Here is a 576,716-nt window from a genome sequence, read left to right as displayed (position 1 = left end):
AGATTCGGACTTAGTAATTTTTCTTCCAATCAGTCTGGGGCTTCAACATCAGGCCAGGGCAGATTACCCTGAGGTATCCAGGCAGACACAATTGTTGTTAACTTTAGTCAAGAATAAGTATACTTAATAAGTGTACCGGTCTTTTTTAGGGCCATCGGACGTTGAACTACCTTGCCAACAAATGTATTAGAACTTAACAAACTTGACAGAAAACAGCCTTTAGGGGTCAGAAAAGTCGTAAGTATGCTGATATTCGCAACAGGGTATATTGGTAAGAAAACTTCTAATGTATCTAATAAATACAACTTGAGGCGTCAAGAAACTGACGCAGAAAATTTATCAAAATTGGAACAGCCAAAATCAACAATCAAAGAATCCATTACGTGAGGGATCAGCTTTTCATTTTAACCTCACAGTAATTCCTTAAATCGGAAATTCGAAGTTATCAGTGATCCGTTGGGGGCGAAATGTAAGAAAACAAATAAATACAAGTAAAGTGTATTTAAATTTTCTTGCGTTGATTTATTGATGCGCAACGTTTCGCTGACAATATGCGTCAGCCTCATCAGGCTACAAAATTAAAATTAAAAACACACAATGAGTGATCTGGAAGGCTCAAACACAAAAATACAATAAATTTTTATGTAAATTGTTACCGCAGGTACGCGAGAGATCGTAAGTTTGGTTGACTTACTTGTCACCTGTCGTGCTGTCAACTGACAATAAATTACAACAACCAACCAGCGCTTATATAGGCGGAGCCGCAAAGGTAGACGGTAAAGGGCGATGAACTCGATCGGGACATTTAAACTTTCGTAGTAAAGGAAGGTGTGCTCTATTAAAGGAAAGCACATCCTCCTTTCTATTGATCTTGTGTTTGTCGAGTTTTATATAAAGCATTTCGGAAATAATTCTTTTTTTATAATTGGATTCTTTGTCAAGGATTTTGAAGTTATCCCAATCGAATTCATGGTCAAAATTGATTTGGTGTGCGCAAACAACGGAATCAGAGTTTTTACTTTTCATATGTTCACTGATGCGGACCTCCGCTGCTCGCTTTGTTTCACCCCCATATGACGCAGGACAATTTTTACAATAAAACTTATATACTACATTTGTCTGTTAATTTTTATTCGTTGTATCTTTTCCTAAGCGGACGATATGCTGCAGTTTATTGTTAATAAGAGAGTAAGTGTGACTATTGTAGGGTTTTAACATGGTTGAAATTTTTTCAAAATTATTGTCAATATATGGTATGCCAATTTTGCAGAGAGGGTAGGTGTTTGTAGTGCTTCTGTTATGATTACTATATTTGTGTCTTTTTAATCTGACCTTTATGTTTTTATTAATAAAGTTAAAAAGGTAATTTTTTTTATCAACAGGTTTTTCACCCTAGCAATATTCACACCGTAAAAACGTGTACTGGCAAGTAAGATCGCCCTATCAACCAAATTAAAAACAATATTTTCTTATAGCTAATTGGATGACCAAAAAAATAATTGAAGATTCGTCTGGAAGAAGTAAGTTTTTCAAACAAGTCAAAATTAGAATAATTAGAATTTCTTATTATCGTCAAGGCTAAAAAGTTGAGTTTCTTGTCAATCTCCATTTCATATGTAAATTGTAGTTTGGGATGATATGAATTAAAAATATTAAAAATTTGGTCAATATGGTCAACATTAATAAAAAGTAATACATCAGAGTAATACATCATGGATCAGAGAAAGACTCGGACACCATCCCACACTTCTACTAAAACATCGCAGGGAGATTTGGGGCTCATACCTCCAATGCTTTAAAACGCTGGAAGGACCTGCACATACAACTCTTAACCAGTATGGCACAACGAAGATTTTTACTCAAATGCAGGTACGCGAGGGTACTTCCTAACCACATAAAAGACCTCTACAATAAGTGTTCAAGTGTCAATTTCCGTTGCAAACCAATACATGCCGATTTCAACAAAAGTACCTTACATTTCTGTCAGAAACTTCTGAACTTCGAAATTAGCGACATTAGATTTTTGCAAAACTCAATTTCCCGTTTAAAAGATCACATCGCGTCATTAAAATTAGACTACAATATTCGTGAACGACATTATAAATTTGTCAACATCAAACAAAACACCATCTACAGAAGATCTAATCAAACGTTACATAAAAATACATCATCTTTTCGTGAACGCGATTTTTTATGTATTATCAAAAACCTAGAAGTTGGTCTCTCACACCTCGATACGAACGATCGAGTGAAGACCGAAATCCGTGACAAATTATCTCAATATTTAGTTAATGCTTGTAAACAAAAGCCAGCTATTTCTAGAAAGGACCGCCAATATGCAAGAAATTTTAAATCAACAAAAAATTTTCTAAACAAAAATCCCGATATATTTTTCACCTCTGCTGACAAAGGCAACGTTACGGTTTGTCTCAAAAAAAGTGACTATACGGAAAGAATGCATAATTTACTGTCTGATAAATCGACGTATAAAATTATTTCAAAGAAGCCATTAAACTCTCTACAAAAGAGAACCTCTAACATTTTAAAGAATCTCAACTCTAATGGCTTCCTTTCTAGAACATACCATCCCATCGCTTTGTCGCTCACAGATACAACTCAAGCTCAATGTTATGGCTTACTGAAAATTCACAAGGTCTATGCCCCTTTACGTCCTATCGTCTCTCTTATCAATAGCCCTACATATTTTCTAGCAAAAGTAATTTACGATAAACTCAAGAAGTCAGTCAACGTTCCAATATCACACATTAATAATAGCTCTGAATTGAAGAACAAACTAAAAAATATAAAACCCACTACTAATTATAGACTAATGTCTTTAGATGTGAGCTCCCTATTTACTAATATTCCTCTAGAGTTGGTACTACAGAGCATCGATCGACGTATTGTGACTATAATGAATAATTGTCGAATCCCGGTTGATAAAATTCGACAATGTAAAGAATTTCTGTTCAATAATACTTTTTTTACTTTTGACAAAATTTTTTATCAACAAATTTTCGGCACACCAATGGGTTCTCCTATTTTACCTTTGTTTGCTGACCTTGTAATAGACGACCTGGAAAATTATTGTCTCTCCATCTTAAAAAATAACTACAATATTATTTCATCTTTTTATTTTCGTTACGTGGATGATGTATTACTTTTTATTAATGTTGACCATATTGACCAAATTTGAAATATTTTTAATTCATATCATCCCAAACTACTATTTACATATAAAATGGAGATTGACAAGAAACTCAACTTTTTAGCCTTGACGATAGTAAGAAATTCTAATTATTTTAATTTTGACTGGTTAAAAAACCGTCTTCTTCCGGACGAATCTTAAATTATTTTTCTGGTCATCCAGTTAGCTATAAGAGAAATATTGTTTTTAATTTGGTTGATAGGGCGATCTTACTTGCCAGTACACGTTTTCACGGTGTGAATATTGCTAGGGTGAAAAACCTGTTGATAAAAAAAATTACCTTTTTAACTTTATTAATAAAAACATTAAGGTCAGATTAAAAAGACACAAATATAGTAATCATAACAGAAGCACTACAAACACCTACCCTCTCTGCAAAATTGGCATATTATATATTGACAATAATTTTGAAAAAATTTCAACCATGTTAAAACCCTACAATATTCACACTTACCCTCTTATTAACAATAAACTGCAGCATATCGTCCGCTTAGGAAAAGATACAACGAATAAACATGAACAGACAAATGTAGTATATAAGTTTTATTGTAAAAATTGTCCTGCGTCATATGTGGGTGAAACAAAGCGAGCAGCGGAGGTCCGCATCAGTGAACATATGAAAAGTAAAAACTCCGATTCCGTTGTTTGTGCACACCAAATCAATTTTGACCATGAATTCTATTAGAATAACTTTAAAATCCTTCCAATTAAAAAAAAAGAATTATTTTCGAAATGCTTTATATAAAACTCGACAAACACAACATCAATAGGAAGGAGGATGTGCTTTCTTTTAATAGAGCACACCTTCCTTTACTACGAAAGTTTAAATGTCCCGATCGAGTTCATCGCCCTCTACCGTCTACCTTTGTGGCTCCACCTATATAAGCGCTGGCTTGTTGTTGTAATTTATTGTCAGTCGACAGCACGACAGGTGACGAGTAAATCAACCAAACTTACGATCTCTCGCGTACCTGCGGTAACAATTCACATAAAAATTTATTGTATTTTTGTGTTTGAGCCTTCCAGATCACTCATTGTGTGTTTTTAATTTTAATTTTGTAGCCTGATGAGGCTGACGCATATTGTCAGCGAAACGTTGCGCATCACTAAATCAACGCAAGAAAATTTAAATACACTTTACTTGTATTTATTTATTTTCTTACATTTCACTATCAACGGATCACTGATCACTTCGAATTTCCAAATTCACCGGAGGGCACTGGTATATACTAACAAATCAATCCCTTAAATCTTTAAAGATCTAAATAAAAATTTTCAAATATGTAGAAAATATATTTGTAGTTTTTTGGCAATAAAAAATGTAGAGATTAAGCTCTAGGACTTCGTTGCTCTGGTGATAAAGTTGTGAGATAAGAGAAAAAAATTTTTTTTTAATATTTATTTCCATGGATTTAATTTTTAATATATAATATATATTTTTAATAATTTAATCATGGATCGTTGTTTTAAATTAGTTATTAACTGTCATTAGACGTCTTATTTTGTGATGAGGATATAGTGTAGTTTGAAAATGATGTACCTGTAAAGATAAGAAAAAATTGGTTACATTACTACATTAAATTTTAATTTAATTTATAATTTTGAAATTGCATTTACAGGAAGAAAAGCTTTTTTTGTGTTTTTTGTCTTATTTCAATTTTTTTAAGCTTGTCCTACTAAGTGAAAAATTTAACATAAAATGGTGTAAACAACTGCATTTTTGTCATGATGCGTTAAGTATTTTCAAAAATATTCTATGGTGACATCATTGTTACGTAAGGAAGATATTGGTCGGAGGTGCTTCGCGAGAATCATCAACACTTATTACTTTCAGAACCTCTATTCAAGATACTGTAATCATAGGCAAGATAGTGCATGTGATTTCTTCAAAGACTCGTCGTGTACTAGCCGAATAGACTCTTTCTTTGCTCGCACTTCCCTTCCATTGGCCCTAGGACCCTTCGTTATAAGGTTTAAGGAGAGGGAGCGTAGACTTACCTATACTATCGTACGTTACACGTCGGAGGCCGCAACGTTGTTGTTCTTAACGACGCTGACTTTTTAATTAATATAGTGTTGAGTCTGTATACCTGTTTGCAACTGTACGTGTGTGTGTGTGTGTGTGTTGTATTCTTATGTCTGTGTTGTTTATGTAGCTCAGTCTTTTACACTCATCCTTCCATTTAACTGTAAAGTAACAGCTGTTGTTTTTACATGAATATTTTTGTTCTTTCAACTATTCAATTTCTTAGTATCGTGTGTTGAATGTATAACAATATTGTTTGTGTATTGTATTACAATCATGTACAAAATTGCCGTGAGGTGGGCATTTGCTCAATACTACTTCACATAAAATCTTGTTTTATAATGTAGCTTGCATTTTAACTTTCGCATGTGTTTAATTACAAAAAAAAAATTCCGTACAAACTTTTTATTATAGTATTCAAGTGAACAAAAAAAAATCTTTTTGGAACTTGTCCTATGGACTGCACCCCCCGATACAGTCGAGTGACTCCCGGCGCTCACTTTCGTCCACAATCTTAACTTTATTATTATTATTATTATAGCTTTAATAACCTTTTTTTCATTTTACTTTACTTCATTTTATTTTATTTGTTTTAAAGACCTTAACATAACTCTTTCACTGTTACATATTTTGGGAAAAAAAAACAAAATTCTTTATAAGCATCGTCCTACAAACTGCACCCTCCGATACACTCAAGCAACTCCTGACGCTCATTCCCGTTCGCTTATTATTGCTATCATTTTTATAATCATTATTATCTTTATTACAGCTGCAACTACCAGATTTTTTTTTTTTTTTTTTTTTTTTCACTTAGACTTAAAATTTCTTTTACAGACTTTACTCAGACTTTTTCGATACTACATATTTTGAAAAAAAAGAAAGGTCTTCCCTAGTTTTATCCTTTGGACTGCGCCCCCTCCGATGCAGTCGAGCGACTCCTGGCAATCATCCTCGAGGCTCACAAATTTTAATTTTGTACCACGGTTACCAGCAATTCTAGTAACTGTCTAGAGAATTGCAGTCACCTTTCTGCTCCGAGTTCTACTGTTGGTGTGGTTTGAATTACTGCCAATTCTCGTGCTTCTTCTTGAACTTTTTGTTAACCTGTAAACATTTTATAATATATTAGTAGTAAGGCCCCCCGATGGAGAAGGCACTTGTACATTAAAAAAGAAGCCCTATGCTGAATTTATTAACCCTGTAATATATAAAGCTGTTAGCTATTAGTTGTCAACCCTGGTTCCTGCCTATAAGTCCGCGCTTTAGACCTGTGGAAAATACTTATCCTAACACAATTTATATCCCATCGATAGCTATTTATTTAAATGTATTACCGTATGTACCTCACCCTTTCTCTTATATTTCCCCTTTATTCGGTTAGCGTTTAGCTACGAGTGTGGCTCTCTCCTTACATTTAAAGTATATAATAATGAATGTATTCTTCTTTTTTAATCATCTTGTTTTCTTTCTCGTACAAATATTATTGCTTATTTATTACTTTTATTAATGTAGGTACTTTTAGTACGTTTTAAAATTTTCTATCGCAAATATGTTTTTTTTTTTGCTGTCATTCCTCATTTCGCATCGGCTCTAAGTGTGTGTATGAGACGGTTACTGAGTATGTGAATGGTTGGTTATAATATTGTGCGCCCCATCATGCCTACGGAGTCATATAACATATTCGAGAAGACTTTATAGTCAGATAATTTGACGATCGGTTACCTTACATTTGACTTGTATTTTAGTAGCGACGAGCTTGGAGGTATGAATTAAAAAAAAATTATTTTATGATGGTGTATTCCGCATCTACGTTTAGACCTGTGTCGTACATTTTTCTAGTACTTTTTTATCCTTACATTTCCTGATAATATGTTTTTTCTGCTGCTCTCCTTCTCTCTTCTCTAACATGATGAGATTTAAGATAGGGGTTATATGAATACTTCTTGTTTGCTTTTACTCTTAACACCGCACCGTAGACGAATTTGCTGATTTCGTTTGTTGCTCTTTCGATGTTTTTCCCTTCAAAAATAAAACTTCTACTTTTTTTCTTTTCTTTTGGTCTCTAAAGAAAATGCGCTGTCTAAGGTGTTTGCGTCGTTGTCTGAGTTTTCAAAGCGAAGCTTCGACACTGCTCATGTGACAACATGATTTTTCGCACCACGAGAATATCTGTGTGCTGTCCTCATGGACGCAATTCTGCAGGAGCAGCATACGTGCACTAATGCACAATGTCGTTGTGTAGGTAGTGGCTTTAATGATTACAAGCATTCTTGCCTTTTTTTTGGTTGTTGTAGATCTCTATGCCTTCTTTCCAGTATCGACGCCACTGTTTGGACGAGGGTGGGCTGGTAACGTGGTATTGTTGTCCCGGAGATGTCCCAGGATCTTACGAGGGCTCTCTTGCTGTCCTTCAACGGCCAAGTCCTAAGGAAACACTACCACACGCTGGGTGGGATTGATTATTCCTTTTGAGATGGACGGTTCAACGAACAGGCTGTTCGTTATTTAACACATGGCAGTCAATTCTAAGTCTTGTGTCGATTATGTGTGACATTTCAGGTGTTGTGGTTATCAGAATATCATGATGGTAGAAGTGGGATTCTTCTGATGGAGAACCAAAGAAAGAAGGAAGAAGAGAAGGTTTAATCTCTCATACTCGACGTCGGCTCGTGGAACTTTCTAAAAAATAGTTTTATTTTTCCTGAAATTGCTTTATTTATTTTTCGTCATTTCTCCATGCTCCTCTCTACCTAACAATAATGGCTAAAGCTTTATTTATTTATTTATTTTTTTAATTTTATTATATTAAAGTCAATCGGGTATTAAAAAAAGTTGTTATTTGTTCATTCTTATTTTAGTTTGGTAATTTTACATTACTTTTTCTTTGTGTACTTCTGGCATAAAATTGTTTTAATTTACAAGTATATGTCAGCCTATACGTATATTTTTTCTTTTTATTTGTCTTTACCATGCATAATTTGTACATTTGGCCTATAAAGTAATTCTACACCTATTTAGTATGTCTACTCACTAGAGAGTACCACACGCGCCCCTAATTCGATTTGCTTTTTTTTTCCATTCACGTTGTATCAAATGACTGTTAATTTATTTTAATAATGCTTTGTTCATGCGTACCTCCCAATTATAGTTATTTTTTTTTGCTTGCAAAGGAACCCACACAAACCCTTAGGATATTCTCTCTCAGTCAAATTGGCTGAAAATTTTATTTATTACAGATTAAGTTATCCTGAATAAGATGCAACTATTTTTTTTCCAAACAAATGGCTAGTTTTTTAGAAAAAAATTGTTTAGGATGGCGATTTGTCATAAGGTTAGTTTGACAGGCGGCATGAACCATTACAACTTTATAATGTATATATACACACATATATATGTATATTTATTGTTTATGAATTTTAATCGCCGTTTGCACTTGCTGGAAAAGAGCAGAGCGCATAATCAATTCTTAATGAAGCAAGAGTTGACGGAGGTATTAGGCTAAGAGAGGAGTAAATAATCCCAAAAAAATTATGGGCTTTTTTGTAGATTTGTGGTTACATATGTTGACATTATGTTCAAGTCTTTTTAATAGAATTTTAGAGTTTCATCCAGACATAAGACAAAAATCAAAGCCACACTTTTAGCCAGACTTCGTAAAAGACATTTAGCCAGACTTCAAGCCATACTTCCTGCCAGACATTCAACAAGACTTAGAGCTAGACTTCCAGCCAGACATTCAGCCAGACTTTCTGACAGAATTTGAGCCAGACTTCCCGCCAGATTTTCTGCCAGACTTTCTGCCAGACATTAAGCCAGACTTCCAGACATACATTTGGTCATTCTATTTGCCAGACTTTGAGCCAGACTTCTAGCCAGACTTTAACAGTTTCATGACCAACTCGCTCACGGCAGGATTTCTCGCGTGCAGGATTATGTAACTATGAGCCACTGTGAGCAGGTCCTATTAATCCGTGAGCAAGAGCAGCCCACTGAAGCCCTGTTTTGGTGGTACGTGTACCAACTCCATGCTCGCCTGCTGAGGGAGGCTCAACCAGCTCTTGGCGAACCCTTGGACCTCCTTGTCCACCGCTGTAAAGCATTCCTTCTCGATGCTCACCCCCTACATGACGAAGTCAAGGTGTGGCAGCAGAAACGTGCCCACTGCATCCAACTTTAGCTAAGGGGCGAGCAAAGAGTGGCCGATCTTGTTGACACCGGAGTTTGTCGGACCTGGTACCCTGTGGGTATATACTCAGATGTTTGTAGGCATAGGTGGTGTCGAGCATGGGCAATGGCACGCTCTGCAGCTCGAACGTGGTTGGCCGCACAGTACCCCCTCTCCCACCAGTTTTAAGATTTACTTACGTCAAGAGCCGTCCCACCGAAGGCAAGAGCCCTGGGATTCATGGACCAACTCGGAGACATGCATATTTTTTGACGTAAACTACTATCCCACTTTTTCTATTATTTTAAGTGTTTGTGGTTGAATTTTGTAAATAGCAGAATTAATTAACATGTGAATTTGATGTAAACATTTAAAATGATGCTAAATTTATTTATTGTATAGTTTTTAAAAATCAAAATCCTTCTAAGCTCATAAAAAATGATTCATGTCGTATGATTGAAATTTTTCACTGCCGTTTATCGAAATAAAATTGAAAATGATGTCTAATGCTTTATTTTCGCGATGTTGTATTGCTCAAATTGTTTTTTCTTGTTCTAATTAATTTTCCAGTGATATCTTTTGTAAATTTAAAAATATATTTGTCCCTCATTTAAGTTGAAAAAAAAAACTAACCAAAAAATGTTTACGGTCATTATCTTTATATTGTTCTTATAACAATAGTTCGATACTTATTATTCTGTAAGTTTTAGTTGTGTGATTAAAATGTTACAGTACTGCATCAAGTTAAAAAATTTGCCGGTGAACCAACGATCAAGTTGACGTGAAAATAGAAAAAAAAAACAATTGACAAAGTGTGAAGTCCGAGGTCCGGATAATATGTCACAGTCATACCTTTTTCACAACGACACTAATATTTTTTCTACAGTATACAAATAATTCTCGTATTCAACGTTGTTAACGTTTTTATTATTAAGGACACGTAAATTATTTTTTAAAGTTATAATTTGTCAGTGACGTGAATGAATAGTGTACAACTACACTGAAAAAGATTCAGCGTGCTGGCTATACTCTAATATGAATGACAGCAGCACCCCTCTTTATGAGTGGATAATCCGCTGAAACGGAGTAACAGAGGTGCTTTTTACGCGTAGCGCTACTGTGTCGACCACTATGCATAACCACTATACGTATGATCGGAGTAGAGGCTACTCCGATTTGGAGTAATAGTTAGGCTGTGTTGCACATGCTAAGGGTGCAGAACAGCGCCTGCCGAAGTATAAGAAACCGTGAGAGAGAGAGAGAGAGAGAGAAAGAGAGAGAGAAAGAGAGAGAGACAGAGGTCTGCCAAAAATCAATAATTCCACAGATCTCTTTCTCACTCCCACGGTCTCTTATGCATTCGGCATGCCTTATTCTGCACCATGTAATTAATTTAATTTAATTTTTTTTAACCTCGCAAATAAATCGAGACAATATGATAACGGTAAAGTAGGCAGATATATTTTTTTTATATGGATGTGAGTTGATTAATAATTCAAGCAAAATAAAGATTTGATACCATTTTTATTATGATTGCGATTAAATTTAATTTTTGACTCATTTTTAAGAACATTAAACACCTCGCACATTTTTAAAACTTGTTTTAATGCAATAGTTTGTAACAAATTTTTTTTTGAACTAGTAAAAATCGCATTAGCTTTTAGTTCTCTATGTCTCGATTCAAATCGCATACTCCAAAAATGTATACAAGGACCAAAATATTCTAGAATCGAGATATAGTGAGTTAAAAAGTGAAGTTTCGGTTTTAATTTACCATAAAACTTTAAATAAAGTGAATTTACTTCTTTCACGAAACTCTTGGAAACATGGAATCACATTTGATAAAGAACGCATCCATTGTCAAATTTAATTACAAAACTAAAAAACTAACACTGAACTAAAATGATAAACTTACGTGTTCATGATGGATGCTGAACAAAAAAAGTAACGGCTACTCAGTTGCAAACATACTCGACAAACCCGATTGACTAATGTGGTCGGTACACTTAGTCAGAGCGTATATTACGTCGATCGGAGTAGCTGGTACTCCGATGAAGGGTAAAGGTGCTGCCATGTCAAATATGAGTAGCCTCTAAACTTGAAGAGTAGGGGCTGCGCCGAATCTTTTTTAGTGTAGTGATAACTGCATGCTGTATCTTTGCAAAATAAAAAAAAGTGTCTCTTACAAAAATCAAATAGAGATATGTAAAATATCATGAAAGTCTGGCAGAAAAACTAGCTCAATGTCTGGCTGGAAGTTTGGCTTAATGTCTGGTAGTAAGTATGGCTAAATACCTGACTTGATGTTTTGATCAATGTCTGGCTGAAAGTCTGGCTGTATGTCTGGCTCCAAGTCTGAGTCAAAGTCTAGCTGTATATCTGGCTAAAAGTCTAGCTGTATGTCTGGCTGGAAGTCTGGCTGGACGTCCAGCTAGAAGTCTGGCAGAAAAACTGGCTAAATGTCTAACAGTGAGTCTGGCTTAAAGTCTGGTTTAATGTCTGGCAGGAAGTCTAGCTGTATGTCTGGCTGGAAATCTGGCTCAAAAACTGGCTTAATGTCTGGCTTAAAGTCTGGCTGTATGTCTGGCTAAAAGTCTGGGTCAAAGTCTAGCTGTAGGTCTTGCTGAAAGTCTGGCTGTATGTCTGGCTGAAAGTCTGGCCCAAAGTCTGTCTGGAAGTCTGGCTTAATGTCTGGCTGTAAGTCTGACTGTATGTCTGGTTGAAAGTCTGGCACAAAATGTGGCTGAATGTCTGGCTGAAAGTCTGGCTAAAAGTCTGGTAGAAACACTGGCTGGAAGTCTGGCTCAAAGTCTGGCAGATAGAATGACTGAATGTATGTCTGGAAGTCTGGCTTAATGTCTGGCTGAAAGTCTGGCAGAAAATCTGGCTAAATGTCTGGCTAAAAGTCTGGCTGTATGTCTGGCTGTATATTTTGCTGAAAGTCTGGCTCAAAGTCTGTCTGGAAATCTGGCTTAATGTCTGGCTGTAACTCTGGCTGTATGTCTGGCTGAAAGTCTGGCACAAAATGTGGCTGAATGTCTGGCTGAAAGTCTGGCTAAAAGTCTGGTAGAAACACTGGCTGGAAGTCTGGCTCAAATTCTGGCAGATAGAATGACTGAATGTATGTCTGGAAGTCTGGCTTCATGTCTAGCTGAAAGTCTGGCAGAAAATCTGGCTGAATGTCTGGCTAAAAGTCTAGCAGAAAATCTGTCGGGAAGTCTGGCTCAAAGTCTGTCAGAAAGTCTGGCTGAATGTCTGTCTGGAAGTTTGGCTCTAAGACTTGTTGAATATCTGGCAGAAAGTATGGCTTGAAGTCTGTCTAAATGTCTTTTACGAAGTCTGGCTAAAAGTGTGGATTTGATTTTTGTCTTATGTCTGGATAAAACTTTAAAATTCTATTAAAAAGACTTGAACATATGTCAACATTTGTTTAGTAATTACAAACTACAAATCTACAAAAAAACCATTAATTTCATTGGGACCCAAAACAAATAGCGTTTTCAAAAAGTTCTTGATTTATATCTCTGAGCTGGTTACAAATACATCTAAAAAACATTCTGATGATTAATATTACAATGTATTAAAACAAGTTATGTGTATTAAACATTCTGTGACAGCAGTATTCAAATAGTTTTTGAAAAATTATTTTAGTTACTTTAAAAACTGGTCGGATATTAGGTCTTACATCTTGTCTTAAATCTAGTAGTTAGATAATTTTTAAACATCATAAAAATTTTGATCTAAAAATGGATTTTAATGTTTCTCTTATAGTTTGTCTTCAATTTGGTTTCATGACACGTCTTAAACAAGGTCTTACAAATTTTTTTGGAACTGGTCATGTAAACGGTTGCAAAGAGAGTCAAAAACTTTATCTTAAATCTGGTTTTATATTACGTCCTATAACTTTTTTTTTAATAAATCTCAAGGTTTGCCTTAACGTACGTCTCAAATTGGTAGCATTTATCACAAGGTATGCATTAAATCTTGTAATTATTAAGGTACTGAGATCAGTGAAGCAACAGATATTTGAATAGATCTCAATACTTGTCTTTCAACTTGTTTCAAAAAACAAAAGTTCAAACAGTTCTTAATGCTAATCGGATCCTTATGTTCGTAACAAAAATAATTGTTTAAAAGAAAGTATTAGAGTATCAAAAAAAGTATTATTCTAGTTCTTTACTTTAATAAAAGGCAGAGCACGATCGTTAACGGCCCTGCAGTTGTTAGCAAGTAGGTTGGATTACAGGTGACGGCTTGTCATCAAAGCCAGCTGTGAGGCAAGAAATAGGAGTTGGTACTGGTGTATTTAATAAAAATATTGAAACAAAGTAACGCGTTACTATTACGATTATTTATACATTAATGATTTATTAAATTTATCTGAGTATTCAATAGGAAGGATTGCAACTCAAGGACATCAACCGCTGCTAAGTTTAGGGCTTGGATCGGACCAACGGTGAATAGCATTAGAGCGGGATTGTGGTATCGACCCCCCAGGTAAGAGGAAGAGCACAGTAAAAGTATAGTGTACTTACTATAATAACTATTTAAGAGAAATATATAGAAATTTATCAGAGAAGGGGATTATTAATAATATATTTTTGAAGCGATTAAGAACGATTAAATGAGCACTTAGTACTCGGGGACTCTTATTACATAAAAAATATGTTCTGGGCTTGTATTAGACCTTTAGACTACGGTAAAAGAGCAAAAACAGAAAGGAACTTTATTAGTGCCTTAAATAAAATAGGAAAAATATTACATGTAAGAATAATTGTATTACATATCACGGTTAAATTTAAAAAAAATAATAATAGAGTCTTCATGATGAATAAGACAGTGAGAAATTGTAAAATATTATAAATCGTTTTAACAAGCATATTCAATTAAAAATGAGCGCATACATAATAAACGTCTATTGCACAGTTGATTATGCCTATCCGACCGTTTAAACCACATCGTTAAGGCTATGGGATTATTCACTCCTCTCTTGGCCTAACCTCTCCGTCGACTCTTGCTTCATTAAGAATTTATCACGCGCTCTTCTCCAGCAGGTGCAAACGGCGATCAAGAGTCAAAAACAAAAAATATACAAATATATGTGTATCTATAAATTATAAGGTTGTAATGGTTCATGCTGCCTATCAAACCTAATGACAAATAGTCATCTTCAACAATTTTTTTCTAAAAAACTAGCCATTTGTTTGGAAAAAAAAAGTTGCATCTTATTCAGGATAACTTAATCTGTAATCAATAAAATTTTCAGCTAATTTAACCGAGAGCGAATATCCTAAGGGTTTGTGCGGGGTCCTTTAAGTCTAACGTATGTGAATATTTGGTTCGCAGCGCGTCTGGGGCAGCAAAAAAAAGTTTTATCGTAAACCTAAGTAAGCACTCTCTTTTTGTCATATTTTTGCGCTGCGTTTTGGGGCCACGAAAATTTTACGTAAAATCAGATATTTAAGGAGGTTCTTTCGTGCGCTTCACACTGTTAGCATTTTCTAGTGGTGCCTTTACCATACATGTTTTTTTGATCTTATCTACGTGGGATACTCTTATCTCGTCACCCCTCTAGTTTTACATTTTTTTTAGTGTAATTAATGCCTGTTATTTTATATGGGCCCTCGTATTGCGAATCATATTTCCCCTGTTATGGCTCTTTCAGCTCATAAACCATTTCTCTTTCTAAGAAATATCTTGTATTTAGTTGGCGGTCATTGTAATACTTTGATCGTTATTTCGCCTGAACTTCGTTCATTGCTTCAATAGTTCTTATTTCTGTCAGGGTCTTAACTAACTCTTTAAAATATTCATCCGAAGTTTGGCCCTTAGATGGCAGTCTGATACTAGATCGTGTTCTAGCTCCTTGTCCAAAAACTAATTCGTGTGGTGAGTATCCCGTACTCTGATGGTCCGTGGTATTGTATGTCCATGTTTGGCTCTTCTTGTTCGTTTATTGCAAGTTTCTTCGCTTGTTCCATGTTTTCTTCCCTCCCTTCTGTAGAAGTTTCCTGTTCCTCTGTAATTGCTTCCTGATTTTTGCTAGTTACTTTATGTTACGGTGTGTCACAATTAGCTATTATTATTTCTTTTGACGGATTCATCTTTAGTTGTGTAGTTAAGAAGCGTGGTTTCTGTCTATGTAAAGTGTCAAGTTGTCGTTTGCGTGCCTTTCGTAATTTTTCTCTTTGTGCTAGTATTGCTGGCGTACTTGTAGCAGTTATTTACTTTTGAAAGCCTGTCTCTTTCTTGATGTAGCCCAATTTTCCGTCTGCTGTCCCCTGCGAAATTAATTTTCGTTCTTCTACAACCTCTCGTACTTTTTCCTCGTTTTGATTCCTTAGTGCTTGCTGCAGTGGAAAATTGTTTTCGTTGGGCTCTTTTAATTCAGACTCCGCATCACCATTTTCTTGACCTTTTGTACTCATATCTGAACCTTTTCCGCTATCCTTGCCACGATAACGTGTTCTTTTTCGTGTTATACCGTTTAAGTTTTCTGAGTCAGTGCTACGGATTTTTATTTTTTTTGGGTTGCCTTAAATTCTTTTTTTACGAGTTGCCCGTACTTTGAATATGCATGCCGGTGGTCCGTCACTATCGGCCAGTTCTTCGTTCTCTTGTTCATCTGTAACGAGGCGTTTACCGGGCCTCTAGACGTAAATATCTAGACCGGGCCGTCCCGATCACCTCGCACGAAGAAAATTATCGTACGTATGCCGTCCCGTCCTCCACACCTCCTGGGCTACACCGCAAAGCTCTACCCAGCTGTCCCAACCTGAAATTCATGCAAAGAAAAAGGGGGGTCCCGTCGCGGGCGGCTAGTTGGGCACTAGCCGCTCAAAAGAAAGAAACAGCTGGTAATATACACAGACACACGTTTATTTTCATCGGCACCAAGCTCACACTTCACCGGGTCACTGGTGCCATCCAGTACAACGCATCGCCGATCCCAAATTCTCATGCACTCCGGCGAAAATTCCCACCCTGATGGTTCCCTCTCCGGGGAAGTCCTCGTGGACGGCGTGGCACACTCTCTCTCTCTCTATCACTTCGTAAACCCCGGAAATCCCTACAGGCACTCACGCACACACTCGCTCGTTCTCTCACGTTACCCAAACCCTTCGTACCGCTCCCTACGCTCGGTGTCGCTTTACCTCGATACGGGCCATTGAGGCGATTCCTGGATCCTCTCTCTCTCTTGACCTTCCTCGTCTCTCGGCTCCACTCTCGCTACCTCGGACAGTTCCGGCGTCTAGGTCTCGGGCCTCGGGGAGGATGTCCAAGGGCTGTTGCTGATCTGAGGCTGGTGAAGTCGTTGACAGGATGGTGGTTGAGCTACTGTATCTAGCGTAGGATAGAAGCGCGCGCGTATTTGTTCTTTACTGCTCGGAAGCTAGTTCAGAAGTGGTCCTCCTTGCGGGCCCACTGGCTCCCATAAATTTTTCTAATTACCGGTCTCTCTCACTCTCATTCATACTGCCTAGCCCGCCGCTGATTCGCCACGCATCTTGGCCTTTTGGCTCCATTCGTCCACACCTCGCGCATTCCTCTGATTTTCCCCGACGCTATACTCCACACTAGCCACTCTTGTACATTCCTTCACCTTTAGAACAACACAACTCTATATTTAATTCGACGTCGGTCGTTACAAGCTAATTCGTACATTTCGCGTTCCTTATTATATTTTCATATTCCCACGATCTTCTTTCCGATGTCCTGGTAACCAGTGCCGTATGATTCCTCGTCGCTGTCTCCTTCTTCTCGTCTTACCCAAAATCAAATTAGACACACAATGGCAATACAATAATGGCATTAGCAAAAAAAAAGAACGTTGGCACATTTTGCGATCGAATCGAATTCTGGCGCTCTAGGCTCGGAGGAGAAAAAGTGACTCCGTCACATATCTGCTAGCTGGTATAGCTCTTGGCGTGGCCGTTCGGGATTTCTCTTCCCCCTTTCTTAGTATTGGGTTTCATGATAATGCGTCTGGTGGTCCATTGTTTACGTCCAGGTGATATATGACTTCGAAATCATACCCTCTCAGTTCCGTTTTAAGCCTGTTAAAACGAATGTCTGGTTTTCTAGATAAGTGAAAGTGCTTCAGCAGCTCGTGGTCTGTAATCACCGTGAATTTGCGCCCGCATAAATATGGTCTGAATTGCTTCTTTGCAAATACGATCGCCAATAACTCTTTGTCGTATGTTGTGTAGCGAAGTTCACTTCCTTTAAGGTAGTGGAATGCATACTCACACGGTCTATCTTTTCCGATCTCTCCCTGACTAAGGATCACTCCAATCGCGTAATCTGACGCGTCTGTCGTGACGATAAAGGGTTTTTCCAAGTCTGGGGCAACGAGCACTGGTCCGCTAAATAGTACTTTGATAAGAGTTTTGAATGCGTTTTCTTCGTTGTCATTCCACGTGAATTTTGTGCCCTTCTTTAACAGCATATATAGGGGTCGGGCGATCTTCGGATAGCCTTTTATGAATCACCTATTATATCCGGAAAACTCCAAAAATTGTTTTACCTTTTTTGCGTTTGTTGGACATGGATATTTTTTGACTGCTTTGATCTTCTTAGGATCGGTCTTTATTTGTCCATTACCTACAATATGGCCCAACACCTTTGCTTCCCTTTTAAAAAATTGGCACTTCTTGGGTTCGATTGTCAAGTTTGCGTCTGCTAATCATTTCAATAATTTATTCAATCGCTCCCCATACTCTTTAAGATTGGTTGCAAAAACCATTATGTCATGAAGATACACTTCGACCTCATGAGTCTTTACACCCCATGGGCATTCTTTTGTATTGGTAATGCTCGTCCGGCCCCAAAAATGCCGTTTTGTGCGCGTCGTCTTCGTGTACTTCATTTTAAAAAAATTCTGATTTGAGATCGACTACTGTAATGTAGCACGCAGATGCCAGGTTTTAAAAAATATCACTTTGAAATGGTGATGGATAGCATAATCCCACCGTGACTTCGTTAAGCAGATGAAAATCTGTGACGACCCTTACTCTTTTTTCGTTGTTTGGCCCCAGTTGTTTTGCTACTATCCAAGTGTTTGAGCTGTACGGGGAGGTAGATGGTTTCACTATCCCCTGCTCTAACATTTTCTCTAGTTATGTCTTCATTTGGTCTCTGATTGACGGTGGGTATCTGTACCTCTTTGCAACTACTGGTTTATCTGTCGTCGTCTTTATTTTGTGTTTGACAAGATGCGTTGCTTTCAGAGTTTCTCCGTCAAGGCCAAATACGTAAGGGTTTGACTCAATCAGTCTTCTTACATGCTCTATTTCTTCATCGTTGCAATTGGCTGTGTCTACGAGTTGCATTATTCTGTCCACCCGTTTCTGTTTCCCTAGCTCCTCTTCGTCAAATAACATAACATCCTCACTGCTTCTTCTAAACTTTCAACATTGTCCCCTTCAAAGTTTGAGTGCTTCCGATAAATTTTTCCGTAATCTAGCAGCTCTACTTCCAAAACAGGCACACATTTTATCTCGTCACTCATATTAATACATTCTGCAACTATTTTCCCATTAATATTACTCGCTATAAAAATCCCAAATCATATTCCCTCCCTTATCTCTTGGTGGGGTATCGAGCAATATTCTGCTTTATTTCTACTATTTTTTACTCGCGCATAAATAATTTGTTTCGATCTTGCAGGAATTATAAAACACTCTGGCTTTAACAGTGGTATCTCTACATATTCTAATTTGATCATATTCTCGACGGTGCTTATCTGGCCCCAATATATTTTAAACGTATCTCACCCTATAATTCCTTCCACGTCGATAGGAAAGTCATGGGGGACAACATGTAACGTACACTTCAGCCCTTGTAACTGAGCCTGTACTGTGCCTAATTTTTTGCGTGCTCCGTGAGTCACGCCAATAATAGCTACTCGATACCTACTGTCTATTAGCGTGTCAGTGCTTAAAAAATCAACCTTTATAATAGAAATCTCTGCGCCAGTATCCGCATAAGAAGTTGCCTTTTCGTTTTTTAGCTGTGGTCCTTGTAACTGAACCGATGGTGGCATATGCCCTGTTCTCGCAAGTTTTATAATCATTTCAGGAAGCTGCTCTGTTTCCTTGTTACACTCTGAAAGCTTGGGTTTGTCATTCTCTATATATGTTCCCAGCGCCTTTATCCGATTACTCTTTCTGCGGGCTTTCCTGCGTTTTCTCGTGCGTCTGCCCCCCTGTTGTGTAGGAGTGTCTTCGCATTCTGCAGTGTTGCATTCTATACTTCGTCATTCTGCGTAAGTACTCGGACTGTTGATGCGCGATTCTGCATCCACTATTTTTGCTTCGCCTCCTGCAGCCTCTCTCTCACACCTTCTCTTTCTCCAAACACGCTTCTCTCCGTTTCTTTATCTAATTTATGTTCGACGTTTGAGGAGCACGCCGAACATCTTGCACGTTTAAAGATGCGGGTGCGTCTCTCGTATTGTCAGGGCCGTATTCTTTGCTGCAGTGGGTCCCTTTAATGTTGTTTCTATAACGGTTGAATGCTTCCCCGTTGTTGTTATTATAAGGGTAACCGTAGCCACGGTTGGAGTAATAATTACTGCCTGTGGGATTGTAGTTATTGTATCTGTTATTGTAATCATTCCTATCATTATAATTGATATTTCTATAGTTGTAATTGCCGTTTTCGCTATTTCCAGTATTGTCATTGTTGCTTCCGTTATTTCCAGTATTGTAATTGTTGTTTCTGTTGTAGTTGTTATCATTTCTGTAGTACGGCTCCAATGGGCCATTGTTATAGCCTCTGTTGTAATTGTTGTAATTATTGTTGTGCGAATTATCATTTCCGTTCCCATGATAACAGGCGTTTCTGTTAATATTGGTATTTTCTACGGGATGGTTATACCCTTCATTTCGCTGTTTTTCCTCTTTCTCTCTGTCTTGCTTACGTGAGTGGCAGTCTCTCGCATTGTGTCCCGATCTCTGACAATAGTTGCAGTTTTCTTTTGGTTCCCTCCCATTATCTCTTGACGTTTTCCTGTCATTTATCAAAGCCATCAATCTTCGGCATTCCTTGACTCAGTGTCCGGTTTGGCCGTTGCAGTATATACAGCGTTTTTCACTTGCTGTTGCCCCTTGTGCCCCTTTAGTAATCTCCATTCTTTTTTCTTCCTTGCTTGCTAGATTTACTAGTAGTCCCATCTCGGTTGTGGTATCATATGTAGGCAGTGCACTCACCGGTATTGCATGCCGCAAACTAAAATCGCTCTCTATTTTCTGCGCCTCTATGATTGCTTCGCAGAATTTCCTTGGGTTCAAGCATGTAATCTTACATCTGTACGTTGGATGCAAGCTGTATGTGAATTGCTTGACTGCCATCATCTTTGGAGCTTTCTTTTAGAACCTGCTTTTGAATTGGAAACAGGCTCGGATTCGAGTCATGCAGCATTGTTAGCCTATTGTACAGTCGTTGTACTCTTCCGCTGTAGTCCTCTATTGATTCTCGGCTTTGCTGCCTGATTATTTTCAGTTGTGCCATCAGTGTGTCCGCGTTGTTGATGCTTCCGTATCTCCTCGACAGTTTGCGAAGAAATTCCTGCACTGTTCCAGTCTGCAAATTGAGCCAGTCTGGGCGCCAAATATTCGGCCGCTTTTCCTTTCAGTCTGCTCGCAAGCGTGCCGAGAAAAAATAGTTTGTTCTCCGGACCCACCATTTGCGTGGTCATCCTCACCATCCTTATAGAATAGAGGCAGATTGATTGGATCACCATCAAAAAACGGGATGTTGCTTGCCATATGACTGAGCGAGGGCAGAATGTTATGCTGCACATTCTGTGGTCTGCGTGGGTGATTATAGCTGTTCGTCGCTTGTGTGTAGTCCGTGAATTGGGGTCTAGTGTGATCTGTGTCACCCCATATTCTATCCCTATTTGCCTCATAATTGACTCAGTTTGTATGGTTACTATTTGGTTGTGGTATCGCTGTTGTAAACGTGACTTCCTTCCTCCTTTCCAGTTCATCACTCATCTTTTTTATATTGTCCATTAGCTGTTGATTGTGCAAGTCTCTTATCCCAGGATTCCCAGGCTCTTTATATTTGAAGCAAGTTGCAGTAAAATTTGGCCACCCTTGTCTCTCTGGCATGCCCCATTGTGTATCCAGCGTATTCGTTCTGTCTGCTCAAGCTTCGCATATTTCCTCGGTTCTTCTCATGCTTCGCTCGATGACTCGTTTGCCCGAAAGAATACCAGCCCCTCTGTTCTCAAGTCCCGTGTTTGTTTCTGTATCGTGAAACATTCCTTTGGGACTTTCTGTTAGTAAACTTCGGACGGTCTTTGTGACCGTTCTGTGTTTTGCATCCGTTTCCTCCGCTTTTTTTAACTTTGCCCTAATCTTTGAAACCAGGCCCATTACTATTGCCTTAGTTTTCTCGTCTAGAGCGTCAAGTTTCTCACACCACTCTGGTTTCAGCTCTAATTCAAACATCTGTTCCTTCATGTTTTCCTTTTGCTGTTTTCTACTGGGCCCTGGTCTGCACATGTTGGTTATTATATTACTTAGGCCTTCGTTGTCGCTTTCTGATTCATGGATGATGTCGCTGAGATAAATCATTTTTTCTCTTACTTTTTTTTTGCTTCTCTTTGATTCTAACAGAGCTTATGTAATCTCCTCGCGATTTGCCTGCGTTTGATTTCTTGTGTCGCGGCTTAATAATAATTGCACGAAAGAATAACAAGGGGTGAGACGAGAAAGTAAAAGGGCGGTGTTCGTCTTACACTTGCTTTCCTTAATTTTGCAATTTATTTTTGTGGTGGTAAGTTGGAAGAAATATATTTTTGGAGGTGTCTATCGTTTGCCTTTGTTAAAAAAAATGATATTTATAAGAAAAGTGACAAATACTTCAGCTGATATGGGTGCGAGTACTTATTTCCAGACGTTTCCTGTGTCTGTGTACGAAACCTACTAATAAAATCCTTCTGTTTTACGTTCGTTATGCCCAAGTTCCCCTAGTCCACTGCTTGTTTAAGTCTGTTATCTCACGCTATTTTCGTTTCGAGATTTAGTAGAAAAACCACTAAAAGAGGGTAACAGGCGAAATAATAAATATGTACCGAAATTAAAAAAAAAAATTCCCAACGTAACAAGTGCCTCGGGAGTAAGGTATAAAATTAATTTTACTATAAATGTACTCACATGCACGTCAATATGCGCATCAATAGAAATAAGGTTTTGGAGACCATTTTCCTCGTCTTTTATCCCCTTGATTTTGTGATTATCGGCGATTGGTACCCTAGTCCTGTTGGCTTCCGGGCTACTCTAACCGCTGCTTCCAAACTGGTTCTCTTGCCTCTGGTTGGATTCTTGGCTTCTTGGTTCCAAATTGTTTTTTTTCATGGCACTGCACTATGTATGCTTCTTGGCGGAATTTTTGAAACGCGTAAAATATAAGTAAAAAAAAAATTCCGACTCTTACCGTACCCCACACTTAGCACCAAAGCTGTTACGTAGGGAAGATATTGGTAAGAAGGTGCTTGGCGAGAATGATGAACACTTATTACTTCAAGGACCTTTATTCAAGATACTGTAATCATAGGCAAGGTAGTGCGTGTGTTCCCTTCAAAATCTCGTCGTGTACTCCCCGAATAGACTCTCTCCTTTCTCGCACTTCCCTTCCCTTGGCCCTAGGACCCCTCGTTATGAGGTTTGAGGAGAAGGAGCGTAGAGTTTCACCTATATTATCGTACGTTACATTACATTAAATTTTACAAATTGTACAACAAACTTTTGAAAATTGTAATTAAATGAAAAATTTTCCTAAGTCCTGTCTTTTTTATGTGCGATAGTAAAATTTAGAACTATCAAGAAATACAAAATAGTTAATTGTATAATTCATAAGATGGTGGTTTATGTAAAACTAGGCTCTCTATCTGCTCCTGCTTCTTCTACGTGCTGTAGAGAAACTAATCTAAAGTTGGATGTTTGTGTATGCATCATGTGTAGTGCTATTTATCATTTTAGATGTGCAAGAAAAGTTAGAAGGAGTTGATTGAATATTTGTGATCTGCGATGGTAAACATAAGTTAACTTTCAAACTTGCAAAACATATTAAGTTGAATAAGAAAAAAAAATATTGTAGGCAAACTAGTAAACGAACTCAAAAATTTCTGAAAGGACCTAGTGTTATTTTATAAAAGAAAAAATATTATAGAAAAGAAAACCAACGAATGAGAACTGATAGAAACAGACTTAGTAACGGACGTGTATCTAGTAACTTAACACAAAATGATATTTTTAGTGAAACAAGTGCAAATCACTAAAACAAAAGAGATAATTTAAAAGGAAAAAATTCATCGTTAGCAGAATGGAATAAAAAGCTCAAGAGCAAAAATGGCTTATTAGAGCACCACATTGACCTTGTGAGACAGAGAAGCTCTTATGCAACTGCCTTAAAACGCAATAATAACACATAAATTCTTTATTACAAAACAAATTTCATACCTAAAGGAAAAATGACTGAAATATTAATAAAGAAAGATAAATAAGAAGAGATGGATAAAACCTGAAATAAGCTTAAAGATAAAATAAATGACAATAGTGTAAAAGTAACCACGCTCAAAAAAGTCAACAAGGGAAGAATTGTACTACAATGTGAAACAAATTAAGGTATTGATTTTTTTTAAAACGAGTTATCCACTATTACGGATGTCAAAATAGATTTGAAAAAATTTAAAAATCCGTAAGAAAAAATCATAGGAGTGAATGTGAATGATAGTATGAACAATGAAGAACTGTGTAGTGAATTATATGTCAATGATTTAATAAATGAATATGTAAAAATTACCCTTATGCTGAGATCGAATGTCAATGAATTGGCTAATGTTATCATTGAAGTAAAGAATACTGCATTTATGTCAATAATATTTTTAGGTTTTGTGTGAATAGGTTGCAAAAAATATAGAATTTCTTATGAGTACAACTTATTAGGATAAAAAAGTGCTGTAAATACTTTTACAGTAAAACTAAGTGCCAAAATTAAAAATTAAAAAAACGGTTATTTTTCTGCCGTAGAAGGTATATAACATGTCCAAGAGAAAACTGTGATGATTCGGGGTTTTGTATACATCATACTGATATTAAATCTAGTCCTAATTACAATACATAGAAACTTACGAATAGAATAACGGGCCATTTCTCAATATATTGCAATCATTATTTAAAGCTGTATAAAAAATGTATTAACCTTAAATGAATTATATTAAAAAAAAAAAATGCAAATGGTGTGAAATGGTCAGATATTTGTAATAATATTTAAAGCGATGCTATTAATTGGTTTCTAAGAAAAATAATTTCTGAAGTAGAAGAATGTGGGGACAAATCTTTTATTGTCAAAGAATGTTAAAAACAGAAAGCTTTGGATAACAAACAAAAATATTTAGTTATTTAAGACCACAAATACTTAACATCAAGAATGGCAAAATAATGTTAATAATCAGACAAAAATAAATAAATATAAAAACCTATAATGTTATATATCACTGAAGTTGTGAGCCATGAAGGGCAAAAAAGCAATAAATATATGTCTTATATCGTAGCTTACTGGCACCAAGCTATTTATTATTAGACTGACTCGCTCTGCTCAGCAGAACCATCAGCGTACTCGAAGCATAAGTACACACATACATGAGCACAGCATAGTGGGAAACGTAGCGCAGTACGTGACTGTACATACAGAAGCGGCGCTCCCAGTATATGTATGTGTACAAGCATTTATTCGCCTATAGTTATTGACAACACGCCCCCCCCCCCCAATTACATGCACAGTAATATAATTGCACATAAGATCAAAAAGAAAAGAGGAAGTAAAGAAAGAAAATTTCAAATTAATAAAAAAATTACTGTAGTCCGTTATAACATACAATTTTTGGAATTTTGATGATGAATTCGCTTTTGTCAGCATATCTGCGAGCATTTATTTAGATGGCACAAAATTCATCACTATCTCTACTTTGTCGATGAGATGCTTTACAAAGTGGTGTCACACGTTGATATGCTTGGTCCTTGGAGAGAACTTGGTGTTCCTGCTAAGGTCAATTGCCCCTTTGTTGTACTTGAGGGTAACTGATTTTGGCGATTGAATCTTCAGTCTACTGCAAAGTCCTCGCAGTCAGACTATCTCAGTAGCTGCACTACTGAGGTCCAAATAATAATGTAGGATTCTCTTGACTGTGCCCCAGTGCTGGCGGTTGAAATTATCGGTAAAGCACCTTACAGTGCTAACTGCTTGCATGATACCTGGCCTATTCGCCTGCCCGAGAAACAGCATGGGACCAACTGGGCTTTGGTATGAAATCCGCTTGGAGTTTGTTAATCTTGAGCGTTTCCTTTTCTTTGTCGTGCGTGACATTAATGCCAAGGCACCTTTACAGGGAACCCAAGTCCTTGAGTGGTATTTCTTGGCATAGCGATTTTTTGAAGCGCTTTGTGCTGTTTTCGCTGATAATAAATACAATGACGTCGTTGATAGATATGGCTTTGATAAGTATAACGCTCTGATGAGGGTAAATGTGAACTAATGTGTCATGCTCGCATTGCATGCTCGTGAGGAGGCTATGCAATTTTTCATTATTGGCCCTGCTCTCCTGTTTGAGCCATACATGGCTCTTTTTTTGCATAAAACTCTTATGTAGAGCGCCCTTATTGACAAATCTCTCGGGCTGCTGCATATAGATTTCGTCCTGATCACCAGAAACAAAGGCTGTTTCCACATTGGATCGTTTAATGTTGGGGTCGCGCTCTACTGCGTAATTAGAGTTGAACGTCACGATGGGTGAGTATGTATCACTGTAGTCCACTCGAGCCTTTTGGTTGTTGTCCTTGGCTACCAGCCAAGCCTTGAAGCACGTTGTCCTGTACATGTTGTCCTTCCTCTTAAACACTTATTTGCATCCAACGATGTTTCTGCCGTTGGGTGGGTCGTACAAAGTCCAGATATTATTTATCTGGATCACCTCGATTTCTTTCTTCATGGCAGCGATCCAGCTTTTTTTTTAGCTCAAAGCATCCTCGAAGCTACTGGGCTCACTTGATCTGATAACGGTTGAGTAAACCTGGTAGTCATCTAAACACTTTGGGCGGCGTGGTGGTGTCTCGGTCGTTAAGTTCTCCTTAGTAGGGCTTCCAACTCTGTGTCCAACGGCACCAGATCAGTCTGGACGTCGTTGTTGGCAGAGTCAACTAGGTTCCACAATTAGATGAGCATTTACTTCTAGAACGAAGTTCTTGATGTCGCGTACTCGGAGGGCTGGAATTTTAAAACCGACAGATTTGATGAAACGGAAGTGGCTTACCGTAAGTCTCTTCCTCTCAAGATTCCCCCCTTACCCTGTCCCTCTCACCGACAGTTTCCTACACACTGCCTTTCACCCCACCATGTATCTGCCAACCGTGCCGCACTACTCTCCTGCACACCTCTGTTCACCGTTCCCCTTCATACTCCCAAGCAATTAATTTTCAAACCAATTATAATTTTATTGAACCCAATAATTTTCATTTGACTTTAAATTTTTTTCTTTTGCAATTAAAATTTTTAAACACTTTCCAATAAAGAGATTTGAAACTCTTGACCTCCTGCATACCAGTCAGGTACCTTACTTTCTCTGCTACGAGCCCTGCCGACTACAGAAACTCGGTTTCTTGTACTTATCGTGTGGTTCGTAACTATAATATTCCATTTTCGTATGTATTTACTGATAATACCGAAATAATAATGCATGAAATACTAACCGATTTTTGAAACCTCATGTTTTTTTGGCATTCAAATAATGTTAATGATTAGTGTTATGAATAAATTATTTTATAAATAAATAAATTATTGGAATAAACATGTAGAATGGAGTTGAAGAACGTATCAATGGTTTTTAAAGGCGCTTATTTTAAATTCGACAAACAAATTATGTTACAATATCGCATAATTATATAAATACAGTAATTTATTAAATCAATCATAAATGAATTATGTAAGATCATTCTACAAATATATTTCGAGTTTCATATTATTTTAATGGTTTTTAAGGGCACTAATTTTGAATTTGGTGAGCAAATAATGGCACAATGTCATTGAGTGATTGTATAAAAATAAAACAAAAATTGTATTAATGGGCTATAAAATCGTAAAAACATAAGTAAAAAAAAAAATTTTTTTTTAAATTAATGAAATAAAATATGAAAATAACATGTGATGAAATTACAAAAGACATAAATAAATACAATGTAATGAAAAAAAAAAATGAAAAAGGAAATGAAAAAAAAAAGAAATTAAAGAAAGGAAATACAAAAAAAGTAAGAAACAATGTTATGAAATGAAATATAAAAAAAACTACAACAAGAAATGAAAAAAAAAAATAATAAAACAAGAAATAAAGAAAGAAATAAAACAAGAAATTAGAAAAAAAAATAAATAAATAAAAGAAACAAATTAAAAAATTATAAAGGAAACAAAAACAACAAACCAGGGGGCATAAATAGGTCATGGGACCCATGGTAAGAACGAAGTTCTTTAAACATGAGATGAGTGTAGACACAATTTTTCAGGTAACAAGGGGGTCGCCAGATCCGTAGGAAGAACGAAGCTCTGTAAACGTTAGTACTGCATTTATGTTGTTCACTAAAACAAAAACTTGAAAAACAAATTTAAAAACAAAAAAAAAATAGTTTAGTTCTCACGATGGTTGAACTTCGTGAAAACGTTGTGCATAAATACAGTACTCGCGAAGTTCAACCATTGTGAGTAGTAAGCTATTGTTTTTTTTTTTTTTTAATCGTTTTTCAAGTTTTTGTTTTAGTAAACTACATGAATGCAGTACTAACGTTTACAGAGCTTTATTCTTCCTACGGGTCTGGTGACCTCCTTGTAACCTGAGAAATTGTGTCTATACTCATCTCATGTTTAAAGAACTTCGTTCTTACCGTGGGTCCCATGACCCATTGATACCCCCTAGTTTGTTATTTTAATTTTCTTTATATTTTTTTCATTTGTTTTTTTTTTTCTTGCCGGAAACTCACCCTCATGCAACGTTACGTCTCAAATCTAATAAAATTTTTTTTTCAAGTGCTTATGCTCGCTTGTCACTGCCTTTGAATGGTGCTTTTGCCATTTTTCCCTTCACTTACACGTCGCATGGTGTATCTGTACTTGCTTCGAGGAAATTTATTCCGTTCGCTGCACTGTCCTTTAATTATTTTAAATGCACTTTGTTTGTGCATCCTAGTCTTTCGTGCCACATTTGAAAACCCTCACACTTGACGATATTTGCGACTGCGGTATCGTGCACTTGATGTGCGCTGCTGTTGTTGTGATGCTTGGGCTTGACGCTTAACCTGTATACGTCACCTTTTTAAAGTTTTATGCAGAACTGCACTTCATAGATCGTGGTGGGTGCCAGTGAAAAGAGGAAGAGAGGAAAGAGGGGTAAAGTCCCCCGACCGCCTCGCTCCTTGATGGAGGCATCCGATTGTCCAACAGAACTTTGCTCTGCATGAGGTTGGCCGTTATGTTTTGCCCGCATGCTTCTAGCGCCACAACCATGGGTGCGTAGTCCCCCAGCAATCCGGCAAGCAATACAGCTCTGACCCACTCATCGGGAAAATTCATGCCTACAGAGTGCAACTGCTAGGCAGCAGATTGTATCCATCTTATATAATCCTCGATGGATGTAATTTTTGAGCCTTGTAGTAGACATCTTGCGTAAAACCTTTTTCTGGAAATCACGATCGTCGAAAGCACTGCGCAATTTCTTCCAAATCGCATGAAAAGTGACAAGCTCTGCCATGTGCACATACATAGTAGGGTCCCCTGATAGAAGCAAGCATGCCTTCACCTTGGTTGAAGCAGCTTGATCCTGGCTCACCTGGCCTCCAGGCTCGGCGAGTTTGACAGTGCACCATAAATCTCCGAGCTGTAAGCAGGTTTTCATGGAAATATCCCATGAACGATAATTATCGTGGCCCGTTAGCCGGTCGATAACGAGAAGTTTCCTAGAGCACCTCTACTTGCAGCCATTATGTTTCACAAAAAGTCATCATCACTTATTAGAGGGACTCGTACTGCTCAGGAGAACCATCAGTGCACTCTGAGCATAAGTACACACATACATGAGCACAGCATAGTGGCGAGCGTAGCACAGTACGTGACTGTATACACAGGAGTGGCTCCCTCAGTATATGTATATGTAGAAGCAATTATTCGAATACTACTATTAACAGCAACCATACCAAGAATCTAAAAAAAGTATTACATAAAACTAAAAATGTATATGAAAGTAATGTGATAGCATCTGCTAACACAAAGATATTATGGTCCCTTGTAAAAAATAAAATTAACAAAAAAATAAATATAACAAATACATGGACTATGTATCCAATATTAACGATAAAAATATCACTAAAAACCGAAATTTGATTGCCGAAACTTTTAATGATTATGTTGGCAACATAGGAATTTTAACTTTGGAAAGCATCAAAGAACCAAAAATAAGGCCTACCTTTTACAGTGAAATAAACTGTGATAAGACTGTATTCACAAATCTCTTTAATGAGGATGAGATTTTAAAGTCATAATGTCTGTAAAGGATAAATTTGGGAAAACAGAAAACATGCACGCAGAAACAGTTAAGAGACAGATATCATGGAGCTCTTTTACTTAGTATTATATTTAATAGATGCATTGACACTGGTTCCTTCTGTTTGGTTCAGAAAAAGCTCTGAATGATTTTAAAATAGGGACGTAATACTGGTACAGAATAGTGGACATGAATACGATATAGATAAAATTGTAGACCAATATCACCGATCTCAAATTTTGCAATAATTTTTGAAAAGATTATTTGTAGTAATGATTAAGTTTCTTACGAAGAACAAACGTATCATGAAAAATTGATTAGGATCTCGAAAGAGAAAGGGGTGCGTGAATGCTTTAACATTGCTTAATGACTACATAAATTCGCTTTGTGCATCAATTTGAATCTACGCCACCTGCAGCGGAAAAGTTGTTGATGCTATCTAACAAGTATCCCTGCTAAGCTTTCTCAGGGAAGATTTCAGGTGATTTCTCATCTTAAAATCTTACCTGAAAAATAATACTTTATGCTTCGATTTTTTCACGTTATCAATATACTTTGTCAGTTTCCGACAACTTTAGAAAAATTTGGATTTACAAATTTTTTGCAAATTTGGACTTAAATTTTTTCTTCAAATTTCCAAAAAAATTTTATAAGTCAAAATTTTTCTTAAGTTGTTGGAATTTGATAAAATATGTTGATAACGTGAAAAAGTCGAAGCATAAAGTATTATTTCTCAGGTGAGATTGTGAGATGAGAAATCACCTAAGATGTCCCCTAAGAAATTTTAGTAGGGATACACAGCATCTGATGGCCAATGGTGGATTACAAGTGTTTATTCTAACATTAATAAGTATTTAACAACTAATATATGTGTTTTTAGTCCCAAGTAGCATCTTAATAGCAAATAATATTTTGATTTTAATTTCATAAAAAAAAAGTAAATTTCTAGTATGTAATGAATATAATGTATAAGTGAGCATCATTAAAATCATTTTTTAATGTGTTGACTTTAAAGTACTTTACGTAATGAAATGATATTAAAAAAACGCAATACTAACTAACAAAATACAACCATAAAAGGAAATAAAAATTTTTTTTATTAAGGTTCAATTAAATAGGTTGTTTTCAACTTGAAAGTATACTCAACAACCAAAAAAATTACGTAAGTTGTTAAATACTTCTTTAAAACTACGTTACAAATAAAAGCTTAAAAACTATAACAAATAATACTTGCAGTAGTTATCAAAAACTTAAAAGTGGAGTTCCTCAAGATACTATATTTGGTTCCTTTTTATTCCTTAGATACATAAACTCCTTACTTAACCAAAAAGAAGATACAATGTCATTTGCAGATGATACTCCAATTTTTCTAGCACATACTTACGGATAAACTTACGTAACAATGTTATAGAAAAATTAGAAAAAGTATTTTGTTGATTTTATTTTTATAAAGTAACACTAAATATAAGTAAGACATCAATTGTAACTTTAAAAAAATGTGAGGCTTCAATATCCACGGTCTTTCCTATTATTATAAATGGATTTAAAGTCTGTAAAAAAAAGGAGATCGGATATCTTAGTTCAAAGTTAGACTGCAGCTTTTATTAGGAAACTTACATTAAAAATATAATTAAAAAAACAAAATGCGTACTATATGTCTTCTACAAACTAATAAAAATACTAAGAACAAGTCCATTCATTAAGTTTATACTATACTTTGTTTTATAGTGTGGCTACTTATGGTACTGTGGCCTTGGGTTTTGCGTTTAAAAATGTCTTATCTTTTTAAAATGTCTCCTCCAGTTTTTACAAATAAAAATACTTAAAATCATACTTAACAAAGGTTTAGATAAAATAAAAATAACATTGAAACCTCTAACAATGAAACAGACCTACATATTTGATTGTCTTATATGTGAATATATTTGTTTTGCAAGTAGAATATTTGACTAATTATAACGTGACTAGAAATAAAAGTATTTGAGTACCTAAATGTTAGTTTAGTAGTGGTAAATTTACGAATTCATTTATTATGTTGATGTACCCTGATGTATAAACTATCAAATTTTTGTTATCTACACTATTATAAGTTAAAGTTATAGGATGTTTACAGTGCAAACTTTAAGTAGACAGTGATTGATCTCTCTCACGAAATAAAAAGTGTGTCAGCTATTCTGTAGTTGGTAAGGTATCTAACCTAATGTACTGGTAGCGTTGTTGCCCTAATTTTGGGAGCACTGTGATCCCAAATAGTAGAGCAGCTATCTCAAGCAGTGAGGACGCTGCGGAACTAAAGCAAGGTACAGTAGCTGTTTTGATAAATACTGTGGCGTCACCAACGTTTTCTGTATAGTTTGGACGATTGATATAAGCTACATGCATGCTGGTTATGATACCCACGAAATAACTAAGATCGTTCTGTTTCACGTTGTTTTTTAAAATACTTCTTAGTACTTCGGTTGTAATAAAAGATTTTATGAGTCATTTTCCACTCAGTTCATCCGTATACAAATCTTACTTAAAATAAAATATCTAAAATAGTTTGACTTGAGTTTTTGTTAACGTCGATCAATAACTAAGTATCAAAATTGAGTCAAACATAACGATAATTTAATTTCAACTACAATGGCTTATGACAGTGGGAAGCCTCCTTGCTGGAGAAGTTTGAGGGGTCGTAGTTAAGAATTTGATCCAAAATATCGATTTTTTTTAGCTTTCTTAATGATATAAGTACCTACGATACCGAAAAACCACTTGTCCGATTTTTATTCTAATTGGCACATTTTTTTGTGTGACGTCTGGAGTCTAGAGGCCTTCTTTCTGAAAGGGAAACCAACACCTGGCCAGCTCATTGGTAAAGCTACTATTAGATTTAAAATGGTAACCATACAGAGTTCATTAGATTCTAAATAAAATAAATCGTTCTATTGAACCTGATAACCGCCGTTGAGACGATCGCTGTACCCTGTAAATAATATTTATATGGATGACCAAGTCTTTTAACAGAAAAGTTGCAAGTGACCAACATAAAAGATTCTCATATTTAGAGGAAGAAAATAAAGTTGTTTTATAAGATGTGTAAACAGACGGATTCTAGGATATGTAAAAGTAAATGGTATACGTAAAATTAAATGCTATACTTTCAGAGTAATCAAAATTATTTCTGTACTCAAACATTTATAAGTAGGATCACGTTCAAGTACTATTTAACTTTTCTTTTTTTGACATGAAATAAATTAGAATTTTTGATTGTTTATATCATTCTTATTCAGAAGATAAGTATGCGTAGATTCCAATTCGTTTTTTGCTCAATTTGATAAGATGCATAAATACAAATACACATCTGAAAGATTTAAAATATTACTACTTTTATTACAAGGGTTATAGTAAAAAGCTTTTCTCTCACTTATTAAAATCTTTATTGATTAACTTTAATGCCTTTTTAATCTCGATACATGTTCAGCGTCATTTTCTTGATACCTAAAATTATATTCATTGTATGCATTTGAAGTTTTCTTTTCAATTCGACTTTTTGCACTTTCTTGCATAGTTAAGACTTTTGTGAGCCTTAAAGGCTATTTTTTTCGAGCTTTATTAGGTTGTACTATAATTGTTAGTAATTTAGTTCGACGTCCGATGACCCTGAAAAGGACTGGTAAGCTTTTAAAGTAAACTCTTTCCTGACTGAAGTTTCCAGCAAACACGATTGGCTCTATACTTCAGGGTGATCTTTTGTAGTCTATTATTGTAGCACCACACTGATCGGGAGAAAAACTACAACGTTCGAAGCTTTGGAGCTAGTTGTAGAGCTCTATTCCAACGTCTCCTGGTATAACGTCGAAGACGTTAGTGTCTGAAGCACCTTGTTTTTTTGCAAACTCAGTTACTTTGGTGATCTAAGGTGGAGGGATTGGTTTGTGACGCTTGCCCGTTGGAGATTGTCCCGTTGGCTCAAGTTTATTTCTTCTTCATAGTGGTTCTCCTGGCGCAGACCACAGAGAGGATCGTTGATTCCTAGTTAAATAGTTATAGTCGAGAGGGTAATATAGGGTCATCGGTCATTGGGATTCCTAGCCTTGCGACGAATAACTCTGCTCATGACGTCTACCAGTAAATGACTTGATTTAATAGTGGTCATCTTTATGTACATTTTTAGTCGATTAATCGTTGCTAAAAAAAGTAGTAAAAATATATTTGTTAGAATGGTAGGTAACTCTTAAAGGAACTCATGAGATTGATGGTTAAGTAGGGAACGTAAATAGTTATGATGGCCCTAAAAAAGGCCAGTGGTAAAATTTCCAGTTATTTCTTATTTATTATGACTCTTCTCCTATGACTCTTATTCCTAGAGCTTCTGTGTACGCATGTCGCACTAGAGAAAGGTATGCCTCTGACCAAAAAATATCTCATTTTCAGGGTGTTTCCCAGATAACCAACCACTCATCTTTAATTGGAAAAGTGGGCCTGGGAAATAACTTCTCTGTAGGTATGCCATTGGGATGACCACTAAGAAGGAGACTATTGTGGCTGCCCGTACTCTTCAGAGGTGTCTTCCCTGACTTGCATTTGAAGTAAAAAATTCTCTGATGGCATAAGGCCAGTGAGTTAAACAGTCTCAAAATTCTACAGTGTTGGAGCAGGTTCTGCTCTGGCTAGACACGTCTTTTCATCGAGACGTTGACGTTTCGAACGCCTATGTTTGCGTGGCACTCGGCTATCTTGGCGATCTGGGATGAAAACTGATTTATTTCGCTTGCCCATAAAGAAAGCGTGTCATTGGTAGCCAGAATGCCTAGCTGCACGACTAGCTACTTCGTTTTTGGTGTACTGCCGATGAACAGCTACGACAATCAATAATTCAATGGGCCATCTTATAACCACTCTTCACTATCTTTGATTGCAGGTGGCTTTAATTTTACCTCGACGCCACCTGGTGAATCTTATTTTACTAAAGCGCAAAAGTAGCTTAGTTAAGCAGAATTTTAAGCTTATCCATCGCTATTGTAATTGACTTTTTCAAGAAAAAAACTATGTGAAAATCATCTCGGAATCATCAAGAATCAGTATGCAAAATTTCAGCAAAATTGGTTCAGTAGTTTTTGTGGTCAGCAATTACAACGGTTTTAGTGACTTTGCTTCATACGTTTGTGAGATACTACAGCATATAGCCTCTACTTTCTCTGCTTTTGCTACAAATACTATAACAATTTTAATTATTTCTCATAAATTTTTAGAAATTTGTTTTATTGCTGTCGAATCACGGGTAATTAACAAAATTTAGCACTGTAAGCTCGAAGTAGCCTACTACAGCATGTGATTAAAAATTTTTTTTTTAGCAAAAGTCAGATATAAATTATTAAAAGTTAAAATAATTGTCTACACTGAATATACAACCTGCCAATAGCCTTAACCATTTTTGACTGGTTAAGTGCCAAAACATTTACCTTTTTAATAACTAGTATTTTTAAATTAAATTTCATTTGTCATTAGACTCAAAGTATAATTTTTGATAAACTGAATGCAAAATGATTTAACATAAAAGCTTTGATTTATAAATTTCTTTGATAAAACATTTTGTTAAACTTACCTTCGTTGCTTGATAAAAAATTTAAATTTTGTAATAAAACTATTAGAATTTTGTTTTCCAACGTTCTACCTTTTTTATCATTCTTTCTAAATTCTCTTTTTTTTTATTGTAAAAAGGAGTTTGGCATCTGTGTTTCTCCGACTCTTGAGTTTTTTGCACGAACCAGTCCCTTTCATGCTTCAACTGAAATTAAATAAAATATAATACGAGTTATTATAAAAGCTGTATTACTTTGCATTGCCATAGTAGTGTTTTAATAAAATTTTTAATAAAATGCGAAAAGGAAGAAAAATAATGTTGTGTAGAACAACCTTTTTTATTTTACTTTTATTATGATGCATGTTGTAAATCATCAACATCTGGAAATGCTGTAGAGCACATGTGTGATTCTATATTAGGTTGACTTTTTATAGTTTGTTTGTCATCTGAACTTGACAAAAAATTCAATTAATTGGGTTTTTTGCTCTGATTAATCATTTTAAAACATTGCTGAGAACTTTTTTCAAAAGGGACTGACTTCGTAAATATTTCTAATTTTATAACACCACAAGATTATTTTTTCTGATCTTTTTCTGATGCAATGAATAGTTATTTTTCAAATAATGCCATAATGACATAAAATCAAGTCAATAATCTTTAAATGTATAATGGTATTGGTCGCCACTTGACGAAGATCCATGTCAGGTTAATTAAGCAAAAAAAAACTATTAGTAAGTAAGTCAATTTTTACTTTACTCGTTTATTACGAACGTTACGGTCATTTTGGTATCACAGTACCTTCTTCAGACGTGTGTACAACAAGACTAAACGATATACTACACTGACGTTTAAAACATATATAAACTTATCATTAAAGTTCCACAACAACGCAAAATTATATACGAATACGTTTATAGTCAGCATAGGTACAATTACTTACAATACATATTTAGTAATGGTGAAATATTAAAATTTAACATGTCATTTAATAGAGTTTTGAATTCTTTGATTTATTAATCTCTAACGCTTCTAATGAATCTAATCTTTTACTTTTATTACATGTGTATAAAATTTTAAAATGTTTATTATAAATGTTTTTACATTGTATTAAGTGGTTTGCATGACTAGAAGTATCTAAACATTTTTTATAAGCATTTTGGTGCTCTTTTAATCTTTATTTAAAACCTCTACCGGTTCGTCCTCAATATTTCTTATCGCGAGATCTACAGGCAAGTTGATAAACACCTGACTTACTTTCTTTTTCTATTTTGTCTTTGTTACTTTTTATAACTGTTCGTAAATTTTAATTAGATTTGTATTTTTATACTGTATTTTTTAAATTGTTGTATTTTATGAGACTCTACCAGTGTATACTATAACAAAATACTCTTTTTTTATTATGGGCGAGGAAAAAACATTATTCATAGCTATTTTTTGTTTTGTTTTTTTAACCTTTTATCTATATTAGCAGGATCGTTATTATTATATACTAATTATTTAATAATGTTAAATTGTCTACTGTAACTATCAGGGCTTAAAGGTATAGAGAGTGGTCTATATATTATGTAAAGTAGGCAGACCTTTCACGTAAATATGAGTGAATTGAATTATTATGTATTGCATTATCTGTGTGACTAGGCTTCTGAAAAATACTGTACTCAAGTTGATTATCAACTTAATGTATTGCTAAATCTAAAAAATCTATTTTTTTATTATTTACTTGCTCAATTCTAGATTAAATGTTTTTGTGTAACGAGTTAATATGCTTGGAAAATATATCTAATTGTTGATTTGTCCCAGTCCAACAGCAAATAACATTATCTACGTAACGGTGCCAGAACAATAGTTTCCTGCTTAAATTGAGTTTCGTAATACATCCTTTCAAACGGTGCATACAAATTTTGGTTTAAAGTAGACTTATAAAAACACCTATTATTAGACCGTCATTTGCAGCAGAAAAAATCTCATTTCGAATGGAAAATAATTCTGTTTCAAACAAGTCTGAAAAATTTGTAAGATTTTTTCTGTAATTGTTTCTTTACAGTAAGACTTTTTAAATAGATCCTTCATAATGTTTTGTATATCAAGTATCGGTACAGTTGGAAAGAAATTTTTCACATTGAAAGAAATTAAGATCGTGTTATGGGGTACTTTAAAAATTTTTTGTTTTATTGATGAGTTCTACGGAATTTTTTATACTTAAAGGAGGCATGAGTTTGGTGTTATGTTATATTAGTTTCGTAGTTTTTTCAATAATTTAAACGAGGGTGACCTATTAAATGAGACCTTAAGTCTTAAAGGTAAATTGTTTTAATGTAGCCTAATTAAAAAGTATAGTTCTGGTGCTAGTGGATTCATTAGGATCGTTAAGTAGTATAGAAAGTTAGAGGGAAAAGAGGATTCTTTTTATAAAGCTATTATTTCTTGTTGAAATTTTATAGTAGGGTCTTTTTTAAGTTTAATAAAAATTGCTAGAAGATATGGAATCAGAAGTCTTAGAAATATGTTGATGTTTACCTATTGCTACAATGGTTTTTGCCTTGTCCACTGGAGTTACAATAACATCGTTTGATTTAACTTTACGTTTAAAACTACGTGCTATATGTGCGCTACGTGCTACATAGCTTTATAAAAAAATTCCTCTTACCTCTTTAGCTTTCTATACTACTCAATCATCCAAATGAATTCACTAGCATCAAAATTACATTCCTTAATTAAGCTACATTAAAATAATTTACCTACAAGATCTGTGGTCTTCTTAAATACTTTACCATTGTATAAATTATAGAAAAAAATAACGTATCGGACATCACATAACACCAAATTCATGCCTATTTATAGTATAAAAAAATTCCATTTAACTTATTAATAAAATAAAAAAGAATTTTGAATTACCAAAAAACTTAATCCTAATTTTTTTAGACCTAAGAAAACTCTTTCCAACTGTACCGTTACTTAATGCACGAAACATTATCAGCGATCTATTAAAAGAATCTAATTGTAAAGAAACAATTTTAGAAAAAATTCTACAAATACTGGAGAGTTGTTAAAAATAAAATTATTTTCTATTTTAAAATAAGATTTTTTCTGCTGCAGACAATCTCATAATGGGTGATGTTACGAGCGCACTTTTAGCAAAAATTTTTACGAACCATTTGAAAGGGGATATTATGAAAGACAATCTCAGCAGTCAATTGTTGTTTTGGTACCATTACATAGATGTCGTTATTCACTGATGAACTAGAACAAATTAACAGTTAAATATATTATCCAAACATATTATTTTATAACACAAAATTATTAAATCAAAAATAGAGCAAGAAAGTAATAAGAAAATAAATTTTTTAGATTTAGCAATTTATAGAGTTATTATTCAAGTTAAATACAGTACTTTTCATAACTTTCCTACACAGACACTACAATACATACTAATTCAATGCACTTATATTCACATAAAATTTCCGCCGACTACAGTTACGTATATAAACTTTTCTCCATAATTTTAAGCCCTAATAACTACAGCAAAGAAATAAATGGTATCAAGCAAACACTATATAATAATAATTATAATCTTTCTATTGTATGCAGAGTGACCCTTTTAACTTAACCCCCCCTCCAGAACCTAGCTTGGTGGTCCTAGGTGGGTGAAATAGATATTACTTAGGGAAAATTGGCCGCTGAATCTAATAGTGCAACTTAAATTAGTGTAGGATCAACCGTCTTCAAGATAGAAAAATTATTTCCTCTGCAAAAATTTGTTAATTGCATTCGATGCAATATTCGGCTTGTCCGATGATTTTTACACGGATTGACACTCTATAGGATTATTAGATACTTGATTATGTACCAAAAAAGTAAAAGTATTAATGTCAATCATTCAAACTATCACCTTGTGCAGTGACTTTTCGTTCCCAAAGTAACTCGAGTCACTAATGCTTACTTCGCTCGCAATGGCAGCATGTTGTTAACATTGCGTCAAAAATTGTTGTTTAATGATTAAGAGAGTAACTGTGCTACGTTTCAGAGAACTGTCTTACTTAGAGTAGTGTCTACGTATAACAGCCCCCCAGAATGGTACTGTACTTTACTCTCTCCAGATGGAATTGTATGTCACGCACTTATGGTGGATAAGTAAGAAATGCTCTAGATTGCAAGTGTCTTGCAGCCCAAGACAAGGCTAAGGGTGTCAAACTGACGATCTAAGGGATTATTATTTTTTTTATTTGAGCGTATACAATTTTTCGTGCTACTGCAGGAATTGAAGGGTAGCTTTGCTTCGTACAGTGGGAACCTGCATTTTTTGCTCCCCTGGTGCGAGAAGCATCACTCTCTACTCAGGCACCAACGTACAAACCATAACCACGTTCGCGTCCATCGATTACGCTAGTCTTAATTTACGCCCTAGTGACGAAATACGAAATTTCTGCGATTTGTGTATTTTTACATTTTGAGGGCTTATCAATTGTCAAAGGATTCTAGAAAGGCTTCTTGATCGTCAGGAAACGCTCAAAAGGCTTCTCAATCGTCGAGAAACACTCGCAGGGCTTTCCAATCGTCAAAAAACACTCGGAGAACTTTTCAATCGTTGAGAAACCCTCAGGTGGGCTTCTTGATCAGCATGTAACATTTAAAGAGCTTATCATTCGTCAAAAGATTCTAATAAGGCTTCTCGATCGTCGAAAAACGCTTGAAGAGCTTCTCGTTCGTTGAGAAACATTCGAAGGGCTTCTCGATCGGCACGTGACATTTAGCGGGCTTATCAATTGTCAAAGGATTCTGGGAAACTTTACAATCGTCCAGAAATGCTTAAAAGGCTTCCCAATCGTCAAAAAATGCTCAGAAGACTTTGCGATCGTCGATAATCACTTTGAGGGCTTCCCGATAGTCGAGAAACGCTCGGAGAGCTTCTTGATCGTTGATAAACCCTTAGAAGCCTTCTTGATTGGCATAAGACATTTAAAGGGCTTATCAATTGTCAAAATATTCTGTAAAGGCTTCCCCATCGTCGAGAAATGCTCAAAAGGCTTCCTAACCGTCGAAAAATGCTTAAAAGGCTTCTCGATCGTCGAAAAACACTTGGAGGGCTTCCCGATAGTCAAGAAACGCTCGGAGGGCTTCTCGATCGGCATGTGATATTTAAAGGGCTTGTCGATCGTCAAAGGACTCTGAAAAGGCTTAACGATCGTCGAAAAATGCTCGAAAGGCTTCTCGATCGTCGAAAAATGCTCAAAAGGCTTCCCAATCGTCGAAAAATGCTCAGAAGGCTTCTCGATCGTCGAAAAACACTTGGAGGGCTTTCCGATCGTCAAGAAACGCTCAGAGGGCTTTTCGATCGTTAAATAACAGTCAGAGGGCTTTTTAATTGGCATGTGATATTGAAAGGGCTTATCGATCGCCAAAGAATGCGTGGAAGGCTTCTCGATCGTCGAGAAACGCTCGAAGAGCTTCTTGATTGGTAAATAACAGTCAGAAGGCTTTTTGATCGGCATGTGATATTTAAAGGGCTTATTGATTGTCAAAGTTTGTTGAGAAGGTTTCTTGATTGTTAAGAAACGCTCGGAGTGATTCTTAATCGTTGAAAAACACTTAGAGGGCTTCTCGATTGTCAACACACACTGAGAGGGCTTTTAGTTAGGCATGTTATATTTAAAGGGCTTATTGATAGTCAAAAGATTATGAAAAGGCTTAACGATTGTTAAGAAACGTTTGGAAGGCTTTCCAATTGTCAAAAAATGGTCGGAGGGCTCCTCAATTGATAAGAAGCACTCGGAGGGCTTCTTGAGCGGCATGTGATATTTAGACGGCTTATCGATCGTCAAAGGATTTTGAGAGAGCTTTACGATCGTCGAGAATTTCTTAAAAGGCTTCTCAAATGTCGAAAAATGCTCGGAGGGCTTTTCGCTCGTCGAGAAACACTCGGATGGCTTTTCGATCGTCGAGAAATACTTGGAGGGCTTCTTGATCGGCATGTGACATTTCGAGGGCTTATTAAACGTAAAAAGATTCTAAGAAGGCTTATTGATTGTTGAGAAACTTTTAAAGGGCTTTTTAATCGTCGACAAACATTAAGAGGGCTTCTCGATCGTCGAGAAACACTAAGAGGGCTTCCCGATAGTCGAGAAACGCTCGGAGAGCTTCTCGATCGTTGATAAACCCTCAGAGGCCTTCTTGATTGGCATAAGACATTTAGGGGGCTTATCGTTTGTCACAGGATTCTGTCAAGGCTTCTCGATCGTGGAAAAATGCTTAAAAGGCTTCCTAATCGTCGAGAAACACTTGGAGGGCTTTCCGATCGTCGAAAAACGCTCGAAGGGCTTCTCGATCGTTAAGAAGCACTCGGAGGGCTTTTCAATTGTCATGTGATATTTAAAGGGCTTGTCGATCGTCAAAGAATGCTGAAAAGGCTTCACGATTGTCAAGAAACGCTTAAAGAGCTTTTCGATCGTTGAGAAACACTTAGAGGGCTTCTCAATCGTCAACAAACACTCAGATTGCTTTTTGATCGTCGAGAAACGTTTAGAGGGCTTCTTGATCGTTAAGAAGCACTTGGAGGGCTTCTTGATCGGCATGTGACATAAGGAGGGCTTATCGAATGTCAAAGGATTCTGAACAGGCTTGTCGATCTTTGTGGAATGCCTGGAAGGCTTCTCGATCGTCGAAAAACACTTAGGGGGTTTCCCGATCGTCGAGAAACGCTCAGAGGGCTGCTCACTCGTTAAACAACAGTCAAAGGGCTTTTTGATTAGCATGTCGTATTTGGAGGGCTTATCAATTGTCAAAGAATGGTGGGAAAGCTTCTTGATTATTGAAAAACGCTCGGAAATCTTTTTGATCGTTAAGAAACACTTAAAGGGGTTTTCAATCGTCAACAAACACTGGGAGGGCTTTTTGATCGGCATGTGATATTTGGAGGGCTTATTAATGGTCTAAAGATTCTTAAAAGGCTTGATGATCGTCGAGAAACACTCGGAGGGCTTCCTGATTGTCAAGAAGAGTTCGGAGGGCTTTTTAAGTATCAAGAAACACTCGGAGGGCTTTTAAATCGTCAAGAAACACTTGGAAAGCTTTTTGATCGACATGTGACATTTAGAGAGCTTATCGATTGTCAAAGGATTCTGGAAAGGCTTTTAGATCGTCGAGAATCGCTCGGAGGGCCTCTCGATCGTTGAGTCACACTTAGAGGAATTTTTGATCGCCGAGAAACACTTAAAGGGCTCTCCGATCGACGAGAAACGCTCCGAGGGCTTTTCGATCGTTAAATAACAGTTAGAGGGCTTTCCGATTGTCATGTGATATTTAGCGGGCTTATCAATCGCCAAAGAATGCGTGAAAGGTTCCTTAATCGTCGAGAAACGCTCGGAGAGCTTTTTAATCGTTGAGAAATACTTAGAGGGCTTCTTGATCGTCAACAAACACTCGGAGGGCTTTCTGATCAGCATGTTATATTTGGAGAGCTTATTGATCGTTAAAAGATTTTAAATGGGCTTAAAAATCGTCAAGAAACGCTCAGAAGGCTTTTCAATCGTTGAGAAACGCTTAGAAGCTTTTTTGATCGTCGAGAGACACTCAGAGGGCTTTTTGATCGTCAAGAAACGCTCGGAGAGCTTCTTCATCGTTAAGAAGCACTCGGAGGGCTTTTCGATCGGCATGTGATATTTGGAGGGCTTATCAAACAACAAAGGATTCTAGGAAGGCTTTTACAATCGTCGAGGAATGGTTAGAAGGTTTCTCTTTCGTCGAGAAGTGCTCGGAGGGCTTCTCGATCGTCGAGAAACACTTGGAGGGCTTCTCGATCGGCATGTGATATTTAGAGGGCTTGTCGATCGTCAAACGATTCTGGGAAGGCTTTTTGATTGTTGAAAAACGCTCGGAGGGCTTTTTGATCGTGGAGAAACACTTGGAGGGCTTCTTGATCGTCGAAAAATTCCCGGAGGGCTTCTTGATCGTCGAAAAACACTTAGAGAAATTTTTGATCGTCAAGAAACACTCAGAGGGCTTTTTGATCGTCAAGAAACACTTGAAAAGCTTTTCGATCGACATGTGACATTTAGAGAGCTTATCGATTGTCAAAGGATCCTGAGAAGGCTTTTCGATTGTCGAGAAATGCTCATAGGGCCTCTCAATCGTCGAGTAACACTTAGAGGAATTTTTAATCGTCGAGAAACACTTTGAGGGCTCTTCGATCATCGAGAAACGCTCGGAAGGCTTCTTGATCGTTAAATAACAGTTAGAGGGCTTTTCGATCGGCATGTGATATTTAGAGGGATTATCGATTGCCAAAGAATGCGTGAAAGGTTTTTCAATCGTCAAGAAACGCTCGGAGAGCTTCTCAATCGTTGAGAAACACTTGGAGGGCTTCTCGATCGGCATGTGATATGTAGAGGGCTTGTCGATCGTCAAAGGATTCTGGGAAGGCTTTTTGATTGTTGAAAAACGCTTGGAGGGCTTTTTGATCGTCAAGAAACACTTGGAGGTCTTCTTGATTGTCGAGAAATTTTCGGAGGGCTTCTTGATTATCGAAAAACACTTAGAGAAATTTTTGATCGTCAAGAAACACTCAGAGGGCTTTTTGATCGACATGTGACATTAGGAGGGCTTATCGATTGTCAAAGAATTTTGTAAAGGCTTTTTGACCTTCGAGAAATGCCTGGAAGGCTTTTCAATCGTCGAGAGACACTTTGAGGGCTTCCCGATCGTCGAGAAATGCTTGGAAGGCTTCTCTTCTGCCAAGAAGTGCTCAAAAGGCTTCTAGATCGTCGAGAAACCCTTGGAGGGCCACCTGTTTGTCGAGAAACGCTTAAAGAGCTTTTTGATCGTTAACTAACAATCGGAGGGCTTTTCAATCTGCATGTGATATTTAAAGGGCTTATCGATCGTTAAAGATTGTTGGGTGGGCTTCTTAATCGTCGAGAAACGCTCGGAGAGCTTCTTGATCGTTGAGAAACACTTATAGGGCTTCTCGATCGTCAATAAACACTTGGAGGGCTTTTCGTTAGGCATGTTATATTAAGAGGGCTTATTGATTGTCAAAAAATTATTAAAAGGCTGAACGATCGTCAAGAAACGTTTGGAAGGCTTTCCAATCGTCGAGAAACGCTCGGAGGGCTTCTCGATCGTTAAGAAACACTTGGAGGTCTTCTTGATTGTCGAGAAATTTTCGGAGGGCTTCTTGATTATCGAAAAACACTTAGAGAAATTTTTGATCGTCAAGAAACACTCAGAGGGCTTTTTGATCGGCATGTTACATTAGGAGGGCTTATCGATTGTCAAAGGATTTTGGAAAGGCTTTTCGATCTTCGAGAAATGCCTGGAAGGCTTTTTTATCGTCGAGAAACACTTGGAGGGTTTCTTGATTATTGAGAAACGCTGGAAAGGCTTTTTGATTGTCGAGAAACGTTCGGAGGGCTTTTTTATTTTCGAGAAACGCTCGGAGGGCTGCTTGATCGTTGAGAAACGCTCGGAAGGCTTTGCGATTGTCAAGAAACGCTCGGAGTGCTTTTTGATTGTTGATTGACTAATAAAAAGTAGCTTTTTAACCTTTTCAGCCAATTATCTCGAAAATGAAAAAAGTGCACTTAGTCTTGGAAGCCACAGAATTACTAAGACTAACGCAAAGGCTTGGAATAATGTATTTACAGAAAGTATATGAATTGTGACAATTTTATTATTATTTTCAGATGTTATAAAGAACCACCTAATACAAGGGAGAATATGTTGGAAAGAATGATCCGTGAATATAAAAAAAAATTCTTACTTGCATGTCAATCATTGGAAAATCATAAATTACTAATGAAATAAACAATTGTTGGTAACGCTATTGATTAAAAGATTTATTTTATCACAGTTCACTGCGTGGTTAACTAAGATAATGTTCTGCCGAATCAAGCTTGTAAAGGAATCCACTAGCATGTTTATGGTTTCTCAGAGTTGACATTATTATACACTTATATTGTAGTAGAGCTGCTCACTACAAAAATTTTATCATAGATTACCGCGAGATAAGTTTTAATGAGAGCTGCCAAACACGCTTTTAATGAAATCTACCTAGGCGTTTATTATTTTAAATACTTGAGGGAGGGATCAGGGTTGATTTTGTTACTGACTGAGTTAAATATCAGGAAAATAATGTTTGCGGAAGGAATATTTTTAAATTACTATGTGTTGACAGTTGTACTTACCTATTCCAATAAGCGTCTGGCTTCTTGAATACAAAAAATGCATTAGAGTTTAAGTTACCATTACGCGACAAAGTAGAAATACTACTCTTTTTTACAATTACATGCAGAATGTTTTTAAAGTGGTACAGTTTCTTATAGTCAGAATCAAATAACAATAATACTAATAATTTCTTAGATACAAAATATTGAGTTAATGGCAATAGCAATATAACAATTTTTAGATGAAAGTATGCTTTGAAATTTCAAAAATACAATTTTCTCATTTGATTCGGTCACTGGAGTATGTTGATCATAAATTCATTTTTTGTGGGGCCTTAATTTTTCTGGATGACTGTCGTAGATTTTGGATTTTTTGTTAGGAGTGGTGGGTGCAGCAGATCGAGATTGCTGGGCAGAAGGAGTGTGACGCCCCGCTGGCACAGGATCGGCCACGACCTCCTCTCTGGGGTTAGGGCACGGGGCAGAGACAGCGGCGGCGCAGGCGCACTGTGCATCGGGAGATGAAGCTGATCGATGAGGAGCCGGGGGCGCAACGTCTTCGCCTGCTTTTGCTTCCGGTGCTGATGGACCAGCAGTTGGGGGACGATTATGTCCATGTAAATGTGCTGTAGATTATTTCATGATCCTCTTCTTTTTCTTTCTGTCAAAAGAAATCTGCTGCTCTCTAAAAGAAAAGTTAAAATATCTATTTATTTATTATTCTAATCTATTTTTTTTTGTAAAAAAAGTTTATTAAGATTCATACAAAATGTTATTACTTTATGTAAGCTGTACTTACAGAAATTCCTTTACTCGATCCAAAAAAAAAACTTCTCTACTCCAGTCTGGATCTTCAGGAAGTGACTCTAAATCAGTGTAATCATCTAAGAAATTTTTAGAGTGTAGTATGTGTTGCATTGCTGAAATATTTTTCCTTGGAACTTCTTTATTCTCTGTGTAACTATATATTTTTCTGCACAGTTTAATTGCAGCTGCTACAGAGCATTTGTAATACGGACATTCTCCGGGTATTGACGATAACTCTTCCTGCGTGTAACTGAAAATAGTTCTATTAGTGATTACTTATAAACACTTAGTACCAACTTCTTAATGTACGCTATGTGTGGTTTCTGCAATTTAGTATAAATAATACACAAATAACAGGTCCATTACATTTTTTTAAATGAAAAAGTGATATCATTTTCCTCTTTAAGAAACTATTTTTTTTTTTTTAAATAAAGAATTTTGAAAGAAATTGATGATTTTTAATTATTCGTTAAATATAAAAATATACTTACTATATGATAAATACAGCCACAGCTCTATGACCTGCTATCATTTCAATTGCTTCTGTGCGAAAATAGTCCACTTCTCCAAAACTTACAATAAAACTTGCAATACAGGCCATTGCAGAGACATTGTTTGTGTCTCGAAGTCCTAGTCCTTCTGTTATTCTTCGCTGGGTTGCTCTGACTAGAATATCCTGATAATTTACTTCCGGATGATCTTTTAAGAATTTGATGAGTTTTAGAAGTCTATCACGATTCTTCATAAAATAACAGTTATCCAAGTTTGCATCGAGCGGCATCTTTAATTTGCATGGAACGACTTATTCAGTTTTTTTCGTATGGTTATGAACCAAGCGTACAATGCTTTACGGGTCGATGTTGGACTATGAAGATTTTCAACTTTGATATATTTAATGTTGTTACCACGACAACTGTTTGTCAACTTTGTTTTACTGTTCATAATTCGAACAAATGGCAGTTTTCTTATGCATGTAAAAATAAATAGAAGAATGGATGATGCCGCTAATATTTAATTTAGAATAAAATTTTTATTAAGTAATTTGAGCTTATAATTATCAGCAATAATGGCCTCATATTGACGATAAACGTAAAAAATGTTTGTAGTAGTGTATGCACAGAAACGCGAGATGTAATAAAAAATTTATGATTCCATACAAACCGCGAGAAACATAACTATGAAAATAAAGGCAAGCTTGAAACTGCCTTAGAATCACGAGTCGAAGAAGTCGTCTGGTGAAGAGGTGATTCAACGACAGTAAATAATTATCTCTTTATGAAGCTATAAAATCTATTGTTAATATCACGAGTGCAATCACTATGGAAAGTCAACTTATTCTTTGTCTGACTATGTCGAGTTTATACTACTGCGTGGTACCTAATTTATCATAATGATTGGACAGTATACAGGTGTAGGCGATCTCTGCTGAGCACAGCGCTACTAGAACTCTATTATTTTAATTGGTTCCCTGCGTAGTAGGTACTTCCATTCAAATTCATCGGTTTCAAATTAGCCCCCAAGAGACTACACGCTCGCTTACGGTCGCAGAAAGAAGCCAGTGGCTGACCTCTTTTTCTCCGTTTCGCCAACTGCGTTATATTATTTATGCAGCCAAAGGAAGATCAGCAACTACGTTTTACTAGTGAAATTCTCTTTTTATGTAGTGACTTGTAGTGCTAAGTGTATACTTTGCGCTCATTTTCTTGCTTTATCACTCTTCTTCATGCTTTTTCTGATTCAAAAGTATTTTTTCATCTTTCCTACCGTTATAGGCTGTAAAGACCGAATCGGATAGAACGTGCAATTGTTTATACTTGCGAAGAAAGCATACCTTGATCAAGAAAAAAAGATCCCCATTGGTACTTTGGTTATTATCATCATTAAAATTAAAAGCTCCGGGTAAAAATTTGATCAGACTTTGAAGCCAAATAGCCAGCGTTCATGATTTTGCGCATTTTTTCTAATAAAATAGATTGTTTTGAATTTTGTTAATTAATTGATACATATATGTGTAAATCACAGTAAATTTTGCTTAGAGAAAAAAAGGCACATCATCTGTAGTTAACCAAAAAGAATTCCAACTTAAGACTTCACACGAAAGCAATCGCAGCGCATGTAGTGATACGAAAAATATCACGGCTATCTGTGAATATGAAGATAATCACGCAGAACGACAGTCATACGAAAAATAAAACAGAGCATGTATTTGATATGTATACGAAACATATCACGGCTGAATTGACTTTGTACGGTGTGATATTATTCGTCTGATTATCGTCCTGCGTGATTTTTCACAACTCGCGTATAAAATAGTACCTTACGCACTTGTTAAGAAAACTACTATATTCAAAGTTTAATAAAATAAAAATTTATTAGTAATAAAATAGGTAGCGTTAGGTTTACATACATCATATAATATAGAAACTTATACTCTCTGAGCCACTGACAGCGGTATTAGCCATAAACTTTTACAATGAAAGCATTGATAAATTAAAACAAAAATCAAAAGAAACTAATGAAAAAATTTTAAACTTTAAAGGCACTGTTCCAAATTATTGCCGTGTTGCTCTATGAGACATTGCAACCTCTTGTCGATATTCATAATAGCTCTGCAAATTTCAGCTGGAGTTATTGCTGTGCATTCCCGTCGTATCCTCTCGATCATGTTTTCCGGTGTTGTTGCGGGAGTCTGGTAGCATCGTTCTTTCAACACACCCCATAACAAAAAATCTAAGGGTGTTAAATCTGGACTTCTTGGTGGCCATGCACGAGGTCCATTTGTTCCTATCCAGTGACGTGGGAAAATCTCATTCAATTGATCTGTGACGAGTGCACTATTATGTGCTGGGCAGCCATCTTGCTGCCACCACATTTCTGCCACAGGTACAGGATTGCCACGCAACAAATTCGGAAGGTCATGAACAAGAAACTGCCCATACATTCTGCCACTCAAATTTCCTTCAAAAAATGAGGACCAATAATCCGATCACCAACTATTCCAGCCCAAACGTTGACTCTTTAGCGACGTTGATTTTAAACTTCATGGATATCATGAGGATGCTGACCTTTAATGGCCCAGTTCCTTTTATTTTCAGAGTTCAAAATCCCTTGCTGTGTGAAAGATGATTCATCCGTCCAACAAATGCGACTGCAAAAATTTAGTTCTCGCCTTAGTCTTCTTGACAACCATCAAGCGTATAACAATCTTTGGTCCCCATCGTTCTCATGCAGTTTCTGAACTTTCCTATACTCGTACGGATGCCTTGTTTCCTTAACGATGAACCGTGTAGTTTTACGAGGAGCATCCATAATTTTTAATCATTTAAATAATAGTAAGGATAATACGAACACGTAAAAAATTAATGCTTATACAATTAATAAAAAAATATCACTTAAAATTTCCATTGAAAGTGGAGCAATAGGAGCGCGTGTCATGTTTATCCGCTAAAAAGCACTCTATTCAACTCAACAAGCGAATTGGTAGTTTTTGTCACGTAAGCGCCATCACCGCCGGGGCTATTGACATTTTTTACGACATTTCTTGCACCGAGGGCCCAGTGACCGTGCTGGCTAGATGCACTTTTTAAGAACTAGCCAAATTTTCCAAGTGCAATAGAAAAATATTAAGAGATAAATATAAGTAAATAATGGTTAATTAATATGCTTGAATGGCTGCATGCAATTAATCATTTCGCGTGACTTTTAACTAAGCAATTTTTAGTGTGCAAACATGACGTTAGTGCCTAGTGGCCTGTTTCTAAAATAGAAATATATTTTCATGAATATAAAAAAATTAATCACAAATTCTTACTGTGACGCCTGGCGACTCCTCTTTAACTTTGTCGCGATTCACGTGTAAGCTCTTGATTCACGATTTCCCTCAGTGGACCATCTCTCACTGGTCTGCGCCTTGGTCTTCGGGGTGGATTAACAACTCCATGCTCGTTGTAAGTCGTCAGAATACTATTATTTAATGAAATAATGATCAACAAATTCATTTATTATGAATATCAATCAATAGTGTTTCTGTGTCAAAAAACCTGCCAAGCGTATTACAAAAACGAGGTGTTCTTTACTTTCTTTTAAATAGTATTAATATGATATCAATTTGTTTAATTTTATAATATTGGTATTCTGACAAAATATATAAAGAACATTATACCGCCATTATTATAATATATGCCGTTCAATATTAATGTATTACTTTATCCAATGCTTGCTTAATTGAAAATTCACTCCAGGTTATGTTCTTTTACATTATTTTTTTAAATATCACATATCTATATGATTTAAATGAAGAATTAATTGAAATGAGGCCTTGCAAACTGAACGTCTATTGCAAAGTTAATAGTAACATTGTAATAAAACATAACACAAAAAATTACTTTCGGAATGTAGCTCTCATCTGGCAATAACCGTTTGGATACCTCACTACAAATAAGCGCATTGCTGCTCGGAAATTATTTTCACCGTTTACACGTGTTTCAAAAATACACTCCAACACCATATTACGACGCACTATACGATCCATATCGTTGTATGTTTAATCAATGAAACAATTCTCTAGGCGTTTTAGAAATGCACGAAAAATAAGCTGCAGAATGCAGGATCACTTGTTTATCGTCAAGTTACGTACAAAAGTCAGGAAAAGAATCATTGTTGTTAAGGCATTAATATTGTCAAACATTAAAGTTTTCTTAATAATGATAATGTTAAAATAAAATTATATTATACATATAGAAAAATATTTTTAAGTTACTACAATCGGCGAGGTGAAAAACATGGTATTTAAAAAAAGTATTGGTAAAGTTTTAACGACAAAACCATTGTATAATGTCAAGGATTGGGATTTGCTTTTCTAGGATTAGTAGGCACTAAAAACAACTTGTATCCGTCAAAAAAACTTTGCTAATAGTTTTTCATCTTACTTCTTCTACAATCAAGAAACCATCCAATTGTTTATCCACGATCAAGAATCCTTTGACGATAGATAAGCCCTCCAAATGTCACAAGACGATCAAGAAGCCCTCTTTGTGTTTCTCGACGATCAAGAAGGCCTCCGAGTAATTCTTAACAACCGAGAAGCCCTCCGAGTAATTCTCGACGATCAGGAAGCCTTCCAAGCGTTTCTCGACGATCGAGAAGCCTTCCAAGAATCCTTTAACGATCGATAAGCCCTAAAAATGTCACAAGCCAATCAAAAAGCCCTCTGAGTGTTTCTAGACAATTAAAAAGCCCTCCAAATGTTTCTCGACGATCAAGAAGCCCTTCAAGAGATCCTTGGCAATCAAAAAGCCCTCTGAGCATTTTTTGACGATTAGGAAGCCTTCCGAGCATTTGTCGACGATCAAGAAACCCTTTAAGCGTTTCTTAACGATCGAGAAGCCATCCAAGCGTTTCTCGACGATCAGAGAGCCTACCGAGATTTTCTCGACGATCGAGAAGCCTTCCCAGAATTCTTTGACGATCGATAAGCCCTTTAAATGTCACATGCCAATCAAGAAGCTCTACGAGCGTTTCTCAACAATCGAAAAGCCTTTCAAGCATTTCTCGACGATCGAGAAGCCTTCCCAGGATCCTTTGACGATCGATAAGCCCTCCAAATATCACATGCAAATCAGAAAGCCCTCCGAACGTTTCTCGACGATCAAGAAGCCTTTAAAGCATTTTTTAACGATCGGAAAGCCTTCCCAAAATCCTTTAAAGATTAATAAGCCCTTAAAATGTCACAAGCCAATCAAGACGCCCTTTAAGTGTTTCTAGACGATCAAAAAGCCATCCGAATGTTTCTCGACGATCGAAAAGCCCTCCAAGTGTTTCTCGGCAATCAAAAAGCCCTCCAAGCGTTTTTCGACGATCAGTAAGCCTTCCGAGCATTCGTCGACGATCAAGAAACGATCCGAGCGTTTCTCAACGATCTAGAAGCCATCCAAGCGTTTCTCGACGATCAAATATCCTTCTCAAATTTTCTCGACGATTGAGAAGCCTTCCCAGAATCCTTTGACGATCGATAAGCCCTTCAAATGTCACATGCCAATAAAAAAGCCCTCCGAGCAGTTCTCGACGATCGAAAAGCCTTTCAAGCATTTCTCAACCATCGAGAAGACTTCCCAGAATACTTTGACGATCGATGAGCCCTCCAAATGTCACATGCTGATCAGAAAGCTCTCCGAGTGTTTCTCGACGATCGAGAAGCCCTCTGAGCGTTTCTCGACATTCAGAAAGCCTTTTAAGCCGTTCTTGACGATCGAGAATCCTTCCCAAAATCCTTTGACAATCAATAAGTCCTCAAATTGTTACATGCCGATCAAAAAGCCCTTCGAGTGTTTCTCGACGATTGAGAAGCCCTCCAAATGTTTCTTGACGATCGAAAAGCCCTCCGAGTGTTTCTCGGCAATCAACAAGCCCTTCCAGCGTTTTTTGACGATCGGGAATCCTTCCGAGCATTTTTCGACGATCAAAAAACCTGCTTAACGTTTCTCGACAATCAAGAAGCCATCTAAGCGTTTCTTGACGATCGGGAATCCTTCCAAGATTTTCTCGACGATCGCGAAGCCTTTCCATAATTCTTTGACGATTGATAAGCCCTTAAAATGTCACATGCTGATTGAAAAGCCCTCCGAGTGCTTCTCGACGATCGAGGAGACCTCCAAGCGTTTCTCGAAGATTAAGAAGCCTTCCGAGATTTTCTTAACGATTAAATAGCCTTCCCAGAATCCTTTAACGCTTGATAAGCCCTTCGAATGTCACATGCCAATTAAAAAGCACTACGAGTGTTTTTTGATGATCGAAAAGCCCACCGAGTATTTCCCAACGATTGAGAAGCCCTCTGAGTGTTTCTTGGCAATCGAAAAGCTCTCCGAGCGTTTTTTGATGATCGCAAAGCGTTTCAAGCATTTTTTGACGATCAAGAAGCCTTCTCAGAATCCTTTGACGATTAATAAGCCCTCCTAATGTTACATGCCGATCGAGAAGCCCTCCAAATGTTTCTTGATGATCGAGAAGACTTCTGAGCATTTCTTGACGATCAAGAAGCCTTCTAAGCAGTTTTCGACGATTGAGAAGCCTTTTTAGAATCTTATGACGATCGATAAGCCCTCCAAATGTTACATGCCGATCAAGAAGCCCTCCAAATGATTCTTGATGATCGAGAAGACTTCTGAGCATTTCTCGACGATCGGGAAGCCTTCTAAGGACTTCTTGATGACCAAGAAGCCTTTCTAGAATCCTTTGACGATTAATAAGCCCTTTAAATGTCACATGCCAATCAAAAAGCCCTACGAGCGTTTCTCAACTATCGGAAAGCCTTTCGAGCATTTTCCGACGATCGAGAAGCCTTCTCAGAATCCTTTGACGATCGATAAGCTTTCCGCTTTCCAAATGTCACATGCTGATCGAGAAGCCCTCCGAGTGTTTATCGACGATCGAGAAGACCTCCGAGCGTTTCTCGACGATTTGGAAGCCTTCTAAGCATTTCTCGATGATCGGAGAGCCTTTCCAGAATACTTAGACAATTAATAAGCCCTCTTAATTTCACATGCTAATCAAGAAGCCCCCCGAGTGTTTCTCTAAGATCGAAAAGCCCTATAAGTTTTTTTCGACGATCGCGAAGCCCTCCGAGTGTTTCTTGGCAATCGAAAAGCCCTCTGAGCGTTTCTCGACAATCGGGGAGCCTTCCAAGCATTTTTCGACGATCAAGAAACCCTTTGAGCGTTTCTCGACGATTGGAAAGCCTTCCTAGCGTTTCTTGACGATCGAGAAGCCTTCCTAGAATTCTTTGACGATCGATAAGCCCTCTAAATGTCACTTGCTAATCAGGAAGCCCTCCGAGTGTTTTTCGACAATCGAGAAGCCCTCCGAGCGTTTATCGATGATCGGAAAGCCTTTTAAGCACTTTTTGACAATCGAGAATCCTTTCCAGAATTTTTTGACGATCGATAAGTCCTCAAATTGTTACATGCCGATCAAAAAGCCCTTAGAGTGTTCCTCGACGATTGAGAAGCCCTCCAAATGTTTCTTGACGATCGAAAAGCCCTCCGAGTGTTTCTCGGCAATCAACAAGCCCTTTCAGCGTTTTTTGACGATCGGGAATCCTTCCGAGCATTTCTCGACGATCAAGAAGCCTTTCGAGCGTTTCTCGACGATCAAGGAGCCATCCAAGCGTTTTTCGACGATCGGGGAGCCTTCCGAGATTTTCTTGATGATCGCGAAGCCTTTCGATTATCCTTTGACGATTGATAAGCCCTTTAAATGTCACGTGCCAATCCTCTATTGAAAATAACCACGTTGTTTTACCACGTGGTATACCACATAGTTTTACCACGTGGTTTACCACGTTGTTTTTGTCATAAAATGCTACATGGTATTTAAAACCAGGTGGTTTTGTAATACCACGTGGTTTTTTTTACCAAGAAGCTTAATAGTTTTTACAAATATTACCTTCTTTCTCCTAGTTGTCTTCTCCTTTCTCTTTGTCTTGTTGTATACTATCGTAATAAATACTTTCACAAACAATTTTTTGAGCGATTTTTGTTTTTCTATTGAAAAAAATTGTGTGGTTGAATCACGTGGGAAAACCATGTGGTAATCCACGTGGTCTTCAATCATAATTCACGTGGTTTTGATTTTAATTAACACAGGGTTCTGAAAACCACGTGGTTGTACTTAATCTATGGGGTTTTTAAAAAACTATGTGGTATTTTTAGACAAAACTACGAGGTTTATGATTTCATTCTACGTCGTTTACCTAATGGTTTTTCTACGTGGTATAACCACGTGTTTTTCTCCTATAGAATCTTTAACTAAAGATTCCACTCAAGAGGCTTTAAGGAATGCTATTAGTCTAGATAATGACCTTTATATTTATTTTGTACGTTAATTGACTAAATAACTTACTAACGTACTAGAAAGCTACGTATACCTTCTTATTAAAGACTCCGATTATTGCGCAAGGATACGTTTTTTTAATCTACGTAATATAAATATCAAGTGATTGCTTACGAAATGTTTGAGTTCAAACTCCTTAACTTTTTTAATATTCGTCATTGTATGATCCACTGGAGGGTCTCTTTAGTTATACAACTTGATTTTATGGATCCTGTTCTCGCAATTTTATAATAGATGCTAAGGCATAAGAGTCTACACGACTATTGAGACATACTATAAACGTATGATTTATACTTTAATACGTATATATAATAAAGGATAGAAAGAGTAGTATACAGTAAAAAATTTTGGATGGCAAAAAACATAAAAAGTATTATTTATTACATAAAACATAATTATGTCTCATCAATTACATTTTACAACAACTATACCTTGGAGATCATAATAGTTATTATTTTACAGTAATAATAAAAACTAATAAATAATTATAATGTCTCAAGTGAGAGAGTAAACTTTTCAACTAACGTATGCCCAGGAAAAAATAATTTATAAGAACTTATATAAGATCTTAAGTAAGATCTTATGTAAATTCTTATATACAAACTTATATGAGCTTTTCTTTGTTATTAATAAAATAAAAAATAAATAAACACTTGGAAGATACAAATGCCTTTTAACCAAAATCTCCAAAAGCAGAAGAAGAAGCCAGTTTATTAAAAAAATATTTGACTTAGACTGCCAAAAAAAACAATATAATTTAGTACATTTAATTAGTTAAAGCACCCTCCACTGTCATATGATATAGGAGTAGAGATAAGTGATCCATTGGGGGTGAGGCGGGAAAATCACATATACGAAAGTATTTAACATTTTCCATGATAAAACTCTATATGTAGAGCTCCTTTTGATGCATACGTCCAATAGGGGTAAGTGTACCTATCTCCGTGGCACGTACTGAAAATTTTAACTTAAATGCCCAATAAAAAACGGTATACTAAAATTTTTTGCAATATTTTTTTTTAAATCTTACATAATCTCTTACGGAATATTTAAAAAAAACTTTATGAAGCTAAAACTGCAGTAGAGTATTTTAAAAACGAATAAGAACGGTGTGCTGATATTACCGTGGTTGTGTACCTATTACCATCTACGTATTACCGTGGATGTCCCAATCACCGTGTCCGTATTACCGTGGGTGAAGAAAGTTGTATTTGCGGAAAAAAAAAAAAAATGCAAATTTCACCTACATTTTCTACATGACTTATTTATTGTTTTAAAAAAATATTACTTTTTTTTGTACTTGCTTATTTATTTAGTAGGAATCTTATACATTTTTGAGCACTCAGCAATAGATTTTCCGGAATAGATACTTTCCAAAGCTAATTTTAATGTCTCTGGAGAGTAACACTATTTGTTTTTCTTTATTTTAATCGATTTCTTGCCTTTCTTCCCTTTTTTAGTTTTCTTCATCTTGGTTACGTTAGATCAACGTGCTTACATTCTAATTGATTATGCGTTAACTGTCGTGCATTCTGTAAGTATAGAGTTATGTTTACGTACGCTCACCGCGGAAATACGTACACAATCAGTTAACGAGCGTGTTGTACTGAATACCGTGGAAACTTTTTGCTCGAAAATATCATAATATGCATCGTGTGATTGATCACAGTTTAAATTACGAGATTGTTTACGTGACAATTCACGTGATTCTCGTACCGTATTAATTAATTATATAATTATTCTTAAAATAATGTGAGACGCTGTAATATATTATTTTTAAATATTATACATGAAATTTAATTTACTTAAACTAATTATAACTTAAACTGAAGTGTATGATTATTTTGTACTTTTACTTTTTCGACGATTGAAACGCCCTTTGAGTGTTTCTCGACGATCGAAACGCCCTTCGAGTGATTCTTGACGATCGAGAAGCCTTTTGAGCGTTTCTCGACGATCAAGAAGCCTTTTCAGAATCCTTTGACGATTAATAACCCCTCTAAATGTCACTTGCCGATAAAGAAGCCTTTCGAGTGTTTTTTGACGATCGAAAAGCCCTCCGAGCGTTTCTTGACGTTTGGGAAGCCCTTTGAGTGTTTTTTAACCATCGAGAAGCCCTCTGAGCGTTTTTTGACGTTTAAGAAGCCTTAACAGAATTTTTTGACAATTGATAAGCCCTATCAATGTCACATGCCGATCAAGAAGCCCTCCGAGTGTTTTTCGATGATCGAGAGGATCGCCGAGTTATTTTCGACGATCAAGAAGCCCGCCAAGGGTTTTGGGATGACTGAGAAGCTCACCTTGAGTTTCTTGACGATTAGGAAGCCAAAACAAGATTTTCATCGCTTGGCATATCATTTATGTTGAAACTTGTATTGAGACTTGTTTGAGACTTGTTTTGAGATTTATTTCGAGACTTGTTTTGAGACTTGTTTTAAGACTTATTCTGAGATCTGTTTTGAGACCTAGTTTGATATTTGTTTTAAGACCCGTTTTGAGACTTATTTTAAGATACGCTTTGAGACCCATTTTGGAACTCGATTTGAGACCTGTTTTGATACCCGTTTTGATACTTATTTTGATACCTTTTTTGAGACATTTTTTGAGGGATTTTTTAAGACTTGTTCGATACTCGTTTTAAGATATGGTTTGAGATCTTTTTTAAGACTTGATTTGAGACCTGTTTTGATACCTGTTCTGATACCTTTTTTGAGACTCATTTTGAGACCTGTTTAGAGACGCATTCTAAAACTTGTTTTCAGAATCGTCTTGAGAGTTGTTGTAAGACTTGTTTTAAATCCATTTTTTTAGACTAATTTTATGACTTATCCAATGAAAGTTATAATTATTATTTACAAATTTTTATTAAAATACCTTACAATGACTCTAACAAGTCTTTTTATCCCGGAATAACAAATTAATTACTGAGGAAAGAAGTGGGTGGTGCGCGATAATGCCATGTCCCCAAAAACTGGAAAGGCGTCGAATATTCCTGCTCTCCCGTTATGTGATAAGGACCTGAGAGGGCCGTGGGAACTCCTCTACCGACGCGACGTTGCTAGGACGAGAGAGGGTGGTGGACGTCGTGCAATGTCATAACTTGATCAGGACCAGAAAGGACGGTGGTCATTCTTGCACTACCACGACGTGGGGGTGAAAATTCTAATCACCTACGACCTTCAGACTTTGTTGTCGGGGGCTGAGGGGGGGGGCAGTTAGCTTGTACTTCTGCGCTGCCACAACGGGTACAGAGCTGGAATTGGTGACATGCAAGGGAGCAATGCTGCGAGGAGTTTTGGCCGAGGAGGAGGAGTAGCAGCGTATACTTTCGCATAGCTACAACTGGTCTAGAGCTGGAGGTGTGACAAAGAACTGTGAAAGAAAAAATTTTCAGTAAAAGTAACTCATTACAAATTATAAAATAATTAAATAGTGTTTAAAAAAAATGAGTAGTTAATTTATGAAACTCTGCACTGCACCACCACAACGTGGTAAGAAACAGGGAGGGTGGCAGGTACTTCTATACTCTAGCGTCGTGATCAAAGTCAGGGAGGGGGTGGCGGGCATCTCCACACTATTCCAACGTGCTCGTGAACAGGGTGAGAAAAGAGCGGCGTACGTTCCAGCACGAGAAGTCAAGATAAAAAAAACATTAAAAGTACGTTTACGATAATGAAGTACTTAAATAAATATGTAATGTATTTTACCACAGGAGAGAAATTATAAATCCTTCGTTAAGAAAATATTAACTCTACTCGATTAACAACTCATTGAAATAAATTTTTTTCCTGATTTTGAGAATAATAATTTTGATGAACAAAAAAAATAAGAAAAAAAAAATCTATTCTAAAAATACACAAAACGCAAAAATATTATATTTTGCCACTAGGGCATGAATTAGGACTAGCATAATCGATGGACGCGAACGCAGTTATGGTATGTACGTTGGTGCCTGAGTAGAGAGCAATGCTTCTCGCACTGGGGGAGAAAAAAATGCAGGTTACCGCTATACAAAGCAAAGCTTCCCTTTAATCCCCACAGCAGCACGAAAAATTGTATACGCTCAAATAAAGAAAATAATAATCCCTCAGATCGTCAGTTTGACACCCTTGGCTTTGTCTTGGGCTGCAAGACACTTGAAATCTAGAGCATACCTTACTTATCCACCATAAGTGCGTGACATACAATTCCATCTGGAGAGAGTAAAGTACAGTACCATTCTGGGGGGCTGTTATACGTAGACACTACTTTAAGTAAGACAGTTCTCTGGAACGTAGCACAGTTACTCTCTTAACCATCAAACAACAATTTTTGACGCAATGTAAACAACATGCTGCCATTGCGAGCGAAGTTAGCATTAGTGACTCGAGTTACTTCGAGAACGAAAAGTCACTGCACAAGGTGATAGTTTGAATGATTGACATCAATACTTTCACTTTTTCGGTACATAATCGAATAATAAATAATCCTATAGAGTGTCAATCCATGTAAAAATTATCGGACAAGCCGAATATTGCATCGAATCCAACCAACAAATTTTTGCAGAGGAAATAATTTTTCTATCTTGAAGACGGTTGATCCTACACTAATTTAAGTTGCACTATCAAATTCAGCAGCCAATTTTACCTTATAGATATCCATTTCACTTACCTAGGACCACCAAGCTAGGTTCTGGAGAGGGGGTAAAGTTAAAATGGTCACTCTGTACAGTATGGCTAAGAAAATTAAGTACACAATAGCTATAAAAAATGTTTTCCTCTCGTCCGTAACAGAAAATAACTAATTTGTTAAATCATACACTGGTAGACTATCACGTAAAATACAGCAATAATTTAAAAAATACAGTATAAGAATCTTGTTTGAGTCGAATAAAAATTTATAGACAATTATGAAAAATAACAAAGACAACACAGAGAAGAAAAATAAATCAGGTGTTTATGTACTTACCTGTGGATCTTGCGATAGAAAATACAGAGGACAAACAGGTAGAGCCTTTAAATATAGAGTAACGTCACACAAAAATGCTAAATAAAAAGTTTAGATACTTCTAGTTGTGAGAACCACTTAACAGAATATAAACACATTCAAAATTTAAATTTTAAAATCTTACGCGCACGTTATAAAAGTAAATAATCAGATTTATCAGACAAATTAGAGATAAGTAAATCAACAAATTTAGACATTTTTTCGAATGATATTTTGAATCTCAATAGTTCAACATTACTAAATATGTACTGTATGTCATTGTGCCTATGTTGACTGTGTACATCTTTGTATGTAATTTTGCATTGTTGTGAAACTTTGACAATATGGGTATATATGTTTTGAATATAAGTGTAGTACATCGTTTTGTCTTGTTGTCCCTGGTAGAAAAGTTACTACATAAACTGGCAAGAAACTCGTCAACATGTTTTAAGCCTATTTACACATGTACGTTGACAAGTTTCTAGCCAGTTTATGTAGTAATTTTTTTCCAGGGTACACACGTCTCAAAAAGGTACTGTTGTACCAAAACGGCCGTAACGTTTTTAATAAACGAATAAAGTCAAGATTGACTTATTTATTAATTTTTCTTTTATTAAATTATCTTTAAATTACTCTAAATGTGGCATATTGAGATACTCTTTTGTCAATATGTTTCTAACAAAATCTTCATGGCTATTTGTGTTTTTGTAGTTAATGAAAATTCTTTAGGTTTCTTATTTTTTATAAATAAGGATGGGTTTTTCAGTATTTATTGTTTCAGTAGGCGTCTTCAAAACGGCCAAAACTATTACACATGAATTTATTTCGCAGTCATGTTAATTTAATGAAATCATCTTTATTTTATTATATGAATAGAATATGAACTATTTATTTTACTAATATATAAAGCAAAGTCGCTAAAACCGTTGTAATCGCTAACCACGAAAACTACTAAACTGATTTTGCTGCAATTTTGCATACCGATTCTTGACACTTCCTAGATGGTTTTAGTATGGTTTTTATCTTAAAAAATTTCATAACAATAGCAATAAAAAAGCTCAAAGTTTTGCAAAAAAACACCAGCTTTTCACTTTAGTTCAGTAGGACCCGCTAGGCAGCGTCGACATAAAATCGAAGCTACCTGCAACAGAATGAAATTAGTGTGGTTATAATAAACTGGAGCGTCGAAGTTCTTACTTTAATCGTCAACTGGCAGTTCATCGACAATGTAGCTGGAGACGTGCAGCTTGGTATCCTGGTAACCGATGACGCTTTTCTCCGAAGTAGAAGTGCTCTAGGTCTTCACTTTCACCTGGAACCTTCAGGATTGATGAGTGCCACTGATGAAAAATGTATTCTAACCGATAACGTCTCCAGTGGAATACCAGGCGACGTGACAAAGATGAGATATTTTTTGATCAGCGGTGTCATCACCTCCCTCATGTACGGTCTCTGTCAACAGAGACTCCGAGGGTAAGAGTCAAGCTACCTGCAGCTGGCTCTCCATCATCAAGAATAATAATAAGGAATAACTGGAAATTGTACCACTGGCTCTTTTCAGAGCCAATGTAAGCATTTACGTTCTCTACTTAACCATCAATCTCATCGGTTCTTTTTAGGGGCTACCTAAGTGCAAACTACCTTGCCAACTAATACATTTTTACTACCATTTCTGGAAGCGGTTCGTCGACTAAAAGACAATATATAAAGACCGCCACTATTAAACCAAGTCAGTCATTAACTGGCAGACGTTGCGAGCAGAATTGTTCGTCGCAAGGCTGGGAACCCTCGTGACCAATAACCCTAATTTTACCCTCTCGACTCCAAGCATTCAACCAGGAATCACCGATCCTCTCCAAGGTTTGCGCTGGGTGAACCTAACAGCTATGAAGGAAAAAAAACTTGAGCCAACGGGAGTCTCCAACGGGCAAGCATCACGAACCAATCTCTACTAATCACTCCACCTTAGATCATCAAAATAACTGAGTCTGCAAAAAAAAGTGCTTTAGACACCAACGTCGTTGACGTTATGCCAAGAGACGTTGGAGAAGTGCACTGCAACTAGCCCCAATGCTTTGGACTTTGTAATTTTTCTCCCGATCAGTTTGGGTCTTCAACAGCAGGCTAGAGAAGATCAACCTGAGGTATCCAGGCAGTCACATTTGCTGTAACCTTTGGTCAAGAAAGAGCTTACTTAAAAAACTCACTGGTCTTTTTTAGGGCAATCGGACGTCGAACTACCTTACCAACAAATGTATTAAAACTTATTAAAATTAACAGAAAATAGCCTTTAGGGGTCACAAAAGTCTCAAGAGGGTGAATCGGAAAGAAAACTTCAAATGTATCTAATGAATACAATTTTAGGCGTCAAGAAACTAACGCAGAAAATTTATTGAGATTGGAACAGCAACCTCAAAATCGACAAACAAAGAATTCATTACGTGAGGGATCAGCTTTTTATTTTACCCTCACAGTAATCTCTTGAATCTTTAAAGATTTAAATTCAGGTTTTTAAATAAGAAGATAATATATTCGTATTTTTGTGGCAATTAAAAATGTAGAGATTAAGCTCCAGGACATTGTTGCTCTGGTAATAAAGTTGTGAGATAAGAGAAAAAAAATTTTTTTTAATATACATTTTTAGGAGTATAAATTCTTAACATCTTTAAAAAATAGCCCTTTTCGAAAATTACACGGGAGAAACTGATACTCAACCGCTCCTTATATCCATTGATTATTTTATGGCATAAAGAACGCACGATACTTTTCAGCGTAATTATATTTTTTTTAATTTTTACAGCTTATTATTAGACCAAATAAACTGTATGGATTGCGAACAAATAAGTTCTTAGTAAGCAGATTTTTGTTCTGGGAAGCGTCAGAAATAAATGTAAAATTTGTAACTGAAAACGTTTCACATTACATGTCAACACACTACGGTGTTCCATTTAGTAAGTCTCGGGCGAAGCCGAGGTGAAGGGCTGCTAGTGAATTTATAAACTCAACAAGTAATGTTCTAATAATATATTATAGTTTCTTATAAATTTATTATGTACTCTCTACATGTGAAAAAGGTAATAATGTATTTGAGAGAAATTGCAGCCAACTCTTGAACTTGGGCCCTCCACATGTTAGCTGACAGCTCAGCTACTGAGCTACAGAGTACAACGGGTACCAAAGCCATCCAATTAATTAAATAATCTAATAATTATGAAAGCAGATCTATTTATCATGGAGTAAGATTTATTTCATCTTATTTGGACAATACTTACTAAACATCTACATTTATTTTATTATTATATCGATTTCTCAAAAGTAGTAATTAAATGTAATTCAACATTATTATATTGTATGCGTTATGCACTGTGATTGAGTGAGGTTATGATACAACACGTACACAAAAAGTGTTTTTAAAAAGTTTTTTAGGAATTCATTCATTGCTACAGTGATAACAGATTACTGCTAGCGAAGATTTGTACTTTTGTGAATAAGTATTTTACATGTAAGCGAATTTGCCTCTGTAGTAAAAAAAAAGTATTTTAAAAATAAGTAATAATGTTTAATTTACAAACAAAGAAGCCCGTATCCCGGCGGCGGGAAATTTGTTTTTGGTCACAAACATCGTGGGGTCAATTCTCTAAGGGTATTTTTTTTTTTTATTATTATAGTTATGCTTAAACAACTTTTTTTAAACATATTTACCATTGATCATTTCCTAATTTTACATAAATTTGTTCACAATATCTACACTATATGTTTCCAGCATACTAACTATTTAAATAAAAACGTTTCAAATTGTTAAGCAAAGAATTCTGACATGACTTGAATGCACAAGAAGAGATTATAACTCTACCACGAGGACCAATAACAGAAATTCATAAATTTTTGATCCTGGCCTAATCTTATATCCATGTTGATAAAATCACATAAATAAAACTATACTTACTAATTTTTTATTACCAAAAAAGTAAAATGACATTGTATTTTGTACTTTAAAAGAGAAAAAGAGAAGGTGAGGGTACGAACCTAATGAACCATTAACACAGTTTCTACACAGTTTGATGAATTTCTTTTGTTTGATCTATTTTTTGTAGTATTGGAATATGTAAGCCTTTTTCCAAAAGTAAGTAAAAATTAAACTTTTTTGAGACAAAAATTTTGACATCATACGGCTGGTTATAAAGAAAAGATTTATTATGATTGTCGAGTAGGTAAACCTTCAGTTTCCTGATTCGAAGCAGCATATGACCTTGATTCACATAGTTCTACAGATAAGACTCTACTAACAACTTTTCTGTTCACCGATATGCCTCATGTAAACGACAAAAAGCCTTCTCATGTCTTTACCCTCAATCAAGAAATATGCAGGTATCATAGACAGTTAGACACTAGAAAGTAATTACTGATCACAATCACAAGCCTTAAGGTGCATCCACTCTAGACGTGGGAAAATCCCATTTCATCTTATTATGGCTAATTGGCAAGCTCAGCACAACATGGCATGAGAGTCATACACCTATGAATTAAGTCAATAAATGCTTGTCACTTAAAATTTATAAGTACAACCTTAATCATGCCACGTGGATCTTTCCATGCAAACACGATAAAAGCTACCCACCTGAGAAAAATGAAGAAATTCTATGTAGAATTACTTTTGTAATACCTTTAAAAAAGCAACATATTATAACATAAGGGTTCACATATGGCATTACAAAAGGGGTTTAAGCTTTAGACTCCACGAAAAAGCCACGTGGAGTGAGAGCGCTATAAGAAAGCGTCATCTACAAGCCGTGTTCTGTCTTGCACACTTTAACATTACCGGCAACATAGACCTTTACACAGACAACTTTCACGTTCTTTCCATTACTTCTTTCTTCTGCAGCAAAATCGACGACCTTTCTCCCAACTATACGTTACTTTCTAGTGAGTTCGCCAGAAAGTGATAGGGTGCTGCCAGTAAGCATTTTTTTCCTGGGCAGAATCAAATGCTTGTCCTCTACTACAGTGAGTTCAATTATAAGAATGCGAATGAATCTCACTCTTGCGACGCACCTTTTCGTTCATTTTGAGAGCTTCGAGGAAGTTGCATATGTCAGGTTATTCCGACTCCCATATGGTTTCTCTAATGTTGAGTTACTTGGCTACTACCTCCTGATACCCTACCATGATGGTATCCCTTATATTTGTAATGTCGGACTTTGATACACCCACACCGGTTGACAGATCGTCCATCTGACTGAAAAAACGGTGAAATTTGTCTTGACCATTGGCTTTCTGTTTTTTAGTTTTTTTTAATTTAGGGCTGGTAATCTTGTTGCTTTCCCCATGTTCTTCCTTGATGACTTCAAACGCGGCCCTCCACAGAAAGAAAAATCATGGAACAAACGCATAGTGGCTATAAAAATAGCCTTATTCTCATGAACCTATGCGATTGGATCAGGATGTTTATGCCTTAAATACTAGGGATAGGTGCCATCATTCCGTAACAAGTGACTTTAAAAATAGCGTATACGAAGTCATGCGACATCTACATGCAGTTTGTAGCTTAAACACTAGTACTTTAATAAAGTGAAGGCGTACCTGCTAGCTACGAATCAAATGCATAAGGGCCGCTGGCTTTTTTTTATCAGACTTTTGCGTTTTCTAATGCAGTGTAAAGAGTTTGTGTATAGGTATACATATACAGTTTAGAGACACACGTCTGTGTAGGTACATACATTGTGTGCTGGAGGTTCATGTGTTAATGTACCTATAGATATATAAGCGAGGAAACGATTCCAAAGAGAAAGTCATAACAAATTTCCAGTGAATCACGTTAAAGATCAATTATTATTAAATAAATAAATAATTTCGAAAGATAAACTTGTTTATGCAATAACTGGAAAATGTGACTGCAATATTTAAGATAGTTACTGCAAGGTCGAAAAAAATAAATTTATACATTTTTTTTGTTATTGCTTATTAAACTTATTTTAAATCTTATATATCATATCTAGTTGCGGTGAATCTCGTACTATTCCTGAAAATACTGAGACATTGAGCAGTTTTTATAATTTGTGAAACATCAATTGGTAAATATGGTTAATTTTCTTTCAAATTTACTTTATATGCATAATAACAATTATTAAACTACAACGTATGCAATTTTTAAGCTTGAAAATACAAAATTTTTCCACTACGTAATATGTTATAAATAACCTTGCAATATCAAAAAGCTTACTAAGAATCGAAATATTTTTAATATTTAAACTATTACGCATTTTTAGAAATTTGGTAAATAATATTGTTACATAGAAAAGGCATTCTGTTTATGTACTTGCTCAGGTTCAACATCGACATTACAATTAGTTAGAGACACAAAGGAGCTGCATAACATGCTAAAGTAGCTGATGCCTAAGAGCAATTTTTATCGATAAATTAACATTTGTGGTCGTTCCAACAACAATTTGCTTTAACACTCTGTTTTCTCTTTATAATTGATTTGCCAAAAAGTGAATTGGTGGTCTGTTAGCCAACAATATTTGTACGTAATGCAAAAAAAGTGCGTTTTAGGCTTTAATTTGTTTGTAAATTGAAAATTCCTTTTATTGTGCTTCATAATAAGTCTTTTAAATTCAAAATTTGTTCTCCTATTACAATAGAAGATGTCAGTACACCAATTATCTTTCTCAAATGTAGATACAATTTTCAATATTTATTACCAATCGGAGCTTAATCTCTAATCATCAATTTTAAATATAGACTCAGAGCTAACATTTCCACTGTGGATTGCTTAATCTTTAGCTTTTTTTTCCTTATTTACTTTTAATAAAAGCAAGAAGCTTTGGCTTATCTTTTTTATAGCGTTGTTCTATCCAAAATTTTTAATACGATGGTTAATTACTTTCATGGTCCCTATTTTGTTTTGTATGAAGCCCTCTAATACTTAACTTATAGTATAACTTGCCACACCCTCACACACATCGTGCATCAAATCTCCTGTAACCTTTTCTATAATATTCGATCTCTCGATATGATCGAAGACACAAACTTCTTTCATCCTGATACTTGCCAAGTTGTTATCTTTTAATAGCTTCTTCGCATAGTTCTATAGGTCTCAAATAATTTTCATTTTCTGTTATCATTGTTTTACATTTATCATTTGGGGCAGGGCATATTCTACAATATTAGTTAAATTAAAAAACTATTTTGAACCCCACACAAGATATGAAGGCCTAAATTGTCCATCAAAATAAGGATACATTCAAAATAAATTTTAAATTCCATCCCGTTTAATAATATGGTAATACGACATTCAGATAAATAATTTATTTTATTGACAATATGTTTGGAAGTAGCTTGATTGTCAAATTCTTTAAAATGCTCGGAATAAAATAAAATTGCAATAAATATATTATTTAATTTAGCACTTCACTCAGGAGGTTCACAAGCGAGGGCTGCATACAACCCCCATTATTTTTGATTGCCTGCTCAACTTCCTCAAGGATTTCTGCACTCAAATTCATCTTTGTTCAAGAAAGAAGGGTAAACTATTTTATCGTTGTTACAATATTTTTTTATCCACAATTCTTCCTGAATAATGTTCGATATTCTTACTTTTTCTTGTGATAGTTGGTTCTTGTTCTTGTTAATACGGTTAAACATGTGTGGAATCTGAAAAAATGCTTTAAAACTGAGACGCAATGGTACGTGAGCAGCAGAAACAGATTTCGTTTTAATTTTCACTTCATCATCAGGTGTGACGTGTACTTGCTCTTTCCCTATCTTCACCTTTATGGGAGGTAGGTACAAATTTTGTTTTTGTACGTAATCAGTCTTAGATGTTTCGTTAAATAATTGTGTTCAGTTTTGTACCTGAATATTTGCCGACAAACCTTTTCTAAATTCAAATTGCGTCACGTTTGTTATTCTTGTATTAAAGTTGAAGTAATTTTCCGATCATACGCCTTTATCATCGCGTACATTTGCAATGCCCAAGAGACCGTTTTACCTTTACTCTTGTACCTTTATTTATCAATGTACTAGAATTTCTACTTTAACTTTTGTCTCTATAAATATTGCTTTGCGAGCATAGTATGTTAGTTAGCGCGCCGCGGCGGCAGAGAAAGCTTCTCTCCGCTTGCCTTCACTTGAGCACATTTTCATAATTTAAGCACTGTAAATATATTGTAAATTTTTTTATTGCACATTTGCGTTATATTTATTTTCCGCCGTAAACCACTTCCACCTCTACACGACTGAACTGGATTGGGAGCAGCATAAAACCCCTTCCCTCGTGAACAAATTGTAAAACATATTTTTGCAGTTTTTAAGGACAAATCGAATTTTATCGAGTGAGTCCAATTTTATTAGGGACTTTACTGGATCTTGCATCTCTTGCTGAAAAACTGGAATAAAAAATAAGTTATGAGAATTATATAAAAAGTTCATTATTTTATCGACAGCTTTTCTGAAAATACACGGATCCTTATATAAGTATAAAGAACAAGTTAATACTTATTTTTGCAAAATATCATACCTTAAATTATTCAACAAATTTGTTTCCATCGTAGCAATTTTTTCCTCGGTAAACTGGATGCAGTAAATTACTAAAACATAAAGTTATACATGTTTACAAACATTGACATACCATCAATTACAGTTGACATTTTTATCACAATAAAAAAGAAAGTTATCTTTTAAAGCGACCATCATGAATAATTCATAGATTGAAAATTATACATAAGTGAATTGGCATTTTATTACAACGTTGGTATTTAGTTTCTTAAAATATTAATGAATATTATGTGAAAAAGTTGTATTTTTCCGAGTAGCTAATTTTGTAATTTTAAGCATGCCACTTATAAAATTTTTTTAGTTTTTATAAGAAACAATGTTGTATAAATTTGTTAAACACCAAATCGTATTGTTTCTCATAAAAGACAAAATTTGTACAGCTTATTATAGCGGTTTCATTTAGATTCAAAACTAACGTCTTTTAATTTGGGAAATTGTCGTGACAGCACTTGATTAACAGTGATAAAAAAAATATGATCAATTTATTAATACATTTTTATGTACATAGAATGCAATGTAGTAAATTTTTGATTGTTTATAACTTTAACTGATGGTACACAAACATTACTGTCATTTATTTATATACTATAATTCATACATTATAATGCTTTAATTGTCTTTTGATTAAATGTTATGTATGAAAAAAATCACGCAAAAAAAAACAGGTATTTTTATACGTTTTTATATCTTGAAAGCTCTTCTCTTATTTTTGTTACCGCGCTTCACCCATTAACGCCATTACATTCGTACACTTCCGTTTCAAGTAATGACCACAGGTGGTTAGTAATAAGTGGGAATTTATTACAAAAAATTTCACTTATTTTATAAGTAACAACAACAGCTCCTAATTGCTCTATCAATTAATAAATACGTTTTTTTAGTACAACAAATGAACTCGTTATTTTGTTTAAGTTTTTTCCGTTAATAACAATATAAAGATAACTAAACAGCAAATAACGCTCAGTGACAGCATTTTTAATTTGCTGTCGAATCTCCAGTAATTTTTTAAATTTCATCTGAGTCCTAAAAGAGAAAACAGAAAAGGTTTAAATAAAAAAATTAATACCTTTTTAAAAACTGTTAAACTGAAGTAGCTTATCCTTCCAAATTATTAGCAAGATTTTAAATAACTAATCAAATACGAAATTGCGGTGCATTGTGCCACACGTCAATTGAACAGTTTAAATCAATGTGTGATATAAAAACTCGTAATGAAATTTAAATTTTTTCACTTTGAATTATACAAGTAACTCCAACTGTAAAAGTTTTCGTATGAGACGTTATTATATGTAAGGCACGACTTGAGAACCATTGTTGAACGATATTTGTTTAGTCTTATAATTACTATCAATCTTTTAACTTACATTTAATAACACAATTAAGGCTTAGAGTATCCTAATTTTTTAAATGAGAAGTATATTTACAAAAAATACTTAAGATGCCGTACCTCAAGATGATATACGAAAGCTTAAAATATGAATGATTTTTCTGGACTTCAATATTTACTTTTTGTCGTAAGCTTGTTAATTTCTTGAAATAAAAATTTCAAAACAAGGAGAGCAAGAACCTTAGGATTTTTTATAAAAATAAAAAATCATTGTTATTTAAAGAAAACGACAGGAACTTTAAACAGTAGATAACCGTAAACAGTATTTCCTAACTCATTTTTTACGACCTCATTCTTTTCATTTTTTTAAAAGTATTGAAATAAATTTTTTTCCACTACAGAATCATTACGAAAACAAACTGCTGTCACGTACAGTATGTATGAAACATACTACGTGGGATGGGCCTCAGCTATTAGTATTAGGAAGAAGCACAAGTGGGGAAAGAAAGAGCATAAAAAGGCTCGCAGCAGTGGCCACAGGGCTCTTGAACGTCGGGAATAGAAGGAGGATAGTCGCAATAAGTCACCCGGGACCGCAAGGCGCCTTCCCTCAAGGAATATAGCAATAAAGTGATTGATTGAGTTTAACTGCCGCATTGTTATTAAGCACCCCGAACCTTTAGAATCCTACGTAACAGTTTTGGTGCTAAGTGTGGGGTAGGTTTTGTCGCGAAATAAAATTTTTTTTTACACGTGATATTTCGGAATTTTCGGGCAACAATCGGCAAGCACACACAGTGCAGTGCAACAACAGGCACATAATATTCAAGGCAGTCACCTGCAGCTACTATCGAGTAAGAAAGGACTAGAATCAACATCAGTTTCAAAAGGAACCATCGTAAAGAGGATGACTTGGAATATATTGGCGCTCATCGTCTAGTGCCTTCTGTCAAAGTAAGTAATAATTCTTTTTATCCTCCCAAATATATATACTTTTTGTCCCTCGTGGTTGTTTAGCTAAGGAAACGATGTACAAAAAATGATACTTAGCCCAAATACGGCTAGTTCCACTCGTTTTAGAAGCCAGTATAATAAAAATAAAGAATCGGAAATAAAATAGGAATCCTTTTTTCTCTATTATTTCTTCGTGCGTCGACTAAAATCAACTAATATAATTAAGCTCACATCACTATATTATAAAAAAAAAAAGGGGAAAGAAATAATGATGTCCGACTACGGGGAAGAGATTGATAACGGTAGGGATGGTTTGAACGAAACTTTTTTCATAATACAGGAAGATTCAGTTACAATGACGGTTATAATTAAACACGACCCGAAATTGTATGCACTCTATGAGAAGATGGATAAGAAAAATCAAGTTCTTATGTTAAAGATATTTAAAAATATAAAACCAAAAATTTAATTTAAGAAAAATCCTTATACAAAATTAGCAGAGCCAACGAATGAAACAGCAGAAATAGAGATGTTGGAAATTAAACCAGAAAAATCTGAATTAAAAGAGAATGCGATTAAGAAGAACATAGAGGTAGACAGAAAGCGTGATTAATCAGGCGTGGAAGGGCTAGGCAAAACGAGTTGGCAGGAAAAGTATACTAAACGGCGAGAACAAGAAAATACAAACAGTGAACAACCTTTTATACCATTCTGCGATTAGCCACTTCTGCATTCAAATGACAAAAATTATAACTACTATACATCAAACAATAGGACAGATAGGCTGAGGTTTGGATACGAAGAGAATCATAATGACGTGTATACAAATACAGAATACCTTTTCCCTGCATGTGACCAACCAACCGAGCTGCCGATAAATAATCAGGCAGAATCTTTTCAAAGGACACAAAGTAACTTACGCCATAACCCTCAGCATCAAACTATGCAATTTTTTCCTAGAAATAGGCAACAAAAAGGAGTACCCTTAGCCTTAGGCTCAAATCTTACTATATTAGGCTACGTAAACAACGCAGTAAATGGTATACCACTGTATAATGGAGACCCCGTGCAGTTTCCCTTATTTGAGCAAATAGTAAGGATGATAAAGGGAACAATACCTGCCCAGTATGAAAAATATTTTATAAGACTTTTGGGAAATAAATTGCGAGGCATAGCGGACGATCAATTCTGCACGCGATTATCGTTATTTAATTCGATTGACGAGCTTTTGTCGGCTCTATCACGAAAATTCAATAAAATAGGAGGAATAGAGACACTTGCAGTGGAGCTTAAGACTGTCATGCAATGGAATAACGAATTATTTATGGAATATTGCGGTCGAGTCCAGCGACTACACGATGGAATCATGATGGCACATGAGGCGAACCCATACTTGACGCGGGCCGAGAAAGACGCGTTGAAAAAGAGATCAGATGGTGAAGCAGTGAGGCTGTTTCTGTACGGATTAAAGGCACCGTATAACTGAAACGTTGCAGGGTTCCAACCAAAAACGCTAAAGGGGGCTATTAAAGCTGCCATTACTGTAGATAATGAATTAAGCCTCCGCCACTCAATGATAGTGCAAAAGAGCAGATTGAGAGCAAATAACGCCGAGAGACGGTATGACGCCATGGTGGGTCTTATCGGTAGCGACGCACCCGTGGGGAAGTTAGATACGGACGAGTGGGACGGTGTGGCTGATGTAAAGTACTGTTCGTATTGTCGAGAGCACGGTGCCCATTCTACTAGTGGATGTGAAAAATTGTGGCAAGATGCAAAAAAAGGAATGAAAAAAAATCCTAACGTTGATGAAGAACCAAAAAAAGAAACAATAGAAGAAGAAGGATGGTATGATAAGAAGGTGGCGTATAATGATTATCACCGTCGGTATGGAAACGATAGGATTTTTGATTGACAACAAGGGAATAATGGTAAAAGGCCTAACAACCAAGGGAATCGCTACCAGGGAAGAAAATATAACTATGATAGTAATAATTATTATAACAGTAATAATAACAGTTATAATTATGATGGAAATAGTTACAATGACAGAAAAGTAGGTCATAATTATAATAGATATGACCACAGGAAGGCAAAATAACCAATACTCCAATCAGGGTAATCGCAGGAATTATTATAGGAGAGATAATCTTAATAGTCAAAGTGCGAGGGTAAACAGCTCGAAAACCGGGAATTTGATCTCGCAGGATGATCAACGCGATCCCTAATCGTCGGGAATGACAAAGCAATAAATAAAGAAATTTATTAAAGGAAGTTAGGAGTGTTAAAGGAGGGTATGGATAATAAAAAGCATAAGGTATCGGAGACTTATGCCACGACGCGTGAAAATTCTAAAGCTGAAGAAAAAGATGAGCAGCAGCTCTCTCGCACAGTAAAAATAAATTTATCAAAAACAGGATACACCCACCCACAGTAATTTTAAAAAGCCCTTATGTATACGAAGGTGCAACATTTTATGCCGATACGGGCGCGGAAATTTCAATAATTAAAGATAATTGTCTCGATATTAGAGTAGCGGTAAATAGTAGGGAAAAATTAAAATTAAAAGGTGTAATGCACGGAGATCGCCAAACTTTGGGATCTATAAGATTACCCCTAGAAAACTTTATGTGTACCCTACACATAGTTCCCCATGACTTTCCCATAGAGGTGGAAGGATTCATAGGATGGGATATTTTTAAGTTGTATAACGGTTAAATAAATGCCGAAGACAACACACTTAAGTTAAATGGAAGGAGAATTCCGCTACGAGAATCAGAAAGTTTTGAAATTGTGCCGAAAACGAGGCCAGTTATATATGCGTATATGAAAGAGTCGCACAGGAAAATTAAAGTGGGCTGGGTCCCACTACAAAAAGCTTACAGAGGGTATTTTGTTCGGTAATTTTATCGCAACGAACAATAATGGTAGGGTGTATGCCGAATGTCTAAATATATCAAATGAAATAATAAATGTACCAGTCCCAGTGGTGGACCTTTTAGAGTGCGAGACGACGAAGAAAGCTGACTCATCAGACGTCAATGGGGATGACGTAGAAGCATTAGAAAAAGCCTTTGTACAGATGTTTAGAGAAACTGGAAACCCTGAAGAGGAAGAAAAACTAGGCAATGAGATTAGAAACGACGCCAGCTGCACATGTTTGAAGAGAAATATCGTGGGAAACGTGGGTTGTGATAAGGACGGCCGTGACAACGAGAATTCTCTAATACTTGAGGTAAACATTAAAACAGACGTTCTAAGTTGCAGGAAAGAGCGAGTCGACAAAATAATGGAGTTAGTCGACATATCGGGGTGCAACGAAGAAGAGAAAAAACATGTGTAAGGGCTTATAGAGATTGACCCGTACGTTTTTGGACTCGACGGGGAAAAACTGAAAGGGACAAATCTTTTAAAACATAAAATAAACACGACTACGGATAAACCTATAGTATCAAAACGGTAAAGATATCCACCAGCTGTGAGAGAGCAAATAAAAGTTGAAATTAAGAAATTACTTGAACAAGGTATAATAGAGCCTTCAGAGTCACCGTGCAGCTCAAACATGTGGATCATACCTAAAAACGCAGGACCAGATGGCAAAAAGCGCTGGCAGGTAGTAACGGATTTCAGGCAACTCAACGAGATAACAATGGGCAGTTGTCATCCACGTCCCTTCCAGAGTGATGTACTGGAACATCTGGCGACAGCACGCTATATAACAGTGGTAGACTTGAAGCAGGGATTTTTTCAAGTCAAAATACATGAAGACGATGCTCATAAAACAGCGTTTTCGGAACTGGATGGGCATTGCCAGTACAAAAAAATGCCAATTGGTTGCACGGACTCTCCGAACACGTTTCTAAGAGGAATAACGCTTGCACTGGCAGGGCTGCAGGGCCATGAGGTACAGGTATATTTAGACGATATAATGGTGCTCGCGTCCAATCTTAAAGAACATCGCAAACGCTTTATAAGATTGTTGGAGCAATTGTCAAAAGCAAATCTTACAATTGAGCCAAAGAAGTGCCAATTGTGAAAATGTGAAGCAAAAGTGTTAGGCCATATCGTAGGAAATATTAAAATAAAAACGGATCCAAAGAAAATCGAGGCTGCAAGAAAATATCCAAGGCCTACAAATGCAAAAAAAATCAAACAATTTTTTGGATTTGTTAGATATTATAGGAGATTTATTAAAGGATACGCTTAAATTGCTCAACCACTGTCAAAGCTTCTAAAGAAAGGTACAGACTTTAAACGGGAATAGCAGCATGAACAAGCATTCAAAACGCTCGTAGATGCACTTTGCAGCGAGCCTGTACTTAAAGCACCCGATCTAGAAAAACCATTTGTGGTGACAACGGATGCATCTGACTATGCCATAAGGGCAATATTGAGTCAGGGAGAAATAAGAAAAGACAATCCGTGCGTATGCCTCTAGATTCGTGAAGGGCAGCAAAATTCGATACCCTTCGTACGATAAAGAATTGCTCGAAATAGTATATGCAAAAGAGCAGTTACAACCTTATCTATTTGGCAGAAAGTTTACAGTGGTTACGAACCATGAGCCTCTTAAACATATTTACTAATCAAAGAAGCCAGATATAAGATTTAATAAGCTTAAAGCTGAATTAAGGGGCTATGAATTTGACGTTGTTTAAAGACCAGGAATAGCCAATAAGGCACCAGATGCACTGTCCTCAAATCTGATTATACATAATGGAGAGCAAAATCCTGAACTTCCGCAACGAGGGTCATATGAACTTGCTAAAGAGCAGGAAAGGAATGGTCATGGTGACATAAATGCGCCACCTGCGAAAAATTCATAAATGCGGACAAGAAGAGAGAGAAACATAATAAGAAGAAATAAAAAATGGCAGATAGAAATATCCGATTCAGACGAGTTGGACAAAAAGGTAGAAAGGAAAAAGCCTCGCAAGACGAATAATTTAGATGAGTTGACGGTCAATGAACACAGCGACGCTGATTTAGAATCAGAGTGGCCGGTGGCGAGAAAAATTATAGAGAGTAAAGGAGCAGAACCACGTAAGAAACAAGGAAAAAGAGGCAGGCCGCGTAAACAAATAGTACAGATCGCAGAAGGAAATAAGGGGAAAATATTCAAAAAGGATCCTCAAACAATGGCGAAGAACAAATCCTATCACAGGATCCGATGGAGGATAAATTAGCTTACATATGCAAAGAAGAAAATTTGAAAAAAGGGGTGGGAATAATAAGCACACCGTATTTAGAACTAAAAATACAACCGAAGATGCAACGAAAAAATCGCAAAAGACAATTGGATACGCTGCAAAGGCACCCGCCAAACTTTTCAGTAACACCGCAAATAGAAACTGTGTCGGAGGAGATTATCATAGCGAACTGTGACTCACCGGTGGCTTTAAAAGGAAAATTCGAGCCGGTAAAACATTGGGGATTCTAATTAGCCACAGCTAGCCTATCGAATGAGTAAGGTAAAGAGGAGGAAAAAACTGTGGGTACAGAGATCATAGTCATAAATGCGAATAATGATAAGCACGGGGGACACCAGCAGACACAGAAAGGCCTGGTTACAGAGTTGATCGGAAAGAGAGAAAGAATGCTTGACCCTATAGATACCATAGAGATGATGAGTTCGGGTGCAGGTATGTCAAGCAGAAATGCGAATAAAGGAGAGAAGGAGAATGACCGATGGGCCCAAGCTCACGCGCAAAGTGTGCTCCAAGAGAGTAACAAGCAGCATCAGAAAATACCGAATACGATCGAAGGGGACCGACCGACGCCGAAGAAAGAGGTACAAAGCAGACCGTCAAGTGAGAGTGTAAGCGAAAAGCAAATAAATGAATCACGATGGGGTACACAGACGAAAGAAAGTCCAGAAAAAGGGACGAAAGTAAACAAAAAAATTGGAGCGTTACTTAATGACTCAATAGATAACTTCCAAGCGAAAGTTAGACTAAATGTTAAGCACCGAGACTTTAAAGGCAAGCCGGGAATCAGAATAGACGCTTGGGAATCTGATACTATCACCGATCGACTTCTGAGCGATCTGACGGTAAGTACAGATAATGATACAAACATATCTCAACAGCCTTTGAAGGAGAGAACGGGCTCAGGGGATAGAGAGAAATTCTTTAGCGAGGAAGATACCCCATGTGAATTACCACAGATTAATGAAAATCCATCGGGGAATGAAAAAAATAAGAGGGGTAACGGACGATTATACCGATGAAGGTAATAAGCTTGAAAGTAAAACAGGAGGCGCAAATGTAGCCGAACGAAATTTTGAACAAAACTGCATGGAGTCGAATACAAATTTAAAACTTATCGAAGAACTTCCGGTAGAAATACAAGGTAATTGCTTATTCGACTCTCTTATTTTATCCTGTGACTTGCAATTGACGGCGCGAGAACTCCGGGATGTACTACAATGTTCGGAGTGGAAAAATATATGTGCTGACCCGGAGGAGGTAGAAAAAATCCTGCAGTCCAATACAGTATATGGTAATGATGATTGCATATTGTTGTTCACACAAGAGTTCAGGAAGAATATTTGTATACATCTACAGGGCACTAAGAGGGGAAAAAAGTGTGAAATTTTCGAAAGTTTGACGATTAATGCCAATGAGGAATATGTACATTTGCATCTCCTTAACAACCACTTCAGACCACTCGTTGCCGCAACCAGGCATAGCGGGAAGGAACAAAGCTCGCTGGAAACGGAATCGCGGGTTAGTGACGAATCGGGTGCCAATATAAATTGGAAAAGTGAAGTAAACTAATTATGGAAAGAAAAAGAGGAAGGAGTTAAAGAAATAGAGCGTAATAAAAGTGACTCCATGAATGAGGACGTTTATGAAGATGGGGACACGTCCCCACCTGATTCACCACCACTCCCCGACTTTTCAAATAGTTCAGACTTACTAAACAATGAGAGTGAAGAGGGGGGTGGTTTAAACAAGGCCAGACTGGAGTCGGAAAGCGAACCAGAGGAAGCAGACCTTAAAAAAAAAGTATTATCAAACCTTCCACTGCTTAAAAAGTACAGAGTATGCAGGACACGGTTACCACATGAAAAATTACCGTGGCTACTGGGAAAAGAAACAGACATACAGCCATTCCAAAGAATGCATCGAGCAAAGGATCACCCATTTCATTATCTAGATAACCTAGCACTCGTGACGGTAACAGAAAGTGTGCCTGATACGAAAACAATAAACGCTCTGTATGAGCGCGGATACATCGATCCAATAGTTCTAAATAATGAAAGAAAGATGGTTGGTGACTTTATGAGAGCAAATGTGAGATAGGTCGCGGTAATGCGAATGTATATTAAATCGCATTTTGAAGATACGGCGCTAAAATCGGACATCAAGAAATGCATGACGTCACTTAAGGCACTAGTAATGATAAATAAAATAAAGTCTATAGGCGTGATACGTGACTTGGCAATACTCAACATGAGCCAATGGATCTACTTCATGGAACAATTTAAGGAAACTTTCAAGAACCTCAAGGTCACAGCGACCTTTTACATGAACACCTTAGTTATACCACCAGTGGATCAAAGATATAAGGTTATTAAGGAGTATCACGAATCAACAATCAGGGGTTATAAAGGAATGAATAAAACCTACAATAAAATAGCAAGGGACTATTATTGGAGGCACATGAGGGCCGATGTAAGGCAATTCATACTTGGATGCAGATCATGTCAGACTAAGAAACTAGTGCTTGTAAAAATAAAGCAAGTTATGCTCGTTACAGATACGCCCAGCAGACCGTTTGAAAAAATCTCGATTGACTTTTACGGACCAATTAATAAGCCTTTAACAAACGGCTATACGCATATTCTGTCAATACAGGATTGGCTAACCAAGTTTATTGCATTAGTACTGGTACAAAGAGCAACAGCTGAAGAAACGGTAAGAGCCTTAACGAATGAATTTTTAGCATACTTTGGAGCGCCAGAAAAATTATTGTCAGACCGAGGAACGCATTTCATGTACAAAACGATGGACGAGCTTACGCGACTATTCACAATTGAAAAACTTGGGAGCACGGCATTTCATCCTCAGAGCAACGGGGCAATTAAACGCATGCACCACGTTCTTACAGAAAACTTAAAAGCCTAGATTAGCGAGACCGAAAAATGGGACGAACTATTGCCGTTGTGTATGCTTGCTCACAATACAATGGAACACGAGAGTACAGGCTACACACCCTACGAGCTTATATTTGGTCAACAGGCAAAACTCCCGTCAAGCTTGAAGAGGCCAGAGGTGGGTCAAACATATACAGAGTTACTGCTGCAAATAACGGGGACACTCGCGCAATTACGATCATTGGCAGCAATGACCAAAACACAGAACAAATAAAGATCAAAGTAATATTATGATAGGGCGCTGAACACGAATTTTTTTATGGAAGGTAAGATGGTGTATGTACTAAAAGAGCCATCTACAGGAAAATTTGATGACCAATACGAGGGCCCTTACGAAATAGTCGGCATAGATTACAGGAACCATAATGTGAAGTTACAGAGAAATGAAGAAATACGGGTCTCACATATAGACAAAATAAAAAAAGCTTGTGTATTAAAATCTCCGTGTCCGAGAGATGAGATGATAAGAAGAGAAGAAGAAGAAAAGTAAAAGGGACCAAGCGGCAACTTGCTCCACACCCCAATAGTTACTTACGAATAATAGCATTATAGACGAATAGGGGGTAGAAATAGATGCGAAAATAAATACCACTTCTCTCGTGAACTCCTTTTCTTTCGCGGCCCCCGGACGCGCCGCGAAGATTCATTAAATACAGGCATACGGGAGGAGACATGTAACGAAAGAAAATATATTACGTTCAAAATTAGCACAGACTGAGGAATTAAGGAGAAGAGAGAAACATGCAATAAAAAATAAAAATAACAATCATAATAATGAGAGAAAATGAATAAATAATCTGTAGAATAAAGTGATATTTTATTTTTATTTTCTTTGTTACTTTCTACATGAACGATGATTGAGGTGGATAAATAGTGCGTGTGGCTCTATCTAACTAGCGTTAAAACCATGTCAATACCATTATCACATAAGTGTACACTTAGGAGACATATGCAGAATATAGGCATATATATGTATAAAAAAAAAACTTTTTGAGTTACATATTTGTACGGCCGGGAGGAGCATGGAGAAACGGTAAATAGAAATAATAAGGGGTAACCGCAAAAAAAAATTTTTATCACACTTTTATCGTGGGCCACGAGTTCGCGAACTAGGACAGATCTTCCTCTTCCCTCTTCCTCCCTTCTTCTTCCGCCCGCCATCAGAAACTATCCTGCCCCTATCATGGTCACTCCCGGATAATAACATCGCCCGAAAAAAGCGCACGCAGTCGTCATGAGACAACACTGGATCGGCGGTCACGTCCTTGGCGACGAGCAGACCGTCCACTCGACTGTCCACCTAAGGTAACTTTTCTTTACAAAAGCATATAACTGGCAACTATGACGAGAAGTAAATCAACTGATAGTGCACCTGGATTATTGGTCAGCTATCAAGAAGATAGGAAGCAGCGTCGAACTACACGTCGACTGCCACCACCTTGAAGGCCCGGTGGCAAGTACACTTGATAATAATAGTATAAGTCGCTCCGGACTCAAGACTTTGACAGTATTCCTTCAGCACGTGGCCGTCGAATGACGTGCACGCCACTGCTTCCTCGTAGTCCTGGAAAATAAGGAGAAACGGTACCCCTAAGTGGCACCGAGCCTCACAGGTTCCAATACCTCCACAATATGGGTACCGCTGCAAGGGCAAAGGGGCCACGTTGTGAGACCACCCTTGCTCACACAGAGGCCTCGGTACGCCGAAATAAGCGTACGGATCAACAATGAGCCATGTACCCAACTAAAACAAATTTTTTCTTAAACTTCAGAAACTCGGGCAACCGCACAAAAATATCAAAAATCGCACTTGCATCAGTCATAGTAAAATTTTTTTGCGTTGTGCGGAAACAACAAGGAAGAGTACCGGACAAAATCAGCGAGTACACAGCCAGGAGAGCAGCAATGAGAAAAGGAAAACCCAACATAATCCCTTTGACACTCCCTCCTTGAATTCTGTCACATGAAAAGAAAAAAAAAAATAAAGAAAAAAAAAAAAAGGGACGAAAAGAGATAAGGTATAATTAAGGGGAAATAAGTGAAGTATTGGTCCCAACGTGACATACTGCTCACTACGGAAAGGCGCGATCATCAAATCATCTACTCCTCCAAGCTCATCCCAACCAAAATAGGGACGGACTGTAATACAACCCGGTACCTTCCAAAGGTACAATAAACAAATACATACACAAATGTCGCAAGAATCGGCAAAAACAACGCTGTAAACCCGCGACGCGCGGCGTATCCCCCTACGGAGCTGGTCAGGCATACATAATAGCGCTGGACCATGCTCGACTCGATGCGTTTTGCTTCACAATGCACACATGGATGAGCTGAAAAATAAGGCTCTATTTACGTATGACTCTGCTGGAGAAAATATAGAGCCACAAACACATATATCAAGTGTAATGTAATATCATACTTTTGATCTTACCGGTGTGGACGTGATTCACTCACTTGCTAATTTATACACACAATCGTTGATGGAAGTTATCCATAGCACGCATACGTCACTTAAAAGAGATAAAAGAATAAACGTGCTTGACTCGATAATGTGATCTTTAATTGTTTTACTATTTCCAACAAGTTGCTGTTGATATAATTAATAACTGCTTACTATTTATCCACTTAACAAATTTTCTGCGTATAGTAATAAATTATTTGTAAGTCTCAATCGTAAGGATAGCATGAGGAAAGGTTACTTAAATAATAATAAAATCTTTAAATTTTAAACATTTATTTAAAATTTAAATTAATATGAAAAAAAATTTATGGCTCTTGTAAGGGCCCATTGTTTTAAAAAATATTACAACGTATTTTCAATTCTTTCATATCCTTTTTTTGGGGCATCAGCAAATATTTTTAGAATAATAATTCTTTTCGACTTTTGGCTGAGATGCCTCAACGTGCTTCTCTAAAAGAGGTTTCCGGCTATCTTTATCGTCTTTGGTATGGAAACTGTTGCTGCTTTCCTCCAAATTATTTGGTTTATTAGAGTACGGACCCATTTTGATGTTCACTGCTCAATAGATACACTTCAAATAAAGCTTCATATAATTTTTATTTATTTAATAAGAAAGCAAATTTCTATTTAGGTTTTATTATTTCATCTCTTTGTCAGAGTCAGTGACATCTTCCCACTCCATACGGAAGTAGAATTTTTTCATTCGAATTACATTCTTGACAGCACACATGGATCTATATGCACCATTATGGTGGGGGCATGCCGTAGCCAATGTTAGAAGCTTAAATGGTGGGTAATCAGTCATATTATTAACTTGCAAATTAAATCTTTCAAGCCATTTTTTCTTTAATTCTTTAATTACAAAAGGCTTTTCCAACTGATTCGACGTTTTGACAGTGCAAAGATGTCTAGAAGTTTTTGGTAATAGAGGGTACTCATACAACTCCCAATTACGGAAACTTATAGAAATAGGCTTGTATTTTGCAATAATATCAAGCAAACGAATTTTTCATCTATCTGGTGCAGTTATGTGAGGCACAAGTCACTGGATCTTAGTCAATGTAAGCTTATACTTTTCAAAATTTTGATTGTTAGCAACTTGTTTAACGGCGCAAACATCATCTCTTGATCTTATTAGAATTACTACATGTTTTGCATAACACAACTTTGCGATAGTCCTCAGCAAAACCAAATATCATACTCAAAGGTATTGACACTTCAAAATATGAATGATCATTGATAATAGATTTTTTTCTCTTCAAAGTCAATCCAACCAGCATTTTCAAGCATTAAACTCTGACTGGGAGAGAACGATATCCATCCTTTTATTAAAGTTGTTAATCTAACATTTTTGCACTTAACGATTTCTATACCATTTAGTTCATATCGTATTTCTTCAAACATATGGCAGATGGCGTTGTTAATTAGTGTTGTTCTTAACAAAGCATTATCTTCTTTATTCGTTATACGTCTAGCAATACGTAGGGAACTTTAAGAAGGTAAGAGACACAAATCTTGATGTTTAATAAGGATTCAAATCTCATCACTGTTATTAAATACCGATGCAATGTGGGGTCAATGTGCATGAATTTTGTAGTGTGCAACCGACTCATCAAATACGACACCTGACTGAATGATGAGAATCTCTTCCATCTTGGCGTTTTTTTGTTTGCAGACAGCCAAAGAAAGCACAAGTTATTGGCCACCAGGAGCTGTTACTTTCAGGCCAAAGCTTTTTAAGAACTGCAGGTTTTAACGTGTTAACGCTTCGGGCATTTGTCGACAATTAATCCGTCTCATCAATTTTGGTTTGATCTTATAGGCCAGTAAACGACCGGTGTCGGCTTCCATTTGCTTCGTTCGAGACGAATTTTTTTAAAATTTTGACAATAGGTAGGAAATTCCTCAAAATGCAGGATCTACCTTAAGCCGGGTTGTGCTTTTACTTGGGGGTGAAAACCACCCTAATTACGGGGTGTTAATTTTTTTTTTTTTAAATAACCCCAGGAATCGATAGAAAGCTTGATTCTAAGGTAAAAATATTCTGTAAAATTTTTTGAAAAAGTCAATACTTTTCGAGTTATTCTTGATCAAAAACGTCAAAAAAAATTGCGTTTTTCAATGGTTCTTCACAAATAACGCGGAAAATATTGATTCTATGAAAAAAAGTGTATATAACAAATTTTGTAGTTTATATAAAAAAACAAAAATCTGTCTTTTTTTTTTTTTAGGCCAAATACAGTCCAAGTTATAGGTCGTTGAAGGCTAAATTCTTATATATAGTGAAAAAATTAGGACCTTCGAATTCAAATAATAAGAGTACGATACATTTTAACAAAAAAACACATGATAACTTTTTTAAAGTACTTTAAAAAACCTTTAAAATGGATTTTTGAAAAAAGTTCGTAGCATAAAAACTAAGGAATTTATGACAGAAATAAGATTAATTTGATATTTTTTTTTTAAAAAAAAACGACAATAACATCCTCGGCATAACTACCTTAATTATAATTTAATGCTGCCCAAGTATATTTAACTTTTTTTTAGTATTAAGAATGTGATCCAAGCAGTTTTGCAATTTAATAATATTTTTTAGAAAAAATGTTAGGGGTAAAAGAACAATGTGTGTTCTTTAAATTTGCAAAAAAATGGTATATTTTTTAAATTAACACACATAAAAAAAGGAATACGAAGAAATTGTTAAAGAACAAAAAGTTTTTTTTTTTCTTACAATCATTTTGGTTTTTTAAATTTTTTTTTAGCTTCAAAATTAAGGAAGATAGAGCTGGTCAAAGTTAGCGTTAGCGAGTAATTTGTCCCATCTACGCACCCTTGTACTTTTCACCCTTTTTCAATGAAGGGTTGAAAAAAATTTAAAAAAAAGAGCTTGTAGGTCTTGAAATTCCCTACAAAATGCTTGTTTTAAAATTTTTTTATCTTGAAAAATAAGTGTGTTAGAGTTGAAAAACTGAGCAATTTTTTTTATACACTTTAGAGGAGCTACTTTATATACTCTTTTAAATTGTACGGAATATTGGCGCGCAGCTCATCACCTGCTCTGGCGACTGAGGCGACTTTCGTGCATTTATGTGTGTGTATGTGTGTGTTTCACTTGTGTTGTAGAGAAGCCGAAGTCTTCATTCAGTACAAATTTCTGCTCTTGGAAATAACGGAGCACGTGTTGTAAAACATTTAATTTTTTAGTTAAAAAAATAATTACCTGTGTTCATTTTTTGTTAAAACAGTGTATTAGTTAGTACATTTTTAATTTTTAAAACGTTTTTTTTGACATTATGTGTTGAAAATAAGTTTATTTAAAATGGCCAACAAACTGCAAATATGAGAAAGTTTTTCAAGAATATGTTTATTATTTAAAGCGTAATTTTGGCAATCATACTATCGTAGTTTTTGATACTTATAATGAGCATAGTACTAAGGTTATTAAAAGAAATCGTCGCACTGCAAAAGATAATGTTAAAGAATATCATTTTTCAAAAGAAATGATGGTGCCCTTGTCTCAAGAAAAATTTTTATCCAATTATAAAAATAAAAGTAAATTTATCGAATATCTAATGGAAGAATTAAATAATAATTTAATCGATTGCTGTCAAGGAACAGGCAAAGCCGATAAATTAATTGTTGAAATGGCCATGAATGATACGTCCAATTTTCAAAAAATAATTGTTGCCGAAGATGTAGACGTACTAGTAATTTTGACTGCCAGAGCTGAAGCTGACCAAGAAATTTATTTTTAAAAATTGGGCAAACAGAATGCAGCTTCGTCGATGTATTCTTCAAAAAGCTTTGAAATAAATTATCCAAATAGCGCAAAGTTAATTGCTTTCGCACATTGTTTTACAGGGTGCAACATAACATCCGCTTATTTTAATAAAGGAAAAAAGAAATTTTTTGAAATTATTGAAAAAGAGCTGATTTGAGAAAGCAGGTAGAGATTTTTTACAGTAGCACTTCAGATGTTGAAGAAATTTTAAAAGCTGGAAGGTACTGTTCCATGGTTGTGTATGGTACTGCAAAAGATATTCAAGAAAAAAAAATTTAAAAAATTAATGACTTTAACCAAGTTCTTGAAAAAATGCGCTATGAATCTTTTATAAAGGCTACAACTAAAAATAGTGCCGTCAAATTATCTTCTCTAGTCCCTACGACAGATGCTTTGGATGAACACATAAAAAGATGTTATCTTCAAATTCAAGTTTGGCTTGGAAACAAAAACATCGATCCGACTGATTGGGGCTGGAAAATGTATGATGGTTCTTTACAACCCATTAGAATGCACAATGCACCAGCACCCCAAGAGCTATTAACAATGATTTTCTGTAATTGCAAAACAGGGTGCGGAGCATCATGTGGTTGCCGGAAGATAGGACTTTTTTGCAATCAAACATGTGATGGGTGTTTTGGTGAAAACTGTACCCCAATTCTGGACAAAGATGAGGAAGATAACGCCGATAGTGAAGACGACCAATGTTGACCTTATTAATATGATTTTTTACTTCAATGACTTCTTTTTTATAAATATTTATAGCTATTATTATATTTTATAGAATCTTCATGTAAAATGGAACATCGCACGGCATTATAATAATAAAAAAAATTTTTTATTAACACTTGAGGTTCAAAATTCATTTTTACCAGAGGGGTAGTTTTCGAAATATAAAATTTAAACAATAAAAAGTATGTGCTGATATCTCTAGAAAAAAAGAAAATAAAAAAATTAACGTTGCATGAAGCAAATTTGGTTTATGAAATAATTTCATTTTTTTATCGCAATGGGGATAACTTTAAAGGGTTAAAATTTGGTTAAAAATTATTTCTCTCCATTACAATTCTAAAGATCAATTTAAAAATATGTAAACACTATATTTGGGGAACTAGTGACATTAAGAGCTTACCCCGGGCTGAAGGATGACAGAGGTGCGAAGCAGGTTAACACAATGACGAGACAGTGAGTAAAAAGACTTTAGATTTATTTGAATACCAATGTTTACTTTTACAAAGAAAAAGAACTTTCGAGAAACGGTCGTGGCTTGGAACGCAGCAGACTGGCGCGTGCCGTGGTCAATGCTGGTCGGGGCGAGATCCGCGAGTGAGGGACGTGGGCCGCACTCACCACCTAAAGGTGGGCGCTCCATAGAGCTTTTCTTCCTGAAGATGGCGCGCTCTACCATTGTGTTCGCGGGATGAGCTGTTGTTTCCTGCGCGTTTCTTGTTTTGCGCTTTGGCTAGCGGAAACCGCCACATATATAGCATAAATAAAGCTGTAAATATTTTTTTTTTTAATTTCTTACAATAGTTAATGATTTTATTAAATTTTTGCTGTTAGGGGTAGTTTTCACTCTTAATAGCAATTACCACAGGGTGGCATAGGGTAGATTTTGAACTAGGGGGTTAGTAGAGCTTGTACCCAAATTTTCATGTAAATCCATCTTTAACGAAGCAAATAGATGGTTACACCGCTTTTTACCGTCGTTAACTGGCCTATTATTGCTTCGTCCAATTTTGTTGTCTCGTGAATGACTATTCGTCCCCACCCTCATTGATTTGTTTTCATAGCCTTGTCCAACTTTACTATTGTTGTACGCTATGCCCATTTCAGTTAAATTGTTTAAAGTGTAGTCTTGTATTTATATTTTCTCTACGAAAATTCATCAAGTTATCTTCCTGATCAACAACGCGTACTTGAAGATAATCTATAATTTTAACAGTAACGGGTTATTGTTAATGAATTATTTGTGATGGATCTTTAACAGTTTTGTACCCCGGTGGTACAGGAAGGGGAAATTCGTGAATGGTGTAGATTTTTTCTCCGTTTACATAAGGTCCACTAGTGATATTATACTCAACTCTCAATGTGTTATTTTTTAAAATAGCAACAGGTAAATCTGAGATGTGAATACTGGTATCTCTAAGAATGCGTTTAGTAAGGCCTGAAAGACGGCCTATAGAATCTTTTTGCCTGAATTCAATAGTATGACTACTCGTTATCAAACTGCGAAGAGTATTATTGTTTGGTTCGATGCTAATAGCTGTATCGTCGGGTTGTAAAACGTCGATCAGAAATGACTCAAGATCTTGAATTCTGTAGCTGCCGGTTGAAAAAACAACCACTTGATTGAATCCGTAAAATTTATTATAACCTTCGTTGATATTTCGAATTGAATTGAAAGTTAGGAAATCTACTAGACCAATAACGTAGTTATGTGCTGGTGGCAACTCGATGGGTGGAAAAAATTGTGCTTCAAGAATAGATGATGTTCCTAATAAACTTAATGTCAATGATTCTTTCATGATAGTTTGTCAATGACTTATGTTACTTGAGTATTGGGATACATCTGTATTGGCTGATAATGGAGTTTTTTACAAAGAAATCTTAAGCAAAGATGGCCGCAGCTGTATGTACCAAAATCTTAGAACCTTTCATAATTACACTTGACACATCTAACACCAGATAAGCAGTAGATAAAACGGTGGCTGTAGGTCAATAAAACTGTCAAAATACGTCACGTTATTGCCTCGCTTTTTATAGGCAATCCAGTAAGTACCAGAACCATCCATATCATCGAAATTGACTATTGGTGATTAGAAAAAACGTGGGCCATGGGCTGGCAAAGCAATTTTCATGAAAACTCTACGGAAATGCGGTATTTTCAAAATTTTTGCATACTTGATGAGGTCATAGACTGTGAAAGCTTGGTAAGGCAGTTTTATGAAGAAATTTTTTTTTTCCATTTTTTAAGCCTTTTCCAAGCCTTAAATGTAGACCTAAGCCGTTTATATGTGGTTTTAAAAACAGCCTCTTACCAAGTGAGAGTGCTTACATTTCTTTATTATGCCTCACACTCTCCTACAGCTGTTTTCGAGCAACTTTAGCATCATGAATAGCCTTGACAACTCCAGTTACACCATTAGTAATAGTACCTATAGCACTTAGGCCAGCAAATGCAGAAATAAGGTATAATAGGAATCCTCCAGTTTTCTGCGGGATAGGCAATACTCGAGGTATAACAATATTTTTCCTACCACCAGCTTTTTTCAGAGCATCCTGAGCTCCCTGAAATGCCGAACTTGTAGCTTTTCGAGCACTACGATTAGGAATCATGGACTTTAAAGCACTTAGAATCAAGCTTTTAAAGTAGTTTTCTTCGGCTTTATTTTGTTCTTACTCACTTTACTAGAATTCGTACTAGGGAACGCTCCCATGCCGAGTTTGGATTTTAATTTCATGGCACTGGTAATAGTTAAAGCAGCAGCTTTTCCCCTTAACTACCGTCTGTGGCTTTGAATCTTTGCCACGCTTTTTCAGCGAGAATTTGTCAGCGGTGTTTCTTGCTGTAATATTTTTCGATTCTGAAAATAGGCTATAACGTGTTGCTTGCACGCCTAATCCAATGGATTGATACCCAGATCCCGCGAGCTAATCTCTTGGCTAGCTTAATGCTCGGTCCACAACATTGATATCCTAGTACGGGCAGCTCTATAGGCAGTTTATTGATAAGTGTGTTTATAGTTCCACAGCCTTTGCGATGATGAATAATCATTACTATCCAAGTGCTTAACGATGAATAAGCTCGAAAATATATGTAGAGCACTATTTATAGTTTAATATTACAGTATGCAGTCATCACGAGCTCCGGGGAATATAATATTCAACTTCCTGTCATAAATTTCAACAAACTGATAAGCAAGATTAGGAAATACGATGACAGATGAGTTTCATAATATAAAGGCAAACTATTTACAGTTTCATGTTTAAGTCTCAGTTGAGTCAGCATACAGTAAACATAAGCTTTTTAGATCAAAATATTAAGCTTTCTGTCGTGAATTTCGACGGAATCGTTAAGGAAGATAAGAAAATAAAACGCCATGGTGATCTGCTACCCGATACTATAAAAGCTGTTCTTTGTGGTCCATCAAACTGTGGTAAGACAAACAGTTTACGTGCTTCAATTACTCATTTCAACGGATTGAGAGTTGAGAATGTTTCTCTATACTTAAAATCGCTGCATTAGCCAAAGTTTTAGTTTCTAGAACAACTGTTGGAGCCCATAGATGGTGTAAAGTATTTTTCGTACAGCGATCATGAATCAGTCATATCTTCGAATAAGGCACTACCCAACTCCGTAATGATATTTGACGACATTGCCTGTGAAAAACAAAATAATGTGAAAGCCTTTTTCTGCATGGGACATTACAAAAGCGTTGACTGCTTCTATCTATGTCAATCCTATGCTCAAGTTCCAAAGCACTTTAGTCAGAGATAATTTAAACCTTTTAGTAACATCTCGACAAGATGATGTGAATTTGAAGCATATCTATAATGATCATGTTAATACTGATATGAAGTACGATGAATTAAAAAAATTATGTGTAAACTGTTGTAGAGTTGGAAAACATGGATTTGTCGTAATGGACAAGGAAAGAGATGTTAATAATAGTAGATATACGAAAGGATTTGAGTTTTTTGCAATGAATATTACCTATGCTTATTAAGTGCGTATTAGTCTCATATTAACCATCAAGCGGACAACATGGATGATTTTCGTAAGAAAAAACACATTTTTTATCCAGTTAAAAAAACAAGAGAAGCTGGTAGACGAAGCATTGATTATCAATGTCAGACAGAGAAATCTTTGAAAAACAGATAGGGGAGACTTTTAAGCCTATTACTGATCCACTCAATAAAATCATCTATGATAAAAAGAAGGAAAAAACCTTTCACCAAGCTTTGAATCTCTGCCTGGAGAGACTTTCAAGGCTTTCAAGCCAAAAATTAAGAATATTGACACATCAACGTTCCAGTCAGCAAATAGGAACAGTAATGATGACGATGATACTTCTTCGTTAGATGATACTATCAAAAACTATGAGACCGTTGTTGAAAAAAGTGATGATGATTCAGCGCATGATATCGATAAAAATTTATTCATAAGCCTATACTTTTAAATTCTTGATAGAAATAAGCCGGAATTGGGTCGAATTTATGGGATAAAAAAAGAAAGAGACGGACGATATATATTTGGTGATTCGCCCATAAATTTAAAAAAAAGTCAAATTCACATAAAAGATCTAAGATACCCAGTGACTGATGGATTAATGGAGTTACTAATAAAAAAAAATCTTGATAAAAAGCACATGACACCAAATAATTTATCTCAATACAAATACATCTTGGAAACTTTAAGTGCGCATACAAGAAAATTTGACAAAAATGAGACGATTTGCACATACAACAGTAACAAATTAAATAATGTTATTGCCCCTTTATTTAAAATCACACAAGGGAAGAAGAAAGGTAAATCCATATCTTCGTTCAAAATTGCTAAGCTTAACACGCAAATGGACTACGTTTTTTGGGACGATCCTAACGAACTGGTCAATCGAATTAGATTACTAATGGCCGAAAAATCAGCTGGTGATCTAAGTCATATAAATGAAATAAATTTAATCGTTGAGGAGCTCCGAAAAGCTTATATTATATATTGAGCCTAATTATTAATTTGACTTCAGAATTTAAATGAACATCGACGTATTCGGACGTGGATTAGCTAAGTTAAAAAGTGGTAGTCGATGTCCTCGAGGATTGGGATATAAGCTCACCGCAGATGGTCAATTTGATTCGGAAAATAAAAGATTGTGCAATGTTGCATTAGCTGTTCAACCTTACGATCCTGTAAATCTCACCACTTAACAGAAGAAAAAAGTTTCATTTTGGATGGACAAGAGAAAATAAGTTAACTGTTAAGTAATTTGAGTGATGTTTTCTCAGAAACAGTACTAAATTCGCAGCGTGAAATACACACAGTTAAGAAGATTGTGGCGCGAACATCTAATATAACTTTAGAAGACATTAAGAAGAGATAGAAGAAGTAGTGAAAAAACTTCATTAACCTGCCAGACGCAACTATCTCCGTCGAGAGTTTGATGTCCGTGGCTTGTATGAAACATGACAAGCTGATCTTGTAGAGATCATACCTTATGCTCAAGAAAATATAGGTTATTAATATATGCTTACAGTCATTGATGTGATTTTAAAGCTTACATGGGCTGTGCCTGTAAAGAATAAAAGTGGTCAAGATGTGACTGCAGCTATGAAGTCGATATTAACAGAGGGGAGAGTTCCAACTAATTTACAAACAGATCGTATTAAAGAGTTTTACAATGCGAATTTTCAAAGTCCCATGCAAAAATACAAAATTAATTTGTACTTTTTTTATAGCAATCTCAAAGCATCTATATGTGAGCGATTTATTCGTACACTGAAGCATGCTATGTGGAGAAAATTTAGTTTACAAGGTATCTATAAGTGGATTGATATTTTACCTAAGTTATTGGCAGACTACAATGATAGCAAACACCGAACGATAGCTATGAAACCTAAGGATGTATCAGCTGCTAATTCAAATAATGTTATTAAAATTTTTGTACCTGAAAAAACATGAGAAAGGAAAAAACCTAATTTTAAGTTCGGTGAGAAAGTATGAGTAAGCAATATCAAGCAAATGTTTAAAAAAGGATATACACCAAACTGGTTTACTGAAATTTTTACAATAGCACGAGTAGCTCCTACTAGCCCACCAACTTACGATTTAAAAGATTATCAAGAGCAACCAATCTCTGGAGGTTTTTATGAACAGGAACTCCAGAAAATCAAATACCCAGATACTTATCGTGTCAAAAAAATTATAAGCCGTTAAAAAAATTGCCTTTTTGTTAAATTGTTGGGTTTTGACAAGATTCATAATACAAAGATTGATGAGAAAGATTTATCCTGTGTTTTTTTAAAACTTGATGTTAATAAAAAAAAAATTTGTAGGAAATTAAAAATAATTACTGTTGATTGTATCAAAAGTAAATAAATAAAATACACAAATTTACATTAAACTTGTTTTTTATTTTACACTAAAATTATTAAATGATTATGCATATTATGCATATAAAAGTATTACTTTACTTCCCTTAACACACACAAATAATTGCATTTTATTCGTATGTCCTTGCAATTCCATTAAATGATTTTCATCTTCTAGTAACGCATCTACAATCCTTTTCGGAAAAAACATTTGGAATTCATCGTCCGATTTGGCAACATTCTTCATCCCATACTACGTATTGACTTTCTTTAGTTTCGTAAGCATGAAAATGTAATCATTTTTTATTTTTTTCAGTTTTTTAGTGGGGAGATATTGACGACTAGCAATACTAATCAATTTATTAAGATTCATCTGTAACACAAAACAAAATATTTGAAAGCTTGTGTAAAATAAAAAAAATTAATTAGTAGTGTATTTACTGTGTAGCTTGAAGCATTTCAGAAACTATCAGTGCATGCATTAATTTAATAAAAAAAGATATATTAAATTTCTTACTAACCTTAAATTAATTTAGGCTTTTAATTTAAGATGGTGTCACAACCTTCAAAGTTTGATAAATGTGCAATCCTACCAGAATGCACTGTCTTGTCCGTAAAATTTTCAATGTTAATCCTCTTAGGAGTTTTTGACAGATTAAGCTTAGTCGGTTGTTGCAGATCCTTATATATGGCACTCCCTTCTTTATTTAACAGAGATTCAACTTGTTGATTGGTAGGTTTCCCTCCAGGTTTGCTTCTCTGATAGGTGGTTTTTTCTTCATTGATAAGTCTTGGGATAATGCTATAGTGGCCCCAGGATAGGGTATCTGTTTGACCATACTATAGATAACGCTTATCGTCATAGGCACTCAAAGTTATTTTATTTTTATTTTCTGAATAGAGTTGGTGATGACGTGATCAGATACTTTTCTTCTCTTGAGAGATGCTTATATTTTCACATAGACTTTGATATAATCATCAAAAGTGATTTTAGCCTGTACCACATTGTTTTTTACACCTTTTGCTTTTTTAAATGGCTTTTAATTTTGTATTCTTATACTGTACATCTTGCTTCTCAATCTTACGAGTTCTAATATAATATTTCCATTCCATTCATCTTTCATGAGGCCAACAATTTCATTATTGCCTCGTTTAATGTTGAATGGATTGTTTTCAGCATAATCCCATGTTTCGAATTCTTTAAGATTATCACTCATAACTTTATACATATAAGTGTTAGTTACTTCATATAAAAGACTATCAGTATCAGAATAGAGTGGTTTTGATTGATATCCTACATAATTTTTCATAAAGTCATAGTGAAATCTATAAACACGTATTTTTGATAAGTCTAAGACACATAATCCAACGTATATAGATTTTTTAAGGCAGATTTCAGTACGTAACAACTGTATTGCAACAAACTGATTGTCAAAGATATCACAACTATAAGAGTTCAGTCTAGCAATCAGTGCTTCTGCACCATATCGTCCTTCCCACTTATTAACGAGTTTTACATCAACATGTTCTCGCTCATTTTCCATCGTCTTTCCATAAACTGCGTTGTTAAACGGTTTGAATAACATCTTCTCGAATTTGTTTTTCGCATTTTGGCGTTTTGAACTATTCAAATCTATATACTCCTTTAACCATGTACTTTTTTAAATTCCAATACTCGATAAATTTTTTTCAAGTAGATACCATGCTTTAATGCTTGTTTAAGTGCTCGATAATGTATTACGTAGCGATTTTTGTCGTATAAAGTAGTCATTAATTTTTTCTGTTTAGATCCTACAGGTGTTTTATGTTCAGCGCAAAATGGTAGGTCCTTATGTGCATTGTGTAGTGTTTCTGGATACTCAAGATCTACTTCGAGAATATAACCAATTTCAGCATCATCTTTTACGTTCGTGATACCCACCGGATTCATATTTTGTGTCAATTAAAAACTACTATAAGGTTATGGTTAAGTCATAGCCCACCCATATAAATTATTGATGTTATAATGCATAAGATATTTCTCATCTTCGTTAGGTTGATAACCTTTATACATATACTGGTTATTGTATTAGCTTATATTAGCTTTGGCATAACGATTGCTACATTGACTAATGCCTTCTCGTATTCCACGTTCAATAAACATAAGCATATCAATATCTGTTAATAATTCCAATTGAATCTGAAAAATGTCTTAATTTATAAGATTCATCGATAAAAAATTTATGTATTTAAAAGTGCTATCACTACCTTTGTATATTTTAACATTACATCCCAGGTTAACCCAGGTGAAGTATAATAATGAGCTGGGTCCAATTCAGATGCTTTAAGACAATTGTTTCAAAAACTTTTAAACACTTCTGCAAGTAGCAAAACATCTGTCTTCAAATATACATCAGACGATTGTCCGATTATCCTAATATTAAATGTGTTCCATACATTTATGGCACGTTCATACTCTTGATCAGAAATATGAGCTTCGTATAAACTGCTATAAGAATCATTTTTTGAGGGAAGACTGTTTTCTTGGAGCTTTTCAAATGAAGAAACAGTCATAAGGAAATACACTTTTCTTCTTTAATAATCCGATTTGCTTATTATTGTACTTATCATCATTCATGAGTATTTTTTTTTAACATTTCAAAACTATCCAGATGTGATGATAATTTATCCAAGGAAGAGACCATAAATTTAAAGGAGTCGCTAAAAGGAAGATTTATGTTGGTCTCTTCAACATACTTAGTCAAAGATATGTATTTCTCTTTTGTCCGTGGAAGAAGTGGCACCTGCCCTGGAAAGCTCATTGAAAGTTCTTTTATAAACAAATGTGAATCATAACCGCTTAAGTTATGAAAGTTTATAGGTATTATTCTTGAGTCTTTGTAATTAAGGTTACACTTATTTTGTGCAGGATCTCGATACCTGAAATATATTTTATACATAATAAAGTATCTACATAATACAAATAGTACCATAAAGTAATATTTCATTGTTTGATATTTACTTTCCAGTAGTGACAATTATCTTGAACCTTCTCTGCTTTTGATCTGAAAGACTCATTACAAATATGACACAGCAGGGCATTACCAAATTCATCGTGTTCTTGAGTTGTCAAATTTATCATTTTGCATGGATTATCGTGAAAGTACTGTAATTGAGATGCTAAAGCTCTTTACAAACCACATAGCAGGTGCTTCATCTTTTTCACAATTCTGTCTGTAACTCTTCTACTGTGAATTACGATTATTGTAACTACGCTTAATGAAAAATCCAGTGCTTAATGCCTTGTGCTCTTGAAAAACATGATCACGCTTAATAGGTTGTAACTAACATTCTAAGTCTGCGTATACTACATATGGTACACAATTTTTATAAGTAAAGTTTATAAATTTAAGTATGTTTTCATAATTATTGTTTTTAGGAAGTGTAATTTTACATTTATTTATACTCTCACACTCAGTTTCATGAGCTAGTAATTTTTGCGCTGTCCAAAAATGATAGAGACAATGATCACATATGAATGATGCACATTTCTTAGAGAATGTTCTGTGTACCAAGCGAGAAAGACTTTTCATCCATACGTAGTGAAATTTTTTGGATACATGTACAATATTTTTTTGATGTCCTGTTTCTTTATTTTTATCAAAATAAAAGCTTTCAACCAACGAAAGATTCACATGTTTATCTTTTTTCTGAGAAGTTTCATGACAAGGAAAGACATCATACACATTTTTTTTTTTTCAAAAAATATTAATTTATTGAAACATCATTCTGTCTTTGAAATTTTTTAATTGCCTTTGGATGTACTGGAAATTCAATATCATTAAAATTTAATTCATTTTCATTCTGAGTGTAGTTGGAGATACGATATGCATGATTCTGCACTGGATGCAACGCTGATAAAATAGCCCATTTGAAGCATTCATTATCATTATCCATCACATTTATGCAAGCATGTTTTTTTAAAACATAATTTAGTAATCTAATATAAGAACTTACTCTCATAAATTTATTAATATTTACGACTAAATTTAGTATAGAACGTAATGACCAACCAAATCCTTGGTCTTGAAAATCTTTCATATCTTTTTCAATTGGTTGTTGTAAATACATTTTAAACCATTCATTTAAATCAGTTGTTTAAAAACCAGCTTGTGACTTTGTATTAAAATATTTGATATCAACAATTTAATTTTCATCTTTTACTTTCACATACTCAGCAGCGAGCACTGTATTCACTTTTAACGCTTGATGTTCGTCTGGAGTTTGTTTTATTCGCATAACAAATTGTTATCGAGCATCTTCCATGAATATGAGGAGATCTTAGTGTTTGCGATTCACGATTAAAGCAGTACTTATTCAACTTTCAGAAGCACTATTAATAACCTCCCAATCTACTGATGCATCTTTAAAGGATGTTGTGGCTTTAGTATCTGGAGTCGCTGTTAAGATTCCTACTCCTTGTGTTACTTTATGGTAATCACTTTTAACTAGCTGAAAGTGTTTAAAAAAATCAGGTTCATCCTAAAATAATTTTAACACTTGCATTATTTCTAATCGATCGTAAAGTCGTTGCATCAGAGTTTTCATCAGAGCCACAGCAGCTTGAGATTTCCGTTTATCTGATATTGTTAAATCCTGACGTTTGCAAAAAATATCAGCATTTTGAAGAACTGTGTGGCAATAATATAACATTTTATTTGTGTATATATAACTCTCACTTTTTATAACTTCTTGATATGATTTATGTATGCTCATTGCCTCATCTTTAAAATACTGAGCAGTAAACATGATTTACTTTTTTAGTACACAAGTCTGATTCTCTTCGATTATTTTTAAGAAACTGAACGGTTTATGCTACGACGCGGCTTTTATTTTTACGCATATCAGACTAGTGAGTTGGTAAACTCAGCAGGGGGCTTAAAAGAGAGAGTCCAGTCAATCGAAGTTATCATAGTACATCTATATACATGCAAAATACATATTTGTCATCTACTGCTTATGTCTACTATCCTATACTATACATGGTAAATTCTCATTGGCTGAAGGTTCTTCTCTTTTGCGCCCTCTAAGCTGAGCTATCCAGCTCCATAACAAATGAAAAGTGTTAGTCAAAACATCAACCGTATTAATAGTGGGGAGAGTGTATAGTGCTAATTTTTAAATGTACCATTTTCCACTGTTCCTATAGCACTGTATTCTATATCGCAATTGTTTATATACACTTGCAAATGAATGATTTTAGTCAGTAACGTGATGGTTGCCATTAATGACATGTTACCTCATGTAAACTCCTTGAATCTGCATATGTTGCAAAAGAAAGTTCTTCTTAAATACTTTGGCGCCCAAATAGATACTATAAATAAAGCTCTAAGTGAAAACTTAAAAAACGACTCTGATATTAAAGAACATTTACGTTGTTATGATCATTATAATACAGAAAGAGATCAAATTAATGGCCCTGCACCAATGAAAAGAGATTGTTCGATGTGTAATCTGAAAACGACTGCAGATACTAGTGACTAAAGAAAATTTATAGTCGATGTTCAAAGTTACCAAATTAACAAAAATAACTTCATTTTCAAAGAGGTAGCCATGTTAAACATGAAGACCAACGCGAAACCATTAGTATTTCTTATTAAACCTCCTTCTCCATAGATATTTTTATCTAAGACAAACATGTACCAAGTATCATGGTTAGAAACTAACTTTCACGGAACACTTTGGAGATCGGAAAAATTATCTTATGATAAAGTGCAGCAATAATACAGTCAATCATCAACATGAGTGATGAGGTATATGTTAAAGGATTAAAAAAAACTAAGTGGTAAGCTAGAATATTGCCTGAATGATAAGTTTTTAAGTTTTAAACTTGCAAACAAATTATTAAACTAATAAAATTGGTTATCAGCTTAATTCATAATTTCGAAGATTTTGGGTGCCCAGCGCTAAACACTTTGTACAATGGATCAATATTTTGTGCTAATCATAAAGCATGCAACTATATGCTAGCCCAGTGCACCTTACGTAATACTTATGCACTTAAAAAATAGATACAAAATTCAAAATGAGATGATAAATAAGTCAAGATTGACATTTCAGATAAATGTTATGGATAACGAATAAATGTTATTGGTCACTTGCAAGTGACGCGTATTGGAGGAGAACTTGTCGTGTGAAAGAGCGAGATAACGAACACACTAATAAACGGGTTAGAGTAAGCAGAGGGAGCCTACTACTATAAAGTCATTTTCAATATCTACAAACTCAATAAGGAGTGTGGCCCTCCTTCTTCTCCTTCTACTTTCTGGTGCTCGGGCGCATTCAAGACGCCGAGCGCTTTTCACTTCCGAGCGGAGAGTCGAAGCGAGCGGATACTGTACCCGTGCTGAGCACAACGGCTTTCTCCTCGGAGTCAACGGATTGCTTTTCTTCGTCTCGACCAACAATGAGATGCCGTCTTGAGCTTCTTCCGTCAAACTACATTGTTATGGTTTAGCTGCAAAAGGGGCTATTCCTCAACACCTGTCGTCAACACTTCTCGCTCTTTCGCACGACGCCTTATTTGGTAAGCCGTCGTTATAATTTTCTTCACGAATCAAATTTAATTTAATTATCGCGAGTTATACATTGTCATCGCTCTGCGCATTTCTTCGCAAGTGATAACCTTGACCTACTCTTGTAAATATTTGGTTTTGGTTGACTCTTTAAATAAATTTTTATTGTTCAATACAAATTCAAGAGTTGCATTGGTGTTTATTGAACCAAGGTCGACGGGCTCTGGAAACTAGCCATGTGAAAATTTATGATTTACGGCTCAATATAATTGCTGCACAAGTAACTTCATTTACGCTCGGCAATGAGATCAACGTGAGCTGGTGACCTCGTCGCAGCCCTTACAATTTTACAGCTTCCACTGCGCACAAAGGCTACCATGCCCTAGCATCAACAAGGCATCGAGGCATCAGTTATTCATTCTTATATATTGTTTACTATTTAAATTGTAGTGTATTTTCAGTTTAAATAAAAAAGTATTTACTTTATAAAAAAAATATTTTCTCTTTTTCATTAAACTTACCAAACATGTTTTGTTTTTAAGTTTGACTTACAAAATTTAAATCATATGGTTAATCTCATAAATATAAGTAAATTATTTTGACTAAAAAAATTATACAGATATTGATTAAGCATTTTTATCCTAATAAAGTATTCATACCACCTGAGAATCCCAATAGTCTTTAATTCAATTTATTTAAAATAATAACAAAGTATATATAAGTAATTAGGAAAAGTAAATATATTTTAGACAAAATACTTTCCAAATATTTCTTTATCAATAAAATTACGATCAAACTCATACAATATGTATTTTTATATATTCAGAATGATTTTGACAGGAAGAGTAATTAGAACAGTTTTAAAACATAACTGAATAAACTTATTGAATTATTTTAACAATTACTTTGATAACCATGTATAATGATGATGACGATGATGACGATGATGACGTTAATTACTATTATTGCGATCCACTTATTCGAATATTTAAATGCAGAGACTGTATAACCAACCATTCAAACCATTATAATAACACCACTTTCATCCTTTCTTTCTATTTTGATTATAATATTTGAGCTGAAATAACAAAATTTTATCCTTGCTCGAGATATTTTCCTATTTACAAGTCCAATTATCATTGGTTTCGTTATCGTTTCTAATGAAAATAACGGTCCACTGTCTTCGTATTTCAAAAAACTGAAACTATTAAACGTTTCGTCAAAGTCAGAATCAGCGACACTCTTATGTTTTAATACTGATTTACGGTCACTCTCACTATTATGATAATCTTTGTTATCACTAACATCAATTCTGGTATCGACTGGTCCACTGTAGCAGTCTGATAAATCACCTACTGAAACTAGAGATTCACAATCAGCACCACCATCACTATCATCGATACTATCGTGAACCACACTCGTTTTTTTCAAAAGAAGCTCATAATTAAATCCTAAATAACTATATCTTAATGGTAGTGAGATAAGTGACAAAACGCCAACTAAAATAATAGAGTCACTTTCACTCACATCGTTATTATCACTGTCATGATTATCATAATTGTTTTCATTTATATTATTTTTCATTTTATTTTTGTCATTGTCACCATTACTGCCACTAACACTACTATCGATTACAAATATTTTTTTTTAAGAGAAGTTCATGATCCAATTTAAAGTATCTATATTTCAATAGTAAAGAGATTTGTCGTTAGCCAATCACTGAATAAAAGGTTCATGATCGTTTTCGTTTCTTAAATTTTCATCTTTATCAACTCTATCATCATCATTGTTTACATTTTTATCGTTATCAACACGATCACTATCATCATCGTTCTCATTTTTATCGTTATCAACACTATCATAATCATCATCGTTTACATTTTCTTCGGTTTTGATGTTATTCGTGTTACTATCACTTTTGGCACTATTGTCACTCAGAATTATTTTTTTTTCTTAAGAAAAATTCATCCATTTCGTAGTCCTTATATTTAAGTAGTAATAAAATTATTGATTTCTGATCTCCTGATAACACTCGCGGTTTGCCCGGCGCATAACGCACACTGGCATCTGAAACGAATACTAATCGTTTTGCCACTGGTACTAAGTAAGGTATTTTAAGCATGTTTGAATTTAAAATTTAAAACGTGAGCGAAAATCTTTTCGATGGCTCACTCGCGTTATTTTCGAGGTTTGCAACATCCAAAGGTAGCAAATCATCTGCCTTCTCCACAGGAATCAAACCCCTTATATTATTTTATTCATGCCTTAACTCTCCATGTATGTTTAGATTTTGGGGATACGTGAGAGCTGCGTAAGAGTTTATTTTTTTTTATGTATAGGTTACATTTACCATGAAGATGATAAGTGTACAAGATATTCAATCATTATATCTTATACATCATAAAGATTACTTTACTCATGAATTCATTTTTGGTACATATTTTAAGGATATAGGAGCTCCATGATGTAGAGGTTTATTTTTTATATGTATTGGTTACCTTTACTGCGTAGAAAGTATTGTATTGTTTGAGTATCTCAATATTAGAGCTCTTGTTGACTCATTGTGGCTCGATATTTTCTCCAGTGGTGTCATAAGTAAATAGAGCCTTACATCTCAGCTCATCCATATAATATGCATTGTGGAGCAAGACGCATAAAGCACGTTTATTCTTTCATCTCTTTTGAGCAACATAAGTACGCGTGCTATGGACAACTTCCGTCAACGATAGTGTGTATAAATTAGCAAGTGAGTGAATCACGTCCACACCGGTGGAATCAAAAGTATGATATTACATTACACTTGATATATGTGTTTGTGGCTCGATATTTTCTCCAGCAGAGTCATACGTAAATAGAGCCTTATTTTGCAGCTTATCCATGTGTGCATTGTGAAGCAAGACGCATCGAGTCGAGCATGGTCCAGAGCTATTAGGTATGACTGACTGGCTCCGTAGAAGGATACGAGTGTATCCGGCGCTATTATGTATGCCTGACCGGCTCCGTAGAAGGATACGAGGCCAGAGTGGCTCCGTATCCGTAGGGGGATACGAGGCCACAGAGGTTCCGTATCCTAGGGGGATACAAGGCCCGGTGACCCCGTTTTCCCCTAGCTATACTACTACCGTGACACAATTATTAATCATAAGTTTACGGTAGAAAACTAAAAAAACTACAAAACTCTATAATTTTTTAAAAAGTACGTATATTCAGCGTAAATCAATGTAATGATTTATACAACATTTTCTTTGGTTTTCTTTTAGATAATAATTATCTGAAAAGCCTTCGAGTTTTGAGAAAAAAGTTTTAAATAAAAGTTGTTTTGGCGATGATTCAGCTAGGGATTCGGTATTTAAAAAAAGTTGATCATATTTTTTTATTGCGTTAACAAAAAAAAGACCAAGAAGCCCCAAAAATTAAAATATTCAAAAACCCTAACTTCAGACTAATCTTAATCAATAGAAAATCTTAAAAAATAAAAAAAAGCTTATTCCCACGAAGACTTTTGTTATGGTTCAAAGTTTTATTTAAACTTAAAAAGAATTTCAGGTACTACTCGTAAGCTGAAAAACAATAATCTATACAAGCAGTGCCTTGCTGCTTGCTCGGCTGCTGCCTCATCTCTTGCATCTATCCCCATACCGATACACATACTCTGCCTACCTGCTGCATATGAGTGGAGCAAGGAGGGAGTGTGGCTTGCTTTATTCGTTGCCACTGCTCACAGTGGCCTCTCTTTTTTTTTCACTCACTTTTACAGAAATATTGAAAATACCTTTCTTAATTTTTTTTAGAAAATTGTTAGCGTATCAAAAGATAAGTTTAAAACGTTATCAATAAGAAATTTTCTACCCTACATGCTCGATTTTCTATATTATTAGTATCTTATACGGCTGACAATACGTTAATAAAATGATTTTTTAAGCATAATTGTAATATTGACCCACAAATGTTAAAAACTTGTAATTCATTATGTTTTTCATAATCAATGTACTAGATACATGCATACAGTATTGAAAAAACACCATTCTCATAAACTGTCTAATTCTAAAGTTTCAAACATGAGATGAAAATAAGTTAGTGCACATAAAATAGCTATAGTATACCTAAAAGTATAACAATTGTATGTGAATACGCACTTAAATTATACTAAATTTTGTATACTCTGAAATTATTACGTAAAATTATAAAATAAATTGTATAGTGGACTAATTTTAACAAGAATTTCTTTGCGGGGAAGCAGAAGAGTATGAATCAATTCAATTTTTTTAAAAAAAGCACAATATAATAAGAAAATATGATGTATTGTCATACGTTGAAAAATTAACGACGTACCTACAAATGATAGTACCTTCCTGTATTCTTACTCGCAACACGCTGCCTCTCCTTCACTACTTTCTGAAAAGCTTCTAGCACATTAGAGGTTTCTTTTTATCACATCCTTATATCATAATATCCTGGACAATGGCTAGATAGTAATTTCAGACGCCAGAAAATGAGAAGTTAGGCCATGGCCACATAGACGTGTCCAATTAAGCCCAACGTCCGTCAGAATCGTGCCTAGTTCTTCGCTGCCAATGCGTGAACCTCAAATAAACAACAGAAAAGTATGAATGTACGAGATTCTTTTGTTTGGGAGTCAGTTTATTTAAGGTTGGCAGTGAAGAACTAGGCATGATTCTGATGGATGTCAGATATGTCCATGTTTTTTGAAAGGATATCGTTTAGAGCACCTTTACATGTAATAGTCTGCGGAATGGCATTTTTGTTGTATAAAAAGTGTCATGAGATCTCACATCACTTGTATCCGAGGCCCTCAAACTGACGAATACATTTATATGTATATATACGAGCGCGCGGTGGCTCAGTCGGCTAGGTCGTGGATTAGCACGCGGAAGACCGTGGTTCGATTCCCGGCCAGTGCAACTTTCGGGCAAGAACCTCTGTGTATTTTCGCATGTGCTTTTTCACCACGCAATGCTTCTCCAAGGAGGGCTTAGGCGACCTCCTCACAGCATAATTGCCTAATTTCCCCCTACCCCCCTCCCAGTAATGGGGAGGCCTCCCATCCCTCTTCCCTTCCTTCTCCAAACTGCTAAGTGCCCATAGTAGTGCCCTTTTTAAAGGAGCCGGACGTAGAGCACTATAATATAAAAAAAAAAAGAAAATATGTATATATACATCACTATATTATATGGCTATTCCCGTTCCCCGATAATTTGACAATTTTATCTTTTTTATGAAATCCCCCACAGCCGTCCATACCATTTCTCTAATCCCCCCATAGCCCCCAACACCATTTTTATTTGTAAAGATAAAAGAAATAATTGTCATCTATTTTTCCACACTACCAAGAAGGCAAAGAGATGAACTCTATACAGATTCATGATATATAAAACTAATGTTTTATTATGTATGAATATTTATTAATAGTATATTGTCATATAATTATCGTAAGATTGTTTTGATTCATAAATAAGTATAAAGTTTTCAGTGCATTTAACTTTTTTTGTGTTACTATTATTTTAGAATAACGTAACATTCATTATTTCGTACATATACATACATGACACGATACACATACAATAAATATCTATTTAATAACAATAACTGTAAAAGTATCCCCTAATATATGGAGGTTCAGTAAATAATCCAATCAATAGAGCTATATAATAACCACAAAGAGACAGAACTCACAGAACCTAATTTTATGTTAGGAAAATAAGTGACTATTTATAAATATTGTCAATTTACAAATTTACTTTATTACCAGTAATAGTTATACAGAATAATTATTTTATAACATGTATGCTGAACTAATATATTACAATAAATTTTGTCATAATAATTAAAGATTTTTTATTCTGAAAAATTAAAGACTCAATTTTTTGACAATAAAGTAGCATCATAAAAAAAGAATACATTACGTCATGCATTATTGTTGAATGATGAAGTATTGATAAATATAATTACTTTTTATTAATTGCCATTAATTTTCTCGATTCAATAAGACTTATTATTCATCTATGAGAATGATCAAGTAAAGTCAATTATATGTGTGAAACTCCTTTCTAAACAATATTTTCTATTTCTGTATTTTTTCTTTTTCTACTTAAATAAATAAATGATTTTAATTTTGGCATCTCAATAAGGCCATGTATAATTAACCATAAGGAAATCAGAGTTTTGTTTAAATACAAACCTACATTATCGTAACTGTGACCTTGAAATTTGTTTATTGTCATAGCAAATTCCACAATGATTGGAAATTAATTATGACACAAAATAAAAGGTAATGTTGAGTTGTTTTCTGTATCTAAAGTCATTTTTGGAAGGAAGACTATATTTCCAGTTTTTTCTTCAGTTACTATTTTTCTTTCTATATTATACTGTTATAATTTCGTCATTCGTAAACACGTTTCATTACACAGTATTTTTACAAGTATTTTATTATTTCAATAACCGGTGTACTCGTCATATGATGTTAGTGTAACACTATTCATCGAACAATTATAGATATTAGAAAATATTTGGGGACATACATTATTTGATATCCAATTTTGAAAAATGTTAAGAGTTTTTATTCCCCCTTTCCCAATTTTCAATAATAATTTGAAAATCCTTTATCGTTAGAGCGAATATTGATTTGTTGTCTTCAAATTCGGAATGAGTTCCAAAATATAAAAATTTATTAGTTTTGTGAGTTACAATTTTTCTATTACTGTTTTTTTTAACTGGGAGAATCTACCGAAAACTACCTCCTAAGATGATAAATTTATTTCCAAAATACTTTTCAGTACTACATGAATCTCTTTACGATCTGTCTACTATTTCCAATGTTCTTTTTTGGAATCTTTAAAGCCTTATGCCAAATAATTTAATCAACTTATCTTAATTTTTTTTTATCAGACTTACATTCTAAAATGGCACTTTTTATACTCTTGAGATCTGAAAGAAGTCTAAAGGTTTTATCACTTGTCATCCCCTTTCTAAGCGAAATTCATGCTATGCCAGTCCATGCCATGAACAAAATTTTTTTTAATTTTAGAAATAAGAAAATAAATTAACGTTATATATAAATGAGTCTCTTCTGTTCCCGTAGGACCATCTTTAAAAAAATATTAATTTTTTGTTCGCAAGCAATATCAAACATTTTTTTTTTGGTCATTACTTATTTGTTAATACATTGAGTTAATTATTTCTTTACGGAATCGTATTTCTTTATTGATGTCTTTTTTTAAAGTTATTGCATAGACTTTATCGTGGGCCTTAAGCGTAGCAACCAAATCAAGAAATTGCGTAACGAAAACAAAACCTAACACCCCCCACTCCACCTTCCATGTAGCTCGGCCCACCGTTTGCTTAACGCGTACATGTATATGGTACAACTGTATGAAGCTCAAACGGATCGAAAGGTGCTGTTCTAAAATTGAATTAATGCGTAGGCAGCTGTTTATGAGAAAGTATACAGGTGTATAGGTGTCTATCATATCTTTATAATGCCACACTCACTACATGTGCACTCCGTTAGTATACAGGTAGGAAAATATGTATACATTGGTGTACTTATGTACATCAGTAAATAGCAGCTGCTGGTTAATAGCTGTACGCGCAAAATTCGTGTATTAAGTGTTTTAAATTTGCATAAACAAAGTGCATTAATTGATAAAAAAAGTGATGAAAAAATAGTAAAAGTTAATGAGTAAGTACTCATTATACATACATATTATTAACATCAGAAATGCAGTAATTTTAAAAAAACCATTGACGTGGTGTTTCCCAGATGTTTAGAAGATATCAAGTCGATAAAAAAAGTTATGCAATAGCTTTATTACTATGGTAGTCCCCAAGTGCCACACGTCTTGTTTGATTCTTCATTTTTTTAGTGTAAATTAATAAAAGCATTAACATGATTTATCTTCTGATTCTAAAAATTTTTCGATATTTATGAGAGCTACATTATCTTAATTGTCGTTATATGTTGTTATTTAATTTTCAAGTTTTAAACATTCTAGGGGGTTGGCACGCGAATTGTGCTAGGAGGCGAATCCCCAGTCTTGTTTGTATGTGTGTGTGTGTGTGTATAAGTTTTTACGAATAGTGACTTATGCGGATAATCACGAGTATGTAAGGGTTATTTTGAGGACAAAAATGGAATTATGTGGACGTCCGCAGAATTCTAACAAGTTATTAATATGTATGTTAGAAGCACGTAAGCTCCGCATAAGTCACTACTTATAAACATATATATATATATATATATATATATATATATATATATATATATACTAGTGGGGCTAACGCCCCCTGCACAACCTCCCACTAACAAATTGAGTAGACAAATTAACGACATCATTCGTGTATTTATCAATGCAGGCTAAAAGTTAGCTCACAACAGCAGAACACGTGACTCACAAAGGAGTTGATAAATCACATGATTAACTTAACATAATTAAATTAACATAAATATTAATTTTCCAATAGTATTTTAAAATAATATTTCATAGGGTCTTCCATTACACAAGTTAAAATTAAAAATAAATGCTATAGTACTGGTGATAAGAACTTTAAGTATATCAGACGATCTCTGTAGAGGCACAAGATTAAAAATAATATGATTATTTAAGTATAATATAGAAGCAGAAATAATAATCAGAAAAAAAAAAGAAAGCAAAGCTTATATTCCTAGAATAACATTTAATACTGGCACCTCATCATCGTTAGATTTTGTCTTTTATAGAAAACAGTTTCCCTTTGTATTATCATGTTCTATATTTATTAAACAATGAGAAAAACAAAGTTATTATTCTTTAGGATTGTATATTGAAAAATCTTCATTCTCTTACGGACAATTATACGTTGCTTTATTAAGATGTAAGAATCCAAAAAAAATTCTTATTCAAATTGCATCCGAGAATAAATCAGAAATTAAAAATATTGTTCAGCTAGAAATTTTTCAGTAATTCAAAAATATGTAACTTTGAAGATCGTCACATTAAAACAGACGTATGTGAATTCGTAAAAACCATGAAAAACAAATATGTAAAAAATGTTGAAAGGGTTTTAAAAGAACAGATGGGTTTAAATGACACATAAAATGTCACAACATTAAGCTAACAGAATGAATTATTGTTTTAAAAGCTTAATTGTGTTTGTCTATTTAATTATACCTCCTTCTAAATTCTGTCTTTTACTTAATAAAGTCCTCAAGTCATCAAGAATTTTATATTTGGGTAAAGTAGACATGGACCAGAAAGAGATTTGAAATGTAAAAGTTCAATCAAGTTACACAAATAATGGTACTTTAGAGACACATAGTGAGTAAAGGGAAGTGAATAGACAGAGGGCGACCTATGATCAGTGACTTAAAAAAACCCTAAAAATGAGGTACACCTTAGGTACTAAATTGCGTATATTTTTCAACATTTATGATGGTAAAACCCTATATATATAAGTATTTTATTGGGAGGAGGTAGAGGGGGAGTAAGGGGGAGCTGAGGGGGAGCTTAGGAAGAGCGGGGGGAGTGGGGGGAGCACGGGGAGCTCACTCAAACATAATTTGATTAAAAATGACGTTGAAAAAAGCAAATAACTACGTTACTAGAGGGGGAGTTGAGGGGAGCGGGAGGGAGTTGGGGGGCTGAGACTCACTTTCGTCATTACAACTATATAATATAGGGAGATATACCTACATACAAGTGTATGTGTGTGTGAGAGAGAGAGAGAGAGTGTGTGTGTGCCTTTAACTATTCTTGTATTGCTTACGTCTTTTATGACGCTCAGTAAGAGTTTATCATAAAACCTTTTTTTTAACAATAGTATAAAGTAAAAATGCAACAATCAGTATTTCTATGTATGAAACTAAACCTAATTAAAAGAAAAATAGTTGTCTGATTCCTTCATTACTTTTAATATTACAAACGCAAATAAAATGTAGTATCAAATCAAAAAAAAAGGAACAAAAATAAAAATTAGTAACACAAAGAAAAATAGTTAAATGGTAGGAATGGTAAATGAAAATTGCAATCTAGACGATAGTTGTATGTCAGTGGCTAAAGCAATGATGAAGTCCTCTAAACATGCAATTAAATCTATTGCCATATTAAGGTTGTTTCCTTGCGTACTGCTTTAGTTAAGTAGGAGAGTTTTACTTATGTACGTATACGTATATACTCACATTAGTGTTGTTATTCTGCTACCGTCTGTCATTTATAATCATGAAACTTAGTTTTAGGTCATTCTTAGCAAATATTTTTGGAAAATGCCCCATTACCAGCATTTTACATGACCGGATTTACAGGAACAGAGACTTCTCTACTAGTACATTATAAATTGTTAGCTGAGATTTTTTATTGTGAGGTGGGAGATGACTGTCAAGCTGATGTTTCGATGTTCTGCCATTTAAGTTTATGTAAAAACTACAACTTTGAGCTTTAATATCTCGAGATTTTGTTTCACTTGAGGTATAAACAAGGACGCGGTTCAGTTCAGTGGATAAAAATCTATTAAATGAAACATATTTAATTCCGTAGATTTTCACAAGGAATTTACCATAAATAGCGAAAACAAACCTTTCAGAACCTCTATTCAGAATATAAGTGATGAAAAACGTCAGGTTAGGGACAATCAAAAAGATCTACGTAAAATAACAGTTTTACAAAATTTACGTAGTGCCATACGTAACAGTATGGGTAGGGGCTCAAAAATCTTACAAAGTTTAAAAACATTTAAAAGACGTGTATAAATGTGTGCCAGGTACAAATATCTGGCATTAATAATCTTTGCAGCAAAAAAAAAGCCAATGACCAGAGAAGTTAGAGGGCAAATATTATGAGTATGCAAATCCCCACATTATTTGTCCATATTATTTATCCTTACTAGCACTTAAGGTCTGCATAAGTCAGTTTCACTTAGCACATATACATACATATCTTATACAATATAGCTGTTGTACCGAGTCCAGTCCCTAACTCTACCCCTCAACTTTCCTCGTCACCCTTCAAAAGGCCCATTAAGCACAGCAAAATGCACAAAATTGAATTGTTTCGTTTTAACAGTGTGAAACTGCTTTTTAGGGCTAAAAATAAAGGGTCAACTGGGTCCGGAACCAAAATAACTTATTCCCTTGCTAGGGACCATAAAAACCGTATTTTTTACATTTCATTTCTTTTCTCAGCGTCTAAACATGAAAAAAATCTGAAAAAATTAAGCAGTATATTAAACGTTTTTTTTTTATATAGAATTTTTTTCAAGGTCATCCAAGTACAACATAACCTAAAAAAAAATTTTCTAAGCCTTAGATCGCAATTTTGACTGTGATTCAATATAGGTGCAGGTGACGTCATTTATTTATCTTGCAGAACAAAAAAAACACAACTTTCACGTATTTTTAAAAATTTTTTTAATTGGTGTGACATAACCTTAAATTCGAAAAACTGTCTTATTTTACGTTTTTCAGCTACTTAAAAGCCTCCTTTAATTTTAATCAGAATCCTCATATCCTTAGTAAATTTTCTACAGAATATAACTTAAAAAAAATGCGTTACATTGGAAAAACTTTTTTTTCTAACCTCCACAAAATAAAAAATTACAAAAAAAAACGACTATTTGTCTCTTATCTTCGGTTCTTAACATCCAAAGAATTTAAAAAAACTTATGTGTATAGAAAATGTGAGTTCTCTTGCATAGAATTTTTTCCAAGGTCACCCACGGTCGACATAACAACTAAAAAAAATTATTTAACCTTTGAAACGCGATTTTGACCATGACCCATTCAAAGTGCAGGCAAGTATATATTTTGATCTTTTAGAGCTAGAAAAATACAACTTTAATATATTTTTTCATATTTTTGTAGGTGGTGGAACTAACCTAAAAATCCTAAAAACCGTTATTTTCACCTGATTTTAGCATATAATCCATTTTATCGGTTTTTAAAAGCCTGTTTCTTGATGGATTTATGTTTTTGCGACAAATTGTACTTTTTCAGAGTTTTTCAAATGGTAGAACTAACCACAAAATTAAAAAAAACGTTTCTAATTTATTCTAGCATACCTTTTTTTTTTGTGTTACATAACATTTGCGGTATTGCCTATGACTAATGACAATATTCACTTTTTGTACGTTCCCATTCTTACAAATTCCCCTAAAAACGTATAGCCATATTGCATAGCAAAACGAAATATTTGAAACATATAATTCATCCGTTTGTACGTACGAACCATAGAGATATTAGAATATTGTAAGCGATCCTTATCTTACTCTGTACTGTGCAATACTGCCACGTGCGAGAGAAAAATCTGCGAGAAGGCCTCCTGAGAAACCTGTAGTACTATACATATATATATATATATATATATATATATATATATATATATATATATATATATACATATATATATATATATATATATATATGATTAGACATGTAGTAATAGGGGGCCTTCTTGCAGCTTTCTCTCTCGCACATACATGGAAAAAAATTTTGAGTGGCAACAACCGTTGCGTACGTACTGATAAATTTATTCGTATTTATGTACAGTCTAAGATGAACATAAAACAGAACACGTATATTTACATATATTAATATTGACTAGCTTTCGCATTACTTCTTTACTTTAAGATAAGCTTGAAATACATGTAACTATCTTTATTATCGACATGTCCAGAGTAAATAAGCAGGGCCCTTTCAGAAACAATAGTTAAGTCGGGTTTCACGAAAAACGTAAGTACAGGTACGCCCTACGTTTACCATTTAGTGGACTCGGTTTTCCAAAAGATTTTTTATAATTAAAAACTGTTTATATGTTAAAGTAATCTTCACTCTGTAGTCTTTCTTTAAGAACAAACAGTAAGAGACAGAGAGAGAGAGAGAGAGGGGGAGGGAGAGAGAAAGTGTGGGTGTGTGTACTTGTATACAGTGATCAATGGATCCGTCATGTAAGAAAATAACTATGTCTTGCTTTTTAGGTTTAAATTTATTTATTTCTGTGCCAATAGAGTGCAGTGCTCGTGATCAATGGTCTGGACTATCAGTTACGTACTTAACAAGATTTCATCATGTTAAACACTTTTGTGAATGACATGGTGCCGTAAGGATTTTTTCACCAGCCAGCTGCTTCGCTTTTACAAATTCAACTTTGGGTCCTGTGAAAATCATCAACTCAAGTAAAAATAAGTTACACTCTATGCTTTAACTTAATATTTTTATAATTTTCACGTCAATTTTTCATATTAGAGTAGAAATATAATTTCTTGAATTTTTAGTTGATATAAATACATTTGAATTTTAAAATATTAACTTTTTAATATGTGTATAATGTCTTTATGTTATACTTGTATCTTATATTAAATTTTTGTATATTATAAAAATGGAACAATAAACAAAAATATATATATCTATATATCTATCTATATATATATATATATATATATATATATATATATATATATATATATATATATATATATATATATGTAACACCTTAACCATTAACAAAATAAATACAATAAATTGATTTTTACTTTTGAAGACTCTTGCAATTGATTGTACATTTGAAAAAGTAACGTAGACTGATTGAAGTTTTTTTTTTAATTATCAGGGGAAAGATGATGGAACCTACTGATGAACCAGCAAAAAAGAAACAAGAAGCTAATAAGTGCATGAATTGTGATGTGCATATTAAAAAAACCTGTGAATCTTCGTTGTATATCGGTATAGTTGAAAAGGCAACAGAGTTGTTGACTGCTACGGGACTTGTTTTTAACCTTGGAGATTAAATTTGTAATAAATGCCATTCTCAGCTAAGGAAAACAAAAAGTGAAGAACGCAAAAGTATAACGCAAGAACAACATGTACTCAACGAAGAAATACAAGGTTCATACGAATAAATATTTGTATTGATGGGTGTATATGTTGCGTGCATAAAAATACATGCATTTATTCGAATAAATATGTGCGCATTCTTGTATTAACTACTCCATTGGATGTTTATTTTCTTCAGAGCAAAATATTTTGTTTTCTATTTGTTAAAAAAGTTAATTTTTTTTTTGTATTGGTCGTATCTACTTTTTGAATGCAATTTAGGTATAAATAAAACAGGACCACTAAAAAAATGTCAGGTTACCAATAAGTGAATACATATTTTTTATGTATTCTAAGGTGTTGAATCAAGATCCGGGGTCCAAATTGATCCATCACTTAAAAATTTTGACCTTACTTCAAAAAACACCAAAAATGATGATAAAAATCGCATTTTTTAAATGGTTTGTTGGTAAGACGATCTATTATATGTATATAAGAAACTTTACTACACTATCGTGATGTCAGTTCAGATATGTGGTTATTAATAAAAGAAAACATTTTTTTACCCTACTTAATGTTTAACACTATTTATTTGTCTACTTTTATTCTTCGTGTAATATTTATAAAACAAATAAAAATTTTGAAATATTAACTAAAGTAAGAAAAGTTTTTATTTTATCAACAACCATAAGTCTAAACTGACACTATGCTAGTGAGATGAGATTTAATTTTACGAAGTATTTTATGTTTCTTACGTGAATGGAAGAGCTGTGCATATGATGAATACTACTTTGAATGAGAAAGGCCATTAGATTAACGATTACAAGATTATCTTTTTAGCTTTTTTTCTTTTTAGTAAGGATTGTTTAATTTTTTGATGTTAGAAATTTTTCACAATGTCCCACGTATCACTTGGACATCAATTGGGGTACTTTTACTTTGAAAAATGTTAATGTCAATTTGGAAATCCTCGTATTTTATTACTTTGCATTAAGAGCCTGGAATTTGAGATTTTCATTATTAATTTTGGTGTTTTTTGAGGTTGGGTGAAAATTCTGACGTGATGGGGCAATTTGGACCCCGAATCATAATTCAGCACCTTAAAATACATAAATATTATATATCACTTACGGAGCAGTCGTAGCTTAGTTGGCTAAGGCGCAAGTCTGAGGTACGGCTGCTTAAATGGAGCAAGGGTTCGAATCCCGGTCAGTGCATTTTTTCAAAAATTGTTTCCGGCTGGGATTTGTTCTCAAGTCCCGTGGCTGGTTATGGTGTAGGTGTTTTTCCTCATGGAAGAGGGTTTTTTCTGCACCACAGGGCAACCCAGGGGTTAAACGCCCTGGAGCGCTTTGGGTAAATACGGAACTGGTTAGGGAAGGCGGGGTATATATGGGATAGTTAGAAAAAGGGGAAAGGGGCTTGTAGGGACTAACTAAATATATATATATGTATTCACTTATTGGTACCCTGCCTTTCTTCGTGGTCCTGTGCATTATTAGTATTAACAATATTAGTGGAAGTACTGTTCATTACCTAGTACATATTTTTGTTCATTTCTGATCCTTGTATAATAATTTCTAGAAATTAACAAAAAAAAATTTTTTGCAGAGAAGAGAATATCAAATGTTAAAAAAATTGTAAAACATAACGAAATAATGGTAAATCCTACCAAGGGTAGAGCTTGCAACATTTTTGTTCGTAAAATAGCTGGTAAGCCAATGGTGATAGAAAGTCGAGAAAAGGCAGCTGAAATACGCAAGAATTATAATTTGTACGTTCAAATAGGTGACAGTATCTGTTTTAGTTGTTGTAGAAAATTTGGGACAATAGACTCCAAAAAAACGCAGAAATTTAAAAAAAATGTCGATATTAGCTGTACCTAAAACAGTACTAGAATACATGTTCGAAGAATGAAGTGAAGAAACTCAAAGATCTGACGAAAAAAAGACAGTCGCACCTCAACTTTGTAGTGAAAAATCGAGTGAGGTGACTCTTACGCCATCTGAATTTTCACAATCTAGCGATGGCTCAGTGTATTAACCACCTATTGAAAAATTTATAGATAAAGTCGAGATGTTTCTTCAAAGAACATCTGCAAATAAAAGTGTTTGTTTTATTTGTAAATCAAAAGGAAACCTTTTAGATGTGCCATTCAACGCAAGAATTTAAGTTTTTATTTCAAGGGAGAAACAGATGTTGCTCTGATCACCTTATAAAATAGCGATTCTACGAAGAAGAAATTTAAAAAATTCCAGTTTACTCGAATGCTTGTTTTATAGAAGTTATAAAAATAAATAAATTCCTTGATAAATTAAGTGACAAAACCAATCATCAACTTTACAATGCTATGGGTGACTTTGGACTTTCTGAAGAACACGTCAAGTCACTAACAGGTTATACATGGGAAAATATCCAGCAGTTGAAAAGTTTGATGCCTACCATGAGAAACTCAGACAATCGTAAAACTACTTAAGCCTTAGTAATGTTTTTATTCAAAATAAGAACTGGAAACTCCGATAACGTTATTTCTGCGATTTTAAACATTGGAAAAAATCAAGTTAACAGAAGTATTAACTCTGTTTTGAATAGTTTTGAGAAAGAATTACCTGCATTATTTGGAATGAAATCAAAGAGTCAAGAGTATTTATTAGAGAATACATCTCTGATTGCAAGAAAACTGTACAATTTAGATGATGATCAGTTAGCTATAATTTGTGATGGGACATACTTGTGCCATGAAAAATGAAGTAACAATGCTTATCAGCGAAAGTCAAATTCTGGGCAAAAGAAGACATCACTCTGTAAGCCTTTTACGATATGTACGACGAATGGTTTCGTAATAGATGTGGCTGGTCCATTCAATGCAAACAAAAACGACGCTCAAATTGTAGAGCATCTGTTAAAAGACTTAAATGGGCTTAGTAGCATTTTAAAGAAAGGTGATGTATTCTTTTTAAATCGAGGTTTTCGCGATGCGAAGAATGGGCTAGAGGAACGAGGGTATAGAGTTTTCATGCCTTCTTTCAAAGGAAAAAAGAGTCAACTCACAGCCGAAGGAGCAAATCAATCTCGATTCGTAACAAAAATTCGATGGGTAGTTGAAGCTGTTCACGGGATTGTTGCACAAAAAAGTAAATTATTGCATCATCAACTACATAACACAATTACAAAGGGCAGCCTAATATTGCAAAATTTCTTGCTTTTTGCTGAATCTTTTTGGCAAGAGACTGAACTCTGATTTTGAAAAAGTAAATGACGTGATGATAAGAAGAATTAATAAAACTAATAAAAATCAGAACACTTTAGCTATTGAAGTTGAAGAAAAAAATTGAAATTAAAAATGGGTTCCATTCAGTCAAATATCATCTGAAGATTTGTCAGAATTTCCTGAAATGACTTTGAGCGATTTAGAAATATTTTTCACAGGCTCTTACCAGTTAAAGCAAGCTGTATCTTATTTGGCTGAAATTATGCCAGAAAATAATACTCTTAAGTTGAGCTAAGCAAAAAAAGATACTAACATTTTGAAATTTGAGATTCAGTCTAGACACATGAATGCAAAAATTTATAAAAGTTATGTTCATTACGTACCTGATACCGTAGGTATTAGAGAAATAAGACGTTACTGCTGTAACTGTGACAATGGTAACAGAACCATAGGATGTCACTCTCACGTAGCTACTGTTATCTACTTTTTAACATATGCCAGATATCAATCGAAAATAATAAGACCAATAGAAGTTCTTACAAAATTGTTTGACTTGGAGAAAGTTTACGGTTTTTATGGTCCCTAGCAAGGAAAAAAATTATTTTGGTCCCAGACCCAGTTGACCCTTTATTTTTAGCCCTAAAAAGCAGTTTCACACTATTAAAACGAGAAAATTCAATTTTGTGCATTTTGCTGTGCTTAATGGGCATTTTGAGGGGTGACGAGGAAAGTTGAGGGGTAGAGTTAGGGACTGGACTCGATATTACAGATATATTGTATAAAATATATATGTATATGTGCTAAGTGAAACTGACTTATGCAGACTTTAAGTGCTAGTAAGGATAAATATTATGGACAAATGATGTGGGGATTTGCATACTCATAATATTTGCCCTCTAACTTCTCTGGTCATTGGCGTATTTTCTGCTGCAAAGATTATTAATGCCAGATATTTGTACCTGGCACACATTTATAGACGTCTTTCAAATGTTTTTAAACTTTGTAAGATTTTTAAGCCCCTACCCATACTGGTACGTATGACACCACGTAGATTTTGTAAAACTTTTATTTTATATAGATCTTTTTGATTGTCCTTAACCTGACGTTCTTCATCTCTTATATTCGGAATAGAGTTTCTGAAAGGTTTGTTTTCGCTATTCATGGTAGATTACTTCTGAAAACCTACGAAATTAAATATGTTTCATTTAATAGATTTTTAGCCCAAAAAAACAGTTTGACACTGTTAAAACGAAAAAATTCAATTTAGGGCATTTTGCTGTGGTTAATGGGGGGTACCCTTTGCAAATTTTTTTTGAAATCCCCCTCCCCTTTTAAAGAAGAAAAAACCAGTTTTTTTATTAAATTAATCTAATAAATATTGTACAAAAATAGATATCCTTCTCGCCCCCAGGCCCTCTTGTATTTAAAGCGGTCCTCGTCAAGCTCTGCTCCGATACCCTTCATGGTACTCGTTAAAATGCAATTATATATAATAATTTATGACTTCATGACAAGAATACTAAACATTAAACCATAACATTATGGTTTAAGTGACCACTTTATTAACACGATGCATTTGTATTAATTAAAAAAATTAACGTTGATGTTCTTTTTTAATTTACTAATTTTGTAAATAATGGCATAATTCACCTGAAAGTGTGATTTGTACTGCATACTTGTCGCTTAACATCGTGAACTGCATAGCTTAGCTTGGGTTACAGTTACTTAGCTAAAATTTCGTTACTAGCATTGTTATATGAAACTGAAACTACATTAACTCTATCAACTATGTAGTACATACAGAATCTGAGATATGGCAACTGAAATTTTGTACTAATAACATTGTCTGAGTAATGGCTTTGTCGGTGATTTTCACCTATATTTCATATCTCACCTTTAATTACAGCTACTGAGCTAAAATTTGATAATGATCATTGGTATACCAAACTAAAAACCATGTTTATTCTTTGTAGTCCATACAGAAGATGAGCCAAATGAGAGAAATTGCAATTACATGGTGTAAAAAACATATATCCTATCTGTTTCCTGAATAGTTGGAAATTCTAAAGATAAACAAAAACAAATTAGGATAACAGCACTCAGTTGTTTTATAAATGGAAAATTCTAATTATTCTACATTAAACTTTTCTCCTAAAATCTGTTATTTCTAATTTTTACTTACACTTAATGTTTCAGATTCTCGGATTTGTATGACCTGCCCTTCATTTAACTATTTTGAGCTCACTGTTATAACAATACAATTATAATTGTCATAACACTTAGATATTTATTAACACCTATTAATTATTATCATTTCTATTTTCTTTTAGCTTTCACTTTCTTAAAGCTACTTTGTTCTACTGAGTCTCTAAATCAGAAGTAACTTATTTTTCTGATAGGATTTGATTACTTACAAATAAATTTGAAAAAATATACGTGCAATGAAAAGTTTTAAAAACAATTTAATAGTATATCCCTGTTTCTTTTATAATTTTTTTAGTGCATTACTATGTGTGGATCCTTTTAAACTCTCTTTTTTTAAAGAAAGAGACTCCTCTTCTAACACTTCAAGTGCATCACTGTATTTCTAGTATTTTCTGGAAAGGTAAGGGCAACGTTCTTCAGGATTTTGAACATCCTTCCGTACAACTGCAGTTTATCAGATCATTTAAGATTCAAAATCATCATTGGGAGAAAAATGCCTGTAATATTCACGGCAATGTTGTAATATATTTGCAGGTACACAAGTTTTGGTTCCTGTGTTTTAATCCAGAACCATAAGATAGTAAGGATTGTTAAATAGATTTTGTACTAAGTTTGTATGAGACTTTCGATTAAATTTTTTTATTTTATTATCTGTGACAATAGTAAGTTTAACTAGTCTGTTATCTTGAACGATGATTCAAATAATGACATAAAAGTGTTTTCACAGTTCTCTCACATTCTGATGTTTTTCTTCCATTTTTTAGATAATATCTGTGGTCCTCATGTACATTGTTTTAAGATGTGTCTTTAACATTCACCCTTTTACCGTCAACATGTATTGTAGTTGTTATTTAATTTACTCTCTCACAGAATTAGAAAAAGACATACGTCAGCATACGTTTACAATGTTAACACGACTTTATAAAACAGACGTAAGCTAATACAGCAAATGCACGGTAAATACTAACATACTTCGAAATTTTTGTTTTTATGTAAAATAGGAATTATTCCTTTCTGCCTGAAGTTGAGTAGGTAAATGCATTAGATGTTCAATAAGTGCACGTAGACGTTGGTATAGGCAGTGATAGGGTGTATTATGTAAGGTTTATTCACAGTAGGTAAGGCTAGATACTTAGTTCTTACGTGTTCGGATTCAGTCTGAGACATACCAAGAGCTGAGGCCCGACAATGGTCAAAAATGAAAACCAGTCGCCACTCTCAACAGAATTAGAATACTTCGTGATTTGTAGATATCCAGAGTATTTTTGTTTTATTTCATTCTGTTAAAGAGTTAGGTGGTAATTAAAATAGTGCCATGTGATTAATTTTGTAGTTACAACTTTGACTAACTGGTGGAAAACAATAAGTTGTACCAGCAACTGCCGTTTGTAGCAACATGAACAATTTTTTTTCTACTTGAAAATCAACTTTGAATTCACTTTGTAAAATTGAATTTCAAGCCAAAGATAGATTTCAATTTCGCCACAAATTACACTATACACAGAAGTTATTATATTTTATCCGCTTAATTAGATTGCGGCTTGTTTAAAATAATGACCTGACACTATTTTAATTATCACATAACTCTCTACCAGAATAAAATGTAACAACAATAATCCGGATTTTTCCGAATAATAGGCTTTCTTAATTCTGGTAGGACTGATGGCTAGTTAAGATTTTCAATCTCCCTCGGGACACGAGGGCACCTCGTGTGGGTAAACACTTTAAATAGAATCTTTGTATATTCTAAGACATGCAATATTATTAGAAACAGTATTACTATTAACGTGGAAATTTGTTGCCACACTTAAGGGGTACTGATAAGTATTAGACATTTTCTTAAGTATACATTTTTGTATTCGTTCAAGCCTCGTAAGTAAGGAGAAATAACAAATTCATTCTGACATTAGTAGCATGGGCCACACAGACACACAGACACGCGCACGCGCGCGCGCACATGTATACATAGACTGAAATGGATATTCGTGTTTTTTCCAAGTATTAAACTCGGGCCAATTGCATTGGGAAAAAATTAGTGACCTTCCAAGATCCAAAACGTCATATCAACAAAGAGTTGTGAGAATGACTGTTACATGGTAAGTATGTGATATTTATCATTCAAAGTTAAGAAAATCATTACACTGATACATTTTCTACTTGTATTGAACAATATATAATCTCTGGTTAGTCCAAGCTACACAAGTATTTCTAACGGAAGTGAATTGAATATAAAACGGGAGAATACCTTTGCCAATAGTAGTTTGACAGCTTTTAATTTTAATGAGCTTAATCCAGTATATCTAATTCCTAACGATAGTGAGAGTTTGAGTAATTCCTTAATATACTATAGCAATAGTTTACATGGGAAGAATTGAAGTTTAAATGTACATGTGTCAGTATATCAGAAAGTAGGGTCCGTATCTTATCAAGAATCTGTATTATATTGTGTTTCTTTGTTGTGACAATGAAGTGTTTATAGTGTTTTTTGGTTTTCTTTCAGACTCATACTGCCGAAGAAACCTTTTTTCGGATCGAATCAAACGCTAAAAGATGCTTAAGAAGTATTGAAAATGATTCATCGCAGTTTTTCAGGAATAACATACGTCTACAAATCACCCAATAAAAATTTAAAGCTGTAAATATAGCTATACAAAAAAGGAAAAAATTGAGCTGTGTGTGTATATTTATTTAGCTGTATCTAAGAGACTTTGCAGCTATATCTTACTTTTATTTATCTTTAGCTGAAATTATAGCTGTCTGCAGAGTGTACATACATGTACCACAATAGTTTGAACTAATAGTGCAGCTGTAAGATATAGCTGTAAATATACTTTAGTACAGATAAACGAACACATGCATAAAGCTAAATTTTTAGCTATTTTTAAGCACCATTAACATCTGAAGAGTTTTGATTAGTTATTTTATCGAAATACTGTCAACTGTAAACTATGGCAAAGTTTATCCTTAAAGAATTTGAAAATGCTAATAGTTTATTCAGCCTCTTTTGCGAATGAAACCATATGTAATCGATTTAACTATACATAATTTTCAAAGACTGATTACATACATAATGTTTTATTACGAAATCTGAGACACTACCCTAGTAGTGTCTAACTCTATCTTCGATTTGTTAGAAGAACCAATTACGAAACGATAATATATTTGATGACAGTGGTGACGGTAATATGACTAGCAGTGAAGAAAATCATCTCTTATGCATAAATACTACTGACAACATGAAGGACTGAATTTTCTTCCTTAATTGTAAGTTAATCCGAGGTAATGCTGAGAGAAATTAAGTTTTTGGTTATTCATAAGCTATCGCAGACCTCGACTAAAGATTTATAATTAATAATTTTTTATCGATACAATTGTACCTAATTTTAAAATAATTTCATTTAACAGCAGCCAAAATGTACAGTTTCATGCAGTGTGTTGTAAATCTGGAAAATATATCAGACGTTTAATGAAAATGAAAGAAAACGTACTTGTACAGCGTGTGATGCCACGACTAACTTAAAAGATCTAACGTACACTGATGATTTTGTAATTAAAGAGGAAGCAAAAGAAATGTCTTCGTTTATTCAACAAAACAATAAATATTTTTAACATTTAAATAATAACCTAAATAATAGTAACATACTTAAGGATTTTACAAACAGAATGTACACAAAAATTGTATGTAATCTATCACACGAAGAAAAAAGTAACTTCGTGTCTGCTACTATTAATAGTGATAAGTTTTTTTTTTTGTCCGCTCCCATTTTTTTGTGGCCAAAAGATCATACAATGTAAGAACTTAAAAATCAGTTGTTTTTGGGCTTTAGTTTGGGAACGGTAAGCTAGGTATGGATATACGTTTTAGGCCATTTGTTATACAAATGTACCCTATCTAAAGTATCAATATTGATTCATCGTTGAAATCTACATTGATTCAATGTTAAGATCAACGTTAAATCAACGTTGAATCAATGTTCATCAATGTTGAGTTTGATATTGAAATCAATAATAAAATGCCACGTTAACCAATGTTGATCATCGTTGATCTGTGGATTACAATCAGCGTTGATTCAACATTGAAAACTATCCTAATTTAATTATTTATAGTTAAGTAAAAATTGTTTTATGAATCATCCTCGTTACTTAATAAAGTAAAATAACATTTGTGGTAAATAATTTGAAATTTTGTAAGTACAGTAAGCAATTTATTTCACTTTTATTTTTTTCTGATCAAATTCTTATTTAATAACAATAAAGTAAATTTTGAAACTCGTTTCAAGAGTTACTCTCAAGAGGGTTTTTAAAGTTATTTTTAATGACATAAATGTAAAAATGTAGTTACTCGTATAAGTTTTAAGACTCTTGTTGATTGTATAACAAAATACAAAACTATCCTTATGCGATAAGCAACTACAGATATAATATACAAATAACTAAAAATATATTTTAAAAAAGGTTAAGAAACATATTAATTTAACTTTTGTTACGTTTTGTCCAACTATCTAATTTTGTAGACAATTTTTTTTTAGAAATAACATTTAATACTATTTTCTTCAGCATCGATGCCATAAATAAATGTTTTTCTTAAAAGAAATAATAATAATAGTTTTTTACGGTGTAAATATAATTAATGTAATTACATACTTTTTTTTTTTCTTTGACACCGAAGTTCTAATCAGCGTTGATCAATATTGAAATCAACACTGATCAACGTTGCGTTTTATCATTGATTTCAATATTGAACTTAACATTGATCAACGTTGATTCAATGTTGATTCAACGTTGATTTTAAAATTTAATCGATGTCGATTTCAATAATAAATCAATATTGATACTTTAGATAGGGTACAACTAGGCAGATGTAGGAGTAAAGTGTATACCCTGTGTAATGGTTCTGGTACAACATGATAAACCTGATATAAATTTCTTTTAGTATACCGGACATAAAATTGCGAGGTATAACATTTTATCAGTAAATTTTTTGTCTTCCCAATGTATCGGTGTATATGATGTAAAAATATTTACCATGATCCGGAACAAAAATACCTATATGTGGATAACATAACAGGTACATATGGTAATTCACAAAATAGTTGTACATATTATTTTGTATAGGTTATTTTCTGATAGTTGCGTATGGCGAACCTTCATGTTTATTTACAGTTTTTCGACTTGTTTGTATTACCCATCCAGGATTAAATATCCCTATTTCATGACGCAAACTTTATGACATAGATTATTCTTGATACACTTCTGATTAGTTTGTATAAGAAAATTCTTAATACATTTGTATTATGTCCTACAAGCAAATGACTATGCATAAACTATATAGGATCATATACATTTAACTTCATGTAACTTATTTTTTTCTTAGTATTTTGATGTATTCTCGGTATATAAGGTCTTATAAAATATGTCATGTGCAAAATACACACATATATTCTTATAAATTAAGTCTTTCAATGGTGTCATATGATGTTATTATATGATTCTTGTCTAATTTCTACTGATTTGGTATTCAATGCGGATATGACAGACAATTTCAATATGAAACTTCTTGTCTTAGAGCCCACGGAGCTAACTTGCCAAAATATTGTATAAATATTAAATGAACAACTACAATTGTGATATACACGTTCTGACGTGTGCTTCAATGTAACGGACTCACAAGATATCGATGGATTCCCTCGTGACGTAGGTACATTTATATCAGTTGAACGATTTGTATCAGTTTTTCTTCATTCGAATCTCATGTTGCCATAGCTCAGCGGTAACACGTCAGATTCAAATATCTGTGGACCCCAGTTCGATTCAAACTCACAGTAAAACATTAAATTTTCAGTCACGTATATTAATTAGCTGACCGTATAATTATAGGTAAAATATTTGAGTATGATCATGCGTAAAACATAATAAGCACGTTATACCATCATATAACACGTGTCGTAATAATTTAGTGGATCCTGATAAATAATTTACTAATGTAATTAATCTTATACGACATGATACAATTTTGTGTCAGCTCTATACTCTGCCTAAAAAAACCTTTAAACAATTGTAAGTCGTATGTTTGAATCGGAAAAAATTTATATATTTTACAATACTGTTTAAAACTTGTATAATAATATAAAGTTGATATAAAATTATCCTGGGATATTCATACAAAAACACTGATCGATATATCAGGTTTTGGTGCAAAGACACACATCTATCCTAATATAATTTTTTTTTTATCGTATTTTATCGGAACCATTCAACAGGGTAGTTAACGGTCATCAACATCGCTTGAAAGTATACGTGTTATGCTGTTGCGTGGATTCTCAAACATGTGCGCCAATGTAGGGCATAAAACAAGGTAATAGTTACTACGGGTGCAGTTCGTGTTAACACCCTGATCTGGATGTCAAGCAAGGCAAAGGTAGCAGCATCAAAATGTTAACTCAGACGTACCAGTTTTAAAACAAATCGAGTCCAATAAGGTGCTTTAATGCACTGGAATCACTTATAGAAAAAGATGAAAAATGGAATACAAGTGTTAAAAAAATTACAGTTTTAGCAAATTTACAAAAATTCAACATTGTAGATGGATTTGTTGTTAACATTTTGCATTGTAATAACCTAGGAAATGGAAAAAAATTTTTAAAGTATTGGATTGATTCAAACATGTTACTATATTTTTTACAAAAAAAGGACATAGATAAGACTAATTTGTACTTGTAAGACACACAGCTCATCGAACAATTACAAAGATTGTTTTGTAACATCAATGGCAGATGTAAATAAAAAGGGGTGGGATAAGTAAATAAGGTTTTGTTTTTAAGTGATACAATTTTAGAGGCTTTCCCAAAATTTTAGCATTATGCTAATGATTGGAAACTGTTTGTCAAAGGTTATTACATTTGAATGCAAGATCGTGTAACACAAGCAGAATGCAGAATTACATTGCGCGCAAAACCTATTAACAGAATTTGTTATTAAAACAGAAAAATTGTACTCACAAGGTACCATGGCGAACAACGTTTACCAACTCTTACATTTGACGTGAGGCCTAGCAAACTGGGGACCACCCTTAACTCATTCTGGTTGTTGTTTGAATAGTGGAAACAGCAATATTACTTAAACGGTGCATGAGGCAAAAGGTGTAACACTTTAAATTAGTAAAGTAATTTTGGTGTGACAGTGCATGTTGCAAGAATCTAAAAAAATGGAAAGTCCTAGTCGTCTGTTTTGGATTGTGAATTTTATTTCAAACAATAACATATGAAACGCAGTTTGAAAGTGACTAATGCCTTATATTTTAGAAAACGTTGTCCAACAGAAACCGTCATCATTAATAAGCTCTTTTCGTCCTTACGTACTCAAACGTACAAAAAAAGGTCCAAAATGGTTGTTAATTATTCACTTTGTGTTATACAAGCAGATTCCGATCAGACAACTTTTTTGTGATAACCGTAGATAAATATTGCGTAAAAATAATTAGATTAATAGTGAATCCTTTTAAATTGTTGAATGGTACGCTTTGTTACTTCGTGAAAGTTTAACTAGACAATAATCCATCGAAGAGACTTATCAGCGTGTCTAACGTTTATAACACCAATTGACACAAACCGTATACACAAAGTTTGTGTGCGTCGTACTTTAGATGTTATTGATGCTGAATTCAAATGTGTTGTTACCAATCGGTGTAACGTTTGAATTCTTCTTACTGTTAATTGTTACTGTTATTATATCGTTAAATAAAAAACTAATGTAGTATTAATACGTTAAATTTTTTTTGTGCTTGTTCGGAATTGATCTCAGTAAGATAGTGAAGTGTATAATTTGTATCGCACGCCGGATTTGGGGGAGCGTTAAAAAAGATGTTAATAAAAAGGATACAATAATAACTGCACAACACACTTTTAAACACTTTAGCCGTTTATTATAAAAAAGCAATCTCTCTATTTAATTTTACTTTAACAAGTCATAATACTTGCTTACTTGCAAGACAAAAAAAGGAAGAGCTAATTTTTGAGTCAGATGGAGAAATTACGTGTCAATCAAAAATGTTAATCGTTTTCGTTACAGAAATCTTATATAAAAACGATACACGTGAAAATTATAAACACGAGCGCAAAGTGACTTACCGAAAAGGACGTTTGAGGCTGACTAACGATAACCGCAGCAGCAGCAAGCTGTAAGTACAAAGGTAAGTATAAACAGAGTCTATTGGTATATTAATAGACGTGCGCACGCTTATAATTGGCCCTTATAAGTAATAGAACATCCTAAAGCGCGAGATTTCAAGTCTCATAAACTAAATTTTCTATTTACATCGGTATAATGGTACTGATGTTGCACATAGTCCCAAGGTTAATAGACAGAAGTGTAACGAATGTATATCAATAACAAGTCTTAGAAGGGCAAAAGGGTGGATCGCATTCTACTTACAAAAATTCTAAATAATAAAAGTTTTTTTTTGTCGATGTAATGACATTTAGCCGGTAACAATCAGTAATACTGATGTTTTACATAGTCTCAAGGTTGATGGACAGGAGTGAGACCGAATGTGCATCAAAAGAAATAATATACTACTAAGTACCGTGTGAATAAAGCAGTGGAACGCTTTCCACGTACAATAGCAAATAATTCAAAAATAAAAAAAAAACATAATAAACAAATTACTGATAATTTTATATATATTTTCGCAAGGTTTTTGATTTACAGATATGAGATTTAATAAACATAATAGTAAATGAAAAGAAAATAAATTGATTTAAATAACACTAATTATTATTGTGTCCTGACTCAAGTTTAGATACGGTACGCAATAATATTAGTTTGTGTATTGGCCTTACAAAACTAGATGAAACGGTTCTAATCTTGGCGACTCTAACGAGAGACTTGGCATCCTTATAGACTTCAACAACCATGCCTAAAGGCCATTTAGCAGGTGGAGAAGACTCGTTTTTTATGAGCACGAGATTACCAGGCTTAACCGAGCGTTGAGGATTCAACTACTTCCAACGACTTTGTAAAGTGGAAAGGCATCCAAGTGACCACCTTTTCCAGAAGACTTGGAGAGATTGTGTCACTAGCTTCCAGCGTTTGAGTGGCGATACCTTTTCAGAAGAAATATTGGGCTCTGGCACAAGAAATGAAGACCTCATGATCAAAAAATGAGCAGGGGTAAGAGGATCAAGCTCAGAGGAATCATCATTAAGGTTAGCCAAGGGCCGAGAGTTGAGGCATGCCTCTATTCTACACAATGAAGTAGAAATTTCAACTACTGTCAAAATCTGATCGCCGACTACACGTTTCAAATGCGGATCTGACTGCTAATTCCCATAAACCCCTTAAATGTGGAGCAGAAGCAGGAATAAAGTGCCACTGTGTACCTGATTTACCTAATTAATAGGCAAAATTAGGGTCACGACTACGTTCTACCAACATTCTTTTCAACTCAGTATCAGCACCGATGAAATTCGTGCCATGATCACTGAATAAATCAGTGCCTTGGCCACGTCTAGAAATAAATCTGTGAAAGGCAGCTATAAATGCCTTCTTTGTATAATCCTCCACAACTTCAAGATGTACTGCACGAGTTGACATGCAGATGAAAACTGCAATGTAACCCTTGGAAGTTCCTTCACCCTTGTGTTTTGACAAGCGTATTGGAAAGGGGCCAGCATAATCGATCCGTGATTTTTGAAAAGGAGGACTCTAAGTAACACGAGAACAGAGCAATTCTCCCATTAACTGAGTTTGTGATTTAGACTTATATCTTTTACAAGTAATGCAACGAGTAAGCTTAGCTCTTACAGTCCGTCTACCACTTACAATCCAGTACGTTTGACGGAGTGTAATAATCGTCGACTGCACTCCACCATGTAAAGGTAATCGGTGATAATAGTCGATGAGCATAAATGTTAACTAATCTCTATCTGTTAGTATCAAGGGATGTTTGCCATCATCATTGAGTAAGGCTCTACTCAATCTACCCCCAACTCTTATCAATCCGCAATTTATAAACGGCGTAAGATTAAGCAAACGGCTAGATCGAAGTAGTGGTAAGCTATCTTCTAACCTACGATCTTGATTTTGAGTTAGTACCTTGAACTCAGCAGAAAAGTGACATTGTTGATGTTGATAAACTAGACACAGTCTAGCACAATCAATTTTTGATGTTAAAAGGTGAATCGAGTCAACTTCAATAAAAGAAAACAAGTCAATAAACTTTAAACTAGCCTGTAAAGGGGACTTAACATTTCCAGCTATAGGTAAATATGAATTTCTTTGTTTAACTTTATGTAAACAACGGTATGTCAAACGAAAGCAATATGCTGTTACTCTTAGCAACCATTCCTACTTGTAACAACGAGTTAATAGAGTTATATAAAAGGACTCAGAACTATTTACAAGACTATTTACAGATGGCATTGAACTATTTACATTTACAGAGGTTGGGGCGATCATTTCTACTCCAAACTCTAGATAGTTAGGATGCAATTCATGAAGAATCTTAGGGCCCTGAAACCACAATATTTGATTTAGCAATTGGCCCGGAAGAACACCTCTAGAAGCAACATCAGCTGGATTTTGCTTTGACGTGATATAATGCCACTTAGCATATGGAGTCAATTCATGAAATTTTGAACACCTATTAGCTATGAAAACTGGCCATTTGGAAGAAAGTCCATTGAGCCAATATAGTACATTCCTAGAATCGGACCACATGTGAACTGGTACTTCTTTCAACGAATTAACATCAACGAAATGACTAACTACTGTGGATAACAATTTTGCAGCACATAGCTCTAGTCTTGGAATACTTAGCGTTTTAATCGGAGATACTTTCGTTTTGACTAATTGAAGATGTACAAAAATCTTACTCTCGCGTACAACGCGTAAATAAACAGCCGCTAAACTTCGTTCAACAAAGACGTTTCATTTAACCAATGAATTCAGGTTTTAACCAAATTAGGTGACAGAGAATTATCCCAAGACACTTGCAACAACCAAAGAGATTAAAATAGTATTTTAGCAAAAATTATTGTTGGAGCCAACCATCCTAAAGGGTCAAAAAATTTTGACAACTGCGCTAATAATGTACGTTTGGTCCAGTGAATGGGTGTGTCAACGTTTACTGTAACGAAAAATCGAAACTCGTCACTACTGGAATTCCAATGTAAGCCTAAAACAGAAACATTGAACAGAATTGTTTCATCATTACTTAGGATCTTTGGCTTACTAGATAAGTGGCTGACTAATAACTCAGCTATCAACTCAGATAAATTGGCTGACCATTTTCTCAGTGGAACTTTACCTAATTCACGCAATTCAATTAGTTGCCGACATTTAATCTTAGCATCTTCTAAAGTATGGCTACCAGACAAACAATCATCCACATAGAAGTCTTTACAAAGAACTTGAGCAGCTATAAAATGAGATTCAGTGTAATCCTTGGCAAGTTGCCTTAAAACACGTGTGACCAAGTAAGGTGAACTTGTCAAACCATATGTGACAGTGTTTAAAACGTAAGATCGAATAGGTACAAATGCATTAGGTCTCCATAAAATGGCCTGAAACTCATGATCTTCAGGAGCTACCAAAACTTGTCGGAACATTTTCTCAATGTCAGTACTAAAGACGAATTGGTAAGATTACCATCTGATAATAATATCAAATAAGCTAAGCAACAAATTTTCTTCAGAGTGTTAAATGGAATTGAGCGAGGAACTTGAATTACAAGAAGCTGATCCATTAAAAACTACTCGCAACTTGTTGTTTTTAAAAACTCCATGATGAGGTGGATAAAAAGCTGCTAATTTGTCAACCGGTAATTCCTTTATATGGCCCAAAGATATATAATTGGACATAAATGCTAAATAAGCATCATGTAGAGACTTATCTCTCACAAACCTCCGTTCTAAATGGTGAAAAACTGCCAACGCTGATTGGTACGATTGTCTTTGTAGTTCAGGAAGAGTTTTAGAATTAACTTTGAAAGGAAGCCGTTCAACATACCTGCTGGTTGAATCTCGAGAGTGTGAATTGATGAATATCTCATCACAGGCTATCTCGTCTTTACTCAAAATTTTTCGAGGCTTAAGAGGTTCCTCAATAATCAAAAACCGCAAAGGACATCTGACCCGATAACAACCAACCAATTTGCGAAGCAGAGGCGATTGGGTAGTCAGGGGCTAATTTGCGAACTTCCTGACCGATAATATTTGCATGGACAGATGCATCTAACAAAATATCAATTGTATTTAAACTGTAAAATTCTGGATCTGCTAGAATTACATCCTTACTATAATCTAAATTTGCCAAACGACTACCTAGAGGTGGTTCATAGGAACAAATTTTTGGCACAACTAACGCATCAACAAGGTGTTCAAAACCAGACTCAAAATGAGGCCTAAATTTGAAAGCAACTAATTTACTAGCGTCCATAGAAATCAGTCCACCCACTCCTTACAGAGTCGTACTAACTGATCTTGATTTTAAATGCAGCATACCACAGATAGATTAAGTGATAAGACAACTCTGTGAGCACTGATCAATGAGAGCTCGTACCAATATGCGAGATCCATCAGTGACATACACTAAAAAACACAAGCAGTAGCTAGAAGCACCTTGGGTGACACGATTTTATTACTACTACATGACTGTAGGGGTAAAGAGTACAGTTTTTGACTCCTTGATAGTGATTGACTACCAGATGCATTTTTAAATGGAGCCTTAATATATAGATTTACAAATTATACCGGGGTCAATCATTACCTTAAGGTGTCAATAACTGTACCGTTTACCACTACATTCTCACTAGACTCTGAAGAAATCTGAGCTTGGTTTTGTTCAGTAAAAGAGTTCGTCAAGTTATTTACAGATTTTGTTTGCTTATTTTTAGCAGAGACAGATGCAGAGCTGGACTTATCCCCTGTGTGCATAATAGTGTGATGCTTTTGGTTGCAGTGTGAACACATTATTAAGAGCACTCCCGATTCAGGTGAGGACCAAAACAATTAACACAGAGACGATGGGACTTTAGAAACTCCCATTTATCGCTCCACTCCAGTGGTTCAAATGAACCACAAGAGACAAGATGATGTTTTTGATTACAAAATTGGCAAACAATGAAATCTGAAACAACTGTATGATGTGCAGTAACACCAGATATAGGCTTACCACTAGAAGATCCCATATTTTTAAAAGGAGTAGTTGCGCGAATATTTACAATCTTATTTACAGGTTTACAAGGAAACGATTACATTGTAATGATTTGTGCCAAAATGAAGTCTCGTAGTTGACCTAAAGTAGGAGGATCACTGCTACTAACTAACATTTTTTGTCAATTCTTGTTCGTTTGAAAATTAAATCTACTAACTACAAGAGCGATAAGTATGTCAGCATCTCCTACTGCTCTTTCTAAAGATATCAAGAAATCAACAGAACTTATCATTTCCTTCGATATGCGCTTCATTTCAGAGCAAGAACTGCCTCTCATAGCTTGACAAATGAGAAGAGTAGTTGTATACGTATTTATAAGACGACATTTTTTATCATAATACCGGGTTATGGTATCCCAGGCCTGTATATAACTCTCTTCAGCCAAGGGTATATTTTTGATGAGGTCTGAAGCTTCACCCTTTAGATGCGCCCTAAGATGTTGATATTTAATAAGAGCTGGTAATTCTTGCTTCCTATGGACTATAGCCCTATAAACATCGCGAAAATTCTCCCAACTAGCAAAATCACCATCAAAGGATGGCAAGTCTATTAGAGGTAAAGAAGAGAAACTCTGAAACGAACTAACATTGGCATTGGCAGGAGGTTAGGTGCCTGTTGAATTCAAACGATCATTAAGCGAATTGAAAAAATCGTTAAAATCACCCTGAACTGAATAAAAAGTATCCTCCACCACTTCATAGCACTCATTTTTAAAATAATCATGAGTTGTGGGTAAAAATTTTATATTCATAATATCATCATGAGTAGATTTAAACTGTTCAAAAATATCTCTGAGTTGTTGAAGCCTAGAGTCAGCACGATTCCTGGTCATTTTTATCTGGCCAAGTTTCTTAAAGTACGTAAAGAAACCATTAATTTTGTTGAACAGTTTAACTTGTACCTCATAACGGTTATCCATTTTGATAAGGTAAATTTCAATTCAATTAATAAATATTCAATAAATAAATACCAACCGCGCACCATAGCCAAACTTGAGTCAGACAAAAGCTAACTAATTCAACAATAACGCTAAACGTAGTGTTCTTAATTTTTACAAGTGCTAACATAAAGTTAAGTTCGCAAAAATATATTCAAGTAAATTGGTAAACGAAAAAAACAAAAACTATAAGGAACTGATATTACATACCACAAAATATACGATTTTACTAACCGTGTAAACAGGACCAAGTATTCGTAGTTATGTTGAGTTCAAAAGACCTGCAGAACTTGACAGCAGTGGTGCTGACTCAATAGCCTGTATAAATTGGCAGCAGCACACGCTAAAAATGAAAGGACCCGTGGAGCCAGCAGCAGCAGCGGTGTTGTCTCAATAGCTTGCAGAGGAAGGCAGCAGCACACGCTGACGACGACCAAAGCAGGAGCGGTAGCAGCGGTGTTGTCACAATAGCCTGCAGAGACAGGCAGCAGCACACGCTGACGACAAAAGGACCCGTGGAGCCAGCAGCAGCAGCGGTGTTGTCACAATAGCCTGCAGAGGCAGGCAGCAGCACACGCTAAAGACGACTAAAGCACGAGCAGTCGCAGCGGTGTTGTCACAATAGCCTGCAGAGGCAGGCAGCAGCACACGCTGACGACGACCAAAGCACGAGCAGTAGCAGCGTTGTTGTAACAATAGCCTGCAGAGGCAGGCAGCAGCACATGCTGACGACGACCAAAGTACGAGCAGCAGCAGCGGTGTTGTCACAATAGCCTGCAGAGGCAGGCAGCAGCACACGCTGACGACGACCAAAGTACGAGCAGCAGCAGTGGTGTTGTAACAATAGCCTGCAGAGGCAGGCAGCAGCACACGCTGACGACGACCGAAGTACGAGCAGCAGCAGCGGTGTTGTCACAATAGCCTGCAGAGACAGGCAGCAGCACACGCTGACGACGAAAGGATCCGTGGAGCCAGCAGCAGCATTGGTGTTGTCACAATAGCCTGCAGAGGCAGGCAGCAGCACACGCTGACGACGACCAAAGCACGAGCAGTAGCAGTGGTGTTGTAACAATAGCCTGCAGAGGCAGGCAGCAGCACACGCTGACGACGACCAAAGTACGAGCAGCAGCAGCGGTGTTGTCACAATAGCCTGCAGAGACAGGCAGCAGCACACGCTGATGACGAAAGGACCCGTGGAGCCAGCAGCAGCAACGGTGTTGTCACAATAGCCTGCAGAGGCGGGCAGCAGCACACGCTGACGATGACCAAAGTACGAGCAGCAGTGAGTCCCCGAAATAAACAATAAACTCGCTCGCACCCGACGACAAACGAATAAAGAAAAGAGAGGAAGAGATATGGCTATATGTGTGTGTGTGTGCGTACGGACTACGCGCCGGTGTGTTGACCGCGTCAGCCTTGTCGCCCGAGAAGAGCGCAAAAAGAAGCCAAGATGGCCGATAAAACGACCACGTGTCTCACACAAAAGGAAAATGTCCTACACCTATATTTCACCTCCCCACATCTGGCTCGAAGGACCATCGAAATTGATCTCAGTAAAATAGTGGAGTGTATAATTTTTATCGCACGCTGGATTTGGGGGAACGTGAAAAAGGATGTCAATAAAAAGGACACAATAATAAATGCACAACACACTTTTAAATACTGTTGTCGTTTATTACAAAAAAACAATCTCTTTATTTAATTTTACTTTAACAAGTCATAATACTTGCTTACTTGCAAGGTAAAAAAAGGAAGAACTAATTTTTGAGTCAGACGGAGGAATTACGTGTCAATCGAAAATGTTAATCGTTTTCGTTACAAAAATCTCACATAAAAACGATACACATGAAAATTATAAACACAAATGCAAAGCGACTTACTGAAAAGGGCGTTTGAGGCTGACTAACGATAACCGCAGCAGCAGCAAGCTGCTGGACAAAGGTAAGTATAAACAGAGTCTATTGGTATATTAATAGACGCGCGCACGCTTACGATTGGCCCTTATAGGTAAGAGAACATCTTAAAGCTCGAGATTTGAAATCTTATAAACTAAATTTTCTATTTACATCAGTATAATGTTACTGTTGCACAGTGCTCATAAAGTTTAATGCAAGTAGCTGTTTTGTACTGTAAATGTAAATGTACAGTTTAATATATAGTAAGAAAATAATTCAATGAAACGTACTTTTGTATTTATTTTCAGCCTCAAATTTTGATCCTTAACAGTATTTCTAACTTAATAATTGTTCCTGTTTTAATGTGTACCCATTAAAGTTGTACTCAGTAACAAACGGTTACGTACGATTATTTCTTAGTGCTTAAGGAGCGAGAATATGAAATATTTAATCGGTTTTTAGTATAAAAACTACGGTCGTAACGATTGCACTAATATTTTTATCATATTTTTTTGTAAAATTTTATGGCCACATTTAATTGGAATATTTTTTGGCCATGTTTTATGGCCAATCTTTTCAGTCATATTTTTTGGGTACAGCATGCACCATAAATAATTCCTATTGAATTTGGACATAAATTATTGGCAAAATTCTGGGACAAAATAATGGCTAATAATGCATTTATACACTTTTACTAGCAATTTTACTAGGACTCTATTCTTCTCGAGTGTTATATTAATTACTGCTTTTAATGACAACACTAGCGTTATACTAATGCTGGCAACAGCAGTCTGTGAACGCTGCTACTACGTACAAGTTCATAGTGTTGAATCATAAATTATTTAACTTCACTGTTAGTACATAAAACACGTAATGATAAAAACTTTTTCAAAATGAAACAGACGTTTAAAAACTTATTATAGAATATTTAAACGTTAAATATTTTTAATAGACCAAAATGAGAAAATAAACACCAACAAAACAACATATCAACATAAACCTGGTAGGTAAGACTTAAAGATTCTAAACCTCACTTTTACGCACAGTATAATATAGAGCTGATTGTTACATTCTAGATCACTGAACAAAATGTTAAATATTTCTTTAAATTAAATTTTTATAAGCCACTTTAATCGAATACTCCTGTTAATCTAAAAAAATCCTTAAGAATTTGGTAAGATGACTTAAGAGTCACTAATATTTCAGAGTTTGCTTACATCAGCGAAGGTAATAGAACAGACTGAGCACTGACACACCACTGGTATGAAGTAAACCAGCCAGGATCACACATCTGTAGAAAAGAGTTATAGATTGATAATCGCAAATTGCGTCAAAGAAAGTTCCATATAGTTCAGCATAATCTAAAAAGGTTAAGTTTTATCTATGAAAAAAGTATCTTTCGTTGTAGTTGACCGATTAAGATAGTTGTTTGTTAAGCTTGCTGGTGAATGATCACAGATAATGAGAGAAATTATTTGTTTGACTAATAAAATGGTTATTATTGTATGTATGTTGATAATTTAACAGCTCTGTTGACTAGAGGCTTTTGAGGGTGCGAAATATGAATCTTACGTCAGATTTTAGAAATTGTGACAGATTTAAGATAGCTGATAAAATTTGAAAGAAAATTAAAATCATTGTACAAATTATTATAGAACCGTTATCTCATAATCATATAAGATTTAATATATTGTTTTTACTTGAATAATTAATTGGCCATTTTGAGTTGAAAACAAAGTAAGTATTACAAATACATTAAACAGGTTTGTATCAGTTAGAAAAATTTTAACTAGAAACCTCCTTATCAATGATTGAAATAAACAATATTCATTTTTAAGTATAGTATTTTCAATAAATAAAAAAAGTACGGATGGGTTCATAGGAATACAGAATAAGTATACACACTAGTCTTTTTTTATGTTATGTATACAAGCCTACTCAAAATATAACTATGCATTTTGATCTTCTAAGTTCAAATTTGAGTGAACAATGGGCTATTTACCTTTCAATTTTTACAACAAGACAAAAAAGTCTATTCTCAGTAAAAATAATTTTTTTCGCATATTTTTATGTACAGGATTTTGCAACAAATTAAATATTATAAATCCAGATTTAAATTGAGGGACAACAAATACGCAAGAAAATTAAAATGACGTACATTCTTAAGTTTAAAAAAAAAATATATGTGAACAAACATTCTGCGTCATCGTAATAATTTTTTATCTTCACAGTCATCATTTAAGGTTGTTTCGTTGATTCTAGAACCAAACTTTAATTTATTGACTTATCTAAGAAGACAATAAAGAATGTGACAATGATAATCAGCTGCTTATTATCTGACGTTAGTCAATCCAAAAGGGTGATGAGTACATACTGAAACCAAATTAATATCAGTATTTATTAAAAAACATATGGTAGCGTAGTGTAGTGTAATATAAATAATATAATGCTTTGTTAAACTGTAATACTTGGATGAGGAATAAATATATTTAAGTTTCAACTAACTGCAGCATCATAGACATCTTCTAGAATGTACGTAAAATAATCCGTTCCCATTAGTATCATTATCTTGAGCTCCTCAACTCCAATAATCATTTTCATCAGTATTCTTGATAAATCTACAGAATATTTTACTTTTTGTTTTACTTTTTTGAGTTCTTCTTTCAATACATACTCATTATGCTCGCAACGCAGTATAAATAACCTGTATTAAAAAAATGTTATTAAAGACTTAGTTCTTATCTTGCATTACTCATTGAGGTTCCTTTCTTTAAAACCAGAACAGTTCTAAATTAGGTTATTTTATCTTATTCTGACTGGTTTCAACCGAAGTCATGTGGTTATAGTTAAAATAAAATCTGTGAGAAGTAAAAATAAAAAAGTTGTAAGTAATTTCTGAAATCATTATTTGTATTAACGAAATAGTATTAAAACTACAATTTCATAGAAGTATCGTTGGTTTCAATAAAAAAAAATGTAAATTAGAAATTACGGTAACGACACTACAAGTTATAGGTTACAAACGTTACATATCATTTTTCAACTAGATAATATACTGTGGAGTGTAAAAAATATGATTGACTAGTCAATACTTTGTACATTAAAATATTACGTATAAAATAATGTGCGTCTTTGAAAAACATATTTAATGAGTGCAACTTGGTCCATCTAGTATTCTTGTTTATAATAATAGATTGAGCATACATTCATTATTAAGAAAAAAGATTTGATATTAGGATTGCTTCGATAAACCAGAGTATATACCTTAACAACGACAAAAATAGCAGCAAAAAAATAGAAGCAAAATTTTTATTTTTATGTTAAGTACCATTTAGTTGTAAAATCAGAAAATTTAAAAACACGAATCAAGTAATAATTTAAAAAATTCGTGAAGACTTAAATAACGAAAAACGCATCAATAACATTATGACTCAAGTTTACACCAGGTACATGAACGGTACTACCCTAATTTGATCACCAAAACCCGTCTTATATTTAAGACAAAAGTTTAAGTGTACGACATTGGCAAATTAGTCTCCTACATCCCGTAACGCACAATGTTAAGTGACAAGTGGTATCAGCCCTCCCCTTTAAGCCAGCAGATACGTAAAAAAAATTTACTTTTTTGTCCTTTTGTCTTAAACCTTGGACCTCACATTTTTCATTCGTTGTTGCATGAGTTATAAAGAAATTAAAAATATTAGAGTGATACGAGTACATAAATAGAATATAACCAACTACCGTTGTCACTCTTATTTAACGAAATAATTTTATCTGCTGCATCAGCATTGAATTCTGATTTATTAATTTCAGGAGCTTGTTTAAAATTAAATATTAATATGGGAACATTTATTATTGGGGAAACATAAGAATGTGAAAAAAATATTGACTTAGGGTTTATCGATTAGCTACAACTACTTCAGATGAGCATCTCTCATTTGAGGACATAAAACCTATAAAAAATACAGCCATCACAATGGAATACATTAAAAAGGAATACAATATTTGACTATATAATTCTCTATTTCCAATTAATGTAAAGCAGTACCAATAAATTGCAAATGCAGTGAATCATTACACATTTGGTAAGTTTTTTTTTTTTTAAACAGCTTTGGATTATTGCACCATCTATTTTCTAGAATGACAAGGCCATCCAAATTAGACTTATTATCTATTAAACAAATAAGAGAAAAATATTAACGATGTCTACCCATCTTGAAGGGAGAAGAGTAGAAAATAAATAGCTTATTCTGCTGGGAAAAGGTCACCCATCCCCTTTACGAGCAACATTGCATGGTAAAAAAGGACGTGTAAGAATTCACAGTGGTACTAGCTTAAAAAAGTCCCACTGCCCAGGAATCAATCAGTGGTCTCTCATGTATCGACCTGTAACATAACCGACCAATTCACCACGTGCTCTGAGTATATTTATGTGTATATAAGAGCAGAAAGCACAATGAGCAATGTACTGTGACCGACTGTTTGTTAAATTGCGTATTTATGTGATTTTTCGAATAATGCAAACGAGTATCTATTGGGTAGCGAACGCACTGATTGCGTAAAAAAAACGTTAATGCTCGCGTGCGCTGACATCAGAGAATGCCGTAGCACCTACTAGATACGTTTAATTATATTAATAAACGTACGCAAAACTATATGCAATGTTATGTCTTATACACATTTGTGTACGCTAGTGATTTAGCTCTGGTAATCTTTAAAAACTCTTAATTGACGTTAAGTTAAGAAAAATGTAATAAAAATTTTTTGACTATATTTTAAGTTTGAATGGTTACAGGATAAAAGAAAGTATGTGTGCAGTGAAATGCAAAGAAATGTGCATGCCAATTTAGTCGTACGAAGTTAAGAGATTTGCAAAATATTGTTAATATAGAAAGTTCGACACTATAGAAAAAGAGTTTTATGGAATCTACCGCTTATCACCAGCAATGAAACGAGATACCACTTTTTCGATTTAGCTGATGTTGTGGTTTCTTATATTCACACTTTTGTTGATGTAATCACACTAGATGACTTTCTCTAGGTCTTCCAACCAATGGACTAGCAAAAGTATCCTAAACATTTCTTAATCTGGCTTACAAATATTTCCAGTGATTAAATTTATATGTTATTTGTGTGGTTGCAGTTTGCAGATATTGTAAGCTATCAACTGACAGAATAGAAAAAACATTTGATTACTACGGCAATCAAGTTCTGTATTAAATTATTCCAAAAAGTCAATTTAATTATAAGAAAATCAGAATAACCTCATATAAATCTGATAAGCTGTTAAATGTAATTTCTCTCGTTGTAAGCTACAATATTGTTGTTTTAATACAACATTCCTCGAAGGTGATAACATTTTTTGATGACAATGATGATGTTGATAATGGTGATAATGATAATGATGATGATAATAATAACAATGACAATTACGATTTTACACTTGTCCTTGAATTAAAATTCAAAAAAGTTAAACAACTCTTCCAAGTGCCTACGCCAGTATCGCTATAGCACGCCTATGCTTATGACAGAAACATGCGTGCGTGACATCTAACAGTCAAAGACTAAGTAGTTGACAATCTGCTTACTGACTTAGCTTCTTCACTGCTGGTTAACGCAACTCCTTATAAGTCCTCGTGCTATGATGAAAAGCGTTCGTAAGTGAGTAAACATTTCTCAAATTGTTATGCTTGTAGTTTAAAAACTACTGCAATGAAAATTATACAATAAATACCGTTAGATTTTAAATAATGTGCTCAATATACTGTATTACGCTGTTGAAGCACTTATTGATAACTATGTTACTTTAACTTTGAGTATGAAAAACTGTCGAAAAGTAACACCTATGGTATCTTGGTTGTATCTTTATCTAAAAAACGCTTACAGAGGTGGTACTATTATCGGTTTATTTTCTGCAACTCCTGAACATGGCATCCATACAGTCTCTTCTGGGCCCAAGATACCTGGGGGATGATCGCTAACGTGGTATTCGTAATTAGCTCCCTTAAGAACCTCTGAGTAAGCACGGATATCAGTTTTTTTTTTTCAACTCCTGAGGACGACAATTGTAGGGTCCACCCTGAGCCCTAGGTATCTGAGAAATGGTTGCTGACATGGTATTTGTAACTAGCTACCTAACAAGCCTCCAAGAAACCAATATTAGTTAATTTCACAATTTTTGTTCTCCCTCTCTAAAAATTGTGAAGCTATTGTTTTAGTATTCCTCTTTTGATTCCTAAAACTTTTATTTGTTATAAAAATTGCAAGTTTTAGATAAATGTTCTAAATTTCTGACTTTTTCTTCTACATGGAAAAGAAAATTGTAACAAAATAGCACTAGCTTAAAGAGCCGAATAAAATTCATCAATTTGTCTTTTTTTTATTACTTTATTAGCTATCTCCTAGCCATTTGAAGCAAGTTAAACACAGCTTGCTTGGGCGAAGAATGTGGTATTTGTTATCGGCTACCTAACAAATCTCCGAGAAACTACCGATATCGCTCATTCTTCTGCGAATGCAAAAGACGGCGCTTATACTCAGTACCCTAGGCTCCAGGTACCTTATTTTTATTATATAAATCCAGTTATACAGCTATTGATTAAAGATGCACTTATAAAGTTGGTTAATTTAAATATCTACACCTTATGCTGTGGCACTGTCCTATGACTAAGCATCGATACAATACGGTGAAGATATGGCGTACGTGTTTGATCATAAATGTGGTTAGGATAGGACTATATCTAGCCTGTCAATATAACATGATATTCGGGGCATGATGAACTCTTACAATAAATAACTTTTCAAAGCCTATTAATATGAATGAGTATGTTCACGTGTATTTCAACTTAAAATCCAAAAAAAACTTGATGAAAATAACCTCTTAAAGATTTGCTCCATGTTCGTAAAAAATATTTTTGAAAATATACTTCCATTGGTGCGTTATACCCAACAAAGTAAATCAACGATCTCAGATTTCTGACCCTGGAAGAAAGTGTAACAAAAGTGGATTTTTCTTTATTCTCTCTATTTCCCATGCCCCTCTTGACGTACTTCCAGTATCCTTACACCACACAACACCACTACACCACAAAACATCGTTTCACCACGCTACAGCGCCAATTTCAAATTTTACTTGTATCTTCGTAACACCAATTTCTTAAAAAAAAAAAAAAAAAAAAAAAAGTTTCTAAAGAGATTTAAGCCCCCAACCTCTTGTGTAGTAAACAAGGCCCTTACTTACTTTATTATGAGCAGGCTGAACAAGGAAATTAACTAAGTCATGTTATCTTACAGTTCGTAACTTATTTTGAATGTAAGATTTTATATACAGTGTATTAATTTTTTTAAATCAAACATTTAATAAATGAATAACTTGTTTGATGGAATATATTGTTTGGGACATATTTTTTTTTTTTAACTTGGAGATAAGTATATATTAGCAAAGCAGCTTGAAAATGTATGAATAAACATTTATGTTCTTATCATTAATTTATTACTTATGAAATTAGTAAATATTTGTACATACAATTTTTTACATTATTACATAATTTTTTTTATTAAAAAAAAAAATCATACAATAATTGATTTTTATTGCGTTGGCTTCTTTGACTATTTTTTCTTTGTGATTAAGGTAATTTCTTGACTTAAGGATGTTATCACATAGTTAGAAGGGAAAAGTTCTGCTCAAAATGCAGAGAGGTAAAAGGAGTGCAGATATACGCAGCAACGCTGGAAATGATTTTTCTTATATGAATAAACTTACCTACACGCTTTATCGCATATTTGTGTTATAAAAAAAAAAAAATTAATAAAAAATTTCAAAAGTCTATATTACAATTTTCTGACCTTCGAAAATTATAAAGGCTCACTACAGATGCATCTGACTATGCTATTAAAGCAGTATTTAGTTCAAAAAAAGAAGGGTTTAGTAATCTTGTCACCTATACGTCAAGAACTCTTAATAAATTTAAAGTATAGCCTGGCTACACTGTGTGCATTGCATTCTTTCTGTTAGTACTTACTAGAAAATAAATAGATTCTTGTTGCCAACCATGAGCCATTAAACTCTGTGCATACAAGAAAGGATCCAGGACAGCATGTCGTACGCTAGATAATTAAACTCACTAATTTTAAATATACCTTTCAATACAAGCCCGAAAAATCTAATACCATTGTTGATGCATTATCTAGAAATCTGGTAGGATTGTTTTTGTACGCAAAAAATAAGATTCATAACAGTTTAGAATTATTAAGAGTAATAATGCATCAAAAAAATTAAGGATGAAACAAACACAGAATTACAAAGGGAGAGGGACAGAACCATTGAAATATCTCATGTAAAGACAACGTAACCTAGAACATTACCAACAGTCATTAATGAGGCAGTTCAAATAGTGTGAACTAGAAGTATGACCAAATCAAGAGAATATGTACCTGAATTGGCTCGTGGCCCTGGATGACCCTCTGGTTAAAAAACATATGTGTCGTCGAAACTCATATTATAGTGTGATTGCTAACGGGACTCAACTAAAAATAATTTTACAGCCACAGACATCCTCCACACATCCTCCACATCTTAACACAGTACTTAAAAAATGTTACTTCTTATAAATCAAAAGACTCTAGCTAATTAAAAGTAAATTTTTCAGTATCAAACGCCACACTATGGCATGTTTGTTATACGAATATACAATATATTAAAATTACCAAGTATTTCTAGAAATTAAAAAATTCCAAAAATCTGTTAAAGATATCACTAACCTCAATGCATTAACAAAATGATTTCTGACAACAACAAATGTGACACGGAACAATCTTCAGCGAAAAATATACAACTACCAGAGTTTAACCCAAAAAACAGATTATGAAACGAAATAACTGAAACAGTCTTGACTATGGACAAAAACGATTACATAAAAGACACAGACACACAAAGTTGTAGTAACTCCTATTTCATCAAGTAAGAACATAGATGGTGACGTATTTTATCATCACATTAACATTAAAAAAAAAAAAGAATCATGAAGAAAAGAATAAAGTCTTCCATCCAAATATACAGTGCATCACATAAGGACGTAATCAAAGTCTTTAGCAAATATTAAGTAAAATCAAAGAAGATGTCAAACCAGAAAAATACACGTCAGGTTCTTCCTTCTACAAGTAGATTTCCTAATGCAAAAATTCACGGCTTATAAGTGAAATAGATACCTTTGATGCTAATAATTTAAATAATTTCATATGAGACAATAAAATTGTGGAAATGTCAAAATTTTAGTGTAGAATTTTATGTATGGAGTGATGTTAACGTGTCGTCTGCCATGCTGGCGTTGATCGTGTTTAAATTTATACCTTATAAAATGCCATAGTAGCGTACTGTATTCACCTCTTTATTTCACGTCTCTGTAAAGGTTTTTATCATATGCTGTATTTTTTTAATGTTTGCTTGGTATTCAATTTCTTTATCAAAGCTTAAACAATATTTTTATAAATCAGAGTTCTAAGCCTCAAAGAGATTAAATTTACAACGAATTTAATTAACAACCAAGTTATGTATGATCCCGTGATTAATTTAGCTTACTAAAGCCAAAAATAATCGACTTTTACATTTAACGTAAATTATAAGGTTCCAAATTTGTATTAACAGGGTTTTGATAATTCATAGATTTTTTTGAGCTCACTAACTTGTATAATCGTTGGTTATTCGCTGCTTGCGCGCACGCAGTCGCAAGAACTTACAAAGTTGACCACAATGATGATTTTAATCCACACAAGAGTTCTAGTGCCAATTATAATAATTAGGCTGATACTTTTAACACTAGGGCACAAGTGAACAGTCCTTTTTTGCTTTTTCCTCTTTGATTCACTTCTTAGATGAGTCTGCAGTGGCCTAGTTTGCTTACGCAGCTTAGTTGCCGATAGAAGTCTTACATTTATTTGAAGTACACGCTACCAACAGGCAGCTAAATAACTTAGTTAAGTCCTACAGTTGCTTTAGAGATCTAACAGAAGTCTCTCTTTCTCTCTAACTTTGACTGGTAGCTTAGAGTACTTGATAAAAGAGAAAAGACGAATACTGGTATGTGCAAGGATTTTTATACTCTTGCATTCAAGGAGAAAAAGTAAGGTTGGGGATACAAATGACAAATCACAGCTTACTTTTATTTCTCTTAACTGACATGAGCACAGTTGTGGAAAAATAGTTATACAGTTACTGTTAGTTAAAACTGCAAACCTCTCAGATCTTGCATTAGGTACAAGTTTCTGTCAAAGTTATGTACGATGTTTCTTGTGGATATACACAGCAAATAATGTTAAAATTGTTGATTATTTACATTCTTAGTTGTAAAAGTGCAAGGTGATATTGTAATATGAGCACTTTCAAAGACTGTTTAGAGATCACACGCATAGTTTGAGTTTTGCGACGGTAGCTTATGTTGAAAGAAGTAATTTGTACGTCACGTCGTTGCAAAAGCACGTCTACATCTCAGTGTTCAAGAATCACTAAGCGTTTGCTTCTTATAATTTTAAAATGAAACTGTATGTTTCAAAGTAATAAATATTAAGTACATGTCATACTATGTTACACACCATTATAGATATGATTACCAACAGACGATCTTAAATACTTGACTTAAAAAAGATAACTAAAGAATCTTTGGAAAACTTAAATGATAACACTACAACCTTAATGAACTATAATAAAAACTTGATTAACAAATTAAAGTGCTGCTTTTGTCTTATTGCTGCTTATGATTTTTTTAAAAAGTAAATCCATACAAAAAACAATAGTAAAATGTGTACGTGAGTCTTAGCGATACTAGGCAGCACTCATCATTTTTCAAGTAGGACAAAGCTAATGAACAATGTTATCACTACTAGACATTGTCTTACGTATAAAAGAGACAATGTAGTGCATATTATTAGTAAGAAGTGCCATATAGTCACATATATCTTAAGACTGTTAAGAATGACAGGTGCACTATACTTTAGTTATTTAAAATTAAAAAAACTAAAAGTATGCCAAATACTAGTCAGACTTTACAATGGACACTATTATCGTCAAAAATAATTAGTAAAACCTCCACTGATCAGAAAGCCATTGAGAGTTTGAACCTGGACAAATAACTTAAATAGTATTAGAAACATCTCACTTTATATCTACACAAGTAACCGTCTGTTACTAGAAGGTTGATTTCTAAAAAATTCAGGAGCGTACTAAAACAATACATATATATTATGTCGGTCCTGTTTAAAGACATAAGTAAATAAATTAAACTTACTAGTAAACAAGAGGACGATTAACTCAGTCTGGAATAAGATGTAATAGTAGAAATTATATTTGTTACGGTAGCAAATCTCGAGAAAAAAAATTAAACAAACAAAAGTAAGAAAAACCTTGGTACTTACAGAAACACCTATCGTAGCCTTTGATAAAGTTTTGGTTAATACTGTTGGTAAATAGAGAATGATACTAAATGACAATTGTCACTTATTAACAATATAATATTATTTAACTAAGTACATTATAAGTCCCTATACTAGAATTTAGATAAAGCACGCTTGTCAATGTACCTATAAGAAATCTCATATTCGTTTACAATGTGCCAAGAGTACTACTAGATAGACATATACTACCTTTGTGTCTAACTCATTAGAATAACTCATGAGAGTTCTGATAATGAACCATTCAACGACTTTCCTATATAATCACCAAATAAATAGATTCCTAGAGATGCGTCATACTATTTCAGCCAACTTTATAGAAATTTACTCAGAAACTTATGATGACTGGGATGATTGTCAACTTTTTCATGTAACATTAGTGTATGTGCAGCAACAAGTTTTACTCCCTATAAACTAGTATTTGAGAAGTAACAAGATTATCATTTAGGGTACCTAAGAATGAAAGGTTATTAGCGAAACCATTATATTTACAAGATATAATGAAACAATGTTACAAATGCAAATTGCCGCAGGAAACGAACAAATAAAATTTAAAATTGAAGCAAAACCAACATTCAATGAAAAAATGAACTCTTTAGTTAGTGAACCAAGAGATTACGTACGGGTAAAGTAGAAAATGGATACCCGTAAGTTTAATTACAACTGTAATCGACTCTAAAAGTAAAAATAGTTTTAGAAGAAAATAAGGTAATACTGAAGAAAAAAAAAAGTCAAATCATATGAAAACATACTGGTAATTTGAAACTAAATACCTTATACTATCCTCGTATATATAATATTCTTCATGTCTTTGAGAGAAGAAGCAGCTTGAGTTGATTGAATTTGCCATTTTAATAATAGAAGTGCTTGAATACTGTGCATATTTTAAATGTACCAATCATGAAAACCTTACTGTAAAATCACTGGAAGTGCATCTTGAAGTATACAATAAACAAATCAGTATTACAAAAATAGAAAGAGCTAACAATACTACAGTAATCTACCTTAATATTATTAACTTAATACCTAAACAACCACCCTCTTGAGAAATTAATGGAACCTTCTGATATTGGATAGTTTAATTTTTTTATAAAATTAAATGAACAAAAATAGGCATAAATTAACAGCTGCATTCAAAAAACTGCATAACACTATGAAATGCCATGAGTATATTATAAAACAAATTGCTGATATGCTAACTTTCGGAAAAGACTTCGTCGTTGACAGATATACATTTTATTTATCACATCACTTTTCAGGAATGAAAGCCTCTTTTAAGTGATATTATTCGTTTCCAACAATATATAATTAGCATCATGCATAATCTCCTACAAAGAGGCTATCTACATTTAAAGTTATTTTCTCTGAAGATATTTTTAACCGTACCCCAAGATGCAAGGAGCCTAGCAGAAAACCTAGAATTTAAAGCATCAATGGAGAATCTTAATGCTGGAAAAATAAGCACTCTCAGTTAATTTAATGTATTATAATAGAACCATGATAATGTTGCATTCGCGATTTGTAGATCAAACAACTTATAATTTTTAAACACGACATTCTGTCATCATAACTTAACTGACACAAGATGTATCTCATCACATACAATTATCGTAACCTTATATGCAGTAGCAGCAAACCATAACTTGTATTATTACTTAAAAGAAGTCCTATTTATTTTATGTAATAAAACAGTGTGTGCATATAATTGTGCTTAGCTATGGAACCATTAAAAAAACTCAATTTAGGGAACGACTATGAAGTTCCGATGCTCTTTAGATCTCAAACAGAAGTATTTCAATACTCTGAGATTATAGTCGTACAGAAAACTAAAAGTTTTACTTATTAGCTGATAATTAATAGCTTTTTTTTAAGCATAATAAAGAGCAGTTGAGTATTATCCATCCAAGAAATCTAGATAGTCGAAAAAGAGTAAAAGATTCAGTTCTTTTACATATAAATGATAGCTGTACGGGAACAACATACAAACAAGCCCTTTCTAGTGAACTTACGATTATTATTTGGATACAGTATACCTATTTCGTAGTAGTTACTTGGTACTTGACTGTATCTTATAACTGAGAGATGCCAATGCCTATTCTGATGCCATAAGGTCGATTTGAGAATTAATTTTTAATAAATAAGCGAAAACAGAAGAGCAACGAAATGTACATAGCATTATGAACTCAATAGAAATTATTTAAACACACAAATCTGAAGGAAAACAAAGTTCTATTTTTATTTTTATATATAACGTTACTAAAACTACTGTTATTATTATTACTGTCATTATTATATTTATTGTTATTATTATTATTATAATAATAATTATTATTATTATAAAAGTATAGTCATTAATAAGACAAAATGTCATTTAAAGAGAAATATGTGTAAAATGTAGAAAAAAACCAAGAATTTTTGAAACATTCGGAACTGGACTTATAAGGTATTTTCACTTGTGACGTCATTCCAAGATGGCGCGATCACTGGGTTTTTTTTTCAAATTTGCACCAAATGTGCAAAACCAGCTGTGAAATTCACGAAGACGTCCCAACTAATGATAATGCGTTTAAAAACTTCAGGTTTTAATAAGCTATCGAATGAGCACTAAATTTTTTACATCTTCACTTGGTAAGCAATGCAAAAAAATGAATGAAATTATCGCGGGCATAAAGTTGATTAGAAAAACATTTTATTTTTTGTGCTTACCATGATCCAGTTATAACGAATTTGAAATATAGTCAATAGCGATTTCCGATGCATTAGAGGAAATTTTCCGTTTGTTTGCCAAAAGTGTAGTTTTAATGAAAATCAGTACAGAAAAAAAAGTACTGCAATCAGGCGGATTGTACCCGTCTACTATACATATATATATGGTTGCAAGCTTTCTCGCCTCCGCGATCATAACAAGGTCCCATAACCTCTGACGAGCTGTTAAAATTGAAGCAGTGTGTGGCAAAAACACGAATAAAAGTTGTTGTATAAGTGGTTGTCACGATAAATCTGCGAAATCTTTTTTTCGTATTCCATCTGTGATTTCTCCGGACAATAAAAAATACATAAGTATCAGTGCAGAGGAACGAAATGAAATTATTTCTTTATCTATGAAAAGACAACATTATTTTGCAGATTTATCGTGACAACCACTTATACAACAACTTTTATTCATGTTTTTGCCACACACTGCTTCAATTTTAACAGCTCGTCAGAGGTTATGGGACTTTGTTATGATCGTGGAGGCGAGGAAGCTTGCAACCATGTATATATGTATAGTAGACGGGTACAATCCGCCTGATTGCAGTACTTTTTTTTCTGTACTGATTTTCATTAAAACTACACTTTTGGCAAACAAACGGAAAATTTCCTCTAATGCATCGGGAATCGCTATTGACTATATTTCAAATTCATTATAACTGGATCATGGTAAGCACAAAAAATATAATGTTTTTCTAATCAACTTTATGCCCGCGATAATTTCATTCATTTTTTTGCATTGCTTACCAAGTGAAGATGTAAAAAATTTAGTGCTCATTCGATAGCTTATTAAAACCTGAAGTTTTTAAACGCATTATCATTAGTTGGGACGTCCTCGTGAATTTCACAGCTGGTTTTGCACATTTGGTGCAAATTTGAAAAAAAAACCCAGTGATCGCGCCATCTTGAAATGACGTCACAAGTGAAAATACCTTATAATAAAGCCACGAAGCTTGTAACTCCCACGCCATGAACTGTTAAAATTGGAAACATACTTATCGATTAACAGTAGTTTAATGCTACTCTTTCTTTAAGGCTTTACGATAATCTTTTACTCTCACATTAAAATAACAATAAAGACCAAATATGACATGTACCATCCTTTACATAGAGTTATTAAACAAATAAAAAACAAAGAAAAAATTTAAAAAATGCACATACTTTTTGATTTTTACAGTTACACCCAACTATTTATAACTGTTATTTACGCTAGTGACTCTAAAAAAAGCTGATAAATTAATATACATTAATTGTTAACATGAAATTACTTACGCGTTTTCATCCTTGGGATACAGATGTAAAGAAAAGATGAGAAAAGACACTTCTTGAGTTACTTTTCTTGACATAAAATACTAGAGTATTGCTTTGCTATTAGAAATCGACGCGGACGACGTAAATAAATGTGTATAAAATACAAGAACTCTGTAAGTGTGATTTTTGCACTGTAGAATAATATATTTAAGTTTTACATACAATACACTGAAACCATTAAACAAATTTTACAATACCATACGAACACAAAAATAACTCATACTTTTAGTCAACAAAAAGTTGAGTCAATGACATATAAAAGACACCTTATTACATGCATAATATAATGACGTATACAAATATTAGTAATAACGTCAACTTTTGACAAAACTATCGAGAGAAAATCAACAGTAGCATAAAATGAGCTCGATAGCAGAACCTGTTCGTTTTTTAACCTACAGCATAATATACAATACATAACCCTTAGTTTTATGTGGTAACCGTAACGGTTAAAAGTATTAAGAATATCTTAAGTACATAAAAGCATGATAATCAATATTCTTACTATGTGCAATATATTTTTTTTCAAGAAATCGCTCAATCCAAAGTATATATTCATATGAACTTAAAAATAAATAATTCATACCTTCATCTAGTTATAATTGTTAAAATAAAAAGACTGGAAATAAATTAAAAAAAAATAGTAATTAGAAAAGGCAGTAAAATCATACGTGGAACATATAGATTAATAGTATTTCTAAATATTTGTCTTATTGTAATTGCTTTAAGCATTTTTATTAACAGTTAAAGCTTAAGTTACATACATCGTAGATTTTAATGAAACGTCTTCATTCGTAAAAACTATGTATTTCTATGTACAACCCCTTCTGCATGCCTCCCATTATTCTTTGAATGAATAATTTACAAATCTTTACAATTTTTAACAGCACAAATCACAGAATATCAGTTCATGTATGTATATACATGTATTAATTCGTTGTCAGAATACGAATTATATTAACGCTTACAGATAACCTAAAATAATAAATATAATGAACACGATCTGGATGAATTAAGTCTTGACAAATCTCTAAACCTAGTTTAAAAATTTTCACCTCTCAATTGAAATATAGTTATCATAAATTTTTGTTTAATGTTTTAAGGCACTAGCTCTTTACAACTTGTCATAAAAGAAAGAATACTTGTTATAAGTGTAAAACAATTTTTAAAGAAATATGAAATGACTTGTCAATGTAAACTCTCTAACAATAAAAGATAAAAAGTGAGAAACCTCATAGTCAAATGGCTAGGGCCCTACAGAAGATATGTGAAGTAGCTAGGAATTAAGGAAAATTCAAAGAAAACTGTCAAGGCAGCAAGGTATTAAGAGAAAGCTTCAGAAAATGTTGTACGATAATAATTTGTTTAATTTCTTTAAAAATAAAAAAATAAAGAACGATCTTTAGCAATTATTACAGTGGACGTAAAGAAAAGCAAGTTTTTCTTTGAAATAACAAAGCTAATGCCATATGACTAGACTTTATTAACAAGTGAAAAATTCAATTTTTTGTAAGACTTACTTTTTTTTTTATTCCAAAAATAATTCTAGAATTTATTAGTAAAACCTTAATAGACTTATGTCGTGAGTAGTAATAGAAGGATAATAAATGTTTGTTCAATATGTTATTTTAATAATGAGGTGCCTTAATATTTTTTATAACATTAGTGTGGTAATTGCTTGGTAAATTTTTTCTAAGTTATGTTAATCCATTCAGATGTACACGCATACCGAGAATAATTAATTTATCATTATGTGAAAGTTGACACATTCTATAAATAAATAGAATTTAGTTTTATTTATACAGCTAGTTTCAACGACAGACCCGTGTTAGGTGAAATTGATAAATATGTCTTTGAAAATTGTTCATTACTTAAAATAGATTCGTCCCTTTATATTAGTAGAGATTACAGCTATTTTAGAACAATTTTAGACCTAGCATTGTTAAAATAGAGAGTTTTCAAGAAAGTCATTTTATTGTCTTACTATTTCTCCCCATTTCTAACTTGATTCTATTTTTGAATGACTGCACTACAAAATTCACAAAAATTCAGAGTAACACAAACGTTTTATGAATATCTTAAGATCAAGATTGTACTTATGAAAACAAGTAACAAAATAGCAAACTGACAAGTGAACAGATTATTTGTCCTGGAACGTAAATTAAACTAAATATGGTGAGTTACTTGTGGATTTTAAACGATGAGATTTTATAAAAAGTCACTATACCTTTTTTTAATCAAATTTTTGTCAATTAATAATGTAACATATTCTTCAAATCAATATATTTGCAAGTTGGTAAAAAAAAGTTCTTTTACAAGTTGCATACAAATTCTTAATTACTAAAAAATAAGTTTTAGTGCATGAAAATTAATACTTTTTTAAAGTCAAAATAATGTGGAGCTCTAAGTTTTTCTTAATTTATAAAAGTAAGAGGAGAAATCAACCATTTATTCGTTAACAATTAAGATTCTTTCTTATTTATGTTATGCAATAAGAAATTAAATTTTTTTGAGGATACAATATAATCACATTTTGATTTTAAATTATCATGCTATTGTATCCTAACTTAAAATACAAGCAAGAGAGACACAGAAACAGAGTGTGAAAAAGCTACTTCTTAGTAAGTCTTAATTAAATATTTTGTAGTCACATACAGTTATTTTTCAAAAGCCCAAAAGAGTTAGCAAGCTAAGTAACTCTTTCATTGTTATTTTAAAGTAAAATTGGAAGTCTTTCTCTTTTTTAAGAAAACTCAGAATACAAATTTTTTCTCTAATTATATACAATTCTTTAGGTTGCAATCATTCTACTTACAGTAGTATTACGAAATTCACCGAGCTATAATAAAAAAACACAATTTGAAGGCTAAACAAGTAAAAGAATCTCCCACAGAAACGATCGTGAATCGATTGTTTAAAAATTTAGTTTAGCTGTAATAGCAAAAAAATAATTCCATACACTGGCTTAGGTATCAATGTTTTACTATTTTTTCTAGAAAGTTATTTTATATGCCCAAATTATTAATCATAATTTTGTAATCGTTCTAACAGTAATTAATCGTACTATAAATTATTAAATGTACTTATGGGTAGAAGACCTTCACTCATTTCTAAATTGTTCATGACGCACTATGTTACAACTCAAGAGTAAATTTTGAGGTAACATAGTTATGTTAGCTTATATGTCGAGTAACACTAATCGTATTTTTTTAACGTGCTTGTTTTGCTTCTGAAACATTTATACAAGCATTAAATTAAAATATGTGCTAACGTTATTTGGATTCGAAAGTGCAGTAAGCACTTAAATAAATTTATTCTGCAACTCGTGTGTACTAAAAAACAAATGGCAAACCTTAAAAAATATGTATTGGGACTTTTATACTACAGTTCATGTGTCAATTATTAAAAATGACCTTTTAAATTATGTAGTAACCTTTTTTTCTTGAACAAACTAGTACTTTTTAGTAATTGAACTTTTTTCTGGACCAATAGAAGTTGAGTTCACAAGCTCTACAATTTTTTCACTGTGTAGTCAAAGCTGTAATTTATGGATAAATATTTGTTTACCTAATGTACATATTTATCTTCTACTAATTCACTGACATATTTGAGTATAATGGTACGCCAAATAATTTCACTTCTTAGGAAAGTTTATCTCATAGGTTTTATTCATTTTATTGTCGTGAAAAGAGCTATGAAATACAGTAAAATAATAACTTTACTTATTTTTTCAACCATGAACTCACCTTATAGCAAAAATTTTTGCATTTCTAAGTTTTTTTCGTAATTGTATCTACCAATAAAAAATGTTTTCCATAACGCAATGACTTTTTTAATAAAAAATGTTTTCTTATAACTTAATTAAATATTTTCTAATAAGACTTAAAACTGAAACTTTTAAAAACAATCTTAACAACTTTCTGACAACTACTCAGATAAAAGTTCTTTATATTTAATAACTTTTAAGCATTGACGCTCACTGGAGCAACATTTCGGTGGCCGTAGTAATTGTAAAAACAAACCCACACAACGCTATAAAGAAAGGAAAAACACTATATTAGTGAAGATGTAAAGTGGTCGGTGATCTGTTGATTGTATTATTTGCTAACAACTTCGGAGTAATATTTATGTTAAATATATTGACTCAATTAAATAGCGTTATACTTCTAGAAAATGCTTGGAAATTTTCCAACAGTATTGTTATAATAGCCGCTTTTTCTTTCAGTACCTCTAGCTGCTATTACAGATTATTTTATTTACAGCAATCACATAAGATTTATATTTTCAGTAAATTTTTTGTGAAGAAACAATCAGTTTAAAAGAGTTCAATCTTAAATAAAGTAATGCTTAAAGAAGATTTTACTTACGTAAATGGATTGGACCTATGAATAAGCATGTATTAATTGAAGGGCTGAATCAGAACATTTAATGATCACTCGAGCTCTCAAATACTGTCGCAAAAAGTATACAACCAGACATACTTTCCTACTTCTGCCATTTTTCTGATTTCACTTAAAAATAAATTAAACGAAACCATAAATCTCAAAAACTTCTAGCAAGAAAATTCTGTCTACGAAAAACACAAACAAGTATGCGTGAAGAAAATATTAATTTGTTATTTCAGTTGAATTATATGGCAAGTTGGCAACTTTTATGGCAAATTGATCTAACAAGTAACATTTAAAACACCTAAAGGTCATTCATTGTGACTTTTTTTTAACGTTGATCTCATCCCTTAAGTGTGCCTTTTGGTATCAAAATCACTACAAAATAGCCCTGAATAACGAGTGTCTGAAATTATTCATGCTTTGATATGTCCTTAAAGTCATATCACATGGTCAGAAACGGCCTTTTAGATCCAAGGCTCTTTGACATCTCCTTATTGTCGTATCATTGGTTACAATTCTTTCATAAAAACATATTGAGGGCCATAACTTCTATATATTATTATTGTGGCATTATTATCTGTAAAAGCTCTTTCGGAATCGTTGTGAAGTGAATCAATATAATTATAATATTTACTTACCAATTGCCCTTGCCTTTATGGCACGTTCTGTAATAGAGCTTAGTTACTAGCAATGTTTTTCCGCTGCATATATTTTCTCTCAGTTTACGAAAATACACTTTACGATTTTGAAAGTCCTAGCCACTTACTCTAAAATGTGTGGCACCTTACAAATTTTGAAATATTGCTCTCTTCTAAGCATCCTTTCAGTGATCTTCAACCCAGCTTTTTCTATTTCTCAAATCTTGTACGTAGTCCTTAAGGGGATTATTTTCCCCATCAAATATGGGAATAGATTCAATTACATGTTGAAAGAAAGCATTTGAGTTAAGTGACTTTATTAGCACTTCAGCCCCTCATATGTCAGCTGCATTAAGATTATCTTCTTCATTCACCATTGTTGCCTTTTTATGATTATTTTCATTGTGGTGATCATTTTGTTTATTCTCTCCTACTCCTGCTATCAGATGAGTGTATGTAGTCTGGTATGTAAGCCAACAGTTATTGAACGTAATTGTAGTATACTTTTACATTTAACTAAAGATTTGCTACAGTCTACAAAGTTTTTTTCATTTTAAGCTAAAAGAAAGAATGAGTATGATACAGTGGCGTGGTAATTCTTATGTAAGTTAGCTAACGCTCTGCTACTGGTTTTTTTATTGTTCAAGTGATTATAAGCAATTCTTAAACCATGCCATTTGTTCAAAGTACAGGTTATAGAATCTTGTTGAAAATCTCTACACTAATGGTGGGACTAGCAGACGGTGGGATCAGTAGACGGTCTCACTACTTGCTTGTAACATATGTATATTTGAAGAAAAAAAAATGTATTTGTGAAATGTATGTTTTAAAGTATTTTTTTTTGGGGGGGGGAGGGGGGTTACTATCTTAATTGATACCAAATAGCTTGTAACTATAGTTGATTTATGACTGTAATTTGAGGCGTGCAGTCCAGTTATAACTTCAGTACTTTATTTTTGTACAGTTCGTCAGTTTAATATTACTATTAGTATTGTAAAATAATTCAATAAGGCATTTTTAACAATTTTACGATACTAATAGTTTTTTTTTTAATACTTAAAGTGTAATACAATAGCTTTCTTTAGATGAGAAAATCTTCTCCAGGCAATAAGATTATAAATTATGACCGTCCCTAATGAGCGGTATCAAGCTAGCAAATATACCGCTGCATGAATAAGAGCACCTTTCACAAAGCTTCCGTTATACATTCTTTGTTTGACATATTATGGGGTCAGTTCTTGCTAAATTAATGTGCTTATGCATAGGGGCTCGCTTTGGCTGGCACATGACACTTCTAAGAGCCTGAAAGTACATTGTCAGCTATGTGAGAGGGCAGTTTTTTTTAAGGACGACTCTCTGAGGAGATTTTACATTTTTATTATTAAAAGATTAGGAACTCAATTGATAAATAATAGCTGTTGTTACTATTGTGACCTCTCTTTCCTAAAGCTGTTATTGTTGTTGGCAAATATGTGAAAGGATTTTAAGTCATAGTAAGCAATTCATCAAGGTGATTATCAAACTTTAAGAAAGCAACGCTTTGAAGTTATTAAAGAAGCTATTACTGTTACCTTTTTTCTTCTAAAAACTATTGCTGTCCCTGGCAATAATTACCCTAGAATTTGTAACTAACTTGTAACTAATAACATAAACATAACGTAACTATGTAAATGTTAAAAGATTATAATTCTGTAATATAATGTAATATATTTTATAGATTTCCTGTACATTAAAGACTTCATCAGAAGATCTTGCTAAGAAAAATGTAATAAAAAAAAAGGAAATAAATCCTTCAAGGGTGATTAACGTATGTCAATAACTACATAACTCTATTTAAACACTCCGGGAGTGCAGGCAGAAGTGAAAACTTGAACTTATGGTACGTTGGGCACTTTTTTGGGTGAGCATTTTTAGGTGCGCTAGCGACATGACAAATTGTACATAAAAAATCGAGTTTATCAAAGCAAATGTGGGCACTTTTTGAATGGATATGAAGTATAATAATATAGAAACTATATTCTAAGGAAGTGGTTTTATTTAAATGAGTAAATATTAGTTAATAGTAAATACAAAATTTATTAATTTTTTTAACACAATAAGCAACACAAGTCAAATAAAATATTTGAATAAATAAATTTTCCGTTCAATATTCATTCATAAAATAAATATAAAAAACTCTCAATCTCGTCTGTCGCGAGGGCATGAACGAATGCCCATGCAAAGACTGCGTATCAGCGTTGGTCTGAGCATTATTCCACGATCACAGTTCATGCTTGATCGCACATAGCGCCGCTGACTGGATCCCACCGAGAACTACTTCGCGCGAGAATTCGAATTCAAAATCGTATGATTTTCTCAACAGACAGTAGGCGTGGAAATTCAAATTCGAAAGAATTCTTGGTATACTATTTATGTATTTAATCATACAACATTATCCAATATTTTTAGGCATTAATTAGCCAATACACACCAAGATTTCTTTCGAATTTGAATTTCTGCGCCTACTGTCTGCTAAAAAAATCATACGATTTTGAATTTGAATTCTCGCGCCAAGTAGTTCGCGATAAGATCCAGGCAGCGGTGCTATGTGTGATCAAGCATGAACTGTGAGTGTAGAATAATGCTCAGTCCAACGCTGCTGCGTATAGCATGCAGCGCTCTCGCATACCTATACACTCGGAGTATACATATAGGTATGTAATCTCGTCTGTCACGAGAGCACGAACGAATGCCCATGCAAAGAGCGCGTATAGTATACATATATTATAAGAATACATGTGGAGTATATCTGTGTAAAATCTCGTCTGTCGCGAGAATGGCTGAAAATGCTCACCCACAAAAGTGCCCAACGTGCCATAAGAAGTTTTCACTTCAAAAAAAAAGAAGCAAAATAAATGAAACTTATTTTGTTGATGTAAGTTTTGTTTTTTATATTTTAGCAAACAATAAAAAATCTCAACTCCAACTTTGTTTTTGGTTTTTTATCTTTTGATGTTTTATAGGTAATCTACTTATCACCTGGAGATTTGCATAATATATAACATCTCGTCCCATGGCATAGTTAGTTGTACCAGTAGTATATGTTTCGCAATGGGTTTCATCAATGAGTAGTAAACATGATATAACTATGGCTTTGAAAACATGATGCAAAATATCTAGTAAACTTAGAGTGCCTATTTTTTGAGCAGAAAGATTATCAGTGGGTGCTGAAAATTCTAGACATCCTGACAGGCTCCTCACATCTTGGGTTACGGTTCTAAATATCTTCAGAAGAATAACCTTTCAATGCAGCTAGCCTCTTTGTAAACTATGCAAGATGTTAATCAGATCCTAATGAGGACGAATAATATGATCTTAGGTCGCTTTAGTGCTTCTAAGCTAAGCTGAGGAATATATCAGATATGTGTTGGTAGTAAAATCTTGTCATACAATTAATACATCACCAGTTTGTTTAAAAAAGTAGCTATGATGTTTTGTAAGTCCATATATTTTTCAAATGCAGCTACAAAAATGTGGCTGTTTTGTCCTTGCAGACTTATATATTCTTCCTCATCTGCATTCAAGTTGTCGACGTAAGTGTTTATAACATTAACATCGTCTCTTGTGACTAAGCCATCTATTCCTTCATCAATACTGTTAATAATTTCATAGAGTGAAAATCTTCTTGTTCTTGTACTAGAAGGTGAGATAAAGTTACTTTCCACGTGGGTTCCCTTATTATTTAGTTCCTTTACTACTGTTGCTTTAAGACTTTTTGATCAAGTTATTTTCAATTCAAAAGATTTCTTTTCTTATAATCAGTATGACCAAGATAACCTAACTAAATGATGTAACGTCCAAGGGTTGTATCTAACCTTTAAAAAGGTGTGTGCTCCATTATGAGTTTATTAGTATCAAGTTATATTAATATTTTCCCATTAGCTCTTTTCATTTTTATTACCAGTTCATTCTTAGTATATTTTAGGGTTTATTTTAAGTGGCTCTATGCTATGGTTTCTACTATCGAAGTCGTTCAAATCCAAGCGATTTTAAGGCACCATTATGATTAAGGTATCCAATACAATCTACGTAACTGTTTTCATTGCTCAAGGTGTGTATATGAGGAAATGTTATTTTTAGAGGGGTAATTATAAGGTTCTATCTTCAATATGTCAGTGTCTTGTCTCATAATTTCTTTATCTGCATTTGAAAATTTAGTGCTGTATGTGTTATAAGTAGAAGCTGTAAGTTTGGCCAAGTTATCCCGGTCATCAGAAGTTTCAAAACAAGTCCTTATAAAGTCAGCTAGGGTAGCATCACTCTGCTCTCGTAATTTATTTGTTGAAAATGATATGCTAATGTAGTTCGAAAATTGGTTTTAAGGTTCTTAAAAGTAATTTCAATATTTCCATTTTACTGTACTATGAGTACCTGATGAAATTCATCTTGGCACGCCATAAACTTTATCGAAAGCTTTAATACGTTTGCCTGTAAGCACCAGGGGCTCTGTTACTTAAATTTGTTAAATTTTTTCTCTTTACATTTGATAAATCTACGAACACAATTGAGATCATTATCTCATGCCATGCCAATAGAATCATTGTTTTATCACCTAATAAGTTTAGATTATCATCTTATGTCTGCCAAAAAGACTATTATGTTGTGCTTCTATTATTTAATAACGTTCCTAAGCTTTTGGGTGATCAACCTTACCGTAACAGACAGAAATTTGAAAAGGAGCCTTGATAAATGTTTTAAATAACACTTTGGTTATTAATACGGGTTTTTGTTTGTCTGTATCATTTTTTCTTTTTGAAATTCGACAAATTTAAAAAATTTGCTTAAATAATATTTTCTTGAGCGATTCAAAAGCTTCAGTAAGATATTTTGAAGTTTCTAACTTGGTAGGCGTTTTACATATAACAATCAACAATCTATTGGGTCCTCCGTAAAGTGTTACTGATATCTAGCCAATTTTTGGCGTCTTTGTTTTCATATACTTAAATTTCAGCACACCTGTCACATATTTCAGTTTTGAAATGTATGTGACTGGTTAACAATAATTGCTAATAAAATGTACTACATTGTCTCTTTAATATATGGTGGTAAATATGTTATCTATAAGTTTCGCCGTACTGACCTTTTTATAATTGTAAGTACACGTGCTACCATCACCAATACCAACGAACACTTTTTCATACTAGTGCTCGTAATGATTTATTGGCTTCAGTTGGTGTAAGTCTAATAGAAGTATAAGAAGTCACGAGCGCTATTTCGAATTATTATTTTACTTTTATCATGTCTATTGAGATTCATGTTGGTTTTGTTTCAGGATTTTAAGATATTCTTGTTATCTGCTCCTAATCAGTTTCTTTAGATCATTTGTCTTAAGTTATACTTTGTGTTGGTGCACTTGAACCGTACAGGTTTCTCTTTTGAATACGTTAAGTAATTAACCATTTTTAGTCCGTGATATATTTTTGTATAATTTTGTCTTTGTGGAACAGAGATGTTATATTTCTTTGCACGCCTAAATATGTAAGCAATTCTTCTACCTTATATAGAATTATTAAAATTTTTACTATTATAAGCGTTAACTTACGACAATATATCTTGCATTTTGATTTGTGGCTTATCTTATCAGAAAATCTAGTAACGCATTGAAAGTCTACATTAACTTATTCATACTTGCTATCGTTGTCAGCTATATTTAAGTATTTTTAAAAGCTTAAACTAAATTTCTTTGTAAGATCTTGTATTTCTTTAAAAGTGGCCTTTTTAATGTTATTTTTCAAAAGTTTTCATTAATCCCTAAAATCATAATCATCTAAGTCCTTACTTCATGTACGTTTTCATAACGTAGATGTATCTACGTTATGAAACGTTATGTTACAACAGAGTTTTTAAAAGCATTTGTAATGAGAACGTCTGAGTCAGTATTAGAGTTCTTAAAGGCAAAGTCTGCATTATTCACTTTCTGTCATTATCTATTTTGTTTAGGAACATACACTGATTGATGTGTATTTTTGTCTGATGATGCACCAAAATAAATATGGCAAGAAGTGGTTGTTCTAATGTTTGACCTTTTTCAAATCAAATCAGTTTGACTCCAGTTATTTCTCTAACTGTATTATAAGATTGCGATATTGACCTTATAAAGTTTACTTTTAACAAAGTAGACACTCTTTACGTACTTAAAGTGACCTTTTTAAAAATGTTTAGTCGAGTAACAAATGGTGTTTGTGGCTGTATAAAAAACTTTTTTTTAGTCCTTGGGGCCATTCTATTATTCAAATTAAAAATGGACGAAACACTTGCTCCTTCGTAAAAAAAAAAAAAATAAAATTACAACTTTAAATTTAAATGTAGAGCATGAATGTACTTTAATATATATCTGAGAATTTTGATGTTTCAACATTCTTGAGATGATTTGCTCAGGCCGACATAGTTAAAAAATTTATAAATATTTAACGATGATGAAAGTAAATATATAGATCATATTAAATTAAAAGTAAACAATACCAATACAAGTAGAAAAATAACATAGAGTTATATGGCACGGAGTGCACACACAGCAATGAGTTTAACATTCCATGTAGACAATAAAACGCTTAACAACAAAACTGCAGAATTTGTAATCCTGCAAGACATTGATAAAAACTTTTAAGATAAGGTAAGGGTTATAACATAGGACAGAAAAACCACAAGGGCTTATAATACAGGGTTATGGACCAAAGAAAAAATATTTGACGAACATTAGTGTAGAATGCAATACACAAGTTGTACACAAAAAATATTATTGTGCAGTAAAGAGAAACTACAACTAACGAGCTTACCGAGAATAAGTTTAACGTCAAGTAAAAGATACTTATGTGCAGAAATTAATTTTTTAGTATCAAGCTCTCAATTGCCATAAGCCTCATAAGCTGTTATATAGGTTATTTAATAGAATTTTCGCCTACATTCATTCTTTTCTTGATCCAAGATTCTAACAATGTTAATGTCAGAAGAGTGTTGAAATTTGGTTAAACGTAGGGGTATTTCTAATCTAAGATTTTATTTTTCAACTGATCTAACATGTTAAATCATAAAAACATTAAATTGTCTCTTGTTTTGACCAATGTAACAAACTCCAAGCTAACAGAATACAATAAAATGATACCACTAATTCGCACCTATGAATTTCTGTATTTGCCTTATCTAAAAGCTTAAAAAATGTGCTAACTTACTAGTATTGAAAAAAAAAGTTCAATATTGTGTGTGGAAAATATTTTTCTAAGATAATGCTTTTGTAGCAAAAATATGGGAAATCTTAGCAGAAAAATCTTGTGAGTTAAAAAAAAGTTCTACCCACTAGTTTTTTAATTTCAGAACGTTTGATCATCATACCAAGCATACTTATCTTATCTTATCTTATCTAAGCTCTAATATACATAAGTACAAAAAACGAGAAATAGGTATTTAAAGCTAACAATCTTCTAACCTCTAAAACGCTTTTCGTTCCTAAACAAGAGTCACCAAGTCGAAGTACTGTATCAATCACGAAGAAATTGTAGATTTCTTTCGTGAAAATGGATGATGTAAGAAAAAATTTTAACATCTGATAGAGGCAGATAGTTTGCGATATAAGTAAATTGTACATTAGGCCTTAGGAACTCTGGTAATCAAGGTATATAAAAAGAAAATTGATTTATCATCTTCTTGTTCAAGTGTGAGCTACATAAACGGATTAAGGTTATTAAAGAAATATGACACACATCTAATGTCATTATTATAATTTTAAAAAAATTGTAATCGACATCTTTTACATAAATGAAAATAGACTGTCTACATCTTAAAATGATGGCAGACTCAAGTGACTCAAGTTCTATTTAAGCAATCCATAGAAAGCAAAAATCTGACATTGGTGTGCCACAAGTCTGACGGTATGTTCTTTGATTAAACTTGAATTAATTAAATTTAATTAAAAAGTCAAAGCCATCATAAAATTTATTTTTTCTTAGGCCAAGAGATTTACAAGAAAGCTAAGCTTCCTGCCAACACAAGCCCTTTTAAGTAAAAAAAGCAAATAAGTGTTAAGTGGCAACAATATTAAATGGAACCAAAGACAAAGCGGAAGAGATAATAAGTTGATAAAGTCACGGATGTAATTTATAGTAGTTCTTGAATAAATACTTCGATCTGAAAATAAGTTAGTTAAAAATGGCACAGAACCACTTATCTCAGCCGTGTGTAGGTAATTCAAAGAGAAATACTATCAGTCTTACAGACAAATCACTTTTATGGACTTAGATGGTACCATAAGCCTCGGACAAAAAAATAATTATTTATTTTATGCAAGGCAGGTCCAAAAATTTTAGTGTCAAACATATCTCTATAATTCTAAACATCTACGATTCTTTTAACAGACTTTATGAGAGATAAGAAAATTTTCCCTATTCATTTTATCCACTATTTCAAATAAGTAGGATCCCAGAAATCTGGCTCCACCAAATTAGGAAAGTTAACTTTGCAATCTGCGTTGCAACACACGCGTAGTTTCAATAGCCTGTTTTTATAAACTTTAATTTTTAATAGTAAGCAAATGCATAATAGCACAAAAATGAATAGTAAAATTTTAAATATTAAATTAAGGAAATACAAAAAAATGGAAAAAAATGTATTAAAATAAGGTATGAAAAAAAATAAAATAAAAATAAAAAAAATAAATAAATAAAACAAGAAATAAAAAAAAAAATAAGCCAAGAAATTAAAAAAAAAAAAAGACAAATAACAAAATTTTTAAGGAAATTAAAACAACAAACCAGGGGGTATTAATGGGTCATGGGACCCACGGTCAAAACAAAGTTCTTTAAACATGAGATGAGTATTGACACAATTTCTTAGGTAACAAGGGGGTCGTCAGACCCACAGTAAGAACAAAGCTCTGTAAACGTTAGTACTGCATTCATGTTGTTTACTGAAACAAAAACTTGAAAAACGAATAAAAAAAATTTTTAAAAATAGTTTAGTACTCACGATGGTTGAACTTCGTGAGTACTATATTTATGCACGACGTTCTCACGAAGCTCAACCATCGTGAGTACTAAGCTGTTGTTTTTTTTCATTTTTTTTTATTCGTTTTTCAAGTTTTTGTTTTAGTAAACAACATGAATGCAGTACTAACGTTTACAGAGCTTTGTTCTTCCTGTGGGTCTGACGACCCCCTTGTTACCTGAGAAATTGTGTCTATACTTATCTCATGTTTAAAGAACTTTGTTCTTACCGTGGGTCCCATGACCCATTAATACGTCTTTTTTTTTTTTTTTTTCATTTCTTGTTTTATTTTTTTTCATACTTCATTTTATTACATTTTTTTTATTTTTTTGAATTTCCTTTATTAAATTTCTTTTCTTATTTTTGTATTTAATTTTTTTTTTTCATTCCCTTTTTATTTCATTTTTTTTTATTTCATTGTATTTATTTATGTCTTTTGTAATTTTATTTTATTTCATTTTCATATTTAATTTCATTAATTAAAAAAAAAAAAATTTTTTTTCACTTATTTTTTTGCGATTTTATAGCCCATTAATACAATTTTTGTTTAATCATTCTATAATTACTCAATAAAATTGTGCCATTATTTGTTTATCAAATTCAAAACAAGTGCCCTTAAAAACCATTTAAATGATATGAAACTCGAAATATATTTATATAATGATCGTACATAATTTATTTATAATTGATTTAATGAATTACTTTATTTATGTAATTATGTGATATTGTTACATAATTTTTTTGTCGAATTCGAAATCCAGAAGCAGAGTGACGTAAATTTATTGCATGGTTGTAAATTTACGAAAAAAAGTTATTACTAAGCAATAATTTTTGTAAATTTATAACCATGCAATAAATTTACGTCGCTCTGCTTGCACTGTTCTGTTGTGTCCTAACACTTGCATTGTGGATTTGAGGATAGCGTCAGCATGACGTCAAAATATTGGCAGTTTTGATAACTATTAAAATAAAATTATGCTTGAATTACCACTATATTTAATCATACGATTATAAAACAAGTAGTTTTTTGGTTTACCAAGTAACTATAAAAAAATATCAAACTCTGCCTCTAGTTAAAACTAAAGGTTGTGGACAAAAGTGTCACGGTTTTTTGCAGGTTAAAGGACCAGCGGATGGTTTAAAGTAACGTTTTCTTTAATTTCTTTTTTTAGGTCTTTGTCTTTAAAAGCATAAACTAACTCAAAATTTTTGTTTATTGGAGACCTTACTTTATGGCAAGAAACCAAGTTAGAGCTTAAACCTAAAATTATGTGCAATCTTTTGTTATTCCATTTCTTTTGGTATTATTAATTTATTTAACTTTGTGTTAAAGACTCATTACTTTTGTTAACTCTAAAAAGCTAACTGAAAAAATAAACTATTAAACTGATTACAAAATTGGGGGGGGGTGCGTGCCAACCACCCAGTTATTCAGTCAGTAAAATACTTTATTTCTCTAGTTTGCGTTTTTAAGTCATAAAAATTAGAAAATCTTTTTAAAGTAGTTAAAGAGTCAGAACAGAAGTGGTGTGAATTTAGAAAATGCCTTTTTATGAACTTTAAAGACAATTCTCTGCCTTGTTTGTAATCGCAGAAAATATCGAAGTAGATGGAATTCAAGTCAAAATTTATAACCATTTTATTGATTATACAATGTTTCCAGAAAAAAGGTCAAATATGCTCTTTTAACTTTACTTAAATATTCTAATATAGAAATCTAAGAAGGCTTATTTTAAATACAGAGAAGGATATTCAATACAATAATAAAAGTGACAAAACGGTGGTTATACTCTCTGGCCGTAATGAATCTCTCTAAACGTTAATCACGATTCTAAAAATTATATAAACAAGTGAATTAACAGATACCTATTTTTTTATTTATGGCCAAGGAGGCTTAGGAAATAAATTTCCATAAAAATTGTTAATTCATTATTTTACTTTTCCTGAAAAAAAAGTTATCTATGGCATGGACTGGTATAGCATCAATATTACTTCTAAAAGCAATGACCAGTCGTACAAAATTTCGTTTACCGTTAGGTATTAAACAATGTAGAAAGTTAATTCTTGGAATTTGGATTAAGTGAATACAAATAGCCGTTTTATAATATATTAATTATTTTAGGAGATGATTTCAGACCGATTCTTCCAGATTTAAAAATGAAAACAGAAGCATTGTTATACAAGAAAATCTTAAATCATTATATCTTTGATTGATGTTTTGTTTTCTAAAACATACTATTATCTATATTCGCTTAATTAATAATACATTTTCAAAATTGTTATACGATATTGGAGAGGGAAGAATTAAATCGTTTGAAGTATTGAATAAATGGAAACAACTTATGTTTGTTCGTTTTTTTTAGTAAAGATATTAACTATTAAATAAATAGCGTTATACTGACTTTCTACATCAAATGTACTTACTTTTCAGGTAATAAAATTCTAAATCATATAAAAAAAAAAAAAATGTAAACACGTTACGGTACAGATCATGCTCCTTAGATTGTGTCAATAAGTCAGTAATATTTATATACACTTTCTAATTAAATTTCTTAAGAATATTCGTAAAGGCTTACCACGGCATTAGCTTGATTTAAAAATAAGAGCAATTGTTACGTTAATTAGAAATTTTAGTAAATTTGATGGCTTCTGTAACAGTATAAGATTACACAATAAAAAATTACTTGAAGACAATATTTAAGCAAAAAATATAACTGGAAAAAAAATTGAATACAGATTTTTTATACTAAAAATAACTTTTAATACAGGAAACTTATTAATATTTTCTTTGAGATTATACACAAAACAATTTCCGTTAGCCTTAGCGTTTTCAATGACTATTAATAGATCTCAAGGTCAAGGTATTAATAGTATTAGACTATATTTAGAAAAACCACTAATTTTGCGTGGTCATTATTTGTCACGTTATTAAGATGCAAAGGTGAAAATGGAATTATTATTAAAGAAAAACGTGATAATAATTCAAAAATTAAAAATATTGTTTGAAAAAAAGTTTTTGACGTGAAATAATAACGATTTAAAAAGTTAAATTTCTTAGCGTTAGAAAAAGTATGGAATTGTCTAAAATAATCTTGCATAGTTTATTTACATAGTAAGTACATGTAGTAAATCAATAACATTCTCAATCAAATATTGTTTCATGACGATGCGCATTGTTTAACATATTTCAATAAATATGATTTCCATCTTTCCGTGGTAAATGGGCTACCAGCAAGGTCCACGTTTTCAGTATTTGCTAAGTTTGTTCGTTGTAATTTATTCAGTATATGTAATTTATTCAGTTCAATAATGCAATTAATAGGCTTGTAAGAAATTTAAGAAAAAAAAATCAGGACACCATAGCACTAAGGTAGTGCCTTAACGGTAGTGTAAAAATGTGCTTATGTCCTAGAAATTAGGGGCTTTCTTATAACTTAATAAAGATCTAAGACAGAAGACACAAATAGTCATATAACTAGAAATAATATGAAAACCGATTTTATTTTACCTCATTTAGAGATGCAGCCAAAGGGTGACTGGACGGAGTTCTTAATTTTTTGAGTTACCCGGTTGTTAAGTTCTAAATTTATAAGAAGGGGTGGAAAGGTCATTAATGAGTATTTATTACGATAAAAATTGGTAAAAAGTGACAGCATGGAGATGTGCCAACAAATTGTACAGCTAAAATAATCATTACATTTAAATAAAAATAAAAATAATAACGTGGAGCTTAAAAGTGCTGAGAACTGTCTGCTTAGAAATTATAAGAAGGTTAAGAGGTTTAATTGGCCAACGGTGGAAATGGGCTAATTAATAATGAAACTAACTAAGAATTACGAGAAACTTGTGAGAATTTTACCTTATTAAGAGAAGAGGCTAAGGGGGGGAATGACAGAGGAAGGATTAAGGAGGTGGAGAAGAGTTGTGTGAGATGACACTCCAAAATCACTTTTAATATAGGAAGATATATATCTTTATGTAAGGTAACTTACGGAGATCTCACGTGGTTTTATAAGACATACTAATAACATTAAAAAGTTATGAGGACAGTGCACATGAGTACGATTTTGTCCTGATAATAACCTTATTTTACATAATAATGTTCGCATAAGTTATCATTCATAAAGACATATATATATATATATGTGTGTGTGTGTGTGTGTCTTCCTATACTATATAGTTGTTTTTAGGGGATTTAGCCTCTAACCCCCCTCCATCCAGCTCCATCCTCCACTATCCCCCTGAAATTACCTCCTGAATCATTTGTTTTCTTGCTGTTTTGATAATTCATAACATTCCCTCCATCCCCCTTCATCCCCCCCATCCCTCATGCATGCCTCATGCATCCCCCACCCATATCCCTCCATCCCTAACCCTTCTCCGCAGTTAAAACATCTCTTGGGAGTTTAAGGGTATGGTTGCATTTTTTTGGGTCGTTTATTCAATTGCGTTATTCGATTCGATCGTAGTATATGATACATTTGTAAGAAGACTTTAAATTGCAAGACAGTATATAAGATATATTTTTGAGAAGTCTTAAAATTGTATGAAAGTAAAGTTTTTTAGAATAATATCCTGTAGTAATAAAAAAAAATAAATAAATTTATTTGGATAAATTTATACACTATGAATTAACAAACTGTGATTTTTTATATGTCTTTTCAAATCTTCTAATTTGAAAAATCCTTTTCCGTATTTTGTAAAACTTTGTTTTATTTCATGTTTACTGTAAATTTTTACATGTTTATTTAAATATGTTGATCTTTTCAATTTTTTATTACAATGTATGCATGTACATGATTTTTCTAAATTATGTTCCTTTTGATGCCTAACGAATTTTTTTTTCAAAGTAAATACAATTTCAAGAAAATCACAAACGTATAACGATTTTTGATGTGTCTTTTTATAGTCTGTTAGTTTTTCAGGGTTTGAAAGTTTTGTTTTGCAAACACTGCTGATAAATAAGTCTTTTTAAATAAAACATAGTTTTTTATTACAAGCATTCCAATAATTGTTTGAGATCAATGATTTATTTTCACCTCAACTGTATTATGTTGCCCAATATATGTATCAAAGGTATGTATTAATTTTTTAATTAATAATACCCATAAATTTTATTTTTTTTCCTCAATTTTTACTCCATTTGCTAGGACATACCTAAAAAAAAATTTGGGTACTGATAAAAAACAGAAATACATATAAGAAACAAATAATGACGTATTTACTTTTTAAAATTTTTATTTTTTAAACTAAAATTTACGAAGTTTACTACTTTACGAATTATGGAAAACAACGTAAAATATAAAATGATAGTAGATAGATGAAAATTTTTTTGAACTATTGAAATATAAACAGTACTGAATTCTTTTAATTATACAACTAAAATGGATAACAATTCATAGGATGTTTTAATTACGATGAGTTATAAATATCATTGAAAGTTTCTTTTAAATATGAAACTGTTAAAAAAAATTATTCGAAGTTAATGTAATTATTGAAGACAAAGCTTTAATGATCCCTAGAAAAGCTCTAAAAATAGTGGATAAAACTATAAAAGATTTATTATATCATAATTCTCCATTCGGTGGAAAATGATTTATTTAAGGAGGCGATTTTATACAAATACTTATAGTTATAAGGCAGGGGTGTACAAGTTTGATAATTTAATTTTATAGTTATTATACTATTAGTAAAACTAGAAAGTATTACGAAGAATTCCATCTTAACACTTGAAAGATTTGATATTAAAATACAATATGTGGTGTACAGATAAACAATTTCCATTATTGTTAATGGACATTAAAAACAGAGCCATAAAGTCTTTTGAAATTCCTCAGGGATGGAAAACTGAAACCATTAGTAATTAAATGTATGGGGAATGTGTGGGGGCTAAAAGTAACTGATTTAAAAGATTTATTTGCACACCTTATAATAAATGCTCGTATATTTTAACTAATTAAATTCTGAGTTTTATTGAAGGGACAGTAAATAATGTAAACGAATTTTTGAAAATAAACTCTAAATTATATACATGACAAAAAACCCATTCATTTTTTAAATAAAAAAATATACGCTATTGTTATGTTAATGAGAAACATAAGTAAATTTGATGGTTTTTGCAATGGCACTAGACTACGTATAACAAAAATGTTAAAATAAAACTCAAAGGCAAAGATAATAATTTTTTTTAAATATAGTAAGAGAGATTTCAAACCAAAAATCACTTTAAATACCAGTATAAATATTTCTACCGTTAATAATACACAGAAAACAGTTTCTATTAGATCTAGCTTTTTCCATAAAAATCAATAAATTACAAGGTCAAAATTTCGAAAAAAAGGGGTTCGGATTTTACTACAAAAGACCTTTGTTGTCATTTGGACAATTGTACGTATTGGTATCAAGATGTAAAAATCCTAAGAATCCGTTTGTACAAATTAATTCAGAAAATCAATCAAGCATTGAAAATACTGTATGGCAAGAGGTTTTGATCGTTAAACAATTAATCATTTTTTTGTTGAAGTTTACTCTTTATAATTATTTTTTCTGTAAAAAATTAAGTTTTCAAATAATTTTTAAAATTAGACTTTGAACAAGTAAGAACAAAAAAATGACTTATTTATCACGACACTGTATTTTTAAGATCTTTTTTAAAAAAATAGAAATACTCACACTACAAAACTTTTTCTGTACATTAAACGTTGACTTTCATCTTAAAAATCTGAAAGTTTAATTAAAAATTATTCTTACAAAATTAAAGAATAAAACATTTTTAATTTTTTGGCAAAAATTGCCGAAAAATTGGCAAAATCATTAAGAGAAGAAGAACAACCTAAGTAAAAGAAATTTAGACAGATAAAAAGATAACTTGTTCGTTGTACTCGATTACATAGCAAGCTCATTATTTTGTAAATTAAATTATTATAATGCTTTGGGGACAGTGCACAGGGCGAGCAGGGGGGCAGAGATTTACCAGTATATATACACCATGTATCGAAAATGAGTGAGAAAAACTATACTACACGATTAAGCTTGTCAAGACTGATAGAAAAGCTCTTTACAAAATTTTGATTTAATGCGCATTCTCCGAGGTATTGACAAATGACCATTAATAATTTTGGCCAATCACAGAGCGCTTAGCGTCGGGAGGCGGGCTCTCAGTACTGGTAGTGTAATCGACTCTTGATGGAGGGTGCGGTAGTGGAAAGGTGTCTAGGGGACAAGAGGGTTGGTACGCAGAGTGTAGCTTTATCGACTGCAGAGAATCAATGAGTCGTCGAACCAGGGAGTAATGCAAACACTGCTGAAATGAATAAAGATGTAGCAATAATAAAAGGAATGATAAAAGAATGCTCTTGGTAAGGATAATCTGAATAACCAATTTACTTTTCTCTAAATTTTTAGCACATCTCTGAAAATAAACTCTACAGAAAGAAACAGGAGTCATGAAAGGACGCTGGCAAAGCGGGATAAATACTTTACTGAAGCATGGAGAGCCAAATTAACAAATTAATAATTTTTCACCTTTAAGCACACTTACTGGTGACAGCTCAGTAAACTCCAAAAATAAAGACTAACTGACCAGTTGGCTTATTGCAAATCTAAAAACCAATTAATGTATAGATTGGAGCAAGCGCGTAATTTTCAAGTGCCAGATGATGGTTCTACTATAAGGAGCAGTCCATTTTATGACTTTTCACTTCCTCGCATACTCACTGGTGAAACATAAGTGAGATTACTCAACTGAGACCAACTGACCAGTTAATCCACTACGCAACTAAAAACAAAGATAATTAGAGTACACACTAGGGCAAATACAAAAACTTTGAGTGTTACTGTAACTTTTCTACTGGAAGGCTGTTCGAACACTTACTGTTGACTACTCCGTTTTCTAGCACAACTGAAATCTTTTCACCAGTCAGTTCAGTGCATAACTAAAAAAAAAAAATCTGATTACAAACTAGGGCATGAACAGAAATGACAAGGATTGCAGGATGCTTTTGGTACCGGCAGAAGTGTACTTGGCGCAGGTGCTCTGCATTGTCAAACTAGAATGCCTCTACATTTGCAGAACATCTCTCAAAATAAACGGTTCAGGTTAACCACAAATACACAAAACTGTGGACCAAGTATTGTTTAGGTAAAAATACTGAATTGCATGTACAGCATTATCTGAATTAAAGAAAACCACAAAGAACCACGCATTCTAAAAAATCAATGTAAATATATGGGTACATGTTGTACACGTATCTGACGTAGCAAGATTTACATAAATGATGTTTGGTACCATAACACATAACTTTTGATGATTAGCCTACATCGTTACCTGCAGGCGCAAGCTGCTGTGACGGCGCGGCCGGTGTCTGGGTCGGTGTCAGGCTTTTCCGGAGTTTTATCTTCGTTTACTCGTCAAGCGTATCTCTCATAACGGTAAAAGAGCCGACAACAAAGAACTGATGATGTACCTCTACTTATTCAAATTTTTTGATATTAAAGGGAACATTAATTTGGAAGAAAGAATACAGCAACAAATCCGCTAATACCTATTTTACCTAAGGAAATTACAGTAGTAGTGTTTTTTTTGTTTTTTTTGTACTTGTTTTTTTTGTAATTTTGTCTGCTAACTATTTGACTTGCTTGCGGTCACTCTCTTTAAAGTATTGTTTTACAGCGTTTGTGTCAGTTCTTTAATAACCGTTATTTTGACTTTGGAGCCTCGCGGTAATCGCGTAAATTATACTATTTAGGACTACACGCAAACGGTGCACTTCTATTCCCTGGCGCAGGAAACCCTAGATAAAGCTGCACATTTGTTTTAAGATCGTTGGCAAAATCGTCGGCATCCGGATCCTCGAACCATTGGGGCTGTTCATTGCAGATTCCTTGAAACAGGAAGTGTTTTACCTGTTCGTGACGATGCTAGTCGAGGTCGCCCCCGTGAGATTCCTAATCCTGATATGGAAGAGGCGATCCTAGATGCTTTTGATGATGACCCAGCGACATCGATACGTGTAGTTGCTTGTCATATGGGAGTTTTTTAAGGACAAGTCCAAGTGGTAATGGCTAATAGCGGTAAGCATCCTTATTATTACCGTCGTGTGCAGTAACTGCTAGATCGGCAACTGAGAGTCAACTTTTGTACGGGTTTGTTAGCTTAAGTGCGCGTTAATGCTGAATTTGTAAACTACATTTTTTGGAGTGACGAGTGCATGTTTACGAGAAATGGTGTGATGAACCAGCATAATTACCATTATTGGGCTGAAAAAAATCTGCGGCATACACTACCTACAATGTTCCAATACCGTTGAAATATTAATGTTTGGGCTGGAATCATCGGTGATTAGGTTGTAAGTTTATAATTGTTCTTTAACATATCAAGCATTAAAGTGTAGTCCACACGTCAATAATTAAAAATCCTAGTATTTAGCATAACCAATTTAATACTTGTTCAATTTAAACACAGATTGTACCAGTATTTTTGCTACCCAGACTGAACGCAGCAGCTTATTTGCATTTTCTGAGGGACACACTACAGCCCTTGACAAAAGATATCCCACTGAACATTCGTTAAGCTATGATCTACCAGCATGACAGAGCTCCAGCGCACTTTTTCACCAACGTCAAGAGGCTCTTGGATGAGCGCTATCCCGACTAATATATTGGACGAGGTGGTCCAATTCAATGGCCAGCAAGATCACCAGATCTGACCCCACTTGACAACTTCTTGTGGAGCTGCGTGAAGGAGATCGTGTACAAAACTAAAACTCTTGGAGACGAAGACTGTCGTAAGAGAACTATAAACGCCTTTAACATTGTGCAAGAACGGCGTATGGTGCAACGAGCCGTAATTAACATCATTCGTAGTGCCAACCCCGTTCTTAGAGTCGACGAAGGACACATTAAGCAACTCCGGTAATCATAAACTTAAACCATTAGCCCTTGTCAGGGCTAAAAGAATAATGCTAAGGTTCTATTGTACTTTAGTACTATGCATCAACTGTATCTATAAACAAAAGAAGCTACAAGTATCTGCTGTAACTGCCTGAAATTATTTTTTTTAAATTAATGTTCCCATGCTTCTCAAAAAATTTTAACAAGTAGAGGTACATCGTCAGTTCTTTGTCGTCTCCTTCTTTACCGTCATAAGAGACGCACTTCACGTGTTAACAAAGATGAGACTCTGGAAAAGCCTGATACCTACCCAGACACTGGCCGCGCCGTCACAGTAGCTTGCGCCTGCAGGTAACGATGTAGGCTAATCATCAAAAGTTATGTGTTATGGTGCCAAACATCGACTTGACGAACTATTGACCACTTTTCTAAGTTCTTCAATGGCATCTTCCGTTGACTTTTAGGGTGTAAAGCCGTACTGGTGAGTCGAGATACCATTAGAGTTCAGTATTTCGCAGTTAAGTCGATCGACGATGAGCTTTTCCAGAAGCTTGCCAATCACAGAAAGAAGATTTATTAGGTGATAGGAACTGGGGTCTGCGAGATCCTTGTCGAAGCTTTTCAACAAGACTCATCAATAAGCTAACCATAGTAACGTCAATTCAGGATCTCCGTCCTTTTGACTCATAAGTTGGTGGCCCAGTTGCCTTATTATGGATCGATAGTTCATGGGTGGCTAATAATTACTCAAGGGTTTCACCATTCACGTTTGTGCCTCTTGGGCTCCAAAGCGATGATTCAGCATTTATATCCGTACCCTATTACCTAACGCTTTTTCTTCAGCTTTCGGAGTACCTAGTTCTAGCGGGCAGTATGGGGCTCTCTATCATCGCTGAATTTAAAATAGCCTCTGATAACGTAAAATGAGAGCCCAGGAGCAATGATTTCCACTACAATACAGTATTGATCACTTAGTTGCGGAATGTTCAAGACGCTGTAGTTCCAATTCCTTACAAAAATCGCAGCTAAAGGCTCCATAGAACGGGCGGCCATTTTTTGTTCGCGCCAAGGCCAGTGCACTTTCAGGAATTATTAAATTTTCCTCTTGGCCGGTTCTTGAAGAAGCACATCTAACCTCTTTTCAGAGATCAGCCGGAGCAGCTCTCCAGTTATCCTATTTGATCTATCTACATTTAGTTGTAGGACCTTGATCTTAGAAAGCTAATTTGTGCCAGAGATACTAGCAGGCATGAAAGAGAATTGGCCGCTTTCAATGGGTGTGTGACTTCTAACGTTTTGAGCTGATGCTTTGGGAGAGTATCCAGCGTCACATCTGCTCAGGCATACACGAAGCTCCTGGAGGGGGTTTGTTATGAGCATTTTTGACCATCCATCACCTCCCCCTTTTTTATTAGAGCAGCCAGTGTTAACAGGTGGCTCTTGAGAAATTTTTAAAGGTGTCGAGAGATTTTTTTTCCGTCCCGTAGTGTTTTTAAGTTTGCGCCGCTTGGAGTAGATGGGATCTCTTTGCTGTTTATTACATTCAACAGATATTTCTTTGATATGTTCTAAGCTTTTTTTCTATTTCAGCTTTCGATTTCGTTTGCTTCATCTGCTTCTTGCTTCATCCGGACACTGCAGCATTCATGGATGGATTCATACTTGTATATATATATATATATGTGAGAGATTATCTCTCGGACTAGTGACCCAGGCTCCCAGTGGGCCAATTATTCTCTCACCATCCAAGTAAGCTTAGAATTCTGGCAAGGTTATGGAGACTCCGCCTTGTGGCTGGGCGATCAAGCCAAGCCCTAGATCCCTACTCAAGCACCCTTCCTACACCTGCGCCCTTATGTAAGTGAGCACTGGAGCAAGTCACCATATTAAGAGAAGACAGTGCATATTTCCTTTAGGGTAGAGGTCGCTCGGGCTTGCCAGACCCGTGCACTTTCTTTAAGTGACGGCCCCCTAAGGTTTTCGAGGTGAGGATGCTTGTTCTTGAGCCGGCTGGCTCGGGGATAACCGCTTTATTTTACCTTTGAACAATCAATTCTTAAAACATCACTTTAAGCAGGATGAAGTTACTCCTAGTTTTGCCGCTATTGCAAGCCTCTTCACTGTTGAGACCCGCAATGTTACCATTCAGCATTACGTAGGGATACTAGATTAGGTTCTTACTAAGGGGTCAATGAAGAATTTGGTTCCCCTTGATATCGCTTAACTCTTTTATAGACAAGCGACTTTCATTAAATTCTATCACAAACCACCAAGGTTAACAAGTGTCAGCAAAAGAATAGTGTTCTCAACGCTAACGTCTCCGGAAAAATACCAGCAGACATGTCAAGCCATCTACCAATGCAGATTTTGCTACAACAGCAAGCCAGGGGAAAAAGCCCTCAGGAGTTTGATCAGCCATAACGGCCTACTTCGTAGTGGTCGTTCCAATTGTCAACACACAGAAAAGGTTTTCTCCAGGCCCACTTTCCCAACTAACAATGAGCGGTTGGTTATCCTGAGAGCAACCCAAAGGCAAGATATTCTTCGCCTTGTTGAGTACCTTTTTCCACCATGGTCTCCATACACAGAGACTCTAAAGTCAAAAGTCCAGCTACCCACAGATATCTCTTCATCATGAAGAATAATAATAAAAAATAGCCTAAAGTTTTACCTCAGGCCCTTTTCACGGCTATTATAAGTTAGAACATTCCCCACTTAACTATCAATCTCGTTAGTTGTTTTAAGAGCCAACTAAGGTTACACTACTTTTCCAATAAAGACATTTTTACTGCCATTTTGGCCACGATTTGTTGACTAAAAGACTGTTTGAAGCCAGCCACTATACAAGCGAATTAGCCATTTACTAGGAGATGTCACAAAGCTGGGAGCTCCAGCATCTGATGACCTTTTATCACCCTCTTAACTCTAAGCATTTAACCAGGAATCACCAATTCTCTTTGGTGGGCCAATCTAACAGCTATGAAGAGCTCTACAACTAGCTTTAATGCTTTCGACAGTGTTGTTTTCCTTCCAATCAGTTTGATGCTACAATAACAGGCCAGAGAGATTAGTCTAAGGCATAGAGGCAGTCACGTTTGCTACAAACTTTAGTCAAGAAAGAGTTCACTTAAGAAGCTCACTAATGCATTTGAGGGCAACCGGTCGTCAAACTACCTTGCCATGTAATATATTTAAACTTAATAAAGTTAACAAGAAACAGCCATTAGGTCTCATGAAAGTCTTAACCATGCCAAAAGTCGCAAGAGTGTGAGTTTAAAAGAAAACTTTTAATGCATCTAACGTATACAACATATGTAATGATATTTTTGTTGACAATGTTTCGTAACCTTCAGTCTTAGTTAGATCTGTGTATTAATAGCAGCTCGATGATACAAAAATATTTTTATCACATTGATGTAATATCAACTACAAGAATAACTTATAAACTGCAAATTTAAGGTTGCGGTTATATAAAGAAATAGCAAGAGTCACAGTGGAAAGAAAAAAAAGTCCCCTTACCTCTAGTTTAATGAATACGCATTTTAACTTTTGTTACAGAGGAAAAAAGGAGTCTATAGGTGTATTACACAATAAAGAAGTTTGAAAAAACTAATCACCACAGGACATAATGTGTTTTAACTATGCCAATGGCGATAGATTACATTATATTGTAACGTATTGTTACATTATATCAACAATTATAGATTACAATTACAAAAATACAAAACGTATATCTTATTTAAAAATCTATTACATCTTCTACAGAGAATAAGATAATAATTTAAAAAATAAATATGATATTATTTTGTGTTAGTCTCCTGCTGGTCTACCCTTCAGCTGCATTTGCGATTCTATTTAGTGAGCATCGATAATCTAGATTTTCTCCGTAAGACAGATTTTTCTAAACTTGTATAAAAAGATTATTAACTGTACATATAAAAGTGCGTGGTGGCTTAGCTAATAAGGTTGTGGATCAGCAAGCAGAAAACAAGGGTTCAATTTACGGCCAGTGTGACTTTGTTGGGCTAGTTCTTATATGATTATTCACCACGCAATACTCCTCATGAAGAAGATGGGTGTTCTTCTAAAAGCAAAATTGCTTGTTTTCCCTGAACCTTTTCCCTAGTGCTAAGTACCCAGAGTAGTGCCCTTACTAAAAGCCAGACATAAAGCACTATTAAATAAAAAACTACATTTATTGTTGTTGGCCATAGTAGCAGAGTTACAAAGATTCTTGTTCTTGTATCTAAAAATTTTGATAATGCAGGCTTTCAAATTTGAGACCTGATTTTAAAACACTTGGCTCGCATCTGTGGTACATCCACTAAAATAGAATACAATACTTATCTCGCGAGAAATGGTGCCAAAAGTGCACAGAGATGGAGCGCTACTTAAACCCACACACGCACACACACGTATAATATACAGCATGATATGTAACGGTGGCATTTCCCGAGAACTGCGTGTTAAGCGACTTTTTCTGACGTAAAGCCCGTTGGTATTAATTTTTTAGGGCAAAAAGTTTTTAAATGGGAGCCCATTTAAAATACGTTTTAAACTACCCCTAAATGGGGTTAAAAAGCTATAGCGCGCCCGCATGAACTCGCAATGTTGCCACATTGTTATTGGAGCTTAGTCAGTAAGCAGTGACAACTATATCCATGTGCGCACGCAAGAGCGTCAGCTACTGCTGGTAACTTAAAGGTTGGATGTAAAAATTTTTATCTTAAGGTAAATATTGTCTGCTCCTTATGTTGTCAGTTGTTTATCCACACGCTTACTGTCTTTCTCACTCTCATGTTGGACGAAAACATCTTTAAATTTTTAAACTTTATTAATGTTACCTCGAATGAAAGTAAAATACCAAATCAGTAGGGATTTTTCCACTCTACACGATAGTATTTTCTCAAAAACAGTCGACCTCTCAGTCAAAAATATTGTTGTTAAGTATGTCTTGCTAACGTTCCCGGGTATGTCGTCTGTACACGATTTAGAACGAGTCTATTCATAAATTGCAATAATCAAGTACCCAAGAAGTGCCCTGAAAGTACCTGAGGAAGGGCCTAGGAAGTACCCAAGTACCCGCCAAGTGCCCGGGAAGTTCCCGCCAAGTATCCGGGAAGTACCCAGGAAGTACCCGCCAAGTGCCCCGGAAGTCCCTGCCAAGTACAATATAGTCGGGTACTTCCCGGGTATTTCCTTGGGTACTTCCCGGGCACTTCCTCGGGTACTTCCCGGTGACTTGGCGGGCACTTCCTCGGGTTCTTCCCGGTGACTTGGTAGGCAATTTCTTGGGTACTTGGCGGGTACTTCCCGGGCACTTCCTCGGGTACTTTCCAGGCACTTGGCGTGAACTTGCTGGGCACTTCCTCAAGTACTTGGCGGGTACTTCCCGGACACTTCCTCGGGTACTTCCCAGGCACTTTCTCAGGTACTTCCCAAGGACTTGGTGGGTACTTCCTCGGATACTTATCGGGTACTTGGCGTGCACCTCCTCGGGTACTTCCCGGGTACTTGGTGGGTACTTCCCCGGCACTTGGCGGGTACTTCCCGGGCATTTCCTCGGGTACTTCCTGGGCACTTAGCGGGTATTTTCCGGGCACTTCCTTGTGTACTTCCCCGGCACTTGGCGGATACTTTCCGGGCACTTCCTGGGTACTTGATTATTGCAATTTATGAATGGACTCCTCGTTCTAAATCGTGTACAGACGATATACCTGGGAACGTAAGCAAGACATACTTAACAACAATATTTTTGACCGAGTGGTCGACTATTTTTGCAAAAATACTATCGTTGAGAGTGAAAAAAAAGTAACAAACAACTGACAACATACGGAGCAGACAATATTTACCTTAAGGTAAAAATTTTTACATTCAACCTTCAAGTTACCTGCAGTAGCTGACACTCTTGCGTGCGCACATGGATATAGCTCTCACTGCTTGCCAACTAAGCTCCAATAACAATGTGGCAACGTCGCGAGTTCATGTGGGCACGCTATAGCTTTTCAACCTCATTTAGGGGTGGTTTGGAACGTATTTTCAATCGGCTCCCATTTAAAAGCTATTTGCCCTAAAAAATTAATTCCAACGGGGTTCGCGTCAGAAAAAATCGCTCTACACGCGGTTCTCGGAAAATGCCACCGTTACATATCATGCTGTATATAATATTCATTTGTATGGGGAATTCCACATATCTCCCTACAGCCCCCCACAATCATCTAGAACAACCCCCAATGCCTCTTCACATATAAGGTAAAGTTCGACTGTGTTAACCGTTAATTTGCCATTTTTACGTTTTTTCTAAAACCCCTCGACATCTTCACTACAGCCCACGTAAATATCCTTACAACCCCTGACTTTATTTTTCTTGTCCCCCAACAGCCCCCAACACCATTTTTCTTGGTAAAGGTAAAACAAAATAATTGTAATCTATTTTTCCACACCACGATGGAGGCAAACAGATGGACTTTGTATGTATTGATAAAATATTAAATTTATGTTTAATTATCTATTAACACTAATAAATAAAATATTGTCATATAATTATTATAAAATTGTATGTATTACAAAATAAAAATTAAGTTCTTGGTGCATTTAACTTTTTTTGTGTTACTATTATTTTAGAACAATGTGTTATTCATTATTCCTTGCATGTACATGTATGACATGATACAAATACATTTACAAATCCAAACGTTACATGATTATTAAATAATAGTTACTGTGGAAATATCACTTAACTTAAAGAGCTTTAGTAAATAAGTTATTAAAACTAGCTATAACATAACCAAGAAGACACATAACCACCAGTGCCAATTTTAAAATTAGGAAAAAAACGAGCCATATTTTATAAATATTGTTAATTTGTACATTTATTTTATTTATAATAACTATAATAAATCATAACTTTTTAATAATATAAATATTGAGCTATTACATCACAATAAATTTTGTTATAAAAACTATAGATTCTTTATTCTCAATTTAAGATTAACTTTTTTCAACAAAAAAGTATTGTCATAGATAAAGAATATATCACGTCATGTATTATTGTTAAACGATAAAATATTCATAAATATAGTAACTTTTTATTTAGTGCCATAAATTTTTTCGATTTATTAAAAGTTATTATGTATTCATAAAGATTATGGAGTGAAGTCAAATAACTATGTAAAATTTCTTTTCAAACAATATTTTATGTTTCTGCATTTATTTTTCTTTCTACTAAATAAATAAATGATTTTTACTTTTGCATCTTAATAAAGCCACATATAATTGAGAAAATAAGAGTTTTTTTTAATACAAATCTCCATTATCAAAACTTTGACATTGAAATTCATTTATTGTCATTGCAAAATCCACAAAGATTAAAAATTCTTTTCAATACAAAATAAGAGGTAATGCTGAGCTGTTTTCTATGCCTGAAGTTATTCTCGGAATGAGAACTCTAATTCCTTTTCTTTTAAAGTCATTTTTTTTCCTTCAGTATTATACTGTTATAATTTCGTGGTTCACAAACTTGTTTTATTACTGCTCAACTAAGAGTACGATAAGAAACCAAATAATATTAATTTTATTTTAATTTATTAGTAAGTATTAAGTTTTTGGTACGCTTATTCATTTTTTTTAGTAACTATGTCTAAAATGCTAATTTTCATGTGTATGTATTAAAAGATTTTGTGCACGAGTTAATAAAAGCAATACAAACATTAATTTAAATTACATTTATTTTATTATTAAAATGAACCGTGAAAGATTCACATTAAAATAATATATCTTATGAGTCAATTGTTAAGCCCTACTAAATCACAACGACTCAGCTCATTTCTATTCTGTTTTTAAATAATGATCAAGTTGATACAATAGATAAACGCAATATACATTCATGGGGTGCATTATAAGGTAATAAATTTTGTCCATATTCATAAGAATATTAAAATTATGTTGTTATTACATACATTCAAACTTACAATTAAAAGTTTTTTTCCAAACTATATTTTCAATATCTTAAACGTTTTATCCATCGATTTAAACAAAAATTTTATTTTTATTCTTGCATCTCGATGAAGCCACGTACGATTGACCACGGAAACATAAAAATTTTTTCAAGAATATTCCCACACTATCAAGACTTTGACCTTGAGACTTGTTTATAGTCATAGAAAACGCTACAACTAATAGGAATTATTTTCCGTATTAAATAAAAGGTAACAATAATGTATTTTTGGCAACTAACGTAATTTTTAAAAGAATAACTTTATTACAAGTTTTTTCTTGCATAACTATTTTGCCTTTACCTTATACTTTAACAATTTAGTAATTCGAAATCGTCTTCCATTACATAAGCCGTCTGATATACAAAAATTTACAATTAATGCTACTATTGTACCTACTTTAAATTTAAGATCATGAGGTGGTAAGCCCTCACAAATTTAGTTTATCATATCTACAGGAAAATTGATATGAATATTATCATCTGATTTATGAACACTTTTATAGGTTGTATTATGGATGCTGTATGCTGAAAACAGCATGTCGATCTAATGGTATTTCCTTTATTATTTTCAGTCGAAGATGTAGGATTGAATCCATACGATACAAAAAAATTTTAACAAGAGCAGAATATCTTACGTTGCCTCAATATTACTTATATCAAACTTTCTATCGACCAAACAGTAAAATTTTTAGTTCCATACCCTATCCTGGAAAATTAACGCAACAAATTTTTTTGCATGCATATTTTATGATGGAAACCAATAGCATAAACTTCTTTCACAATAACAAAAAAATTTTATGAATTAAATGTTATAAAAGTTTAATGAATTACGTAATGTGTAGTGCCTTTAATAATTTTCAAAATTTTGAAAACAATAAACTTGAAAATATGTTCATTTTACCGTTATATATATCGGTGGTACTAAGTATATGCAAGAACATTATCAAGATGCAATGGCAACAATGCCAAAGTTTGGAAGATCTAATTTTTTAATCACCGTAACATTTAACCCTCAATAAAAATAAATCAAGCAAACTTTGAAAAACTGCGCTAAAGGTACCACTCCGAATAATATACTAAACATAACTATTAGATTATTTCATCCAAAATAAAAACTAATTTTAGACGATATTACTAAACACAATATTTTTGGAAAAGTCATTGCTTACGTTTACTATTGAATTTCAAAAAATAAGATCACCTCATTATCATATTATTGTAACATTGCATCTAAACAACAAATTATTCACTACTACAGACATAGATAAATATATTTTGGCGGAAATTCCGCTTGGTTCACGAAAATAAAGATGAGTTACTAAACACATGCTTCATGGGCCTCATAGTAAAAATAGTCCATGTCTCACCAGTCATCAAAAAATTTGTACACAAAAGCTTCTAAATAGATCACTCATAATACTTTTTTTACAAAAAATAGATACCCAAATTACAAAAGAAGTGACGATGGATTTGATAACTACATAAATAGAATTGAAAATAATAATTAAATAATTTTAGTTTATAATTCAATGCTAGTACCATATAATCCATTTTTATTAACGAAATACAGTTGCCACATTAATGTCGAGTATTGTGCATCTATTTAAAGTATAAAGTATATTTTTAATTATGTTTATAAAGAAGCAGATAGAGTATTACGTAAAATGACGAAAATAGACACGAGTAATAAAAAAAAACGATGTAGAAATTTTTCATGAACTATCAGAGTATGTAGATGGCCACTATTTCAGCCGCATTAAAGCAACGATTGCAAGAGTTCCCTTTGTGTGAACGTTGTAATTTTGTATTTAATTTATCTATTTATTTGAAAAATAAGCAAAAAATTATTGTTAAAGAAAATGATATGTTTAAAGCAATAGAGAACTCTGAAACGTCATTAATGGTATGGTTTAAACGAAAGAAAATAGATAGCTTCGTAGAAATTTTAATCTGATAGTAAAAACTTGGATTGATAAAAAAAATTTTAGACGTAATCTTACAATAGGGTGACTAAATATGGGATGACCGAAGGAATTGGGGCGTTTGTTTTTTTTAAATAAATTTTAAATTGGGTGATTGGAGCTTAATCTTTGAAAAAGTGACATACAGTCAATAACATACATTACAGTACGTTAAGATGTACTGCTATTGCTTAAGGTTAAGTTAAAGATGACTTCAAAATAATATATAAGATATTCAAAGAAGCTTGTAACGTTATGATCACGCATTCTTAGCTGCAGTTTTTGTTTAAATATCTTGAAACATTTAGTATTAGCAGAATCATTTTTTGCAACTTAGGTTTTATAAGTTAAAAAACCTTTGTTTATCTTGCATGGTACAACAACCTATTAACAAAAAAAAACTTCCTCGTGAGATAAACTGCATCACGCAATGAATGACTATCGACTGGTAAAAAGCATTTAGAACCAATGGTTGACGCAGCCAGCCCTCCCTAATAAACAAAGAAGCACGCTTTGAGACTTGTTGTAACTACTGAACAGGTTGTAGTGCAGTGCATCGATATCCTCGTTGCCAAGATAGTCACGTTTTACTTAGGCCAGTCATAAGCCACCCCTTTCCTTCAGTTTTACTACATTAAACCACCCTGCCTTTGTGTAAACCAGTATTTGTAAAGCATTGTATGTGTAGTGCATATTAATTATTCTTCATGGCAAATGCCTCACATGGAATCCATCGAGCATGTAAACCCCCAATCAGACCCTTCATCCATTGACCCCAGCTTGTGCACCATCATGAAAGTTTTCCAGTGTAGTAAGCTAGTATTATTGGGCCCACATTATTCTTTTGTAAAATAAATACATAGCTCTATAATATTACTATGACTATTGAATTATTAAAAATTAATTATTCTTACTATGACTTAGATAGCATGATCTAGCCTATTCATTTTGCTCACATGCTACAAAAGAACGATGCACGTGGCAAGCCTCAGGGGCAGCCCGTGTATGAGCCTATGTCAGTGTACTGTAAGTGTAGTGAGTGAACTGAATAAAATATTATAACCGTTACTCACGTCAACAAGCTACAGAGTGACATATTTCTTAGCGTAAATTACCTTACTTGGTCCAAGGTGCAAAAAGTATGATTTTTGGCAAAGTTTCGCAAATTGTTAAAAGAAGTTAAGATAGTTTCTATGATAATAAAAACAACATGATCACTATTATAATAATAATGATGGTAATTAAACTTATAATGTCAAAAATATTTATAATTATAATACTAACATGAATAATAATACTAACAATCATGAAAATAAAAATAGCAACAATGATAACAACAATAATTGTAATACTAAGAATAATAGTATTGAAGATAACAATACTTATTATAAAGATCAATAGCATATTCAATATTATTTAAGATATTATTATCATTATAACTATACGTTAAACTGCTAGAAACATAAGCTAAGAGAATAAGACGCTTATAAGTGCTCTTTGTTCGCTATACGCACATGTAGCAAGAGGCGTGAATACTTGATAAGCTAGATCTGGATACAGAAATAAAATGGTTTTCTGCTTGAGCAAGTTTGTTTGTTTGCTTGGTTTGCAAAAGAATCTTTCTTGCTAGCAAAAAATTAATAATTTGGGCATTTCTTTAGTGTAAGGTAAGAAAATAGCCTAAGTCTCAAAGTATTTAAGGTAGTATGCTTCTCTAGACAATACACAAAAGTTAGCACGCCTGACCTATTTTAAACTTCTGGTAGTATTTGCCATATGAAGAAGAAGTGACTTGATTAATTAAAAAGCGATATAAAACGGTAATGTAGACGTTACCTTGATTATATGCAATCGAGCGAGAGTTGTATTTATTATCTTATATGCATTTTTTTATACCTTATAATAGAGGGGGGCTGTACACTTGGCAAGCACTTGACAGGCCCTTTGTAGATACTTTATGGCTTCTTGGACAGGGGGAAGGTGCTTCTAGGTCATGACTTATACTTGACAGGCACTTAATACTTTTTTCGTGAATACTTAATGGGCATTTAGCAGGTACTGGACGAGCACATATCGGTCACTTAATGGACACTGCATGTATACGTAATAGGCACTTGGAAGGTTTTTAACGGGCACCTGATAAATACAGTCATTACCGACCTCTTGTCTTGGCATCACCCAAGACGCACTGAGTAGAGCACCCTAGCGTTTTGTGATGTTATTTTTATTTGGTTTTTTTTTGTCAGTTTTTAGAAATAATATGCTGTAAGTAAGTTTAAAAAAGTATTGTAATTTTGAAGAGTACAGTGCGTTATTAAATATTAGTTTGATGCTCGGCACAGCTCAGAAAACGTCTAGAAGCTCTTGTGCAATCTCGCAGTCTAGAGCTGCCACGTACAGGTTACAACGTCGGGGTCACCACTTTAGAGTTTAGGGTAAGAAAACACTATGAGACACACGCGGAATACAAAGTATGCACTTAATATTTATTGATACATTGTAACTCTATTTTATTAAATCACAGATGAATGTGAGACCACTGAGAGAGTTGTTGACGCGTGTTCAACGTACGTAGTTGAGCGTGAATCTGCTGATCGTCAGGTTGGGCTGGATGGACGCGAGCCAGTTGCGCGGCTTTTATTTCTGCTTGTGGAAGTGCTGCTACGTAGCATTGTCAAATGGTAGCGTTGGAGTACCCGCAGTGTGTTTCTCAGTATGTACTTTCACCCTAAACTGTGAAACATAGTCTTTTGGTGGATAATCAGATTTGAAAAACAGTTGTATAAATATGTTTGTTGGCAAGTTAGTTCAACGTTTGATGGTCGTAAGAAGAACCAACAAGATACATTGTAATTTTCTAAGCGTAGGGACTCATTATAGCAATTGGCCAGTGATGATACTTACAGTCATTTCTTATTATCATTCTCAATGATGAAAAGCTATTTGTGGATAGCTCGACTTTTCTATTTTAAATCTTGGTAAAAAGAGATCATGCAGGGGGAATGTACGCCACTAGCTAAAGAATATCTTGTTTTCAGGTCATTTCCCAGATAACTCATCACTCACCGTTTGTATGGGAAGCAGGCCTGAAGAATAATTCTTCTTGTGTTATTCTGTTAAGATAAACCACTAAGAAGAAGGCTAATAATATTATATCATGATCTGGCTGCTAAAACTTCTAACTTTAGTTTTTCGTTGCTTGCTGTTTTAGCAAAAGTAGCTCTGGTAGCATTAGGTCGGTTAAAAGAATGGCCATAAAACCCTGAAATGTTTGAGCATATTGCCCTCTGACTGGACGACGTCTCTCGGTATTACACCGGAGACTTTGGCATTCAGAAGGCTTTTTTTCTAGGACTTTGTAATTTTGGTGGTTAAGGGTGGATTTTAATATGAGTCACTTATCCATTAAAGAAGCGTGTCGTTATTAGCCGGAAGACTGGACAAGTGATAATTACTTGCTGGGCCTTTGGCCCGTAATGGTGGATATTTGCCATGTCGTTGATGGGCACTGAGCAGGTATTTGACAGGCACTGAACGGGCAAAAGGCTGGAGTTTTATAGAAACTTAATGAGTTGCATCACGAAACTGCAGTAATTATGTGAGCTTTCCCTAAAAATCATAAGAAAATGAATATTTTAGTGCATTAAATAAATTTACTGCCTAGCTAACATACATTGCATAAATGTCATTGCAACATCGTTGTACTTTTTCTACGTGATGATAACTTTTTTTTTCAAACTTCGGTTCCCTTCATTTTTCAGCAACAAAATCGATACGGGTGAACTAGGCGTATTGTGCCCCTCAAATAAATGGCCTTGATTATCAATACTCAGCAGCGTACCCAACCTCAATCTCTTCTTTTCTGATATTAACAGTCACATCAAATCGGACAAAAAAATTACGTAAATAAGGGCTATTCTAAAACCATGGGTGCTCGCCATTACATGTAGTACTTTATACGTTTTGGTATATCTATATTTGATGTGAGTGTGTGAGAATTGTTTTGTATAGATGTACGAAATACACGTGAGTACCACATTAAGTGGCAAGAGCCTCCAGCGACAGAATAGCTTCTATTACTTAACTTATTCTGTAAGTTGAGCTATTTAATGAGGCAATTCTTCCATGGCTTGTATAATTGTGTAATGAACTTATATTTACATTAATGCATGTATTAGTATCATGTTGTACATAGCCAAAAAATAAATCATAAGTTTTAACACAGTTGATCACTGATATTACCAAAAAAATATTGAGTGTATAAAGAACCTTATACTTATATTTTAATATAGAATTCATGATCCAACCCATAGCTTTATAAACTAATCTTCTATTAATTTATTGTACGTAGAAAGTATATTTTACATCTCAGGCAGTGTAAGAGTAGTATAAGAAACTATAAAAAAGAGCCTTCTTACTGTTTTCTGTGCGATGAGAAATTGAAGAAACGAGTGTCAGTATTTTCCTTTCTTAATTCTTAGGAATATGGAAAAGGTTTTTAAAAACACTCTTTGTGCAAAATTTATGGAAAGTAGAAGTCACCGATTTTAAAAATTCTATTCCAACATAAATTATTCTGACTTAATAGTAATAACGTAGTATATAATCTGACGTAGCATTGTAATTTTTTATCTAAAGTAAACAAATAACTAAGTTTATACAAAACATGTCGTTTTGAGTGTTAATTACAATCACTATACAGATTTCTAAAGTGAAACGTGCAATCGTTACTATTAGATTGACGTTGAGAATTATACTTATAGTTGAATGCCATATTCAAGTTATTTTAATATTTTGCCACCACGTGTTTAACAATAAAATAATATTGTATACAAACATTTGTTGGCAATTTCGAAGCAATTTTCCACATACTTCATGCTTAAATAATACCTTAGACAGAAATGCCACTCACAACTAAGAAGAAAATTAAATCTATTGTAAGATTCTATTATAAGATTCTGTTATAATATTTATTATTATGAGATGTATTGAAACTATTACAAAATCTATTATAATATTCATTATTCTAAGATCTATAAAAGTAATATCAAATATTTTGTCCGTTAATCATTAAAAAAAGATTGAATGCTTTAAAATAATTTCTTGGCATTTTGAAATAATTCTTATGCGATTGTATTATTTAAAACTAGCGGCCTACCCGTAAACCAAGACTCACTCAATAGAACACCGTCGTGTGTTGACGTGTGATGAGAAACTATTTCAGTTGAGAATTTCACATCTGTTTCTGATATAGCTGTAAAAATTTAAAACTCACAGAAAAGATGTAAATAAGAAAATTTTTTTTCTGTTACCTCATAATTTTAAAATTACAGCAACAAAATTCTGGAGCCTTGTCTCTACATTTTTTATCGCGAGAAAGGTATAAATACATATTATACTTATTTGAAAATCTGAAAGATTCGAGAGATGACTATAAGGGCAATGGTAAAAAGCTTATCACTTACTAAATAAATTCTTCACTTAGCAATATGAATGCTGCTTTAGTTTCAATAGATGTTCAGCGCATTTTCTTGATGCCTAAAATTGTATTCATTAGATGCATTTTGAATTTTTCTTTTAATTTAACTTCTCCAACTTTTGGCATAGTTACAACTTTTGTGAGCTCTAAAGAATATTTTTTTCAACTTTATAAAGTTGTAATATATTTGTTGATAAGGTAGTTCGCGGTCCGATGACCCTGAAAAAGACGAGTGAGCTTCTGAAGTAAGCTCTGTCTTGACTGAAGATTCCAGCAAACGTTATTGCCTCTGTACATCAGGATAATCTTGTCTGACCTGTTATTGTAGTACCACACTGATCGGGAGAAAAACTATAACGTTTAAAGCTTTGGAGCTAGTTGTAGAACTTTTTCTTAACGTCTCCTAGTAATAAAGCACCTTTTTTTTTTGAAACTCAGTTGTTTTGGTGATCTAAGGTGGAGAGATTGGTTCGTGACGCTGGTTGTGGTTGTCCGTACTCTTCAGGGCTATCTTCCCTGGCTTGAAATTGAGATAGAAAATTCTCTGATGGCACCAGGACGGATGGTTGAACGGCTACAAAAGTTTGGAGTGTTGGAGCGGGTTGAGCTCTAGCTAGTCACGTCTGCTAGTGTTGCAGTGGAGACGTTAACGTTCTGAACGCCTATTTTTCTGTAGCACTCGGTTATTTTGGTGATCTGGCGTAAAAACCGATTTATTTCGCTTGCTCATGAAAGAAGAGTATCGTTGGTAGCTAGGATGCCCAGCTGTACGATTAACAACTTTGTTCTTGGTGTAGTGCCGATAAACAACAACGATAATCGACAATTCGATGAGGCATGTTACAACCACTCTCTTCTATTTTTGATTGCAGGTGGTTTACATTTTATTTTGACGCCACCTAACAGATACTACTGAACTAAAGCGCAAAGCTAGCTTATTTTAGCAAAACTTTGAGCTTATTTATTGCTATTGTTATTTACCAAAAAAAAAAAAACTATGCAAAACCATCTTGGAATCATCAAGAATCAGTATGCAAAATTTCAGCAAAATTGGTTCAGTAGTTTTTGTGGTTAGCGATCACATCGCTTAAAGTGACTTGGCTTTATATATAAGTAAAATAATTAATACAAAAAAGTTATTTGATAAATTTTTTTCCTTACATTTTAGCTACAAATATAAAGGACATAATGCGGATGCTGGAATCGTAGTTTTTTTAATGATTTAAGTAATTTTTATTATTTATGGTGTTAAGATACTGATATTAGATTGTAGGTATCGCAACTACGAAAATTTTTTTTTCCTATTGCTACAACTTTTATATTGAACACTTTCTTGAAAAATTAAAATTTCCTTTATTTCCAAGCCAAACTTAGTAAAATTCAAGCATCATCCCATGCTACAATACGAGGAGATGTTTTATTGCAATCCCCCAATAGTAACAGCTTGCAAACGCGTCATACATGTCCCAGGCTATGATCTGAAAGCTTAGACTCAAACAGAACGTTTCTGGTAACGTAACACTGCTTTTAAACAACTAAGTTAAATATTCAGATTATTTAGGTAAACATTCATTAAAAAATAGTTATTCAAGCTATGTTTGTGCCCACCTCGTTAACAGAAAAAGTTATTTTACATAACTGAATGTTCAATTTATAGTTGAATAAATACTGCTAGGGTCTCCTTGCTGAAAAAAGTGAATTTTGTTTCAAAATCATTTAAAGTTAATTGAGTAGTGGTCAAAAAACGAGTATATATTTTCAACATGTTATACATTGTTCTTTTACTTTTTTAATCTCTCATAATTTGAAAACGACATACACGTCAGATGCAATTTCGCAAATGAAAGTGAAAAAAAAAGACTTTCTGTGCATACCATAGACAAAGCTCACCTTACATTTTAACAAAGTTATGATTTAAAGTCTCATACTAAGCCATCTTACCGTTATTACATAGAGAAATAGTTAAACTAACATTTTGTTTATTCTTGCATATTTAATCTGGTAAGGGCAGTCTGGAGAAAACTAAGAATTTCTACCTTATCAATAGGGTCAATCTGATTTTTTAGTGTTATAATATTATTTATTACGTACCTCGCTATTTTCTAAGAAAAATAGGACTTAACGCACATTTTTAACATTTCTAAGAATAATTTAAGTCTAGACTTAGCACGATTCATTGAACATTGGATAAGAAAGATGTGAATTTAGATGTCAAGCAAACTATGCATGATCTAATTTCTTACCTGTCTTGCTCAAAGTACAATTAATTGTACTAAAACTAATTTTGAATTGTGCTACGATGTTGAAAGAATGTACATCAAACTTTTTGTTTGCACAAAAATGAGCAGAAATAATTAATTATAGGTAATAAAAGTAATTAGTCATAGTTCAGTGACGTAGGAAGCTAATAAATTTAACGTAAACTTATAGAAAAAGTCAGTGCAGCAGGAAGTGATAATATTTTTATTATGATCCTTTGTTGATGCAATTTATTTGAAAAAAGGAGGTAATCGCACATTTTTTTTGCTCTAAGGAATACATAAAGCCTAATGTTATTGGGATTAATTGTGATTTAAAAAAAAAACATGAAAAATCAGATCATGTGTCAGTTCATGTTATTTTACGTCTTTCTTCAATTCTTTCTAAATCTTGCTAAGTCTGGGCTAGAATGTTTTTTAGAACTGTCATAAATTTGTGCCAATTTTTTTTTTCTCATTACGAAGTAAGTTTTTCAATAAATAATGTTATAACACTAAAAAATTAACCGCCCTTATCGATAAAGTAGAAAGCTTTAATTTTTCTTCCGACTACACTTGAATACAAAAAAATTTTACAAGCAGCTTTTTTTTTTAATATTTAATAAGAAAACTCTTTTTTCTGATCCTCAATCTTTAATGCTTACAGCACTTTATTTGCTGATTGATTGAATAAATTGCTGTTTTTTTTAGAGGCAACTTTTATTGACGTATGGACATTTTTTTTTCTTTGTTACTATCGTCTTTTTTTGCTATCGAAAATCTCGTTTCCAAAAACCTTTGTTATAACTAAAAAGTTATAGAAAATCCATGGTATACAAGATATGTTTTTCTTATTTAATTTAAATAAAGCTGTTTAAGGAGTTCTTAAACTTATTTTTGAAACATTGTTTACTAACCAAAAAAAAATTAATCATTTATAACTTTAAGTGCAATCATAGGACTAAAGTTACGTTAAAACTTACTGAGTTACGAATTATACATATCACGTGATAGTTAACGTATTATTGTATTAGTACATAGAGATTTTTAAGTTCCTGAGTTAGTTGATCATTTTTTCAGCCTTAACTCTTTTGTAAGTATTACCTGTGTGTTATGAAGAAATGGTATTTAGCATATTTACAAAAAAAAAATTATGAAAGTAAATAAAAAGAAGTCCTTACTTTTAGAGTAAGGTGATATTTAATAGCTGTATTTTATAATGAAAAAAAAATAGACACTTATTTTAAACATTGTCACTCAACGACGAATAAGTTCTGGAAGTAGAAGATCAAAAGTATCTGTCAACATACTACCTGGCCTAGCCTTGGATCTCTACTCATACTCATTCTGTGCAACACTTACGCTGTATCTTTTCTTTTAAAGACTAAGTTACAAATGACAATTTGGCTCACTATTAGGTTGGTATTTACTCCCCACCCTAAATGGAAAATTTTACTTCAGATATCTGAAATCTTATATCAGAGCCTGAGCACTATAATTAATAAAAATTATTTTAAATAATCTAAGAACTGTGATTCCAGTATCATTACATTTTGAGATAAAAATATTACGTACGAAACTCGTCAAGTATACTTCTTGCATTAATCAATTAAGGATTATTATTTTACATTATCTCTTTGTTGTTTACGCTTAATCGCTAAGGTTAGCATGTCTGCATCAGGTAAACTAATATTCCTATTGATTATTCTGATGAATAAGCCCTATTAAAGGGTCTCTATTTACCTGGGATAACTTAACGTATAGTTTAAATCCACAAGGGATTTTGTCGTGCAGTGAAGCATCAAAACAAACTTGTATTAGTACCAGTCTCATACCTAGTATTAGTGATATGAAAAATAAGAAATCAAGTCTTAACATATAATGACAAAGAGATAAAAATTTTAATTTTTTTGTACACGTGAAACAAACCCTCTCCCTGTAGTATGTTTATATTCCCTGTTCTTTTCACGTGGTAAATGTAGAAGCATTTAGCGATATTTTGTATCAGATTTCTTAAAAAATTTCTTCCTAGGTCTGTACAAATGGCCATGCCACCGATAAACTTATAAAATGTATCAAGGTTCTCATTTTGTGTGAGGACTTCTGTATTACCTGATCAATTCTGATCTTATTTGTTTCGTAACTAAGCGTCCTTACTAGATGACAGATCTATAATGGGCACCGAGCCATTCGAGGAGCGATTGACAGTAGTGATGGAGGGCATGGGCGGCCTTGGCTTATGTATCTGTATTTTTCAGGGTATAAGCGTTATGCTTCTTGCTTTTATCGATATGAATGTGTGGGCTTGCGTTGCTTGTACTTTGTGCTTTTTGTTATCAGCTTTCACCATAAGTCAGGTCAGAATGCCTAAGGTAGGCCAATGAATAATAGCACCATTTGTGTATAGTTCAAGTGACTGTTATAACATTCTTCTGAGATATTTACACTTAACTAACACATGTATACTTTTGAGGTGCTTCCGGTGGCAGTCGGTCTTCTATCATAATGAAAAGGGCTGCTGTGCTGGTTTTAACCCTGTTAAAATACTTATTAAAAAAAAGGTAATATTGATTTGTACTGGGTAATTACTGTAGTTCGTACGGATTAAAAGGTGCGACACAAATACACTGTTTACGGTCAACGGCAACTATCAAATATGATACGGCGTTTTTAGGATCAAAGATAAAGACCACGTTGCTCAAATATTGGCAGTAACACCAGCGAAAATAGTAACTCAGATGCAAGAGGAGCTCTACATTACGGAAAAAAATGGTGTAAAGCTAAAATTAAAGCGAAAACAAGAGATCAAACAAATTCAAGCTTCTAAATGAAAGATTGAAAAAATACATTAATTCTTTTTCCAAAAGTATGGAAACACGATAACGAATGTCGAGGATGGCATCAAAGCTGCTATTAGATACTTGAAATTAGCACCTATAGTTGTAGAAGATGTTTTTTCTCTAAAAAGATTTAGTGACGTCCAGAAAGAGAATTAATAATCCTTGCAGCTCTGGAAATATGAAAAAAATTTATTATCAGCATGGTAAAGGTGGCTTAAAGGACATTAAAAAATGCGCTAAAGTTGATAACAACGAGTTTTGACTCTAACAATTCTAACGTTGCTATTTAAAGTGTTGTTACTACAAAAAAATTAGACATATTCATAGAAGCCAAGGGTATTAAGGACGTAATTTTATTCTTCCAGCAAGTATAAAAGTCAGTAGTTGTATAAAAAAAGAAGAAATTAACAGTAGTAATGTTAAACTAGACGTCCAAAACCTAAATACCATTGCTAAAGAGGAAAAGGTGAAAAAAGCTTAGGTAAGGATTTTTAAACAAAAAAGCCAATGACTAAACAAGCATTTCTTCAACCCAATACCCGAAGAAACAGGATGGTACTAATAGTGGTAAACTAAGCAATCACAAGACAAGCAAAAATGTAGGCAGTTTAAGAGTTAGTTTTGTAATCTGTCTTATCTGGAGGGGAATCTCAGTAAACAGATGTCACAGTAGTCTCAAATACAGGCATGTGTCAGTTGACTGCAAAGAAAAAAATATGTCTACGTTATGCTTCTAATATAAGAGCTCCAACTACTGAAGGAAAGAGAGCCACAGCCCAGCATGGTGTTATCTCTGCCCAATGGCAGAAAATAAGTAGAAAGCTGGCAGTAAAAGCTGCCCAACGTATACTAAAACGCTAGTTGAGGCTAGGTAAAAGGCTAAATTAGGGCGTATCTGAGTTAAGAAGATCTTGAGGAGAAGTACAGGTTAATTTAAGCCCATGCTGCGCTAAGTACCTATTAGCTAGAGAAATGATTAAGCATTTATGAGTGCTTGCAAAAATTTCACCCTACAAAGCAGGTTTTAACATGTTTACTAGTTCTTAAGGACCTTAAGCTCTTTTCAGGACTCGAGAGAATTTGCGTCTTTAGCAACTACTGTCAAGCTTGCTTGCTAATGCTAACAATACAACTATAAAATACAATGATTCTCCCGATGGCTACACCATCAATTAATACTAATGTAGTTTTGGGATGTAAATACAGCCGTACAGCAAGAGAAAAATTTTTAGTTTTAATTGGTAATCTAATTAAAAACATTTACAAAGTCATACACTACCGTGGTCTTTGTGGTGTGCATCAATACGTTTTCACTTCCTCAGCAAAAAAACATATTTGTTGGTCAGCGAGCTTTAGTAGCTTGGAGTTTGGTTCTGCAGTAATTACAGGGCTCTTTTGATAACCTTATTTTTTTTGACAAGTCAACGGCCTCTTTTATTTACATTAGAAGATTTGGACAGCATGTAGCTGGCAGCTATGTAAATACCATTGTTATTCAGGTGAGCCATGGCTCACCTGGTAATGCTATTGATATGCACGGAAGATGCTGGATTTTATGAGAGTACGTCTGCAGGTGTAATATCAATTAGACAATTATGATTACGTATTATTTCTTAGAATTCATAATGTCTTGAGACTAGGTATCCTGCAGATTATTTTGTACTAAAATAATCTTGTATTTACAAAATAACCTGACTCAGACAATCCCCATGTAGTGTTTAGAGTTTTTAACTCAGTTGATCATGTTGTTGGATGGGCCCAACCTGCAGTCTCACTGTCTACGGTGGTGAGTTTAATTTTATTTTCTGGATTAAGTCTGTTTCTAAGACAGTATGTTGCTTCTTGCTATAATGACATAATATACATGGCAGAAACTTCTTTGTCATCTTCCAATCTCTTAACTTCTAATACCTGTTGCTAGAAGCCACAGATTAAACTAGCATAGCTCATTTTTTATCATCAGACTTTTGAAACTTATTGCTTATTTCTCCAAGTAGTTGATAACTTGTCTTAGTAGACTCATAAATAAGGTTTTAAGTCCTTGTATATTTTGAAAGGTTACCCCTTTGTATAACTACTCAAGCTCTTCCTACGAACTAAGAGCAAACTAGTTTGGAAACATAAGCCTACTCTGCCACACTTATTGTGTCTCTCACCTTATCGCAGCTTTTCCACATCATAAAGAGTGGAATTTTACTCACATTGTACACTGAGACCACTGTTACGGTATGTTTCGAGGTGGTTGCTTGTGCAATAGTTCGTGGATTTCTTTATCTGAGTCAAGTGGCACTGAATTCTCTGTGTCAAGTGGTATTGTTTTTTTCTTCTCAAAATGGTTGGTCGAAGATTGTGTAGCCCTAAATAGCCTTTTGGCTACTGCTAACTTTTTTTGGGTAGCGTCTTTTAAATTATTTACATTAGCTGTAACGTTTCCGCTGAAAAAGTTACAGAGTAAAATGTTATCTACACGTTGTTTGTTAGCTTTATTTTTTTATTTGGTCACAGCTTTTTCAACGTTATCTTTTTGGTCTCGTTTAGCCTTGACAGTTTTTTTTTTGAGAGGGCTTGTCATGATGCAACAAGATTTGATTTATCTAACTGTCCACAAGGGGTCCTGGAACCAAGCAAGGCAGTGTATCTGTTGACTTTTCTCAAGTTGCTGAGTAGTTGTGCTTTATTATGATTGATATGCCAATCGATATGACCATAGGGTGAGAAGGCAGGGCTACCTTCACAAACCTTGAAGATGGCATTGCAAGTTTCTGGTGTAACTCAGCCGCAACTAAATTTAAAGTATCGTCAGCTTAACTACACGAATTATTTAATTTTTTGTTAGCTCCTGATTTTCAGTGCCGTTAGTACATTTCAGAGGACTTGGGTTGTATCTCAAATATTCTTGCAATTCTAAATACCAATGCAAAACATAAACTGAGTACAACTCTTTTGAATTTATTTAATGTTTGGTGTCTAACGTTTTGGTATGGCATCGGAAAAACACCAAACACTAAATTTTGTGTCTTATACGAATCCATACAATTAAAAACACACATTTATTCATTATTTAAACAGTATTCTTTTTGCGGGTGTCTTCATTCCTTCAAATACCGTTTAATCATATTCACGGAGATTATTATGATCACTGAAATCCCAAAATGCGTCAATTAGTTGTTGTTCTTTAGACTGATGTCTTTATTTATCCCTTAAATTCGTAAGGGCAATTGTACCCTCTAACTCTTTCTGCCTTAAAAAGCTGAAGAAAATGCATTGCTTTTTTTTTTGTATTTCACAGAGTGCAGCCCTTACTCATATCAGCAGTTTTGGGAATTCATGTAGTTAAGGTTGGAGCATCAATTGTCGTTGTCTGTTTCACCAAAGGTAAAGTTATTGGCTCCAAACAAACAGTTAACTGTGCTTTGGGTCGGTTTAGAGGCACTAAAGTGGACTTAACTAGCACATTTTGTCTGTTTTTCAATGCTTTAAAGCTTCCTGTCCCTGCCACTGCTAGTGCCAGCAAATCTTCTTTAACCACTATCGATTCCATGCCGTTAGGATGTTTAGAACTTTTTTCACGAAGACTTTGTTGGATTCAAATCTTTTTTTTTTTTGTTGTTAAAGTAGCAAGAAAAGAGGACGAAGTTATGTATAAACATTCATCAAACTTTAAGTGAGCTAAAAGGATGAGTTCCTAATACTCTCACAATTAGATGTTTGCTGATCGCTTGTGGATGTTCGGCAAAAAGGCAACAGGAAAAATGATGGTTTGCCTTTATATTTAAGCAAAAAAACTGCTGATGAAATTTAAAAAAAATTGAACTTATTTTATAAAACAGACCGTTTAATAGGACTTCTTGGGTTCTAGGATAGTTGACCAAATTCTACTTTTGTCACCCACTCCTCATTATAGCACACCTAAACTATAATTGACTGCGCCTGGTAAATACGCATGTTAACAGTATACTAATTATTATACTCCCATAACAATACCTTTTAATAAAACAAAAATGTTAGATAAATTTGATGTGTTGTTCAATTCATATTTCAATGCAAGGAATTTTTGAAGCCTTCATATACTGCCAATGACTAGTATTCTTTTTAATAAATCTGTAGTATTGAAGAGTTCTGAAATCCAAACGTTAAAACAGTGAAGTTTTTTTTTACGCAACGTACATTTTGTATGACACTCCTATTGTACCGTTTAGTACTCCTACTTTAACAAAATTGAACTAAAAAACATTGACTGTTGACTGGTACAGTATATAACCCTTTTTTTAAATGGATTAAAGCAACGCCCTATTATTGTCATATACTTTTAACATAGCAAGGCATTATTGTATTTAATGTAACGTTTGCATAAAGTACCAGTGAATAGTCAATATCATTTAGTTTGATTTTGTTAAAGTACTGGTACTTAACAGTATAATACGAGTGTCATACCGAATGTACGTTGCGCAAAAAAAAAAATACTTAACCATTTTTATGTTTGGATTTCAGAACTTTTTAAGGCTGAAGATTAATTAGAAGTAATACTTTTTATTGGATGTATATAAAGGCTTCAGAAACTCCTTAAAGTAAGATAGTAAGTCAACAACACATGAAACTTGCCTAACCTTCTTGTTTTGTTAAAAAGTATTTTTATGGAGATATCATTACTTTTTAGAAAAATACTATTTTTAAATGCTTGTATTAAAAAACTTGATTACATTAGAAACTGCTTATACTAGAAAACACTGGATAGGAACAAAGTTAAAACATAATAGCTATACTGATCAGCAATAGTCTCACTAAATTTCTACTTAAAGTAACTTATGTTGAGATGTTTCAAATATATGGATGTGTCTAAAGGTTAATTTGTTCAAGGAATTCATAAAATTACAAAACGAAATTGAATTTTTAAAAAAAAATGTTTCAAAACGATCACTTACAATACTTTTTTCTTTATCTTTTTTTTATGAAACGACTTTATCATATAATTCTCAGCAAATTTTCTTTAAATGTACTAACATAAATTAAATTTCTTTTTTTAAGTCAAATACTTTAGTAAGTGTACGCATCCAAGGTCCTGAGTGTGTCATTCATTCAAATAGCTTTTATTCTTGTATCTTTTTATACATTGATAAGAGCATGTGGTAGCTCAGTCGGCTAGGTCGTGGCACGCGGGAGACCGTGGTTTGATTCCCGGCCAGTGCGACTTTTTGGGCAAGTACCTCTGTGATTTTTCACATGTGCTTTTCCACCCCTCAATGCTCCTCGAGGAAGATTTTAGGCGACATTTTCGCAGCAAAAATTGCCTCTTTTCCCCCTACCCTCTTCCAGTAATGGGAGACCTCCCATACCTTTCCTTATCCCTTTTGCAAGTGCTAAGTGCCCATAGTAGTGCCCTTATTAAAGGAGCCGGACGTAGAGCACTATAATATAACAAAAAAAACATAATTATATATTGATAAAATCTAAGCTCGTCAAATAACAGTTATTTAATAATTAAGTTGTTCTTACAATAAAGAGTTATTGATTACGAAAATACGTACGAAAATTGTTAAAGCGATGTACAAGTTACTTGAACAATTGCTTTTACTAAACAATTTCTTATTTCACTTCTTTTGAAAAAGTCCATTATAGGTGCATAATTATGAACTACACAAATTGTTAAATCAAATGAGGCTAAGGTTTACAGCTTGTTGCAAGATTTGTTGTAAGTGGCTGTCTTATTGAATGATACGTAAATTAATTAATTTCTCGACTTTGACAGATGATACACAACTGAAGAAAATTAAGAATTAGGTTATATTTTATTCATCTGTCATCTTAGTTTTCTCCTAGAGCTCTAAATTATGTGGCCAAATGTGGGACTAATTATTTATGAGGAACGGAAGAGTAGAGTGGCAATGCTTTTTTTTAAGTACAATAGAGGTTTTTTTGTAAATTTTATTAATTACCGAGTTACTACTAAGGATCTTAATATTGAGGCGGAAAATTCTTATTTTCTTTTGATTATCCATTATTTATTATTTATAATTTATATTTATCATAAAAATCAAACTCTTTATACGTTCAATTTTTCCACGCAAACCGTAAAAATGGTACGAGTAATACCGTATCGCTGCTATTAAGAAATTATAAAATTTTTTGCTGATAATTTATTTATTTATTACAAATTTCTATTCAGATACCAAAGCTAAGGTGTTCACTTTTAAAGCGCACAAAATTCAGGGTTAGAACAATAGGACTTGGATGTATTCGAGATATTTAAATGTTCGTCCTTATTCAAAAGTTGCTGCTGAGTAAGTCTCCTACCTTCGCAACGCCACGTCTTGCCTGCCTTTATATTATGGCTGTGGGAACACACATGCATACATTCACACGACTTCGATTCACCACATATATATTTCATTATTTGTAATTTTTTTTATATTGGACAATTTTACTATGAGAGAGTCATCCACCCACCCCCCTTTCTTCCGAGGCATGGTTGTTCTCTACTTTCATCTGAAAATCTACATGCCTCGGTTAATAGGCATATCACTAGTTGCCTACTTATATGATATTCTAGTGATTAGGTCAATAAAAAGCACCACAGAGTTACCTAGGAGGAAGTCACGGAGCGGTTTCTCGAATCCGAGCCCTACAGGCGAAAAGCCAGCGCTCTACCATCTTAGCCACTGAGAACTTTCAATGCTGCACGCTATCTATACAATGGCATAATAGGGAATACCTGTAGCAAATGTCACACTGCTAGTAACTCTTCTTAATTTTAACAATATCCAACTATACACCAGAAAAATTTGGCTTGCAGCAAATTACCTGGTAAAAACATTTTGAGGCTAAAACCAAAATTGAAGAAATTTCAATCTTAATTTGAGCATTTTTAAGATGTACATGCCTCGTTTTCGTTGCATTAACGACTTTTTTTGACGTAAATTTTTTAGTTAAACTGTGGAGTAGTTTTAAAGAGACTTAATTAAACCAAAATACATAAGGCATACGGAAAAAAATACTTTATTTTTAATATTTGAAAGTTCGAGTAGGCAAATCTAAAGTAAATAGTAGTACGGTCACCAAGGCTTCGTCTGCTTTTTCAATCTTACCTTGTCACACTCCCATACGACTTGATAAACAGTAATTAGTTGTTAAGTACAGTTAGGTATAAGACGGGGAGAGAAAATCTGTACGAAAAGTATCAGGCGCTTGCATTGATGCTGTACCACGATACAGCTGATGTGGCTGCGATGCACTGTACATTGGTCTCCAAGCCAAGCTCTGAGTTTATAGTATTCATTCAGGCTCTAGACAGTTTTTAATCCCTTGGGCATTGTCATGTGATGCTACGCTGTGATCGTCCAACACTGCTGTGCTGCACAGTTACAGTACGCTTGTTTTTAAGCCAAGTATCAAGCAAATAAAAGCTACGCTCCATCGTCAATGTATTCCCGGTTCCTACACTAAAAGAAGATCACGAGTTCCGCTGCCTCTGAGCACTTATAGTCTGCTTGTTATACTGTGGCATTAGTTGCCAAGTCTCTAGCAGCAGCAGCTGCTGGGGGTTATGATCTCATGCTGTACCATGGGCGCACATACAATGTATATACACTCAACAGAAACAGCTACCACACAGTCCGTAAGAAAGTTGTGACATCAGATACCTACATCTGAATGGCCCTATGCGTGTGCTTGATTAGTGGCAGCAGAGCCTGTGACTTCAGCTTGAGCGATGAACCAAATCAAGGGGTACCTGTACACCTATTTACTGTTTACTGCTTGAGGCATAAAATTATGATATGATGTAAATAATTATCTGTTTAGGCTTCATAAGGCAATAAAAGAAGGGGGTTATAAATTTGAAAAAAATATTGAAATTAATAGCATTAGAAGTAATTTTAAATTCTTGAGTATTACTATACCATGTATATTATATGTGCAACGTATTTCTCACAGTATTAATTATCACGTACATGACTCGAAAAATTTAAGTGAAATATTGTTTTCTTAGAGTCATGCAGTATACAAATTAAATGAATCATTAAAATATTATTAATAATTATCTATGCATTAGTTTTATTAACAATCAAATCATGTGAGGCCCCTTAAACATGAGTTAAAAGTAAACAACTTGTGAGAGCGGCGTCATCTTAGTGCTAAGCATGCTTGTTACTAATACTACGCTGTTCTAGGGGTAGTGGGCTCAATTTCTGGTAAATACAGATTTTTTCAACCATGTTTTTATCGGAAAAAGTATGTACCTATGTAACTCTAGCTGTTTTGGGGCAGGTTTTTCCATGGAATTTTTCTCTTCAGAGTATTTCCAAGATTTTTTTTTGCCCCACAGGTCTTTGAACCTGGATAAATGGGAGACAGTGTTAGGGCTTATAGGTAGGGATTAGCGAATCTGATACGCTAGTCAGGGATCACTGATCTTACCGGCGAGAAGCGGTCCCTGAAACATGGGGCTTCTCCAGGAAGGCTAATTAGCCTGGATCCGATACTTTGGCAGAGAGCGTTGACTTATCCGGCAAGACGTGGACATCCTGAAATATAATATCATCTCTAGGGAAAGGTTTAACAGTGGGGAGTGAATCTGATGCTCCATTATTGCAGAGAGTGTCAACTTAACTGGCAAGGTGTTTCACTAGAGATACTCACAATTTTCCCATGGATTAGGTATGATATAAGAAAAAGAGTTTGGAAATAGATGAGGCAATACACCCCCACACATAGGTGATGGGTAGGTTACCCCGGGACGCCCCAGAGACTAGGCCAGTAGGCTCTTGTGCTGTCCCAGTAAAAAAAAGTACACAACTTGTGAAAAAAAAAGTTTAAAGCGTAAAAAATCGTGACAACTATATTCCATACATTGCAAAAATATTATATTAGTTACTTCAATAGTGTGAAATATTGAAGATAATTATTATTTTTTTTTTTTAATTAACCATCTTTTTAAATACTTAATGCACGCGCAGAATCACTCAGTTAAGACGCTCCTGCGATGCTGCCAAAACCATGCGTAGAGAAAAAAAGTTGTTGTGTCTAGTTTAGTTGCAAATTAATTATCTATAAAAAATAAACTATACAAGTAATTATTTAATATATATACACATAGTGCATTTTGTGACTATGTACAATAAGTCAGCGAAAGCTGCCTGTGAGCTGTCTGAGTACTAAAAGCGTGTATTAAGGAGGCTTGGGCGATTTTGAATTAAATGCTGGCTAGGTCTGAAATTCAGAGATTATATAGATAAAGTTTGCTAGATTTTTTTAGGAAAACAAAATAGGTAGGTCAACACATTTATTTTCGAGAAAATCGCTTGTGAAAATTCGTCATTTTAACACGCAACCTTATGGAACCCGAAATTCAATAGACTACCGTACCACAATAAAAAGCTATGGGCCTACACATTAAATTGGTACATGTACTTGAAAGTATAAAGAATCTATTATTTAAAAAAAAAAATAGGATCAACACGTTAAATTTTGAGAAAATAGCGAGGAAAACATCGAACATGAGAATTGTTTTGTTCAGGTGCTGTAAGTGCGCATGCGCTGTACATTCATAAACATACAAGCATGAAAATTTAAGTCTAACACAAGTATAGGTATATAATAGCAGATGAGAGCAAGAGAGTACAGTGTTGTCAGCTTTATCGTGGCAGGGCCGTTATCTTTACACAAGGTACCTTGGGAAAACTAATAAATTTTTTAATATCGATTTTCCGAATGACTTTTCCGCGTTTTATTGCTATTTTGTTTACACATGTGTATAATCAAAATGATTATAAAAAAAATATTACAAAGAATCATTTGTATGACAAGTACCCCACAGGGGCCCCTCAATAGATACGACACCAAACGCCCAAGCCTCCTTAAATGGTATAAACTTTATGTGCAAATAAGCGTGTATACTTTTTTAAATTAGCTTATACCATGCGTCTCTTAATAGAGTTTCTTAATCACATTTATTAAAACGAAATTAAATGCCTGCTGCGGTATCGTCTAAAAGTGGTATTCTGTATTTTGTGCTGTAGGAGCTTTTTAATTACTACTTGTAATATTTATCTGATTAAGTTTCATTTAATATTTAAAAAAACTAGTTTTTATGGACTAAACGAGTGATATCAAGATCATTTATTATATCTCTTCTCACAAACATCAGCTGCTTCTTCTTAGCTTCCAAACGAACTTCATCATGTAACAAAGGGGCAGCTTATTTACGTTTAGTAAGATTTCCTGTTCCGTATTTTTTACAGCAAATGCTAAACAGAATAGTTGAAATATAGTTCTTCGTACACACAGAAATGAAAAATCATATTATTTTATCCTGAAACAATTTCTAAAGTCTTGCCAAATTAAGCTTCATAGTGTTGTAAAAGGCTTAAGACTTAAAGCATATTAACTTCACAGTGAACTTTGTTAACAGTCCTATGTTCAAAAAATATATGAGAATTTTTCTTCTCAATGACATCTACATTTATCTTATTTACAAAATAAGAGGGACCTAGTTCTCCCTTTACTATTTATACTTTTCCCGAATGAGTGAAATACAACAGTCTTAACAACATTTTCCCTTCTATTGAGCTCATCAAATTTTTAGACCTTTTTGTAGATTCCGCAATAGTTTTTATTGGTTCATGGGCTGACTCAAGCCGCATCGTGCAGAAATGTGCAGCAGAACTATTATAAGGTTAAATTGCTAGATAATGAATTAAAAAATGCATTTTATGTTTGAAAGGGCCATAACATTTTTTTAAAAATTTATTTCTCTTATTGAATAAATAAAAACTTGAAATCGGCCAGTGTTTATCGTCGACACAGTAGAATACATATTATTCTAAGACTTAGTGACAAACTATAATATTTCAGAAGCTAAGATTTTAAGATCGTTATGCTCTCATAAACGATTATAAAGAATTTTGTTAGGCTTGTTAGCAGCTGCTTTTCCACAGTTAAATTTCACCATTTTCACACTCAAGAACTCTAAACAAAAATTTGTTACCCAAAAATGAATGGGTTTAAAATTCGATTCATAACAAACATACAAACATCTTGTAATTAGTCGTGCATAAGATCAACTGACATGCTTTCAGTTGCGTGAACGCCAGTGACCTCATTAAAAGTATACTTTTTTTTTGATCTATTTTTAAACTATCTTATTTTTTGAAGTCTTTATTTTAATTTTCTCACGTCCTGAAGTAATCATTCGAATTAAAGCACAAGTAGGTGAATTCTTCTCTATAACGTTCTTAAACTCTACTAAAATGGTAACTCACAAACGATTTATTCAATCCAAGAACAAAATGTAAGCGTACATTGTTACTTACTACAAAAAAAAACTAATGAAACTAAACAACTTTGATCAAAACCCCGAGATTAATTTGCATCTCTTTTTGGTGTACGTAGTTCAAGTCGTTTTCTGGAGATCTAGAGACTTCTTCGTTCACTGTGGTATTTTTATCAGAAGAATGAAAAATATCTAAATAATAAATCCAACCTTACGTAAAGGTGATGTGTAATGGTTGTCCTGCTGAAATAGCACATACAGCCGTTAATGTGTTAATATAAGAATGACTACCTTATCCGTTACCATACTCTATATTCTTAAAAAGTATGTACAAAGGTAAAATTTAATCCTCCGAACACGTTTCAGTATATTTTTCTTCTTAAAGATTGGCTTTGTTTTATGAGAAGGTCTCCATGACGAGACGAAATGTTGACTAGTACATACATAAAAAATTTTTGCTAAAGAAAACCAAGTGATTTTGGTTATAGATGTAAATCCTTACGATATGAAAGTTATCATAAAACAAGCAAGTGGAAGTTCTGAAGAAGTCACACTTTCCTGTTGGAAGTTAAACTCTCAATAAAATCTTTTTTTCTAATAAACGTCAAACGTTTACATTCTGTATCAACCTTCTCACAAATAGTACTATGCTAATTAAAACAACCCTCAATTCCTTCATGTGTAGAAAATTTTTTTTTTTTTTTTTTTTATACGTGCAAAATATTTTTTTTCAAAAAAGGAAGATAAGTTGATTGTACAGAATTATTTTTAAAAAATACCAATGTATTGACAACGCTATGAGGTAAATTGCAAAAAAAATTCAGTTGTAAGAAGAATAAAAGCAAAAAATTTACCCTAGTTGAATAATCTGTATTTATAGATTCTTAGCTACTAGTGGTGCTTACAACAATTTGGTTCTATCACTAAAAATGGGAGTATATACTATCAGCACAATAATGCAAAAAAAATAGTTGAAATTTGGACTATTTCACAGTCCATTTATGTATTAACTACAACTACACTCGGTTTTTCAAAAAATTATGGAAATTTTTTATTCCAAGTGGGGTTTTTTGGTTGTATGGGTGTTCTAGACAGCTGTAATGTTTTAATAAAAAAGCCTCCTTATTTAGTCCTTTAACTTGATGCGTTTTTATTTTACTATGCTTCAAACTGTCGTTGACTTTATTAATTATAGACTTATTTTAATAACTGATCACGGAAAATTAGAATCACTGATCATTCCCAAAAAATCGGACGTCCACGATCTATGTTTACATATTTAGTAAAAATAACCAATCTTCATTAAATAGTGTTATTCTTACCTCTCATGCTGAGTACACTTTTTTTTTAGATAGCAAAATTTTTTATCTAATAAAAGGAAATATGACCGCTTATTATAGCATGAATCATGCCACGTACAAAGGAGTCTATAAATCGGATAATACCATTTGCATAAATTTTTCTTTTCAAATATTAAACAATATTCGTAAAGTTTTCTCATGACATGAAATAATTTTGAAAGTAAAAGCTTAAGTTATGTTAATAAAAAGTTTGTGTATAGCAGACAGCTTGTGCAACGGGACAGAAACAAAGACTAGAAAATTATTTATGTATAATAATAAAGCTGAAACTATCACAGGAGAAGAACAACTTAAAATTTACCTATAATACAAACAATATAATACGCCATCGTTACCTTTTACACTTTACAGAAAGCTTTCTCTAGTCTTGGCATCCACTATGACAATTAATAACTCTCAAGGGAAAAGTTTCGGTAAAAGTCGGTATGTACTTTAAAAAAAACTGTATTTTCTCATGAACAACTAAACAAATCGTTATCAAAATACAAAACTAAAGAAGAGATAATTATGCAAATTGAACGTAAAAATAATTTGGAATCAGAAAATGTTGTTTGAAATGAAATTTTTGATTGAGAGAAAGTACACTTTAGGAAAAAAAAAAAAAAAAAGGTGTGGAAAATCCTGCCCTTACAACTATTTAATATTAGAAGATATATATATATATATATACATATATATTTACACACACATTAGTGTTCTTGTTCTTCATATGCTAATATAAAATTTAAATAAGGAGTTGTAAGGATTGTTATGTTATGGTTTTAAAATTTTATTAAGAATAAACGTGCTTTAATAACTATTATACTGACTGTCGATTGAGTCAATATAAATGGCACCTTCTAAAAAATCACTCACATTGTATGTTGGCTGTCATATTACCAGGAGTTGCAGGAGTTGATGTCAAGAATAAATTACTGTTATAATCTGTAGAAGTCGAACTCAAATCCGCTGTATGATTTCTAATGGACTTGTCACTTTCATGCAATATCTGTAATAACAAATAAGTGAAACGTGTATTACTAAAGTTATATCCAATGGCAATTGTTAGCATACTGTGCAGACATGCAGTTTAAAAAGCAAACTAAAAATTGCAGGTTCCAAACTTTGACACTGTTGTATAACAGGAACAGCGTTCGATTGAACAGAGTGAATTACTCCCGAACAATATTTAAGCCATATTTTGTGGCCCATCCCATTGTGGTAAGACAAACAGTCTGCTAGCACTTATTAAAGACCCTTAAACGTTTATTTGTACCCAAAGTCACTTAGCCAACAAAAGTACAGGTTTTTGAAAGAGCTGTTAGAGCCCATCGCTGACATACAATTTCTTACATTCAGTTAACATGAAGTAGTCACCCACGTACAAATTTTTACGTTTAGCCAGACTTTTGCCAAAGTTCATGTGGTCAACGTTTGGCCAAACTTTGGCCAAGCTTGGGCAATGAGGAAATCCCAAATTTGGATTTTCGTTAGAATATTTTTCTCAATATTTTTCGTAAGTCATATATGCAGACCAACATATGCAGACCAACAATATCCTGACACAACAAATTAATTTTTTAGACGTTTAGATGATTATTTTCTAAGCTTGACTTGAATATTTCAACAAAAACCCAAGTTCAGGATTTTTCATTGCCCAAGCTTGGCCAAAGTTTGGCCGATTGTTGACCACATGAACTTTTGCACAAGTTTGACCAAACTTAAAAATTCTTACGTGGGCGTATCTGCAGATGATGCACTACCCAACTCTATCATGATTGTTGATGACATAGCTTGTTAAAAGTAGGATAATGCTTAGGCTTGTTGCTGTATGGAAAGCCACAAGAATGTGGACTGTTTCTATGCAACCCAGTCATACGCACAAGTAACAAAGCACCTTGTAAGAGACAATGTTGATGTTTTAGGTCTATTTCGTCAAGGTAAGCTGAATTTGAAACATGTGCATGATGATAAATATATAGATAATGTAAGAACAATGATAAATATGGTCTTGTTGTAATCAATAAGAATAACGAAATGAACTGTTGTCAATATTATAAAGATTTTGACAATTTTGCTATAAATACAGGTCGCATATAGTGTACTACATTTAATCTACTCTGAGAGGTTGAAGCATCAGCAAGTACAAAGGAGAAAAAGATCTTCTTCATCAGCTGGTGACGGCCAGAGAAGCTGTCAGAAAGAACTTTCAATTTTTTAAATTTATAAAAGACAAGGTTAAAAAAGTTTCCAATGAAACCTTTAAATCTATTACTGATCCTCTTGGAGAACTCATCACGAAAATGAGGACAGAAAGAAGTAATTCTGTAATTCGTTATAAGCCTCTATCCATAAAACAAATTTTAAAAAATACATTGATGTAAATATGATATTTAAGCCTACTGTTAAGTGAGAATAATAATAATAATAATAAAATTGATGTTACCATGCAACCTCATGACAACGGGTATTTAGAGATAGTTGATAAAAATAGAAGAGATTCATTAGATTTTGCTTTCAGAGAGCAAAAAGAAGGTGAATTATAGAAGCTTGGTAATTCATTGATAAATTGAAAAAATAATCATATAAGGATGGGTGAAATGAGCTTTCTAATAAGTAATGGGTTAATGGAGTTACTGTTAAAAAAACATCCTTATAAATCTCGCATGACTGAAGATAATTTGGAAAAATATCACTTGCTGTTGAATTCTTCAAGTGCTTACAGGGGGGACTACAACAAAAATAGACCTATCAGAACGCACAGTAGTAATAAATCTAATGAAATCATAGTTCTAATGTTTGATCTCACTGCTAGCAAAAATATGGATTATTGTTACCTCATTACAAAAGTGCTAAAACGATGCAGCAAGAAGATTATGTGCACTGGGACGATCCAAATGAGCTGGTCAATTGCCTTCGATTACGTTTTGCAGAAAGATGTACAGGAAGTTTTAGCCATGACAATGAGATAGCATCGATTATTTAAGAGTTGCATCAAGCTGGGAGTATACATCGAAGCTGACAAGCATTCATGTTAGTAGAAAAATGATTATGAACGTGTTAAGACTTTTTTTGGTCAATCAGGTGTTGGCTATTAACTCACTACAGATGCACAACATAATATTAAATACAAAACAATGTGCAATGTCGTACCAGTTATCCACCAAAATGATGCGATAAATTTCAACACTTTTCAGGAAGAAATAAAATTGATAAGGGATAAGCAAAATAAGATGCTAAGAAATCACAGTGATGTGTAAGCTCAAACAATTGCAAACTTGAAGTGGAAAATAAACAGAATGAAAGAGGTCTTATTCCAGATCTCTTCTCCAGAAGGAAGTTAAACTGGATATAAAATCAATGGTCTTCGTCTCATTCGCTTATCAGCCGTTAATGAGGATAGATCATAAGAAGAAAGTTGTTGAATCGACAAGTTGGATATTTAAATGGAGAAAAAGCGGAGGAAGCCCCGTCCAGCGCCTCATCCTGTGTTAAACAACCTTTCATTCATATTCAAGTTTGTTAAGTTTCTCGTTTTTCATTTATTAACAAATTTAGGAATTGAAACTTAAAATCTCTATGATATGGATTTAATAAAGCACTTTTTTTTTCTTTTAACTTAATGTATACATCATCATTAGCGTCTATTGCTTTTGAAACACGATCTGGAATGAAGACTTAAGATTCATTATCTATGACAATGATTACTCTGCATCCAAAGTGGGTCCGCTCTTTCTTCAGCTGTGACCCCCTTATGGTGGGAGGGTAGTTATTGTTGGCAGTAAAGTTCAATGCAGCAGAATTCGTTTCACTGACACATGAAATTTTTGCTTTCTTGCTTGGAGGTGTATACTCCCAGGGAGTGAGTAAGTTATCTAGCTTGTCAAGCGACTGAATGAGCTTTGCTAGAGGATGCAGCTCTATTTTTAGGTCTTCTCCCTGCTCCATTTTTTCTCCTACCACTTCCCCCTCCACTTTCTCATCGTATTTAAGGTTTAAATCAAACCAATCATCATAATCATCTATCTTTGTTGATCTCAAGACTTTAACATTTTTAATATTTTTAGTATTAAAATGCTAATGATCGATGATTGTGCATTATTTTTCTGTATCCTGTATTATGCTGCAAGCTCAGAATCAATCCTTATAGCAGTGAGTTGTTGTAGAGCACTTGTAACTTTGGACACAATAACAACTTGGGCATCATCTAAGTAGGAAGCAACGTTTATGTGTTCACGATCGATTATCACACCAGTTGCTATGCAGGTCTTGAATGCTGATAGTAGACCATTTTACTGTACTCTAGTACTGCTTTGCACATCATTACTATCTTGTTTACCAATACTGTTTTACTTATCAGCATCATTTTTCACACCGTCCTATACGCTAGGACTGTTATGTTTACTAGTACTCTTTTGCACACTTTTATCACTACACTACAGCTACTTGGAAAGATCCTGCCACACTTACAGTTCTCCTCTGATCTTCCTTAATGAACTGGTTGATTTGTCCTCAATGTGTAGCAAAGTAGCAAGGATAAATTGGGAGGATTGCATCTCTCCTCTAGACATCAATGATGATGTGATAACATATTTATTGAGAGCTTCGATTGCCTGTTCAGTCAGCTCCAACCATCTTTGAAGATCGTCATTATCTGCATCAGCAATCTGTCTCAGGGCACTTTGCAGCAAGTCTCTGGTATGCTTAAGGTAGTGTAATGACATTGCTCTCTTTGATGTTGACTCTTCAAGTTCTAAGCTCTGAATACTTCTAATAAATTGCGGGTACTTCTTCTGTATGATTTTTTTCTTTGAAATTATTATTTATTTTAGAGATGTGGGGGGGGGTACTAAATATTTAATATTAATAGGAGCATGTATATCTTAATTCATAAGAAAATGTTTTCAAAAAAAGGGTTGGAGGCTCTGAACCTCGCTCCCCATGCTGTGCAGTCCAATCAGTTTATTTGACTGCCCCATTAACCGGTTTTTAAAATTTTTTATATATAGTTATGATGAAACAACGCTTTTTAGGATCTTCTTCATTTTTATTTTCTTTTATTTCCCTCTCTTCATCTGACTCTGCTCCCTCTTCGGTTTCATCGAGGACAGAAAACGAATTAGAAGAAGACTTAAGGTTAACATCAGAGCTTTCTTCCTCTTTATCATCATCATTATCATCCTCATCATCATCATCCTCATCATCATCATTATCATTATCATCCTCATCATCATCATCATCATCATCATCATCATCATCATCATCATCATCATCATCATCATCATCATCATCATCATCATCATCATCATCATCATTATCATCATCATCAAAAAGACAATGTCTCACTTGATTTGGATGACGCTGACAAGGGTAGAGTAAATAGAAGCCTCTTTAGGAGGCAAAAATATTGGTGGTGATTTTGGTTGTGGTTGTGACAATCCCCTCAGGAAAGGTGTGTTGAAAAATTTCTCCTTCCATAGTATAAGCTCTCTCGAAGAAACTTTCCTCGGAAATAATTTGCACATCATTATCAGAGAAATGATCTTTTCTTTTTATTACTATAAAAATTATTTAACAATCATTAAAATAAAAACAAAACAGTTTAAAAAAAAAAAAGGTTTATACAATTACACTTAAATTTGAGTAAAGGTAGAGCCAGGGAACATTATCACGAGAAAAGTTTTCTTTACCTTCCATTCCTCTAAAATTATAAAACTTTTTATTCTATCAATTCAAATTCTGAACAAAAAAGAATAATATGCATACATGATTCTTTGTAGCAAGCGTGAAGAGTTAAGATTCACGAGAACGACTTGCTCTTGACAAAGTTAAGTGAGGAATGGTACTCGTTGCCGATACCATGGGTCTTTTATGCACGTTGAGAGGTGGTAAGAGACAACAACAGGGAGTGGAAGACTACTAGAGGATGGGGGTAGTGTTTTAGTGGGAAGAGGTGTAAGTAGGAAGTGGGAAGGATTTAAGGAGCTTAAAAGAAGGCAAAGATCTCAGTTGAAAGTAAGTTGGCTCAGTGGTTGGACCTACCAGTCCAAGTTTTAAGACGCGTACTTTGCGCTCGAGATTGACTAAGCCCTTAATCTTTCTTACTATTACCCTATGTAGGTGATAGGGATAATGATTAGAGGGGCGTTAAAGAAATTGGGAAGGAGTGAATATAAGGAGCTTGCTGAAGTTGGCAAGCTCAGTTGACAACGAGCTAAGCAAGATATCAGACCTACCTGATCATGGACTATATCGTTGACATTCAGGGCTATAGTAAGTCCACAAATATTTTTACTCCCAAAGAGCTAGTTACTTAACCACTAAAGTCTGATGCTCAGCCAGAAATTTTCACATCAACCCCTCATGTAAATGGTAAAAGCTTTAACATGAAGAATGCACTGTTAATGCTTAGAAAATACTTTCATGGGATACCTTGGGACTCAAAAAGTACGTTTTTCTCTGTTGTTACCTTTATTGCTAAGTATTTCTTGAAAGACGCCAATATCATTTACGTCAAGAGATTAAAAAAAAAAAGGTGGTTAAAAAAAGTACTGTCAGAGAAGTAAGTACTTTAAGCAATAATTTACAGTGTTGCAATTAGTATTAACTCTACTATGTTTTAGACACATCTGTAATGCTGAAGACTTGGTTCCCACTATCAGTAAAATAAATAAGGAGTACTAAGCATGCTTTGCTCATCACTTATGCACAAAGCCTGTTCGTGCTGTCAAAAATGCCTCTGCTTTAAGTAAATGGCTACTCACCTCAAGAGATACAGTGGTTAATGTACTCCACTCTGATGTTGATGATCAGTAAAATAAATATGAGAAAACTTTTTATTAAGATTAAAAAAAAAGATAGATTAAATGAGAAAACAGTATATGGTTGTTCTCCACTGGTAGAGGGAGGGTAAGGCTTCTACCACACTTTCATTTTCTACATAATCGTTAAGGTATTCAACCAAAATATGAATGCAATAAATGTATCTCCAAACGAAGTAGTATATATTTCATAAAAAGCATAGGTCAGTTAAGGAGTTACAGGGTGATGTATATCTGCAAAAAGTTTCAAAGTTGTATAATTGATCTTATAGTTGAATATAGCTAAAATAAGAAAATTGACCTTATGGTGTTATATCAACATCTCTCTATATTTTTACACCTCGAAATTTCTTCTTCCTGTAAGTAAAATATTTTTTGGCTTATCTGTTTGAATACTTCAAATACAAGCAATCTGTAAAGATTAAAGAAAGTTTCTTATCAATATAAATTTATAGGACTCAATATTTAATTTTATTAAGTGAGAAAGTGGGTCATATTTCAGTACACTCATACAATGACTAACAAAACTATAAATATTGTTTCATATTTAAGTTTTCAAAAGACACACGATTCGGATTTGTTTTTTTTTCACACACGGACTTACATCTTTAGCATCTATAAGAATGGCTTAGGTTTTTTTTAATTTTCTTTAATATCAGACTTACATGCACTCTCAATATGCTGTTCTTCAGATACGTACCACTATATATGAAGGTTTATATAATTATTTGAAATGTAATTCCAAACTTGCAGATATTCATGATAAACTATTAAAAAATTTCTTAAAATAAATACATTTTTCATAATAATCAAAGGTGTCGTGCTAGTAGTTGTCTCAATTGAAATAAAAGTACAAGAAGCTGAAACACTCATCGTAGCATTAGCAGATATAACATTTACAGAACTAGAAGTTATATCGGCAGGACATGATCTTTTACCCTGCAAGGTACAAAGTGATGATAATCCAATAGGTGGAAATTTTTTTCTTACCATGTAATCTAAAGATTCATACATTTCAGGATGTCGGGGATGAACATCGTTATATTGCCATGATAATGTAGGACTCCTTTTATTAGTAACTGGTGTCATTATTGGATTAACATAAGATTTTCTTATACTGATTACTTCATTATCATCACTACTATCTAATAGTACGACTTCAGCCTAAGATTAAATATTAAAATTTAATGAGTATAGAAATGAATATTACATAGGAACAATAGTTGTATTGTCATTGCACTGAGATTGCTTTATGGAAACAATGTATGTCTCTTGCTGCTGCACATGGAGAGCTTGCTGCTGTACAGGAAGAGCTTGTGTCTGCACGGGAGAGTTTACTGCATTAAGAGAGATTGTGCCTGCTTCTGTACAGGAAGACCTTGTGTCTGCTGCTGCATAGGAAGACCTTTTTGCTGCACAAAGAGAGCTTACTACTGCACAGGAAGGGCTTAAGTCTGTATGATAAAAAGATTTTGTATGATTTCTGATGATGAATTTGCAAAAAATTTTAACAAATAACTGTACAAAAAATATTGACCTCATGAAACATGCAATATTAAATCCCATTTAAGATAATTAGAGGCTACTTCTCATGAAACTAAACCTCATTAGGATCTTTTAAAATTGTCACACTTGGATTATGTTGGTCACAAAGCCTTGCATGGTCTATGGGTATACAAACTTCTAGCAAATTGTTAGACCTATGAGTGGACAGCTCTTTGACCTTAGATTTATCGTCAGCCCACTGCTCATTTTTAAGAGTAGATTCGTTCAACACCAAAAGATATAAAGAATCTAAATTTTTTAATGTTAAGTTTTGCCTATTTTCTATTATTTTAGTTGGTGTAACAGCTTTATCAGATAATGGTAATACAGCAGCACTTGGTACTAAGCACTACTGCTTTTAAGGTGAAGAGTTAGAAGATGATAATAAGGACGACAGCTTTCAATTATCCTCTAGAGAGCCAAGAGCAATAGGATCAGACAAACCTGACACTACCACACCAGCAGACTTTTTCTTTGAAGTCGTTGTTGATGGTTTCTTCTCCATTATCGTTTCGTACGTAACTGAGTCTAGCACCTATATATGCGCGATGACAAAAATAATCCCATGGAAACAACAATGATAAGCAGATAAGGAGCAAGGACGAGTGGATAAAGATATAGTACTCACGCGTGTTTACTTGTACGTAGCTGCATTAGGCACCTATGTGTTCCCCGATGATGCGACGATGAGGATTCAGGCAACAATGAAGAGATAGTAGGCATTGAGCATCAAGGCCGGGACGGAAATAAGCGCACTCACAACTCTCTTGGGTATAACAATACTCACAGGTGCGTGTACATTTGAAAGTAGCTGCGTCTGTACTATACATGAGCACCAAAAGAATATAGTGCTACAAACAGCCCCAAAAACTAATATCGGTACTGACCATCTCTTTAGTTGCACAGTCGATAACACACCTATTTAAAACGCACGCGCTCATTTAAATCAGTGGTGAATCAATCTATTTTATATATTTAGGACGAGTTTTTTTTTAATTTACGTACTAAAATATTCGGCCACGCGTTTTTTTGGGAGGTAAGATTCGATGTTTAAGATTTCACGGATAAAAGCGGTTGGTTGGGGCTCTGATCAAGCTTGCCATAAAATAAATATTAGAATCACATTAAATTTCTTTAATTCATCTTATGGGTGTAATAAATGTAAGAGACATATTTAAGTTATTTTTAAGTCACTTTCTTGTTATCTTTACAGCCATTTTTTGGTTACCTCTAAGCCACCCTTAAGACAGCATCAGATTATCCTAAAGTCATGCTTCAGTTATCTGTAAGGCATTTACGTTCACATCGATAAGACAGTGTACCATTTTCCAAATGTGTGCTCGCACTCACAGTCGTCGATGAGATAGCACGCTAGTGCAGCAATGCAAGTAAAGATGAGCGTGCTCACTTAAATTTTCCTGATTCAAATATTTCTAATAGTAATAAACATAATCATTAACACAAACTTTTTTAACAATCCGATGTTTTGAAATAGGATACTGTTGTTTGATTAAGGCTATGCTAAGATCGGTGGGTATGACCATACCCTCCTGCCAGCTTCCACGAGGAGGGGGTCAGTGTGCAATAGCACGAAACTCTGATGGAGGGGGGAGGTAACCCCACACCAGCCTAGTTTACCTACTGACGCCGCTGATGACAAAGACAAAAATGACAATGACGACGACAATGTCGATGACGATGACAATGATGCTGACGACGAGAAAAACAATGACGATAAATGATGAATAAAAAAATATTTTAATTTGTCATTTTTTGTACCGATAGGCAAATTAGTATATACATACTGCATATAACTTACTATCTTAGTCCTTCAAACTAGCTGATATTATAATATGTAATCAATGTCTTGAAACTCCAAAATGATGAATTATTCATGTGAGTCTTAAGATATAAGCAACATAAGAAAAATATTGCTTGTGTTAAGATACAATACAAGCAATACTTGCAATACGAACTCACTGTTCACTGGATCCGTAATTAAGGTTTTTTTTTGTAACATTACTCAATATTAATTAATAAGTTACTCGACAATCTTTTATAAATAATATGCACCTGAAACTGGTTTTTCAGCATATTTTCATCTACTATATTATATAACTATTTTTTTAATTGTAGATTTGAATAATGCATAAAACTTTTTTTGTAGGAGGATCTGACAAAAGATCAAATAGCACGTAAGTACCATTGAATATTTTTTTTGTATTAGTTTGCAAATTAACTAAGAAAAACAATCAAAGCTAAGGTATGCAAAGAGAAAAAGTTTCCGTCAACTATAGAAGAAAGGATCCTTTGAATAGTAAGCATATTTTTAAGCAGTGGTGTACACTAAATAACAATAAAGTGATTTGCACCCTTTGCACCCGTAGAATCACTTGGGGCCTACGGGCATAACAATTTTTTGCACCCTCATAGCCCAAAGTGATTTACCGGGTGCAAAGTGTGTCCATGGGCACAAAATTACACTTTGCACCCTCAGTAAGAAGAACATTTAACGCGACTCGAGAACCAACGTACAACAATCGCGCCCTTCGTGCACTCATGTTTGTACTTTACCCTATTGACGTAATGTACCATTAATAAGAAATTTTTTTCTTAGTGAAATAATAACTTCCTACTACTTATATAACTTGAACATAAAACGATAATTTTCTAAGTTGGGATCCTTATCTTTAGTAGTAACAGTTTTCCAATGATGAAAGAATGCTAATGTTAACTTTTACCTTTTTACTTAGAACGATAAGTTAGATACAGATGCCCTTATACACTGTCACACCTACATGGTATTTTGTATATTTTCCGCTGTAAAACATTGATTATGTTTTCAAACAAAACTTTTTTATTACTTGAGAATGTATGACACATCCTTTAGATGATATTTATTACACACGCGCTCACTTATACACACGTGTGCTTATGCGATTAAGAAATTGATATACTTTTTCACGACATACACATAAAAGCGTTATCATTTTTTTAAAATTATGAGTACAAATCATTGTGCTGAAGTGTACACAACTGGGAATTTCTGTATTCTAAGCATGCCATTTTATGTGATAATGATGCAGCATTTGCAGGTAGCCATGCTTTTTGGCTTTAACTTAAAAAATGCTTCGGCTAAATCGCAAGATCACTATGTGAGGCAAATACGGAACTTTAGAAAAGATTGCTGATATGTTATAAGTAACTGAACAAAGGATTTTAAATTGTTATTATAACACGGGTATGATTCAACAATAAAAATATTTACTCCCACATTCACTTCAGGTAAGAGTTATTACACGCCATTTTATCAGTCATAACACCTGCTCAATAGATAAAATTATAAAAAGATTTTGTACAAAACAACGACAAAAGATGACAAGTAAATCTACTACGATAATTTGGAAAGCAGATAGTCTTGGGGTAAGTCTTGCTACGCGTTAACTACAATAGTCAAACCAAATGTTTATAATAAGGAGCTAATGCTATGCAGCTCGTGTAAATGGCTTTACAAAAACCTTATTCTAACAAAACTGTTACTGCAGATTGTTATCAACAACAATCAATACAAATAAGTCAAGTATTCGAGCTTTAATATTTTGAGTATGCTATAAAGTAAGACTAAATAACATTTTAGCGTGACAATGCTGAGCTACATGTTGATAGAAGTCGCACAGAATACATAGCAACAACTCACGTGGAAGCTCTGACACTACCTTAAACTCTCTAGACTCGACTTTTTTTAATTACTTCTTAGTTAAGTTAATAGCTCATAACCTGGCCAATCTACACTTTACGTTAGTAACCATTTCTCTAAATAAAACATAGAGATATAAGCATAGAGTAAATCAGGGTTACAGCTGGCTCTAAGTAAAAGTGTTGGAGCCAGTACTTGCTAAACCTAGTCCAATGATTTGCTCTAGCTCATGAAGACTCTAGCATGGCTCCTGAACAGACCCCACTCATTTAAGCTAACTACAGTGATTAGCAAGAGACAGAGAACTAAATCCCAATAGTTTCATCTATCTCTCTCTTTTCCAATATCACAAGATTGGAGCTCTTGTTCACTGTATGGAAATATTTTTATGGAGTAATCTCTCATATTACAAAAATTCTTCGTTATCGGTTAGTATCTACTACTTTTTTTCGTAAAATTAATATTGCTTTAGATCTATGAACATTTTGTACTTTTAAGTAACAAGAAGAAACAAAATTTGTATTTCCATGAAGAAACTTACTTTTGCAAATTCATTGTATAACAAATAGTAGGTTGTGTGCCTCTTAAATTTGTTTATAAAATGCAATGATAAAGAGTGTTATTATGTATTTATCAAAAAATAAACTACTAACTTACACTTTACGAAATGATGCTATTTAAAACAGAGCCTCAATTACTTATAATTAACAGCGCTATGATACTGATGTTTACATAACTTTATGCAAAGCTAGTTTCAATATCTTCTCTGCAATTTCAAACTGGATAGTTGCAATTTCTTAGGACAAAAAGTGATTACTGTTATATAGTTAACATCACCAGAAATAATTGTGTGTTCCGCAGAAAAATTATTGTTCAGATAAAGCTGACTAATGCTTATTAAAATAGCTTAGGACTGTATAAGTAATTAGTGATAGTCAATGAATAATACTTTCTCACCAAGTTTGTACGATAAAAAGTCTTATAAACTTGTGCTACAACTTTTTCATGTTGTACATTGACCACTGCTTGTAAGGTTTTTGTATTTGAGGACCATTCAGAGGAGATAAATCAGTAAGACAGTATTAAAATACCATCAACGTTAGTAAAGTCTTGACATCTCTATTTTTAGAACCCTCAGGGCAAAATTAGTCCGAAAAAAGTGTGCAATAAATATGCATGTTTAATCTTGCATTATCGATAAATTAATATTGTTATCAACAATTAATCGTTTTAATCGATTTTTAAGCATTGCCCCCGAAACGAATCAAAGTTTAATTATAACCATCGTATTCTGCATCAAATTTTACGTAAAAATTATGTTTTCTAAATGTAGAGACTTTTCAATTGTTATTGTTGAAATGTTCATTTATGTAGCACATAATAGTAAAAAAATCTGTTTTTAAAGTTAACAGTAAAAGTTGTAGATAATTGAAAGATCTACAACTTTCGTGTTTACCATTTCTCAGTATAACCTCAAAACTTTGTATTTTAATGCAAAAAAGCGAGAAATCACCATTTTTTCATTTACTTCGTATAAATAAATTTATTTTATTCAGTACAAAATTTTAATAATATTATGTTATGAGTGATTTGTTTTGCAGTCTTATCTCCTAAATAATAAAAAAACGAGTTTTTATTAAAGAAAAGAAAAAGGTTATTAAGCACTAGAAAAAAAAAATAATAATAACAATGCTTGACGTAACATAAACACGAAAAATGTTTTTTGTTCTTCAAATTTTTTTATTGCCACTTTGTTTTTTTATTGTTTTATTAATTGTCTGCTTTTACATAAAAAAAATTGTTTCATCTCTATGATTTTTTGGAATTTCGAAATTTTGCAGAGAAGCCTGCGTACATTACGATCTAAGATTCAAAGTGTTACCCACGCTGCTCGCGTACATTCTACGTACTACAAGTTTAATAGCTTTTGGATCAGCTGTGCGTTTAGTTTGGTCCTCTACTAAGACATATTTTCACTCGTGGTAATTTTCAGTTAAATAATTTTTATTTTGTAACAATGCCACGGAAAGTGGCACCAAAAATGCAAAATACTAGTTATCGATCAGACAGGTATTTTAATCCTTTTAATCTAAGACATCTAACAATAAACACTTCTAATTTGAGGACAGCAAATAAAAACCATCTTTTGAAACTGGACTTGGCAATTTCGCCAGATGCATCACAACTAAGAATTTGTTCTGTTTGCCGCTTGAAGTTATCAAAGTTGAAAAAAAAAGATGCAAGAGAAAGTGAAAATGAACTATCAGAATTGGTACGTACAATATTATGATTATTATATTGAGTTTAGACATACCTAACTTCTCGTAGAATTTTATGTTGATGTTTTGTTCTAATCTTTTTTTTAGACGGGACAGAAGGAGGACTTTTTAAGTGAAGAATCTAATGTAAAAGTTGGGAGCAGTGACGGTACACCTGGATTTTTGGAGGATAATACATCTTTGCCAAGTAAATGAGTGGATTTTTCCAACAAAGGATTAGGCTTCTTCGGATCTTCACCCATCAAAAAACAAACACTATCGTTGAAAAGGTATTTGGTAAAAAAATCAAAACAAATATCGTCCATAATTGATAAGAAAATTTGTAATTTGAGCCAAGATAATTTAGATGATCTTAAAGTAGATAATGAAAAGTCCTTGATAATAAGTGCTTTGTAAGAAAATTTCAATACTTCGGCCAACCAAGTTCCTAACATTAAAATTTGTAGTATTTTTCGATCGTGGTATTATAAAAAAGTTAAAGACACATTTTCTTGAAATTTAAAATTCACTTCAGGGTAAACGTTAGAAGAATGATCAGGCAATCGTGCAACTATTTTCAATTTATTATAGAAATGACTTAGATGAATTAAAGTTTTCAAGTTTTATTTGCATTTCTGAATGCCTACTTTACGACACTATTGCCGTACATCTATATCAATAGTAGTTGATTGAATTTATATAAATAAATTCACCATGTGTTAATAAAATAATATACATGTCTGACGGTGCGTGGACAGTCTAAGAACCACAAGAACTTTTTTTTACCATTACGCCCTACATAAATTATTATTTTAACAATATCAATTGAAAAGCCTCTATATTTTGATTTTGACGTGAAATTTGAAGCACAATACGATGGTAATAAAAAAAACTGGATGTATATTAAGGGCAATTGTTAAAAATCGATTAAAATAACAAAATTGTAAATAAAAATATAACTTCGTTGATTTTTTTTTGTAATTTTTTTTCATTAAGTTTAACTTTTTATCTACAAAAGTGCCATAGATAAAGGTCTTGTAGCTCTTAAAGATTCGCAGATATACATTGTTTCAAACAAGTCTCCAACAACTATTGTAAAATTTGTTGTAACTTATAAAATTAAGAATCGGCGATAAAAAAATAATTTCTCATAAAAGTATCTCTCATTTTTCAATAGAGAAACTGGAAAAAAATTTTTAGCCAAATCAGAGAGATGAAAGTCAAAATCCGTTTAATTTGTAAAAAAATTACCCTATTATGATATTTAATGTAATTGTTTTTTTACGTTTTCGTAACCTTTACTTTTAGGACAAAATTCTTTGTAGGTTAAATATTTATCGACAAAGTTTTTTAGCCCAGATTTCTTATTTTTATCATTATCATCCTTAGAAGAAATTTTTCAATACTTAACTATGGTTGTAAAATTGCTCGTACACAGGTTATGTGACATTGTTACGTCCGAACATCAAAGTGAATGGCAGAACTCGTAGATTCGTTCTACAAACAAATGAATTTAGTTCTTATTCGTCAGAAACCAGCCGATCATGTTGGTCTTGAATCCATCGGGTAAGCCTTACATAAATGCTTCACGACCATCCATTTCTAGATATAATTTTGAATCAGGCTGTTGATTTTCAGAAATATTTTTGGATGCGGCTTCTATTTTTGCTGCTGTAGCGCCTTATCTAATGAGTTAAAAGATTCTTTCATGAAAATCGCGAACACTTTTTCCCTGTTTCGTCTGAGAATTATTGATATCGGTGATGTACTGAGCGTAAGTTTTAGAAGGAGCAAAGTGTGCCTTTAAATGGTTTATAAGATCGTCTAATGTATTTATTGTTAATTTGTCTAGACAACTTCTTGCTCTACCCTTCAGCCTAGAGATGGATGTTCCTTAAAACATAGGTTCTTCCACATTTAAGATAAGGGACCTACCGTTTTTACTATCTTGTAAGAAATCTTTGAGTAGTGTATTTTGTCTACTATATATAGGTATATGTAGAGCAGCTTGATTAATGCGTAAAGTTGAATTATTTAGAGCCACGTTACGTGATAATTCAAGGAATTCAAGTAATTTTTCGGCTTCCCGTACCCTATGGTATTGTTCAAGTAACTTTACCCTTGTAGCTACATTAGCTATCTTGTTTATTTCTCAAGCGTATGATACATTATGGAAAAATTTTGAAAATAAAGAAAAAAAGAGAAAAATAAGTGTAAAGAAAAAAGATATGATGAACAATCTTGGGTTAGGTTACAGCATACTTCAAGTAAAACAAAAAGCTTAGTTCCCCACAAGGGATGCCAATTTGTTACGTCCGAACTTCAAAGTGAAGGGTGGAACTCACAGATTCGCTCTACAAACAAATAAATTTAATTTTTCAAATAAAACGTCCAAAAATTTAATTTTTATTTGTCAGGAATCAGCCGTAAGCCCAAAGGCCTTATTGGCTCTTACTTACAGTATGCTTTTATTTTAAATCGTTGTCTTAGCGTTGTGGTGTTAGGTTTCCGCGAATGGTATGCGAAGAGAGGGGTTGGTATATGGTACGTCGAGCTAGCGTTGACCTACTGTTTCATTTTATCCAGTCATAGCGTATTTTATTTGTCTCCTTACCATACGTCCTTGTAAGATCTTTGTCATCTGTTATGTACTTAATTTTTGCTTGGTACATAATTTATTTATCATAGTAAAATTTGTATTTCCATCAATTAAAATTTTTAAACTTAAAATACTTTAAATAATTTAGTAATAAGAGTATTTTAATCAAGAAAAAAAATATAATCGACAACCAAGTTATTTCTTATCTGATGATTTAATAAGTAGTCATGCCAAAAATAATTAATTTTACAAATAATGTAAATTATGAAGGTTCATGTTCGCGCTTACAAGTTGGGCTGTGGGTGGAGGAGACGTGGTAGTGGAAGGAGAGACTGATCGGGTGGTGAAAGGAGTGGCACGGGTGGTATAGGAGAGGTAGTGGGGGCGGTGGGTGGTGAGGACTACTCGGGTGGTAACGTCAGGGAAAGAGGCCTTTTCTGGATGCTATGACGTTGGATGGTACTGACGGCTCCCTTCCTTTCCGACCGTGAATCAAGCTCAACGTCATCAGGATGGGTCCAGAAGGTGTAGGTGACAAGCCCAACGTACAGCGCGAGAGGAAGATGATCAAGCATTAACGTGTATTTCTTATGAGGGGATGTTGTTTTATTTTCTTCTTTCACTCATTGTTTATGAGTCTCAGCATAATCGTTGTTTTTTTTTTGTTCTTTTCAAGAGCGGGCATATCGAGTTGTTGGAGAGAAAATTTTATTGGGAACAGTGGATTGCGGATCCCGTTTAACTGCGACCAGCGTTGGCTTACTTGACGCAGTACCTTGCTAAGGAATTCAGCCAGCTTATGAATTTAAACTGGAGATTCTAAGGATAGTATGTAAATGGGTTTCAATAATAACAAAACTTTAAATTTAATACACATATATTTTTAGTAGCTTCAAAAAAAACACACAATAATTTCATGGTTATTAATTTTTTTTCCAACATATTATATCCATCTTTTTTTGGATAAGAGCGAATATTTTTGGAATAATAATTTCCCTTCACTTTTGGTTGAGATGCCTTAACGTGCTTTTCTATAAGAGACTTTTGGCTGTTTTTATCTTTCTTCTCCGCCTCCTTACTGAAGCTGTTATATTTTGGTTTGCTAAAGATCGGACCCATGTTGTTAATGTTGACTGCTCAATTGTCACAAAATAACTGAAGCAATGCGCAAATTCTTATCAGCTTATAAGACGGTGCTAATTTCTAAGTACTACCACATGGCAAGATGTACTTTAATTTTTTTATCTTAAATTTCATGCTTACTTTATTCTTTTTTTTTGCCTACAGACGGTCATCGTTTTTTATACCAACATTAGTAATAGTTCCAGAGTCACTATCAGTATCACTATCATTAGTATTAATTCCATCAACAGTATCCCAACTGGAAAGCGTTTTAGAAAATTTCTTTTTATAACTATTAGGCGCGTCTAAAAAACATTCTTAGTCTGGTTTAATGCAACTTCCCACCAAAGAGAAAAGCCACAATTTTATTTTATAAGCCTTACTAAGTGCACAATATTAAATTCTATGTAGACTTTTTTGTACATTATGAGTACGACACATTAACGCCTTTGTTGAATATCCCATATTAAGAATGTGACGCGATGGCACCATATACTGCTGAATGTTAATCACAGTACACCCTATGGTCGATTCATTTTGTATTTTTTGCTACAGTGTGCAAATGTTGCTGTAACTTTCTAATGGAACAATTACCCACAAACCAGCAAGGTCTATGCACTCGCTTCGACTGAAAATCGTTGTTTTGGCGCACATCCATAATTGAGGTGAAAAGATTGCACAAGGGCCACCGATCCAATGACTGATCGCTGGTCTAATAAGTGACACCACACCCACTTCTTTTAGTAAAAACTGTCGAGAAGCGTTGAGAAAAACCCCAATTTCAATAACATAATCCTTGTAAAAATCCATTTCTATTTTGCAGCTCAAAAGCGTCGTACTAACTGCGATATAAACGCGTATCCATCGCGTTTGATGCTGCGTGATAAACTAAGCAACACTCTGCACCGAAATTAGTTCATATACACGTTAGTGTAAGCACTGCGCAAGTGTGTGTGTGTTTTATCAGAATGAATCAACAGTTCTTAATATTTTAATCTTAAGCTAGTTTTGAGGAAAAAACTACAACAATATAATTCAAAACATTTATTTATGACATAATTTTAAAACAAATACAGTTCTATTGAGTTTTTTACTATACATCTTTTTCAGAATTAGTGACAACTTCTCATTCCATATAAAAGTAGAATTTTTTCTCTCGTTTGACATTGTGGGTAGCACACATAGATCCATACGCACCATTATGGTGAGAACATGCAGTAGCCAATGTTGGGAGTTCCAACTCTGGATAATTAACCATATCATTAAATTAAAAACAAAACCTTTCTAGCCACTTCTTCTTCACTTCTCCAATCACAATAATCTTCTTAGCATTTTTGAGATTCTTCTGGAGAACATTACCAATTTCTGTGTAGTTGACAACATCTGATTGCCAATTTTATCTATGATAGGATAGCTCAAGCCATAAATTTTCACGTTTGTATTTATCATTTAGTTTGCGCTAAGAAAATGGTGGCTTAAAGAGAAATACTTGAGGCTCATTATCTTCACGGAGTGAAAGAATTGCCAACTCTTTAAGCACATAATCGTTGCCAGGCTTCTTAAAGCTCTACATATCCACCATGTACTCCATCTAGATAAAAACTGACTTCACTGCTAGGATTTTTTTTTTTTTTTTTTTAATTTTATATACGTGCTTAAACAAGCTTTCTTACGTCACTACTAATGGGATTGTACTCTACGATGCGATCGTGTAGAATGAGACAGTAAGCAGATACATTTTCCTGGAAATTCTCTCGTGCTTCAAACTCCAAGCGCACGTCCACTGGCGGACTTTTCAAAGCTTTATTCTGCTAAGAGCAGTCAATTACAATAAAAGGCATGTGTGTGATAAAATCTTATTTATTCAGCATAGGTTCTGGTTCTTACCCATAAAAGGCGGCTCAAAAATTCTTATACACATCATATAATGTTGAAAACTGATTTTTATTAATATCAAGATTGTGATTTCCATAAAAATAGTACTGTGAGTTTAAGAAAAGCTTAACATTGCTGATATTATAGTGATCAAAGAGACTGGCATTAAAAGCAGGATCATTTTTTCGCTTATTCTGGAAATCCAAAATAACAAAACGAGGCTTTTCTAACTGATTGGAAGTTTTAATAGCCCACACATGCCTAAAAGTTTTTGGCAAAAAAGGGTACTCATACAACTCCCAATTGCAACAACTCATAGAAATAGGCTTGAATTTCACGATAAAATCAAGCAAACGAATTTTTTGTCTGTCCAATGCAGTTATGTAAGGCACGAGCCACTCAATCTGAGTCAATTTCAGCTTATACTTTTCGAAAATTCAATTTTCAGGTACTTGTATAACGGCGCTATTATCATCTCTTGATCTTGTGAGAATTAATTCATGCTTTGCATTAATCACAACTTTGCGATAGTCTTCAGCGAAACCAAATATCATACTCAAAGGTATTGACACTTCAAAATAAAAATGATCATTGATAATAGATTTTTTCTCTTTAATGTCTATCCAACCAGAATTTTTAAGCATTAAACTCTGAGTGGGAGAGAAAGATATCCATCTTTTCATTAAAATTGTCAATCCAACATTCTTACACCTATCAATTTCTGTACCATCGTACTAGATTTAAAGGCGGGCGACGTATCTTAAGGAGATCCGTACTGCCTCGGTTGCCTGATAGTGCATGTAGGAATGACCAGGGGTGTCTCTCTAGTAGTGTGGAGCTACGGCATATGCGCTACTCGCAGGGCCAAGCGCGTGCTCATGCACTGCACACACCTACATGTAGGTATATGTTGCATCAGTCTTTGGACGAGAAACGCACGCACGGCGCAGACCGTTGCCATGTTGAATCTCGAGTCTCGACTAGTGGTGCTAGGCATTGCTGATTCGCAGGACACTCGCTTTGTTGTAGTCATTGCGTGCGGAGCTCTGTAGCAAATCTAACTCTAAAGTACCTCAAAGGTTAAACTTCTTAAACTACCTCTCTGGTAAATTCGCTTGCCCTGACCGGCGATTATCTCTCCTTAGTAGATTTACTGCCTAGATTTAATCATTCGCGAGTGCACTCGGTGAAATATTTTAATTTGTTATTTCCAATGCGTTTAGTTTACGTAAATCATGCGTTTGTTTAAATTATTGTGATTCTCGTGTGTGCGTGCTTATTCGTATGTTTCGTCAAATTCATTCAGTTTGTAGTTATTAAATAAAAAAGGGTTTTTCTGGCTTCGTGTCCTTTTTCCCTTTAAATTCTTGTGTTATTATTTATAGCCTAATATCCAGTGTAGTGTTAAATATAATTATATGCATACAATTAAATTCAGTGCTTCACAATAAAGTAACTTCCTTCTTTTATACGGCAGCCGAGCCACCTAAGGCAAGGTCATCGGATATAACATTGGTTCCGAAACCCGGAAAAAACCGTTACTTTTTTACACGCACGTGCGCGCGAGAATCGACGGTACGAGTACGCGCGTGTGCCCTTTTGTAGCTCATTATTACCAGCACAGCGAGAATCACCGCGTGGGCGCAGCCTGTTTCTGCTGGCCACGCGAGGCTTTCAACATCTCTAACATCATCACCGTCGTCGTTTCCGCACCAGGACACCCCGCCGCCCGGCTGTTACTCACCGTCCATCATCTGCTTGAATTATTCAGATAAGTGACTTTCTATTAATCGTTGCTTGCTACCTTGCAGTGTTCCCCAGTCCATCGGGCTGTACGTGTTGGGGACTACGGTGCGTATCTTGCTCTGCAGGCGCTGTGGGCCATTTCTCTCTTTTCATGACTCCCGCGTTGTTCTGAGAGGAGAGGTGGTTCACCGGTGCTCTTAGAGAGGTTACGTGTTGTACGTTTTTCGGCTGTGCAGCGCTGGTCTGCATGTTGAACCCAGCCTCGCTTGACTTTGGCTGTTAAGTCCCATGGCTGGCACGTTGTATCGGACGCCGCAACACTGACTTTAATTGATGATTTATCTTGAAATTAGGATAATTTATTTACCTTTTGTAGCGTATCCTATAGCCAAAGATATACACCGGTTAATAAATTTTCAATTACTACGTAAAGCAATGCATAAATTAATAATTCTGTAACAAATCCTTCCTTATTTGTTTATTTCTCAACAATTGTTAGTTAAATAAGATGGTTGAAACGAAACAAGAACGTGCTAACTATGTCAGTCAGAGGCTACAGCTTTTCAAAGGAAAGGTAGAAAGCTTGAACGATTTTTTGAAAGACCCTCCAGTTGATGCTGTCAATGCTAATTTGCGTTTAGGTAACCTAACAAACGCGTACAATGATTGCGTTAAGTATAATGATGAGTTGTCCATTCTTGATCCCGAACACCCTCAGATAAACCATTTTTCCGAAGATGAGAGATTATTTTACGACGTTGCCTCTAGCATTGGCAGGCTAACCCAACCCGATTTGAATATCACTGTAACCAATACAACTATCATTAAGCGCTATGAGACCCCAAAATTACCAACGATCAGCGTCCATCCTTTCAGTGGCAATCAGGAAGATTGGATCTCATTTAAAAATATGTTTGTTGATTTGGTCAATTCTCTTACTGATATTAGTGACATGGTCAAACTTGCTCGTGTCAAAGATGCACTGAAAGGAGAGGCGTTGAACAAGGTAGCAATATTTAATATTTCTGGAGAAAACTACTCTAAAGCATGAAAGGCTTTGAACACATTTTACAATCAGAAAAGACTTTTAATCGAGAAGCACATAGACACAGTGTTAAGTCTCCCCCCTGTTTTTAAAGCAACTGCGGCTGGTTTGTCAAAACTATTTGATGAGGCCCAACAACATCTAAGCATTTTAGAGCAGTTGGATGTTAACATCAATCATGAGTTTATCGTCAGGGTTTTAGTTAAATGCCTCCCAATTACGACGCGTAGAAGATGGCAAGAAACCGTCGATTTAAATAAATTTCCCACGTTAGATGAGTTTTATAAATTCGTCGAGACGAACATCTTCAACTTAAGGGCCTTCGAGCAAGAGGTAGCATCAGGTTCTTCCAGTAACAGTAGGAAAAGACCCGCAGACAATACTCAGCTCTCCCAAAAGGCTGAGCGATCTAATACTAACTTTAATGATATTAACGTTCGATCACTGATGACAAGCACTTCGCCTGCACCTACTTGTGTTAAGTGTAACGAAACCCACCTTCTGTATGCTTGTCCATCATTTTTGATGCTTGCCCTTCAGGAGCGCTGGGACTTTGTCAAAGCTAATAAAATTTGCCGAAATTGTCTACGTGCACACCCTCAACCTTGCAAGAATCAGGGTCATTGAAAGAAATGCAAAAAAAATCACCACACGCTGTTGCATACCGACAAAAATTCAAACGGACCATGCGCTGCTCACGCGTCTTTCAAGGGAGATAAACAAGAGACACCCAAGCCCTCAAAGTCATGACTGGATCACTATTCACTGACATCGTCAACGCACCTACCTCACACACAGCTCATGCCAACAGCCCTTATTAAGGTTAAGGATCACAAGGGTTGTCTCATCTCGGCAAGAGCGTTATTAGACTCTTGTTCCACAGTTAATCTCATTACCACTGATTTAGCCAGATTACTAAAGTTACCTACTACCAATTGTTCAGTCTCAATAGGAGCTGTTAATGGTTTATCTACAATTTCAAACAAATGCATGAAAGTAAAATTTCAATCTCATTACAGTAAATTTGAAAGAGAATTAGAATTTTCAGTCGTTCCAAGGATTACTAACTTCGTGCCAGATGAGACTTTCCCCCATGAGTTGTATGATCTTTCAACCAATATACAATTAGACGATCCCAGATTCCATGTTCCTCAGAAAATTGATGTTTTATTAGCTTCTGAAGTAACATTATCAGTGTTAGCCGTAGGGCAGTTTAATCGCAGTCATGACGGGATAAGTATAATAATACAAAAGACTTGTTTAGGTTGGATAGTTGCAGTTGGATTGGATAGAATATCAATCCCCGAAGTTGCTTACTGTTATATAACCAAGTTAGACACAATCATGGAAAAATTTTGGCTAGTAGAAGAGATAGGTAGTGAACCCTTAAAATCTCGCGATAAAACGGCTTCTGAAAAACACTACGTTGAAACCACCCATAGAGATCCTTCAGGTCGATATATTGTGCGGCTACCCTTTCGTTGTAATAAATTTGAATTAGAAGAATCTTGGTCTCAGGCATTGAAACGCCTTTATGCACTTGAGAAAAAATTCAAAGTCGATCAAAATTTCAAGGTAGAATACGAAAGGGTGATGCAGGAATACATCGATCTGAATCACATGACGCTGTCAGACAACATGATCGGTGGTTACTATCTCCCTCATCACGCCATATTGAAGCCATCTAGCGATACCACCAAACTTAGAGTAGTTTTCGACGCCTCTGCAAAAACTTCTAGCGGAATTTCACTTAACGATGTTTTACTAGTAGGTCCCACCATCCAAAACAAAATCTTTGAGCAAGTGGTTAGATTTTGGGCTCACAACTACGTCGTCACTGCGGACATTGCCCGAATGTACAGACAAATCATTATGCATTGTGATGATAGAAAATATCAACGTGTCCTTTGGTATCATAACAATCAAATCAGAACCTATGAACTTTATACAGTAACATTCGGCATTTCTTCCGCGCCATTCTTAGCCATACGCACGATTCAACAGCTCGCTCACGATGAATCACTGGATTTCCCACGCAATAGTAAGATACTTCTGAGAGACTTATATGTAGATGATCTCATTTCTGACACTGACACCCTAGAAGAGATTATCCAGATACGAGATGAAGTGATCGAGCTCTTGAGTCGAGGCGGATTCTCCATACGACAATGGGCGTCCAACCAAGAAGCGGCTCTTGATAAAATTGATAAAAAATTCTTTGATTTAGACTGCCTTGTTAAAGAAAATCCTTTCCAAAAAACGTTGGGAATTATTTAGGATTCTTAACAAGACAAACTTCAATACAAGGTTCAAGTAATTGATTTTAAAAATACTTGTACCAAACGGAAACTCGTCTCCGAAATCTGCAAAATTTTTGACCCACTTGGTTTGGTTGGCCCTGTATCGTTGCATGCTAGAATTTTAATACAGGATTGCTGGAAAAGCAAGGTGACTTGGGACAAATCTTTACCTCAGGAAATCCACACTAGATGGACGATCATAGCAGAGCAGTTGCCTCTTCTAGAAAAACTCTCAATTTGTCGTAACTTATTTATCCGCAACCCAGTTCAAGTGAAGATTCACGGATTCTCTGATGCATCCAAGCATGGTTATGGAGCATGTCTTTATTTTAGGTCAATAGATACGGAAGGCAAAGTACTGGTGATGCTCGCATGTGCCAGATCACGAGTTGCTCCTTCTAAATATTTAACGATTCTCCGCTTAGAATTATGCGCTGCGTCTCTACTTAAAAAATTATACGTGTCTATGAGATCCCAATTTGATTGTCAGGTCAAACGAGTTGTCTTCTGGTCTGACTCCACCATTGCGCTGCATTGGATTAAAAAGTCTCCACATTTATTGAGAACTTTTGAGTCTAATAAGGTCGCTGACATTCAAACTCTAGGAGACGAGGTCGAATGGAGACATGTTTGAACAGACGACAATCCTGCAGATGTGCTCTCCAGAGGACAACTTCCTGTAGATTTTCTTAACAACAAAACTTGGTTTTCAGGTCCAGATTGGCTATCCGGTGCAGAGGAAAACTTGCCACTAAGCGTTGAAATATCTGTGCAAGAGGATCCTGGATTAAAACAGCGGTTCTGTCTGCTGACTACAGATGCAGTATCAGACATCTATTCTCGATTTTCCTCATATGATCGTCTTCTTAAAATCATAGCCGTAATTTTCAGATGGTCAACAAGGCTTTACAGAGGACTACCCATCACAGTTAGTGAGAAGCGAGAAGCAGAGCGTTGTCTTCTTCGCGCTATACAGCACGAAAGATTTTCTACTGAAATAAAACGGCTATCAACCGCTCGCGACTCCGAGCCCGGACAAGTTACTGTGCCTTTTAGAAAAACAACTAAATTCGATAATCTACATCCTTTTATTGATAACGACGGACTCCTACGCGTGGGATACAATCTACCCTATATTCAACAAGAGAACGCTTTTGGATCGTAAACGGCAAGGATCAGATTAGAAAAATCGTTCGAAATTGTGTGACATGTATTCGCTGCAAACCCAGACCTTTACAAGCCCAAATGGCAGACCTACCATCATTCCGCGTAACCGAAGCTCCAGCATTTAGCCACCTAGGCGTGGACTTCTTTGGACCTCTTTTCATTAAAAAAAAAAACAGTTTAGAAACCGGACGACTCTTAAGGTCTACGAATGCGTTTTTATATGCATGAAGTCCAAAGCAGTTCACGTCGAACTTGCCCACCATTTATCTACGGAGGGTTTTTTGGCTGCCTTCCGTAGGTTCATCAGTCGTAGAGGAATACCAGAGCACGTCTATTCAGATAATGGAACCAATTTTGTAGGAGCCAACAATCAATTAAAAGAAATTTATGATCTATTCCAATCATTAGAGTGTGAGAGAGATATAGAAAATTACGCTCTTTCCAAAAGCATCGTTTGGCATTTCAATCCACCCCTCTCCCCCCACTTTGTTGGCCTTTGGGAAGCCGCAGTAAAGAAATTTAAACACCATCTGAGACGCATCCTGAAGGATCAATTACTTAGTTATGAGTAAATGCAAACTCTCCTCATTGAGATTGAGGCGATTCTAAATTCACGACCAATCTGCACTCTGTCTGCGGATCCCAACGACCCCCAAACTTTAACACCTGCGCATGTACTCATTGGAAAGTCCTTCAAAACTTTACCCGAGAAAAACCTTGTTTCAGCGTCGGACAATCGCCTCTCCACCTGGAACTTCATCACCAAAGCTAGACAAGACTTCTGGAATCGATGGCACACCGATTATCTAAACGAACTCAATATCCGTCAGAAATGGCATGAATCAACCGGCGATATCAAGCCTGGTTCAATTGTTGTTCTTATCAAGAAGGTGGTACCATCTGGACGGTGGCCGCTGGGCGTGGTCCTCGAGGTGTGTCCTGGGGACGACGACGTAGCCTGAGTGGCTAAAATCAAGACTGGGAATACCGTCTATAAACGCAATATTACAAGTCTATGTCTGTTACCCGTTACCTAGGTATAATTCTAGCTCTAAAGAGATAAGTCGATTTTTCGATCTTTTAGCTCGTTGATTCGCAAAAAAAAAAAAAAAAAAAAAAAAATCAATTACTGGTTCTAGTCACTCTATGGGAAACTTAACCAATTGCAAAGATTATCGCTAGTCATAGATTCAGCAAGGCTAAGTTTTATTATAATTTATTTTTACTTAAAATACGAATTTATTTAGGATAATTGCTCAGAGTCCTAATTTATTTAGACTCATTATTGTTTGCATTAGTTTATTGCCATTCGTTCAAACTCCAGCATATGTATTTTTTAATCAGTTGAGTCTAGAATAGTTAAAATTAATTTTTAGTCGGTTTTAAATTTTATTCTTGCGTTGTTATTCCATAAGAAAATTATTGCGAATTTATAAATTTTCAATGTAATGCTTCGAGCGAGAACTAGTTTCATTTATATTACTCTAGTTCACTCATGAATTTTTAGGTACAAGTTTATATGCTTATTGTTAAGTTTCGTCAAAATTGCAGTTACATCTAACTCTGCTTCGCAGTTCTCGCCCGGAGTATGTACAATCGTACTTGATTTAAAGGCGGGCGACGTATCGTCAGGAGATCCGTACTGCCTCGGTTGCCTGATAGTGCGTGTAGGCATGACCAGGCATGTCTCTCTAGTAGTGTGGAGCTACGGCATATGCGCTACTCGCAGGGCCAAGCGCGTGCTTATGCACTGCACACACCTACATATAGGTATATGTTGCATCAGTCTTTGGACAAGAAACGCGCGCACGGCGCAGACCGTTGCCATGTTGAATCTCGAGTCTCGACTAGTGGTGATAGGCATTGCTGATTCGCAGGACACTCGCTTTGTTGTAGTCATTGCGTGCGGAGCTCTGTAGCAAATCTAACTCTATAGTACCTCAAAGGTTAAACCTCTTAAACTATCTCTCTGGTAAATTCGCTTGCCCTGACCGGCGATTATCCCTCCTTAGTGGATTTACTGCCTAGATTTAATCATTCGCGAGTGCACTCGGTGAAATATTTTAATTTGTTATTTCCAATGCGTTTAGTTTACGTTAATCATGTGTTTGTTTAAATCATTGTGATTCTCGTGCGTGCGTGCTTATTCGTATGTTTCGTCATATTCATTCAGTTTGTAGTTATTAAATAAAAAAGGGTTTTTTCTGGCTTCGTGTCCTTTTTCCCTTTAAATTCTTGTGTTATTATTTATAGCCTAATATCCAGTGTAGTGTTAAATATAATTATATGCATACAATTAAATTCAGTGCTTCACAATAAAGTAACTTCCTTCTTTTATACGGCAGCCGAGCCACCTAAGGCAAGGTCATCGGATATAACAATTTCTATACCACTTAGTTCATATCGTATTTCTTTGAACAGATGGCAGATGGCGTTATCAACTAGTTCTGTTTTCTCGAGGGATTTATCATCTCCAGTTGTTATACGTCCAGAAATACGTAGGGAACTTTGAGAGGGTAAGAGTTATAAGTCTTGATGTTGAATTAAGATCCGAATTTTATCACTGCCATAAAATGCTGATGCAATGTGGGGTTGATGTGCATGAATTTCGTAGTGTGCAACCAAGTCGTTAAACACGATACCTAACTAAATCTCAAGAATCTCTACCATCACGATTTTTTCTCGTTTGGAGGCAACAAAAAAAAGCACGAGTTATTTGCCACCAAGAGCTCTCACTTTTAGGCCTAAGTTTTTTAAAAACTGCTCGTTGTGACTTGTTAATGCTTGGGGCGTTCGTCGACGACTGATCCGTCTAACCCATTTTGGTTTATTCTTATAGCTTCGTCAAATTTTGTTGTCTCGTGGATAACTATTCGTCCTCACCCTCGTTAATTTGTTTTCATAGCCCTGTCCAACTTTACTATTGTTGTACGATATGCCCATTTAAGTTGAGTTGTTTTAAGTGTAGTCTTGTATTTATATTTTCTCTACGAAAATTCATCAAGTTACCTTCCTGATCAACAATGCGTACTTAAAGATAATCAATAATTTTAACAGTAACAAGTTAATGAATTATTTGTGATGGATCTTCGACAGTTTTGTATCTTGATGGTACAGCAGGAAAAAATTTGTGAATGGTGTGTATTTTTTCTCCATTTACATAAGCTCCACTACTGATATTATACTCAACTCTTAATGTGTTATTTTCGAGAATAGCAACAGGTAAATCTGAGATGTGAGTACTGGTATCTCTAAGAATTCGTTCAGTGCAGCCTAAAAGACGGCCTATATAATCTTTTGGCCTGAATTCGATAGTATGACTACACGTTATCAAACTGCAAAGAGTATTATTGTTTGGTTTGATGCTAATAGCTATATTGTCGGGTTGTAACACGTCGATCAGAAATGACTTAAGATCTTGAATTTCGTAGCTGCCAGTTAAAAAAACAATCACTTGATTGCCTCCGTAAAATTTATTATCACCTTCGTCGATATTTAGAATAGAATTGAAAGTTAGGAGTTTTACTAGACCAATAACGTAGTTATGTACTGGTGGCAACTCGGTGGGTGGAAAAAATTGTGCTTCAAGAATAGATGATGTTCCTAATAAACTTAATGTCAATGATTCTTTCATGACAGTTTGTCAATGACTAATAATACTTGAGTATTAGAATACATGTATATTGGCTGATAATGGTTTTTTTCACAAAGAAATCTTAAGCAATGATGGCCACAGTTGTACGTACCAAAATCTTGGATTCTTTCATAATTACATTTGACACATCTAAAACCAAGACATGCAGCAGATAAATCGGTGGCTGTAGGTCAATAAAACTGTCAAAATACCTCACGTTATTGCCTCGCTTTTTATAGGCAACCCAGTGAGTACCAGGACCATTCTTATCATTGAAATTAACTATTGCTGATTCGGAAAAATGTGGACCATCGGCTGGCAAAGCATTTTTCATGAAAACTCCACGGAAATGAGGTATTTTAAAAATTTTTGCATACTTGATGAGGTCATAGTCTGTGAAAGCTCAGTAAGGCAGTTTTACGTAGAAATTTTTTTTTTTTCTTTCAAGCCTTTTCCAAGCCTTAAATGTAGACCTAAGCCGTTCGTATGTGGTTTTAAAAACAGCCTATTTTTAAGTGAGAGTGCTTCCATTTCTTTATTATGCCTCTCACGCTCCTGTAGCTGTTTTTAAGCAACTTTAGCATTATTCATAGCCTTGATAACTCCAGTTACACCATTAGTAATAGTGCCTATAGCACTTAGGCCAGCAAATGCAGGAATAAGGCATGGTAGGAATCCTCCAGTTTTCTGCGAGATAGGCAATACTTAAGTATTACAATATTTTTGCTACCACCAGCTTTTTTCACAGCATTCTACGATCCCTTTAACGCCAAACTTATATCTTTTTGAGGACTGTAATTAGGAATCATGGACTTTAAAGCACTTAGAATCAAGCTTTTCAAAGTAGGTTTCTTCGGTTTTACTTTTTTCTTTGTCACTTTACTAGAATTCGTACTAGGGAATGCTCCCATGCCAAGTATGGATTTCAATTCCATGGCACTGGTTATAGTAAAAGCAGCAGCTTTCTCCCCTAAACTAGCGTCTGTGGCTTTGAATCTTTGCCACGCCTTTTCAGCGGAAATTTTGTCAGTGGTGTTTCTTGCTGTAATATTTTTTCGATCCGGAGAATAGGCTATATCGTGTTGCTTGCACGCCTAATCCAATGGATTGATACCCGGATCCCGCATGCTAATCTCTTGGCCAGCTTAGTGCTCGGTCCACAATATTGATATCCTAGTACGGGCAGCTCTATAGGCAGTTTATTGACAAGTGTGTTTATAATTCCACAGCCTTTGCGGTGATAAATGATCATTACTTTCGAAGTGCTTAACGATGAATAAGCTCGAAAATATATGTAGAGCACTATTTATAGTTTCATATTACAGCATGTAGTCATCACGAGCTCCAGGGAACATAATATTTAACTTCCTGTCATAAATTTTAACAAACTGATAAGCAAGATTAGAAAATACTACGACAGATGAGTTTCAAAATATAAAGACAAACCATTTACAGAGTCATGTTTCAGTCTCAGTTGAGTCAGCATACAGTAAACATGAGCTTTGTAGATCAAAATATTAAGCTTCCTGTCGTGAATTTCAACGGAATCGTTAAGGAAGATAAGAAAATAAAACGCCATGGTCATCTGCTACCCGATACTATAAAAGCTGTTCTTTATGGTCCATCAAACTGTGGTAAAACAAACAGTTTACGTGCTTCAATTACTTATCCCAACGGATTAAGATTTAAGAATGTTTCTCTATACTTTAAATCGCTGAATCAGCCAAACTGTAAGTTTCTAGAACAACTGTTGGAGCTCATAGATGATGTAAAGTATTTTTTATACAGTGAGTATAAATCAGTCATATCTCCGGATGATGCACTACCCAACTCCATACTGATATTTGACGACATTGCCTGTGAAAAACAAGATAATGTGAAAGCCTTTTTCTTCATGAAACGTTACAAAAGCGTTGACTGCGTCTACCTATGCCAATCCTATTTTCAAGTTCCTAAGCACTTAGTCAGATATAATTTAAACCTTTGAGTAATATTTCGACATGATGACATGAATTTGGAGCACATCTATAATGATTATGTTAATACTGATATGACGTTTGATGAATTTAAAAAATGATGTGTAAACTGTTGGAGAGTTGAAAAACATCGACTTGTCGTAGTAGACAAGGAAAGAAACGTTGATAATGGTAGATACATGAGAGGATTTGATTATTTTGCTATAAATATTACTCATGCTTATTAAGTGCGTATTAGTCTGTTGTTAACCATCAAGCAATTAACATGGACACTTTTCGTGGGGAAAAAGACGTTCTTTTGCAAGTTGAAAAAGCTACAGAAGCTGTTTGACGTAAGCATGGATTGATAAAGTCAGGAATGTCAGGCTTGGATAAAACATGGCAAGCTGATCTTGTGGAAATGATACCTTATGCTCATGAAAATAAAGGTCATAGATGTTTGCTTACAGTTATAGATGTATTCTCCAAGTATGCAGGGGCTGTGCCCGTAAAGAATAGACTCGGTAAAGATGTGACTGCAGCTATGAAATCGGTAGTAATAGAGGTCTCAGTTCCAACTTATTTGTAAACAGATCATGGCAAAGAGTTTTACAATGTGAATTTTTCAAGTTTCAGGCAAAAGAAGAAAATTAACTTGTACTCGACTTATACTAACCTTAAAGCGTCTATAAATAAGCTATTTAATCGTACACTAAAGCATGATATGAGGAAATATTTTAGCTTGCGTGGCAGATATAAGTGGATTGACATCTTACCTAAGTTCGGCCTATAATAATCGGTAACATCAGACAATAGCTATGAAACCAAACGATGTGTTGGCTGCTACTAATGATGAAATTTAAAAAAAAATTTCATCAAGAACAATGGAGATGAGAAAACAACCGAAATTTCAAGTGGGAGTTTATCTCCTAAAGAGTAGAGTTTATCTCTTAAAGGAGTTTATCCTCTAAAGTGCGAATAAGTAATACTAAGCAAGTATTTGAAAAAGGATACACTCCTAACTGGTCGACTAAGGTATTTGCTATAGTACGAATAGCTCTAACCAATCCACCAACTTACCATTTGAAAAATGACTAAAATCAGCCAATTTCTGGAGGCTTCTACGAGCAGGAACTGCAGAAAATCAAGTATCCTGATACTTATCATGTTGAAAGAATTCTCCGTCGACGAGGAAATCAAATATTCGTCAAGTGGTTGGGCTTTGAGAATACCCATAACAGTTGGATTGATAATAACAAAGAATTAAAGTTATATGTACTTTAAAAAATTATTAAAATCCAGAAGTTGTAGAAAAATTCGTATAAAACTTTTTGTGGTCTTTTAATGTTATCAATTATGTGTGCAAATGAAGTTTTTTCACCACACACACTAAAGTTGTATTTTACATAAGATTCATTGAGATAAAAAAAAAACTCTAAACATGTAATAGATTGTATCGTTTATTCTTTTCTACGTTAAACTAGTTTAATAAAAATATTTCTCTTTTTCTTTTATTTGTATAATTAAAAATTTATTAGTTGAAAAATTTAACACTATCACCATTATAGCGAACTGAGAGCTTCTTTCCATCAATAGATTCCAACAAACTATTATATGATAGTTCGGTACTCACAAGATACTTAGATACTTGATTAGGTAAAAATATTTAGAAGTGGCCGTCTAGTTCAGCGATAGCTTTCGTGCCAAATTTAGTGTTAGCTTTTCTCATCTTCGACACTACATGACTTTGCCCCTTGACCATTTAGTTGATCTTCTTTGTTGGAAGAAATCTTCTACAGGCCAGCTGATTAAGTGCTGCTGAATGAGCCATCTGAAACATAAGAAAATTATATGAGTTTTGTAAATAGTAAAAAAAATATATATATATGAATAAGAAAACATGTTACAAACCTTTATTTCTGAGCTTTGCTGTTTCAAACAGATCTGCTTATCTCTGTTTAAATTTTTCAACTTCAAACCTGTTCTTTTAAGAGCTTGTTGTTGACCTGAGCTGCTTGCGTTGGATGATAAAACAGTCGATACTTCTAGCTGCTCACTACAGCTCTGACTGAGCTCTGCTGGTTGATGCTGCCAATGATATAGGGACTCTCCCACCACTAAAGAAATCTCCCCCTATACATTGGCTGCTTTTTCATTGGCTGCTGGTCTGTTAAAATCTTCTACACACTCTCCAGCTCTTTGTTCTTCTATTATTTTAATCCTATAATTTCTTTAAGGCAGCGTGTCTGTAGTATTTGATAAAATATATCGTTTATCATTTCGGAATCAAAGAGCAATTTTATTTTGCTTCTAAGTGTAAAGCTATTAATGACGTGATCTTATAATTGTTTGCTCTCAATTAATGTTCATAATTTGGTCACGTAGACACTCAGTGTAGTCATTGAAATTGGTAGTTGCTTTTACGACGTTACTCTTAACACTCTTCGCTTTTTTAATCACATTTTTATTTTCGAGAAGAATACTATACATCTTACTTCTGAGCCCAACAAATTTCAATATAATATTTCTATTGCTCTCATCTTCCATAAGCCCGACGATTTTTAATTTTTTAACGGCATCATAAATTTGTTTTTTTTTTGGTAGCTGTATGACTACAAAATTCTCTTAAAAAATATCATAGCTGTAAAAATGTGGCCTTGCAATGTACGATGCTGCACCATAGCATCTATACCAATGGTTGAGAAGTTTGACATTGATTTGCTTTCTCTCATTTTCCATCGTTTTACCAAAAAAAGCATTATTAAATAGTTTGAAAATCATTTTTTCAAACTCTTTCTTAGCCTTTTTCCTCTCAATGCTATTGAGATCGATATATTCTTTAAGTCATTCACTTTGCCAGAATTTTGAGGCTCGATATATTTTTGTCAGTCGTAATCCATGATTTGTGGCTTGCTTGAGGGCTTCATAATGAAGTAAATATTTATGCTTGTTACTTAATGTTGTCATTAATTTAGGCTGCTTCGAACCTGGTGCTGAAATAAGTTCGGAACAAAATGGCTAATCTTTATGAGAATCGTGGAGCTCCTCTGGATACTTCAAATCCACTTCTAAAATATATCCATAAGCACTTTTATTTCCAAAATTATGAAAATCATGAGGCTGTTGCTCAACATTTTCGACCCACTGAAATCCACCATAAGGAAGTTTTTTATTCATTGCCCAACCATACAAATTTTTTACGTTAAAATATGCTATATATCTTTCAGTTTTATCTTTTTTATAATTTTCCATATAGTGATAATTAGCGTCTGCATATCTGTTACAGCACTGGCTTATTCCACCTCGTATGCCTTTTTCAATGAACATAAACATATCTATATCAGTAATAAGTTCTAGTGAAATCTGAAAAAATTCTCAATTACTAACTAAGGCACAATTGACATTATATTCTTATACATAATACTTACTTTCGTCTTTTTCAACATGGCAACCCAAGTAAAGCCTGGAGTAGTAAAATAGTGAGCAGGATCTTATTTATTAACCTTGAGGCAATTATTTCTAGAGCTTAAAAATACTTCTCTTAACAGAAGTACATCAGTTTAAAAGTAAAGATCTGAATACTGTCCGAGAGTTATTATATAAAAAGTTTTTCATACTGTTTCAGCATGTATATGATCTTCACTACTTATATGTGCATTAGATAATTTACAATAAAAATCATCTTTAGATGGGAGCCTGATTTCTTCAAGTTTTTCGAATGATGCTATATAATCGTATAGAAATACACCCTTCCTCTTCAGCATATTGATTTGCTCAAAAGAGTATTTATTATCTTTACTAAAAACCTTTTCTAGAGTATCATACTGCTCTAAGTAAGATCCCAACTTATCAAGCGACGATGGCAAAAATCTATACGAGTCAATGAAGCAAAAGTTCATCCGTGTCCCTTCAACGTACTTCGTAAAAGAAATGTATTTTTCTTTTGTTTGAGGGATAACTTGTACTTTTTTAGGAAAGCAAGTTACAAGTTCTTGTATAAATAAGTGGGTTTTGTAATTGCTGAGATTATGGAAAACTATTGGTACTTCTCGCGAGTCCTGATACTTGAGGTTACATACATTGTGAGCTGGGCCTCGATACCTGCGTAAAAAAAGAAAAGCGAATTTTAATGTAAAGTGAAAAATTTTCTAAATTAAAAACTCATAAATATAATACTCTCCAGTAAAATGGCAATGATCGTAAACTTTTTCATCATTTTTAATAGGCTTCTCACAAATGTGACATACATCAACATTGAGAAAAACAAAGTCTTCTTTTTCGGTTAATGATCTCATTGGTACTGGATTGTTGTACATTCTCTGTAAATCTGAGGCAAGATTTTGCATTTCTTTTACAAACTAGGTAGCTGGATTCTCATTGCTTCCAGTTTTTTTTCTATAGAAAATATATCGTGATTTCGGGTTACCAAAACTGCACTTTATATAATATCTAACACTTAATGGTTTATGGTGTTGCATTGCTCGCTCACTATTATGCACAGGTTTTAATGAGCACTCAAAGTCTGCGTATACCATAAATGGTACACGATTTTCATTTATGTAATTTTTAAATTTTAAAATTTCATTATTATACCTTGGCAAGCTTATTTTACACTTTTTCACTTTAACGCACTCTACCGTATATGTTTTTAACATTTCATCAGTTGTAAGGTAATGAAGACAGCGATTGCAAATATATATTTTATGTTGATGTTTTGTTAAAGAACTTCTAACCAATCTAGATGAGTCTTTAATATATACGTAGTGGTATTTTATATTATTATCAGCACTATTATCACCATCTTGGATTTCCTCTAAATATTCTTCTCTATCTTCTTCTACCTTATCTTCGTCCATTGACATCGCGGTCCATCCAGAATCTCAGTCTTGACACTCTTCTGTATCTGTAAAAATAGGCTTCTGGATATTCTTTTTGAACCACTTATGTAGGTCTGTCGTATCAAAAATGGTATCAGATTTATTATTAAAATAGTTATTTTCAACAGTCTCTGTATCATTTTTTACGGTCAATAATTCTGCTGCTGATACTGTATTAATTTTTAATGCATTTTGCTTGTCGAGAATTTCTCGCACTTTTAAAATGAATATTTTACCCGCAGACTTAAGAAATTTTATTATAACTAAATGCCCAATATTTGCTATAACAGCCGTTTTTATGCGATTTTTCAAAGCGCTATTAAGATCTTTTCATGTCACAAAATTATAATCATCTTAATTGTCTAATTTTTCATCGAGCCCTGACCCTTGCACTTCTAGAATTTTATAAAATGCTGCTAAGAACGTTAATGAAAGACACTTGATATTCAACAACTTATTTTTCACTCACGATGACAATTTTACAGACAGCTTGTAGTTGGAAATACTTTTAAGCTCTATTTCACTGTTATCAACAAAATTCCGTATCTCGGTCATATTATCACGATGCAGGAAGCGTTCATATTCTATTCACGCTATTTCACAGAAAATCACGTAACGCTTCACAGCGTTGACGTTAGAAAAATTCTCACGGAGTTGCTCCATTATACTTACAGCTCGCATTAACGTACTGAAATAAATGATACGCTGCTTGAACTTTTCTTTTATACTGATTCGCCTCTGCAAAACCGATACGAGTGATGACTAGCGGTGACTAGCAGTTGTATATTAAGAAATGACACATTGATAGAGGGGTTAGTTAACTAATAATCGTCACAACGTTAAGATGACGAAGTACGCGGTTGATGTTCAAGGCTTTAGAATCATGCACACCGAATTTATTTTTAAAGAAGTTGCTATTATACCTCTACAAGAAAATGCTACACCGTCAGTTTTTGTCTTTGAGCTCCCATATTCTTGGGCACAGCTCTTACCTAAGAACAAATGCGAAAATCTATGGCTGGAGTTTAATTACCACTGTCTTTATTGAAGCTTGGGAGAAGTTCCCTACGAGGATCTAGCTACAACCTTTCGAGCCATTATTAAAGATGATGATGTTATTGACGTAAAAGGTCTTTAAAAAATCGAATAGTTGCGCCGTGTGCTATTTAATAGGTACATTACTCATAGCATGATTTATACGCTTCAGTAAACATTTGCATATTATAATTATTCTTATAGGTGCATTTGTGATATAAGGCAATGTCCAGCTTTAAAAAAAATTAGAATGGATGATATCGAATGCATAAATCACTAATTTAATTTAGCTCATCGTGCTGTGAAAAATGCTACAGCTTTAAAAAAATAAATTTTAAAAGATCAGCAACAACAAAACGATATCTTTTTCTCAATGTAAACCAGATACACAATACTTATGCAATAAATTAGTTCTTCATGAATCTGTGTCGATTTTTTTCATTCACGCCTCCTCATTAGTGCGCCGATTAAAATTACTTTATCATATTGACTGACTCTATTCGTTGGCGAGGTACTGCGGTGAAAAGAAGTAAGCCAAGCCATGTTGGGATACACTTTCGGTTATGAATTGGTATACATGTTCTCTCTGCATGACTCGTTGCACCCGCTCTTGCTAAGAAAAAAATATTACACTGGTACATTATACGCCTAAATAAGAAGCAAAAAGTCATCGGCCACGGCTAACACATACGGATCCATATGTGGATAAGAAATAATAGCTTTATTACTTGGCAAGGTACTGCGTTGAGTCAGCCAACGTTGGTCGCAGTCAAACGGGATACGCGATCCGCTTTTCCTAATAAAATTTTCTCTCTAACAACTCGATACGCCCGCTCTTGAGGAGAACAAAAAAAAAACAGCGATAACGCTGAAACTCCTAAACAATAAGCGGAAGAATAAAATTAAAAAAAAAATCCGCTGATGAGAAATACACGTTTATGCTTGATCATCTTCCTCTCGCGCTGTACGTTGGACTTGTGCACCTTTCGGACCCATCCTGATGACGTCGGAGCTTGATTCGCGGTCGGAAAGGAAGGGAGCCGTCAGTACTATCCGACGTCACAGCATACGAAAGAGGCCCCTTTCCCTGACGTTACCACCCGAGTAGTCCTCACCACCCACCACCTCCACTACCTCTCCCATACCGCCCGTGCCTCTCCTCCCACCGCCCGATCAGCCTCTCACCCTACCACCGCCTCTCCTCCACCCACAGCCTAACTATAGCTAGAGCCTCTCACCCCACCATCACCTCAGGGGGGAGCTGGGGGGGGGTGCCAGAACCACCATGGTTTACCTACTTTTACAATCTTTTAAAAGGTTCTCATTTTTCTTAACTTAACTTACTTCTATGATCGTTCGTTAACCGCTGCTTGCGTGCACGCAGTCGCAAGAACTTACAAAGTTGACCGCAACGATGAACTTTATCCTACACGAGACTACTCGTGGCGATGGAAATAATTAGGCTGCTGCTTTTAACGTTGGAAGCCAAGTCGACGGTCCTATCTTTCTTGTTCCTTCTTGATTCACTTTTTAGGCAAGCTTAGAGTCGCCTGGTTTACTCGAGCTTTTCTTATACAGCTTAGTCACCGAACTAAGTCTTACATCTGCTTGAAATGCACGCTTTTAACACGTAGCTTAATAACCGAACTAAGTCTAACATCCGCTTAAAAGATGCAACAGAACTCTTTCTCCAACCTTTATTGTAACTTTGGAGCACTTGATGAAAGAGAAAAGGCAATTATTGGTATGTGCAAGGAGTTTTCATACTCTTGCATTAAAAGAGGACACGTCAAGTTGGGGATCCGAATGACCAATTAGAGTTTAGTCCAACTACTTTTAATTTACACAAGCATAAACGTAGTGCAACAACTATACCGCAAACAATGGTAAAAATCGCTGATCTCTTGGTTTTTGCTTTTGGTACAGTTGATGTTGAAATTGTTCACGAAATTTGCTGTGGATCATTTTCAGTAATAAATGTTGAAACTGCTGATTGTTTTCATTCTTGCGGACAGTTAGTGCAAATTGATTTTTGTAAGATGAGCGCTATATAAGATTGTTTGGAAATTGCACGCGTAGTTAGAGTTTTGCGATGGCAGTTCTTTTTAACCGAAGTAAGTTATTTGTCACGAGATTGCAGAAGCAGCTTTACAGCTCAATGTTTAACAATCGCTGAGCATTTGTTTTTTATAAGTTTTTAACGGAGCTGTGTATTTTGAAATAATAAATATTAAGTATATGACGGGATGTCACATCAAATTGATTAAAGTAAAGCTTATCAAACATATTAATTTTCTTACAATCTTACAGTTTTTATCTTTTAACTTCTCTGCAGATTTTATGTTTTCAACTTTTATGTCTTTCTTCTCGTCATTTCGTCATAAATTTTTCCCACTTTTCTTGTCGTCATATATCTTCTGCTTCTTCTTTGCTTCAGCTGTTGCTCTAACCTTTATCCATGATGATTGAAAATAAACTGATGCTTGCAAAGCTCTGAATTAACTTCATATTTCTCTACACGAGTTTCTTGACATCGCCACTTATCGGATTATATTGAACTATACCGTCATGCAAAATTAAGCAGTAAGCTATTGGCAGGAAAATTTGTATTCGACTCAAATTCTAGCCTCACATCTACTGGAGCATTTTTCAATGACTCGTTTTTTTTGAAACAATCGAGAACGATTAAGGTTTATTAAAATTATTGCTTTAACATTCGATCTCACGGCTTGTAAAAAAGGTAGATCATTGCTACCTTATTAAAAAACTGTTCAAATAACGTAACAAACGAATTATATGCATTGGGATGATCCTAATGAGTTAGTAGATTGTTAACGCTTGTTAACAGATAAAAAGTCAGCAGGAAACATAAGTCTTGACAACGAAACTTTATAAATTATCGAAGAGCTTTGTAAAGGAGGGTAAATATATTGATGTGCACAATTTTTGCTTTAGTATCAAAATGAGTGTCGATGTATCTGGTCGGAAACTGGAAGAAACTGTAGGCGGCAGCCGATATCCTCCTGGTATTGGATACAAACTTATAACAGATGGGCAATATGATTTAGATAATAAAAGACTGTGCAACGTTGGAGCACCAAAGCAGCCTAAGGATATAGTAAATTATGCTTACTTTATTAAAGTAATTAGAATACTTAAAAAAGAAATAGATAGCTTCTAAATTTTTATGTTCAACTTACAAAAAAAGTTCCTATTTATTTAATCTGATTCAAAAAACTTCAATCGAGACAGTTAATATATGGAGCAATTCGTTGAGATACTGCATAAGGCAGCAAGGCGTAATTATCCTCACCAAAAATTCATCATACATGGTTTAGATAAGACTTGGCAAGCAGACCTTGCAGAGATGCAGCCTTACGCTTGTGAAAACAACGGATATTAGTATATGCTCACTGTAATAGATATTTTCTCTAACTATGCATGGTCTGTACCTGTGAAGAAAAAAACTGGCGAAGAAGTAACGGGTGGCAATGCATTCGATATTAAAAAAAGGATGGGTACTAATAAACGTGTAAACTGACCGTGGCAAAAAATTCTATAATGTGAACTTTTGAAATCTTATGCAAAAATATATAATAAATTTATACTTAACTTATAGCAATCTTAAAGCTTCTATATGCAAGTGATTTAATTGCACTTTGAAAAATTTAATGTCGAAAAAATTTAGTTTACATGGCAACTATAAATGGGTATATTTTTGACAAACGTAAATTTGATTTTATAATAATAGAAAACATCAAACGCTTGGTTTGAAACCGAAAGATGACGTTGCTGAAGATAAAGTTTAAGTCATGAGGAAGTTTTAAAAAATATGTAAAAAAAGCAGTAACTAAAAGCCTGGATTTAAAATCGGTGGTAAAGTACAAGTGAGCAAAACTAAAGTAGCATTTAAAAATAGGTATGAATCAAATAGGTCAACGGAAGTATTTACAATCAAGTGACTTGCAGCAACAAATCCAACAACGTATCATCGGAAAGATTATCAAAATCAATTGATTTCTGGAGGCTTCTACGAGCAAGAACTGCAGAAAATAAAGCATCCTGATCCATACCTCGTATAGAAGGTCATTAAAAGGCGACAAAAATCAAGTTTTTGTCAAATGGTTGGGCCTTAACAGTACTCTTAATAATTAGGCAAATAAATAATAAAGATATTTTGAATTTCTTTAAGTTTCAGAAATTATAAGATAGTAATATGTATTAAAAAATAATTAAAATGTTACATAGCAAAAATGTGCTTAAGAAATATTTATATTTTTGAGAAAATTGTAATTTGGTTATTTTTTTTTTTTTTCTACATCAAATATAAGAAAATATGATGTGTTCTCCGTCATAAAATATAAATAATTCTAATTTACCTACGGTGTAGCTGACAAAATTAGCTTCGCGCAAAGAAAGAAACATATCTTTGGGAAATTATCGAATCTTAAAACTATTTATTTCTGCCAAACAAAATGTGACTCAGAGTTATTGAAGTTAGTGGCAAAACTGAAAATTTTTTAACCAAAATCAACAACATCTTTTTACATGACAACGCTCGTCATTTTCATTCTAACACATTTATCTTACTTCACTACACATACATGACAGACAAACTTTCACATGTTTCACTTTCAAAATATAAGCTTGATCCATCTAGAACATCCCCCGCCTCGTACAAACATTAGATTTGTACCATATGTTAAAACTGAATAATGTGGTAGGGGTATGAGTAGTTTCATAGAGTCAAACAATTTAAACTTAAAATCATGATAAATTATAAATAGTCTACAATTAATGGGTGGGCCCATTTAATTCGTAGAAAACAAATTGATTTTAAAAAACGAAGTCTTTCGTTCAACAACTTAAAATATGCCAAGACAATCGCCTCACAGCTAACCGTCCGCAACAAGCCTCTACGCTTGTTACCCCGTGCCCCTAGGATCTACAGGGTATGTGCTCCCGATAACTCTCAGAGTTTTTGTAACACGACAGCTCACACAAACGACTTCTTTTAATCGTGAGGGTTCAAACGAAAAGCAACAGATTGATCTCACTTTCGATCTCTCTGTCCAAGTGCCAACCTCATCCAAACAAAAGAGAACTTCTCTTAAAATAATCATTCGAATTAAGATGGTTCTGAAAGATTGTGATTACAAAAGTCTTAATTTGAGAAATTTAAGAAAGAAAAACCATTTTTTTTATTGGCTGTAATAAGCGACTTCTGAAAGATCCTGACTATGGTCAAAGATACATAAATTAAAACCTGCTCTTGTGTTACTATTAAATATGTTCCAATCGTATCACATTCACACTGCAAAAACAAACATCCAAACTTTATGTGCATTCGCATGTTTATCTCACGTCCTAAATAATCTACAAAAGAAGACTTCGCTTGAATAAGGTCAACTTACACATATTCTCACCAAGGAGATCTCAACCTTAGGCTTCGTCTCACCAGCACTCTCAGACCTTCACTGCTCGAGAAGCGCATTTCTGCCGTCGCGATCTGGGTCGATCCCAGAATACATGTCCGGGTCCTTCACTGCTCGGGGTGCGCTCCCCTGTCGTCGCAAACCTGATATCCTGTATCACGTGACCACTGACTGGCCCGGTCTTTCCTGCCATGCGTTTACTAACCATGTTCACAGTAGATCACCAGTCAGTGACACGGCTGACGATACTATCATACTTAAAGCAAATCTGATTCATGCTCAAAGATAATCAATTTTAATTTACACATCTGTTTAAACTAAGTACACCTTCTCAAGATTGCAATGTGTACAGTACTCTGATTATAAACATTTAAAACGTGATGGCAGCAAAATATTTTTTTTTTAAGACGCATGAAAAAAGGTAATTATGTTACCGACATGCAACTTAATGATGTTGGAGATGCAATACAATACATTCTACCTGTACATAGTCGGGTAACAATGTTACACGCACGCTTATCCCACTATTATACTTCTGCACAATGAAGACGAATAACGTGGTGTGTACGACCTGAATGTAGCTGCAGGAATATTACGTGCAGAAAAGGAACGCAACATGCACAAGCGCACAGTTGCTCAGAAAAATTAGGAAAATAAGGAGATAGACAACATGGATACGGCGTGCGCAAACGCACTGCCACTTAGAAGGATCCAGACGACGAGGAGACGGCGTGCACGAACGTCCTGTCACTTAACAGGATCAGGAGGACGAGGAGACGGCGTTTGTGAACGCACTGCCGCTTAACAGGATTAAGACGACGAAAAGACGGCGTTCGTGGACGCACTGCCAGTAAGCAGGATCTAGACGACGAGGACATGGCGTGCGCGAACGCACTGCCGAGCAGTAGTTTTAGGGTGACGAGGTGACATCATACGGTATGGCGCACGAGATCATGTAGGAGTTGGTGATGGTGGCTCGTCCTCTGCATCAACGATGCTGTTGCTTCCACTGTCACGGACATTGGTGCAGTCGCTGCTGTCATTGTTGCTGCAGAGCTGTGTTCTTAAAGTGTTCTCTGGAGCTACTTGCTTTCTTTTTGCCATGTTCACCCTTGCGTGAATTCCGGATACAACTATAAGTCCTGGATTTCGGCACCAAAATGTAGCTGACAAAATTAGCTTCGCGCAAAGAAAAAAACATATCTTTGGGAAATTATCGAATCTTAAAACTATTTATTTCTGCCAAACAAAATATGACTCAGAGTTATTGAAGTTAGTGGCAAAACTAAACGTTTTTTAACCAAAATCAACAACATCTTTTTTACATAACAATGCTCGTCATTTTCATTGGAACACATTATCTTACTTCACTGAACATACATGACAGACAAACTTTCACATATTTCACTTTAAAAATATAAGCTTTATCTATTCGGAACACACGGTATCCAATAATTTGTTATGAAACTCTTCGTTTTTTAACAGGGCTGAACTTATTCTCAAATTAAGTATTAACTTTTTTTAGTTTTGAGACCATGCAGTTTAGGTCAGAAATCAATTCCGAAAGTTTTTTGGTTAGCGGAAAATCACTGTCAGCGATTTTGTTAAGTGTTGTAAGACCTTTCTTTAACAAAATAAAGGACATGAAAGTTAGCATATATAATTTATACATTGCATATAGTGTGTGAATACACACATATCTTTAGTATAAAAATATATTACCTTGACAGTTTAAATTTTTTTTACGAGATGAATCATTTAAATGTGATGTCAGCTTCTGTTAATTAAGTTTAACCTTACTTGGACCTCTGCTGGAGTGTAGAATGAGCTGGCCTGGTCAAGACAACTCCTTATATAGTAACGAACCCTTCACTATAGGCTCATTTTCTTGTGTTCTGTCTTTTTTAAAGAGATCTAATACAGAAGCAGTCCTTGCAAGGTCTCATATCTAAATGGCTACCCCTACTATTTATCCTTCCCTCTTATTGGATAATTCTTCTTTCACAATGCTATAATGACCCCATGGTAAAGTATTTGTATAACCAGGATGCAAAAATCGTTTGTTCTCGTGTGCACTTCAATAAATTTTAGTTTCTTTGTCAATGAATAGCTGATGATGACGTGATCTAAGAATTTTTTGCTTTTGAGTGATGCTAAAACTTTTAGTCAGACACTTGATGTAATCTTCAAAGGTTATCGTAGCTCCTACAATGGAGCTTTTTGAACCCTAAGCTGTTTTCAATGGTTTAGTATTTTGAATTTTCATGCTATACATTTTACTTTGCAATAATACGAATTCCAACAAAATATTACCGTTGTATTCAGTTTTCATAAGACCAACAATTTTTTTGATTTCACAAGGCATATTAACGTCATTCTTGATAGAATAGTTCCACGTGTTAAATTCTCTGATATTCTCACGCATCATATAATAGATATTTTCATTCATTATTTCATACATATGACTGTTAGTGTCGACTTAGAACAGTTTGCACTGATCCCTACTTCGATTTCTCATAAAACCATAATTAAATTGATACACAAGTGTTTTGGGCGGGTCCAAGACACCTAGTTCTACATGTACATTGGTTTTTAAATAGAAATTTCAGTGGGCATTTATTGTATAGCAACAAGTATCTTGTCAATTATGTCTCAACTATGAGAATTCAGATGTAAAATATATGCTTCTGCCCCAAATCTTCCTGCCCACATGTTGATAAGCTTAACGTCAACTCAATTGCGCTCATCTTCTATTGTTTTTCCATATACTGCATTATTAAATCATTTAAACATCATCTTTTTATCATCATTTTTTGCATTTTAACGTTTTTGACTGTTTAAATCTATATATATTTTAAATCACGAACTCTGATTTAACTGTATGGCTTTATAAATTTTTAATGTTCGAAGGCCATCACTCACAGCTTGCTTAAGTGCCCGATAGTGTATGACATATCGGTTTTTGTCGTACAGAGTAGTCAATAATTTTTTGTGTTTGGATCCTGGAGGTATCATGTGCTCAGCTCAGAATGGAAGATCCTTGTGTGCGTTATGGAGAGTTTCGGGGTAAGCAAGATCTACTTTAAGTATACACCCAATTAAAGCATCATTTTCTATATTCAAAATACCTGTTTAGTTTATATTTTTAATCTTTTTAAAACTAGCGTAAAGCAGTGGTTGGGTCATGACCCAACCATACAAACTATCGACATCATAATAAATGAGATACTTTTTATCTATTCCATTGCATTTGCCTTTTTCCATACATGCATTGATTGCCCTAGCATAGCAACAAAATTGACTGATGCTACCTCGTATGCCACTCTTAATAAACATAAGCATGTCAATATCAGTTAACAATTCAAGTTTTACCTTAAATAAAGTATCATTATTAATATTATTGTTTTTTTATAATGAATTATAATTTGAAAAATATTTTTAAACCTTTGTATACTCCAACATAGTATTCCAAGTCAATTTAGGTGTTGTATAATAATGAGCCGCGTCTGACTCATATGCTTCGAGACATTTGTTTCAAAAATTTTTGAAAACTTCGGCAAATAGTAGAACATCAGTCTTCAAGTATAAGTCTGGATACTGCCCAAGTGTTTGAACGTTAAAAGTATTTCAGATACTTTTAGCATGCTCATACTCTTTATGAGTAATATTTAAATAATATTTTAATATTTTAATATTTATAACATTTTAATTTATGAGCTTTATATAAGCTACTACAAAAATCTTGTTTTGTTGGTGAATTTTTTTCCTCTAGTTTTTCAAACGAGGATATATAATCACACGAAAATATAGCTAAATTGTGACACAGGGGTCCTATGCCACCCTAATGACAGCGTCTATGTGACGGAGCTATCTCATTTGTTACTAAGATATTAAATAGAGAAACCGCGAAGCAAGTACAAAATACAAAATATGAAATGCGAGAAAGGTAACACTATGATGTGGAAGCACAGGACAAACCTTTAAATTAAAGGTCAATAGTTATACAGCTAAAATAGGAAACTACTTTACAGAAATTAAAAAGAAATTAGTTGTAAAAGTATCTACGTTAATTTACGAAGGATAGGATGGGTTTGGTTGAATTAAATTAAAAAACACTTTTTATGAGCCACTGATAAACATATAATTTGTGGCTCAAAAGAGGAAACTCTTAAGAGAAAACCCCCTTAGAAAAAGAAATGACCGATACAAAACTAAATAAAAAGAAAAATTACAACCTGGTTTGAATTGGTGTGCAGATGTGGAGGTGTAAATGTGTAAGAGTGTGAGTGTAAGTGCGTATCCACACTGTTTTCCTTCTCGTCTTCATACCACAGTTCCGTGAGTGCCGATTTTCGCCGTGGGTGCTTACAGCACGTGGTAAATGTTGACGCGGCACGCAGCTGTATTCTAGATTTAGACGAACAAAGACGAATTGATTCAAAAAAACACGCTTATACACAGGCAATTATCGGACTGGCTAAGTACTACCAAATTTTTCTAGTGGCGCTACGTTTTCTCTCTCCCTCAACCCCCCTTTTTTTCTAAGGATGCGAGCTAATTAGCGGAGGTGTTATTCATTTTGAGTATCAGTCGGGCGTCAGGACGCGAACAATACTGAAGATGGGCGAGACAGGTTAAAAAGTAGGTTTGAAGTGGGAGAGAGAATCTAGAACAAAATAAGAAATGCACGTAACGCGTGTGTGTGTATGTGAAGTGAATAAATTTAAGCACGGTTTCATGTGTTGATGAGAACGAACGTGCTGTGAGCTTTAATCCTCCTCCGCTTATGTGGCAGTACTCGATTTTAGTCGCGTTTAACTAAACAATGCCTTCCTTTTTTTATAAATTCTTTTGATTAATATCATAGTTAGCATCATTTGAGAATGCACTATTGATAATTTTTATTTCATCTAAATACGATGACAGTTTGTCGAGACATGAAAGCATAAATTTAAAGGTATCTATGAATCGTAGATTAATACCAGTTTCTTTAACATGTTTTGTAAGCCAAATGTACTTCTCTTTTGTTTGTGGTAAAAGTTAAACTTTTCCAAAGAAGTCAATAGCGAGCTCTTTTATGTACAAATAAAAATCATAACCGCTTAAGTTGTGAAAGACTATCGGTATTATTCGTGAACCATAATAATTGATATTATACTTGCTTTGCTCGGGACTCTTGAACCTGCAATGAGAAAATTATTTTTTGTTTCGCTTAGAAAATAATTATAATAATTGTTACAGCAAAAAAACAATATTCGTTCTTTTCAGTCAAATGACAATGATGTTTTACTTTTTTATCACCTGAACTGAAGGGATGGTTACATATATGACATAAACAAGCTTGATCACTAATAACCTTCTCTGCTGTGGTCAAATAAATCATCTTGATAGGATTTTTATACATGTCTTCCAGTTTTAAAGCAAGAAGGTAAAGAATATTGACCAACCATTGAGCAGGTATCTCATTAGATTGATATCATTTTGGCTATAACTTTTATACTCTGATTTACTATGCTTATAGCGAAATTTGATAAAAATGTCCAATACGATATGCTATATGATGTGGGTACATGTTTATTTCCAACAGATAACAAAAAGCATTTAAAGTCTGTACAAACAACAAAGGGTAGTAGGTTCTTGTATGTTTCATTTTTTAATTCAAGTATGTGCACATTCTCCTCTTTTTTAGGTAAAATAATTTTGAAACTATTCATATTTTCATAGGCTTTCAATTTATCTTTAGACCAAAAGTAGTGAAAGCATCAGTCTCATATATTTGCGGCATGCTGATGTTCAAACAACTGGTTGCTCATAAAACTTGACAAATTCTTAATCTAATATAATGGTATCCATACGTGGTATTCGAATTGTCCTCAATATTGATTTTATTATCATCCTCCTCATCATTAATATAAAAACTTTTAACAAGTAAAAGGTTAATACAATTTTCTTTTTTCTTTCCAGATAAATTTCTAGGACAAACGTTATAAGTCTTACCTTTATTTTTTTTTAAATATGTATTAACCGACAGATTATTTTGTTTTTCAAATTTAGAATTTTTTTTAGGGATAAGAGGGAACTCAATATTGTAGTTTTTTTTGTTGCTGTTCAGATTTTTCGTGACTCGCATGAATCTAAAATCCATGAATGAAAAAACCCAAGGGTAAATTTTGAGTCATTTAATGTAGGCTTAATAAATGACACTTTTTGTAAAATAAATCATTTGTCTTTACTCCAAGAATAATTTTCTGCTTAAAAATAAACTCGAAAAGAAACTACAATCATATAAGTTTTAGAACTAAGTAAGTATTAACTTACTAAAGAGAAAATATACAAGAAAAAATAATCCAAGAAAAATTTTCTAAAAGAAAAAAAGTAACTATTTAAAAATAACAAAATCAAAATCAAACAAAAGCCAAGTCTAGTACGATACGACGAATAATTGCGTCGTTCGAACAGAGGATCAATCGCGACTTGAAAAAAAGAGTGTGTTAAAGCTTTAGACCATAATTCAAAGTAAATTGATACTCTTACGTTACTTCAGTGGAAGGCGAAATTTTCTGCTGAACTGTTTTTGAGGACACGTCTTCGGCGCCAAGAAACAACAAAATGGCAACACCAAAATTGCTGCTAATTAGACTTGAGTAGCGAAAAAAGAGTCGCTGCGTGGGAGCGCCCTACTGCTGCAAAGGTTAACAGCTAGAGAACCAGCTCGTGGCTGTCACCGAATGTAGGAGCAACGAAAGAAAAAAGCTAAAGGATTACACGTAGAGGGGGCCCCCGAACACGCACGTAAAAGAGTCAATTACGCTTAATGCGTGAGTGCGAGTGTCCCCACCCTCCCAGCAGTCCATTTCTACCGAAAATCAAAAGGCCAGCAGCCATTGTGCAGAAAAGTTTGCCTTATACATTTACTCTTAAGTGAACAATCATTAAATTTCAACTCGTTTTCGTATTTTCTATTATTTGAGACACGTTTGCATTTTTGTATACAGGATGCAATGCTGATCAAATAGCCCATCTGAAGCATCGGTTGTCCATGTTAATAATATTTACACAAGCATTTTTTAAAAATGTAGTCTGGTAAGGCTATAAATAAGCTATCTCGCATAGGATTTATTTTGTTGATGTTGATGACTAAAGTAAATATTAAAGGTAAAAACTAACCAGAACTGGCATTTCCAAAATCATCTATACTTTGCTTAATAAGTTGCTGCACATTCTTACCAAACCAATTGTCTTAATTAGTTGTTTGATAAATGGATCGTGACTCTATGTTAAAAAATTCAATATCAGTACTTTTAATATTGTCTTTGACTGTCACGTATTTAGATAACAACTCTAAGTTAAGTTCTAGTGCCTTATGTTTGCTAAAATATTGTTGTATTTGGATAAAAAACTGATTCCTTGCGTCTTAAAAAAATTACTTAAATCTAAATGTTTTAAGTTAATAATCCAGACCATCAGGATTCTTCTTTCGAAAGCACTATTAACATTTTCAAGATTTACTGTTTTATTGTTCTCAGCAACTAGAATTAATAGTTGACGGTATCACTGCTGCTATAGATGCCCTTGCAGCTATACCTTTACCTTGAATGTATTTTGTGTAGTTATTTTTTAATTTGCTGGTTGACGCGATTTCTATATTATTTTCTAGTTCAAACACTTTAGGTTTATATTAAGTTCAGAAACTTGATTGGAGCTCTTTTGTATGTAAGTATAGAAACTAGATCTGACATGAGCTTTAGTTATTTAAGTAGATTTCAAAATATTTATAATAAAACACATTTAAAAAATTTTTTGAAAATTTTAAGTATTTATTTTTAACAAAAGACTTACAATTAGTTTATAAGAAGAGTAATGATTATATTATTGATTGCTTTATCGATGCTGATTGGGCTAGTAATATAATTGATCGAAAATCAACGACAGACTATGAAATAAGAATGTACGGAATTATAATTTATTGGAAATCCAGAAAACAAAATAGTGTTACAAAATCATCAACAGCAGCTGAGTTTGTAGCTTTGTTAGAGTGTAGGAGTAAATTAAAAGTTATAAAAGATTTATGGCTTGATTTGAAAATTTGAGTTTGCAATTCAGTTAAGATGTATAAAGATGATTCAGGTGTGATAAGTATAGCTAGATTTGGCAACTTTCTGAAAAAATCGATATACATTGAAACTCACTGTCACTTTGTAAACAAGAGTTATGCGGAACATAAGATCAATGTAGTAAAAGTTGATTCTGAAGAAAATATAGCAGATTCTCTTACCAAAGCTTTCGGGAGAAATAAGTTTGAAAGATTTAGAAATGTATTGAATGTGAAGAGGTTTAAGATATTAGAATTAAGATTGTAATATAAATTTAAGGAGGCATATTGGAATATAAGTAAATTTATATAAGATATGTAAGTAGTGACATCTGTTATGTGGCATAAGCACTGGAAGTGCAGGAAGATGTATTCGTGAGCTTTGTAGTTTGTAAGGTGATACAGTAGAAATGGACAGAACATGACCGTTGCCACGCATGAATGCTACTGTATGGTCTCACGGTGCAGTGAGACGAAGACTTGTAATCTTACTTAATTTTTTTTTGTTATTAAATATATTTTCTTAAGTGTTTACAAGTGTGATGTTATTTTTTTACTACCTTACAGTATATTTATTTCACAACTTTATTCGTTTGGTTATGTTTATGTAATTTAGGTGTAAAAATTTATTAGAGTAAAAATGTTTGTCTATTTTCTCGGCAAAGTTCTAAGCTACTATTGAGGTATAACTGTAAAACATATGTTTATTTTCCTTATTAGTTAATTAATTGTACTATTTAATACAAGAACTGATATTATGTAAAAAAACATTAAATGCTTACGGATTGTTTATCAAGTTGATCTTGCCAGTATACGTAGAGTTATACAATGAAAAAAAAAAAGAATCGTATCTTCATCTCTGTGAGGTATTAAGGTCTTAGTATTTTAAGTTTAACCCTTTGTTATTAATTTTATATTTATTGCAATTTATAAAAATTACTGAGACTGGGAAAAATTGTTTCCTGCTTAAAATAGAAGGTGATAGGAATGCACTTTTATATCTATAGGTATTTACAGCTTCAAAACTTTAATTATTTTTTTTTGCTGAAAAAAATGTGGTTAGTAAACATCTTTGAGAACAATGTACGTATTATTTATTTTATCTTTTTATTGTAGTAAATGAAATCATTTTCTAAGACCGCTTACTTCATTAATTTTATTAAAATAGCTTATTTAGAAGATTAGTTATCATACTACCACTATATTCTTTTATTTGAGAACGATTTTCGCTAGATTGAGTCGTTGTTAAGGCAAGTATCAGTATTAAAATCTAGAATAACAAAAGTCATACCGAGTAGTACATTTTTTCATAGGTTTTTTTGTTATCATGCTTCGAACACTTTTTTTCAACACACACTCAAAGTATGTGATAAAAATCCCCCCCCCCCCTTTAACTATAAAGTTACTTCTTAGAAAAATTTTCAAATTTTTAAGATAGATCACGTACAATCTTGTCTCATATTTTCAAAGCTTTCATCTGGAACTATACAAGCCATATTTTGTATGCTAAAGTTTTTTACTGGCTCTGCTTTTTGTTTAATCTAAAGGTTCTGAAAAACTTCTATTGGTCACATTTCTAGAAAGTAACAAGAATTCAATACGAGTCTCAGCCATGGATACATGTTTTTTTTAAGTACAAACAAATAATCGGTTTTTTATAAAAATAGTTCTGCTCGATCGATGTTGGTCCGCCTATAACTAAAGTTTTAACATTCTGTTAAAGTAAAATTTTGGAATTATTTTTTCAGTAACAGGTGTATAAAAAAAAGCATAAAAAAAAATATAAAAAAAAGTTAATAACTTTTGTTATGTATATTAAAATCTTTTAAAGTGTATTTACGTAAGTTTTTGACAGTAATGGAGTTTGTACTTTGGTACATATTTCTTACGATATTAAATCCCTAATAATGTTCTTAGAGCGTTAAATTATAAAGAAAGAATATACGTTATAACAATTTCCTTTTTTTTTGTAGAATTTCATTTATTTTAGTAATTCAATGCCTTATTTCATAGGTAGGACTTATTGTAAGAATTATGGTTTATTCATCATTTCTCATTAAACACTAAAATTTTTAAAACAAAGTTCTTAATGTCCCATGCTTGGGAGGTTGGAATTTCAAAAACGACAAATTTTTATGAAATTGAATCTGTTTACCGACAGTTTCTTTCTCCTAAAAGAAAAAAACAGATACTGGGATTTAAATATACGACTTTTTTATTGATAGCCAAGCGTTTTATCCACAAAGCTATTAAAGTATTACGACTAGTGTTATTCTTATTGCCTAGATAAAGTATGCTACTTGAAACACAGTTTTAAATTATAAAATTGTTTAATTGACCTTACAAATGATGAATACATTTTTAAAGGAATAAATTAAAAAACAAAAAAAATTGAATTAGTAAAAATATGGTTATGCAGATAAAATTAAATAAGGTTCGATGCATAAAATACCAACCAGTTTATTTTAAACGAAAGCTTTTTTTGCAATAAAATCATGCTAATAACTACTGTAATAAGTGAATCATTTAAATAATCAATAAATTATGAAAATAAACATGTACAATAGAGTTGCAGAATGTATCAATAATTTTCAAGGGTACTTACTTCGAATCAGATAAAAAAGTTATGTTTAAATGTCACATAATCATATGAATGTAATAATTTATTAAATTCATAACAAATTAGTATGTAAAATTATTATATATGTCTACATTAAGTTAAATATTGCTTGAATGGTTTGTAAGGACGATTATTTCAAATTTGATAAACAAATTCTGTCAAAATCTTAAATAGTTATGTAATATATAATTAAAAAATTAATAAACTAACTACGTAGAATTATTTTATACGTATGTTTCGAGTGAAGTGTGCGTTTAATGGTTTTGAAGGGTGCTTATTTTGGATTTGATTAGCAAATAATGGCAAAACGTCATTAGACACTTACGTAAATAATTCTTTATCTTAGCACTTACACACACACACACACACCTATATAAATCTTCCTATATTATATAGTCGTAAGAGTTAGAGCGAAGTTGTCTCTCCTCGCTCCCCCCACCTTCCCCACTCCCCCCAAATAAGGTAGTTTTTCATTCATTTTCTTACATTTTTCGAGTAATTCTACTTTTTTTCCAGCTCCCCCCTGCTCCCACCAGCTCCCCTCCCGACCTCCCCCCAGATTTCCCATATCTAATGTAAATATATTCGTAAAGCCTTATACATTAACTGTTACAAGTGGTCTAATTTTCACATATGATTTAATTTGACCATAACAAAAAATTTTGTTACAATTATCTTACTTATGAGATTTATTTTGATTACGAACTCTAAAATGTCTTTTTAGGCGCTCTGCTCTTACATAACCTTTTCCACAATTTTGACAAATATTTTTTTTAACGTTTTTTTCATGACATTTTTGAAATATCTCTGTAAGTGATAATTTCTTCAGAAACTTTTTTCGCATTTAATACACTTAAAATTTTTTTCAATGTTTTGGCATTCTTTTGCGTGACGCAAATAGTTTTTCTTGTCTAATATTATAATGCTACACAGATCACATACAAAAAATTTTTTTTGTAAATTTTTTTGTGCAATGATAGACAGTCTTGATTTAAAAATTTTGAGTTACATTTGTCACACTATTAAAATTTTGCATCCATGATGGTGTATCTAAAAGCATATTACAAAAAACGAATTGCTTATGATTACATCAATCTGGGTACTAGAAGGTACTGAAATTTGCTTTTTTGATGAAAGAAAAAATTTGCAAGAGACTATAAAAATAGTAATAAATTATAAAATAGTATTTCTCTTACTCTAAAGTTTCATTCTAAAAGATATTTTAAATTTTAAATTTGTTTTCTGATTCAATTTTGATAAAAACTTTTTTTGGGTTTTTACATCGAGATAATGCAACATATAATTGCTAATGAGAAAATAAAGGCTTTCAAAAGTATAATTCGAAGGCACCAAAACTTTGACCTTGAGATTTATCGATAGTCATAGAAAAAGCTGAGGTAAATAAAAATTGTTTTTTGTACAACATAAATGGTAGTAAAAAAGAATTGCTTGTATTCAGTGTTATTCCTGGAATAGAGACTTTGTTTCCTTTTCTTTCACCTGTGATTATTTCAGCTTCAATACTGTATTTAAATAATTTTGTAATTCGTAATCTTGTACCATTGCGAAGTCCTTCAGATAAAATTAAGTTTCGTACTATTATAACAATAGCGTTACTTTTTAAATTTTATTCGTGTGGAGGAAGATCTTCTTTAATACTCTTTGAATATTCTGTAGGGAAATAAATATAAATACTATCGTCTGATTTATTTACTCATTTGTGAGTTGATTTATCAATACTTTAATACAATAAAACTTTTTCCACCATATTATTCAAAATTTTCTTGTTTTAAAAATGTGTATTTACTGTGAGATGTTAATATAGCTTTACTTATGATAAGATCTTCATCATTATTAAAAATTTTAGAACATGTTTCATTTTTTTTCCATGTCTAAGTAATTCTAAAAGTTTCAATTTCGCCTTCTCCTGTATCCAGTAGCAATAAAAAAAATCTTTTATCAATTACACGTACATTATTTTTTAAATAAAAAATATCAAACAAAGGCCAAAAATTAAAAAATTTCAAGGTTTCTTAAACAGTAGTAATTTTGTTTCCATTTTTAACCACTGGTAGAATTTAACGAAATCTCCACCTAAAATTATTATTTTATTTCCAAAAGGTTTATTACTTCTAGAAAAAATTTTTAAAATCCTATCAATGTTTGCTAACGCTTTTTTCGGTATCATAGAAACTTTATCCCAAATAATTACATCTACATTACAAAATTTTTGTTCATCTGGCTTAAACTGGAAGAACGCACTTTCTATGGTGCTTAAGTCTAAAGGAAGTTTGAAAGTTCTGTAAGTGGTTATTTCCTTTGGAAGCAGAATAGAAGCAATACCTGTTCAAGCCATTGTAAGAATTTTTTTTTCAATTGATATGGAATAATAAATCAATGTTTTGTATAGAAAAGTTTATCCAGATCCACTAGGACCATCGAGAAAATAAAATATGTCTCCAAAATTTTATTATTTTTTAAAAAATTACATGTTGACCTTAACTTAGTTGTAAAAACATTTCATAAAAATTATTCTTTTATCATTGTCAGTATCGATTTTTTTTTCGTCGTTTCTGTTGGTTCTGGTAAACTGAAGTCTTTACAAGACATATTTTCAGAATTAAAAATTCCGTTTGATTGTAAAAGAGCTCTATTTTGATTATCTCTACAATCTTTAATACAAAATTATTTGTATTTGTTTCAAATAATACTACAAAAAAAATTTTCAGACATGCTAAACCATGCGAAAAATTTTCGAGGTTGAAAAGGCAGCATAACGTTAAATTCGGATTTTTTTCCATACTTCGTAAATCTCATTTGCAATTACGGGGGTTGGTGCGCAGAGCACGCAGGGGGCATAAATAGTTTTAAGAGCTTTGAAATATAAATTGACTTATACAGGATAGACAGCTCATTTAAAAAAGAGAGCCACTAGAAGAAATAATAAAGCTCACCAACAAAAAGTCAAGGGCACATCTCTCTGTCTATATAAACTTTACCACTTTTATTTGAAATAAGCAGCTTGTTCTCCATATTTCCTCAAAAGCAGACCAGTAATCATTCCCCAGCGTAAAAAATTTATTCCCGAGTATTTTCGAAAAATGCCATAGTCCTCTGAATTCTGTAAAATATACTTCAACATATTATTTTCATACTAACAATTAAATTTATCATTTTTTAAGGCTTTAAAAAATATTAATACAAACCTTATTTTAAAAAAATTACACTTATAACCCAATAAAAGGGAGGGTTAGCGTGCTCCGCGCGCAGGGGGTGGAGCCCCATATATATATATAAGTAGGGCTAACAGACCCCGGCGCGCTCCGCGTGCCAAACCCCCACTAACAGATTGGGTCGACAAAATAACGACATTAGTCGTGTATTTATCAATGCAAGCTAATGAATAATTCACAACAGCAGCATACGAGACTTAAAAAGAAGTTGATAAAATATATGATAATATAAATATTAATTTTCCAATAGAATTTTTAAATAATATCACAGAAGGTCTTTCACCACACGACTAAAAATTAGAAATAAATGCTATAGTAATGTTCATAAGACCTGTAAGTATATCAGATTGTCTCTGTAGAGGCACAAGATTCAAAATAACAAAACTATTTAAGTATAATACAGAAGCAAAAATAATAAAGGGAGAAAAAAAAGAAAGCAAAGTTTATATTCCTAGAATAACATTAAGTACTGGAACCTCATTATCATTACCTTTTGTCTTCTATAGAAAACAGTTTCCCTTTGTATGAGCATGTTTTATGTTTATCAACAAATTACAAGGACAGAGTTTTGATTTCTTAGGATTGCATTTAAAAAAGCCTTTATTCTCTTACGGACAATTATACGTTGCTTTATAAAGACGTAAGAATCTAAAGAGAATTCTTATTCAATTTAAATCTGAGAATAAATCAGAAATTAAAAATATTGTTTAGCAAGAAATTATTTAGTAATTTAAAAATATGTAACTTTGAAGATTGTCACATTTAAAATAACGTGTGCTAATTCATAAGAACCATAAAAAAGAAACATGTGAAAAATGTGGAAAGGGTTTTAAAAGAACAGATGGGTTAAAATGACTCATAAAATGTCACAACATTAAGCTTACAGAATAAATTAGTATTTTAGAAGCTTAATTGTGTGAGTCTATTTAATAACACCTTCTCCTGAATTCTGTCATTTTGTAAATAAACTCCTCAGGTAATCAAGAATTTTGTATTTGGGTAAAGTACACATGGACCCGACAGAGATTCGAAATGTGAAAGTTCAATTAGGTTAAACAAAAAATACTACTTTATAGACATAATATTGTCAGTAAAGGGGAGCAAATAGTCAGAGGTAGACCTCTGAGCAGTGGCTTGGAAAACCTTAAAAACGAGGTATGACTTGGGTACTAAATTACATATCTTTTTTAACATTTATGATGGTAAAACATTTAGTAAATAAGTATTTTTTGGGGGAGGTGGAAGGGTAGTGAGGAGGACCTGAGGAGTGGCTGAGGGGGAGCAGGGGGTTGGTTACTAAAATATAATTTGATCAAAAATAACGTTAAAACAAGCAAATATCTATGTAAATCGAGGGGGAGCTGTAGAGGAGCTGAGGGTGAGTGGGGGCGGGGAGCTGAGACTCACTTTCGTTAATACAACTATATAACAAAGGGATATATATGTATATATATATATATATATTTGTACTGTGACATATAATGAAAATGGTTTTTAAGAGTGCTTATTTTAAATTTGATCAGCAGTTTAGTGCAAAATGTCATTATATAATTATATAAAGAGTTTTTTACGTATATATATATATTATTCTACATAAAATTTATTTTAAATTGTTTCTGAATGGCCGCTTAAAGTTCTTTTTGGCTCTTACATGGTGGTGCCAGCTGTCGTCAATTATGAACTACGGGCGCAACAGGCTTCTTAAGGGTGTAGTTTTACAAAATCCAAAAGCTTAGAAGCACTTTGAAAAGATTTGTATAAGCTAACAATTATATGTAGAATAACATATTCAAATTTTAGACATCCTAGCTTCACCGTTTTCGAAAAATAAATTATGTATTTCACATGTACTCTTATCGAAAAAGAGTATTTTACATACTGTGATCAAAAAAGTGCCAGGTTAAGCTGAAATTAAAGTATAGTGTAAGATAGCATGTTTTAAATGTATTCATCAGATTTAAAGAATAGCACTTGCAGCTTCACCATTTTTAAGTTATGATAAATTAAAAGTTTGTGTTTAAAGATCCATGAAGATGTTGCAACTAAAATTTTACCACCAACCTAATGTTGACGTACAATATCACCTACGTACGTATAAATATACAGAGGGTTTTCGCCTCATGCGGTGTTGCTACATTTATTTTCACTTGTCTGTTTTGAAAGACATAATGTATTTCAGAGCACACATTGACTATACATTGTGACACTACTCCCTTAAGACATCCCTCCCCTATCAGACAGTCATCTTTATAAGGAGAAGCGATTTTAAGTGATAAGTAAAAAGCACGTGCTTTCCATTTTAAGGGTAAATTTTCTTATGTTGCAACGTGTTATGGTAATTTTTTGTAGGTGCAAAGTGCGTTTTAATGTTTAGTTTTTACGCGTAAGCAATAGTTACATCAATAGCTTTAAAATCGATTTGTTATATAAATTCAGTTGAAGCACGTTTGAGCCCTTCCAAATCAAAATCGATAAGGTTAAACAAATTAATGGAATGATCTCAAAAAATTATTAAAAAATAAAAACAAACAAAAGCTATGAAATCGAAGACATTAAAAATTAAATGAAATAAAAAAGGAAAAAAAATAAGAGTAAAAGAAAAAAAATTAATGAAATATAGAACGAAAAAAAAAAAATAAAAAAATTAATAAAAAAAATATTAAAAAAAAAAAAAACTAAAAAAAAGAAAAATTTTCAAACATGAGATCAGTGCCAAAAATTTATAAAGCATGATATGTGTGTTAAAAAACATAAAATAAAGAAACACAAGTTCTCAGATAACAAGATTCATAGAAAGAACGAAGCTCTATAAGAATAAGTACTGCATTTATGTAGTTAAGTACAACAAAAACTCAAAAAACGATTAAAAAAATTAAGTAAATAAAAAAAGATTAGTTTAGTACTCACAATAGTTAAACTTTGTAAGTACTAAACTAGTTTTTTTTTTTTTTTTCATTTGGTGTTAAGGTTTTTGTTGTACTAAACTCTCTTTTAAATTAGCTTATTTTTTAAGCAAATACCAGAAGTTGATTCTAAAACACAGAAATAACTGAACGAATTGTTTATTTAAAGGTTTTATTATAATTTTGCTTTGAAAATTTATTTTTAATAAATGAAGTCATTAACAGTTATCTTTTCTTTTTATTAATATTTTGTTTTTTATGAAAATTTCTTATATCAATAGATCGCGTAAGGTTTAACATTTTGTATTATATTTTCCGAACTTTTTTGTACAATGATGCAATCCTTGTCAATGGAATCAAACTAACATCTTATTTTATTTATTTTACTTCTTTAAAAACGATTACACTATTAATGAAATCTGAAACAATCAAAAACTTTGATTACAGTCAAATTTTTTAAATGTTGCTAAAAGTATGTCCTTGTGCAAGCCATAGAATTTTTTTATTTAACAAAACGCATTAGTGAATTTAGATTGTATGGCAAAATTTTTGTGTGATCAATCAGGTTATTTCAGTATATAAATAATTATTAGAAAAACTATCTTTTAAAAGTTATTTTTATAGTCTTCTTTTGTTGCTGCACAATATGTATTTTAGGTATTATTACTTTATTTTAATGACATCGCCTACATTATCACTTAAGAATTGTATTAATACATAATAGCTTATGACCTTTGTTATATATTTAAAATTTTTTTCAAAATAATTTTTACAACTCCTTTTAACTATTAACAGACTAAAAACTTCTCAAAATATAATCAAAGCGTTGCAAGACTTGCCCTATTAAAAAAATTATTATAAACTACAGAAATAATTGACGAATTTCGATAGTTTCTATTAATATTTGACATCAATCGTTGTACAAACGAGAACTAATTTTCTTTAAATCCAGAGCAATAAAATATTCCTGAATGTTGTAAAGGTTGTATTCTTATTTGCTCTGCAATTGGCTTTTCGTATCCAATCTTATATGGATGAAAAAAAGTTTGGAACTATTCTGTAGCAACGGTTGGCATTGTTTCCAAAATTTGTGTACAATGTTGTCATCTACATGTCTTTAAATGTCTTTGATATGTCATTAACTCAACTTCTTGTTGACATGAAGAATAAGTCAATTTTTTGCTCATTTTTTGTTTCGTGCTCCCTTTAGTTGACTAAGCGTAACTCGTGTGATACTTAGGTTTATCGTTCTGCAATGCTGGAATAGCGCTTTTATGATCCGTGTATTTAACATATTCTTTGGATAATCTTCCCCGCCAATTTTCATTAACTAAACAATGTTCTAGGGTACTAATTTGAGAAAAATGGTAAAAGAAATCTTTTTTCTTTTTGATGTTGGTCGAGAAATCCTGTTGGCTTTGTGGTGAAAAAAAAGTGGACTTTACCTCAAAAGTAAAAGAGGTCTCAACTTTCTTCCGTATTTTTAGTGTTTCATTAGTATTAATTGAATTTTTTGTGTGGACGTTGGTTAAAGTTTGATGTGTGTAACTATGTTAATCCCCAAGTATATAAATTTTCTTAATGCTTCCTTTATTTTTTAATCGCTCGATAACTTTATGTTAAGAATATTGTAAGTTGGCTTTTGGTCTTATTGATATTCTATAGCCAGGGTTCATCATGCAGCCTGGAAGAAAAAAAGTATTAATTTACTATTGATTTCTGAGTCTATTTACAATTTTTAGAGTGTATGGCATGGGAGTATCAAGCTTCATTTCTTTCTCAGAGGTCTAGTTTTGAATGATTTTTTTTTTGGTTCTTTTTAATTTTGATATGAAGCTCAATTTGTTCATGTTCTTTTGGTTCTTACTTTATGGTTGCTCGGGGTTCTGCATAAAGTGGATTGTAGGTGCATTTTATAAATTTTCCTGAGACACAATGTTTCATAGTCTTTTTAGAACATCTTTTTCCTTTGTCGATGAGTATTGCTATTATGATTAAAGCAGTGAAAGCTCAACTGACATTGTGCATTGAAATAGGAAGAGATTTTTTTTGTCGTCAAACATTCAGGTTTACATTTTCTTTATCTAATTTATTATATTTTGTACGTTTAATTTTTTACGTTTGCATGCTTGTTCATTAAAGTTCATTTCTCCAATTGATTTAATAGCTTCATGGAGGACGTTTGTGTCTGTTAAGGATTGATATTGTACAGGTTAGTTCACTATTGTCATTAGGATGGCCAATAAAATCCGCATCGATGTTTTTTTTCTCTGGAAAATATGTTGAAGATGATTTTTACAAGGATTTTATCTTTGGGGAACTAGTTTTTTTTATCTGTGTGTTGTCCGATAATTTTAACATCGTTTTCTTTATGTAATACATTAATTTTCTCTGTAACTGTTTTTTTCTAGGGTTTCACTATAGTAGCGATCTTATTTATGGAAATGTACTTTTTCCTTCACTCAAAGGTCATCTTCTGGTTAAACATTAAGATTCTTTACTTTTTCATCGTATTTTGTTTTTGCTCGTATTTTTATTTTTATTCGTTGATCTCTTGCGACAATTTGTAGTTTTTAAGTCACTCAATAAGATTTTTTAAGTATTACGAATAGGTCCACAACTGTCTGTCCTTACATGATATTGGCACTTTCAAAGACAATAGAGTTTGAAGGTTGCACATATTTAAGCCATTCTAATCATGGCCACTACAACATAGAATGACGAGAAGCGAACCTTAGTATATTCTATAAACGAATTAGTATTACAGAAATCAATAGAGTTTACTGGAAGATAGTTATCAATAGATTTATATTGGAACACACACCTACTCAAGAATCAAATAAATCTTTTCGATGTTAAATTGCACATATTGGTTATCCTCATTGTACTTACTATGTGGAAAATGACCTGTGAAATTTAACAGTGATGCAATTGAAAAATCGTAAAGCAACGCTATTTAACATAATTAACACTGTGGAAACCTATGCAGAAGATAACATTGTTCAACTTCCTAGCATACGATCAAACAGACTAAGCCTTTTTTGGAACTATTGAAAGCTTTGCTGCTGGACTTTTTGGCTTAGTCACAGAAGATAATAACAAAGTTATAAACACTAACGTCAACAATTGGCACACCAATTAAAAGAAAGATATTAAATGGTCCGAGCAAAACAGCCATATTTTTGCAGCTGCATTGACAGAACTATACAACACTACAAGGCGCCAAGAGCACATTCTAGAACATGTTGCTCATATATTGACTCCAGGACAAACATTTACTTGCGACAGATATCTGAAATATTTATCAACTTACCTCAGAAAAACTAAGGCTACACTAAATTCTATTACTTGTTGCCATGAAAATCTAATTAACATCTTGTATAATTTACAAAGAGGTCAATCACATCCAAAGCTATTTTCTCCAAATAAATTTAAACCCGTAGCCCAGGATTCGAAGAACCTAGCAGGAAATTAAGAGTTTGTAGCACCAATCAAGAATCCTTATGCGGGCAAACTACGCATTCTAAGCAAATAAGATGTTGTGCATCATGAAAATATAACATTTATTACTCGTAGATTAAACATTCTACAGACTATGATTTTTATAGACTACGTCCAGTCATAGTACCTTAACCTGTACTTTTACTAGCAGTCACAGCAAACCACGATTTGCAGTGACAATTAAATGAAGTTCAATTTAAAAAAATGTGATGAAATAGATTACAGTTATATATGCTCATTTGTTTAAAGAACTCTGTTCTACAAAAAAATGTAAAATTCTTATGCTATTACGACCTGGAGCGAATGTAGTTAAATACTTTGAAATTATTTCTACACCGAAGACAGAAAGTCAATGGATTACCCTACCAGCTGATAATTCATGGTTATTCTCAACATTTAAAAAATGACAATTATGTATTAGTTGCCCTAACAAAATGGATTGACAAGAAAGAGTAATAGATAATAGGTCTTTTACGAATAAATGATGGGTGTATGAGAAAAACACACTAACTAACCTCACCAAGTAAACATAGGACCATCACTTAGATACAATGTACGTATTAAGTAGAAGTAAACTTGAACTTAAATATATTACATGAGCCTTTAAAGTACACTTATATCTGCTAAGACGCTATAGAATCAATTCAAAAACTAAACTTTAATGAACAAGCATGGACAGATTAGGAATTAAATGTACAAACTATAATCAGTTGAATGAAGTAAACACAAACCCGAAAGTTGGAGTAAAAATAAACTTCTATTTTTATTTTAGTATGTAACGTCATGAAAGCTGTTATCACTATTATTATTATAATAATACTCATCAGCAAAGCTAGAAGCTGTTTCAAAAAGCCTATGAAACATGGTGTCTCAGAAAAATGTATAAAATGCACCATTAATCTACTGAACGCAAAACCCCGAGTAACCGTGAAACAAAAACCAAAGAAACATGAACCAACTTAACTTTATATTCAAGCTAAAGAAAACCAAAAAATACATGTATCATTCAAAACAAGGCCTCAAATAGAGACACAAAGTTTGAAACTCCCACGCTGTATACCCCAAAAATTGCAAATGGACTCATGAGTCAACAGTTATTCGATACTATTTTCCTTTCATTCTGCATGATAAACTCTGACTATAACATAACAGTTATGAGTGAGAGTTAAAGAAAATCATGCTCAATATAAAGTTATTAAACAATAGGAGAATAAAGAGAACATTAAAAAAATGCACATACTTCCAAATTTACGTACTTATAAATATCGAACTACGACTGACATTCACACAAGTAATTCATTGAAAAAAAGAATCTTATGAAATACTTAAAATAGAAAAGAAAGCTCAGATATTTTTTACTTTTAAGATAATACGTACTATTTCTCAAGCCCGAAAAATTTCTGAACCAACATCAGCAAAGAGCAATAATGATATACCTTACATCAATCCAAGAAGACTTATGCATCTTTTACCGTGGGATGAAAAGAATCGGAAGAGAAAAGAGATTTCTTCAGCCGCTTTTCTCAAATAAATACCTTAGAATATAGTTATACCGTTATAAATTGGCAGAAAAAGTTATCCAAAGGATATGCTCAATGGATCGCGAAAGTGCTTTTCTAGCGATGCAAAACAATAAACTTAAGTATCACATTAGTTACGCCTAACCAACTAGAAGGAGTTCAAAACAAACTGAACAAGAAATTGAGTCATTCTTTATGTTAAGTTAATGACATATTGAAGACATGTAATTACATGCAGAAGACCATAAAGTACACAAACTTCAGGAATATAGCCAACCATAGCCAAGATCATCCATTTACGAGATATAACCAACAGTAGGAGGAAATGAGCTTTATAATTTGAACTTACTATTAAACAAGATACATCCTACTTCTAGAAAATGCAGAATTTTGTTTTGAGATATTGATTTATAGCTTTATTAAACCAATTAGCAAAGTTATACTTAGTTAATTATCAAGGTTTAATTTTCTTTCCTAATCGTCTAGTTTGTTATTTTTCATTGTCTAATTTTATAAAAAAAAATAAAAATAAAAAAATAAATAAATCAAACGTTGCTGCTTTGTAATTAAAAAACATGTTATTTCATTACAGTTGCATGTTACTATATTGTAAAACTATTCTTATATCTATTTTGAAACCTTAAGATCTAGTACGATTATTTATTTCTTTGTTTCATTAATGGGCAAATATTTTGCATAGCATAATACGGAATAATTGTATCTATTCATGTATTTCCTGACCGTTTTTTAATCGTTCCGTAAATATAATTTTATTTTCATAGTTACATTCCACATTTAATCTACTAATCGCTACCATTATTAACAGCACAAAATACACCACAACAGTACTTGTACATACAAAAGATCAATTTCAAAGAATCAAAGATAATGGAGACCATGGCCAGTGGACGTTCTATAAACCCTTTAATCAATATCCTTATAAACAAATTAGAAGTAAGACAGTTGCTTCATTAATACGGCACAATTTAAGCATTACAAGAGCAGCCCTATGTTACTCCATACACATGCTACGAGGCCATATACTTACACTATCAGTGGCAACCGATGCAGCTTTACAATTGGTAACAGATCCCTAATTGATACTGGTTGATATCATAAAAAAGGTTGATATATTAATACTGGTTGATATCATCAGGGCGTATTACGAATTTTAAAATCATAAAGTCTGGTATTGTCGAATGAACCGACACAAAACCAAGAATAAGGCAAAACAATACGTATGCTGTTTGGAAATCATGAGTACAAGTGTGATTTACAATTGCGTGCTATATTGTGTTATATCTCAATTAAAATCAAAATGAAATACAAAATTTGTATTAAAAATGTCAACCTCGTCAAATATTACTAACACCTTGATCTGTGTTGTAGGATAGAGCATAACACTTATTTGAAACGTTCACGCGAGCCAACGTTAAAAGGTAACGCAAATAAGATCACATCAGGGAAAAAACGACAAACAACATAGGTGGAAAGTAAAAAAAAAATCAAACCATCCTTTTTATGTGAAGTCACCAAGAGCCACCCTTATAGCATGTAAGACAAAAAAAATTCAGCTAAAGCCTTGTGCAAAGCACATTTGTTCACGCGGCATTCTAGTTAGTAGCTTTACACCGCTTATTAAGTGTGATCCTTAATTATTAACTCAATATTTAAATGTGTGTTGTAGTAATTGTCTGGTAAATTCATAGTAATTTATTTTAAAACAAAATAAAAATGCAAGTATTCAAGATAATGCAGGATATTTCATTAGTTAAAGCCAAATAAAACTAATATTATCAAAAGTAATCGTTTTAAAGACTCACATTTTAACTAATCTGCAAAAAGTAAAGGTATGTCGACACATGTACTCTACACAGCTTAATACTCTATTTCTTTCTCCAATAGACAAATAAATAGTTAGACAGTCTGCTAGTTTTGCAGCCGATCAGAAAGTGTGTAACCCAAATCCACAAACATCTATTTTTACTGGATCATAAAGTTTAATGATAACAATTAGTTATCTTTAAAAAATTACGCTCTGCTACAGTTATTGTTAAATCATTTATCGTTACTATTCATCTTCAGTATCTGATATAAGCTGGATGTTTGTGGATTTGGGTTCCACACTTTCAGACGGGTTGTGATACTAGCAGACTGTCTAACTATTCATTTGTTTATTAAAGAGAGAAAAAAATTTTGTTAGGCGTTGTAAAATATGTATGCCAACGTACCTTTTCTTTTTTTAGGTTACATTTAAAATAATTTTTTAGTACCACTTCGTTTAATATGATTATTTTATTTGGTTGTAGTTAATGAAATATATCAAAGTATCTTGTACCCTTGTTTTTCATATTAAGTCTTACAATGAAGTACAATGAGTTCACCAAAAAATTATTATAACTTGAATTGTAATATTAAACTTATAATTAAGGATCACACTTGAGAAGCGGAGAAGAGCTACTAGTATTAGGGTCAAATTCACGTGCAATGTATTCTAAGGGTAAAATTATTCTTAGATCTATTTCAATCATAACAGTATCCCCATTAGTGTTTATCACGTTTATGTTATGTTGACCTTTCTCATTGTTTACTGTTCTTTAATACTAAGCTTTAATCGTTTATTTAGTTAACTTACTAGTATTTTTTTTGTTTCTTATTGAAGCATCATTGTTTCACACTAGAAATGTTTTTACTACGATTAACTGCAAGGGGTTGGAGTGTATCTTGGTCATCTAATTTATTACTTTCACGGCATACGCTATTTTTATCAGTTTTATTGTCAGTGGGCTTCATCAAATTATCACCCCTCTCTGATGAAATCAATCTTTTATATCCATCTCGAAAGCGCATATTACCTTCAATGACTCAAAATTTTCCGTATTGAGGTGTATTTGAGTTTTCAGGCTGGTCTGCGATGTATTCGTAATGAAGTTTTTGTTGGTCAATTTTATCCTGAAGACACTCCGTTTCTTCATTCGTAATAAGGGAAGTAGCCGAAATTTAATATTTCTGCACTTGTCTCTTAAGTTTTGTTGTTTTATGTTATTTTTTTAACCCTTTTCAATAACTGTATTTCTTTAAGAGGTCTCAAAAAAGAACTGGGCTTTATTATATCATCATTTAATACTGTAGCGTCATGATAATATAACAAAGTGGCTCGTTGTTTTCTACAAAAGTTTTGACCTAATCAACCGCCATTTTCGATGGGAAAATCGTTAAGAATCACATCAAACATTGTAGATTCTTCTTGTAAAGTTGTATACGTTGTTTCTTCAGTAAAAACTGGGTGAGGTATAATTCTGGTATGATTAATAATTTAACTAGTTTCTACGCGTAAATATAAAAGCAACTAGTCCTATTTTACCAGGTTTGTAGTGGTGCCATTATCAAGCATAAGTGTGATAAAACAATTTGTTTTCTGCGACTGAAAATTTAATGCTTGTAGGGTTATCGTCTACAACAAGTCACTGGTACGTACCAATGTGGACGGTTTAGATTCTGCTAAATAGTTCATCGCCTGAGCCGTAGTACTTGGTGTTTGGTTCTGATTCAAACGCTGGGGCTCACTTCCATACGTTGTGTATTTTGGCTGTTGATGATTCTGACAATTTCGCCTCTAAGAATTATAAATAAAACTTTGTTAGTTGTAATTGTTGTAACTTATACAATTGTTATTTTGGGAGTAACCATTATACTTATTTGTCCGGCTTTAATGACTTTATTATCGACTTTTTTATCGTTCCCAAGGCTTCCTTGAAAGTTTAAATTATTATTCAATTGCCTATTAGGATGCTGATTCTGATTGTTAATTTGGTGCTTATTAATTTGTCCCATTTAATGCGATGACAATGGCTGGTCACGATACCTATTCTGCTGTTGATATAAGATATTGAAGTTATTTTTAAAATCACTGCGAGATAGTCATTGGCATAGTTTTTCCATGATTATACCCGTTGTTTACGTTTATATGTGCGGCACCTCGCAGATTTGGCAATACTGCTCTCTGATATAATTCTTGTTAATCATCTCTGATCTCTAAAAAAATTGGTGTTAAGACTCTATCAGCGCTTCAGCAACTGTTACATTGGCCTCAGCTAGATGATCGTTTTTGTTGACTATTTTCACCGTTTAATAATTATCTTTGTGCGTGTTTCTTTCCTTTTTATTCATTTTTATACTGTACTTTATCCTTTTTTTTTTTTTCTTTCTTTAGTTAGACTTGATCACATTCGACGAAAATATTAATCATTATATTTTACTTTATTTTGCTTATTTATTTAAAAAAAATATTTTATTAGGTCTTTGATATACAACTTAAGAGACACAAGTCATAAGAAAATAATTAGACACAAATATATATAAATAATATTGGTTATCATGCATTTGACGTGCTACACATGATTAATTATGGATAATAGAGAAAACAATTTTTTTTTTCCTCCTACGTATGCGTAACAAAAAAAAATTATTTATTTAAACATATATTTTTTCAGTGTGAGTGCTTGTTTGGCACAACTTAAACGTGACAATATCGCACTTAGCTAACAGAGGTGACTGCTAGGTTAACCTTCAAGCTGGGTCAGCTGATTGACGCATGCTTGCTGCGCTTGAGAGTTGAGAAATTACCACATTGAACGAATGTGAATGCAGAACATAACTTTGTGTTAATCAAAGTTAATATCCATAACAACCATTCAGTGAATATTCAATTTTTTTCTCACCGTGTTTATTAAATATCTCTCTCTCTTTTTCTCTCTACACATGCCAAGTCTCGTATGAATGGTGAATTACGTATCAAAGTTATTTAGTGACAAAGATTAACTTTTACAGTATGTACTTGACAGCCTATGTTATTATCTCTAACTTTTAACTATTATATTAACAAATTTGGACGGTCGAAAAACTACAAAAAGTGCTACTCTAGGCATATAGAACGAGTCATTTATTTTTCAGAACAATTTTGAATCATTTTCTTAACTATGGTTAGCCATGGAACTACCTTTAGCCACGAAGAAAGTACACTGCACAGGGATTTGTAACATAGCATGTGCGGATGTATATTTTAATTGTGACGTTAAATTTGTTTAGGACACGGTGTATAATTTCAGGCTCTTTTTGCAGCTAAGAGAGTATATCGACATATCACTTGGCACCTTTTACTTTTTAAATTAGGAGGAAATACGATATAGCGCTTGATCACTGTATTTATAATTTTTATATATTTGTGTGTGATGTTAGTAATCCACTTATGCCCTCATACGCTCTTGAGGGTCTTTGAGAAACTCTTCTTTTTTAAAAATAATTAATTTATTAAATCGCGTCTTGAGTTAAATTTCCAAATCGTTGCATTTCTGCTGAACGTTGACATCTGAAATGTAAATATTATATTTCTGAAGCATACATACCACTAGTAATTTATGGTTGTTCTTTTCTATTAAGAAAGTGTTCGACTCATGGGGGTTACAGTAATATTGCAATTGGTTATTTATAGAATCTAATTTTATTCTAGAAAAATGTTCTCATCTCATAGTTTTTGTAAAGAAAGTTGGCATGTGGGAGACCGTGTCTTGATTCCTGGCCAGTGCGACTTTTCGGGCAAGTACCTCTGTGATTTTTCACATGCGCTTTTCCATCACGCAATCCTCCCCAATAGGGGTTAGGCAACTTTCTCGTATCAAAAATTACCTAATTCTTCCCTACCCCCTCTCAGTAACGGGAGACCTCCCATCCCTTTCCTTGCCCCTTTCCCAAGTGCTAAGTGCTCATGGTAGTTAGCACCAAAAGAGCCGGACGTAGAGCACTATAATATAAAAAAAATCTATATATATTATTTATTTATTTACTGTGTTATTGTGTTTTTGTAAATTGCAAAAAGGTTACCCTAATAAGCAGATCCAGGATTTTAAATATTTGCTATTATAACAGGACTAAGAAAAGGAATCGTATTGACTAGCAGGTTCAGGATAGAACTAGATAGACTGGCTTTGTTAGCAGATCTGATTCTAAGGTATATATCTGCGTGTGTAGTTTAAAAGATCACTAATTCTTATTTTTTTTAATATTATTCAATACACACTGGCTTTTTTTTCTATTTTTAATTGTATCATGGTACACTATTTTCATTTACGTAATCGTTTATTTAATAATGTATGACTATTTATTTATTTAATTTTTTTCAACTGTAATGTGTAATGAAATACCGCACACATTGTACTCTCCACAAGAGCACAGCATGTAAACATTTGCGCACACTGCACTACATGTCATTCATCAACATGCTTCCTTAAATGGTATTTTTACATTCCTTAAAAAAAAGTAATGAAGAATCATCTAACAAACAAACAAATACATAGAGACAACTTTACCATCTGGTAAAAACTGGATGTTTGTAGATTTGGGTCTCACGCTCTCTGATGCGCTGCTGGACTTGCAGACCGTCTAACTATTTATTTGTAGATCGGGGAAAGAAGGAAAGAAAGTATTAGGCATTGTAAAAAAACATGTGTCAACGAACCTTTCCTTTTTGCAGGTTGAATTTTATATGATCCTTCAATACAACTTCTTTCGATATTATTAGTTTTATTTGGTTTTAACTATTCAAATACCCCACACTGTCTCATATACTTCTTCTCTTTATTAAGTTTTACAATGAGTTACAATGAACATATCAAACAATTCTAACACGTTTGATTAAAATATTAAACTAATAATTAAGGACTACGCTCGATGAGTGGTGGAAAGCTACTAACTGAAACGTCGTGCTAAGTAGTGCACCTTGGGTAAAGCTTTAGTTAAAACGTCTTTGTCTTACACGCTATGAGGCTAATAGTCCTAACATCACATGCTTAGACATAGTGGCTCGCCATGATTGTCACTTGACATTTCTGAGAGCCACGAAAAAATTTTATTATTAAGGGAGTTAATATAGTGAAAAACAGAACAAAAAAAATCTATTTATTTACTCAAATCGTCACTTAACATTGATAGCCCATCCAAAATTGGATAGATTAAAAGAAGTTAAAGTATAAGTCAATTTAATTTCTATTAAATGGATCTAACATTAATAGCGCGAAAAATACCTGCGTTATAGTCACTACCCGTAAAGGCATGAAATCCTGGTAGAGATGGACGAAATGTTTTTTCTAGTTTTTGAGCTACTCGTAAACAGGTAATGAAGCACATATGTCTCTACCTAGAGCTTAATGCCGTACCATGTATGTTAGCTCAGTGTAAAGGGGGTAGGTTCCCAAGAGTGAAGACCAAGATATCGGTGTCTGATGCTTTTACATTTACAGCGCTAAGCTCCTTCAACCTGCTTAAGTGATACACAAATTTTTTGTCAGCTTTCTTGAGGTAGCACTCTAACGCTGTTTTTTCTGACAATATTGTTGTCAACCACAAAATAAAAGTAATAACGCTCACCTTTTCTAACAAAAAGCGTTTTTTTCCAACGATGGGCAACAAAGTTCTACTAGCAAACTTATCTACTAAGAACTCTACCAGTGCTTCTTCAAACTTCATGTTTCTCAATCTTTTAAAAAAGTCTGTAGGTACATTTAGAGAAGTCCCTCTTCTTTTATGTGGAACATATCATTTATCTTTTTTTCTCCCCATTTTTTATCAAACAATCAAAGTATTTATCGAAAAATTATAGGTATTTCTGATGTTTCAGTGCTACACAATTGCTTTAGCAAATTTCTCGAATTTAGACGGCAAAACACTCATATGGTGAAAGTAATAAAAACTCTCAATAATGTCAACGTCAACAGACAGCGTACACAAATCAGTAAAGTCTCACAGTTTTCTCGTTAGAACAGATTTGTTTATTTTCAACGTTGCGCCTCCAACATCAGACAGAGTCAGGGGAACTGGAGATAATGTATATGATAGGCAGAGGTACATGTTAATTTTCTGTTACAACACTACAGCCAACAGGCGGTCGAAAATATTTATTTCAGGGTAACAGCTTTTGAACCTTCTTTTATTGATTTCTTCGTGCACTCAGCAGTTAAATTAAAATTTTGGCTTGACTTATTTCTTTTTTGTACTGCGTTAGATTGACGTAATTTTTTGCAATAAACGTTTTTTGGCGGGCCTCTCCTACTCCATTAGGGGTAAGGGGTTGTACCCAAAAGCTGTGGACAGTTTTAGGGGAGGAGAGGTTTGGCTGAATCATACGGATGTTAACGCTATGGGAGAGGGGCCAGACAAGAAGTTTACGGGTAACAAAGCACTTCCTTTTATTAAAAAATATAAGCTTTTCAATTATTTTTACCTAATAGTTGACGTAAAAAAATTTTTTAGCTCAATTAAAGTCACTTGTTTTGAAATCTCACAATGATTTTTGTTGATCAAAGTCATTCTTCGACAATATTGCTAAATATATTTTTACCTAACGCTGCTAAGATGATAAAATTTAGAATTTCAAAAGATACCCATACGTACCTACATGGATACAATACACTGAATAGAAAAGAGGATGTGGACTCACTAGATGAAGTTCATTAACCTTTGTAGCAAATTTCAAAAAGAGGGTATCAAACACTGAATCACCTTCTGTAATTTACATATAAAGCCTGCAAGTGCGAATTACAATCAGAGACTGTTGTTTCTTCATGCTATACGTGTGTATTCAAACCAACTAAAGTTAAGGGCTACTCAAAATCTGTGTATCGTCTTATTTTTGTAATTTTAATTTATATCTTAGTTATCGTTGATAAAGCTTACATTCAATTTTTTTTTAATTTGATTGAGTCATGTTTTCGGTCTTCAATTTTTATTTCGTTGTGAAACAGTGTAGAACTCCAAGCTTATGATGATAGTTAAGTGGATAAAAGTTAACAAATGTTGAAAGTTTATGAATGTTTAAATGCTGCAAGTCAATGTTACACTCGCAAAATGGCAAAACAAAAACAAAAATAACAAAGACAGTGTAATGAAATCTGGAGAAAGTTAAAGGCTGCATATTAAAGTGTTTCGAATAAAGCTGCAGAAAAAAAATTATCATTTTAATAAAGAAGGAACTCACAAATAAGTTGGTCTATTTAATAATTTCGCAAAGGTAAGTTGGCCGTTTTTCTTATGCAAAATGGAAATTTATGTTTATAAAATGCTTTTATTTTTCTATAGATGTTTAAGTATGTATATACAACACTCTGAAATTTTCTGTTTATTTGAAACAGTTTAAGTAGCAGAAAATTTCTTGGTAAACGCTTGATACATTCTCAAAATTTTTGTTCTTAGATATTTACATTTGACGAGTTGGCTTCAAGATATGTCACACCATTTAGACGCTCCAGATGAAGACTATGCCCTGATTGATCCTGGACAAAAACTATGCTCTTTTATTTCTAATCTGGGAGAAAACTTTGCCCTTTTTTAGTCCCAGACAAAGCCTATGCCCTTTTTTCCAGTCCCGACGAAGACTGTGTTTTTTTAAAGTTTGGACGAAAACTATGCCCTTTTTTCCAGTTCGGACAAAAACAGTTTTTTTTTTGGTCCTACACGAAAACTATGACCTTTTTTTAAGTCCGGGAGGAGCCTATGCCATTTTTTTTGGTATCTACATTGAAACTATGCTTTTTCTTATCTGGACAAGAACTTATTAAACAATTCGAAGTTTTATTTACTGAACCCTCTTGTGGTGTACTTCCTCTGAAAAAAAAAAAAGTTTTAAGGTCCAACTATACTTGTGTCTAAGTGTCTGTATTAGAAGTTGTATCTTTACATTGAGATACACATACACGTGAATCTACTGACGCCTTTATTAAAAAACAACTCGTTATCGTTTTTCTTAGCAGGTCTAGTGACTTCACTATTATACAGTCTTAGTAAGTGTTTGAAATAAAAGATAATGAGCTTTTTTCAAAATTCCTTAAAGTGTATATTACAATAATTGTAGACAACATTCACTACATGATTATATTTGACTCTATATATATAATAATAAACACAATTATAAGGTGAGATTTTAAATTCTCTTTCATCCGGACTCTAAAAAAAGTCGACATCTTCAATCCGACTCAAAATGTAATAATCTATATTCGAACTCGAAAAAAAAGGTACAATTTTTTCCATACTAGGCAACAGGGCATAGTTTACGTTTGCATTCAAAAAAATCTATAGCAAACGCATAGTCTTTATCGAAGATACCAAAAGAACGTAGTGTTCATTCGGACTACGGTAAAAGGCATAGTTTTCGTCAAAACTTGAAAAAAAGGCCTAATATTCGTCCAGGCTACAGATCAGCGCATAGTTTTCGTTCAGGAAATTAGTATGTAGATGTATTATATGCTTACAGCCATTGTAAGTGATGTAAAAGAGCACCCAAACTGTACTTTCAGAAGTAGTATTAATACTAGTTCTTCATGAATGTATGATATTAATTGTTGTGAAAATTTTCAACTCCTTTTTCTTTTCTGTTATTGTAATGGAAAAGTATTAACCAATGCTTATAAAAAACGTAGAGATGCTCAAAATACGCAAGTTTCTGTGGTAGCAAATTACCATGGAGTAAAAAGTACTGGTACTGTACGGATTTCAGTAATTTTTTAATTATAAATTTAGTTAATATTATCGATGCAATTCTAGTTACTTCTTAATTTTATATAATTTTTAAGAAAACTTTATTAGTAGATACATAAGAATTCAATCTACGTTCAAGTACAAATTAAACTTTCAGTGGTTTAGGGGGGCATATTTCTATCCCTATAAAAATGTTCTTGTACGAAATTTCTCTCGTTTAATTTAACTTTCTTGTTACTCGAAAAGTGATCATTTTTTTTTGCATTAATTATTTTCTTACTTAGAGATCCACTCAGTGCCTTCACCTTTGGCGTCATTTGGCTCGATTTGACTGTACTCGGTATCGTTGGCAATGGCTTGTTATTCTTTTGGAACACGTCTTGGTCACTCTCATTCTGCCTTTTACTCTTAATTTGGCTCGGTATACCAGTGGGTGCATTTGTTATTTCTACAGTATCTATTATTTTAAGGATTCATTTTTTCTTTCTGACTGATTCTGCAGCCAAAATTTCCTGTGCTTCCTGATGATCTCAGTGCATATCTGCATATAAATCCATTTTTATAATTTCTTCCCTTGTTGTTTTTGTTACTTCTATGTCTTTTTGTTCGCTGTATCAGCTTTGGGTAGCTGAAACTTACAATTTTTGGCTGGCTGGGATTACTCGTATAAAGTTGTCAGTGTGCCGTGTGCCACAGTTTGCTATGATATTTCCCTTTGACACAGGCTCTCTCTTAAGTTCCAACGCGTAAGAGTTAAGTTCTATAAGTTTTCACACGTATTTTCTCTCTTTCTCGTTATACCCTGACACACTCACTACTTTTATAATTTCATTTACTCTTTTTTTTCTGCTGATTATGATTTGTCAGTTAAAACCCCTCTTATAAGCCCGAGTGTTATCATTATTGTTATCAACGTCACTGCCATGCTTACTTTTGCTTTAATTTCTTACATTTTTCTCATTTTTATTTCTATGATTTATTTTATTTAATCTCTCTTAATGATTTGATTTCTTTATCGAATTTCTTATTTTTTCTAATCATTTGTATAAAAATTTCACCTTATACTTTCTTGTAGTCCCCATTGACGTTAGCTATATTAGCTATTTTAATATCCTTACACTCTATCCTTACACTCTATTGTTTTGTCTGTTGTATTCAGACATCCTGTATGTTTTGTGTGTTCTTTTCAGACACTTTACCGTCAGTATTTAATACAACAACTGCACACAACTTTCAAATGTTCCATCCTTTTTTGCCTTCTACCTTTATGGGAAAATCACTTTGGACTACGAGCATGGCCCACGTAAACTTTTTAAGAAAAATTCTTACTAACTCCAGTATTTAGCGTGCTCAGTGAGTCACACTTTTTCTATTTACTTGTTCCCTGTCTGTTTTGCTTAAAAATCGTAAATTTTTCCTCTCTGCATTGTATGTGCGCTATTTTATTGATCTCATCGTTTTCCCTACTCCTTAACTCATTTCAAAGTGAATCTTTGTTGCTGGTTATGGCTTTGTCTACACACAATTTAGCATGGGTCTTAATTACTTCATGCTGCTTGACTCACACGTCGATTGTAAGCACCCGTGATTTATCATTTGTTGTTAGTTCATGTTCAGCAATTATGGATCGTGTCGAACATCCTGTGGGATTAAATTCTCGGTTTTTGATTTGCATACCTTCTTATTCTATTCGTTATAATTATTTTTCTGTTACTGAAACTGGAGATATTAAAACAGTACTGATTATTTTGCCTGTCACAATAATTATTCTTTCTAGTGTCATATCTTTTATGGTTACTACCTTCTTGTCTGTTATTATGATAATTTGTTTTATTATTATTAAAATTGTTATTCACTTTGTTCATCCTGCTATATTTCACTATACCACCTAAAGTGGTAATTGTATCGGATCCCCATTAAATAGTTGTATCCCACTTGCTTCGCTGTTAAGACGATTAAGCACGTTAATATTAGATGCCTGGGATGTTCGTGGCTCGTGCTTCCGTTAATTTAAATACAGATTTGAGTGTATCTCTGGCGGTTCACAGATATTATAAAAATTATTTTCCAAACCTTGAAGTGCGCATTTGCTTGTTTTTCTGCTCATCTAAGAGCCAGTCAAATGGATTGGAGGGATTGTCTAATTATGACACTAAAACTATTACGTAGAGTTCTATAGCTTCGGGTTGCTAACAGAATAACTAGATGGAGTAAGGATCAAGTATTTTATAAATAATAAAAAACAAGAGAAGACAAGCATTAAGCTTAACCGTTCAAAACAAACTATCTACCCTTTACTCTTGACCAACTCTCTTGCTAGGTATTTTTCAACTGTTCTGTACTCCTGGTTCCCATCTCCGTATCTTTGCTGCCCTTTGATTCTTAAGGGCCCAAACTAGGTGGGGCAAACGGATGCATAGCTATATGCTACTGTAGGTGACAACGTATAATAAAAAAATATTTTATAGGGATAAGGAATTATTCAACATTTATGTTTTCTGTTTTATAAATAAGAATAAATTTTACGAAGTCAGCAACAAGTAAGCACGTCTTATTATGCTGACATTTAACTACTCACAACTTATTTGAAAAAATTTGAAATAAACTTATTTTATAAAATAATTATAATACTGGTGGTACTGTAAAAAAGTGTAGAGAACACTTACGTTAAAAAAAAATGATTAAGTAAATCCTTTAAAAGTTGGACTAAAAGTTCAAACTTATAAAGCAATTTTAAAAAATGAAAAGTGGCCTTTTTAAGTTGCCCAATCTATAGTTAGCCAAGTCTACAATTAGTTTTATTTCTCCAAGCTTTCTCTTTCTCTTTTTACGGTTATTGACATGAAGCTTATGCGAACTAGTTTTCACTATATTATTGATAATTAAACAAACTTCTAGTAAAGTTCAATCATAATTATATGAGTGGCTTGTTCGAAGATATTATAACTATAATCTATTATGAATTAAGATCATTTTCAATCTATCCTTACTTACCGCATAGCTTCTTGCATCTTTCAATCTCTTTGAAAACAATCCTTATCTTCTCCTGACCTTCCCTTTATTGTCCAAACGGGCTAGTGCACCTAGTGTGTACACTCAAGATATTTAGTAAAAAAGGTAATGTATCTTTATGGTAAACTATCTTTGCTCCATAAAAGAATGTTTTTTAAAGAGTGTTTATAATTTCATAAGCTAAGTTTCACTTTTTACTGTTGCTTTTTATAGACTAAGTGCTGCAACCCGTAGAGAGATGTAATACATCAGTTTGTCTATAAAATAGTAGATTTTTCTGCTCTTATGACCGTTGATGAATGTATGCTGTGGAAAAGTATAATAAAAATTTTTATCCTTCGTAGTCAAATGTATTTTATTATCATGCAAAAGAGATCTTGATAAATATTTTGCGTCAAATATTTGACGCCTTTTATACATCGAAAGAATTTACCTTTTTTTTCGTATTTTACGTAATGCAAAAAAAAAAAATAAGTGTTTCAAGAAACAAATAAGGATGTAGATGGAGTCTTAAAGATTAGAAATGAAATAAAGGACAAAAAAAAATATAGTATATAAGAGCTAGGGAAAGAAAGAGCTTAAAAATCTTAAGATATGATGCCCAGCACTATTCCTACATTGTCTTGATAAGTACATGTGAAAAAATTTTATTATATGAAAATTATTAGAAACCACACAAAATAAGAAAAATATAAAAATGTCTAATAGGACACGTAGAAAACGATAGCTGGACTTCAAAATGACATCAATTACAATGTAAATGAGCCTTTAGGGGTTGACTTTTCTTTTAATTGAAAGCCTCTTAAGGTCCAGACATAACGAGAAAAATTTGATTTTCAATTTTAAAAATCGAATGATTAGTTTTTTGGCATCCTGGATACTAACCCCATACAAAAATACTAATGAATAAATGTGGTGGAGCGTTGTTTTGATAAGTATAACAATATCTAACAACTAAGCAGTAATAAACATTATGGTATGGCAAAAAACAATATAAACAATACGAATGGTGGCCAGTATATGGCTTTGAAGTTTTATTGAATCTCCTGTTACGTTGCAGCTCTTCAACGTAACTTTAGCGTGCGAGAATTTGAATACTGCGTGCAACGACCGGACAGCAAATGCGTTTATGTTAAGCAGCGTTTATAATGGAATTGAAGTATTAAAAGTAATTTATCAGTACCTGTTTAAGTAATACATAATTAGCAGCTGACAGCTCTCCTGGGTTGGCCAGTGAAGTAAATTGCTTATTAAACCGGTAATGTATTATAAGAAAGGAAGAGCTTAATTAAATTGTGAGCAAGACTTGCTTTATTGGATCACAAATATCATAATGATAATTTGGACGACCAAAAGCTTAGTAATATAACTCACTGTAGTTCATACCGTCTACTTGTTTGTTGGTCGACAAATTTTTCAGAAAAGAGGACGAGCTCGCAGGGCACAGTTCTATTAAAACCCTAAATCAAATCGATTATCAGGGGTAGAACCGGTGGTGAGTCAAGGAGTAGAGGTAAATTTTATTAACATTTTTTTGGGAAAAAGGAGAAAGTGCAGGCGTAAGCCAGCTGTTGGATTTGGTTGGGGGTAGAGTTAGAGAGCAAGAATGGCTGGTGAGCACGCGATCAACCATGCATGTGTTGGTATCCATTCATGGGTGTGGTAGCTGGGTGATGAAAACCATATGGTATTTTTTACAACAGTGGGTAGACATCACTAGACGTGTCACGCCCCCGTCAAGTTCTTACTCACTAGGCGAGTTCGTGCCTGGTGAAATTGGCTCGCGTTTTACAAATATACGCTTACGTAACTTGAATACTAGGGTTACAGTCGTATGAAATTTTTTCTTTATATATTAGCATTTCATATGACAATGTGAGTTGATAGCTGATAATTATCTAATTTTCTAAGGATACAGTAGTGGTGTGCGGTGCTTCTTACATATTTAGTTATTTATTATTATTAAAAATTTTTTTTTTTAATTTTCTTATTTATTAGGTACAGCCATTCTCGAAGTTAACATCTAAGTATAAGATTTCTTTTAACTATCGAAAATGCGCTTAATTTCTGTTGTTGGTACGATTTAAAAAAAATATTTTGACAGTAGATTACGATGGTATTAGGTTAATGAAGTAAACAGGCAGTAATAATAACATGCAGATGGGATGGTAGGAGAAAAAAAAGATGGTTATCGCTGGACTACGATCTTAAAGTCAAATTTGTTCGAAGTGGACTCACATTATATAAGTTCTGGTGGTGTACTGGGTTGGGGCACTCAAACTTGCATCTCGCAATGGTGTCGTCTCCATTATCTTGAAAATGATGCATGGTATATGCATAGTAGTCATTCCAGGGTTTAATGTTAAGGAGACAAAGCTTGCATTACTAAGGAGTTACATGATGTTCGTAACACTTTTCTCCCAATAGAAGCCCCTCTAAAAGACCAACGTATGTTATACCAGCTGTACTGATCGTGGCTTGCTCTCTTTTACGGGTTTCAGCTCGATCCCATTCAGGTTGTTCTATGAACTTCCTCACTTCACGATGCTGTAGGCTGCTGCTTAAGTTTCTCAGGGTTACCTTAACTGCTCACGTTCCTTCGTGTTTAATGGTGATTCCAGAAATAAATTTGAAATTGTTTAGTAATACATTTATTACCATATCTTTGATGAAGCTATCCGAGCATTACTTGCAATTGCTGTTCAATGCACGTATTTTTCTCATATCATAGATGTAGAGAGCTGCTTTAAATAAGATTTTTTCCACTTCCAGCTTTTGTGCAAAAGACGATTTCCTGCTTGCATGTGTGTGAGGCTGGCTGCGTATGAGTTGGTAAATGACAAGTGATAATGAGTCACTTTTTCTAGTTGAAAAAGTTGTCCAAACTTTTCATATTTTTTAGCAATGGTTTTCGCGTATCTACCCAACAAATATTCAACGCTCAGTATGAGTATTCTAGTCCACAGGTCTATTGATGCGATGCTAAGTGAATAAAAAAATAACAAGTTAGAGGTCGATGTGCGGATGGTAGGATTTGAAAGTGGTGATGGAAAAATGGGCTACATACATTATTCTGTATATACTATTATTCTAGTGCGCTCACCTTGTTATATATATGTACCTGCGAATTATCGTCGGAGGGTTACAATAGCGTTCCATCATACATCTTTTTTTTTGTTAGTAGTGCTCTGCGTATCTTTTGTTTTGTGTGTGTCGTTTTAAGTTTTTGTTGTGTCTATGTTTACTTTTTTTTTGCGTTGAAATTTTTGTCTTTTTTTTTTCTATGCTTAAAGATTCGTGTATTTTATTGGTTGGTTTTTTTTGTGAGTGCTTGCGTAACTTTTTTTTTGTTCAGTCTGTATTGTTTTTTTTTTTTTTTTCGTGTGCGATGATTTTGTTTTTTTTGTGAGTGTATTTCTTATTTGTGATGTTTTTTTTGTGTGTGTTTGCGTTATAAATATATATTTGTATATATATACATAAATACATTACATTTTTTTTCCTGTAGAAGAGAAAGGAGGGTATACATATTATTCATCTAGATCTTCGAATTCGGGTGGATTAATGATGGTTGCACTCAGCTCCGGGGGTTCTCTGTAGCTCCAACAGTATTCTTGGCTCACCAGTTCCCTTACGTTGTCTTCTTTGGTGCATTCTAAGATCCACCTTGTTTAAATATCTTCAAATGTACAGTTAATATGGTGGTGGTAGTACTGCTTACATGATGGCCAGACTGGCAATCCAGTTCCACAATCTTGGCATTTGCCAAAATTAGGTGAGTTGGCTAGGCTTGCCTTTTCTCCAAGATTTGTTGTTTTGAGACGTCCAGCATAAGTTATCCCACGATCGTCAGCGGCCGCTTGTTGTCGGCAAAAGGAGCTCGTAAGCATCATTCCTCAGATGTTTGGATAGTGGTAATATCTCACGACGCATGAACTTGAAGTCCCTACCGCATTGCTTTGACTATTGCAAGGTCTTAGCTGACTTCCTTGATAATGTCGAGGAAGAACTATTTTCCCTACAAGATTTCGTTTACGATAAGATGAATTTTATTTTTAAAGCCTTTTTGCGGCAGCTGTTGTTCTTCACGATGATGGCGGCCAAAACCGTATTTCAGTGCCCAGAAGAGCTCTTCACCCTAATGTCTTTCCTTTCTTGGTTTTCTTGAACTGGCGTGTTCCATTTTTGTTGTGCGAACTTTCTTGCACTGGTTGAGATTGATTTTCTTGGTTCTTGATTGCGTCATGTGGGTGGCTATCCTGTAGGCTAGCAGCCCCAGGCTGATTAATACCATGCCTTCTGGAGTTACAGTGAATTCTCCGTGTTCGGTTGGTGCCATTTTCTCAGCTTTTTTTCCTTGGGGGTAGTTAGGACGAAAATATTAGTGCAAGTGCTCGAAAATAAAGTAAAAAGAATGCGCTGTGCTTGAGCTTGTATACTGTGTCCAATACTCTTCTTTAAGTGTGGTATGCAATAATCGGGCTCGACTATCTATGCTTTCTTAACTTCGATTGGGGCTATATAAAGGAAAACAGTCTTGAGTACGGAAAATTCAGGATCAGTTGCTAGGTCGCTGTAAAAAAAGGCCTGACGATGTATGCTTTATACTGCTCTCACCTTCTCAGGATGATTTAAGTTATTTTGGCTGCTCAAGTGGGCATCATAACGGGATAAGTCGATGTTATCGTTATGAGGTTATTTAATTATCCTTGCGTGCGCTTGAATTGTGTACAGACTTTCTCGTGCCTGCTTCTATAAATGTGATTTTTTTCCCATCACTATGTAGGGATCCTATTCTGTGCGCAACTCTTACAGGGGGAAAGTTTAAAACATTATAAATATGCTCTGTCTATCTCGTTTTCGCCTTGCTTCTGGCTCGTGTTACTTTCTGGAGTGCATATCGGGCCTTTGAAGTCGCAGCGAAAATTGGAGTCGATGCTACCGATAGTTGTATGGCTCATACTGGTTTGGTCTAGCTTAGTTATAAGTTTCTTAAAAGACCTTTTTGTGAGAAATACATAACATATTATGAGGATCGATAGGGCTAGTATCAAGCTTATCAGGAGTATTACTGTGGCTATAACGACGTTCGTCAGAGTTTTTGAATTATCTGCAAGGTACATTTGTTGTTGTGGCGAATATGTACAAGTATGGTTTAAAATTTTTTCAGGTTCGTATATCGTAAGAGTATGGGATGGGATGATTATATTGCTGTTTATATATTCATTGGTTCCAGACCCGAAGTGTTTTTCTACGTCTTTTCTGGTACATTCAAAGCCTGCTTTTATGACGCCATATACAACTGCTGGCGGGTGATATTTATTTTTATACGAAACAGTGATATTGTGTTTATTTTCTGTTGAAAGGAGCCACTGAGGGGGGTTGTATATTTCGATAATATAAGGCGGCTTGGCATTAAATACTTATATGTTATACTTATAGAAATTGATATTTTCAGAATTACGGAATATTTCTATTTGGCAAGAGGATGGTTTTATGTCACGTGATAGTGATTGGCATTAGTACATGTCGATGAAAAGACATTTACTTAGCTCTGACTGTTCAACAAAATAATATTTACGGTGACTATCTGTTAGCGCTTAATAGCGATCGTGCTATGGCAGCTATTTGTTTTTTGAAATACTGGCCATGATATGCATTTGTGAAGTTTGAAAGTCTTCATTTGTATGATCAAAAATATTAATTATATCATGATTTTACTATTGATTACCTAAAATCGAGGTTGACTGTGTTTATTTAAAGATTGAGTACTTATTTCTTTGACTGGAATCGGCATTTTTTGTTAAGAAATGGTGTTTATAAAATAACTTACATACTATATGAGTCTTACTGGAAATATAAACTTATTTTGCCGCATTGAGTGGTAATTGGTTCTATGGGTTTTTTAAGAACGACAAAGACGTGATAGGTTTCAAGTAACAAGACGTCTACTTGCACTTGTGCCTTGGTGAGTGTGCTGACGCTCTTTTTAAATTAAGTAAGATTAGCTTATAAATTTTCAAATCACTCCGTAGCTGCTTTCTCCTTTTGGTTTATTTTATTGTCTATATAAAAGGTGCATTTTTTGCGCTGAGCGATGGTTTGCTGCTGAGTACTTTACATATGTTTGTAAATTCAAATTTCTTCGGAGTAAGTTTTGGCATTGTTAGCTTTGTACAATGTTAAAAATCAATAGAACTTAGAATTAAGGTTGCCTACTTCTTGAATTTTTAATGCTAATTTTTGTATTGTGTAAGACAAGGAGCTATTGTGGAAGTTTCTTTCCAGAAAGGTGGTGTCAAGATTGGTAAAAATGTCGGTGAGGTCATAACGAGTTTTTTAAAGATGTTTAATGTCTATGTAAGACCTTATATATTAAAATTCGCTTATTGTCCATATATATCCTGTATTTGTTCAAAAGCGATTCATGGGTTAAAGTTTGATCAATAGAATTCAGGTATTACTTCGGCACTCGTTTTTGTCATGATTGTAATCATTATATAACTGCAGAACATTCCTGATATCTGAAAACGAAATAAAGACGTTCTGAGTAAAAAGAAAGGAAATATTTTTTTTCTCTTTTGTTTTGTATTACATAGTTATATCTAAGTATTGCTGCAGTTTTAGGTTTTTAAGATCTCTTAAGTAATTGTTGACTCGTTCGGTGTGTTGGCAGCACTTTTTGAGAGTTGCGTAGTACGCGAGTGGGCACATGTAGCAACCTACTGGAGCTTTAAGCCCTTTTATAAAACAAGCTATGGCTAGTTTTTCCCGCTCTTGGGGTATTCGTGTTATCTCTGGATAGCTGTGTTTCGCTTTTTTATCCGCTCTAATATACAACTGTAAGACACGCTCATTTGCATGAGAGTAATTAGTCGTTAATTCATTTTTACGTTGTTTTGTCCAAGTTATTGCGTGATTGGCATCAATAAAATGGTTAAAAAAAATTTGTTTTTGGACTGAGTTAAGAGATTTATTTATTTCTTGTTTTATGTAAAAAGGTTTTTTTTTTAAACTTGTGTTTCTAAATTTTTAGTACGGATGGTTAAAGATGAAGTTCGGAGTTCATGTATTATAGGGTAAATATTTAAATGTATTGGTTTTTGGAGATGTGGTGGTTGCAATAAAGCCTATGAATATTGTTGGGCGGCGATCTGGCCAGATGTAGCAGAAGGTTCGTAAGTAAAATCCAGATGGCTCCTAAAATGCCTAGAATAAATTTAATGGTCCAAAAATTATTATTATAGTGTTAAAAGTGGCACTTGCTGAGCTGACAGTAATGAGTTTTTGCCACATTTTATTCCAACTATTTTCCGTGAGTGTTAGTAAAGTAAGTGTTTTCGTCAAAGATGAGTAAAAGTAAAAATTGCTGTGCAATGAAAGTCCTGCTTTTTCTGTTATACTTGCTGCTACTTGATTAAGTACCGCTTAGCATTTGGAAGAAAGTGTGATATAGGTTCTAAATTTTTCTATGTTGCTGTAAAAATAAATACCACTTTTTGCTAAGTCGAGGGGACTGGAGCATTTTCAAGTTTGTTTGGTGTCTGGTCTTACAATTACTAACTGTGGATCATCTTGAGTTGTAACTAGTGGTAACACTTCGTACCATCGTCATCCGAAATTAAATATTACGGGGAGTACTGCATCGCTTCCTATTTTTGTACCATAGTCTTTAAGTACGGTGTGTTTGGTGCCAAAAAATAGTAAGAGTATGATGTGATATTTCAAGGGAACCGTTTGATTGTGGATGGAACGCTGTTGTTTGAAATGGCTTGATTTTGAATCAACTAGTTACCCTCTTATTTAATTTACTTAAAAAGTTAGTGCCTTGATCCGTTACTATAGCTGCTGAAGTTTCGTGAATACGAATGGATTTTTTAACGAAAGCGTCTGCTATTGATATAGTTGTTTGATCTTTTAATGTGACTTCTATAGCGTATTTTAAAAAGAAGCACTGCATCGTTTAAATATACTCGTTATTTTGCTGAGTCACTGGTAACGTACCCACTACATAATGACATCTAGAGCGAGTTTAGCAAAAGGTTTGGTAGGTCTGTCGGTGAAAATTAATTTTTGTTTGGTTTTAACCCGTACTAGTTTTTTTTGTTGACATTCGACGTATTTTTGTATGCATGGTTAGATTCCCCAAAAATATTTGTATTTTAGTTTGTTGTAAGTTTTATTAACATTCTTATGCCCTCCTACAGCGGAGTTTTGCATTTCCTTAATAATATTGTTTATTCTGCGGCGATAAATGCTGTATTATTCCCAGGCAAAATCGTTATTTTGGTTTATGTAGTATGTTTTTGTAACAATTTTTTTTGAACTTGATATTCTTTAATTTGGTGGTTCTAGCGATACTGACTATCGATAAACTTTCTTTCTATTAATATTTCATTTAAGTTAATAAGTGACTTATTTAATACTGTTAATGGGTTTGTTATTCTTTGTTTATTTGGCCTCTTATAGGTAAAACTGTGTCAAAATTAGTGTTGTGTTTAGTTAATTAGAGTGAACCGATTGTCAATTTTTTCAAGGAGAGTAATTTGTTTATTGTACAGACATCTTGTGCTTCGTCATCTAATGATTGGCTGTGGTTGTCGGTGAAGTAAACGTTATTGTCTTTTCTGATACAGATCTTTTCCCTTGAAAAAATGATTTTAATTTTTTGTGTGATTAGGGTGGATGGGCTATAATTGTTGTTATTGTTATTCTGCGTATTTTTTTCTTTGTGTACTCCTAGAATGGATGCTTCGCATAACGGTACGGTTTGGAAAAAAATTTTCTTTGCCGTTATTAGGGTCTCGCTGCTGACTTTTATTTGTTTTGTGATGGGTGCTTAGCGAGTTTTCTTTGGTTTGCCTTACTTCTATGGAAGAGACTGCCTGCTCTGATTTAAAAAAAGCTGAGCCAGGTGCATGATCTTTATTGTTATTGTTGTCGAGCTTCCATTTCTTGGGAGCTAAAACTGATAGGGCTTCTTTGTAGTGGGAGCTGATGCTTTTACCTGCCCTTTGGCGTTATGCCGTATTGCTGTATTTCTTGTGATACGGTATTTAGCAGCTGTTGTGGCTCTTTTTTAATGCAGGAGAGTAAAATTATGTAAGCGTCCATTGGGTTCCTAGAAAATGCGTCTGCGTTAATGTTCTGGAAGCCTTGTTTGTATATTATAAAGTTTAAGCTGCCAGCGTGTGACCCGAGTGCATGGGTCTTTTATCGAATTGAGCCATACAAGAGATCGATGATCGGTCACTAATACGAATTTTCTTCTGTAAAGGTATACTCCAAGTTTCTCTATGCAATGTATTAAAGCTAGAGCTTTTTTGGAGAATGTACAGTAGTTGCTTTCACTTGAGGACAAGGTGCGGGATATGAAAGCGATGGGCTTATCTTTCCTAACTTTTTTTTGTGAGGGCACGCCTTTTATAGCATAGCCCAAAGCATCTGTTATAAGTTTAAACGTTTTTAGAAATTTGGGGTTGATTAAAATTATAGGAAAGCATATGTTTTCTCTCAGGATTTCAAATGCTGTTTGAGTTTCTTTGTTCCACAAGAAGTCCTGATCCTTTTTTAATAGCATGTTTTAGGGTTCTACTATTTTGGCAAAAATATTCATGAATCCACTGCAGTAGCCTACTAATCCTAAGAATTGTCAGACGTTTTTTTGGTTTTTTAGTCGCTGCTTCTATTTTTTTGGGGTCACATCAGGTTTCAGTTTGTAAGATGGTTTTGTAAATTACTGTCTGATTTGGAAAGATGTTAGAATTACATTGCTGATTCCCTCCAAGCTACCCCTCTTGACGAAACCTGAGTCAGTTCCTGATGTCTCTTGTTTGATTTTATTGTTGTAGGCATTTTTTTACATTTACTTTTCTATTGACCTAATTCTTTTGCAATAGTTGTACGTTTTTTTATTGCTTTGATCAAAATTAATTAAGTTCGAAGTTTGTTGCTGCAAGTATTGGTTTCGTACATAATTGTTGAATTTATGTGTAGGTGTTAGATTATTATGTGATGGTTGACTCCATGACACGCCCGTTTTTAGGGACTGAGTGTACAACGGTACAGAGGAGTGGCTAGGATGACAGTCGGTGGTAGATGGTGTAGCATTGTACATGGGCGTGGCTAGGTTAGAGTCAACTTTACTTGTATTATAGTGATACCAGAAATTGCCTGCTGCAGGCCCTCGTCTTTCTCAAATTTGACATTTTTTTGGAGTTTGGATTGAGTTTATTTCTGCTTCTTGACATTGCTTATTTGATTCAATTTTTTAAGTTTCTTGTGAATGTTTGGGTTCTTAACACGTTAAGTATTTTTCAATCTCTATCGCTTGGGTTGTGGCAGATTCGAGGTTGTTCACGTGACCCATCCGTGCTTTCATTGCCTAGTATGACCCTCTTATGGAATATTGAACTTTATCCTGTTCTACTTGTACATAGAATTTCTGATGTATTTGACCATCACACAGTGGTCTCGAACGGTCTTTTTTTGTTTAAAATAACCTAGAGACCACACTTTTCATCCGATCTTGAAATTTTTTTTTTTAAATTAAAGCTAAGAAGATTTAGAAAAGATTTCTGGGAGCCGATTGTTGATTTTCTTGCTTAAATTGAGTGTACATAACCTCAAAACTCGAAAAATGAGAGAGCCTGATGAATAAAACACTATAAATCAATTATTGGGTGACTTATTAGGCTCTAGAACTGCAAGATATCAGAGGTATGATAAAAACACTTGATTTTCATGATAGTAAGATTAGTACAATAAGTAAATTCAAAATGGTGAATCAAATATGGTGCACGAAAACTCAAAAATTTCTCAAATCGTGACGAAAATCACTACTCAGGGGTTTGTGAGGTCGTTCATTCCAAATCTGTCATTGCAATTTGTATTTTTAAGATGGCAGCTTCATCATGGCAGGTTAAATACTGTACAGTTCTTTTATCTTTGCAAAAGTTTTTGTCGGGTGTTTTGGAGGTCTTTGATCTTAAATCTGTTACTTCATTTTTGAATTTTGGGATGACCAATCCAAAAATATTAACTGAAAACCATAATGAAATATTATTGTTTCTCATATTTCCTTATTTTTTCTGTACAATAATTTGTATTAGATATTGTTTGTCACAACAATGAGTTTAATTATGTGACAAAAAAAATCGGCGGTGATATAAAATTTTCTATTTTATTAATATTTTATAAACAAAAATATATCTATAAGAAATATGTGTACATGTACCGTACTTTTAAATCGCCTTATTTAGGATTGAGATTATACAAGAATTTCGTTAGCATCACACAATTTTTTATCACCACAACATATGGAAGTAATCAATACTTAATGAAGCTCACGATTTATACTTCAGGTTACAAAAAATTTATTCACAAAATAATTGCAACTTTTCATCATTACAATTTTTTTACTTTCTTAACAAATGTTTAAAATCACTAATTGTAGAACCACATTGTGTGTAATACACAGAAAACTATTATATAACAGATGCTATGTAGCTCTACAGTTGTCCAGGAGAATAAAAGATAAGTATATTGTTACTATACAAAATGTAAACACAAATGTGTATGCTTATCTAAAAGGTTATTTACAGTAAAGAGCCAGACAGCAGAAACATTAGTGCAAGAGTAGGCCTAATCTTCCCAGAATAAGCAGCATCGGCTTTAGGGATAATAATTTACTCTGTATAGTGTATGACACTAACACCTCTATGTATAGATAGAATGTCTATTTTGGAACATGTAAGTTTAGCCGTCAGTAACTTGAAGAGACCATACGAAGACGTTTTTCAAACGTCCTCTAGTATTACCAAAACGTTTCTGAAACGTATCAAACGAAAAAGAGAATTTTGTTGGATATACTTTTTGATGCCCAATTTTGTGTTAAAAAGTAAACACTACAACAATATAAAAATCAAAAAAAAGAAAAAAACTGCTGATGCTGGGACGCGAACCTCTTGATCTACAGGCGAACATCTTATCCACTTGGTAAGAGAGAATGAGATAATGGCAAAGATATGCATGCTCATATTTACACAAGTACAATGTTTTTCAATTAAGTTTATTGGATTGCCACTGCAAAATACTTTCAACTGCAAGTGCGATATTTCAAGCTCTCTCTTATTTTAAAGTATAGGAGCTCGAAAATTGATCTTCTAAATTATAATACAAAAAAAATATATATATATATATATTTTAAAAGTATGGTACATGTACACATATTTCTTATAGATATATTTTTTTTATAAACTATTAATAAAATAAAAAATTTTATATCACCGCCCATTTTTCTTTTTTGTCACACAATTAAACTCATCGTTTTGACAAACAATATCTAATACAAATTGTTGTACAGAAATAATAAGGAAATATAAGAAACAAAAATTTTTTATTATAGTTTTCAACTACTATTTTTGGATTGGTCATCTCAAAATTAAAAAATGAAATAACAGATTTAAAATCAGTGATCTCCAAAACACCCGACAAAAACTTTTGCAAAGATAAAAGAACTGTACAATATTTGACCTACCATGATGAAGCTGCCATCTTGAAAATACAAATTGCAATGACAGATTCGAAATGAACGACCTCATAAACTCCTGGGTAGTGATTTTCGTCACGATTTGAGAAATTTTTGAGTTTTGGACCACCATATTTGATTCACCATTTTGGATTTATTTATTGTACTAATCTTACTATCTTGAAAATCAAGTGTTTATATCAAACCTCTGATATCTTGCAGTTCTAGAACCTAATAAGTAACCTAATAATTGATTTATAGTGTTTTATCCATCAGGCTCTCTCATTTTTCGAGTTTTGAGGTTATGTACACTTAATTTTAGCAAGAAAATCAACAATCGGCTTTCAGAGATCTTTTCTAAATCTTCTTAGCTTTAATTTTAAAAAATTGCAAGATTGGACGAAATGTGAGGTCTCTAAGTTATGTAGAACAAAAAAGTACCGTTTGAGCCCAGAGCACGCCATATTGGATTAGCTATCTTAAAAGTACAAATTGCAATAAAAGATTCGTAATAAGCGACCTCAAAAACCGTTAAGTAGTGATTTTTATCGTGATTTGAGAAATTTGTGAGTTTTAGTCCACCATGTTGGATTCGCTATTTTGGATTTTTTTATTGTACTATTCTAACTATCATGAAAATTAAGCATTTATATTATACCTCTGATATCTCGTAGTTTTAGAGCCTAATAAGTAACCCAATAATTGATTTACAGTGTTTTATTCATCAGGCTCTCTTATTTTTCGAGTTTTGAGGTTATGTACAACTAATTAAAAAAAAAAATTAAAAATTGGCTTCTAGAGTTTTTTTCCAAATCTTTCTAGCTCTAGTATAAAAAAAAAATTTTAAGATTGGATGAAAAGTGTGGTCCCTAGGTTATTTTGAACAAAAAAAGACCGTTCGGGACCACTATGCGTCGTGAAAAGTTGCTTCAGTTAATTCTTGGGCCAAGCCTTTAATTATATTAAAAAAGAAAAGAAAACTTTCTGGTTTATGTGTTTTAATGCTGCTAGTTTGCTGATTGTTTGATGTCATATTTTTGTGGATCAAAAAATGTGTGTAAAAAATATTGCTATTTTTTCGATGGTGTCAAAAATTTTATTCTTGATGGAGAGTAATAGTTCTCTTGAAAGTCACACTTTGATTTATTTTGCAAGATTGGGCTCGCTTATTTTTGAAATAAAGTGGCATACTTCTCTACAGCTATCTAAAAAGGTGGGGAGTGGAATGTTTGACCCACTACGTACAGGTGTCATTCTGATTGTGTCTTTTATAGAATGATTGCGAATGGGTGCCAGAGTTGAATTATATGTGTTATACAAGCTATTTATAGTTTGAAACAGGATGTTTAATGAAGGCTTTTTAAAAAAACTGAAGTAATTATTGTGAGTTAAATTGTTGGACTTATGCTTTTCGGCTGGTTCTGTAATTTTGGGAAGTGTGCCGGTGCTTGATGTATTAGTGATTTTGTTTTAAGTTGATTAGGTTGTGTTATTGCCTAGTGATGATTGAGATTTGTGATTTGCTTTATTAGGGTTGATGAACTGTGATGCTCTCATGTATAGATAAAGAAAAGTATTGAGGTCTAATCTTTTTTTGAAAAATCTTCGGTTATTTTTGTGTCATTCGTTGAAAGTTTACTTATTTATTGATCTAAGTCGTCGATGGCTTCTTCTTGCTGAGTGGCAGTTATTATTTTTAAGGGATTTATATTTTGAGTGAGCAAATCTTTTATAATATTAATTATTAACTGATCTTGACAAACACTTGTGATAATTTTCATGTCTATTATTCCCGATAAGGATGCAACTAACTCCTTGGTTTTGGCAGTACTTGCGCGATTCAAAATGTTGGGTAAGTCTTTTTACTCCTTCGTAAATAAATCAAACAATCTGTTAAAGTCGCTTGTCTTTTTGCAGTAAAAAAGGTGTTATTCTGCTAATGTGAGTGAGTAAAATTTTGAGTGCGTCAGCGTTGCGGTTGTCCATTGGAAATATGTAAAGGTAATGGTTTTTTATTACGATGAGCCCATAATTTTTACGTCGTTGCTCTTTGACTTAACTTTATCGTGCGAAAATTTAAATGCAGCATGCAGTGCATGGACAGCAAATGCGTTTGTGTTCATCAGTGTTTGTAATTAAAGTAAAGTATAAAGTAATTTACCATTACTCTTACGGGTAATGGATAATTAGCAGCTGACAGCGCTCCTAGGTTGTCCAGTGAAGTAAATTGCTTGGTAAGTCGATAATGTATTATAAGAAAGGAATAACTCAACTGAATTGTCAGCAAGACTTGATTTATTGAATCAAAAATAGTATAATAATAATTTAGACGATGGAAAGTTTCATAACATGACTTGCTGTAGTTAATACCGGCTACTTGTTTGTTGGTCGATGGTTTCTCCAGAAAAGTGGAAGAGTTCTCAAGGCGCAGTCCTTTGTAAACCCTAAATTAAATCGATGATCAGGCGTAGAACCGGTGGTGAGTCAATGAGTGGAGGTAAATTTTATTAACATATTCTTGGAAAAAAGGTGCAGCTGCAGGCGTAAGCCAGTTGTTAAATTTTGCGGGGGTTGATTAAGAGAGCAGGAATGGCTGGTGAGCACGTGATCGACCAAGCGTGCGTTGGTATCGACTTATGGGTGTGGTAGCTAGGTGACGAATACTATATTATATTTGGTACTGAAAGTAGGTAGACATCACTAGACGTGACACTTTCGATGATTTAAAAACAATTACCTACCACCTACGCTGATAAAATTACTAACGTCACACTTACACACCTATTTCTATTTTATATTTAATACTTAAAATATAATTAGGTCTCAAGAATAAGGACAAACTTCCTTGTAGAAACACTTCTTCAAATAGCATTGTAGTACACGCCAGTGAATGTATCTTTGAAACGTTCATCACACATAGGTTATTTTGAAATGTCTTATTTAAGCATTAGAAGTTTACTTAAAATGATACGAGCAATATTTAAAACACTTGCACATTGTTTGACTGTACCCTTTATTATACGTTTACCTTAAAAAACTGTAATTCAACATGTAACCTAACGGAAAAGTCACTTAAAATTGCATTAATGAGGCTTGTTTCTACCTCCCTATTTTTGTTTCCATGAAAGATTACTTCAAAAAAAACCTGTTGTATTGTCAAATTGATCTGTAGTTTTTTTTTCTTTTTTCTTTTTTTTAATAATGCAAGGAAAAAGGGTCGCAAAGAGCTTAAAAAAAAAAGATCCAGCGTCACTGAATGGGATCCCTTTACCTCTGTAAACTTTGAGCTAAACTTCTTGTATACTATGTGATAAACGTTCTGAAGCCAAGAAATCATGTCAATCACAAAGAAAAACTTGCAAAAGTAAAAACCAGTGTACAAGATTCGGAGTCCCATAGTAAAAACGAAGTTCTCGCATGTATGTGAAAATTACATGTATACTGAAAAATACAGGGTTCATTAATACATGTGAGTTGAATATGTTTTTTTTTTTGCTGGTTACGGCAGTTTAATTATGTCTTTTTTGTACATTTGTTACGTATGAAAGGCTCAGGAATTTTTTAAAATAATTTTTAAGATCATTGTTGGGCAAAAAATAAAAAATATATGCCACATATTTGTAATAATTTTCGACCCATAATTTTGTAAAGAAATATTAAGAATACTGAAATTAAACGTTATGTCTTTACATAACTTAACACCTTTTTTTTGTGTGCCACGATGCTTATCGTACCTTCAGGAACCCAATTAAACTGGTTATTTTAGCTCTATCCTGCTTTCTTTCAAAAATATGGTGTATTTTGTAATATTTAGAGGTCATACAATATTATAAGAACTTGCTCAACCGATACTGGCTATCTGCACCGATTAGTTATACAATTAAAAATTATGTGTTAATTTACTTTGTTAAAATAATAATATTAACTAGTCAATACAATAATTAAGTGAACTACAACATCATATACACATGCCCACAGGCAAGCATGTGCATACTTACATAGTAAAAGTAAGAAGTACACACACACACTCATTATATATGCACACTTTTATGGTTGCATCCATAGTTCCGTTAACAAGTTACACACACATATCTACATGCATGTATACATTGTAAGCTAGTGACCCTGACAGTGACGAGATTTCTCTTCCTATCTTTTAACTTCACCACTTTATGCAGATTAACCTTGGAGAGTAGCGCTAGTGCTATGGGGCCGATCCCTACACACACACATACACAGACACATCTTTATGTCAAGGGACTTATGAAGACTTTACGGGATTTTAGAATATATACTAATAACATTCAAAGTTATGAGGACAGTCCACATAAGTACGATTTTGTCCTTATAATAACCTTTTTTCACATAATAATATCCACATAAGTCACCATTAATAAGGATGTATATATATATATATATATATACATTTATACATATTGAGATCCGAAGGCAAACCATCAGACAAAAACGCCACCGAGCTACAGTATATATTTGTATGTACGTACGTTTCTACCGTTTTGGTCCCCAACCAAGGTGTGCCAAAAGAAGCTCTCACTTTAAAAACTTTATCAATTTCAAGAACCATCAAGCCACGTATTGTACGTAGATGAAACTCGAAATTACTTAGCCAAATCAATCCCTTGGCTTGTTTACCAGAGAGAGTGTGAAAGTATATGCGCATGCAAGTCAACAAAAAAATGCTCCCATTCATTTATATAACATCGGTTTGCAAAAGTTCTTTTTGAATTTCTTCGTAGTTAAATTCTCTTTTATTTTTCTTTTTTTATGTGAAGCATCTATAGGAACGCGTGAGCATGGTGAGTAAACGTGAGTGATGCGTGGTATTCGTAACGAAACGAAAAAGCGTTACAAAAAATATATTAATGTACATTGCATACATAGTATGCTGTACAGGAGAAGTGTGTGACTGAGAAAGATAAAAAAATCGAACGACAGACTGAGGGATTATCTATCTTTTTTCTTACTGTTTGCGCATACAGCAGGTATAGCTATCGATTGTATAAGTAGAATGCATATAAATACACACATACACGCGTAGTCAGACAGATACACATATTGTCAGAGAACACAAAGTGCGTGTGTCAAGCAGCTGAATATATTATATCCATGGAGATATAAGGATAGAGTGCGCTAGAGGCTGAATACAGCGATACGGTAAAAGAAAGAGATGGTTGCCGAGTGTCCTCTCTGTCTCTTTCTACCCAAACACTGTGATTGGCTGATGCTCAAGAGGCAATAACCTATATCAGTAACTGCCGCTGACGGCCAGAATACCCCCTTGAGCAGCAGCCATTCAGCCAATCACAGCGCTCAGCTAGAAAGAGATGGAGAGGACACTCGGCGACCATCTCTTTCTTTTACCGTATTGCTCCCCCTTACGTACATTAGTATAGTTAGCGCACTCTATCCTTATATCTCTATGATTATATCATTGCTCCCAAGCCTCTGTGCCTAATACAATATTAGTATACCAAAAACGTTCTTGGCCTTACTTGGTGTAGCGTGTGCGTATTTTTTTTTGTAATGCGTAAACAACTCGTATACGTAGCTATATAAAATTATTTGTGCACATACATGATTAAATATTGTATATGTATTATTAATTGAATATCACATATGTATTGTATATACAGCATCGTATTCATACGTACACATATATTTAAGATTATATATGTGTATATACTATAAATAATGTATGTAAATATATATTATTTGTTATATATGCGTATGTATTATGCATAATATATGTATGAATAAAATTTTTAATTTTGACTAATACATAATATATGTATAAATAAAGTTACCAAATTTTACTGACTCTTAGAATCGAGCCCACATTCTTCAAATTCGTAGTCTTATCGATTGTACTACGCAGCACACTGTACTACGCCGATATGTTCTCTGTTCTTAGTACTTAGTACTAGATAATTAACTAAGAAGCTTCTGAATTAGAAAATTTTATGATACTTAAGCATTTTTATACAATATGTACTTAGCCCACTGATTTTAAATGAAATAATTATAACTATTTTTAATGGTCTCATAATATTTTAGTTGTATTTTGAAGTTTTTTTGGCCTATGTCTTGTAACGATTTGATGTATATTTTTTAAAAATCCCCAACATGTAGGGCAAAAATTTTCCATCAATGAACACTTTTAATTTTGTTCCAACAAGCGCAAAATGTTGAGAAAAAATGTTAAAAAGGCGTTTTGGCAATACATGTCGATGTAAGTGAGAAAGATAGTGCCATTGATTGTTTGCTGTCACACTTTCTCTCTGTTTATTATACTCATCCAGGGAAGCATGTTTCGTTGCTTTTTTTAAAAACTTTGCGCTTGTAGAAATTAATAAACTAATATTAGAATTAGTAGCTATAATATAACACTACTCCTCTGTGTTTCCCCTTCCTACAAGTATAATTTGAGCTAACCCAACGTAATTTGCGCACGTGCGCAACTACGCACAGGTTTCCGGAAAGAGACAGAACGACACAGAAAGTAATACACACGAACGTATTGTTAAACATTTATGTATCTATACGTAAGTAGATAGTATAGATACACGTTGTCTTAATGTTCTTTTTTGTTACCATTAATATAAAGTTAATGAATAAAAAATATAACCAGACGTGTAGCACTTAAAGACTGCCACGGTAAAGCTAGTGAATAGTATTTTTTACCAACTTATGCAATTATAATTATTTATTTATTTTATATTTATGCAGTATTAGTTTTTTCTTTGATATTAATTCAAGTTACACTTTTTGAGCGTGGTGATGAATGAAAAAAGTTTTTACAGCTCGTAAAACAGTCAAAACTGATCAATTCCAACGATCATAGAGAATGATCGATAACTATCTCACACGTCATTACTACAAGAATAAGAAAATCGCAAAATCTCATTTCATTAAAGATTTATTGTAAAAAATATGATTAAATGCTTTCAATCTCTTTTATAGCCTTTAATATCTTAATCAAATCGTAACACAAATTAAAGATGTCGCAGTTGTCCGTACGTTAATAATAAAAAGTAATTATAATGATAAATTAGTCAATTTAACGAAATTTACTGCAGATTACGACACTAACAATTTCGATAGTTAATCTAAAATATAAGTATACGTACCTGTATATTTGAAACTATTTAATCTTACGGTACGTTATATACAGGTCAGTATACTTCTGCTTTTCATAGTTACTTTTTTAATGTATACTTAATTTTTCGCACATTCTTTTTTTGCCGTGTGTATCAGTATACCATGCAATCAATTTTTTTTAGTGGAGAAATATTATCAAGCAACCGGGACTTTTGGATAAAATAATTCTCACTCACTGCGTTACAAGAACTTGAGCAAATTAATGTTCACAAATAAATTACGGGATTGCCGAATTAATCACGTTTATGTTATAGTTATGAGGGTTTCAACCTTTAAATCTCGAGCTACCCAATTTCAGCCCGCAACTGACTTAGTGAAGCCAGCCATTAGTTTCACTAAGGGTAAGCTGACATTGTCACGTTTAGTTTTCTCCCGCAGTCATGAACACTGCCACAGTCACCGCATCTGCGCCACTGTGGCATTATAAAGAAATGATGAATACCTATACACCTTTAATTTTTTTTTTACAAGCAGTTGTTTACGTATTTGTCCGATTTTGGAGCCACTCGTCTTGATTCATGTGAGCTTTGTACAGTCGTACAATATACATTCACGTTAAGCGAACGGTCGGCCGAGCTACATGATAGGTGGAGTGGGGAGTGATAGATTTTTTTCGTTACGAAATTTCTGGACATTTGCTTTTTCGAATTTATAATATTCACTGATGAAAGTATACAATCGTTAATTCGTAAGGTCTCCACAGGACTTTGAGGCCGTAAAATAGCCCCGGAGACGATGGCACTTATCCGACGAAGACAATTTTTTTCATCATAGACTAACCAATTTCACGGAGTTGAATAACATATTTTTTTATGCGTAATATCTGTTGGAAGTCCTAAGACCCACACCTGTTTTTTTTTTTTTTTTTTTTTAAGCCAGTGAAAACGAAAGTGCATGCTATTTTCTTACCCTTTTTGGCTGATGGGTCCAGTGCACGCTTTTCTTTTATACGTTCTGGTTAATGGGTCCTCGTTCCCAATTGTCCTTATACGCAGGAAATACATGAGAAGCATATATTCTATCGCAACCATCGATAAAGAACTTCGTTCTAAAAATGTAATAATAATATATCATTGTCTTTATACAATACGAAATGTTTTTTTTCCAACTTTTGTACATTTGGAAAAAATGTAAAAAAATTGTATAAGCAATTGTTTATCTATTTTAACAGTAACAAATTGAGGACAAGTTAATAAATGTTCATTTAAACGTATGAAAGCTGCTTTACTACAATATACTACGTACGTTATATCTGGATTATTTGGAAGCTATACAGATCCAGTAAAAATTAAGTTATATTTCAGTTACTTTCAATAAATTATTTCAATAATAAATAATTTATTCTAATCAGCTCTAACTGCCTTTTTACGAAAAGTCAAAGTAAACTTGGGAGCGGATGTACACTGCGGTAAAAATGGCTGTGGTATAACACTTTATGCTTTCTTTGGTTTTCCAACATGAGTTCCTGTAGATACGTAGGGGATCGTGAACGAGAATTTAAAGCAGTGAATGCCGTTGAGCAGAGTAGAGGATACGCTAAGGTAACTACAAGTGGAGAAGTTAGCACGCTATTTAAATGTGTAAGACTAAAAAAATGTGTAGAAATGAAAAGTGTACATTAAAAATAATAGAAAATAGAAATCAACCAATACCACACATTTGAACTTTTATCTTTGTTTGACAGTATGATAATTTATATAGTTGTCACGTGCTTTAAAAAAATTATTAATCTTTAATGCCTATTAGCTGGATAACTAATCAGAATAGTTAATAATAAATAAAATATAATTACATAATGCAAAGAGTTTTATTACTTGTCAGATTATTAATTCATCTAAATCTAAGTAGGTGAGTAGATGGATTGTAAAAATATGCTAAACAATGAATTTTCTGCGAGTACGACAGAAACTGTGGGAATCGCACCGTGCTGTGATGAGAAAACATAGAGAAAAAGTTTTTGTGCATTATCATGGTGGTCTTTTTGTAATTAAATAAATAATAGAAATCAACTGGACTTTTCCTTCAAATTTTGCTAATAATTGTTTTCGTGGGCATCGTATTGCACAGATAGGTCAACATAACTTGTTTGCTGTTCAGTTATTTACCGATCAGTGCGAGTAATATTATCTGTAACATATTTTTAGTGAATTTATGAAACAGTGTTTTGTACGATAGCATATAGCTATGTGTCCCTCCACCCCTCTTAATTTTGGCCATAAAGAAAAGAAGAGCAGGGAAGATAAAAAGATAAATGCTGAGAGTAGGAAACAGTCAAGGAATATCTAGCAAGAGAGCCGGTTAAGCTTAAAGGGCAGGTCTTTGGCTTCGAATGCTTAAGCTCAACGCGCCCCTTATCTCGTTTTGATAATAACAAAGTACTTAATTCTCACTTTGTGTGTTATTTTGTTTGCACCCTAAGGCTTTGAAACCTTACATAACAATAAATAACCGTGAGAACTGCAGTTTCAAACCAGAATTTTTTGACGTAAATAACTTTTACTAATTATAATAACAATTTCTTATAGCATACCATTTATTACTTCTTAACCAGAACCTTAACTACATGTTACAATTATAATTTAACATTGAAAGTGACTTTACAAAACAATAAGTAACTTAAAAATTTGTTGAGCTGCCTTGAATCTCATAGTTTGTCTCGATTGAATTTTTTAAATGGATTTTGTGAGAAATACTAAAAAATTCAAAGTGAGAAAGTTATTAAGTTATAGTATAGCACGTAAGAACATCTAAGTATAATATATTTTTAATATACTTGTTGCTAAACAACTCGAGAGATTCGGAGCAACATCGGAAGCTTACTGTGTGGCTCACGATATTGTCTGTTTTCCTCTAAGGGTCTTATGACCAGAGAAGAAGATTGATGGTCTTGGCTGGCTCAGTGCAATCAGGGGTGTGCCTAAGTTGGTGAGAGGATAGAAGCTAAAGCCAACATTTAGTAGCAGGATTCCCTTCACATCGAAGGTCGATAGTAAGCCCGTGAGAACTTTTTATCTGGTGATGCGAGATAGCGGTGGTGGGGTGCAGAGTATACGTTACAGTGGATACGACGCATTTCTGTATCCCTCACTACAAGCTAGTGGCTTCCTGGGGCCAGAGGTAAGTGGCTTTACGCGATGCATGGTTAGAGGAAACTCGGATCGCGAGGTGCACTTTTTACCCTCCTCGAGATTAGCTGGTAGTGACTCTGGGTCATGAGTAGTAACTTTCGGTAAAATTGGTAGTGGCTCCCTGGGGGGCATTTTTAGTGGCTCGTTGGCGAGAATTCAATGGCTCGCCAAGTCTTAGCTACTTGACCAGTGAATAAGTTTTTCTAATAACTGCCATGTGGGGCACTGTGGGTTTTGGTGTCGGGGTACGACGATCGGATCAAAAGAGGCTCAAGCTGCACAGTTGTACCCGTGTGCGTGTGCTTAACTGGCTGGGTACAACGTTACAATGTTATGGCATTAACTTGCTTTAAATTTGAGTCGAGATATACCCTATTATGTTATAATAGTATTTGTACAATAACCTATGAATCAAAAGACTTACAATTTTTTTTTAATGCAAGATCGAATTTTACTAAAAATTAGGATAAAACTTACATGAAAAATATTTTTCTTTTATAATAGAGTTCTTCTTACCCTTAACAAAATCCATTATAAAAAAATGATTTGGCTGTACCCTGAGGTTCAGGGAAGCCTTATAAATTTTTTAACTAGTTATTATTTCGTGATGTCGTTTGTAATGCCATACTTGAATCGTTGAACTTGTTAAAAGGTTTTCGTAAGAAGCATCGAGATGCAAATTTTAAAAAATTTTTATTAAAAATATGGAAGTTATCAACGTTTGCAACATTTAAATTAAAAAACGCGATTCTTGCACTTTCTTGATTTATAACTTGGGAAAAAACCAATTTAAGATCCTCTTATCTACACTGATCCGTAAGTTATAAAATATCGTTAAAATAAAATAACCTATTCTTGCAATATGATACCTAAAAGAAGATACAACTGACGGTTAGAGAAGAAATGCGTGGTCAACTTTTTTTATTGGTTTAATAACAAAAAAGCCGATACGATTCTGCTCTAAGACTATTTTTTTCTGCTATAATTACGATATGACGTGGTTTGAGCAATTTTCGTCGTACTCACAGATAATTGCTTATTAAACGCTTCATCTATCTACCCATCTATAAATTGAAAAGCATTCATTGTGAGATAGCCCAGAGTGTTAAAGTGTCTGTTTGTTTGATTATTAGTCACAGACTGCACATCCAAGTAAAATTGACAATCATTCCATAGAATAATACAATTATTTTAATTGAAGTGACCCGTAGTAAAGTATGGCTGCACGATTAAGTTTCTGTGTGCTTGCGAGTTCATATAAAGACACGTTAGTAATTCAGCATCACTTAAATATCAATAACACAAGTTGCAAAATATGCTTTTTATAACAAGGATAGTTCCTAAGTTAAGCAAAGTTCCTAAGAACAGTGCAGAATACTAGTTTTTACCTGGTTCACATTTAACGAGGGCAGGGATACGAAATCTGGCAGCACAAAAGCCTTGGCAACCATTTTTTGCCAGTTACATAAACTACTAATTTGTTAGTGGTGTATATCTCCTCCCAGATACTTATCAGTGGCTTGCGAAACAAAACCCCCTAAGACATTGTAGTTACCCTTGAAGGAGATGTGGAGAAGAATACTTTTTCTTACTGTGGGTATGAAATATTCGGTCTTAAAACTACTACCACCTAAACGTTTGGAATATCTTAGTTGTACTTTAGGTGCTGGCTTTACCACATTTAGTTTTAGTAGACTTTTTTTTTATTTACCCTAGCAGCCATTACTACCTTTGTCACTTTTGAGATCATTACGTGAGTCCCCTACCTTCAGCCTTTTATTCTGAGGAGAGAGCTGCTTTGTAAAGTTATTAGTTTTTAAAGTAAATGTATAATAATAACATTTTATTCGAATGTTTGAATAATTTTTTGGCGTGTCTTATCCAATTTATTTATAAAAAATGTTAGTTCAATACACTATTTACCAGATATACAACGTCAGCACTCTGCATCCTAGTAAGAACTTGATACTTTGTTCTCCCAGTTTATTAACATCTTGGAGTGCAGTCCAATTAGTCTTACAAAATTTACTGATAAATAATTAAAAAGTCATCTGAAATATGACCTAGTCTTACTATCTACTTAATGATACCATGATGATTAAAAAACCACATAACTGTAGATCCGTCAACTACGTTGCTGTCAAAAAGTTGTCAAAAACCGTAGAACACCATTTACGGATCCTATAAGAAATCTTTGCATCCTGTGAAAAAAGTGCTTTTGTATAAAAACCCGCTGTCAAAAAAAAACAATGGATTTGCTAAGTGCCAATTTACTTAATTCTTTTTTTGCAAATTTTAAAAATGTTGTGATTTTTAGTCATTTTTAAAAATATCAAAATTCGAAAGGACCATAGCATTTGTAGCCCTTAATATTTCAAAAAAGCTTATTTAATATTTGTTGTAAGTTTCTTGTACAATACTGAAAAAAGTAAAAAAGGTTTCAGCTTGCATGCAAAAGTTTTGTCATAGCAGCACTGACGTTACTGATATCCTTATCTAAACAAACAAAGATCTTTTTGTATTCCGTATTTCAAAAAAATTATGTATAAAATTTCAATAAATTAAACTATTTTTATTTGGTTCTGTGTTCTACTAGTCTCCTGCGATAAGATTTAATTTTGTGATTAGACTATGAACGTAATTTAAAATATTATTTGAAAAATTTCTAATTAACTTTTTCTTATTGTTAAATTGTGAATCAAATAAATAACTAATTTAAATAACAAATAATCATTTATATAGAAACCCTTGTAGTTATTATAATATTTAATGTTCTTCTATCTATTGAATATATCAGTTCTATGTCAATGATGAAAACTTGATGAAAACAAATTACTTTCGAGTTGGCTACTACTTTAACCCGAATCTCAGTTGACTACTTTCTCAAGGTAGATCTGAATTTACTTCTTTTTCAATTCAAATTTTAGTTGGCACCAGCTTTCTAAGTTTGCTCTGTCTTTTACCAAACCATGGATACATTACCACTTGCTACAATAAACACTATAAGGGCTGTTTTACAAAAACTATTATCTTTTTCAAATAAGCAATAAATGTTATCTTTAAGTGCTCCTTATCATAAAAGTATTATGTACTTTTAATTCATAAGAATAGCTCCAAATGAGACTTATTATAAAAAACCAATGTAAATTGCTCATTTAATAACCAATTTTTATTCACTATAAGCAAAAACTGATAATTCAAAATTAAACATGCTTAGTGTAGGCATATAAGACATTTTTCGAAACCTGATTATTAGTAGTGAGGGCGTAATAAGAACGGGTAGATAAAAATTTGCTTCTTGATACAACCAAAATGTTAACAAAAGTTTTTAGCAGCGTACATAGAAAAAAGGCAAAACACAATAAAAAAATTGGCAACTTATAAAGTAGTGGTCCTATCCGCCTAAAAAGTGCTCTAGTTTTTAAAAAATAAAAATATAATTTAAACGGACTGATAGTTATCGATGCAGCACCTGCCATAGCGTCTTCTGTGTATATATGTATATACACTAGTGGGGCTTTGCTCCCTTCGCGCTCCACACGCCAACCCCCTACTGTTCTAACTTAAAAGAAGAGTCTGTACATTACATCTGTTAGTGGAGAGAGGTTGGTTCCCAAAATTTTGTGTGGAAGAAGAGTTTTTGATTTTTATCGTTAAGCATTAGTTGTATATTTACCAGTAAATTCTTACGTTATCCAGGAGGTACTGTTGTAGTACGTTGAGAGTTTTTTTTAGAACTCTCCGTTATGTTTAGAGAAAAAAGGTAAACATTATTTTTTCAATGATCTAATTCTAAACAATAACAGGTTTTAATCACTTTAATCAAAGATAAATTTTTGAAATCTTATATAACATATACTTTATATAATTTTCGTTACTGTTATGCATTTTATATTTTATCAATTGATATAAGTGGTTAGAAAGAATTTTTCATTTTCAGATTCAATGACATTCATGGAAATAATTTCTTTACAGTGTCTTACACAAAGTAGAAAAAATTGTTTGTAGTTTGTAGTACCTAAATTTAATTTAAAATCGAACTAAATATTTTTAAAATTTTTTGAAATGGACAATATAAAAGTTAGCGGAAAAGAAGATGGAAATTTTTTATTCAGAACTTCTTCTTATTTTCTGTATAGTGACAAAGATCTTTACATGAGAGCTCGTTTTTTAGTAATTAATAATGTTGTAAATAAATGGCAAAATTATCATGAATTTATGGTAGGAAACGATTATTATCAAAATGTAAAAAGTAGTGACAAATATATTAACATAATGTCAAAAAATGGGACTTATGGTACAAGTATTGAAATTAAAAGCTTCTCAGATTTATTACATGCTAACGTTATAGTTATTTTCTCCAACAACGATATTTAAACATATGGAAATTTAAATAGTAATGTTAAACTGAAAATTAATTATAAAGGAAAAATTTAACACAAAATATTGCAAACGGTCGATTAAATTTTGTATCTCTAGAGGATCATGAAAGATTTTTTTAAAAACTTGTATTAAATAAAGTAACTGGTTTGACATCGTTCAAAGACATGAGAACATATAAAGGAATAACTTATAAAACTTTGTAAGATACTGCAATTGCAATGGGCCTAATAGACAATGTAGACAATGATGAAAAGTCGATGGTACTTTTAAAGAAGCTATTGCTGTTAGGTTTCCATATCAATCAAGACAACTTCTTGCTTGATTTTTAGTTTCAGAAAACGTTCAAGGTGATGAAATATGGAATGAATACGAAGAACTTTTCACAAAGGGTTTGCCTAATAATACAGATTATTCAGCTCTTCTTCATATTAACCAAATTTTAGAATCAGAAGATAAATTATGTGGATGCTTTAATTTACCTACACCAAAAAAAATGGAGAGTATAAAAGAAGATACAAATGATGAAATACGTTTCAGTAAATACATGTTTAATTCAATGTAAAAAAGTTGCATGAAAGATGGTCATGGAGGGTTAGGAAAAACTTATTTATATAAAACGTTGATTTATTTTTTTATTTCTCAAAATTAAAAAATCCTGTCAATGGCATGGACTGGCATAGCATCAATTTTGCTTCCACAGGAGATAATCAGTCATATAACGTGTATACTTCTTTCAGACCTTCATAATATAGAGAGTGCATTCTTAGAATTCGAGCCAAATGGAAAAAATTAGGAAAAGTTGATTTAATTATTTGGGATGAGGCTTTAATTTTCCCAAAAAGAACATTAGAAATGGTAGACATAAAGTTAAGAGATTTATGTAAAACTGAAAAATATTTTGAAAGTAAATTAATTATTTTAGGAGATAATTTTCGTCAGATTCTGCCAGTGATGAAAAACGGTAATAAAAAAGTTATACTAGTACAAACTATTAAATCCTTATTTTTATGAAACTTATTGAAAATTTTAAATTGGAAATCAATATTCGTTCTAACGATGTTGAGATTTAAAACTTATCAATAAAAATTCGGGAAGGAAAAAGAAAAAATTTATAACATTCCTAAAAAGAGGATCTTAAATGATGTATGTTCTCAAATATTTTCTAATATCAACAACTGTTCAATGAATAGTGTTAAACTTACATCACATGTACACCTCTTATTTAAATAAAAAATTTCAAAAAAATAAACTGGAAAAATTTAAACATACAACAGTATAGATAACACAACTTATATAGGAGTTGATAAATAAGACGATAGTATTTATTTAAATTTTTCGGTGGAAATGTTGAACAATATTCGTGAAGAATTACCACCTCATAAACGAAATCTAAAAATTGGTACAATAGTGATGTTACTGAGAATATAAGTATTTTAGTTAGACTCTGTTATGAATCACGTTCACGAATTACAAATATACATCACAGTAAAATATAGAGAAATAATAACTGGAGAAAAGATTGGAAATAGTTTTCATTCCAAGAATAACCGTAGACACAGGAAACTTTTTAGCATTACCGGTTATATTGTATCGTAAACAATTTCCAATCGTTGTAGCATTTGCTATGATAGTAAACAAATCCCAACGTCAAAATTCTTATAATGTAGGTTTGTATTAGGTCACTTATGAATGTATGATCATTTAACATGTTTACATGACATGATGTATAAAAAATAGTGTCGGGGAGCTGTATGAGGTCTGTGGAGAAACAGTTAAAATTATGTCTGGAGGCTACGGGGGGGCTGTAGAGGGGCTGTGGTGGGTCTGTGGGGGGCTGTGGGGGACCGAGGGGGGTCTAAGAGAAAAGTTGGAAAATGTAAAATTAGCGATAAAAATGTTTGAATTTCAGATTATTCGTGGGGGGCTGTGGAGGGTCTATGGGAGGGTTGTGTTGGATCTGTGGGGGCTTTGGGGGGGTTGTGGGGGGTATGTAGAATACTCCACACAAATAACTGTACTATAGCGATATATATATATGTACGTTTGTATTTTCCTATATTATATAGTTATCTCGGTGGGGCATTCTACACAACCCCCCAAAGCCTCCCACAGCCCCTCACTGCCCCCCTACAAAATAAGGTAAAAACCTGTCATTTTTTTCCTTATTTTTACATATCATAGTATTTTCCGAAACTCCCCACTGCCCCTCACAGCCCATCCGCACATTTTTCTGTGACCCCCTACCACCCCTCCACCATCTGCCATATTTCTTTTGCTTTAAGACAAAGCTGTGTTATTGCCACGATTTATCTCATCGTCAAGATAAATTTAAAGTCATGATTGAGTTATAGGGGGTACTTGCGCAAAGCATCATTATTATAATATATTGAATTATAAAGTTAACTGTTAGATCATATAGTAAACTGTGTGGGGCATTCCAAGCATCATTCCACCATATAAAACCATTTATATTAGGAGTTTTAAGATTATTTAGTCATTTATGTTTTACTCAGAATCTTTTTAAAAAATAAGTAATTTAAAATATCTTAAAAATAATATCTCATACTTAATTTTGTACTATAAAAATGTTTATTTGTAAGGAATGTTAACTAATAAAAACATATTTTGTTTCTTACAATATATTTTATTTTCATCTATTTTTACACACCACCCAGGAGGTAAATAGACGGACTTTTTACATACGAATAATTGATAACCATTCCATTTTTAAAACTCAATACGACTAAAAATAAATTTATGTCAATTGTATTTCCATTTATTAGTAAGTATAAAGTTTTTGGTACGTTAAGCTTCATTTTTGTTAGCATTTATGATAAACTGAATGTAATTTAAATATTTGTATGTATTGGTCTTATTTATTCGTATATATTATAGTACAATACATTCACATAAGAATTTTACACATAGTGGTTATGTTTTACACATAGTGTTTATGTTTCACACATAGTGCTTACGATTTACACATAGTTTAATACAAACTGTGGAAGTTTCGCATTAAGATGGCTTATTTTAGGTGTCAACTTATAAAGCCCTATCAAACCACGAAGACTTAGGTCTATTCCTATTCTGTTTTTAATCAACGTTAAAATTGGTAAAATTGGTACAATTGGTACAACATAATATAGATTTATAGAATGTATTATTAAGTCATAAATTTTGTCCATACATGTAGGAATATTAAAATCATGTTGTTATTATTAGATACATTGTTACATACAAACAAAAACTTTTTTTTAAACTATATTTTTAATATCTTAAATGTTCTCTATTGATTTAAATGAAAATTCCATTTTTATTTTTGCATCTCGATAAAGCTACGCATAATTGAACATAAGAAAAAAGAGGTTTTTTCAAGTTTAATCCTACATTATCAAAAATTTGACCTTAAGACTTGTTTATAATCATAGCAAATGCTACAACTAATAAAAATTGTTTTCTATATAAAATAAAAGGTAATGATAAAGTTTTTCCAGTATTTAATGAAGTTTTAGAAATAAAAGCTTTGGAACCAACTTTTTTTCCTCCAACTATTTCACCTTCTATGTTATACTTCAACAATTTAGTAATTCGCAATCGTGTATCGTTACATTAGCCGTCTGATATACTCAAATTTCGAATTAACATTACCATTGTACCTATTTTGAATTTAAGTTTATGAGGTAGCAAGCCTCCACGAATATTGTTTAATATTCCCACGGAAAAATTTATATAAATATTATCAACTGATTTATCAACACCTTTATAGGTTGCAGTATCAATGCTGTAATAAGTTTTTGTCTCTCCATTAAACTTACTTAAAATTTATTGGTTAAAGAAAAAAGTATATCCATTACGTAAAGTTAGTATTACTTATATTATCAAAACGGTTGTTACAATTATTAAATATTTTAGTACAGACATTATTTATTGAAAGAAAGTCTAAAGTCTTAAATTGATTTAAGAATTGGGGGGGTTGGCGCGCAGAGTACGCAGGGGGGGAAGCTGCACTAGTATATATATATATATATACATATATATATATATATATATATATATATATATATATATATATATGTGGTGTACATACCTCTCAGAGGTTAGTACACTGTAATATAAAATATATATATACAGCATGATATGTAACGGTGGCATTTCCCGAGAACTGCGTGTAAAGCGATTTTTTCTGACGCGAACCCCGTTAGAATTAATTTTTTAAGGGCAAATAGCTTTTAAATGGGAGCCGATTGAAAATACGTTACCAACTACCCCTAAATGGGGTTGGAAAGCTATAGCGCGCACGCATAAACTCGCGACGTTGCCACATTGTTATTGGAGCTTAGTCGGCAAGCAGTGAGAACTATATTCATGTGCGCACGCAACAGCGTCAGCTACTGCTGGTAACTTGAAGGTTGGATATAAAAATTTTTACCTTGAGGTAAATATTGTCTGCTCCTTATGTTGTCAGTTGTTTATTCACGCGCTTACTGTCTTTCTCACTCTCATGTTCGACAAAAACATCTTTAAATTTTTATACTTAAGTAATGTTACCTCAAATGGAAGTAAAATACTATATAAGTAGGGATTTTTTCACTCTTCACGATAGTATTTATGCAAAAATAGTCGACCTCGCGGTCAAAAATATTGTTGTTAGGTATGTCTTGCTTACGTTCCCGGGTATGTCATCTGTACACGATTAAGAACGAGTTCATTCATAAATTGCAATAATCAAGTACCCGGGAAGTGCCCGGGAAGTACCCGCCAAGTGCCTAGGAAGTACCCGAGGAAGTGCCCAGGAAGTACCCGCCAAGTGCCCGGGGAGTACCCGGCAAGTGCCCGGGAAGTACCCGCCAAGTACCTGGGAGGTACCCGAGGAAGTACCCGGGAAGTACCCGGGAAGTGCCCAGGAAGTACCCTCCAAGTGCCCTGGAAGTCCCCGCCAAGTACAATACAGTCGGGTACTTCCCGGGTACTTGCCGGGCACTTCCTCGGGTTCTTCCTCGGGTACTTCCTGGGCACTTGGCGGGTACTCCCCGAGCACTTCCCGGGTAATTGATTATTACAATTTATGAATGGACTCGTTCTAAATCGTGTACAGACGACATACCCGGGAACGTAAGCAAGACATGCCTAACAACAATATTTTTGACCGAGAGGTCGACTATTTTTGCAAAATAAAAATAAAACAAAAATTGTATTAATGGGCTATAAAATCGCAAAAAAATAAGTGAAAAAAAATTTTAAAAAAAAATTAATGGAATGTTATATAAAAATGAAATAAAATTATATTACAAAAGACATGAATAAATACAATGGAATGAAAAAAATAAAATAAAAAAGGGATTGAGAAAAAAAAGATTAAGTATGAAAATAAAGAAGGAATTTAATGAAGAAATTACAAAAAAATGAGAAAAAATGTAATAAAATGAAATACGAAAAAAAAAAACAAGAAATAAAAAAAATAAAATAAAACAAGAAGAAACAAAGAAAAAAATTAAACAAGAAATTAAAAAAAAAAAAAAAAAAAATTGAAAAAGTTGTGAAGGGAAAATTTAATTATCTTATATTTAATTAATCATATGATTCTAAGGAAATTATATCTTTAATTTTTACATGTATTAATTGTATTTGAGTAATCGCAATTATTTACGTTAATAATAAAAAAAATATATATAATATACTCGATGTTAAATAACATTTAATGTCATTTAAGATTGTTTTCAGCTTCAAATCAAAAACTAAAAACTGTGGACTACAGTCTCACGCTCCTTCACAGGCTGCGGGACAGCAGATAGTCCAACTATTTGTTTGTTTAAGAAAAGATTAAAAGGAAGGAAGAAGTAGAGTGTTGAATATAATATCCAGATTAACTTACCTTTCTATCCGCTAATTATTGATTCTGATGGCCTGCACTTCCTCTTTTCGTCGATTTATAATTATTTATTTTTATACTTATTTATTTGTTATTTATTATTTTATAATAATTTAAATTCCTTTTCCAATTAGTTTTATATCACTTTATTTAATATTACTAGTATACATATAAAATAAAAAATAAAACAGAAAAGAAAAAAAAAATAGACGGAACGTCTGGTTAATCTTATAAAATTATTTATTACGTCTGCACTTGATGAGCGGCAGCGGGCTACTAACTAAAACGCCGCGCAAAGAAATGCACCTTGCACGAAGTTTTAGTTAAACTTCTTTGTCTTACTTGCTATGGGGCCGGTACTTGCTGACTTCATGTGTTTAGGCTTCATGGCTCGCTTCGGTTGTCACTTGACACTTCCAAGAGCCACGAAGTTCACAGTCAGCTATGTTAGGCGACGACTCTCGTTGAGTATGACTCTGTAAAGAGTCTTAAAATTTTATCATTGGGAATGAAATATAACAGGATAAATTAGAATAAAAATAAAAATTTATTAATTTACGCAAGTCGTTACCTAACAGCCTTCCCTTCTTAAAACTATCACCGTCCTCGGTAAATATATTATATTATATTATTTTATTGGTTTTTTTTTTTTTTTTTTTTTTTTTTTTTTTTTTTTTTTTTTTTTTTTTTAGTTTATAATTATCTTATAAGTAAACATTTATGAGTTACATAACATAAACATTTTACAATAATCCTTATAGTAATGTAATAAAGTATTAATTTACAGAATTATTATATTTGTTTATTCGGGACTGAGAGAAAGGGAGGGAATGGATTCGTGAATATTACATCTTCTTCTTCTCCTTGGCCCCTGATTTTGTGTTGTTAATTACTAGTCTATTAAGTGCATCAAGATTTGCTGACACTCCCATCTCAAGGCATAGTTTATAGTGCCAGTCGTATTTTACCAAGTTGATATTTTCCTGGCATGATGGGCAGATCTTTTTTAATTTCATTTGTGTTTTGCACAGAAGACTGTGCACCTCAAGATTGCATTTGGATATTAAATTTCCACACGATGAATGTGTTATTATTTCACGGTTTTTTGGCGAGTCTTTTCGGGAGTAATTCGCCCCATACATTTTGAGTCCTTTGAGGGCCCTTTCCGTCGATTCTTTGTTACAGTATGAAGCGAAGCTTAGGTATAACTGTCTTCCATCGTCGCGTTTGACATCTAATGGGTAGTAGTTTAAATGGCTCAAAGGGCCAAAGGTCATTAACAACCGGGTGTATTCATCTGGATTCATAATGGCCGGTACCTTAGATACTACTTTTCGTGGAAGTGAGTCATTGTCTTTTGGATCGTTATTTATTTTGATCGTGTTTTCTGTTTTCGGGTTTTTTGTGAATACATTTTTTGGCTGCTGAGTTATGCAATACACTACTATTTGGTGCATGTTTTCTGCCCACTCAGCGGATCTATACGTTATATGAACGGGAACAATATCTTCCCGTGTTTGTTTTTTGGTTGAAAAATGAATATCTTCTATTGGATATTTGTTTTCGAAAAATTCAATAATATAATTTATGTTAATAGGTTTTTATAAAATGACGCTTATTTTAGTCCCGGTACGATTTACTCTTACAAATCGTAATATTGGACTAAGCTCTTCTTCATTAATTTTTTTAAAGGTTTTGACTTCCGTCGTTGATTCTACATTCTTAGCTGGTGCTTCGATGTTTCGTAAAGATGATTTGTCTTCTATTTCTATGGTCGTTGTATTATTTAAGGTTGCTGCAGCAACTGCTGCATTACATAGTTGGTAATATTCGACCTCGTAGCTGGTGTATGGGACCGAACATGGCTGTTCTTCTAATGATAACATCGGACCAAATTTGTTAAGCGATGTTTCCAATTGGCGCTTGTCAATTGGTTCTTCGGTCATTATGTTTAACCAACGTCCATTTTCCGATATATTGTGGACCTTGACTTGTCTTTTATTTGGCAAGGGGACAGGTGCCGTTGACTTTGCCCAATTCCTCTCGTCCGATACATTCGACAATGAGTCGAATAGCTCCTGTAGCGTTGGCGCTGCATTTAGGTTATCAGCCGCTAACGCTGCCTCCCGTGGTGAAAGGAATGCCACTTCGTAACTTAAGTACCCCATAGCACAGGGTTTCCGTTCGATGGACCTCACTATCCCGAAGTTTTCCAGAATTTTTCTTAGCATTAGCCTACTATAATCCCCCTGCAGCAGTATGCTAAGCTGGGATCCATCAGCCATTGCTTCTATGATATTAGCGTTTTGTTTTTCCATTGTGTGTGTAATTCTGCAAGCGTAAATATGATGGATGTTGTGAGGATCATCACTTGATACTGTACATGTATTAGTGTTCTTGTAGTGTACTTCGTGTTGTTATTGTTCGTAAGTGATGTATGGAATGCAGATATGAGAATAAAATTAGGTTTATGAAACTATTGGATAATGGGTAGGGAATACATGGATAGATACAATTATTACTTATCATGCTATGCCGAAATATTTGCGTATTTGTAATACAATTGAATAAGTAGTTTTAATACATGCTAAAGCTTAATATTACAAAAGAGGAGAAAAAAAATTTTGACAATAGAGTAACATGCAGCTAAAATAGAATACAACATGCGCTTTTAAATTTAAAGCCTAATTATTATTATTTTCATAATTACTATATTTATTTATTTATATTTATATTTATATATATATATATATTTTATTTTATTTATTTTTTTATTATTTTTTTTTTTTTTTTATAACTAATAATAAACGTACTTCATATAAATCCTAAAGATAAAATTAAAAAATAAAGTGAAGTTAAGAAGAAGGAATACGTGAAAGAAAAAAATTGATTTTACAAAGCTTAAAGTTAAAATCTTAGAACTAAGTGATGTGTATTCGACGTAGAAGGTGGCTAGTTAAATGGTAGGGTTCAATTATTGGGTTCATTTTCTGCTACTTTTGATATTCTCTCGTAGATCAACGGTTTTGGTAAGGATTAACTTCGTTTCTGTAGTTTGTGTACAGCGTTGTCTTCTGCATGTAATCACATGTCTGTGGTAGGTCATTCACTCAACTTGTTGTTGACATAATTGGTGAGTCAATTTTCGGTTCATTTTGTATTTTGTACTCCTTTTAATTGGTTCAGCGTATTTTGTGCGATATTCGGGTTCATCGTTCTGCAATGCTAAAATAGCGCTTTTAGGATCCATGTATTTTACATATCCTTGGGATAATCTTTCCCACCGATCTCTAACGGCATAACAATATTTCAGGGTGCCAAATTGAGAGAAATGATTAAAGAAATCTCTTTCTCTTTTCTTTTCTTCTATATCCCATGGCAGAAGACACATAAGTCTTTTTGGATCAATGTTTGGTGTATCATTGTCTTTCTTGATGGTGTTGGTGAAGAGATCTTTCCTGCTTGACAAATAGTGGATTTCATCTTAAAAGGAGAAAGTGTTTGAACTTCTTCTCCTGTATTTAGTGTTTCATCAGTTACTTTAGTAAATGAATCACTATTGTATTTGGCGGTTATAGTTCGATGTTCATAACTATGTAAATCCGTAAGTATGTGCATTTCCTTAATATTTCCTTTATTTTCTAATTGTTCGATAACTTCATGTAAAGGTTGGTTTATGTTGACTCTAGTCTTTATCGTTATTTCATATTTAGGGTTCATTGTTCTACCTGGAAAAAAAATAGTATCAAATTACTATTGATTTATGAGTCCATTTCCAGTTTTTGGGGTGTATGGCGTGGGAGTATCAAACTCCGTGTCTTCATTATAGGTCTAGCTTTAGATGATTTAGGTATTTTTTGTTTTTCTTCTATTTCAACATACAGTTAAGTTGGTTCGTGTTCATTTGGTTCTTGTTTTATGGTTACTCGGGGTTCTGCATTCAGGGGGTTGATGGTACGTTTTATAAATTTTTCCGAGACACTACGTTTCATAATCTTCTTGAAACAGCTTCTTGCTTTGCTGATAACTATTGCTATTATAATCATAATAATAATAGCTTTAAAGACATTTCGTATTAAAGAAAAAAGAGAAGTTTTTTTTTCCTCCAACTTTCGGGTCCGTATTTTCTCTATTTAATTTATTATATTTTGTACATTTAATTCTTCATCTGTCCATGCTTGTTCATTAAAGTTTAATTCTAGAATCGATTTTATAGCGTCATGGAAGTCATCAGTGTCTTTTAAGGGTTCATGCAGTACTGTTAAGTTTAAGTTCACTTCTACCTGATAGATATATTGTATTTGAGTGATAATCTTATGTTCACTGGTTAAGGTTAATCTGTGAGTTTTTCCCGTACATCCATCATTCATTCGTAGAAGACCTATACCTCTTACTCTTTTTTGTTGATCCATTTTATTAGGACAGATAATGTTCAATTGTTCTTCATTGGGTGTTGAGAATAACCATGAACTATCAGCTGGTAAATAAATCCATTGGCTTTCGGTTTTCGGCGTAAACATAATTTCACAGTATTTAAATACTTCTGGTCCAGGTCGTAATAACATAAGAATTTCACATTCGTTCATAGAATAAGGTTTCTTCAGCGGTTCCATAGCCGAGCATATATAACCATATACCGTCTTATCGCATTGGTTAAATGTAACTTCGTTTAGTCGTAAATACGAATTATGGTCTGCTGCTACTGCTAGGTAAGGGTACGACGGTTTTATGTAGGCAGATCCATTTTGTCCAGATTGGGGTATCATGACTGGATGTAGTCTATAAAGATTGTAAGGGGTTCGATCCACGAGTGGCAAATGTAATATTACCATGGTTCTATTTTCTTGATGTACAACATCTAATTTGCTTAGGGTACTTATTTCACCAGCATAAAGGTTTTCTATTGGTGCTACAAATTCTAGATTTCCCGCAAGGTTCTTTACATCCCGGGCTACTGTTCTAAATATATTTGGAGAAAATAGCTTTGGATGTGCTTGACCTCTTTGTCAATCATGCAAGATGTCAATCAGATCTTCATGGGAACGAATAATGTGATCTAGGGTAGCCTCAGTTCTTCTAAGGTATGCTGACAAATGAATCAGATATCTGTCAAGAGTAAAATCCTGTCCTGAAGTCAATATATCAGCAACTTGTTTTAAAATATGCTCATGGCGTTTTGTGGTATTGTATAGTTCTTTGAATGCGGCTGCAAAAATATGGCTATTTTGTTCGTACAATTTAATATATTCTTTTGATTGGTATCCAAATTGTTGATGTTAGTGTTTATAACGTTCATATCATCTTTTGTGACTAAGCCGTAAAGTCCTTTAGCAATACTCCCAATAATTCCAAAAGGTATCAGTCTTTTTACTCGTATGCTGGGGGGTGGAATAATGTTATCTCCTGCATGGATTCCCACAGTATTTATTATGTTCAATAGTGTTGCTTTGAGGTTTGTCAATCGCTTTATTTTTAAATTCAAGGGGTCCATTTCCATATAACGAGTGCAATTAGAATAACCAAACTGTACAATACAATATCGAAAAGTTTCGTTTAATCCTTGAGTAGGTGTTTGTTCCAATATGAATTTATTAACATCCAGCCATATCACAATCTTCCAATCGGCTCTCTCAATTTTTGTTTTACCGATTCGTTCGTAGTATATTCCAGGGTTTGTTTCAAGTGGTTCTATGCTATAGTTGCCATGATTAGCATAGTTTAAATCTGCGCGGCCTTCGAACGCTATTGTCATTAAGATGGCCAATATAATCTGCATCGTTGTGTTTTTTCTCTGGAAGACATGTAGAATATGTTTCATACAAGATATTATTATCGGAGAACTAGCTTTAATTTATCTGTATGTTTGCGTATGGTTTCACCATTGGTTTTTTTAAGTAACACATTATTTTCCTCTAAAACTGTTCTAACCTTTAGGGGTTCATTATAAAAGCGATCAAATTTATGTGAACGCACTTCTTTCTTTACCCGAACGTAATCTCCTGGTTTAACATTTAGAGGCTTTAATTTTTTATCATATCTTGTTTTTGCTTGTACTTTCATCTTTATTTGTTGATTTCCTGCCGCAATTTGCATTTCTTGAAGTCGCCTTATAAGATCTTGTAAACATAGTGGGTATGTTCGTAATCTTTGATCTTTAGGTATCTTCAAGGGCAATCTTGCTACTCTCCCAAATACTAGTTCATAAGGCGTAAAATTTGTAGCTGCATGTACACTCGTGTTATACGTGAAAGCTGCAAATTTTTCTAAGTTGTCCCAGTCATCATATGTTTCAGAGTAAGTTCGTATAAAGTTAGCTAGGGCAGCATGACTTCGCTCTAGTGATCCGTTTGTTTGAGGGTGGTATGCTGATGTAGTTAGATGATTGGTTTTGATGGTTCTCATGAGTTGCTCCAATAAATTAGACATAAATGTAGCATGTCTATCTGATAGAATTGCTCTAGGCGCACCATAAACTAATATTAGATTTTGTACGAGTGCATCGGCAAGAGTGCTTGATCTTAGGTCTGGTACAGGGACTAATATGATATATTTAGTCAAATTACACTGTATGGTCAGCAAATGGCAATTACCATTCGGTGTTATTCTTAATTTACCAACGGTATCGATGGAAACCTTATCGAAAGCTTCAATAGGTGTATCTGTAAGTACCAAGGGCTCTCTTGTTTTTAGTCGTTCAATTTTTTTCTCTTGACACTTGCTGCATTTACGTACATAATTAAGAATATCATTTCTCATTCCGGGCCAATAAAACCGTTCTCTTATTTTCCGGTAAGTTTGGTTTATTCCCTTATGTCCTCCAACAGGGCTGTCATGTAATGTTTGTATTATTTCATTACGTTCTTGGATTTTCAGAAAATCAACCTTACTGTAACAGACAGTTATTTGTATGGGTGTTTTATCAAAAATTGTTAATAACGTTTCTGTTATCAATCCAGGTTCTAATTTGTCTGTAAGATCTCCCATTCTTGAAATTCGGAAGGTTTTAAGATTTCGTCTCAATAATATTTTTTTGAGCGATTTAAAAGCTTTTGTAAGACTTTCTGAAGATACTAAATCAGTCGACGTTTCATTAATAACGATTGATAGTATATTATGTCCTTCATAAGGTGTTATTAAAATTTGGCCAACTCTTGGTTTCTTCGATTTCAAATAGCTAAAGTCCAGTGCACCTATCGATCTCAACAGCCTTGAGACAGATGTGACTGGTTGACAATCCTTGCTAATAAAATGAACTATATTGTCTCTTTTGTATGTAAGGCAATATCTGGTGGTAATGACATTGTTTACTAGCTTAGCTCCATTTTCATTCTTATAATTATCAGTACTACTGCTACTATCACTAAGACTTACATACACTTTTCCGTGCTGTTGTTTGTATCGATTGATGGGTTGAAAAGAGTATAAGTCCGATAGTAACATGAAATCAGGTGCAATAGTTCGATTCATTAATTTATTTTCATTGCAGTTTATTTGTTTGTTGTTTTCATTTAAGTTATCTAGGGTTTCTTCTGTTATTTGTTGCAAGTCCGGCGCTTTAGATCGTCTGTTTTTTGTAGTAGCAAAAGTACTCGTTTGCGTCGGTGTGCTAAAACTTAAGGGTGTATTTTCCTGAATACGTGGGGTAATTGATAATTTTCCACTTGTCCTATATTTTCTTAAAATTTCTTCTTCATCGAATAGGGGTTCAAGACCTGTTGTACGTCTTGATATATCCGCAATTCTTTCATCTAATACAGAATCATTAAAATTATCAGGATCGTAGGTGTCCATTTCGGTTAATATGTCTTGAATTTCGGGGTCCGGTTTATCTCCATCAGAAAATCTAGTTACTGATAAGAAATCAGCCTGTTCGGGCTCATAATCGTTGTTAGACTTGTCCAAATATTCTTGACGGCTTTGGTTAAATCTCTTTGTTAACTCTTCTATTTCTTTATAAGTAACTCCATCAGTATTATTTGTCATAGTTTTAGGTTGGTCTTCAAAAACGTCATCATTTGAACTTTCGCTAAGTGAAATTGGTGTAACGGAAATTTCAGTATTTGTCATGTCTGAGTCTGAATCAGTATCCGTATTTGAGTCTATTTCTGTTTCAGTCAGTTCTTGCCGTAATCCACTTCGTCTAGGGTCATATACTGGTATTTGAGTATCTTCTCTTGACGATTCTTCAGTATCGCTTGGGTCATTTTCGGAGAACATACTTGTTCTTGACAATGCACCACGGTCAATTATATCTCTAACTGGTAATTGTGTCATTTTCTCATTTTTGGAACTATTATGTTTTATTTCTGAAGTTTCTAAATTCGTATCGCTAGCGTGTGATGTTGAGGCTACTGATTCTGAAAAATTCACTTTTATAGAGCTAGAGTCTTTTGATGTATTTTTAGTGACATTTCTTAATATATTCGGTTGAGATGTAGATGATTTCTGTGGCTGTGGAAATGTTTTTGTTCGGGTTCTTTCAGCAATCACACTATGATCTAATTTCAGCCGTTCTTTGTTTCTTTTTGAACCAAGGGGTCGTCCAGGACCCTTGATCAACTTAGGTTCATCTGGTTCTGATTTGGTCATGCTTCTTGGTTTTGTTACTCCTATTATTTCCTTCGAGGTTGTTGGCAATGCTTTAGGTTTGATCGTCGTTAATTTGGGTGCTCTTACTGTTCCTTTCTTCTGACTTTGTAATTCTGTTTTCTTCTTTTCCTCTATTTTCTTTCGACCCATCATCATAACTCTTAGTAATGGTAATCCATTGTTTATATGATTTTCTGCATAAAGAAATGGTCCTACTGGGTTTCTAGATAATGCATCAGCGTTGGTATTGAGTCTTCCTGGTTTGTATTTAAAAGTGTATTCATAGTCGGTAAATTTAAACATCCAGCGCATCAAACGCTGACCTGGGTCTTTTCTTGTATGCATCCAATTCAATGGCTCATGATCGGCTACGAGAACAAATTTATTTCCTAATAAATACGAACGAAAGTGATGCATTGCATATAGTGCGGCTAGACATTCCTTTTCAGTCGTGGAATAATTTATTTCGGCTTTATTTAAAGTTCTTGAAAGGTAAGCGACAGGATGGTCAAACCCATCTTTTTTCTGACTCAATACCGCTCCAATTGCATAGTCAGATGCATCTGTTGTTAACTTGAATGATTTACTAAAGTCGGGGAATTGTAAAATAGGCTCTTGGCATAGGTGATCCTTTAGTATTTGAAAACTCTTTTTCTGCACTTCAGTCCATTCAAATTTTTCTCCCTTTTATAATAAATCTAATAATGGTTTAGCTATTTTTGAAAAATCTTTAATAAAGCGTCTATAGTATCCTGCTAGTCCTAAAAATTGTCTAATATTTTTCATAGTTTTTGGTTGGGAAAATTCTCAAACGGCTTGTATCTTTTTAGGGTCTGGTTCAATCCCTCGTTGACTCACTATATGCCCAAGAAATATTACTTCTTTTCGCAAAAATTCAACTTTATCTGGTTGGAGTACCATGTTCGCTGATCTTATCCGATCAAAAAGTAACCTAACTTTACGCTCGTGATCTACTAGATCTTTTGCGTAAATAATAATATCATCTAAATACACTAGCATTTCAACATTCAATAAGCCTCTCAATATGAGATCCATTAGTCGTTGGAACGTGGCAGGTGCGTTTTTCAGGCCTTCGGGCATTCGTCTATATTGGTAATGTCCAAGGGGTGTCGTAAATGCTGTTATATACTTATCATGTTCATCCATGGGAATTTGTTGGAATCCACTTGCCAAATCGAAAACTGAAAAATATACGGCTCCTCCCAACTGGTCCATAATATCTGCGATATTAGGCAATGGATATGCATCACCAATGGTCTTTTTATTAAGTTCTCGGGAATCAATTACTACTTCTCGGGTTTCTTGGGTTTCCCTGGCTATCAGGTTTTTTAGGAACAATCCAAAGAGGTGAATTATACGGTGATGACGAAGGTTCAATTATTCCATCGTTAAGTTTCTTTGCTACGTGTTCCTCTAAAACTTTTCTATGTACTGGTGGGTGACGATATTGTTTAGTGTTGATAGGGATGTTATTTTCCGTCGGGATTTCGTGTGCGACGAGGTTAGTACACGGTAAAATGTCTCCTGGTAACAAGAAGATTTCTGAGAATTCAGAAATCAATTGATATATTTGGTCTCGTTCTTCCAAGTTTGAATTACCGGTGCGCACGAGTCCTTTTAGGTCGTTTATTCTATCTCGTTTATTTTTAACAATTGGTCTTTCATGTTCGCTGCTAGTATCGGGATTAAATTCAGGTGCAATGTATTTGAAAGGTAGGATTTCTCTTGGGTCTATTTCAATCGTAATATCATCCTTATTAGTATTTATTGCCATAATATTACATTGACCGTTCTCATTTTTTACTATTCCTTCTCCTAAATATATGTTATCACACCCTACATCTATTCGCGGTAAGTATCCTTCAGTTAAATTAGTATTAATTAAATTAATTCTTACTATTTGACGTGTTCGAGCCTTCATCGTATATTTAGTTGCTTTACTGGTATTTTTTTGTTCCTCATTAGGGCAATGTTCTTCACTAGGAGTATTTTTATTCTGATCAATGGCATGGGGTTGGTCGACTAATTCATTATTTTCACTGTATATCCCACTTTTATCAGTTTTATTATCAGTGGCCTTCATAAGATTTTCACCTCTTTCTGATAAGATCAATTTATCAAACTCATCTCGAAAATGAAAATCAGCTTTTATGTCTCCAAATTTTTCGTACTTAGGTATATTTCACCTTTCGGGTGGGCCTACAATGTATTCGTCATAAAATTTCTGTTGGTTAATTTTATCCTTAAGGCATTCCGTCTCTTTGTTAGTATCAAGGGTTGTAGCTAAAATTTGATTTTCCTGTGCTTGTTTTTTGAGTTTTATGGTTTTTTGTTTTTTTTCATCTCTTTCCAATAGCTCTATTTCCTCAAGAGTTTTTAAAAAAGGGATGGGGTTCATTACGTCATCATCTAGTACTATAGCATCATGATAATATGATAATGTGGCTCGTCGTTCCTTACAAAAGTTTCGACCCAATAAACCGCCATCTTTGATCGGAAAATCGTTAGGGATCACATGAAAAATTGTAGGTTTTCCTTGTATGGTCATATACGTTGTTCCTTTAGTTAAAACTGGGTGCGGTGTGATTCCAGTAAGGTTAATAATTTCACTAGTCTCTACTCGTGAATATGGGTGCAACTGATCTAATTTAATCAGATTTGTGGCAGCGCTATTATCGAGCATGAGTGTTATAAAGTGATTTTTCCCTTCTGGGATTGATAACCTTATACTTATAGGCTCGTCGTCTACGCCAAGTCCCTGGCAGGTACCAATGTGGACGGTTTCAATTCTGTTGCTATTTTCATTACCTGCGCTGAAACATTCGGTATAGGGGTTGAATTCTGTCTTTGGGGGCTCACCTCCGAACAACGATTGGGGTGAGCCGCCTGAGAGTTTAAATGATGCGGCAAACGATCGCCTCCTGGTTGGTATTGATTTTGAAAGTTCTGATTCTGATAGTTAGGATTAAAACTTTGTTGATTATAACTATTATAATTATTATTTCGGGAATACCTATTGTAATTCTGACCTCTGCCTCGGTATCCTTGATTATTACCAGGATTAAAATTAGCATTCCTTTGAGTGTAATAATCATTAGGATTTTCGTTATTATATCGTCCGAAATTATTCTGATAATAATTAGAATCTCTCGATTGATTTTGAAAATTTCAATTTCTTCCCTGATTCTGATAATTTTTACAGTAATTCTGTTCATTATTTTGTTGTTGATATTGTCTATTATAATTTTGAAAATTATTATACTGCCTATCAGCGTGATTATTCTCATTGTCGATCTGTTGTTCATTGACTTGTGCCACTTGATGTGATGAGAATGGCTGATCGGAATACCTATTCTGCTGTTGATATAATTTGGTTAAATTATTTCTAAAGTCACTACGAGGTAGTCCTTGATATCGCGTATCCGGAATTATACCCGCTCTCATTCGGCTCTCCAATCTCAACGCGTAATCGAAGGCGTCGGCTAGAGAAGCAGGTTCTTTCGCATCTACCTGCTGGCTTAACATAGGTGCTAGTCCTTTAATGAACATGTCTAACGCCATGTCTTTTATAGGGGTCATCATATGTGCGTTGTATGTATTGCCTTTATCTTCCATCAAGGCTTTTTTAGCACCGCTTAGCAGTAGGTTTACATAATCATAATATTCACCAACCGATTGGCCTTGTCGTTGGCGCCCTTTCTGTAGCTGAGTTTGATAGTAAGCAACGGTTTTTCCTGTTGCATATCTTTTTTTTAAATGAATTATAAATGCTTCAAGATTTTCGAAATCTTGGCCACTTACGCTTATGCGTACGGCACCTCGTAGATTTTGAAATACTGCTCTTTTATATAAATCTTTTTGATTATCTCTGACCCAGCTTTCTCCATTTCTAACATCTTGTATATAATCCTTCAGTGAAATATTTTTCCCATCGAATATAGGGATGGATTTAATCGCATGCTGAAATGAGAAGTTAGCATTGAGAGACTCCATCAGCGCTTCGGCTACTGTGATATCGGCATCATCGTTTCCATTGACCATTTTTTTAGTTGTATAATACCTTACAAGCGGTTTTTTTCTTCTTTTTTTTTTTTTTTTTATTTTATTTTTTTTTCAACCTTTTTTATTTTAATTTTTTTTTTTATTCTTTATGTGTGTAATACTAACAAAAAAAAATTATACTACTATTTTGTTTTGTTTCTTTGTTTTGGAAAAATATTCCATTAAATCCTTGACATTTATCGCAGAAGACATAAGTAATAAAGAAATAATTGTATGTCATCTACATATATATATGTATATATATATATATCTGTGTATTTATTCGTGTGTGGATGTGTATGTCTTTAGTGTGAGCGTTTGCTTAACACATGCAAGTGCAATAAGTTTGCTTTAATTTTTATAGGTATACGATAAGTGTACTATGTGTATGCCCAAAAACTAAAGTGAGAGAGGGTAATCGAGCACGCTTATATGATATCATCTGCTTTAAGCAAGGAAGGATACGGCGCAGGGATTTCTAATGTGGCATGTGTAGCTATACATACAAATTGCTACGCGAGCATCAGCTAGTGCGCGGTGTAATATTGAAAGGCTCTTTCTGTACAAGAGTATCCGACTTAACTTAACACTTTTTTCTCTTTAAGCAAGAATGGGCTCGACGGTCACGGTTTAGATACCGTATTAATAATTTTTTTTTATATATTCGTATGTATATGAGTAATCTCCTGCCTATGCGTTTATATGTTCTTGAGTGCCTTTAAGAAACTCTTTTTTCGCGAAAGCAATTAATTCATTAAATTGTGTATTCAATCGAATTTTAAAATTATCGCATTTCCGCTGAACATTAATTTCTGAATTATAAAAATTATTTTTCTGAAACGTACTTACTACTTGTTTTTCGATTTTTTTGTTTTTTGATAAATTACTGTTTAATGTATCACAGTTATAGTAATTTTGTAACTGATTATTAATAAAATCTAATTTTTTTTCTAGAACGTTTTTCTCTCTTACAAGCTCCTGCATAAACAATTTTCTACCATTCTCTTACCTTCTTTATTACTCGCAAAATTATTCGTTGGCGGTTTCATGAAATATTATTTTATAAACAATCGTGGGTATATAAGTGAAATCATTAATTATATTAAATCTTTACTCCGTTTTTTTTAAAAATTATTCTTCTACTAATACTATTACGTTGCAAATATGTCTGTGTGTATGTATTTGTTATTTTGATAGACCGCTTTAAGTAGCAGATCTAGGGTAAAGAGTGTCCGCTATTTCAGCAGGACTAATGGGGATGAACCGCTCTGGTTAGCAGATTCAGGGTAGGAAGAGAAAGACCGCTCTGGTTAGCAGATCTTGGGTATAGAATGTCCGCTATTTCAGCAGGACAAGAGGGATGAACCGCTCTGGTTAGCAGATTCAGGGTAGGAACAGTGTATTTGTTCTGTCTTGTAAGCGTGTAGTATAAGAGGTCACTATTTTCTTATTTTTTTATTATCATTCAAAACACATTATTATACTATTACTTATTTATTTTTTTGTTATTTTAACGACAGTTAACTCTTATTTATTTTTCCGTTTATTTATTAATGTAGTATTACATTTATTATTTTCTTTTTTTTTTTACTTTATTTATTTATTTATTTTATTTATTTATTTTTTTTTTTTTTTTTAGTTATAACGAAATATCGCATATACTATGCTATCCGCAAAAGCACAGCATATACGCATCCGCGCACAGTGTACTATATGGGGTATTACGCGTCATTCATTAACATGCTTCATTGAATGGTGTTTGGTGTTTCTTAAGAAAAAATAGTAATAAGAGAATATATAATAAACAAACAAATAATTAGAGACCATAAACCACGCTCTGCTACCAATTTTGTTAAATAACATTTAATGTCATTTAAGTTTGTTTTCAGCTTCAAATCAAAAACTAAAAACTGTGGACTACAGTCTCACGCTCCTTCACAGGCTGCGGGACAGCAGATAGTCCAACTATTTGTTTGTTTAAGAAAAGATTAAAAGGAAGGAAGAAGTAGAGTGTTGAATATAATATCCAGATTAACTTACCTTTCTATCCGCTAATTATTGATTCTGATGGCCTGCACTTCCTCTTTTCGTTGATTTATAATTATTTATTTTCATACTTATTTATTTGTTATTTATTATTTTATAATAATTTAAATTTCTTTTCCAATTAGTTTTATATCACTTTATTTTATATTACTAGTATACATATAAAATAAAACAGAAAAGAAAAAAAAAATAGACGGAACGTCTGGTTAATCTTATAAAATTATTTATTACGTCTGCACTTGATGAGCGGCAGCGGGCTACTAACTAAAACGCCGCGCAAAGAAATGCACCTTGCACGAAGTTTTAGTTAAACGTCTTTGTCTTACTTGCTATGGGGCCGGTACTTGCTGACTTCATGTGTTTAGGCTTCATGGCTCGCTTCGGTTGTCACTTGACACTTTCAAGAGCCACGAAGTTCACAGTCAGCTTTGTTAGGCGACGACTCTCGTTGAGTATGACTCTGTAAAGAGTCTTAAAATTTTATCATTGGGAATGAAATATAACAGGATAAAATAGAATAAAAATAAGAATTTATTAATTTACGCAAGTCGTCACCTAACACTCGATAATTTACTTAAAATTTATCCACCCTTTTAATAGAGAATTTTACATAAATGACAGTTTGAATTTTCCCTCCTTAATATCTCTGCTTAAACACGTTAGGTTAGACTGATACAAATTTTTATTACAACCGCGGAAAGTTAGTGTTAGGTAACTACCTATCCAAACAAGTCACGTAAGGTTAGGTCGTTCTCAGGGCCCTTAGGTGTCTTGAGTACTGCTCAGGTTGTCGACCCAGGAACTTCGCCTAAGAACGTGGTCACTAACCCTAGTGCCTCGACTACTTGGGGATGCGTCGTCTCCACGCTTAAAGCGGTCGAGCACCGAAAGTCTCAGTAGGTACCAGTTAGTGGAAGGGTTACCTATAGGTGGAGTGCAAACTTACTTTTTAGCTCTTGGCCTTCGTACTAAGTCTCCTTCTCTCACCTTGTGCTCCACGTGGTAATGTACCGGTGCACGAGAGAGTTCCAGGTCTGGGTGACCAACGGATTTACCGCATCCCAGGCTCACTGGAAGAGGACTTAATTTTCATTGCGCACTAGTGCTTTTTATGTTAACGTTGTTTCCTTTTGAGTAGCAGGTTTTTTCTTCTTTGGGTGAACGCGCTCTAGCGTTTTCTTAACGTACAAGACGCACATTCCCCGTGCGCGGCGTTCAAATTTGAATTATCGTGTTTCACATAGGAATTTTTTATGTATAAATAAAAATGTGTACCCTTGAATCGTCTATTGGACGGATTTTTTATTACAAGAAATTAAATATAAATGTAAAGCGTATATTATTAATTCTAGTCGATAGAAGTGCCCCCTTGCAGTATACTTGTACAGTATATCAAAATATACGAAAATCAAAATTTTTTTTTGCATTTCATTGTATGTATTTGGCTTACACAAAAATTTACTCATTAATGAACGTTTTGTTTTAAAATGCTTATACATTATTCTTTTGTTAAGAGGCACAGTAATTGCTATGTTTAATGTTTGACAAATCCCAAATAAGTTCTCTCGTGGAGTTTGATTTTGTTGAGTTAAGAATTTGACGTCATAATAATCACGATTCTTGTGTTTGGTATGTATTCACATGATCGTGTAGAATTATCTTGTGTTAAGATTTTTTGTAAGTGATGCTATTATGTTGAAGAATACTGTGTTAAGTATAACCATGCATAATTCTTCCGCACTTAATTTATTAGGGTACAGTTTTATTGTGTACAATGTGCTGGTATATAAGTATTCTGTCATGTAGAGTTTCTTCGTATGGAGTTAGTATTATATTAAAATTTATCTCTTAAACTTTTTTAATAATGAAGATAAATAAAAATGAGTAACATTATGTAAGTAACAAGATAAAGAAAAAGTTTAGGTCATGCAATACAAAATTTTTGAAGAATTTTCAATAGTATTATGCATTTAAACGCAATGGAATATTGTCTATGAAAAAAAGGTATTGCAAAAGAAATAGAACGAAGTAAATAGTATACAGTAGAACTTAACAGAACAAATTTAATAGGGTACAGTAAGACCTAATAATCAAAGCCCACAGAAAAAAATATAAATAATAACAAAGTACAGGAGCTATACTTACAAACTGCCAAAAGTATGTAAAGAACCTTATGTCAAAGTTAAAACGTTTTTCTTCGGTGTATTGTCGTACAAAAGCTAATAATGTCGTAAAACTGCTGTTTAACTTAGAGAAGGTAAAAATCAAGTACGATATAGAACAAAATGCAGAAAAAAGACAAATTATTCCTAACTCGTTAAGGTGATATGTCATTTGCTAAAAACAGGCAATGTGCATTGACAGCTCTATGTAGTATACCAAAACATATTTGTTCTTAGAAACAATGTTTCTGCAACGTTGCGTACGACTTGGTTGGGGATTTAGTTGATACGGTTGTTATAAATAAGATGGGTCAAACTACTTATATATAACCAAGTGTTACAGAAAAAAATATAACAAAAATGTGGCTAAGTAACGATTAAATAGAAATTGTCGATGTTAATATTTTAAAAGAAATTGAGACCTTATTTATAGAAAATCGAAAAATTGACTGTTAAAATGCACAGTTTTTTCAAAAATCGATTTTAGCTCAGCTTCAGTATAAGGTCCTAATAAAGTGGGCCTTACTTATACCAGTTTTACTAATCTACTTTTATGTATTTCAAAACTCTAATTATTGAAAGCTTAAACCTGACACTACTTTCTTTTACGAAGCATTCAGCAATTAATCTACAAGTTGAAATACTGTCAACATGAACGTCCACATTGTCATGCTGATTTAAAATTTCTAAATACTAAGGGGCTGCGCCTCCTCTGCGCTCCGTGAGCCGACCCCAAATAATTAACCAAACATCTATTTTCTTTATTTTTAAAGAAAAATACAATAATTATATCATTGTTGTAACACCTTATATTGTAATGTTAATTAACTTATAAATTAAAATTACTTTTCACTGATTTAAAAAAATCTAATTTTCAAATCTACCCCCACTTAATCAGTCTCAGCCATTTATGCAACGAATAAACAGGCTTTATCACGTGACCCATTATTTTTTTGAGATAGGAATATTGCCCAAGATTAATAGCATTTGGGTATTCTGACTATTAGTTGTTAGAATGTGACTCAAACAAGTATGTATTTGTTAGACTTATAGAACAACTTGAAAATTGGCATTAAAAAGTACATTACATTTGTTAATAAACAACTGTCTTTTTCTTGTGAATCATTTTAAACATTATTTTGTAAGAGAGATGCTCAATAATATCTTGATATTTCTTTTAATTTGGTGTATAAGTTACTCAGATTTAAGAATATCAATACAAATAAAGTAAAAGATTTATTTAAGGCTACAACTTTTCGTAAGAGATATATTTGTAGAAAAAGTCTCTGAAGAAAGTAAAATCCTAATAAATAAGAAAAACTTATGATTGAAAGAATTAAGGCCACCCACACCATAAGAAAATGAAATTTGCCATGAATAAATTTTACCTTATTACATTTAACTCGATGAAGTTATGAGCAAAGTTTTCACTGGCCTTAAACCTTGAGAGGAACCTAAAAAATGTATTTTATAATATTGACCCCGTTATTAATGATTACAAATGAGTTTTCTTAGAGTAAATCAAAGATACAAAAATTTTTGGAATATTCTGATATAAATAAGATATTAAAAGCTTTAAGTACGAATAAAATGATTGATTGTATTTTAATAAATATCAAACTTTCATGTAATCCAGCTAAACTATTAGAAACAAGGTTAGGAAGGAACATTTTGGTTATCGAAAGTGATAATACCTCCTATCCTAAAGAAATGAACTGTTAATATATTCAGGGAAAAATGTAACTGAAAATCTTAGTCTGATCCATACTGTAAGCATTGTACAATGTATTCCTGACATGATGAGAAGAAAAATGTATCTGACGCTACATTATATCAAGTATTAAAAGTTCTTGAAACTGCGGTGAATAATAAAATAAAGAATAATGCTTAAAATTTCATCCAGATTTTTATTAATACAGTAAATAGGGTTAATTTTCTGAAAGAAGCCTAAAATTTAGGGATGTTGATTGTATTGAATGTGAAATGTTATCTAAACATGCACAGTTCAGACTTTACTGTAATTTTTTTTTTTATTCACTGTTCAATCATGAAATAAGACACATTAAAATGAGTTTAAGGCTGTTTTGTCTTACATAACATCACCTTCAAAGCTTTAAGGCAAAGAAGTTCAGTATAATTATATTCGTAAATACCAAGGTAAAATCTTACCTCGTTGTTATTGTTTGTTTTGGATCAATGATACTCAAATTTATAATAACTTCATGCAAGTAAGGCAAACAAAAACTGCACTAAAAAAAAATTTTTAACTTTGGATTCCAACGACAAATAACTGATAACCTTATTGTAAAATACCAATTGATCGCTCTTGCCAGCAGAAGTAATTAAAAAATAACAATAGATCCTACGATTCATCATGTACCTAGGGTAAATAATTTGTCAGTTACCGTACGCCTGCTCTTAAATTTATTTTTGGAGATAATAACGATGTACAGTTTCTTGGGGGTCCTCTCATTAATCCACCATATTTGTCTTCCAAATATGAATCATGCGGTAGAAACACTATCTTGGATTTTTTTGGAAACTCTTATACAAATTGTTTTGATCATTCTCTCTGCGTGATTTACATTACGTAGAATGTGGAGTAATTAAAGCAGCTGACATATTATTGTGGCTCTTTTCATATACAAATGATTTCGGTTATTGATCTTGATTAATACTTTGTTTAGAAGGTTGAAAGTTAATGTTATACACAATCGCTCATAGAAGCGATTATGACTTTAGGATCAGTGCCTAAGCATAGATTAGTAAGAGCTAATTTTGGGAGTGTGAATGAAAGCTACAAAAAGTCAGGTGCTAGTTTGAGCAACGTTTCGTTGGTCTCAACGCCAACCTCCTCAGGCTCAGTCTATATTGTTTAGACAATCGTTACATTCTCATTTTAATTTTGAATTTTATAAAAGCTAGTCAATAAAATTGAAAATCTTTTAAAAGAATTCACTGATATATTTTCTGAATCTCCTATTAACAATCATTGTGTTAACAGACCAAAAAAATTTTAATCTTTGAGCTTGTACAACTTTTTCAGATACTTTGATACATCAAAATAAAAACGCAGAAGAATGTATTTAACAAACCACTGTCAATTTAGTCATGTAAATTGGTCAAGGGAATACTACTTTCTACTTATTTAACTGTTTCATCTTTGATGAGATACGGGAAAACCAAAATATTTAATATTTGTTATCAAATGCTTTAAAATATTATCAGTAGGTAAACTACGAGAATTCTTACTCAGTGGGCATTCTGACTCAGGTGAGTCAGAATGCCCACTAAGTTAAAATTCTCATAGGGGTTTTCCGGTCTGGCGGTGGCCTCAAACCCCTCGGCCTTACGTCTACGCCCCCTACTACTACCTTGAAATCTATTATACTGAAATATTTTTATTTTTAATTGTAAAACATTTATATTAGCGATCAAATCTAAGTTACTCAAGCCCCTGACGGTAATATAGGTATAAATTACCAATAGCAGCATAGATAACTGCAACTATATTTTCTATCACCACGGCTAACTGCGTGAGTGTCATTGCAATAATTAGATGCTGCTGTTGCACAGCAGTTCTGCTGTTGCTTTCAGGTATTCAACATGTTACTCTTGCCCGCTGTCTTCGTGCTGCCATTACATGAGTGCATTTTGTACTGTTGCTCCCACACTGCTCTTTCCTTATGAGACCCTTCCAGTTCAATGACTCGTTGAAAAATGAGCTCTCTGCAGCTTGCAGCCTCCTAATATAGATGTTCTGGTTATTCTTATCTCTTTTACTTGCACGCGCATGGGCACATCACTTTCACTTCAGTCATACGAGGAGAAAAGGCAGTGCTAGTCATGGAAGCAGTCATTCTTTGTGGATATAAATTTTCTATCTCAAAGTTTTGATGGCCTTAAAGTAAAGCCACTAATGGGGTTGGCTATGAGCTGATAACATGATAAATTTTGTGGAACATAAATGTCGATTAAAAAAAAAAAAATAAATAAATGAATAAATAAATAATTAAATAGAAAAAAATGCATAAAAAAAAAACTTATAAGAAAATTTATACTATGTTAAAAATTATTTATTAAACGTAATATTTTAAAAAATATGAGTAAATTATTCTAGTCTTATAAATATCATTTATATCCATTCCATGGACTCAGACAAATCGAGGAGAAATTTTTTGTACAGTCTAACGTTATGATACACACAATTGGCGTTGTACACACCTTTGTAATGCGGGTATACAGTGGCTAGTTTTATTTTATCAGTTGGAGGATAGTCCAATTTAGTACGATCACAAATAATAAATTTAAATCCATCCAGCCATCGTTTCCTCAAAGAGCCAAATACATGCACTTTTCAAGCACTGCATAGGTGTTCTCAAAGAATTTCGCCTATAGTATTGTATGGGAAATTTCCTGACTCCTGAACCAGAAGTTTGCTCTTCTCTATTTGTCTGAGAGTTGTTGCCATGGAAACGGCTCTTTGAAGAGAAATACTATAGGTTCAACATCATAATAAAGTGTTAGCATAGCTAACTCCTTGAGAACTGAATCGTCGACAGGCTGCTTGAAACCTTGCATACCAACTACGTAATTCATAAGCCTAAAGTGCTTAGGACCATTTTGATACTTGATTTTCTTCTCCCTGAATCACTATTTTTCATGACTTTTTTTTGACTCTTTCTTATTCTTCTGCTCATTCCACCTCACATACTTGTCGATTAACTTTTCACACTCTTTGTATTTTCTATTGTACTCTTTCTTTTCCGCACTCTGACCTAGTCCCATGATAATTGGCTTGTGTGATGTATAAATAAATTTTTAAAAAATACCACAATTTTTTTATTTCTTATTTATATTTGTCTTCAGATTTTTTCTGAGCCGGATTCCTCTCCTCTAGTCTCTTCTCAAATTTTTTCCAGTCTTCTTGTCTTCGCTTGCTCTCTTTTTATTCTCTACTCCAGCTGCTGCTGCTATAACCTTTCTCCATGACAGTTAAAAGACGAATGATGTTAAGAGAGCTAGGCACCAGCTTTTATAGTTTTACCTCCAATACAATCATCTACCCCCCCACTACTTTACATGAGTTTCTTTACAACTCCGCTCATAGAATTGTACTGAACAATGGGATCGTGCAGGATCAAGCAATAAGCTGATGTGTTGGCGGGAAATTTATCGTAAGATTCAAATTCCAAACGTACGTCAACTGGAGCATTTTTCAGTGACTCATTTTGCTTGGAGCAATCAATGATGACAAGAGGTATATGGGATAGGAATTGGACTTTGCTTAACAGTGGGGCATAATCTTTACCATAAGACGAACTCTGAAAATCAGTATACAAATTATACAATAGTGCAAACTGAGTTTTTGCTATATCAGGGTTGAAATCACCGAAAGGATAATGTTGTGAATTAAAATAGAAATTCTTATTCCTTATTTTACAATGATTAAACATACTAGCACAAACTCCGCTTTGATTCTTACGGTTTGTCTGGAAAGCCAAAATACAAAGCGGGGTTTTTTCAACTAATTTTAAGTTTTAACTGTCCAAATATGTTTTGATGTTGTGGGTTAGAGTGAATATTCATAGAGATTCCAAGTTTGGAAACTCATACACATGTACTTATCTTTTCTTAAATAATTAAGTAGTCAAATTTTACGAGAATTCAACATCACTACATAGGGCATACGCCATTTCAGTTTTAAAATTTCTATTTTGAACTCTTCTTAGACTCTTACTGAGTAAGTGTCACCATTAGTTTTTGATCTTGTAAGTATGAGTTCATGTTTCATGTTAACAACATTCTTGCGATAGTCTTCAACGAAACCTAATATCATATTCAAAGGAATTAAGACACCAAAGTAGCCTTTAATATTAGTTAAAGTTCTTCCATCTAAAATTCTAGACAAACTAGCGTTTTCAGTCAATAGATCCTGATCAGGACTAAGTGTAAGCCAATTTTTCATAAGAGTCGTCAGACCCACGTTCTTACATCTATCTCTATAGCATTCATTTCATATCTGATTACTTCGAATGAATGGCAGATGGCGTTGTTTACCAATCGAGTACCTGCGGCACTATTACGGCTTCCAATATCTTGCAAAAGTCAGAATTTTTATTGATTATTTCAACAAAATTATGGTTGAGCGCATGCGCAGTCTAAGAACTATCGAAAAAAATACTTACTTTTGCAAGACATCGAAAGCCGTGATAGAGCCCCTGCTGTTGCCATCTGATTTCACTAACCTTTTATAAATATAAAGGAAACTGCGTGATACTAGCAGACACAGATCTTGATGTTGAATCGATATACAGATTTCATCACCATTATTTAAGTTGCAGATGCGTATGTTTGATGAGCATGGATCTCATATTGTTTAATGGACTCGTCAAAAGTGACAGGTGACTGAATACTTAGAATCTCTTCCTTGGTTAACACAACAAAATAAGAATATACTAGTTATTACGGTGTTTGTTGAACGTGCCGTTCTGCTCCCAATTGTTTCCATGATTTCTTGAGGTTTTGTGCATAAGCACACGATCAGTAAGAGCTAATTTAGGAGTGAGAATAAAAACTCCAAAGTCAGGTGTTAGTTTGAGGTAACGATCGTCTTAACGATATAGACTGAGCCTGATGAGGTTGGCGTTAAGACCAACGAAACGTTGCTCAAACTAACACCTGACTTTGGAGTTTTTGTTCTCACTCCTAAATTAGCTCTTACTAATCGTGTGCTTATGCACAAAACCTCAAGAAAATATACTAGTTAGTTTCCATCAGGGCCTTTTATTTTTAATTCTAGTCTTCTTAGAAATTGGATGTTTTGATACGTTAGCTTTTAACGTTTTAGCTGTCTTCTCTGTTGACGTGTTGACGGTTCAGATGCTCGTTGTCAACTAAACGCAGGAGTGCATATCGAGCTACTTATATACCTTTTATGATTGTACACAATTCTCATTATTGTAAGGGTCTTATGTGCAACCTTATCGTTATGACTTCTCCACGAAAGTTGACTAATTCACCGTCCTGGTCAACTATGCTTTATTAAATGTAATAAATAGTGCTTCTTACAATCAGTAAATAAATTATTTAAAAAGAAACTTTAATTATCTTGTATTCCAGTGGGACGACTGGAAAAAATTCATGAACTGTATAAACGTTTTACCTGTTAATAAAGGCTCCAATAGTGATGTTGTGCTCAACTCATAATGCGTTTACTTTAAAAATAGCCACAGGTAAGTCTGAATTATGGGTGACGTTATCTTCTAAATTACATTTAGTGAGACCCAAGAGATGGCCTAAAAAATATTTTGGTCTGAAATCAATCATATGGCTACAGATAGTTACACTACAAAGTGTGTTACTGTTGGGTTTGATGTCAATAGTTATACCGTTAGCCTATGGTACGTCTGCTAAAATTGACTCTATATCTCGAATTTCGTATCCACCTGTTGGAAAAACGACTACTTGATCACCTACGCAAAATTTATTATTACCTTCGTCAATATTGGAAATCTAATTAAATGTAAGAAGTTCTACTAAGCCAAGAACGTAGTTATGTTTTGAAAGTGATTCAACAGTGAAGAGTTATGTGCTTTAAATACAGAAGAAGTACCAGACAGACTAAATATCAATGTTTTTTCCAGGACGGCTGAAGAGTGAAAGAATGATTTCTGGTTATGACACTCTCTTACATACTTTTTGACAATCTTCTCAATAAGAATAGCAAGCACCAATGACCACGGTTAAAAGAATTAAGGTCTTGATATTTTTGATAGTTATATTTGATCTTGTACAGCATTAAATCTAAAGGTGGCTGCTGATTGCCAAAGATGTCAATGTATGCAATATTATGATTACATTTTTGATACGCTACCGAATAAGTTTCAGGTCCATCCTTTTCGTCAAGATTTATAATAGCAGTTTTACAATATCCTGGCCCCTTCAAAGGTAAGTTATTTCGCATAAATATCCCACGAAAATTGAGAATTCTCAGTTTTTCAGCATTGAGTAAATCAATGTTGGTTAAAGTTCAATCAGAAATTTTTATGTCAATACTTTTTTTTTGACCACTCTTAGCAGATAGTTTTAAGTAGACACGTAATCCAGTTTCATATTGTCAAATTTTAAGACCTTTCCCAAGTGCAATAGCCTCTATAATTTTATTGTGACTTTAGCTTTTTTGCAGCTGGTGTTTAGCAGCCTTACTAGCACTTAAACTTATCAATATTTTAGCTACACCATAAGTTAGTGCTCCAGTTGCACTTAAACTAGCTAATAAGGGTATCAAAGATATTACACTACCAGCTCGAGTAGGGGGAGGTAAGATACGTGGTATTCTTACACTTTTCTTACCACCCGCTTTTTTAACTGCAGTACGTGTCCCCTTCGAAGCCATAGTAATAATCTTGGGTGCATCTTTGCTATTCATATTTATTTTATGTGATGCAGCTTTAATAACTGTACGCAAGTAGTGCACGGTCCCTTCTCACTTTTCATATCCATACCCAATTTACTTTTAATCCTCATAGTTCTTGCAATAGCTAGAGCCGCTGCTTTTTTTCGAATATTTGAATCTCCGGCTTTGACTCTTTGCCAAGCTTTCTTGGCTAAGACTCTATCTAGTAAGACGCTTTGTCTAGTGGGCTTATACCTGGATCACCTTTGGCAAAACATTTCACAAGTTTAGTACCTGGACCGCAATACTGATAGCCTGATATGTGAAGTTTAGCAGGTGAAGTGTTCATAATCTTATTAAGAAGACCACGTCCTTTGTTATGTATCATCATCACTCTATGGAGGTTGGATCACGACTGAGCTCTGTAGAAAGAAGTCATTGCAACTAAAGTCTGCAAATCTGAAAATGTGCAACCACGGATGTAAGCACTGTTTTCATGGACTAAACGTTGGTCGTTATGTTACCGTTGTACAGTGCAGACATGAAATTTAAAGAGCTATCTGTAAAATTGCACATTTTCTAACTTCAATGCTGTTGTAAAACAGGAAAAGTGCTCCAGTCAACAATGTGACATACTACCTGACAGTATTCAAGCTGTTTTTTGTGGTCCATCTAATTGTGGTAAGACAAACAGTTTATAAGCGCTAATTATACATCCAAATAGACTAAGATTCAAAAATATTCATCTGTATTTAAAGTCACTTAACCAACCGAAATATAAGTTTTTAAAAGAGTGTCTGGAGCCTATAGATGGTGTGCAATATTTTTTTTTTCATGAACATGAAGCAGTAGTGTCTCCAGACGATGCTCTACAAAACTATTATAATTTTTAAAATATTCGCATGCGAAAAACAGAATAGTGTGAGAGCTTTCTACTGCATGGGAGACATAAAAAAATTTACTGCTTTTATCTGTGTCAGTTATATGCACAAGTACGGAAACACCTCGTGACTAATATCGTTAACCATCTAGCTTTATTCCATCAAGATGAATTCAATCAAAAGCATGTGTACGATGATTATGTCAATTTTAATATGACCTTTGCTCAATTTCAAGATCTATGCTCAAGCTGTTGAAATGATGATAAATATGGTTTTGTTGTTATTGACAAGGTTAGACAAATGAACAACGGTCGATATCGCAGAGATTTCAACAGTTTTGTAATAAATATAAGACGTACATAGTAAAAACGAATCAGCCTACTCTGAGACGTCAAAACGTCAACATGTACAAGAAAAAAAAAGATATCCTTCGTCATCTGGTGAAGGCGAGAGAAGCCGTGAAAAGGGAGTATAGATTATTGAAGTTTGTAAAAGATAGAGTCAAAAAAGTACTCAGTAATTTTTTTAAGCCTATCACCGATCCTCTTCATGAAATCATGTCGCAAACAAAGAAAGGAAATAAAATAAGTCATTCTGTGATTAATAATTATTTTAATGATAATACTCCTACACCTAAGCTGTCTATCAAACGCGTAAAAAAAAAGATATAGCGATGCTAAGGTTACAATGTTCGAGTCTGCTCCCAGTCAAAGTGATAATAATAATGATGACATGAATGTCACCATTCAAAATCAAGCTTATAATGATGAAAATGCTAGTAACAACGAATTTCTACACATAGTTTATGAGAATCAGAGAGATCTTTTATATTTGGTGTATGAACTTTGAAAAAAAAATGGAATGTACATGTTTGGAGATGCTCCAATTAATTTAGTCAACGAAGAAATCAGGATAAATAAGACAAAACATCTCATGACTATTGGATTAATAGAGCTACTTGTAAAAAAACATCCCGACACAACTCACATAACTCAAGATGATTTTAGAAAATATCATATACTCTTGGACACTGTAAGTGTACATCGAAAGGGATTTAACAAAAATGAATCCATTCGAATACATAATAGTCATAAATTTAATAAAATCATAGCTGCTTTACTTAATCTTATCAGTAATTTTAACGGAGAAGGATCACTATTATCTCATTATAAAACTGCTAGAACAGCGCAGCAAATAAATTGTATACACTGGGATGATCTAAATAAGCTGGTCAATTGCTTTCGCTTACTTGTAGCTGAAAAATCGGCAGAAAGTCCAAGCCAGGATAATGAGATAATATCAATCATTGAGGAGTTACGAAGCGGTTTCAAACGTAAGCTGGGTAAGACTGAAGATGGCAGCCAAGGTCCATCTGGTATCGGTTACAAAATTACTAAAAAAAGAATCAGTATAGAATTTTATAATAACATTTTTCAAGATCTGATTAAAAAACATATGATTAATCTTTACTCAACTTACAGTAACCTTAAAGCATCAATATGTGAAAGATTTAATTGCACGTTAAAGAATAAAATGTAGGTTGGATTCAGTTTAAATGGAAATAACAAATGGCTTGATTTACTGCCAGATATAACTGGCACCTATTATAATCGAAAACACCGCACAGCAGCTATAAAACCAAAAGATATCGACGATAATTACAGTGGTAAATGAAGCTGAGCTTTTGAAGCACTACTGCACGCAAGGTGAACATGCAAGAAAAAATCCAAAATTGAAGTTAATAATGATAAAGTGCATATAAGCAACATACAAAATGCTTTTGAAAAAGGTTACACAGTGAATTGGTCAACAGAGATTTTCACAACTACTGAGGTATCAAAAACAAATCCAACTACTTACCGCTTAAATGATTATAAAGATCAACCCGTGTATGGCGGCTTTTACGAACAAGAGCTTCTAAAGGCTGAGTATTCTGATGTCTATCTTGTGAAGAAATTTCTTAAAAAACGTGGCAATCAAATTTGCGTCAAATCGTAAGGATTTTATGATTCGCATAATAGTTGGATCAATAAATCTGATACATAAGGCAAAAAAAATCATATAAGAAAGAGAAAGTAGAGGGGGGCCCGACCAATGCCCCCTCTTGTAGGAAACAACCTTATTTTTAAATGTTCTTAGACTATAGACTTTCTCTTTTTTTTTCTTCTTTTTTTTAATATGTAAATACATTCTATTAATACAAACTTAAATAACAATGATAGCTTTTAAGACCTGAAAATTCAAACTTATTATCACCATGACAAACTATAAATAAAGCATATTTCTTAACTTTTTCCCTCAATTCATTGTACAAGTCTTCATTTTTTTCGATGGCTTCGGATACGCGATCTGAAGCGAAGACTTGGAACTCATCATTAATGGTGTCGATGACCTTGCATCTAAAGCAGGTGTTGATTTTCCTCAGCTCAGTTACTATATATTTCCTATCCTTCTCCAACTCCGATAACTTTTTTGATGGGAGGTAGTTCTTGTTAGCTATACAGTTTGACCGAACAAAATCTATTTTCTAAAACTAACAAAAAAAAGAAATTTATCATCATATGCTATACTTAAAAGCATATAAAAGTTATACTAGCTACTCACGTCAAAGTTAAGCTCAATCCTCTGATGGATGAGGAAAGATCTTTTTCTCTTGCTTGGAGGAGGACTTGATGTGCTCTCTGCCTCGTTAAGAGTTGGAATGAGTTCCGCAGGCTGATACGCTTCCTTACATAGGGCTAGCTTCTGTATCTTGCTTGGAGGACCCGTTGTGCTCCCTGACTCGTCTGGCATTGAAATGAGTTCCGCAGAATGATGTACTACCTCATATTGGGCTATCCCCTCACCAGAAGCTTACCCCACTCCAACATTTCCCACCTCCAACGGCTGTTGCTCTTTATCCTCTTTTGGCAGTAAAATTTGTAGGAATGCTTCATCCTCCTCATCTATTGTAAGTTTTAGCCCCAAAGCAGTGTATCTGTTGAGTTGGGCAGCAGATGGCACTTATTATCTTTCTGACTAGAAACTTTTTTTCTGTTTTTCAGTGTGAACGTTATGGTGCTTAGAACGTATAAGATTTTTCACACACGTAATTTCAGATTTGTTAAGTAAACAATCTCCATAGTCTTCAAAACTTATTTTTGTTTTGACAACAGATGTTTTTACACCTTTTGTTTTTTTTATTAACTTATCGTCTTGCACACGAATACGATACATTTTACTATGAAGACCGATAAATTCAAGCATAACTTTGCTACAAAACTCATCCTTCATGAGCCCAACTACTTTCTTATTTCTTTGAGGTAAGTTAAAACGATTTTTGTTTGCATAATCTGATGTATTAAACTCATCGATATCTTTATACATAATTTTATAAATGTCTTCATCTTTAATTTCATAAATCAAACTATAAGTGTCTGTATATAATAACTTGCAATCACCTGCAAAACGCTGCTTCATATAGGTATAATGAAAGTCATGTGTCAGTGTTCTCGATATATCAAGTACACTGATTCCAACGTAAATAGGCTTTCTAATTATGATATCTGTTCGTGTGAGTTGTATAGCTACAAGATTTTCAGCAAATATTGTGTGGCTGTGAAAGTTTGGTTAAGCAATAAGGATCTTTGCACTGTAGCGCCCGTACTATTTAGTAGCAAGCTCCACATTAACTTTTTACTGCTTGTTTTTAAATGTCTGGCCATAAACCACGTTTATCAATAGCTTAAAGAAAAGTTTTTCAAACTTATTTATAGCATTCTTGTTCTTTTCAGTATTCAAATCGACGTTAAGCTCTTACCAAGCTCTTTGATTGAATTTTAATGCTGTATGTATTTTACGTAAGATTAATCCATGTTGCAAAGATTGCTTTAAAGCTCGATAGTGTATGATATAATGCTTCTTATAATATAACGTAGTCATCCGTTTTTTTTGCTTCGTACCAGGTAATGACATATGTTCAGGACATAAAAGTGAGTCTTTGTGATCACCATGTAAGCTTTAAAGATACTTCAAGTCGACTTCCAAAATATATACATAAAAACACCATATACATAAGCGATGAGTATAGACTTTGGTGCCCGAAGCTGCCTTCTATTTGTTTACTCTGCTGCTGCTGGTGATGTGCTTAGCTTTGACTCCAAGTGAAGAATGACTGCTCTTCTGCTCAACCACACTTTATATCTGCTCTTACTGGAGTGGGAAAGCTGTAAACAGCTGCGCAAGCATACTAAACGTTGTTGACTCTGCTGATGCTGCTTTTCTTCAGGTAGGCTCATCCAGTAGCTACACTGAACGAAGAACGACTGCTCTTCTGCTTAATCACACTTAATATTCGCTCTTGCTTGAGTGGGAGGGCCATGGACTGCTGCTGCTGCTGCTACCGATGTGCTCTGCTTCGACTCTAAGCGAAGAATAATCGCTCTGATGCTCAACGTCACCTTGTGTTTCCTCTAGCTAGACGCACAAAATGTGTGCACGTATATGTGAGTAGAAAAGTTGGGGGTTTTCCAAAATTTTTAAACAAGGAGGCTGCTAGTCGCAGAGAGGTCATTCGTCGGCAAGTCGTCGAACAGAAGGGGTCACCAGGAAGAAGAGCAGCTTAAGCACCAAACGACAAGGAAGTTTTAAAGGAAGATGGACTACGTTATCGACCTGCAAGGCTTCAGGAGGTCCTCCAACATGTTCATCCTGAAAGAGGCAGCAATCATAGCAGTTCAAGAAGATGATGTACCTATAGTTCACCACTTTTTTGCACCTTGCAAGTGGTCAACGCTGTCGTTTAACTAACGTGGTACCAATCATGGGATTCCCTAAAACTCTGTCTACATGTCTTATAGCAAAGTTTCTCATACTCTACGATTCTCTTTGAAAAACGCTAGGAAAATTTCTTTGAAACGCTTAAAAAAAATAGGCTTCAAGAAATTTCATATGACAAGTAAGTATGAGTAAATGTTCAATCATTTATAGTATCTCATAATATAATAAAAACACAATATACTTACTGTAGAGCTATATACAACAAAGATGATATGGGATGTCCTTCGCTTAAAAGTCTAGACAATATAAACATCTTTTGCAATAATCATTCTTTTACAAAGAATCTAGTTTGCGGAAAGAAGAATAGTATTATTTAAAAAAACTGGCTTGGTAATTTTTAAATTATTACCATCATCAGCATCATCAATACTTAAGGGCGAAGACACAGCTAATGTTTAATAATTACTTGGGTTGATGTATATTTTAAAAATAAACTCAATTATGGAAAGAGAAGGTACGGGAGAAAAAACGAATAAGAGGCTGCTTTTCACGAGTGGGGGTGACAGCTGGAGGCCCTACTACTTCTCTTCCTATTACTTTTAACATTAATACGTTTTCTGTAACAAAAAAACTCAAGTTTTCTAGGATTTCAAAAAACGGCAGAATAAGTAAAATAATTGTTTTTATTCATATACAAAGATTTATGCTACTGATGGTAAGGTTAAAGGTGAGGATATTCGCTTTAAAATGTACATCTTTATTTCACTTACCCGTACATACTATTTACTCCTCATCATCTTAACGGTCTTATTTAAAATAGGTAAATACATGCACGTGCAGTATACATAGGTATGCAACTACATCTTGCAACTCTATCTTGCACCGACAGCATGGACGCACGGACCTCCTCACACTTACCACATGTTTTCTCTATGCTCTTAATAAGATAATATGTTAAGAGAATATAAGTATATGCAGTTAAAGAGAATTTCAATTAAATTATTGATAATAAAAAGAAGCTGTGGAGGTACTAACCAACACCTCCACTCGTGAAAAACAACTTCTTATTGTATTTTTTCCCCTACCTTCTTTTTCACATCATTTATTAACATTTAAAAGTATACAAAGAAATGTATAAAAAAATAGTCACGTGTAGTAAAATCAGTATCCATAAACACTTTACAAAATTAACATGCATCATTTTATAGTTATTCTTGCTGAAATAACCACACTTAAGATTATCAGAACTTTAAAAAATCACTTTACTTTCTAAGAACTTTTTTTATTTTACTAGGATATTTATACAAAGAAAAATAAGTAGTAAGGGGTCTATCCATAGCCTTGACTTGTCAAAAACGACCATTTATTCTTCTTCTCCTTAATTTTTTTCCTTACGCTTCTTTCATATCATACAATTAGAGGACATATAATACACTAACGGCCTCCCCGTCTTGGCTTCGCCCGAAACTTACAGAATGGACAACCGTAGTGAGTTGAATGTAATGTGAAACGTTCTCAGTTAAAGATTTTACATCTATTCCTGACACTTCATAGAAGAAAATTCTACTTATTAAAAACATATTTGTTCGGAATGCATACAGTTTATTTGCTCAAGTAAGAAGCTGTAAAAAATGAAAAAAAATATGATCACGTTTAAAAGTACCATGCATTTCTTATGCCATAAAGTTATCGTTAGCCTTAAAAGGCCGTTACTTTGCAGTTTCTCTCGTATAATCTATGAACAGCACTATTTTTTAAAGCTGTGAAAATTCAAAGCTCACAAAAATTATATAATTAAAAAATTTTTTTCTCTTATCTCACAACTATAAACCAGAGGAACAAAGTCCTGGAGCTTAACCTCTACGTTTATTATCACAACAAAAATACAAAGACACATTTACCTATTTAAAATTTTGGAAAATTCAAGAGATTACTATGAGGGTTATAGTAAAAACCTGATGTCTTACTTAGTAAATTCTTTCGTTATTTTCTTGATGCCTTAAATTATATTCATAGGGTGCATTTTAAGTTTTTCTTCCAATTTGACTTCTTGTGACTTTTGGCATAGTTAAGCCTCTTGTGAGTCCTAAAGGCTAGTTTTTTTCGACTTTATAAAGTTGTAATACATTTGTTGGTAAGGTAGTTTGATGTTTGATGACCCTGAAAAGAACCGGTAAAAACCAATTTATTTTACTTGCCCATGAAAAAAAAGTGTCATTGGTAGCCGGAATTCTCAGCTGCACGATGGACTACTATGTTCTCGGTGTAGTGCTGATGATTGACTATGATAATCGTTAACTCCATGGGGTATCTTATAAACACTCTTTACTGTCTTTGATTGGTGGTGGCTTCAATTCTACCTTGACGCTACCTAGCAGATCCTACTAAACTAAAGCTCAAAGCTAGCTTACTATAGCAAAACTTTAAGCTTACTTATCGCTGTTGTTATTAACTTCATTTAAAGAAAACCTATGCGAAAATCATTTCGGAATCATCAAGAATTTATCTGCAAAATGTCAGCAAAATCAATTAAGTAGTTTTCGTGGTTAGCGATTACAACGGTTCGAGCAACTGCTTTATATATTTGTAAGATTGCATGATTGTAAAAAAATGTTACATTTTTGATTTACTTATGAAAAAAATACTTTACAACTTGAAACTTGATAAAAAAATATAAAAAGTTATACAAACATCTTACTTAAAAAGGATAAAAGATTAATCTGTTCACTAACAATATTGTCAAATCTCCTAACAGCTTCCATGTGCGATGAGTACGATTAGTATACTTCTTTTTCTTCTCTTCTTCTCCTTCTATTTTTTTTCCTCCTCTTTATTTTTCTCCTCACTCTTTGTAACTTTCATCTTATTTTCTTCCTCTTTTTTTTTCGTCTCCTTTATTTTTCTTCATCTTCCTTTTAATCTTCCTTTTATTTTTTTAGTGGTGTAGGAACCGGACTAGGAAGAGTGGGTTAAGAAGAAGCTGACTTAGAGGTTCTGTTGATAATAAGTACAGGAAAATATAATATGATTAACCACTAATTACTTCTCATACTCAATAACTAACATTCTTATCAGTAGAAACATCTGCAGTGAGAGTAGCGTGGTAACAGAAAAACCAGCCTCATCGTAATCTTCAAGAACAGTAGCAATAACAGAGAGCAACATAATAGTTGACGGCAGCAGAACGTCAGCATTAGCGAGAGCCAGCATCGCCGTCGTCAAGAGCCAAGCGAACAACGTCATTGAGATCATCAAGAGCCAAACAAACAAAACCATTAAGAGGGTTGTTTACATTTATGTAGCGTAAAACTTATGCAGCAGTTGTAGAAATGTAAACCGCAGTGACAGGATGACGAATACTCACATATGAAATGCCGATGAGGATGTAGACGCAATCGCATGCGATGCGGCGGCCTCGAAAATAAATGTCCAGCAACGACCCTGCACTTAGCTGCTTGCTAAGCACTGGCAGCAACATAGCTATTAGCTGGGCTCATCTGCTACAGATGCTGCATAAATAGCGGTGGCGAAAAAGTAAGCTATTTCTGAGATCTATACTACTAATAGTATCGGATATCCAGTTTACCGTTAGTAGTGTGCATCTCTACACGTAAACAAGTCTTCATATACATTTTTCAAGAATTAAAAATTTTGAAACAGTATGGTGAGTTCTGTTATTTAATTTAGTTAAATGTATAACTTTTTTTACTCACTTCCTTACCAATACAACAGCAACATTCAGCAAGAGCCTAGCGAACAACGTCGTCAAAAATTATTAGCTAAAAATTCTGCTTTTAATTGTAGCTTCAATTATAGCTATAAGGACCTAGATTTACAGCTATAATTAACTAAAATGTACCTGTAAATGTAGCTTATCATTAGCTGTAAAATGTGGGTGCTCATAACTACAAATTTTGTGCGAAAAGAAAAAATGATATTTAATCTCATTTTTTATAAAGTTATATCAGTCGTAAGAGTTGTTATCATGTGGATGATAACTTAAAAACTGAAGGATTAAAAAATTTTCGGAAAATATTTAAAAAATTTTGTTTTCAGAAACAAATGTTTACCTACTTTTTTTTGTTTGAAACTACTTGAAGTCCTTAGTTTTGGTGTGCTTGGATGGATAATAATACTACTATTGGCTATCATATTTACAAAAAAATAAGATTAAAAAACATTTATTTTTTCAAAATTTATGCAAATTTCACAGTTTTAATTAAAGCTATGATCTAAATTTATATAAATATATTCTGAGCTAAATCTCAAGCTGACTTTCGACTAAGATTACTTAAAATAATGATTAATAAACATATATATACACATATATTTAAGCATGAGCAAACCCAGCGTATCGAGTTACTGGAGCTAGCTTTTATGCATCTAAGCTTTATAATTCTCTTGAATGTTAATTATCATAATTATTTTGAGCATTACAATATTAACTATAAATTTAATTATGTAATACATAAAAGCACACACTCGCCAGCGCTTCAAAAACTTGGAATTAGGCTTTCAAACGGTTGAAGACCTAATTAATAAATACTTAAAAGCACGGCTAAATAAACGCTTTCGATGACTTTGCCTCAGCCTACGCTCAAAGAATGTTAAATAGTCGATAAAATATAAGGGCACACAAGTGGGTGCTTTGAGTAACTTAAAATTAAACTGATAAAATGTCGAATATTTCATAAATAAATAAAAATGCTGTTAAATAGGTGTTTAGGGGTACTGGCGATTACATGCTAGAGGTGTGGGTTGTTTACTAAAAAAATCAAGCAGAACAGTGAGCGCATCAGGTTATTTGGTATAAGCTGCTTGAAATTTGGTTTATTTATTGAATAAACAGTAGTGCTGGCAGTAAAAGTGTATTGCGTAAGCATATTAGGATATTGGAGTTAGCTTGTATGCTCGCAAGCTTTCCTATACTTAGTTATGAATAAATATATAAATATTTTAATATATATAATTACGAAATACAAAAAAAAATTGATTACAAGAGTCCTGGTACTCACAACCTTTGGGTCCAAATCCCAAAATTGAGCTAACACACGACACATCTGTTAGAAACAAACATTTTCATACATTTATAGTATGTGCTGAAGCCTAACCATAACTTGTGTATGTTTTTGTTGATTAGGTTTTATTTTATATTTAGCATAATATGTACGTACTTAGATGTTTTACTTTCTCTTAATTTTAGAGAAAAGCTAAGTGTGCAAAGTTTTCAGAAATATACAAAAACGTCGACTAGCGAGCAGATTAGGTCATTGAGGATTAGCTGTTTGGGGTTTTGATTATTTGAAAATAAGTAAAACTGCAGGCAACTAAGCGCATTAGGTTGTTGGAGATAAGCTGATTGTACTTATTTTATTTAGTAAATACGTATAATGTTATTAAAATGCTAGTAACTTTGTTGGGTTAATTGAAATTAACTTCTTGGGATTAGGTACAAAGTGCATTTTATACTAAATAGCACTTAGATAATAATAAATTGATAAAAAGTCTTTAACACTTGACTAAAATACAGGCATTGAGCTATAATCAGTGCTTTCAGTACAAAACATAAGAAAAAAATTATCCTAAACTGACACCTTCTTTAACTAAAAATTCAACTGACACCTTCTTGGATGAAAATTTGAGCTGTCACCTTTTTTAATCAAATTTTTATCTGACACCGTATTTAACCAAAACGTTAGCTGACCCTGAAGTCAGAAGATTTAATTTTCATACACTTATTAGCTACAGTAGAAAAATGAGCACTTAAGAGTAAAAAATCTGCGATGGATAAATTATAAGGTATCAAATAGACTGGACGCTCTTCGTTTGTTTATTTGTGTTATATGGTTTCAAATAATAAATATTTAAAAAAAAGTGATTTATAAAGTTGTAATGCTGTATTGACTACTTGACAATGAATAAAAAAAGTAATAAAAATTTTGCATTAATAATCATTGACCTTGTTATCACTGCATTCTTCATTTTTCGTTTCAGCTGCTAGCGAATAAATTCAATAGCCCGTTGATCTTCTTAACAAATAAATAAATGAATCATTTTGTCAAGTATTCAGTGTACTTATAAATAATTAATTGCTTAGTAGTAACGTTATAAGTACTTTGCGTGATCTCATCGTTAATAAGAGATCGAATCTTTTCAATTATTTTTATGTTTTTAAATCACATGACTCCATTATAAGTTCAATTATGGCACTTTATTTTATTGCCTTAACATACGCATACGCTCTGTACTGATCTTATTTTACGAGATTTATATAATAAGCCATGCGCAGTGCTAAATAAGCCCGTCGTTCAATATAACGTGCTACCGACCGGTTGTGGGATAGATTCTGGGTCATGGCATCTCATACGTAGACATTATCAAAGTAATGTATGCCAGCTCTCACGCGTAGTCTAAACAGTCCACTGTGCGTGAATTAATGCCTGTCTTTCAAAGCCATTGTCGTAATTCCCAAATTATAGTTTTTTCCATGTGGAAATATAATATGCTTAATAGATAAATAGTAGCATTTAAGGGTATTCAGTAAATCGACCAGAGTGTCTTCTTTACTAACCTCTTCTTCGTGGCATTTTGAGGATTCAATAAAGCCCAAATTTCCCACAGTCCGTTGCAAACTCAGAGAGAAAAACTTCATTTCCTGAGCATAAAAGAGTGTATCAGTGTGTATCATATGAAATGTTGCTTTTTTTTTAAGTTATGCATTACATTATCTTAAATTTTGATGGAGCTTTCTGAAATGGAAAGACAAATACTGGTTCTTTTATGAGTTTTGAAAATATACAGTTCAAAATATAAACTTACAATAAAATACTCAAATTATACAGAGTAATAGGTTATGTAATGCCGTTTACGACAAAAATCAAATTTTTAAACTCAATAATTGCAAAACCATAAGAAGAGTCGCTTTAACCTCTTTGTTTAGGACGCCAATCTTCAAATTTCATATAATTCAATACTTTAGTTATTGAAAAAATATACATTTCGGATTATGCACACTGACAAACTCTTTTATGCTCTGAAAATGTAATTTTTCTCTCTGAATTCACAACGGATGGCATTGAATTTGGACTTGATTCATTCCTGAAACTGCCACCTTTGGGGCTCTTTTCTTTATTTTGAGTTTAAACAGCCAGATAATTAGTTATGAACTATGATTTCTCACAATTAAGAAGTTGGTGAAGTAGAAAATCCAGCCGACATACTAAATGCTTTTAGTTTTGGTATACTGTACCAGTGCAATTTTACTCCGTTGCATATCTCTAAAATCACCGTTACTTATTTTAACAACGCTTTTGCCAAGCAGATTACAGAGTTCTGCGTACCAATTTTATTGGATGCTAATTTTTTATGGCTTAATTTTAGTTCCCACCAAAAAAGTCAAATTAAATATTTCAACTGGTTGTAGCTAACATGCAACATTTACATATATAGATACAAATAGTTGCTGATTACATTTTTTTCCACCTATTGTACAGTCTTCCCTTCTAGCTTTCTCCTAAGTACTAAAGTGGAGTTTACTCACTCTGTATCTTTTTCTTTCTCTCTTTCTCTCTTTCTCTCTCTCTCCCTTTTAAACACACACGCACACACACACACATGCATGTATATACATAAACATGTATAATAAATGGTACAAGTATGTACTTATCTCGTATAATAATTTTATAGGTCACTTTACAGATCCTTCCATCGTCTTTCCTTAGCCTTACTCTATTCCTTCAACGCCCATTCACAATAAAGTAAGCTTTTTATGTCTGTTATTTTTGTTGAGTGAAATTAATGCTTCCTGCCCTCATCTTACCTCCACCCAAGTTATCGTTTTTTAGTCCTTCATCAGCTCTAGCTTAACTTTACTTTGCATAAAGTATAATTTGTTCAGTTTCTCTGTGAATAAATTTGGTTAAATTATTTTACCAATCCCTGCCCAGGTCTCCTCAATCATCGCTTGTTTTCATTACACCCTTTGGTTTTCTCTGTGCCACCCCTTATTTCCACGACACCCTTTAGCTCCATTTCATAGTATATTGAATTTACGTACTAACTACATTATAGTATATTCCTCTCTATCTTGATGATCCATTGTTAAATCAATTTGTCTCAAAACAAAAATTAGCATTAATTATTCAAGAAAATTTTTACTATAATGTGTAGAATCTGAATAGCTTAATAACCTTGTCAGCTAACCTTGCCCCACTTGTGGTTTATTTATACGATTATTTTTCAAGGCAATTAGAAGGTACAACGAGCATTTTTTGATAAAAACGCTTTTCATTTCTAGTTATTATTATATTCAAAGTTTTTCTATGACGTACACTTTTATTACTTTATTAGAAATTTCCGATGGACCATGAGAGTTAATTTATATTATTTCTTACTCCCTTAGGTAATATTTTTTCAAATAAAATAAAAAGTAGTAGTCGTTTGCGTGTCATTTAGAGAAGTATTTTTTTGTTTATCATTAAACCTTACCCTTCAGTCTACATGTTTGGTAGGTTTGCTTAACAATAATTAAAAAGTTTTGCTTATGTGGCCAGCTATTTGTTTCTTTGTAGCCATGCCTTTTTTCCCGGTGTATCTATGAACACGTGAATGAGACACTTTTCTTCTATTTCTTTTCACTACGTGTTACACTTATGTATAGCTTAATTCTGATGATCTATTAGATTTAAAGTGAACCTCAAGCTCTATAAGTTCATACAAGTAGTAAAAATATACTTAAACTCATGACCTTAACTATTAATACTAACTTGAACATAACTCACTACCTCTATACCATAGCAGAAGAGCGTATTATTTATAAGTTAAAACCTTACTAATGACTACTTACTACCACATTGTAGCCACTGAAAGTCTTTTGTTAGGTCAAACACTTTTACTATTGCCTTTCTAACTTTTCAGTTACTTTAAAATTACTAGGTTATCATGAGTCATGTGTAACGAAAGAAACAAAAGTAAATGACATTTAAGTTGTATGTAGGTACCTAACTAAGATTGGTACTTATTAATGTGTTACGAAAACAACATATTTATTAAATCTAAAGGCAAATAATAAGTGTATTGTATTTAAAAACGTTAAATACTTATGTCATCTAAACAGATATACGCTACAGAGTTTCGTACTAAAAATTTGTTACATTCAATTCTCGATTAAAAAAAATTTTAATATTTCTCTCGTCAAAATTTACTGTTTTAGTTCTCAAGAAAGCATTTGATGCATTTGATCATGAAAAAAAAGGATGTATTGGCACTGATATGGTTGGAACTATTTTAAGCATGTTAGGATACGAACTTAGTGAGTCAACATTACAAGAAATAATCTCTGAAGTGGATGAAGATGGTAAGTTATACATATGATCTTGGTGCAGCAATGTATGTTATCCTACTGTCATTATCATCACAAAACTTTTAACTTAATTTAAATAAAATTTTATACATAGTATGGCTCAGTTTATCGTCAATAAATGAGTTTTCTTTCTAATATAAAAAGCCCGTTAGGGGTAGAGACCTTCGTCTTTGTGAGCTATTAAAGTGGACCCCCCGTAAGCATTGTAAGAAACGATTTTTTTTTTTCGCTAATGCTTTTTCCCCTAAAAGATTTATCATTGATAACATGTTGCATTCACATGCTCAGGTTATCTATCGCAACTGGTCTCATCAGAGGCACACATTCATTGAGCTAATGAGTGCGCTTAGCTTGTGTTTTTTTTTTTGGACGAACCTGCGTTTAGTTAATTCTGAAGAAACTTTTTTAGAACGAAGTTCTTTATGTCGCGTTACTCGGGGGGCTGGAATTTTAAAACCGACAGATTTTTTTTTTTTTAATTAGAAATCTCTTCCTCTCCAGTTTCCCTCCTTACCCCATCCTCCATCCCCCTCACCAACTGTTCTCTACACACTTCCCCTCTCCTCACTATATATGTATATTTGTCAACCGTGCCGTCTTACTCTTCTGCACACCTTTACCCACCATTCCCCTTCACACTCCCAAGCAATTAATTTTTGAACAAATTTTAATTTTATTTTCCCACAGTAATTTTTCAATTTTTCTTAAACTTTGAATTTTTTTTATTTACAATTCTAAAAAAAAAAAAAAAAAAAAAAAAAACATTTTCCAATATAGATATTTGAACCTTCGACCTCCTGCATGTGAGTTCTGTACCTTACCCACTCTACTACGAGCGCTGCCAACTATGGAAACTCGATTTCTTGTACTTATCGTGTGGTTCGTAACTATAATATTCCATTTTTATATGCATTCACTGATACTACATTTAATTCATGATAAATTATGTATCTTTTTTCTAAATGATACATCTGAAAAAAAAAAAAAAAAAAAAAAAAAAAATTTAATTAGCTTAAATATGGTAATGTAGATTCAATATAATAAGGCGCGTTATTACGCATTAAATATTTGTATTTTATGCATTTGATGCATAAAATACCGACCGATTTTTATTAAACCTGAGGTTTTTTTTGGCATTACAGTAATGCTAATAATTACTGTTATAAATAAATAAACTATTAAAATAAAGGAAATACAAAAGAATTAAAAAAAAGTAATGAAATTAAATATGAAAAAAAAAGAATGATTTTTGAAAAAAAAAGGGATTAAAAAAAAAAGATTAAATATGAAGATAAGAAAGAAATTAAGTACAGGAAATACAAAAAAATTAAAAAAAATGTAATTCAATAAAATATGAAAAAAAATAAAACAAGCAATAAAGAAACAAATGAAAAAAAGTGTAATAAAATGAAATATGAAAAAAAATAAAACAAGAAACGAAAAAAAATAAAATAAAACATGACATAAGTGTAAAAAAACAATTTCTCAGGTAACAAGGGGGTCGCCAGACCCATAGAAAGAACGAAGCTCTATAAACGTTAGTACTGCATTTATATAGTTCACTGAACAAAAACTTGAAAAAGGAATTAAAAAAAAAAATTAAAAAAATAGTTCAGTACTCACGATGGTTGAACATCGTGAGGACGTCGTGCATAAATACAGTACTCACGAAGTTCAACCATCGTGAGTACTGAACTATTTTTTAAATTTTTTTTTTTTATTCGTTTTTCAAGTTTTTTTTTAGTGAACTATATGAATGCAGTACTAACGTTTATAGAGCTTCGTTCTTTCTACGGGTCTGGCGACCCCCTTGTTACCTGAGAAATTGTTTTTTTACACTTATGTCATGTTTAAAGAACTTCGTTCTTACCGTGGGTCCCATGACCCATTTATCCCCCCAGGTTTGTTGTCTTTTTTTTTTTTTTTTTTTATTTTCTTATTTTTTTTTTTTCCTTTTTTTTTACTTTAATCTGAATTATTGTAGAAAAAATCCATACTACAGTCATTTAATTTAATACAAAAAGAATATGGAACAATTTTACTTGTTTCTAAAACAATAATACATTTCGAGGACCTTCAGTAAGAGATATAGATTTCATCGATACTTTAACGAAAGATGAAAAATTAAACGAGTACAAAAAAAAATATGGATGATATTGATACATTAACTAATGATAAAAAATTAAATGATTTTGACAGTAACTAAGTAGATTTTAGTGATACCTTGACTAAGAATAGGAATTAAAAGATATGAAACGTAGAAAAGATAAACTAGGAAAAAACAGATTGTTTACATAAAGAAATTGGGCATGCGATCTTGAAATAAAACTGATCAAAAAAACCTTTGAAAATAGCAAGACCGATAGCTTAATAAGCACATCTAATAAAATCAGAGGATTTATAAAAAAAAGCCTTGAGGCAACGTTAAACTTAATGGATAAAGAGAAAGTCGTTTACAGCTCCTGGCTGTCAGTTCTATCTGAGAGTTCTGCTTCTTAAGGTAAAAAGGCGATTAAAAAAGAAAGGAAGAAGAATAGGAGGTCCAAAGTAGGCCTGAAAGATTTTTTGAACCAAGTTAGAGCAGTGTGTTTTAACATTGGCACCATTAACTACTGGCTAATAGTTGAGCATAGAATATCAAATGCTTCTCATAGTTTGAAAATAGAAGTTATTAACCAAGAAAGTTCTGGGTTTTTTATATATCTCATTACTTATCAGACTTAAATAGAATTGGTCTTATGACAACCCAGTATTAAACTTCGTTTTAAGTAAAACGTCCCTAAATAATGTAAGCACAGTATGTTTCATTACTGATGCCGTGCCAATGGTACAAAAAGCTGAAAAAATTGAATAATGTTATAATATAAAGACAAACGCGTATAAAATAAGCAACAAACTTAACACAATTAGAATTGCCCATAAAAAGTAAAGTGCTATACAGTTCCATGAATTTTCCAATGTACCAGTAAGCGATTTCGAATTTGTTAGTAAAACGTATAGCCTTTTTAAGTGCTAGAGTAAGAAAAGATAGGGCACGTGCTAGACTTATCTAAGGTGGAACACAGTCTCGGTTGACAGTCACGATTGTAGTAGGAAAGGCAGTCACTGCAAGTACCCTCTGTTACGAGTATAACGATCAAGTAAAAACCTTTCTACTGCCTGAAGAAAAAATCTCTGGTGGTGTTATACTTGTCAGTGGTTCGTATAAAATATCAGAGCCATGTCAAAATCTTAATTTCAGTGACCCCCACCACATATAATTAATGTGATATTTTTGGAGGTTTCCAAGAAAAAAACGGAACAATACTTACAATTACTAAGAATTGTTTAAAAAATGTTTAGTTTTCTTGTGTATTGAGCAGTTTAAGTATGACTTCACAATTTCACGAAAGACGTAAAAATAAAGTGCTTAAGATGACCCAAAAAGTCAATAAAATAAGTATATATTTCACAACTTACATTAAACAGAATTTCTACAAAAATTCTAATTGTATCTTTCTAGCAGTCCTCCTTCCACTAAATGGAACACCGTAGTAAGTTGACATGTAATGTAAAACGTTTTCAGTTAAAAATTCTACATCGATTACTGACACTTCTCAGAACAAGAATCATCTATTTACAAACATACTTATTCGGAATTCATACAGTCTATTTGGCTTAGTAAAAAGCTGTAAAAAGCTGTAAAAATATAGTACTGCTGAAAAATACTCTGCACTGCTTCAGCCACAAAATAATCGTTGACCCCAAAAAGCCGTTGATTTGCAGTTTCCTCCGTATAACCTATGAACAGGGCTACTTTTTAAGTATGAAAATATGTTATTAAGAAAAGAGCTCTTCTCTTATATCACAACTTTATTACCACAGCAACAAAGTGCTGAAGCCTAATCTCTATAATTTTTATCGCCACAAAAATACAAATACATATTTGACCTATTTAAGAATCTGGAAAATTCAAGAGAAAACTATGAGGGTTATAGTTAAAACCTTATCTCTCATTTAATAAATAATTTATTTATTAATTTTAATGCTGCTTTAATTTCGATAAATGTTAAACGTCGTTTTCTTGACGCGTGAAACTGTATTCATTGGATGCATTTGAAGTTTGCTTTGCAATTCAACTACTTTTATTTTTTGGCATAGTTAAAACTTTTGTGAGCTCTAAAGACTATTTTTTTTTACTTAATGAGGTTGTAATATATTTGTTGGTAAGTTAGTTTGACGTCCAATGACCCTGAAAAGGAACAATGAGCTTCTGGAGTAAACTTTTTTTTTACTAAAGATTCTAGCTAACACAATTGCTACTATACCTTAGAGTGATTTTCTCTGGCCTGTTATTGTAGTACCACACTGATCGGAAGAAAAACTACAACCTTTAAGGCTTTGAAGCCAGTTTGATAAGGGCAGACCCTGCCCCAGTGGTTGCCCCTTGTTAATCGGTGGAACCTGCCTTAGTGGCCGATCGTTCCCTGGCTTTGTAAGGCCAGAAAGGTAGCCTCTGGTGCGTCGAACTTGTTGATGGCTCTAAGAAGGGCCGATTGTTAATTAGGAGCGTCGGGCTACGGCCAAATGACGGTCCCACGGGAAATCGTCAGAGGTCTTGCAAGCAGCTTCCGTCTCACTTGACGGAGTCTTTAAGGATCCCTCAGTTCAGGCAACTGTGCCTTGGGCAACTTGGGTCTGCCTCGAGGGATCTCAGAGTGTGGAGAGCGTGCAGGAGGAGGGCGTAGTATGGGTCAAGTCGGCTTTCTCCTCCCTGTTTGCTCTCCTAAATCTTAGGGGCCTCCCCCTTGACGAGCACACGCACCTGAGGACGACGCCACGGAGGTCCTGTTCGAACCAAGTGCCTCCAGGGTGGGGCGTTCCCTCTGATGGTGTTCCCAAAGGTGGGTGTTGGTGGGTGCAATAACCACACTGCGTAGACGTATGGCTGGCTTAACCTGTCACCTCCTGGTATTACGCCAGGTTCACTGTCTCTCCAAGCGCTTCTTTTTCCGTGGTAGCTTTAACGTGGACGCAGTGTAAGGCTTTCTGGAGGCTTCCTCCGGTGTGCCGGAGTAGAGCAACCTTAATTAGGTTCCGGCGTCGAGATCTTGGGTAGCTGCCAGAGACTTGAAAAGGGTTTCGGTATTGAGATCCTGAGTGGCTGCTAATTCCACCACTGTGATGCGCAAGGTTTCACCAGGAAGAATGGACAGGCCAAGGTGAATGAGAAGAAGTCGTGTTGGTAAATGACCGTAGCCATTTATTTCTTAAAGTTTCCTAGTCAGATTGCTCCCGAGTATCGCTGGTTGAGAAGTGAGGGTCCGATAGTTAGCCGGTAGGTCCAGCTGACCAATGGTGACCGCACGCCGCAGTGGTTAGAAACCGACTGCCGCAAAACGCAGAAGCGCCCCCTTATATCGACTTGGCTCCAGCTTCGGCGAAGGGAGAAGTGCATCTGTACGATGGAGGGGGTAACTGAGCGCTAGTGCATTGGTCCCTTTCAGGGCTTCTCAAGTTGTAGAGCTCTTTTCCAATGTCTTCTGGTATAACGTTGGAGACGTTGGTGTCTAAAGCACCTTCTTTTTTTGCGGATTCAGTTGTTATGGTGATCTGAGGTGGAGATATTAATTTGTGATGCTTGCCTGTTGAAGACTGTCCCATTGGCTCGAGTTTATTTTTCCATCATAACTGTTAGGTTCTCCCAGCGCAGACCTTGCAGAAGATCGGTGATTTCTGATTGAATGATGAGAATCAAAAAGAAAATATAGGGTTATCAGTTACCAGGATTGCCCACCTTGTGACGAACAACTTTACTCGTGATTTCTGCCAGTGAGTGACTGACTTGGTTTAATAGTGGCCGGCTTTTCATAGTCTTGTAGTTGACGAATTTTTTTCAGAAATGGTGGTAAAATGGCATTTGTTCGCAAGGTAGTTTGAAGTTAGGTGGCCCGTAAAAGAACCGATGAGATTGATGGTTAAGTAGGGAGCGTAAATACTTATAATGGCCCTGAAAAGGGCCAGTGGTGAAATTTCCAGTTACTCCTTATTATTATTCTTGATGATAGAGATCCAGCTAATGGTAGCTTGACTCTTATTCTTGGAGTCTCTGTGTACGGCAAGCGTACTAGAGGGAGGTATGCTACTGATTAGAGAATATCTCGTCTTCAGATCATTTTCCAGATAACCAATTACTCATTGATAGGTGAGAAAGAGGGCCTGGCTTCTTTGTTGGTATGACATTGGAATGACCAGTAAGAAGGAGGCCATTAGAGCTGCCCTTACTCTTCAGGGCTGGCTTCCTTTGCTTTTATTAAAAGTAGAAGATTCTCTGATGGCACCAGGTTAAATGGTTAAAACGCCACAAGACTCTCAAGTGTCAAAACAGGTTGTGCTCTGGCTAGACTCGTCTCACGGTATTTTTCCGGAGACGTTGACGTTCCAAACGCCTATTTTTTCGTGGCACTTGGTTGTCTTGGTAATCTGGGATAAGAACCGATTTATTTTGCTTGCCCATATAAGAAAAGTATCATCGGTTGCTGGGATGCCCAGCTGCACGACATACAACCGATGAACGACTACAATAATTGACACCTCGATGGGGCTTCTTATAACCACTCTTCATTATCTTCGATTGCAGGTGGCTTCTTGACACCACTTAGCGAATCCTACTGAACTAAAGTGCAAAGCTAGTTTATTTTAGCAAAACTTCAAGCTTATTTATCGCTACCGTTATGAACTTTCATGAAAAAAAAAAACTATGCGAAAACCATTTCGGAATTATCAAGTATCAGTATGCAAAGTCTTAGCAAAATCGGTTCAGTAGTTTTCACGGTTAGCGATTAAAACGGTTGTAGCAACTTTGCTACATATATTAGTAAGATTAATTTCGAAGAAAAATAGATATTTCTTAACTTCTTTGTTACAAAACTATCAGGCTGCAACCAATTTTCAACAAGAATAGCAGAAATACCATTTAAATATTTCACATGCAACAAAAAAAAATCTTAGTAAAAAAACTGCATCCTTACAAAATTTCTTGAAAATTTATCAAACCATAAGGTACTAGATAATAATGTATTTAAAGGAATTTCCTAAAAATGTTGTTACTATGTTCCACAAAAGTCCTAACTGAATTCCATAGATGTCTCCCTATAGTACAATTTTGTATTTTTTCTTACAAGCTCATCAGATAGCATTCAATTTCTTAAGGGTATCACAAATTCTCCATATACTAACAACTATAAGAAACGGGGAATGTTAATAGCTTATTAACATCTAAATGGAAATTTCTTATAAGTTTTGTATAAAACATATTATAATAACAGAGATTATCTTCTTAATTTATTTGTTTCAATTGTTTTTTCTATTTTTGAAATTGTATTAGAAAATGTTGACTGTAACATTCCAAGTGATCAATGAATGTCTTAAAAATATTTTACGAAAGTTTTCATAAAAACTTATGGCTTACCACTTAACTAATTGTATGTAAGCACTATTCTGAAATGGCCATAATTTTATAAATATGATACACAATTGAAAATGCTTTTTCTTATGTTTAGTATTTCCGTAAAATTAATACAGTACTTTCGTGGCTTTTCACCAACTTAGAGATGGTTTCTGCAGTTATGAGTTTTTGTTAAATCATTTATCAGAATCTGTACTAACGACGTACATAATTTTTTTTCGTATACAAATCTTATGAATAACTTTTACTTATGAAAGTAGTGCAGGATAAAACTGACGTATGTATGTGAGATTTAAATAATTTAGAGTAGCGAAGTACAATCAACGTTATAATTAAACTTTAAGAGTTGTTAGAAAATCCTGAAAAATTTAGAAGTGTTCTGCAAGTTTTTTTAATAAAATGTATTGTTATCAAAGGATAATTTTGTTTGTTTACAAGTAAAGAGTATTATTATAAGATTAATTATTATTATATGCGATAAGAATATTTAAAGAAGTATTCTGTGAAAATGCATCACAGAGTTACGTAGGTTTCATTATCACAGTTCTTCTGGTTACCTTACACACAATTCTTGAAATATGGTGCCTGAAAGAGTTATTATTTTAAGAATCCAAAAAACTCATTACTATAGTTTATTAATGTCTTATTCTTTTTTTTTTTTTTGTTAAATATATAATAAAACACATTTTTATTGGAGAATGCATGTAAATTACGATTTTTTCACATATTGCCAAAAAAAACAAAAAAAAAACAAAAAAAAAAAAAAAAAAACCGAAGAAATAGCACAATGACAAAGAGTAAGTAATAAAAAAAAGGTATATTACATCACAACGTAAGAAAAATGTACATTTTTGCTGATGTGTATATTGCTACTCAAGACGAAGCCAAGGGTGGACGATACGCGGACAGTAATGTGCTATTTTCCTGCCAAGTGGCGTAAGCAATTCTCCTTTATATCTGGCGTGAAGTTCGCGACCCAAAAAAAGTTATGTATTGCCTAGTTTAATATAAATTTAACGCGCAGTAGTTCTGTCGTTCAATGTAAGCACTTATGCGTTTGTTGATCTAAGGAATCTAGGGAAATAAAGGGCAAGGAAGATAGAAAACGATATACAGCGACTTTGGTACAATATGCAACAGCCACGCTTGTAGAAATCGTTATACTATATATAAAATTTAAATACACACAAAATATATGTAAAAATCGTTTATACTAGCGGTATGGAAATTATTGTTGAGTATATCACTACTCACTGGCTAAAATCGTTTATGACACACTCTGCAAGCTGCATACCTACACTGGATAAGTATTAAAGTTATAATCCAAGTATTTTGGATTTCGTCAGCTGAGTATCGTTTATTGTTGACTATAGCTACATATACGTGAATAGCTGATGACTAACATAAGAAAATAACTATGAGAGCGCTGTGCTTAATGAGCAACAAAAAGATTACCATCCTGGTCAGAAATAATGGAGAATTTAATATTTATTAAGAAAAATAAATTGAAACTTATGATATCAAGGGAATAACTTTTAAAAGTGATTGAAAAATATGTAGCATGTACAAAAAGTAGTCTTTGTTGGATAAGTGCCGTCATCTCTGGAGCTTTTTTGTGGCCCGAGGGACCTGCAAAGCACGGCTCGAGGGACATAAGGTAGTCACGGAGCAATGGCACTTATGTGGTGAATTTTATACTCCCTACTAAGGGCACACTTGACCTCCAAAAACGCCCGAGGTCAGAAAATAAATTAATTTTTAAATGTTGCTCATAGTAACCTTCTTAATTAATGCAGCACTGTAATCTGCGAACAAAGTTTGCTAAAGCTCAATTGACTATCGCAGAAGTATACATTTTCATATCATGGGCCCAAAGTGCAACTGCCGCTTTGTGCCCTTGGGTCACACTTTAAGCCCATGTAATCACCTTGGGCAGGGAAGTTTTTTGCACCCTCTAGGCCCAAAGTACTCTTCTGTTCTAGGGCCCACAGTGATTTACTGGGCGCAAAGTGTGCCCATGGGTGCCAAATTTCACTTTGCACCCTCGGTAAGAAGAACATTTTACTTTACTCAGGCACCAACCTACAACAAGAGCGCGTCGGTTTGTACTCATGTTTGTACTCTGTGCCCTAGTGACGTAATGTACTTAAATGGTACAATAAATGGCTGGTGAAATACGTTTTCAAGCCAAAAAAGACTCACTAACTTATAGAATAACACAGCTAAAACTTATATTAAGACGTTCATAAAATATCTCATATAGTATAATGCTTAATAATACGTAGATTTTTTTAATTATTTTAATTACCTAGTCTGCTGCTGTAGTATCTGGACTTCTGCGTTGTTTATGTCGTTTTAAGCACAGCTGTAGTTTTTATGTTCGACAACAGATATTACGATTCAATATCTAATTTTCAGTGGCTTTCCACTTGTTATGCCACCTCAACCGGAAATGTCAATCTAATACTATAATTCACTCTAAAGGTTTTACTGCAAAATTAAAAAAAAAAAGAAAACAAACAAACAACTGCAAGCTGGTAGACGCGTTGGAGTTATACAGCCAAGAATGTAAGACACATTTTTTTTATAGTGCTTTACATCCAGCTCTCTTGTAGGGACACTACTTAGGACAATTAGCACTTGGGATTGGAAAAGAATTGGGATGGTATTGAAAGAGGGTGGCCTAAATAACTGCTCTATATTCACTCATGACGATTATCATGTGGATCAGAAAACCCTGGGATATCTTCCGTAGGAAAAATCTGACTCTAAACAGCCTGATATATTTTCCTTATTTTTGATCTGATGTCGAAGCTGCAGACTTAGGCAACTGGGCAGAAATTTTGTGTAAGACACATATGCGTATGCATAAATAGTTTGTAGCTTGTTACAAAAGATTTCGCTTTTAGCTTAATCCACATTGCCATTCTGTAATAACATACCTACAGTATACTGTTAAGCCAGTCAAATATTTTACTCATTAACTATTTAGTAGTTTTGAGATTTTTAGTTTTCCAAGTAAGTAAATAAATAATTTATTTTGGAGATTAAACTCCAACTTTTCGGTAAAAGGTATTGTTTTAAGAACTGTATTGCTAACAAAAATACAATTTCTATACTCAAACAGTCCTTTGGGTATCCAATAAATGAATAATAAATTATTTATAATGTATCAGAAGTGACAACTAAACTTGTTAACCAGAGAACAAGATGTATTAAAATATAAGAATGAACGTAGATTCTGTATAAACCAAGGTTATAATGAGAAAAACTTGATTTTTTGGCATAGATACACACATAATTAAACAACTTGATCCAAAATATTGTTTTTAATCGATCTCACGAGCCTGAATTAGTTGTTCATCGATTCATCCTGTATACGTGAGTAGGGTAAACTTTGACTAAATAAAATCAAGATTCAATAATCAAATGAAAGTTCATTTATTTGTATACTTATATTAATTAAGATTATGAGTGATCAAAAAAATTAAAAGCTTATAAATTATATATTATGTTTTCTTTAAGGAACTTTGAATTATAATAAGTGCCTCTTGGATACTTTATTACGATAAAATAAACATGCAGGTAATATATGCTGCTTACAAAAAGGCATTTGAATTTGTTACATTCATTTTTTCATGGACGTGCAATATACAGCAGAGTATTCTCATTGCACCGCACGCACCATTGCTAGAAAGATAAAATTCTAATTACCGATACTTAACATTGGAAAATCCAGATTTCCGCAGTAGATATAGCGATTAGAATGGGTCATTCAAGGCGGATCCAAACAGTCAATTTTTGATCGATTCTGATATAAGAATGACTGCACCGAAAAAATACTTATGGTTAGCGTTAAACTTAGAATTGTATCCCCAGCTAAGTATTTCCAGGAAATATGACCGTTACAGATTATCCTATGTATATATGGGTAATTCTGCCGTAACTTGCTCAGATCAACTTAAAAAATTGTTTAAAAAGAAGTTGGCTTAATTATAAATTAAAAAAAAACTGAAATAATTTTTTTTATAATATTTCTACTATACACCGTGTATCAAAAAAGAGTGAGTAAAACTATACTACGCGATAAAGCTCGTCAAGACTGATAGAAATGCTCTTTACAAAATTTTTATTTGATGCGCATTCTCCGAGGTATTGACGAATTAACATTAATAATTTCGGCCAATCACAGAGCACTCAGCGCCGGGGCACGGTCTCTCAGTGCCGGTAGTGTGTAATCTACTCATGATGGAGGGTGCGGTGGTAGGGAGGTGCCTAGGAGAAAAGAAGGTTGGTACGCAGAGTGAAGCTTTATCGAGTGCAGAGAATCAATGAGTCGTTAAACCAGGGGGGTAATGGAAACACTGCTGAAATGAATAAGGATGTAGCAATAATAAGAGAGATAATAAAAGAATGCTCTTGGTAGTAACAATCTAAATAATCAATTCGCTTTTCTCCAAATTTTTAGCACATCTCTGAAAATGAACTCTACAGAAAGAAAAAGGAGTCATAAAAGGACGCTGGCAAAGCAGTATAAACACTTTACACAAATTGCCAGTCCTTGAGTATGGAAAGCCATAATAATAATTTCTCACCTTCAAGCACACTCACTGGTAACAGCTCAGTAAACTTCTTAAATAAAGACTAACTGACCAGTTGGCTTATTGCAAATCTAAAAACCAATTAATGTATGGATTGGAGAAAGCGCGTAATTTTCAAGTGCCAGATGATGGTTCTACTATAAGGAGCAGTCCATTTTATGACTTTTCACTTCCTCGCATACTCACTGGTGAAACATAAGTGAGATTACTCAACTGAGACCAACTGACCAGTCAATCCATACATGAATTCCAAGTCCACAGGATGTTCTTGGTACTGATGCTCTCAGTCGACAAATCTACTTTCTTCAAATTTACAGGACAATTCTAAAAGTAATCTGTACAGAACGTTAAACATAATGTGCAGAAAGTCAAAAAGTACACTGACACAACCGGTATGAGCACTATACTGAAGTTGCCAGTCCTTGAATATGAAGAGCCAAAATATCATTTCTCACCTTTGAGCGCACTCACTTATGACAGCTCAGTGAACTCCAAAAATTAAGACTAACTGACCAGTTAGCTGATTGTTAATCTTGCTACGTTAGATACGTATAGAACATGTACACATAGATTTACATTGATTTTTTAAAATGCGTGATTCTTTGTAGTTTTCTTTATTTCAGATAATGCTGCACATGCAATACAGTATTTTTACCTAAACAATACCTGGTCCACAGTTTTGTGTATTTGTGGTTACCCTGAAGCGTTAATTTTGAGAGATGTTCTGTAAATGAAGAGATATATGCTAGTTTCACAATGCAGAGTACCTGCGCCAAGTACACTTCTGCTGGTACCAAAAGCATCCTGCAACCCATATCATTTTTGTTCATGCCCTTACTTATAATCAGATTTTTTTTTTTTTTATTCGCACTGCACTGACTGGCAAAAAGGTTTTAGTTGTACTAGTATACGGAGTAGTCAACAGTAAGTGTTTGAACAGCCTTCCAGTGGATTAGTACTAAAAGTTACAGTAACACTCAAAGTTTTAGTATTTGCTCTAGTGTGTACTCTCATTATCTTTGTTTATAGTTGTGTAGTAGATTAACTGGTCAGTTGAGTAATCTTACTTATGTTTCACCAGTGAGTATGCGAGGAAGTGAAAAGTCATAAAATAGACTGCTCCTCTTAGTCAAACCATCATCTGGCACTTGAAAATTACGCGCTTGCTCCAATCCATACATTAATTGGTTTTTAGATTTGCAATAAGCCAACTGGTCAGTTAGTCTTTATTTAAGAAGTTTACTGAGCTGTTACCAGTGAGTGTGCTTGAAGGTGAGAAATTATTATTATGGCTCTCCATACTCAAGGACTGGCAATTGGAGTAAAGTGTTTATACTGCTTTGCCAGCGTCCTTTTATGACTCCTTTTTCTTTCTGTAGAGTTCATTTTCAGAGATGTGCTAAGAATTTGGAGAAAAGCAAATTAATTATTTAGATTATTACTACCAAGAGCATTCTTTTGTTATCTCTCTTATTATTGCTACATCCTTATTCATTTTAGCAGTGTTTCCATTACCCCCCCGATTTAACGACTCATTGATTCTCTGCAGTCGATAAAGCTTCACTCTGCATACCAACCTTCTTTTCCCCTAGGCACCTCCCTACCACCGCACCCTCCATTATTAGTCGATTACACACTACCAGCACTGAGAGCCCGCCCCCCGACGCTAAGCGCTTTGTGTTGATAAAATATGCTTAAGCTTACTGGCTGGATATGGGGGGAGGATGAGATGCACGTGGGCACAATGATCGCCTATATTGAAACTCAGAACGCACTTTATTGAACAACTTACTTGTGTTTTCTACAGGTGGTTGAACCGTCTGAAGCACCAATCAAAGCAGTTTCGCGCTCGACCCTCGAGAGACAATAATAATAGTAAGAAACTTAAAGGTATAGGTATTATAGAAAATCATGACGTTTCTCCTCTTGACACGCTGTTGGCTCTCTCCGTGCTTCTTACAGAGCTCTCCACTCTTTTTTTTCACAGTCTTGACAGGCTCCATCGCTGCGATGGTGGCGCTGGCGTTGGCGTGTGGCGCGGGAAAACCAAACATACCGCCCGCCTCGTTCCAGGAACGATTGCACGTGGTTCATTTGTGGCCATTATGAGCCTGGCCGCCTGCCGTGAGCCCGGTGCCGGTTGGACCAGGATCGTCTGTTGCGTGATCATCACGCTTAATGACGGGAAGCCGGGCAATCTTGGTGATAGGACGGACGTACTCTCCCGAGGCAGTTCTTACCCGAACGACGTGGACGGACCCATCGGGTCCCGGTTTCACGTCGGCGATTCGGCCCAGTGGCCACTTCCCGATAGAGTTCAAAAGCGTTGGATCCACAACGAGGACGACGTCTCCAACGGCGAGATTAGGACGGGGCCGGGATCATTTCATCCGTTGTTGCAAGGTGTTGAGATACTCGAGGGTCCAGCGGTGCCACAGCGCGTCGCGCATACCTTGCACGGTCCAATGGGTCAGGCAGTCTAGGTTTTCAGAAGCGTTGGTGGCAGGCAGAGAAGTAAGGGGTCCTCCTATCAGAAAATAAGCTAGCTTGAGCATGTCCAGTTCCTCCGTATCTCCAGATAACGGGACCAGAGGGCGACAGTTGAAAATCATTTTAATCTCTGCAGGCAGGGTTGAAAACTTCTTCAAAGTTAGGTTCCTAGTTCCAACCACTCAACGGAGATGAGTTTTAATCGATTTAACCCCAGCTTCCCACAAGCCTCCAAAGTGTGGGGTGGATGGCGGAATGAAATGCCAGTCGATTTCCTCGTTGGCCAGACTCTCAGCCACTGAATCCCAGTCATGGTTGGCCCCAGCCATCAGTTGCTTGAGTTCGTAATCTGCCCCGTGGAAGTTCGTTGCGTTGTCGTTCCAGATTTCCTTCGGTTTTCCTCTGCGGCCTATAAAGCGAGTGAGTGCACCGAGGAAACTCGCTGTTGTTAGGTCTCCAACAGGTTCAAGGTGTAGGGCCTTTGACCACATGCAGACAAAAAGAGCGACGTATCCCTTGAGCAACTTGGCACCTCAACCCTTGGATCGGAGGATGGAGAAAGGTCCCGCGTAGTCTACTCCAGTTTGGCTGAAGGGCCGAGCGGGCGTCACGCGAGCTGTTGGCAAGGAAGCCATAAATTGGTGAAGGGGTCGAGCTGGTGCTTTCGAGCATACAATGCACTGATGAACTCGTCGCTTTATCTCCACTGCTCCTCCAACGATCCTAGCCCGTCGCATGACATGCAAGTACGTTGAGCGAAAGCCGCCGTGCAAGGCTCGCTGATGTGCCCAGTCGATCACTAGCCTCGACAAGGGACATCTGGCATCCAGGACTGGTGGGTGTTTTTCTTCATAAGCAAGTGGCGAGTGATAAAGACGGCCGCCGACTCGTAGTATGCCTTCATCGTCCAAGAAGGCGCTTAGCCGGCTGAAGATTATTGGGTCGAGATCTCGACAGAAAAAGAATTTTTTAAGGTCTTGATGTCGGCAGCAAAGTAACGAACTTGACTGAGTTTAGCGCAGCAAAGAAAACTGTGCTGGAGTTCTGCGACCGTGATTGGAGCTTCAAATTTCATGCAATCGGGTATTCTGATACCAGTCATGAGTTTCTTACACTCGATGCGAGTCCTTAGTATCAAGATGAACCGTCGGCATCTGACAAGCACTCGGAGCATGCGCAGCAAATTAGAAAAGTCGTCCATGAAATCGCGGCTTTCTTGCAAGATGGTCAGGTAGGTGGTTGACGCGATGGTGTGTCGATCTCCGTCGTAGTGACCGGTCGGAGAAGGCGGCTGCTGTAAGGGTGAGGGCCACGTAGAAGGTGGGCCTGTTAGCCAAGATGGGCCGGTCTACCAGAGGGTGTTGTGTGGAAGAGTCGAAGGTTCCGCACCCCTGGTAGCGATGTCAGCCAGGTTGTCGCTGGAGAGAACGTAGCGCCAGGTACTGTGAGCTGTGAGTTCCTGAATGTGATGGACATAATTGTCGACAAGATCGTTCCCAACAAGCTCGCTGGAGTGTAGCCAGCTGAGTACCGTGCTCAAGTCACTTCAAAGGTAATACGTGCAATCCAAGATCGTCAAGCTCGCATCTACGAGTTTGAGTAGGCGAGTAGCAAGAAGAGCAGCTCACAGCTCTAATCGGGGAATAGTCATTCATGTATTCTGTCGCTCCGGTGGAACGAGACTTTTGATCGGAGAAAGCTTTGTCTTCGCGCCAATGAGACTCACATTTACCGTGCCAGATTCCTGCTCGACTCTGATGTAGACCACCGTCACCAAAGCTCTTCTGCTGGCGTCAGCAAAGGCGTGTAGTTGGATCGAACTGGCCGGGGACGATTGAAGCCATCGAGTAAGAGTGAGTAGGGAGACGTCAGACAGCTTGGAGTGAAATGACTCCCATCGCTTAGCGTAAGATGCCAGCAGTGGCTCATCCCACGACAGCCAGCCAGCAGGGTCGAAAAGCCGAGCCGCTTCAGCCAGGACACGACGCTTTGTCAGTGTATCGCTCTTGTTGAATGCAGGGGGGGGGGAAACCAAAAGCAATCAGCACTCGGATCCCAAGCAATTCCCAACTCATTCACTGGACCATCTGTGGTGAAGTGAAGCCAACTCGGTCGCAGCAAGTCTTCGACTTTCAAATCGTGCAAGATAGATGGCGTGTTTGAGACCCATTTCTTGAGTACGAAGCCGCCCGCCTTCAGAAGTTGAACCAGTTGATCTCTGCGCTTTCTGGCCGTGTCCTCGTCGTCTGCGCCAGTCAAGAAGTCGTTGACATAAAGATTTCAGCGGACAGCGTCAACTGCTTCAGGAAAGGCAGCTCCTTCGTTCTCGCACAGTTGCGTTAGAGTCTTCAACGCTAAATAAGGTGCGCTAGCCTCTCCGTAGGTAACTGTAAGCAATACGTAGTTAGTCTCCGGCTCATTTTCACCTTGACTCCGGATGACTCGTTGTAAATACACGTCCTCCTTTCGGATTTGTATCTGACGGAATATCATCTTGATGTCTGCACAGAAAGCTACTCGGTAAAGTCTCCACTGAGTGAGGACACTGACAATGTCATTTTGTAATTTGGGCCCTGGATAGAGAGCGTCATTCAAACTGTATCCCGTTGAAGTGGGGCTTGAGGCGTTGAAAACAATGCAAAGGCGCCGCCCACCGTACATTGCTGCCAGATGGCGTGATGAGGTATATAGTTAACCCTCTGAGGGCAGTTCTCCATCTCCTGCCCCGACACTGGACGCATGTGGCCTAATCGGATGTATTCGCTCATGAATGCCACGTAGTGTTCTTGAAGGTCAGGATCCATTTTCATTCTCCTCTGTGCAGCGTGTAAGGCTGCTCTAGCCTAGTTCAAGCCGTCTCCGAGTAGATCGATATAGTCTTCTTTGACAGGGAGAGGGACGGCATATCTACCACTGCTGTCTCTCGAGTGGTACTGAGCGTAACAGGCTTCGCACTTGGCATCAGCTGGAGAGACTCGAACTACACTTGGTATTTCTTTGACCACCCAATACCGCTGCATTAGTCCCACGAGGCACTCACTCCAGAGTCCCGTGTCCTGCAGCATTGCTAGGCTTGATGTCGTAGGAGCCGGGGGATCGCCTTGAGTTCTGGTGATCGTCCAACCAAATATCGTTCAATGAGCGATGAAGCTCCTTCAGCTGACGAGGCCGGAACAAAGAATCCGGCCATACACGTCTGCCCCAAGGACCAAGTCGACTGGTCTGGGTGACGAAAAGTCTGGGTCGGCCAGTTTGAGTCCATGGAACAATGCGTCGGCATTGACGTTGAGCTTCCTGGAGGGAGTAATCAGACCCATATGCTGCAGCACGTGGGCGTTAACTTGAAAAACCTTTTGCCCACCGGAAAGGCTTAGCTTCGTGCACGCCAATGAGGAGCTCATGATACCGCCCGAGATTCCAACAACCCCGATCAAAGAGTTCCTTAAGCCGTTACCGTACTTTCAAGCTAGTCGTAAGGTGGTAAGAGTCGACTCTGAACAAGGATCGAGAAGGGTTCGAACTCTTCCGGAACGTCCAGTGATACCACCCACGCTGATGATTGCCGTTGGTAGAAGGCCTAGTCAGAATGACTCGGAGCCATTCGAGGGACCCTCGCTGGGTTGTGTGTCCAGCTTAGGGAATTTCGGAGGCCTATTGGAATCGGTGGAGGAGTTTGTTCGCTTTCCGGAGGCATCATTAAGGGACGTGTGATGTTGTGCCCCGCAGGCCTGACATGACATCGGAGAAGGGCAGTTGCCCACGGAGTGGCCCTCTCGCAAACAGTTGTAGCACAATCGATTTTTGGTGGCTAATCCATGCCGATCATTTGGTGATATTCGTTTATAGGTGGTGCAGCGCCCGACGTAGTGAGGTTCCTTGCACGCAGCACAGCGCGCTGAGCCAGCTGTAGTCACGGCCACTACGCGGGTTGGACGAGCAAATGGGCTTGACTTCAGATTGCCTCTGGAAGTCACAGCAATCGATCTCGATGCTTCTATTTGTACTAGAGACGAAAGGGTTTTGCAGCGACGTCGGAGGAAATCGGCCAGGTCCTTGAAAGTAGGGTAGAAGTTTCCACTACCACCGGAGCCCTTGTCGGACACTTCCAGCTCTTCTTCCCAATCTCGCCGAGTAGCTGTATCCATGGCGTCGGAAGCAAGAGAGATGAACCAATCATCCCACGAGTCAACGGGGCGAGCCAACGTTCGCAGTTGGTCACGGTGTCTCTCCAGATCATCGAGCAACGCTTGAAGTCCGTGGGCAGACTCTTCCTTGAGCTGGTATAGAGATTTGAGAACTTTGATATGCTCTTGAGTCAACAGTCTCTGTTGGTCGTAGCGGGACTCCAAAATGGACCATGCGACGGCGTAGTTGGACTCGGTGATCTGTAGGCTGTCGATTGCTGCCTTCGCCTCGTCGAGCACGCATGTCTTGAGGAAGTACAGCTTGTCTACGGCAGGGATTGTGTCTTTACTGTGAACTAGAGACTTAAACAGGTCCCTGAATGTCTCCCAGTTCTCTCGTCGTCCATCAAATGTCGGCAGAGTGATCTTTGGCAGTATTGAGGTGCCGTAGTTCACTTGGGGTTGGATCTGGGGAGGCGGGTCGTCTCGAGAGAAACGTGCACGTTCATTGTACAGGTGGCCTCTAGCTTCAACGTAAAGGGCCTCCACGGCGAGGTACTTGTTATCTGTGAAGTACGGTTCGTCTTTCGCTTCAGATGCTGTCAGCAATCGGACATGAGTGTCGGTGAAGTTGGTCCAATAACCCTCAAGGAGTTCAAGTCAACTGAGAACGAGACCTTCCGTCCACTGTTCTGATTGAGTATCTCAAACCACTCGAGAAGTATTCTCAATTACTTGACTCAGAGAAGGTTGAGAGTTAAGCATGTCCATGATAATGAAAATAGATCAATTGCGTTGTAGAAAGGGTTTTGAAAGTAGTCACTTGAGTAAATTGAAGTGAGAAATGGTAAGAGAGGGGCTGCAAGTATGCAAGCAGCGTCTTGGGTTGCATCGTTAACATGAAGGACTGTTAACGACCAGGATTGTTCGATCTCCTTGCGTGAGCGTTGTTGCTCGAAAGGAGAGAACTGTGAGTCTCGGGTAGAGAAAAGTTCCATGGCTTTATGACCGTTGTAGGTCAATGACCTCCTGACCACCTTCGTTCAAGCGTCGTTGCTTGACCGCAGTGGCCAGGCAATCCTGTTGAATAAGCAGTTGTTGCTTTTGATGCTTGCACGTACAGCGTTGGGGCTATGAGTAATTTTTGATTCGAGTGCTCTCGTGCTGGGGACCACTCCATGTACTAAGCGATATCGGCAAGCGGTTGTTGTAAGCCCTTTGTCACACGGTATAAGAAGCCGTTCTAACCTCAATAGAACTGTCGTGAGAAAAGTGTGCTCCAGCCACTCTCGGCTCTCGGCCTGCACAGAACCACACGTACACACATGTATACATACATACATACACATATGTGTGTGTGAAAGGGAGGGACAGATATGTATGATTATTGGAGAGATCACGAACTGCATCGTGCCCTGCAGCAGAATGTAGTAAGATAACCACACATAGGCGCACGTACACACCCGGACACACACGTATAGATGCACAAACACACATTTGTGTGAGAAAGAGAGAGAGAATGATATATGATTTTTTGAGAGAGAGAGAGAGCGCGAACTGCATCGTGCCTTGCAGCAAAATCTTGCAGGATAGAGCACTGTTAACCTCCTGGTTCCCGGGCGTATCCACATCGCTGCACTCGGACGGGCACTCATTGCACACACCACTGCGCAACAAACACTGGTTTGGGGCACGAGGATGACAAGGCAGCGTAACGGTGGCCAAGCACACAGAGCGAGGAAAAGAGCGCACCCCATCGCGAGCTCACGGGGTGCAGAGAGGGTTGGGCTAATAAGCCTGCTCTGGGTATCATAACCTAGCTGTCGTCCACGAGTGGGACCTTTTGCACGAGCACCGAGATCGTTCCCCCCAGATCCGGCTCTAAGGACCATGTTTATAAAATCTGCCTGAGCTTACTGGCCGAATATGGGGGAAAAATGAGATGCACGTGGGTGCAATGATCGCCTATATTGAAACTCAGAACGCACTTTATTGAACAACTTACTTGTGTTTTATACAGGTGGTTGAACCGTCCGAAGCACCAATCAAAGCAGGGTCGCACTCGACCCTCGAGAGACAATAATAATAGTAAGAAACTTAAAGGTATAGGTATTATAGAAAATCATGAATTTCTCCTCTTGACACACTGTTGGCTCTCTCCGTGCTTCTTGCAGAGCTCTCCACTCCTTTTTTTTACAGTCTCGACAGGCTCCGACGCTGTGATAATGGCGCTGGCATGGGCGTGTGGCGCGGAAAAACCAAACACTTTGTGATTGGCCGAAATTATTTATGTTAATTTGTCCATACCTCGGAGAATGCACAACAAATCAGAATTTTGTAAAGAGCTTTTCTATCAGTTTTAACAAGCTTTATCGCGTAGTATAGTTTTCCTCACTCTTTTTTCGATACATGGTGTATACAACATAAGTAACAAATATCTGAAGCGATACAACTACAAAACTTGCTGGTCAAAAGTTATACGAAATTTTGTAAAAGTCAGTTTTTATCGGTTTTCAAAAAATTGTACGTCTTCCTAACACTTGTAGCTGAGCTCCTTTCATAGTTTTAGTATTCTTACTGGGTGTAAATGAAAGCTGGGATCAAAACCTATCAATTAAAGAAAATTTTTTTCGATTTTGTGCCTCCATGCAAAAGTTACAGCTTTTCTTATTAGAGCGTAAATATCGCTAATGATATGATTTTGGCCAAAATTCCCTATTTTTCATAAAATTGTTACAACTTTTCATTGGGCTCATAAAATTTGAAGATTTGTGTTTTAATCATTAGGACTACGCTTGTGATTTACTTCAGCTCAGGTATAGCTACCTTATAGAGTGCACCTCTGGGCTATTAATGTTGAAAGTCGCACCACCGTTTTTGCATTTATGTAGCCAAAAATAGGCTAATTGGACAAAACCCCAAGACACGGTCTCGTCTTTTAGCTCAACAGTGATAAAAAAATTTTGGCTAAGATCGATTGCTCTAAAACGAACAAAAACGGCTTTTTTAAGGGAGGTAGGGTTGGAACAGAAAAGTTCAGAATAGAATTTTCAAAGTTTGTAGTGCTCGTGTGACTCATAGATGTAATACAATGACTTGTACACCCATACTTAGCTTAGTATTCGTAAATGCAACAAGAAACTGTAGTTGGCGTATCTGCACACACACACACAGAGTGGTTGTTTCATGGGGGTTGGAATGGAATGAAATGTTCGTATACCCGAAATACGCAAAAAGAAGAGCTTGGCTACTCAAGAAGTAACAACTTCATAAACTACTGTTGTAAGAATTTACTCATTTTAGTCTGTGACGTAGTAGCGGAAGCTATCACGTCACTATATACCTATATTTTTGGGCGAGTCATTGGCAGCTACCGAGTCCTATGATACAGTATATATTTTACATATATATCGTTTTACAACACATTCTTAATGTGAGTTCTCGGTGCCACGGACTACGAGCCAGAGGAGAGAGAAGGACCAAAGACCAGAAAAGGGATTGAAAGTGTGTGTGGTATAATTGGGTGAGCATGTGTGTAAGGTAGAGAAGGAGAGAGAGGCAAGGGCTCGTGACAAGTCAGAAAGGTGTGAGCACCGAGCGGCCGCGTCAATTTCCTAGTTTTTGGAAACCTCCAACAATTTACTGGTTTTTAGGCGTGTTGGAGATTTTTTGTATACACGGGAGGGGCGCGCGCATCTGTCAAAGAGCACTGCCATAACACAGTAGTACCGCGAGAGCCATCAGAGAGAGCAGAGTCAAGGAGGATTGTAGCAGATAGAGAGAAAATGAGAATAGTGACGAGTATCCGCGAGACAACAACGGGAGAATCTTCAGAGCAGAGTAGATTAAATAGAAGTATTGGTGAGAGATAGGGAAGTGATAGGGCAGAGCAAGGGACTGAAGAGAGCGGAGTCAAGGTCAAGTGCAACGAGAGAGCAGCTGAGGTTAGGAAAGAGGGGAATTTGCGAGAGACCATCGGGCAAGAACAACGGAGATCGCCCGAGGCAGAGAGCACGGCCGAGCCATCACGACGAGTGAGACGAGTTCCAGGTAGTCGTACCCTGCAAGGATAACCAGGAGGTAAGTGTGCTGTAAATAGTGCACCGGGTGGTATACATGATAGTGTTGCGAGCGTGTGCGTGTGAGTGAGAGATTTAGGTACGGGTCACCGCCAACCGAATAAAGGTTAAGGCCGGCGAAGGACGACCAGGAGTCGCTCAACCCAGGACATCTACCTCGAGGACATTGGAACCATATATATATATTTGTACAGAGATATACAAATACTTAGCCACACCGAGAGAGAGAGAGAGAGAGTGAGAGGTGGGACTTGTAAAGAGTAGAGAAGGGAGAATAAATAGCGCATGCGCTGTAAAAGTGATACCAGGAAGTTATTTTTCTTTTGTTGTTGGTGCCCCAAAGTCCCCTTCTAGTTTTCTTTTCAGGACTGTTTGGCATTCCCGAGCCGAGCACCAGCGGCAGACCTCCCGGAGGAGAGGAATCCAGTGGAGAGGGACGAGAAGGAGTAAGTAAGCGAGCTTTTTTTTTTGTTTTGTGAGGGAATTCGGGACGGCTGTTTTCCCGGCCGAAAAATTCCTGTCACAAGTCTTATACTTGTAAAAGTAAACATTGGTTAGCATTTTCAATCCAAAAAATTATTAGTTTGAACTGATTTTAGTTAAAACCGGGGTTATGGTGCAAATATGCAGACAAAATGTATGCAGTTAAAACTCACTCGACTTTTTCGATTTTTGGTGGGACTAAGGTACAAATCTCATCACCAATACAATGCTTACTCTTCCAAGTGGCATATAAGCCTTTTTTTTACTAGTTAAAGCGTTTCTCGAGTGAAATTGAGTTGTTAACATGGGTTGGAATGGAAAATTCGACTCGAAATATTTGATTATGTTGGAGAAGGGATTAATATATCGGTATTAGACAATGTGTTAAGACAATCTAACGTTTTCAAGATTTTGGGTCTCCTTACGGCACTCGAGTACGAGTACTGAAAATGATCTGAGCAAGTTACGGTAAAATCACTTATATATACTTGGAGCGCATGGTGGCTCAGTCAGCTAGGTCGTGGATTGGCACGCGGACGTTCGTGGTTAGATTCCCGGCCAGTGCGACTTTTCAGGCAAGTACCTCTGTGATTTTTCACATGTACTTTTTCACCACGCAATGCTCCTCAAATAGGAATTAGGCAACCTTTTTGCAGGAAAATTGACTAATTTTTTCCTACCCCCCTTCTTTAATGGAAGGCCTCCCATCCCTCATCCCTTCCTCCCCTCAAGTGCCAAGTGCCCATGGTAGTTAGCACCAAAAGAGCCGGACGTAGAGCACTATAATGGAAAAAAAAATCTATGTTTGTTCATTGTTTATTAACCAGTATATTGTGTTTTTGTAAATTGCAAAATGATTTTCCTAATAAGCAGATCCAGGATTTAGAATGCTCGCTATTATAACAGAACTAAGGAAATGAATCGCATTGACTAGCAGGTTCAGGGTAGAACTGGCTTTATTAGCAAATCTGATTTTAATGTGTATATCTGCATGTGTAGTTTAATGAGCCAGACAAAGAGCAATATAATATATTTATATAATATAAGTATATACTTGTGGGGCTAATCTCTGATTTTTATGTGCAAACGACCTATTATTAATTTATAGGTAGTAATTTACATAGATACTTATGTGGTTTCATAGGGCTTTAGATTAAGTTTTCAAATGGCAGTTATAATTATAGGGCAAAATTCCTACAGTTTCTATTATTTTATAACCATGAGAAACTAAGGCACATAGTTATGTAATGTTATTAGCAAAAAAAAATGCACCAAGAATTTATACTTGCTAATAAGAATTTGTAACATTGTTTCGTAATACGTACTATAGTTATAAATGTAAGAGATCAATCATCACGTACTTTTATATTTGAGATTTGTATGTATTAAGTCAATCTATTTGTCTCCTGGGCAGTGGGGAAAAATAGATAAATAAATTTTTCATTCTGAAAGAACTTTTTCTAGCATCATAAAAATTCTACTTTTGAAACCAATTTTCTTCAAAAGTGTACAAAAGAGTTTCCTAAACAAAGAAGTAAGGCTCAAGGACATATTATTTAGTCAAGTCATAAGAAAAAATTCTACACAGGCAATGTAAGTGCATTGAACCACAAGAATTATTTTGTAGAGGCCTTGGGCAGGTTATTAAGGGCGGGGAGAGAAAAAAATTGCGTGAAGTGATAATAGAGAGCCAGTGGGAGAGAAAGGGAAAGTCAATCAAATATTTGTTATGTTTATGTAACGTAAAATAAACATAAATTATTGCTTTTTTTTGGGATGGTGGCAGTGGGGGTTAAGGGTCCCTTAGGATGTTGGTAGGAGAAAGGGAAGTTAAAGTGAAGGGGTTATAAAAAAATGTGGTTATGTTTCTCCTGACATTTTAATACCAATTATCAATACCAAAACCCCCTTATCCCCGCTCACATTTTCAGTAGACCAGCTTTTGTCTCCCAACCCAGACCTTTGAAAGTAGTTGCTTGATTAAATCATTAGTTACCATTTATCACTACATAAAAAGAATACTAACCAATACATGGCTTAATTATATTATCATTAAGGTGACGAACTTATTTACATAATATATTTTTGTCGATTCTAGAAATTTGCATTAGTATCAATAATATTCTCCATATTTTCTTAGATAATCACATATTTGATACCAAAATAAAATTTCTGTGCGTATACTTGGTATAAAAAATACTCTGAAAAGAGAAATGTGAAAAAAAAGTTCAATTTGATTAAATTTTCCAAAATATTCTATTAGTGTCAAAGCTTTATGTGACCGTTAACTAGAAAAAAATTTTTTTTTTATTTAAAAGGTAAGAAACCTCTCTCCCTACAATATTTTTAACCTTTAATATATTTTTGAAATTATTCTGTACAAATATATCATAGGATTCTTATACTTTAAAAGCAATATATAACGTTTAATAGAAACAATGTATCATAATTGAGCTGGTTGAGGAGGACTATTTAGTGATTTATAAGTTCTCTTACTCAACATATTAAAGACTAATATAGCAAACGTTTTATGCAAAACTATATTTTTAACTTTATTTGAGCCATTAAAGCTTTTTAAATATTTTCATTTTATTATTGTTACAGATGTTATAATAACTATTTTTTTTGTTATTATTATTATTTTTATTATTATTATTTTTATTATTTTTATTATTATTGTAATCATTATTATGAGCGTTTTTGGTTTATTTCATTATTTTAATTAATGCTATATATCCTCCTTTATTTACACAGTGCGGGATACAACCACACAACCTCGTAAACGCAGGGCTACCGAATAAAGCAAGGAATTTTGAGTCGTATGAAATGGGAAATTGCGTGGTTGAAAAGAGGTGCCATGGAGGGGTAATTAAAGGCAGAGACGCGTATTCAAAGCCGAAAAGAGTTTTGGTTTTTTCTTGGATGATCGTGGTGAGAGGTTTGACGATCAAGGAAATTATGCTTAACCTGTTGCCATATAGCGTGATTTAAAAGCCACGATGCAAATTTAGTGTGACTTTTTTTCTTTTGCTTTAGATTTTTAATTTGGTTGTAAATAATACGAAGCCATTACATAAGATTATGATATTTTGGGTTGTAGACTGCTTAAAAAAGTAGTTCCTCGTCACTGAGACAGTAAAATGCTAGCAGTAATCTTAATGTTAGGCCTTAACTCAATTTATGGTGTCTTGCTTTATTCTTGAATTTTCCAATATCTTCGATCGCCCTTTGCGAGTCTGGTGGTCGTCGTACTTCCGAGCGTACATGTTAGAGTTGTTGTAAAAAGACGGGGACGGTCATCCATCTATTTAAGCCCATGAAACAATTCAAGCCTATAAGACTGAGAGAAGTCTTTTTCCTACTACTTCCGTGTGTCTCTCTTTTACTCTTATAGGCCTTAGTAGTTTCTTCGGCATAATTGTGCTACTTCTTAGATGTATAATTACTTATATAAAAGAGAAAAACCTTAAATAAGGATCAAGTAGGCACCTTTTATAACTAAGTATTAATTCATAAAGAGCAAAAGAGAAGTATCTTGGATCGTAAAAGAGCATGCATTCATTGTTTTAGTTCATCACATTGAAGATAAATGACCTTACTACTGTGTATACTAATTTTCTGATTGTAATTTTCTACTATATCCGATGTATATTAAAATAGTTTAGGTTAATCTTGAGGTCAAGTATCTAGATTTTTTCTTATACTTTTCTCAATAAAAAGTATGATTAGTATAGTATCTACTCTATAAGTATGCTTGGCATATCATGTCCAATATAAATCAAGTATACGGATGAACAAACAGTTATTTGCAATATATTATTTAATCTTTCCCTGTAAATATAATGCTCTACATAGTGTACTGTATTACGAAACATTGGTACTTACTATATTTTATCTTTTTAATTCTTATCTCACATGACTTATAATTAAAGGAGTTGTAGTGAATCGTACAACTTCTATGTTTAGACAGAATACTAAGACATTGGAGCATCAAGCGTGTGAGGGGTGAAGCCTCAATAGTATATATACGGGACATTTTCCACTAACTTGAACATCCCCTTTACCTCAAAATTAAAACAACACAGATTATTTCATTTGGACTTATTTAAAAGCAACTGAGTTGTAAATTCTTTTAAGTAGTGCCTTTTTCAAAAATCATAATGGCTCATTGGCATGGCCGCTAAAAAGACTATGTCATCGTTATATAATGCTTTTTGCAATACTGTACGTAAAAAAAAAATAAACCAGTGAACAGTGGGTGCTGGAATATCCAAGTGAGAAGCTATACTTCTATTGGATTTCATGGCAAATAGTATAATTATAAACTTTAATATAACTTTCGTGAAATGACGTTGCGTACTAAGGTGGTGTAATTTAGAGGCCACCCAAGTCTTTTCGACATGGGGGGTGGGGCTTTTACTAAGATTTGTTGAATCATCTAAATGAAAACAAAAGCAGTATCGAATTAAAACAGTATTTGTCATCACTAATAATCATAACCTTGTTATAAGCTTACTTATAAGTATGCATATACATATTAACTATATACTACAATAAAATTTTTCTCGTTAATATTTTCCATAATTTTTTACATGCATTTCATCAGTGTCTATATTGGATCAGGAAAAATAATTTTATAAAAATTATGATGCATCAAAAAAGTATGTATTATTATTTAATTTTCAATACAAGTGGATAGTCATAATTATATGATATGAGTTTTTGCAATGCAAATATGTTTGGCCTTCCTACGGTTTTTTAGTATAAATTCTCTTTAAAATGGATTGTAATTAATGTTTCGTGTTCTTTTCTGATGAGCACATGAAATAATAAGGTTAATTGAGCGATCGTGTAACATTATCAATCTTAGATCAGAAAAGAGTTTATTTCAAAACACTTAAAGATCGTTCTTATTCTGCGGACGAGGCCAGCACTGATAAAGTCAGTAGAATCAATAATTTAACTTGATCTAACATTTAATGCACAGTATTTAATTAATTTTAAAAAATTTTAACAATGTCAAGTAAGGAGGATTCGTTATTTTTTTTTTCAAGCAAAGATTTTCTATTAGTTTTAAACCTTACTGATCACACTTACATCAGATGAAAGTTCGTCTGATAAAAGTGTATTTTTAATGATAGACAGCAAAAATAAAAGCTGGGTCCTTAGCTTCTCTACATCAAAATCATTAGCATAGACTCCTAAGTTATTTTTTGATTTATCTGTAGTAGTACACAGCTTTCCTTTTGCAGATTTGGAAATAATGTCTTCTAACTTTACTAAATAATTAAAGCTGTCTTCACAAAATCTTCATTCTAACTCAGCAATAAGTATATCGATAACTTCACAAACAATTTTGCGCATTTTTGTCTGTACTATTAATTCCACTGGCTCTGATGATGTATCTGTGTATTTATACTGCTTAAGAACTTTTCTTTTTCTCTCAGTCTTTGGACTCTCAAACTCTATTTTAAAAAAAATATTTGTTTATTTAAGTATAAATTTATTTCTAAAACTAAGTGTGTAAACGTATATTATTTGATGTATAAAAATAACTGAGCTTAACATTGCTAATAATTGTATACATCTTAGATACTTATTGTAAAAAGAATTACTAAAGTTTAAATTAAAAATGTTTTCAAAGCCTAATTTTAAATTATTCAAACGTTTTAATTTCTTATAAAATGTTAGCCTCATTGTTGTAACTAAAACTGTTCTACAAAAAAGCTCTTGTCTTAAGAAACTCAAAAAGTGAACTTAAATTATAAAAACTACATATGCTGAAAGGTTAATGTAACAAGTAGGCAGGGGATGTATAGCCTTTTATTTTGATGATGAAATCGATGATAATTTATCTTGTTTTTTTACATCCCTTTAGATAGAAATCAAGGCTTGGTCAATATAATTTTTGGATTTTAACCGTATTAATTTTTTAATGAGGCAATCTACTGCTTTTTCCCCCTTAAACAGTGAACTTTTCTCTTTACAAAACGTTTGCTAGATTTTAACATAAAGCAAATAATAGTTGTCAAATTTTTAATACGCATAAATATTCCAAAGAATTAAAACTTGTAGCAAACCCTTTACGAATCACTCTTCTGTCATCTCTTGTACCTCTAGGTGTAATTAATATTTTTTTCCACAGCCATCTGAACTGTTTTTGAATTTGACTTAAGCCAATCATTCTCCTTAACTCGAACAGCCCAACAAGTTGTGTGTAATAATAGTGCAGTCTTGCTGAGTGCTTTTACCAAACGCACGCTTTCTGCGTACGCCCGTTACGCATCACTCTCACTCAGACTTGAGCTTTCTCCTTACGGTCTTTTAGAGCTTCCTCTTTACTCTTTTCGTAACTGTGACTTAGTGACGCCTCGCAACTGTGTTTCCAATAAGCTATACACCCACGTACACGCCACCCTTAAGGGTGGTCCGCTTGGCTGGCCCTTCACTAGGGCACAGCCAAACAAGCAACACAGTGAATAATCCACAATTCGATGTCAATGTGACCAATTCATTTGAAGAGCTGTTGTCCAGAACAGACTCATAATCTTCCAAGATGCCCGTGAGAAGCACTAGTATTGGTGCAAATACCAGTGGAAGTTTAACCAGTGTTTCACACTTCCCTTCAATGTCCAGCAATTCAGACAGCTGGCTTTTGACCCTCTACGCTTTTGAGTGAACCCTCGCATCGCCTGACTTAAAAGTCAGCATGACCGCAGCCCATGCTTCTAAGACAAAACAGTGGCAAAAATTGCTGCCAAACTTGCCAAGCTCCGGCAACGGAACCAGTATGGACATGGAGATCGAACAGTTGCAGGAATCCCAACCCCCACCTAGCTCTTCTTAAACTGGGAAAAACGCTTTTGATGGTCATTTTGAGGACCAAGTTCATTGGATATGGAAGAAGCTAACAGCGTACCAAGAAAGGAGGTACCTTTCCCAATCACAATCTTAGACCAGAAACTATGGCCCAAGTTTAACAAAGCCCTTATTGCGGAGAACATCTCTATTCGTCAAGTCATCAGGACTCCTCAAGGTATACGCGTGTACCCTGACAACATCGACAACTTTCAACGCATTGTCGACGACCATTACGAGAAAAAGATCAAGTTTACCACCTACCAGATTTAGGAGAACCGTGAAATGATGGTCTTTATCCGTGGAGGTAATGTTGACTACACAGAACCATAAATCTTAGATAAGATCCAGAAAAAAGTATCCTCCACCAATCATGTTTGTCGCATGACTAAGGGTGATTGGACCAGGCTCCTGATCATAGTGTACCTTGATGCATCGGACCCTAACTCCCACGCCATCTATGACCTTAGGTCACTTGGGGGCACTTGTGTCAGAGTCGAGCGGAAGCGCAAGTTCAACGACACTATCCAATTTTGCCGCTACTAGAAATTTAACCACACGGCAGCCTACTGCCACACCGCCTTTGTCTGTGGCTTCTGCAGTATAAGCCACGCCACTGCAACCTGTCCTAAATAAGACAAAGACCAAGTCACTTCTCGCTGTGCAAACTGCAACGGCAAGCACCACTTTTTTTACCGGGGATGCCCAAAAGTCCTTCCAATAGGAGCTGACGCTTCCAAGAAAAGATCTGCCCCTCTTTCCTTTGTATAACAGCCCAAAGCATGAGCATCATTTGCCTCGGGATGCCATACGCGAATGTGGTATCCTCTCAATAACACCAGACAAGAGCTCAACCCCTAACTTCTCTGCTCAACACACCCCACTACCGAGATAATCTTCCACTCTATAATGACCCTGCTGACACGCCTTGATCCAAGAGGGTTCAGTCTCAAGGGCAACAGAACCGTAGCATATAAGACAGAGACCTCACGCTACTCAACTGGAACGCAAGCAGCATCTCGCGTAAAACAACTAAACGTACAAACGTACTCCAGACAAAAGACATTAACATTGCATGCATTACAGAAACGCACCTACACAACACAAAGACACTCTATACACCAAACTTTACAGTACACAGACGTGACAAACGCAAAAAATCTCATGACAGAGTGGCTATCCTTGTTCGCAAGATTATCCGCCATCGAGTCATAAGTACTGACGCTGCTAACTGTGAACCAGTTGGAGTCAAAGTCACAGCACCTCATTCGCCTTCATTAAAATTATCTCCCTTTACTCTTCTCTGAAGGATGATCAAAACTTTCAATGCTTAACCTTGCTGTTCGACTCCAACATTTTTACGATTGTAGCTGGTGATTTCAACGCCAAGAACAAATCGTGGGGATGCAAACACAAAAATCCTAAGGATCGTTCTCTCCTCAAAACTTGCGTAATCTCAACATTAACATTGAGATTCCGAGTGAACCGACTTACTATCCTAGCTCTTCAGAGCAAGACCCGGACATCTTAGACATATTACTGACGAAAAACTCAATCCATATCCATTATGACCAGCATAGACTGGGTCCACCCGGCGTATAGCCTCAAATTCTTTTCGTTTAAATGTCGTCCCATCTAGTCCTAATTGTAACTCGACATATCAGTTGACGAATTTACAGACAAACTTAACACGTACCTACAAGTCGTCACCACAATAACTACAGCTGCCCAACAAACACTTAAGCTTCCGCGCAACCTTATGCATCTCATTAAGGATAAAAAAAAGCTTAGAAACTCTGGAAAAACGGAGAACCCACGAATATAAGTACACCTCAACTCACTAGAAAAATAGTCAAATCCTAAGTATACGAGTTCCGAAATGAGGAATTCAACAAATTCATAGCCAAGGCAGAGTCCCACTCAAGAAATGCTGAGAAGGTCATTAAAAAACTTTGCAACAAACGGCCTTCCTCCCCCCTCCCTTTAACAAGAGAACAAACTACTCGTTATACTTTAACAAACCAAAGATCTCTGCAGATTCACTGCAAAATCAATGCTCCCCCAATCTTAAAGCTGAAGAAGCTAGCCCAGGAACATGCGAGAATTAACTACATAGGGTGGAAACAGGTCCATGACAACCTGAATTTCAAACACTGCATACCCTTCGATGTCACAGGTACAATCTGCTCTTTAAAAACTCAGAAAGCGCCTGGCAGAAACGGTATATCTAACAGTGTCCTGACAATCCTCCCTCAAAAATTCACTATGGTGGTCTGCAAAATCACCAACGCCGTGATGCGTCTTTATTATTTTCTAAGTGCGTGGAAGAAGGCTACGGTCATCTGCCTCCCAAAGCGAAAAAACCCCTTATCAATACCTCGATACACGGACCCATTAGTTTACTCTCCTTGTCAAGTAAAATCACCAAAAGCGTTATTCTTACGCACCTAAATAAGCATGCCATGGGAAACAACATCTTTCTAGATGTGCAGTGCAGTTGTGGATCCAGACATTTAGCTGTACACCAGATTCTGAGAGTCACCGAAGACGTCTTCGATAGCTTCATCCACAAAAACTTCACCATGATAGCTTTTCTAGATGTACAGTAGGCCTCCGACTTAGTTAGGTTTTTCACACAATCTCATAGGCACTGTCAAATCTTAGCTCTCAGACAGATAGTAAATGAGGCAGATTCTATAGCCACGCTCGTCTCCTGGAAAAATGCAAAGAAGTAACTACAGAAGATAATGATCAACAGAGAAAAAATGAGCTAGAGCTACTCCACTATGTACCTTGGCATTACGCTAGACCGTTAACTCACGTACGTTCGTTACATCAAGAGCACTAGGGGCAAGACATACGGAGCCTTCGTCCTACTAAGGCCCTTCTTTAATAACAAAGCAGTTTTCCAGTAGACCAAGCTGCGCACCTGCATTGTCATCATCAAGAGCATCACTATGCAATACTAACGTGGGGCATTGCAAAGGAAAACTGACTAAAGAGCATCCAAAGCCCTTTCATGAAGATACTAAGGTTGGTCCTGGGTACTCCATGGTACATCAGAAATACTAAGATTGTCGAAAAGTTCAATATTGTCTCTCCATTACAAGCAGCTTCTGTCATTGCGTCTAAAGTCCATGCCTCTATTAAGGACCACTCAAACCCCACCATCGCCACACTCACAAACCTCCAATCCAGGCACTTTGGCCATGTATAATGTCCATGTGCTTTTGCAAAGAACTCTGAGGATCCCCAAAATACTCTAGGTCTTTAATCCCCCATACTTTCACCAGATGCATTTCCATAATCTCTTCAAAAAACCGTGGCTTTAGAAGGTTTGGGCATCAAGCACGTTTATTAAGCACAAATCTCCTTCCTTTTAAGTACGATAATCTAACATAAAAATTGTATTTTTTGTAAGCTCCTAAAAAGTCATAAAGATAACAAATAGAGAAGCTGAAGTGATCAAGCAAGAATAGAGTAAATGATAAGCACCTTTTGTTTCTATTTTAAAAATTTTTTTTTCTTTCTTTTAAGCATGAAAACTAAAAAAAAAAAAAATTAACAAGAAAAAACGCGTCTTTCATGGATTTACCAAACAAAATAACTTTCGTATAAAAACTTTTATAAACAATAGGACCTAAACTTTGTTAATCCTTAATAAACTAATCGAAATCTGAAAAAAATATTCCAGGAGAGTATGCATGTCGACGGCGCCGGTACATTGCATCCTTTTTTCTCTCTAATTTCAGTACCATGTTAGACAAGGAGGGCAAACAGACCACGAGCATCAAGTGTGATTATGCAGCGCAACCCTAAAATTTTTTTAAACTAACATCAGACAGAACAGATTTACACTCCTCTCGTCAGAAATTTTTGTGTCTGATTCAAAAAAAAAAAAAAGATTAACTAAAAAAAAAATTAAGCATGTTGAGTAAGTTTATGCAACACAGCCTTTTAAAGGTGCAAGTTTTACTAGAAAAAGTTTGTTTTTTAATTCTTGAAAAACTTTATCAACTTAGAAGAAAGCACCAAAATTAATAAATGTGAGAAGGTTTCCTACTCTAAACGCAATCACTCAGGACGAATCATTATATTTTTTTTTAAACTACATATTGATAACTGTAAAACCGTATTACAAACTTAAAAAATAAAACAAGGAAATTTTACGAGTCAAGTTTATTTATTTATCGCTAAGTTACTAAGTTAAAAGTATAACACTAACACTAAAAATTCTCTAAGCCTCTCTAACGTCACAAGAGATATAAGTTTAAGAAGTCAAAAACTTTAGTATAAGAAGTGTGATTAATCATCAAAAACCTTTGATTTTTTTTTTTTTTTTTTCAAAAACAATTATTTTTGTTAACTATAAAAGATAAGGATTTTAATTTTAGAACCATTTGAAAACTCGAAAAAAAATCAAGAAAAAGTTACGGGCGTTGAGCGCATTGGCTTAGTGAAATTTTTTTTACTAACGAATTTTTTCTTTTAACAATGGGGAAGTACCTTTAAGGATATTTTGTAACCTTTTCAGGATGTAAAAAAAAAAATCGAGAAGAGTTCGAGCTTTAAGGGCATCGATGCGGCGCATCATTTTTATTTTCTGTAGTGTATGAGGAGTTTTAGGAAGGATCAGAGTTTGGGTGTAATAAACAGTTGTGTTGTAACCTTAGACACTATATGTAATTAACCAAGTAATTCAACATCAGCAATCAATTGTGGCGGTAGAAAGGGAAGCCCCGCTCGGTCTGAGGGTCCACCTGTATCTCTCTCGAGCCTGTCGTCGAGCGCTCCTGCGAGCTACTCACGCTGGTAACGCCAACAAACGCATCTCCACTCTGCCATCATACACACTATCCGTGCCAACGCTCACGCATACATACATATACATGTAACACTTTCCCGTAAAAGGAGATTTACCCACACACATTTATCGAACGATAATTGAAAATCCTGGTAACATGATGGAGTTTTTTTTTATTTATTTTGAATATTTTTATATTTTAATATTTCGTCGCGGTTATTCACTCGCATCCACATTTAGCATGTGCCCCTGTTCCATCCAGCTTTCTTTTGGAAACTCTCTTGGAGTCCGCACTTAGATTTGTATAAATCAGAAAAAGCTTATAAATAAAAAAAAAAAAAAAAAAAAAAAAAAAGAGTCTGCACTTCTGTGGCTCTTTTGCCTCTATCACGACCCCATGCCGCTTCCCGCAATACAATGTTACCCGCATGCAACAGATTCAGCGAAGGCTGGATGCAAATACTTGCACTTGCTCCTCCGGTATCACATAATAATCATTAATCTCGGCTTCTACGTAACGCTCAACGTTTCCCCCACGTGCAGCTTGTTTGTTTGTTTTCTTTCGAGGCGCTGACCGTATCTGGTCCACATGTCTTTTCCACTCTCATCCATCCTCTAAACTTACAAGATTATGCAAATGACCGGTACGCTTTATAACTGTACCGTGCATCCATTTACTTTTATTCATATAGATACGTACCATTACCATCTCTCCCTCCACAAACTATTTACAATTCTTAGAAATATCTACGCCTGTACAATTCTTAATTTCATTTCCATCACTGTTTCGCAGTACATGACATTTATTGTCCAGTTTTGATAAATCCGAGTTTCCTCAAATTCTTCTTCCCAATAATAATTCTGCCAGGAAAATTCCTGTTCCTACGTGTGGAATACTTTGATAGCACTCAAGGATTAACTGTAGTTCCAATTTAATTTTTAAATTTTTATAAATCTTTTCCAATGCTCTTTTTAAAATTTGTACAAATTGCTCTGTTTGTCCATAACTTGCTGGGTGGTATAGTGCCGTTAACTTATGCTCGATTTCATAGCTCGTAAGCAAATCTTTGAACGCGCTTGATACAAAAGTTCTATCGTTATCCGAGACTATACATTTCAGACGCCCAAAACACTTGAAAATTTCTTTGCACACCTGTATAGTGGTATCTGCCATCATATTCCTCACAACGTGCACTTCCGGCCACTTTGAAGAAGTATCTACTAAAATATAGAAATAACGATTTAAGTAAGGCCCCACAAAATCGATGTGCACATTCTGAAAAGGAAATGCCACCGCACTCCACATGTATGTTTCTACAGCTTTCGGGTTATTCCAACTTAACTGACATTGCATACATGTTCTTGCCATGTCCTCTATTACTTTGTCAATATTTTGCCACCACTAATATTCTCGAGCTAAGCCTCACATCTTTAATATCCCAAAATGTCCGATACGCGATTCTTTCAACACTTTTTTCCACATTTTATTCGGAACCACTACTAAATGCCCTCACACTAACATGCCTTGTTCTAACTAGAATTCACGAGGATCAACATTTCACGTTTCCGGGTGATTTAACATTTTTTTCTGTTTGTAACACCTCAATTATTTTAAAAATTTTATCATCATTTTTACCAAATTTAATAACTTCGTTTGCATTCAAATATAAACTCTTTATCTGGTCGCTATAAAATATATCCAAAACATCCACACCTCTTTCCTTGTACTTATGATCTTTGATCGGCAATCGTAATAAGGAATCAGCGTTACCATTCAGTACTAAGCGTCTATACTCAATTTAAAAATCAAATCTGCGTAAGAAAATAGCGTAGTGCTGGTTGTGCATCGCACTATACAAAGGCAAGCTCTTAGATTTTGCGAAAATCTGTGTTAACGGCTTATCATCAATGACTAAAATAACTTTTCTGCCGTATAAATATTGGTTTGATCTTTTAATCGCATAAATAATTGCCCTTTCTTGGCATTCCGTCTAGCGGAGCTCACTACCGCCACGCAGCAACTCGTATAAGGGTTGCAAAATCGTACTCACATTTTTAATGAATCTATTATCAAAATTTACCATACCCACAAAAGCATGTACTTCCTTGACGCTAGTCAGCCTTGGTATAACCCTTATTTCCTTCATTTTATTTTCGTCTTTCCACACGCCTCCTTTATCCACTACTGAGCCACAGTAATGTATCGCTGGACAAAAAAATTCACATCTATGTATATTAATTTTGATATTATATTTATTCAATACTTAAAAAACCAACTCAAATCTTTTCAAACGTTCCTGCACAGATTTAGCGGCCATGCAAATATCATCTGAAAATGCCTTAATGCCTGGTAAACCACGTACAATATTTTCCATTAGTTCTTGCCATATGGCCAGAGCTGAAGAAATACCATACATCAAGCGTTTACACCGCAACAGTCCCCGATGTGTATTCAACGTTAGGATTTTGGCTGATTTATTGTCAACCTTCAGTAACGAATACGCTAATTTAAAATCTTACTTTGCCAACACGCAACATCCGGCCATCTCTGTTAATAATTCGTCAATCCTTGGCTAGGGATACTTATTAACTACCAACTGTAAATTGTCGGTAACACTATAGTCTCCGCAAATACGCACTCGACCATCCTTTTTTAAAATTGGTACGATCGGAGTCGCAAATTCCGACGTACAGACTTTCTCAAACACACCTTCTTGAAGAAACCAATTGATTTCCTTGTCAACCAACGGAATTAATTTAAAACGGTCACGCCTTTATGAACACCAGCCTTGCGGTGGGCTTCAGAATTAAGCTTGCTTGTAAGGCCTGTAAGTAGTTGTTGCAACACTTTGGCCCGTCAATTAAACACCCACCACTCGAGTAGGGGTCGGTTTTGACGAAGCCAAAGTGTTGCATGTAAGTATTTGTGAGGAGGGAGTATGAAAAACTATCGAGCAGAGGACAGAACATGCAAAATCTAAACGTCACAGAAAGAGAGAAAGAGAGAGACGCGGAGAGAGAGAAAGACATACGAAATCTTGGAGACATCGAGAGCGATGTGGTGTAATATTATAAATATTCTATTACATACGAAGAATGATAATATAAGATGATTGTACAGTGTGTATAAGAAAAGTGTGATCGAAGACGCTATTTTCGGGGATTGCATGATTGATGGAAGTGGTAGAGAAGAAAACACAGATTGACACATCACTGTTTGGATAGCAATTTTGCCAATTAGTCCCAAAAAATAGTGAAGCCAATAAGTGACTTTCAGAAACTTCACCTACACTTTCCTTATAATCCCTTTATTAATTAACGGAACCAGAGTGCTACCTTTTGACTGACACAGATAGCAGAGTCATGGCTGGGACACAGTTTTTTGCTGCAGTGGCTAATCAACTTCATTTTACAAGCCAATAATCGTAGTACTGACTCTCCAAAACCAAGCATGAATTCTTAATTAATGCATAGAGTACTAGAATATACTAATTAGTCGTATGACTTGTCACCACACTGTTTCGCTAGCTCTTTTTCGAAACGCTTAAAGTCACGTGAGTTGTTCGTGGATCGCCGAAACAAACTGATCAAGCGTACGAGCCACTTTTCTGTATACTCGTTATCTAGCCCAAAACGATCGTGATGTCATGAACAGTGTGCGGAGACTTGATTACGGACATTCAGTTGAATTATTGGATTACCTCGAGTCAGCATACTTTTAAAAGTGTTACAATCGACTTGTAGCTGCGACGATGAAAACGCTGGGTATGAAAATAATCATACATAGCAATACAGTACACTATAGATATGAGATCAGCGGTAGATTGCACGAGTAATGAGATCGTTTTTTAGCGAGCCACGCGTCGACATAGCACATCGACACTCTCTGAACAAAAGTCAACACATTCCTGAAAGTAAGACGTCAAATACCCACTATGTAATGTAAGGTAACGATTGTCTTATAACTGTTTTTCTCAAATTCTTGAGAGATCGAGGTGATGTCTGTATAAAATAACTAGAGAATTTCTAAAAAAAATAAGAAGGCGACTGATTATTATGTGATATATAATGAATTTTGTTTTACAATTTTAAAAACTTAGTGTTTGGTTTATCATGTACAAGAGTTAGCACATTTCTAAAAATAAAGCAACGATTCTTTTGATAATTAATAAAATAAGACGTTTTACCACTCCCAGGGAAAGAATTCGACCAATCATAATTTCTTGCAAAAATATTATAATAATAGCACAAGGAAGACGTTCAGCCCACAGTATCGTTTCAACATTACCAATGAAACCTATTACAAAAGCTCCTTTGATAAGCGTGCTCAGATGTTTGCTACGTGTTGCAATCGTTCGTGAACCACACATTCGTGCACGGAAATAAAATTGTCGAATTTTTCCATTCGTCTAACAATTTTTCACGATGATGTAACTCAACCGGAAATAGAAACATGTTAACTAGTATATAGTAAAAGATATTTTGACAGCATGACCACGAGTTATCCGTATTATTACCAACGTGATATTGCAGGAGAAGAGATATAGTACATCAGAGTAGGGGAAGACACTCACTTGGTCAAGATACGATGAAGCTGTTGGTTGGTTGATTTTCCTTTTCACAGCTGATGCACCAAAAAGTAAATGACAAGATGGGTTCAAAACATAGCAAAGCAAATGCTGTATTGACAGGCTCTAGAAACTATGATGATGATGATTATCGAAAACCGCTTATAGAAAAATAATATGAAAAAAAAAAAAAATACGTGTCTCAAAATAATTTTCTAAATCCAAAAAAAAAATGGATACAGAGTCATTATGGATAGTTAGTCCAATGACAAAAATTGGTCCTTTTCAGGACTTACACATTACTTACTTATGTCAAATTTTTATACATTGACCTTTTTCCATCTAAATTGCGCTATGTTTATTTTTTATAGAAACGTCGCGCTTATTTTTAGAGTGAAAATCGCTAGAGTACGAAAAATTTTGTCAATTAAAAATGACAAAGCAGTGAAAAAAGTTATCTGCTTCGGCTAGGAGTCAAACCTAGGCCTTCTCCTTGCCGAGAAGGTGCGTTAACCAACTTCACCACCGAAGCCTCAGGGGACACCCTTTTCCACTGCTCTGCTTAGGCGTGTCTTTAGGTCGAACGCCGATATTATAGATATTGATGTTATTAATTGGTGGGTAAGTATCATGTCAAATTATTATACATGGACCTCTTTTCATCTAAATTGCGCTAGGTATATTTTTTATAGAAACGTCGCGCTTATTTTTGGAGTGAAAATTGCTGGAGCGTGAAAAACTTTGTCAATTAAAAATTTCAAATTACTTATTACAAATATTTTTTCATAATGAATATTTAACTAAATACTTATTAAGTATAAATAAATTTACCATTACTTGTTTATATTAGGTGAAAATGTGATTGGTTACCTGATACTCGTATCGGTGGTGCGTCGGATTTTTAATGAAATACGATACTTATTCAAAAAAAGATGACATCAGCACATCTTTCCCCACAAAACTTAAACCATGAATACAAAAATTATTCTGACGTACCTAAAAATTTATTTGATCACTTTATACTCGTGTCAGCGCATTCTTGAAACCGTTGCGACGAATGTTTGATAAAACTTGATACATATTTCGAAAACTGTGACATCAGCACATTCTTTACCATGATCTTTAACCTTGAAAAAAAAAATCATCTTAATGTCAGTTACTCGGGTGACTTTAACCTTAAAACTGCCATGTATACGAGTGAATAAGAAGAAAACTTTATAATATATTGATCATGCGCAACAGGTGCTCCAACCACTGTGACGTTACAAGCCAGTTGGTCACCATCCATGAGTGATGGTGGGGTGTGGCGGCAGCGGTGACGGCAGTGGCGAAAAAAGCTCGATTGGCAATTGACCCCGACGAAATGAGCTGATTGAAAGCGCGAACCGCCTTTGCGCTAGTTTTCCAAAAGCGCTTGCACTTTTGCGAGCGGTCCGTGGAGGCCTCCACTGCGGTCAATCAGCTTTTTGATAGAGTTTAGCTGGGCAGTATGCGTACGCAATGGCAACACCCGTGGACGTGTACATGGAGTTGACCCACAGGTTGCGGAAAAATCGTGTTTGTCAGACGGTTTTCACGCTACATTGACTGTATGAGTCATACTCAATTCAAGTGGGTCATTTTTCGTTAAGGTAAGTGGCAGCCTGGGTACTACGATCTCAGGAGTAATATTGAGTTTCACAAGGAATTACCACAAGAGAGCGATTGGGTGGGTAATCATAGATCAAAGCTGGTCATTATTAATGATTTGATGCGCGAATAATCCGGTAGTAGAAGTATCCTCGACTTATTTAGTAAAGTTAGTCATCATAACAAATTGAGCGTAATTTTTGTCACTTATAATATATTTTATCAAGGTAAGGGTTAACGCGATATATGGCTAAACTTGCAATACATTGTCATCTTTAGAAGTTTACGAGATCGCGCGCAAATACAACATCTTTCTTATCTTAATAAAGGTAAAGAAATTGTAGGTCTTGAAATGCGATCCGTTTTACGAGAAAATGAAATTAAGTACAGAGTAGCACGTAGCCTACAGACAAAGGCTGCAATAGCCGAACATTTTATAAAAACTATTAAAGAAAGAATGTGGCGATACCTTACGCACACAAACAATCGATGCTTCGTAGACATTCTTCCAAGAATAATAAAGTCATACAATCGCAAGAAGCAGTTGTGGACAAAGATGGCACCAGCTGACGTGACTTAGCACAATGCTGCGTGAGCATGAGAAACATAAAGCAACGTTACGACAGGCATATTTATAAAAATCTAAAGTACAACGTTGGAGATTTAGTTCGCATCAGTAAGACGAGAAGCGTCTTTGACAAAGGTTACGAAAGTGGTTGGACTTTAGAGTTGTTTAGAATTGTACGTATCTCTTGCACGCAACGGCATCTAGTTTATTTTCTCAGAGATTTGGCTGACGAAGATATTGACGGTTTCTTTTACGAGGAAAAGTTGAGCAGAGTGAGAAAAAAATTTAACGAGAGCTTTTTCAAGGTTGACAAGATATTCAAAAGTTGAGGTAAAGGACGCTGTAGGGAATATCTCGTCAGCTGGAAGGGATGTCCTGAAAAGTTTTATTCCTAGGTAAAAGGTAATTATTTGAAAGATATACAATGAAGGACAAACTTTAAGTTGTGTTGCCTAGCAACAGTAGCATGCAGTACTATCTTGATAATACTACTGGGCACTACGCGACAAGATTACCTCAGCAAATAAGTTTGAAGGTCAATGGAGTGTTAGTATAATAGTGATTCAATAACCATTGACGTTTTAAAATGCGATAAAAGATAACGAAAGAAAAATGACCGTAAAATGTATACCACAACTACACAATAATGTACACATCGAGTGTCCTGTGATTTATGTAGATAATTACATACGACACGGTCTATACACAAATATCAAAAAAATAATAAAAGAAATTAATAGTTTTAATACCACACGAGATCACGTGGCTTACAGTTTCGAAAAGGGCGGTTACGTAGTGGCTAAGTTAGTCTGTTCTGAAACAGCGCGCAGTAAGTACATGTATCGCTTTTTACTATTTTCCAAAAAACTACGTAAGATCTTGGGCTTTGAAAGTGCAATGAGTCTTTTCTCAAAAAATAATGAAGTTTGATCCATTTATCCAGCAAATCTTGCTAATGCTTTACCGTAAAAGCTCATAATTAACAGTGACATTTGTGAGCCATACATTGTAGAAGACGTTCAATCACGTTTGTTGCAGGCGGTGTCATAAGATCTTCAAGGTGACGCATATGGTTGTGTCAAAAACAGAATTTTCTCATCGCCTATGTATGTACCATTATTGTTAAACTCCTTGTACAACATCAAAATCAATATAAGGGACCTGATTGGTGTACCTATACCATCATACTTTGGGACGCTGATAATAACGCTTCACTTTAAACAAATCGATTAAAAATTATGGATCTCTACGAGGACTACTTTATTGCACAAAGTGGTGGTGGTAGTCTGACCACAATTTATGAAAACAGTGGAGGAGGTGTTGGGCGCATTAACGTTGGAACTCCCTATTAACGAGGGCACGGAGATATCAGATCGTTTCTTGCTGGAGTATTTCAACGAGTTTTACCATTTATTAAATGAGGTACCAAAGTTGTTGGCAAAAAAGGTGTTCGTGCAGGTATGAAAATTATGTCTGACGTCACCGCTTACAAATGTACCTTTCAAAGAGACATTCTGCACTTGTTTAATGGAGTCTGATAATGCGCTAAAGAGAAAAGCCGAGGAAAAATTGGACAAGCTTATGGAAGGTTCAGGATATAAACTTAGATGACTCGACGAACCATTTCAGTTGCAATTGCTTCGTAGAACTGTGCAGTCAAGGCGTGGTCGGCGTAAAAGTAAAAAGAAAAAAACTTAAAAAACGTGTAAGCAAGATAAAAAGAAAAAAAAGATAAAAATAAAAAGAAAAAAGAAGAAGGGACCGATAACTGCAAGAGATATTTTTGAAAGTTAAATTTTTTTTAAATGGCTTCCTTACACAGTCACTCATACGAGTTTTTAAAGTCTGAGCTTTTTTTGTTCAATACTTCACCGATTCAAACAACTATCAAGGGATTGCACTGGATTCAATACAAGCCAATATCATTGCTCATGGGTAATTCACCAATTGAATTTTTCGTACCAGGTAATGGTGACGAATACATCGATCTCACACACACGGTGCTCAGTCTTTGCATCAAGTTGGCCATCAATAAAGATGAAAAATTAAGTACCAATGTAACATCTAAAATCTCAAAGACGGGATCAATCAATAATTTTATGCATTTGTTGTTCAATCAACTCGATGTGATTTTCAATGAGGAACCTGTAACTCCTTGTAACAACGCGTACGCTTACAGAGCGTATTCAGAAACTTTATTGAATTACGGTCCTGCAGCAAAATCATCCTATTAAACCAGTGCATTATGATGCAACGATATGGCGACAAAGATGGAAGATGTGCTAGATGACGAAGCAAATCTTTTAGTAAAACGCGTTTAAGTAAGCCCATCGGTTTTATTAGCCCATGCCAAAGGTCTGTCAGAGAGTACAGCAAAATATCCGCTCACGCGTGTCGAAGTAAAAGCTGTGACGATGGATAGTGGTATTCATGGCAAAACTTTAGATAAATATCATTTTGGGACAGTTACGTGAGCAAATAATCGTCAGTTTTGTTAAGAATCAAACTTATAAGGGCGATCGCACTATGAATCCGTTTAAATTTTATCTTTTCAATATAAATTTTGTTTGTTTGTACATAAGTGGGGTTCAAATTCCTTTTAAACCATTACAGCCAGACTTTAAAACGGATAATTTATATGTAGATGCTTATCATACTATGTTTTCGGGCACGGGCGTTTACTTTCTCAATGAAGGAAGCCACATTGATCGCGAATCTTATTCCAACGATTACTGTCTCTTTGCTTTCGATTTAACACCGGATTTATCAGCTTACGAATGTTCTTATTGGAACCTAATTAAACACGTTGGTGTTAGATTGGATGTTCGATTTTCTAACGCTCTAACTTCGACTGTTAATCGTATAGTGTATGCTGAGTGCGAGGATATTCTCGAAATTGATGCGTCACGTCAAATTATGGTCGACTTCAGCGGTTATATGGTGCCTCTAACTAAATATATTATACTTACACTCATTACTTGAACACGCTAATCGTCTCTCAGGTTAATTGGTGCTGGTACACTCAATCACCTATAAATCGCAACGGAGCTCGTAGTTAACATTCAGTATTTCAAGGTGAAAAAAGCCGAAAGAAGTTGCTATCGTTGCTTTGAACAATAACTTTTCCGCACACTGGGTAGTAACACCTCATTGTCATTTGCAAAAATTGAGTAAGGAGGCGTAACGATAAAATATTTGGTTGTCCCGACATCATGATGGACTTGATTTCTTTGAGGGTGAAGTATCTTTAAAAGCAATTTAAAAAATTTTGAGTTGTATTGGAAGAAATTCAAGGAAAATTTACGTCAGAGGTTGCGGAAAGTGGTACAATTTACATAAAATAGCTCTTTGTCAAGTAAGAAATTTAGAAGACGATATTGACTGTCCACCTTTAAAAGATTTATCATTGGTAGTGTATTGTATGCATCACGCTTCAAAACTAAATTATCAAAATCATCGGTGTGCCTTAAACAACGCTCATAAACTGAAATCTTGGCTCTGCGAACGTAATGGACAGCCTACAGATACTGCAGATCCTTTTGCAAATCACAACGCACACCACCGGTGTGTTCCCAGCCGATCAGATCCCACGGTAGTGGACGAAACCGACAGCACTCGTCATTAACAATGACGATGACGCAAGACTCGGTATGCACTGGGTTGCTATATACAATGATGGACACTCCACTGGTTTATATTTCGATAGCTATGGTATTTAACCTTATGTACCACAGCACATTGATGGATTTCGTGAAAATTGTAAGAAACTGCGTTGGAATGTCAAACAGTTCTAAAGCATATCCTCAAACGTATGTGGTCAGTTTTGTTTAATGTTTTTGTTTTACATGAGCAACGGTATGGATCTTAAAAAATTTCTTGACAATTTTTTCGCTGATTTAAAAAAGAATGACAAAATTGCCAGATGTTTTATGTCATTGGAAGCAAAAAAAATTTGAGAAGCTCGGTGTCGGGCAGCCACGGTTGTCTGGTAAAATGTTTACGAAAAATTGCAGTAAAATGTCTTTGATATTAGTTTCTCCATGCATATACTTGTAGTTTGCGCATTCTTGAACATCTAGTGACAGATAATAATGTTACATTAATATGAATTTCAAAAATAAAAGATGTTAGCATTTTGCAATCCTGCCTCTGAATATTTATAGTTCGTAATAAATTTCATTCGCAGCGTTTTTTTATCCGTGCACGATACATAATCATACTTGTTTTAGTTAACGTTATCTTGAATGTGCTGTTGACGCAATTTTTTATGCTGAAACGTGACTACTACCTCCAAACGTTTTTTACACCGTCTATTTCGAGCTACAACTAGTATAAAAAAGTAGTATTAGATTTTATTATCTGCCTGCTCGTCATATCGTCAATACAATTAAACAGAAAAATGGAATTCCAGAAAAAGAGAGTTGAGGCGTCGGTAGCAATCGATTTCTCAAGCGCAAGGCAGTATTAACAGTCACCTCCGCAGATTTTTTGCAAGCTTTATGGGTTGAATGAATCATTTGGCAAAAAGTCGTAGTTGGTCTGAAATATAAGAAATTACTTGACAACGATTAGGAATCTGTAGTTCATCTATTAGGCACAGATTTTGAACGGATTTCTATCAAAATTTGAGATTGAAACAAATTTTAATTGGCGTTTACAGACATTGAGAACTATTTTACCATGGATGACAGCAACTTGCAGGACATCAAAATTTATGGCTCCAACTGGCCCCTGAAGTTTACTGTAAGTTAAAACGACAAGGCTATTGAGCTAGAAAAAGGACGAAAACAAGGTGTGAGTAGTAGTGTCGCGAAGCAATTTCGTCGTAGTTTAGTTCTAAAAAGGTGACCTTTGATCATTTAGGCAAATTTATTGTTAAATGTATTAATTGTAATTTACGTGTATTGAGTGACATGTTGGATGTTATGCCTACTGTTGTGCAGAGATTTGTATATTATATTCCAGAAAAAGGTGGTAATATGTATGAAGCGCAAATCGATTATTATAGACCCTATATTGTAAAGAAAATTGTAAGAGAAATGAATGATTCAGATTTAGAAAGTGTAAATGAAAAAGTCGTGTCTACAAATACGACGAAATGCGAATATTTAACAAAAGAATGTGTCTACGATTTCATATACAATATTGCATCATTTTATACAATTGCAGTTGTAGAGACTTTGAATTCCGAAATAAATGAATAAACGTATGTACCTTTGTTGTTAGTTACCTAAAATTCACAGCAGATCCTTATAAATTACATTTTATTTTGATGTCATGAAAAAAATTAAAAAATATTTTGGACCTTTTATATTGGAGAAACATATTAATATTATAAAAAGAATACCCATACCAAACGAGAGAAAAAGTTTTTAACCTCTTTAGTAACTTAAAAGTGGGGGAGCCCTCTCTCCACGCTTAAAGTTGGGAGGGGACCTAACCGTGGTGGGGTCATGTTCCTGACCCCGCATGCCTTATCTTTGCTCATCATAGAAAATTCCTACGTAGGTGGTGGGGGTTTTTTGTAACGGGCCAAAGTGTTGCAACAACTATTCCTTTAATTTCGAAGGTCTAATGTCGATGATTTTCGGGTATTTCGCCAGCAATGAATTTAAACGATCACGGTTATTTTTCTCGAAATCAATACTTTGTCTAACATTGACTCTGAAGGCTCGTCAGTGTTTACAAACAGCTGCCTTATCCACTTGCGCCTGAGTAAAGAATCGCGCCGCACATCCATAATGTACAAATTTAATTTAAATTCTTTCTGCTTATGCCAAACTTTTATACACTTGTACCCGATTATTTGGATCCGCGCTTTGCAATACGACTCTAAGCACAATCCCATCGAAAACACCTTACAGTCTCTAAATAATCACTCTGTTTGCCACTGATATATTGAGGTAACTGCCGCACTGGTATCCAATTCAAACTTTACCTATTTACTGTTAACCTCAAGTCAGACGTAGAATTTTTCTCGATTGTGGATATACTCCGCCAGTTGCTCCAAGTTCAAAATTTCGTACGTCAATTCTTCTCCTTTCTCTTCTTCGTCCACCTCGTTGATGTTGCGTTTTTTCCTGAAACATACTTTTCCTATGTACCGCTCTCGGTTGCAGCTCCTACAGCGGACGGATCTCAGTAGGGTGCACTTAGTTGCAAAATGCGACCCCCCACATCTAAAACATTTCACTTGTTTCTCCGTTCCTCTTTTCTTCTTGCTGCTTGCTGCTGAAGCACTCTTGTGGCTGGCACTCAACGGCTTTTTAAGCTTGTCTTTCGGAGCGTGTAGACATGATATCGATCCCGCTTCTTGGTGAATCACGCTGGTTTTTTTCTCAAAAATTTCCATTGCCATAGCTATCTGCAAGGCTTTTGTATGTGTTAGATCTTTCGTCTCCAGCAATCGGCCTTGAATGAGCCTATTTAGCAGCCCAAACAAAAACTGGTTTCTTGTTGCCGTGTCCTTGATGGTAGCAAAATCGCAAGTTACATTTAACTGACTTAAACACGTGCCATGATCCAACGCACTTTTGCCTGGTAACTGCTTCCTTAAGTTAAATTTAAAAACTTCTGCACTTTTCAGGACTGTTAGCTCTTACAGTTCCTTAAACTTTTTCGTTAATTTTTCGTACTTTTTCTTGTATGGGTCCTCTCCTCTGTACGCATCGCATAATTTATTGAATGCCATCCAATTGATGTGATGTAATAAGAGTACCACTTTGTGCTGCTCCTTGACCTTCATTATTACTAACGTGCCTTCAAGCCTTTGCAACTATTGACTCCAGGTAGTCGTCTCTGGCGTGAAAGACTGTACACTCGTACCCGAAGTTGTTACCATTTTAATCACCCAGCAATACTCATAGCACGCACTCAATGCAAGACTTTCGTGGTCGTACTGATGTCTCTGTTGCTCGATATATCTCCTCGCTTGATCCAGTGGCCTTGAGTCGTTTTTTCACTATCCTCGTCGCCAATTATTGTGAATAAGGAGATTAAGGAAAGATCGGAGTTCAGATGTAATAAATAGTTGCGTTGTAACCTTGACCAATATATTTAATTCATCAAGTGATATGACATAAGCGATCAATTGTGGTGGTAGAAAAAAGAGCCTTACTTGGTCTAAGGGTCCAACTGTTTCTCTCTCAAGCCTGTCCTTGAGTGCTCCTGCGATCTAGTAGTGCCGGTGACGCCAGCATACACACCTACGCTTCGCCATCGTACACACTATCCACTCTGTACTTACGCGCACAAACACACACACACACACACACACACACACACACACACACACACACACATGTATATATATATATATATATATATATATATATATATACACTAGTGGGGCTCACGCCCCCCTGCACGCACTGCGCGCCAACCCCCCGACTTCCAAATATTGTGCATCAATACAAAGCAGTATCAATATAAAGTACAATTAGTAGTTTCGTAGATGCTAGATATGTAAGTCCAATAAAACCAGCTCGGAAACTTCAAGAATATCCATCTTGTGGTGGAAGAAATACAGTTGTAAGTATAGCTGTTTATCTTGAAAATAAACAAAAACTCATATTTAGAGAAAATAATATAAAAAATGTAATAAAAAATTATTAAATACCCCTTACAGCTTGGTTTGAATTAAATAAAATAGATGGTTTTGCAAAATCGCTAAAATATGTTAACATTCCAGAACATTACATTTTTGACAATAAACTTAAAATTTGGAAAAAAAGGAAAGTTACACTGAAAAATACTGCTATAGGTAGATTAACCATAGTATCTCTAAAATATCATGAACGCTTTTCTTAAAACTTATTTTAAATAAATTACATGGGGCTACATCGTTTAAACACGTTAAAAAACATCATGGAATAACATATAAAAATGTCAGGGATACTGCAATTGCAATGGGTTTAATAGAACATGATTCTGAATTCGACAATATTTTTAAAGAAGCCATAACAATTATGTTTCCATACCAGTTAAGACATTTTTTTGCTTGGTTTTTGATTTCGGAAAACATTCAAGGAGATAAAATATGGAATGAATATAAAAAATATTTTACGGAAGACTTCGACAATGATGATTATAATTGTGCTCTTCTACATATTAATCAAATTTTGTTATCGGAAGGTAAATCATGTGAGTCTTTTAGTTTACTGACACCAACCATTAGCAACTATATAAATAATTGCAATATTGAGGAAATATCTTTCAGTAAAAAAATGTTCGATGCAATGTACACAAATTTAAATAATGATCAAAGAAAAATTTTTAAAACTATTTGTGAACAAGATGAAAAAGTGTATTTCATAGATCGTCCTGATGGATCTGAAGAAACCTACTAATATAAGACACTCATTTATTACTTTATTTCTAGAGGTAAAAATATTTTATCAATGGTTTGGACAGGAATTGCATCTGTATTACTACCAAAAGGTATGACCAGTCATAGAACTTTTCATTTACCTCTAGACTTAGATAATATTAAAAGTGCATTTTTAGAATTTGAATCTGAAAAAAAAAAATTAAGGGCAATTAATTTAATAATATGGGACGAGGCCTCTATGATTCCAAAAAAAGCTCTAGAAATCGTTGATAGAACGTTGAGGGACTTGTGTAATACAAAACTTTGCTTTGGTGATAAATTAATAGTATTAGGAGGAGATTTTTGACACATCCTTCTTCCAGTTATGAAAAACGGTAATAAAACTATAATAATAGAAGAAACTATTAAATCATCATTTCTATAAAACTTCTTCAAAATTTTAAGATTACAAAATAACATCCGTTCTAGTAATAACGAATTTTCAAAATTATTGTTAAAAATTGGAGAAGGGGACATAGAAACATTTAACATTCCTAAATCCTGTATAACAGATGATTGCTGTACCAAAATATTTGGTAATTACAGCAACTGTTTTGACAATAACGTGATACTAACTTTACATAATGAATATACTTTTTTTTTAAACAATAAGATTTTAAGTAAATTACATGGGGAAACTAAAACTTATTACAGCTTTGATACTGCAACATATAAAGGTATTGATAAATCAGATGATAATATTTATATAAATTTTTCCGTAGAAATTTTAAACAACATTCGTGAAGGCTTGCCACCTCATGAACTTCAATTTAAAATAGGTACAATAGTAATGTTAATTCGAAATTTGAGTATATCAGACGGATTATGTAACGGTACACGATTGCGAATTACTTAATTACTGAAGTATAACGTAGAAGGCGAAATAGTAACGGGAGAAAAAATTGGTAATAATGTTTTCATTCCAAGAATTACATTTAATACTGGAAATACTTAATCATTACCTTTTATTTTATATAGAAAACAATTCCCATTAGTTGTAGCATTTGCTATGACTATAAATAAGTCTCAAGGTCAAAGTTTTGATAATGTGGGATTATACTTGAAAAAACCTTTATTTTCTCATGGTCAATTATACGTGGCTTTATCAAGATGCAAAAATAAAAATGGAATTTTTGTTCAAGTCGATACAGAAAACAGTTTAGAGATTGAAAATATAGTTTGGAAAGAAATTTTTGAATATAACAATGTATCTAATATTCATAACATGATTTAATTATTTTTTTTTTATGTATAGGTAAAATTTATTAATTAATAATACATATTATGAATGTATATTGTGTTTATCTATTGTACCAATTTCAGCATTAATTTAAAACAAAATAAAAATGGACGTAAGTCTTCGTGGTTTCATAAGGCTTTATAAGATGACTTATAAAGTGATGCGAAACTTTCATTGTTTATATTAATGATACTCTAAATTTAACTTTACTTTATGTACGTAAAAAGATGAATCGTGTCATAAAGGACCATATAAGTAATGATAATATAATAATTATGCGCACCAATATATGTGTATATATTATTTGGTTTCAAAATATTGTTAACTCCATATAAATTGGTTATTAAACGTACTTAGTTGTATAAATAATAATGTTTTGTGCAACAACCCCCTATGAATCAATTTATGACTTTTAATTTCTTCTTAAAGATAAAATAAATTATGGCAATAAGACAGTTTTGTCCCAAGATAGGTAAAGACGGTATGATCACGGTCAGGTTCCAAAAAAGTGGTGTGGGGAGGCAATGGGGGCCATGAAAAAATTTATGGGGGACAGTGGGAGGGCCATAGGGGGTAGGTGGGGAAAAGTGGGATGTTTTGAGAAAAAATACTATACAATATTTCCATGTGATTTGGTAGAAATGTGGTAATAGACTTTAACACATTGACAGGGCTGGCAAAATGCAACGTTAGAAAATGCTAATAAAAAAAGTCAGCCCACCAAAAACTTTATGCTTACAAAGAAACCAAGGGATCCAGTAAATTGAAATACAATTAATTGTATTTAAGTTTAGCTAATTATATTATTGTCCAGTAATCTGTAACTATTTGATTAAATATTAAAATATACATTATTATTATCCCATGAAGCCATACGTGGTTGAAACCCCTGGCTTAAGTAAAGGCTTATACCATACTTCTATACTATTCATATAATATTTTGTAGGGGGTCGGTGGGGGGGCAGTGGAGGGAGGTGGGGGGCAATGAAAAAATGTGTGGGGGGTCGGTGGGGGGCTGTGGGGGGTTTCGAGAAAAACTACAATATGTCAAAATAAGCAAAAAAATAACGGATTTTTACCTTATTTTGTGGGGGTTTGGTGGGGGGGCGGTGGGGGGTTTGTGTGGAATGCCCCACTGAGTTAACTATATATTATAGGAAGATATATATATATATAACACTTCTCAATTTTAATTGTAAAAGAATAGGATTCCAATGTTGTTTGATTTTTTTTACCATAACAAAAAAAAAAGTAAGAAGTTTTCAAGCCCAGTCTAATTATTCAGCGTAACCTCAAGACTTTTAAAAACTTACATTAGACGGAACAGATTTAAAATTTTTTGTTTTAGGAACTTTTGCGTCTAATTAACAATAAAAAAATTTAACAAATAAAACCAAGTTCGGGCACATTGAGTGCGTTGAAGCACAGCTTTTTAAAGCTGTAGATTTTACTTGAAATGGATAAGCTTTAATTTTTCTAAAAAACTTTACCACTTTAAAAAAAACACGAAAATTCATGAACGTAAAAATGTCTCACGCTCTCAGTGCATTTTCTCAGAGCGAATCATTGTGTTTTCTTTTAACTACATATAAATAAAAGCTAACCCCTTGAAAACTGCAGCACCACATAACGAATTCGAATTATAAGGCAAGAAAATTTTGCCCATCGAGTTTATTTATTTACTCCTGATCTCTTACATTCAAAGTTTAGTTATCTTACTTTAACACTATATTTTTTTTTAGCCCCTACAACGTCATAAGAAGTAAAAGTTGGAGAAGGCAAAAAAATCAAGCATGGAGAAAGTGATTGATCGTCAAAAACCCTCTTCAATTTTTTTTTGTATTTTTAGTTTGATAATAAAAAAAAATTTCAAGTTTTGAACTATTTTAGAATCAAAAGAAGATGAAGAAGAAATAACGCGCGTTGCGCGCATTTTCTTCGTAAAATTTTTTTAACTTTTAAATCTTTATTTGACAAAACAGTTTTAAAATTTTTAAAACATCTTATATCCTAATTAAAATACGAAAAATAGAAATCGAGAGGAGTATGCGCGTTGAGCGCATCGACAAACTACACCTTATTCATTTCTTACTTTGGCTGTAAGAAAATAGGGTTCGAATATTTTTTTATCTTTAGTATCATATTGGAAAACAGGGTTAAGTACATTACGAGCATCGAGTGTAATTATTTCTTGCAACTCTATGACTTTCAGAAACTTACATCAGACAGGATGGATTTTAAATTCGTTTGATCAGAAATTTTTTCGCATGATTATCTAAAAGAAATAAGAATAAGATAAGGCACGTCGAGTAAGTTTATTCGGGGTAGCTCTGTAACTTTGTACGTGTTAAAAAACATGAATTTAATTCAAATTTCTTAACAACCCCTTGCGTCACATGATACTAAAAACCAATATTCACGAGTGCAAGTAGGTCTCATGCTTTAAGCACGATTACTCAGCGCAAATCATTATTTTTTTTTATGTGACTACATGTAAGTAGGATATTAATTCTAGTGTAACGGTAGTACTGCACAACAGATTTAAAACTGATGCAATAATGTTTTGAGCACTGCGCTCATTGATTTTGCTTTAATCTTTCTCTTCTTATGTATTATTACCAATTAATAAAATTTCTTTGTTTTCAAGCTGCAAGACATAATGAATATAAAAAATTTGACAGTATTTAAAGCTTGGTTGCCTGTAAAAAAACTCGATTATAAATAAGGTGCGGAGAATAAGAGCCTAGAGCGTAATTATTTAACGCATTTGTTGCACTGTTTTCATATTATTTTGAGAGGACGGGACTTAATTTTTTACGTGATACACGCTACGACTTGTAATGATTTATATAAAATCAATAGTTCAAATCATCCAAATACAAGTTTTTTGTATTCGTAATCTTTAATATCAATATTGACGTGAATTATCACGAGTGTTATGACCGGACTTGTTTAGAGTAAGGTCTTAACTGTTTTATTCAAGTGTCATTCGTGGAGTTCTTATAATTCAGATCCTGAGCTTTATTTGTTCTTTTTGTGTTAAATAATAATCTATATTTAAATCATATAGGTGATTGATGTATTTCTTTATTAAAGCAATTGAATAATTATTTGTTCTTTTGAATACAATTTAATCACGTCACTTTAACAAGGTTCAGCGTAAATTTTATTACTGATATTTTACTTACATCTATCATTAATTGTTGTTACTGCTGCTTCGGAGTTCCCTAATGTTTCGTGCTGTAACCATCAGTGTTTCCTTAAACTACACGAATGTGTTCGTGGTCAGTAGGATGTTGCAATTTCTGCTTTCTCTGATATCGCCGGAATTACTTTCAGCGGGCCTCCTTTGCTGTACCTCGCTCCTTAGCATAGTCTGATACTACTGATGTTCTTAATACGCACTCGAGTTGCCTTAGCCGATACGTTATGCCTTACGCGTGTGAGGTACTCACGAGTCGTGAGAGTCAAGAGTTGACTTTAACTTTAGAGGACAGGTGACAGATGTATAGAGAGCAATTTTTCCTCTTAATGGTCCGTTTTTATAGCATTAGAGCGAGTAAAAGAGGCCTTGGATCGAATTAGGTCAACCAATGAGCGATGTTCTTGCAGACTGCGTTGAAAGTTGCACGATGATGTTACATGCTATGATTTTACATATCAGGAACTAACAACACAACAGTACCAATCGCTTTTTCTGACAAGTGCGATTGAGTTCTTAGGTCAATCATGATGAAAGCTCGTAATAGCAATATAAGAACGCCAAATACGAGTTTAATTGTGACAGTTAGCTTAAAAATTTTGAAATTAATCGTTCTGAGGATTTTACAATCAACTTTTAATGTAAGAATGTAATGTGGTTACTACAATTTTTTAATTAGTACACATTATTAGAATTAAAAAATTAAAGAGCAAGTAACTATTTATTCATACGTACATGCATTTTTACAATGAGTCTGGCCGTATTCTATGTTAGCATATTATGAAGCATTTACCCTAAAGCTAATACACACACACACACATAAACGACGTACGATTTCCTCTTATCATATGAGCTTGCTTTAAGTTCACAATACGTCTTATCTAAATTTTGACGGACGAATAGTTTTTAGTTATAATATAATTTGTATCAACTCGGAATGTAACACTCCTCTTCTGAGATTGTGGCCGCCCTCGGTTACTACAGATCGATCAAGAGTTCATACGAGCTGATGAGACGAATTATCACAATAGATGTAGATTCCCTTTTTGCTTTTATTTTTTTAATTTTTTTGTTTTTTTTTTGTTTTTAGAAAAATGATCGATCAATTATTTTACACTCTTGCTTTTATCGTAAAGCAGTGCAGGTGTTAAGTTGTTGAAATAACATGTGTGCGTCAGGTGTTAATCATGATGTGTGTTTTTCACATATATTCTTGTTTTGTTAGTTTAATGATTAAAGTATTATGTTTATGGTGTGGGTAAAATGATTTCCAGTGTCATGCAGTGAATATTGTGGTAAAAACGTTTATTAATACTGTAGGATAGTGGTTTGGCATTACCGAAGACGAGGTAAAGGAAAAGACAAGGAGGGATGTGATTAAATTTTCATTGCTGATTTTCTTGTAGACTTTCTTGGCTTGAGATCAAAAATTTAAGGTTGTTCTGGAAATCAAATATAATTTTGATTATGTATAACTATTCAATCGTCAAGTAAAATATTTAATTATATATGTATATATATATTTTGAGAATTTGTTCTTTTTTTTGTCAGACATTTAATAAATTAATAGTGGCCTTGTATCGGCAAATAATCATCTGTCGTTCTGTCAAGATTCAATGGTGCTAGATTTTTCACAATTTTTCGTACTTTTTCCAAAAAATTATGATGTGTTATAAAAATTTTAGGTTTATTTGATCTACTTGGCTGAGCTCTGTATACAAATTGTGGTAAATTAGTGGATTTTTTTTATTTTGAAAAGCAGCTTAATAAAATAGAAGCAATGACTAATGTTACAATTAAATTTACTATTAGGCTTCAAAAAATTATTGCTGTATTTCGATAGTTAACTTGTTTTCTTTATTGCTTTATCCTCTAAAGTTTCCTCCATTCTAGTTAACGCGTTTGCGTCATTTGACTCTGCCCATTTATTCAAGTCAGTTTTTTCCTCCTCTTCTAGACCAAGAGTGATGTTATTATTGCCGATTTTAATTGTTTTGATATCAGGGTGGTTCAATAAATTTGCTAATCTGTAGGGAAGCTCTGATCTACAGTAGTAAGTCTTTGTCAATTCTAGTGTTGTGATTTCATACAGGGTGTTGCTGGGAGCATGAGCAATACAGTTACTGTTGATCGTTAGTATTCCCGTACCTTGTATTTGAATTTCGTTAGTGTATTCATAATATATACCTGGATTATTTACTAAAAGCATGTTGTCGTAAGGTTTTGCAGGTATTTTTTCTTTGTTCTATGTTGTACTGGGCCTTAGTGTTAGCAGAAGCCGAATGTCAATGTTTTTAGTCAACATATTGATCGGATCAATCTGCAACAAAAATCAAATTTTTTTTATTTTATGGGTAGCAACGTTTTACTTTGTCAATGTGTGTTTCTTAATAATTCTGCCATTTTCTAATTCTAATATGACGTTATTACTACAATGTATTTTTTTAATTTTGAAAATTCCGTTATAAATCTAATTTTCCTTTCTTTGAGTACATAGACTGTCATTCCAACTTCCAAGTTCTGTGGCTTTCACTTATTGTCATAACGTGTTTTTGTATTTTGCTTTGATATTTTAGGTTTTTCACGAGCTATTTCTTGTATTGTATGTAAACAGCGGGCAAGGTCATTAGCATATGAGCTGCATGTTTTTAATTTGAACTCGTCTGGAAGTGGATTCGAGGAACGTGCCTGTCTACCAGAGACAAGTTCAAAATGTGTAAAACCTTGATGAATGAACTGAAGTATTATACTCATACATCGCAAAAGGAACTATTGTATCCCGATCATTTTTATTTCTAGCGTTAGTTCTCAAGAAATCGTTTAACATAGCGTGGCTTCTCTTTAATGAACCATTTAATTATGGGTGATATGCACTAGTGAAAGCTAAACGAAATCCATAAATTTTTTATTCTTCTGTCAATACTTGATTAATGAAACTTTTTAATCTGTCACTGAGAATAATTCTAGGAATGTTCAAAGTTGAAATAAAATATCTCGATAACTCATCGGCAATAGTTATTGGTGTATATTAAGAACAGAAGCTGCAATAAAAAATTTAATAAGTAAGCATTGCATTGTTAAAATGTACTTATTTCCAGATGTACTTTGTGGGAAAGGGCCTACTGTATCTATTGCGACTTTGTAAAATACTTCTGATAGTGTGTCTATAATTACCATAGATTCTCTAGTTTTTGTGTGGACTAATTTTTGTTCCTGGCAAATTTTACATTTTTGTTTGTATTCAGCAATGTCGTTGCGCATTCTTTTCTAATAATATTTTTCTCTTGTTTGTCCATAAGTTTTACTACTCCTCTATGACTTCCAAATAAACTAGTATGACATTCAACTAATTTTTGCTTCCTATCTTCTAGGGTTGGATAAGATCATGCGCCAAAATAAATTTTTACTGTAAGGGGAAGGTGACGTAACTCTTCGTACGAAATTGATGGCATCTCTCCTCTAGGGAGATTATCGGTGAGTTCACCTTTCTTAGAAATGCAAGCAGTGGTTACTTCCTTTACTGGTATTCCATCTGCAAGATTTTGAAAGCAGGTTCGTAAAATGCTAGGTTTTTATTTATCAGTAAAGTTTTTGTTCACGACTAGTGAAAATATGTAGCGATTTCAGTTTTTCGTAGTAATAACGTCTCTCAATTTTGGTTGAACATCTAATAATTCTTCATCTGATATAGCTCCTATATCTCATAGTAGTTTATTGTTTATTGATTTTAAATTTACAAATTTAGAAATAAAATGGATGTAGTTATCCTTTGCGTGAGTTAAATTTTCACGAGTTCTTAAAAATGTTAATTTATTTGTTTCATAAGTTATATTAGAGAGATTTCAAACTAGACTTATATTTCTTGTTACTTTTTCACTACGAGTTAAGTTCCAATTTTGCTGTTTCGGTTCTAACGCTGCTGTATGGCTTGTTTGTAGTTAAATATTTTAAATGGAAGTTTTCTTGGTATTGTAATCAATTTCATTTCTTATGTTTTCCGATTGAGAAGGGTTGTCGTCTCTTCCTTTATAACTATTTTGTTATATAGATGATAAACTTTTAATCTATAATTCATCATTAAAGTTTTGTAATTTATTTTTGGTAGGACTATTTCTGTGTAATTTAACTGCAGATTTTGCTTTTATGGAATTTCCGTTTGCAATAAATTCGTTCATCGTTTCATTGATCAATTTATTAACTATAGTAGGAGAAATTGAGTTTGGCGGTAACAATGGAAGTGGATTTTTTTTGTTCTTGATTTAAGTAACTGCTATCATGACGTTCGGTAGGGAATGTAGATAAAGATTGTATTTTTCCAAGAATGCTGTTACTTGGTATTTCATTTTTCTTATCGTTACTATCCCACCATAATGAGTTTTGATTCTATTCTTCAGTAAATCTTTCTTAATTTAAGTATTATTTCTTGAATCAGATAACTGTTCTTTATTTTAATTTGTATCGTTTACTTCGTCTTGTACGGGGCCTCGAAGAGAAAATTAAAATTTTGGTTTTATTGAAGTTAAATTTAAGGTTTATTTATCAGAAGAAGTAAAGTCTTCATCTTGTTGAAATGTTACAGATTTTTTATTAACGTCATTGGCTCAGAATGTACTGGGTTTGATTGGAATATTAGTTTGTCTTGGTGGAAAACCCTAATTTTTTTTAATTATTTCTTAAATTTTACTGATTTCCGAATTTTCGTCACCCAAGTTTTTCATTATATTCTGAGGGGTCTTTTCTTCAAGTGCACTTATTAAGCTTGACGTAAATGATCGTTCTCGTAATGGTATTGGCACGTTTAATTGTGGGTCACTCAACTGTAAAGTAGACGCAGTGTCGGGTTTGGATGCCGAGTCTTGTATTTAAGTTCTTGGTGTTTCTTTTTTTCGTCTTGCTTTCAATCTTTCCACTATTGTAATTGCCTTGAATTCACCCTGTCCGCCTTCCATACTCCGAGGTACTTTTAATAGTATATTTCTAGGTTTATTTTTTCTCACCTTAGGTGCTGATTTTCTGCTTTTAATTGTATTGGAATAAGATTAATTGGTTTTTCACTTAATTTGGCGAGCCATCGAAGTTTTAGTTTGTTTATGTTTTATAGGTAGCAAACGAGCTTTTAATAATATTTCTGCGTCCGAAAAATTATCTTTATCACTTTCATTTTCATTCCATTCTATTAGATTTCTCGATAAGGCGTCTGCGTTTGTATTTAGTCCACCAGGTTTGTACTTATTAGTATAGCTATAACCTCGAAGTCTTGCTCTCCATCTATTAAGCCTACTCATAGGATCTTTGATAGACTTAATCCAGGATAGTGGTTCATGATCTCCGTTAACCGTACATTTCCTGCCATATAAGTAATATCGAAAATATTGGACTGCTACAACTACTGCTCAGCATCCTTTTTCCGTTATACAATAATTTCTTTGAGCCTTATTTAAAATTTTTGACATATACGCAATTGGGCGGTCTTTATCTGGTTCTCCTTGGATTAATACTGTGCCAATAGCTATATGAGATGCGTCTGTTGTTAATATAAATTTCTTATTAAAATCGACGCAAGCTAACACAGGTGCTTTGCATAATATTCTCCTTAACTCTTCAAAACTTTTTTGCTGAGTATCTGTTCACTTAAAGCTCTTTCCTTTGCTTAACAAGGACGTTGAAGGCTCTGCAATTTCTGCAAAATTTTTGACAAAATGACTGTAATTGTTCGCTAATCCTAAAAACTGTCTAACATTCGTTCGAATTTTTGGTTTTGAAAATTTTTTCACAGCTCCTAATTTTTTTTAATCTGATTTTACTACGTAGTTTCCTATTTTATGTATTAAATACGTCACTTCAAGCATTACTAGCTTACATTAGTCAAGTTGTAGTTTTAATCTTGATTTCGAAAGTTTTTCAAAGAAATAAGTAATTTTTATCACATGATCCTTTAAAGCTTTTGAACATACAATTATGTCGTCATAAAATGTAAATAGCTCAATGCCTTGCAGTCCCAATAAAACTACGTACATTAGTTGATAAAATGTTGCAGGTGCATTGCATAGTTCAAATGGCATTCCTACGTATTTATAGTGACCGTTAGGTGTGCTAAGAGCAGTTTTATGTCTATCTGCAGGATCAACTTCTATTTGATGAGATCCACTGGCTAGATCAAAAACTGAGAAATAATTTGAGCCTCCGATTTGTTCTAATATTTCAGAATTGTTTGGTAGTGGATAAGAATCAGGGATGGTTTTTTTGTTTAGTTTACGGTAATCTATTGCTAATCTGTATCTTTTTCTTCCACCAAGTCCTTGTTTCTTGGGTATCCAGAGATGACTACTGTAAGGGCTGTTCGATTTTATAATTGTACCATCTGCTAATAATTTTTCTATTTAAGTTTTAATTTTTTGGTGTCAGGATAAGGGGTAGCAGTATTGTCTGACATATACAAGACAGTCGTCTGTCCTAAGAATTTTATGTGTTATCATAAAAGTACGAGGGGCCGGATCGCCTGGAATGTAAAATAAGTGAGCGTATTTTGCTACAATTTTTCTTATTTTAAATAAACTAGCTTTTGAGTGATAAGATCTTTTTAGCTTATTAATTACAAATTTAATGCGATCTTTTATATTGTTTAAATCGTTTCCTTTGAAGTCAGTGTCGAAAAAGTCTTCAGATTCCATGACATCAAAAGGCTTAAGTTCTTGCGCGGGTATTTCTATTTTTGTTGGCTCATTTTTTGTGTTTATATATAGCTATAGCAATTGTATATTAGTGATTTTCTTTGCAATCTACTACCACCTCGCCTATATATACTCCGGGTACGGTAGTAATTCTACGAAGATACGAATGGCCGATGATCTTGTTTCTAGTCGGTAATTTAATAACTACTGTTGTTCTGGCTGGTAAATTATAACCTTCGTTTTTATTTACTGTAAATCCTTAAGAATAATAATAAATAGTATTGCGTGGGGGTGTGAGTATTTTATTTTCATCGCTAAATGGAAAAATAAAATTTTTACAGGTTGATTCGAAATTTTGGCTTGAATGTTTACTGGTGGGTAAGTGCATTTAGTAAGTAAAGCAGCTTCTTAAGCTTCATGGATATCTTTGGGTTTCGAAAAAGCTATACTCAATTTCCACGAGTCAGGTAAACTATAATAAAACGTTTGTAGCGCTAATTTTGTAGATTGTGGTTTTTGTGTTGTCTTGCGTTTCTTATCATTCAATTCGGTCAAAAGGTCTGTTAAGGTAGTTTCTGTAAGAAAAACTATTCTATAATAAAAATTCCGAACTTCTTCGTCTTCTTTTATTGTAGTATTGAAAAGTTCTGCCATGTATTTATGATACGATTTGGTTGGTAAAAACTCTTGTTCTAGATGTTTTTTTAACTGATCAATTCATGCAAAAGTAAAATCGACTAAACTCTCGAGCTTGGCCTTTGAGTCTAGAAATAACTGTGCAAAGGTACATAGGTTCTTGAGCGGCTGTGATTAGAGTTCGTCCATTTTCTACATCTATTAAAGAGTCTTTTAAGGGTGTCAAGTATCAGTCATGAAGAGGTGTGCGTTGAGATGCTTTATTTATGCCCATTAATAAATTAGTCGTACTTCATCCTTGTAAAACATTTAAAAACTGTTGTATAAAAGAGTCGTCCACTGACAGGTTTTCTCTACTATCTTCAGGCATACTTATTCATTTATTTGCTTATTTTTTTATTTACATATAATTTTTTAAATTTATGATGGTATTTTTTTATTTTTTTTTTTTTTAAACTAAGATTCAAAGAGAACACAAAGACTGCCACTTTGTTATAACCAGACTTGTTCGGAGTAAAGTCTTAACTGTTTTATTTAAGTGTTATTCGTGTGTCTCTTAGAATTCAGCTACTGAGCTTTATTTGCTCTTTTTGTATTAAATAACAATCTCTATTTAAATAATATGGGTGATAAATGTGTTTCTTTATTAAAGCAATTAAATGATTATTTGTTCTTTTAAATACAATTTAATCGGGTCACTTTAACAAGGTTCCGCATAAATTTTAGTACCGATATTTTAATAAGATCTATCACTGATTCTTGTTACTGCTGCTTCGGAGTTCCCTAATGTTTCGTGCTGTAACCATCAGTGTTTCCTTAAACTACACGAATGAGTTCCTGGCCTGTTGGATGTTGCAACTTCTGCTTTCTCTGATATCGCCGGAATTACTTTCGTCGGGCCTCCTTTGCTATACCTTGCTCCTAAGCGCAGTCTAATACTATTAATGTTCTCGATACGCATTTGAATTGCCTTAGCCGACACGTTATGCCTTACGTGTATAAGGTACTCACGAGTCGCGAGAGTCAAGAGTTGACTTAAACTTTAGAGGACAGGTGACAGATGTGTAGAGAGAAATTTTTCCTCTTGATGGTCTGTTTTTATAGCATTAGAGCGAGTAAAAAAGGCCTTGAATCGAATTAGGTCAACCAATGAGCGATGTTCTGGCAGACTGCGCTGACAGTTGCACGATGATGTTACATGCTATGATCTCTCATATTAGGAAATAACAATACAACTGTACCATTCGCTTTTTCTGACAAGTGCGATTGAGTTCTTAGGTCAATGATGATAAAAGCTCGTATTAGCAATATAAGAAGGCTAAGTACAAGTTCGATGGTGACAGTCAGCTTACAAACTTTGAAATTAATTGTTCTGAGGATTTTACAATCAATTTTGAATACAATGAAGTAATGTGTGAATTACAAATTGTTAATTAGCATACTTTATTAGAAATAAAAAATTAATGAGCAAGTAACTATTAATTTATATATACATGCATTTTTACAATGAGGTTGGCCGTATTCTATGTGAGCATATTATGAAGCATTTACCTTAAAGCTAATACACACACGAACACACATAAATGACGTACGAGCTCCTTTTGTCAAATGAGCTTGCTTCATATTCACAATACGTATTATCTGTATTTTGACGGGCACATAGTTTTTAGTTATAATATAAGTCGTATCAACTTGGGATGTGACACGAGCATTGCGTACATGAAACATGTCAATGCATCCTGACTGTTTGTCTTCGTTTTCAAAATATCAAAAGAATGAATTTAAACTAGAACTTTTAATAGTATTCATTTTATCGTAATACAGTAAGGGTTTTGTTTTATATATACATTCAGATATCTACATAAGATTTCAAACAATAAAGGAGTCTTTCATGCTTGTATTTCATGTGATTGAAATATTAATTTAAGTTTGCAACACCAGTAAGGTGTTGAATTCTGGATTTAGACATTTCATGATCAAATCTGTCTGATGTCAATTTTTTTTATTTGGTACACGAAATGCCTTATTTAAGCTCGCGTTACACGTGGGCAATCATGTCTTTGCAAGTCAGACTGACTTGTTTACGAAAAATAGCTTTCTTCAGAATCTACTAGTCTAATTCGGACTTTGTTTTTTCGTTAGTAGTTGCTTGCCCTCGTATTTATTATTTCACGCAAGAAGGTGGTCATGATCTGTTCTGTCCGTTTTGAAGTGTCGCAGTTAATCGTGCTGAGCAGGACTACGCAATCGAGTAGTATACGCAGATGGTGCTTTTTCTTTATCTTGCTGGTTAAAATCATGAGGAAACTGCTTGCCAATATCGTGCTCGTTGGCCTTACCGTCGTCACCGAAATCCGAAGACGATTGGTGCTTGTCACCACCATTTAATGGAGATGGGTAACATTTTGCCTTTTTTCGGGGATGCTGGTCACCCACGTTAGGTCTTAGTGCCAGAAGTAGAGGAGCTGATTAAAGACATGTTCGAGAATAATCCTCAAACATCAGTCTGTGCTGTAGGACGCTAGCTAAACGTTACTTCTAGCAGAGTACACGCTATAATCGTAAATTCTAAAAAGCACCGATACCACTACCAGTGCGTGCAAAAGCTGCTGCTCTGCGATCACCAGAACTGTGTGTGATTTTGTAAGTACGATCTTAGAGACTGATATGTGATCATTCACTAAGAATGGCATGCTCAATTAACATAACTACCATTTCTTATCCCATGAAAATCCTTGCTTCATGCAGGTAACAAGTTTTTAGTATTCATGAAGTATTAATGTTTGGGGTGAAATCATTGGAAATATAGTCATGAGTACTCTAATTTACTTTTGTAGTATTTCTTAGCGTAAAAATGTTTCTGGCGTGTAAAAAAAATTTTAGTTCTCCGGGTTGGTGTTTTTTTATAGTGATTTAAAATATTTTAAACCTAGCTTTTTACTGATTTTGTGGTATTTTTGTGTTATAAGTCAAAGAAACCATTTAATTGGATCACATTTTCGTTGAAGAAAGAATAATATCCAAACAGAATTTATGTACGTCTTGTTCTTGACTCCTCCACTTTTTTAATTGGTCGATTGGTCCCGTATTTCTGCCTCCTCAGCTTAAGGGTGTAGCGTATCTAGATTTTTTGCAAAATCAGTTGCCTGGGCTGTTAAAGTTCGTCTCGTTTGCGACACGACTGAGCTTCATTTACCAGCATGATGAAGCCCCAGCCCATTTTACAGCGAATGTCACAAGGTATCTTAACGACACCTTTCCGAAGAGGAGGATAGGCCAAGGAGGTCCAGTGGCATGACCAGCCTGTTCCCCTGACCTGAGCTCACAAGACTGTTTTCTGTGGGGCTGCGTCAAGGAGTTAGTGTGCAAAACTAAGCCTGTTGATGCTGACAGGAAATAGTCTGGGTATTAGATGAGGTGTGAGAAAGAGGAATGGCCCAAAGATATGTCAACAATATTGTTTGAAGAGCTAATTTGGTCATTGAAAATAACGGAGGACACATCGAGCAATTGTTGTAAAGGTGAAACGCAATTCGAAATGTCATTAAAACTATTTCACCGTCGATTAATAATTAAAACTATTTGACCATCCATAAATATGACTTTTTCTAACCTGTTGCAGCATTAAGAGTGGATAGAGAAAAAGAAAAGGAAAGAGCCGTTTAAAACAAGAGATGAAATTAGTTATTTATTAATCAAGCTACAATCTTAATGTCTTCTTAAAATGGAAAAAAAAAATTTATTGTGAAAATTCGAAAGTAAAATCTGCTGTGTATCAAAACCCTTAACAGGTTTTGAACTCCTGGCATTCTGAACTGATATTTTTATTCAGGTACTGAGGTTTTCAAAGTGCTTAAATTCTTTTTACAGTTATTCATTAAAAGTTGAAGAGTTGTAATAAATAAATGCCCTTGATGTGCATTATTTTTTTTACTTCTTTCCTAAAACAGTACTAATGTTTAAAAAAAACTCAAAATCTACCTTTTTTTACGAAAAGATTAAAAAGTACAAAAGCTATTCTGTATCAACACCCTCCACTCGCGTAGATATTGTGCCTTTTATAACTGATATTGTAACTTATAAAGATAATAAAATTTGCCAAAATTTTCTACGCACACACCCTCAACCTTGCAAGAATCAGGGTCGTTGCAAGAAATGCGAAAAAATCACCATGCGCTGTTGCATACCGACAAAAATTCAAACGAAAAGTCCGCTGCTCATGCATCTTTCAAAGTAGATAAACAGGAGACACCCAAGCCCCGAAAGTCATGACTGGATCACTATCCACTCACATCGTCAACCCACTTACTTCACACACAACTCATGCCAACAGCCCTTATTAAGGTTAAGAATCACAGGGGTTGTATCATCTCGTCAAGAGCGTTAATAGACATGTTTCACAGTTGATCTCATTACCACTGATTTAACCAGATTACTAAAATTACCCACTACCAATTGTTCAGTCTTAATAGGATCTGTTAATAGTTCATCTACAATTTCAAACAAATGCGTTAAAGTAAAATTTCAATCTTATTACAGTAAATTTAAAAGAGAATTAAAATTTTTAGTCGTTTCAAAGATCACTAACTTCATGCCAGATGAGACTTTTCCCCGTGAGTTGTATGATCTTCCAACCAATATACAATTAGCCGATTCCAGATTTCATGTTCCTCAGTCAATTGATGTTTTATTAGCTTTTGGAGTAATATTTTCCGTGTTAGCTGTAGGGCAATTTAATTGCAGTCATGATGGGATAAGTATAATCATACAAAGGACTTGTTTAGGTTAAATAGTTGCAGGAGGATTGGATAGAATATCAATCCCCAGAGTTGCTTCCTGCAATATAAATAAGTTAGATACAATCATGGGAAAATTTTGGCTAGTAGAAAAGATAGATAGTGAACCCTTAAAATCTCGCGATGAAATTGCTTCTGAAAAATATTTCGTTGAAACCACCCATAAAGATCCTTTAGGTCGACATATTGTGCGGCTACCCTTTCGGTGTAATAAATTCGAATTAGAAAAATCTTGATTTCAGGCATTGAATCGCCTTTATGCACTTGAGAAAAGATTTAAAGTCTATCAAAATTTCAAGGTAGAATACGAAAGGGTGATGCAGTGACACATCGATCTAAATCACATGACGCTTCCAGACGACACGATTGGTGGTTACTATCTCCCTTACCACGCCGTAATAAAGCCATCTTGCGATACCACCAAGCTTTCAGTAGTTTTCGATGCCTCTGCTAAAACTTCTAGCGAAATTTTACTTAACAATGTTTTACTAGTAGGTCCCACCATCCGAAACAAAATCTTTAAGCAAGTAGTAAGATTTCAAGCTCACAACTACGTCATCACCACGGACATTGCCCGAATGTACAGACAAATTATTATGCATTTCGATGGTATAAAATATCAACGTGTCCTTTGGGACCATGTCAATTGAATCAGAACCTATGAACTTAATGCAGTGACCTCCGGCGCTTCCTCCACGCCATTTTTAGCCATACGCACGATTCAGCAGCTCGCTCACGATGAATCACTGGATTTCCCATGTGCTAGTAAGATAATTCTAAGAGAGTTATGTGCAGATGATCTCGTTTCTGGTGCTGACACTCTGGATGAGATTATCAACCTACGAGATGAAGTGATCGAGCTCTTGAGTCGAGGTGGATTTTCCATACGATAATGAGCGTCCAACCACGAAGGGGCTCTTAATAATATCGATAAAAAATTCTTTGAATCAGGCTGCCTTGTTAAAGAAAATCCTATTCAAAAAACGTTGCGAATCATTTGAGATTCTTATAAAGACAAACTTCAATACAAAGTTCAAGTAATTGATTTTAAAGATACTTGTACCAAACGTAAACTCGTCTCCAAAATCTGCAAAATTTTTGACCCGCTTGGTTTGGTTGACCCTATATCGTTGCATGCTAGAATTTTTATACGGGATCTCTGGAAAAGCAAGGTGACTTGGGACGAATCTTTACCTCAGGAAATTTACACCAGATGGACGATCATAGCAGAGCAGTTGCCTCTTTTAGAAGAACTCTTAATTTGTAGTAACGGATTTACGTAGCATGGTTATGGAGCATGTCTTTATTTCAGGTAAGTAGACACAGAAGGCAGCGTACTGGTGATGCTTAGGGGCCAAATCACGAGTTGCTTCTCTTAAATATTTAACGATTTCCCGCTTAGAATTATGCGTTGCGTCTCTACTTAAAAAATTATACGTGACTATGCGATTCCAATTTGGTCGTCGGGTCAAACGAATTGTCCTCTGGTCTAACTCCACCATTACGATGCATTCGATTAGGAAGGCTCCACATTTATTGAGAGCTTTTGAGTCTAATAAGGTCACTGATATTTAAACTCTAGGAGACGAAGATGAGTGGAGACATGTTCGAACAGACGACAATCCAGCAGATGCGCTCTCCAGAGGACAACTTCCTGTAGATTTCCTTCACAACAAAACTTGGTTTACAGATCCAAATTGGCTATCCTGTGCAGAGGAGAACTGGCTACTAAGCGTTGAAACATCTGTGCGAGAGGAACCTGGATTAAAACGGCAGTTCTGTCTGCTGACTACAGATGCAGTATTAGACATCTACTGCCGATTTTCATCATATGATCGTTTTCTTAAGATCATAGCCCTAATTTTCAGATGGCTGACAAGGCTTTACAGAGAACTATTTGTTACAGTTAGTGAGAAGCGAGAAGCAGAGCAATGTCTTCTTTAAGCTATACAGCACGAAAGATTTTCTATTGAAATAAAATGGCTATCAACCGCTCACGACTCTGAGCCCAGACAAGTTACTGTGCCTTTCAGAAAAACAACTAGATTTTATAATCTACATCTGTTTATTGATAACGATGGACTTCTTTACGTAGGTGGTCGATTAAAAAACTCCCAACTTAATTATAATTAAAAACACCCGATTTCACTTCCAAGTAAGCATCATGTAACTGATTTAATCATCAGATTGTATTACTTAACAAATTTGCATGGAGGGATACAATCCACCCTATATTCAACAAGAAAACGCTTTTGGATTGTAAGTAGCAAAGATCAGGTTAGAAAAATCGTTTGACATTGTGTAACATGTATTCGCTGCAAACCCAGACCTTTACAAGCCCAAACAGCAGACCTACCATTATTTTGCGTAACCAAAGCCCCAGCCTTTAGCCACGTAGGCGTGGACTTCTTTGGACTTCTCTTCATTAAAGAAGAAAAGTTTAGAAACCGGATGACTCTTAAAGTCTACGGATGCGTTTTTATTTTCATGAAGTCCAAAGCAGCTCACATCGAATTTGCACACGATTTATCTAAGGAGGGTTTTCTGGCAGTCTTACGTAGGTTTATCAGTCGTAGAGGAATACCAGAGCACGTCTATTTAGATAATGGAACCAATTTTGTAGGAAAAAACAATCAATTCAAAGAAATTTACGACCTACTCCAATCACCAGAGTATGAAAAGGAGATAGAAAATTACGCTCTTTCCAAACGCATCGTTTGGCATTTCAATCCACCCCTCTCCCCCCTCTTTGGTGGTCTTTGGGAAGCCGCAGTAAAAAAATTCAAACACCATCCAAGACGCATCCTAAAGGATCAACTACTTACTTATAAACAAATTGAAACTCTCTTCATCGAAACTGAGGCGATTCTAAATTTACGACCAATCTGCACTTTTTCTGCAGATCTCAACGACCCTTAAGCTTTAGCACCTGCGCATGTACTCATAGGAAAATCCTTCGAAATCTTACCCGAGAAAAATCTTGCTTTAGTGTTGGACAATCGCCTCTCCACCTGGAACTTCATCACCAATGCTAGACAAGACTTCTGGAATCGATAGCATACCGATTATCTTAATGAACTCAATATTCATCAGAAATAGCATGAATCAACCGGTGAGATCAAGCCTGGTTCAGTTCTTGTCCTCATCACAAAGGTGGTACCATCTGAACGGTGGCCGATGAGCGTGGTCCTCGAGGTGTGTCCTGGGGACGACGATCTATCCCGAGTAGCTAAAATCCAGACTGGGAATACTGTCTGTAAACGCAATATCACTTATCTATGTCTTTTATCTGTTACCTAGATATAATTCTTGCTTTAAAAAGATAAGTTAATTTTTGAATCTTCAAGCTCATTGATTTACTTAAATAAAAAATTTTTTCGTCTCTTTTGACTGCCGTGTTCGATGGACACATCATAGATGTAAGTTTGTTAAAGCAATTAATTTCAATTTGTTTTATTTCACGTTTTTGAGATTAATCACTGATTCTAGTCATTCCAAAGAAAACTTGACCGTTTGTAAAGATTATCGCTAGTTATAGTCATAGAAAGGCTCAGTTTAATTTATAATTTTATTTTTATTTTAAATGCAAATTTATTTAAGATCACTGCTGATAGTAGTAATTTGTTTAGACTCATTATTGTTTGCGTTTGTTGATTGCAAATCGTTCAAATTAAAACATATGTGAACATATGTATTTTTTAATCAGTTGAGTCTAGAATAGTTCAAGTTAATTTTTAGTTGGTCTCAAATTTTTATTCTTGAGTTGTTATTCTATAAAAAAATTATTGTGAATCTATAGATTTCTAATGCAATGCTTCGAGCGGGAACTAGTTTTATTTATATTACACTAGTCTATTTTATAAAATTTAATGTACAAGTTTATGTGCTAATTGCTAAGTTTCATCAAAATTGTGGTTATATCTAACTCTGCTTTGCAATTCTCGCCTGGAGTATGTACAGTCGTACTAGATTGGAAAGCGGGTGACGTATTGTCATGAAATCCGAAAATACTTCTATTACTTTCATTTATAACAAAAATAATTTGTTTAAAATCTCTGAAAAAATTAATTTATTTCTAAAATTTTCATTTGTTTTACATGGATGACGTAAAGTTATGTCTTTAGTTTTGGATTTTATCTGTAAGAATGTACTCTCTACATTTTCTGTGTCTAAAGGTAAATGAATTATTCTGTAACTTTTTTCTATTTTTGGAAGCAATAACAATGCAATGCCAGTCTAAGCCATTGATAAAATTCTCTTATCTTGTTATATCAAGTAATAAATTAATATTTTAATCGAAAAAGTTCTCTCTGATCCTTCAGGACTGTGAATAAAAAAAAATTCTATGAATTCGCTGACATAGATTTAAAAACAGTTTTTTTCTTTATTATTAAACTAAATTAATAAAATAAAAATAAATGTAATTGAGCATGCTCTTACAAAACATAATTTCTTTAGTCTTAGCATTTGTGCCTAAGCTAATTTGGCTTAGAATACGTCAAAAAAAAATGCTGAGCATGATTTATCTTCTAATTTAAGGATTGGATTGATATGTATACGAGCACTAGTCTCTTTATTATCAATTAGATCTTCTGTAAAAAAACATTTTGTATTTATTCCATATGTCATTGCCCTTAACGATTTTTTATAAATTGAGAATCACGTGAAAATTGTGGTTATTTAAATGAAAGCATATTTGTGATAGGTTCTTTAAAAATTGTTATCAAAACTAATATTATGATCAATTTAACCCGTAGTAGTTGCAGTATCCCTAATCGTTCCTATTAAATATTGTTGTATGCTTTTAAATGTATAAATAAAGATTTAAGATTTTTTTTTACTCCTGTTTTTAAAAAAAAAAATTGAAAACTGACTTCTCTGAAGTAAGAATTGCTGAAGTAAGAAGAGGACATGCTTCAAAGATTTTGCAAAATTATCGATCTTATTAAACTGAGACAAAGCTGTAAGGGGTGTCAATAATTCTTTCGAGGTGTTTTTTATTTGATTGTTTTTGAATATTAATTGGTCCTTATTTTTAAGATGTTTAAATGAACTTAACATTTTGTAACTTCTACCAGGAATTTAAAACTTTTGCAATTTTATTTCTGCGTCCAACGAACTTAAGCATCTGCCATCAACATAATTCTTAATTTTGTCAAAAATTTTATTTTCACAATTACTCACTTTTTGAACCCCTATAATTTCTCTATCACTGTCTATATAAAAATGTTGTTATGTATGATTGAAGTCCTTTGTATTAATAAACAATATTCGACATTTATGTGACACTCCTATTATATTCCTGAAAACTTGGTGTACTGTACAACCATTGAATCATTAATTGAAATGTTGTCTTCATGTTTAGTGTTATAATAATGCTCGTCAAACGTTAAATTTTTTTAGTAAATTGTGGGTAACCATTTTTCTTTTACCATATTACATTAGTCAAAGTTTAAAGAAATTTTTTAACACTTTTATTATTTTGTTTATTTATAAGTAATCTTTCAGTTTATATAAGTTTAAAACATGTAACATGTGGTACAGAAATAAAAGCAAAAACCATTGTGTACGTCATAGAAAAGTTGTGGCAGGTAATAATTGCGTGGGGTAGGGGGGGGCGTCAATGTTAATTATCTGGTACTAAAAAATTATAATTTTTTTTTGTAATTGCAATGTTGAGGTAACAGTTTTTTATTTTTTATCTTTCAATTAAAGTTGCGACTGGTATATTATGATGATTACATGGCACTTTCTTAATACTAACAAAATCATTTACTTAAATAGAATATGACAAAAACAATTCAGATCTTCCTTAGTCATGAGTTTTCTTAACTTTTGTTGTGAATAGAAGTTATTTTTGAAGTTATACTTCCTTGAACGCATTGTGCCCGAGAGTAAATCAAAAATTTTGGATTTGTAACCTTAAGAAAAATTATAACAAAAGTAGATTCTGTATGTTACTCCTCCCTCACCATACCACCCCGTGACTTCTGCATTCCACACCGTAGAACTCAACGCTACCACCACCCATCACTTTAAATTTTATATACTTATACTTTTTTTTTCTTTAACTCACTCTTAAAAAAATAGGTGAAAAAAAATACTTTCCGTTAAATTTAAGCCTGTACAGGCTAGGTATCAGGCTACAAAATTAAAAATCGAAAATTATACAGTAGGCGGTTCGGTAGACTCATACACAAAAAAAAAAACACAATAATTCACAATATAAATTATTCCCGCAGGCACGTGAAAATTCGTAAGTGTCTTGACTTACTCGTCACCTGTCGAACTATTGACTGACAATAAATTATACAAAACGCCAGCGCTTATATAGGCAACGGTAAAGGGCAATTAACTCAATCGGGACATTTGAACTTTCTCAGTAAAGGAAGGTACGCTTGATTAAAGGAAAGCACGTCTTCCTTATTATTGATGTTATGTTTGTCCAGTTAAATATAAAGCATTCCAGAAGTAGTTTTTTTTTTGTAATTGGCTTCATTGTCAAGGATTTAGAAGTTATCCCAATCGAATACGTGATTATAATTATTTGATGTGCGCAAACGACTGAATCAGAATTTTTATTTTTTATGTGCTCACTTATGCGGACTTCAGCAGCTCACTTTGTCTCACCCACATGTGACGCAGGACAATTTTCACAGTAAAATTTATACACTACATTTGTCTGTTTATGTTTTTCCGTTTTATCTTTTCCTAAACAGACTACGTGGTTGAGTTTTTTGTTGATAAGAGGGTAGGTGTGAATATTGTAGAGTTTTAAGAAGGTTAAGATTTTTCAAAATTATTGTCTACATTTGGTATACCAATTTTGCACAAAGGGTACGTGTTTATGGTGCTTTTGTTGTGATTCATATATTTGTGTCTTTTTAATCCACCTTTATATTTTTGTTAATAAGGTACGAAGGATAATTATTTCTTGTCAAAAGATTTTTTACTCTGGCAATATTCACAACATGAAAACATGTTCTGGAAAGTAAGATCGCTCTATCAACTAAATTAAACACAACATTTCTTTTGTAGCCCACTGGATAACTAGAAAAATAATTGAAGATGCGTCCGAAAGGAGTAGATTTTTCAAACCAGTCAAATTTAAAATGATTCAAATTTCTGATTCTGGTCAAGTCTAAAAAGTTAAGTTTATTGTCAATCTCCATTGAATATGTAGGGTGTAGTTTAGGATAATACGAATTAAAGACACTTACTATTTGGTCAATGTGTTCAACGTTCATAAAAAGTAATACATTATTTACGTAACGAAAATGAAAGGATGGAGTAATGTTGTAATTATTTTTCAAAATGGAGAGACAGTCATTTCCCAGGTCATATATATATATATATATATATATATATATATATTATTAATATATTAAATAAATTTATTAATATTAATTAAATAATTAAAATATAAAAAATAATAATATATAAAATTTAAGATTTTTATATATTATGAATTTTTTATATTGATATATTTTTTTTTTAAACAAATAGATATTTAATTATTATTATTTTAAATATTTAAATAATTTATTTTTAATTATATATGTGTTCTCAATAAATAAATATTTTATAATTAATAAATTTATATATATATATACTACTTAACGTAAAAGTATGAATTCAGATTTTTAAAAAAAAAAATTAATAGTAATTTAACTAAATTGATTAAAATTTATAAAATTTCATTTTTAAAATTTAATTATTAATATTGAATAAATTTATAAAAATAATTATATTATTTAAATTAAATTTATTATTTATATAATTTTATAAAAAAATATTTATTATTTAATTAAAAAAATATTTTTAAATTTACAAATAAATTTATTTAATAAATAAATAATGAATTATAAATATTTTTAATATTATATATTTATTAATATAATTTTATAAAATATTTCTGAGGTAGGTACCGTTGGGGTAGGGTTCTATGTAAAAAATATTATTACACTAAAAAAATTTTGAAGAATATACTGCAAAATATTAATAATTCCTCTTACAAGGTATGTAATCAATGTATTCGTATAAAATATTCTAAGGTAGGTACCGTTGGGGTAGGGTTCTATCTAAAAAATATTATTACACTAAAAAATTTTAAAGAATATACTGCAAAATATTGATAATTCCTCTTACAAGGTATGTAATCAATGTATCCGTATAAAGTATTCTGAGGTAGGTACCGTTAGGGTAGGGTTCTATCTAAAAAATATTATTATATTAAAAAATTTTAAAGAATATACTGCAAAATATTGATAATTCCTGTTACAAGGTATGTAATCAATGTATCCGTATAAAGTATTCTAAGGTAGGTACCGTTGGAATAGGGTTCTATCTAAAAAATATTATTACACTAAAAAAATTTTGAAGAATATACTGCAAAATATTGATAATTCCTTTTACAAGGTATGTAATCAATGTATCCGTATAAAGTATTCTAAGGTAGGTACCGTTGGGGTACGGTTTTATCTAAAAAGTATTATTACACTAAAAAATTTTGAAGAGTATTCTGCAAAATATTGATAATTCCTCTTACAAGGTATGTAATCAATGTATCCGTATAAAGTATTCTGAGGTAGGTACCGTTGGGGTAGGGTTCTATCTAAAAAATATTATTACACTAAAAAATTTTGAAGAATATACTGCAAAATATTGATAATTCCTCTTACAAGGTATGTAATCAATGTATCCGTATAAAGTATTCTGAGGTAGGTACCGTTGGGGTAGGGTTCTATCTAAAAAATATTATTATATTAAAAAATTTTGAAGAGTATTCTGCAAAATATTGATCATTCCTCTTACAAGGTATGTAATCAATGTATCCGTATAAAATATTCTAAGGTAGGTACCGGTGGGGTAGGGTTCTATCTAAAAAATATTATTATATTAAAAAAATTTGAAGAATATACTGCAAAATATTGATAATTCTTCTTACAAGGTATGTAATCAATGTATCCGTATAAAGTATTCTGAGGTAGGTACCGTTGGGGTAGGGTTCTATCTAAAAAATATTATTACACTAAAAAATTTTGAAGAATATACTGCAAAATATTGATAATTCCTCGATTAAGGTATGTATCCAATGTATCCGTATAAAGTATTCTGAGGTAGGGTTCTATCTAAAAAATATTATTACACTAAAAAATTTTGAAGAGTATTCTGCAAAATATTGATAATTCCTCTTACAAGGTATGTAATCAATGTATCCGTATAAAGTTTTCTAAGGTAGGTACCGTTGGGGTAGGGTTCTATCTAAAAAATATTATAATATTAAAAAATTTTAAAAAGTTTACTGCAAAATATTGATAATTCCTCTTACAAGGTATGTTATCAATGTATCCGTATAAAATATTCTAAGGTAGGTACCGTTGGGGTAGGGTTCTATCTAAAAAATATTATAATACTAAAAAATTTTGAATAATATACTGCAAAATATTGATAATTCCTCTTACAAGGTATGAAATCAATGTATCCGTATAAAATATTTTAAGGTAGGTACCGTTGGGGTAGGGTTCTATCTAAAAAATATTATTATATTTAAAAAATTTGAAGAATATACTGCAAAATATTGATAATTCCTCTTACAAGGTATGTAATCAATGTATCTGTATAAAATATTCTAAGGTAGGTACCGTTGGGGTAGGGTTATATCTAAAAAATATTATTACACTAAAAAATTTTGAAGAATATACTGCAAAATATTGATAATTCCTCTTACAAGGTATGTAATCAATGTATCCGTATAAAGTCTTCTAAGGTAGGTACCGTTGGGGTAGGGTTCTATCTAAAAAATATTATTATATTAAAAAATTTTGAAGAGTATTCTGCAAAATATTGATAATTCCTTTTACAAGGTATGTAATTAATGTATCCGTATAAAATATTCTAAGGTAGGTACCGTTGGGGTAGGGTTCTATCTAAAAAATATTATAATATTAAAAAATTATTAAAAGTATACAGCAAAATATTGATAATTCCTCTTACAAGGTATGTAATCAATGTATCCGTATAAAATATTCTAAGGTAGGTACCGTTGGGGTAGGGTTCTATCTAAAAAATATTATAATACTAAAAAATTTTGAAAAATATACTGCAAAATATTGATAATTCTTCTTACAAGGTATGTAATCAATGTATCCGTATAAAGTATTTTGAGGTAGGTACCGTTGGGGTAGGGTTCTATCTAAAAAATATTATTATATTAAAAAATTTTAAAGAATATACTGCAAAATATTGATAATTCCTGTTACAAGGTATGTAATCAATGTATCCGTATAAAGTATTCTAAGGTAGGTACCGTTGGAATAGGGTTCTATCTAAAAAATATTATTACACTAAAAAAATTTTGAAGAATATACTGCAAAATATTGATAATTCCTCTTACAAGGTATGTAATCAATGTATCCGTATAAAGTATTCTAAGGTAGGTACCGTTGGGGTACGGTTTTATTTAAAAAATATTATTACACTAAAAAATTTTGAAGAATATACTGCAAAATATTGATAATTCCTCTTACAAGGTATGTAATCAATGTATCCGTATAAAGTATTCTGAGGTAGGTACCGTTGGGGTCGGGTTCTATCTAAAAAATATTATTATATTAAAAAATTTTGAAGAGTATTCTGCTAAATATTGATAATTCTTTTTTCAAGATATGAAGTTAATATATTTAAATTTAATTTATTTTAAATATTAAAGAAAAATAAATTCAATTTAATTTTTTTTAAATTAAAATAATTATTTAAATTTATTGATTAATTTATAAAATTTATATTTAATAAATATATTAAAAACTTTGAAGGTTTTAAGTTTGATTTAACTTAAAATTTTATATAATTTCATAAATAAAAATAAATATTGATATAAATAAGGATATTAAATTTAAATGATTGATATTAAATAATTCAAAATTAATGAATTTAAAATTCAAATTTATTGAATAAAAATATATTATAGAAAAATAATAAATGATTGGACTATAAAAAAATAAATTAAGTAAAGAAATCATTATTATAAATATTAATAAATAAATTGATCTTATATTAAAATAATTATTTATAAATATTCATTTATTCATAAATCTAGTAAAAGGAGGAACTATTGCCAATGATAAAATTATTAATAATAAAAAATAAAATATATAATTAGAAAATTTTATATTTCTTATTTCAAAAGTAAAATTTAAATTAAAAATATAAAAATATATGTATATATTCAAAGTAATAAAGTTATAGAATTAAAAGAAAATTATTCAAATTTTTTTATTAAGAAATATTAACATTAAAATTCAAAATACTTGAATTATTAATGAAAAAGATATAATAATTTTTAAAGAATATCTATTAATTCTTATTAAAGGAATTCAAATTAAATTAATTATAATTATTAAAAAGTAAATTTTTTTAATATAAATAAATAAAATTATTAAAAGAATAAATTTTTGTACTGAAGAATTCAAGTAAAAAAAAATTCAATTTAAATACTTATTTATTTTGATATATTATGTATGAAAAGGAGGGAGACCTATTTTAATTATTATTCTTATTATTAAAAATAATAATATTTCTTTATTAAAAAAATTTAAATTAATTATTAATATTGATGAAAATAAGAATAAATAAGAATTAAATGATTGAATTAAAAAATAATTTATTAAAATTTGTATATTTATTTGATTAAATATATAAATAGAAAGAATTAAACATAATAAATTTAATTCTATCACTATTCATATAAAAAAAGATGACTTAGAAAAAAAAATTAAAAAATTAGAAAAAAAAATTATAGGAATAGAAAAGTAATAGTAATATCTAAAAATTCAATGAAAAGCCTGATTATAGGATTATTTCGATAGAATAAAATATTTAATTATTAATTAATTAATTTCATTATTAATTGAAACCAAAATAGAGGTAAATTATTGTTAATAATTTTATTGAAATTTAATTTCTAATTAATAATGTAGCTAATTAAAGCAAATAAATTGTAAATTTATTGATAAATTTTATTTCATTATTATATTATATAAAATTGTTTAATACATTTAAATTTTTGAAATTTAAGATAATAATTTATTTTATTTTATATATTAATTAAGATAATAATATTTGAATTTCTAATTCATTATATAAATATTAAATTATTTATATCTTTAAATCTAAATTATTATAAAAATAATTTATTCAAATTTGCAATTTAATATTTTAAAATAAATTATTAGATTTTTTTTTTAAAACAATAAATGGATAATATTTATCAAAATTTTAAGTCGAAATTAAAATCTAATTTTTTAGATTCATTTATTTATTTAAATCAAAGTAAAGCTCCTTCAAATCATTCTATATATAACCCTAAGATTAAAATAAAAAAAACAAAATTAACTAATAAAATTAAATAATAATAATTTAAAAAATTTATAAATAAAAATGGAAGAACAATTGCAATTTCAATATGAAAAATTAAAAAAATAATTGAAATTAAATAAAATTGTAAAGAAAAAGGTAAGCGATTATTTGAAATTGAGTCAAACCCACATTCAAATCTTGATATTTTTTCTCGTTCTTTAAATATTTTTTTTGATAAAATAAAATTTAATGTTAATATTATTATGATAATTAAAATAATTACAAATGAAAATAAAATTATTTTTGTTATTATTTACATTAAATTTTAAACTTTTTAATTGGAAATTAAATATACTTATTTATATTATGTAAATTAAATTAATAAGATCAAAAGTAAACTAAAATATATAAAAATAATCAGACTACATCAACAAAATGTCAATATCAAGCAGCAGCTTCAAATCCAAAATGATGAATTCTTGAAACATTTTTAATATTTAATCGTAAAAAATTAATTAATAAAAAAATTGTTCCAATTAATACATGAAAGCCATGAAATCCTGTAGATATAAAAAAAATTGATCCGAATACTGAATCTCTAAAAGTAAAATAAGCAGATAAATATTCTTTTAATTGGAATAGAGAAAAAATTATTCCTAAAAAAATAGTAATAATTAATCTTAATTTTCTTTGTTTAAAATTTATATTAATTAAAGAATGATGACATCATGTAATAGAAATTCCTGAAGATAAAAGAATAACTGTATTTAATAAAGGAATTTTATAAGGATTAAATATTATAATATTTTGAGGAGGTCAATTTTCTCCAATTTCAATTCTTGGAGATAAAAATATATGAAAATAAAATCAAAAAATTCTAATAAAGAAAAAAATTTCAGAAATAATAAATAAAATTACCTCTAATTTCAATCCTATTAATACTTTAAATGTATGATAACCTTGATATATTCTTTCTCGAACTACGTCACGTCATCATTGATAAGAAATAATAATAGATAAAATTAAACTTAAAAAAATTAATTTATTATCTATAAAATTAAATCAATAAACATATCTAATTAATAAATTAAATATTGAAAATGATATTAAAATTGGTCAAGGCCTTAAAGTTACTAAGTGGAAAGGTTGGAACATTTTTTTCATAGTTTGATTCTCTTCTATATAAAACTCTAAATACTGAAAATACATAAGCTTGGATTATTGAAACACTTAATTCTAAAATAAATAATAATCTTTGTCTTATTAATATAATAATTAATAATATTATTCTTGATGAAGATCCAGTTGAAGAAATTGAAGTTATTAATAAATGTCCAGCAATCATATTAGCTGATAGACGAACTCTTAATGTTCCAAATCAAATAATATTTCTTAAAGATTCTACAATTACTATAAAAGGTATTAATATATTTGGAGTTCCTTGAGGAACTAAATGAATAAATATATGATTAGTATTTTTAATTCATCCAAATAATATAAAAGATAATCATAATCTTATTAATAATGATATTCTTATTACTAAATGTCTTGATCTAGTAAAAATATAAGGAAATATTCCTATAAAATTATTTAATAAAATTATTATAAATAATCTAATTAAAATTAATAAATTTATAAAATTTAATTTTTTATTTATTAATATTTTAAATTCAAAATTTAAAATATTAATTATATTGTTTAATATTCAATTTATTCGAGAAGGGATAAATCAATAAATCATAGGAATAAATAAAAAAATATAAATTCTTCTTACTCAATTTAATGAATAATTTATAGATGAAGAAGGGTCAAAGATTGAAAATAAATTATTTATCATTTATTAAAAAAAATAACTTTAAAACATTTTTTTTTATTACTGTTATTATTAATGATATTAAAATTATTAATATAGAAAATAATAATTATTATTAAAATAAATAAAATTGAAAAGTATAAGTTTAATGATAATCATATTGTTGGTCTTATTTAAGGAATTGAAAATTATTAAATTAATTAATTATTTGAATTTGACAAATTTATGTTATAAAATTAACTAAATTTTTATTTCATTTGGTATCTTAAATTTAAAGAATTGATTTTTTAAATCATAAATAGTAAGTTTTACTTCAAATGAAAATGTTAATTATTATTAATTCAACTTATAAAATTTTTAAATGTATTTGATTCTAATACAATTGGTATAAATCTATGATTAACTCCACAAATCTCTGAGCATTGACCGTAAAATAATCCTGGACGATTTAAATTTATTCTAATTTGATTTAATCGTCCTGGGATTGCATCTACTTTTATTTCTAATCTCGGAACAGTAAATGAATGGATTACATCTATTGATCTAATTATAAATCGTAAATTTAAATTTATTGGAACAATTAATAAATTATCAACATCTAATAATCGAAAATTAAAGTTTTCAATATCAGAAATTATAAAAGAATCAAATATTAAATCTTTGAAGTCTGAATACTCGTATGATCAATATCATTGATGACCTAAAATTTTAATTGATAAGTATGGATTAAAAATTTCATCTCTTAAATATAAAATTTTTAAAGATGGAATAGCTAAAAAAATTAAAAAAAAAATTGGAACGATAGTTCAAATAATTTCAATTAAATGACCTTCAAATATAAATTTATTTAAAAATTTATTTAATTATATAAAAATTAATATATATATAATTAAAATTATAATTATTACAATAATAATTATTGCATGATCATGAAATATAATTAAATTTTCTATAATAAAAGAATTAGAATCTTGAAATATAATGTTTGCTCATGAAGAAATCAATTAAAAATTTATTAAAAATTTTATAACTTCTAAAAATAAAATAATTTATATAAATACATCTTAAATTTATTGCACTAATCTGCCATATAAGAAATTTAATTTAATTAGATAGAAATTTTTGGGATTTCATAAAAAGAATGAGATCTTGGAGGATAAGAAAATAATCAATCAATTGAATTATTAGAAATTTTTATGAATAAAATTAAACGTATTCTTATAAATCTTTCTAAAATGATGTAAAAAAATATCAATGTTCTTATTAATGAAATTAATGATCCAATTGAAGAAATTATATTTCAACATAAATAAGAATCAGGGTAATCTCTATATCGTCGTGGTATTCCACTCAAACCTAAAAAATGTTGGGGAAAAAAAGTTAAATTTACTCCTAAGAATATTATAAAAAATTGAATTTTTAATATTATTTTATTTAATAAAACTCCAAAAATTATTGGATATCAATAAATAAATCTTCCAAAAATTGCAAATGCTGCTCCTATTGATAAAACATAATGAAAATGTGCAACTACATAATAAGTATCATGTAGAACAATATCAATAGAAGAATTAGAAAGTATAATTCTTGTTAATCCTCCTAAAGTAAATAAAAAAATAAATCCTAATAGTCATAAATTTGTAATATTTAATTTAAGTTTTATTCCATTTAATGATGCTAATCATCTAAAAATTTTAATTCCAGTAGGAAGAGCAATAATTATTGTTGCAGAAGTAAAATATGCTCGTGTATCTACATCTATTCCAATAGTAAATATATGGTGAGCTCAAACAATAAACCCTAGTAATCCAATAGAAATTATAGCATAAATTATTCCTATAATACCAAATACTTCTTTTTTTATTCTTTCATTACAAATTATATGAGAAATTAAATAAAATCCTGGTAAAATTAAAATATAAACTTCTGGATGACCAAAAAATCAAAATAAATGTTGGTATAATACTGGATCTCCTCCTCCAATTGGATCAAAAAAAGAAGTATTAAGATTTCGATCAAATAATAATATAGTAATCGCTCCTGCTAAAACAGGAAGAGATAATAATAATAAAATTGCTGTTAATAATATTGCTCAAGCAAATAAAGGTAATATTTCTAATTTAAAAATTTTTATATTTAAAATTGTTGAAATAAAATTAATAGAACCTATAATAGATGAAGCTCCTGCAATATGTAAAGAAAAAATTGATAAATCTACGGATGGACCTATATGTGATAAGTTAGAAGATAAAGGAGGATAAACAGTTCAACCTGTCCCTGTTCCAGATCCAATAAATATTCTAAAAATTAATAATATAATTCTTGGAGGAAGTAATCAAAATCTTATATAATTTATTCGAGGAAATGCTATATCAGGAATTCCTATAATTATAGGAATTAAATAATTTCCAAATCCTCCTATTATAACAGGTATAACAAAAAAAAAAATTATAATAAATGCATGAGCTGTAACTAAAGAATTATAAATTTGATCATTCCCAATTAAAGATCCAGGGTTTCCTAATTCTAATCGAACTAAAATTCTTAATCTTAAACCTACAATTCCAGATCATATTCCAAAAATAAAATATAGTATTCCAATATTTTTATGATTAGTAGAAAATATTCATGTTTTCATTTATTTATATAGTTTAAATTTTTAAAACATTATATTTTCAATATAAAAATAAAATTAATTTTTATAAATATTTAAAAATATAAATATTTTCTTAATATTTTCATTATTAAATTTTAAAATAAACTATTTAAATTTAAATTATTATTAAAAAAATAAATAATCTATTTATTATTATTAAATTTATTATTAAACTATTAGAATAAATTTTAAAATTTATAAATTTTAAAATTTTAATAATTAAATTTTCAAAAATGAAATTAATTATTCCTTTATCAATTAAAAAATAATATTTTTTTATTATTTTTAACAAAAAAAAATTCAAATAAAAATTTAAATAATATAAAAAATATATTTTTCCAAAAAAAAATATTATAAAATTATTTTTAAGATGTTTAAATTTAAATAAATAAAATCTTAAAATAATTAAAATTAAACATAAAAATAAAATTTTAATTTGTTCAAATTTTAATAAATAAATTTCTTCAATATTTATAAAAATTATTATAAAAAAGTATTTTCCAAATATAATTGAATTAATTATTAAAATTATCATAGAAAAATTTATAATTTTGCTATCATTACAATTAAAATAATTTATAAAATTTATTTTTTTATTTATTAAATAATAAATTAATCGAATAGAATATATAACTGTTAATATTGTTTTAATAATTAATATAAAATATAAAATTAAAAAAAAATAATTTATGAAAATTTTTTTTAAAATTAAATCTTTAGAATAAAATCCAGAAAAAAATGGCATGCCACATAAGGAAAAATTAGAAATTATTATTATTATCATAGTTATTGGTATTAAATTTATTAAATTTTCTATAAAACGAATATCTTGATAATTATTTATTGAATGAATAATAATTCCTGAACATATAAATATTATTGATTTAAATATAGCATGAATAATTAAATGAAAATAAGCTAAAAGATAAAATTTTATCCCATAAATTACTAATATTAATCCTAATTGAGATAAAGTAGAATATGCAATAATTTTTTTTAAATCATATTCAAAATTTGCTAATAGTCCAGCTATTAATATAGTAATTATTCCAGTAATAGTAATGTAAAATAACAATATTCTATTTTTATATATTAAATTATAAAATCAAATTAAAATATAAATTCCTGCTGTCACTAAAGTAGATGAATGAACTAATGAGGATACTGAAGTTGGGGCAGCTATAGCTGCTGGAAATCAAGAAGAAAAAGGAAATTGAGCTCTTTTAGTAAAAGCTCTAATAATAATTAAAATTAATAATATTTTATTATTGAAATTTAAATTTATAAAATTTCAAGAACCATAAATTATTATTATTCTAATAGATAATATAATTATAATATCTCCAATGCGATTTATTATAATTGTTAGTATTCCAGAATTATAAAAATAAAAATTTTGATAATAAATTACTAAACAATAAGAAACTAATCCTAAACCATCTCATCCTAAAATTAAAGAAATTATATTTGGCCTAATAATTATTAATAATATAGAAATAATAAAAAAAAATACTAAATAAAAAAATCAGATATTATACAAATCATGATTTATATATTCACAACAATAAAATATAATTATTGAAGAAATTAAAAATACAGTAAATAAAAAAAATATAGTAATTCAATCTATATAAATTAACATGTTTATTGATAAAGAATTTATAATTATTAAATTTCATTCAATAAATGAATTTAATTTTATAAATATAAATAGGTGGCCAAAAATAAATATTAATAATCTTATTAATAAAAAATAAATTCCTCTTAAATAATATAAAATAATGTATTTAAAACAAATTTTGTAAGTTTGATTCCACAAATCAATATTTTTAATTAAATTATTTAAATTAGTGAAAAAAATTAGTTTTTAAAATTAATAAATTTAAAGGTAAAAAATGAAAAATTAATATCAAATACTCAATTATATTATTAGAATTGAATTTTATTAATTTATTATTTCATATTCCATGAAAACAATATGAAAATAAATAAATATTATAACATGCTCTAAAAAATATTCTTAAAATTAAAATTAGTACGATTATTTTTCTTCATCTTAAAATAATTATAACGATTATAATCTCTCTTAATAAATTTAAAGAAATTGGTGAAGCTATATTATTTATACATAATAAAAATTAAAATATTATTAATGATGGTATAAAATATACTATCCCCTTATTTATTATTATGTTTCGACTTTTAGATCGTAAATAAAAATAATTAACTAAAACAAATATTCTTGATGAACATAAACCATGAACAATTATTATTATAATTCCACCATAATACCCTCAAATTTTTATTGAAAATAATCCAATTAATATTATTCTTATATGAACAACAGATGAATAAGCAACAATAATTTTTATATCATAATGTCGAAGACATAAAAATCTTAAGAATATTATTCCAAAAAATCTTAAAATTATAATTAAATCATTGAAAATTAAAAAATTAATATTTATTATTACAATTATTCGATATAATCCATAACCTCCTAATTTTAACATAATTCCTGCTAAAATTTTTGAACCAATAACAGGGGCTTCTACATGAGCTTTAGGTAATCAATTATGAAATAAAAATATTGGTAATTTTACTAAAAATGCTCTAAACATTAAAATATAAAAAATAACTATTCAAAATTTATTTAATAAAATAATTTCTGAAAATATAAAAAATTTTATTGAATTAAATATTTTTAAAAAAATAAATAATAAAATTAACAAAGGAAGAGAAAAAAATAATGTATAAAATAATATGTATAAAGATGCTTTAAGTCGTTCAGGTTGATATTCTCAACCTATAATTAATAAAAAAGTAGGGATAAGACTAAATTCAAATATAAAATAAAATATAAATAAATTAATAAATATAAATCTTAATAATAAAATTAATATTAAAATAATTAATAAAATTAAATAAATTGATATATTAAAACTTTTTTTTCTTACTATAATAACTAACCTTAATAATAATAATGTTAATATAATTATTATAAATCTAATTTTATCAATTATAAAATTAGAATAAATTAATATAAAATAATTATTATAATTGAATAATAAAATATTAATAAATAAAAATATAAAAATTGAAATTCTTAAAAAGAAATATATATCAATATAAAAAAAATTATAAGTTAAAATTAATATAATTAAATAAATCAAAAATTTTATCATAAATTTATTAATAGAAATTTAAATCTATCTCTTCCTTTATTTTGAATTAATAATAATAATAAAGTTAAACCTAAAACTCTCTCACAAACAACAAAAATTAAATAAAATAATATTAAATTTAAAAGATTTATTGTATTTACTATTATTATTAAAAATATTAATAATGTGAATATTAAAAATTCTAATCTTATTAAATTTAATATTAAATTTTTATAAAGACAAGAATATCGAAACAATGAAATAATAAATATAAAAATATATAAGTAATAATTTAAAAAAATAATTCAAAAAAAAAAATAATCCATCATTAATCCCCAAAATTAATATTTTAAGATTAAACTATTTTTAAAATAATTATTAATTTAAATAAAATATTAATTTTGTAAATTAAATCTATAAATTTCAATTTTATAAAATTAAATAACAATAAAATTTTTAATCAATACATTTATAATAAATTTATTTTTATTACCTTTAATCTTATTAATTATTAATTCTTCACCTTCTTACTATAAAATATTTCATCCAATAATTTTAGGATCAATTCTTTTATTATACAACATAATATGTTCAATAAATTTATCGATTTTTAATAGAAATAATTGATGATCATACATTAGATTTTTAATTATTGTAGGGGGAATAATAATTTTATTTTTATATTTTACTAGATTTATTAATAATATAATTACTTCAATAAAAAAAATGTTTTTTAAAAATTTTATTATTAAATCAATAATTTTATTTTTATTTTTTATTATTATAATTTTAAATGTTAATAAATTTTTAGTTTAGTATAATAATTTTAATGAAATTTTTAGAATATTTATATTAAATAAATTAAATTTAATTGATATAAATTCAATATTATTATATATATATATATATATAATATAAATTTAAATTTATTAATTTCTATTATTTACATTTCAATTGTTTTAAGATTAATTGTAAAATTAATTATTTTAAATAAATTTACTTTACGAAAAATAAATTAAATGAAAAAATCAATTTTAAAATCAAATGAATTATTAAGAATTATTAATTCAATAATTGTAATTTTACCTACTCCTTTAAATATTTCTATAATATGAGATTTTGGTTCATTATTAGGAATTTGCTTAATCATTCAATTAATTACAGGGTTATTATTATCTTTACATTATTGTCCTAATATTAATTTAGCATTTAATAGAATTATTCATATTATACAAGATGTAAACTATGGGTGATTTTTTCGATTATGCCATATAAATGGAGCTTCTATATTTTTTATTTGCTTATTCATTCATATTGGCCGTGGAATTTATTATAATTCATTTTCTTTCTATAAAACTTGAAATTCAGGAATTTTTATTTTTTTAATTACTATAATAACAGCTTTTTTAGGTTATGTATTACCATGAGGACAAATATCTTTTTGAGGTGCAACAGTAATTACAAATTTACTTTCAGCTATTCCTTATATTGGAAATTCTTTAGTATTATGATTATGAGGGGGATTTTCTATTATTAATGCTACATTAAATCGATTTTATTCGTTTCATTTTATTATACCATTTTTAGTATTAGCCTTAGTAATTCTTCATTTAATATTTCTTCATGAAACTGGTTCTTCAAATCCTTCAGGATTAAATAGAAATTTTTATAAAATTCCTTTTAATCCTTATTTTTCAATTAAAGACATTTTAGGATTTATTTTATTTTTTATTATTTTTTTATTTATTTGTTTATCTATACCTTATAAATTGTCAGATCCTGAAAACTACAATAAAGCTAATCCTATAATTACTCCTATTCATATTCAACCTGAATGATATTTTTTATTTGCTTATGCAATTCTTCGTTCTATTCCTAATAAATTAGGAGGAGTTATTGCTTTATTATTATCAATTTTAATTCTATTAATTATACCATTTAATTTTAAATATAAAATAAAATCATTTAAATTTTATTTTTTAAATCAAATTTTATTTTGAAATTTTATTGGATTATTTATTATTTTAACTTGAATTGGAGCCCGACCAGTTGAAGATCCATACATTTTTATTGGACAAATTTCATCAATTTTCTATTTTTTATATTTTTTTATATATTTTTATATTTCTAAAAAATCTGATTTATATTTAAATAAATAATTATTTAGTTTTTTAAACTATATGTTTTGAATACATATGCAAGAAATTAATTTTTCTAATAATTTAAAATTTTAATTAATGAAATAAATATTAAATAATTTAATCTTACAGGTAAATAACTTATTAAAGTTATATATATTAAATTATCATATCAAAATCGAGGTACTGTCCCTCGAATTCAAATTATTAAAAATAAAATTATTGAATAAATTAAATAAAATTTTATTTTAAATAAATTTCCTCCTATAAATATAAACATAAATAATATTATTATAAATATAATTATTCCATATTCTGCAATGAAAATTAATGCAAACCTTTCTCTTATATATTCAATATTAAATCCTGACACTAATTCTGATTCTCCTTCAGAAAAATCAAAAGGTGTTCGATTTATTTCTGCTAATAATCTAACAAAAAAAATTAATATTAATGGAAAATTAAAAAAAAAAAATCAAGAATATTTTTGTAAATTTATTAAATTAATTAATTGAATTATCTCCCTTAATAATAAAATTGATAAAATTATTAAAATTATCCTTACTTCATAAGAAATAGTTTGGGCAATTCTTCGTAATCCTCCTAATAATGAATAAATTCTATTGGATGATCAACCTCCAATTATTAAAGGATAAACTCTTAAACATATAAAACATAAAATTAATATTAAATTTATTTCACTTAAAATTATTATATTTAAATAAGGAATTAAATTTCATAAAATTAATATTAAAAATATACTTAATAAAGGACTAATTAAATAAAATAAATAATTAGATTTAAAAATCAATGAAATTTCTTTATTAAATAATTTAATTGCATCACTAAATGGTTGAAGTAATCCTACTACCCCAACTTTATTAGGACCCTTTCGAATTTGAATATATCCTAGAACTTTACGTTCTAATAATGTAATAAAAGCTACTCTAATTAAAACTATTAAAATTATATTTATTCTTCTAATAAAAAATTTAAATATATATATATATATATATAACTATTATTTAAAAAAAAATTTTATTAATAAATTCTAAATTTATCACACTTATCTGTCAAAATAATTATTTTATTTTTAAATAAATTAATTATTAAAAAAATAAAGTCCTTTCGTACAAATATTTTTTAAAATTATAAAGATAGAATCCAATCTGGCTCACACCGATTTAAACTCAAATCATGTAAGATTTTAAAAGTCGAACAGACTTAATTTATTAATTTCTTCATTAATAATTTATCTTAATTCAACATCAAGGTCGCAATCTTTTTTACCAATATGAACTTATATGAAAAATAACGCTGTTATCCCCAAGGTAATTTATTTTAATTATTATAATTAAATTTTTAAATATAATTTATTTATAATAAATTAATAAAAAATTTATTTAAATTTTTTTATATCCCCAATATAATATTTTTAATTTATAAAAATTTTTATTTATTGATTATAAATTAATAATATAAAATTCTATGGGGTCTTCTCGTCTTTTATAAATATTTAAGATTTTTTACTTGAATATAAAATTTAATTATTTAATTTTATAAAGTTTTTATTTCATTTATTCTTTCATTCTAGACTTTATTAAAAAGACAAATGATTATGCTACCTTAGTACAAAAAGGCAGCTATTTAAAAAAAATTCATGGAGCAGAAATTATTTATTATTAATAATTTAATAAACTATGTTTTTATTAAACAGATGAATAATAATTATTGCCGAATTCATTAAATTAATTTTTAAATTTTAAGATTTTATAATTTAATTTTTACTAATTCAATCATTATTAATTTAGTTTTTTTATTAAATTAAATAATTTTATAGATTTTAAAATATAATTTAAATAATTTTGACATGATGTATTTATTATTATAAATTATAAAAAAATGAAAATTTTTAATTTTATTTTTAGAATTAATTTATTTTTATAATTATTAAAATAATTTTTAAGCTTATCCCTAAAAATTTTTTTTTAAAAATATATTTAAATTTTTTAATTAACTTAAATATTAATTTTAAACTAAATTAAATTTAATTATAAAATAATTAGATATCAATAATTATGAATAACATATGATTTCAATAAAAATATTTAAAATATTAATTTTCAATAATTTTTATATTTATTTAATTCAATTATTTTCAAAAAAATAAAATTGATTATTTAATTTTAATTAACACTGATACAAAAGGTAAAAAATAATAAATTCATAATTTATTTAATTAAATTTATTTTCTTTATCAATACTTAAAATATTAAATTATTTAATTTTTAAAAAATAAATTATGTTCATATTATTAATAATTTAAAAAAAATTAAAATTAAAAATCTTTAAAATTTATTTAATTTATTATTTTAAAATAATATATTAAAATAATTTTTATTAGCAGAATAAATGTTATAAATTTAACTATATTTCTATTTCTAAATACACTTTTCAGTATATTTACTTTGTTTCGACTTATTCTAAATAATTTCTTAAAGTGACGGGCAATTTGTACATATTTTAAATTAAATTTAAAAAAAATAATTTTTTTTTTTACTTTAAATCCAATTTCAAAATAATAATCTTAATAATTTGAATAAATTTAATTTATTGTATTTCATTTATATTCTTATATATAATTACATATTGATTTATAATTTTATTTTATAAATATTTAAATTATTAAATTTTTAAAAAATAATTTTATTACAAACATACATAAATTTTATAATATAAGTTTATTTTATCGTGGAATATCAAAGTAAATAACAAAATCCCCTAATAAATTAAAATACCGTCATAATTTTTAATTTTTATTTTTTAAAAATTAATAATTTATATAATTATTTTTAAATAAAATAGAAAGGTATCTAATCCTAGTTTTTTTTATATTTTTATAATTATCTTTATTTAATTTAACAAAAATAATTTTTAATAAAAATTTAAAATTTTATCTTAAAATTTTTATTTAAACTATTTATATTAATTAATACTCATAAATTTATTTATATGAATTTATTTATTTATATGCTTTGTATAACCGCAAATGCTGGCACAAAGTGATTTCATATCAATTTTATATCTATTTATTAATTTATTAATAATTAATAATTCTATATATTAAATTTATATTAAATTATTTAAATTTATTTATATCATTAAATTTTATATATACAAATTAAAAACAATAAATTTTTAACTAAATTAAAATTTATAAAATTTAATTTTAATAATTTTCTTTTTCATGTAAAAAAAAATTTTTTCAATAAACTAAAATTTTCATTTTAAGAAAAAAATATATTTATTTTTAAATTATGAATTTAAGGACTTAAACTTAGTCTATTTCTTAAAATTTTATTATTAGCTAATTAAAAATTCAAATGTAATAATATTTTTTAGATAGAACCCTACCCCAACGGTACCTACCTCAGAATACTTTATACGGATACATTGATTACATACCTTGTAAGAGGAATTATCAATATTTTGCAGTATATTCTTCAAAATTTTTTTAGTGTAATAATATTTTTTAGATAAAACCCTACCCCAACGGTACCTACCTTAGAATACTTTATACGGATACATTGATTACATACCTTGTAAGAGGAATTATCAATATTTTGCAGAATACTCTTTATAATTTTTTAGTGTAATAATATTTTTTAGAAAGAACCCTACCCCAACGATACCTACCTTAGAATATTTTATACGAATACATTGATTACATACCTTGTAAGAGGAATTATCAATATTTTGCAGTATATTCTTCAAAATTTTTTTAGTGTAATAATATTTTTTAGATAAAACCCTACCCCAACGGTACCTACCTTAGAATACTTTATACGGATACATTGATTACATACCTTGTAAGAGGAATTATCAATATTTTGCAGAATACTCTTTATAATTTTTTAGTGTAATAATATTTTTTAGATAGAACCCTACCCCAACGGTACCTACCTTAGAATATTTTATACGGATACATTGATTACATACCTTGTAAGAGGAATTATTAATATTTTGCAGTATATTCTTCAAAATTTTTTTAGTGTAATAATATTTTTTAGATAGAACCCTACCCCAACGGTACCTACCTTAGAATACTTTATACAGATACATTGATCACATACCTTGTAAGAGGAATTATCAAAATTTTGCAGTATATTCTTCAAATTTTTTTAATATAATAATATTTTTTAGATAGAACCCTACCCCAACGGTACCTACCTCAGAATACTTTATACGGATACGTTGATTACATACCTTGTAAGAGGAATTATCAATATTTTGCAGTATATTCTTCAAAATTTTTTTAGTGTAATAATATTTTTTAGATAGAACCCTACCTCAGAATACTTTATACGGATACATTGATTACATACCTTGTAAGAGGAATTATCAATATTTTGCAGAATACTCTTCAAAATTTTTTAGTGTAATAATATTTTTTAGATAGAACCCTACCCCAACGGTACCTACCTTAGAATACTTTATACGGATACATTGATTACATACCTTGTAAGAGGAATTATCAATATTTTGCAGTATATTCTTCAAATTTTTTTAATATAATAATATTTTTTAGATAGAACCCTACCCCAACGGTACCTACCTTAGAATATTTTATACGGATACATTGATTACATACCTTGTAAGAGGAATTATCAATATTTTGCAGTATATTCTTCAAAATTTTTTTAGTGTAATAATATTTTTTAGATAGAACCCTATCTCAACGGTACCTACCTTAGAATATTTTATACGGATACATTGATTACATACCTTGTAAGAGGAATTATCAATATTTTGCAGTATATTCTTCAAAATTTTTTTAGTGTAATAATATTTTTTAGATAAAACCCTACCCCAACGGTACCTACCTTAGAATACTTTATACGGATACATTGATTACATACCTTGTAAGAGGAATTATCAATATTTTGCAGAATACTCTTCATAATTTTTTAGTGTAATAATATTTTTTGGATAGAACCCTACCTCAACGGTACCTACCTTAGAATATTTTATACGGATACATTGATAATATACCTTGTAAGAGGAATTATCAATATTTTGCAGTATATTCTTAAAAATTTTTTTAGTGTAATAATATTTTTTAGATAGAACCCTACCCCAACGGTACTAACCTTAGAATACTTTATACGGATACATTGATCACATACCTTGTAAGAGGAATTATCAATATTTTGCAGTATATTTTTCAAATTTTTTTAATATAATAATATTTTTTAGATAGAACCCTACCCCAACGGTACCTACCTCAGAATACTTTATACGGATACATTGATTACATACCTTGTAAGAGGAATTATCAATATTTTGCAGTATATTCTTCAAAATTTTTTTAGTGTAATAATATTTTTTAGATAGAACCCTACCTCAGAATACTTTATACGGATACATTGATTACATACCTTGTAAGAGGAATTATCAATATTTTGCAGAATACTCTTCAAAATTTTTCAGTGTAATAATATTTTTTAGATAGAACCCTACCCCAACGGTACCTACCTCAGAATACTTTATACGGATACATTGATTACATACCTTGTAAGAGGAATTATCAATATTTTGCAGTATATTCTTCAAATTTTTTTAATATAATAATATTTTTTAGATAGAACCCTACCCCAACGGTACCTACCTTAGAATATTTTATACGGATACATTGATTACATACCTTGTAAGAGGAATTATCAATATTTTGCAGTATATTTTTCAAAATTTTTTTAGTGTAATAATATTTTTTAGATAAAACCCTACCCCAACGGTACCTACCTTAGAATACTTTATACAGATACATTGATTACATACCTTGTAAGAGGAATTATCAATATTTTGCAGAATACTCTTCAAAATTTTTTAGTGTAATAATATTTTTAAGATAGAACCCTACCCCAACGGTACCTACCTCAGAATACTTTATACGGATACATTGATTACATACCTTGTAAGAGGAATTATCAATATTTTGCAGTATATTCTTCAAAATTTTTTTAGTGTAATAATATTTTTTAGATAGAACCCTATCTCAACGGTACTTATATTAGAAATATTTTATAAAATTATATTAATAAATATATAATATTAAAAATATTTATAATTTTTTATTTATTTATTAAATAAATTTATTTATAAATTTAAAAATATTTATTTAATTAAATAATAAATATTTTTTTATAAAATTATATAAATGATAAATTTAATTAAAATAATATAATTATTATTATAAATTTATTAAATATTATTAATTAAATTTTAAAAATGAAATTTTATAAATTTTAATTTATTTAGTTAAATTACTATTAATTTTTTTCTTAAAAATCTGAATTCATACTTTTACGTTAAGTAGTATATATATATATAAATTTATTAATTATAAAATATTTATTTATTGGGAACACATAAATAATTAAAAATAAATTATTTAAATATTCAAAATAATAATAATTAAATATCTATTTGTTTGAAAAAAAAATTTATTAATATAAAAAATTTATAATATATAAAAATCTTAAATTTTATATATTATTATTTTTTATATTTTAATTATTTAATAAATTTTAATGACTTTATTTTCATTATTATTATTATTATTATTATTATTATTCTATATTTATAAAGTTATGTCTATTCCTAAGGCTTTTCGTAAAATTATGAAGGCCTTATCTTAAATTCTTAAATCGACTTTTCGTATTTTTTTTTTTTTTTTTTTTTTTGGATTTTATCTGTAAGAATGTACTCTCTACATTTTCTGCGTCTAAAGGTAAATGAATTATTCTGTAACTTTTTTCTATTTTTGGAAGCAATAACAATGCAATGCCAGTCTAAGCCATTGATAAAATTCTCTTATCTTGTTATATCAAGTAATAAATTAATATTTTAATCGAAAAAGTTCTCTCTGATCCTTCAGGACTGTGAATAAAAAAAAAATTCTATGAATTCGCTGACATAGATTTAAAAACAGTTTTTTTCTTCATTATTAAACTAAATTAATAAAATAAAAATAAATGTAATTGAGCATGCTCTTACAAAACATAATTTCTTTAGTCTTAGCATTTGTGCCTAAGCTAATTTGGCTTAGAATACGTCAAAAAAAAATGCTGAGCATGATTTATCTTCTAATTTAAGGATTGGATTGATATGTATACGAGCACTAGTCTCTTTATTATCAATTAGATCTTCTGTAAAAAAACATTTTGTATTTATTCCATATGTCATTGCCCTTAACGATTTTTTTTAAATTGAGAATCACGTGAAAATTGTGGTTATTTAAATGAAAGCATAGTTGTGATAGGTTTTTTAAAAATTGTTATCAAAACTAATATTATGATCAATTTAACCCGTAGTAGTTGCAGTATCCCTAATCGTTCCTATTAAATATTGTTGTATGCTTTTAAATGTATAAATAAAGATTTAAGATTTTTTTTTACTTCTGTTTTTAAAAAAAAAAATTGAAAACTGACTTCTCTGAAGTAAGAATTGCTGAAGTAAGAAGAGGACATGCTTCAAAGATTTTGCAAAATTATCGATCTTATAAAACTGAGACAAAGCTGTAAGGGGTGTCAATAATTCTTTCGAGGTGTTTTTTATTTGATTGTTTTTGAATATTAATTTGTCCTTATTTTTAAGATGTTTAAATGAACTTAACATTTTGTAACTTCTACCAGGAATTTAAAACTTTTGCAATTTTATTTCTGCGTCCAACGAACTTAAGCATCTGCCATCAACATAATTCTTAATTTTGTCAAAAATTTTATTTTCACAATTACTCACTTTTTGAACCCCTATAATTTCTCTATCACTGTCTATATAAAAATGTTGTTATGTATGATTGAAGTCCTTTGTATTAATAAACAATATTCGACATTTATGTGACACTCCTATTATATTCCTGAAAACTTGGTGTACTGTACAACCATTAAATCATTAATTGAAATGTTGTCTTCATGTTTAGTGTTATAATAATGCTCGTCAAACATTAAATTTTTCTAGTAAATTGTGGGTAACCATTTTTCTTTTACCATATTACATTAGTCAAAGTTTAAAGAAATTTTTTAACACTTTTATTATTTTGTTTATTTATAAGTAATCTTTCAGTTTATATAAGTTTGAAACATGTAACATGTGGTACAGAAATAAAAGCAAAAACCATTGTGTATGTCATAGAAAAGTTGTGGCAGGTGATAATTGCGTGGGGTAGGGGGGGGCGTCAATGTTAATTATCTGGTACTAAAAAATTATAATTTTTTTTTGTAATTGCAATGTTGAGGTAACAGTTTTTTATTTTTTATCTTTCAATTAAAGTTGCGACTGGTATATTATGATGATTACATGGCACTTCCTTAATACTAACAAAATCATTTACTTAAATGGAATATGACAAAAACAATTCAGATCTTCCTTAGTCATGAGTTTTCTTAACTTTTGTTGTGAATAGAAGTTATTTTTGAAGTTATACTTCCTTGAACGCATTGTGCCCGAGAGTAAATCAAAAATTTTGGATTTGTAACCTTAAGAAAAATTATAACAAAAGTAGATTCTGTATGTTACTCCTCCCTCGCCATACCACCCCGTGACTTCTGCATTCTACACCGTAGAACTCAACGCTACCACCACCCATCACTTTAAATTTTATATACTTATACTTTTTTTTTCTTTAACTCACTCTTAAAAAAATAGGTGAAAAAAAATACTTTCCGTTAAATTTGAGCCTGTACAGGCTAGGTATCAGGCTACAAAATTAAAAATCGAAAATTATACAATAGGCGGTTCGGTAGACTCATACACAAAAAAAAAACACAATAATTCACAATATAAATTATTCCCGCAGGCACGTGAAAATTCGTAAGTGTCTTGACTTACTTGTCACCTGTCGAACTATTGACTGACAATAAATTATACAAAACGCCAGCGCTTATATAGGCAACGGTAAAGGGCAATAAACTCAATCGGGACATTTGAACTTTCTCAGTAAAGGAAGGTACGCTTGATTAAAGGAAAGCACGTCTTCCTTATTATTGATGTTATGTTTGTCCAGTTAAATATAAAGCATTCCAGAAGTAGTTTTTTTTTTGTAATTGGCTTCATTGTCAAGGATTTAGAAGTTATCCCAATCGAATACGTGATTATAATTATTTGATGTGCGCAAACGACTGAATCAGAATTTTTATTTTTTATGTGCTCACTTATGCGGACTTCAGCAGCTCACTTTGTCTCACCCACATGTGACGCAGGACAATTTTCACAGTAAAATTTATACACTACATTTGTCTGTTTATGTTTTTCCGTTTTATCTTTTCCTAAACAGACTACGTGGTTGAGTTTTTTGTTGATAAGAGGGTAGGTGTGAATATTGTAGAGTTTTAAGAAGGTTAAGATTTTTCAAAATTATTGTCTACATTTGGTATACCAATTTTGCACAAAGGGTACGTGTTTATGGTGCTTTTGTTGTGATTCATATATTTGTGTCTTTTTAATCCACCTTTATATTTTTGTTAATAAGGTACGAAGGATAATTATTTCTTGTCAAAAGATTTTTTACTCTGGCAATATTCACAACATGAAAACATGTTCTGGAAAGTAAGATCGCTCTATCAACTAAATTAAACACAACATTTCTTTTGTAGCCCACTGGATAACTAGAAAAATAATTGAAGATGCGTCCGAAAGGAGTAGATTTTTTAAACCAGTCAAATTTGAAATGATTCAAATTTCTGATTCTGGTCAAGTCTAAAAAGTTAAGATTATTGTCAATCTCCATTGAATATGTAGGGTGTAGTTTAGGATAATACGAATTAAAGACACTTACTATTTGGTCAATGTGTTCAACGTTCATAAAAAGTAATACATTATTTACGTAACGAAAATGAAAGGATGGAGTAATGTTGTAATTATTTTTCAAAATGGAGAGACAGTCATTTTACAGGTCATCCATTACAAGGTCAGCAAATAACGGTGAAATTATTTTTAAAAACCTACTAAATTATCTACAAAAGCGAGCCTCTCAAATTTAAAAGAATCTTAACTCTAATGGCTTCCTTTCTAGAACGTACCATCCTAACACTCTGTTACTTACAGACAAAACATAATCTAAATTTCATGGCTTGCCGAAAATACACAAGGTCGATGCCCCCTTACGTCCTATCGTCTCTCTAGTCAATAGCCCGACCTATTTTCTGGCAAAAGTAATTTACAACGAACTCAAGAACTCAGTTAATGTTCCAAAATCACACATCAATAACAGCTTCATATTAAACAACAAACTAAAAATATAATAACCCACTGCTAACTACAGATTAATGTCTTTAGATGTCAGCTCCCTATTCACTTAAATCCCTTTAGAAATAGTACTAAGGAGCATCGATCGACGTACATTGACTATCTGTGGAAGATATTGAACAATATACAGAACTTTTATTTAACAACACTTTTTTTACTTTCAACAACAATTTCTACCAATAAATTTTCGGCACGCCAATGGGTTTTACCATTTCACCTTTATTTGCTGACCTTGTAATGGATGACCTGGAAAATGACTGTCGCTCCATTTTGAAAAATAATTACAACATTAACACCATCCTTTCATTTTCGTTACGTAAATAATGTATTACTTTTTATGAACGTTGAACACATTGACCAAATAGTAAGTGTCTTCAATTCGTATTATCCTAAACTACACCCTACATATTCAATGGAGATTGACAATAAACTTAACTTTTTAGACTTGACCATAATCAGAAATTTGAATCATTTTAAATTTGACTGGTTTGAAAAATCTACTCCTTTCGGACGCATCTTCAATTATTTTTCTAGTTATCCAGTGGGCTACAAAAGAAATGTTGTGTTTAATTTAGTTGATAGAGCGATCTTACTTTCCAGAACATGTTTTCATGTTGTGAATATTGCCAGATTAAAAAATCTTTTGACAAGAAATAATTATCCTTCGTCCCTTATTAACAAAAATATAAAGGTGGATTAAAAAGACACAAATATATGAATCACAACAAAAGCACCATAAACACGTACCCTTTGTGCAAAATTGGTATACCAAATGTAGACAATAATTTTGAAAAATCTTAACCTTCTTAAAACTCTACAATATTCACACCTACCCTCTTATAAACAAAAAACTTAACCACGTAGTCTGTTTAGGAAAAGATAAAACGGAAAAACATAAACAGACAAATGTAGTGTATAAATTTTACTGTGAAAATTGTCCTGCGTCACATGTGGGTGAGACAAAGTGAGCTGCTGAAGTCCGCATAAGTGAGCACATAAAAAATAAAAATTCTGATTCAGTCGTTTGCGCACATAAAATAATTATAATCACGTATTCGATTGGGATAACTTCTAAATCCTTGACAATAAAGCCAATTACAAAAAAAAAACTACTTCTGGAATGCTTTATATTTAACTGGACAAACATAACATCAATAATAAGGAAGACGTGCTTTCCTTTAATCAAGCGTACCTTCCTTTACTGAGAAAGTTCAAATGTCCCGATTGAGTTTATTGCCCTTTACCGTTGCCTATATAAGCGCTGGCGTTTTGTATAATTTATTGTCAGTCAATAGTTCGACAGGTGACGAGTAAGTCAAGACACTTACGAATTTTCACGTGCCTGCGGGAATAATTTATATTGTGAATTATTGTGTTTTTTTTTGTGTATGAGTCTACCGAACCGCCTATTGTATAATTTTCGATTTTCAATTTTGTAGCCTGATACCTAGCCTGTACGGGCTCAAATTTAACGGAAAGTATTTTTTTTTCACCTATTTTTTTAAGAGTGAGTTAAAGAAAAAAAAAGTATAAGTATATAAAATTTAAAGTGATGGGTGGTGGTAGCGTTGAGTTCTACGGTGTAGAATGCAGAAGGCACGGGGTGGTATGGCTAGGGAGGAGTAACATACAGAATCTACTTTTGTTATAATTTTTCTTAAGGTTACAAATCCAAAATTTTTGATTTAGTCTCGGGCAGAATGCGTTCAAGGAAGTATAACTCCAAAAATAACTTCTATTCACAACAAAAGTTAAGAAAACTTATGTCCTGTAAGAAGGTCGCCTAAACCCTCCTCGTGGAGCATTGCGTGGTGAAAAAGCACATGTGAAAAATCACAGAGGTACTTGCCCGAACTTCTTTATATATACGTGTGAATGCGTATATATGTGTTTACCTGCAATGGCTTAGAGTTCGCTGTTTTCCTAAATTTCATATTCTAACTGTATCAAAGAAGAATATCTTATATTGATAGTTCCATAAGTGGCTCACTGTTTATGTTATATATTGTATAACTGCGGCCCAACTTATTGCACTTCAGCAATACCTACTTATTTCTTTGTTTTGACTATGAAAGCAACATGTCCTATAATGGTTAAGGTAAATATGTATATGAGTGCATATTATAATTATTGGACTCTGCCTATAACCATTTTGGGCTTAAATTATTTACGAGCCTAATATTCATAACTTGATAAGTGTAATAATAATATAAAACTGAATATCACATCCATATGATTATTATCAAAGGTAATCATTTACAATCATGCATAGACACATAAAAATACAATTTTTTTTTTTAAAGGATCAGGACAATTGGAATTTGAAGAATTTTGTACACTGGCAGCCCGATTTTTAGTTGAAGAAGATTCTGAAGCAATGCAGCAAGAACTTCGAGAGGCTTTTCGATTATATGACAAAGAAGGAAATGGTTATATTACAACCGATGTATTTCGTGATATTTTGCATGAACTTGATGATAAATTGTCTCCAGAAGAATTGGACTTAATGATCGAAGAAATTGACGCTGATGGTTCAGGAACTCTTGATTTCGATGGTTTGTTGTAATAACTTATTTTTTAATTACGTTAAATGCTTCACATATTTGAAATACATAAGAACTAAGACACTCTTACTTTACACTATGTCAGAAAAGGTTACGTCCTGAAGCTTACAGTTCGTGCATGATCTACAGTGGAGATAAAAAATACTATGACAGTACAAAAAGCTGCTCTTATTTTAAATGAACCAAATTTTAAGATAAGTTTTGTTAACAAAAAAGTAACATAATCGACAAATACGTTTTATCATTTGGATAATATACTTTTTCTTCATAGTCAAATTTCAGGTATTTCATCATACAGTTTTTTCTGTATTCATTCATTCTTTTACAAACCAAACGGATTTTGCTAAAAACTAACCATCACCTCTCTGATTCAGCTTAAATTTTTTTTCCAGTTTCTATACTGAAAAATAAGAGATACGTGTCCAAGGAATTTTTCTTTTATCACCTATTTTCGATTTAATAAGTTATAATAAATTTCATGATAGTGGTTAGAGACTCATTTAAAACAATGTATAGCTCCGAATCCTTAAGAGCTACAAAATTTTTACCAATCACACTTTTGTAGCTAAAAAGTTAAATTTTAAGGAAAAAAATTAAAAATAAAAAACTATCAACAAAGTGATATTGCTATTAACAATTTAATTGTTTTAATCGATTTAATCGATCAACACGTAAACTGTTTTTTGTTCTCCAAACTTTTTTATTGCTACTTTGTTTTTTATTGTTTTATTAACTGTCTACTTTTATATAAAAAAACAGATTTTTCATCTCTTCGATTTTTTGGAATTTTAAAATTTCGTGGGGAAGCCTGACTACAGTACGATCTATGATTCAAAGTGTTACCCACGCTACTCACGTATATTCCCCGAACTACAAGTTCGTTGGCTTTTGGATTAGCTGTGCGTTTATTTTGGTCCACTACCAAGAAATATTCTCACTCGTTGTAATTTAAAGTTGAGTAATTTTTGGTTTGTAACAATGTCATATAAAGAGGCACGTAAAATGCAAAATACTAGGATAACAAGTGCTTTGCATTTTACGTGCCTTTTTCCGTGGCATTGTTAAAAAGTAAAAATTATTTAACTTTAAAGATCGATAAGATCAGACAGATGCTTTAAGCTTTTTTATTTTAAGCATCTAACAACAAACACTTCTAATTTAAGGATAGTAAATAAAAATCAACTTTTGAAACTGGACTTTTCAGTTTTGTCAGATGCATTACAACAAAAATTTTGTTCTTCATGCCACTTAAGGTTATCAAAGTTGAAAAAAGAAGATACAAAAAAGAGGGAAAATAAACTACTAAAATTGGTACATACAATATTTTGATTACTATATTAATTTCAGACATACCTAACCTCTCGTAATATTTTATGTCGATGTTTTAGTCTAATTTTATTGTAGACGCTACAAAAGGAGGATTCTTCAAGTGAAGAATCTGATGTAAAAGTAGGGAACAGTGACGGCACATCTGGATTTTTGGGAGGTAATCCATTTTTGCAAAGTAAACGAGTGGATTTTTTCAACAAAGGATTAAGCTTCTTAGGATCTTTGGCAAAAAAAAAAAAACTATCGTTGAAAAGGTATTTATAAAAAAAATCAAAACAAATATTGTCCGTAATTGATGAAAAAAATTTTAATTTGAGCCAAGATGATCCAGATGATCTTAAAACAGATGACGACGAGTCCTTGATAATAAGTGCTTTGCAAGAAAGTTTCAAGACTTCAGCCAACCGTGTTCATAAAATTAAAATTCCTACTATTTTTTGATCGTGGTCTTATAAAAAAAATTTAGGACACATTTTCTATCGCAACTCATCACATGATAAGCATAGCAAAAAATATTGCTCAAGATAAGAAATTAATTGGGGATCCAAATCCAAAACAACATCCATCTGTAGATGATAATGTTGTCGATACAATTTTTCGCTTGTACCAGTCTGACGACTACACTCAATATATGCCTTGAAAAAAAGATTACGTTTTGATAAAAGTAGACAGCATATTGCTACCTATTAAAAAAAGACTTGTATTAAATAATTTAAAAGAATTGTATGAAATTCTTACTAGTACGTATCCAAATATAAAATGTAGTTTCTCAAAGTTTGCTAGCTTAAGGCCGAAATATTGTGTTTTGGCAGGTGCTTCTGGTACTCACTCTGTTTGTGTATGTCCTATACATTAAAATGTTAGTTTATAAGTGACTGGTGCCAAATTTAAATCACTTACTTCCAGCTTTAATCTGTCTTTGATTAATTGTAAGGATTGTTTAGATCGTATGGTACGCAAAAACAAAACGAGTGATTGTTATTTAAATTCTTGTAAGAAGTGCTCAGGTGTGACGACTGTTATTGAGCAACTGGAGGAGATTTTTGAAGAAAAACGTACTGAAATTGTTACCTACAAACAATAGATTACGGTTGAAAGAACCTCATTGCAGACCCTACTATCTCCAGTTCATAAATTTTTACAGAAGTTAAGTGAAGGTTTGCAAATTGCGTTGATTCTTTCATTTTTGGTTAAAAAACAAAAGGATTTTTTAAATGAGATGAAAAATAAACTGAGAGAAGACGAGTGAATCGTAATTTACGACTTTTCAGAAAATTATGCTTTTATAATTCGAAATTCGGTTCAGGATATACATTGGAACAACAATCAGGTGACCGTACACCCATTTTCAATTTATTATAGGAATGACTTGGATGAATTGAAAATTTCAAGTTTTGTTTACATTTCTAAATGCGTACATCATGACACTATTGCCGTTCATCAATGTCAAAAGCAGTTGATTGAATTTATTAAAATCAATTTACCGCGTGTTGATAAAATAATATACATGTCTGACGGTGCAAGTGGACAGTATAAAAATGAAAAGAACTTTATCAATCTCACTCATCACTTTGAAGACTTAAAAACAGCAGCAGAGTGGCATCTTTTTCCTACTTCACATGAAAAGGGGCCATGCGACGGAATAGGCAAGATTGTAAACCGACTAGCTGGCTGAGCAAGTCTTTAGAGAATTAACAATCTCATTCGAACGCCGTGAGAAATTTTTTATTGGGCCACAGAACAACTTCTGAATATTACTTGTCGTTATTCTACAAATGATAGTAACGACGAAAAAAGAAAATTAGTGTCAGAGAGATTTTTAAGAGTATCAATGATCAAGGGATTCCTAAAATATCATAGCATGGTTCCACTATCTCGTCAAGAATTATAAGTGAGGCTGTTTTCTTTGCAGAAAAAAAGAAAAATTGTGAAAATTTTCAAGTGACATATCTTTGTTATGAACATAAAAAAAGTTTTACTTGTACATAAAAATTTTGTCACATCTATTACAGTTTACAGTACCATACTCAGGGTACTCTAGAAAAATATGTGTGTTGAAGTGCCTCACAGCACCCCTGATGTCACGTTATTTTGTTTGGGGTCAACTGAACAATTAAGTAACTGACAGCTTTTTTTAATTTTATTTTTTATCTTTCCCTTTACACTTTTGTTAGTGACCACCGTGATCGCAAAATCTAGTAACGTTAAAAAGCAGCAACTGTATGAAACTTAGTAAATAGCCTTACAGCCCTGATTAAACTAATTCCAGTAATAAACTAGAAGTAAATATATTCAAGCAAGGGTTCCAAATCCTACTCTTGGATTACAGTTAATGGAAATCTTAAAATTTTCTTTTTTTTTACTCAGACTCTTATCAAATGTAAAGGGACTCTATACATAGTCTATTGCAATGCCTTACGGTGATTTATGCAATTAAATTTACAACTTTTTTAAACCTTCTTATACGTTAAAGAGAATAATCTGTGTATTTCAAAAGCTCAGTGAGCCACCCATTCATTATAAACTGAACATGACAAGCTAAAGCTGTGGCAAGTATTTTTATAATATTGAGCATGACTGTAACTATATACAATTTACGTATTTTTATGTTGTGATTCCAGATATATTTCCGCAAGCGACTAACTCTTCAACGTGCTTAAAACAGTTTGTTACGACCAACCCTGGGAGTGGGTGGCTTTGAACATTGAAAAGGAGTCAGGCTGGGCGAGAAGCCTTTCCGAAGTTGTATAATTGGCCACAGGGATGAATCAACGGTGACAACACTGAATTGAAGACTATAGGTGTAGTGAGGTAGTGCTTCTGATGGATTCCACTGCCACCACTAAAGCTTGTGTCGCTGATGAGTGGTTTGGCAGTCAGGATCGAACATTAGTAAGCACTGTATGCCAAAAACTACAGGTATGCGTGAAGAGGTAGTGCTTCTGGTGGATTCCACTGCCACTGCTGGAGCCAGTGTCACTGGTGGATGGTTGGGCAGTGACTCACAGCCGTCAAAGAGAGCCCGTTGCCAGAATTCGAGGTGAGACGTGACTACTAGCACCAAAGTGCTTTAAAAATTTGTTTGATTTTCACACTAGTTGGGCGACAATACTCCATAATGTAGACAACGATGGCAAGAGTGGATGAAATAAGAATTAATACATAGCGCCTTTTGCGTGGTCTTATACATAAGTATTTATTGTAATAAACTAGCACTATAGCCACTAGCACAGCACAGGTCTCGTTAAGCGAAAACTTGGCATAGGCTTAGATAGAGTGATCTGGGAAAATAATTTCGAGAAGTTATGCCGCCCTTCTTATATGCTATAAGCAACTTTCTTACTTGTGATGTTCTCCAGAAACTAGTGGTTACCACCTAGCTAGTGGTAGGCAGTACTATCAAGCGCAAAGTTTAAAATTAAAACTGCGCATGACATATTAAAATTAAAATTTATGTTAGAGGATTGGAATAAGTGAATAGTAGTTATATTAATAATCAATAAATAATAAGATAATACCCTGGAAGGTTACAAATTACTATCTACTTAAATTATTAGTGGTTTTCAAGAATGTTCTAAGACAGTCCTTAATAAGAAAGTATACCAAGATATCATAGAATCTGGTTGTTGAGAGTTTTCTATTACTAAAACTAATTATGTAAAAATCCAACGTTGAAAACATGTCATTGAAGGCATTTTTCAACGGTTGCGACGATGCAAAACAAATCATTAACGAAACTGATAAACCGAATACTATTAAAATAGTAAAAAGTAGACTGTTTGCTGAAGCATGAATTGCCCTATTGAGTCATTTATTTAATACAATCAGAGACTTTAAAAATTATATTCAAACAACATAAGCTTCCATGACAACGGTAAGCCAATTTAAAGATGACATCAAAAATCGTTATCAGCACACTCTTAAAATGCGTGGGGTAATACTGAAATAAAAGAAAAAAAGAGAACCATATAAAGCTTACTATGATTCTTTTAAATTAAGTAGGTAATCAAGCAAAATGTAATAAAAAAAGACACTGGAGCCAGTGATGCAAAATACAATGATCAACTGTCAATTACGCTAGAGGACAGCACATTTTTTATCGATTGCCTCTTACACGAATTTTAGCAAAAATATTGCAAGCTGTGCAAAGAATGTAACTACAACACATATTAATGCAAAGTTGAATATCAAATTTGTCGCAATCTTAGACATATAGCTGTAAACTATTCACGTTAGACAAATCCTCAGCACATCTGCATAATGTGCAAGAGAATAGAACGTACGAACAGCGAATGTTAACTAAATATAAGTACGTATCAGTTATGTCATCAATCCAGGCATGTTACACTTGACTGCACAACAGAAAAAACTTGAACCGTGCCTTGAAATATTTTTATTGTTTACGAAAGTTACGAATATCATGAAATTTTGACCGTTGGTGATATAACAAGCCAGAAAGTCTAGACAATAATGGAAGCAGTCATTTTGCTCACAACATGTCTCATTTTGCACCACGTTGAATAAAAAATGCTTTGGTTACAGAAACATATGACACAGTTCTTTTTAAATCGAGGACACCCAAAAATACAACCAATATATTTGCTACAATGAAGTGAAACCTAAACATACCCCTTCTAAAGATCTTTTTTATTTAGATAACTAAGAAATAATCAAAAACGAATTATCTCAGCAGCGTAAGAAAGAAGTTTTGTCTGCTTTAACTGAAAATAATTCAAATTTAACAACAGTTAAACTAACAGTTAGCAAGTGTCAGAATAATTCAGTACGACCATAAGTAGCAAGCAAAGCATGTTAATACAAAGCCCAAAGGCAAATTTGCCATTATAAACTAAGGTATGAAAATAAAAATTCCCAGTTAATGAAAAAAAAAATTGTAAAAAGAAAATTTTTAGTATTAACAACTTTTTAAAGAAAAAAGTAGTGTGTGAAAATCTTACAAGAGCTAAGCCAACAAACCTTGGTATAATGTTACTCAACGGTAGAAAATCCATCATTCTTCATAGAAATAACAGCAAGGAAATGTCACGTACCTTTGCTAAACGAAGGAGTAAAAATTTGGCAGACAGAGTATTCAACAAGATTATAGTTGCAGTAGATTTCTCAATCAGTTGCAACTTAAAATTTCCTAGTACAACAATTTCAAGGATGAAGAAATCAAAATCGTTGAACGACGATATAGAATCAGACGATAATAAGTACCCACATAAGACAACCAAAAATTTTGAAACCGACATACATCATGTCCACTTAAAAAATAGATTGCAACTAATTTGTTAAACTATAAACGAAAAATTGAGGATACAGAATATGACTACAACGAGGAAGAACGTATGACATTGTCAGGAACATAATAATTTTTAAAAAAATCTACAAAAGGATTATATTAAAATAAAATCTTAAAAATTATAAAGCGTGTTATAATTTAACATGCAAGCAAATCAATCAAGTAAACTACGCATGTTTAAAGTAACTTGAAGTTTTATGGAGTTTAAAAAATCAACGTTAACTGAATAATAAAGATAAAAGTCTTATTTTATGTGTGTGAAACACAATTTTTTTTTTTTTTGCTATTAATATTTAGTGCAACCATTCTTTTTTGTCTCCTTTTTTTCCTATCAAATTATTGTCATCTAATCAAAGATTCTGTGATAGCTTTATTTTTGTACAGTGATCCTGACACAATAGGAAATTGATGAGTGCAGAAGTAGCATGATTTATTTAACTCATTCACTATCAAAAATTTTTGGCTCTTGAGAACAAAAGAAGCTACAACTAACATTGGTTATTATCTTTATAAAACTGTTTACTAGGAAGTATCAAGAGCTGAAAAACAGAAGTCGATAATTAACACCAATCCCACAAATTGCTTAAAAAACACTTAAAATACTAAGCTCTGAGTAATAGCATGTATAACTAAAAGTGCCATGTGTGCGGAAAAGATTCTAAAGCTCAAGCTCTACAGCTCTAAGGAAGACAAATAAAAAAGATCACCGCTGGAGTAAGTCAAAAGCTCTTACAAATCCAGATCATGATATAACATGATGTAACACAACCTTACCTCTTTGTCAAAACTTACCCAGATATTTTAAATCAGTCAAAAGCCATACCCTTAGCCAAATATGAACTTAAAACCTAAGTAATCGCAGCGAAACGAGCCATTTCATGTTTGATAAACTAGAAAACAAATTAACCAGAAGAATTATTAATAAAGGTACCTAACTCCTTCAGTACGTATAACTGCAAGAAAATAAATGTTAAAAAACATGAACTTCTTATTTCTTAATAATCACACAAGCTAGTAAGCAGTAGTACAACGTACTTAGCGAACTGCATGTATATATAAGTATCATAAATTATAACTATAGTATTGGTCCTTGTATTTTGATAACTGTCATCCTGTCAGCACAGCGTCCCTTTTTTACTTCTCTTAACATGGAAAACTGGGTGAATGCAGCCTAATAATTAAACAAAAATCATAAATAAATAAAAATCTCTCAACTTTAGTATAAAAATAAATCGTTTTGTAAACTAGGTACTTAAGGTACTAGCGAACCTCCATCTTTCCTCGGCTTTACTAGAGGCTCACTGAATAAAACACAGTAGTGAAATAAAACGTAATGTAAAGCTTTTTCAGTTCAAATCTTTGCATATACTATTGACACTTTTAAGAACATAAACCGTCTTATTAAAAATGTTTTTGTTTGGAATCCATGCAGCTCATTTACCATTACAATTGCTAAATACCAGAGCAACAAAATTCTGAAGCTTAAGCATCTCCATTTTTTATCGCCACAGTAAATACAAATACATATTATAGTACCAGTTTAACAATCTGAAAGATTTAAGTGATTACAGTCATCAGGGTTATAATGAAAAGCTGATTTCTCACATAACAAATTCTTCATTTTTCGGTTATAACGCCGTTGTTTTAATCTCAATAAATATTCTGCGTAAGTTTGCTGACGCCTACAATTGTAAGCGTTTAAAGTTTTTCTTCCAATTCGCTCTCTTGCGACTATAGGCATGGTGTAAGCTTTTGTGAGTCCTTGAAGCAGTTTTTTGTCAGCTTTGTTGAGTTGAAATGTATTTGTTAGCAAAGTAGTAAAACGTTAAGTTGCCTTTTAATAAGACCAGTAAGCTTAACTCTTTATTGACTAAAGTTTCCATCAAACGTTACTGTCTGGCTACCTTAGGGTGATCTTTTCTGGCATGCTGTTATATTGTAGATCCAAATCGGTGATTCCTAGTTAAATGCTTAAGGTACAGAGGGTACTGCATGGTTCTTGGTAATTGAGTATTTAGCCAAGGGCTGAAAAGCTCCGTTCTGGCATCTGCCAGTGAATGACTGACTGAGTTTAATAGTGGCTGGTTTATATAGTCTTTTGGTAGACATATTGTTGCTGAAGATGGTTGTAAAAATGTATTTGTTGGCAAGGTAGTTTGACATAAGATGGCCCTAAAAATAACTAATCAGATTGATAGATAGTTAGGGGACTGAAATACTTATCGTGATCCTTAAAAGGGCCAATGATAACACTTTTAGCCAATCCTTATTATTATTTCTGATGCTGAAGAGCTGACTGTGGATAGCTTGACTTTTACCCTTAGAGTCTCTTTGTACGTCAACCATGCTGGAGGAAGGTATGCCACTGGCAAAAAAATATCTCATCTTTGGGTTAACCTCTGGGTAACCAACCATTCACTAATGGTTGGGAAAGTGGGCCTGCAAAATATCTTCTCTGTGGATACGCTGTTGAGATGGATCACAGAAAAGAAGGCTGACAAAATTTCCAGCCCATGTGGCTGTCCACATTCCTCAGAGTTACTTTTCCTGGCTTGCTGGTGTAGCACAATCTGCTCTAGTAGCACCAGGTCGGTTGGATGAACGGCCACGTAAGAATGAATTTAACATTAGTTGTTTGTCTATTGAAAGAGTGTCGTCCGTAACCAAGATACCTAACTACACGACTCACAACTACATTTTTAACGCACAGCTGGTCAACAACTGTGGTATTAGGCAACCTATTCAGAGATGTAATAACCAGACCCACTTACTTTTATTTTGATAGATTTAATTTTACTTTACGTCACCTAGTGAAATGTAACGAGCTAATGTAGAAAGCTAACTATTTTTGCAAGACTTTGAGCTCATTTAGTGATATTGTTACTAATTTTTTTAAGATAAAAATTATATGACAACCATCGATAAGATGTCAAAAATTAGTTCGAGAAATTTGAGCGAAGTTGGTTGAGTAGTTTTCATGGTTAGCGATTACAACGGTTTTTGGTACTTTGCTTCATATATTAGTAAGATTACGAAAAAAAAAGATGTTGGAAATAAAGTACTTAAAAGATACAAGGAAATTAATTACAGCAATAGCAAGTAAAAAACTTGATAAGAAGATCAGTGTACTTTGTAAGAGAAAAAAAAGAACAAAAGCTTTAGTACTTGAAAGAGTCAAAAAGTTATTTTCTTTTACATAATTGAGTAAAATGTCATTGTTATTGTTTTCATGGATAAGAATTCTTACCTCATACGTTTTCATATGAAAAATTAAATTGTTCTTTCAATTTATAAGGTCATTCTTATTTACTAGTCACAGAATGAAGTGAATGTGTAAGATCTATACAAAAAATAAAATATGATTTTGTAAATCCATTTCATTCTCTATTTTTCTGATCGTCGCAAGATTTCTATACTATTTATATTTTAAAAACTAAGTACATACTAAAAAGTACTATGTTACTTGTAAAACACTTAAAAATAACTTTTTTTTTATTCTTATGTGACATTTCCAAACAACCAATAAATACAATTAAATGAAAAATTAGATTTCTATAAGTTAAAAAATTTTAATCATACTTCAAAACAATGGTTAAAAAAACTTTTTTTTTAGATAATTCTTATTTAAGTAATAGTTACATATTTATTGTTTAACAGTAGATTTTTTTTTTTGAAACAAAAAACTTAAAGGTGTTCTCAATTTTATGTCATCGCTACCAAGCAGATTCTGCTGAAATAAAATACAAAGCTAGCGTATTTTCGCCATACTCTGTGTTTATTTATTCGTATTATTATTAATTTTCACAAGATAAAACTATACCAAAATAAAATAAGTTTTAGAAACCAACAATGCAACAACGCAAAGTTAAGCTGGAAACACTGCATAGAGAACTAACATGAAATGCTAGAATATCTTAGAATTAACACATATTGACTGAGAGCAACAGATTTTTCATAACCCTCTTCCAGGATAATAAGATTTATACTTTATAATATTCTATCTTATTTTTGAAAATCATCCTGCACCACCAGGGATTTATGAGAATACTTTTTGATAAGGAGCTTTACTAATCCAGCACTCACTGAATAAGTTATATCATCTATATTAATTCGATTGATTTCAAAGTCTATTTGCGAATCACCAAGCTTGTACATCCAATCTCTTTTTCTACTTCGTACTTTTAAGGTAATAAATGTTCTTAATTCTGCTCAAGTATTTATGTATTAAAATTATTTAATTAAGTTTTACTAATTAGAACAATATTAACCTACTGAATTTTGATCATATCATTTAAATTAGTATCATCATCATTACTCTCACTTATGGTAGACTTGAAAATAATGTTATCTTTACGGAATTTTTCGCTGTTTTTTTGTTGCTTTAATTTATTAATTTTATTGTTTTGTTTATCGTTTTTACTATTAAATTAAATATGAGTTACAGAACTATTTTTATTATATTGTTTTGTAAACATACAGATCTGCTCTCAGTTGCTTCCATAATTTTTTGCGAGTCAGAGCATATGCACAGGCATTTAGCCACACCTGTAGCCATACTTTAAGCCGTTAATTCAGCCACAAATTAGGCTATACTTTGAGCCATACTTTATTTTATACGTCAAGCCATGCCTTAAGCCATACATTTGGCCATATTTTTAGCCATACGTTTAGCCGTACAATCAGCCATTATTGAGCCAGACACTGTGTCAGACTTTGAGCTATACTTGAAGCCATATATTTAGCCAGATATCGTGCCATACTTGGATCTGCGTTTTTAGCCATACTCTTAGGCATATTTTTATAGCCATAGTTTGAGCCATATTTTAAGCCGTATTTTTAGTCATAAATTTACCTATACTTTGAGCCATACATTAACTGATACATTTAGTCAGACTTTGAGCCAGAGTTTCAGTCAGACCTCTAGATAAACATTTAGCCAGACATTAAGCCATACCTTGAGCCATAGCTTTAGCAGTACTTTAAGCCAGCCACTTAGCAAAACGAACACTACAAATTGATTTTTTTAATATTACAGTTTAAAAACTGAACTATATGTAGTGCCATTAATCTTTGGTTTTTGAACTGTGATGACCTAAATACTAGCTTTTGATTGGTTCCAAAGATCAAAAAATCCCCAAGTTTTAACGTATACCTGCAGTTGAAATATCCAATCGCAGTGTTCGCAGTAAGAGGGCCAAAAAGTAAGAAAATTAAAAGTCGACATAGGTTAAAAATGGTCTTGAAATCTGGCTTTAATTATTCAAGGAGAGAGAATGTCATCATTGACATGAATACTATTTTATCTTTGCATTCTAATTATGTATAAGTACCTATACGTTCTCAAGGCATCGTTTAAGTCAGTTACGTCGAAATCACTCATATGCATATGGGCGTACTTATGTGACCAACTATGATCATTCGCGTACAAGGTAAGGAAATTGTTGCACATTTCCAAAACACATTTTAAAGTGCCTGAAAACTTGTGTAAATTTTTGCAGAAAGTTTTTTTTGGCTTAGAAGAATAATTTCTGCCTGCCATTCGTAACTCGTACCAAAAAAAAAAAAAAAAATGTATGAGTCATACGTTGTGTGATAATGATTGTCTGATTAAGCCAGTGTTTGCAGATTTTTAGCGGTGTCTACCTAATATATTCAATTAGCTTCACTTGAAGCCAATCGTTAAAGTTTCATGTAAGAAGATATTTTATAACGTTTTACTTTGAGATAATTACTGCTCAATTAAATTAGCTAAGATGTTAAATGAGCTGGACAAGATGTTTAATAAGATGTTTAATAAGCTGGACTTGTGGTCTAAAGTCAATGATTTCCACGAAGAAATTTTTGATAGCCTATTTTTTTCGCAAGAATCACAGTTTAATAAAAATATTTCTCACTAAATTTTAGCAGTACCTAGCTCACACCCCTGTAAGTTTGATTCATGATTTAAAGTCAAAGACTGGCGAGCGGAGATCTTTGATAGCGTATTTTTTTTGTAACAAACGCTATTTTACAAGATTGTCAGTGGTGCTGAGCTAATCTCTTTCATAAGCTTCACTTGAGGCTCATCGTCAAAGTTTCTCACAATTAAGTTGTTTAATTTATAATTATATTGAATGTAAAAAAACATATGCTGCTGTTATAGTTACTGCCTTTTCTTCGAAAACGGTATTGCTGATTTAGTATTGTCGAGACGTTACGTTACTGCTGCCCAGCGCATTAACAACACCACTTATGCGGATCCTAACCTCGTTCTGAAAACCGTCACCTATTTTGTGTCATCGACTTATCACACAACAGTTGCCCGGTGTAACCGCTCTGCTGCAGCTGCTGCTGTCGATACAGAAGTGCAAGACTTACGACAATCGTTTATAAAAATTAGGCCCCCTAAAAAATTAAATCTATAATTAAAATAGTTCACTTGCGGAAGCGAAATTTTCCAACATAAGATTTAATATATTGTTGAATCATATTTCTCTTTATAAATTATTTTTGACAACAAAATTTTTTTTTACTAACTGAATAATAAAATATGGAAGCAGCTATTTGGTTATATAAAAAAATTGTAAGCAACGAAACTTTCGTAAAGCGATATTATTACAATTAGTTTTGAGAAAATATTAAGTAATGCGCTGTTTTTTTAATGATTATAAGAATCAAATTGTTGTTTACAATTATATTGTGGCTAGTGTAGTAATTTTTTTATTAGTTACAAATTGCTCTGTTGATAGAATTTTTGTATGCTTCTATAAATAAATATGTGTTTGCGTGGAGTGAACCTGGAACTTTATACTTTGGCATTTTTTTTGTATTTTCATTTTTTTTTTTAAATATTCCTCTTCATATGAAAAGCGAAAACCAATATAGTCACAATGTTGGATTTTACTGTCTCCGGAAAAGTCCTATAACTAAATTGCCGTCAACCAAAGTCTTTTGTGCCCTATATTTATTCGTGAGTAGGTAAAAAACAAAGAAAGAAAATTTTTTTAAAAGAATATTAATTCATGTTCTTATTTCAGGCAACCGAAAATGCACTGTATTGTTTTTATGGCAATGCAGTATGAGGGGAACTGTTTGTTATAAAACTTTTATTAAGATTGTTCACATTCACTAACGTACAAAAGGGTTAATTCTAAGGTAAATTGGTTTGGGCTTTGCTCAGGACAGGACGCTGAAAAATTAATTAAGCTACGAAGGCAGTATGAGAAAAGTTATGAAATGTAGCTGCACAGGGAATTTTGACGATGAGTCAAGCTTATGGCAGATATTAGCTGAGAAATGCTGACAATATTGTCAGATAGCGTTTCTTGCAAAAAACCACTCTACCAAAGATTTCCACTCGAGAAACCTTGACTCAAAACCAAGAGTTGATCTTATCACAATGTTTATCGCAAAGTTCCAAGTCATCAAAGATTTTTGTCTGGCAAACTTTGATGATGGTCCTTTGTTCTTTTTTTTTGAGTGAAGCTCATTAAACGCATGAGCTAGGCACTGCTTACAATCTTATTTGACAGTATATTTACTAAAACAGCACGTTATTAAGGATACCTGCGCGAAAAACTGTGATAACAGAAATTTTGTGAAGTTGAACGTGAAATTTGGGGATATCGTCGGTTGATCTTGGGTTGCCGCAATGAAATTCTTACGTTAAAATAAGAGACATATGCATACACTTTGGGTCTACAATCAAGTCAAAAAGTAGTATACTACCTATCACATTTGGAAATCCAGACTAAGGGACTAATGGCACCATGACTAGCAGGGGTAATAAAGCTGATACTTGCAGTTACTAAATTATAAAGCTTTACACAATTGACAAGCTTAATTAAGTTCGACAGTTGAAGAATAAAATTAAATCGTGAGTTACTAAAAAAAATTAAAAGTAATTAATGGGTTTTAGGATTTTACATGTAGTACTGTTACAGAATTAATTATAACATTTAAATAATTTTTATACTAACGTATCATAACAATATTCTTGTAATTTCAAAATATTATGTTTCCATTCCTTTTTTTCAAAAAAGTTGTAAGGATAAAGGTATTATGTGTGGCAAGAGAAAGTTATTTGTCTCAGAGAACCTTGATCTTGTGGCTGGGAATCAGCATTGCCACAGGAAAAGGTTCAAGATAACGCAGAATTAACAAATATTAGATTTTGAAAACTGGACGAGGAAATGGTGCTAGAGTCGAGATTCAAGCTCACTGTACCTGTAAGCAATAGCGGAAATAAAATAGTTAGAGAAGTTTAAATGGTAGATGTATTCCGTATCAGCAAATTTATAATGTAATAAATAATAGCACAGATTTTGCAAATGATAATGTTGTTAAATAATCGACATATAGTTGTAAAGTAGAGTTAGTTCATCTATTTAAATAAGAATAATTGTCATGACAACTTATATTAATGAACCTGATTAAGTATTTTTTCAGCTATTCATAGTTAAAAAATTTTACAGCCAATAATTTATAGGTTGCTTACGATAAGCACTTTTTCATACTAGAAATTTATTTTATTACCTAGATATAGATCTTCCATGAAAGACAATCATGCTAATGAACTATGCTACTGACTACTGACAAAACTAGAATATCTTACATCGCACTCATCTATAGTTAAGAATGGTAGATGCCCTTGACATAATCCTTTCTGATCATATCTCTGTACATCGAGCGAGTTATATACATTGTATATACTGAATTACGCTGCCTGTCAAACTAACTTTTTTCGAAATTGATTCTTTTATGATTATGTTTTAAAAAACTGTTTATTCTCGGGTCTTGCGCCTATGGTAACTTTTGTTTATAAAGGAATGAACTATAAAATATCTAAATTTTAGAACATTTTATTGGGAACCACAATCTCATTGGGTTGGTGTGGAATCCTTTAATGGATTATTTGGTACCTCTTAGCAATAAGTTTAGCATCGGTAAACAGACGTTGCATATAGATGACCTTTAGCTGCTTTTCATCAAAGCTTCTGCGGCTGATAAGAACCTGGTTAGTCATTTTTCCTGGGAGGCTGATTTTACAGGTTTCTCAACATTTTTAAGGTGAGAACTCGAGACCCTCTATGCTGCCACACTGTTTAATTAGTATCATGTCTTTTACGTTAAGCTGTCCTCAGCGTCTGTGTGTCTAGTGAAATAAAAAAAAAGTTCAAATTTAAGTGACAAGCATTGTCATGTTAAAAATATGTTGTTGATTTTAGCTAAAAAAAAAGTTCAGTTTTGTCACCAACTTTTGAAAGACTTAAAGTCTTATTTTGTTTGGCAGCAATAAATATTATTCAAATTCGATAGTTTTTCAAAGATACTTCTTTTCTTTGCGCAAAACTAATTTTGTAAGCTTCATTTTCGTGCCTAAACCCAGAAATTATATTTTTATCGGGAATTCGCGCAAGAGAGAACATGGAACAGAGTAAGCAAATGGTTCCAGAGAACACTTCAATAACGCAGCACAGCAACAATGACAGCAGCGACTGCAGCAGTAAATATGACAGCAGAAGCAGTAGCATCGTTGGCGCATGGGACGAGCCACCGCCACCAACTTCCACACGATCTTGTGTGCCATACCGTGTTCCTGTCTCCTCGTCGCCCTAACCCTGCTACACGCCAGTACGTTTGCTCACGTCATCTCCTCGTCGTTCTGATTCTTGAGCGGCAGTGCGTTTGCGCCTGCTGTAACCTCGTCGTCCTGGTCTTGCTTAACGAGAGTGCGCTCACGTATACCATCTAATTTTGCTCGTCCTGATTCTGCTTAGCAACAATGTGTTTTTGCGTGCTGTGTTTTCCTCTTTCCACAAGTCATACACCTGTGACTGCATGCAGGTTGTGCATGCTACGTTAATATCTGTCTTTATTTTGCGGAAGTAGTGGGACAAACGTGCAAATAACATTTATATCTAGGCTATGTAAAGGTGTAATGTATTGTATTGCGTGTCCTACGTTCTTAAGTTACGTAGTAAAAGCATCATTATTTGTTACTCATGCAATTTTGCGTAAAATTTTGTGTTACCTGTTAACGTTTTCAATAACGATAATAGAATTAAAGTAACTGTATATATTGTAGGTTTGAGTGAGAGCATTTTAATTTTATTATATTCAAACAAGTTTTACTAGACAATATACAACTAAATCGTAAATTAAAAGTTATCAGCCTATGAGCATTAGGCCTGAATTTGATTCGCCTTCAAATAAGACAGTCTCGTCAGCCATGCCACTGACTGGTGATCAACCGTGATGGTTAAAAAACGAATGGCAGAATTGCCGGGTCAGTTGGTGGTTACGTGATGCAGGATACCGTACTGCAGCCAGGTGCAACGACTGCATAGTAGAATAATGATGACTCATGACACTAACCCACAGCTGTCCCAAATGCAGAAAACTGCCTTAAAGCAATCCGCAGGTAGAATGTAAGCGAAACAGTTTATTTATGGGTTGAAAGTTCTGTACAGTTGAAACGTGGTCGGGGTAAAACCAGTAACACTGGAGGTGGCCATTGAAGCAGCTATAGACGTAGACAACGAGTTAAGTCTACGTCAAATAGCACCCAATAATTCCAGCACATATGCAACATGGAAGAGTTGTTTTGGTAAGAGAAAGCAAAGGATAGACATGGTTATTAGTGAAGTGCCAGAGGAAAAGAGTGATACGAACGAATGGGATGGCAACCGGAATGTTAAGTGGTGCTCATATTGTCAGGATTACTGTCTGCTCTCTACAAGTGGGTGCGACAAGTGATAGAGAGACGTAAAAAATGCAAGAATAATGGACTCCGATAGGCCTGAAATAGAACCGCGCAAGAGACTAACGGAGATAAGGAACACAACTGATAAAGAAAGATCTGCGTACGATGATCAGCAGAGTAATTCTGATTCTATAAATTACAATAATAAAAATAATAACTACACATAAAATTATAATAGTTATAATAATAATAATAACAAAAATAATAATAATGATTATAATAATCATAATAATAATAACAATAATTATAATAATAATAATAAGAGAAACCTTAATGACAGCAATAGTCGCCCTCCATGGAATAACTATAGAGACAATAATAGGACAATCGAAGAGAATAGGAATGACAATGATCAAGATAAGGAAAATAATAACACCTCCAATAATAACAATTATGATAAGGGAGGCTTGTACTGGCAGGCCTCAGCAATGAATGCTTGTTATTCAAAATTATAGTATTGAAATTTGACATATCAAGAGTTTAGAAAATAGAGCAGCTGATACTTTACATAGACAAGCAGAGGTAAATAAGTCGAATTCCAGCAATTAGTTTTCGGTGTTTACTTTAATGGTGATTGTCAAGGATCTCAACGACTTCAGGGGTGTGCAGGATCGGGACCGAGAGGTTAAGTAATTGAAGGACCAAGTACGTCATACCGATAGATTGTAAGGGTACGTTTGCGATAAGAATATCCTTTATGAATTCATGGAGAATTGTCAGGAGATCATTCTGCCGGAAGCGTTTTTTAAAGAGCTCGTATGGGAAACCGATACATTTTACGGGCCCATCGATACGAAAAAGTATATACAAATGTTGAATGAATTTTTTATAGCCCTAAAATATAAGCAGAATATCAAAAGGGTCTCTTCAGTTTTTTAAATACAATCAAAGTTTGTTATTTTTAATTTGGACGTCAACAGCCATTATTTATTTCCAAAAATATGTTTTTAAAACTATAATTTATCGTAAATCAGAGATTTCATGGTAAGTATCACTGAAAATCAAGCCACAGATTGATCTTACTTTCGATTTCTCTGTCAAAGTGCCAACCTTATCGAAACAAAAGAAAACTTCTCGTAAATAATTATTTAAATTAAGATAGTATTAGAAGATTCCGATAACAGCGGTTTGAAAAAAATTTTACAATGATTCGTCAAAGCTACAAAACAATAAACATACTTTTTTGTCACTACTTAATGTGTCACAATCTTATCACATTTATACTACAAAAACATGCATTTAAACCTCAATTCCATTTAAAACATTTCATCATGTGTCCTAAACAATCTCCAATTTACGACAAATGTTTTTTCTAACTATATTAAATTAAAAATAGGAAGTTATTGAATAATAGTCAATCTGGAAGTTTCAGACAATATTAATAACCGTCATGCTAAACCTACAATCAAAGACTTTGTTCGCGTAAGGTCAAGTCAAAACAGCTTCTCACCAAGGAGATCTTAGCCTTTCTCACTGAAAGCTTCGTTTCGCCAGCACTCTTAGAGCTTTACTGCTCAAGAAGCGCATCTCTGCCGTCATGATCTGGGTCGATTTCAGAATAAACTTCCAGGTTCTTTATTACACGAGGTGCGCTCCCCTTCTATTACGAACTCGGTATCCTGCATCACGTAACCACCAACTGACCCGGCAATTCTGCCATTCGTTTTTTAACCATCACGGTTGATCACCAGTCAGTGGCATGGCTGACGAGACTGTCTTATTTGAAGGCGAATCAAATTCAGGCCTAATGCTCATAGGCTGATAACTTTTAATTTACGATTTAGTTGTATATTGTCTAGTAAAACTTGTTTGAATATAATAAAATTAAAATGCTCTCACTCAAACCTACAATATATACAGTTACTTTAATTCTATTATCGTTATTGAAAACGTTAACAGGTAACACAAAATTTTACGCAAAATTGCATGAGTAACAAATAATGATGCTTTTACTACGTAACTTAAGAACGTAGGACACGCAATACAATACATTACACCTTTACATAGCCTAGATATAAATGTTATTTGCACGTTTGTCCCACTACTTCCGCAAAATAAAGACAGATATTAACGTAGCATGCACAACCTGCATGCAGTCACAGGTGTATGACTTGTGGAAAGAGGAAAACACAGCACGCAAAAACACATTGTTGCTAAGCAGAATCAGGACGAGCAAAATTAGATGGTATACGTGAGCGCACTCTCGTTAAGCAAGACCAGGACGACGAGGTTACAGCAGGCGCAAACGCACTGCCGCTCAAGAATCAGAACGACGAGGAGATGACGTGAGCAAACGTACTGGCGTGTAGCAGGGTTAGGGCGACGAGGAGACAGGAACACGGTATGGCACACAAGATCGTGTGGAAGTTGGTGGCGGTGGCTCGTCCCATGCGCCAACGATGCTACTGCTTCTGCTGTCATATTTACTGCTGCAGTCGCTGCTGTCATTGTTGCTGTGCTGCGTTATTGAAGTGTTCTCTGGAACCATTTGCTTACTCTGTTCCATGTTCTCTCTTGCGCGAATTCCCGATAAAAATATAATTTCTGGGTTTAGGCACGAAAATGAAGCTTACAAAATTAGTTTTGCGCAAAGAAAAGAAGTATCTTTGAAAAACTATCGAATTTGAATAATATTTATTGCTGCCAAACAAAATAAGACTTTAAGTCTTTCAAAAGTTGGTGACAAAACTGAACTTTTTTTTTAGCTAAAATCAACAACATATTTTTAACATGACAATGCTTGTCACTTAAATTTGAACTTTTTTTTTATTTCACTAGACACACAGACGCTGAGGACAGCTTAACGTAAAAGACATGATACTAATTAAACAGTGTGGCAGCATAGAGGGTCTCGAGTTCTCACCTTAAAAATGTTGAGAAACCTGTAAAATCAGCCTCCCAGGAAAAATGACTAACCAGGTTCTTATCAGCCGCAGAAGCTTTGATGAAAAGCAGCTAAAGGTCATCTATATGCAACGTCTGTTTACCGATGCTAAACTTATTGCTAAGAGGTACCAAATAATCCATTAAAGGATTCCACACCAACCCAATGAGATTGTGGTTCCCAATAAAATGTTCTAAAATTTAGATATTTTATAGTTCATTCCTTTATAAACAAAAGTTACCATAGGCGCAAGACCCGAGAATAAACAGTTTTTTAAAACATAATCATAAAAGAATCAATTTCGAAAAAAGTTAGTTTGACAGGCAGCGTAATTCAGTATATACAATGTATATAACTCGCTCGATGTACAGAGATATGATCAGAAAGGATTATGTCAAGGGCATCTACCATTCTTAACTATAGATGAGTGCGATGTAAGATATTCTAGTTTTGTCAGTAGTCAGTAGCATAGTTCATTAGCATGATTGTCTTTCATGGAAGATCTATATCTAGGTAATAAAATAAATTTCTAGTATGAAAAAGTGCTTATCGTAAGCAACCTATAAATTATTGGCTGTAAAATTTTTTAACTATGAATAGCTGAAAAAATACTTAATCAGGTTCATTAATATAAGTTGTCATGACAATTATTCTTATTTAAATAGATGAACTAACTCTACTTTACAACTATATGTCGATTATTTAACAACATTATCATTTGCAAAATCTGTGCTATTATTTATTACATTATAAATTTGCTGATACGGAATACATCTACCATTTAAACTTCTCTAACTATTTTATTTCCGCTATTGCTTACAGGTACAGTGAGCTTGAATCTCGACTCTAGCACCATTTCCTCGTCCAGTTTTCAAAATCTAATATTTGTTAATTCTGCGTTATCTTGAACCTTTTCCTGTGGCAATGCTGATTCCCAGCCACAAGATCAAGGTTCTCTGAGACAAATAACTTTCTCTTGCCACACATAATACCTTTATCCTTACAACTTTTTTGAAAAAAAGGAATGGAAACATAATATTTTGAAATTACAAGAATATTGTTATGATACGTTAGTATAAAAATTATTTGAATGTTATAATTAATTCTGTAACAGTACTACATGTAAAATCCTAAAACCCATTAATTACTTTTAATTTTTTTTAGTAACTCACGATTTAATTTTATTCTTCAACTGTCGAACTTAATTAAGCTTGTCAATTGTGTAAAGCTTTATAATTTAGTAACTGCAAGTATCAGCTTTATTACCCCTGCTAGTCATGGTGCCATTAGTCCCTTAGTCTGGATTTCCAAATGTGATAGGTAGTATACTACTTTTTGACTTGATTGTAGACCCAAAGTGTATGCATATGTCTCTTATTTTAACGTAAGAATTTCATTGCGGCAACCCAAGATCAACCGACGATATCCCCAAATTTCACGTTCAACTTCACAAAATTTCTGTTATCACAGTTTTTCGCGCAGGTATCCTTAATAACGTGCTGTTTTAGTAAATATACTGTCAAATAAGATTGTAAGCAGTGCCTAGCTCATGCGTTTAATGAGCTTCACTCAAAAAAAAAGAACAAAGGACCATCATCAAAGTTTGCCAGACAAAAATCTTTGATGACTTGGAACTTTGCGATAAACATTGTGATAAGATCAACTCTTGGTTTTGAGTCAAGGTTTCTCGAGTGGAAATCTTTGGTAGAGTGGTTTTTTGCAAGAAACGCTATCTGACAATATTGTCAGCATTTCTCAGCTAATATCTGCCATAAGCTTGACTCATCGTCAAAATTCCCTGTGCAGCTACATTTCATAACTTTTCTCATACTGCCTTCGTAGCTTAATTAATTTTTCAGCGTCCTGTCCTGAGCAAAGCCCAAACCAATTTACCTTAGAATTAACCCTTTTGTACGTTAGTGAATGTGAACAATCTTAATAAAAGTTTTATAACAAACAGTTCCCCTCATACTGCATTGCCATAAAAACAATACAGTGCATTTTCGGTTGCCTGAAATAAGAACATGAATTAATATTCTTTTAAAAAAATTTTCTTTCTTTGTTTTTTACCTACTCACGAATAAATATAGGGCACAAAAGACTTTGGTTGACGGCAATTTAGTTATAGGACTTTTCCGGAGACAGTAAAATCCAACATTGTGACTATATTGGTTTTCGCTTTTCATATGAAGAGGAATATTTAAAAAAAAAAATGAAAATACAAAAAAAATGCCAAAGTATAAAGTTCCAGGTTCACTCCACGCAAACACATATTTATTTATAGAAGCATACAAAAATTCTATCAACAGAGCAATTTGTAACTAATAAAAAAATTACTACACTAGCCACAATATAATTGTAAACAACAATTTGATTCTTATAATCATTAAAAAAACAGCGCATTACTTAATATTTTCTCAAAACTAATTGTAATAATATCGCTTTACGAAAGTTTCGTTGCTTACAATTTTTTTATATAACCAAATAGCTGCTTCCATATTTTATTATTCAGTTAGTAAAAAAAAATTTTGTTGTCAAAAATAATTTATAAAGAGAAATATGATTCAACAATATATTAAATCTTATGTTGGAAAATTTCGCTTCCGCAAGTGAACTATTTTAATTATAGATTTAATTTTTTAGGGGGCCTAATTTTTATAAACGATTGTCGTAAGTCTTGCACTTCTGTATCGACAGCAGCAGCTGCAGCAGAGCGGTTACACCGGGCAACTGTTGTGTGATAAGTCGATGACACAAAATAGGTGACGGTTTTCAGAACGAGGTTAGGATCCGCATAAGTGGTGTTGTTAATGCGCTGGGCAGCAGTAACGTAACGTCTCGACAATACTAAATCAGCAATACCGTTTTCGAAGAAAAGGCAGTAACTATAACAGCAGCATATGTTTTTTTACATTCAATATAATTATAAATTAAACAACTTAATTGTGAGAAACTTTGACGATGAGCCTCAAGTGAAGCTTATGAAAGAGATTAGCTCAGCACCACTGACAATCTTGTAAAATAGCGTTTGTTACAAAAAAAATACGCTATCAAAGATCTCCGCTCGCCAGTCTTTGACTTTAAATCATGAATCAAACTTACAGGGGTGTGAGCTAGGTACTGCTAAAATTTAGTGAGAAATATTTTTATTAAACTGTGATTCTTGCGAAAAAAATAGGCTATCAAAAATTTCTTCGTGGAAATCATTGACTTTAGACCACAAGTCCAGCTTATTAAACATCTTATTAAACATCTTGTCCAGCTCATTTAACATCTTAGCTAATTTAATTGAGCAGTAATTATCTCAAAGTAAAACGTTATAAAATATCTTCTTACATGAAACTTTAACGATTGGCTTCAAGTGAAGCTAATTGAATATATTAGGTAGACACCGCTAAAAATCTGCAAACACTGGCTTAATCAGACAATCATTATCACACAACGTATGACTCATACATTTTTTTTTTTTTTTTTGGTACGAGTTACGAATGGCAGGCAGAAATTATTCTTCTAAGCCAAAAAAAACTTTCTGCAAAAATTTACACAAGTTTTCAGGCACTTTAAAATGTGTTTTGGAAATGTGCAACAATTTCCTTACCTTGTACGCGAATGATCATAGTTGGTCACATAAGTACGCCCATATGCATATGAGTGATTTCGACGTAACTGACTTAAACGATGCCTTGAGAACGTATAGGTACTTATACATAATTAGAATGCAAAGATAAAATAGTATTCATGTCAATGATGACATTCTCTCTCCTTGAATAATTAAAGCCAGATTTCAAGACCATTTTTAACCTATGTCGACTTTTAATTTTCTTACTTTTTGGCCCTCTTACTGCGAACACTGCGATTGGATATTTCAACTGCAGGTATACGTTAAAACTTGGGGATTTTTTGATCTTTGGAACCAATCAAAAGCTAGTATTTAGGTCATCACAGTTCAAAAACCAAAGATTAATGGCACTACATATAGTTCAGTTTTTAAACTGTAATATTAAAAAAATCAATTTGTAGTGTTCGTTTTGCTAAGTGGCTGGCTTAAAGTACTGCTAAAGCTATGGCTCAAGGTATGGCTTAATGTCTGGCTAAATGTTTATCTAGAGGTCTGACTGAAACTCTGGCTCAAAGTCTGACTAAATGTATCAGTTAATGTATGGCTCAAAGTATAGGTAAATTTATGACTAAAAATACGGCTTAAAATATGGCTCAAACTATGGCTATAAAAATATGCCTAAGAGTATGGCTAAAAACGCAGATCCAAGTATGGCACGATATCTGGCTAAATATATGGCTTCAAGTATAGCTCAAAGTCTGACACAGTGTCTGGCTCAATAATGGCTGATTGTACGGCTAAATGTATGGCTAAAAATATGGCCAAATGTATGGCTTAAGGCATGGCTTGACGTATAAAATAAAGTATGGCTCAAAGTATAGCCTAATTTGTGGCTGAATTAACGGCTTAAAGTACGGCTACAGGTGTGGCTAAATGCCTGGCTACGTGACTGGCATATTGTCTGGCTAAATTTATGGACTTATACAGTTGATATAAAGAATAGTATCATCTTTTTTCTAAACCTAATTAATACAGTGCATTTGTTTTTTCTGTAAAGGTTAAGAACACAGAAGCATTGTACATCATAGTAATATAATTATTTTTCGTAACCAAGAGAGACTTTCCGTACTGATTCACGTATGTTTTTTAGCACTAAAAGCTGTCTTCGTGCGGGAAACTTGGACTTTAAACAAAGAGTCAAACTTACAGGGGTTTAGGCTAGGTACTGCTAAAAATCAGCAATAACTTGTTTTATAAGGGTGAAATTACATGAAGTCTAGAAGCCTGCAGACTGGCAGACTCGAAGAGTGACAGACAGAGGCCCAAACGAGTTGTATGTGATGACGTGATCTCTCTCTCACTATAGTGAGCTGTAATGGAAGCAAGTATGCCAGTCTGCAAACAGCCAGACTCCATGTTATCTCGTCCTAAGGCAGTGATTGTTTCGAAAAAAATCACGATCAATGATCCCTGCGCATGAGATTTTGACGATAGTCCTTAAGCTCTGCTAATGGAACAGGTGTCATCCGACAATTTTTTCTGCAAAGAAAGAAAAATATAAAAAAAGTTATGAAACGTTGCTGCACAGGACACTTTGACGTTGGTCTTTGAGATGAGTTTATCGGAGATATCAGCTATATATTAGCTAGACAGGCCTTTAGCTCAGCTTATCGAAGATATCAGCTGGGCACTGCTGCAAATCTTATAAGACAGTTTTCTCGCGAAGAAAAAGTTTGTCCAATGATTCTTGTTGTATCAACTTTGACTTTGGGCCAAAAGCTTAGCCTATAAAGAATATTAACTAAATACTACTGAAAGTCTGTACGCAATAAAATTTTCTAACCGCGTTTCTCTCGAAGAAACACAAGCAATTAAAGAGCCCCGCACGGAAAACTTTGACGATGAGCCTTGAGTAAAGCTTATAAAAGATGACAATTATTTTAGACAGCATTTCTTGCTAAAAAACATGCTATCAAAGATACCCCCTTGGGAAACTTTGACTTTAGACCACGAGTCGAGCTTATTAAAAATAGGCATAGCTAAGAACCTGCACCAATAGATTTTATCTAAAAGTGATTATGGTAGAGTTATACGTTGTTAAAGATCCGTACAAGGGACACTTTGACAATGGCCCTCGAGCCATGCTAACAAAACATATTTTATCTAAAAATTTTTCCTGCAAAGAACAAAAAGTATGAAAAAAGTTATGAAACGTTGCTGCACAGAAACTTTGACGATTAGTCAAGCTTATGGCAGATATCAGCTGACAAATGCTGACAATATTATCAGAGAATGTCTCTTGCAAAAAAACTCGCTACTAAAGATCCCTGTACGTGAATCCTCGACATTGACTACGAGTTGATCTCATCACGGTGTTTATCGCAAAGTTACGAACTCTCAAAGATTTTTGCCGGGGAAACTTTGACAATGGGTCTTGAGAAAAGCTTGTCAAATATTACAGCTGGACATTGCTAAAAAAATTATTTGACAGTGAGTCTCCCGAAGAAGCACGTTATTAAAGATCCCCACACAGGTAACTTTGACTTTAAAACAATAGTAGATTTATCGAAGACAATAGCTAGCTACTACTAAAAATCTATAAAAACTTGTGTTATTTAACAGTGTTTATCGCAAAGTAAGAAGTTATCGAAGATCTTTGTCCAGAAAACTTTGAGAGTGGAACTTTATTATTTTTTTTTTTTTTTTTGCAACGAAGGTCATTAAACATATCAGGTGGGCTCTGCTTAAAATCTTATTTGACACTATGTTTCATAAAGAAGCACGTTGTCAAGGATACCTGCTCAAAAAACTGTGACAACGAGAATTTTGTAAGGTTACACGTGAAACACTTGGGGATATTATCAGTTGATCTTAGGTTGCCGCAATAAAGCTCCCACATCAAAATTAGAGACGTGTACATACGCTTTGAGTCTACAATCAAGTCAAAAAAAAGTATATTGCCTATCACATTTGGGAAGCAAGACTAAGAGACTCTGGGTAAAGACTCTAAGTAAGTATCAGCTTTATTATACCTGTTAGTCATGGTAACTTATGGTAGGTTTTAGAACCTTGCATTAAGTATTATCACATTATTGCTTATAACATTCAAATAATTGTAATACTTGTGCATCTTAACAATATCCTTGTAATTTTAAAATACCATGTTTCCATTATTCTTTAAAAAAAAGTTGTAAGGATGAGGATATTATGTGTCGTAAGGGATTATTGCTTGTCTTAAAGAAACTTGATCTTGTGCCTGGGAATCAGCATTGCCACAAGAAAAGGTTCAAGATAACGCAGAATCAACAAATATTAGATTTTGAAAACTGGACGAGGAAATGGTGCTGGAGTCGAGATCCAAGCTCACTGTACCTGTAAGCAATAGCAGAAATAAAATAGCTGGAGGAGCTTAAATATCAAATGTATTCCGTATCAGGAAATTAATAATCTTATAGATAATAGTACAGATTTTGCAAATGATCATGTCGTTAAAAAATGGACATGTAGTTGTAAAGTAGAGTTAGTTTATCTATTTAAATAAGAATAATTGTGATGATAACTTATATTAACAAACCTGATTAGGTATTTTTTCAGCTATCTACAGTTGAAAAATTATAAAGCCAATTATTTATCGGTTACTTACGATAAGCACTTTTTCATACAAGAGATTTTTTTATTACCTAGATATAGATCTACCATGCAAGACAATCATGCTTCTGAACTATGCTACTGGGATAATTATTTCTCTTAGAAAAACTTTATCTTGTGTGTGGAAATTGGCATTGCCACATAAAAAGGTTCAAGATAACGCAGGATCAACAAATAGTAGGTCTTGGAAACTAGACGAGGAAGTGGTGCTGGAGTCGAGATCCAAGCTCATTGTACCTGTAAGCAATAGTTGTAATAAAATAGTTAGAGCAGTTTAAACGTAAAGTCTATTCTCTATTAGCAAATAAATTATCTTATGAATAATAGCATAGATTTCACAAATAATAAAGTTGTTAAATAATTGACATACAGTAGTAAAGTGAAGTTAGTTTATCTATTTGAATAAAAATAATAGAGATGACAACTTATACTTATGAGCTCGATTGAGTATTTTTTCGACTATTCATAGTTAAAAAATTATAAAGCCCATTATTTATCAAGTGCTTATGATAAGCACTTTTTCATACTAGAGATTTTTTTTATTACCTAAATATAAATTTACCATAGAAGACAATCATATGAATGAGCTACACCACTGACTAATGACTAAACTAGAATATGTTACATCGCACCTTCAATAGTAAAGAATGGTAGTCGAACTCGGCATAACCCTTGTCGATCATATCTCTGTACATCGAGCAAGTTATGTATATTACATATACTGAACTGCACTGGCTGTCAAACTAACCGTTTTTAAAATCAGCGGCTTAAATAATTATTTTTTTAAAAACTGTCCATTCTCACGTCTTGCGCCTATGGTAACTTTTTCTGAGAAAAGAATGAAATATAACATATTGATACCTTTATACCCTTTTATTGGGAACTACAATTATATTGGGCTGGTGTGGAGTTCTTCAAGGACGACAAATGTCAATGATGTCCGATAAATTTTATGTACAACAAAGGCAAAGCTACCGAAATATTTCTGGAGTACTAAAATGAAGTCACGGGAATTCAGAGAAGTGGAAAAATAAAAGTTGGTTAATTGGATACTGGAGGAGAGTACGTAAACAACAAGTTCAAGGAAATCTGGACTTAAAGTGGCATAGAACACAGGCTTACATAGTAGAATGGAGTAGCAGGACGTAAGAATTGAACCTTGGTGGAAATAATGCACTGCATAAGAATCAAGAAGAATTTTTCGCTGTCCTTCTGGGCAGAGTAGATCGCAACTGCCAATTATACTTAAAACCGTTGTTTAATGAAGGCAATACATACAGGCACGTCATCGAAAGTTTTGATAGTAAAACGGCTGAACCTTGTGCACTTGCAACCCTTTAGCGCTAACATGTTTTTGCAAGACAAAACTTTCACTAAAAGAAGATATACCGGGTACCTTTGTCGGATACACCATAGTTCAGTGTTCGTATCAGATCTGAATTCCAAGTGAGTTGAGAGTTATCACATTGAGATTGATCAAGTTTTTTTTGAGCCCTACTCAGGGCACAAAGCTGACAAGAAGTAAGTCCAATGCGGACAACAACTTCCCAGAAGTCGTGGTCTCGTCTGCAGTAAGTAAGCCAGTTACCGAGAGAGATTTAACGGTAATAAAGGTCGACGACAGACACGTACCTTTGCACGGATTTCGTGAAATAACGTTATTTAAATAGGCCCTACCTTTGGGGCACCATCTACAAGGAAATTAAAGAGACCAAAACTTGACGTCCAAGTTAACTCTAAGTGTAAGCTCCGAGAGCGAAATCATAGGTCGAGACTTTAAGAAGAACATCAAACATCGCATACTTTACAAAAAAAGAAGAAGCCAACGACGACTTCATTACAGATCGCGACTTCAGGGCAATGATCACTTCAGAAGTACCCCTAGGAGCAACCGCGATCGTGTCAGATAAAACCGAGTGATTTAACGCTATCTGTCTCAAAGCTAAGAGCCTAGTAGTCAACGACACTTGGAAACTCGTCAAGAGACCCACCAACTGCAAGGTGTTTATATGCAGGACAGTCCTCAGGAACAAGTTTGGAGCTAGATCCCTTGCTTGCAGAAACGCCAGAGTACCTAAAGTGGTCCAGAAATCATCATAAGTACCCGGAGTGGACTTTGCAAATACCTTTGTTCCTGTGGCTACGATAGAGTTTCTACGGCTGCTGCTCGCTTTGTCTATGGAAAGTGATTTGACTGTATCTCAATTCAACGTTGCAACGCCTTATCTGAACGTAGATATTGAAACCACCGTACATATAAGAACCTCTGATCTGCAGCCATACATGCTAACAAAGATGGTCAAGATAAAAAAGGATCCTCGATTCGTGAAAAGAGCATTGTCCATGTTACAAGATCCAAAATCTGGTGACAAAATGTGCATACTTAAGAAAATTACGTATGGCTTGCGACAGTCCGGGTGCCTGGGGCACTTAAAGCTAGATCAGTGGCTTCCAGGGCTGAGACTTATCCCCATGAGCTTAGACCCTTGTGTCTACATAGATGATTGAAGCTGTGGCACCATCTACCTTCTTACCTACGTATACGACATATCCGTAGCATCAAACGACGAAAAATCAGTTCAAGAGATCACGGGCGAACTATCTGGTAACTTTGAATTAGGGGACCTGGGTGTCATCAACTATTGCTTAAGTATTAACATCTGTCAGATGGATAGAAAAATTTTCCTAAGCCAGACCAATTTCATCAGAGACGTCCTAGCTAAGTAAAGAGTGTCTGACTGAAAATCAGCTGAAAAATCTGTGGCGTTGGGCAAGAAACTTAGCATCAAGAACTCAAATCACTTTTGAGGCAACTACTCATTTAGAAAGCGTCTTGAATGACTGATATACGTGGCCATTAGCACCCACCCAACATCGTGTTTGCCGTAAAAATGCTGAGCCCATGAAATAACTAACATGGAGTCATCTACTGGACCGCCACTAAACAAGTTCTACGATTGACTACAGGCTTCTTTTGCCAGCATTTGCAGACGCTGACTGAAAGGAATGCACAGTGGATAGAATATCATATTTGGGCTAAGCCTTTATTCCCTCTTAAGGAGCTGTCTCCTGATCATCTCGCAAGGATAGGACCGTCACCCTATCCTTCACAGAAACTGTGTATCTTCACTTGACTGACGCTTCCAAGGAGGCCATCCATCTTTTTCAGTAAGTGCACGCACTTTGATGCCCTGAATTAGCTAAGGAAAGAATCCTCTAATTTATCAAATATTAAAAATCTCCATAGCAGGAGATACTGAGATCTCTGAAAAAAATGTTTTTAAAGTCAGGGACGTTAAAGTATCGGAGAGAGCAAATCAAGCATGACACAGATCAAAGAAAAAAAAAAGGTGGAAAAAAGTTAACATGAAATAAACATACAACAAGTAGGCAGCTTACCAACGGCACTAATACATGTCATAATACTAAATGTGTAATCGGTAGAAACTGACATGCTAGACATCTTTACTAGTTGGTTGACGGGGTTGATGATGGATTTTGAGTAAGAGTTGTAATGGATGTTAAAAAACAAAAAGTTAGAAGGAAAAAAATATTGATAATAGATTTATGGAAAGATAAGCATGATTTATATAGCATAAGAGTATTTAAAGAACTGGTTGCGTCACATGTGACTCACCACAGGAGTAATTGTAAGAATACTGTGAAGTAATAAAAAAAAAAAAAAATATTCTACATACTTGTAACAATTTGGCAAATATGCTACAATTTTTTCTAAAATTTTCCACCTTGATTTTTAGAGGAATATTCAAAAACTGAAATTTAAGGTTAGGTCCTTTTATAAGTCAACATCTCTTTTTGTGTGCCACGATACTTCTTTTGGTTTAGGAAACCTCTAAGCTTGTTGTTGTTGTTATATCTAGCTTTCTGTTAAGGATATAGCGTATTTTTTAATATTTGAAAGTTATATGCACGCATGACCATGGAAAACCATTTCGGCATCATGGTTATCTTGTACTGAACGTAATATAACTTTTCCCATAATTCTCAAACTTTATTTCATGAAGGTACATTTAAAACATCAAAAATTAAGGTTATGTTTTTTTATAACTCAACACCTCTCTTTTTATGCGTCACGATATTTTTATGTCCCTTATAAAACCCGTAAATCTTGTTATTGTTGCTCTAACTTTCTTCCTTTTAAAGATAGGGCGTATGTTGTTATATTTGGAGGTTATACCATATTATGAGACCCGTTTGTTCAATACAAGCTATCTGCATTGATCTGCCATACATGCAAAAATTATTTGTCATTGTACTTCATTAAATTAATACTGTTAACTAGTGTATATAGTATAAATATTAGCTATTATATTCTATACACATGCGTGCAGTCAAACATGTACACAGTTACACACTTGCACAGCAAAAGTAAAAAGTACACACAAACACACTCATCGTACATTCAAACTTTCATGGTTGCATCCATAATTCTGTTTCTGTAAACAAGTTACACACACATACATACGCACATATATACATTCTATACGTGGAGTCTAAACACAGTAACACAGTACACGGCATGATGGAATTAGGAATATGCATAACACTAAGTGCTGACTCTATATATGTACTGGAATCCGAAGACGAACTATGAGACTCGAGTGCCACTGACCTGCAGTATATATATAGATATATTATAGTACTATACGTTTGGCTCGTTTAATAAGGTCACTACTATGGGCATTTGGCACTTGGGAAAGGGACAGGGAGAGGGATGGGAGGCCTCCAACTACAGGAAGAGGATATTAGGCAGTTTTTGCTGCGAGAAGGTTGCCTAAAACCCTCCTCGAGGAGCATTGCGTGGTGAAAAAGCACATGTAAAAGATCATAGAGGTACTTGCCCAAAAAGTCGCACTGGCCGGGAATTAAACCACAGTCTCCCAGTATATATATGTAAGTACGTACGTACGCACTTTTTTACCGTTTTGGTCCCCAACTGAGGCGCACCTAAAGAAGTTCTCACTTCAATGATTCAAGAGATAGACGGAACCAAAAATGAAATAAAGATATAACATTTATTAGAAAAATTTGCTACTGACTAATGATTCCAAGGGAAATAATGTAACATGATTAAAATAAACGAGAAGGAAGATATAAAGACTTATAAATGTTGACATTGTTTCGCACAGTCACATAAAAAGCTAATAACAACCTATGAATCTCAGCAATAAAGCTGTGTCTTTTACTTTTTCATACCTTAAAATGGTATAAACATGTCACAAAACAGTCTTAGACAAATGTTTCATAATTCAGAACGGACAAACAAGTGCAAAGAACCCATATAGTGCAGAAAATATCTTCAAACAGAGTGACATGTTTCGAGATGATTAATGCATCTTAGTTATTTCTCAAAACACGAGTTAAGCATATGCATCCATTAAAAGCTTTTAACGGAAAAAAACAAGAAAAAAAGGAAGGGGAAACACCTAAAGACATAAATCTCTAAAACGATCACTATCACGTTCTGCTGGATAACGACAGAAGTACTCACCTAACATCAGACAGCTAGTCAAATCAAGGAAGCTACTGGGCCAAAATTTGGACGGTTTTGCAGCTATCACAAATGAGCCGGGCAATAAATTTAATAAGAAGGAAGTGACCAAGATGCCCAGGTTTGCACTTAAGATGTGCTCCAAGAGAATAACAGTCAACAGCCAACGATACACAGTACGGCCAAATCAAACTGAATGACGCAAGAAAAAGGCAAGAAGTGAGCCCATAAGTAAGAAAGTAACGATGGAAGGATAATAAACGACTTACTACAGTATATACAAGTAAAAGAGGGTGCAAATAAGAGCACAAGAGTACACAAAAAGATTAGGGCCATACTGAATGATTTCATAGACGATTTGTAAACAAAATTTAGACTCAACGACAAGTGCTGAGACTTCAAAAGAAAGCTGAGCATCAGAATAGATGCGTAGCATTGGCTCGTAGCTGTGGCACAATTACTAACTATGGTTCATGTATATGGACGCTGACCTATGGTGACTAGAAATAAGGAACCAATAGTATTTTATCCACAAATAACTAGCAACATTTAAAAATCCAATAGATACAAAAGCTTTACTAAAAACAGCTGCAATATTATATCACTGCAACTGAGATGTAACATTCAATGCGAGAAAAACTTAGAATTAATACATATAGATTTTAATCAAACGATATAGCATAAAATGCTAGAGTAACTTGAATTCAATATGTTTGGTTAACACAGAAAACAACCCATATATGCTACACCTGTAAGTGCCAGCCATGTATTATTATATACAGACATGTTAAGCACGGTTGATCTACCAAGGCCACTTTATTAACTTGAAAGAAATTATCCCAGTTTTACTGTTTGTGTTTACCGATGCATAATTTACCGAGTCACCCAATTTGATAACACTCACAATTTTACAAATAATCTGCAATAGCCTCATTTGTAAGCTTGTTAAATTTTGTTGACTTCTCATATGCAAACAGGAAAACAGGAAAATCTTTACCTTTTTCCCTTTCCCTAGCTCAGATTTGCCGTGAGAAAGTCTACATACTTGCGTCCAACACAGGTGATAAGATTTATTAGTTCCCGAGCCTTGCGTACTGACTTCCTTTCCAACAACTAGCAGTGAAACAAGACTTGACCAACATTCTACCAAAAATTCTAAATTATTTTTGTATCATTATAATCAGTCAAAACTACTTATAAACCTTAGTATGTTAACTCGTGACTCATGCAGTACTATCATCTTTATCATTATCTCTACTAATACAATTATTTCTATTGCTTTTACAATTTTTTTTTTTACTCTTTCAAAAATTATTATAATTTTAATTATTATGATTATTAATATTATTACTATAAAAAGTATTAAAATTATAAGTTATTATAGCAATGGCCACTGTTAATGCTGTTGAGATATTAATACTAATAAAAATATCAAAATACACCAACCATTCATTTCCCACAGCATTAATTTAAAATATCAAGCAATTTTCACTAAAGACACAACCAGTTTAACTAAACGGATGATTAGTGTTAAGCATTTGTAAGAATTACCAATTTTTTATCTTAACATAAATATTAAGTCACAATGAATTTTCGTGACATTCTAATGTAAGAGAGAAAGAAAGGGCTTAAGTCAGTAAAACACTTTCCCTTCTCTTAACACTTGTAGGAGAGCAAACCGGACATGGAAAGTGTCAATTTCTGAGTGACTAGATTAAAGCAGTTGTAGCCTAGTGGATTTTTTGCTTTTATCATTTTTCCAAGATTCTTTTCTGGCAAACTAAACTGCGTCATTTTCAAGCCAGCACATGACCGAGATCCACTACTCTTAATAAAAGGGTCCTGAGGTTAAAAAAAAGAGACCTAATAGTTACACTTCGGTAGATTGGGTAGTAAGAGTCTGCCTCTACTACCTCACAGTCTACAAGCTGACGACTTAGTTTGTTTTCACCCCAAAAATGTCGACTAGGTAGCTAGAGTCTGCTCTTGCTATCATTTGGTCCTCCACCAGTGTGGTTCAAACTTCGACTTTGGACACTTCGCACTAGTTTGCCGCGTGTAAGGTTACTTTTTTAAAGTAGATTATAAGTAAGTGATTTAGAACTATCACGTTTTTCAGACTTTATTTCCTTCTTCTTTTTTCGGTGTGGGTATAGCATCAAAAGTGCACGCCATTGTTCATGACAGTATTGGTACATTATACATTTCGTGGTTAAAAAATCGATTGTTCTTTACATAAAATCTAGAACAATCACCTTAACTTAAGATAGTATTAATGGCTTTGAGACCAGACGCAAAAACTATATCATAAATTACCCTTACTTAAACTCTAAGAAGTTTACGTCTATTCGTGACGGTAAATGTAGCTTTTAGATTAGGATTGGGACACCTATGATACGCCACTATAGGTAGTCTTGATAACCCCTAGGTACATGCTGAGTAAGTGTATCGCGATACAGCACAACAACAACTTCAAGGAATTATAACTAGATTCCCTTTAGTAGAAATCAATCGTATTCCCTTTTCAAGTAACCTACCGCGTATTTCAGTTATTTTCTAGCCCTGCGTCCCACCTATAGGCCTAGTGTAGGTTTCTTGCTACGAATAGCAAGTTGTTACTTAAATAATTGATGGTACTGACGTTACAATTCGATAATAATACTATTAATAATACTTGCTCTGCAATTATTATAACAATAATAATAATATTATAAATATTTATAATAATAATAATAATTTTAATAATGATACTAATAGTAATAATAATAATAATAATAATAATAATAATAATAACAATAATTATAATAATAATAATAGTTCTCACAATCATAAAAATGACAATAATAATTATTATTATTACTACGATGATAATAGTAGTAATCATAATACTAAAAGTAATACTAAATATAAATATTATAACCCTAAAATATTAATGTAGAACCATGCAGATTACAGGATATACATAACTATGTACGTTTGTCAGTATAGATAAAGAACTGTAACTTTTCTATATTTTTCTCTTATGGGCAAATGTGGCTCACTTCAGACCTTCACAATTTGTAGATTTTAACAGATGTGAAGTATGCGAATTTTTAAAAAAAAAACATTTTTGAAGTATTGAAATTCAAGTTATAAAGAAATACATTTGCAATTTACAATTTTTTTTAATCGAGCACTTAGTTTGAATCCCTTCATCACATTATGAATCATCACTTTATACTTCTTACGTACCAATAAAATAAACGGTTAAAATAAATAGGTTGTTGTTTCACTTACTGCTTGCAATCACAGAGAAAAAGTTATGATCGCGTTATTGGTCAAAATAGTATACTGAACAGTAATCGACATATACCATTTACTCAGATTTAAAAAAAAAAAAATTATTTTTTACAATGAGATGATAATAAATCCAAACAAAAACATACACACACATGTGCACCTATATAAAAAAAACGGTAATTAAAAAAAATAGTACATCTGCTAATTTTTTTATAATCAAATTAGGACCATTCTAAGAGCAGAGGTACCGGCTGTGAAGTTCTAAAAAAACCGTAGCAATCTTATAATATTAGTTGCCAAAATACTTTAGTCAACCTTATATTCAAAGAACAAGCTCTATCGTCAGTCAATGTCAGCCCTACCCCGGCAAAAAGTAAAACATACACAACTGTGCGAAAACTCGTTGAATAATGACGTAAAAGAAATGAAGAGCTTTTGTATTAGAGTATTGTAATACAAGAAAAAATATATATTTTAGAAATACCTTCCACTAAAATGTGTTAAAGGAGTGCAAAATTGAACTCCTTAATTCAAGAAATCATTTAACATAATTAGTAATTATTTAGATATCATTTAAACCCCAATACGTTAGGTGCAAAAATTCAGTACAGTTACGATATGCACATTCTCTTTCTTTTTCACAACGTTTATTATCATGGTGCCGTCTAGAAGTTTGGGGCCTTGATTGTACAAAAGCAGTGAAATTAGATATCAGAATATCAACTAAGCTATAGCAATATTAAGTAGACAATAAATGAATGTTTCTTAAAAAAAAAAAAAAAAAAAAGAATAGTATAAAATCTATGTACAGTACAGAAATTTTTAAAAAATTGAAGAAACATATAAATATCTAAATAAATAGATAAATAAACCTTTGATACTTATTGTAAAATGAAGATAAATAATATAAAACTGCACGTTAGAAGAGAAAAAACAAATAATGGTAATTTTGTTTATCACCAGCATCAGTTAAACAACACCTACGTATACGTAAAACTAAATATATGTGTACATAAATAAAATTATTAGCAGAGAACTAAGTACTGTAAAATAAACACGAAAACATCAAAGAAGAACCACTAGTCTTGTAATTAATTGTATAACGTCCTTATATACCTTTAAGGAAAAAAGGAAGAATATGTATGACAAAAATTAGGTTATTAGGAAAGCATGAGTAAGTTTTATAACGTGCATAAAAATTAGACACTGACTACATAAAAGAATTAACACGAAATAAAAAATACACTATCAAAAAGAAAGAAGATACGAACACTGTTAAGGATCACGATGCCATGGCCTTAGACGTGGTACGTACGATAGCATAATATAGTTATGCATCCTTGCACCCCTTCTTGTTTGGGCTGCAAGGGATAAAAAAACAGGAGAAATATGAGGAGATGGAGCAGTCAGGAATAAAAAAGTGAGAGAGTCGGTTTATAGTAAGAAGATGCCAAAAAAAACACACAATGGGTCTTTTTTCGTTTATGACACAATAAACTGCCTTATCTAAACGCTGAGTAGTTATCTCATGAAAACCTCAGAGCCATAAGATCTACGTCATGTAATCTTTCCTTTGAAAGGATAAAAGATTCACTATGTGCATATAAAGCATAAAGCACTAGATTCATGTAAAAATTGTTTACTTATTCTTTTTAAAATTCACATACATACATATACCACAATGTATGCAGATACTACTGTTTATGTAAAATATATTTGGAAGAACAATACAGTCGTCTTAAACAAACATTAAAACTCATTTGATTTTGTGTAGTGAGCAGTTCTCGATAGTAGTGGCATTTGCTATAACCATTATAAAATTTTAAGGTCAAAGTTAATAATGTTGGTTGTTACGTAAGAAAAATAGTATCTTATTATGGCTGAGTATACGTAGCGTTTTTAGGATGCATAAGAAATTGTTTATTTATTCAAGCGAAAAGAGATGATCCGTAAATTTAAAGTATTGTTAAAAAATAATAAGAAAGCAATTAATGTATAAGAACCCAAAATTTCTAATATATTCATAAAAATTATCCACATTTCATGTAAAACTAACGTTTTAACCATTATCCTTTCATGATTTATTTACATAAGGTCAGTGCTCTTTAATGGATTTAGAAATTTAAGTTGATCAGTGATCTGTTGGAAGCTAGATGCGAGAAATAAATAAATACATACAAGGCCTTATTAAATTTTCTTACATTGGTTTTTTGATGCGCAACGTCTTGCAGATCACATGTGTCAGTCTCTTCACGCTTAAAAGTTAAAAAATAAAAACACAATAAGCAAATTAGTAAAACTAACACATAAAAATTCAATAAATTTATAATATTGATTATTACCGCAGATATGCAAGAATTCGTAAGTATATTGACTTACTCCTCACTTGTCAAACTATTGCCTACCGATAAGTCACACAACAAGCCAGCGCTTACGTAGGCGAAGCCATAAAGGTAGACGGTAATTAGACTTTCATAGTAAAGGGAGGTACGCTCAAGTAAAGAAAAACACATTTTTTTTCTATTGATGTTGTAGTTGTCTAGTTTAATATAATGCATTTCAGAAATAATTCTTTTTTGTAATTGGTATCTTTGTCAAGAATTTTAAAGTTGTCCCAATCAAATTTATGGTTAAAATTGATTTGATGTGTGCAAACATCGAAATCAAAATTTTTGTTTTAAATGTGTTCATTAATGCGGACCTCAGCAGCTTGCGTTGTCTCATCCACATATGAAGCAGGACAATTTGAACAATAAAATTCATATACTACATTTGTCGATTTAAGTTTTTCCGTTTTATCTTTTTCTAAACAGACGACGTGGTTAAGTTGATTGTTGATAAGAGGGTAAGTGTAAATATTGTAATGTCTTAACACGGTTGACACTTTCTTAAAATGATTGTCTAAGTGTGGTATACCAATTTCGAAGAAAGGATTAGTTTCCATAGTCCTTTTGTTGTGATTTATATACTTGAATTTTGTTAATCTATTTTTTAATTTTTGTTCATCAAGTTTAAGGGGTTCTTAAAGATATGGATGTTATTAATCAATGGGTAAGTATTATATCAAATTATTATTATTCGACCTCTTCCATCTGAATCGTGCTATCTATATTTCTTTACTTTATAGAAACGTCGCTCTTATTCTTGTAATGAAAATATCGCTGGAGTCCAAAAGGCTTCGTCAATTAAAATTTCAAAACAGTTGAAAAAGTTATCTGTTTTGACCAGGAGTCAAACCTGGGCCTCCTTCTTGCCAGGAAGGCGTACTTCCACTGCTTTGTTCAGGCGTGTCTTAGGTTGAACGCTGATATCATAGATATTAATCTTATTAGTCTATGGTTAAGTATTATGTCAAACCATTACATATAGACCTCTTTCATCTAAATTGCACTTTCTGTATTTTTTTATTTTATAGAAACGTTGGCTTATTTTCAAGACTTTCAAGACTTTGCCTAAGACACGCTTTAACAGAGCAGTGGAGAAGGGTGTTTACCAAGGCTTTGGTGGTGAAGTTGGTTAACGCACCTTCCCGGCAAGAAGGAGGCCCAGGTTCGACTCCTAGCCAAAGAGGTTAGCTTTTATCACTGCTTTGTAATTCTAATTGACATCCTGTTCCTCTCTTTGAAATCAGGGTCCCCAACCGAACACAACTTACAACAATCATCATCGTTCAGCTACCGCAAGTGGTGGTCAATCTCGTCTTCTGGGTGTCAGCTCGCTCTCACTAGCCTTGCACTAACTTGTGCAACTGAACAAGGCCCACCGGTTCCCAAGAGAGATGTACTTCCTTGTCGTTCTCTCCTTGATGACACATGCTCTGGGAGTCGTCTAAAGACACAACTAATGCTTACGAAAGTTCTGTTTATTTTTGGCTTTGTTCGTCAATCATACTCACTTTGATTAGTCATAATGAGTCCTGGTTCTTATGCCACTGGCTCTCTCCCACTAGTATGCTGTTATTACTTGTAATAACTCTCTTTTCCGGTTTTCGTTCATTCCAGACCTTTCACAATGATTAGACTTATTATTATAATTTATTGAATTTATCTATCTAGAGCATCCGTTGTTTTCAATTTTTGTCAAATTATAATTCATATCATTTAATTGTGCCTTTGGTTTGGAACCAAAGATTGTGGACTTCAGTCTCACGATCAGTCACAGGCTGTGGGACAACAGATAGTCCAACTATTTGTTCGTTGTATATTGGGGAAAGGAAATAAAAAAAAAAAAATTAGGCTTTTTAAAATACAAATGTCCACAAACCTATGCTTCTTTTTTATCTTATATATATGATTTTTCATTGCTGCTTATTTTGATATTATTGATTGTATTAAATTACAACTAATAAGATACTCTGCACAATCTGGTATGCTTCTTCTTTTTTGTTTATCAATTTTCACAATACATTACAATAATAACTATGAATTTATGCGTCATAACAAGTTCAATATTATAATAAATCAATATCATGTCATAATCAATCATAACAAGTTAGATTAAAATATTGATCTAATAGTTAGAAACCACACTTAATGAGCGGTGGAAAGATACTAACAAAAACACCACGGAAAAAAATGTACCTTGCACAAAGTTTTAGTTAAACTTCTTCGTCTTACTTTCTGTGGGGCTGGTACTTGCTGACTTTATGTGTTGAGGCTTTATGGCTCAATTTGGTTGTCACTTGACACTTTTAAGAGTCACAAAGTACGCAGTTATTATATAAAATAGAATAAAGATAGAAAATTTATTTATTCACACAAGTGGTCTTCTAACAGCCTCCCCATCTTATAACTCTCACTGTCCTTGGTGAAGTATGTATATAAAAATAATCTGATTTTAGGTAAGAAGTGGACCATGGTAAACTGAATACCTGAATGTTGGTAATGATTTGTAACATATATTGGCTTTAAAAAAATATATAACAATCAATTAATATATACGTGGGTTTTTTAGATCATCTAAATACATATATATATATATATATATTTTTTTTTTTTTTTCTTTTTTTTTAACAACATATCGTCATACACTGACATGGTCATCCATTTTACTATCCTACAGAATTCTTACAGTTACTGAAATGTGTGCAATTTGGAAGGATAATAGGATTTATGATAACTAGTTATGGATCGTTTTTTTCCCTTTCTCCTTCGTCCTTGGTTTTTTTGTTGTTTATTACCAATCTATTAAAGGAATCTAAATCCTCAAAAACGCCAGTCTCATGGCATAGCTCGTAATGCCAATCGTATTCGACTAGATTGATATCTTTCTGGCACGATGGACATGCTTTGTCCAACTTCAGTTGCGTTTCGCACAAAGGATTTTGCACTTCAAAATCGCTTCTATACATTAAATTTCCACACGGACAGTGCGTAACTTTTTTCGCGGTTTTTTGACAGTCTGTGAGAATATCTCACCCCACACATTTCAAGTCCTCATAAGGCTTGTTTTGTTGATTCTTCGTTACAGTATGTAGCGGAGCTTAGGTACAAATGTATTCCATCGTCGTGTGCGATATCTAATGGATGGCAGTTCAAACGGCTAAGGGGGCCAAAAGTCATCAGCAACTGGGTATACTTATCCGGTTTCATATCGGCCAGCACCTTAGATACCAATCTTCACCGAAGTGGGTCATGATCTTTAGGAGAATTATTTTTACTCGTTATGTTTTCTGTCTTCGCCTTTTGAGTGCTTACACTTTTTGCCTGCTGAGTTGTACAATATATTACTATTTGGTGTATGTCTTCTGCCCACTCAGCTGATCCATATGTTATCTAAATGGAGATAACATCTTTCCGTGTTTGTCTTTCGGGTCGAAAAATAAATATCCTTTATGGAATTATTGTGTTAAAAAAAATCGATAATATAGTTTGTGCCAAAAGGTTTTTTAATAAAAACGCTCACTTTAGTCCCAGTCCGATTTACTCTTACAAATTGTAGGATTGGACCAGATTCTTTTTCATTATCATTTGCAGGGACTTCCACTTATATGGTTAGTTTTGTATTATTTTTCAGTGCTTGGACGTTTTGTGTTGGTAAAAACAATTTTTTGCTCGACAAATAGTTAATCTCATCTCAAAAGGAGAAAGTGTCTAAATTTTGCCTCTTTTATTTAGTGTTTCATCAGTTTTTTCAGTAAACAAATAACTGTTACATTTGGCGATTAAAGTTCAGTATGTATAACTATGTGTATCCGGAAGTATGTCCGTTTTCTTGATGTTTCCTCTATTTTCTAATTGTTCAATAACTTTATGTGAAGGTTGGCTTACGTTGACTCTAGCCTTCATGATTATTCCGTAGTCAGGGTTAATCGTGCAGCCTGAAAGAAAAATAGTATTGAATTACTATTGACTTATGAGTCTATTTCTAACTTTTGATGTGTATGGCGTGGGAGTATCAAACTCCATGTCCTTATTATACATCTAGTTTGAGATAAAAAAGTCCTTTAGCAATGCTTCCAATAATTTCAAAAGGTGCCAGTCTTTTCGTTCATATGCTGGGTAGTGAAATAATGTTATCTCCTACATAGGTTCCCACCGTATTTATTATATTAAATAGTATTGCTTTCAGGTTTGTTTATCGCATTATTTTTAAGTTCAGGAAGTCCATTTTCATGTAGTGAGTGTAATTAGGATAACCAAAGTGTGCAATATAATATTGAAATGTTTCAATTAATCCTTGAGTAGGTGTTGTTCCAATATAATCGTTATAACTTGCATCCATATTACAATCTTCCAATCAACTCCCTTAATTTTTGTGATACCGTTTCGTTCGTAGTATTTGTCAGGGTTTGTTTCAAGTGGTTCTATGCTACAAATGCCATGATTTGCATAGTTTGAACCTGTGCAACCCTCAAACATTATTGTCATTAAGATGACCGATACATCTAGCATTATTGTGCTTCTTTCTCTTTCTAAAAGACCTGTAAAATATATTTTTTACAAGGATATTATTGTTGGGGAATAAGTTATAATTCATCTGTATGTTTCCGTATAATTGTACTATCGGTATTCTCAATTAAAATTTTTTTCCCTCTAAAACTGTTTAAACCTTTAGGGGTTTATTATAAAAGCGATTAAGATTATGAGAGCGCACTTCTTTCCTTATCCAAATGTCATCTTCTGGTTTAACATTAAGAAGATAAAAATTTTTATCATATCTTGTTTTTGCTTGTATTTTCATCTTTATTTGTTGATTTCCCGTCGCAATTTGCGGTTATGAAGTTGCCTAGTAAGACCTTGTAAACACAATGAATAGGTTTGTTACTTTTCATCGTTAGTTATATTTAAGGAAAACCTTGCTACTCTCCTAAGTACTAGTTCATAAGGAGTTAAATTTGTTGCTGCGTGTACACTCGCGCTATACATGGAAGCTGCAAATTTTGCTTAGTTGTTCCAGTCGCACCGTAAACTTACATTAGATTCTGAACGAGTGCGTCGGTAAGCGTGCTTGATTTTAGGTCAGGTACAGGGACTAATATAATGTACTAAGTCCAATTACACTGTACGGTTAGCAATTTGCAATCACTATTTAGTGTTATTCTTAATTTACCCGCGATATCAATCAAAACCTTATTAAAAGCTTTAATAGATGTATCTGTAAACACCAAGGGTTTTCTTGTTTTTGTTTGTTTAGTTTTTTTCTCTTGACATTTGCTGCATTTACGAACATGATTGAGAATATAATTTCTCATTCCAGGCCAATACAGTTATTCTCTTATTTCCTGATAAGTTCAGTTTATTTTCTTATGTCCTCCAACAGGACTGTCATGTAGTGTTTGTATTATTCTATTACGTTCTTGAACTTTTGAAAAATCAACCTTACCGTAACAGACAGTGATAAGTATAGGTGCCTTTTAAAAAAATGGTAATAATGTTTCTGTTATCACTTCAGGTTCTTATTTGTTTGTAAGATCTCCCCTTTTTAAAACTGAGAAAGTTTTAAGATTTTGTATCAACGATATTTTTTTAAGTGATTTAAAAGTTACTAAATCGGTAGATGCTTTATTATTTACTATTGGTAGCATATTTTGTTCTGCAGAAGATGTTATTAATAGTTGGCCAACTTTTAAGTTCTTCGATTGGTCATTGTTTTAGGTTGGTCTCTAAAAACGTTGTCGCTTGAACCTTCACTAAATGAAATAGGTGTAACGGACATTTTAGTATTTATTGCGTCCAAATCTTAGTCAGTATCTGTATTTGAGTCTACTTCCGTTTTAGTCAATTTTTGTCGTAATTCACTTCGTCCAGAGTCATATACTAGTGGTTGCGTATGTTCTCCTGACGATTTTCCACGCTTGGGTCATTTGCTGGGTAATTTTGGCATCTCCTTATTTGTGGAACTACTAGGTTTTATTATGTGATTTTTGTATCCATATTGCCAACGTTAGATGTTGAGGCTACTGATTTCGAAGAATTCACTTTTAATGAGCTGAATCTTTTGATATATTTTAAATGAAATTTATTAATATACTCAGTTGAGATGTAGGCAATGGTCGTAGTTGTGAAAATGTTTTCTTTTGAGTCCTTTGAGCAATCACACTATGATCTAACTTTGGTAATTTTTTATTAGTTCTTGAACCAAAGGGTTGTCGAAGGCCCTTGGCTAATAAAGATACATTTGTTTCTAATTTGATCATGCTTTTAGGTTTCATCACTTCTACTGTCTTCATCAAGGTTGTTGGAAATGCTTTAGGTTTGATCGTTGTTAAATTCAATATTCTTAGTATTCCTCTTCTTTTATTTTGTAATTTTGTGTTCTTCTTTTTCTCTATTTTCTTTCGACCCATCATCATAACTCTTAGTGATGGTCATCCATTGCTTATATTGTTTTCCGCATAAAGAAATGGTCCTGCTGGGTTTCTAGATAGTGCATCAGCATTGGTGTTGAACTTTCCTGGCTTGTATTTGTAAGTGTTTTCAAATTCGATAAATTTCAGCAATTTCAACATCCAGCGGATTAAAAACTGACTGGGATCTTTTTTTGTATGCATCTAATTCAATGGCTCATGATTGGCTACAAGAACTGATTTATTTTCTAACAAATACGAATGAAAATGATGCATTGCATATAATGCAGCTAAGCATTTCTTTTCGGTCCTAGAATAATTAACTTCGGCTTTATTTAGAGTTCTTGAAAGATAGGTGACAGGATGGTCAAACTCATCTATTTATTGACTTAATACCACTCCAATAGCGTAGTCAGATGCATTTGTTGTCAACTTAAATGATTTTCTAACGTCGGAAAATTGTAAAATAGGCTTTTGACACAGATGGTCTTAAAAGACTTAAATGCAAAAGTATTTAAAAACTCTTTTCTTGTACTTCAGTCCATTAAAACTTCTCTCCCTTTTTCAATAAATTTGGTAATGGCTTAGCTATTTTTCAAAAATTCTTAATGAAGCGTCTTTAGTATTCTGCTAGTCCTAAAAATTGTCTCATGTTTTTCATGGTTTTTGGTTGGGAAAACTTTCTAACGACCTGTATTTTCTTTCTATTTGCCCAAGAAGGATTACTACTTTTCGCAAACATTGAACTTTATGTGGTTAAAGTAACATATTCGCTGATCTTAACCAGTTGAAAAGTAACCTAACTTAGGCATTGAAACGTGGCAGGTGCATTTTTCAAACCTTTCAGCATCTGTCTGTATTGTTAATGTCCATGGGGTGTCGTAAATGCAGTTTTATACTTATCATGTTCAGCCATAGAAATTTGTTGAAATCCACTTGCTAAATCAAACAGTAAAGTACGGATCCATCCAACTGGTCCAGAATATCAGCAATATTGGGCAAAGGATATGCATCACCAATGGTATTTTTATTGAGCTCTCAGGAATCAATCACTACCCTCCATTTTGAGTTTCCATGACTATCAGAATTCTGAGAAACGATTCAGAGGGGTAAGTTATACGGTGATAACAAGGGCTCGACTATTCTATCATTCAGTTTTTTTGCTACAGACTTTTCTATGTACCGGTGGGTGACGATATTGCTTAGTGTTAATAGGGATGTTGTTTTTCATTGGGATTTCATATGTAACAAAATTTGGACAGAGTGAAGGATTCTCCGGCAAGAAAAAGATTTTAGGAAATTCGAGAACCAATTGATAAAGTAAGTCTCGTTTAAGGGACCAGTACACACAAGTCCTTTCATGTATCTTATTATCTTGTGGATTTTTGATAACGGATCTCTTGTATTTGCTGCTAGTATAGGGATCAAATTCAGCTGCAATATAATTTAAGGGTAGAATATCTCTGAGATCTATTTTAATCGTAATTTAATCTTGATTAGTGTTTATCGCCATAATATTACATTGACCGTTCTCATTTTTACTATTTTTTCTCCTTAATATACGTCATCAAGACATACGTTGACACTTGGTAAGTATCCGTCAGTAAAATTAGTATTAATTAAATTAATTCTTACTAATTGACGTGCTCGAGTCTTAATGGTCCATTAAGTTGGCTTATTGTTATATTGTTGTTCCTCATTAGGGCAAGGTTGTTTTTCACTAAGAGTATTTTTACTACGTTCAATGGCATGTGATTTAAGTGTATGTTAGTAGATTTATATATTACTTTTACTGTTCATCCCACTTTCATTAGTTTTATGATTAGTGGGCTTCATAAAACTGTCTCTTCTTTTTGATAAAATTGATTTGTCAACTTCATCTCGAAAATGAAAATCGGCTTCTATGTCTCCAAATTTTTCGTATTTAGGTATATTTAACCTTTCAGGTGGGCCTACAATAGATTCGTCATTTAATTTGAGTTGGTCAATTTTATCTCTAAGGCACTCTGTCTCGTTGTAATTATTAAGGGTGGTAGCTAAACCACTTAAGAGTTTAAATGATGTGACAAACGGTTATCTTCTGGTTAGTACTGATTCTGAAAATTTTGATTCTGATTATTAGGATCGAAACTTTGTTAGTTATAATCATTATAACTACTATTTTGGGGATATCTATTATAATTTTAACCTCTGCCTTGGTATCCTTGATAATTCCTAGGGTTAAAATTAGCAATCTATAAAGTGTAATTATCGTTTGGATTTTCGTTACTATATCGTCCAAAAGTATTCTGATGACAATTAGAGTTTTTTGACTGATTTCAGAAATTTTGATCTCTTCCCTGATTGTGATTGCTGATCTGTTGTTCATTAACTTGTGCTATTTGATGTTATAAGAATAGCTGATCAGGATACTTGTTCTGCTAATAATATAAGTTGTTTAAATAATTTCTAAAATCACTACGAGGTAGTCCTTGGCATTGTGTATCCGGAATTGTACATGCTCTCATTCGGCTCTCCAATCTGAACGCATAATCGGAGGCATCGGCTAAAGAAGAAGGTTCTTTCGCATCTACATGCTGGCTTATCACAGGTGCTAGTCCTTTAAAGAACATGTCCTATGCCATGTCTTTTATAGGGGTCATTATATGGGCATTGTATGTATTGCCTTCATTTTTAATCAAGGCCTTTTTAGCACCACTTAGCAGTCGGCTTACTCAATCATAATATTCACCAACTAATGGACCTTGTCGTCAGTGCACTAACTGCAGCAAAGTTTGATAATAAGCAACGGTTTTTTCTGTGACATATCTTTTTTTTTTAAATTGGTCATGAATGCTTCGAGGTTTTTGAGATCTTGGCCACTTACGCTTATGCGTACAAATCCACGTAGATTCTGCAATACTGCTCTTTCATATAAATATTTTGATCATCTTTTAACCAGCTTTCTCGGTTTCTAACATCTTGTTTATAATTTCTTAGCGGAATATTTTTCCCACCGAATATAGGGATGGATTTAGTTGCATGCTGGAATGAGAAGTATACATTAAAAGACTCCATCAGCGCTTCGGCTACTGTCATATTGGTATCATCGTTCTTAATGACCATTTTCACAGTTGCATAATTTGCTTTACGTGCGTTTTTTCTTTTTCTTTATTTCTATCCTATATTCTACAAGTGTGTATAATTATAAAAATTATACTTATATTTCGTTTTGTTTATTTCTTTAAAAAAAATATTCTATTTAATCCTTGACATTTATCGAAGAAGACATAATTAAAAAGGAAATAATTGAATATTAACGTGTGTATGTGTGTGTATTTATATGTCTTTTACAAGCGATTGTTGGCGCATGCATGTTCAATGCTTTAATTCTTATAGGTATACGTCTGCCAACGGAACGATAGGTGTACTATGTGTATGCCAAAAAACTAAAGTGACAGAGTGTAATTAAGTGCTATTATACGATATCATCTGCTTGAAGCAAGGGAGTATATACGGCACGGGAATTTCTCATATTGCCTGTGCAGCTATGTATCCTAATAAGTGCTATGCCACCATAATGTCGGGCGTGATTTAAAACTCTTTCTCTCTCTGCGTTAAATGGACGTATTTACCTTTAAGTGCGCTCAAATATGCTATCACTGTATTGACTCTTGGCCGTTGACTAGCATACATATTGTTAAAAATTCATGCATCTGTGTTTGTATTTCTACGTATTTATGCGAGTACGTGACATTGCAGGTGCTGACGCCTTAATGCCAGTTACACTGTAAATGTAGCTTGAATTTCGGGCAGAATACGAATGCTGCACACTACATTTATACTCGCATATACGTGCAGTCCATCATATACAACAACTTCATTTCTATAGCTAGAGTCTCTCTGACTTAATTAAAGAGTGAGGGTTTTCTTTGTATACGTTACATTGACGCACGTCTACATCTCTAGGCATCTGGAAGTAATCCAACGGACGCAAAACTCGTTTTTTGAAAGTATAGTTGTCTGTATCTTTTTTTTTTTTCAGTTACTACATACACACATTTCTAAAAATATATGCACTGCGAGCTAGTACGGTAGATAAGATAAATACACCCATATGAGTCATCTGTATTTGCAGTGGGCAATTTATAAACATATGAATCATGAACAAGGCAAGGAGAAATCTTAATAAGTTTCGAATTATTAAGAAATGATTAGTAACAGTATGCAGTTGGTTACCCGGCGAATGACCTGAAAACGAGATATTCTCTGATGAGCAGTGGACCTCCCTTTAGTACGGTCTCCGTATACAGAGACTCCAAGGATAAGAGTCAAGCATCCCAAAGCAAAGGCTTCATCAACGAGAATAATAATAAGAAATAACTGAAAATTTTATCACCAGCCCTTTTCCGGGCCTTCATAAGTCCTCACGTTTCCAACTTAACAATCAATCTCATTAGTTTATTTAAGGGCCACCTAAGTTTAAAATACCTTGACAGCAAATACATTTCTACTTTCATTTTCAGTAACGATTCGTTGACTAAAAGACTATGTAAATCCATTGACTATTAAATCAAGTCGGTCATTCACTGGCAGATATCACAAGCGGAGTTGTTCGTTACAAGGTTGGCAGCCCTTGTGACTGTTAACCCTATATTACCTTCTTGACTGTAAACATTCAGGAATCACTAATTCTTTCTAAAGTCTGCGCTGGGAGAATCTAACAGCTATGAAGGAAAAATAAACTTCAGCTAACGGGACAGTCTCTGTTCACTTAAGAGTGAATATTGTGAGAGAAGGCTGTCGGGATCAGTGTAGTTAACGCGTTCTGTAATGTAGGCGCGAGGAGATAGGAGCCTGGCGTAGTGGGAGCACACACACTTGGTCGTTGACTCGGGTAATTAGTACAATACCAGCAAGTGTGGGTGCTTCCTCTCCCTCTCCAGCCTTGAGCGCCGAGTATCTTTGCTGGTGAGCTCGCGTATTCGGCTGAGCTCCCTCTACTAGCACGCGGACCTTTCAAGTATCAAGTCGCTCCCGCATAGTCGAGCTTGATATTTAAAGTCGTTGCAGCATTTCTATGGCTCAACTTGAAACCATTGTGACAGGATCAGGGCAGCCTTCTCATCGTCGTTAAATTGTCGTCTAAGGTATAGCGCACACTTCTTTGAGTAGAGGTGATTTTGTTAACGAATTAAAAGGTTAAACAAATCAGCTTGATTCTTGGAGGCCAGCTCGTTTGACTAGCTTCATCGTCGTCTCGAGCAGAGCCTTTTTAAGGTCTTACTTGCTTACGATTTAGTCCAAGGCCTTCTTGAACGACTCGCTACATCGTCGTCTCGAGCTTCGTCCTTTACACCACGTACTGAGATTCGTGTTTCCTTGTAGCAAACTCTTGGTCAAATTACGTTTTGTACATTATTTTATTAAATACAACTTAAGATTATTTAATAGTCGATTTTGATTGTTAATCTCTTGTCAATCCCATGTAAAGTAAGAAAAGAGATTTCTCGGAACTGGAGCATTAATATCCAGAGAGAAAAATTTAAATGTCCATTTAAATTTTCGAGCATTAAAAAACATTTCTGCTCATTTCGTGACCTTCGTATCTTTAGGTCACGAAATCAGAAACGGTTTTAAAACAAAAATAAACAGTCTCCAACGGGCAAGCATCACAAACCAATCTCTCTACTTCAGACCACCGAAACAACTGAGTAACTGAGTCTACAAAAAAATGGTGCCTTATACACCAACATCTTCAACGTTATATCAGGATACGTTGGAAAAAAGCTCTACAACTAGTTTCAAAGCTTTAAGCGTTGTAGTTTTTTTCCCGACCACTGTCATGCTACAATAACAGGTCGAAACAGATCACCCTGAGGTATAGAGGCACCTACGGCTGCTGGAAACTCCAGTCAAAAAAGAATTTTCTTAAAAAGCTTACCGGTCCTTTTTAGGGTCATTGGACGTGGAACTACCTTGCCAACAAATATATAACAACCCATTAAAAAAAATAGCCTTAAGGGCTCACAAAAGTCTTAACTATGCCAAAAGTCGCAAGAAGTCGAATTAGAAGAAAAACTTTATATGCATCTTATAAATACAATTTTAGGCATCAAAAAATCAACGCTAAACATTTATCGAGTTTGAAGCAATATTAAAACCGATAAATATATACTCTTTATAGAATATACGGGAGCAACTGCAAATCAACGGCCTTTGACAGCCAACGATTATTTTATGGCATAAGGAGTGTACAGTACTTTTTAGCATAATAATATTTTTTTTTCTTTTTACAGCTTTTTACTTAATCAAATAATCTGTACGGATTCCGAATAAAAATATTTTTTAGTAAGAAGATTCTTGTTCTGAGGAGTCTCAGAAATAGATGTAAGATTTTTAACTGAAATCGTTTTACATTGCATGTTTACTCACTACGGTATTCTATTTAGTGAGTCTTGGGCAAAGCCAAGACGAGGGGGGTGTTTGTTAATACTATTAAAGTTGTGCTTCCTATGCAAGGCATAGTGCTTTGCATGAATTCAGCCACTTGTTTCATGTAAATCAACTTTATGTCTTTTTAAGGTGTTATTTGGCAAAAATTTACTTCTACAATCTGACCATGCTTGTCAGTTTTCAGGATAAATCATTATAATCATATCATATTTATTATTTTTACACCACCTATGAGCCAGACCAATCAGCTTTTTAATTACAAACATTAGCAAAATTTTTTTATTAACTATATATGGGTGATTCTGCTGTAACTTACATCGATTTGAAACATTTTTACAAAGAAGTTGGTTAAAAAAAATTTTTTCATGGTATTTTTACTGTACACAACATAAGTAACAAATATATAAAGCGATGCAACTGTAATATTTGCTAGTTAAAAGTTATTCGAAATATTAAAAAAGTCAGTTTTCATCGATTTTCAAAAAATTGTCTCACATTCTAGCATGTATCGCGAAGCTCCTAAAATGCTTTTAATGTTCCTACTGGGCTAAAATCAAAGCTGGGACCAAGTCCGATTGATTAAAAAAAATTTTGTTCGATTTTTTGCCTGTATTCAAAAGTTACAGCTGTTTCAGTTAGAGCGTAAATATCGCTAATAATGTGATTTTCGCTAAAATTCAGTATTTTTCATAATATCACTACAACTTCTCATTGGGTGCATAAAATTCAAAGATTTTTGTTTTAATTATTAGGACTATGCTTTTGCTTTTATTTAAAATCAGATAAAGCCACCTAATGGAGTGCACAACTTGGCTACCAACGTTGGAAGCAGCACCACCGTTTTTGCATTCATGTAGCAAAAAACGAACGATTGTAAATAACCTCGAGACATATGTCTCGTATTTTAGCTTAACAGTGATGAAAAAAAAGTTAAGCTGAGATTGATTGCTCTAAGACGAAAAAAAAAACGGCACTTTGAGGTGAGGTAGGGTTGGAATGGGAAAGTTCGGAATGGGATTTTCAAAGTTTGTAGTGCTCATGCGACTCATAGACGTATTACAATGACTCACTTATAATTTATTTACTAGACCCAAATGAAATTAGAAGCTACGGTTTGCGTACCTGCACACTCACACAGAGTGGTTATTTCATGGGGGGTCGGAACGGAATGAAATGTTTGTATGCGTGAAATATGCAAAAATAAGAGCTTAGCTATTCGAAAGGTAACAACTTCGGGTACTACTGTCGTAAAGATTTATTTATTCTTGTCCTATACTTTGAAAAGTGACCATTGGTTAGTATTTTAATCCAAAAAGTTACTGGTTTTAATTGATTTTTGTTAACACTACGATTATGGTGCAAATATGCGGACAAAATGTATGCAGTGAAAACTCACTCATCTTTGTCAATTTTTGGTGTGACTAAGAAACAAATCTAATCACCAATAGCTACAGTATACAATGCTTACACACACGAGTGGCATATATGCCTTATTGTTTACCGACGAAAGCTTTTATGAGTGAAATTTAGTTGCAGACATGGGTTGGCATGAAAAATTTTACTCTAAATAATCTATTATCTCAATGAAGAGATCAATATATTGGTATAAGATAATATGTCAAGTAAAGCCAACAACATTTGACACAATTTGATGTTTTTTAAGTTAAGGGTTTTATTACGGCACGTGAGTATGAGTACCGAACACGATCGGAGCAGGTTACAGCAGAATCACCCATAAACATGCTATTAACAATGTAAATTGTTATGGAAGTCAGTGTTAATGCTAGTTATAGTTATAAGATTCTTAGTGCGTGTACTGTTTTAATGATTACTAGAATTATAATGATTTGATAAATATGTAAGAATGTTTGAAAACATGTCTTATGTAGTGTATATAAAAACGCTAGAAAATATGAAAATTTTTACATTTTAATAAAATATTTAATGAGAAAAGCCCCACGACCTTGACAACACAATACAGAATAATATTTCACAACTTCTTGTAAGCTCCATATGATGTATAATCTATTTAGGGTGATGACATTTTTTTTCTTATAGAGTTTAAGATAAAGTACTAGTAATTTAAAAGGTTTATTAAATAAGATCGGAAAACTAATTATAATATGATATTATCTGTACAGCATGCCTTGCAGAATAAAAAAAAATGTAGAAAGCCATTTTTACATGGGTAATGGTTGACACAACAATTTTTTGTTCGTTCTTACATCATAATTAAACGCAAGGGTTAAAGACATTTAAGATGTATGTAAAGAAATTAAAAAATTAAGTGTTGTAAGGTTTGCTAAACGTTTTTGTTAATAAGGCATCTAACATTTCTAAGAATTTCGAGACAGAAGAAATAATGAGAAATTTTTTTATACTTTTATGTGCATGTTACAGAAGTATAAGATGTATGCAAAAACAATATAGAAATGCAACGTTTTCAAAGAAAAAATATGAAGGACAAGATTTATTTATAACAAAAACATGTTACTCCACATTAAAAAAAATTTAATTGATGCATTAAAAGTCTCTAAAGTTACGACATCAAATGATTTTCCTAACATAACTGTTACACTATTTCACTTGAAATTAATGTTATTTTTAGATAATACCTCTAAAAACTGTATATTTAGGAAAAAAAATAAGCACACGTCTATACCATATAGTTTTAAAAACGTCATTTACCTTATGCACATTGTCTTGTAACTTTGCATCTTGATACAATAGTTATTACTCTTTAACAAATTAATGCATTTATTTTACCTGGAATTTCTCCCGATACTACAAAACTTACAAAATTATTAATTAAGTACATGCTGCACAGATCTCATACAGAACAAAGTCATTTTATAACTTATAAAAAATGTAAGAAAAACCATCTAAATCCTTTTACGAACACAACATTATTTTAGACGCATGGTTACCTCAAATACAAAAGATAAAATAACGCTTCTTGATAGTATGTTATAGTATATAACATGTGTATAGTATGTATAATGTATAATACAGAGTGGCAGGGGGCTGTGAAGGAGTTATGGAAGACTGTAAAGGTTGTAAGAAAATAGTAGAACCGTCAAATTAGCGTTAAAACCATTTAAGTTTTACCTAATATGCAGAGTGACTGTGACGGCGCTGTAAGGGCTTAATGTGGAATACCCAATACGAATAGCTATTTAATACAGGAATTTCTTGATCCGTATAGACATTTCTATATAATATAACTCTTACATACATTTATGTATATGTGCTAGTGACGCTTCGCCCCCTGCACGCTTCGCGTGCCAACTCCCCCAAGAGTATTTGAAACTTGAAAATCTAATAACAATATATATCAACAATAAAGATAATATAGCTTTTTTACATATTAACCAAGTTTTAGAATCAAAAGATAAATCATGTAAATGATTCAATTAACCTGCAGCAATAAAAATGAAGAATAAAAAACAAGACATAAATAAAGAAAAACGTTTCGGTAAAGAAATGCTTAACTCGATGTGTAAAAGTTTAAATAGTGACCAGAAAAAAATGTTTTAAATTATTTTTTCATAGATGGTCCTAGAAGGCACTAGGAAATTTAAACTAATTTATAAATTAAAATAATTTCATGACGCTGACGTGACTTAGGCATAAGAGGTGTGACTTATTGGTTGGTGGCGGGTAAATGGTTCGTGACGGCGTCTCCACTTTTGAAGGAGTGGAACGGCCTGAAACATACGGACCAGACCAGTGGAGGCGCCGGCACGACTTGCCAGTCAAAATATTATGTGGGTAAGGAATAAGGGATGTTTAATTTAATAAAAGATGGCACTGTTGATTAATTAGCCAATCTGAAATCATTGATCGACGGTAGGCGATCGATCAAAGGGCTGGTAGGGATTCTTCCCGAGGTTTTGAGCTAGAGAAAGGAAGCGGGGTGAGTCAGTAGTCGATTAGTTTTGCTACGTCACGTTGGTACGGTAAGTTTCCTTGACTAACGTGAGAGCATCGCGAATTTTGAGTTTTGGGTTTTTGGATAGCTCTCCCAAGTGTCCTGTTGACCAGGAAATCTGTCCTTGGGTTTTGGCTGGCTGGTGCGTTCGGTGGCTTGAGGGTGGTGGAGGACCGGGGCCGCCGCTGACATCAGGTACAGGTGACCGCAAGGAAGCTAGAGGTCAAAGGCATCATCTGTGAGTACTGTCTGTTAAGTTAGTGGCTGCGCGATTTGGTGATTTGAGTCACGAGGTGCACTTCGTGCCCTCCTCGATCAAAGCAGGTAGTGGCTGGGGTTCGTGGATAGTGACTTTTAGGGGGCAAATTAGTGGCTCTTTGTGAAACTAAAATAAAAAAGGAGAAAGAGGAATTTACAGCTATGCGGGGTACTTTGGGTTACGACACCAGGGTACGGTGGTCGTACCAAGGAGGCCGGAGCTGCACAGTTGTACTCGTAGCGTTGTGCCCGGGGTAGAGGTGTGAGTGCGCCAAGCTAACCAGGTACAGCGTTACAAACTATAGTACAATACATTATTTATTAATATTAATACATAATCAAACATAAGCATTCATAGAGATCTTAGCCGAAATAAGGGAGAAAACGATGAAATTTTATCATGTTTTGTAGGAGGGCTATAGACAGGGAGGGGTTATGTGGTTCTGTGGGGGGTCGTGCAGAGGCTGTAGGGGGCTAATGTTGTGTGCTTTAGATAAATAAATGAATAATATAGTTAGATACATATAATATACATATTTTTATGGCAAGCATACAAAGTTGTAAGTTTTGCCGTGAGTAAACAAACATTAATTTTAAAGTCAATGGATTTATAAATACAATAAAGAATTGGTAGACGCGTTTTAGGGCTCAGTTAAAGTTAAACAGAACTTATAGTTTTTCAAAATTTCGCACGAATATTAATAGCTCAAGAAAATATACACCAAATAATATAACAATGCAAATTTATTTAAACAGTTTAAAGCATATAAAATTAAAAAATATAAAACACTCAAAGGTCGTGTAATTTTCATGGGTTTTTCGAGTATAATTTACGGATCAAGGATGTCTTTCAAGAAGCTAATACTGTTAAGCTTCCTTATCAACTATAAATTTTTTTGTATCGTCTTTAATATTACAAAATATACAAGACAAACAAATATTAAATGAATGTAAAAACAAACATACTTAAGATCTTATTCCTAACAAACAAAATTGTGCTTCTCTGCATACCAACGAAACATTTGAACTTGAAAATATATCATGTAAGTCATTTAAATAACCTGTAAAAAACTGATTTACAAGACGATGATAACATATACAAAGTCTTTTTTTATATACGTATGTTGCATTTTATAAATGTTTAGCTAAATAAAGAACAAATAAATAATTTAAGAATGTAATGTTAAAACGAAAAAGAGACTTATTTCATCAGTAGACATTGAGGATCAAGAAAAACATTTGTGGCAGATAGATCCTCGATGGCGCGATCTTACACTGCTTAGAAGGTGGATTATTCAGGGTAAAAGCACTGGAAATAAAGCGTGACTTTACAGTTATGTTTCCTTGCATTAGCGTACGAAATTACAAAGAGAATTTTCCACAACCATGAGACGACTGGCTCTCGCACTCATCGTAAACGGACTGCCTGGAGCTGCCCGAGGCATGAATGTCGAACCCGTACCTTCTGACTCGCTCTAGCGTAGTGCATGCACTTTTCACAAACGGTACTCACATGTGGAGCACGTAGCTTAAACCACTTCCGACACATACACGTACACGCACACGTACGCAAGCCCGTATAGCTCACTTCTATTTTAGTACGAGTGCTGTCTCTTTTATTCTCACTTGTAGTACGAATCACGAGTGCTGTTCCTTTTCTACTTGCATAGTACAAGAAAACTGTGAGCACGATGCAGAGGCTATCCAAAATGGATTTGGTAATAAGTTACGTAGAACAGTGTACCTCAGTCCAGGCTCAAACTTTTTGTGGCATCTGGATGGGTACAACAATCTTGAACAATTTGGATTTCCCATTCATAGGTGTGTTGCTGGTTTTTCAAGGATGATATTATGGTTGGAAGTTGCATCAACAAACAATGACCCTAAAGTCATTGCTTTTAATTACTTGCCTGGTGTAAAAAAATTCTATTTACTATCAACTATGATACGTTCTCATAATGAAACAGAAAATACCGTTGTCGAGTCATTTTAATTTAGCTTGCGATTTTGTTTGCACCAGGAAGTATTGTTGGTATGGAAATCTTCGCGAGTAGTAATCGGGATTAGCAGGTTAATAATTCGTCATGTTTCTTAGAAACTATGTGTAAATTTATTAGCAGAAAACTACTTATAAATGCTCACTGTGAGAGAAGAGTTCTCAACAGTGGCCGTGAGCTGAATAATTGTTGTGCAGAACAGTTGAATTTAAACATCTCAAGCATTTTGGGTCCATACATCAAAATAATACAGTGAAAAAAGCTAGCATTTAAGAAGAAAAAAACATAATCTCAATAAAGGCGAAAGTCTTTGTTTTGATTTTGCACGTCAAGAGATAGTAGAGATGAGAAAATCGTTACCATTGTCAGAAAGAGAATGTTGATATAAATATATCGCAATAAATATAAGGTTTAAACTGAACATACCACCCATCTATTACGTGAATAAATAAAACGAAATATTAATGCAAAAGACCTTGCGTCTTGACTAAGACAGTAGGGAGCAACGTAGAGTTGACTGACGAAGCAAGCCAGTTAATGCGGCATTCTTTCGCGAGCGCCACTGGCCAAGCAGATGCTGAAACGTGCACATACGTTGCAGTCTCATGCAGCATGTAATGGTGATTGCCATGGACATGTGTCTTCAGGTACTGCAACTTTTCAACGTTGCTCAGCCGAGAGTCGCGAACGATGATAGGTCCGAACAGATCCTTGAATTCTAGCCAGTTTGAAAACTTGACTAAAAATGTTAGTACTGCTAGTGGTGGCAGACTTCTTGGCACAGCCAAGGGCACGATTAAGTCACTTTCTGATAACACAGGAAGCTTCTGCAGCTCCTCAAAAAGAAGTGCAGCCGAATTAAGACAGGCCTCCTCTGTAGCACCTTAGTAATCATATTTAAAATAGCTTGTTTCTTCAACATCATCTTGAAGTGCGAGAATTTCGTCGTAATTTATTTTCTAATTTAATAGACTGCTCTAAGTGTCTTTCAATTATAGTACGTGTGTATTTTTCCTGGCCTAGCTGTTTCAGATTTACGTGTGCATTGTCGATCCGCTGAAACAACTCGCCTTGGTTTTTGAAAAGCGGTTTCAAGTCCAACAACATCGCATACTCAATATTGCCGTGAAGTGCGCGTGCAATATATAAATGTTTAGACAATAGATTACTGCATATGCGCCTGACAGACAAGCCAAAGTGCGTTAAAGTTAACGACCGCGAATTTTGACAATTCAGTGATAGAAGCCGCAACGCTCGCCCTGCATTTAAACTCGTAAAGTCTTTCACGAGCACACACACAACACGCCCAATATCAAACAGGTCACAGCTGAACTTGGAGTCAGCACTCGTTGCAAATCCTGATTCAACACTGACAGTTGAATGGTTTCCGGAACCACGCTCTGCTACTAAATTTTTGCGCCGGAAGTATTACTGGGATGGCAATTGTCACGAGTAGTAATGGGGATTAGTGGGTTATTAATTTGTCACGTTGCTTAAAAACTTTGTACAAATTTATGAACCAAAAATGACTTATAAATGCTCACTGTGAGAGAAGTTTTCTCAACATCGGCCGTGAGCTGAATAACTGTTGCGCAGAACAGTTGAATTTAAACGTCTGAAGCATTTTGGGTCTGTACATCAAAATAATACAGTAAAAGAAGCTAGCATTTAGGAAAAGATAAACATAATCTTAATACAGGTGAAAGTCTTTGTTTTGATTTTGCATGTAAAGATATAGTAGAGATAAGAAAATTGTTACTATTGTAAGAGAGAGGATGTTGATATAAATGTAGCTCAATGAACATAACGTTTAAACTAAACAATTTTAATCGTGACGATCAATTAGGTCGCAGCAATAGTTTAATAACAGGAAAAATAACAAAAAGTAAGAGGATTAAATCTTTTTGGAGAAAAATGTGCCAACATTCTGCTGATATCTATATACAGTTTTTAAAGTCCATGCGAATAAAAAATTTCCTTGAGTAATCGCATTTTTACATTCGATGTCTACGTTACTATTTTGGATCTCCGATAAAACATAAATTTCACTTACCCAAAGAACTGTGGAATAAGCACACTATCAGGAAACAAAATGTCAGAAGTAACATAGGAGGCAAGCCTTTTGTTCTGGTTAATTTGCCAAAAAAATATAATGCTGTAAATTCCTAGAATCTAGTCAACATTGCTACAATAGATAAGCTGATAGAAAAATATTCAGTTTCACCAGAACTTATAAGTCCATTTCTCCAAGAACTTGTACATATAGTATTACCTTATCATATGGATCCCACTAATCCTGAAGAGACTTTTTCATTATAGAAATAAATTTTATTAAGTATAAATTTCCATCTTCCTCGACATTAATTTCGTGTACGTTCTTTTGTATACAACTACTTTTCAGCATTTCATCAAATTATTTAGTAACAAATTTCATTAAATTTCATTGAAGTTTATGTAGAATAGCCATATGACCGTTTAGGTAAGTATTGATTTTTCTGATTTTAATATAGATCTCTGTTCCATCAGTCTTTAGGAAATACCTGCAAAATGTATGTAGATTGTTTTAAAAGTATATTGGAATTAGATGTGGTAGTGCTGTTTGCTAAGTATATTTAATATGGAATTATTATCACACAGGATCAGCTCCGACTACTAAGTTACTTGTAGGTATATTCATGTTAGGGAATATAATTGACATGCTTTATACCGGGTTAAATGTACCTGTTTACCTCAGATTTTACTGCCAGTGTTGACATTCCCAAAACACGGTTCAATAACTGCAGACTATTACTTGTACTTAAAATTGATTCTTATTTAAGTATATTTAATGATAACATATTGATTTGTTACAGCTGTGTATGACAAATCATAAATATCAACAGCACTAACAACAGCTTGAGATCGTCATCGTCATTGTACAAATCTGAACCTAAAGAAGATTCTTGTAGTGCCCAGAAATTGGAAACTTAATTATAAGTCATGGGCCTCTACGTACAGATGATACAGGGGTTATTGAAAGTTTTGGTCCAGTAATTCTTATAAAGAAATCCTAATTTTTTATAATTTGTCTTTAATGTTGAAATAGATTACTGCATGTGCATGTATATACGTATAACTGTTGGCTCCTATAGTGTAACAACTGAATGAAGATGTTTGACTTTGTTCACCGAAGACAAAAACTGTTTTTACCACATTCAGATTATATTATCAGTTGATATTTTTGGAATCGAGACATCAATGCTTGGCAAGTGTGCTGCTAAGGGACTTTTCATTATATACATGTTGGATTCCTCTCTTTTCTATACATTTATACTTCTACTTTAATAATACCTGTACTATAAGAACTACAGGTGGGTGGATTAAAATGGTCAAAGCATTGAAAATAAAACATGTTCTTAAAAAAAAATTTTTCTTGATATTTACTTTCCAATGATGCAACTACAACGTATGCTAGCTAAACATATTTTAGGTAGCTTATTATGATAAATCACAGTTTGTAGTAAATGTCAGAGCATCATTTACGAAACTTATCTAGAAATACTGATGTACTTGCAATCACGATACTTAACTTATTAATAAATAAAGACATTACACTATTACGTTTGTACTTATAAATAGAATTGTCTACATACTGTTTTGAGATCGATATAGTAATTCATAAACATTTAGAGGTCTGTTATTCTTAATCTTGTACATTTGTGTAATATTCTAAATGTAAATCACATCACAGTTAAAGTCTTGGTTCTCAAAAAACTAATATTATCTAAAAAAATACTCTAGTGATCCACTAGCATTTAATAGAGATTGGATAGCTGAAAAGGTTAGAATTCCCATATTAACTTTTGTTTACAATGTAAAACTATTGTACTATTTATTATACGACTTACCAATTTATTACCATCTCCCATAGTCTTCATGACATCAATAATAGAACTAACTGTCGGCCGTTTTTCAGGATTATAATCTATTGGTAGACCAAGTGTTTTTTGCAAATCGTAAGGTACCATATCTAAGTTTGGTTTCACTTTTTTTCCATCTTATTTTTCAATATTTTTACTAATCCTAGCATCAGTTCCAAAGATATTAAATTCCATATTAATTCCTTTGTAAAAAACTATACTAACACACATCCTAAAGACCACACATCTGATTTTAAAGTATCCATCACATTGTCCAATAATACTTCTGGAGGCATGTATAATGTGGTTCCTTTGCTGCTTTGCATTGTGGCTTGCCCCAATTGCAGAGTTTAAGTTGTTGTCCATTTTTTCTTCTTTACTACGCCCAAAATCGACCTCACAACATCTTGTTTATTAACCAAAATATTTTCTATTTTTATATTCTTGTTAATGATGTATGGGGCTCTGTCATGTAAATATCCAGTAGCGAAGCACAGTTGCAAGTCTGTAGAACTCCGCTTATTGTCAGTTAGGATATATATACGTACATACATATATATATATTTAACTTTAAGATTCAATAAGACTGCCACTTGATGTCTCACTTTTAAAATATCCTGTAATGAGGTAAAAACAAAATATGTCAACACTAACAACCATCAAAGAAATAATATACGGATATCTTACCATGTCTAAATGTCTAAAAATGTCTAAAAAGTGTCACGAATCTGATATTTAGTATCAGATGAAATTCGTATTTTTTTTTTACAGCTACTTAAGTATGACCAATATTCTATATTAATAATCCCAAAACCTTCTCGCCCAACATCCTTACTGAATATTTCGAAGACTTGCTCTGGTAAAATGACTGGAATAAAAGCTTTGTATCTACTAATTTTTTTCTTAAATTAGTCAAACCTCAATCACCTGAAATCTTAGCATTCTCAGTGACTTGATTGACAGATACATCTATAGTATTTTTTTTGCTGATCATTTTTTTTTGATGCGAGGTATTATCTACTGACTTTGAGAGACAGTCAAGATAATATTTAAGGCTTCATGATTTTTTTAGTTGGCATTTTTATTTTTTAATAATCTCTTCAGACAAAACAAGAGGTTTGGTTGTAAAAAGATAAAGTTAAAGTAAACCATTTTAATGTTTAAGGACATTCCTAGCAAATGTCCAAAAGTCACAAGATTTTTCTCTTGCATTTGTAAAGATTGAGTATAGCGTGTTATTAAAAAACCCAATATCAATATTGAAATTTTTACAGTAACTTTTGTTACTCTCTTTTTCCATTTCATTAACTAAATGTTATTTAAAATTTTCTAGTTCGTAGTTTTTTCCAACTTCTAAGAAAAATTTTTTAACTCAACCAAAGGGATACCTCATTAAAATGAATTCATTTATATATAAATACTTACGTTTCTAACCAGAGCTAAGTTCCTTTGTTAGCTTAAACTTTTTTTTTTATGAACTTTCTATTTCAGAAGATTACTGATTATTTACCAAAGCAGCGATTTCTGTCACCCTTTTTGAAGTTGTTCCAGTCATAGCTATGTTTTCTGAAAATAAATTACACCACATTTGACTTAATATTGCAGAACATGTTTATATACCTATGTTATATGTTTGGTAGCACTAACTTTTTATTAATGGGTAAAGTAACTCTTCCACATCTTTTTCTATAAAAATGTACTCAAAATCCACTGGAAGACCTACACTTTTGCCACTTTTTTTGTAAGTTAGACTTGTCGCGTTGGGAGAGTACGTTTGCAACTTTTGCATGGGCAATAACCCATTATTCAAAGCATATTTTTACTGTTCTATTAGAGTCAGCAATTGCTATGAATATTTTGCAGTTAACACGTGGTATAGGAAAAAAAAAATTTTCTGCTTTTGAATCTGTAAGGTCATAAAATAAACACCACTAGTATAGACTAGAACTTTGTTAAAAAGAAAAATATAGAAATAGCACTCGTACAACGAGTGGAGAGGAGAGAAACTGCGCTCGTACTACGAGTAGAGAAAAAAGAGACAGTACTCGTACCATGATAGAGGTGAGCCATACGGGCTTTCATACACACAGCAAAGAGTATCTGATCTTATACATGTTTTCTAAGTTATTGGACAGAAGGTTAATCAAATGGACATCAAGAAAAAAAAAACAATTATAGTAGTATGAGAGTTGTATGTGACAATTTACTACAAAATCAAACTTTTTAATTTTTAAACATAAAAATGTTTTTTCTTTCTACATTTCTTATGGTTGACTGTTCTCCATTATTAGGGTTCTTGAATTTTAAAAGCAATGAATAAAGTTGACCGTAAAAAAACAATGATATATTTATAATGAAATCATAGTTTGTTTAAATTTTGGCTCTAAAATTTATTAATTTCCAAAGAAAAAGCTAAAACCATTAAAAATTTTTTTCTTTATATTATAATCGGTAAACATCTACTATTATTCGTATTTAATATGACTTGATTTTTTTTTTTTTTTCTAGTAATTATTTTTGCTCTAGCCTTATATTATAATAATTTATTATTGCAAAGTCTTATTATAATTCCCAAACAATTAACTATACTCAAGTTTTCTATTAACAAACAATAGCATATACTTCTACATTTTATAGGTGTGGTTGTAAGCTTTCTTGTATATCATTGAGAATTTTTATGAATGTTATTGAGAGTTTCAATAGGAGTATTTCTATTAAAATCGTTGTCTGTGTGATCACTACCATCATATTTTGCGTAATTAAGATTGTAAGACACATGCTAAATTTCTTAAATTAAACTAAAACTTTGTTGTTTAAGATGGAAGGTCATTTATTGTCAGTTGTTAAAATTATCTTGTTACAGTCATTAAAATATTAAATGACTGTATTGTTCCATTCCTAATTTTAATGGACAAAAAGGTTATTATTTATGTACATAACACATATTATTTTTGAAAATATAAATTTTTTATAAAAATAAGTGTAATGTATTATGGATATAGTATTGCTAATCATGAAGGTTTTACACGCATGCTTGACTACTGGAAATCCTTGCCTTCAATTGCCTCCTTGAATGATTGATTTACTACTAAATAGCAAGTCATTGTTACTTGAGTCTTTTAATATTTTGTCAAATATTCCTAAGGCTTTTTTAGGAATTACAAAAACTTCATCTTAAATACCTACTTTTATTTCACGTAACTTTCTTCATCCAAATTTATATTCCAAATAAGAACTTCCCATGTTTGTATTATCTAATGGTCATCGAAGTTATTAATGACTCATTTCTTCTTTGGATTATAAAATTGAAACTTGTCAAGGCAAAGCAATATAATTAACTTTTTTTTATTTACAAAAAATAATAAATAAATAATTTGCACTAAAATGTTTTTTTAAGAACCTTCTGGACCATCAATAAAATATAGTTTTGTCACGCTCGCACTCATTTAAGAGTAATAATTTGATTGATTACTATTAATCTTGGTGTTGAATTCTTAAGAACGTTTTCCCTAATTTATAACTATCTTGGTTTTTTAATTATTCTTAGAAATTATTCGTAAAATTGGTTCCAATAGCTGGTAGTTTTTGGCTTTTGATTTGAAGATTCAATTTAACTGTAGTAAAGCATTATTTTCTTTATTTTTTCTAAAATATTAAATACTAAGTTTTTAAATTTTTTTTCACAAATACTTACCACAATTATCTTCTGATATTGAAAACCAAGCAAACAATTTTTTTAAATTGCTCTAGCGGTATAGCTACACATGCTTTTTCGAAAATATTATAAGTTTAAGAGTTACGTTCTTCTTAACCTTAAGCAATAGCAGTATATTAAAAAGATGCTGCTTTATTTATGCAATTTAAAACTAGTTTAAGTGTGAGTTGCAGCAGGGTAAGGAGAATTGAGAGGCAGTAAGAGAGAGCTTGCTTTCTTATTGGATTTAAAATAACGTAACAATGAGAAAATAACTATGTGATATGAAGATAAGCAAGGAAGAAGATGTTAGAAAACTGAAAAGTAGCAAGTGAAAGCAGGGGGGGTTGAGGGGGAGATGAGACTTACTTTTTTTTATACACACGCTAATGTGCACTCAGCAACATAGACGGGGTAACGCTATACAGTCACCAGTTTTGTACCTCTCCACTGCCTTACAGCACGTATAGCTACACCGTGCCTGGCCATGTACTTGTACATGGCTATACATCGTGTAAACGAGCCGTGCCGCCCCAAATTGTGCGAGAAAGCCAACGATAGTTGACTTTACTATTTTAAAAATTTTATTGTCAGTTTACCAGCATTTTTTACACACAACATCGCAATGAAACCTTACGTGACATATTAAGTAAAATTTAGAAAAACTCTGCCATAAAACGCAGTTAAGAAAATTTGTTATACTCTGAGTGCATAAAAATGATTCCTTACCCTTCAATCTATTTTTACTCCTACCTTAATATATTATACTCCAATACTGCAGAAGTTGACATAAAGCAGCGATTATTACACAAGTGTTATATTATTGAGAGTGAAATTAACTGAAAAAAATTTTATTTAACAAAAGTAACGTTCAAGAGCACCAAAATACTCACGATAGATTGAATGGATGCAACGGTGTTAACAAGAAATACTGAAATGTGTAAAGTCGCTAAACATGCTGTTAGGCAGTGGAGGAGAGCACCACTGGTGACTGTGTCGCGTTACCCCATCTATGTTGCTGAGTCCATATTAGCGTGCACCTGAACAGTATAGGAAAATATGTATAATATAGTCATTTTGGAGGCTCAGTCCTGACATTTCCTATCCATGCCTTTTAATTTCCCTCTACTATACTCTAAGTAATGTAATAGTCTATAAGTTCCTACAATATTTTAAGTAAATTAAATTTAGGTTTGCCACCTTCTCACCCATTCTAAGCACTTTTTAAGAACTCTCATCAGCCTTTCTCTACCTTTTCTAAGCCTTTGTCTAAATAAGGTAAGATATTTTTTTTTTTCAATTATTTTAACTGGGTTGTACTTTTTTCTCCTGCAACCTCTTCGACCACCTTCACAATCTTATAAGAATTCCCTTTAGATTTTTTTAAGTCACCCTTTAAAATCATAAAGGACCCCACATTATTTGTCCCTCGTAGAAGAAAAATAAAATTTAATCAGTTTTCAGGTCTTCTTTTTAGTTAAACTACGTATGCACTCCACCTTACACGTCCTTAGATTTTTTTAAAACCCCTCTTACCCCCCTTAAAGGTCACAAAAACTTATCTTATTAATCTTTTACCCCTTCCTCACAATTTAGAAGTTCCTTTTCTTAGCCCTTTTCAGCAGCACACTGTCTACTACTGTTTGTGTAAGATTGGAACGTTTTAACTTTTATGTGTTTCTATTAAGTTTAATATTTACTCCAGCCCTCTCCAGCCACTTTCTAGCCCATCTTAGCTTTTTGTTACGACTTCTCATTTTAATGTAATAATTATTCTATCTGTATTACTTTTTTGTACATTTCTACATCATCATTAAGGGAGTGCCATGAACTGCTTAATTTTTTCTTTTAATTGTTCATACGTATGTTTATCAACTTCTTAAAAAATATGTATTCAAATATGACATAGTTTTTTACTGATTAAGAAAACAATGGATAAGCTGATAGAATATTTAAACTGTCGACCTTGCTTATAGCCCTATTAACCATGAGAAGACTAAGATCATTTCTTCTTTTTACAAAAATATGTTAAATATTTAAATAAAATCATCTGTCTATTTCTAACCTAGACTATGCACAACGTACAAAAAATTTATTTTATAATTTACTATAGGTATAAAGACTAGATTTCAAAATTTTTTTGTAGTTATAATTTTTGCTTTAATATTGTATTGTCGTGACTTCGTAATTTATAATCTTACTATACTACATAACCCTTTAGATACACAAAATTTTTGTATCAACAGAATAATCGTTTCAATTTCTAAAGTGAGCTTATGCTAAGATATGCCTTCACGAATGCTGTTCAGCATTTTGTTTGAAAAATGTATATGAATATCACTGACTGATTTTTTAACACTTTATGAGCAGCATGATCTGTGCTGTAACACTTTTTTATTTTACCTTTCATATGATTTAGAAGTTCAAAAGTAAGTATATTTCTTATCAATGGCAAGTTTGAAGTTGTTCATAATAATTTTAATATCCTCACCATAAATTTTAGAGAAAACATCAGTTGTTCTTTATTTATACGGTACTTAAGTAAACTAATTGTTCCTCATTTAATACCTTGTAATGATTTTAAACATCTTCTGTCAATCAAGTAAATATTAATATTAGGAATCAAATCCAAAACAATGACTAAAGATATAAAAGTTTAATACTTTCTTGTGTAATCGGGCTTACATTGCTATTTCTTGAAACTGAAAGAATCTGTCTGAAATCTCCTTCTAAAACAAATAGTTTATTTTCAAAAGAAATATTTGTATTACATAAGTCACGGGATGTTTATTTAACAATTTCTAACGCTTTTCTAAAAGACTCCAGATACCTCTTCAATGTAATTAAATTTACTTTACCAAATTGTTTATGAGACTTTAATTTTAAAAACGCTCTTTGTATCTTGTTTCAGTCTAATGGTAATAAAAATATTATATAACTGGTTATTCTATTTGTAAATGATATTGATGCTTCACTAGTCCGTCTATAAATAAAAAAATTTTTTTTTTTAGTTGAAACATAAATTTGAATATTATGACTTTACCTTTACTCAATTTCTTATAAATTTGATTAACTATTAGGTGAAAGAGCAATGTCTGATAATTATTATTTTCCCTTAAAAAAAGTTTTTGTTGGAGTAAAATAATACTAATTGGTCTTAAATCGCCTTTTAAAACAGTCAGCTTATAAGCTAATCAGTATTAATACTGTATTAATTGCGTAATGTTCTTTAAGCTATTTCTAAAACTTTTCATAGAATCATGGAAGCCTCATCCCTTATAATAAGATCTACTTCTCCTAATTTTTTTTGAATTCAAATTATAAGGACAAACCCTCTACGTTGTCTTCGTATAATAGAAAACGAAATTTTCTATGATTGGTCATTATTTTTTGAAGTAATATTAATGATAAATAAGTTCATGAAATAAATTTACTTGTTTTTCCTTGAGTATCAATATAATTGGTCACTTGGAAGTAACGCGTATCGGAGGCGAACTTGTGATGCAAAAGAGCGTGATAACGAACAAACTAATAAACGGGTTAGAGGGAGCAGAGGGAGCCCACTACTATAAAGTCATTTTCAATATCTACAAACTCAATAGTGAGTGTGGCCCTCCCTCTTCTCCTTCTACTTTCTGGTGCTCGGGCGCATTTGAGACGCCGAGCGCTTTTCACTTCCGAGCGGAGAGTCGAAGCGAGCGGACACTGTACCTGCGCTGAGCACAGCGGCCTTCTCCTCGGAGTTAACGGTTTGCTTTTCTTCGTCTCGACCAACAACGAGACGCCGTCTTGGGCTTCTTCCGTCAAACTACATTGTTACGGTTTAGCTGCAAAGGGGGCTATTCCTCAACACCTTTCGTCAACACTTCTTGCTCTTTCGCACGACGCCTCATTTGGTAAGCCGTCGTTATAATTTTCTTCACGAATCAAATTCAATTTAATCATCACGAGTTATACATTGTCATCGCTCCACGCATTTCTTCGCAAGTGATAACCTTGAACTACTCTTTTGTTTTCACCCGTACCGTTCAGCAACTTGCTCTTAAGATTAAAAGGTCGCTTCCTTCAGTCATCGGCATGGGGGGAACTGAAACTTCTAAATCTCAAGGTTTCGTTCAAGTAGTATTAAAATCTGCTAGAGAAAAAAAATTTCGTACCAACTTATCGGCATTAGTACTGGACGACCTCACTCGTCTACTACCCAAGAAGCAGGTTCCACTGGGCAGCTGGTCTCATCTTAAGGACCTTGAACTTGCTGACCCTCAGTTGCATAAACTTGACAAAGTTGACTGTGTTCTGGGAGCAGACATTTACCCTCTTACTTTAAAAGTAGGTATCAAGAAAGGTTCTGTTGGAGCTCCAATAGCTCAACAGTCAGTTTTTGGTTAGCTACTAACAGGCAAAGTTTTAGCTCAGCCACGGAAATCTAATTCGCAGATTCAGGTGTTTCACACATACACTCAATCTTCGTTATCAGAGACTCTTAAGCACTTCTGGGAGACCGAGAACATCCCTAATCAAGAGATGTTAACTCCAGATGAAAAACGTTGTGAAGAGTTCTTCCTCAATACTCATGCTCAAGACTCCACAGGTCGATTTGTTGTTAGGTTGCCTTTAACTTCGAAACCAACGTTCTCGAACACAAAAATTATTGCACGATCTTGTTTGCTACGTTCTGAGCGCCGCCTGCAACAAGACGAAGCCCTTGCCAAATCTTACAACGAATTCATGCTAGAGTATTCACGGAAGATTGTTGTTACCAGAATAAGATATACCAAAAGTGATGAGCATAGAAAAATAACGTACAGGTCTAGAGATTTCTGCAACCAGTCTCACATTTTTACATACTTATCTGGATTGGTACAGGATTTTTCTGTAACATGGATAGTCTATTAAATTTGTATACTGCGCACGGCTTTCTACTGTACCCTCTACCACGCACAGTACGTGCGCTTATATATAGTGGAGATATGTATGTATATATATGCATACTTGCATACATGTATGGGATTGTCATTGTTATTTTGGCTCAATGTGTAAATTGTTCTTTGCGAGTGAAAACCAATTATTATACGCAACAGGAAAGTTACTACAAGTGCCTACTGCACTTATCATTATATCTTGTTAGATTCATATCAATGTATTAAACTTTATATTGTGTTGTGGTGGATATACTGAAATCCTAACCTCTTGAACTTTTACAGCTACGTGTGTATATATATATATATATATATATATATATATATATATATATATATACTGACATTCTGAATGCTCCCACTGGCCAACTAACTTTTTGTACTGGTACAGGAAAAACCCGTACCACGTATCGGATTTTGACGTACTAAGCATAAGGTTTAGCTACACTCAAAAAGGTACTTTAAAGTATACTACCGTATCAAATATACCTGTACCAGTACACATTTTTCTTGTACAGAGTATCAAAAATACTTGTACTAACATATAGTACCTGTTTTTCTGGTAACAACAATCTTCCGTGTTCAGGGCTCAAGCATATGGAAATCGTACCAAGAGCCGAGTGGTTGCACGACGGCTACTACTTGCCACACCACTCCGTTTATCGTCCAGGGAGCAAGAAGATCAGAGTAGTCTTCAATGCCTCTCAGAAAAACGCTTCAGGAAGTTCTTTAAATGACTGGCTTCTGACAGGACCAAAGTTACAGTTTGATATTTCAATTGTGATTACTAATTGGAGATTTTTCAGATATGTCTTCACCTGCGATGTAACCCAAATGTTTCGTCTAATCCTAGTGCATCCCGATGATCGAGATTGGCAGCGTATCCTGTGGCGTGCTGACTCATCACAACCCATTCAAGAGTATCGAGCTACTACAGTGACCTATGGCACGGCCTCAGCTCCTTATCTGGCTTTGCGTGTCATGAAGCAGCTGTCGCTGGACGGACAGAGCACGCATCCCAATGCAGCCTCAATCCTGCAACGATGTTTTTATGTTGATGACTGCTTCGCTGGAGATGACACTGTGGATGGTGCCATATAAAAGAGAGACCAGCTGATCTCTCTTCTCCTCACAGCTGGTATGAAGTTGGATAAATGGGCATCCAACGAACCTGTCATCATCCATGGATATCAACCTCACTCAAACCCCTCGTTGGTGTCAAGCTTAATGACGTCGTCTCCACGCTAGGAGTCAAATGGAATCATGAGACAGATTCCTTTTTATTTTCTATTGAAGATATACCCTCACCGTCGGTGATTACGAAAAGAGCAATTTTATCTGAAATAGCTCGCTTATTGACCCTCTAGGTTAGAAAGCTCCAGTCATCATCTAAGCCAAAGCCATGCTGCAAGAGCTTTGGTTGCACCAACTCGAATGGGACTCGGTGCTTGACGATGCGCTCTCATGAAGATGGATGGCCTTCCAAGAACAACTGCACAACTTGACAGCGTTGTCTATACCACGCCGGTCCAAGATCTTTCAACACCAGGTGTGGCACCTACACGGCTTCTCGGATGCCTCTGAACGCGCCTATGCTGCCGCCATCTTCGCTGTCGCTCCAGGAGGAAAATCCACGCTACTTATGGCCAAGACTAAAGTAGCGCCCATAAAAAAACTGACAGTTCCTCGCTTGGAACTTTGTGGATCCTTGATGCTTGTAAAATTGGCTAAACATATGTTTAAATTGCTGACACATCAGCCTGCAGCAGTATTCTTCTGGACCGACTCTCAGATAGTCATTGAATGGCTTGGCAAACACCCATCACAATGGCCTACGTTCGTCGCCAACAGAACGAGCAAAATTCTCACAATGTTCCCAGATATAAAATGGAGACACGTTCGGTCAGCTCACAACCCAGCTGACTGCGCTACAAGAGGACTTGATCCAACTTAACTGGCCACATATACATTGTGGTGGCACGGACCATCTTGGATAGTTGATTCACCGTCGAATTGGCCAGCAATCAAACAGGAAACAGACGCAGTTCAAGTTTACTTCACAGAGGACGCGCTGATTAAAGAAGGCTCGAACGCATCATCGAATGCCTGCTTCCCTCTGTTCCAAAGAAAGTCCTCGTTTCTCTTAATTTTACGAGTATTGGGCTACATAGCTCGTTGACAATTCAACGCCAAGCTACCAAAAGAATGACGAAAACTTGGTGCCTTGTCAGTAGAGGAGATTCAAAAGGCCAAACTATTTTGCTTAAGAGCAGTGCAGCGATCTCACTTCATGGAGGAAATTATTCTGTTGAGCCGTGCAGACGATCTACGCAAAAGGAGCCCCCTGCGGCGTCTCACCCAGTTTATTTGTAATCAAGGACTTCTTCGAGGTGGAGGACGACTTCATTACGCAGACCTTTCAAATGAAGAAAAACACCAAGTAATCCTAGCTGGAAATTGTGTTCTGACTAAACGCCTCGTTGAAGAGACTCATACCCTCACGTTGCACGGAGGACCTCAACTCATGAGCTCAGTTCTGCGTGCGTATTGGATCACACGAGGACAGCGTGTCATCTCAGGAGTTTATCAACGCTGTATCACCTGTACGAGATACTCCAACCGTGTTGCTCAACAAAAAATGGGTCAATTACCAGCTGCTCGACTGACACCTTTGCAACCCATCCACGTAACAGGACTGGATAATGCTGGTCCAATACCAGTCAGACTATCAAAGGGACGAGGAATCAAGGCTTCGAAGGGCTACATGGCCTTATTTATTTGCACTGCTACTCATGCAATTCACTTGGAAGTAGTCTTTGACCTGACTTCGAATTCCTTTTTAGCAGCCTTCGCACTTTTTGGCGCAAGACGAGGCACATGTTCACAGCTACTGTCAGATAACGCAACTACATTCGTCGGAGCTGCTCCGGAGCTTAACCGACTCTTTTACCAGTCATCCGACTTTATCCGTGAGGTAAACGATCATCTCGTGCAGAAGGGAGTAAGCTGGCAGTTCATACCACTTCAAGCTCCGCATCATGGCGGGCTTTGGGAATCAGGCGTCAAAAGTTTCAAACATCATTTCAAGAGAGTCCTGGGTGAAACTACTCTAACGTTTGCGGAACTCTCTACATTAATTGCAAAAATTGAGGCCTGCCTCCAGGACGATGGCCCTTGGGAGTCATTATTGAAATTCACCCTGGAAACGATGGACTAGTGAGAGTAGTTACAGTCAAGACTGCAAAATCAACGTTCAAACGTCCCATTAATAAGCTAGTTGGACTGTCAACTGACGACGAACTTCAGACTTGCTGCGCTCATCATACATGTTTAATTAATCAAAACAAAGACTGTGAGAATTGCGTGTCAATTTAATTATGTCAGTGCCTTTAAGACTTTAAATGCTAATCAATTTTCAATTTTCTTGCTAGAGTTCATACCGAGTTAGCCTTTTGTATTTTTTTTCTCTTTTTGATAAGATCACATTCAGTTCATGAGTTCTGATTAAATTGTTCATTTTGCTTATTAATTTTTTTTTTCTTTGTTTTAAGCTTTACATGTATCGCTGATTCAAATGCAACAATCAGCTTAGGGCCAACTTTATTTCGAAAATAGGATTTTTTTTTTTGTAGTTTCGCCCTTTTATTATCAGTTATGTTTTTTGCTTTACTTTGACGCTATATTGCGTCAAGGGCGGCGGTTATGGTCACTTGCAAGTGACGCGTATTGGAGGCGAACTTGTCGTGCCAAAGAGCGAGATAACGAACACACTAATAAACGGGTTAGAGGGAGCAGAGGGAGCCCACTACTATAAAGTCATTTCCAATATCTACAAACTCAATAGTGAGTGTGGCCCTCCCTCTTTTCCTTTTACTTTCTGGTGCTCGGGTGCATTCGAGACGCCGAGCGCTTTTCACTTCTGAGAGGAGAGTCGAAGCGAGCGGACACTGTACCTGCGCTGAGCACAACGGCTTTCTCCTCGGAGTCAACGGTTTGCTTTTCTTCATCTCGACCAACAACGAGACGCCGTCTTGGGCTTCTTCCGTCAAACTACATTGTTACGGTTTAGCTGCACAGGGGGCTATTCCTCAACACCTTTCGTCAACACTTTTCGCTCTTTCGCACGACGCCTCATTTGGTAAGCCGTCGTTATAATTTTCCTTACGAATCAAATTCAATTTAATTATCGCGAGTTATACATTGTCATTACTCCGCGCATTTCTTCGCAAGTGATAACCTTGAACTACTCTTGTAAATATTTAGTTTTGGTTGACTCTTTAAATAAATCTTTATTGTTCAATACAAATTTAAGAGTTGCATTGTTGTTTATTTAACCAAGGTCGATGGGCTCTGGAAACTAGCCCTGTGAAAATTCATGATTTACGGCTCAATATAATTGCTGCACGAGTAACTCCATTTACGCTCGGTAACGAGATCAACGTAAGCTGATGACCTCGTCGCAGCCCCTACAATTTTATAGCTTTCACTGCGCACAAAGGCTACCATGCCCGAGCATTAATAAGGCATCGAGGTATCAATAATAAATTGATGTTTCATAAAGCAATGTTTTTCCTAGACCTTCTTGGCTATTGATTTTAAATTTAATTCTCATAATTACATGGAATTTTAAAAATCGTTGTTTGATTTTTGTTTTATTTTTACTACGTTAAATTAAATATTTAAGTGCAAAAAACGATTTTTCTATGGTTCTGTTTATTCGATATTAATTTTTGTTGGTAAGGATTAATTGATATTTTCACATGATTTGTCTTTTTATTATGAAATTTTATTTATATATAAAAGTACAGAACTCTTATTTCCATTTAACTTTAATAGGCAAACTAAAGGAATAGATTATAACTAATTATCAAGAATTGAGGAGTTTGCACGTAAAGCATGCAGAGGGGCAAGGCCTTACTAGAATTTATACCATACAAAACTAGTTTTTCTTTACTTAAATGTTTAAATTAATTCATAGTAAATAAACTGCAGATCAATTTTTAAATAATAATAAGTCATTGAAAAAATAAAATTTCTCTTAATTTATGTCCCAGAAGGTATAAGAAAAACTTGTTTACTTGAAACGATTGCTCATTATTTAATTTTGCATCCAAAAAAAATAGTATCCACAGCATAGATTGGTATGACTTTACATCACTTCCGAGAAGAATGACTAGTTAAATAATGTATTGTTTACCATTAGATTGAATTAATATAGAAAGATCTTTTTTGCAACTTTAATCCAAAAAAAAAGAATGGAGAAAAGTCAATTGGAACATATGAGACAAGGTTTTTGTCACTTTAAAAAAACCTTACAAATTGTTAAAAGAGCATTATGTGATTTATGTAATACTATTATTTATTTTGATAATAAACCAATCGTCCTAAAACATGATTTTAGACAGAATTTTCTAGTTGTAAACAATAGTAATAGAAGCACGATTGTACAAAAAAGCATTAAATCATCACATCCTAAAACATTGTTTGTACTTTAATTATATTTTTTAATAATATAAAGCTATCAGTGTTGGGAATTAGGCTAAAATCACTCGCTCAAACAGTTCGAATAAACTTGATCTAATTGATACCACAATCTGACCTTGATTTTTCTCAAAATCTTATAAAAAACTTTTTCACGTTTTTATTAAGGTATCTGGTTTACCTCATATCATTTATACTTTTTTAGATTTTTTAAAACTTTTTATACCAATACTATATGAAGCATACAATTTGAAGACCATTGTAAAGCACATTTATATTCATATGGAGACATCAGATTACTATGTGTAAAAAGAAAAGTAGAAAGTTTAACTGGATTTATACAAAAAGTAGGAGAAAAACTTAATGAGAAGCCTTACAAGCCACATAATGACGGATGTATTCCCTTATGAACAAGCCGTGCACCATGTGTATGCAAGCGCGTGGCACCACTTAAGATACTGTTGAAATAAAGCCGAAACTACAGCTGATGAGCGAGCCAAGCGCTACATGCACATGTTGCCGTATGACATTACTTAAGAAATTTGCCACATCTTTCACGGCTAGAGCTATAAGCTTATAAGCAAGCTAAGTGCTACATGTACTAAAGCAGTATAAATATGAATAATGTAATGTAAACGCCAAATGTGTTTAAAAACAAGTTGCTTTTAATAGCTATCGTGGTACATGGGCTGTCTGGTTGGTTTGTTAGAAAGAAAAAAAAGGGAATAAGAAAGAGAAATAAAGCCACAGAGTGGAATTGTAAAAGAAAACCAGAATTACCGGTAAAGTTATATAGTTTAAAATTACATACTTTTAAAATGAAGGTTAAGTTTAATTAGTATAAAAACAGTTAAACTATATTAAGTTGTGTCAGTAAAAGTCTGACAAAAATTATAATGTATTCTGAAAGGTTTTAGTGGGACTTTATCACTAGTATAAAAAGTAATATTTATGATGCACATGTATCAAAAAACTTATAGGCTTATATATAAATAGACATATTATTTCAAGTACTGATAGTCTATCCACGTCCTTATATGATTAAAAATAATATTGGAGTTGAATTTCAAAAATTAGAAAATGTCATTTTGAAAGAAATTTTAAACTTTTAACAAGAGTGCTCAAAATTCTTTCCCAGGATTAAATCAGATGCACAACCGTCTATTTTCTGAGCAGTTGCTATACTATCTAAAAAAGTGTGATTCTTGAGTTTAAGCTATTTCTTAACCATACTTTCAACTTATTACTTTAATATAGTTTGATTGGAAAATGACTCCCCTGTATGGATGAATCAGAAATCAGAAGCTCTCGTAAAACCTTGTCACAAATATAACAAACAAAATTTTTAATACATATTATCATACAATTGACAGGCTCATATAAAGATAAAGGTAATTTTCCAAGCACTCTCAGTCCACCAGTTTTTCAATCTTCCAGTCAGTAATGACTAATAGATTTCCAACTTAATTTTAAAAAATTAAAAACTATAAGTTTAGGAAAATCTCAAAATAATTCTAAGAATACCAAAAAACATTTTACAAGATTGAGATCGAATAACCAAACTTCTGTCTTTCAAGCAATCACTCCTGAACTACTTTAATAGATGTAATTCTTAATTTCAAGCTGTTTCTCAACCATAGCTTTGGTTTATTATCCTAACAAGGTTAAAAAGCCCTAAAAGGGACCAATGCACTTGCGCTTGGTTACCCTCTCCGTCGTGCAGATGCACTTCTCCCTCCGCCAAAGCTGGAGCCAAGTCAATGTAAGAGAGCGCTTCTGCGTACAGCGGCAGTCGGTCCCAAACCACTGCGGCGCACGGTCACAATTGGCCAGCTAGAACTACCAGCTAACAATAGGACCATCACTCTTCAACCAGCAATACTCGAGAGCAATACGACTAGAGACCCTTGAAAATAAACGACCATGGTCACTTTATCGGATACGACTTCTTCTCATTCACCTCGGCCTCTCTATTCTTCCTAGTGGAACCTTGCGCCTCACACTGGCGGAATTCGCAGCTACTCAGGATCTTGAAGCCAAAACCCTTTTGAGGTTGCTCTACTTTGGCACACTAGGGGAAGTTTCCAGAGAGCTCCACGCCGCGTCCATCATGAAGTCGCCACGGAAAAGGAAGCGTTCTGAAAGGCAGCGAACCTGGCGTGATACCAAGAGATGACAGGTCAAGCCAGCCGTACGTCCACACAGCGTGGTAATTGTTCCACCCACCAACACCCACCTTTGGGAACACCACCAAAGGGAACGTTTCGCCTAGGAGGCCCTTGGTTCGAGCAGGACTTTCATGGCCTAGCCCTTGGGTGCTTGTGCTCGTTCAAGGAAAGTTCTCCAAGACTTGGAGGGGGGGGGGCGCAGCAGGGAAAAGGAACCTTAGGTCAAAGGGGAGCAAAAATACTTGTAAGGTTATTCGTTCAAGTTGATGCAAGGGCTGCACTCTATGCAGCAGATATTTCACAACAATTCTTGCATGTAACAGAATCCTTATAGCATACGGCTACTTGTAATAGGCAGCCTAAGGAGAGAATGATGGTATCCTCCTGTAATCGTTTTGGTGAACCTGCTAATCACAAGCAGCTACATGCATAGGTGTATGCTGTAAGCCATTTGTTAACATCCAAAATTTTTGTCAAATATCTGTTGCAGACAACGCGTTTTTTGCATTGGATTGGAGGAAATAAAGTTGTGAATGTGAACATCGTTACTAAGAAGTACAGATTTAAAATAAAGGCAACGTTCAATAAGTATCTACGTGAATATACTATAGAGAACCTTAAGTCTTAGTCTAACAAAGTACATGTTCAAATAAATAGTGGAAGTTATTCCTCAAAAGTATGTCTAATAGTTAAAGTTATTAGTGTATGCATAGGGTTAACATAACTTGAATTAATCTTTCCATAAACATTATTACCAAGTAAAAAAAATGTCGAGTAGTCAAGGAATTCGCTACAAAATTTATAAGATTTCTAATCGAAAACTATACTTATTTATATACTTTTATACTATACTATACTTTTATGTGCATTGCAATGACCGTGTCTTGCTAAGACAAATGTCTTACAGTTCTCAAGTATGTCTCTTTCATGCTCGTTCATTATTATCTTAACATATCACGTATATTGCCGAGTCTATTCCATGACTCAGACGCACTCTTTGTCATAAACAATTTCTAAAGTCAGATATCGGGAAAGTGTATCCTTACGTAACTTGATAGGCAATGTAATATAATTATTGGAATCTTATTCATAATCTTGTTTTTCTACTTTTCAAGAACGATGTGCTTGTTTTTAAAGGAATATTTGTTAGAAAAACCACCATAATTAATGAAAGTACAAGTTAAAATATTTCAAATCCTGTGAGCGTCAATAATATAAGCGGCGTTTGTTTACTTTTAAAATAATTTTAATCGTTTAAGTAAATACTTTTTGTCTTAGCCTAACACTTACAGGACTTTTAATGGCTTAATCGTTGTACTACTTACTAAAAGCTACCTTCATATGAAAAGTGTCTTTTTTTAAGTTATGATTTTCTAACTTTTAACTGTATAATCCTAACGGTACTTTTGCTTTCTTTGTACTATTTTTGACCCTAGATTACTTCTCTTTTCTATCTCTTGTACAAACCTGCTAGCTAGCTCATGTACCATGACAGCTTTTGACCGTACCTTTTTTTACAACGCTTATGGTATTTAAATTATTTCAATTATATTTATTCTAATTTTATTTTTGTTTTGACGAGAGACAAATATTTATAATCGATAAAATGTAACATTACTGTTTCAGTTATAAATTATGTGGGTAGCGTATTTCAAGCGTTGTAAATTTCTTACGTACCTGTACTGCTTGATGACTGTGTTTTGTTCAGAAGTTTTACGTTACTAATTTATATAAATTTTTACAGTGATCTTATAAGGTCAACTCTAATCAACAAGAGACCCTAATTCATACAATACAAATGCTCTAACAATAAGATGCACACTGTCCTTAGATCTTACATAACACGAAATTTTAGTTTAAATAATAATCAAGCAAGAAAGTAAAAGAGATCTGACAACATCTGTCGATATTTCTAGGAACCACGACGTATATTATGATTAAAAAACGCTATTCATTATGATAATTCAGTGATGCAATTTCTTGTTATACGAAGGTATGTTAAACCATTTTTTCTAACTATATGGTGAGTACTAAATAGTGAGAAGACATAATTGACAAATTTTCATTTGTCATAAAAACTTTTTTAGTTTTGCTTATGCCTGAACATTAAATAATATGCTGTTATGACTTAATGTGTATAATGAAACAAAAAGATAGAGATTAGCAATAACTATATCATTGGCAATGCTACATACTACTTTGAGTAAAAGACAGCACGTGCCTACTTTAGCGTAGGGTGTCTGTCTCGGCGTATCATTTAACTCTTACAAAATAATTGAAAATAAAACAATTTTTACTTGAAACCTAACTCTGATTAAAGAATGATTGGCACGAAAATTTTTTATTCGCTTAAGATTGTTACACATAAGCGTACATGTATACATATAAGTATCTTGGTACAACAGTACTATGTAGTTGGTTGTCACATAATTCAAGTATCTTGATGTACTGTATTTTAACCGTGTGATTATATCTTATTATCGATACTAAGTTACTAATGTAAATAGTACTATATTTAACATTAGTTACAAACTAAAATAAGAAATCATCTTGTGTAGCACATTTCCTGGTAATACAGATACTTTGACATTTTGACGTACATTAATTGCAATACAAAAGGACAATAACACCACATATAGGGTGACCATTACTATTAAGAAAAAAACTTTTATTCGTTTTAATATATTATTACTAAGAAATTTATAAATTTTTTATTACAATTAAACTAAATAAGGACATATTTTTATCCAACGTAATTATTACTTTACATTTTCAGAATTCATGGAGGTAATGACTGGTGGAGATGATTAACAAGAAGCATCATTAACGAAATATTATGTTTGGGTGCAATATAATGCTGTCGGAACTTTCCTTTAGTTTACAAGTATAGCACCTTGAACAAATTCATTACCTGTATTGTTTTAAATAATAAAAAATTTTTTTTTCAATATTTCAAATGGTTTAATAAAAATACTACTAAATTAACAGTTATTATAAAAAAATTATTTTTGAAATTCAAGTTACTAACTATTTTGTATTTATAATTTCAGAAGTCTTAAGGAAATTAACATTTTGTAACTTCTTCTTTCTAAGTTTACCACGTATTTGTTTATTTTTCTAGTATTAAAATTTTTTTTTTTAGGTATGGTCATTCACGTACTGGTTGCGAATGCTGTATTGCGCAATTTTATTCCAATCAGAGTTTCATATGCAATTGTCTATCTAAACAGCGTATGAGTTGGGCGAGTTAAAATCCCACGTCAAGAACAAGTTACTCCTTATGTCGCAAAATACATGTTTACTGTGTGAAATGTAGTGAACTTTATGAACTGTCCTAAATAGTTACGTTGATAAATGCACTAATGTTTTAAGGGTACATTACAGTATAAAATGTTTTTTTAGATACGAAGAGACAAAAGCTTTTAATCTGGTTGAGTCTTCCATCTACTAATATTTCTCTGCCATTAATTAGCACATGATGAATGCAACAAATTTTATTATAAATGAAATTTTGTGGAAGAAAACATTTCATATGGAATATACTACATCAATAAGCCATAAGTAAGCCAAATTCTTATTACAACGTATAAGGAAGTTAAAATAAAAATTTGCATTTGCTACCTTGGTATCCTGTACTCTAAGTGTATTGATTGTACAAGTATCAGGGTAATATTGTGCGTTAATACTACCTTACACTTATAAATAAGTGTTTCTACCTTTAGGTCATATCCTAGGGTCCCTACGATACCAGGTACTGCCTGATTAATCATCTAAAGATCTTGGCCCACGATAAGTGTGCTCAGTACGAGAAAAGATGAAAGTCTTTACATATTTTGGCTACACGTAAAATTATAAGAGGGCCCAGATAAAACCTAGTTAGAATTTATTTCTCAATTGATAAAATTCTCCTTTTAGCGGAGTGAACAAGCCAGAAAGTGTTCAAAACCTGCGAAACAGCACTGATTTTCAAAATTCTTGTTTCTACATGTTCCTTATACCCTCAGAAACATTGATCAACAGTGACTCCAGTCCCGCATGCAATATTAGGGGAGAGGTGGATGTTGGAACCCCCCCCCCACAACACTCTCACTATAAAAAAAATTATAAAAGTTATTACTTATTAGCAGTAAAAGTGGTCTTCAATAGCCTGTGCCATGTAAAAGGAAGCTTGGTGTTCAGGTTTAGTCCTAATTGACAGTGAGAAATAGAATATTCAAAGAACATATTCATAAAAATCAAATTTAATTAGCCACAAAAGTAACGTACAAAAATAACAAGTTTATAAAATCTTAAGCTTGTTCAATAGAAAGTAAAACTTTTTTTACATAAAAATAATACATACATAGACATATAAAATTAAGTAAGTCTTTTCTTATTAAAATATAATATTGTGATTTTGCTTGCTCTATGTCATATATGCAGTAATTACACCATATATAGAGTTCTCTTAGTAACAGAGTTTTCTTGGAATCGTTAATTTTGAGTAAACGTGTTTTAGGAAGAACTCATCAAATTTTTAACAATGTATGTATTATATTGGAAAACCTATATCTAATAATTTTTTTTTTTTATGTATTTGCGGGAACTCACACACACTAAAATCAAAGTTAGTTTACTCGTTATTCTAGTGACAAGATACAAATTATAGTGAGTGCATTCAGTAGGTAAGTACAAGTTAGTTTTGTATTCATTGCTAATGAAACTTCTTTAATGAATTTCCATTTTTTTGTATTTCATAAGAATTGGTTTACACATGATAATATATATACTTAGAAAATACCGTGTTAATTTAACAAAATACAAATGTAGAATCATGAAAATTGATCATTACTATTGCTATAATCAGAACATTAAGCGTATGATTGTTATTTCGATACGATTTCAAATAGTAATGCCATACATGTATTTTTTAATGACAGATCAGGTTTTATCGTGATATGTAATGAGTCACGAAAGTTGACAATTTATTTATTTCCTTTAGCCATTTTTCAAGTTTTATGATATTGTCGATGATACGTGAGTGCAAGAGAGACACATTATCACGCTCTCTCTTTCTTTCGTACTCATATATCAGCTATAATATCTTGAACCTCGATCACCTCTGTGTAGTTTTCTGATCTTTTTGCTATTATTTTACATAAAATTAAGCAAAACTTACGGTATAAAGCGTGTTTGGTGCAAATACATATGGTAATGTTTAATACCCTTAGTTTTTAAAAATCCTTTTGCCAACATTACTATGGTGGATATCCTGTTAATCTACGCTGCTACTTTTTTAGAAATTCTTAGAAAAATAGTTAAAGTACAAAATTTTAAATGCTTAGGACGTAAAGTTACACATTACGTCCTAAGTAAACAAATTAAAAAACATTTAAAATTTTCTACTAAAAGGTGTTATAATTTTAGGAGTATAAAATGACCAGATATTTATTAACCGTTGACAAACTTTTTTTTATGTGTTTATTGAGAAAAAAGCTGGTATAAGGTTATAAAATCGCTCTTTATGGTCACGCATTTAGAAAATAAAGGTTTACCAAAAAAGCTTGAAAATAAGTCAAACTTAAAATTTGAATTACTGGTGTTTTATTGCCAGAACTTATTTTTCCTCCTAATTGTTATTTACTTCCTGAACTTTGGTAGTTTATTGCTTAATAAGAATATATAACTTTTCTTTTTTGCAGTTTTTACGAGCAAATTTAAAAAAACAAATATGATGAAAACTTATTATTAATTTTGAATTCGTCACTTCAAATAAAATATGTAAACACATGCTTAAAATGTAATGTGTTTTTAGGCCTTTGTCAGACCAACCACATAGAGTCAAGGCTTATGACACACTATTTTTGGTGAAGAATGTATATTTTTAGTTTTTGTACAATATATTGTACCAAAAATGATACTAGTAAAAACCATAGATTAATAAATGTAACTTCAATTAATTGCACTTGAATGTTGATTTATTAAAACTAATATTTCTTAAAGACAACACCATGTACTAAAGATAAATACGTTAACTTACCATGAAAGTATTATATTCAACTTAGTACACACAAAACATATCGTCACGAATTGAACTTATAACTAAGTAACTAAGTAAATACTGTTTGATACATAAGATAATATTGTTATCTCAAGTTTTTACAAAGACGTCTTACCAAACTTAAAATCAATCAGACTTATCACATAAAAGCGAAGTTGTGGACACTTTTTTATTGGATAATAATATTAACATTTTGAACTTAACATGATACATAGTAAAGTTATATGCACATTTTTATGCAATTTTAGAGTTTTAAAAATTCGAAGCCTGTTTAATAAATTCACCAGATAACTTAACACACACAAATTTTCTAAGAAGATAGTTTATTCAAAAACTGCTGTACATGGCACATATAGTTTTTGTTATGTCAATGGACATATACATATTACGTGCATATAGTATAGGTTCAATATACAATTAGTAAATAGTGGTGTGTATTGTTAACTGTAATAATTGATACACTGTGCACGTTTTTAAGGCTGATGCAACCGACTATTTGTGGAAGAGATACTGGACCACGGTGGTTTTAAATTCTTACACCTTATCTGCGACCTTTGCAGCTAGCCACAATTAATGCTAAGTGCAATCCATACATTTATGGAGTAGACTTGCTCCTGTTTGTGGTAACTCTGACTGACCTAATTTGTTTCAGTGTGTAGATTTAATTTCTTATAAGATACACCATGACACAGGTGAGGTAAATTGTTTGATCTAACGCACTACATACATAAGCTACACTTACAGCAATGTTGAAATTTTGGAAAAATGATAATTCTATTTATACGTATGAAAACGTGGTATTTTATATATTGCAGGGTACACAGTTAGAAAGTTGTGGAACGTATGAGTGGCTACGCCTGGGTAACGTAAACACTGTTAGATTCATGAGAAGACCTTTTAGCAGTTTAGTGATCTTTTGATTATGTTCAAAAAATTACCATGGATCTACCAACCAATTGGAATAAACTTTTAGCAGAATGGAGCTTTCTTTTGAACGAAAGACAGTCACGAGAGGAGGAAAACATGACTTCTTAGGTTAAAAAAATCCGTGGCACAAGCCAGATAAGTATTGCTACAAATCTTTTGCCACGACGACCATAGACATCAGTCAACACTACTACCTTCATTGACTCAACATATATCTTTTGAGCAAAATTTTTCAAATGATTTAGTAACAGGCTTATTTCCACCTTATAATAGTAAGGTGAACAATAAATATGGTAGTTATCTTCTTAGGGATTTAGAAATGTTTTAATTATAAAGGATCTTATCTTTTAAAACTACTCTCTAACATACTATAGAGATAACGGTAATTTTCTAAGAAAAAAAGTAGACTTTAAGGGGCTAACGTTGTTGCAACAGCATACAGAGTAGTGCAGTCGAATTTCAATAACCTTGAATGCCGCTAATCAAGAGTGCAGCAATGGTGGATAGAAGGGTCACGTAAAGTACCATTATCCTTAACCGCAAGCGTTCAATTGGCAGAAAAACTAGGTTTTGTAATACTCCTAAAAGTGAGTTTAATAGTGAGAAAGCCAGCTTTTAAAAATTATATCTTAAATAACAGAAGGATAAATGTGTATTCTATAAAATTTATGTCTAAAGGTACATTTGAAAAAAAAAATTTGTAAATTCAGTAAATGTCATGATTTCGATTGATTCTAACGCACTAAAGTATCCAACAGATTGAGATGTTTTTTTGTAAAATTAAGGGTTTAAGCATTTATAGTTTTAAACAAACGTTAAGGATTGTGTACGTAGTGAATATGGTATAAAATTATATTCTTGGAAGAGATTTCTTTGGTCAGATAGATTCAACAGAAAAAAAGCATAGTTTAATATTTAAGAAAATAGATTCGCAAAATTAAGATAATGCCCCTGTTTGACGGATTATGAACCTACCAATTATAGTTTCAGTTGATTTACAGAATACTTGTTAGCAAATATTTGAAGAGTTGGATTATCACTAGAAATCAAAGTTTATAGTTTTACTAATTAAATTAACAAATACTTTCAAATAAAAAAATATCGTAGGAAAATGTACTTTGGTCAAGCATGAGATGCACTTTAAGAAACAAATGTCGCAAACTAGATAGCAAGTGAATATAGTCTCTAGCTACAAACAAGATAAAGTTGACACTTTTATAGTAATGGAAAAGTTTGTGTTGACTTTCAGAAAGTAAATACAGCAGCGGATAGAGATTCAAAGTCTTTCAAAGATCTAATGATACATTGAATAAATTATCAAGAAATCCATGATTCTGCTCATTAGACTTAAAGAGTGATGACTAGCAAGTAAAAATAAGAAATGGGGATGAAGCAGTTACATTATTTTCTGTTAAACAAAGATTCTGGCAGTTTAAAGTCATGCTATTTAAATGATGTAGCGCAATAGTGACTTTTAAACGACTTACAGAAGAAGTACATTCAAGATTCTTGCACAAAATTGACTTAAATTCTTTGAGATACCATAATAGTATCAGCACACTTGTTTGAGAGAATTTTAGTGAATCTAGAGAAGGAGTTTCTAGAATTAAGAAGAGCTAATCTTTGAGTGAATAATGAGGAGTAAAATTTCTTGAAACGAGAAACTCATTTTCTTGAAAACATTGTATTTTTTTATGTAAAAATAATTTTATTTCATAACATAGATATTTCTGTGCTTTAAGATTATAATGCAAATATTTAGCTTGTACTTGGTGAATTATGACGTTTGCCCTATTTTCTAAATTGTTGGATAGACATTTACTAATAAATTTATTAGTTTTATTTTTTTGTAAAAATTTCAGTAGGCTTATGGTATTAGATTTGCCGTTTTATGATGAAAATATGAACAACATTGTTAAGTAAATATTTTTGCCATCTTATCTGATGAGAACTAATATCTATAGAAGATAGAGTGATCTTTGTTAAAAAATAAGCATGCTTGGGACTAATACAACTGTATTCTAAGGGACATGGGTTTGATCCATGGTAGATACAGATTTAAAAAAAAACTGTTCTCATCGAAAGATTTTCTATGTAAACCAAGCTGTTTTAATGTCGATTCATCCGTAAAAGTTCTAAGTGTGATTGCTGGGCGTTCTTCTAGCCCCACGCATCTTCAGGACTGAAAAAATGAGAAACTGAGTTAGGACTTTTAATTATAAGTGGTGAAAACCCTTTAATTTTGGTTGTAACAGAAGGCAACTTCATGACTTTCCGTAATCTGTGTAATACGAACATACATTTTGGACACAAATTAACTTTTTGAGGTAACATCATAGTATCATTACACTTGGTTGAGAAAATGTGAGTTAATCTAGAGTAGGTATTTCTTTGATTTTAAAAAGCTAATCTTTGAATTAATATTAAAAAGAAGAAATGTAGTTTTTTGATTAAGTTGCAATGTACTATAGACAATTTACAAAAGGCTTCTTAAATATAGCTGGACCTTTTTGGAGGCTGACATTTAAAAACGAGGAAATCAAATGATCTTCAAGAGGTCAGAAAGCCTTTCTTAGACTTAGGGGTGTTCTAAGATCTCCTTTAACCTAAACTTTTACGGGTTGTATTATGTATTTACCTTAGGTGACTGTACATTATATGATGGCATTAGTTTAGTTTTGTCTTAGAATTAAAAAAGTTAGAAAAGAATTGTAGCTTCTGATAGTTAAGGTTACAGTCTGTCGAAGAAAAAATTTAGTGTAACTTGTAAGGTGTTAGTTGCAATTGATTAGTAAGTATGTTTTCGTTGTCACTTATATGGAGAGAAATTCGTTATATGAACAGATCACTTTGGCCTAATTTGGTTTTAATTATTCAAAGCGTTCAACAGCCAGCTTACTAAATGAGTTTGATTAGTAGAAGAGGACCAGTTCAAGGTTTTCCAGACAAGAGAAAAACTTTACAAAAATGCAGACGCATTATCCGGACGACATGTGAAGATAAATCTTGCTAGTACTGCTACTGGGTTTAGGAAACATTTAAAGCAGATAATAAAAGAGTTGGTCTTAATGCTTTTGTTAAAGAAAAATTAATCAGACTCACAAAGACATTAAGTGAAAGACGAGGCAACAAGGATAATTATTGACAGTAAGAACTAACACTCAACTAGATTGGCAGCAAATCACTTTGATAAACGAATTTATAAAAGTATACTGTAGTCGATGGGACTCATTTGTTATTAAAGATAGAGTTTTATATTGAGAATGGATTTCACTATACTTGAAGAGCATGACTTTAGAATTAGTCATTCCAAAAAAAGTATACCTCAAGTTCTATAAAAAACGCACGATTAACCAAAAGGACACCTTAAAATTAACAAGTCACTGGGTAAAAACCAAGTACAAGTAGCACTCCGGGAGTGCAGGCAGGAGTGAAAACTTGAACTTATGGCGCGTTAGGCACTCTTTTGGGTGAGCATTTTTAAGTGCGCTCGCGACATGAGAAATAGTACATAAAAAATCAAGTTTATCAATGCAATGTGGGCACTTTTTGAATGGACATGAAGTATAATAATATAGAAACTATATTCGAAGAAAGTGGTTTTATTTAAATGAGTAAATATTAGTAAATAGTAAATACAAAATTTATCAATTTTTTCAACACAATACCATAACAGCAACACAAGTCAAATGAAATATTTAAATAAACAAATTTTCCGTTTAATGTTAATTTATAAAAAAAATATAAAAAACTCTCAATCTTGTCTGTCACGAGGGCACAAACGAATGCCCATGCAAAGACTGCGTATCAGCGTTGGTCTGAGCATTATTCCACGCTCACAGTTCATGCTTGATCGCACATAGCGCCGCTGACTGGATCCCACCGAGAACTACTACGCGCGAGAATTTGAATTCAAAATCGTATGATTTTTTTTAAACAGACAGTAGGCGCGGAAATTCAAATTCAAAAGAATTCCTGGTATACTATTTATGTATGTAATCATGTGGCGTCTCACATCTCTCGCACTTCGACAACCTCTTGATCTCTATAATCATACAACATTATCCAATATTTTTAGGCATTAATTAGCCAATACATACAAAGACTTCTTTCGAATTTGAATTTCTGCGCCTTAATGTCTGTTGAAAAAATCATACGATTTTGAATTTGAATTCTCGTGCCAAGTAGTTCGCGGTGTGATCCAGGCAGTGGCGCTATGTGCGATCAAGCATGAACTGTGATATGCTCAGACCAATGCTGCTGCGTATAGCAGCAGCGCTCTCGCATACCTATACACTTTGAGTATACATATAAGTATGTTATCTCGTCTGTCGCGAGAGCTCGAACGAATGCCCATGCAAAGAGTGCGTACAGTATAGATATATTATAAGAACACACGCGGAGTATATCTGTGTAAAATCTCGTCTGTCGCGAGAACGGCTGAAAATGCTTACCCACAAAAGTACCCAACGTGCCATAAGAAGTTTTCACTTCAAAAGGTAGAGATTCTAGTGGGCCACTTGCAAAAAGGATGTTGAAAATTGGTGTCGTACGGATCTTTAACAAAGGGATTTGTCATAATGGCGTCTTTACAAAAGTGCGTACTAATGAGCATATCAATGTCAAAGATTAGCAGATTGTTTAAAAATTAAAAACACTCTAACCATCCCTTACATTAACAATCAAATAGTAAGGTGTAATACCAACATCAGACAATTTTTAATTATTTGTTCTAGTTCATAGTAAACTTGTTGGTGCATCACAAGCATTCAGTATGGCAACAAATCGCTTGCGGCTAATTATCTTTTATAAAATAAAATGAGAGGTTCAGCTTTTATTAAATTTATCATCTATCAAACAATCTTTAAGATTATAATATAAAATTTTTCATTTCGACTCAAACGTAAGACCTCTTGCTTGCGTATTGGTTGCGTATTTCGTTGCTTTCTCACATTATCTGTGCGAAGACGTTAAAGACTGTTAAAGACTGGAACATGGTTAAAAGAGTATTCAGGTACCTGGCTGGTATTAAGTCTCTTAGTCTGAGGTACTTAGGAAGGCAGGACAACTTGGAAGCATTTTCAACTGCTAGTTTCGGTGATTACAAAGGTTCTCTGACGACAAATGGATACGTTATCAAACTCCTAAGAGATTATATTGCTTAGAGAACCCACAAGCAGACCTACGTAGCGTTGTCAACATGTCCAGCTGAATACGTGGTTCTGAGTGAATTATGTAGGAAATTGATGCCAGTGGACAACTCCCTTAAAATAATCCTAAACAAAACTTAGTGTGTAGCTGACCTATGGTGTGATAACAAGGCAGCGGAACTAGATTCAAAAATAAGTGGCAGTGGGAAATTGAGACGACACAAATTATTGAACATTGGTATATGTCCAATTAGCATGACACATTGTGTTTCAGATAAAAAGTAAGGTATTCGCCGGACGACTGTGATCCTTGGCCTATTTGAACCTTGATTTCAGTGCCATGGAAAATTGAAAATTAAACTAATCTAAATATGTGACATAACAATATGTCTTTTTTTGTACTATTATAGTTTATTGGCCATCTTAAGTTGAGAGGGAGTACCGAAGTGCACTACTGTATTGATAGGCTATATGCATATGTGATTGTGTGTGTGTGTGTGTGTGTGTGTTTAAGTAGGGGTGTGAACAGTTCCAGTCAGGTGTGCCTCAGTTTTTGTTTAACCCTAGTAAAGTGTACGTGCTATACTTCACTTTCCCCAAAAAATAAGTCTATTTATTTTGAAAAGTCCGTTGTAGTCAGTCGTTTTTTAGTTTAACCAAGTTGGTCATACAAACGTATTTTGTCATTCTGAAATTAGTTTAGTCGTCTCATTTTCCTCAACCAAATAACCCTTCAAGTATTATGTTACCAAAAAGTGTCAAGTTTTACATTACATAAGGTTTCAGGTTTTTTTTAAGTAATATATGTTTTAATAATTCTCACATATTTATATATAATAGTAATTAGAATTATGATGAGTATGATGATAATATTTATAATTATAATACTAATAATTATAATAATAATTATAAATAATAATAGTTATAATAACAATAATAAAAATAATCATTAAGTCACAATGATAATAATAATAGCAATGATAAAAATAATAGAAATAATAATGATAAAACTAACAATAACAACAATAATAAAAGTAACAGTAATAACAATAATAATAATAATAATAATAATAATAATAATAAAAATAATTATAATAATAGTAAAATCAACGCACTCAAAACTTTATGGTTAAGCATAGCGTAGAAAGTTATTTTTTAATATTTTAACATGGTTATTAAACTCTGTATATTTTAATGTAAAAAAGTTTTTAACATTAGTTTTAATTTAAAAGTGTATTGATTTGTGTCATTAAAAAAAAAAGATAGCTTAAGAGCTCAGAACAGAACAACAATGAATCATTAGTTTAAGAGGAAAAGGAGCACAGCTCATAGGTTTTGATTTAAAAAAATTTGCGGGTATATGGCGTGGGTTTTATTTGTACATGTAAAAAAAAGCTATTAAGGGTTATTTACAGTTTATTTAAGACATTTAATCAATTATTGCCGTTAACTTAAAAATAATTTTTAATTGAATAAATTGCTTTTCACGTCACAAAAATAGTACGAGAGTGAATAAAATGGCCTTTCATCATAAGAGTGGTGATTTCTTATTTTTCTGCAAGTCTTGTGCCATGAATAGATAACAAATATGTATCAAGTAAAGTACAGTCAGCTTTAATTAATTAGTAGATTATTTTTTAAAGTTATTAAAATTAGATAAACATTCAATAGAATTTATTATAGACATACATGTATTTTCCTTGAAATACCTACTTTAACCAGGCTTACCTAACTTTTGTAAGTCTTGTTAAAAAAATTATATCCCTATTTGCTACATTTAACGTTTAGTTCTCATCACTTACAATACCGGTATGACATTTAAATAGTTCCAATAGCGAATAGAAATAATAATACCCTAAATTGCTGTACATATAATTATATATCTAACTTATTAACAAACATTACTTCAAATTATAAATAATGATCATAAGAATAATAATAATGAGAAGGGTCATATAAATCATTATAATAATTGTTATTCTCATAGTAGTAATGATACTGAGAATAATTATAGTAATTGTTATAAACATGATATTGGTAAGAAAAAAAAAGTTACTATGATGATGACACAAATAGTACTATCATAATGAAAATAAAAGTTTTAAACTATATTATAACTTAACTGATAATAAAATGACAAGAAAAGATGATATTAATAAAAAATCTTATAATGATACTGATAATAATGGAAACAATTATATGATAGTAATACTTATCGTAATGACAAAATCGAAATGGCAAATATGTCTTCTGTAAACTATTAGAAAACTTTTTATTGCTCACTATTGTTTATGGATAAAGTGTGTTAATTCGTAACCCAGCTATTTTAAAGAATTTATTATTAATTTAATTTTTCTTTAGGTGAGCAAACATCGACGATGAGAAGCTAAACTGTATTCCATTGTACAAGTTTTATTTATTTATAAAATATGCCCTAAGGCTAGTTATATTATCAGCGTTTCTAAGCCAACCTGTGCTTCAGTATAGCTAATTAACAAAAGTTTTTTTGGGTCAGCAAGTATTGGCAACTGCCAAGTTAACTATTTTTAGTACAATTTACAAATTAAATTTTCCCACTCCAATTATTTCCTGACATGTATTTGAATGATGAAAAAACGATACTTTCTTGAGGTCTAGCACTTAGATTTGTATACACCATAAGACTATACCGTCGAGGTAATATTTACTTTAAATTTTTAGTGCCAGTTTAAACTATACAGTTGTAGTATATGCATTAATCTAACAATAAGTATTTTTTTAGGCAAGCAAGCATCAGTATTAAGCAGTTCTACCTTTTTTTTATATAATTGATTTACAATATGGACTCTTGGGTGAACAAACATCAGTGATTTAAGACTCAACAGTTTTTTTTTACGATAATTAATTAAGGAAATATGCCCTGAGGCAAGCAAGCATTGGCAAAAAAAACTATTTTTAGAAATATATATCAATTAAATGTGCCCTTAGGCAAGCAAAAATCATTAGTGTAGTTAATTAATAAAATGTATCTTAAAAATTTGTTTGGGCAAGCAAACGTCACTAATTAGCAAGTTAACTGTTCTGAGTATTATTTATGAATAAGTCAGAAGTCTGTGTTACTTAAATTGATTTCATTTAAATACAAATACAAGGCAGTATTATACTGTCAGTTTTATACAAAATATACGTTTCAAGAAAAAAAAAAAATTTAATTGTTTTTATATTTTGACCTTAGATTTTTCCAAGGATTTACATTTATTAGAAAGAATACTTATTTTTTCCAGTGTATCAAAGTCTTGGAATTCCGTAAGAGTATAAACTTAACTTAATAAACTTACCTGACCTTCATTTTTTTTAACAAGTATTTTCATGAAAACATCGTAACTTTTTAAGAAAATACTATTTTTTAAGTAATTTTCTTTAAACCTCAATTACATTAGATATCGCTTATATTGGGAAGTACTGGATAGATATAAAATCTTGACAACATACTACGGTGACCTTAAATGTACTAAACTCTTACTTTAAGTTTTTCGTATAAGGATGCTTTGAATCGAAACAAAATAGATAAAAATAGTTTTAGGATTTTGATCTGTGATGCTTTTTCTTTTTTCTCACTTTTATTGAACTTTTTTGTTGTATAGTTCTCAGCAAATTTTTCTTAACTTAAACAAATAAATTAAGTAACTTTTTCCAACAAAACTTTTAGATAAAATACTTGGCAATTAAATTATACGCTTTGAAAATTTTAAATGTGTCAGTTATTCAACAGGCTATTATTGATTTTATGTTTTTTTAATAAATTTAAGAAACGCATACATTCCAAATGACAGTTATTTCGTAGCTCAATAGTTCTAACAATGAGTAATTTTTTATTACAAAAATACGCACGAAAACCGTTAAAGCGATGGCCAAGTTACTTCAGCTATTGCTTTTATCAAATAATTTCTTATTTCACTACAACTCAAAAAATTAATTGTTTGTGTACGATTAGTCACTACTTTAATTTTTGTAGGGAGTACTTAGCATTTCTTATATCATAGATGAGATTATGTTTATACTATTGCAAGGTGTGTTACATGACTTATTGTGAGTAGTCGTTTTCTTGAACGTAAGTAAGTTAATTTCTTGACTGAATCTTTGATTTATGACACATGGTTAAAAAAATGTAAGATAAGATCATTTGCTAATTGTCTGTCAACCCATTTTTCTTTTGTAGCTAAAAATTATGTCACCAAATGAGGGCTTAATCAATTATGAGAAATTGTAAAGTTAAGCGTATTAAGTAGTTATGTTTACATAAACTTTAGTTGAAAAATTGGATTTTTCAAGAGACTAAGTAATAAAATTAGAAAGTTATAATTTACTTTAATTTATTAATAACTCTATATCTTTAATTCATATTTATTATAAAAGTCAAACTCTTAGTACGTTTTATTCGTCTACAAAGATCGGAAAAATAGGACACGTAATATTTAGACCCTGTTGCTGCCAAGTAATACAATTTACTGCAAATAATAAATTTATTCATTATAACTTTTTATTTTTGTACTAAAGTAAGGATGTTTACGTTTTAGGCACACGAAATTCAGAATTAGGATTATAATTAGGGATAAATAAATGGGGTTTGACGTAATTGGGATGTTTATATTTTTATACATGTATAAAATTTGCCACCAAGTAAATATTCTAATTCAGCAATTCCATTTCTTGTCTGTATTTGTTGAATGACTGTAGGTACAAACATACGTATACGACCTAAATAGCTTTAATTTGCCATAAATATTCCATTATTTGTAGTACGTTTTTTTTATACGTTAATGTTTCTATAAAACAATGATTCATCCACCTCCTTCTTTCGAGGCATCGTTATTTTTAACTATTGTCTGCAAATCTGCATGCCATGGTAACAGGTATCATACTAGTTGCTTACATATATATTTATATGATACCCTAGTAATTAGGTCGTATGAAAAACACCACAAAGTTATTTAAATTGAAGTCCCAAACTCAAGCCCTCTAGGCAGGATTGTCAGAAAGCAAACGCTGCCGATGTGAAAAAACAAGTATGTAATTCCATGTGTAATAACACTTGGAATAACACCTGTATTTCTACATGTAATTTTACTTGGAATTCCAAATGGAATTACACTTAGGATTTTGGCTTGGAATTCTTCTTGGAAATTCCAAGTGACTTTCCAATTGTTAATACATCTGTGATTACATATGTTAATACAAATGGAATTACATGTATCCTTTTTATAAAATTTCAAATAGATTACGATTGTTAACTAGATTCATATAGTAATTAGTTCTATCAAGGTAGCTTTTATTACAAATATGAGTATTATTTAACAGAAAGTAGATAACAGAAAAAAGTATCATTCATCAAAATATTTATTGAACTTATTGAACATAGTACTATATAGACTCAGTGTTATTTTAGAGGACTAGTACCTATAAATATAATGCTGAGGACTAGTAATCAAATACTGCTATTACTTAGCTGTGTTAAATGCTTTATACAATCTCTTCACAATATTTGTTTCTTAGTTCCTTGATTTTATGGGAAATCGTTTGATTAACTTTCTTTCGTAATGAATCACGACTTGACGGAAGGGAATAATTATCTTTAATGTGTTTCCGAATCAAATCTGAAAAAAGAAAAGTTTTTTACACGTTGTAATCATGTACGTAAAAAATATTTTGGTGATGCAAAACATGACGTACGTTTGAAATCTTTAAATTTTTGTGGAGTCAATTTATGTCTAGGACTTCGTTCTTCAATACGTATGCAAATTTTGGTATCTTTTATGCAGCGGTTTATTAATTCCTCTTTTTTCCAATATATACATAACATCTCTCTCACAAACGTCCCAAATTGCTTTTTTTTTAATAAATCGTAGAAATCTACATCAACCATTGTAGAATTGCCAATGTACACCTGTAAAGTGTATATACATTCAGGGTAACCATAAACATTATATATATATATATATATATATATATATATATATATATATATATATATATATATATTACAGCTATTTCTGAGAACTATGCCCTATAGACTCTGCAATACTGCGTTACTATGCATGTACATGCTATCATCATAAGCACAGTGAAGAACCGCCTAACATTTAATTGTGATATTAATCGTGTACAAAGCAAAGAGGACCTTATTTTACATGGCTTCAGAACCATCGGGCCCCAATTGGAAGTACGCACTTTAGAAATAAGTTTCCTAGAGGTGCGAGCCAAGTAAGTGAAGGCAAATCCTATTTCTCCTACCAAGGGCCCATCTGACCCCCAAAAACGCCCAAGGTCGGAAAAAATGATTTATATCATTTAACAATTGTAACTTTATGAAAACATAACATGAAGGAGCTTATAACCTCATTTCCATATGTTTCGCCTATAATTTTATTCAGTTGATCTATGGTCCTTGGTTGGGGATGAGGATTTGACACATCAGAGTCAGAATCGTCTGACTCAGCTGGTAAATCAGCTTTGATCCGGAACACTCTGTACCTACATCTTCTTTGATCTCTTCGAGGGGTTTCATGAATCTCTAAAATAATGTCAAATAAACTATAAGCAAGAATTAATAAGCCTTATAATATTTCACTAACTCATTTAAATATGCAGCAGTAAGAAATAGTTAACTGTAACAAAAAATTGTAATACTTACGAGCTTCTATGTTATTCAAATTTCCTGTAAGTTCATTTTGATCCACGACGTTTGCATTACTAGAGTCAATGTTTCCGGAATGCATTTCTTGTGTTTCTCTTCTTGGTGTACGTAAGCAATCTTGATCTATGGGTTCAAATTCTTCCAGAGGACTAGTAGTAACTCTGGATGTACTTGGTTCATCATGTCTATCTAATTGTACTGCACCGTTATGAAGAGTATTTTGTGCACGGTGAAAACTTTGCACATTACTAGCATCACTTATTGTCGGATTAACTGTCCATTTATGACAAAATTTTATTGACAGAAGAAGTTTAAAATTATACAAACAACACTTTTTACAAAAAAACGTAGACTCCTCTGTTTTAAATTACGTAAAAGTAGAATTTTATGTACCTTGTATATTAAGTAGCATTTGATTATGACCTGCATTTTTTTCAGCCGTTGAATCATGATTGGATCCAGAAGAGCTCATGTTAGCAATACTTTTATGCTTTTTTCTTATAACAGGGCGCAGAGGCTTAGAATTAGATTCAGAATCTGTTTGCTCATTTGATTCATCTCTTTGGCGTAGGAACTTCTGCAACTGTTTTCTACTCTGCTGTATTTTGACAGTCTTTTTAAGCGTTTTGTAGTTTTTCTAAAATGAAATATTTAAATGTAATTATATGAAAAAAATGATTTTAGATAAAAATAATACCTCAGCTGTTGTAACACATGACTCTTTGTCATTGCTCATACTCTCAAGAGCATCACTTCTGCGCATTTTCATAAATTTATAGCGTTTTTGGTTCGCACTTAAAGATGTCTTATCTTCTACAGTAAAAAAAGACAAGGATCATATTTAAATATATATGCAGCATACAAGCGGATAGAAAATAACATCTATAGTCAGTTTTGGATTTTTCTTAAATAACTATTTTGCTGTTAAAACTTTTTTTAAAACTTACTTGACACAGCTAATACCTCTCCTGGTGAATAGTGGCATTCAGATGTTGAATCTTGTCGTTTAATATTAAACGATTTTTTTTTTAAATCCTCATTAAAATTTTGAATGTCGGTCAGATTAACTATGTGAACAGTAGGTGGCCAAGTAGAAGAAGAAAAATATCGTATTGCAGCAAAAGTAGGTTCGTTTTCTTCCATTGTACTTACAACGCAAAGACCAAGTTACCAAGAATTTTTTATTCTTTATTGAAACTGTGAAACTCAGCGAACGAACAAGAAGTGCGTTACATAATTAGTGATTATACTAAAATTATACTAAAACTTAACGATAAATAGTACAGGTACTGAGTATTAACTAAAGTGACAAACTTTGGTTACAGCAAAGACTGTTTACTCTATTGTGTGTTAGGGCCTTTGCACGTAAATGCGATTAGAGCTAGGAATAAGGAAATAACGGGAATGAGACGAGTAACAGCGAAAATAAGCTGATTAACGTATTGATGAATAAACTTTTTTGAAAATATCAGCCGGGCTGTTGGCTATTGAAGAGAATCCGAACGACCTTTAGTAGTAGTTCAGTCGAACAGTAAAACCCAGTATTGGCTGATATAGAAAGCATAAAATAATGTATGTAGCTGCAGAACAAGTTAAAAAGTTGTTTGTAACGTCATGTGTCTATGTAGCATTTAAATAGTTCATACGTCGTCTACGATGAATGCAAAACTTGTGCATACTGCATAAGTAAAGTCTGACTTGTCTGTTTTTTAATAATATAGCTCAAATGCGGTGCTATAAATCATATTTACAAACTTGTAAACTAAAGGATGTGAGTCCTCGTGTTCGTAACAGAATCTGCAAAAATTATGCCCAAAGGCGTAACAGAGTTAGTATAATACTCTTTAATATTGTCAAACTAAAACGTTAATTTGCATGTGTGCGTTTTATTTGCAGAATCATATAGAAATTGTCGAATGCAATACAATAAACCAGAATCATAACCACAGCATGCATTGCAATATAGGTATCGAAAAACCAGTCTTGTGTGATTTAGAAGGGCATGGTAACAAAATGCATGAAATAAATGAATTAAATGATACGAATATCTCTATTCCACGGATGGAGCAAGATATGAACGATATTACCGATAATCAGGTAAGCAACAAGTTTTTTTGCTTTCATAACATAATTACTGCCATTATTCGTATGCATACCAAAAACTTCTGTATTATTGTAAAATGCAGAAAATCTATACTTGTAAAAATTTATTGTATAGGTAACGTGCATTACAGATCATTTTTCGGTGGTTGAAGAAGCATTGCTACAAGACTTGAGAGACAATAAGAAAACACAAAAAAATCTCTGTAAATCGAAAAATCTAGAAGATTTAGTTGCAAATCATAATTTCTCAAGTCCTATAAACGTGGTACCAGATAAATCTCCAGGAGAAGTGTTTCTCATGATACTGGAGCACTGTATGAAATTCAGGTCTTCTTTTAGTGAACTTTCTAGTACCTTGCAGCTCATAAATAATATATTTTCTACATCTTTCTTACCAGAAACGAAATATGTGTTAAATAATATTTTAAATCCTAAAGATGACATCGAATATCATGCAATTTGCCCTACTTGCACTATTTACCTCGGAAAAATTAATGATTTTATATCATCAATGATGTGTTCAAGTTGCTCAGAAATACTTAATTTATCAAACCCATGTTCGCACAGTATTTTTATTCTGATAAATCCCTCACGAAGCATTAAGCGATTGATAGAAGAACATGCTGAATATTATGAATACGTGGTACATGAGCGATTGTACAATGATAAAATAAGGGACATTTATGACGGAAAGTGTTACAGATCCTTTGTATCTCAGCTGCCTAATGAGGGAAGGTACTCGTATGTCACTACTATCGTTAATAGTGATGAAGCACCCACATTTGAAAGCTCAAATTTTCCTGTGTGGCCGCTGTATTTGCAGTTGAACGAAATTCCAAGAGACGTTAGGTTTAAAAGAATTCTAACCTGCGGAATTTGGTTCGGTAGGAACAAACCAGAAATGACATCATTCTTACAACCTTTTACGAATATGATGAATAAATTGATGGCTAAAAGAATTGAGTGTATAATCAAAGAAAAAATTGTAGTTGTTACAGTTTACAATATTCTTTGTAGTGTCGATTCAGTTGCAAGGGCTCCAATGCGAGGAGTAAAGCAGTTCAATGGTAAAACGGGTTGTAATTGGTGCCTTCACCCTGGACAATATTTCGAAAGGAGCATGAGATATCCTATAATGAAAAAAAAACATTCAAAAAGATCTTCAGAAAATATGATTGAGTGTATGAAAAAGATTATTGATGAGGGGACACTTGTAAACAAACGCCAGAATAATAGTTATGGTGTAATATCAGTATCACCATTAATAAATCTATGAGGATTTGATATTGTCAAAAGTTTCGTTTCAGACTATCTACATTGTTGTCTTGTTGGTGTGTCGAAAACAATAACAGAATATTTTTTGAACCTTATTACACCAAAGACATTGGCAATGATAAATCAGAATTTACTCAACATTAAGGTTCCACATCAGGTTGAAAAATTAAGTAGATCTTTAGATGACAGAGCTGACTGGAAGGCAAAAGATTGGGAAATATTTAAACTATTTTTTAGTATACCTTTATTTGAATCTGTATTACAAAAAAAACTGATCGATTATTGGAAATTATGTATTCAAAGTTTACATGCATTGTTAAAAAGCGAAATCTCACGTACCGAATTAAAGCCAGTGGATTCAAATTTACACACATTTGTTTTCTTAACAGAAAAGTATTTTGGCAAAGCAGCAATGCGGTATAACATACATATTCTTCTCCACATATCTGACTCTGTTAAAAATTGGGGGCCTCTCTGGTGCCATTCAACTTTCCCTTTTGAAGCTGCCAACCATCATATGCTGAATGCTATCAACTGCGCAAGAGGTGTAAACCTGCAAATCGTTTGTTACATCAATATTCAACAAGCAATTTACTATTTACGGACAAAAGTATTTCCAATCGCTTCAGATGCTGTAATTCAATATTGCGAGGAATTAACAAAGAATAAGATTAAAAAAAGTTTGAAGCTAACAACAGTCACATACTTGGGAGCTGGTAAGATTCTTAGTAGACAAGTGCTACATAAATTTAGTGTGAATGAATATACTCAAGCATTTGAAAGAGCAGTAATAAACGGTTGCCTGTTTGCTTCTTCTGAACGTGCAAACATTCGCACTGATAACAGTTATGCATTACTGTCAGATGTGACATTCATCCGAATTCAATATTTTTTAGTAGACAGTTTAAACAAAAAGGAAATAACTCTCTGCAAAATTATTAATACTGCGAAATCAATAATTAACTACGGTTACCTTATCCGATCTTTCGGAAATGAGATAATTGATATTGATACGAGTATGATTTCCGAGGTATGTATTGTAGTGCAAAATGAAAGTCTGTACATTATGACTTTACCAAACCTATATCACTATTAAAGCTCATATAAAATTTTGATTCAAATTTTGGGCACTATTGTAAATAATAAAAAAGTGTCTGATTACTATAGATATGTACTACATTGTCAATACTTACAATCAGTATAACTATATAAAAGCCGTTGAGTTAATGATGAAGTTTGTAAAATATTATTTATACACATTCATGACTATTTGTACGATGAATTCAATAAAAATTTTATACAAAATATCATATTTTATATATTAATAGCATGAGCTCAGTTAATCCAAATTTACTAGTGTAAATTTAAATGTATATTTACTACAACTCATCCCCGTGCCTGTATTAATAATTACTACAATAATTAATAAAAATAATTACTTATTATTCTAAGTTACATCAGAGTAACAGAATTTACAATAACAATCTGTATCTATTGGTATAATATTTTAAATTTTGTAAAAAGGATACATGTAATTCCATTTGTATTAACATATGTAATCACAGATGTATAACCAATTGGAAAGTCACTTGGAATTTCCAAGAAGAATTCCAAGCCAAAATCCTAAGTGTAATTCCATTTGGAATTCCAAGTGAAATTACATGTATAATTACAGGTGTTATTCCAAGTGTTATTACACATGGAATTACATACTTGTTTTTTCACGTGGGTGTACTATTGAGCAACTAAGAGCTCCCAATGCTGTGTGCTGTCTGCTGGAATAAAAAAAAATCTGTTGATAACATCAGACGCCGTTGGCAGTACTGCTTCATTTTAAGAACATTTGTATCCAAACCATGCTGGAAAAATTAGGCATGTTGCTCTCTTAAGGATACGACCATTTGTCGAACACTGAGCCACAAACAAAACTTGTTTAAAGCATTTTGAGATACACATACCTCGTTTTTGTTGTTATAATGACTTAGTGACTTATATTTCTCAGTAAAGCTGTGAAATGAGGCTAAAAAAACTAAATTTAACAAAACACGTAAAACATCCCAATAAAAATTCTAATTGTTTGATGTTTGCAAATTTAAGTATGCAAATAGGAAGTAAATAGTAACACGGTCCCTTAGAATTTGTCTACTTTGTTAAACTCACCTCATCACGCCATCGCGTGACTGTGCATTGGTAATTGACAAGTCAACTTTTTTTAGGACTATTTATTATTCTTTTTCTTAGCTGAGGAAGCATTGGTGATTCAAAATTAAACTGTTTTTTTAGTATTATTTGTTTATAAAACATGCCATTAGTAAAGCAAGTATCAGCGATAAAAAAACAAAACTGGTAACAGGATTATTTGATAATGGAATGTGGCTTTAGGCAAGCCATTATCTCCAACTTAACTAGTTAGGTTGCTTATCGCTAATGGTTGCTTGCACGAGGATTTATTTCGTAAATTGACTATATTTAAAAATAGTGAGATTGCTCAATTTGTCGCTAAAGAGCACATTCAATTATTTAATGATGCATTTAAACTGTTAAGTTCATAATAGCCAATGCTTTTGTTGCCTAAGGGCATGTTTCAATATTAAATCATACTGAGAAACAGTTTGGTTTCCATTGCCTAATGCTTGATTGGCTAGGAGCATATGTCATTGATAACCAATGCTAAAAAAACTATTAAGCTTCTAATCGTTGATATTTTCTTGCCGAAGGTTCAACTTGAATAATTTATAATACTACAATAAATTGGGCTTTTTTTCTGATGATTCCGACTTAAGGGCAGATTTAAAAAACAAATAACAAAGACAAATTTTAATAATGAATAATATTAGAAGCTGGTGAACTTTTAATCACTGATGCTAACTCGCTTAAGGGACCATTCAAGTATTAAATAGTACTAGAAAAAAGTTGGCTTCTTTAACTGCCGATACTTTTAACTATTGGGGACACTTTATATATAAACCATACTCCAGAACAGTTTGATACTTTAATCGCCAAAGCTTGCTTGATGAAGAGGAATCTTTGTGTATTAACAATACTAAAGAATTATTTGGTACCTAACTGCTGATGCTTGCTTGCCTAAGAGCCGATTCTATTAATAAAAAAAACTACAAAACAGTTGAGTTTTTAATAACCAATGCTTGCATGTCTGAAAGCATATTTTATTTTTCAATAATACTACAAACCAGTTGGCTTTTCTAATTGCCGATGCCTCTCACCTAGGAGCACATTGTATAAATAAATAGAACTTTAAAACCGTTACGCTTCTAGTTCCTCATGATTGCTCTTACAAGCTAAGCACATTGTATTTGTAAATATTACTAAAACATAAGAGTTTTATGCTGCTTATATGCATTACACTGTTATTTGAGGAAGATTTAAATATCCAACTTCATCTGTCATGTTAACTTGCAATACACTCAAATGTAATACTACCACTTTGTTGTTAGATAGAAAATGAAGCGACTCAAAAAAAAATTTAATCGACACATCATTACGTTTTTGTAGCGCAGTTTATTGTGTGGGGACTGAGACTTAAGCAATGAATTATGTGATCTATCAATATGAAGGGCATGTTTTTTGGAACAAACATTCACTAGATTCAAAGTTTTCAAACCGAGTTTTTATACACAAAAAATGCAGAAATATTCTATTCAACTTTATTAAATAAGAAATTTTTTAAATTTAACGTGTGCACAATTCAGAAATTCTCAAAACCAAATTAACATGGGATGAAATAGGTACTGGCCTGTATTGTAAGCGATATTGAAATCTTATATCATAACTGTCACGTCAACTATAAATACATAGAAATTTAATTTTAATACGACCTTGAATATTACATTAAAAGTAAGGTTAATGAAAGTATTATTGTTTAATCCTTATTAACTCTTGTTAAATGGATTTTGGAGTCAAATATTCTGCTTAGGTTACCTATATTCTTAGGTCGATATCTGCATTTTAAGTAAATGAAAGCGAAACGTTTCTTGAGTAAATATTTGCAAGATGTGTGCGTGGAACTAGCTTTCAAACGATAATATAAATTTTCTTATTCAGACTTAAAACTATGGAAAATTTAATTAGAATTAAAATTTGACACGCTAGCGTTCTGCAACAGTATTTATTTATCTGCCCTTGCTATTACTACGTCGTGGCTCTTTGACGTAAAGTCAGCACGCGAGTATTGAAATGCAGGGTGCAGCACATGGACAGTAAATAACTTTGTGCTATGCAGTGTTTGCAAAGTAGTTAAAATATTAAGCCATTTACCAGTACGTTTTAAGTAATAGATGATCAGAGGCCACTAGCTCTCCTGTGATGGCCGGTGAAGTAGATTGTGTATTAAGCCAGTAATATATTATAAGAAATAAAAAGCTTACTTCAATAGTTAATGAAACTTGCCTAATATGATCACAAATATTGTACATACACTTTGAACAATTAGATGGATGTTTACTGATACAACTTGTTTTAGATATTACCGACTACTATTCAACTGGTTGGCCTCTTCTCCAGTAAAAAGAGCGAGCTCCCAGGGTGCAGTTCTATTTGAATCCTAAATTTGATCGATAATTAGGGGTAAGACCAATGATGACTCAAGCAGTGGAGGTAAATTCGATTAACATATTCCTAGAAAAAAGGTGCAGCTGCAGGTGTAGGCCAGATGTTGAATTTAGTGGGGAGTAGAGTTAGGAAGTGGAAATTATGGGTAAGCAGTTAACCAATTTATCATGCTTTGGTATTGACGTTATGCGCCTTCCCTAAGTACTTACTCACTCGGCAAGCTTATTCCTGGTAAAACAGGCCTGAGTGTTACAATTTGAATATAGAGAAGTGTTATCTTTACATATTAGTATTACATATTACAATAGCTAATAATTATTTTACCTTCTTATGATACGGTGCGTAACGTACTTATGAAGTGCGGTGGTTAAGTTTTTTTTTTTTTTTTTTATTATATTTATTTTTTCATTTGTTATAATTTTTTTATTTATTATTTTTTTTTTCTTTTGAAACTTACTAACTACAACAGTGTTTGAGAATAACAGTTAAGTAATAGATTTGGTTAGCTATCGGAAATGCGCTTAATTTCTGTTGCCAGTACTTTGGTACAATTTCTTTATAATATTTTTACAGTAGATTACGATGGTATTAGGTTAATAGAGTAATGAGGCAATAATGATGACATTCAGATGAGATATCAAGAGAAAAGAAAGGCGGTTATTGCTGGGCCACGATGCTCAAGTTTAATTTCTTCGAAGTTAACTCATAGTGACGGCAAGCATCACTATGTGTGTTCCAGTAGCGTACTGGGTTGGGGCACTCGAACTGGCATCTTGCAATGGTGTCACCTCCACTTCCTCGGAAATGATTGACGATGCATGCTCAGCAATCTTTCCAGGGTTTAATGCCTAGCAGACAAACTTTGCATCGCTGAGAATTTATATGACGTTCCTTATCTTTTTTTTCTAATGGAAATCTTTCTAAAAGGCTGGCGAATGTTATACCAGCTGTAATGATCACGGCTTGCTCTCATTCACTGGTTTTGACTCGATCCCATTCAGAGTGTTCTATGACGTTTTTTACTTTACAATTCTGAAAGCTGTTGCTTGAGTTTCTAAAGGAAACCTTGAAAGCTTGCGTTGCTTGGTCTTTAATGGTGATTTTGGAAATGAATTTGGAACTGTCCAGTAATACATTTTCCACCACATCTTCGATGAAGCTATCTGAGTATCGTGTGTTAGTGCTGCCTGATGCACATACGTGCCTCCCACCATAGATGTAGAAAACTGTTTCGAACGAGATTTTTCCTGCTTCTAGCTTTTGTGCAATGGTTGGTTTCATGCTTGCATATGTGTGACGATGGTTGCGTATGTGTTGGTAGTAATGATGGGTCGTTCCAACTTTTTGTATCCCTTTAGCAAAGGTTTTCGCGTATCTTCCAAACAAATACCCAACACTTAGAGTTTGTATTACAGTCCATGGTCTATCAGTGTAATACTAGGTAGATAAAAGAAAATAAGTTCATGGTTGGTGTGCAAATAGTTGGATTCGGAAGTGGTGTACGAGTTTTTATGAAAGCAAAAAGATGTTATTGATGGGCTAATAAGTGACATATATTATTGTACATATATTACTATTATTATGTGCTTAACATGTAATACAAACGTGCGTTTATATAGTCGGGAAGTTACAATAGTGTTCTGTCATACATTTGTGCAAGTATGTTTGTTTGTTGTTGTTTTTTTTGTATTAATAGTGTATTTCTCGTTTTGCGTATGTTGATTTAAACTATTTTTGTTTTCGTATTTCTTTACCTTAATTTTTTTTGTTTATATATTGTTGTGTCTTTTTTAGGTTTTTTTTGTGTTTTTTTTAATGTTTTTTTTGTGTATGTCCAGTTTTTGGTGTTTGGCGATTTGTGTATTTTGATTGTGTTTTATAGTGTTTGAGTATTTTATGGTTTATTTATTTTGTGCTTTTTTTGTGGTGATTTTTGCTTTATTTTGTTTTTTTTTTCGTTCTTTTTTTTGTTATTTTTTGATCTTACTTCTTGGGTATTTCTTATCTTGGTTGTTGTTTTTTTTAATAGAGTTTTTTTATTTTTTTATTTTGTAAGTTAATAAAGTGTTTTCAATACATATACATATATATGTATATATATATATGTATATATATATACATATATGTATATATATATATATATGTTGTGTGTGTGTGTGTTGAAAGAAAGAGACTTGTATGGACTTCACATGTTTCTAGAATATATATCAGTCAGATGGTAGAATTATGTAGACGTCCGCATAATTCCACTTTTCTTTTCATAATTCCCTTAATATACATGTAATTGCATAAGTACTCTTTGGATAAATATATGTATATATATATACATTTTATTTCGTTTCCTTCAGAAAAAAAGGAGAACATACATATTATTCTTCTTTACCGTTCAATTAGGGTAGAATAATAATAACCTTACTAAGCTCCAGGGGGGGCCCTCTACAACTCCAACAGTATTTTTGGTTTGATAATTAAAAGAGCACGTTATTTGCATATCCTCTTATCTGTAATTAATGTAGCAATAGCAGTAGCTTAGTCCCCGTCGTATTACCTTGGCTAACGCAAGGTTTCAACTGGCTTCCTGGATGGTGTCGCGAAAGAACTCTTTCTCCTACAGAATTCCATTGACTATACAGTGAATTTTATTTTTGTAACCTTCTATGGACAGTTTCTGCTGTTGACGACGAGTGTGGGCCAAACTGTAGTTGAGTGCCTACAGGATCTCTTTGCCATCGTGTTTCTCCCTCCTTGGTTTTTTAGTGTTGATTCGTCCTGATTCTTCCGTTGCAAAGTTTCTCACGTTTATTACGGCTAACGTTTGTGGTTCTAACTTTCGTTATGCTCATGTCCATCCAATGTGCTAGCAGCCGCAGGCTAATAAATAGCATGTCTCCCAGAGTTGAGGTGAATTCTTTGTGTTCGGTTGGTGCCATTTTCACAGCTTACTTTCTTTGGAGGTAGTTAAAATAATAATGCTAGTTCAAGACCCTTAAGAATAAAGCAAAAAAAGCGCTGGATTTTAGTGTAACGTACAGTATCTAGAACCTTTGTAAGTTCGCGCCCAAGACTCTTCTCTCACGGCGCATGAGCAGCGGATACAGAGTATGATGATCACCTTTCGGCGGCGGGCCAGAGCGTTATCAGCTCTCCCGCTCTATCTCTCCGATCAGCCTCCGAACCTAACGCCACGCACGCGACTGCTCTCGCCTTGAGACTCTAATAAACGAACATATACTTTCTTCCACGTGTATTCAATCCCCTTACACCCCGAAACTCCACAATTCCCACGTAACAGGAGGTTGTACATAACCCGACCCCCAATTTTTGGCGCTCGACGTGTGGCGAGTTGTGTACGACAAAGTAATAGAAAATTTTTTTTGGTTTTCTTTCGTCGTCGGGAAGCACCCACAGTGCAGTGTAAGTGGAAATAAAAAGAATTATCGTGAAAAGAAAAGTGAAATAAAAAAATAAAGAATTTAAAGAAGAAACAGTGAATAATAACAAGAAAAGAAAAAAATACAGTGTTAAGAAGACACACGCGGCGAGACACGTGAGAAACGGGCAGGTGTCAAGTACCAGCGTGGGCGCTCAGCAGCCATCCAGGAGGCCGGCGCCGTCAGGAAATAAAACAAGGGAGAGCCAAAACACGAAACTACATCACACCACGCACCCTCTGGTAGCAATATTTTTCTTTGGACACTTTGTTTACGGACACGGAAATGCTTTGGATCATACTGCTTACAATACTGTTCAGGTAGATAAAATTTATATAAACGGTAAATAATATTACTGCTGGGCGATAAGTTTCATCAAATTGGCCCATAACAAACAAATACAACCAAACAAACAAAAAAAAAATACAAAAAAAATAACCAAGCGAATAAAACAAAATGCAGTCGGGAAAAATTGATAACGTTGTAGGAGGGGCGGTGGACTGCTTAGCAGACGTGGAGGTCGTAACAGACGACAGTTTATGGTTACAATTTTGCCACGATCCCGAGGCGGTCAAAGAGTTAGAAAAGTCGAACAAAAAAACAAAAGACTTAACTGGAAAAATTTTTAAGGGCATGAAGACGGTCGTACTAAGAGATAAAAAAAAAGAGGGCCCTAAGCAAATAATTGGAGGAAACGAAGCCTCAGAATCATATATAGAGCCCCTGCGTAGTGATGATAGTGGAGAGGAAGGGGATGAGTCAGATAGGGGGCCCGCTAGGAATCAGCTTGGCAATTGGAGAAGGGAGACAGAGTTGCTCCAGAGATGGCCAGAAAGGGAGGGGGGAGAAAATGAAAGAGAATTCCACAATAGAGATAGAAGGAAGGCTAGACCGATGCGGGAGTTCGAAAATTTTAAAAATAACCAGGAGAGGTGGGAGCAAACAACAGGTGGATCTACACACAGATCGCCGCATCACCGGGAGTATGAAAGGAATATAAATTACTCAATTAAAGAATTGAGCACAATAATCCCAAGAATACCAATATTTACAGGGGACCCAATGAATTTGTCGGCGTTCACAAGGGTAGTAAGGGCAATAGGCCGACAGGTGGATGACAGAGACGTCCTATATTTTTTGGCAACACTATCCAGCAAGCTAAAAGGTCGAGCGGCAGCACATTTAAATGATAGAATCACACAGTTTGAGTCTATTGAAGAATTTCTTGAGGAGGTTACGGAAAGGTACGGGGCTATCAGTAGCACAGAGACAGTTATGGCAAAAATTACGTCGGAACGACAAAGGGATAAGGAATCTGTAGAAGAATACTCAGATCGCATGCAAAAATTGTTTAACAGAGCTATGGGGCTTCAAGAAGCAAACCTTGAAGTTTCTGAAATGTTAAGGCAGGAATTTAAGAAAAATATTCAAAAAGAAGTAGTGACCCAATATATATTAGGCCTTAATCCCCCGTACAACCACGAAGTTTCTATGCATAGGCCCATAACGCTAACAAAGGCCATTACATTGGCATTGAAAGTCGAGGATATGATGGCTATGAAATCACCTCAAGTAGACAGCAATAAATATGAGAGATGGGAAAAAGAATTTGACAAAAAGGAAGATAAGGTAAACAAGTGTAACTATTGTGGCCAAATTGGGCACAAAGCAGAAGAGTGTCGTTCATTGTGGCACGACATAGAAAAGGGGCTGCTAGTGAAGAAAGGTCGCGGTGAGGAGACCAGAACACCGAACTATACAAGGTACCAGGATAGGGGTGAAGAAAGAAGAGGTGGAACATCATATAATGATAGTGGAAGAAGACCCGGAGACTACAGACATAATAATATGGCTCAGGCAGAGAATAAATACAACTACGGCAGATATGGGAGAGATTTTGAAAGAGGGTATGCTTATCGCGAAAACAATAACAACAATAATAATAGTAATAATAGATATTATGAGCCGAATGGCAGAAATTACGGCCAAAGAGAAAGTGGCAGGCATGATAGCCAAAATAATTATGATTGGAAAAGTAACGAGCGTTATGAGCCTAGACACACAAACGGGACATAAGACGCAAGGGAGGCTGAACCTAGACGGGGTGATATCTCTAGTAAACAGAAGCCGAATTTTTAGAACGATGCTCGAAGTACTCCCCCAACATCGAGCATCGGGAAAAAGTGGCTACGTATTTTAAAGGACTAAAAGTAAACGATGTAAAAATTGGAGAAAAAGAAGAAAAACCCATTAAGTCGGAGGTGTGGGGAAAGGAGGTAAACGAAAACAAAATTAATACTCGTCAACAAATCGAACCAAATTTTAAAAAAAATCTAAAAGATAAAAATATATCAATGGGAAAAGAGGACAAGAAAGAAGTCACGACGGTACTAATTAACTATGCAGCAGTAGGACGCAGACCGCCAACAGTAACGCTGGAGAGTAAAGATTTCCGAAATAAAAGATCAGATTTCTATGCTGACACGGGTGCTGAGATCTCGATGCTAAAAGAAGATTATATAAAAGAAAATTCGCCATTGGATGAGAATGTAAAAGTAAAAATAATTGGAGTAACTCATGGAGAACGTGAAACAAAGGGCGCGGTGGACACAATGATCCATGGTATGAAGTGCACTTTCCATGTAGTCCCGCAGGATTTTCCGATCGAAGTAGACGGAATCCTTGCATGGGATATGTTTAAAAAATACAATGGCGAGGTGAGCGCAAAAACAAATACACTTAGCCTAGGTGGTGTAGAAACCCCACTGAAGACAGCAGAATATTTCCAGATAGCAGCGAGATCTAGGCAGGTTATATATGCAAGAGTCAAAAAAAATTCGGAAAGATTCAAGTTGGATTTGTGCCACTTCAAGATGTGGGAGAACATGTGCATTTTGGAGACTTTTACGGCACTAATAATAAAGGTAAAATATATGCGGAATGCGTGAATTTTTCAAAGAAAAAAAGGGAGAATTACAGTACCGGAAGTGGATCTGATAGAGTGCGAAGAAGTGAAGGAAATGGAAATATCTGGCAACGGGGGGGACGGCGCCAGAGAAGAAGAGACTGCATTTGTAGGCTTGCTCGAGAAAGTCAAATTGGAAGAAAAAGAAATAGAAAAAAAATACAGATTGAGATATAAAAGCGTAGATGAAGATAAAGAAATCGACACGTACGCGGAAAAAGACCGTGATATAAGAAGTGTCGAAGAAAGAATTGAAAAAATTATGACACTGATCGACACTGAGGGCTGTAACGAAGAAGAGTTACAGCACGTAAGAAAATTAATATCGACGAACCCGTTTGTGTTTGGGTTGGACGGAGAACCGTTAAAAACAACTCATTTAATTAAACACAAAATAGAGACTACAACAAATAAGCCAGTAGTGGTCAGAAGATATAGATACCCGCCCGCGGTGAAGGAAAACATCAGGAGAGAAATTCAAAAATTGATGGATTTGGATATAATAGAACCGTCAACGTCCCCATATAACTTAAATATATGGATAGTGCCTAAACCGCCAGGACAAAACGGCGAGAAAAGGTGGCGACTGGTCACAGATTTCAAACAGCTGAACGAAATAACTGTTGGAAGCTGTTACCCACTACCCTTTCAAAGCGACATATTGGAGCACTTAGCGGCCGCTAAGTACATCACAGTAGTTGATTTGAAGAGTGGATTCCACCAGATTGAAATTCAAGAAGAGGACGCGCATAAAACTGCATTTTCAGGACCCGACGGACACTATCAATATAAACGTATGCCAATGGGGTGCTCAGAGTCACCAAATACATTCCTGAGGGCGATAACGTTAGCTCTAGCCGATCTACAAGGGCGAGAAATTGAAGTACACATGGATGACATCATGGTGTTCGCAGCAACTCTCGAAGAACATGAAAAACGCTTCAAAAACTTGATAGAAAGACTGGCAAAAGCAAACATGACCATAGAGCCAAAAAAATGTCATTTTTTGAAGAAGGAAGCAAAAGTCCTTGGTCACGTGGTTGGAAATGGTAAGATAAAGACGGACCTGAAGAAGATCGAAGCCGCAAAAAAATATCCAAGACCGAAAAATTCAAGGAAAATTAAGCAGTTTCTTGGATTCACGGGATATTACAGGAAATTCATTAAAGATTATGCAAAGATAGCGCGACCACTCTCTACAATGACAAAGAAGAATACGGAGTTTAAATGGGGCAAAAAAGAGGAAGAGGCTTTTAAAAAACTAGTGGATGCGCTATGTTCGGAACCTGTATTATCAGCACCGGACTTAAGTAAACCGTTCATTGTTACAACAAATGCGTCGGATTATGCCATCGGAGCAATCCTTAGTCTGGGAGAGATAGGTAAGGATAGACCATGTGAATATGCGTCACGGTGCCTCAAGGGTAGTGAACTTCGATATCCAACGTATGATAAGGAGTTGCTTGCAGTAGTTTTTGCAAAGGAACAGTTTAGACCTTATCTGTATGGTAGGAAGTTCACGGTGGTTACGGATCACGAGCCGTTGAAACATTTTAACACGTCTAAAAAACCCGACATTCGGTTCAACAGATTAAAGGCAGAGTTGCGTGGTTACGATTTCGATATAATTTATCACCCAGGTATCTCAAACAACGCACCAGATTCTCTTTCAAGAAATCCAGTCGTAAAAGAGGGCGAAAAGAACCCAGAACTACCACGAATAGAACTGTATCAAATGGCAGATGAACAAGAGAAGGAAGAGGGTGTAGTAAGTGATGGCCCACCACCAGCGCGTATGTTCAAAATTAGGGCAAAATCAAAAATACGGATCGACGGTAAGTTAAAGAAGGTAGTAGTGGAATCAGGCTCAGATTCATCACATAAAAAACCCAGGAAGAAAAAGACTGAAGTGGAATTGTGTTCGGAAGAAGAAGTTGAGGAAAAACAACAAACTGAAGAGAAAATCTTATCGCAGGGGCCACTAAAGAATAAATTAGAGCACATGAAGAAAGAGAAGAGCTGGATAAAAGGGGTACAAAAAACGAGCACACCTTATGTCGTCATAGACCACCAAACAAGGCAAAAGCAAAGGAAGAAAAGACAAAGGCAGCTCGACACTCTAAACAGAATTAGACAGAATTTTTCTGTCACTCCTGTAAAAAACACACAGACTGAAGAAAATATAATAGTGAATTGGGAAAAAAGACCAGAAATTAAACACAATAATTTGAAGGAAATTGAAATAGGCTTGAACGGATCAGAGCATGGGAAACAGAGAGACGACAGTAGGGAAAGAAGTTCAAAAAGTCGTAGCACTTCGGAGGATCGAACGTCCAGGGAAGAAAAAAAATCAGAAAATCCACGACGAGAAAGGCAAAAAGAGTCTAACTATTTTGCAAAAAAGGATCCAAAAAAACTTAACGACCTTACCAGCATGTTAGAAGAAAAGACAGATAGACTCAAAAAAAAAAGTTTTTGTCGACATCAGAGAAAGAGAGGTAAAGGGAAAACCAGGAGTCAGAATAGATGTATGGGAGGTAGAAGATAGCAGCAGGGATTCAAGTTAAAAAGGTGATCGAAACAAAGAAAAAGAGGGAACCGTAAGTACGGAAGATAAAAGTGAGGAAGAGAAAAGTAAAGGCAAGACCAGCAGCGAAGGAGCAAATCTTTCGTGGGATAATCAGGGAGAAAGGCTATCCTTAAATCATGGTGAGACGTCTGGGGCGTTCGATAATTTGAATGATGAAGAATCAAGCAAAAACAACCAATTGATTTCAAACGATGCACTTAATGAGCAAAAACGTGGATCAGACGGAAATTGTGCAGTGCCATGGAAAGAGTGGGACTTATTAGATGTAAAGGGCGATGATAATTGCTTGTTTTATAGTCTTATTGCACTGTTCGATCTGGACTTAACAGCAAAGCAGCTAAGAAAAATCTTACTGCATTCTGAACATATTAAAAACTGCGTCGACCCGGAAAACACTAAGAGAATTTTGAGGAAGGATTACGAGTTTGGGGATGGAGAGTACATTTTTGTCTTTTCTTAGGAGTTAAAAAAGAACATATGTGTGCACTACGTAAATGGAGATGGACCTCCAATGTGTCATCACTACACAGGAATAAAAGGAGATGAATATGAGCACATGCGGTATGAGCCGGAGCACTATCAGGCGCTCTGCGAAAAAGGACAAAAACGCTATAAATCAATGGATGAATTATACAAAAATTCAAGTGATGAAGACAGTAAGATAGTACGAGGGGCGAGACGAGCAACATTTAGGTAAAGGAATGAAAACAAGTTCCCATATACGAGACAGAAAATCAAGGGTAGAGTTAATAAGAAAACAAAGGAAGACAACAAAATAGATCACGAGACGAGTGATGAGTCAGATTCTGGATCAAAAGAATAACGAATACCAAAGAAGCGCGATCCGCCACCACCTCCACCGGAACCACCGGATGAGCCTAGCCCCATAGCGGAACAAGAAACACCAAAAATATCAGATGACGACGTAAACAATGATAGTCACGAAAAAGAAGTTAGCGATAATGAAAATGGAAAGGAGTTACTTAATGCGAACATGGTGGCAGGTGATAATGCCGAAAGCACAGATGATGGTGAAATCAATATAAGTATACCAGGTTTAGATAGGTACAGAGCTTGCCGGACACGACTACCAGTACAAAAACCACCCTGGAAGCCAGAGGAAGATAAGGATATACCACCATTCCAAAGGCTTAAGAAAATAAATGAACACCCATTTAGATACATTGACAACTTACCCTTCTGTACAATAACAGAAAATATACCGGACACAGAAGCCATAGACGCGCTTCACGAGAGAGGTTATATAAATCCAACAGCCATGAATAAAGAAAATAAGAGGGTTGGAGAGGTCTTCCTATCTAGAGCAAGAAAAGTATCAGTAATGCAGTTATACGTGAAAGAGCACTTTGACAGTGTGGGATTAATATCAGATATTAAGAAATGCATATCGTCTTTAAAACAGCTCATGTTGTTTAACAAGTTGACGTCAGTAGGTATTATACGAGATCTAGCAATACTAAGCGTATCACAGTGGGACTATTTCGCAGAGCAATTTAAAAACACCTTCAAAAACACAAAAATATCGGCAGTGTTGTACTTGAATAATTTAGTAGTACCACCTGTGGAGCAACGATTTGATGTACTCAAAGAATACCACGAGTCATCGGTAGGAGGCCACAGAGGTATGAACCAGACTTACAACAAAATTGCGAAAGACTATTACTGGCGAAATATGCGACCGGACGTACGTCAGTTCGTGTTAGGTTGTGAATCATGCCAATCTAAAAAAGGATTACTACGAAGGACCATACGAAATCGTAGGAATAAATTACAAAAACCACAGTATAAAACTGAAACGTGGCTATGAAGCAAGAATTACACACGTGGACAAAATCAAGAAAGCATGCGTTATAAAAACCCAATTATTAGATAATAGGGAACTCAGGGAATAATTCAGGATAACAAAAACAAATCGCATAAGAGTAAGAAGCAAAAAAAAAAAAAAAAAAAAAAAAAACGAGATATCAGAAACAACAAGACCAAAATAGTATACTTCTCTCGTAAGCGTGGCCTTCGGACGACTTACGAGATCAGCAATCAAAACGGTATGGACAAAAAAAATACAAATCTTATGTTTCAGGGCTGGAACCATGCCGGTGACACAGCAACCTGGAGAGATAGAGGAAATTGAAAGAAACCCTGGAATATGTGTGGAGAGCTTGGGCCCAGTCCAAGCAGTCGCATCAACTTGGAAAATGATATGGTATGTAGATTAGAATGACGTTGTCGAGGAGGTAAATTCGTTTTTAGACGCGAAAAAGCAAGCAAAATGGAAGTGCAGGGTGACGATAAAAAAGGAACACAAATGTATGGAACAAGTAGAGTACACGGCAGGAAAAGTCCTAACGGCCGTGGATAGGGTAAAAGAGGCATATAGAACAGTAGTAGGCCAAAAGATCGATGATCAAAGCAAGACGGTGCAGGCGCTGCAGGGGAGTGTGACTGACGCGAAAAAAGAGAAAATACAAAAGCTAGTAGAGGCGATCCCGACTAACACAATGGAAACAACTAAGTATTTAACGGAACAAATTAGAGTCATAACATATGGAAACCATGAAAGATACCTTCAAGATATAAAAACGTTTAAAGATAAAGCTGGAAGAATAACGGAGGAAGGTTTAAAAATTTTTGCAGAGTACTTCGGCAAT

General features: G+C 33.4%; 1 protein-coding gene across 2 annotated transcripts; it reads left to right on the top strand.

Annotated features, from left to right (window-relative positions):
* The first annotated feature begins 151,959 nt into the window (after nucleotides 1–151,959).
* LOC149375315 (troponin C, isoallergen Bla g 6.0101-like) lies at nucleotides 151,960–541,274 on the top strand. Of its 2 annotated transcripts, none has more exons than XM_089589266.1 (5): nucleotides 151,960–152,196; nucleotides 217,606–217,633; nucleotides 358,784–358,927; nucleotides 460,288–460,485; nucleotides 541,101–541,274. In XM_089589266.1, exons 1-5 carry the CDS (start codon nucleotides 152,194–152,196, stop codon nucleotides 541,133–541,135), a joined length of 408 nt encoding a protein of 135 aa, XP_089445392.1. In that variant the 5' UTR covers nucleotides 151,960–152,193; the 3' UTR covers nucleotides 541,136–541,274. The 2 variants fall into 2 exon arrangements, with proteins under 2 accessions (XP_089445392.1, XP_089445391.1); XM_089589265.1 differs by having other exon boundaries at nucleotides 151,961–152,196; nucleotides 460,234–460,485.
* Nucleotides 541,275–576,716: the final 35,442 nt, after the last annotated feature.

The sequence above is a fragment of the Copidosoma floridanum genome, unplaced genomic scaffold (assembly GCF_036245765.1).
Source record: "Copidosoma floridanum isolate Cflo_tuat_1 unplaced genomic scaffold, Cflo_Japanese_pri ptg000008l, whole genome shotgun sequence".
NCBI classification, from domain to species: domain Eukaryota; kingdom Metazoa; phylum Arthropoda; class Insecta; order Hymenoptera; family Encyrtidae; genus Copidosoma; species Copidosoma floridanum.
Note: the sequence above shows the minus strand (reverse complement) of the source record. Positions and strands in the feature narration are given on the sequence as shown.

What these genes read in the sequence shown, in the direction of transcription:
- LOC149375315 (XM_089589265.1), top strand. An exon ending in GACAAAAGATCAAATAGCAC is followed by an intron (nt 217,634 to 358,783) that starts GTAAGTACCATT and finishes TTACTGTTTTAG; the next exon opens with TTCTCAAGAAAGCATTTGAT. An exon ending in CTCTGAAGTGGATGAAGATG is followed by an intron (nt 358,928 to 460,233) that starts GTAAGTTATACA and finishes TTTTTTTTAAAG; the next exon opens with GATCAGGACAATTGGAATTT.